The 536,819-nt window shown below is 38.7% G+C and overlaps 4 protein-coding genes, 1 long non-coding RNA gene and 1 other non-coding gene across 12 annotated transcripts; 3 read left to right on the top strand and 3 right to left on the bottom strand.

Annotated features, from left to right (window-relative positions):
- The first annotated feature begins 2,611 nt into the window (after positions 1-2,611).
- On the top strand, positions 2,612-28,183 carry CKMT2 (creatine kinase, mitochondrial 2). Its single transcript, XM_027545700.1, has 10 exons — positions 2,612-2,703; positions 13,637-13,808; positions 15,088-15,286; positions 17,149-17,244; positions 17,700-17,921; positions 19,565-19,650; positions 20,590-20,713; positions 23,373-23,507; positions 24,910-25,035; positions 27,921-28,183. The coding sequence occupies exons 2-10, from the start codon at positions 13,657-13,659 to the stop codon at positions 28,038-28,040; spliced, it is 1,260 nt and encodes a 419-aa protein (XP_027401501.1). The 5' UTR covers positions 2,612-2,703; positions 13,637-13,656; the 3' UTR covers positions 28,041-28,183.
- A 19,803-nt stretch (positions 28,184-47,986) lies between these two features.
- ZCCHC9 (zinc finger CCHC-type containing 9) lies at positions 47,987-56,634 on the top strand. Its single transcript, XM_027545699.1, has 6 exons — positions 47,987-48,097; positions 49,583-49,989; positions 51,934-52,084; positions 52,402-52,494; positions 54,621-54,689; positions 55,949-56,634. The coding sequence occupies exons 2-6, from the start codon at positions 49,606-49,608 to the stop codon at positions 56,065-56,067; spliced, it is 816 nt and encodes a 271-aa protein (XP_027401500.1). The 5' UTR covers positions 47,987-48,097; positions 49,583-49,605; the 3' UTR covers positions 56,068-56,634.
- Positions 56,635-65,301: 8,667 nt separating this feature from the next.
- ACOT12 (acyl-CoA thioesterase 12) lies at positions 65,302-107,238 on the bottom strand. Of its 3 annotated transcripts, XM_027545695.1 has the most exons (15): positions 106,981-107,238; positions 99,240-99,309; positions 95,368-95,428; positions 92,077-92,178; positions 89,218-89,353; positions 85,009-85,165; positions 83,351-83,470; positions 81,352-81,502; positions 80,786-80,841; positions 80,443-80,506; positions 79,702-79,785; positions 71,995-72,128; positions 69,417-69,545; positions 67,402-67,528; positions 65,302-67,137 (listed from the first exon to the last, which is right to left on the bottom strand). In XM_027545695.1, exons 1-15 carry the CDS (start codon positions 107,111-107,113, stop codon positions 66,988-66,990), a joined length of 1,674 nt encoding a protein of 557 aa, XP_027401496.1. In that variant the 5' UTR covers positions 107,114-107,238; the 3' UTR covers positions 65,302-66,987. The 3 variants fall into 3 exon arrangements, with proteins under 3 accessions (XP_027401496.1, XP_027401498.1, XP_027401497.1); XM_027545697.1 differs by lacking the exons at positions 95,368-95,428; positions 106,981-107,238 and having other exon boundaries at positions 99,240-99,302; XM_027545696.1 differs by lacking the exons at positions 95,368-95,428; positions 99,240-99,309; positions 106,981-107,238 and adding an exon at positions 93,486-95,349.
- A 4,794-nt stretch (positions 107,239-112,032) lies between these two features.
- On the top strand, positions 112,033-118,482 carry LOC113895041. Its single transcript, XR_003511745.1, has 3 exons — positions 112,033-114,509; positions 116,098-116,203; positions 117,674-118,482. It is a non-coding gene; the product is annotated as an uncharacterized LOC113895041 (long non-coding RNA).
- A 19,728-nt stretch (positions 118,483-138,210) lies between these two features.
- On the bottom strand, positions 138,211-138,282 carry TRNAC-GCA. Its single transcript has one exon. It is a non-coding gene; the product is annotated as a tRNA-Cys (tRNA).
- A 12,096-nt stretch (positions 138,283-150,378) lies between these two features.
- Positions 150,379-464,859, bottom strand: SSBP2 (single stranded DNA binding protein 2). 5 transcript variants are annotated; one of them, XM_027545690.1, is made up of 17 exons: positions 464,588-464,739; positions 373,334-373,406; positions 359,574-359,635; positions 353,624-353,708; positions 243,161-243,250; positions 222,156-222,215; positions 209,841-209,907; positions 209,032-209,102; positions 200,919-201,010; positions 195,429-195,477; positions 180,887-180,922; positions 179,052-179,106; positions 175,595-175,665; positions 172,745-172,823; positions 170,282-170,310; positions 164,385-164,483; positions 150,379-155,384 (listed from the first exon to the last, which is right to left on the bottom strand). In XM_027545690.1, exons 1-17 carry the CDS (start codon positions 464,647-464,649, stop codon positions 155,355-155,357), a joined length of 1,110 nt encoding a protein of 369 aa, XP_027401491.1. In that variant the 5' UTR covers positions 464,650-464,739; the 3' UTR covers positions 150,379-155,354. The 5 variants fall into 5 exon arrangements, with proteins under 5 accessions (XP_027401491.1, XP_027401493.1, XP_027401495.1 ...); XM_027545692.1 differs by lacking the exon at positions 464,588-464,739 and adding an exon at positions 376,936-377,444; XM_027545691.1 differs by having other exon boundaries at positions 154,766-155,384; positions 200,919-200,986; positions 464,588-464,859.
- Between the last annotated feature and the right edge of the window lie 71,960 nt (positions 464,860-536,819).

The following is a 536,819-nucleotide window of genomic DNA, read 5'->3' as shown; positions in this document are numbered from 1 at the left end:
CCTTCTGTCTCGTTGGCTTCCTTTTCCACTTCTGAAATGAGCAATCAGCCTGGTAGGGATTTGAGAACCCAGGTTCCTTTCATTGTGTTACTTGGCCGTTCCTCATGGCGTTGACCTTGCCTGCTGGTCAAATCTGGGTCCTGTTATTAATACATCCAGGCTCTAGCCAGATTCAGGAACAGAAAAGAGAATAAGCCCACAACAGGAGGTTTCCTTTATAGCAAGTGATAGGGCACTTACACGCTTCGCTTCTGTTCCCATCCCTGTGACATGAGCTAGCCATGTGAACACCTGGCCACTAGGTATGGAAAGAGCCCCTGAACTTTGAAGGGAATTGGAGAAGATGAGAAGGGAGTATGTGGCCTATGACAGAGATCATAATTTGAAGAATTTTCAGAAATCTGGGATTTCTGTTTTGTTATCTATGGAGGTAGCCACTTCATCACCCCACCTTTATCATAAGTATGAGGATAACTAGGCCCTCAAAAAAAGGGTGCCACACATTTTTCTCAAAAGTAGCCCAACTTCTCTTCTGACATTACTAAAGTAAAATTACACTATAAAAGATGAGGAGTTGAGGTAAGGCATGGGGTGGGTGAAAGTGAAAGTGAAGCCGCTTAGTCATGTCCGACTCTTTGTGACCCCATGGACTATAGCCTACCAGGCTCCCTGGTCCATGGGATTCTCCAGGCAAGAATACTGGAGTGGGTTGCCATTTCCTTCTCCAGGGGATCTTCACAACATAGGGATTGAACCCATGTCTCCTGTGTCTCCCGTATTACAGGTGGTTTCTGTACTGCTGAGCCACCTTGGAAGTCCATGGGGTGGGTAGGTGGAGGCTGCTTCTGCTGCTGCTAAGTCACGTCAGTCGTGTCCGACTCTGTGTGACCCCATAGACGGCAGCCCACAGGCTCCCCCATCCCTGGGATTCTCCAGGCAAGAGTACTGGAGTTGGGTGCCATTGCCTTCTCCGTGGAGGCTAAATGTCTACTAATAAGGAACTGGAAGAAAAAGAAAGAGCAGTTTCTCATTGTAACCACCATCTTTTAAATTCTATATCTCCATGCTTTTCAAAAGCCTCCCCATTCTCTGCGTCTGGGATCTGGGCTATTTCAGGCTCACTGGATTTATTTCACCTGGTGCCTGAACTGCCATGAAACAGTTTGGTCAGCCCCACAGACCTCTAACTTTCTGCCTGTTCTGCCAGGGGAGCAGGAGGGACTATGGTCTGTTAGGACAAAATGTGCAAACTGGGAGCTCTGACTCTTTACAGGATCATGCAATTAGTTTGGTGGGTCCCCATCTGCAAATGTTCAATGAGATAACACAGGAGAACCTAGAAAATATCTGAGCACATCATATCACATGCAAAAAGGGTAAGTATCACTTGTATGCTAGGTTATAATGATAGCCTATATGTTAACTGAGGCCAATACACAGTAAAGTGCTTGAATCTTAAGTGTACAGCTTGAGGAATTTTTACACGTGTGTACACTCATACAACCACCCCTAAATCAAGAACCCTTCCAGCCCCAGAAGGCCCTCTGAGGCACTCTCCCAGTCCGTACCCCCATGCAAAGGTAAAATATTTTTTTTTCTTTGGGTCATATTTAAAAGAGGTGGAGGCTCTGAAAGAGAACCGCTCTAGGTGGGCTCCATGCCCTGCTCCATCATCCCCTCCTCGCATGGCTTGGGTCCTGAGAAGGAAGGGAAAGGAATCAGCTGGTGATGTGCACCTGGACATAGAAGCTGGGTACGTGACCGTCACCAGAGGCCAGGTCAGCTCCCTCTGAAATGCAGGCTGTGCTCCAAAGTCCTGGTGGGTCAATGCTATTTACAGTCAACCTTTCCGGTTTGCAGTGGATGTTCCAAGGAGGGCTATTTTTAAGCAGGTTGATGGCCTGCAGGACCTTCTGGTAGTAAATTAAGCTGCTGTGGATACAAAGTGTATCGTCTAGCAATCTACTTCAGACGACCTGATCTAGAAGAGAAGGGTGATTGCCCCTGATTCCAGCCCCCAGATAACTAGTTGGAAGGAGATGCCCTGGTTTCTGGTTCAGAATGTGATTAGAAACTGAGGGAGCTTTAGACGTCTTTCTCAGCTTGGAGGGGAAAGGAGAGGGTCCCGGAGAGCAGGGACCATTCTCCACAGCTAACCAGGAACCCAGGGATGGGCTCCTGAGGGAAGATAGAAACAAATTCCCAAATAGGTGCAGCAATTTTCCCGCGGTCCTCCCACTCCCAACGCAGGAGCCTGCAGGTCTGGGCAGCCAGTTAGCGGGCTGCGGGCCCAGGAAGCCCTCGCAGAGCCCTGGGAGAGACAGCCTACAGGACTGGACTTGGGGCAGGGAAACATTTCAGAGAAAAGATAGGAGATAGAAAGAGGACAGGGCCCACCCCCTGACACTGGCGGAAGAATCAGAGGCCGGTGCTACAAGGGCAAGGCTGGAAAGCAAGTGCGTCTTTAGACCTGATCGGGATTGGCCGAGGCGGGCCCCGCCCCGCCTTCCCGGCCCCGCCCCTCCAAGGAACCCTTTCAAGGCCGGCCCCGCCCCGCCCCTCCGGCCCAGCCCCGCCCCTCCGGCCCAGCCCCGCCCCTCCGGCCCCGCCCTCTCAGGAGCCCTTTCAAGGCCGGCCCCGCCCCCACCCTCACAGTCCTTGGCTGTTCGCGAGCGGCGGGACGCAGGAGGCTTCGGCTCCAAGGTCAGTGTGGCTGTGAAACCCGGCTTTATTCCTCCAAAACTGGGGTCATTGCTAGAGCCAGGGTAGGGACCTTGTGAGCGGTGGACCCAGGGCTGTGGGCCGGGGTCTGGGCGATGCTCCTGTGTGAGGAATTCGTGGTAACTCTTGAGAAGGGCCGGCAGCGCGTCCGTCCTTGATGGAGCCGCTCCGCACCCAGGCGCAGGTGACCATTCCGTGGGCCAGCTGCGCGAAGGGGGCTGGCACCCTGTCAGCACCCTGCTTGCAGTGCCTGTGTTTGATAGTGAATCAGGACTTTTTCTTGATGGAAAAAAAATCTAAATGCCACAGAGTTGGGGACTGTAGCTTTCAACTTTCTTACCGTTGTAATCTGTAGAAACTCATTAGTTTGAGGGATGGCTTCCCTCAGCAGCATCAGAAGAGATGCAGACCAGTAACTTGCGAAAAACTAACTGAAAAATGGATAGCTTGAAGCCCTGGAAAGGAGCTAATTACAGATTGGCCCAGGAGCTAGACCTGATTTAAACTGATTAATATTATTGCTACAGAACTATTTTTAAAATCTCTACCCCATTAATAAATTAATAATTAAATAACATTAAAAATAATCAAATAATTTAAATATTTAAATAAATCAATTAAAATATTTATAAAATATTTTAAATTTTATTTTAAATCATTTAAATTAAATAAAATTTAAACAAAATAGTTAAAATAATTTAAAATAATTAAAACAAGTAAAATGAATAAGTAATTAAAACCCAAGTAACTATTTGCACCACCCGCAACCCCCGCACTGGAGGTGAAAATGCTACAGAGTTGGCCTACATGTGTTTCATCTCTGGCAAAGGGCTGTTGTTTGCTTGCTTGGCTGGGTTACTGTTAGCCCTGTTTTTGTCCCTTGGGTAGGTGATATCTCTGCTGGGTGTGGAGAGTGACATTCACCATAATGAGGCAAAACCCTCTGGCCCTGCTCAGCGCTGCCCCGAGACCTTCCCTTGAGCGTTGCCCTGACTCTGAGACACCCTCCTGCACAGGGTCAGGTGGAATCAGCAGAGGTGGCAATCAGTGGCCTTATGACACAGCTTTGTGCGTTCACCTGGTGTGTTGTTTTCAGAAGTGCTGCGTTTCCTGTCTGCAGCCATCCCGCTGCCTCTGTGTCAGAGCTTGTGTCCTTGGTCAGCTCCCCCTGTGCTCAGATAGAAGAACACGGCTGCCAGCAGAACTTGGCAAGGGGCTTCCTGAGCCTCCCAAGCTGGCTCTGGGGGTTATTAGGCTGTGTGAGCCCTCTTCTACTTTTGTGGGCACCTTTTCCAGCCTCCCCCCTCAAACCTTTTGTGGGTTAAGGCACTGTTCCAGCAAAGGGCACGAGCACCACATGCACCCACAAACTCTGCCAGCTTCCTGAGCAAATCTACCCTTACAGCGTGGACCAGGGGCCAGGTCAGTTTTCCTAAAGAGGAGGCTGAGGAAGGTCCGGGAAACTTGGGCTGGGGGACAGAAGGAATGGAGCATCCTGCATGTTCCAAGGCAGGAGGAGGACTGGTTCTGAGACAGACTTTGCCCCTGGCTCAGAGGCTCTGGGACTCCATCTCTGCCACAGCCTAGAACAGGAGCCATTTGCCTTCCCAGAGGGGACCACATGGGACCTTGCGTCAGCATTCTGGGAGTCCCTGCTCACTGAGCCAGGAATCCCACAGGGAGCCCATCTGAAGGTGACCGCTGGAGGTCACACCCACTGCTGCCTGGGAGGCTACAGGGCTCCTTCCCTTGGGCACGGAAGGAAGCTTCCACTCCTGTACAGCATTGCAGAGAACTAGATGGTTCCTAGCTTCCTATTTTCTTGAAAGCAACTTACCCTTGAGAGATGAGCTTGTGATGGTTGTATGTCTTCATCACCAGGAGGCCTAGGAAAGGCCTCTGTTTTACAGGGAAGGACCATAGATTTCTCTGCTTATGACTTTCTACTTGTTAAATAGAATGGAGATGCCCAAAGGTGCCTCTTAGGGTGCCAGTACATCCGGGGGTGGAGAAGTAACTTGAACCCTTTGCTCCCTTAGAATTGGGAAGGGACAGCCAGTCTCTGCTGGCCACGAGTGACATCAGGAGAATTTGTTCAGAGTGTTCTGTGGAGCTAGTCCAGCCTCAAGGACGCCCTCTATTTTGGGGTCACTCTCTCTGGAGGGAACGCCGACACGTGGTCCGACCCCTGGCCTTCCACTGCCCTCCAAGGAGCTCGAAACGCAGATGCCCTGTACAGCTGGACCAGAAATAACTCTGAGTCAGCAGAATGGCACCCATGGCGTCTCCCTCCAGTTACTCAGGACAACCAGGAGGTCAGAACTGAGGCAGTGACAGAACTCAAGGCTGGATTCCGTCCATAGCCTAGGATGTGACAGAACCAGACCAAACCAGACCCAGACTCCCAGTACGCCTGCCTGAGACAGACGTGGGGGGCTCTTGGGCATGATGACAGAAGAGCTTAATGTGGTGGTTCTTGTTTTTTCAGTGGAGAGGGCAAGTATATAACCACAGCACCATTGCTTTTTGGCTGTGATCTTGTACCCATTTAGAAATCTCACTGGCTTGCAGCCCAGCAGTTTGGCCAGAGTGAAGCCCTGATGGTAAAAATCAAATCAGGAGTCATGAAGTGTTCCAAGTTAGGGAAACTGAGGCAAGTGACTTCTGTGGGGTGAGAGCTAGAGACTACCTCCCTCCTCATCCCTGTAGTCCCTACTTCTGTAGGAGAGAGGGGAGAAGAGAGGAGGAGAGAGAAGAAAACCCCATGTCCTATCTCCTCTGAGAAAGGCAGGCTTGCCCAGCATCCCCGGCATGCCTGGCAGGCACTTTGGGCACCTGGCGTCAGAGTGGGGTGGGTGAAGTGGCACCTGGCATCTCGGCCACTTCAGCAGAAGCCTGAGGACAGGAGAGAGGACAGGCTTATAATGTTCTGGGACGCTGAGGGAGTCACATGCTCTCAGGTGACAATCCCGTGTCTAGAAGCTTCTGTGGTAACTGCATTTCTACCGTCTTGGGGGCCTGAGTGAAGTGATCTGTGGCTCCCAGGTCCTGAAGCACAAAGGTGGTTTCTCTCCAATTGCTGATCAGTGCAGGGCTGCCTGTGAGGTGCTGTGGTTTGCAAGGAGCCTGGATCCAGGCCCAGAGACTAGCCTGTTTCAAATCCCAGCTTTATCAAGTGTTGGTCCCTTAACCTCTCTCTGTTTTCTCCATCTGCAAAATAATGCCTACTTGCCAGGATTGTTTTAAAGACTGAGAAGAACATTTGTATGGGCCTCTTGCATGATGCATGGCTCATGGTGGGAGTTTGGTAAATGGTAGTTAAATGAAAAAAAGACAGTAAGGTGTGGTCATGCAGAGATGGAAAGGACATTCTAGGTGGAAGGAAAGGCCTGGGTAAAGGGTCAGAGTCTGGAAGAAGAACTTGGGAACCCACCTGAGGAAATCGATGTTGTGAGCCCTGACATTGGTTTTCAAAGGATGATCCGTGGATCTGAACATACATGATGGGTTCCATCTGGAATCAAGGCTTGTCCTCAGAGAGATTACAGAATAAAGCAATTAGATGAAACACTTTGAATGGTAAAACTGAAGTCAACAAACATTCAGAGAAGGGGCAGACCAGTGCTGGCTAGGAAAACCAGTGGTGGTTGTGGGAAGAGAGTAATAACTGTCCTGTAGCCTTAAGGTCATGAGAGAGGAGAGACTCGCATTTACTCAGCGCCTACCGTAACTTGTCACTTAGTCCTCACAGCAGCTCGGGGAGGGGTCTCATCGTATATAATGGAGGAGTCCGTTATATAGAGCAGGTTGCTGAAGCTCAGATAGGCAACTTGCAGGCTCCGTAGACCCAGCAGGGCCTGAGAATTGCTTGCTTACATAATAGACATGTTGACAGTGCCATTCTTGCTACTCATTCAAAAGATGGAGCCTGAAAATGTGACTTTTTAACACACCTCACAGCTGACTTTTTTTTTTAGTTTTAAATTTAATTTTTGATCATAAAGACAATCCATGCTGGTTTTTACAAGTGATGCAATAATACAGAATTCTATTAAGAGAAAATAATCTGCCTACTTCAAGTCTGTGGCTCTGAAGTAATGCTTTTTGCAGTTTGATGAGTAACCTTTAATACTTTTCTTTATGTTATACTAATATATGCAAATACATACATAGATACATGGTTGTTATAAAATTGGAACCATTCATATTCATTACTTTGAGATTTTTTTTTCTCTTTTAACCTAAGAATAGAGCATAGACATGCATCTAGGTAAAGTGGAGGCACTTTTAACTGATTCTTTAATAGCCATGGAATATTCCATTGTCTCCTTTATCACATTTCATACCATCCTTCTGCCTCTGATAGACAGGTTCTTCTAGGTTTTTATGCCACTGCACACAGTGCTTCCCTGAGTATCATTGTGCCTCTCTCCTTCTATGGGGCTTCCCTGGTTTTTCGGATGGTAAAGACTCTGCCGGAAATGCAGGAGACTGGGGTTCAATCCCTGAGTTGGGAAGATCCACCTGGAGAAGGGAATGGCAACCCACCCCAAATGTTCTCAAACATTCTGAGGGTAGCACCTAGAGGTGACCTCTCGTGTGAAGCAAAGTGCTAGCTACAGATGTGTGCATATATTCAGCCCTTCATAAGTGCCAGGCCTCATTCAGATTTGTTGCTAGTAGCTGCAAATGTTCTGGAATCTGGAATCCATCAAGGTTGTCCCCAGTCATGGCTTTTCTCTGGGCCTTTGGAGACAGGCAGCCACTATACCTCCTGGGCAGACTCAGTCCCACTGGACTTCAACTCTCCACATTTCAGGGAATTATTTTCTATAGATTCTCTCCAGAGCCAGATTTGGATGAGTGACAGTAGTCAAGGAGTCTGTGTCCTCATCCGGAAGATCCTGGACCAAGGCATAGAACAGGGCTAGTCAGCCCTTCTTCTGCTCTTTCTTTCTGCTGTATTCCAAAGTAGATTGAGTGTAGTGTGGGCTGAGTGCAGTGGCACTCCCACCTGGAGGATGGCTGGAAGGCAGCTGGCCAGACAGAGGCGATGCCGCAGGCCTCCGTGGTCATCTGTCTATGCACACGGGTGTGTGGTGTCAGGGCATTGTTGCTGCTCTCATCTTTGGTAGTTTGCGTCCTGGTGCCAGTCCGAGGGCAGCTGGAGGTAAACAATAGCTCAGACTGATTAAGACCAGACCAGCTCCCTGAAACAGAATAGCTGAATGAACTGGGCCAGTTCAGTCCCTCCCAGGGGCTCCCACGGGCTCTGGTTCCCCTGGAAGAACACTGACACTATAACTTGTGGTTGCCCAGGCGGGTGCTGGTTAAGAGCAAGGACTGTGAAAACAGACCACTCGTCCTGAATCCCCACGTTGCCACTCACACACTGTGTGCTTTTGGACAAATGAGTTTACCTTTTTTTTTACCTCCATTTGCTTGTCTATAACATGGGGATAATAAGAACGTCCTCTGTTGTGAGGATTTAATGGGGGAATAACCATAAAGCTAATGGAACCATGTGCCCCCGCATGTAGTAAGTGCTATATGAGAATTTCCCCCTCAGACTATGAACTCTGTAAAAGCTGCCACATACTAGATATCTAAATATTAATATTTATCAAACAAGTAAAAAGATACCTCTCCTTACCCTTTCGTCACCAAGCCTTGCCTCTCCCTCCATTGCTGCCCGCTGTGACTCCTCCCTCCATGAAGCATGTCAGTATCATTCACGGTGACCATGACCTGCACTGCCTGATGACCTCTGGAAGTCTGTGGTCAGTGGTGTTCCTGGAGGGTGGCGGAAGCCCTGAGGGTCCACCCTCTGATTGCACTGCCCTTCAGAGCTGCCCAAAATGTTGCCTGTGTGGCTGGATGGCAATTTAGCCCCATAATTATCCTCTGTCAAGCCCTCGGTGGAAACCCTGATTGAGAAGAACCATCCAGGATCCCTGAGAGACCATGAGGAACCAGAGGCAGCTAGAACTGTCTGGCAGAGGACTCCTTGGAGAGGAGAGGTTGACTCCATCCAAACATACTATGATATTGTTACTAAACCTTATAAGTGGGAGAAGGCGATGGCACCCCACTCCAGTACTCTTGCCTGGAAAATCCCATGGACGGAGGAGCCTGGTGGGCTGTGGTCCATGGGGTCGCTAAGAGTCGGACATGACTGAGCAACTTCACTTTCACTTTTCACTTTCATGCATTGGAGAAGGAAATGGCAACCCACTCCAGTGTTCTTGCCTGGAGAATCCCAGGGACGGCAGTGCCTGGTGGACTGCCGTCTATGGGGTCGCACAGAGTCGGACACAACTGAAGCGACTTAGCAGCAGCAGCAGCAGCAGCAGCAAACCTTATAAGTAAAAACAGGATCTTCATTTAAAGTCAGTACATGTGATTTCCCTTAACTGACTGTTGGCTGTCAGTTAAACTCTCTGTTTTTGAGTTCCCTCATCTTTTTTTTTTAACTTTTTATTTTATATTAGAGTATAGCTGATTGGGGGCTCAGTGGTAAATGTCACCTGCCGATGCAGGAGACCCAGGAGAAGCAGGTTTGATCCCTGCATTGGGAAAATCCCCAGAGGGGGAAATGGCAGCCACTCCAATATTCTTGTCTGGAAAAGTCCATGGACAGAGGAATCTGATAAGTTACATTCAGTGGAGTTGCAAAGATTCAGACACAACTTAGTGACTGAGCATGCACATACAGAAACTAAAATATGGATATGATAACATTTTAAACATGAATATTTTGAAATCAGACACCCAGCCACAGATCACCACAGGGAGAAGACCTTTAAAGACCACAAGTGGTTGATGGGTTGCACGTGGACACCACCCTCTCCGCTTCCTCCTGACCCTGCCTCTTTGAATTTATCTTCTCAAACACGCTGATGTGAACACATATCAGTGCTAAAGCCTGCTACTGCTAAGTCACATCAGTCGTGTCCAACTCTGTGCGAGCCCATAGATGGCAGCCCACCAGGCTCCTCTGTCCCTGGGATTCTCCAGGCAAGAACACTGGAGTGGGTTGCCACTTCCTTCTCCAATGCATGAAAGTGAAAAGTCAAAGTGAAGTCGCTCAGTCATGTCCGACTCCTAGCGACCTCATGGACTGCAGCCCACCAGGCTCCTCCATCCATGGGATTTTCCAGGCAAGAGTACTGGAGTGGGGTGCCGTTGCCTTCTCCAAAAGCCAACTAAGGAAAGAAAAATAAAAATCAACTGTTTGAGCCAAACTCAGAAACAAATGCACTTCTTGTTAACTTAGGGAGTATGTCTTGGCTTAAATTTTGGCCCATATATAGTCTGGAAAGAGCTTGGGCCATGCTTCCCTTATTTTGGAGAGTTCTATGGTTAAATCAGAGAAGAAAGTATTGCCTCTCTGCTTAGGAAGCAGATTGGAGGATGTGAAAAAAGATACAACAGGTTTCAAAGATAAAAGTTAGTGTCACCTGCTGTGTACAAAAGCCAGGAAGAATGGGTGTTCCTTGAGGAACACTGACCTACCCTTGGAAGGAGATAGACAGCAGCCCAAAGTCTAGTAGGGAGCAAAGAAGCACATGTGTTCAGATGAATGTTGAGCCATTACAAGTCCCTGGAACAACTCTAAGAAATAGCCCATTTGTCTTGCCTGCTGATTACTAAAGTAATTCCTGATGTCTTTAGGATTGAGGGGATTCTTTTTAGACATGGCACAGAGGAAAGGCTGTCTGACAATTTGATTTCCTGGACTAACATAGGAAAATAACTCCCTAAATTTTTTTCAAGGACTTTGATGCTTTAGGTGAGATGTTCAAATTTCTCCCTCATGTTGCTCAAAAAGGTGTTAAATAAAGACTTCTAGGTGGCGATCCTGGAAGAATAACTGGGAACTGGGAACTGATCCCTGTTCCCAAAATGCAGTCAGGTAAGAAAGTGGACTGCAGAAGGCTACTGTTAGAATTATGTGTAAAGCCATGCTGACCTCACCCTATTAGAGGAGTTTATTGTCTTCAAGTTTTCATCCTGGTTTCACCTAGGTTTACATTCCGTATCCATACTCTCAAGAGCCTCCTTGCAGCCATCCAACCCACCTATGCTTGGAGAATCCTGTAGCAGGGTCCTGATAATCTAAACACTAGGGGAAAAATCCCACCCTTCGTTTGGGCATCACAGAGACCAGTATAATGAAAGGGTACTAAGAATTGCCTGCTCTATTGTTTTCCACTCATCAACCCATGGTAAATAGCTCCCCCATCCTGGATGATGCTGTGGATTAATATTCCATTCTGATCTCTGGGCAGTAGTAGACAGGATATCTGATTTTCATCCCTGATGACATTATATATTTATCTTGATTTATACATGTTTTCTACTTTATCTGGATCTCATCCTATCCATCTGTTGTCTATTTCCTACTTTCTAAAGCATACACTCCAGTACTCTTGCCTGGAAAATCCCATGGACAGAGGAGCCTGGTAGGCTCCAGTCGATGGGGTCACTAAAAATCAAACATGACTGAGCGACTTCACTTTCACTTTTCACTTCCATAAACTGGAAAAGGAAATGGCAACCCACTCCAGTATTCTTGCCTGGAGAATTCCAGGGACGGGGGAGCCTGGTGGGCTGCCGTCTATGGGGTCACACAGAGTCAGACACGACTGAAGTGACTTAGCAGTAGCAGCAGTAAAGCATATATTTTAGTAGTTTCTTTGTTATTGATCTGCTATTTACCTTAAATTGCCGTTTTCATTGTCAGGTTTGACAGATACTATGACTATATTCCCAAGTCTGGTTGATAATTATTGTCTCTTAGCCCCTTAAAGACACCATTTCTCTGTCTTCCATTATTCACTGTTGAAAAATCAGCTGATGTTTTTTCTTTATAGATGAACTGTCTTTTCTCTTTAACTTCTTTGGATACCTTTGTTGCTGGTAATCTGCAGTTAACTATTATTCATGTATGTATGGATTATTTTAATTTTGCTTGGTTTATGTCATACTTCTTGAATCGTGGATTTTTGTTTTTCATCAGTCCTGGAAAATTCTCAGTCATCATTTCTCCTCAAATATGGCTTCTCTGTTTTCTCTATTCTCCCTTCTGAGGTCTCCATTAGATGTATCTTTGATCTTGTCATTCGATCCTTATATCTCTTATGTCTCATATTTTCCATTTTCTTATTTTCCTCTGCAACATTCTGGATAATTTATTATGTATATCTTCCAATTCATTTATTCTGTCTTCAGCTGTATTATTATCTGTAGTTCATTCTGGTTCTCTTTCAGATCAGGTTGATCATTCTTAGTAGTTTCCTGTTGATTGCTCATCACTGTGATTCCTTGATTGCTCATTGTTTCTTTAAACATTTTATATAGAGCTACTCTACATTCTTGTCTGAAAATTACAGTATCTTCAGTCATTGGACTGAATTACAGTCATTGGAGGCCCAAATCTGTGGCCCTTTATTCTGTTGATTCCCATTCATAGTACCTCCTTATGTGCTTAGTGATCTCTGAGAGCTTGTTATGGTTTGATCTTCATCTATAGGAGAGTAGGGCCTGAACTGAATATACCTTAGAGCATTTAAGTGTGCTTTTTCTGGGAGGACTCCTGATCTTGGACCACTTTAGCCCCTCTCAAGGGTCCTAGTGCAGCTGGAGAGTCTTAGACTCAGCTTGCCCTTTCCCTGCTGATAGCCTGATCCTAGTGTGCAAATGGACATCCACACTCAAGGTAACCCAAATCTCCTGGCTTCTTACCCTGAGCTCTGACACCAACTCACTTGGGGTGAGTGAAGTAGGAGAGTGGTCTTCAGAGACTTTGAAACTGTGCATAATGATTAGTGAAATTCATTTCACCTGCCTTCACCAATCAAGGTCAATTTAAGGCTTGTGTGTCCGCCATGCAGTTTCTGGCCTAAACAATAAGGTGTTTGCCCAAGTTATTTTCCAGGAACATGGACTCAGCTGTGTCCAGTTCGAGCTGAGCTGGTTAAGACTGGAAGGACCACTGACCTCACAACTAGGCATGTGCGAGTGCCAAGTTCAGTGACCTTTTGACAGCGCAGGGCTGGAAACTCCACCCTCAGACCCTACAGAGGTAGCCTAATTACACCTGTGCTAAATGACAATTACCACACCTTTTCCCAATCACCTTTCTGTGCACTCCCCACGCACTCTATGCTTCAGAGCGCCATGCTTCTTTGTTATCCCACAAATACTCCAGGCCCTTTACTTTCCAGGAGGTGAATTTGTGAGTTTTTTCTCCCGTCTTCTTCCGTGGCTGCCTTGTGAATAAACCCTCCTAAGGGTTGCTGCAAACCTTAGTGTCTCAGCACTTTGGATTCCTGCGTGTTGGGCAAAATGAACCTGGTTCAGTAACAGCTTCCTCTGTCTCTCATAAGCCCAGCATGCCATTCTGTTCAGGGTCGAGTTGTGCAGTGGCAGAGCCCAAAGAGCACCTGGTCTGTCAAGCTGCCAAATGTGGAAAGCCTCCATTTTTTCCCTTGATATTATATTGGTGGAGAAAATGACATGGACTTCAAGCAGTTTGACATTCTCTCCGTCTAAAACTAACCAGATTTTTCCAAGCAGTGTGAGGAGGGTGGGGAAAAGAGGGAGGAAGAAAAAAATAAAAAAAACAGAGGCTAAGTCTCCTGCAGTTTTTTCTCTCCCCTATTGATCTCTATACTGTAGTTCAGGGCCATCCTGTGAGGCTGTCTGACCTTTAGCTTCTCAGGAGTTCCCTGGTGTCCCAGTGGTTAGGACTTGGTGCTTTCACCGTGGTGGCCCAGGTTTGATCCCTGGTCAGGGAACTAAGATCCTGCAAGCAATATAACACAGCCAAAAAATTCTTTTAAATATATATATATATATATATATATATATATATATATATATAATAATCCTCAGCTTCTCTGTTTTCCAGACACTCATCCAAGAGGAAGGATGGCCAGTACCTTCTCAAAGTTGCTGACTGGCCGCAATGCCTCTCTGTTATTTGCTACCTTGGGCACCGGTGCCCTGACCACAGGGTACCTGCTGAATAAGCAGAATGTGTGTGCTGCGGCCCGGGAGCAACACAAGCTATTCCCACCAAGGTAAGTCCTCTTGGCTTTAAAATGACGCCAAATGCCAGCCAGAAATACACTTTCCCCTGCTGAAACTGTCAGCAAGGGCCCCGCTTTTGGTCTCTGAGGATGAGTAAATCAGTGTGACTTGTGATGCACAGTGACCTGTGGTGAACTCAAGGAAGTGTAGTCTCATCATTCCTGCCCAGAGCGTGAGGTCTAGTGGAATAGTAATAACAAGACCGAACCTTTGTTGAACATGTCTAGGTGTGATGAGCACTTTACACAGAGTGTTTTATTCCTCTTAGCACCTCTCTATGATGAAACGGAGGCTTCAGAAAATTAAGTAGTGCCTGAGTTCACGCAGCTGGTGTAGCCAGATATCGAGGTCCCTTGATTCCAGACCTGGGCCTCATACGTGCTGCACTGCCTTCTGGAAGCTGTGATGTGATAGCAGTGATTTGAAGTATCAGCTTTAAAGGGACTTGCAGAAGGGAATTAGAGAAATGGAATGAAGATGGAGTGTCTTCTGTACCCTGGGGACCTTTCCATGGCCGAGAGGTCTCACACTGGGTAGAGTTGGAGCGCTGACTTGAAGGGATTCCGTATGGGCAGGTGTGCATATAGACATGAGGAAAACCTGAGGTGTTTCTCAGAAATACTTACTTGGCTTCTGTGGGAATCAGGATCTCTGAGGAAATTGCTGGCACCCACCAGGTACCTCAGGAATTCCTGAGGTGAGAGTGCTTGTGGTGGTCCTGAATTCCCTATTCAGTCAGTGCATATCCCAGGTAAGATTGCACCCCCGTTTGATTTTTTCCTATGTATTAGTTTAACAGATATTCCCTGAATGCCTGTGTCTATAGGCAGGCGCTGAGCTCAGCATAGCAGATAGCCATAGAGTTGGCATCATTGAGGACAGATAAATAAATGAATTTCTGTGTAGTTACGCCTGCAGGGATTTTAGCCTCTCTATCACAGACCTAAGGGATCAAAATGTGACTGTTATAATTTACCAAACCTTCTGGGTTTTAAAAAAAAGCCTGCATATGACTTTAGTTTCTTTCCTAATTATCTTCATTCTATTTCCTCTGTATATAAACATAAGTCACAGTCTGTGGGCTCCTGCAGCCAGCATCATAAACCTCTTTGGGCGGGGCTAGGTCCATTTCTTTGGCAGTTCAGGGACGTATGTTTTTAAAATCCGGCTTTCTTGAATGATGACCTAGCCAGTTTCCCTCACAAAGCTCTTGTATGGGCCCCGTCCCCGCGGGGCTGCTCGCTGAATGCCTCTCTCCTCCGCGGACAGCGCAGACTACCCTGACCTGCGCAAACACAACAACTGCATGGCCGAGTGCCTCACGCCGGCCATCTACGCCAAGCTCCGCAACAAGGTGACGCCCAGCGGCTATACCCTGGACCAGTGCATCCAGACCGGAGTGGACAACCCTGGCCACCCCTTCATAAAGACCGTGGGCATGGTGGCTGGCGACGAGGAGTCCTATGAGGTAAACTCGCAGCTGCCGGTTCCACAGTGTGTGCGTTGGGTGGGTGCTTTGGGTTCCCTCTGTGGGGCTGCATTCTCAGAACAGGTTCCCATAAAGGGGAGCCAACTTCAGCAGAACACCTGCAGTGCTTTCTGGAACAACGAGGTCTATTTTGCCCAGGCACAAGGCTTCCTTTGTGACTGCTCTAGTATCCCTCCCCATAGAGGAATGAGTCGCATGACTCAGTTCTCTGAGCTCATCAAGGGGGTGAACTGGTACAGAAAAAATAAAATCTTTTCATTTTTTGTTGTTTCATTGTATTGGTGATGTGTATTCACCAGTGAGGCTTTAGGAGATGATATGTTTGTGGCTGAATTTTATTGAGGGGAGAGGATGGTTCCATGGGTGTTCAGTTTGGGAATTACTGATGACACAGTCCACTGCAGTCTTAGTGAATCATTAAGTCTCTTGGGGTTTCCCAGGTGGTGCTAGTGGTAAAGAACCTGTCTGCCAGTACTGGAGACGAAAGAGACAGGGGTTAGATCCCTGGATCAGGAAGGTCCCCTGGAGGAGGCTATGGCAACCCACTCCAGTATTCTTGCCTGGAGAATTCCATGGACAGAGGAGCCTGGCGGGCTACAGTCCATGGGGTCACAAAGAGTCAGTCATGACTGAAGTGACTTAGCACGCACACAGGCAAGTCTCCTGGAAAAATCCCATGATCTGCATCCTCATTCTGGGGGCAGAAGCCCAGGATGGTCCCCTGTTCTGGAGCTCAGCCACTAGTGCATCTTCTATGTCATGGCAAATACCTCCAGCCCATCTCCCTCAGGTCTGCCTCCTTTGCACCTTCTGTGACAGGGAGAGGAAAGCAGTTCCTTGGGAAGGCAGCCGTCAAGGGGAGTGAGGGGGCCACCTTGAATAGGCTAGATGGGCAGCTAACTCAAGAGCAGTAGCCCAGCTCTGAGCTCCCAGAGTCCCAGACTGGCGCTGACTCCTGGACTGACATCCCACAGCTCCCAGAGGCTGCAGGGTGCTCTGTTTTACTTCTCTTATCCTTATTTTACCTAAAGGATGTTTCCAGAAATTTATGGTTTTTTAAAAAGTAGATTCTACTCGAGTTAGTTTGGGCGGGAAGGTCCTCAAAGGGTAAGGGGTCCCTGCTTTGCCTTAATTGCTGCTGTGCACTTTTCTTTCTATGCAGCTACTTTTCTACAAATGTATTGTGTTACTTAAACTCTAGAACCAGTTTTGACCACAAAACTGCTTAGCTTCTGATCTAGCAGCTTCTTTTATCCTTCAGATTCTTAAACAAAATTTTCTTGCTTCATCTGATAGTAGTGAACTTGGCAGAACCACTAGGGAAGAGATTACCATGACAGAGATCTGTATGTCTGCCCTCACCCAGGGGGCAGTGTGCCTGAGAGAGGTTTCCTCTGGCATTTGCCTGCTACTACTATTGGACTTCCTGGGTGGCTCAGTGGTAAAGAATCCACCTGCCAATGCAAGAGACACAGGTTCGATCCCTGATCTGGGAAAGATCCCCCAGAAGAGATCATGGCAACCCATTCAGTATTCTTGCTGGAAATCCCTATGGACAGGGGAGCCTGGTGGGAAACAGTCCATGGGTTCCAAAGAGTCAAACATGACTTAGTGGCTGAACAACAACTGCTACTACTACTATTATTATGATTAGCCATCAATGCAGTCTCACACCTCTTTCCTGCGTAGTTGCACTGAGAATTTCAGAGAAGGAGGGCATCACCTTTGGCTTGGTGCTTAAGATTAAAAAAGAGCAAATGATGAACCACTTAAAGTAGTTGAACCAAGGAACATCTTTCTTGGTCCTTTCCAAAGGAAACAGAGCCTCTTCCCTCCTGCAGGTGTTTGCTGACCTTTTTGACCCTGTCATTAAGCTGAGGCACAATGGCTATGACCCCAGGGTGATGAAGCACCCCACGGATTTGGATGCATCCAAGGTAGGCTCCAGCCACCTCTGTTCCCTCCCATGAAGCTGGCACTCCAGAACCCAAGACGAAGAGCAGGAGAGAGAAGGGTCCCTGGGTCCAGCTGCAGTTGAAAGCTCTGTGATGGCCCTCCCACACCACGCTCCCTGGAGGGCCACTGAGACTATCAGGAAATAGCCAAAGTCAGTTTTCCTTGCCTCCTACCACCAGGTTAGTGGTGGTCACTGAAAACCTTCAGCCTTTCCTGAAACAACTCCTTTTTTCACTCCAAATCTACCTGGGGTAAAGGACTGCAGAGGGCGCCGCCCTGTGAAGTAGTTCCTCCATTGTCTTCTAAGACCCCAGCCCCCAGAGTGGCAGGATGGCTCCAGCATGCACACGTGCTCTGTGCCCGGGGGTCCCCTGGTCGGCGGGGCGGAGGCCACTGTGGCCGCGGCCCCGCAGTGACCCCGCACTCCGCTCGGCAGATCACTCAGGGGCAGTTCGACGAGCGCTACGTGCTGTCGTCTCGGGTGCGCACAGGCCGCAGCATCCGCGGGCTGAGCCTGCCGCCCGCCTGCAGCCGGGCCGAGCGGAGGGAGGTGGAGAACGTGGCCATCACGGCACTGGAGGGCCTCAAGGGGGACCTGGCCGGGCGCTACTACAAGCTGTCCGAGATGACGGAGCAGGACCAGCAGCGGCTCATCGATGTGAGTGGCCCCTGAACCACCTGGGCTGCCAGGGGTGGGGTGGTGCTGAGAGGGCCCGGAGTGGCCGCTGTGTGGCCTCCCCGGAGCCCAGGACCCTGCCCTGGTTGGGAGCTTGCTGGGGTTTCAACCCGGTCAGTCTAAGGCAGAAAGAGCAGGCCTTAAAAGTTTAGGTCAAAAGTGGAGATGGTCTCTGAATGAAGTCTGCAGAGGAAACCATAGGGTGGGCTGGGATTGGTGGGTGGGGGTGGATGGAGGATCCCCGGGCTTGTTGATAAATCGAAACAATTGGGCGTGGAAAATCCTGCCTGTGTCTCCACGGCCACACTCAAATCCAGAAAGCCCGGAACATCTGGAAGGGGAATCATCCAGGTCGAAGGCCTGCCCCTAAACCTGCCTCACACCAGAGCCCGCCTCTGAGATTCCTGCTGCCTCCCCAGGCTCTCCATGGCTTTGGTCTCACACTAGGGGAGACAAAACCCAAGTCCCTTTTTTTGGCCTGGCATTTTCACAAGTAACTTTAAACTCCAAGGAAAAGGAGAAACAAATTTTCTGTTATTTCAGAAGATGCGATACCAGAAAAGATGCCCCATTTCCAAACGAGATGGGCCAACTGATGGTCTAGAGGCCTCTAGAGGCCTCAGTCTCCTGGTTCTCTCCACTTGCCCTGTTACAGAACAACTCCTCGGCCTCAAGAGGCTGCTTCTGGTCTCCAGCTTAAAGGCCACGCTGTTTCCTGGGCAATAACAGTCCCTAAACCTGTCCCAGCTCTTCCACTTAGAGACTGTAGAAGGACTCCCCTTCCCGTGTCCTCTTGATTTCTGACTTCAGTGTGATCATATTGAAATATATGGAATCCACATTCATATTCTTACTGCGTCCACACAAGCAAGAAAAATGCCTGTCTCTGGACACTGATTTTGATTTGTGGCGTGGTATATTGTAGTTAGAGGCATACTTGGGAGTCAGACAGGTCTAGGTTTGCATCTAGATTTTGCCGTTTCCTAGCTGTGTGATAGGTTGTTTTATCTGAGCCTCAGTTTTATTTTCCTATCACATAGAACAATTACATTTACTTCAGAGTGTTGTTGTGAAGATTAAAGGAAATAAAAAGTACATAGCATAGAGCCTGGCACCGAGTGAGCATTAGATGAATGGTGACTATTTTTATTTACAGATCATTATTTTACATCTCGAGTAGTTTGTAATGAAAAGGATAATAAGAATAAGTAAACCTACAACATTAGAAACATGGAGAATGCAACTGTGTGGAACACTTCTTGGGACAGCACCCCCTTGCTCACTGCCCACTCTGCCATTGCACAGGGTTGGTGCTGGCTGGATAGACAACTCCATAGTGAGTAAGGATTTCCGTCTGGGTTAAGCCAGTGGTTTTCAACCTTAGCTGTACACTAGAAAATCCCAATGTCCAGGCCACAGCCAATAACAAGAATCTCTGAGAGATGGGAACTGGGCATTAGAATTGTTTAAGCTCTCTGATTATTATAGTGAGCAGCCAACACTGAGAAGCACTGCCTGAGAGACCTCAGCCATTATTAGTGAGTTGGAAATTGACCACCTGGCACTTGCCATCGTGTCTGATCTCATTAGTGTTGTCTCATTGCTTTGTCCTTTTTGGCCTGCAGGACCACTTTCTATTTGATAAGCCAGTATCCCCTTTACTAACTTGTGCTGGGATGGCCCGTGACTGGCCAGATGCCCGGGGAATCTGGTATGGACTTAGCATGTTCACATTTGCAGTGTGTGCAGTGTTCTCCTTCAGATCACTGCTTGTCCTAACCTGGAGTTGCTGTGACCTGCACTTGACGGCATGCCTGGCTTGAGAAGATAGAGTACTTAGAAATGGAGAAGATAGAGTTCTTAGAAATCGGTGTGTGTGTGTGTGTGTTTAATATATAAGTATAGTAATGTTTCCAAGATGTGCAGGAATGCTAGCTGGTTTGCATGAATTATGCATGAGAAAAAATTGTAAGAAAAACATAGCTTCATATTATTTGACTTTAGAGAATCTCTGTTTCATGACATTAAAACAGAGAAGCAGAAAATGAAAAATAAATATTGAGGATTTAAGCAAAATCCTACAAGGAAGAGTGGCTATGAGTGTACACATATTTTATCTTGGCCAACGGTCCTTGGGCAACTTTGATTCTTGTTCCTTGGTAGTTGTTATGGCACTACCGGAAGGAGCCCAGATCAAAGTGCTGGGGAGCAGCTGTTCAGTGCGGGTTCAGAGGCAGGATCTATACAGCAAACATGTGAAATCTGTATACCAAACATGTTGAGCTGCAGGTAAAATATTTTATTAAGTGCCATATGATTTTGGTTGAATCTGTTAGGAGACAGAACACTCTTGTTAGCAACAAAGCTGAAAGTTATCATGGCTGAATTATTGTCATCCTAGTCTGAAGAATGAGGCAGATTATGTTCTTGTTTGGCAAAAACATGACATGAGGCTTGGAGTTGGTGTTACTCTTCATTCTGTCAGGGTAACATTATTTTGCAGTACTTGTGCGGCACAGTGAAGAAATTAGGACCATCTAAGGCAATGAGTAAGGTGAAATGAAGCAATCAAGCTACAGAGGTAATAGGAATTTTCATGTGTTGAAACAAGTGTAATTAACACTCAACACCATATTTCTCACTTCATTAGGCATAATTATGACAAGACATTTCTCATCTGGATTAATGAGGAAGACCACACCAGAGTAATCTCTATGGAGAAAGGAGGCAATATGAAAAGAGTATTTGAGCGATTCTGTCGTGGACTTAAAGAGGTAAGATGTCATCAGAGAATTCTGAATATTCACTAAAATAAAATCTCTATATTTTTCATTCTTGAAAAAAAGTACTGTGGTGACTTCCAAGACAGGGCTAATTTTTTTTTCTAGGGATCATGGCACTCTTTTGGGTTGCGGCTTCCAGCAAGCTCCCATGCTTCCTGCCCCAATGCAGGATGGTTTAGAGAAGTCTGTGGATCATTAGCTATTTTCTGATTTCTTTAACAGAGCTCTTGGCTGCTCTAAGCATAGAAACAGTATAGAATGCATCTACGTTCATATGTAACCAGGCGATCCTAAAGGAAATCAACCCTAAATAGTCATTGGAAGGACTGATGCTGAAGCTCCAATACTTTAACTACCTGAGGCAAAGAGCCGACTCATTGGAAAAGACCCTGATGCTGGGAATGATTGAGGGCAGGAGGAGAAGGGGGTGACAGAAGATGAGATGGTTGGATGGCATCATCTATACAATGAACATGAGTTTGAGCAAGCTCCAAGAGATAGTGAAGGACAGGGAAGCCTGGCGTGCTGCAGTCCATGGGGTTGCAAAGAGTTGGACACGACTTAGTGATTGAACAACAAAAACAACACGACCACAGCCTTACTTGCTGAGAATTACTATGTCCTCCTACAATGCTCATATGAAAAAATAAGAGCAACTGACATTTATTGTTTAATAAACCTATATGCAGGTCAGGAAGCAACAGTTAGAACTGGACCTGGAACAACAGACTGGTTCCCAATAGGAAAAGGAGTACGTCAAGGCTATATATTGTCACCCTGCTTATTTAACTTCTATGCAGAGTACATCATGAGAAACGCTGGGCTGGAAGAACCACAAGCTGGAATCAAGATTGCCAGGAGAAATATCAATAACCTCAGACATGCAGATGACACCACCCTTATGGCAGAAAGTGAAGAGGAACTCAAAAGCCTCTTGATGAAAGTGAAAAGAGGAGAGTGAAAAAGTTGGCTTAAAGCTCAACATTCAGAAAACTAAGATCATGGCATTTGGTCCCATCACTTCATGGGAAATAGATGGGGAAACAGTGGAAACAGTGTCAGATTTTATTATTCTGGGCTCCAAAATCACTGCAGATGGTGACTGCAGCCATGAAATTAAAAGACACTTACTCCTTGGAAGGAAAGTTATGACCAACCTAGATAGCATATTGAAAAGCAGAGACATTATTTTGCCAACAAAGGTTCATCTAGTCAAGGCTATGGTTTTTCCAGTGGTCATGTATGGATGTGAGAGTTGGACTGTGAAGAATGAGCACCGAAAAATTGATGCTTTTGAACTGTGGTGTTGGAGAAGACTCCTGAGAGTCCTTTGGACTGCAAGGAGATCCAACCAGTCCATTCTAAAGGAGATCAGCCCTGGGTGTTCATTGGAAGGTCTGATGCTAAAGCTGAAACTCCAATACTTTGGCCACCTCACGCAAAGAGTTGACTCATTGGAAAAGACTCTGATGCTGGGAGGGATTGGGGGCAAGAGGAGAAGGGAACGACAGAAGATGAGATGGCTGGATGGCATCACCAACTTGATGGACGTGAGTTTGAGTGAACTCCGGGAATTGGTGATGGACAGGGAGGCCTGGCGTGCTGCAGTTCATGGGGTCACAAAGAGTCGGACACAACTGAGCAACTGAACTGAACTGATGTCCTAGGTACTGTGTTCAGTGCTTTACATGGTTCATCTAATTTAATTGGACCATTTTGATATGGTGATAGAAGAGGTTTAATTTTCTATTAATGAAGTACTATAGAATAAAGGATTGAAATGTTACCGTTTGCAGCAACATGGATGGACTTGGAGGGCATTATACTAAGTGAAATATCAGACAGAGAAAGACAAACACTGTTATGATCTCACTTATGTATGGAATCTAAAAAGTACAACTAACTAATGAATAAAACAAAAAAAGAAGTAGACTTACTGCTGTAGAGAACAAACTAGTGGTTACCAGTGGGGAGAGGGGATGGGGGAGGGGTAATAGAAGGGTAGGAGGAAAAAAAGGTTATTATGAGAATATATGAAATCACGTGTATGAAACTTTTGAAGATTGTAAAGCATTATAGAATTTAAAGAATCTTTCATTCAGTAAAAAAATATCGGGCTTCCCTGGCGGCTCAGTGGTAAAGAATCCGCCTGCCAATGCAGGAGACACGAGTTTGATCCCTGATCCGGGAAGATCCCACATGCCGAGGGGCAACAAAGCCCATGTGCCACAACTATTGAGCCAGCGCTCCAGGGCCTGGGAGCTGCAACTGATGAGCCCACATGCTGCAACTATGGAAGCTCAAGTGCCCTAGAGCCTGTGCTCTGCCACAAAAGAAGCCACTGCAATGAGAAGCCCACATACCCCAACTAGAGCGTAGCCCCCACTCACCACAACTAGAGGAAAGCCCTTGCAGCAATGAAGACCCACAAAAAAATAAATAAAATTATTAAAATAAAAGGATTAAAAATAACTTTCAAAAAGGAACTGCAGTTAGTTTTACTTTTTCGTTTCCAAATATAGAAGTAGTACTATAAATTTACCTGAGTTTTATTCATGGCAAACTTACAGTACGCACACCTCTCCCTGGTGCTGGGGGCATGCTGAGTGAATGGCTCTCTGAGAACTTCATCATTTGCTCCCTGTTGTAGGTGGAACGCTTAATCCAAGAACGAGGCTGGGAGTTCATGTGGAATGAGCGCCTGGGGTACATTCTGACCTGCCCTTCAAACCTCGGCACGGGATTGCGAGCTGGTGTCCATGTCAGGATCCCAAAGCTCAGCAAGGTACTGTCATGTAGCCTGTGGTCCTGTTGGGTTCCACCAGGATGAGCTCACCTGGGGCTGCTTTGTGGAGGGGAAAATGTCCTAGTCCCTTCCTTAACCTTTACTTTCTGACAGATGAAAGAAAGTGACAAGAAAAGGTTGTTTGCTTGAAAAAACACTTGTGTCCATAGGATAAGAGGTTAAGGGGCTATAAGAATGGGCTGTGACTTTAGGAAGTTTAAATCCTCCATCATATCACAAGTAGAGATGGACAGGAAGGCTTCTCTGCTGCCTGGCCAGCCTTCCATCCCCTTCTTTCTCCTAGTTCAGAGGTTCTCAGGCTTGAACCTACAGCAGAATCACGTGGAGGGTTGTGAAAACCCAAAATACAGAATTTGCATTTCTCACAAGTCTCCGGGTGATGCCGAAGCTATTGGTCAGGGAACTACACTTGAAGCACCACTGCCTTAAGGCATGGTCACAGTCAGACCTCATGTTCAGTTTGTGGGAAGGTGAGAGAGCATGCCAGTGTGTCCGTGTGAAGATCTGAGGTCTAGGCCTGGCAGTGCACTTGTCACTTCTGCTTGTTCCATTAGCAAGAACCTAGACAGTGGTTACTTCCTCAGCTCACCTGTTAAGATAGGAAAATGGATTCTGGTGGGCACCTGGGGGGTTTCTCTGTCATAGCACACCAAGTGAATCAAATACTTTAAAACAAGTTTAGAAAATGTGATTTCGCCCCCCCCCACCCCCAAAAAAGTATGATGATATTATTCAAAATTCCAATTCTAAGAAAATTATTTGATGTGACTTAATGTCTTGATTTTAATTATGTCAATAACAACTGTTATACAGATGAACAGTAAACTCACCAAAGGGTATCTAGATGACAAAATAGGGGTATAGAAGTTAATAACAGCTCTGCTACCTTCTAGCTATGTTCTACTTTTAGGCAAGTTAATTTCTCTGAGGCTTAGTTTCCTCATCTGTGAAATAGGGGTAAAAGTAATACCTTCTTCATGGGATTATTGTAAGTTTTAAAAGTTCCAGCACAGGGCCCTGCTACATAGTAAGTATATGTTTGTGTCTGTGCATGCGTGCTCAGTCACTTCAGTCGTGTCTGACTCTGCAACCCTATAGACTGTAGCCCGCTAGGGTCCTCTTGTCCTTTGGGTTCTCCAGGCAAGAATACTGGAGTGGGTTGCCATGCTGTCCTCCAGGGGATCATCCCGACCCAGGGATCAAACCCACGTCTCCTACGGTGTAGGCGGATTATTTACTCATTGAGCCACCCGGGAGGCCCAAATACATGCTTACTAAACATGCATTGTTATTACTTCTCGTTTTACATCTTCTCTACGTGTGCCAAGGATGATGGATCAGCTTTGCCTCTCATGACACCAAGTATTCTCCTTTGTCCCAGGATCCACGGTTTTCTAAGATCCTGGAGAACCTGAGACTGCAGAAGCGGGGCACAGGCGGTGTGGACACTGCAGCGGTAGCAGACGTGTACGACATTTCCAACATAGATCGAATTGGCCGATCGGAGGTAACATGTCTCTCACTTTCCAAAAATGAGCTAACAAAATCACCTTAAGAGGAAAAGAAGTAACCTCAACAGCCCTTCCTTATTCCAAAATTCGAGACCTCCTCTAGGCCCATTGAGTCCTGCGCATGTTAGCATTTCATTCTGTAGCCCTGGTCCTCCATGGGAAAGCACTGCATAAAGGTAAGCACCATGGGATCTGAGAATGTATAGACAAGTGAAGGAATTCACAATGGGACTGCTGTCAGCCGCCTGCCCCCAGAGCTGTTCCAGCAATCGTGAGTGGCAGGAGTTCTGTTTTACTAAAGGACAGCAGTCTTATCACTGTGAAGTCAGAGAACACGTGTGCTGTCTCTGAGTGGAGTGAAATAGTGGATTTTTCTCTTGATTCTGAGTTTCCTTTGATGAAGATCACATGCTATCATCTTCACTTGGGCATTTTTAGCTACTTGGTAGTTTGTAAAATTTTGTATTTAGGGCTCAAGATGGCACATACGGTATGCACCAGATATGTGTAAGATTGTACTCAGCAGGGTTCTGTGAATATAAAGGATAAATGAGATTCATAAACTATAGGTAGGCCTGGAGTGACACGTGAGAAAAAGCACAAAGAGCACACATAATGATCATGCAGCAGAAACCTAAGCAAATCCCGATCTCCGTAATTCCTCCCAGTTTATCTCATTGAACATATGTGCTTGCTAAGTTACTTCAGTCGTGTCCAGCTCTTTGTGACCCACAGGCTCCTCTGTCCATGGGATTCTCCAGGCAAGAATACTGGAGTGGGTTGCCATTTCCTTCTCCAGAGGGTCTTCCCGACCCAGGGATAGAACCCACGTTTCTTACATCTCCTTCACTGGCAGGAGGGTTCTTTACCACTAGCATCACCTGGGAAGCCCTGAACATACTGTGCCCATCATTAATTAAAAGGCTCTTATACAACTCAGTGGCATCATTGACTCAATGGACATAAGTGTAAGCAAACTCCGGAAAGTAGTGAGGGGCAGGGAAGCCTGGCGTGCTGCAGCCTGTGGGGTTGCAAAGAGTCGGACATGACTTAACAACTCAACAACAACATACAACTCAATAACTCAGTGGCTGGTCGTCAAACGCATGGATCACTGATGCTCTTTCTTCTTTCTTGCCATCTTTTGCGTATTTCATTGTTAGTTGGTATTCCTACCAGCAAACTGAGGGAAGGAAGGGAGAAAACAAAACAATGAAATCAGCCTGCATGCTACCAGCTCTGGTAAAGTACTTGAGGAAGCAGCAGCTATAAATACCACACCTTCTGAAATTAGCTAAATAACGTATGGTGTAGTGAATAATAAAGAAAATCTGGGCCCTAGCCTTGTTTGCCTCTAATATTAAAACTTGATTTTAATTACTGGAAAGCTAGGTGGTCATCATTAAAAAAAAAAAAAACACCTATGATTTAGTAAGTGATCTTTTATAAGGACTAGAAAAATTCCCAGAAGTGTTAAAAAAAAAAAAAAATCCACTTATTTAACCTAACAACCCTGTTAACCATTGTGAACATTATTCTAAATTGCCTTCCATTCTTACAATTATTCAAAAAAAATTTTTTTACTAAATTTAGTATTATTACATATGTTGGATATAAAACAGCTTTTTCCCAATGTATTTTTCAACATGAGCATTTTTCTACAGTATTAAATATTCTTTAAAACATCTATTTAACGTCTCCCTGATTATTTGATATTATGCTTGACCATCTCTATGTATAACTTTGATCACAACTATGATTAGTTAGTTAGGATATATTTCTAGAAAGGGGATTCTTGGGTTAAATTTGAGAGTCCTGTACTTATGACCAAGTTTCCTATCAGAAGATTTATACCAAGAGAGTTCACTGGCAGTGAATGACCCCTCACCACATCCTCATCAACAGTGGAATGGGTCAGTTGGATAAGTAGAAAAAATAAGTGTTTGTTTTTTTTTTAAATTAGTAATGACTAGCTTTTTGACCCAACCCTTTCTTAGAGCTTCCAGTTCCCTCTGCATGAAAAGAAGTGGGGAGGACACTAGACTCCATCATGCCTAAAATATGTTCAGCTGTAACACTTAACCATCTCCTCCATTATTGCTGGGCATTCTTGAGTTATATCATGTATTTTAGTGATATCTGGAACTAAATAGTAATTACTTACTACCTTAGTTGGGTTTTTTTAGGAGCAGTGCAAGAAATTTGTTTGAGAGGTGATTCCCAGGGGAAAAATCATAGGTAAATGTACTCTAGTTTAAGAAAACCAATTATTTGTAAATGAAGGTTCTAACTTATTTTAAGCAGGGATTTTTTAAAAAGTATATCTTAATGTAATTCACATAGTTTCCTTAAGTAACAAACTAGCCTGGTACATTGCAAACATTCTTTAATTGCCAAATATCTGAGTTGAAATATTGTTCAGAAAGCCGTTCACTGTGTAAATGATAATATCTGAACTGTAGCATGTTTACTGCTCAGGTAGCTTAGTGGCAAGTCAGAATTTAAATCTGGGTCAGAGAATATCACGAGGGTGTCACTGTGTAGATATACTTTAAGACAAACTGTCATTTTTTAGCAGAGATTGATGGGGAAGAAATGTCTGAAATGCAAACTAATGGTTTTCATATTTTTTAAAAAGTTCTCACACACAAAGTAGTGACCTTATCTTAATGACAGAAAGATCGAGAGTAACCCTGTAATATCTCTGCTAGCTATCAGATACCTCTCTTCCCACAAAACTTTAGGGAAACAATGAGAAGAAATTGTTATACAGTCCATCTAACAGGGAAGGTTCTCATGTGTCCCAGTATTGTTCCTTTTGATCAAAGCCTTGCATGTGTCTTCTGTACAAATTAATCTTTCATCTCTTTCACTGTCAAAGGTCGAGCTTGTTCAGATAGTCATCGATGGAGTCAATTACCTGGTGGATTGTGAGAAGAAGCTGGAGAGAGGCCAGGATATTAAGGTGCCACCTCCTCTACCTCAGTTTGGCAAGAAGTGAACTTTCCTTTCCCTGATTTATAAATAATCTGTCTGCTGGTATGACAGACAAAGAAATTTCTACTCTGAGAGTTTTTGTAGACTTGGAAAAATACAAAAATTATAGGTCCTGTCTATCTTTACAATAAAACTCTCCTTATTATCTTTGGTGTGTTTTCCTGATTTTTTTTCTTTTTTGATGCTATTAAGATGGGTAAACACATCCAATTACAAGTGGCAGGAAGTAAAAATATTTTAGGACAATGATAAATCTCATATTTGTAAGACCACTTCACACAAATCTAGAAACCTTCCAACTATCTAGATGGTAACCTTTCAGCAAATCCCTACAGACACCATTGGAAAATGAAGAACTAATGTAATCAGTTTTCTGGTAAGTAGAGTGAGAGGAGATTCATTTCTCTTGAAATAAAGACTATATGCTGCTGCTGCTGCTGCTAAGTTGCTTCAGTCGTGTCCGACTCTGTGCAACCCCATAGACGGCAGCCCACCAGGCTCCCCCGTCCCTGGGATTCTCCAGGCAAGAACACTGGAGTGGGTTGCCATTTCCTTCTCCAATGCATGAAAGTGAAAAGTGAAAGTGAAGTCGCTCAGTCATGTCCGACTCTTCGCGACCCCATGGACTGCAGCCTACCAGGTTCCTCCATCCATGGGATTTTCCAGGCAAGAGTACTGGAGTGGGGTGCCATCACCTTCTCTGAAAGACTATATAGATGAGGACAAATAGAGGCTATTTATGCAGGGCTTGCTGTAGCAAGGGAGTCAGCCACCTTCGCCAACTTAAATTTGGCAAAAACTCAAAACCAGGCATAGGAAAGCTTTCTGGTGAAAAAGAAGGGTGTGCTCAGCTGTGCTCTGGGTGGTGTGGTAGGCCTGGGGAGATTGGAGGCAGACTGACTGGAAGTGGGATATCTAAGTGGTTGGGAGAGTATTATTTGGCTTTCTCTGGCTGGTCCTGAATTGGAAGCAGGGGCAAAAATGAGGGGAACTGGGAATCACTGACCAAGCCCAGTCTCAAAGCTGATGGCTTCAGAGATTGCGGTCTGCTTCTTGAATTGGATGCTGCCAAGGTTGTGAGTCAGAGTTCTGTTTTCATGGATAGTCTGGCCATTGTCTGTTTGTACATTTGGTCTCTCAGAAACAATCCAAAATTTGATGTCTCAAACACTGAAAACATACTTAGTATAATTCGATAACTGAATTCTTCCCTCAGCATGCAGATACTTATCTCTCAAATCTTGTTATTCTTTTCCATCCATCCTGTGATGTCTGTAACCTGAAGAGCACAATAAGAGTTAGTGGGAGCAACTAACTCTGTAACTTTAAAACTGCTCCACATGAATAGAAAAATACTTTGAATAACAGGAATGAGATCACGTTCTGCATTTTGTGAGTACTGTAGATGCTACAGTGAAGATACATCATTGCTATAAGCATTGTTGTCCCTCCTTTTTATAAAGTATAAAAATAATCCACTTGTGCTGATGCTAATAGGCACCATACTAACTTTTGAGTGACAGATATGTGGTCGAAATTTAGAAGAGGAAGGCACACCCAATATAGTTCAGGATATTGTGATATTCCCCTGAACATCCTCCGAATGGGATGGGGTGGAGGGCCATTCTACACACCACTGCCCATAGACATAAGAGGGAGCATGACCTCGACAGTGAGTGGCATGCTGGGGACGAGGGATGGAGGGCTGAGAGGACGCATCATGGCCGAGCATGTTGACTCTACAGCACGTTTCTTGAATACAAGTCCCAACTCTCCCATTATATGGCATTAAGTAATTGACTTAGTCTCTAAGTTCTTCAAGTTCTTTTGTGTAAAATGAGAATGATGATGCCTCTTTCCTAGGGTCGTTGGGAGGACAAAATATTTGTAAAGTTCACTTAGGAGTGCTCAACACATTTTAAGTACCATGTAAAAGTTTGCTTGTTAAATAATGAAAAAGGAATCATTATTATGATAATAATCTATCTCTGAATATACCTTAAAACTATTCTTTAGGGCAAACAAACCAACAGATCTGATGATCGCTCCTCTGAAAGGTCTGATGAGATAAGTGGTAAATGAAGGCAAATTCATGCATCTGAAGAACATAAGCATAAATGAGCTTGAAGAGATTAGATAGAAGTAAATACCAATTTTTTTATTTTTGTTTTATAGAAGAAGAACTAAAAAATAAGCAATGGTATAAAATTATATACTATATATTAAAAAGAAAGCAAGCCTTGTCATCTATACTATGACATCCAAAGCAATATTATTAACAACAAGAATTAACTAAGCTAACATCTCTCTCCTTTTTTGTTGCATTTTTACCTAATTCATTGCTCATCTTTATTTCTAATCATCAATAACCGCACTGTTTGCATTTAATGTTGGCTTGACCATAGACTTCCTAAGGTTTAAATTATCTTGTTTACATTTGAAACTCTTGATTTGTGGGTCAGTACCCTTTATTGTATTACCAGGAATGTTCTTACATGTGACTTTACTCTTTCAGAGCCGGATATTCATAACTAAAGGCAGTCATTTAAACAAAGCTAATGGATTCCTAAATATTCAATCTAGCACCTCAGTTTTTGTTGACATCTTCCATATTCATCAAATATCCTCCTCTGACAGCTCTTCAGTTTTCAGAGCATGTAATAGCACTTAAATTGGATACAAGAATATCCTTTCTCCTCAAATATTGCCAACTGTTTGAGTGATATGATCCTCTTTGCAGAAGTTGTGGTCTCTTTTGCTATTCAAGAAAGAAGCGCATTGGCAGTGTTACAGTGAAAATAAGAGATTTTATGTAAAAGATGAGTCAATTGAAAGAGATAAAAAGACAACTATTAATTAAAATTCTAATTGAATGCCATATCTTTCAGCTGAAGGCATCAGATCATGCAAATAGTTTCATTTACTAAGTCTCCTTTAATCAATATTCATCATCCTTTAATCAATGATGTGAACAGAGCGTGGTTTTGTGTCACGGGGCTTTTAGAATTTATGATGTTCCTTGTATCTGTGGCAGAATGCAGCTGGAGTAGGCTTTGAGGCCTGGGAAACCATTCTGGCTCTCTTCTTTGGGTCCTTATTTTTGACTTCTGTGCTGCCGCAGTATGTCTCCTTATGCAGAAATGGCTATTCTTCAGGCCAAAGTTTTAAAAGAGCATGTTGTGAAAGCATCTGGAAGAAGTTTTGAGGTCAAAAGATTTGCCTTGAATTCAGCCTCAGTCACTATAGCTGTGTGACCAAGGGCAAATTATCTAACTCAATAGAGTCTTGGTTTCATTTGTAAATGAAGATAATTTGCCTTACAAAGTTTTTATGATGATTAAATAATATAAGACAGTGACTTACATTTTTTTTCTTTCACTGTAACCTCTGGGAAGAAATATATTTTTTTTATTTTTTATTTTTTTGTGTAATAAAGTTTTATTAAAGTATAAAGGAGATAGAGAAAGCTTCTGACATAGGCATCAGAAGGGGGCAGAAAGAGTACCCCAAAATATATTTTTACCTTAGAATCCATTATAGATATTTTTCATATATGAGTAAGATAGTGAGTGTGTATGTTTATGTATGTAAAACCCAAATAAAAGTTTCAGGTAATAATACTTAACCTTACTATGTGAGATGCACTCTGATATTTTTCTATTCTGTATTATTCTCTCAGTTTTAAAAAAAAATGCTGATTGTAGTACTCTAAATTGATCTCACAACACATTAATGGGATGAAATTCATATTCTTGAAGACACAGACCTAATTACCTGACTTGATAAACATTGAATTCTCTACTTTTACCCCCTTCTTTCAGCTCTAGTTTGTTCCACTGTTTTCTGACTTCTATGATTTTTGGTGGTTACCCCTTTCACAATGGTGATTCTTCTCACCTGCTGGTCCCCAGACATAAAAAGTCTTTTATTCCTTTTTGAATGTCAAAAATGTTTCATAACAACTTTTAATAATTTGACATTTAGGGACTTCCCTCGTGATCCAGTGGTTAAGACTCAGTGCTTCCACTGCAGAGGGCATGGGGTTGATCCCTGGTCAGGGAACTAAGAATCTTGTATGCTGTGTGACCAAAAAAATTAGAAAATTTGACATTTAAGCAAGGCTAATTTTTTAATGTGAAAGGATATATAGTTGCTAGTAATTTTAATGGAGGAAAATTTTGGTACAAATTATGCAATATCTACTGTATTTAATCTAATAATCAAGGTAGAAATGAAATAATCACAATCTCTCTATGGTAGAAATACTCTTTTTCTCATGTGTAGGGAACTATACAAGGATTTAAAATTTTACTGAGGAATACAACATATCGGAGGGAGCCTCAAAACCCTCAAAAAAAGAGAAAGTAAATAAAACTGCCCTCTGAGAATTAAACTAGAAAAATCTGCACATAATGGAGGTTAGCCATCTGGAAGACTAAAAGACCTGCCTGGGATCTGAGACAAAACCAAAGAACCTCTATCCCCTACGTTGAGAGTATGGAGTCTTAACCACTGGACTGCCAGGGAAGTCCCAAGAAGAGGTTTTTCTAAAAAGAGTTTTTTGAAACAGAGTTACAATGGAAACGCAGAACTGATATTCATTTACTCTTTAACATAGACATCAGACGCCCAACTTTTCAAAAATGCATTTGACTCATATCTATATTCTATATCAGTATTCAGTCTGAAGGTTTGGAGAAGAAATGTCATATTTTGGCATCTCCACAAAATCTTTTTTGTTGTTGTTTGCACAAAACTGTTTTTAGTATAAAGGCAGCTCTGAAAATAAAAATCTCTACAGTAAGAGAAATCAAAAAGAAGCCACTCGGCTCCTGGAATGTAAAAGCTGTGCTGCTGAAGACATGGGCAAACAGGCCTAGAGTAGATGTAAACAGAGACACATAATTTGTGATCACTCTGCAGACCTGGCTTGAATTACTTGGAGCTCATCAGAGCTGATGAGGCACTAACTGCATTCAGGTGCACTTCAATCAGAACTAGATTATACTATTAAGATTAATGAAGCACTAGAAGACTTTAATGAGTAAAAGAGCCTTGGTTTTAAAGTCTTTAATGCATTTTACTCACATGACAACAATTTGGTTGACAGTGAAATCACATCTCTTTCTGCTAGGCAGGTAAAAAGTTTTGGTTATTGAAGGTTTAAGGTTTAATACATTGTGTTCAACATACTCCCTGGCACATCTCTTCAACCTTTACTTAAATGGCCTATGGGTTTGGCTTAATGAAAACAGAGGTTGATTCATCTGTCTTTTGCTATCCTGTTTTATTTTTTGTAATAGAAACTAATTGTTCTCTCTCAGATTCCAGATTTTCCTATTATACTACTGAGATGGCATTCTCCCCTGTTTTATGCTGCTAGCACTTTTATAAGCCAATGAGGCCCCTGTTTTTTTATCTTTTCTAGGAATGTATTCATCATGTTGGGTAGGGGGAGTTCCACCACCTCCAAATAGGACTTTACTATGAGATTCAGCAGAATTTGAAACTGAGAAGGAAAGATGAATGTTTGCCAAGTATCTATGCTTATTTTAATATTAGCCTGGCAAATATGAAATATTAGGCAACTATAGGAGGGTCATGTCTCTGAGTACAGGAGAGGGAACAGATGTTTTAAAGCCTGGATACAGTTTTGACAAATTTAATGTTAAAAATTAACATTAACAAATTTAGCTGTCTTAAGATACTAGTTTTTGTATCTTAGTTTCCCCCAGATGTCAATGAGTATTACTGTGCATGAGCATTCAGTTCAGTTCAGTCACTCAGTCGTGTCCGACTCTTTGTGACCCCATGAATCGCAGCACGCCAGGCCTCCCTGTCCATCACCAACTCCCGGAGTTCACTCAGACTCACATCCATTGAGTCAGTGATGCCATCCAGCCATTTCATCCTCTGTCGTCCTCTTCTCCTCCTGCCCCCAATCCCTCCCAGCATCAGAGTCTTTTCCAATGAGTCAACTCTTCTCATGAGGTGGCCAAAGTACTGGAGTTTCAGCTTTAGCATCATTCCTTCCAAAGAAATCCCAGGGCTGATCTCCTTTAGAATGGACTGGTTGGATCTCCTTGCCGTCCAAAGGACTCTCGAGTCTTCTCCAACACCACAGTTCAAAAGCATCAATTCTCCAGCGCTCAGCCTTCTTCACAGTCCAACTCTCACATCCATACATGACCACTGGAAAAATCATAGCCTTGACTAGACGGACCTTTGTTGGCAAAGTAATGTCTCTACTTTTCAATATGCTATCTAGGTTGGTCATAACTTTTCTTCCAAGGAGTAAGCATCTTTTAATTTCATGGCTGCAGTCACCATCTGCAGTGATTTTGAAGCCCCCCAAAATAAAGTCTGATACTGTTTCCACTGTTTCCCCATCTATTTTCCATGAAGTGATGGGACCAGATGCCATAATCTTTGTTTTCTGAATGTTGAGTTTTAAGCCACCTTTTTCACTCTCCTCTTTCACCTTCATCAAGAGGCTTTTTAGTTCCTCTTTCTGCCATAAGGGTGGTGTCATCTGCATATCTGAGGTTATTGATATTTCTCCAAGCAATCTTGATTCCAGCTTGTGCTTCTTCCAGCCCAGCGTTTCTCATGATGTACTCTGGATCTAAGTTAAATAAGCAGGGTGACAATATACAGCCTTGATGTACTCCTTTTCCTATTTGGAACCAGTCTGTTGCTCCATGTCCAGTTCTAATTGTTGCTTCCTGACCTGCATATAGGTTTCTCAAGAGGCAGGTCAGGTGGTCTGGTATTCCCATCTCTTTCAGAATTTTCCACAGTTTATTGTGATCCACACAGTCAAAGGCTTTGGCATAGTCAATAAAGCAGAAATAGATGTTTTTCTGGAACTCTCTTGCTTTTTCCATGATCCAGCGGATGTTGGCAATTTGGTCTCTGGTTCCTCTGCCTTTTCTAAAACCAGCTTGAACATCTGGAAGTTCATGGTTCATGTACTGTAGAAGCCTGGCTTGGAGAATTTTGAACATTACTTTACTAGTGTGTGAGATGAGTGCAATTGTGCAGTAGTTTGAGCATTCTTTGGCATTGCCTTTCTTTGGGATTGGAATGAAAACTGACCTTTTCTAGTCCTGTGGCCACTGCTGAATTTTCCAAATTTGCTGGCATATTGAGTGCAGCACTTTCACAGCATCATCTTTCAGGATTTGAAATAGCTCAACTGGAATTCCATCACCTCCACTAGCTTTGTTCATAGTGATGCTTTCTAGACCCACTTGACTTCACATTCCAGGATGTCTGGCTCTAGGTCAGTGATCACACCATTGTGATTATCTGGGTCATTCGCCCAGATAATCACTATCTTTTTTGTACAGTTCTTCTGTGTATTCTTGCCACCTCTTCTTAATATCTTCTGCTTCTGTTAGGTCCATACCATTTCTGTCCTTTATTGTGCCCATCTTTGCATGAAATGTTCCCTTGGTATCTCTAATTTTCTTGAAGATATCTCTAGTCTTTCCCATTCTGTTGTTTTCCTCTATTTCTTTGCATTGATAGCTGAGGAAGGCTTTCTTATCTCTTCTTGCTATTCTTTGGAGTAAGCATTAGTATTATATATTATGAATATTCATTACTATTTGGAAAGTTTTAGAGCATAAGGTGCTTACTAATAATGGCTATATTTATTTTAAAAATGCTTTGTGCTCCACAACAGAACTTTCTAAATTTAAGTTGATGGCTGACTTTATGATTAGAAAGGAAAATTATACATGGATAACAACTTGCTTCTTACATTTAAGAACAGCTTCTTAAGTAGTAAATAAAAATGTAAAAAGTAAACTTCAAGAGAATCAAGATGAAAATACTACACATAAAAAGGTCAAAGAGCAGTTTTTCTGGTTTTCAAATTGTGATAAAAATACATAAAATTTCCCACTGTGAAGTGTACAGTTCAGTGGCACTAAGCACATTTACACTGGTGTGTAGTCATCGCCCCTATCCTAAATATAATTTTCAAACATACCCATTACAGGAAAAGCAGAAACACCTATAGATTGAAGACTGTTGAGAGGAAGAGCAATTTTGCTCTGCTTCCCTCTTAGTTCTTTAGGCTGGTGTCAACTTAAAAATGCACAAGGAGTTATACATTTCTTTTGTCCAGGCATTTTTACTGAGAACTACAGCCTGAGATGGAGAAGGCGATGGCACCCCACTCCAGTACTCTTGCCTGGAAAATCCCATGGATGGAGGAGCCTAGTAGGCTGCAGTCCATTGGGTCGCTAAGAGTCAGACACGACTGAGCGACTTCCCTTTCACTTTTCACTTTCATGCATTGGAGAAGGAAATGGCAACCTACTCCAGTGTTCTTGCCTGGAGAATCCCAGGGACGGGGGAGCCTGGTGGGCTGCCGTCTATGGGGTTGCACAGAGTCGGACACGACTGAAGCAACTTAGCAGCAGCAGCAGCAGCACAGCCTGAGACAGCCTCTCAGTAGCTCTGAAGAATTGCTCCAAATACATATGGGAAGAAATAAGTGCAAATATTGATACATGATTTTTGGAGAAGCAATCTGTCAAGCATATATGTTGGAAAAGGAGTAATGCTAGTCACAAAGTACAGGTATCACAAGTTAATGGTTTTAGTGTATTTCTATATATGGGAAGATGCAAGACTTGAGATGTACCTCTAACTATCCATGGGGCCTGCTGTCCAAAGCATAGAGCATCCTGTTATCTTAATTCCCTCTGTCTGAGGCACAGAGTGCATCATCCTGTTATCAGCTTAATTTCCTCTCAGAGTACAGAGTTGGTCAGGGACTGCAGCAGACTACGACTTAATCCTAGCAGAATCGGGTGATGAATAGAAACGCTCTTTGTTCTTCTCTGTTTACACTGGTAATTAAAAGGCAGATGTGGGCAGATTAATAGGAGAAAATCAAATGTATTGCATATGCATGGAAAAATCCTCATAAATATGAAAAACTCCAAAGATGGCAAGGCAAGATGAGGTAACACTGTTATTCTGGACTAAGGAGAAGTAGGTAGGGGTCGGGGACTTCAAAGGGAAGTAAGATAATTTGCAGGATGATAAAAAGACTTAATGTTGGGTGTACAAATGTTTGCTGGGCCATGCAAAGACAGGGGACACGGGACTTTGATGAAATGGGCCTTGCTAGGTTTCTTCCTGTCTACCTCTCTTGTTTTACAGGCCAGAGAAGTTAAGTGATTGTCACAGGACACACCGCTAGTGTACACAGCATACTTACGATAGTTGTTACTTACGGTGATAACTCCTCCTTCCCGGGACAGGCTGCCTATCCTAAATTCTTTTGGACACTATCAGGAATGTTCAGAAAATCTTCTCAAGTCTTCTGGGGCTTGCCTGTTTTTAGCTGAGAATAATCAGGAGGCCAAAGTGGAACATCTTGGGGCAACCTTCCCTAAACCGCCTCACTGTACATTCGGATCAGATCTTGAAAGAAATCCCTTTGTTGGTTTGCTCTCCTGCTCCAAGACACAGTTTAGATATCTAAAGCAACATACACGTATGGCCAATTTCTATTTGAAAACTGGCTAACAATTTCCATATTGCCCTGCCTTGGGCACACCTGGGTACAGCTCCACATTTGCCCTCTTTCGTCTATTCCTTGGGGTACTGTTGGCACACCTTCCTATCTCCTCCGCTAGATTACAGATTCCTCTGGGAATATGGGCGGTGCCCAATTCATCTTCATAGAGCTCACCACCATATACTCACATCTTCCAGAATAAGTATAAATATGATGGTACATTTTCCTGGCCCATAAATGTTTCTTAAAATATTTGTGGAACCTCCTTTCCCATGATCATTTATTTGCCATGCCATACTTTTTGGAGGACTATTTCCCAACTATGTGGTCCTCTTAAATTAATTGTTATTTTTTACTCAGTGATTTATAGGTAGATTGCTTATAGTAGTTACTAAATCTGTTCTAAATATTTCAGTCATTTTATTGTGTTCACTTTGGTCCTGTATCAAGTATTAGCTTAAGTCTGTGAATGTGTGTGTGTGTGTGTGTGTGTGTGATTGTGCCTTATTTACACAAAGCATTTCATCTTATTGAAGAAGATGGGTAGATTTTTTCTTTTTTATCGACTCCTCCCCATCACTTCCCTAATCCCTCTTTCCAGTTGTCTGCAACACATTCTGTTGTGAGAGTTTCCAAAAGTGTCCCAGGAAGAATGACCTTATCTGTAATCTGTGCTCCCAGGGTAGTTCATACACTTATCACCTTGCTGGTGATTTACAGGTCTTCATGCCTTACCCTCATAGGTTGTTGGCTGCTTAAAGCCTAGGGCTGTCATTTTTATATATCTAGTCTTTAACAAGGTACTGGCAAACAGTAGATATAAAAAAGGCTTCCCAGGTGGCGCAGTGGTAATGAATCCGCCTGCCAGTGCAGGAGATGCAAAAGATACAGGTTTGATCCCTGGGTCAGAAAGATCCCCTGGAGAAGGAAATGGCAACCCACTCCAGTATTCTTGCTGGGGAAATCCCATGGACAGAGGAGCCTGGCAGGCTACAGTCCATGGGTTCGCAGAGCTGAACACAAATGAGCATAGCACACACACACACACACACACACACACACACACCAAAAAATGTTTCTTCCTAACTATCCTTTTATAGAATTCCCTTTGTAACTACAGACCTCTCAGTGCTCCCTTAGAACATAGGGCCGTACCTGGTAGCATTTCCTCAGGCTTTAGAAGGGGAGGAAGTACTTCAGAGAGAAGAGCTTACAAATCTTACCACTTATAATTTAGGTTTAAGTATTCATTTGAAGCACTTGAAACTCTAACCACTAAAATGCTTGATTAGGAACTCAAGCTTGAGAGACACACCAGAAGAGGGTGAGAAGAGCGTCAGAAGACTACATCATTTTTGTGATTAATGTTTCCAGTGCAACTGTTTTTTCGTGTTTAAACAAAGAGTACGAAAAAGATTTAAGCTTTTTCAGGGGAGAACACACACTTCATATTATTTCTTTTCCTTATTGCTTAGTAATCTCAAGCAACTTCCACTAATGGTTTTCTGCTGTTAGGCACTTCGGGTCCTGCTTATAATCTTGTTATTTAGTGAGAACACCAACAATCAAATGAAAAACTAAAAATATAGGGCCATCGCCATGTGCATGTCAGGTAATAAAACTGTGTCACTAGCAGGGTGTTCTCTGGCAATCACTTAACTTCCCTGACCCATAAAACAAGAGTTTTAAAGGTATATATTTCTATGAATCTATATATAATTGGAAATTCTCATGCGCTTGTCTCAAAACTTCCATGGATTAAAAAAAGCTCTTTAGTAATAATATTAAAGGTAATGCTTGTTCATTAAGGAGTAGTTGTAAAATAATATTTAACGAAGAAAAAAGGAACTCAGTTCTGTTACCCACTGGCCTTACTATAAGGGCCTTCAGTCAGTTCAGTTCAGTCGCTCAGTCGTGGCTGACTCTTTGTGATCCCAAGGACTGCAGCACGCCCTGCTGTCCATCCAGCATGTCCCTGTCCATCACCAGTTCCCAGAGCTTACTCAAACTCACACCCATAGTCCGTGATGCCATCCAACCATCTCATCCTCTGTCGTCGCCTTCTCCTCCTGCCTTCATTCTTTCCCAGCATCAAGGTCTTTTCAAATAGTCAGTTCTTTGAATCAGGTGGCCAAAGTATTGGAGTTTCAGCTTCAGCATCAGTCCTTCCAGTGAATATTCAAGACTGATTTCCTTTAGGATGAACTGGTTGGATCTCTTGTAGTCCAAGGGACTCTCAAGAGTCTTCTCCAACACCACAGTTCAAAAGCATCAATTCTTGGCACTCAGCTTTCTTTATAGTCCAACTCTCACATCCATATATGACCACTGGAAAAATCATAGCTTTGACTAGACAGACGTTTGTTGTCAAAGTAATGTCTCTGCTTCTCTGTTTGTTAATATGCTATCTAGGTTGGTCATAGCTTTCTTCCAAGGAGCAAGCGTCTTTTAATTTCATGGCTTCAGTCACCATCTGCAGTGATTTTGGAACCCCGAAAATAAAGTTTCTCACTGTTTACATTGTTTCCCCTTCTATTTGCCATGAAGTGATGGGACCAGATGCCATGATCTTAGTTTTCTGAATGTTGAGCTTTAAGCCACCTTTTTCATTCTCCACTTTCACTTTCATCAAGAGGCTCTTTAGTTCTTCACTTTCTGCCATAAGGGTGGTGTCATCTGCATATCTGAGGTTATTGATATTTCTCCCAGCAATCTTGATTACAGCCCGTGCTTCTTCCAGCCCAGCGTTTCTCATGATGTACTCTTCATATAAGTTAAATAAGCAGGGTGACAATGTACAGCCTTGACGTACTCCTTTCCCAATTTGGAACCAGTCTGTTATTCCACGTACAGTTCTAACTGTTGCTTCTTGACCTGCACACAGATTTCTCAGGAGGCAGGTCAGGTTGTCTGGTATTCCCATCTCTTTCAGAATTTTCCACAGTTTGTTGTGATCCACCCAGTCAAAGGCTTTGGCATAGTCAATAAAGCAGAAGTAGAGGTTTTTCTGGAACTCTCTTGCTTTTTTGATGATCCAATGGATGTTGGCAGTGTGATCTCTGGTTCCTCTGCCTTTTCTCAATCCACCTGAACATCTGGAAGTTCACGGTTCATGTACTGTAGAAGCCTGGCTTGGAAAATTTTGAACATTACTTTGCTAGTTTGTGAGATGAGTGCAATTGTGCAGTAGTTTGAGCATTCTTTGGCATTGCCTTTCTTTGGGATTGGAATGAAAACTGACCTTTTCCAGTCCTGTGGCCACTGCTGAGTTTTCCAAATTTGCTGGCATATTGAGTGCAGCACTTTCACAGCATCATCTTTTAGGATTTGAAATAGCTCAACTGGAATTCCATCACCTCCACTAGCTTTGTTCGTAGTGATGCTTCCTAAGGCCCACTTGACTTCACATTCCAGGATGTCTGGCTCTAGGTCAGTGATCACACCATCGTGATTATCTGGGTCATGAAGATCTTTTTTGTACCATTCTTCTGTGTATTCTTGCCACCTCTTCTTAATATCTTCTGCTTCTGTTAGGTCCATACCATTTCTGTCCTTTATCGAGCCCATCTTTGCATGAAATTTTCCCTTGGTATCTCTAATTTTCTTGAAGAGATCTCTAGTCTTTCCCATTCTGTTGTTTTCCTCTATTTGTTTGCATTGATTGCTGAGGAAGCCTTTCTTATCTCTCCTTGCTATTCTTTGGAGTTCTGCATTCAAATGGCTATATCTTTCCTTTTCTCCTTGCCTTTTGCATCTTTTCTTATAAGAGCCTTAAAGCAGCTTAAAAAAATCACGACAGTTTTAAGAAGGAACCTGTTAGAATGTCACTGGTCTGGATCTCATTTTTTATTCTCAACAATAGAATCATTATTTTTTTTCCCTCTCTTGTGCTGTATTTCTGTTTAGTATAGTATATATTCTGTATGTATATTTGTCAATAAGTATATTGTCCAGTGTTGGAGAAGACTCTTGAGAGTCCCTTGGACAGCAGGAGCTCAAACCAGTCAATCCTAAAGGGAATCAACCCTGAATATTCATTGGAAGGACTAGTGCTAAAGCTGAAGCTCCAGTACTTTGGCCACTTGATGCCAAGAGCTGACTCACTGAAGAAGACCCTGATGCTGGGAAAAATTGAAGACAGGAGGAGAAAGGGATGACAGAAGATGAGATGGTTGGATGGAATCACCGACTCAATGGACATGAGTCTGAGTAAACTCTGGGAGTTAGTGATGGACAGGGAGTCCATGGGGTCGCAAAGAGTTGGACATGACTGACAGACTGAACTGAGTTGGATATTGTCCAGGGGCTCCTGAGCACTGCATAAGATATTAAAACATTTTTCTACATCCAACCCTCTTCTCTCGACCTATTTTATGGGATCTACTGTATAATCTAAAAGACTATGTGAAGGTCTTCATTGTTTAAGCTCTAAAGGATAAACTATAAACACTTTGATTTGGCATTTAAAAAATCCTTTAACTTAGTAAAATCTGGTCCCAGCCCTTCTTTTTAGATTCTCTAACCCTCATTACAAATTACTCCACAGCTAAATAGCTGCTGGTGCGACTGTGAGACTCAGCTTGAGGGCTGGCTTATCCCGTGTGGTCCTTGGACACTCCCAGCCCTAAAGCACCTACAGGCGACTTTACTCAGGCCAAGACTTCTTATTCTCAGCGAATCCAGGCAAGAATGAGGATTTAAAATTCTAATGGTAGTGGTTCCAATTCCAGGTAAGACGGAATGGGTACACTCTCCCCTGTCTCCCCATGATTGCAGCTGTAAAACACAATGCAGACATCAAGCTCTTTGAGGACTCTGAAAAATAGTAGCAGGCAAATTAGGACAGATCAGAATTCAAAGTACCGCTAAACCAGTGCTAAATTTACATTCTGGATTTTATCTTGGACATTATGGATGCGATTATATATATATTCTGAGTTCTGTTTTATTCCTTAGGAAAAAAAAATTAAGTGGGCCGTTAACGTGTTTAGACTACGTTACAGGCTTTGCCTCACTTTCTGTCAGTGAAAACTCAAATTTCAGTTCATTCTTTTAGCCTCTTAAGTTTGTCCTCTGCATGTGGGTTCAGGGAGCAGCCTGAGACTAGTGAGGGATTCATAGACATATTGTGGGTCAGCCATAAAGTTTGTTCAGGTTTTCCATAAGCATGAATGAACTTTGGACAACCCAATACAAAATACATACACATACAAAGAGAGCTTCAAGAACACTCTTTCTTCAGATTTTTCTCTCCTCATTCTCCAGGAGTGGCTGTTGCATGCTTCTTTCCCCTGGTTCCTCACGCCAGAAAGTTGATGGTAGGGTCTCTATTGCAGTTCTAGCTGCTCACGTACTTTGCGGCTGTGGCCCTCTCTTACGGCAAAGACACAAACACACAGAGGGACACACAGTCATGTGCTAATTGCTTCTTCAGATTTCTACTCCCCTCCACAAATGTCTGCTTTTATTTACTCTTCAGAATCCTCAGGTAGTTGTTTTATACATTTTGTCCAGAATTTATTGTTATCAGGATGAGAGATGGTTTGTAGAAAGCTTATATTAATATCATAACAAACAATTTTTGTTTGAAACATTAAAAGGTACTGCCTCTGCAAAAATATTTACATTAATATGATTTCAAACAATATCTGGCAATTGTCTGCTTCTTAAACTTCACAGTGTTTACATGAACATGTGCTTTATAATTACTTCATATGTTTTATAACCTTTTCTGTACGCACTATATATTTCACAATTTTCTGAAAATGAGGTACTTCAGTCCTTCATAACCAGAACTTCAGTTTCTCACTTAACATTTACGCTTTGGACCATATTGTTTTGAAAATAACACATTTAATCAGTATTTTAATATCTGAATGAAAAATTTTAATTAAAAAAATCTCTTGAACTGTAAAAGTGAATATATTTAAAAAAAAAAAAGTCTCACATGGGCAAGGGTGAGTAAAGTCTGTTTTAACACACATTAAGGGTTCAAGCCAGCAAACAATCCCCTGTAGTATTAATATTTCAACATACTAATGGAGCTCACACCTTTGAATTGAGATCTTGATATTTAAATCCTGACTCTTCTTACCAAATATGTGACCTTGGATAAGTTACTTTAGTTCACTGAACTTGTTTTTCATTGTAAAATGGAGAGCATAATATTTTCTACCTCTCAGGATACTGGATGGATTAATCAGGTGATGAATGTAAAGCATTAAACACAGTTCTAGGTACCTATAAAATATTCAGTGGAAGTTAGCTATTATTAATACTAATACTTTCTTCTGAATCTGAAAGGATATCTATGGCTGATTTACTCAATTTCTAATTTTTATTTGATGCATTTCCACAAAAACAAATTGAGATCATTTTCCTTCACTTCCAGGAATGTACAACTTTCTACAGATTAAAATTCAGTACATCACTAAAGATGAGTTTTAGTTGAATGCACCCTCTAGTGGTATACACTATGTGCAAGAACCTGGTGTCTACAAAAGAAAACCTCTTATGAAATGTCAGGGTCTAGGTTGACATTTCCTGATGGCTCAGAGGGTAAAGAATCTGCCTGCAGTGCAGAAGACACAGGAGACACGGGTTCAATTCCTGGGTCAGGAAGATACCCTGGAGAAGGAAATGGCAACCCGCTCCAGTATTCTTGCCTGGAGAATCCCATGGACAGAGGAGCCTGGAGGGCTACAGTCCATGGGGTTGCAAAGAGTCGGACACGACTAAGCACACAGGCATGGCAGGTTGACATTTAGAGCCTGAAGACAGCTAGTTAAGAAAATGATGATATAAGCAGCACTCTCATACATCTTTTAGGCTTCCCTCTTGGCTCAGATGGTAAAAAATATGCCTGCAATGCAGAAGACCTGGATTTGACCCTTAGGTTGGGAAGAGTCCCTGGAGAAGGGAATGGCTAACCACTCCAGTATTCTTGCCTGGAGAGTCCCATGGACAGAGGAGACTGTGACAGTCCACGGGGTCACAAAGACTCGGACATTGCTGAGCGACTAAGCATGAATGCTTTCATCTTTCAGGAGGCTTCTTCTCTTCCAGAGCTGGAGGAATTAAAAAAAAGTTTTTTTTTTAACTTTTACCCCCATAAGACTTAGGATATTTGTGATATTTACCATATCAAATAACAATATTCCTGTAGCATCGACTTTAATCTTTCCTCTTAAAATAGAGTACTTTTCTAGCTTACTTTACCAAGCATTGCAAAATACTTAGTCTTCATTTAGTTAACAAACCATACTGAGCATCAATTATGTACCAGGCAATGGGGATACAGCAAACAACTTATTACACAATTCACTATGAATTACAAATTTGAAAAGCACCATAAGGAAGTATATACAGACTGCTGTGAGTGTGTATTAGGAATTGATCTAGGTTGGAGAGAGGGGCTTTGGAAGCCTTGCATGCATGCTCAGTCACTTCAGTCATGTATGACTCTTTTCAGTCCAGTGGACTGTATCCTGCCAGGCTCCTCTTCCATGGGTTTCGCCATGCAAGAATACTGGAAAGGGTTGCATGCCCTCCTCCAAGAGATTGTCCCAACCCAGGGATCTTCCTGACCCAGGGAATTATGTTTCCTGCACTGGCAGGGGGGTTCTTTACCACTAGTGCCACCTGGGAAGCCCTTGGATGGCTTACTTGAGAATAAAATATTAAAAGTCTTGAAGGGTGAATGGAAATTAATTGGAAGAATAAGAGGAGGAGTACCCTACAAAGAGAACAGAATATGTACAAAGGCTTGGAGATAACAAGGTGAATGTTAGACTCCTGTCATAGAGCTCAAAGAAGAGAGGAAACGTACAGGTGAGGCTAGAGAAGGAGGCAGGGACTTAACACCTCTTTGAAGTGAAGTGAAGTGAAAGTCGCTCAGTCGTGTCCAGCTCTTTGCAACCCCATGGACTATACAGTTCATGGAATTCTGAAGGCCAGAATACTGGAGTGGGTAAGCTGTTCCCTCCTCCAGGGGATCTTCCCAACCCAGGGGTCAAAGCCAGGTCTCCCGCATTGCAGGCGGATTCCTTATCAGCTGAGCCACATAGGAAGCCCAAACATACTGGAGTGGGTAGCCTATCTCATCTCCAGGGGATGTTCCCGACCCAGGAATCAAACCGGAATCTCCTGCATTGCAGGCGGATTCTTCACCAACTGAGCTATCAGGGAAGCATCTCCTTAATGAGTTTGAATTCCATCTTAGGGAGTTTGAATTTCATCTTAAGAACAGTGGGAAACTACAGAAGGGTTTAAAGCAGGAGAGCAACAATCTGATTTACATTTCAAAAGTTTGCTTTGCTAAAGCATGGAAAATGGATTTGAGGGAGTGGAGCGAGAACAGATGCCCAGATCAGCTGCCAATGATTCATGATGAAAGCTGGAACAAAGGAAGTAGCAGCAGTGATAAAAACAGCTACGTAAGAGTTTAAGAGGTGAAATGGATTGAGTGTGATGATGGGGATGGGAGCAGTTGTCCTGGTCAGCTGAGCAGATTGCCAGTTTTCCCACCAAATACAAACACTGGTGGTAGCCATTTGTTTTTTTGCAGGGGAGGGAAGGGGGTTGTGGAGATAGTTGCTCAGGAGACTAAGGTTTCTCTCTTGAAGACAGACCTTCTTTGACTCCACATGGTGGTATTTCAATTGAATGCTTAAATAGCATTGTTTAGGACTATGGGGCACCATCTCCACCCAGTAAAAAGCTATAGACCCCATGAACTATAGCCACCAGGCTCCTCTGTCCATGGAATTCCCCAGACAAGAATACTGGAGTGGGTAGCCATCCCCTTCTCCAGGGGATCTTCCCAAACCAGGGATGGAACCCAGGTCTCCTGCACTGCAGGAAGCTTCCTTACTCTGAGCCACCTCCACCTGATAGGGCCCCAAGCGTCCTTTTCATATTTTCATTACAGTGATCCATTCCCACCGTGCTAATAGTTTTACTTTACTGCTGCTTAGGAAAATGTAATGTCCTGCGACTGCATGTCCTGATTTCAGGCACAAGTCTCAGATTGGACCACTTTCGATCACAGGTGCCTGGTCCTGGCCCAATCAGCTGTGAGGAGTTAGTCACACGATATAAACATGGCTGCCAAGGGCCCACTCCTGGAGGTTGGGAATACTCAAGGTGTGGGAGAGGCCAGACATGCCAAAGGTCACGTACTTCTCTATCACCCTGCTTATTTAATTTATATTCAGAGTACCTCATCCAAGATACCCGGCTAGATGAAGCACAAGCTGGAATCAAGATTGCCAGGAGAAATATTAATAACCTCAGATATGGAGATGATACCACTCTTATGGCAGAAAGCAGAGAGTAAAGAGCCTCTTGATGGTGAAGCAGGAGAGTGAAAAAGCTGGTTTAAAATACAACTTTCAAAAAACAAAGATCACAGCATCTGGTCCCATCACTTCATGGCAAATTGATGGAGAAACAATGGAAACAGTGATAGATTTTATTTTCTTGGGCTCCAAAATGACTGCAGATGGTGACTGAAGCCATGAAATGACAAGACATTTGCTCCTTGGAAGAAAAGTTATGACAAACCTAGACAGCATATTAACAGGCAGAGACAATACTTTGCCTACAAAGATCTGTATAATCAAAGCTATGATTTTTCCAGTAGTCATGTACTGTGAGAACTGGACAATAAAAAAGGCTGAGCACTGAAGAACTGATGCTTTTGAACTGTGGTGTTGGAGAAGCCTCTTGAGAGTCCCTTGGACTGCAAGGAGCTCTAACCACTGAATCCTAAATCTTAGTTAAAGGGAATCAACCCTGAATATTCACTGGAAGGACTAGTGCTAAAGCTGAAGCTTCAATACTTTGGCCACCTGATGCCAGGAGCTGACTCACTGGAAAAGACCCTGATGCTGGGAAAGATTGAAGGCAGGAGGAGAAAGGGACGACAGAGGATGAGATGGTTGGATGGCATCACCTACTCAATGGTCATGAGTTTGAGCAAACTCCCGGAGATAGCGAAGGACAGGGACGCCTGGCCTGCTGTAGTACACAGGGTAGCAGAGTCAGACACGACTAAGCGACTGAATAACAGCAACAAATGAAAATGTAAGTCCCTCCCGCTACCAATTCCAAGAAATGTTTGCCTAATTTTACGATGAGGTCCAGTACAAAGACCATTTCTTAGGGAAGCCTTTTGGGCCTTTCCCATCGCCAAGGATCCTCTCATTCGTCTCCCCCCATTATGCCTTGCGTTCTGCACAGCACAGATCGTACACTCTTCATCTTCGCGTCCCCCGCGCCCAGCGCGTGCCCTTCAAACACTGCGCCCTCCACATTTACTAATTAGCCACCTTTCCCAGAGCTGAGGTGCACCGCAGCGCCGGACAGGGACACGACTGCTAGTAAGCCAATTGCTCGCCGGAAGTGACGCACTGCAGGGACGACGTGCTTCCGGTCCCTGGTGTCGCCGTCTCCGCCGCAGGGGGACGGGTTTTTTCTGGCCTGCTAACTCCGCTGCTCTGGAGGATCCTTTCCTGGTAAGAAGCTGCGCGTTGGGGGAGTAAGGCCCGTTCCCTGGGGCCCGGCGGGAGGGCGCAGGAACTGGCAGCGAGGGCCCCCAGCGCCAGGTGAAGCTGAAGCACCGCGCTTCGCGGCGGGCCCAGGGGAGCGCGGGGATCCGTTTCAGCTGTAGTTGAGTAGCCGCTTGGGCCGGAGCGTCCAGCCTCACTGGGGCCGGTCGGGCGGAATGGACGCGACCGACTGGATACTCAGAGCTCCCCCAGTTCCTTGTTCTCAGGAGAAGGATCATCCATCTCCCCTTGAACGGCCCCATTCCCCACCGTGACAGCCACAGAATCTGCGGCGACGAGTGTGCGCGCGTGGTGTAAAGTGGCGTGCAGAGTCCCACGCCTGTTTATTGGCTCCTCCCCACCGTTTGTGTTGAAAGGATGTTGTGGCCAAAGCTGAGGTTTTAACACTGGTTAGTGCAGGGGATGCTGCCCTAGAAGGGAGCGTGCTAATAGTCGGAAACGATGTGAAACAGCTGGGTTGCTGCTGCTGCTAAGTCACTTAAATTGGAAGTAGATTATACTCTGATTACAGGAGTAATCAGAGTATAGACAAGAAACAGTAGAGACAAGAAACAGACTTTTGGACACAGTAGGGGAAGAAGAAGGTGGGATGATTTGAGAGAATAGCATTTAAACATATACTTTACCGTATGTAAAGTAAACCAGTGAAAGCTTGCTGTATGAAGCAGGGAACCCAAAGCCGGTACTCTGTGACAACCTAGAGGGGAGAGAGGGGGTGAAAAGGGGGTTCAAGAGGGAAGGGACATATGTGTACCTATGGCCCATTCATTTTGATATATGGCAAAAACCATCACAACATTGTAAAGTAATTATCCTCTAATTAAAAATAAAATTTAAAAAACGAGGTAGACTCGGTATTATCATGTGACTGTAAACGAGTATGTTTTGCTTATCAATCTTCCGGAAGGAGTTGTAATGACAACTTCATGCTTAAGGACAAGATTTGTGTATACTTACTAATTTGCTGTACAAATTATTTGTGATGAAATGGCAGATGGTGCAAAAAGATTGGAAGAAAGTAGACCTGGGACTTGGAGATAGGCAAATAAACTAAGAAAACTGCAAAATTTGGGAAAAGTAACTTAATTTACTATTACCATGTGATTTCATTTTGGAAGTAATTTGGTTTTTTGCTGAGTTGTTTTCCATTGAAGCAAGTATTTATATCTGTGTGTGTTTTTTTTTTTTTTTTTTAATGCTTTTTTTTTCTTTTTAACTGGAGTGGTATCTTCTCTGGCAAGGGCTAGATTTACATTGCAGGTCTGTCTATGCAGCATGTTATAGAATTAAATATATAGATCTCTAAGTTTTTAAGTTAAAAAGTCTTCTAATAATTAACACTCAACATATGGGTATCATTGATATAGTGATATAGCATATATCTTTAGTTTCATTTTTTTCTTTGAAATGATGACTATGCTTGTCTTAAAGATTGATACACCTCTAATGAAGCTATGACCAGGTGGGCACGAGTCACTACCACACAGAACAAACGACCCTTTCCTGCAACATCATGGGAGGACTTGAAGAAGGGGTCCTCTGAGGGACAAAGCCAAAATCTTCCAAAGAGTAAACAACTTGAAGCCAATAGGCTGTCCCTTAAAAATGATGCCCCCCAAGCAAAACACAGAAAGAATAAAAAGAAAAAGGAGTATTTAAATGAAGATGTGAATGGATTCATGGAATATTTAAGACAAAACTCACAGATGCTTCACAATGGTGAGGTGATAGCAACAGACAGTCAGAAAGTAAGGGAAGAAATTGAAGTTGCTTTAAAGAAAGACAGTCGCCGGGAAGGAAGACGATTAAAAAGACAAGCAGCAAAGAAAAATGCAATGGTAAGATTATCACTTCTCTCACATCATGTTGTATGGTGGGAAACTTACTCATATGCTCATATACATATTTTAGCAGAGTGTGATTGTGGCTGTATGCTAGTCTTAGATGGCATCTTTGTGAGGGCTAGCAGTAACTCTAGGATTTCTGTTTATATGCTCTTATATGCTACATACTTGATGTACTGATGAATTATCACAATACACAAAGATGGCATTATCTCCATATTTTGGGTAGAAAACATGAGTGTGCATATATATATATATTTTAATTTCTGCATTCCCAACACCTAGATTTTAAGGTGTTTCAAACCCAGGAAATGAAATACTGGTATAATTCTTTCCCTTCTCTAGCAAGAGATTCTTCTAGCAGGGTAATATATGAGAATCAACACTTGTTGCTATTTTACATTTTTATTTTTTAATAGACTTACTAAATGTAGAGCATTGTTTGCAACAATGTAGACTTGAAATGTTGCAGCTTCCATAAATGTGGTTTCTATTTGCAGGGTTATTTTTATGCAGTATCATATTTGGAGAGTCTTTTGTAAGATTCTTTTTTAAGCTAATACTGATAAAATATTCCTTATGAATAAATTGGGATAGAAAAGAGAATCATTTCTATTTGGATCAAGATAGTCTTGTTTAAATTGTGCAGTTATTTTAAAATATTTTAAAGTCAAGTTAATTTAACATGAAGATAATTTTAAGATAATTTTAGGACTTTTCTGGTGTCCAGTGGTTAAGACTCTGTGCGTCATTGCAGGGGGCCCCAGGTTCAAGGTTTGATCCGTGGTCAGGGAATTGCATCCCACGTGCCCCACCCAACTAAAGATTCTGCAGGCTGCAAGGAAGATCGAAGATCTCAACAGCTGCAGTTAAGACCCAGCGCAACCAAATAAATAAATAAATTTTTTTTTTTAATTTAAAGATAATTTCTTTGACATAGGCAGTGTGATTAATTGCATACTTTTTGAAAAAGTTTAGTATCATGACTTTAAGGGAATATTTATGTTTTTAATTAAGGGGAAAGACATTGTTTTTCAAAACAAAAAAGGAATTCTTTATAATAAAGCATAGGCTTTAATACTATAAGGCTTGTTGAGACCTTTCAATTCATTTTCTTACTTTTCTTAGTATCTCAGACTAAGCATCAGTTCTTAATTGTTAATTAAAAAATGATGAACTGTTTTATCCAAAAACTTTTTCCAGTTTAAATAAAATGTCTTAAATATCTACCATCTTCGATTATGACTGATAATTTTATTTATTGCAGCAAAAAAATCCTCCAAATTGCTAGGTATTATTTAAAGCATCAAAATCATTGTTCAATGTTATGCTGGAGCCAAATAATTCACCTTAGAATAATACCTTTAAAATGTGCATATATTTTAAGATGAAACCTCTGTTTATAAATATTAAGGAACATGTAAAAGATATAAAAATTATAAAGTATAATTTTTGGTGTGAAATATATCTTATGATTTGAATCACAACTTAAATGGAATCACTTGACCCAAATTCATTCTATGACGTGAACTTTAAAAAGTGAAGGTATTAATTTTGAGTGATAATTTTTATGCTTATTGCCTGGGTCTCCTCCAGAAAACTCAGTTTAAGATACAGACATCCCCATTAATGAAATGAAATGTAATGAGTCCATATTTGCTTAATTCTTTTAAGCAATTACCTCCTGCAAAGATTTATAACTTTGTCTCCTAGACTGATAGATTTATGAATAGAGGGTTTTCAAAAGCAATGAAACCCTTTGAAAATGACGTTTCTTACAGTTTAGGAGAATGTGAAACACTTTTTTCTACAGATGAAATACGGAGAGTTCAAAAAACAGAACTAGACAGCTTTAAAATGGGATGGTTTTTTTGATGACTAGAATTAATAAAGCCAGTGTTGTGTTGCAGTGTGGAAACTCACTTTTTGTTTTCTCAGGTATGTTTCCATTGTAGACAGCCTGGCCATGGGATTGCAGATTGCCCTGCTGCCCTTGAGAATCAAGAAATGGGCACTGGAATATGTTACAGGTGTGGATCCACAGAGCACGAAATAACCAAGTGCAAGGCTAAAGTAGACCCAGCTCTTGGTATGTTGTTGTTTTTTTCCTATCAGTTTTTTTATTTGGTTAATGACCAAAGTGGCCAGTAAGTAACCAACTGGTTTTTTCATTGCTGACAGGGTTTGTTATGAGTGTGTTACTTAATAGTTTGAAATCAAATGTGATTAAACTTTAAATTACGTAACAACAAATATGTTTTCTTCTCAGAGTGTTTTAAAGTAATATGAATTACACTATATATATATAGATAGATACAGATAGGTATCTGTATCTATCTATGTTGATATATATACACGCACATCCATACATGTATATAACTAAACAGGAACTGTTGATCATTACAGGTGAATTTCCTTTTGCAAAATGTTTTGTTTGTGGGGAAATGGGGCATCTGTCCAGATCTTGTCCTGATAATCCCAAAGGACTCTATGCTGATGGTGAGTACTGTTACTCTTGTATGTTGAAAATGGTGGTGAGTTATCATGCAGTTGTGATTTAATTTACATTTAAACAGTTTTTAAATTCCTGAATAAGTGGCAAAATCTCTAGAATTTCATTATTTTTATCAAGCATTATCCTATGGTGGCTTAGAGGTAAAGAATCCACCTGCAGTAAAGGAGATGTGGGAAACGGGGTTTGATGCTTGGGCTGGGAAGATCCCCTGGAGAAGGAAATTACAACCCACTCCAGTATTCTTGCCTGGAGAATCCCCATGAACAGAGGAGCTGGCAGGCTACAGTCCATGGGGTCTCAAAGAGTCGGACACAACTGAGCAACTGAGCACACAGTCTATGTACTAGACTTGGTGTAATTTAAGTTGATATGTCAAATCAGAAAAAGCTGACCTCTATATTTCAAACTATATGTACTTCAGTATCATTTGTGAGAATATGTTATAAATATCTACTTTTAAACCTAACAAGCAAAAAGATTATTTCTTAAACTAATATAAGATTTAAAAAATAGTGTGGTGAATTTAATCTCAGTATAGTGTAATATTTTGGGTAGAAGGGTTGGTACTCACCATTCTGGATTTTTTTTTTTTCTTAATGTTTTCCTTAGTTTATTGTCTGGCATGGACCATGTAACATTCTTACCTTTGGCTCAGCTAATGTCTTAAGGTGCCCACAATAAAGTCTGTGATATTTAAAGCTTTAAGGAGGAGGTTGGCATCTGTTAATGTGAGTCATTTATTAATGTGATGCTGGTACCATTAGGTTCTAGACACTTCTAGTGTCATATCCTGGATTCCCTTGCAGAAGTCCAGTGAAAAAGCTTAACTTTGGAGTTAACACTAGTTATAGTCTCAGCACTACCACTCACTAACTGTGGGACTTTGGCCAAGGTATTTAACTTTTCTCATCTCAGTTTCCTCACCTGTGAAATGGAGATGAGAAAATTTTATTTCACTAATTCTAAGATGCATGTTTGTTTTTTTTTTTTACATTTTAATATATCTGAACTCAATGTATCTTACTATTGGTGGGTGTTACATAATAGGCAGTTTTTTTTTTCCCCAGAAAGGAATGAATGATATATCTTATAATCAGTGGTGTCTTAGATTTGATGAATTATGATATTTTACCTTGAAGAGTTATGAGGATTAGAGTAATTATTAAAGTGCCTCCTCTGTTTCACTGTGGCATCTACAGCAGTAAAGAGTCTTGGACCTGAAAGATACTCAAAAGTGTCTTTCAGTTTTGAACTTAATAAACAGGCCATATAATATGGCTAGTGAGCAAAAATGCCTTTGTATGGCGAACCAAAATGACCAGATATAAAAAGTGTGGCAAGGGGAGTAAGTCACAGAAAAGTATGAGTTAATCCAAGTTTATACCCTGTTAGGGTCATTTTTTGAGAAGTCATTTGATATTATGAGCATGATCATGATAATGCTTGACCATTAAGCAATAGTGTTTGACTATTCAGTGAAAGATTCCTTTTAGAAAAACTCATTTTAGGACTGTATTGTAACTCACAGTCCTGGGATGTTGCTTAAAGTAGGCAAATAGGCATTTTTACTAGAGTTAGGATGCCTGGCAGATAAAGGCACTGATATAAAAGTTAATTTCATTCCTTTTGTAACTACTCACGCCCATCTGACCTGTATAGCAGGGCAGTGGTCTGTATCCTTTTTTAGGGGGATGGGGCATTGATCACTAAAGAATCTGATTAAAAACTGTGGGCATTCTCCTCAAAAAATGCATCTGCACACAAATTTTTCATAGTTCACGAGCCCATGCCTTTCTAACTGTGGTTAAGACCTAGGCTTCCATGCAATGGCTCCTGGACACTCTAGAGAACAAGTACCTTTTGTCATTTCTCACTTTCCCACATCTCCTTTGAAGGTCAGGGACAAGAAATGGTGGGTTGATACAGTTTAGTGCTCTATGAGGTTAAGAGGAATGGAGAATAGACTTATTAATAGGAATAAGTCGTTCCTATTCAGCTACCTTTGCAGCTAACAAGGTTATGAGGACCAAACAAAATATGAAAGTGCTTAGAGACATTAAATGCCCTACTTAAGTATCAGAGGTTTTCAGTGACTTTGTTTTTTTTATAGGTGGTGGCTGCAGACTGTGTGGCTCTGTGGAACATATGAAGAAAGATTGTCCCGAAAGTCAGAACTCAGGTGAGATCTCTGGGCCTCCTTTAGAAGGGGTGAGATTGAATATTCCTCTGTGTTTTTGTTGAATTTTGTTATTAACAACTCCCTGAGGTACAACTGGTTTTAAGACTGTCTGGTTTCCTGTTTCAGTAATGACTTCATCATTTCTTTATCAGCAGTACTAAGTAAACATTAGCAGCTGTTCTCAGGTGGGAAAAAAAATGATCAGTAAGCCCCGGAGGACCCTGATTTTATAAAGCATCTTATTCATAAATATTTGTGTTTGCTAACTTATGTGTTTAATAATAACAGCCAATTATGTTATTTAAAAATATTAATTTACTAAGAAATTGAATAGAAAAAGTTGCAGTATTGTTATGATTGAGAATCCTCATGTATGTTCTGAAGTCAGAAGGATTCCAAGTTGGTTGCAAAAACTTCCAGAAATATTCAAATTGTGTAATCCACATAGTATCTGGCCAGTTTATATTTTTTTCCTGACAAATAACTACCGTTGGTCATCTAAAACTTCATAAATGTTCAACAAACCTAAGACAGATATTGGGGGATGTGGAGACCATTGTTAGATTAGTTTGCCTAGATTAGAATGATGACAATCTGTGTGTGAAAGGAGGCAAGACAGTAGGATAGCCCAGTAGTGCTTCTTGGAGAAAAAGCACATTTCTTTCTATATCAAATGGTCATAGAACTAAACAAATAAGTCTGCCCATTCTTACTTCCTACCCCTAGCATTTGAATTTGAAAACCAAGAGTTCTTGTTTAGACTCTTGTCTAGAAGAAGATAGTCTTTACTACATTGTAGGCAGTGAGATTGAAATGAGAAGTGGAATTTGAATTCTCCTTCTTGGGAGGATTGCCACTTCCCAAATGACAAGACTGACAAGCAGATGTTGTATAATTTCACAGGTGGAATCTTGTGCATTTAAAACTGATGCTTCATAAGTCTTGCTGTTTACGGTCTCTTGGAATTCATTGACTCTATAATGATGAACTCTGGGAAAGAATGAAAGAGCTTTCTCATCAACTTGTGCATTGCAAAGCAGTTGCTGCATTTCCCTAATTGGGATGACAAATTGCCCGTGTACTCTGAAATCAAGGGTTATAATCAATTACAGAATTGCTCACTTTGCTTTAGTGATGGATTCTTCTTTGTGATTATTCATGTCAAAACTAGTTCCTTTGCTAAACCAGTACCAGTCAATCTAGGTGGGTATATTTGATCACTGTCTTTCTTACATTTTGAGGTTTCTGTGTCTTTACAGATCGAGTGGTCACAGTTGGTCGCTGGGCAAAGGGAATGAGTGCAGACTATGAAGAAATTTTGGATGTGCCTAAACCACAGAAACCCAAAACAAAGATACCTAAAGTTGTTAATTTTTGATGATTAGTACTGTTGTTTGTTCAACATTCTGAACTGGGCCTGCTTTACAAGTTGGAGCTAGACTGTCCCTTGGAGGCCTGTATTATAGATATCAGTATAATTTAGGTGTGATCAAACCAGTGTCCATCAAGGGGCACTTCTCCCATTGTCTCCCATTGTTTGGAGAAGATCACTGAAAAAAGTGTAAGATGTTTAAAATGGATTTTCTAAAAGAATATATTTTTGACCTATAGAACTTAGGTGTAACTAAGTGATTATATACCTGATTGTAACAATCATTTTTTTCTTAAAAACAAAATTATGCATTAATATGAACTATCCCTAAACATAGGGTAACTGCTTTGCATTTGGAAGTGAATTTGTGGTCCTGTTGTTGGTTCAAAGTATCAATTTATCATTATGTTAGAAATTTATTTATAATTGCCACAAAATGTATTTTTAAAATAGTAAATAAAAATTCATTTGCTATTTACCTAGTTTTATGAATACCTAATTTTGGATTGAATGAGCCTTGGTAATGTCCATGTAACAATCTCTTTGGAAACATGATCTTTTATGAATCCTGAATGAGATTAATTTCGATTAATGTTTGTTTTAGTTTTGGCATAAAGATTTACAAATTATTGAGGTTAAAATAGAAGAGTACCTCAGCTTAATAGCAGCTCTTTCTTTGCCCCTGGTTTTCAAGAGAGAGATTCCAGCCAAAATTCAGTTTGGGGTATTTAACCAGAATGATGATGGCGTGTAACAGACTGTCTATCAACCTTAATAGCATTTTGTTCACATGTTTTAGATGAGTCAGGGTGAGATTCAGGCATCATCATAATAGAGTTAGAACACTAATCAGAGACCCATTAGCTTCTTTGTTTGATTTGATGAATACATGCATACTTAATACATACATTTCACAAGGCTTAAGGCTCCCATTGTACTGTATAATGGAATGACTTCGTTGGATTGTGTGTTTCATTTGGAATTTTACCTGATTGGATGCATTTGTAACAAAAGGAAACAGCTGTGATTAGTTACTGATGTTTTCAAAAGCAAAATATTTACCAAATAAGGAACACTTTTCTGTTTTAATGTCTGTACATCTCAATATTTCTAATCTTAATAAGAGCTGTTCTTTTTTTTTTTTTTCAGCAACAGAGGAAAACATAACCCAATTTGGCTCAGCATACCAAAGCTTAAGGAAGTGTCATTTTAAAGGAATAGCACAAGCCATGCAGCTGGAAAAGGATAGTGCTGTCCTAGTCCTTCAGCCTGAACATGCCCAGATTTATCTCACCTATCCTATCTGGAGCAAAAGGCTCTGGAAAGTAAAAAACCCATCAGCTGCAAGCTAAGTCCGATGCTTTTTATATAGTCTTCAATGCAGGGATGTCCGTTTTTGTTTTCCTTGTGGTTACTTTGTTTCCATTTTAAGGATCTATCTACAGTGAAACTAGAAATACATTTCAGGTGCCCAGTGTAAGGTTGGAAAAGTGTGTGGACGCTTTGTTGAAGGAACTCACCAGAGATGGAAATTCTGATGTCCTGAGAGATTGCAGGTTGCTTACTGTTGGTTATTTTCTTAACGACAAATGCTGAACGAGGAAGGCACACATTTACTTTTTCATTGTAGATTTCCCAAGGACAAGGACCTACTACATTTTTGGTACTCTTTCAGGCACTTGAGACTGTGGCAGTGAATAAGACAGATAAGGCCACATGCATTCTGCTGAGGCTGAAGAATGGAAGGCAGACTTAGGCACAAAAAATATATATCAGAACTATCAGTAAAAATAATATCAGAATGTCAACGTTTATAACATTTTATAAATATTTTGTTGAATTCCCTAAGACTTAGTCGTTAGTACTCTTCTTCCTTCTAGTCCTTTGGAAATGTCATCTCTTTTTACAAGCTTGTCTTTCACTTCTCTAGGACTGACTCCTGAGTCTCCATCTAGTCCTAAGATCCTTGGTTTCAATTCTGTGTGCTCACCTGCCTGCTGGACACTCTTAATTGGATGTTGTACTAACACCTCAGAGTAGCTTTAAATTGAATCACTTCCGCTGAGGGGAAAAATGAGCAAATTTCCTTTCTTGTCTCCATTTTATTTAGTACAATTATATTCCAAGCCTACAGGCTCGAATCTCAAGTTATTCTTTTCTTGACATTCCCTCACCACACCCCAGATTTGACCCTCTCTGACTTTCTTTAGGCCTCTCCTTGGCAGTCTGCATAGTAAAGAGTCTTATGACTAGCCTTATAGGAAACAGCTTTTTCCTCATCCCAATAACTTTTCATTCTCTTACTCTAAATTTTCTCCATAATGTAAGTCCCTGCCTAACACTATTTGTCCCCTCTCTGCTGGATTATAGGTTACATGAGGGCAGGAATTTTGAGTCTTACTCAGAAGTGCTTGGTGCATACAAAGCATTCACCCTTGTTGAAGGAACGAATGAATTAAATGAATATGTGACAGAATTAGACTTAACAGAGAGATGACATGTGGCTGGATAGCTACTTTAGATTGGAAAATCAAGGGAAGGCCTCTGAGGGGAAGGCTTTTAAGCTGACATCTGGATGACAAGAGGGAATCTGTTATGAAGATAAGGAAAAAGAATGCTTAGGGACAGAAAATAGTCAAAGCTGTGAGCTTGCCATATTTGAGGGTCAGAAAGAAGATGTGATCTTTTTGACTGACTTCCTTCACTTAGCATAATGTTTTCAAGGTTCATCTGTAATATTCCATTGGTACATAGGTATACAGGGAAGTATTAGAAGCCTTGGATATCTTGATGTGAGATATTAAGTAAGGGCAATGATACTGAGGAAGGAGCCTGCTTGGTGTAGTTGAAAACTAGCAAAGAGGCCAGTGTGGTTGGAAGAGAGTTGGGGATAAGGTAGTAAAGATCAGACAGTTAACAGGGGTCACATCTTACAAACTACCAGTTTCTGCCACATAACCACCAAAGTCAGAAGCGTATGGTAACAGTGCTTATTTAGCTCATGCCTGTGAGTCAGATCTCAGTTCAGTTCAGTTGCTTAGTCGTGTCCAACTCTGCGAACCCTGAACTGCAGCACACTGGGCCTCTCTGTCCATCACTAACTCCCGGAGTCGACCCAAACCCATGTCCATCGAGTCAGTGATGCCATCCAACCATCTTGTCCTCTGTTGTCCCCTTCTCCTGCCCTCAATCTTTCCCAGCATCAGGGTCTTTTCAAATAAGTCAGCTCTTCATGTCAGGTGACCAAAGTATTGGAGTTTTCAGCTTCAACATCAGTCCTTCCAATGAACACCTAGGACTGATCTCCTTTAGGATGGACTGGTTGGATCTCCTTGCAGTCCACAGGACTCTCAAGAGTCTTTTCTAACACCACAGTTCAAAAGCATCAATTCTTCTGCGCTCAGCTTTCTTTATAGTCCAACTTTCACATCCATACATGACCACTGGAAAAACCATAGCCTTGACTAGCTGGGCCTTTGTTAGCAAAGTAATGTCTCTGCTTTTGAATATGCTGTCTGGGTTGGTCATAATTTTCCTTCCAAGGAGTAAGTGTCTTTTAATTTCTAGGCTGGGCTTAACTGGACAGCTCTGCTAATCTCAGTGGGGCTTGCTTATATCCATAAGAAGCCTGGTTTGGGGTCAGCTGATCTAAACTAGGCTCAGATGAAGCAGCTCTATTGCTTGTATCTCTCTTCCTTTTCCTGGGACCAGCAGACTAGTCCTGACCTGTTTTTCTCATGACAAAGATGTAAGAGGGCAGGTCCACTTGCAAAAACATCTTCAAGACTTTGATCACATCATGTCTCTTGATGAAGAGGTGGAATAGTGCACTCCATTGGCAGAGCTGGGGATGGTGGCAAGGGAGTGAATATTTTTGAAAAATAATTGAATATACCATATCATACCCCAGAGTGTTATAAATCTTTGGCTTTTACTCTGTGATATGCAAAATTTTTTACAGGTTTGAAAGGAAATGTGACACAATCTGATTGCTGAGTTAAGAGCGAAGGGAGGAATAGGAATAGAAACAGGTTATATTTCAGATGATAGAAGACGCTGTTTTGAATTAGGGTTATAGAGTTGATTAGAAGGAATCAGGTTCTGATTATATTTTTCACATAGAGTTGATAAGATTTCCTGAAGGAAGGATTTATGAAGGGAAAGGTGGCAGAATTAAGGGATCTGTTCTGGAAGCGTTGATTTTGAGATGACTATTATCTTAGTGGAAATGTCAACTAAGTAGTTAGATATACAGATGTGGAGTTCAGGAGAGTTTAGGGCTTAAGACGTAGATTTGGGAGTTATTGGCAAGTAGCTACCTTTTAAGACCCAGCGACTGGGTGGACTCAATGAGGAATAGAGATAGAGGAGAAGAGACCAAGATGGAGCCCTGGGTGTCTGGTGGAGGAGGAAGAACCACAAGAGGAGGCTTTAAAAGTGTGATGTAGGAGGAAATCCAAGAGTGACATCATGGAAGGCAGAGAAAATGTTGCAAAAAGAAGGAACTAGTCAGTTTTGTTGTTGCCATTAGTTGTGGCAATGAGAGAGGTCTGCAGAGTAGTGGAGGGAGAAGTATGATTCATTGAATGAAAAAAGGGTGTGAAGGCCACATTTATAGATAATTGGAGTAAAGATGGGTGGCCTTTAGGAAGTAGGATCAGATGAAGTGTTGTTTGCTTTAAGATAAGAGATAATAGTGGTTATGATAATAATCCAGGAAAGACTTCCGAAATAGAGAAAAAAGAGAATTGAAGGAGTGAAGCCTTGGAGAAGGTTAGAGAAAGAGTTCTTTGCTAGGGGTGGTTGTTGTTCGGTTGCTGAGTCATGTCTGACTCTTCGTGACCCCATGGACTGCAGCATGCCAGGCTTCCCTGTCCTTCATCATCTTCCCAAGTTTGTTCAACCTCATGTCCATTGAGTCAGTGATGCCATGCAACCATCTCATCCTCTGTCATCCCCTTCTCCTCCTGCCTTCAATCTTGCCCAGCATCAGAGTCAGGTGGCCATCAGGTGGCCAAAATATTGGAGCTTAGCTTCAGCATCAGTCCATCCAGTGAATATTCAGGGTTGATTTCCTTTAGGATTGACTGGGGGTAGAGATGTTTCATTTATTATGATAGGAAGGATGGCAAAGAATGGAAGGTGCACAGAGGGGGAAATGAGATGGCTCCTGGCTAAGAGTTTATATTATACTCAGTGAAGTATTTTCTAAAGTTTATTAACTGCAAAAGAGCAAGACGCACGAAAAACTTGAAGGAAGGGAGGGCAGTGTGAAACAGCAAGCTTATAGGAAACGTAGTCGGGTTATCAGAGCCCTTTTGAAATTCGTGGTCATAGATCTCAAGTGAGACCAGTCCACAGTTTTCAGGTGCTCAGTGCAGGGTTGAGGTTTTACAAATACTTTAATTCAACCACAGTTTTGAATTTGCCAGATAAGCCAAATGAAAGGAAAAGGTACAGGGAGTGAGATTAATGATAACCACGGACTCTAAGCCAGATAAGGAAAGAGGGGGGGACATAGAGAGGGATAATGAGCTGTGGGAATGATAGAAATATAATTTTGAACCTGTTTTCAAGTGTCCCTAAAAATGTCACAAAATGAGGAAGGGAAAAATGGCATCAAATGTGCAATTTGTATATGGTACCTTATATACTTGCGAGTGTACAATGAGAGAGGCATTTTATAATATTTTTCTGACTTTTGGGCTTCCCTTGTGGCTCAGCTGGTAAAGAATCCGCCTGCAATGTGGGAGACCTGGGTTCTGTCCCTCGGTTGGGAAGATTCCCTGGAGAAGGGAAAGGCAACCCACTCCAGTATTCTGGCCTGGAGAATTCCATGGACTGTGTAGTCCATGGGGTGGCAAAGAATCAGGCACGATTGAACAACTTTCACTTTTCTGACTTTTGGAGGTGGGTTACTATCAAGAATTATGAAGGGTCTGAGATTAGTCTGTTACAGTTCCATGGATGTCAATAGAAGGCATGAGAATCCTGGTTCAGGGACAAAGGACATTATCACTCATGACACAGCAAACAGCGTATCATGAGTGTCAGCTTATTTGTGTTGCTTCCATTTTCCCTTAGTCCCCAGCGTGACGTGATGGGCCCAGCTGGATGCTGTGGACATGGTGGGTTTGTGTCACAGCTGATGAACACGGGGCCAGCACTCTGAGCAACTGGCAAAAATTGTAGCACACAGCACACAAGCCAGTCTTCTGCACCCTGAGAGTGAGCCGTACGCTGAAGTCAGGCTGTGGTCACCATGACCTACTGAATTGCCTGTGGGACTAGCATATTGCCAGTAGACAAGTCTTGCAGTTTGGCACACTGAGCGAGAACATGCAGGACTCCTCTGGGCCCATGGTGAATTGTCTGATCCAGTAGTTAAACTACTTTCAAATGGGCAAAATGAATCATGAGCAAACTTCATAGTTTACATCTTAATAATTTATTCCAAACTATTAAAGTTATTCCTTAACATACACATTTTCAACACATATTTTCAAAACTACTCCTACAAACAGACCAATAAAAATTTCCAAGGTTTGAAATTTGCAATAAAAAATATGAATAAAACCACATGGTGGGTATATATAAGAATACACTGGATTTCTTTAGATTTTTTTAAAAATTTTATTTTATTTTTAAACTTTACAATATTGTATTAGTTTTGCCAAGTATCAAAATGAATCCGCCACAGGTATACCTGTGTTCCCCATCCTGAACCCTCCTCCCTCCTCCCTCCCCATACCCTCCCTCTGGGTCATCCCAGTGCACCAGCCCCAAGCATCCAGTATCGTGCATCAAACCTGGACTGGCGACTCGTTTCATACATGATATTATACATGTTTCAATGCCATTCTCCCAAATCTCCCCACCCTCTCCCTCTCCCACAGAGTCCATAAGACTGATCTATACATCAGTGTCTCTTTTGCTGTCTCGTACACAGGGTTATTGTTATCATCTTTCTAAATTCCATATATATGCGTTAGTATACTGTATTGGTGTTTTTCTTTCTGGCTTACTTCACTCTGTATAATAGGTTCCAGTTTAATCCATCTCATTAGAACTGATTCAAATGTATTCTTTTTAATGGCTGAGTAATACTCCATTGTGTATATGTACCACAGCTTTCTTATCCATTCATCTGCTGATGGGCATCTAGGTTGCTTCCATGTCCTGGCTATTATAAACAGTGCTGCGATGAACATTGGGGTACTCGTGTCTTTCCCTTCTGGTTTCCTCAGTGTGTATGCCCAGCAGTGGGATTGCTGGATCATAAGGCAGTTCTATTTCCAGTTTTTTAAGGAATCTCTACACTGTTCTCCATAGTGGCTGTACTAGTTTGCATTCCCACCGACAGTGCAAGAGAGTTCCCTTTTCTCCACACCCTCTCCAGCATTTATTGCTTGTAGACTTTTGGATCGCAGCCATTCTGACTGGCATGAAATGGTACCTCATAGTGGTTTTGATTTGCATTTCTCTGATAATGAGTGATGTTTATTAAAATTATTCATTATTTCCTGGTGGTATTTGCCGAAGAAGGCAATGGCACCCCACTCCAGTACTCTTGCCTGGAAAATCCCATGGACGGAGGAGCCTGGTGGGCTGCAGTCCATGGGGTCAGGAAGAGTGGGACATGACTGAAGCGACTCAGCAGCAGCAGCAGTGGTATTTGCATATAAGGGTAGATATATTCTAAAGTATACAGATCAGTTTTCACATTTTTTTCCTCTAGAATTCTTTAAAAATATGATAGAAAAACTGAATATAGATCAGAAACTCCATTGCATTAAAACCAGGAAGAATTAATAGGGAAGAGTTTCCTTTCTTAATCAAAAAGCTTTCAGTCCTGTTAGAAGCACTTGAAAACCCTTACCATCAAGAAGGGCATGAAATCTCAAGTGTTCCTGGAGGATATTTTAGCACTCCAAAGGAGAAAGTAAGTCTGACTACATTTTTATGTTCCCTCTGTCCTTAAGTCTCCAGGGGCTTGAGGATGGCTGCTGATGAACCAGCTTCACTGCTTACCCTTGGATCAATCATGTTTGCTTAAAGCCAAGGCACCAAAGAAAGCCGAGGAAGATTGTACTCAAGTCATCTGTTTTTAATTACATTTCGCTCTATTCCAGCCTCTCCAGCATCTGCTTTCCCTGGAATATGCCAGAAACATTCCCATCTCAAAGACTTTGCATGGGCCAGTCATTCTATAGGAAACATGCTACATCCAGAAATCCTCATGGGTCAGTCCCTCTCTGCCTCCAGATCTTCACTCAAATGTCCCGCAGTAGAGCCTACTCTGACCACCCTATTTTTTTTTAATTTTTATTTTTTTCTTAATGTTTTCTTTATTATTCCTAAATAATCTATCAGGCCATCAATAACCAAAGCCCAAATCCTGGATGTGTATATTTCTGTATTCATTATATAGAATATTAACTATCTTTCAATGTGAAACACCCACCCCCCACACACCTCCTTGTTGTTTAAAAGTCATGTCTCATGGCCAGAAAAATGTTATTAAATTTTACATCTTTAACTTGCAGTGTCCGTAAGGAGTAGATTGGAAGCTTCAGACTTCTGACCCCCTAGTCCACATTCCTGCATTCTCAGGTATGAGGGCAACTCCTGGAAGCCCTCACCAGGCCCCTCCAGCCCTGGCCCAGCTGGAGTAAGGGTGGCAGAGGTAAGGAGGGTGGGGGAGGCTCTGCAGCCCCACCTGCAAAGGACACACTCAGTGGGGCTGGGGAACCCCGGCCTCTGCACTGAGCCGCAAGCGCTGGCCTCTCAGCCCCAGGGGAGGGAGGCCAGAAGCTGTAGAAGCATTTTCCTGCTGCTTCTGGCAAGTGACCACCCTGTTTAAAATATGCCACCTCCAACACCTCCCCAGCATGCACATCATTTACCCTGCTTTATTTTTCCATTTAACACTTATCTCCTGAAAAGTAAAGTGAAAGTGTTAGTTGCTCAGTCGTGTCTGACTCTTTGTGATCCCATGGACCACCAGGCTCCTTTGTCCATGGAATTCTCCAGGCAAGAATACTGGAGTGGTTTGCCATTCCCTTCTCCAGGGCTTCTTCCCAGCCCAGGGATCAAACCCAGGTTTCCTGCATTTCGGGCAGATTCTTTATCATCTGAGCCACCAAATATCCTATATTATTTATGTACTTTATTATGATGTGATCAGTAGCCTTCTGTTACTTGGTGAACCCACAGTGCCCAAAAGTGTCTCATACAGAGTAGGTTCTTAATATTTATTGAATGAGTGAAAGACCAATCAAATTTCCATTAAAAAAGGAAATATAAACATAAGGGCTATTGTTGAATTTTACAATAGTAATGCCTTAGTCAGTTGTGTCATGGTTTCAGGCAATAGATTTTAAACTTTTTGAGATCCCCTAGGTAAAGCCTGAATGCATTGCTGTCTTTTCCAGTGTCATGCCCTCTTAAAGAATCTTTAGTCCAGTAGTCTGAAAGTGAGCAGTTCGGATTAGGCCATGATGACCTGATAATGTCATGTGACTAATAATATTAAAATGAGGCTAGTGTAGCTGATGTTTAAATTTTATTTGAAAATTTAATGAATTTAAATGGTCTCATGTGGTTAGTGGCTACTATATTGGACAGTGCTGGTATGGACTGTGCCTGTGTTATAAGTTAGAGTGGGCAACATCTTTGTATCTAAAAGTAATCCAGCCAAAGTTACTCTCATCTTTGATTCAGAAAAAAGTTTTCAAAAAAAAAAAAAATACAAATTCAGAGATGTATGAAAGACAAAAGTTAAAAGCATTTCAGTTGTAGAAGAGGGCTGAAATTTTAGCATACAAAACTTTAGTGTACTGTAGCCCTCTTTACTACTCATTTTTAAACATTTTTTAAAATCTAAAAATATTCTAAAAAATCTGCTTTTGGAATGTAATGTATAAGCATTTAAATCTGCCTGTCCACTCTTCTTATTGTATTTAAATGTTAATTCATAAGATTGGGACATAGTCCAAAATTCATATAAATGAAAACCTGTTGGCACAGATTAATAAAAATAATTAAAACCAGGTCTGGACAGAGGTAAAGATTTGACAAACTAAAGCAAGATGTATCTAATCTCTTAAGTGCTCTAAACTCTAATGTAGAATCCCTTCAAATTTTAGAAGTTGTCCCGTAGAGGAGGTTAACTTGATGTATGCTGGTTTGTCTTATGAGTCAAGACAAATCACAGAGTAAAATAATAAATGTAAAGTCTAGGGAATAAAGTTCTAATGTAATGATTATGAAAGAAGAGCTCAGGTCATTCTTCTCTACAATATCACATTTTGCAGGTACTTTGTGAGTGTATATAGCAATAGATACTAAATGGGTCAGCTACCTTGATATATGTTAAATGACACCAGGAAAGTAGTTCCTATTACTAAAATTGATTGGATTCCATTATGTTTTAATGTCTTCCTAATTTAAAGCTCTAAAACATGTAATACATCTTGTCAGGTGCTTCTGACACACTCATACCTGCTGTACATGGAACAACCCCATACTACTAATCACCTAGCCAACGTATCATTTTGGGTTTTATAACATTTTATAAAATTTCAAACAGAATATGTTTCACCCCTCTAGCCTAAAAATGTTTTGATTGTTTTAACCAAACTTTCACCATTTTATAGAACACACAATATTGATTATGAGAAATTTTCCATTGCCTGTGCCCCTGGAAGGTAGCAGAGCCACAGATGATCTAAAACAGAGTCTTAAAGCTCTTTTAATGTTAACCCAAATCACTGGTATTTGACTTGGGACGCATTTTGTTTTTTAACCTCTTCACAACTGCATTATTCTTAGACTGATACGAAATTATTTGTGGCCGAGAAACTTGTCAAGTGTCAGGACTAAGGGAGTTTGGAATTGCAAGTGGGAAATAAAATGACAGATGATTTAAAGTATGCTTATCAGCCCATCATCAGTAGCACTCTCTATGAACTGTATACAGGAGGCTGCTGTCTCTTCGATAGATTTTGACCAGCCACCAAGGTTTCCAGCAAAGTAAGGAAGGATGCTAGCAGAAATCTGGTTAAAGTAAGATACCTGTTTCAAGAAAACAAAGTGAAACAAAACAATTTTAATTTCTTATTCATTGGAGCTTTTTCAAGCAAGCATAACAGTCTTTTTGGTGTAGGGGAGGCTATGACCCCAGTCCCTTGGAAATGGATCTGAAAGGGTGACCTGAGGATTCCCTGGTGGGTGTGGGTGGATACACATTACAGAATTACAGTTAATTTAGCAAATCCAGGTAAACGGTTTCTCTGCATCTGTAGGAGAAAATTAATGTGCACATTTCATCGAACTTACGGTACACGAACTGCTGTCAGTAGCATGGATAAGAAATCCAGCACATTCGATTTCACTTCTGACATACTGTGGAGAAGGTGGGACTGACGGCAGAATAACCGACCTCACTGCCACCACGTAAGTGTGACTGAAAGACAAAAGGACATTTTCCAAGCTCTTGAGAGAAACGAAGAACAGTGAATGAAACAGCAAATGGTGAAGAAAAGTAAATTCCTACAGTTAATGCAACTCGTTTATATAGAAGTAAAACTATGAAGACCCAGATATTTTACATGAGTGATATGCATAAAAAACATTCTCTATGGCTAAATTCAAGTATAGGAAATAGTAATAAGGGCCATAGATATTTTCTGCCTAAAAATTACGTATGCTTTGCATAACTCTGCAGAGCTGTAGTCAGACTCCAAACTTGTGTGTGTGTATGCTCTAATGGGTTGTTATTTCAGTCTTGTCCACTATTTTAATGGAAAAAATAATACCATTGTATTAAAGAACCTTCAAACAATAGGAACCCTGTACATTAGAAAACAGAAGTCATCCTTCAGTCTACCTTAACCAAGAGGACCACCAATAAAATTAACATTTTATTGTGACCCTCCAGATCTTTTTATAAATAACATTTATGTAAGCAAATGGGCATATTCATATTTTCAAATATGAATGTTTTTCATATTTTTCATATTCATATGTTTATATTCATAAATATAACCATTTTACAAATATTGGTCTATAATTTGATTTTTCATGTAGTGATAAATCTTTAGAGGTGTTTCCTGTATCAATACCTCTATAACTACTTCACCCTACTCCAGTACTGTTGCCTGGAAAATCCCATGGATGGTGGAGCCTGGTAGGCTGCAGTCCATGGGGTCGCTAAGAGTTGGACACAATTGAGCGACTTCACTTTCACTTTCCACTTTCATGCACTGGAGAAGGAAATGGCAACCTACTCCAGTGTTCTTGCCTGGAGAATCCCAGGGATGGGGGAGCCTGGTGGGCTGCCGTCTGTGGGGTCGCACAGGGTTGGACATGACTGAAGCGACTTAGCAGCAGCAGCAGCAGCATAACTACTTCATCCTTTTTAATGCTGGTATAGTATTCTGGGTCTTCCCTGGTGGCACAGAGGTTAAAGCGTCTGCCTGCAATGTGGGAGACCTGGGTTCGATCCCTGGGTCGGGAAGATCCCCTGGAGAAGGAAATGGCAACCCACTCCAATATTGTTGCCTGGAGAATCCCATGGACAGAGGAGCTTGGTGGGCTACAGTCCATGGGTTGCAAAGAATCTGACACGACTGAGCGATTTCACTTTCACTTTCATAGTATTCTGGTATAGTGTGGTTCTACTATAATTTATAAGAGAAAGCTTCAGTTTAGTTCTAATATCTTTTGCCATAGCAGATGATAATACACTGAACATCTATGTGTATTAATCCTATGTGGGCGGGATTTTTCTATAGGCCTGTTTTGACATCAGCAATAATGCTGACCAGTTCTAGAGGTAAACCATAACCACCCTGGAAGCTTCCATTTCTTATCCCTCTGAACACTTACTCTTGGGACCCTTCTCCTTAGAGCTTATTCTCTGAGAAGTCCAGTGCCCATGGAGAAGCCTGAACAGACACACTGATTGAAAGCTAGCCATTTTGGGTGTGTAGCACAGTACAGCCTTTGTAAATTCTGAACCAAAACCAACTCCTAGTGTTTTATTTGGCTCTCTTTGCATTTTTAGCAGTAATGGAACGCTTCAAAGCTTGGCTAAATATCAGTTTTACATGTGCACAGAATAAAAGGAAAGGGAACTGCTTTAGGAGTCCTCCATGGTGCTTTGCACATGGCTGGCACTTAAATAGTTTTTTTTTAATGATAAGTAAAGCCTCATCTAGAAAAAAATTTATATGAACATCATTCAAGACCAGAAATGATTATTCCATTGACTTCCTTATTTTCGTATCAACTTTTACTTTCTACTTTATACTATAAGACCTTGCTATAACACTTGAGTTACAAATACTCACCCATCTTCGAGCGGCCTTCTTCGTGAAACAAGTACTACCAAGTCTTTGGGTTTGTCATTATTCACCACAGGACAAGTGATATAATATATCTGATCATCTTCACTTACGCGGTCTATGACTTCACAGGACCTAGGTAAACAGAACCGTGACAGAAAGTCTACACTTTTCTACCTGGTAGAATAAGGCATGCCTTTCTTTTGTTTGTTTGGGTAACTTCATTATTGGTGTCTGTATTCACCCTTCTGTTCACATAACCAACTCTTCAAAGCCAGCATCATTTCTTAAAGTCTGTCTTTAGAGTTGTTTGGCCAGGAGGAATAATTCTGCCTGTGATAGAATGCTGGCCATCTGACGCTAAGGTCACTGCCTTCAACACTGCAGAGAAAGGCACTTTTCTTTTTTCCAGAACATTATTTTTCTCTAGGATCAATTAATATTAATCAATCAATTAACTTAATTAATTTAATATTTTGAAGACTAGCAAACTTTATGGACAATCCTTTGTGGGACTCTGAGGTAAAGGAATATGGTATATTGGGAAAGCACTAAGCTTGGAGTCAAACAACTTGCCTTTGAGTCCTAGAGTAGCTGTGTTGTGTTAGGCAAGTCACTTTTTTTTCATCCATAAAATGTAGATAATAATACCTATGGTGTATTGTATAGGTAATATGTAGATAATAATACCTATGGGCATAGGATCAAATGAAAATACCTAGCACAGTACCGGAATCAGATAGATGCAGAAAAAAAGTTAATGGAATTGGAATTCATTCATTCATTCCTCTATTCATTCACCTGGAATGTCAGGTGATGTAGAAAATAGTGGAGAGAAACATTTGAAAGAGCAGCAAAGGTTAGGCATTATTCTTGCTGAAAACTTTGTACTTATATCTACAGATACTGATGCAAGAAAATTGTGAAGTGTTTCTCTTCTCATGAAGTGTTTTCTAACGATAACATTAACTAGGATGCATCCTTCTGGCATCTATGTGAATATAACACATAAGCCTAGAGTTGTTTCACTTTCAGTTCAGTTCAGTTCAGTTCAGTCGCTCAGTTGTGTCCGACTCTTTGCAACCCCATGAATCGTAGCACACCAGGCTTCCCTGTCCATCACCAACTCCCGGAGTTCACTCAGACTCACGTCCATCGAGTCAGTGATGCCATCCAGCCATCTCATCCTCCGCTGTCCCCTTCTCCTCCTGCCCCCAATCCCTCCCAGCATCAGAGTCTTTTCCAATGAGTCAACTCTTTGCATGAGGTGGCCAAAGTACTGGAGTTTCAGTTTTAGCATCATTCCTTCCAAAGAAATCCCAGGGCTGATCTTCAGAATGGACTGGTTGGATCTCCTTGCAGTCCAAGGGGCTCTCAAGAGTCTTCAACACCACAGTTCAAAAGCATCAATTCTTCGGCACTCAGCCTTCTTTACAGTCCAACTCTCACGTCCATACATGACCACTGGAAAAACCATAGCCTTGACTAGACGAACCTTTGTTGGCAAAGTAATGTCTCTGCTTTTGAATATGCTATCTAGGTTGGTCATAACTTTCCTTCCAAGGAGTAAGCGTCTTTTAATTTCATGCCTGCAGTCACCATCTGCAGTGATTTTAGAGCCCCCAAAAATAAAGTCTGACACTGTTTCCATTGTTTCACTTTAGTGGTATTAAATTGTCTGTTATGGGCTGTTAATCATAGTGAGATTTAGACATTTAAGAGATGAATTTCTACCTATTCCAAATTAGGAAGTAAATGGTATTAATAATGCTGAATATAATAGGAAGCCCATCTTGCCAGTTCTTTCCGTAAAGCAAGGTGTCCCTAAGGCCTGAGCCCTGCAACCCAGGAACTGGAACTCCTTGGAGAAGGGAGTGTCACCCTGACAGTAGAGTTGACCAGGTGCACAGCTGTGCATTCCAGGAAAGGAGGGAGAGTGGAGAAGGTTGGACTAGGGATGTGGGAGACAGGAAGTAACAAGAGATGTAGGTTGACATCAGTGGGCCCTGATCAGACAGGGAAGGCAGGAAGGAGTCTACTTACACAGCTGCTTCTCCCAGCTTCTCACCAGGGAGTGCTGTTTCCCAGAATAAGAAGGGCTACCAAGTAAAGATCAAGAGTGGGAGGTACAATTTGATAATCAGTTCCTCAAGAGTAATTGATAATCACTTCCACAAGAGGAAGTCTCACTTCCTCATGAGACTATGTCTTAAAGTACAAGAGTGTGGAAATTTAGAGCCTGACAGACCTGGGTTCCAAATGAGGTCCCATTGCTTTACTGTCTGTGGAGTCTTGGCGAGTCTTGGGTTCTCTCTCCTGTTAAGTGGGAATAATATCAACCTTGAAGAGTTACTGGTAGGATTACAATAGATGTGGGAAAAGCATGTCAAGTAAATATAGATGAAAACTAGATGATCAGAATAATTTTTGTGCCTCTCCAACAGCTCCTGATACTGTGCTATAGCAAATACTCTTCAGTTAAAACAGTGGGTCATACACTGGGCGATGGAGATGGACTGCGGTGTGGGGTCATTTTTACATGATGTCAAGGTGGAATAAGAAAGTATTATAAATGTATTCTTACATGTAGTGGGGGTCCCACAAAGGTCGCTTGGTAAAGTTGGACAAGAGATGATAAACCAAGTATGCCGGTCTTTTCACATGCTTTTCAACCCAAACAGATAAACTATCATGTTCTTCCAGAGTATATATTTTTATCTAAAATAAAATAACCAAAAAAATAAATTACAAAAGGAAAATGGATATTTTTACATTAAGACCACAGCAGGATTGCACAAGCTAAAGCATCTTGGCACCTGGATAATTGTGAAGCCAATGATGGAAACTTCACTTTGAACATTTGGATGTCTAGAACTCAGACCAGGATGCTATACTCCTGTGTCATCTACACATTATGCTACTTGAGGGTAGGTTATTTAATTATTGGGCAGTTTTTCTCATGAAAAAGAAAGAGCTTTATCTCTTTCCCTATTTATCTCTTTGTGATATTTCCTTGCCTCTATCCAGGAATGACAAAAAATATCACCAGACTTCCAGGCAAGTCAGCGCTTCCTTTCCCCATAAGACCTTGGAGCCAAGGCTGCAGCCTAGCATTCCCAGGATGTCAGGTGTGCCTTCATTTGGGCTGAGCGGATCCAGGAAGTAAGCCCACACCTCTAGATCCAACTCAACCTCTCAACAGGACTGCTGACCCATATTGTTCCTTCAGCACCAAGCATTCTTTTTTTTTTTTTTTTGTGAATCACAAGGGTCACAAGGTCAGTTCCTGAGTGTCTAGTGCTTACTGTTCCTTAGAGAAGAGAAAGCTCGTCTTGGGGATTCATTTGACTTACACTTAAATATTAATGTACCCTTTGTTACTCTGAACTTTGCCTCTACTGTGTTTTCATCAATAATCAGAGATATATGTTCAGCTAAGAGCACATTTCTATCCTGCCCATTTACTCCATCTCTTTCAGGGTGCTTTGAAGGTAGTGTTGAAATTTGCCATCTTATAATCATTCCCATGGCAACAAGCAATGAGAAGACAGACAAACAGGGCTGAGACTTCACTGCAGGAATCAAGCAGATGGAAAAATCAGGCTTGGAGGGAGAAAACCTTTATTTAAACCCAAACATCTTTTAAGAGAATGAAGAAGTGAGACACTGACTAGAAGCAGCTTAGAAGGGTAAGAGGTGGCTATTTGATTGTGCCATTTCACCTCGCCAGCTGACCTCAGCACCAAGCCTGCAAAGGAGGGCATGATGTAGGCTGTGGGCACTTGTCAAACAGAAAGAGAACCATGAATGCAGCTCTAAGTTGAAGGCTGAGACTCAGCCCAGCCTAGACCTACCTACTTTTGCCCCCTATACTGCAGAAGTAGCAGGAGGTTCATTGATCCTGGTGTCCATGTGGCTCTTAGCCTGCCTGGTGGGGCTCTGCAGTCTCAGAGGAGTAAGAAGAGGTGGCCAGAGTGAATTCCACCACCTCAGTCAGATTCTGGCCTTGGGGCAACCACAGTAAACCTTGGTGAAACCAGGGTAGAGTGAGATGTAACAGTGGGCTGAGTACTTTTTAAGGGTTGAATTGTGTCCCACCCACCCCCCATTCATATGTTAAAGTCCTAACCCCCAGTAGCCCAGAATGTGACCTTATTTGGAAATAGGGTCATTGCAGGTGTAATAAGTTAAATGAGGTTCTACTACAGTAGTATGGGCCCCTAGTCCAGTGACTGGTGCCCTTATATAAAGGGGCAGTGTGGGCAAATACATGTACACACACACTAGGAGAACCCCATATGAAGATGAAGGCAGAGGTCAAGTGATGCATCGACTATCCAAGGAATGCTGAAGATTTCAGCAGAGTGCCGTAAGCTAGGGGAGAGACTTGCAATAGATCTTGCTTACTCCCCACAGAAGGAACCAGCATGACCGATACCTTTATCACAGACTTCTAGCTCCCATAACTGTGAGACACTCACTCTGGTACTGTTTTGGCAGCCTGAGAAAACTATCACAGCACTTCAGGAAGCTGCTCTCCAGGTTGGAGACACATGCTGCTGCTTCCTGTCCTGGAGACATAACAAACTTCACACTAAGTAGCCATCATTAAATTCTGCCCTTACAGAGCTCACTAGACTTAGCCAGTGTCAACTACAGTATTGGATGAATGGATGGCATTTTGATCCTTTCCCCAAAGGTAAAAGTAACAGAAAGTCCTTAACATTCTGCTGTCAGAGACAATGACACTGATGCAGACAAGGAAAGGCAGCAGTTGGTGTTGGTTCTCTTTAAACTCTACTATTTTAGGAAAGCCAACTTTTGCCTAGTGAGAAAATTCTCCAAGACCAACTCTCCAAGAAAATGAGTTTCCTTTCATGCTTAGAAGAATACAGGTTACATTCCATTTATCATCTCAAATGTTTTATCATTTGAGAATGAATTTCAATTCTATGAAATTTTATTCTATGAAATGAAGCTTAAAGTAGGTTCAAAATCTGCTGGAGCTTGGTAACGTTTTATTAATGATATATTTTTTCATTCTAATAAGATTCTGTTTAATGAGTTTAGATCTTATACAAATAGCACAAGTGGAAATAGCTCAGTTTTAGAGTTTTATACTATCAGTTGACAGATATGGTATTGAGACTGTATTGTGGGAAGGAGGACAAAACTGGCTTTTACAGAGGTATGGGGAGAGGGTCGAGTCCTTGGAGGTCGATTACCCACTGACTAGGGGGAGGGGACGTGGTCAGGTGCAGCTCTGGAGCCAGTCACTCCCCAGCTTCAATGAGAATAGATCTCCTCTGGTCTGTTTCCTATGGGTTTTGTCCTGTGTCAAGGGTTCTTGCCATTCTGTCTTCCTGTCCTCTCTCAGGTACTGCCTAAATAAAAAGCTACTCCTATCAGGCCAATCTCTCACCCATGCTAATTTCTACCAAGATGTGGCTCAAGCTACTCACTGCCTAAAAAGCCTCTTTTACCCCTCCAGCAATTTATCCTTATACTGTCTTCACGGAGGAAAGAATCGACTCTTCTCCAAAGTTGTCTTTAAACAACTATCTTCCCTGACTTTGAATTGCCTAAGAGCTGACCTTTGTAGTTTAAATACTAAATCTCTCTCTTGATTATAAACTACCTTAAAATTATCCTTCAGCTATGGTATGTGTATGTGTGATGCTTTCAAGATAGTCTAAGTACTTTTAAGATATTTTCAAGATAGACTATTAATATAAGCTCGTTTAAGATGAAGGCTCATCTTTTGCTCCTTGTATTAGTGCTATTATTAATTCCAACACTATACCTTGAAAATGAAATATGGATTAAAACAGTAAGTACTGCCCAACTTTCATTATGAATACCAGAAATTTTAGACTTTTGCCATCTATCAAAATTTATATCAAAATAAGTATAGATTTTTAAAACCCAAAATAAGTATAATTCTTAATAGTTGTGAAAATTTTTTCAGGTGAAAGGTAACAGAAAAAAATAAGCTATATTTTGAAATTAAAAGCATAATGGGTAAAGAGAGTTAAAAGCATAAAAGCTTTAAAAAGTGGGAGAGAAGAGGATAACCCAAAAAATAAAAAAATTAGATTTTTATCATAAATATAATCTGAAAAAAAGGAGGGCTTCAAATTCAACAGAGATAACATAAGAATGTTTCTTTAGTTATACAATGTTCTCTAGTAAGTAACTGTACAGAAAGTTAAGAATTAATTATTGGTGGCTCTCCTTAGACACTTGCAAATGCACATTTATTTGTTCAGGTTGTTGGGTTTTGGTCCAAACTCCAAAAAAATTGAAATTTTAATTTATATGACTTCACTGAGTATGTTCTCATCCTTCATTCCAGACATGAGTTTGTCTTTTTACTAAGCTGCTCAGTGAGTACTCAGATGCCAGCAATGATGCAAGAAACAGATTTCATGTTAATAAAAGAAAACAAGGTCTTGAGGCATCTTTTATAAAGGGTAAATGGAAGCAAGTAACTTTGTTATGTTAAACCTGTGTGTATCACTGAACCAAGCATAGATGGAAACCTAACTGGATCCAAAGAAAATAAGGAAGACCCTGAAAGGATTCAGAAGTGAGCACCAAGACATAGTAAAAGCAAACAACCAAAGCTAAAGCATGCGGAGGATGTCAAAGTCAGAGTTGAAAACAAGGAAGTAGTATCTGAATTTGTTTCTGTTTCAGGGTGAGTGGCCATGTAATTTATTCAAACTGGAACACCTGGGCATGGTTAATAATTATGATGGGGCAACCAGGACTGTCCCAGGAAAACCAGAACACATGGTAATCCTGTTTTAGAGGCTACTGTTTCAATGATGATGAAAAACAGTATGCACTGAAACGTGAGCAAAGACAAAGTGTCGGCATTACCGAGCATCCCCTGAACGCCAGCTAGTGCTATGTTCTGCGACTACAGTGATGAACAAAGTGGTCCTCAAAGAGCTTATGTTTAGTGTGGGCATCAGCTTCAAAGGGTCACCTGATATACCTCTGAAAGTAGATGAAATTCAAATGATACACATTTATTTAAATTTGATGACATGCAAAAGCATAGTAAAAGGTGCTGAGGTACAAAAAAGTCAGGATAAGGCTGCTTTCTTAAGATGTTTGTAATCTAGTTAAGGGAAGAGACTATTTGTAAAATTACTGTGTAAGACAAATATCAACTCAATGTGGCTATGGAGTAAGTGTCATGAGATAAGGCATAATTAATTGACAAGTTAATCATAAAGAAGTAATTGTTAAAGGAGTTCCTAAAGTGGTAATTTCCTTCAGTAGGAGATGACTGGCTTTATGGAGAAGCATTCGTCCTAGGTCTTGAAGACCAGGTAGGACTAGAGAAGAGAAGGAGAAAGAGATGGAATATGAGAACTAAGCTTGGAAGTAGGAATGTGTAGGGTGATTTGAAGGCCCTTAGATTAGCCCAGGTAGGGGAATAGAGACAGAGCTGGAAAGATACTTGACTCTTAAAAAAAAATTTTCCCCAAAGACTTTTTTACCTTTTAAAAAATTGAAATATAGTTCATTTATAATATTCTGTTAGTTTCAGGTATATAACATAGTGATTTAATATTTTTATAGATTACACTCCTATGTATATGACTATATATGAATATATATATAAGTGTATATTTATGCACTACATACCCAGTAGTAGAATTGCTGAATCATATGGTTGTTCTGCAGTATTTTCAGTTTTCTGAGGAACTGCTATACTGTTTTCCATAGTGGTTGTACCAGTCTACATTTCCACAAACAGTGTAATAGGGTTCCCTTTTCTCTGCATCTTCACCAATATTTATTTGTGGTCTTTTTGATGATAGGCATTCTGACAGGTGTAAAATGATAACTCATTGTGGTTTTGATTTGTATGTCTGATGATTAGGATTGTTGAGCATCTTTTTATTTGCCTGTTAGCCATCTGTATGTCTTTGGAAAACTATCTATTCAGGTCTTTGCCAATTTTTTAATTGGGTTGTTTGGTTTTCTTTTATTTCTTATATGTGAGCTGTTTATGTATTTTGGAGGTTAACCCCATATAGGTTATATCATTTGCAAATATTTTCTTCCATTCAGCAGGTTGTTTTTTTATTTTGTTGATGATTTCTCTTGCTGTGTGAAAATTTTTAAGCTTAATTAGGTCCTTTTTTTGTTGTTGTTTCTGTTTCCTTTGCTTAGAAGATAGATCCAAAAAAATATTGATATGATTTATGTTAAAGAGTATTTCATTTTAATGTATTTTCTGCTAGGAGTTTTATGGTTTCCACTCTTAGGTCTTTAATCTGAGGTTACTCCTACATACAGTTTGAGAAGATGTTTTAATTTCATCCTTTTACTACAGTTGCACAGTTTTCCCAGTGCCACTTATTGAAGAGACTTTTGCAATTGTATCTCCTTGCCCTCTTGTCATAAATTAATTGACCATGAATGCATGGGTTTATTTGGGGGCTCACTGTTTTGTCCCATTGTTATATGTGTCTGTTTTTGTGCCAGTACCATACTGTTTTGATTACTGTAGCTTTGTAATGTATTCTGAAAGCAGGGTGTATGATATCTCCAACTTTGTTCTTTTCTTCTCAGGATTGATTTGGCTATTTGGGGTCTTTTGTGGTTCCATACAAATTTTAGGATTATTTGTTCTATTTCTCTGAAAAATGTCATGGGTATTTGGGCAGCGTTTGTATTAAATCTGCAGATTATTTTTGATAGTATGGTCATTTTAACAATATTAATTCTTCCAGTCCATGAACACTGTATTTTTCCATTTCTTTATATCTTTATTTCTTTATATCAAATTTTTCAGTGTTTTATAGTTTTCAGAGACTATGTTTTTCACCTGTTTAATTAAGTTTATTTCTAGGTTTTTTATTCTTTGTTATGTGACTTTAATGGGTTGTTTTCTTGATTTTTCATTCTGATAGTTCATTATTTGAGTACAGCAAAGATTATTAGTATTAGTCTTGTATCTGTATTAATGTAATCTGTATATTAGTCTTGTATACTGCAACTTTTCCTGAATTCATTTGTTAGTTCCAATAGTTACTTTGTTGGAGACCTTAGGGTTTTCTTTATGTAGTATCATGTCTGAAACAAGAGATAGTTTTACTTCTTCCCTTCCAATTTGAATGTCTTTTATTTCTTTTTCTTGTCTAGTTGCTGTGGCTAGAATTTCCAATAGTAGGTTAAATAAATGGTGTCTTATTCCTGACTTTAGAGGAAAAGCTTTTACCTTTTTATTATTGAGTATGATGTTAGCTTTAATTTTATCATATATGATCTGTATTATATTGAAATATGTTCCTTTCATACCAATTTGGATGAGAGTTATTGTCATGAATGGATGTTGAATTTTGTCAGATGCTTTTTATCCATTTATTGAGATGATCATATTATTTTTATCTTTCCTGTTGTTAATGTGGTATATCACATTGACTCATTTGTAAATATTAAACCATTTTGTATCCCTAGAATAAATCCCATTTAATCCTGATGTATGATCCCTTTTTTATATATTTTTGGATTCAGCTTGCTAATATTTTGTTGAGGATTTTTACATTTATATTCATCAGAAATACTGGCCTGTAATTTTCTCTTTTTTGAGTGTCTCGGTCTGATTTTGGTGTCAGAGTAACAATAGCCTTATAGAATGAATTTGGGAGTGTTCCCTTCAATTTATTTTGAGAATGCTAGGTATTACCTCTTTGTTGTATGTTTGATAGAATTCCCTATTCCAGTCCTGAATTTTTATTTGCCTTAGTTGAGAACTGCAGTGGAGCAGAGCCGTGGGAGGTTTCAGTCTGCATCCTTTGCCTTGTTCCCAGGAATAAGGAAGCATTGATTCCTTTAAGAGTAGAGTTTAGGTTTCTTATACAGCCCTTCTGTTAGTCCCACTGGTTTTAAAACCAGCTAAGGGTACTCCTTCTCTCAGGGTGAGAACTCAGGGCTGGAGTGTCCTCTCCTAGGGACGCAGGTCCTGACCTGATGGCGTTTTTTCTCTTCCTACCTGACTCTGTGTGGATCTTTCTTTATAGCCATAGTTGTTGTATAAGAGTCTTCCTGCCACTCTCCAGTTTGTTTTCAGTGTTGTGAATTGCTCCACATATAGATGCATTTTTGATGTGTTCATAGGGTGACTCGGTGTCCTTGTACTCTGCCATCTTGATCTCCATCTTTTACCTTCTTGAAAGCAGCATTAGAAGTAGCAGAACAACCTCTACCATGACAACTTTCATTCATGATGGGCAGTGAGTTGTATGTATACCTGAATGCCTCCTACCTTTTCCACAGCACTGGTAACCTCCCATCCACTTTTGGTTGCCAGGCTTTTGAGAGCCTCCACATTGCCATTACTCAAGGATACCTAAAGTATAAATAATTGAAAAGCTATGAGTTCAGTGCACAGATATGTGATCAAATATTTTCTGCTTAGAAAATGGATACTGTTAGAGCCAAAGTGATGATGTTGAAGTTAGAACTAAGTTATACAAACATAATTTCTGTCTCAGACTCTTAATTCAGAATTCAGATAAATCATGTGAGTCCTATATGCTTAGGAAATTAGTATCATTTTAATTGATATCCTAAGTAAACACAAGAATAACCTTCAGTGTGACTAGTAATCAATGTATAATAAGTAAATTTGGATTTCCCTTTACATTTCATGGTCAAAACATTAAAATGACTAATACTTTTTTGTTGAGAAGGCGTGTCATTCAGCACAGACCATGATGAGACACTAGATCTCAACGTCCTATGTTGTTTGAATGCATTTGATGCAGATCAACCAGAGTCTGTAACTCAGTAACTATGTAGATAATTCAAACAAGGCAGTGAAGCAGCTGGCTGATGACTAGTTACTCATAGATTGGTTTTGTTTCATTTTGAGATGACAGCTTGCTATAATTCACCTCTACATCTAACCTGTGTAGGCACAACATGAGTCAGTTAAATGAGGGGGTTCCCGTTTTTGTAATGAAGCGATTTTTACATGAAGAACTTCAGATCATAAAACTGTCACCTGGTTGCCAATATCCCAGTATATGCAAAGTGGAACTTCTTCTTTGTGGGAAATGACATATTTTCTGGAAAAAAATGAAAATATTAAATAATAGTTTTCTTCCCTGTATCTAGCACATAGCAATAACTGTGACACTTTCTTCAAGTGAAATCAGCAGTTACAAAAAGCTGCCTTTACTGGTGGAACAATCAGGAAGAACAATTTTCATCACAGTAGCATCCACACTCAAAAAATATCAAACCTTCTCTTTTTATATTATGTGGGAGTAGAGACCCAGAGAGGGCTCTTTGCTATGCAATTTGTCAGATAAGAGTCCATAAAATCTTATACCTGAGTCCCTTACCTGCCTAGGCGAATTCTCTTGCGTGCGAGAGCTCCACGATACCGTCGAAAATCATCCTTAAATAAATTTTAAAAAAAAGTAAAATCAATACATTCTTAATATTTCTGTGCTACAATCCTTAAGTCTGTCTCTCCTAAATCAGTTGAATAGGCTAACTGGGACAAGGAGTCTCTACGTGAACTATCTTCAGGTCAGAGTTGGCAGTAAGGCAGCTTATTCCACAAGACTTAATTCTGATGAATGTAGAGCAGCATAGAGAACTGGATATAAAGCGGGAAAAGAGAGTCAGAAATGAGACATGGAAGACATATGCTTCCACCAGCAGCATGTGGCTGAATAGATGTGGGGTCTTCAGGGCTTTCGCTGTTTAAATAAAAGACCAGAGTGATTTGGAAAAAGAGGAAAAGGATCATTTTACTTTGTGAGGCAAAAAAGAAAGAAAAGCAAAGGGGAATGGACGTGGAGGTTGTTGCCAATGCAGGAAAAGATTCTGGGTGGAGCTCTGTACCACAGCTTCACCTAGAATAAGTGATCTGATTACTGAACTGCATGTGCTAATAACTGACCTTTGACATGGGTTTGATTTTGGGAAATGTGATCAGTTCTTCCTTATCATCGACAGCATTATAAATGAGAAAAGCACTGTTGATGTGACGGCCCCGGCTCTTAGACCACTCCTGGCAGTCAAAGGCCTCCACGCGCACTCCAACTTCAACACTGCAGAAGGGCAAGAAGGGCAGTGGGCAGAGAGCCTGAGCATGCTAGGCCTCCCCCGCCCACCACCCCACCAGCTCCTCCAGGCAAGGAAGAGAAGGAGGACCCTGTGTTGTTTCTTTGTTGTCCGCTAATCTACACAGCAGTTAACATCCATTTCATCAAGTCGATCGATCTTATGTACAGGCTCCTGGGAGCATGTCTGCTTTACTTTCCCACTTTCAAGTAGTAAAAGAAGGCCAGTGGAACCTTATATACATTCATGAATAAATTTTGGTAATGGGGGGGTAGGGTGTTAAATTATGCCAAAGTCAAGTTTTCTCTCCTAAAACGATAGTTCTATAATTTAAAAGCATCAAACACTGAAGTTGGATAGGAAATACAGATGTTCCTTTTTACATTTAAAAAGAAAAAAATACCAAGTTAAATCTTTCTTTGTGTGTCAAGAATAATAAAAATAACTGAAAGTGTTTTGGGCTTCATGGTAATAAATGACAGGTCCATTATGAGTTGTTGACCATATGGGATCCTTCTGAGAGTGAAAGGAAGAATTAATGATTATGAAACACACAAACCAAGACCATCCTGGATCAAGTGGGAAATATAGTCAACCTTATTATGAGATAAAAACCAACTTATCATAACAGTGTAAGGAGGCCTCAGTGGAACAGAGGATTAATATGTATGTCAATAGATTTTGAACATGAAATTTCAAAAAAAATTAGGAGGAATGTGGTTATTTTAAAGTATTCCCTATACTCACCTCCAGGTTGAGATAAAACAAAGAACATTGCTTATGTGCAAGTTTGAATTCATTTTCTAGCAATCTAAGAGCACCAGGTGCTTGAGAAATTTGTATGCAGGTCAGGAAGCAACAGTTAGAACTGGACATGGAACAACAGACTGGTTCCAAATAGGAAAAGGAGATCGTCAAGGCTGTATATTGTCACCCTGCTTATTTAACTTGTATGCAGAGTACATCATGAGAAACACTGGGCTGGAAGAAGCACAAGCTGGAATCAAAATTGCCGGGAGAAATATCAATAACCTCAGATATGCAGATGACACCACCCTTATGGCAGAAAGTGAAGAGGAACTAAAAAGTCTCTTGATGAAGGTGAAAGAGGAGAGTGAAAAAGTTGGCTTAAAACTCAACATTCAGAAAACGAAGATCATGGCATCTGGTCCCACCACTTCATGGGAAATAGATGGGGAAACAGTGGAAATGGTGTCAGACTTTATTTTTTTGGGCTCCAAAATCACTGCAGATGGTGACTGCAGCCGTGAAATTAAAAGACGCTTACTCCTTGGAAGGAAAGTTATGACCAACCTAGATAGCATATTCAAAAGCAGAGACATTTGCCAACAAAGGTCTGTCTAGTCAAGGCTATGGTTTTTCCTGTGGTCATGTATGGATGTGAGAGTTGGACTGTGAAGAAAGCTGAGCGCCGAAGCTTGATGCTTTTGAACTGTGGTGTTGGAGAAGACTCCTGAGAGTCCCTTGGACTGCAAGGAGATCCAACCAGTCCATTCTGAAGGAGATCAGCCCTGGGATTTCTTTGGAAGGAATGATGCTAAAGCTGAAACTCCAGTACTTTGGCTACCTCATGCAAAGAGTTGACTCATTGGAAAAGACCCTGATGCTGGGAGGGGTTGGGGGCAGGAGGAGAAAGGGACGACAGAGGATGAGATGGCTGGATGGCATCACTGACTCGATGGACGTGAGTCTGGGTGAACTCCGGGAGTTGGTGATGGACAGGGAGGCCTGGCATGCTGCGATTCATGGGGTCGCAGAGAGTCGGACACAACTGAGCGACTGAACTGAACTGAAGAGCACCAGACATGCTTTACCAGGTCTGAAATGTGTTGTTGACAATGGCGTTGAAGACAAGACGGTCTCCAACTGTAGATGGTCCCCTGAACTTAAACATGTCCACAGACTTCAGAACAGGATGGGCTCGACACAGGCGGCTGGTGAAACAAAGGGAAGGAGAGAGAGAGAGAAGAAAGTCGTCATTCTCAGAAATGTTTTCAGGAGCTACTGCTTTGCTTAATGGATGCAATAGACCTGTGTTTGGGGTGCTTTCTAATGAACATCTCTTTTAGCCCAAGAGGGTAATAAATAACTAGATTGTGTGTGTCGAGAGTGGTCCTGTGACATTATCTGCAAATATTTTAGGAAATACAGTGTCCCAGTCTGTGGGTGGCTTTCCCAAGATGCTGGTGCTTCTGCTCTTGTGGCGACAGTCCTGTTCTTGTTTTGTGCCCTATGGAAGTATCTCCAAAAACCAGACACCTGTCTTTGGTTCTGATTTCAGAGTTTCATTCCTCCGGACAGCTCAGGACTACAGTCACAGGAAGCTGTGACTCCCAGGTTGGCATGGGAAACAGTGAAGAGAACTTTCAGCTGATGACATTCACATGAGTTCCTTGGCTTCACTGTTACGTAAATTCACCCACATGTCCAAGACCAATTTTTCTTCCCCACAAAAAAAGTTACCTGCATTGCTGCACAAAGCCTGAAAGGCTGCAAGGTACACATTTTATAGTTTTTTGGTGTGCGAAGTTTTGAAAATCTATAACGAAAATTTGATCTCAGAAAGTTACTATAATTGTCTACATTTTAGATTCCTACTGTAGTCATTCGGTTACTGTACAGAATTCTGCTAACCATAAGTGAACAGATTCTGCCATAGTTAATTACATCGTAAGCCTTTATAGTAGAACAGGCTTAAATGTTTTATTGTCATTAAGAATGACAATGTTGTTTTAAAAACAAGCTCTTATATTTGTGCACAATTTTAGGATAACCACAGGTTTCTAATTATAGTCATAACTATAGACATATTAATAAATAAAATTCTTTTAATTTTGGGAAAATAAGACCTTAACAATTTTCAGTGGTTACAAAAATTGTCAGAAGGGCAGATCCTGTTCAAATGCATTTTCAGAGACTACAGTGTTCTTTAAAGCTGCCCAGTTACCTACATGGCTCCATTAAGAATGAAATTACCCTTTTTGAAACTTAGCAACATTTAAAAGTACTTTTCCAAGTTCTTCCCTCTTTCTCATCATACTTTTCAATTAATCCTTTGGCCATAATGATTCTAACCAGCACCTTCAGAGGTCAGACCTAATTGTGAACCACCTTTTAAAAAGTTTGTATCTTGACTGTTTTTAAGTGTAATGGCTGTCTTCTATTTCTGTTTTCCATCTACTCTGTCATAACTATCTTTACAAGAGTTGCAAGGTCAACAGTCATAATTCAGAATAACTGTAAGAACTGTCATTTCCTTTTATTTCTGAACCAAGAATTTAAATGTTAACACTCAGGAAAGGACAGAATAATTCTCAGGTAAACAGGAAAATGACTGATCATTGTTTCAGTTTGATAAAAGGCAACATTGTTCTCTACTTGTTCCCTTGACTCACCCAGTAGCCAGTCTTAGACCCTTCTGCCTTCTCCCGACTAGTCTCAAGATCACAAACCAAAGGTTAAAACCAAGAACCTTGCAGAAATAGTAGCCACCGCCTCCATCCAAGCCATGATCTGGCCACCAAATGTATTTCCATGATGGTTTGCGTGGGGTGGGAGGACAAGTTCAATGCTCTGAACAGAGGTGCCCTTTGTGGAAACTGTTCCTTCCTCTTCATCACAAATGGGATCTGAAAGGCAGACATAAACAAAAATGGTAGAGTTAAATGTAGAACCTGAGGCTATAACCTTTCCTTCAACTCATGAGATTTTTAGAAAAATTATTTTTAATTTTTCTAAAAATTAAATATTATTAATTAAATAATAATACTTAGTTAAAAATTAAATATTATTACCCAAGACTTAAAACTCCCAAGGAAATGAATAGGTTTTATTTAACAGTGAATTGGGTAAGATAAGAAATCAGAAAGGGTGTTTTACAGACTGTATTCCAACCTATTTTATAAGTCAACTAGAATTTTGATCAAAAGAACAAGTAAGTTTAAATTTGAGTTGCTTCAGGTGGAGAAGGGGCAGATTACAGCAGGTTAGGGCAGAAAGAAATTGGGATTGACAGATATGTTATTGTCTTGATTGTGGTGATGGTTTCGTGGGAGTATGCATGTCTCAGCACCTATCAAGTATAACTTTAAATATGGGCCATTTATGGTATGTTAATAAAGTTAATGAAAAGAAAGGGATTTGAGCTTTAGGGGCCATGGACACTGAGAATCTGGAACAGTTTGCTGTAAACTTCTGAATGGGAATGTGGCCTCCCCTGGTGACTGCTTTGTAATGAAAGCAGTCACAAACAGAAAAGACACAATACATTGTTCTTCTTAGTGTCTTTCTGCCTCTTTTGAATCATATCTGCTTCATTTACTGACAAATTGGTTTTTCCTCTCAACAATGGAAAAATCATTTACTTTGGCTGCAAAGCAGTAAAATGTATTCAGTTATACTTCCTGCATCATCAAGTGAATCACCAGCTAGACTTAAATCTCACGTGCTGTTGTTGAGGAGATGGGGGAGGAATCACAGATCAGGGGTGCCATGCTGGTTGTACTCTTGGAGGCAGAGCTGAGCTGGCAGTGTGAGAACACAGATATGCCCAGCTGTTGCTGGTAACTGGGAATGGAGCCCTTCTTGGCACATTTATATGTAAATCAGCAGAGAAGTGTGGTTACAGAGATTTTAGTTCCATTTCCTAATGTAAATTTTATATTTTTAATTAACTGTCTTTTTCTTTTACTTTTCCCCCCCTGCATTTCACTGATCATTTCAGTCCCCTCCTTAAAAACATACAGTGACTTCCCCTTGGCCTATTGGAAAAGCCTGAATCATTCTTATGACGCCCAAGCCCTTCCTTTCTTATCTGGCCTATGCCTACCTCTCCAGCCCCAGCTAGTCTGAATGCCAGTAGCAACCCTTCTTCCCCCATCACATCTTTTCATAATCTCTCTCTCCCTCCCTTCCAGCCGCTCCAGCATTTTTCAGCTCCTATAACTAAAATGCCATCTTCAGCATCAGGGCATTTGTACATGGTCTCTCTCTGTAAGTAGCAGTCTCGCTGGCCACCACCACCTTCTTCCATTTACTGAAGAAGCAAAAAGCCCATCTCCGTTACCACTTCCTCGGGAAAGCCTTCTCTTGACCTCCACAGCTGACTCCACTGTTATGAGCTCCTGCTTGTGCCTTTCTTTCACAGTCACAATTTTATGTTTATTTGTGTGATCTTTCATTATCTGACCTCCTAGATCCTGAGCTCCTTTGGGTAAGGACTGATTTTTTAAAATCCTAATAGAATTCAGAATGTAGGTGCTCAGTCAGTATTTATTGAATGAATTAATGGATGGATGTATGAATAAACTTAACTTTGCTGATTTATTCCACATTCACAGTCCTTACTATCAACAGGATATTTTTAGGTAACAAAATGATTGTACTGATTCATACTTCTATTTTTTACAGTAGTTTCCCCAGCTCTTCATTTTCACTTAATTAGTATTGTGGATACTAATTAACTGAAATTAGTATTCTATACTAAATACTATAGTATTAGTATAGGATTCAGTTTTTCCAGTTGTGTGTGTGGGTGTGATATAGGGTCTCATGGTGGTTATAGTTTGCATTTCCCTGATTAATAATGAGGTCCAAAATCTTTTCAAATGCATATTAAACTTTCATGTTACCTCTTAATAAAATATCTATATTGTTTGCTTCAAATGTTACTTCTCTCCTATTCTTTCTCTCCTCTCTTCTTGGAACTTTGATTAGATGCTTGTTAGACTTCTTACTCCATTCTCTCTGTCTTCTAATCTCTTGTATAGTTTCCATTTCCTTGTTTATCCATCTCCATTCTAGGTAACTCCTTCAGATTTACTTTCTAGTTTACTGTCTTAGATGCTGTTTCATTATTTAGTTTTAAATTTTTGTTATTTTATATTCTTTTTGTATAGAAATTCTTTTTGCTTCTTCATCTAATGTTCTAGGTCATTTTCTTGTTCCTACATAATACTTTTGATACTCTTTTATTTCTTAAAATATATTAACCTTTTACTTCAGATTCTTTATGTGGTAAATTCTATTTCTTTAGTTTTCATTGCAGGCTTCATTCTGTTGTCTGGTCCTTTTCTGAATTCAGGTCACTTACTTTTGTCTTATGATTCTTGTCTAAGAGCTCACATTCCTTGGATCTCTATCTGTGGGAGTTCTTGAGGACTGGGCTTAAAGTTGTGGATTTAAGGATTTAAATGCACAGAGGATTTGCATTTGTGGCTGCAGATCACCCGTGGGTACTTAACACAGTATGAATTCACACTAGGTTTTACTTGGTCTGTTTTAAGCCAAACAAATTATGTGAATTCTGACACCAAATATGCTTGAGAATGCAGTTGTGATTGAATCCTCAAAGAGAAACAAGTGTTTTTCCATTCCACATAGGGCTAAGTGGAAAGCATGCCAACCAGAGCTCTCAGAGGCATGGTTTTTCCAGTTGACCCACTGAGGGTATCATTTTGGAGGTGTTTCAGCTCCAGGTCTGGTTCCCTGATCCACCTTCCCACTTGACTGTGCCTCCTGAGCTCAGGCAGGGCCCTTAAAACACAGCTCAGGGTCTACCACCTACAGGGTCCTCCTTAGCAAATGCCAGCTCCTGTGTCTCCTTACACTGCTGCATTTGTGTTTCTGATCATTTGTGGACTTGAAGCCTCTTTCTTAGTTTTCTGCCTGCTGAGATGTGTTTGTAAATATTTTATCCAGAAATTTTAGATTTTTTTCAGACTGCGAGTCCACCATATTGCTGTAATCAGAATTGGATTGCTTCCTAAAGTAATCCTTAAAAAGCATATGAAATCTTAAATTCTTAAATCTTTCCAACTTCTGTCTTTTTTAAGTACTGATTTTGCTAGATAATTTTTATAAACATCCCAAACTAGTACTGATTGAGATATTTTTAAGGTTAATTTCTCTTACTCAAATGGCACTTTTTTTGGTTCAAAATAAATTAATATAAATTATCTACAATATATAGCTAAATTAAAAAAAAAGAAAGGTGTGTAATTGAATATTGTGTTCCCAGGATAAAATTAAAAAAATAAGAAAAGACCTTATACTGTGAGAGACATTGTAAAGACTCAGATATGAGGCAACTCCTTTTCTGATGGATAACTAAAGAAAAATTTACTTGATTCCTATGAAGACATACATGGCATACACTGGGGTACATAGAGCTGTGTACTAGGGCAGGTCGCAAGTGGGTAAGGATCATCTAGGAAATGTATGCAGGAAGGTATTGAGTATAGGGGACCTTGGTGCAGAAGTATGCCTATTTGGAGGTAATTGCCAATCGTTGGGGAAATGGGGCACTCCCAGGTTTAGACTAGAGACCAGTCTGGGCTCAGAGCTTTGGCTGTGCACCCATGTTAAGGACAGTAACAAACCTCATCCTTTCTACAGGTTTCCAGCTGGGACATACTCATCTGGAGGTCAATTTCAGTTCTTGTACTTTGGATGTATTTAAGTATTTTGTCATTCCTCTTGGACAATGTTACATTTATCCCACATTTCTTCGGTCAGGAACTTTGACCTAAATTGAGGTTATTCTGTCTTTGATTTTCTGTCTCACTACCACAAAGGATCAGGACAGCAGCAGAATGCACATTCTTTTCAAGTGCACATGGAACCTCCTCCAGAATATGATCACAATCATATAATTAAAGTTCCTGTAAATAGATTTACTAACCATCAAACTTGCCACTTTCCTTCATCAAGTTTTTAAAGGTATCTTCATGTTGTAATCGAACTTTCCTTCTCTCAGAAGCCAGATTGTGTTCCACATGATCTTGTTCAGTTAGAAGTGTGACTGGTTTTAATTGAATCTAGAAAAAGAAAAACATTTATCTTTCATTGCCTTGTTTAATTATAAAAGCACAACATGAACTTTGCAAAAGCAAATAATATGCCACATTATTTTCTAACTCAAAGTAAATAGAGCATTTATGGATATGTATATTTAATGTACATATAATGGATGTGTACATTTTATTTTGTCTTGATTTTTTTCTTAAAATATTTTTAAACTAAAAAAATCAATGTAGGCTTCATAATTTGTTCATGTAATATGTGCCTTTAAAAAGTTTTCCAAATATTAATTTTCCCTGATTTAAAAAATTTTCAACAGAATTACAAAATAAACTATTCTTCAAATTAATGAATGAGGAGAGGGACTTTGACTCCACTAAATTCTTGTCAAGAAATGTTTTCTACCTTTTGAAAAATTAAGATATCAGAGGGAGAGAAGAAAGATATTCTAGAGAAAGCTGTCATGATGTTCCCTGTTTGGAAATTTCATCACATTATGGGAACATTATCTAATAAGCAAACTGAAAGAATCAGTATATCAGACTAAAGCTCCAGCTGACCTCCAGAAACCTGGAAATGTGATGCAACAGAGCAAGGGCTCAAGTTCTTCCAGAAATGCCTGAGTGCTGTCCTGTGTGTGAGTCACCTTGCAGCTGGACTGGGAGAGCTCCATGCTTATTTACAGGCCACGTGAAGGCTGACCCTTGACCAAGATAACGATGAAATAGGTAGCGATTTCGAATACATGGTTAAAGTCAAACTCCCCTGGATGACTTCATCCAACTTGTTTAGGAATGTAATGACTAATAGCTTATACTGGTTTAACTAATTACATAGCTTTATTTTAGTTGTGTGGCCCGTGGGGTGCAGAAGACCACCTGGTAAACTAATGTTTCGGCTTTCCAATCTGTAGATGAAGTACATTTTGTGTGCTGAAGAGATCCCTAAGAGCTGTGGCTGGACGTCTTGAACCTCTCGGGTATTTGCTGTGCTTTCTTTCTCCTGCTGTGTCCTTTCCTTTAGCTTCAGTAAGGCCTAGCACGAGCATACCCTGTGGAGTCTTGGGAAGCGTTCCATGATCTGGCCCGTGTCATTGTTGGACTAGATTGAGTTAATCATTGCCCATCTCATCCTGGAATGAACTCACTATGGACAGAGACCCAGGTAGCCCTGTCGGTTCAAACCACTGATTTTTCATGGCTCTCTTAATGGTGTGCTACTGAGTAAGAATGTTACCAACTAGAAAATGAGGTGCTTTACAATAAAGGTTATCTGAGCTAACCAATTATGGCAGCACTCAGGGCACTTGCTTTCTCAGAAGCACTGTTGGAAAACAGATCTTTAGGCTCAGCAGAGACTGGACGGAAGTGTGGCTATTCTATTCTTATTCCATGAGTCCCTGAAGCTGGAGGGGGAAAATGATGGGCTTCGTTTTCTCCTCCATGTGAAGGAATGATTTGGGGAGGTGGATTCCTTTCTGTCACTTCCTCTCAGATATGAGAACTCTGCAACCACCCCTGTATTCTCTCATTCACAAAAGTTTGGAGATTCAGAGGGGATTCCAGGAAAAACAGAATGTTTGACAAGACCTGTCTCAGTGTCTCAATGATTTTAGTGAACATAGGATCCCTAGGATGCTTTGTCAAAGTACAGATTCCAAACTCCTATACTAGTGATTCTAATTCAATAGGTCTGAGATACAGCCCAGAAAGCTGCATTTTTATAATACAATAAGTGTTATGAACTTCAGTTTGAAAAAACAATGCCCCCGGACAATGGGGATTTGCTTTGTGGTCTATTTTATATCAGACAGAGAGTGGAAGAAGTGTCCCAGTATACAAAACTGCAGAGACACCTGCCACCCAGGCACCACCATGGCCTAACTAGGCCCTGGCCCATCTGTGTGCCTCCTGGTCCAAGTGAGGAGTTGCTGGTGACTGCTTCTTTTGGGTACAGGGAGAGCTTTGCTTTGTCCCAGCTGGTTCTTCCATGGGAGGAAGACTTTTGCAGAGTGAATAGTACTTGTGGAGCTAGGAGAAGCCACTGTGCCCACTTCTAAAGCGATCCTTCAAGTGAAAGATTTGAGTTCTAAATTGAATTATTACATTTTAAAATGCTTATACTAAGTGTGGGTCCTCCCATAGGTATCCTGGCTCTAAAAAGAAAATCCAAGAAATTATAGTAAGTCTGCAGTAGACAAAGGACAAGCTGCTCTGGGCCAGCGCCAGGCAAGCCCACTGGAATCCCCACATCAGGCCAACATATCTCTATTAAGGGTGTTTGTACACCATATGGCCTGCAGCTTGTTTTCAAACTTCAGTAACTCAGCAACTTTGACATTATTCCTTTAGGTTTGAAAAAGTGATTGGACCATAATGCACAATTGGTAGCTAAAATGCTCTTGCTTTAAAAAATATTTTAACTCGATTTTGAGTTATATAACCACAAAAGAACCAAACCAGTAAGCAATATTTTTGGGAAACTGATATGACCTTCAGACCACTTAAAACACAATGTTTTTTCCCTCTTTCACAAACTGGCTACATCTCTCATTTTTTCTAAGGTAGTTAATACTGTGGTATTGGTGACAGTTACAGTAAGTATTGGTGAATAACAAGTCTTGGGAAAGTGTATTCCTGGTAAGAGAGAAATGTCCCTTACCTGTAACAATTCTGATGCTGGTAATTCTGTTAATGAGTCCCTGAATCATATGCTAGATACTTTTCAGACAGAAATTTACCTTTTCTTTTCCAACTGGTTTGGCTACAAAGGTAGAGAAAGCCACACTAACAAGTTTCTCAGTGCCAGTGAGCATGTCCTCTACTGTAACCTTGATGCTGATCTGCAGTGGAAAGAAAAATAAAACATTTTCAGTCATCCAGACAACAGATGACACTGCGGCATTCAACATTCATTTATGCGCTTCACCATTGTTTTGTTTTTTTGAAAAAAAACAGTATTTTAATTTACTTTTAGTCAGTATTGTCCTCTCCATGATTTTCTATTAAACTGAAAAAGATATCTTCTCTGATTATAGAAAATAGTATATTTACCATGGAATATTTTGTTAAGTGTAAAAATAAATGATAAAAATGGAATCTGACTATCAAGAGTAAATATTATCACTAATCCTGTCACCCAAATTAATAATTACTAACCTTTATATAAATTTTCTCCCGGTGTTATACATATATATGAACTGTGTGTCTATGTATATAGCTCTGTATGTATATGTATCTGTATACACACACACAAAAGACTACCATACTGTATTTACAGTTTTATATCTTACAACTTTGGGGCATTTATTAAACATTTTCAAATCCTATTATTACTAAATGTGCTTTTGAAAATAAGATATTAACAAATGCCATATAGCCCCTCAGAGAGGTGTACCATAACTATTTTTAATCTTCAGTCTCAGTTTTATAACCAAGTTGACATGGATAGAATGTTATTTATAGTCATGTTATTTGCAGCTTTGTTTCTTCTTTCAGGAGTTTTCTTTTTCAGGATTAGCAAGAATTGGCTAAGACACGCTATGGTGATAACACAGTGGACTGGATTTCCCATATGAAGAACTCTGAAGCTTAGGTCCTTATCACGATCACACTCTGCAGAAGTATAGGTAAACTTGGGAACACAGCCCAGAGAAATAATACTATCTTCTTGAAACAGTGGTCAACCTCGCCCATCTTAGTTCAGCACTGTGCTATCAATGATAGTATCTATTTCTTCATCTTCACCAAGTACATCATGCACAGAAATAAACATCAGTCAGTGAGTCACTTAACTTATGAAACCAAGTTAGTATTTGCATGGTAAATGTAAGTTAACTAGATGGTGATCAACCAGATTTAAACCATCCATTCTAATTCCCAACAACTCTCACCCACATAACTTTCTACTTTCAGAGAAATAGGCAAATGAAAAATAGACAACTAACAGTAAAAACAAAGCAACAGTTTTGGAGAGTTAAAGCAAGATCTGAACCTTGTCTTCTATTAGAATAGTTGATGACCAAATGTCTCAAAAACATATGCCAGGGAGAATTTCACTTTTTGTCATGACACAGTAGGTCAGTTTGGAACTATGTCATGAAAACAACTGGAAAATCGGACCAAGTATAGGAAGCAACTGTTTTCACACCTAGGACATCAGGCAATGCAGAGCTGGATCTCCACGGAAAGGGAGGATAAATGAGGGGAGCACTTGCTGGGCTCTCATTCTGCAGGCAGTTCCCAGACGATGACCAAGGAGGGGAAATGGGAAACACTGAAATGAGGACCCAGAAATCAAGATCAAGGCAGCTGAGACTGTCCCAGAAAGGAAGGAGCTACAAAAGGGAAGAATCCCAGGTATGTGCATATTGTCCCTGTTGAGTGTTTGGGTTGATACCAGTCTGAGCCTGTGTAGGGTGAAATTTCACAAAGCCAGAAAAGAACAGTTTCTGAGAAACGATTGTAAATTGAGCTCTTGTAAAAATTCCAAGAGTTCACAGCCTGGGAATCTGGTGTTCCCTCCAGCCAGACCTCACTGAATACATAACACATTCATAGAGACCACAGAGGACCACAACTTTGTAGAGGGACTAGATTAGCCCTAAATGGGGCTAGTATTTATTTTTCTTCAGATCGGAAATCTATATTTTCCATTCACTGGGTGTTTTGTTTTTTCTCTTTTCTGTTCTTTTCTTAGATTTTAGTCAAACTTCCTTTGGAAATTCTGGCTGGTCTCAGGGAAAAGAACAGGAGAAAAGAAAGGGAACTTTCATCTATGCATGGGCTGAATAGAGGGAGAGTACTATCAGGAGAAAGGCCAGGCCCAGAGGCTACTGTGTGCAGAGATCAAGAGCCCTATAGTTGAGAATCAGAATCCAGAAGCACTGTTATACTGTCCAACATGGCTCATTTTATCCACAAGTTTGTATAACCTTTCTGATTTCTTCAAGTTTTTAGTACCCTGTTTATATAGATACTAGGGGAAAGTGAGGACTAAATCAGGGTAAAGCCATCACCATAGGTATGGTTATTACCAAAACAGTTCTGTTATGGGTTAATTTGTGTCCCCCACCAAATCTGGTACCTCAGAATGTAACCTTATTTGAAAATGGGGTGTAATTATTTAAGACAAGGTCCTTCTGGAGTAGGATGGACTTCTGATCCCATATGACTGATGTCCTTCTGAAAAGGAAAATGTGGACACATCAACACAGGGAGAACAGCATGTTCAGACAGAGGCTGAGATTGGGGTGAAGCAAGTCACTGGCAAACCACCAGGGGTCAGGAGAGAGGATGGGGGCAGATTCTCTCCCATAGCCCTTGAAAGGAACCTCCCCTACTAACACCCTGATTCAGGCTGCTAGCCTGCAGAACAGGGAGGCAATCAGTTTCTGTTACTTGAGGCACCTAATCTGTGAAACTAAGATACAAATACATGTCATTTGTGCCCAGAGAGCAAAGGGACTGCTACTAACCAACCTACAGGTTGCAATGTGGGATCCAGGAAATCCTTTCCTGCTATTTTAACCTGTATTGAGACTTTTGCATTTCTGAGAATTTTGTATTCATAACTATAGTGAAGAGAAGAAAACTAAGTAGATGAAGAAGAAAAGTCTAAGCTTCCCTTCTTGCTCCAATTACTCTGCCTTTCAAAAACTAGTTAATTGTGGGGCTGGTTTTCGTTAGGCATAAGGAGATGGAGAAAAAGTAGAGTTAGAATATTAATAGAGTCAGAATAATTAATAAATAAAACCCATACCTGGCAAAGAACCAAGGGCGCCTTTCTCCCTTGTATGTTTACTTTCTGTGTATCCTTCTCTGTAAAAACCATTCATTGCATCACATTTAATTTTAGTAGCAGGGAAACATAGTCTCCTTATTTACCTGTGAGCCTGACTACAGATTCAAGGGCCTTCTGAAATTCAGAATCTCATAAACGCTTAAGTTATTCCAGGCTTCCTCCTCTGCCCTCTGTAAACAATAAAGAGATGAGCCCCAACAGGCAGTAGGAAGAAAAGGGAGCCTCTTACCTCCATGCTTGTGCTGAACGCTCTACTAACTTTTGCTTTGATGGTTATAACTTGTCCAACTCTAGTGGAAAAAAAAAAAACCCTCAGTAATTCTAGCACATCTCATTTCAGACTTGAAGATTTACTTAAATATGTGTGCCATCGAACAGTTCCATCTTACCATGTTGATAATGCTCATGCATGAAAAATGCAAACTAATGATAACATAACGAGACAGCAGCAAAAACAAACACAGATCTTTATAAACTATACATGTGTCAGCTGACTAGCCTCTTAACAGAAAAGGGCCTTTGCTAAGATGATGTGCAAAATGATTTCCAAATCTACACCTTGTACCACAGTTGTTTCCTAAACAGAAGTTACAACAAACACGTGCAAACCTATGCAATTGATATTTTAAAATGTTGGTTAACAAATAAATGGATAGACATACAAGCAAGCAAGCAGGCAAACAAATGGAATAGCTTCACTAGGTTTATAGGAGCACTCAGTGTTGCCAGATGATTCATTCACTCCACATTATTTCTGGAACTCTGATCATGTAACCACAAGTTGTTTCAAAGCTTTTGTGTTTAGGCCGCTCGCTCACCTAAGAGTCTATCAAGCCTCCTCAGCTTTTCTCCCTTACTTCAGAGGTGAACTGCATTCTCAGTGTTCTTCTCAATCTTTTCTTTCAGAGGAAGAAAACTAGGTCTCTTCCAGACCCCTTTCTTTACCTGTGCCTTTGATCCCACCCCTCTCTTAACCTTTCCTCCTCCACCCATGGCCTGCTTTAGAGAGCTCTTTACTCTTGTAACCTCAGTCTCTGCCCCTTCCTCGACTCCTTATCAGTCTATGAAAATGTTCAAGCCTTTTCCTTTCTAAAAATCTTAACTCTCAAGTTTATTCTATCTCAAGATTCTTTTCTCTTCCCCTCCATATTCAAGCTTCCTATAATAATCTTTTTCTTTTTCCAGCTCATAACATTTAACTGAGTTCCAACTAGTCCTGGCACTAAGCTAAGACCTCAGGATACAGTGATTAATAAGACAAGGTTGCTGACATCAAGGAGACTGGTCTTTACTTGGGACACGAGGATATAGATGAAGTGTAATGCTATGACATTTTTCAAAAAGAAGAAAAAAATCAGGTATTACAAAAGCACCCAGAAGTGACTAATTCAGAAAGTCAGGGAAGAAGTCATAGAAGAGGTAACATCTGAGATGGGTTTTCAAAGATTAGGGTTTTGCCAGGTTTAAAAGTTTGGGGGTTTCATCCCTCATTCACTCTCAGTCACTCTTGTGATCTCTGCCCAGCCTTTAAAGGCAAGAGAAATTCTTAGGACTTGGTTCTCCGCCAAACTAAACTTCTGACACTGAATTGTCAAATGAATGGAACGGCTAAAGTCCCAACTAAGTAAAATCAGTTTCGTGGCATGGCATTCAAGGCTTTCTGTTACCCACCCCACACTACTGCTAGGGCATCATCTTAGCACACCAGGCCTTTCCTAAGCACACCCACTTCTTCCCAATTCAGTGCTTAGGCTCTTACATGTACCTCATCTTGTGAAGTCCTTTTCCTATTCACTAGTGAAAATCTATACCTCATTTAAGGCCCATATTAAATACTGCCTCCATCATGAAACACTCATTGATTCTCTAGTCAACATGTGCCTCCCAGAACTTATATCTCACCATAGGCATGCATCCTCTATTCTGATGACTATATATTTGTCTGACTTTCTTACCAGACTGAACGACTGCCACACTCCAGAATTGTGTCATAATCATTCACGTATTCTCTTAAGTCTAGACCAGTACTTTTGGTATATGCAATATATATTTGTGAGTTAAAAATATCTAATATGGCTTTTGACCGAATTATATGGCTTTCTATAGGTAGCTTTCAATTTTCTTAATTTTTAATGGTGTGGGTCCCGTGCGTTTTCGTGGCCACAAGTCCTTTCTGATAACACAAACACAACGCAGTACAGACAGCAAACTCCAATTCAATGCTGAGATTACTTGTTAAGTCTAAGTTATAGAATTTGGGATTGGAAAGTACATAATAGATATTTTATTGTAAAACACTGTTGGCTTTCCTAAGCTTAATAATGGGGCTTCAATGTGTTCTCAAATAAGTTTGCATTTTCAGTAATCTGTAATTTTGTTGAGATAAAGACACATGTCAGCTTTTTCTACTTGAGGGAAAAAAATCACATAGTGTCTGCACTGAGTCAGCAGACCTTCATCTGTATTTACAGATCTTCATCTGTATCTGTATCTGTCAAAGGCTCTTTCAGACACTGCAGCAGACTATGACAACAAGTGTCAGGGGATGTTCAATAAAGGTTGCTGATCACAAAGATAGAAGAAGTGGGTTGGGAAAGCACTGGATAGACCGTAAGAAGATCCAGGCTGTAAGTGCCCTCTGACCTTTGGCTGCCCTCTGACCTTTGGCTGGCTATGGGGCTTAGGCCTCGGGTTCTTATCAGTACAAAGATGACTGCACTGAGTTCTGAAGATCTCTCCATATCTACAGTTCGAATGCCTACCAAAAATTTCTTTTGGATTAGCTTTGAAGGTGTAATTTTTTATGCGTGTGGTTTTATTTAACTTAATTTTGTTTTTATATAAATGGATAAGTGCCAGATAGATAACTGTAAGCTGAAGATTGGAGAGATGAACTGGGCATCTCAGTGGACAGACTCTCTAGGGTTTGAAAACTGGTGGCAACTAGCAGACAATGTCCTCTCTTCCTTTTTTTTTTGGTAAGTTATGTTTATGTCTTTCAGGATCAAGATATTCAGAAAGAAAAAGAGATATAAACATAAAATCAAATAAATTAAATAAAACTATATGACCCTAGTTCATTAGAATTATTTATATGACCTCTTAAAAAAATAAAATTCCTAATTCTGCCACCAGAAAGGTATAGAAATAATGACCAACCCCGTATCAGTGAACATGTTAAACAGGGATACAGTGAGCAGATACAAATGTAGTACCTGTATAGGACAAAAGACCAGATTTCTTTAAAAAATAAATTGCAAGAGAAAAGAAGAAAACGCAAATTTTATGTTAAAGGTCATGTCAGCCATATTGGTTCCTGATTCAATAGACCAATTGTTTAAATTAAAAAACAGACAAACATTTTTTTAAGACTATTGGGAATGATAGTTTTTGTTAATGCTATTGTGTCTATGTTATTATGTTTTCTAAAAGAGCCCATGATTTTTAGAAATATATATGAAATATTCAGAGATGATTATGGGATTTGCTTAAAAATAGTCCAGGTGCGTGGGGGATTATGGAGGGGTATTGATGAAACAATATCATCCATGAATTGATTATTGTTGTTGTTAGGTGTTGGGTCGTTGGGGATCCATGGTACTATTCTCTCTTCTTTTGTATATGGTTGAAAGATTTGTATATCTTGAAGTTTTCTACAATAAGAAATGGTAAAATATACACATTCCCACATATAAAATGTTTTTCATAATTTAACATCCCTACTGAGAATAATTAATATTTACCCAACAACCTAATGATGAAATTCACCACTATAGAGATACTTATTATCATTAATTATTCTTAGTAAAGGAAGGAACCATTTAAGAATCAGCTTTTATAAATCCTGTAATGCCTTATATCAAAAGGCATTTAATGCTGAGACCTATTTCTTAACAAATCAGGGCTATAAATTTTACACTGAGTATTTACTAAAAGTAGGTCCTGAAATTATTATTATCTACTGATTTACATTGGCTCAAATATTACTTATTAACAAATTGGATCCATGACTGCAAATGAGTTAGCTTAGGTGCCACAAATACATGTTGTAAATGAACTAATAAACCCAGGAGAAAGGCATGATAAAGCAATGCCACTTACCTAGCTGTCGCTTCAAATTGTATGTCATCCACTGAGGCTGTGACACAGGAAACGCCAGCATGCTTTTCAGCTTCAAAAAATAGGTTAAAAAAAAAAAGGGCTGGATTAGTTATGTTTAAATACTTCAGCATGCAGGAAGAGGAACAAAACAAGTGGGTTTATTCTAGTAACTCATCCCTCTATTCAGTACAGGAACGCTGTACCCACACTTCTGAATGAACTGGATTGATAACAGTTCCTTTGCTTGAAAAGTTATTTTTCTACTGCGTGGAAGTTACTGTACTTCCTGCAAAGTTTTAATTTACACTGTCTTTGATTTGAAATTCAATACCAATACCCAGCATATCTAGCTACTTGAATAGTAACTTCAATAAGTTGGTGTCAACTTCCATTTTGTCAAGTACTACCCCTCTTTAAAAAAACAATGCATCAGAGCTTTATCCATTGTCCCACATAACCAGTAGCTGAATGTATTTAAACCACTTAACCAGTGTAAGCATTGAACAGTACAGAAGACTTCAAGGCCATATCCCAAATCAGAGAGAAACTTAGCATCAGAGAAATAGAGATGGGCATGTAGTAAGTATTTAATCATTATGTACTTATTACTACTAAATCCATATGAAATTCACTTGCATTAATTGTGCTGGAGGGGGAAAGCATTGAGTAGGGTGAGAGGTTAGGAAGGAGCTCCAATTATTTCCATGGTCCCTGTCTGCATTATTTAATTCGTTTTTTTTTTTTTTTTTTATTGTTGGTTTTACTTTATGTAAAAGTATCGGAATTTATCCTCTTTGGGAAAAATGTTGACATGTGTTTTTTCCAGAATTTCATTCTGAGGAACAATTAAAACCTAAGCAGGCTGACTGCATTAGCTTTTTAAAGAAATTTTAACTCCATTTTAATTTTGCAGACTTCACTCCTAGTGCCATATTATGAAAAAGAAAGAGATAGTGAATTATACTGAATCTGCATTCTCTGTGTATAGAGGATTACTTTAATTGTAATATATATTGACAGTCCCAGGTAAAGAGATATGATAAGGTACTCCAGAGAGCAAGTATGTGAAACATTCTTCCCTATGATCTAATTCTGTAGAAAATGGGACATTCTCTTTTACTCACTGGAAATAGCTATTCTTCCAAATATGCACATGACCTAAACTGAGTTACTAGAAAATTAACCATAGCAGAACTGTGTATGTGAGTGATGGAGAGGGGAGAATGGGCTTCCCAGGTCTGAAGTTCAATTAGAGAAAAGACACATAAATATATTAGACTCTAGAAATGCTCAAGGTGGGCTCAGTTTAATTCAGTGTATCAAATATTTGTTAAATTCCCATTGATTTTCAGACACTTTGAGCTGAATCAGTCCTATCTTTTAATGAGTCTACTCATTAAAAGTCATAGTCAATGCCCTTTTTCTGGAGAATGATTGGGACTCTTGCAAATATATGCTGTAAAGTTTCCTGACATGAGGGAATGATATGTTTATTAAACTACTCTTGTTGATAAAGTGTAACCCTGTAGCCAACCAATTTGGTAACCAACATGAGTTACCAAATTTTGAGTGATTTAAATGATGACTGAAGTACAAAAAAAAGACTTTTTATTGTACATATTGGGCATCTTCTATGTGTATGTAGCACTATACCAGATTGCATTAGGGATCACAAAGAAACATAATCATAATAATTATCATTTATTATTGGTCTGGCACTGAGCTAAGTATGCATGTTAATTATATGAGGTTGATACTGTTAATAGTTCCATTTTACAAATGAGGCAATTTTGGCTTAGAAAGATCAAATACATTGTTCTAAATAGTCATTTTGACTGTAGAAGCAATAGGAACTCTGAGAAAAAAGGCCAACCAAAAAATGTTCCCTAGAGAAGTTCTTGGCTGAATATGGGCTTTAGGGACTCAATTGCCATGGTCTATATTATAGACTTTCAAGGGCCATTAAATTAAAAATGAAAAATTAAAATATGGGGAACCAGCATAGGGCCACAAATTTTACGTGTGATCATTTTTCTTTGTAAGTGTGACAGAGATGAATTAGACAGGACCAATCTCTTCTGGTTCTTGGTTTTAATTGTCCTTCATGCAGTATGCCAGTAAAAGTGGAGGACCCCTAAAGCTATTTCTGATTTCCTGGGAAAACTGAGAAGCTGAGGAATAGTAGTAGCTAAGTGGATGTAATCCAGGAATGATGATTGATCAAAACGATGGTGACTTCTTCATTCCTTCTTTTAACTAATATTGATTAAATTCTTGGGCTCCAAAATCACTGCAGATGGTGACTACAGGTATGACAAACCTAGACATCATGTTAAAAAGCAGAGACATCACTGCCAACAAAGGTCCATCTAGTCAAAGCTATGGTTTTTCCAGCAGTCACGTATGGATGTGAGTTGGACCATAAGGAAAGCTGAATGCCAAAGAATTGATACTTTTGAATTGTGGTGCAGGAGAAGGTGCTTGAGAGTCCCTTGGACAGCAAGGAGATCAAACCAGTCAATCCTAAAGGAAATCAACCCTGAATATTCATTAGAAGGACGGATGCTGAAGCTCCAGTACTTCGGCCACCTGATGAGAACAGCCGACTGTTTGCAAAAGACCCTGATGCTGGGAAGGATTGAGGGCAAGAGGAGGACAACAGAGGATGAGATGATTGGATGGCATCATTGACCCAATGGAGATGAGTTTGAGCAAACTCAGGGAGATGGTGAAGGACAGGGAGTCCTGGTGTGCTGCAGTCCATTGGGTCGCAAAGAGTCAGATATGAGTTAGCGACTGAACAACAACAACCTGTGCTGTGCCAACCTCTATGTAAGGTCCTGGAAATGTAAAACAGCCACTGTCCTTATTCTCATGGAGTCTAGTGGAGAACCAGACATTAATTAAATGAGTACATAATAACAAAATGAGTTAGGTGATCTGAAGAAAACATGGATATTTTGAGGGTCTGTAACTGGAGGAACCACACCTGGGTGGGATGTCAAGGAAGGTGTCCATGTGGAGAGGATGCTTGAAGTGAGATCTGAAAGATGAGAAGGAGTAGAAACAGATGTGTGTTGTGGAGAAGGGAGCAGAGAAGGGAGGGCTTGCTGGGCAGAAGGAACTGTGGTTACAAAGGTCCTGATGAAGGTTTTTGTGGAAAAAATGAAAAAAGCAACAATATGAGTAGGTAAGAGAAGGCTGAGGATAAACCAACAGGGCCTTGAAGCTCTTGGTTGACAATTTTTGTAATATTTAGTATTAAAGATATTGTTTAAGATATTTCAGTATCTTCGGGCCTCCAGATGAGGCTAGTAGCTAACTCTTAATAAAAGTGAAAGCGTTAGGTGCTCAGTCGTGTCTGACTTTGTGACCCCCATGGACTGTAGCCCGTCAGACTCCTCTGTCCATGGAATTCTCCAGGCAAGAATACTGGAGTGGGTAGCCATATCCTCCAGAGGATCTTCCCAACCCAGGGACTGAACCTGGGTCTCACGCATTGCAGGCAGATTCTTTACCACCTGAGCCTCAAGGAAAGCCCTAATTCTAATGAGGTCAGTGGCTAATTCTAATAGTTGTTTTCCTATATATCATAAAGTGTTTTTCTCTGCTTTCAAGATTTTCTGTTCACCATAGAATTGATGATGTGCATAAATGTGACTTTCTTTGTATTGATTTTGCTTGGTGTCCCATGATGTTTCTGAATCTGTGCATGTATGTCTTTTACCATATTTGGGAAAATTTCATCTATTATTTCTTCAAATATTTGTTTTTTTCCCATGCCTTCTCTTGTCTATGGGACTTTAATTATAAAAGGCATTTTATTTTTTTCATAAATCCCAGACATTTTATTTTTTAAATTCATTTTTTCCCCTCTGTTCTTCAGATTGGATAATTTCTATTGATCCATCTTTATGTTTAATAACTTTACTCAGTCACCTCCATTCTTTGTTTAATCCTATCTAGTGAGTTTTTAACTTAAAATACTATAATTTTCAGTTCTGGAATTTCCATTGAGTTATTGTTTTTATAGTTTCTATTTCTGTGCTGAGATTTACTGTGTCTTTTGTTATGATCATATTTTTCACTATATTCTTGAGCAGAGTTATGACACCCGGTTTAAAAATTCTTGAAGCTTAATTCCAGCATTAAGTCTTCTAGGGATTGGTCTCTACTGACTGTCTCTTCTCCTAAGAATGGGTCATGCTTTCCTGTTTGTTTGAATATCAAGTAGTTTTGGATTGTAGCCTAGTTATTATGAGTGATATGTTATAGAAATTGTGGGTTCTTATATGATCCTCTGAAGAGTATTGTGCTTTTTTTTAAATTGGATAATTTGATCAAACTCACAGTATAAAACTCTGTCTCCCTAAAGGTGGGATCAGCTCTTTTAATTCTTTTGGCCTCAGGAAGGAAGTATGGAGTCTGCCTGTATATACATGACTCAAGGTTCACCAGAGAGCTGAGCAAAGATTATAAATATATTTTAGGGCTCTACCTCTCTGGTTCTCTCTTGTCTTGAATTTTCCCCCTCATATTCCAGTAGCTGTATTTCCCCTAAATCCTCTGGCTCTTCAAATCAGCAAGTCTATGAGTTTCCCTCAAATTAAGCTGGGAGAATATTAGATTCTTTCTAAGGACAGAAGATCTTAAAATTATTAAAAACAAAACAAACAAAAAAAGACAAAGCTTCTTAGCACCATTCTGTTCCTCTGAGAGTTGATTTCCAAATGTTTTAAACCTACTTTTGTTTGCTTTTCAGTTCCCTTATGTGGCTTTTATTCAGTGTTTGTTCCAGGGATTATGGTTATCTGTGCGAGATATTTTTCTAATGGGAGATACTTACCATGTTAGAAGAGGAACTTTTATAGCCTTTGGTAAGGAAGACAGTGGGACAAGATGAACAGAACAAGTGACATGATCAAATAAGCACCTTCAAAAAGTACTTTAGATGCAGTGCGGAGAGGAGACCAGAATGAATGGAGAAGACCAGTTTGGAAACCACTGCTGAAGTCCACATGAAAGATGATGTTTATCCTGCATTAGGTGGTGGCAGTGGAGCCTAGCAAGATGCTTGGGTGTGAGAGATTGCTTCAAGGGAACGTTGATAAGACTTGGTTCATAGATTAGATCTATGGAGGGAGAAGCAAGGTACAGAATCAAGGATGGTTGATGCCTAGATTTTTGGCATGCATCACTGGGTATTTGGGTGCCATTCCTGAAAGAGTGAACCCTGGAAAAGATACACAAATGAAATAGAGAAGGAAATGTGAGACTGAGATATTTTAAAATATGGAGGGTGGAGAATGACTCATAGATGGCTTAAAGGCTCTAGGATTAAGATACGAGAAGAATAATGGGGCCACTGACAGAAATGAGGTCTAATGGCGACATGATAGTGAATGTATTTCATCTTCCTTTAAGCATTGGGAAGGCATTTGGGAATCTAGCAGTGCCCGTGTGTCATGGGAGTACTTTGGGGCCACAGTTGTGATCATTACTTGTCATAGTAATGTGTCTATACAGAAGTGTGGGTCACTGGGAACTCTGGTTGGAAAAATGCCAGGAAAAAACAGGTTTATTTTTTTATTTTTTATTTTTTACTCCTTTTGTATTAAATATAATACCATGGAGCATTTCTCTGCCAAAGATTCAGTTACATCTTGGATATAGGTCAGTTGGTAAAGAATCCAACTGCAATACAGGAGACCCTGGTTCAATTCCTGGGTCAGAAGGATGTACTGGAGAAGGGATAGGCTACCCACTCCAGTATTCTTGGGCTTCCCTTGTGGCTCAGCTGGTAAAGAATCCACCTGCAATACGGGAGACCTGGGTTCAATCCCTGGGTTGGGAAGAGCCCCTGGGGAAGGGAAAGGCTACCTACTCCAATATTCTGGCCTGGAGAATTCCATGGACTGTATAGGCCATGGGGTCAAAAAGAGTCGGTCATGACTGAGTGACTTTCACTGGCTAAATAATGTCCTTTGCTTATGTAGTGTCTTTTCCTACTGTAGAGTGTTTAACAAAGGTATTAAGCATGTTTCCAAACCAACTTTATCATAAAGGTTTCTTCAATATTGTATTGTTAATAATATAACTATTAAGGTCCACAGTAATCGGTTATCAGTTGACTCCTGCTGTGGTCTGAGTTTCCAAAGATGTAAAAGCATAGACATTTTTATGAAAATTGCAAGAGGGCAATTGTTCTTTCATTATAGGACAGAAGCACTGAGTGAGGTAACTTTAAAAGTCACTTCAATATTCACATGATGAATTCAGTTGCCATGGAAATAGGCATCGTTATTATTAGCAACCTCCATAATTTCTATACTGGTTTCTCCTCCATGTGAATTACATTTGTATTCATGTTGCCATTATTATGTTATTATAACCAACCTCAAATCCTTATTAAAACTGTTAAGACAGAAGCCAAACATTCCTATCAATAAACAGAAATCAAACAGACTGGCATCGGATATGACTGAATTTTGTGGGTGGTTAACACACAGGGGATTAGAAATTGTATGAACACTCATTCAGGAAAGCAGGGATTTGTAATTAGTTGAGCTTTACTTTTGTCCTCTGTAAAACAAGAATCCTGGGATACGTGATCTTAAGCTCCTTCCAGCTCTAATATTTTATCCTAACATAGTTTACTTAAAATGTACATTTGCTGGGTCTATTAAGTGTTGTATGCAAAGCCTGGCTTCCTAAATAAGATTGCAGGCTCTGGACACATCCGTTCAGTTACCCATCCATATAATCAGGAGGTTTTTGTTTAGTGCTTAATAAACATTAGAAAACTAGCTTTAGTTTACATGCTAATTGGCCAGTCAGGAAATCAAAGGTGAACGTACTAATACACAAAGTAATCGCAGATTGTGTTAAGTGGTGTGAAGGAATTTGGAAAGGGTGTTGTGACAAAAGCGATGAAGGGTGCAAGTGTACAGCAGGTGGTTAGGATAGACTGCTCTGCAAAAATGATATTTAGTGGAGACGGAACGCAAGGAAGGGCCAAGAGGAGAGTGCAAAGGCAAAAAGAACAGCAGGTGCAAAGGTCCTTCGTGGAGACTACGCGAGGGCGTGGAAGGCAACAGACTGACTTCAGAAGCAGATATGGGAGATGGGTGATGTACTAAACTAGACATTAAAGAGATCTGCAGAAATGTAAGCCAATATCACTTCTCTAAGTATATTTATGTTCTTGTTGAAAATAGTTATTTTACAATAAAAATATGTAATGGATTTTTGTTATTTTCAAAAGAATTATTTTTAAAAATTTCACATATGGTAAATATGCATATAAAAAAGAACCCACATGAATGTTCTCTTGGGGCCTCGCTTATTTAATGGGATAAAAGACTAAGAGGTTTAAGAACCAGTGGTCCAGGACTTTCCCAGTACTGGAGAAACAATCTCAATCATTATTTCCCAGCTGCACAAGGCTTAAAACTCTGTAAATACCCTCCCCTCCTTCCTTCTCTCTCCTTACCCATTCCGGGTCCTGGGGTGGCGCAGACCCGCACCCCACTGCCTCAGATCTTTTGACATCCTGACTTCTGCCTTACTGACACCAGCCATCCTGCATTTCCACATCCCCGCCCGCTAATGGGGCACTCTCCGCCATCCCGGACACTCGCCTACCCAGCACACACTGGGCCCCTCAAGTAGGGCTCCCCCCCTTCCGGACCCCGGCACCCCGGGTCTCCCCGGTCTTACACCCGCCTTCCAGCACTCCTACCCGCCAGGCAGGCTGTGGTGTCGATCCACTTGAGCAGCTGTCCTGCGCTCAGCTCGCCCCGAGAGTTGGCGTGCGCAGGCTGGATGGCCTGGCTCATGCGCACCTCCGCGGGCGCCGGCCGCTCCAGCTCCATGGCTCGTCAAGAGTGCGAAGCGACCGGGCCTGGGCGCCGCCTGGCCACCGGCTGGACCCGCCCCAGCTCCAAAGGGCACTGAGCCGCTGTCCCCAGCCCGTATCCCGCGCCCTGCTGCACCAGGAGGTGAGATTTAAGAGGCCAGGAATGTCGCGAGGAGAGTGAAAGGGAATTCTTCACTGAATCTGGGGCAACCGAGGTTGGCAAAGCTGGAACCAGCTCGGGTTTCTCACCTGTAAAGGGGAGATAGCACTTATCCCAGAGGACTGTGCAGAGAATTAGTGAGATGTAGTACAAAACTCACGGGCTAAGGGGACATGGGTGTTTGCCAGGTAAACGAGTGAGGTTACTGTCTGCCTGAAGAACTTGACAAGTGATGGGGAGTTAATAATTAATTAGTTACATTTTCTCCAGAGGAGGGTAGACCTTTCGCTTTAGAAGTTGATTTTTAAACTGTTTGACTTTTCTTTCTTTTTTTCTGCTGTACACTGCCAGGTAAGGGTGGGCAATCACTCCTCCCATCCCTAGTTCAAAACCCACCTTCTGGTTCTTAGGATAATATAATGGCTCAAAAAAAAAAAAAAAAAAAAGCCCATTACTCATCATTTTGTTATGAAATAGGCCCACAGCCAAACACAGAAAGAGGGGCTGATTTTTGCTGGCATATCAGAGGCACCCAATAAGGGAAGGCAACCTTTTGATTTTAATGTAGAGAATAAACTGTTGCTGTGCTGCAAATGAGCTCAACAAATCCCAAGAGAATTTCTTCTTGATGCGAGACAGAATCTAGAATATTAAATAAGATTTCTCATTGTCAACCTTTAGCACACATAAGCTTTGTAGAGCTGAAATCAGTGATTCTACAGAGCACTCCCCATTGAGGAAACAGTGACACCAGAAAACCTACAACATGTTATAGAGCCAGAGATGCTGTATTAGGAGGACCGGCTGCATCTGGGAGGGCATTCAGGGGTGAGGAAATGGGCGCCTGGAGGGTGTGTTGGGCAGGCAGCTGATGTAAAGGAGCAGTTAAGGTAGTTGAGTACCTGACTTGAACTCAGGGCTCCTGACTTACCACAAAGTCTAATCGACTCCAACAAATCAGTGCTGCTTTTTCATCCCTTTGCAGATGGCCTGCTAAGCCCCAGCTTGGAGCATCTGAATGGAGATTCTGGTAATTTTGCTTCTTTTTTAAAAGCGCTTTTAACATAAGAGAGGAATGAAGGAATCATGAACATGATAGCTTTTCAGGATCCTCTGTAGGTAGGTTTCTGTCCCATATGAGCTTAAGAATTGAATGCATTCAGTTGGGTAAGTAGGAAGTTTGACTTCTATAAAGTGACTTTTTTAAACAAAGTAAAACTTATGCTTCCAGGATGGTCCCCTTATAAGTTGCTTTTCAGATAACAGTGTTATTAGTTTTATCATTTTTGTCATTCCTCATTAGAAAGTGCCTCTAGAGTTCTTTATAGCATCTTGGCAGATTGGATTAGTATTCAGCAAATACTCACTCCATCTACTGATAACTCCACGGGAGGCACTTACTGGTGTGTGGCTTGGCCATGTGACTTGCATTTTATAGAATGTGAGGAGGTAACGGTGTACCAGTTTGAACCTAGCCCTTATTTTTAGGGACATCTGACCTCTGCAGTGAGAAGATGCTGTGCCTGAGCCACTGCCCCACGAGCATCTGGGTGCTGGGCTGCATTCACGTATTGCAGAGCCATTCCAGCCGACCTGCAGACTTGCAGCCTGAAGCTGAGCCATGCAGCAGACATGCAGACTCCTGAGTGGGATCTGACTATTTATTTTTGTCTGTCACTGTGATTGGGGGATTGTTACATAGCAATGCCTAACAGTTACATGTGCGAATTTCATTTATTAATATTTCAGAAAATTTATTAAGTTATTGGAAATAAAACATGTGTTTAGGCTGAGTTTTATTGTTTGGGGTAAAAAAAAGTGGTGACTAACATAATAATATGTATGTACTTGCTTTATATGTATACTTGACTTTCCAAAATGATTATCTGGAAAAGGACAGCCTGTGTCTGTATATGTACGTCTAGGAATGTATGACCAAAGAAGCAAAGTACACAAAGTCACCATTGTGCTTTGTTATATGTATTATCTCCTAATTAGGTGTCTTGATTATGGTTTCTTAGCTTTTGTTGGTTTTGCACCAATTTTCAGTTTCATAGACTCTGCCTGAAACTACTGTTCTTACGGTTTTTTTTTTTTTTTTTTTGAATAGCATCAGCATGTGTGAACATTTGCTATATCCTTCATCTGTCAAAGATTTCTGCTATTATGTTTGAAGAAAAGGCTTCCATTCTTCCATTTCTGTTTAGAGACATCTTTTGAAGATGAGCTGGTCTGAAGCCAGCTTGATTTTAGAAGGTCATGCGTAAGAGCAGGAAAGCTGTTCGGGAAGAGTAGACAGAATATGATAATCACTAGAATAATAAGAACATCTTAGGATGTTGGAGTGCAAGGGAAACGAGACAGTCAGACCCCCTCATTCTGGACATGAGGAAATGAGGTATTTACCCTGGGTCACGTTGTAAAGTTAATGGTCAGTCTCTGAGGAAACTGAGAACAAGGAACATGAAATATAAGCAGAGGGAAAAAAAAGTGCTTCCCCCCAAAGCGGACCCTCCATCAGAAATTTGAGAGCAAGCAGTTTATTTGGGAGAAAACTGCAGAAAGCACTTGTAGGAGAGTTAAAGTATGGTCCCCAGACCATCAGCTTCAGCATCACCTGGGATTCTGTTAGAAATGCAGAATCGGCCCACCCCCAGCTCGCTAAGTCAGAAAAGAAAGAAAGAAAGTGAAGTTGCTCAGTCATGTCCGACTCTTTGCAACCTCATGGACTGTAGTCTACCAGGCTCCTCAGTCCATGGAATTTTCCAGGCAAGAGTACTGGAGTGGGTTGCCATTTCTTTCTCCAGGGGATCTTCCCGACCCAGAGATTGAACCCGGGTCTGCTGCATTGCAGGCATACGCTTTACTATCTGAGCCACCAGGGAAGGATGCTAAGTCAGAAGCTGCATATTATTCTATTTCCCGAGGGAGTTGTAAGCATATTAACCTTTGTGAAGAACCTGCCTGAGTTATTCCTCCCAGCAAAGTGGGAGCTGGGATTTTCACCCTCCAGTTCCCACCCTTCACTGCTGAGGGCTGCTTCCCAGCTGAACTCCTCCTCAGCACTCCTGATTTCAGGGCAGAGCAGCTCTGTGCTGAGAGCTGTGCCTCTGTAGGGAGGGAGGAGGCTCTCAGCTTGTACTGAAGCTGGGATGGAGAGTGCCGAGGGGCTGCAGGCAAGGTGCCCAGCGTGATACTTTCTGTCCTGAACTGATATTCAGAGACTTCCCAGGGGCAGCTGGGAACTTTTTCTTCTTATGAGATGAACCCCAGGCAGAGGGTCTGGTAACAATGTATTTCATACAGAGATGAACTTTATTAGCTACCAGTCTCTATCTCTACCTTTGGTATAGGTTAGGAAAGGTGCCAGCTCAATGTTTTCAAATTCAAATGATTAGGGATGTGGTTCAAAGTGTAAATATGAAGTTTCTAAACAAAAAAAATTCAGAATTGGTTTCCATATATTTCAAGTGCCAGCTTATTGCCTGGAGCGTCATTGCTCCTGGATCCTCTTCTTGGGGTCACACTGACCTTAGGAAATTGGACTGTCCCATTTAGCATCTGAAGCCTCAAGCCAGCCTTTCTCCTGTTTGTTCCCATGCCTTCTGTGTCCGAAGCTCTTAAACAGATAAGCATTAGGTGTACAAGCCAGGTGTCACCTGATGTATGGAGTGCAGCACTTTATTCTTTGAACAAAAGCCATGTGTATTAAGTCCAGTTTTTTCACTTCGCAGGGTTTGCTTGGCCTCACCTTCCGGAGGTGCAGTAGTAAAGAATCTGCCAGCTAGGACAGGAGAGGCAAGAGACACAGGTTCAATCCCTGGGTCTGGAAGATCCTCTGGAGTAGGAAATGGCAACCTACTCTAGTATTACTTGGAAAATTCCGTGGACAGAGGAGCCTAGCAGGCTATAGTCCAGGGAGTCACAGAGTTGAACACCACTGAGTACACACACACACCCCTTCTTCCCAGGACCTGCTCAGTGGAGGCTCCTGGACACCACTGCCACTGCTTGACAGTTTGCTGGACTCCAGGGTCTGCTTTCAAATATGGAGTCAGCTTTGTATCTCTGGAATAGCCCCACTTGGCCATGGGGTTTAATTCTTTTTACATGTTGCTGAATTCTCTTTGCTAGTATTCTGTTAAGGATTTTTACATTTACAATTTTGAGAGAAATTAATCTGTTTTCTTTTCTTTACTGTCTTTGGTTTTGGTGTCAGGTTCATAAAATGAACTGGGAGGTGTTCCCTCTGTATTCTAGAAGAAATTCTTGTTCAAACATCTGTTAGAATTCTGCAGTGAAGCCATCTGAGCCACTCATAACATGCTATATAGCCCTATGAAGTATTATATTATTATTAATATATTATATTTTTATTATATAATGGGTGTTATTATATTAATAATTACCATTTTGTAGATGAGGAAACTGAAGCAACTTGCCCAAGATCACACAACTAGGAAATAGTAAAGCCAGGATTCAAACCCAGTAGTCTTGCTGCTGTCTCAACTAGGCTGAGAAAGTGACCAATGGGGTCCAATGCAGTTCAGTCGCTCAGTCGTGTCCAACTCTTTGTGACCCCATGGACTGCAGCACACCATGCTTCCCTGTCCATCACCAACTCCCGGAGCTTACTCAAACTCATGGCCATTGAGTTGGTGATGTCATCCAACCATCTCATCGTCTGTCGTCTCCTCCTCCTCCTGCCTTCAATCTTTCCTAGTATCAGGGTCCTTTCCAACGAGTCAGTTCTTCACATCAGGTAGTCAAAGTATTGGAGTTGCAGCTTCAGCATCAGTCCTTTCAGTGAATATTCAGACTGATTTCCTTCAGGATTGACAGGTTGGATCAATTAGGAAATGAGAGGTGACAGTTCACCTAGATCTGTCTAACTTCAAAGGCCATGCTTCTTCTAGTCCAAGCTACTTTCGTTCACTCATTCATTCAATCAGTACATATTTATTGAGTGCCTACTGTGTCCCAGGGACTGTTCGGGGCATGGGATAAATGAATGATGAATGAAATAGATTTAGTCCCCAACTTTATAGAGTTCATTGCTTAATAAATAACATGAGAAAGTGCTACAAAAATGTAATTCATTCTAAGAAGTATGAAACGATGATAAACATGTATGGAAACTAGCTGATGGCTGTGGGAAACTCCTCAGATTATATCTTGCAACTGACCATTTACTAAACTTGAAGGTCACTCCTGATTTGTGTTTGTAAACAATCACAGACCTTCAGAACAGTGGAAGTACCATACAAAGATGTGCTTGTTGCCGTCCAAGTGTCCTGCTCCTAGGCCCTTACTGTGGACAGAGCTATGAAGTATGTGTGTTTTTCTGTCTATGGTGGGTTGAATGATGGTCCTCCCCAAAGACCGTGTCATACTCACTAGAATGGCTCCCCATGGGCCCATCCGCAATGGGTCTAGATGTGGCTGTCACTCTGTAGTGAGTGGGAGAGGGCAGGGGCCGACCCCCATTGAGCTCAGAGCTCACCTTCCAGGACCAAACGCATCTTTAACCACGAGGAGTCATCAGCCAGGGCTTGGTGACTGGAGCAGTGCTGGAAGGCTAAAACCTACCTATTTCATTTAGGAAGAGGCCTGTACCTAAGCATTAGAGGCATTTCCTGGTGGTAAAATGGATATTTATCCCCTATTAGAGAGATATCCATCTGCTGAGAAAAAGCTCGAGATTAAATTTCAAGGATGAAACAAGATTTGTCCTGACAGGTACATAGATCCTCAAAGACTATGTAATAACCTCTCATAAAACAGTCAGAAATTATTTTTTATGGCAGTTCCCCACTTTGTATAGAGCCTTTATGATTTGTGCTTAATAATATACTGCCTTAAAATTTAGAATTGTTTAATACCAGCATGTCTTTTCTCTCTAAGGAGATTCATGCATCAGCTATTTCATTAAACATATTGTTTTAAATGTATAATATTGACCAGACACTGGGCTAAGCATAGGTAAGGCCCCCATTCTCAAGGAACTCTGTCTGGTATTTAAATCAGTAATGTGGTGTGGAAAAGGCGCATCATAAGATACTGTACACAGTGCATGAGGACATCGAGAGGGGAGGCTCTCCTCCACGTGGCCATCCCCAGAAAGTCCTCATTGCTCTGTCAAGCAAGCAGCAGGACCTAAGCATCCTGAGCAAAGGAGAATGCTTTTGGTGCTCCCAGAATTGGCTAAATATGTTGAACCAGGCTTGACAGTGGACAGGTACAAAGACTTTGCTGCAAGGTTGGGACATATGGCCCTGCCTCTGCTGCTTCCTTCCTTGTGGACCTTGGTTAAGCTCTAAAGTCTCAGGAGAGAGCATCTATCTGACTAAGCTTAATTCATGTCTTCTCATGGCCCTAGGACTGGGGAAGAGAAGAGCACAGTTTCAGTAGAGATTGAGACAGGTACCTGGAATTACTTTCTCTTGAAGATTAAACAGAAGAAGTTATTTCCCCAAAAGAAATTGATCTCTGATTTGGAATGGAGAATGGAAGCTAGATGAATTTTTAGAATTATCAGTGACTTGTACAAAGGCATTCAAGCATTGGGAAGACATAGGGAAAGGCAAGTTCTTGATAGTGTTGATCAGCAGCTGGATCAAGCCTCACCTGAAACCAACATACTTTGGAACTTTCTAATTTCATGACCAGATAAGTCTTTTCTATGGCCTCTTCTCCCCTACTTTTTTTTTTTTTTGCTTAAGACAAAACAAACAAACAAACAAAAAAACATGTTTGAGTTTGGGTATCTGTCATGTGTAACCAAAAGATTTCTAACCAATACATACCCACTCCCCATTGTTCTTACACAATTGCTGGTAGTTTTTTATTTTTCTTTTATTTCCTATGGAAATATTCATTTCTATTTTTCCAGTCTCTGAGTGACATCCATACTGTTCATTTTTAGCTCATATCAGGTGAGTGACACAACTCCATAACAACATTTTTAAGTCATTTTTCTCAAATAGGTGATATGCTTTTATTACAATGTTTGATTACAATGCTTTGTAGCATCCTAATAAAACCAAGGTAACACACATTGGAAATAATTTTTTTCTTACAGCAATTTTGAAATGTTTTTCAGCCATCCAGCTGACTGGGCTAGAGATACGAAGCCTCCACAGTCAACAGTGTGCCTTTATATCAGGCAACTGCTTGGACCCCACCAGGTCTCCCTGGTCTGAGCCCTGCCTGGGTGCTATGGGGCATACACAGCAGCATCAAAGAGATCCAGGTCAGTTCCTGTCCCTACAGGAGACCGAAAAAGTAACCTGACTTGATGTAATGCCACGTTATCCTGGGGGCTTCAGTTACTAATTAATTCACAAGAGAGTCTGCCTAGGACAGCCACTCTAATTATTCCAATTTTTAAATGAGGAAAATAAGGTCAGAAATTTACCCTGCATTGTCCACCTAGTTCGGTTCAGTTGCTCAGTCGTGTCTGACTCTTTGGGACCCCGTGGACTGCAGCTCTCCAGGTTTCCCTGTCCATCACCAACTCCTGGAGCTTGCTCAAACTCATGTCCGTCGAGTCGGTGATGCCATCCAACCATCTCATCCTCTGTCATCCCCTTCTCCTGCCTTCAATCTTTCCCAGCATCAGTGTATTTTTCATTGAGTCAGTTCTTTGCATCAGGTGGCCAAAGTATTGGCATTTCAGATTCAGCATCAGTCCTTCCAATGAATATTCAGGGCTGATTTCCTTTAGGATTGACTGGTTGGATCTCCTTGAAGTCCAAGGGACTCTCAAGAGTCTTCTCCAACAGCACAGTTCAAAAGCATCAATTCTTCAGCACTCAGCTTTCTTTATGGTCCAGCCTAATCCGTAATCAAGTTGTCCATCTAATCAGTAATCGAATCTGAATTGCTAAGTAACTCTGCCTCTTGAGTCACTCATTCAAGGTACTGCAATCCTTGCCATTTACCATGTTATTTTAATGTATTAAACAATTTCCTAATACTTACCATTTAGCATTTGAAAAGAAAACAATGTCCCATAATGTAGATACTGACATCTCTTGGATTTTTCATTTAGGATCTTTTTCTCTTGATTTTATCACATGCAGAGAAAACAGAAGAGAGAATTAAATTTTTGTTAGAAGGCAGTAATTCATAGGTCAGAAAAATCTTGGTTTACAGATTGGAACTAATGAAGACAAATGTTTTAATAAATCTTAGAATGTATTTCCTACCTGTTGGAATTACAACTGTCTTGCATATTCTCTCCTCTATGGAATCACATATGTAGCCTGGGGTATCTAAGGGACATAAACATAGGCCATCATTTCCTTACTTTTTTATTCTTGTCACTTGAATTAGGTCAGTAGAAGTTTGGAGGCAAAAGACATAATCAATTAATCTTTCAAAATCCTAATATGAATGGGAGTAGGTAGCCAAGTGGGTCCCTCAGCAAATGTTGAGAGCTTATCCCTGCTAGAGCTTACATTCTGGTAAGGGGAGGCAGACGCTGATAAATGTGTGTGTGTGTGTGTGTGAGACACTTTGGAGAAAAAACAGGAGAGGGTAAGAGGTAGGTGGGCATGGTTGCAACTTTACACAGAGTGATCAGGAAAGGCTTCCCTGAGACCCTGACAGTTGAGCAAAAGTCAGAAGGAAGTGACTGAAGAGCCATGAGGCCTCTCTGGGGGAGCAGGTTGTCTTTAGGAGTGCTCCCTGATGTCCCTGTCCTCCTTCTTCTGTTCATGTGGGGAGACTGCATCTCGTATTTCCTGGAGTATGAACTGATTTCACCAGTGAGACATAAGTAGCAATGAAGGGTGTTAAGAGTCAGGGCATGACTTGTCATGTTCCCTTCTCTTCAGACAGTGAGTCCACATAGAAGAGTCCCCTGAGGATGCATCTGGATCGGGACATCATGGGCCAGAGCCAGCAGCTAACCCAGAGACTCTGCTGCTGTAACTCTGAAATGTGAGAGTTGTTTGTCACTGTGGCATTCCCTGGGTTGTTCCGACTAATGCAGCAGTGTTCTGGATGAAGGAACAGCAGTGCCAAGGCCCTTCGCTATGAGTGTGCCTGGCATGTCTGAGGAACAGTGCAGAGGCTGTGTGGAGCAGATTGGGCAGGAGAGTCCTGAGATGATATCAGAAAGGTGATGAAGGGTGAGACAGGTTGTGCAGGGCCTTCAAAGCCATTGTAAGGACTTTTGCTTTTAATCTGAGTGAAATGGGGAATTGGGGAGTTTTGAGCAGAGGAAGCGACTTCACTTTCACTTTTCACTTTCATGCATTGGAGAAGGAAATGGCAACCCACTCCAGTGTTCTTGCCTGGAGAATCCCAGGGATGGGGGAGCCTGGTGGGCTGCCGTCTATGGGGTGGCACAGAGTCGGACACAACTGAAGCGACTTAGCAGCAGCAGCAGCAGAGCAGAGGAAAGATAAGATTTGCATTGCGTTTCAAAAGGATCATTCTAATCATTCTGTTGAGAATAGATTGCAGGGGGCAAAGTGCAAGAAGTGGAGTAAGGAGATCACTGGAGGTCATGGTGTGCTTTCCTGATGGAACCCAAGGGCCTGGGAAACAGGGCGTGGAAGCAGGGGTGGACCCAATCACTGCCGCTTGTGCTACTTGGGAAATGTATGATTCCAGTCCTTGCAACTCACAGCTCAGGGATTTGTGAGTGTATATCTCCTGGTTCCCAAAGAGGGACACTTCTGCTGGGGGAGTCCAGCAAGCATTCCAGTCACTCCAGTCTCCTTGTGCCAAGAGACCAGCAGGAAGGAAAGATGTCACCATCCTGGCAGGGGAAACTGATCTAAAACTCCAGGAGTAGGCTGGACTTTGGGGGAAGGCAAAAATCCATTTGGCATGCAGTGATTTGGGGAGCATCTCTTGGTTCTTCCTTGCCTGGTTTTGGTGATAAATAGATCTTGCAGCAGCCATGTCCTTTGAAGGGCATGATGACCAGGATAAACAAGCTCTTCAGGAATGAGGACACTGTTCACTCACCATGTAAACCGCCTAAGCCCATAGAGGTGTGCTGCTGCTAAGGCGCTTCAGTCGTGTCCGACTCTGTGTGACCCCATAGACGGTAGCCCACCAGGCTCCCCCGTCCCTGGAATTCTCCAGGCAAGAACACTGGAGTGGGCTGCCATCTCCTTCTCCAAGGCATGAAAGTGAAAAGTGAAAGTGAAGTCGCTCAGTCGTGTCCGACTCTTAGCGACACCATGGACTGCAGCCCACCAGGCTCCTCCGTCCGTGGGATTTTCCAGGCAAGGGTACTGGAGTGGGGTGCACTGCCTTCTCCGTAGAGGTGTAGCCAGGGGTAATCTAGAATGGGTAATTGAAGAGGGTGATTATTAGCATCATCACAAACTGAAACCAGCTGCAGTAGCGGGGTACAGTTTGTCTCATAAATTTTCTCTTGTGAGTTTTTTCCAGGAAAAGAGACCAGCTAGAAACTTGGAGCAGCTATTCCAAGGTCATCAGATTTTCTGTACAAAGCAAGCAGATCTGAGCAGGCAAGGGGCGGATTTCAGTGAATTTTGTGGTGTGCTGCACACAATACCCCCTGCAGGACCCAAACATTCATTCTCCAAGTTACCAAGAGTGTCCCCATTCTTGGATGACACCTGGGCACCTTTCCAGGTATTGCCCTTTGTGGACGGGAACTGCCAGGATTTTATTTATGTTCCCTCCCCAAGGGGGAGTCATTTTTGCTGACTGGCTTACTTGCGGGCTATAAGGACCTGGCCTGTTGCCTCAGTCTGGGACATCTCTGAAGAGCATGCCTGGTTTAGAATCTGTGTGATTGGCTGAGGTCTCTGTTGTACTTACATCAGAGTTCAACTGCATCTGCCCAGTCTGCTTCTTTCCTTTCTAGGGTAGACAGAATAATGAATGGCTTCCCCCAGGTGTCTAACCCTACTTCCCAGAAGTCATAAATGTGTTACCTTACATGGCAAAAGGAATTTGCAGGTGTCATTAAGTTAGAGATGTGGAGATGGAGAGATTATCCTTGGTGGACAAGGGTCCTTCTAAGAGAGAATCAGGATTTCAGAGAAAAGAGAAGATGCTATGCTGCTGGTTTTGAAGATGGAGAAAGGGGCCACAAGCCAAAGAATGGAGGTGGCCTCTAGGAGATGAGAAAGTCAAGAAAACAGATTCTCCTCCAGAACTTCAGAAAGAAGGCAGCCCTGCTGACTGATTTTGGACTTTGATCTCTAAAACTATTAAACGATAAATTGTGCTGAGTTAAGCCTTGTTTGTATTATTTTGTTTGTTTGCTTTTTACAGGAACAATAGGAAACACACAATACCTTATAGGTACTATGTGGGATAAACACTCCCCAGTAAACTTTGAACATGCAAACCTTTGCACGGAGTCTGTTCCCCAGGGAATCTGGCTTATGCTATACAACCTGTGGGCAGATTTTTATTAGGAAAAGAATCCTGCGGGCGATCAAATCAATCTAGTGGCCAAGAGTTTTAGTTTCCACCTGAATTGGACAATAATCTACACGTGATCTTCCCAGGTGGCTCAATGTTAAAAAAAATTTGCCTGCCAATGCAGGAGAAGGGAGTGGCATCCCACTCCAGTACTCTTGCCTGAAAAATCCCATGGATGGAGAAGCCTGGTAGGCTGCAGTCCATGGGGTCGCTAAGAGTCGGACACGACTGAGCGACTTCACTTTCACTTTTCACTTTCATGCATTGGAGAAGGAAATGGCAACCCGATCCAGTGTTCTTGCCTGGAGAATCCCAGGGACGGGGGAGCCTGGTGGGCTGCCGTCTATGGGGTGGCACAGAGTCAGACACGACTGAAGTGACTTAGCAGCAGCAGCAGCAGCAGAAGACGTGGATTTGATCCTTGGGTCAGGAAGACCCCCTGGAGAAGGAAATGGCAACCCACTCCAGTAGTCTTGCCTGGGAAATCCCATGGCCAGAAGAGCCTGGTGGGCTACAGTCCACGGGGTCGCAAAAGAGTCAGACATGACTGAGCAACTAAACAATGAAGTCCACAGATAAACTGGTCCCAGACTCTCCAGCAGTTTTCATCATCTCAAGGCTTTTTGGAGTTAGAAAGTCCTTGGATGCACTTTGTTTTAGATCTAAGATTAGAGGTAAAGTAATTGTGCAAGGACGTTGGAATAATTTACATCTTTCCTCCTGTTATAGGGGGAAATCTTTCTGTGACCAGAGGTTGCTTATGTTACTATGGATCATTTTTTGCTCCTGGAAAGTCTCACCGTCTCCATGGGGGCAGCTACAGACAGCCTGCAACCTGCTGAAGACTGTGGCAGTTTAGAAACTTGCTTGCAATTTCTTGACACTCGTCCCATTGAAAGATTGGGTCTGTGTCCACCCCCTTTCAATTGAGGTTGGCTTGTGACCACCTCCTAGGCTTCGCAGGTGGCGCTAGTGGGAAAGAACACACCTGCCAGTGCAGGTAGATGTAAGAGACGTGGGTTCCATTCTTAAGTCGGGCAGAGCCCTGGAGGAGGGCATGGCAACCCACTCTAGTATCCTTGTCTGGGGAATTCCATGGACAGAGGAGCCTGGCCGGCTGCCGTCTATAGCGTCACACAGAGTTGGACACGACTGAAACAAATTAGCACGCATGCACATGACCACCTCTTAAAACAGAGTGTGCTTTGCTCGGAGTCTGTTCCCCAGGGAATCTGGCTTATGCTATACAACCTGTGTTAAAATTGAAATCAAATGGAGACCAGTCCTGACGGTTTTCTGAGCAGACAAAACCAATTTAGTCATTAATTTAGCTTAATTACCAATTACTGTGACGACGTTGTCTTCTCACTATATAAGCCGTTTATAATCACATGTGCTTCTTTTTCCATGCTCTCATTTGGGTGCTCTCGGTTTGCAAACCATTGTTCAGAATGTGGGCAATAATTTTTATTAGTTGCTGACTATTGGTTTTATTATGATATGGCCACTTCTGAACCAAGGGTATTTAATCATGCCTGAAGTGGGGCTCAAAGAAGACAAACCCTGCAACCTCAAGCCAGTGGGCAACCTGGCTGCTGCCTCCCGTGAGCCCTTTCTGCCTCTGTCTTCCCGCCAAGCGCAGAGTCCCTGGTAAGTCTGAGCTTCACTCTTTGTGTAATACGCTTTCCAACTTTATCATGCACACTGTTCCACTGCTGTTTGTGTTCCTCTTCTGTTCATGTTCTGTTGAAGTTTCTTGGTCAACCCACTGATCCTCTTTAAAAGGAGGGATAACATGTCATTCTGTGTATTTGGGAAGAACAGTTGGAAAACAAGGCTCCTCATGGTTACCAGTTTAAGAAGTCATTTTTAACACTCTGAGATTTTTGCAAAGTTCAAGTTAATTTGGGGGCTTCCCTGGTGGTTCAGAGGTTAAAGCGCCTGGAATGTGGGAGACCCGGGTTTGATCCCTGGGTTGGGAAGATCTCCTGGAGAAGGAAATGGCAACCCACTCCAGTGTTCTTGCCTGGAGAATCCCATGGAGGGAGGAGGGTAGTAGACTACAGTCCATGGGGTCGCAAAGAGTCGGACACGAATCTCTGGAAGATATTTTAGGGAATCCAAACCAAGATAGTTTCCCCTGGTGCTTGGGTCAGGCTCTTGTGCCTTTCTGGGGGAAAAAAAATATATATGTTTATATATATAGATGAACTTTTGAATCATTTGGAATTGTAATGGCCATTACAATTCCAAATTATTGATAAATAGATAAATGATAGATAAATACACCTTCAAAGCAAAAAAAGAGGATCTTAAATCTCTTGGAGACAATGGAATGCACTTTTCAATTGGTTTGCAGAAACTTAAAGACTCCAAAAATAGCTCCAAAAGGATCCTTACACGCGTGCTAAGTTGTGTCCAACTCTTTGAGACCCCATGGGACTGTAGTCCACCTCCGTCCGTGGGATTCCCAAGCAAAAATACTGGAGTGGGTAGCCATTTCCTTCTCCAGGGGATCTTCCCAAAGCAGGGTTGAACCCAAGTCTTCTGTATTGGCAGGCAGGTTCTTTACCACTGAGTCGGCAGGGAAGCCCCTAAAAGGATCCTTTTTGCAAATAAAAATCTTTAGTAGAACACTTTTGCCATCAGAGCTTGTAACTTTAACAAGTCCAGTTGAGATGGTCATGGTGATTCAACTATTCTTTTGAGTTTTTACCTGAAAAGTGGATAACTTAAAAAAAAAGTCTAGACTCTGTTGGGGAGGGAGAGGGTGGGAAGATTTGGGAGAATGGCATTGAAACATGTATAATATCATGTATGAAACGAGTCGCCAGTCCAGGTTTGATGCACGATACTGGATGCTTGGGGCTGGTGCACTGGGACGACCCAGAGGGATGGTATGGGGAGGGAGGAGGGAGGAGGGTTCAGGATGGGGAACACATGTATACCTGTGGCGGATTCATTTCGATATTTGGCAAAACTAATACAATATTATAAAGTTTAAAAATAAAATTTAAAAAAAGGGAAAAAAAGTCTATTTGTCTATATATCTATGTATGCATATAATAGATATGTTGTAATTTTTTAAACCTCTGGATGGTATTGCTAAGATTTATTTGTAAAAAGCTCTATTCAATTAAAGGCAAAGAACTGCTCTCTCAATTAAGTATATGCTCAGAAACCAGCCCAGGTGTTTTCAAGTTCTCATGATTTGGGATAGTATTAATATTTGATAGGTAAAAGCTGGTTTAGGTCTGTTGGTTTGATTGGAGTGGGCGTGCTTCAGAATTATCATTATTGACTACAATGCAGCTGTTTTGGGTAAACTAAATTTAATATACTGTTAAAACTAGGTATGATTTAAGAGCAAATGAATTAGATGAATAAGTGAGGTAGAAGTTTTTAGGTGAACTTCTTAGCAAAAATTATGATTTAAATGGTTTCCCATAACTTTTTGGTAGTTGATATCATTAGAATTCTGCTCCTTCTTGTAGAGGAACTGGGGATATTTGGATCTATTGGTGAACATGTACATGTCATATTGAAAAAACTTACTATGAGGATGAATCAAAAGATGAAGTGACAAATGGTTGTCCACTGCTCTGCTAGCTTAGGGAAGACAAGATGGAAAAGCAGGGTAATAAGTTAGAGATCTTAGCATCACATTTTGCAAAGCTAGGACAAAAGATGTCGCAGATTTAAGATCCAGGTGATGACAAAGCCTGATTAAGAGAAGGTGCAGGAAAGTGATGAATATAAAAGTGAGTAAAAGAGACTTCTAAAAATACAGACTGTGGTAGCCAAAAATTGATTTGTATAAAACTACTAGAAATAATAAGAATGAAACAAAATGACTGCATATGAAAAGTAGCATGTGTGTTTTTGGTAAAAGATGGTAAGAGAAGTGGAGGAATTATTCTAAGAGAAAAATCCAGGGTCAAACTCAATGTTTTCCTGCTATATTCTGTGTCTGCTTCCTATGCTAATGTGATCAATTATCAGAGAATCTGTGTGGGTTAGCAAACTTTGATACAAAATATTTGAGTTTCTTTGTAATAATGTACTACAGAATTCTCTATTGGCTTACATGAGTTTTTGGATTATCAGTCTGTTCTTGATGAGAAATTCTAAGCAGGGGATTTTCCCTTTTCAGTGATCTGCCTTGAGAAAACAAAGCTCTTGTGTCCTGTCAATTTTTTTCTCTCATGTCAGGTCTTTGATTAGCTAAGAGGGCTGGACCGTACACACACACACACACACACACACATGTTAAATTACATGGGTGGTTGTGGTTTAGTTGCTAAGTTGTGTCCAACTCTTGTGACCCCATGGACTGTAGCTCACCAGACTCCTCGTCCATGGGATTCTCCAGGCAAGAATACTGGAGTGGGTTCCCATTTCCTTTTCCAGGGGATCGTCTGGGCATGGGAAGCATGTCAAATAAGTATTATGTTGTTTCTAGAAATGATGTAAAATTCCTGGAAATCTGGTATGTCCAAATAGAGTAACTTTGACAAGCAGAGTTTTCTGATAACTTTAAGATAATAAAACTGAACTGGGTAAGAGTTTCCAGAACTAGATTCAAGCAGAACAAGAATTAAGATAGGATTGAATTATCTGATGAGGATGATTGTAATTTCTTCCAGATATAAGGCAACCTTTCCTTTTACCCAACTATGACTTATAGCCCAGATAGGGAGAAAACTAACTGTTTCATATGTCTTAATTGCAAGCCTGTTTCTAAAAATTGTACATTTTGGAGCAAGAGTCCAAATGGAGGCCCACACACCATATGTCTAAATATTTAAAAATTATAACTCAAGTGAGCAAATTGTGAAATAAAATATGTTCTATCCTCTCATCTTAAAATACACATTTATGATGACAAAGCAGAAAGTTGGCAAAATACAAAACACAACTGAATTTATTATTATACTTGTCTCTGGACTGGTGAAGTTTGGATGAGTAACTGTTTCGTACTGTGGAGAGTACAGAGCCACTGCGTGCCACTGTGGCACACACATCCCGAATTCCCAAGTATCTCCCGAGTCAGGAAACTGGAAAATGAAGAAAACAAAAAAGAACTCCCAGGAAATACCTTGATGTTAACCATCTTACAGTAAGGTTTTCAGGTGAGTTAGTTTCTCTTTTCACCTACTGAAATTTTTCCCTGAAATTCTCTCAATGATATCCTCCCACACTCTAAAAACAGTGTTCATTTCTGACTGAAAAATCACAAACCTTTATTAAATTCAGACAGCTTTTGAGGTTGTAGGGCAAGCAGAGTAGAAAGGCATTTCCCCAAGACCTGGACAGTGTTGCTCATTAGAGTGGACATCTAGGTTAGGGATGGTGCCACATCAGTTGAGTGCCAGACCTCAAGAGTATCGCATGCATCAGTTCAGTTCAGTCGCTCAGTCGTGTCCGACTCTTTGGGACCCCATGGACTGCAGCACGCCAGGCTTCCCTGTCCATCACCAACTCCCAGAGTTTACTCAAACTCATGTCCATTGAGTCGGTGATGCCATCCAATCATCTCATCCTCTGTCATCCCCTTCTCCTCCTGCCTTCAATCTTTCCCAGCATCAGGGTCTTTTCCAAAGAGTCAGTTCTTCCCATGAGGTGGCCAATGTATTGGAGTTTCAGCTTCAGCATCAGTCCTTCCAATGAACATTCAGGACTGATTTCCTTTAGGATGGACTGGTTGGATCTCCTTGCAGTCAAAGGGATTCTAAAGAGTGTTCTCCAACACCACAGTTCGAAGGCATCAGTTCCTCGGCACTCAGCCTTCTTTATGGTGCAACTCTCACCACTGTACATGACTATTGGAAAAACCATAGCTTTGACTAGATGGAAATTTGTTGGCAAAGTAATATTTCTGCTTTTTAATAAGCTGTCTAGGTGTGTCATAGCTTTTCTTCCAAGGAGCAAGCATCTTTTAATTTTATGGCTGCAGTCATCATCTACAATGATTTTGGAGCCCCCCAAAATAAAGTCTGCCACTGTTTCCATGGTTTCCCCATCTATTTGCCAGGAAGTGATGGGACCAGTCATGCTTTGCTGAAGCAGCCGTGAAGAGATACCCCACGCCCAAGGTAAGAGAAACCCAAGTAAGACGGTAGGTGTTGCAAGAGGGCATCAGAGGGCAGACACAATGAAACCATACTCACAGAAAACTAGTCACACTAATCAAACTAGGACCACAGCCTTGTCTAACTCAATGAAACTAAGCCATACCCGTGGGGCCTCCCAAGACGGGCGGGTCATGGTGGAGAGATCTGACAGAATATGGTCCACTGGAGAAGGGAATGGCAAACCACTTCAGTATTCTTGCCTTGAGAACCCCATGAACAGTATGAAAAGGCAAAATGATAGGATACTGAAAGAGGAACTCCCCAGGTCAGTAGGTGCCCAGTATGCTACTGGAGATCAGTGGAGAAATAACTCCAGAAAGAATGAAGGGATGGAGCCAAAGCAAAAAGAATACCCAGCTGTGGATGTGACTGGTGATAGAAGCAAGGTCTGATACTGTAAAGAGCAATATTGCATAGGAACCTGGAATGTCAGGTCCATGAATCAAGGCAAATTGGAAGTGGTCAAACAAGAGATGGCAAGAGTGAATGTCGACATTCTAGGAATCAGCGAACTGAAATGGACTGGAATGGGTGAATTTAACTCAGATGACCATTGTATCTACTACTGCGGGCAGGAATCCCTCAGAAGAAATGGAGTGGCCATCATGGTCAGCAAAAGAGTCCGAAATGCAGTACTTAGATGCAATCTCAAAAACGACAGAATGATCTCTGTTCGTTTCCAAGGCAAACCATTCAATATCACAGTAATCCAAGTCTATGCCCCAACCAGTAATGCTGAAGAAGCTGAAGTTGAACGGTTCTATGAAGACCTACAAGACCTTTTAGAACTAACGCCCAAAAAAGATGTCCTTTTCATTATAGGGGACTGGAATGCAAAAGTAGGAAGTCAAGAAACACCTGGAGTAACAGGCAAATTTGGCCTTGGAATACGAAATGAAGCAGGGCAAAGACTAATAGAGTTCTGCCAAGAAAATGCACTGGTCATAACAAACACCCTCTTCCAACAACACAAGAGAAGACTCTACACATGGACACCACCAGATGGTCAACACCGAAATCGGATTGATTATATTCTTTGCAGCCAAAGATGGAGAAGCTCTATACAGTCAGCAAAAGCAAGACCAGGAGCCAACTGTGGTTCAGACCATGAACTCCTTATTGCCAAATTCAGACTTAAACTGAAGAAAGTAGGGAAAACCACTAGACCATTCAGGTATGACCTAAATGAAATCCCTTATGATTATACAGTGGAAGTGAGAAATAAATTTAAGGGCCTAGATCTGATAGATAGAGTGCCTGATGAGCTATGGAATGAGGTTTGTGACATTGTACAGGAGACAGGGATCAAGACCATCCCCATGGAAAAGAAATGCAAAAAGCAAAATGGCTGTCTGGGGAGGCCTTACAAATAGCTGTGAAAAGAAGAGAAGCAAAAAGCAAAGGAGAAAAGGAGAGATATAAGCATCTGAATGCAGAGTTCCAAAGAATAGCAAGAAGAGATAAGAAAGCCTTCTTCAGTGATCAATGCAAAGAAATAGAGGAAAACAACAGAATGGGAAAGACTAGCGATCTCTTCAAGAAAATCAGAGATACCAAAGGAACATTTCATGCAAAGATAGGCTCGATAAAGGACAGAAATGGTATGGACCTAACAGAAGCAGAAGATATTAAGAAGAGATGGCAAGAATACACAGAAGAACTGTACAAAAAAGATCTTCATGGCCCAGATAATCATGATGGTGTGATCACTGACCTAGAGCCAGACATCCTGGAATGTGAAGTCAAGTGGGCCTTAGAAAGCATCACTATGAACAAAGCTAGTGGAGGTGATGGAATTCCAGTTGAGCTATTCCAAATCCTGGAAGATGATGCTGTGAAAGTGCTGCACTCAATATGCCAGCAAATTTGGAAAACACAGCAGTGGCCACAGGACTGGAAAGGGTCAGTTTTCATTTCAATCCCAAAGAAAGGCAATGCCAAAGAATGCTCAAACTACCGCACAATTGCACTCATCTCACACGCTGGTAAAGTAATGCTCAAAATTCTCCAAGCCAGGCTTCAGCAATATGTGAACTCTGAACTTCCTGATGTTCAAGCTGGTTTTAAAAAAGGCAGAGGAACCAGAGATCAAATTGCCAACATCCGCTGGATCATGGAAAAAGCAAGAGAGTTCCAGAAAACCATCTATTTCTGCTTTATTGACTATGCCAAAGCCTTTGACTGTGTGGATCACAATAAACTGTGGAAAATTCTGAAAGAGATGGGAATACCAGACTACCTGATCTGCCTCTTGAGAAATTTGTATGCAGGTCAGGAAGCAACAGTTAGAACTGGACATGGAACAACAGACTGGTTCCAAATAGGAAAAGGAGTTCATCAAGGCTGTATATCGTCACCCTGTTTATTTAACTTATATGCAGAGTACATCATGAGAAACGCTGGACTGGAAGAAATACAAGCTGGAATCAAGATTGCTGGGAGAAATATCAATAACCTCAGATATGCAGATGACACTACCCTTATGGCAGAAAGTGAAGAGCAACTAAAAAGCCTCTTGATGCAGGTGAAAGTGGAGAGTGAAAATTTGGCGTAAAGCTCAACATTCAGAAAACGAAGATCATGGCATCCGGTCCCATCACTTCATGGGAAATAGATGGGGGAACAGTGGAAACAGTGTCAGACTTTATTTTTCTGGGCTCCAAAATCACTGCAGATGGCGACTGCAGCCATGACATTAAAAGACCCTTACTCCTTGGAAGGAAAGTTATGACCAACCTAGATAGCATATTCAAAAGCAGAGACATTACTTTGCCAACAATGGTCCTTCTAGTCAAGGCTATGGTTTTTCCTGTGGTCATGTATGGATGTGAGAGTTGGACTGTGAAGAAAGCTGAGCGCCGAAGAATTGATGCTTTTGAACTGTGGTGTTGGAGAAGACTCTTGAGAGTCCCTTGGACTGCAAGGAGATCCAACCAGTCCATTCTGAAGTAGATCAACCCTGGGATTTCTTTGGAAGGAATGATGCTACTCATGCAAAGAGTTGACTCATTGGAAGACTCTGCTGCTGGGAGGGATTGCGGGCAGGAGGAGAAGGGGACGACAGAGGATGAGATGGCTGGATGGCATCACTGACTCTTGGATGTGAGTCTCAGTGAACTCCGCGAGTTGGTGATGGACAGGGAGGCCTGGTGTGCTGCGATTCATGGGGTTGCAAAGAGTCGGACACGACTGAATGACTGATCTGATCTTATCTGATGGAACCAGATGCCATGATCTTAGTTTTCTGAATGTTGAGTTTTAAGCCAACTTTTCACTCTCCTCTTTCACTTTCATCAAGAGGCTCTTAGTTCTTCACTTTCTGCCGTAAGAGTGGTGTCATCTGCATATCTGAGGTTATTGATACTTCTCCTGGCAATCTTGATTCCAGCTTGTGCTTCATCCATACCTGGCGTCTTGCATGATATACTCTGCATATAAGCTGAATAAGCAGGATAATAATATACAACCCTGACATACTCGTTTCCTGATTTGGAACGAGTCTGTTGTTCCATGTCTAGTTCTAACTGCTGCTTCTTGACCTGCATAGTTTGATAAAAAAAATTGGATGAGAGTGCTTGTGATACCTGGACCCTTTTAAATAAAGTGCAGGATCAGGGCAGGGACCCTTTTTACTGTAAGGGCATTGTCACCTCAGTGTTCCATAACATAAGAATAGAAGTCTGGGAAACAATGATAGGACTCTAATCATGTGAGGTTTTATCCACTTTTAACCTCTACCACCCCTGACAACAAAACAGGGATGAGGCTGCAAACCTAGTTTAGTGATTCATGTTCATTGTTTCCATTCATTCATGTGTCTGATGCTGTTCTAGGCATAGCAGTGAGTAAGGCAGTTAGGTTTCCTGCTCTCATTGAACTCACAGTTTAGTGGGAGAAGACCAGAGATAAACAAATTATAAGTAAGATAATTTATCATAGAAATAAGTACTATGAAGAAAAATCATGAAATGGGGCAGGGATGGGCAACTTTAGCTACAGGGGTAGGGGCAGAGCTCTCTGGAGAGGTGACTTTCATGCTGAGACCCACAATAAGAGTAGGAGGCAATAATGCAAACACTGAGCATATTAGCTAACTAGATTTCTTGGTATTAGAGGATTGCTGCCGCTAAGTCGCTTCAGTTGTGTCCGACTCTGTGCAACCCCATAGACGGCAGCCCACCAGGCTCCCCCGTCCCTGGGATTCCCCAGGCAAGAACACTGGAGTGGGGTGCCATTGCCTTCTCCAATGCAGGAAAGTGAAAAGTGAAAATGAAGTCGCTCAGTCATGTCCGACCCTTAGGATGGACTGCATCCTACCAGGCTCCTCCATCCATGGGATTTTCCAGGCAGGAGTACTGGAGTGGGGTGCCATTGCCTTCTCCGATTAGAGGATTAAGAACCATTTTTAAAACTTCAACACTTGATGAACATCTTTCTCAAGTACTCTGGCCCACAGTCTTGCTAACGTCTACAGTGCAACAAATATAAACTTTTTCATTCTTCTGGACTTTCTACAACACTTTGATAATAATGCACAGAATATAAATGTAAAATTGTGATCAGGCCAAATCTCACGTGAATTCAGAATATAACCTATAAAACATCACTTTAATAGAATTTTTATATCAGCTGCCTTGCTGTTCTTTCTCAAAGTAATAAAAACTGTCTTTGCTGTTTCTAATGTTTTTCTGTAACTGATCTTAACATGAAAAGCTTAATTTCACTAGGTAAGTTTAAAAAAAAAAAGCTAAATCTATATAGAATAAAAATTTAGTCATTTACATGAGATTTTTAATGAAAGCATACTTGAAGTTCTAAGTTCTCAGTCAACTAATGCACTTCATAGCCTGAAACAAAGCAAAATCTTTTTTCATTTGAAAAAAGGAAATTTACCAGTTGGTTTTAAAATAAATATGCATATATAATTTGGGATTTTTTTGGTAAACCTTAAATATTTTTTCATATAATAGAATCAATGTAAAATAATTTTTCCTTTCAATATTTTGAAATTATAAAAGAGAATCATTAGACTTATTTTTAGTACTTTATTGTTGCTTGTGCCAGACAGCATACAAAATGATGTATATGCATCATTTCATGTAATTGTCAATAAACCTTGCATGGATTAGTATAAGGTAATACTAAGAATTCTTATTTTGTATTTGAGGAAATGAGCAAAGTTAGGTATCTTGTCCAAAGTCACACACAGTGTGAAGCTGTGGAAAGAGATGTTGAACCTAGGCTGGCTGACTTCAGAATCGCCTTAATGCTTGAGATTGACAAGCTTCTCGATATTTCATACTACTTTATCCTTTATAATATTGTCATAATAGCATTCATACATAATCTGAATGTTGCTTAATTCTTAGTTTCTTCAGAAATTCAGTACTGAATTTTAAAAATATAATTGTAAGTTTTTATATCATTTTAATATCCTATAATTATTTTATAGAACATAAAATTATATAATTTTAATATTCTACAATTTTATATAACATATACAATTATATAATTTTAATAATTTTATATAACATAAAATTGTATAATTTTAATATTTTTTGTAAAATAAACTTTATTCTAAAACATATCCCAAACTGCAAGACACAAGTACTGTTGAAACAGGTAAATGTATATGTACATTTTGTGGTGAAACAAAAAATCTTGACCTTTAAGAAGTCTCTATTGATAAAACCCAATTTAAAGATTTGTTTCCAAATTACATATATAAACTCTAGCATAATTCTAAAAACAGTCAAAGTAAAACACAAAACTATGTGAACTGTGAATTTGAGTATAAAAACAAGATATATGTACATTTGAATCTGTGCAGAGTGCTTCAAATTAATTATAGTCTAATTTCAAACAAATTGATCGCACAACCAAGTCCACAAGTCATAGGCTAATGAACAGATTTTATTAAATGACAAAAGTGATTTATTTCCAAATCTTCTGTGTGATCTGGCAACTGCCGCCTCTTATCTTTCCATACTCAAAGATAAATAGGGTTCTGTCACATCTGATGTTAACCATCACGTGGTTTGTTAGATTTGGGGCATTTTTGATTGAGACTTCCTCATTAAATTTGCTTTCCTGTGACATCTTTCTTCATCTGTTCGTCTTCTAAATATTTCAGGTACCAAAATCTCATTACTACACGACTGTGTAATTATGGTAGCTTCCTTCATTCAAGTGGACATTTAGAGTTCTCTTCAAAAAAATGAAAAAGAATAGCAGAAAACTCGATAAGAACAAGTTAACTTCATAAATACACTTCTTTATCCTTTAATCAGTTCAGTACAATTTCTCAGTTGTGTCTGACTCTCTGCGACCCATGGACTGCAGCACGCCAGGCCTCCCTGTTCATCACCAACTCCCGGAGTTTACCCAAACTCATGTCCACTGAATTGGTGATGCCATCCAACCATCTCACCCTCTGTCGTCCCCTCCTCCTCCCACCTTCAGACTTTCCTAGCATCGGGGTCTTTTCCAACGAGTTAGTCCTTCGCATCAGGTGGCCAAAGTATTGAAGTTTCAGCTTCAGCATCAGTCCTCCCAATGAATATTCAGGACTGATTTCCTTTAGGTTGGATTGGTTGGATCTCCTTTCAGTCCAAGGAACTCTCAAGAGTCTTCTCCAACACCACAGTTCAAAAGCATCAATTCTTCGGCGTTCAGCTTTCTTTATAGTCCAACTCTCACATCCATACATGACTACTGGAAAAACCATAGCTTTGACTAGATAGACCTGTGTTGGCAACGTAATGTCTCAGCTTTTTAACATGCTGTCTAGGTTAGTCATAACTTTTCTTCCAAGGAGCAAGCGTATTTTAACCTCTTGAAATATTATTAGTAACTCCCCAGGTTAGAGTTTTAGAGCTTGGATGTAGTGAAAGTTTCAGAATGTAGTAAAGGGGACAAAAGTCAGTCCTATAGAGATGTGGGTACATTTAAAAATTCTGTTAAATATGTAAATGGGTTAATGCATTGGGCAGAGGACACATTTAATCATGTCTCTTCTGACTCATCCCTTCTTAGTTGCTTTTTTCTTTAGGAAATTAACATTTTAGTTAGTTTTAGATGGAGAAAATCGCCATCATTAGGGAATTTCTCTGGCTTTTCAATGGTAACGTAGGAAAACTAGTTGTTAACATAGGAAAGTGAAATAATAAGTGGTGGTGAACTATCAGAAAAATCAATTTTCCAAATTTGCTTTTACTAGCAGACTGTTTCTCTACGTCAATATAATTTTCTAGCTATTTATAAGATCCCGCCTTGACATTAGCAGTGTTAGATATAGTATTCTGGTTAGTATTCTCAAAATGCAATGGCTTTAAGGTGAGGTGATTTATCATTGCTGTTGACATTTTCTGGAAGTTTATAGTATGTACAGGTTTTTCAAATCCATCCTCCTAGTTTAAGTCTGAACAAATGAGGCTCAGCAACAACAACCTGTTGAGTCATATCATGACAGCAAGATTATAACCCCCAGTCTCTGTCTGCTAGTATTGTGGTCACTGTGACTACACTATACTGTATCTAATCAGGTCTCTATTCATTTTAAAAATAACCAAAATATCTTCATAAGAAAAAGTAACAAAACTTTGAAAGTTAATATCTGAAGGTTTTTTTTTTCCTTGGGTAGAGTTTATGCATATTCTTTATTAGGAATATACCTCTATCTTCCTTTTTAGGATGAGTCAAATATTTATGTTTTATTTCACTTAAACGTAAAACCTAAAACTTTAACACTCTTAGAACTAAAAGAGGAAAATTTCCTTGACACTGATTTTTGGCAATGACTTTCTGGATATGACAGCAAAAGCAAAATAAATAAGTGGGATTATATCAGACTTAAAGACTGCTGCACAGCAAAGGAAATATTCAGCCAAAAGGAAAAGCAACAATATTTGTTTTTCTCTTTCTGACTTCACTCTGTATCACAGACTCTAGGTTCATCCACATCACTACAAATGACTCCAAATGTTGTACCTTTTTATTGCTGAGTAATATTCCATTGTATATATGCACCACATCTTCTTTATCCATTTCCTCTGTCAATGGACATTTAGGTTGCTTCTGTGTTCTGGCTATTGTAAATAGTGATTCAGTGAATATTGGGGTGCATGTGTCTTTTTGAATTTTTAATGCATATATGAAGAATCTAGAAAAAATGATACAGATGAACCTGTTAGCAGGGTGGGAATGGAGACACAGACATAGGGAATGGACATGTGGTGACGGGGGGAGGGAAGGGGGCGGCAAAGTGGAATTGATGTGTATACACTGCTGCTGCTGTTTAGTCACTAAGTCACATCCGACTCTTTGCAACCCCATGGACTGCCAGGCTCCTCTGTCCATGGGGTTTCCCAGCAAGAATACTGGAGTGGGTTGCCATGTCCTTTTCCAGGGGTATATACACTACTATGTGTAAAATAGCTATCTACTGGGAACCTGCTGCATAGAGCGGAGCGCTCAGCTAGGTGCTCTGCGGGGACCTAGAGGGATGGGCTTGGGGGGAGGTGAGAAGGAGGTTCAAGAGGGAGGGGATATATGGATCAGATCAGATCAGTTCAGTTGCTCAGGCATGTCTGACTCTTTGTGACCCCATGAATCACAGCACACCAGGCCTCGCTGTCCATCACCAACCACCGGAGTTCACTGAGACTCACGTCCATCGAGTCGGTGATGCCATCCAGCCATCTCATCCTCTGTCGTCCCCTTCTCCTCTTGTCCCTCATCCCTCCCAGCATCAGAGTCTTTTCCAATGAGTCAACTCTTCGCATGAGGTGGCCAAAGTACTGGAGTTTCAGCTTTAGCGTCATTCCTTCCAAAGAAATCCCAGGGCTGATCTCCTTTAGAATGGACTGGTTGGATCTCCTTGCAGTCCAAGGGACTCTCAAGAGTCTTCTCCAACACCACAGTTCAAAAGCATCAATTCTTCGGTGCTCAGCCTTCTTCACAGTCCAACTCTCACATCCATACATGACCACTGGAAAAACCATAGCCTTGACTAGATGGACCTTTGTTGGCAAAGTAATGTCTCTGCTTTTGAATATGTTATCTAGGTTGGTCATAACTTTCTTTCCAAGGAGTAAGCGTCTTTTAATTTCACGGCTGCAGTCACCATCTGCAGTGATTTTGGAGCCCAGAAAAATAGTCTGACACTGTTTCCACTGTTTCCCCATCTATTTCCCATGAAGTGGTGGGACCAGATGCCATGATCTTTCTTTTCTGAATGTTCAGCTTTAAGCCACCTTTTTCACTCTCCACTTTCACCTTCATCAAGAGGCATTTTAGTTCCTCTTCACTTTCTGCCATAAAGGTGGTGTCATCTGCATATCTGAGGTTATTGATATTTCTCCCAGCAATCTTGATTCCAGCTTGTGCTTCTTCCAGTCCAGCGTTTCTCATGATGTACTCTGCATATAAGTTAAATAAACAGGGTGACGATATACAGCCTTGACGAACTCCTTTTCCTATTTGGAACCAGTCTGTTGTTCCATGTCCAGTTCTAACTGTTGCTTCCTGACCTGCATACAAATTTCTCAAGAGGCAGATCAGGTAGTCTGGTATTCCCATCTCTTTCAGAATTTTCCACAGTTTATTGTGATCCACACAGTCAAAGGCTTTGGCATAGTGAATAAAGCAGAAATAGATGCTTTTCTGGAACTCTCTTGCTTTTTCCATGATCCAGCGGATGTTGGCAATTTGATCTCTGGTTCCTCTGCCTTTTCTAAAACCAGCTTGAACATCAGGAAGTTCACGGTTCACATATTGCTGAAGCCTGGCTTAGAGAATTTTGAGCATTACTTTACTAGCATGTGAGATGAGTGCAATTGTGCGGTAGTTTGAGCATTCTTTGGCATTGCCTTTCTTTGGGATTGGAATGAAAACTGACTTTTTCCAGTCCTGTGGCCACTGCTCAGTTTTCCAAATTTGCTGGCATATTGAGTGTAGCACTTTCACAGCATCATCTTCCAGGATTTGGAATAGCTCAACTGGAATTCCATCACCTCCACTAGCTTTGTTCATAGTGATGCTTTCTAAGGCCCACTTGACTTCACATTCCAGGATGTCTGGCTCTAGGTCAGTGATCACGCCATTGTGATTATCTGGGTTGTGAAGATCTTTTTTGTACAGTTCTTCTGTGTATTCTTGCCATCTTTTCTTAATATCTTCTGCTTCTGTTAGGTCCATACCATTTCTGTCCTTTATCGAGCCTATCTTTGCATGAAATGTTCCTTTGGTATCTCTGATTTTCTTGAAGAGATCCCTAGTCTTTCCCATTCTGTTGTTTTCCTCTATTTCTTTGCATTGATCGCTGAAGAAGGCTTTCTTATCTCTTCTTGCTATTCTTTGGAACTCTGCATTCAGATGCTTATATCTTTCCTTTTCTCCTTTGCTTTTTGCTTCTCTTCTTTTCACAGCTATTTGTAAGGCCTCCCCAGACAGCCATTTTGCTTTTTTGCATTTCTTTTCCATAGGGATGCTGTCTCCTGTACAATGTCACGAACCTCAATCCATAGCTCATCAGGCACTCTATCTATCAGATCTAGGCCCTTAAATCTATTTCTCACTTCCACTGTATGATCATAAGGGATTTGATTTAGGTCATACCTGAATGGTCTAGTGGTTTTCCCTACTTTCTTCAATTTAAGTCTGAATTTGGCAATAAGGAGTTCATGGTCTGAGCCACAGTTGGCTCCTGGTCTTGTTTTTGCTGACTGTATAGAGCTTCTCCATCTTTGGCTGCAAAGAATATAATCAATCTGATTTCGGTGTTGACCATCTGGTGGTGTCCATGTGTAGAGTCTTCTCTTGTGTTGTTGGAAGAGGGTGTTTGTTATGACCAGTGCATTTTCTTGGCAAAACTCTATTAGTCTTTGCCCTGCTTCATTCCGTATTCCAAGGCCAAATTTGCCTGTTACTCCAGGTGTTTCTTGACTTCCTACTTTTGCATTCCAGTCCCCTATAATGAAAAGGACATCTTTTTTGGGCGTTAGTTCTAAAAGGTCTTGTAGGTCTTCATAGAACCGTTCAACTTCAGCTTCTTCAGCGTTACTGGTTGGGGCATAGACTTGGATTACTGTGATATTGAATGGTTTGCCTTGGAAACGAACAGAGATCATTCTGTCGTTTTTGAGATTGCATCTAAGTACTGCATTTCGGACTCTTTTACTGACCATGATGGCCACTCCATTTCTTCTGAGGGATTCCTGCCCGCAGTAGTAGATATAATGGTCATCTGAGTTAAATTCACCCATTCCAGTCCATTTCAGTTCGCTGATTCCTAGAATGTCGACATTCACTCTTGCCATCTCTTGTTTGACCACTTCCAATTTGCCTTGATTCATGGACCTGACATTCCAGGTTCCCATGCAATATTGCTCTTTACAGCATCAGACCTTGCTTCTATCACCAGTCACATCCACAGCTGGGTATTCTTTTTGCTTTGGCTCCATCCCTTCATTCTTTCTGGAGTTATTTCTCCACTGATCTCCAGTAGCATACTGGGCACCTACTGACCTGGGGAGTTTCTCTTGCAGTATCTTATCATTTTGCCTTTTCATACTGTTCATGGGGTTCTCAAGGCAAGAATACTGAAGTGGTTTGCCATTCCCTTCTCCAGTGGACCACATTCTGTCAGATCTCTCCACCATGACCTGCCTGTCTTGGGAGGCCCCACGGGTATGGCTTAGTTTTATTGAGTTAGACAAGGCTGCGGTCCTAGTGTGATTAGATTGACTAGTGTTCTGTGAGTATGGTTTCATTGTGTCTGCCCTCTGATGCCCTCTTGCAACACCTACCGTCTTACTTGGGTTTCTCTTACCTTGGGTGTGGGGTATCTCTTCACGGCTGCTCCAGCAAAGCGCAGCCAATGCTCCTTACCTTGGACGCAGCGCATGGGCGGTGCAGGCGGCTGCGACGGGCGCGCTAAAGTGCAGAAAGCATGGCCGAGAGGAGCTACCCCACGTCCGAGGTCAGAGGCAGAAGCTGGGAGGACCCCATGCCTGAAGGGCGGCGGCCAATAGAAGTTACCCCACGTCCGTGGTCAGGGGCAGCGGCCGAGAGTGCTAGACTGCGACGGCGCAGGAACAGCTGAGAGGAGCTACCCCACGTCCGAGGTCAGGGGTGGCGACGAGAGGAGTTACCCTGCGTCCTAGGCACAGGAGGGCCTTGGAGGAGCTATCCCATGTTGAAGGTCAGGAAGGGCGGCGGTGAGGAGATACCCCTCGTCCAAGGTAAGGATATATGTATACATATGGCTAATTCATTTTGCTGTACAGCAGAAATTAACACAACATTGTAAAGCAACTATGCTGCTGCTGCTAAGTCGCTTCAGTCATGTCCAACTCTGTGTGACCCCATAGACGGCAGCCCACCAGGCTCCTCCGTCCCTGGGATTTTCCAGGCAAGAGTACTGGAGTGGGGTGCCATTGCCTTCTCCAAAGCGACTATACTCCAATTTTCAAAAAGAATAGAAAAAGCAAGCATTAAAAAGCAACCCATGGAATTGAGATAGTATTTTTAAACCATGCCTATTAAGTGCTTAATGACCAAAATAGAAAGAATTCCTAAAACTCAATATCAAAAAACAAAGGACTTTAATAAATATTAATATATTTCCAAAGGATACTTAGAAATGGCCAACATGTATCTGAAAAGATGCTCAACATCACTAATTAAGCAATGCAAATAAAAACTACAATGAAGTATCTCATACCTGTTAGGATGCTACTTATTTAAAAAATAATGTGTTGATAAGTATTGAGGAAAGGGAACCCTTGTACTCTGAGTGGGGATGTAAATTTTTCAGCCACCATTTAAGAGTGTTTAGTCTCCTCAAAAAATTAAAAATAGAACAGCATATATAGTCCAGCTGTTGCCCTCATGGATATGTATTCAAAGGAACTGAAATAGGATCTTGACGGGATACCTGCCTTCTTGTGTTTACTGCAGCATTATTCACAATCTTCAAGACATGGAAACAATGTGAATGTTCACTTATGAATGAATAAAGAAAATGCAGTGTATGTGTACAGTTAAATGTTATTCAGCCTTAAACAAGGGAATCCTGCCATTTCCAACAATGTGGATGGGCCTGGGGAACATTATGTTAACTAAAAGCAGCCAGACACAAAGATGAATATTGCATGTGGAGTCTAAAAACCATCAAATCATCAATCTAGAAACAGTAGAAAGGTATTTGCAGGAGTTGGAGGAAATGAGGAGATCATATTCAAAGGGCAGCAAGTTTGAAAGTGAAAGTGAAGTCGCTCAGTCGTATCCGACTCTTTGCGACCCCATAGACTGTAGCCTACCAGCCTCCTTTGTCTGTGGGATTTTCCAGGCAAGGGTACTGGAGTGGGTTGCCATTTCCTTCTCCAGGAGATCTTCCCAACCCAGGGATTGAACCTGGGTCTCCTGCATTGCAGGCAGACGCTTTACCATCTGAGCCACCAGGGAAGCCAGAGAAAGTTTGAATTATGTAATAATTTCTGGAGACATCATTCAGCATGCTTCCCTGATAACTCAACAGGTAAAGAATCCGCCTGCGATCCAGGAGACGCAGGAGACTCAGGTTTGATCCCTGGGTTGGGATGATATTCTGGAGGAGGAAATGGCAACCCACTCCAGTGCTCTTGCCTGGGAAAACCATGGACAGGGGAGCCTGCTGGGCTACGGTCCATAGGGTCACAAAGAGTCAGACATGACTGAGCCACTGAGCAAGCACATTATTCAGCACAGCGCCTAGAGCTAATAATACTGTATTCTTTGCACAGACATGTACATAACAAACTGGGTGAGAGGAAACTTTGGGAGGTGGTGGATATGTCTATGTTCCTGGTGGTCTCATGGGTGCAGCTTATCCTCAAGCTTAGTGACGTGTACATACAAAATATGTAGAGCTCTTTACAAGTCAGTCATACCTCAAATGCTTTAAAACAAAGCATGTAGACGTTAAGAATTTTGCTGCTCTTTGCTGCTGTTCACTCACTGGGAATAGACTGGTGCTGTGATTTCTGGAGGCCTTTAGGCTTCCCTGTGCCATTCAGACTGATGGAGAAGCAGCATACCCTGGGGAAGGGTGTGTCCTCGCTCTGCTCCACAGCTGTCATGTCCACCAACCCGGCCAGAGGTGCGGTCTGCACACACCTCCACCCCACCTACATCTCCCCCTTTAATCTTAGCCTTGGAGTAGACATGGGAGTCCTTTGGGACACTGAGTAAAATCCAAGCATTTTAATCAGCATATTCACTTCGTAGTTTTACTTGCCTTTTGATGGAGGAGCAAGTCTCATCTCAGGGATGTAACCAATTAATCATTGTGCGTGTGTGCTAAATTGCTTCAGTCATGTCTGACTCTGTGGGACTCTATGGACTGCTCGGCTCCCTCTTTCCATGGGATTTTCCAGGCAAGAATACTGGAATGGGTTGCCGTGCCCTCTTCCAGGGGATCTTCCTGACCCAGGGATCAAATCTGCATCTCTTATGTCTCCTGGCAGGCAGGTTCTTTACCACTAGCACCACCTGGGAAGCCCGATTGTTGTGGAGCAATCATCAAATACTCAGGTTTCAGTAATATGCTGGACTATGATTTATTATTTTCCTTAAGAAATGTATTGTTGTTTAGTCGCTAAGTCATGTTCAACTCTTTGTGACCTCACGGACTGCAGCATGCCAGGCTCCTCTGTCTGCCACTATCTCCCAGAATTTACTCAGATTCATGTCCGTTGAGTCGGTGATGCCATCCAACCATCTCACCCTCTGTCATCCCCTTCTCTTCTGCCTTCAATCTTTCCCAGCATCAGGGTCTTTTTCAATGACTCGGCTCTTTGCATCAGGTGGTCAGATTATTGGAGCTTCAGCATCAGTCCTTCCAATGAATATTCAGGGTTGATTTCCTTTAGGATGGACTTGTTGAATCTCCTTGCAGTCCAAGGGACTCTCAAGAGTCTTCTCAAGCACCACAGTTCAAAAGCATCAATTCTTTGGTGCTCAGCCTTTCTTACAGTCCCACTCTCCAGTAGTCATGTACGGATGTGAGAGTTGGACCATAAAGAAATGTATACTATTTTAATTTTGAATGCCCAGTGACTAATTAGTTTTAGCTGGATATGACTGCCTTACCAGCAACAGTCTCCCCATTCCCTCACATCAGATATTGAAATAATTGACTGTGTAGATGACAAACACTGCATTGTTATGTTTTAATGAATTAGGTTTGCAGAAATTCATAGATGAAATGAGCATGCATCTATAATATTTAAATTATTTATAGATTTTTAGAAGTCTTAGAAGCCTAAATATGTTTAACCACACTGAGGAACTGTTGATTGAAGAGGTGGAGGTGGCTTGTTATAAAGCAAGGAGTTCACATTTCATCCATGTAGAGAATCGATAATGAAAGAGGAAAGGGCGTACTCTCACCCTCCCCTCCTCTCCCTCATTGTTTGAAAACATTGGGAAGAAAACTAAACACTTACAATATTCAATCAAATATTAATAAGATATTAGTAGATATTTGTCTCAGTGCTACAAGATGTGGAATAAAAAACCCAGAGTGAACTCAGGGTTTCAAGGATCATTTGCCTACCTGATATGAAATAAAATAAAAGGGGGAAAAACACCCTGAAAAACAAACACCAAAAGGATGCAATGCAAACTAAAGAAGTTGGGGGTAAAACTAAAAGCAGCTAAAAGTTCCGTGGGTCTCCGTGGGAACTGACGGAGATTGGGGGACTGGTACAAGGGAGGCAGGCAGTGGGGCCTCGTTCTGAGCAGGCTGTTAGTGGGTGCTATATTGACTAAGGAACCACCTGTTGCAGATTCGGTGGTATGTTTATTAACATTGCTCCTGTAACAGGACTGGAGGGACCCATGGGGAGGGATACAAGTAGGAAGAGGTCGAGGAAGACTACTGTTAACTGAATATAAATGATGGGCTTGAATGTAAATAATGGGTCTTGTGGTAGAGGCAAGGAGAGTAGTTAGCCCCAAAGCAAAATATCTTGAAAGATTGCTTAATGGAGAAATGGAATTCTTTAATCAAATTGTAATCATTCATTACAGGAAAGATTGCAGTGATTGTGAGGTGCCATTATCACTTGCCACAGTAGTATAAGATTTGTATCAGCTTGGCTTTTAGTTAGTTGTGTTTTCCTGGAGTCTTTTTTTGTCTTAATAATGTTTCAGAAAAGATTGGAATCTTTTCTTACCAGTGCCAGTTATTCCTTAAGGAATAAAGTAGTTGTTTCAAGAACCACATTAATCCTTTTTACACTAATAACTATTTATGAAGGTACATTAATTTTTAAAATAATTCTACATATACCTTAATTACAAGGACTAATTGTAGGTACTAGAGATAACAGAACCCCCAAATGAGAAAGACATATAGACATGATTTAATGTAATTCTACTTACAAAAGTTGTAGGAATTTCTGATTAAACAAATTAGATTTCATTTGATCATGATAATGCATGCTTCAGTTCAGTTCAGTTGCTCAGTTGGTTCCAACTCTTTGTGACCCCATGGACTCTTAGCACGCTAGGCTTCCCAGTCCGTCACCAACTCCCAGAGCTTGCTCAAACTCATGTCCATTGAATTGGTGATGGCATCCAACCATCTCATACTCTGTCATCCCCTTCTTCCCCTGCCTTCAATCTTTCCCAGCATCAGGATCATTTCTAATGAGTCAGTTCTTTGCATCAGGTGGCCAAAGTATTGGAGCTTTAGCATCAGTCCTTCCAATGAATATTTAGGACTGATTTCCTTTAGGATGGACTGGTTGTATCTCCTTGCAGTCCAAGGGACTCTCAAGAGTCTTCTCCAACACCACAGTTCAAAAGCATCAATTATTCAGTGCTCAGCTTTCTTTATGGTCCAACTCTCATATCCATATATGACTACTGGAAAAAAACATCGCTTTGACTAGATGGACCTTTGTCGGCAAAGTAATGTCTCTGCTTTTTAATACGCTGTCTAGGTTTGTCAATAGCTTTTCTTCCAAGGAGCAAGTGTCTTTTAATTTCATGACTGCAGTCACCATCTGCAGTGATTTTGGAGCCCAAGAGAATAAAGTCTTGCACTGTTTCCATTGTTTCCCCATCTGTTTGCCATGAAGTGATGGGACCAGATACTATGATCTTAGTTTTCTGAATGTTGAATTTTAAGCCAGCCTTTTCATTCTCCTCTTCATCTTCATCAAGAGGCTCCTTGCTTGGATAACTAATTTCTTCATTGACCTGTTCCTTTCTATGTACTCTTCTATTATGAAAGGAAAATAGATTTTTTAAAAGTCCCCTTCTTGAAGTTTCTGTTCTCATACCCCTATCTTTTAAAAATCATTTTGTTTATTTATTTTGTTTTAGGGTATGCTGAGTCTTCACTGCTGGGAGGGCTTTTGTCTAGTTTCAGTGAGCGGGCCTACTCTAGATGCTGTGTGAGGGCTTTGTATTGTGGTGGCTTCTCTTGTTACACAGCACAGGCTCTGGGTACTCGGGCTTCAGTGATTGTTGCACATGGGCTCAGCAGTTGTGGCTCTCAGGCTTAGTTGCTCCTTAGCATGTGGAATCTTCCTGTTCCAGGGATCGAACCCATGTCTCTTTCATTGGCAGGCAGATTCTTTACCACTGAGCCACCAGGGAAACCCTCATACCCTCATCTTAATTCATCCTCTTTGCCTTAAACGTGACTTGAAAAATCACGTTTTTGTAATGAAGGCAGAATCTGTCAAATTCTAACTGCAGGAAAAGGAGTGTGCTCAGGGTGCATAGATGGATGGAATTACCTCAAAGGAAGACAGAGGAGCCAACCTTGCACATATGTTTCTTGGTTGTTTGCAGCAAGATTCCTCTGGTCTCATCTCTGCTGGAATGTAAAGGTCAAAGTGAACTTCACACAGCCAACTTCTCATCTCTGTATGTTGGCTAAATGTCTTAGGATGATAAAGTTTAACTAATGGGAAACTAATCTAATTCTGTTTGCTTCTTAGAAATGTGCAGATTATGCTTTCCGGTTGAAACAGTTCTATATACAAACATCTTAAAAACCCAGTTCTTTTCGATCTCTAATTTCTTCTTACTGAAATATACTTGACTTACAATATTATATTAGTTTCAGATGTCCCACATAGTGACCCGGTGCTTTTACAGATTATGCTCTATTAAAAGTTATTACAAGATAATGGCTGTGTTTCCCTGTGCTGTACAACACATCCTTCTTGCTTATCTATTTTATACACAGCAGTTTGTATCTCTTGATCCCATGTCCCCTAACGTGCTCCTTTTTCCACCCTACTGGGAGTCACTGGTTTCTTTTCTGTATTGCTATGTACATCCATTAGTAGTATTTTTTAGATTCAGTATATAAGTGATATCATGTACTATCTGTCTTTCTCTGTCTTAACATTTCACTAAGCATAATCTGTAGGTTCATTTCCATTATGACAAACGGCAGAATTTCATTCATTTTTATGTTTCAATAATACGACGTTGTGGTGGCTTCCCGGGTCACTCAGTGGTAGAGAATCTGCCTGCCAGTTCAGGAGATATCGGTTCAGTCTCTGGGTCGGGAAGATCCTCTGGAGGAGGAAATGGCAATCCACTCTAATATTTTTGCTTGGGAATGCCCATGGGCAAAGGAGCCTGGCTGGCTACAGCCATGGACATGATTTAGTGACTAAACAACAGTACAACATCGTATGTATATTCCGTCTCTTCTTTCTCCATTTGTCTCTTGATGGGCACTTCCTCGTGTCGCTTCCGTATCGTGGCGACTGGAAGTAGTGCTGCTTCGAACACTAGGGTGCATATATCTTTTCAAACTAGTTTTTTCATCTTTTTTGGATATATACCAGGAGTAGAACTGCTACATCATATGGTAGTTTTATTTTAGTTTGAGAAACATCCATACAATTTCCCACAGTGACTGCACTATCTACATTCCCACCAACGGTGTATGAGCGTTTCCTTTTCTCCACATCCTTGCCAATATTATTGTAGATTTTTTGATGGGAAGCATTCTGACAGGTGTGAGGTTCTATCTCATTATCCTTTCGATTTATTTACATGCCTCTGATTGGCGATGTTGAGCATCTTCTCATGTGCCTGTTGGCTATCTCTCTGTCTTCTTCCGAAAAAAACGTCAATTCAGGTCTTCTGCCCAATTTTAAGTTGGGTTGTTTCAATGTTGAATTGTATGAGCTGTTCATATATTTTGGAATTTACTTGTTAGTCACATTTGCAAATAATTTCTCCCCATTGATAGGCTGACTTTTTTTTTCAGTGGTTTGCTTTGCTGTAAGTTTTATTTAGTTGTAGTTGGTTTTATACTTTTTTGTCTTTTAATCTTCATGGTTAAGTGGTTGATCCTCAGTCCTTATAGTATATTTGCCTTTCCTCAAGGAAATTTCCTTTTCCCGTAGATACTTGCCTCTTTTCCTCTTAGATAAGATCCTGTGACTTTTCTTTTAACCCACTCCAGTGTTTTTGCCTGGAGAATCCCAGGGACAGGGGAGCCTGGTGGGCTGCCGTCTATGGGGTCACACAGAGTCGGACACGACTGAAGTGACTTAGCAGCAGTTAATGTTGATCAACTCTTTTAGTCTTTCCTTATCTGAGAAGTGCCTCATCTCTCATTCTATTGTAAATGATAATCTTGCTGGGTTTAGTGATCTAGGTTACAGTTTTCTTTTTCAGAACTTTGAAGGTATCATGCCACTCCCTTCTGGCCTACAGTTTCTGCAGAAAAACCAGCAGCCAGCCTTGTGGGGATTCCCTTGTATACCACTCTTGTTTTCTCTCTTGCTGCCTTTATAACTTTGTCTCTTTTTTGCTATTTTGATTCTGTTATGTCTTGATGTAGGTCTGAGTTCATCTTTTTTGGGACCCTCTGTGATTCCTGTACCCGGATATCTGTTTCCTTCTTGATTTGGGGGAACTTTTTAGTCATAATTTCCTCAAATACATTTTTGATTCCTATTTCTGTCTTCTCTGGGACCCTTACGATGTGAATGTTGGTATGCTTAACATTATACCAGAGAGCTCTTAAATTGTTTTCACTTAAAAAAAAATTTTTTTTTTTTTTTTTTAAGATATTCTGGTGGGGTGATTTCCACTGTTCTATTTCCAGGTCACTTATGCGTTCTTCTGTGTCAATCTGCTGCTCATTTCTTTTAGTGTGTTTCTTATTTCAGGTGTTGAATTCTTCATTTCTGATCAAGTATTTATTTTCCTGTACTTTGTTAAAGTGTTCACTGTGTGCATCAGTTCTTTCCTCTAATTCAGTTCAGTTCATATTACCCAAATATTACTGATGCTTTGTGTTCTTTAGTTGGTAAATTGTTTATTTCTGTTACATTGTTTTGAGAGGGTTTCTCTTGCTCTGTTTCAATTGAGAGTAGTTCCTCTGGATTTTTGCTTCTCTGCCTCTGTGGGTTTAGGTGAAAGTTAGCTACTGTGGTCTTGAAGGGGTGTTCTTATGTGGGAGCATAAGAACTGGTGTGCCCAGTACCTTTGCTGGATGAGCTAGATCAGACAGGGATGTAAGTCACATCTTTCTTCAGGGTCTGCTGTAGCTATGGCCTCAGTGGGTGGTGGGGCTAGAGATGGAGTGGCTAGAGTGGTGCTGGGCGTGACTTCCCCTTGGCTCTGCGGCTGTCACTGCCCCCGAGGCCCTGGGGGCTGTCAGGAGTCCCAGAGCTGGGTCTGAGCTGGGGTTCTGTCCCCTCCCCCTCATTGTGACCCTTGCCCGGGGAGGGGAGGGTGGGGGGCGGGGAGTGCTGGAGCAGGTGGGGCCTGTGCAGGTTCTCACTATACGCCCTCTGCTGGCGGAGGCCTGACTTACCTCCCGTGTGCTGCCTTTACAGGCTCACAGTTGTTACCTTCACTCTGCTTAGATGTAGCCTCCATGTAAGTCCCCTTTGTCCCTCACCGCCAGTCACTGCCCCCAGCCCCTACTGCCCCTTCCCTGTGTAGAATTGTTCCAGAGGACTGGCAGGGCCCATGTCGACCCTTGGCATGTATTGGGGGATGAGTGGTGGTGGAGTGGCCACCGTCAGAGATCTCGGCGCCTTCTGATGTGCTGCTTGTGAGATCACTAACAACGGGCACTGCCCTCCCACCCAGGCTCCACCCGAGGGCCGGGTCACGTCTCTCCCCTGGTCATGGCTCCTCCAGATCCTGTGATGTGCTGGGGAGGGATGTGAGGGGGGCTGGAGCGTTGGCTTGGCTCAGGATGGCCGGTGCAGCAAGGTGGCTGCAGGAGACCCAGCAGTGACCACATCGAACCTCTCTCTGTCCTGCTTCAGGAACCGGCAGTGGATGTGCGCACCTTACCAGGAGAGTTCAGCTTTCCACGGCTCTTCTGTTAGTCCTGGCAGTCCTCCAGCTGGCTGAGGGGACCTGTCTCCTCCAAGTAGGACCCCAGCACCAAAGGGCCCGATCTGTGGCTCCAACCATTCACTCCCCAGAGTAGGTTCCCCACTTCCCCACATATTCCCCCTTTTCCTCTGAGTCCCCGCCCAGTGGCACAGGTTCCAATGCTATTGCTTTCCTTCTCTTCCTACCTGATTACCTGTGTATCTTTCTTAGAGCTTTGGTGTACAGGAGTCCTTCCGCCAGTTTGCAGTGAAAACTGTCCCACATGTAGATTATCTTTGATGTGTTCATCAGGGGAGGTGTGCTTCACATCCTTATACTCTGCCATCTAGATCTGAACCTCTCAGACCTCTGATTTCTTATAATTAAGTCCAAATTTTTTCAATATATTCTTTTAACATAATCACCAAAAACAAAAATTCACGGCCAAGTAACTAAGAAATGTCTTGAACTCTAATAAACACATTCTGAATATTTATGTTGATTTTCAACTTTTAATCAAATGGCAAAATAGAAATTCTATTTGTAAAATAAGCATTTACCTCCATAGAGTTTGAAAGTTGAAATATGTTAATAAATTACTGTTAGCACATATATTTGGGACTCTCTCCAAGTCCCAAATTACTTAGGTATTTTTCACAGTTCTTTTGGTTGAGTCCTTTCTTTTGTGTATGTGTTTTTATGCCAGAAATAGATTTGAAGTGCTTTAATTGTTGGCATTTCTATCTGAAAACAGTTGGAGTCATAACGCTTATTTTTGGCAAGCAGAATCAACATCCACCACAAAGCAATCTGTAATATAAAGCCTATAGCATAAATTTTTGTCTTTAGTGGGAGGAAATTCACAATAGGTTAGGGAATTTGTACGCATTTACTTCTGAAGTTTATGTGGCAGTTAAGTGATTTTGGTAAATGCCAATTTCCTACTTATTAGTAAGAACATCTATTTGTGCAACTCAAATGGAAAATATATGTGATTGAATGATCTGTCTGCTCCAAAACTCCTCTTCAGCAAGATAGGACTGTACATTTCCAGTGCCTCGTTAATGCACAAGTGGGGACCTCAATTTTTGAGACCCAGTGCAAGAACTCATGTCATGGCAAACTTGAGAAATAACACTGCCAAGTGAACCAGAAAGAGATTTTATTTTAAACAGGCTTCAAATGAAGGTTGAAGTAATCTGAAACAGACACTTTCGCAATCTACGTTTCATGTTTTCCAAAGTGCTGACTGCCAGAGCAAAACAACAAAATTGTTTCTGGATATGTGAAGGGAAAAAGGTTGATATTAGTTATTCATTTTTGCAGATGCACAGTTCAGTAACTTGTACACAGAAACACTATGCAAATCTTTCTAAAATTTGAAAATACAGTAGTGGATGCCTCATTAGACAAGGTTTTAAGTCATCTGAGGAGTAACCAGGGACAGTTTGCCAGACTTCTACTCACCCCAGATCACTGCCCCTCTGAGATGATTTATAAGGTTCATTTTAGAAATACTTGTAGCACACACATTCTGTAGAGATTTGAACTTCAAATGCTTTACAGTCTAAACTGAGCTTCACTGGACCATGCAGTTTTACAACCGGAAATCTTTCGGCATTACTCCTTTTGGGGAAGAAACTGAGAAGACTGTGTTGCCTATTTCAAAAGGAATTTTTGCTTACGTGGATTGAATTTTAAACACTGATGTCTCAATATGGAGAATTTGGTTATGGTCTGATTTTTGTGGAGATAATTATCTTAGAAATACTGATAGTGGTCTTATTAATCCACCTATGGCCAACTAGATATGGCTCCTGTGTTGGTTTTGATTTGGTTATCGGGGTCAATCAATTTCTTATTAACTTTTACACTGAGCATTTCAATTCTGAATTGGGTATTAGTTTGAGAACTTCTCTGGTGAGATGTGTCTCTTGCAGTTGCTGGTGCTCTATTTTCATGCAACACTTTCATACCTGGCTTATTATCTTTGTTATGTGTTCACTGTATTGTCTTTTTCAATGTGTATAAATTCAGTTCTCTGGAGGTTTTTCAACTGAACAAAAACTGTACCTAGGTAATACTTCTCAAAGAGAAATTAAATATATGACATTTGGCTAGTAACTGCTTGTTAAAATACCATGCTGAGTTCTCAAAATTAAAATGAATATTACTTTCCATGATTTACATGTGTTCTATTAAAACAATTTTGAGACTGTTAAATACGTGTAACATCCCTTCAGTCATAAGTGAATGATACTAACTTGATGATGAAACAGTGAGCACCAATAAGACTGTCAACAGAATACTTTTGACTTTTCAATTCTTAAACTATTTCTTTCCCTGAAACAATATTTACAAAACCAAGAAACACTGAATTCTTTTACAAATTGTATTCAAATTTTTGTTTTTTATATGTGATAACCAAGATTATATTGTGAGCACACTTAAAAGCAAAGTTTTCCATGTGACATGAGTAGATATCAAGAGCTTCCTTCCTATTACCATCAAGAATTATGTGCTGTAAGATGCAAAGATACAATCACGTGAGGAAAATTTGAGAAATGCAAAGAGAAATGCAACTGAGAAATGCAACTGTAGCCAAGCTGAGCCCCACAGACTTCAAGGGAAACATTGCAAACTGAATGAGACAGATAACACTTGTATGTGTAATGTCTATTGACTTGAGGCTTTCTAAAAAGCACTACCATATTTTTCATCAGACAGGTTTTGTAGGGAATAAAACTTGTATAATTTCTTTTTAATTTTTATGCCTTTCTATGTACAGGGTTTATTTTGCCTTGAGGGATACACTGAGCTATGGGAACACTCGATGAGTCTTACGGTGTGGGACTGGGTGTGTGTCCGGCCCCTCACCCTTCCTTTCCCACTCTTTTACTGTTATCTCACTCACCAGAAGGAGCTGAGGAGGAATTAAACTAATTCTACCGACTTTTGTTTATCTATGTTACTCTTGTTCGGAACCTACATGATGCTACTGCCGTTAATACCACTTTCATAGAATCAGAAATAGTTTAACACCTTCTGAGAAAGTTCTTTGTTATAGGATGCTAGCTGTTTTAAATTCAGGGACTCTTCTCTTGCCTTGCTACCTACCTTCCATCAGCCAGAAATCCAGACATCTTGCCAAAACTGTCATTTTAATAAGTTACTTGAGGTAACCTCTAGCTCAGTAAGGAGTCTGACCAATGGGATTTACAGTTTTCCCCTCTCTAAACACTATGCACAAATCTGTGGCATCTCTGAACTAGAAGACCCCATTTGGATCAAAACCATAATGCTCTAGAAATCATTAACATTAAATCCTCTTAACTACTACAGAAACAGTATTTTTAAGAATTTATTGAAAAAATAATTTATATATTTCCACTGATACCTAGGATGAATTATTTTTAACCTCAATTATAGACCATCCTCCTTCTATATTCTTATCTATAGAGCTGTGCACAGAACCTACTTCAGAATTTTTATGTGGGTAAATAAATGCTCATGGTGAACTGAGGTGACAATCTGTGTAATTCATTAGAAAGATGAATGTACTTGAGAAGAAGCATAATGTTACATGAATTATGTGCATAATAACTTCAGATTTCTGCATTATGTATAATCCTACTTGGAATAAAATACTGAACTTTTATCCATTAATTTTGCTAATAATATTACTTACTTTGTGGTAGTCAAAGTTTAGTTATCTGACTATAAAAAGCTAGACACTCATCATAACCTATTTAAATGCATATAAATAAATTCTCTGATACAAGACTGCTGGTTTTACATAAAGCAGAACGTCTAATTCAATTAGAGACACAGATGTCCACATTAGTTACAATTCTTATCATTCAGAAAGCATTTATGCTAGTTTTATATGAACAATTTCTTTTACTTTTTCAATAAGTAATAAAGTTAGTCTAGCAATGAAAAGGTAGAAACTGTAAATGAAATAGTGCATTTTTAACATTAAATGTGAAAATGTGTGAAATTAATGGATATTTATGTACATCTTTATGGCAACCTTTCCCACTACATGAATAGCTCAGATATTTTTACACAAACAGAGATAAATCCATTTGAAAATGTAATAATGCACATGTGTGCACACAGGAAGATGCTAAATTTACAAAATGTATCAGGTAGCTGGTGGCCATGGTGGAATGAAAAATAGTAGATTACGAAGAGTCATCCCAGATTCCAACTATATTTATACATTAATTGTGCATTTATAAAAACCTTACAAATAATTGTTTTTCCAGGAAGACATTGTAAGTAACATTTAAATACATGTAGTAAGAAAACATCTTCAATTCTTAAAATCACAGTTAAACAATACAATAAGCTGATGGCTATACAAGAATCTTCTTTGTAAAGACTTGTCCATTCATGTTTGAAACAACATCATGTTCTTTATTCATTATAACATATAATTTCTGCTAAGTTTTTTAATTGTTTCAATGCATGGATAATTATTCTGAAATACAACAGAAAGTCACATACATATTTGAACCTGTTGTTTATATTAAAAGCATTTCTAAGGTGTTGCTAAGGTTAAAGTGGATTTACTTTCAAATTATGTAAACTGGAAAGGTTATTTGAATTGTTTTCTAATAAGTAGATGATTAATTGCATTTACCTGTCAGGACATGATGGTAATTTAGATAATAACACATTGTCTTGTGTTCTGAGAACACTATGAAGAATCCAAATTTCATTTTCTGGGCAATATACTGAGGTCATTTGGCACACACAAAAGAGAAAGTGGGATAAAGTTTTAATGTTAACTGCAAATAAGTTCTGGGAATAAATATTTTTTCTAGGAAAATTAATACTTGCCTTTGTCATGCTAATTGCACATCTTACTTAAAAAATGGAAATGCCAAATATTTCCAGGAAAATATTACATTTCAATGACTGAGATAGTTGGAGTGAGTCCAGTCCTGAAGACAGTAAATCCACAAGGGGTGGTGGTGGAAGATAAACTGTAATTCTATACATGAAAAGACTTAATCCCACTTGAAACTTTACAGTCTCTATATATTTGTCTACATATTTAAGGTTGTAGACAGCAAAAGTATTTACATTAAACTACTTATAGAAATTATTTTTCTTCTATTCAGGAAGACCATTACACTAAGTTAACATGGGGAACTTAGAGGAAATACTCCTTAGGAGACTTACTCAATTGAGAATTTCTCTTTAGCACAAAGTTCAGAAAAGTAATTAAGAGGTCTCAGGTGTTTTCATCTGTAGGTCCTTCCTTTCAATCTGAATTACAGTCCATGGGTAAAGTTGACATTTGTGGTGAAACAGATGCATGTCAATTCAATTTCTTCTAAACAAATGTAAACAAATGTCTACATCGAAAGACTGTAATTATTGCACAATTCATGGCAGTGAAGTGACCGAGGATTTAGGTGGTCCCTTACGCTCTTACCTTTAGATGCAGTGCCTTCGTAAGAAAGCCTAATGTGGACAAGCTAGCACAGGATGTGAAGCAGGCGAGGCCATCTGTTTATAGTTTCCATTACTCTGTCCATCCCAAATGACTTAAATCAGCTAATTTTTACCGTTGAAATAAAACACAATCAGAGGAAGGAATTAATAGTTACCAGTTGGGCTATAGCACAATCCAAGTCATAATGGAAGTGTTTTGTGAGCAAACTTCACATTGCTACCCCCAACACACATGTACACACACACACAAGTTTAATATGCCAAATGGAAGTGTGTTGGTAGCGGTTCACCTTTCCAGTATTTCTCAAGGTATGGTTCACTGACACAATTAACAGTGACAATCTAAACGTGGAAACTGCAATTTTTTCCCCCTGGGAAAACTGTATACTGTATGAAGAAAACTGCAAGGGCTGAGAAGGTAAAAATGTTCACTTTTTATTTCTACTGGAGGATGCGAGATTGGGGGGGGGGGGCATGAAGAAAAAGGCCAGTCAAGACTTCATGGCATTAAGGACTGTGGAAAACTTTTTGCCAAGGGCTCAGTACTAAATGCTTCGCTATATATTCTCAGAATGAAATGATAGAGAAAAGGTATGGACAGATGTAGGGCTTCCACATTTCCCAAACTGAACTCCTTTATTTTCATTTGCTCTTTCAAACCACAGGAAGAATGTTAACTGAATGAGCCTATGAAATGCAATAGAGTTCAGAGAGCTTAGAGAATCATAAAAAAAGACATGGACATTTTCACTATTTTATTCCTGGAGAGAAATGATTGTTGTAGGCACTTTCCATGACTCATGGAGCAGATTTATTAATTTTCTGGCCACAGAGAAATCTTAACCTCGTATTCTCAGCTATGTAATTCTTGTTCATCAGAAACTGAGTCCAAACTGCAACACTTGGGAAGAAGCACTAACATTCACCCATCACAGCCGTGCGTTGTTACCAGATCAATGGTGGCTCCAGCCTCTGTTCCCATGTGCAATCTTGCTATAAGAAAGACAGCTGATCAAAGACATACATACCTTAGAAATAACTTGACATATATTTTCAACTATGGTGAGTTACGGAGAATGCAAAGCAGAGTGATAAGAATTAATGTTTTCACCTATTTATTTTTATATTACACATGTATATTTTATATGTTCAATGTAGGCAAGAATTGCTAATGTTACTGTGAGATGAAATGTTAAAAGTAACTCAGGAAAGGGTAGTATACATAAAGACCAACACAAATGCATGAGGTGAAAAGAGAAAAGGATAAGGTTTAAATGATTCAACACCTAAACAAAATTAATATACAGATATACTGTTTTCCATTTGGTGGATGAGAAAATTATTTGATGTTAGAATTAAGTGTCCTTATTTTCTGGTTTTCTTGAATACAGCTTCTTCAAATTTTCAACTGTCTGAAACTTAAAGGACTAGCTATTTTTAATCTGGGTTCCAAGACAAGAAAAAATACTTAAGCTGAATTGATTGCTATACCTTGGTTTTTACTTTTTTTTTCCTTTTAACCAAATAGGCTAGAAATAACGGGACCCATATTGCCATCCACATTCCAATATTACCCCCAAAATGAGAGCAAGTAAAATCATGCTCACGATTCTTTGATAATAAGAAACAATACCTTCTTAGAAGGCAAATAAAAGAAATTCAAGATCAGTAACAATGGAGAAAAGAGTCAACAAAAGTTTTCAAAATTCTAGCATTATAAGATTAAGCTTATCACCAGACGGTCAGTGTTCACACAACTATCACAAAGTGAAAATTAGAATTATCCTTGGAAAATTCACGTGTCTGTACAAGGTGTCATCTCCAGGCTACCCTGGCTTGAGTTAAAGACCTCGTGGTCTGAATTTTTCATGAAAGCCTGTTTGCAGCTTGAGAGCCTGAAGCTGCTCTCCAGTGTGCAGTCCTAGCCCCTGCACAATGTGTGATTAATGGCAACTAGTTTGATTAGTTTAAATCTGGAACATAAATTTTAATTCAACTTCCTTTTCCCCTTTTAACAGTTCTGCCTAGCAGCCCTGTCATGCACAGGCAAAAATCTTTATTTTCAGAAGGAATAAATCCTTGTGGATTTGAGAGAAGTCAGTCATCTAGGATCAATGATGAGTAAATATAATGCCAAAGTGTCACGTTAGAGACCATTTGCCTCCAGAAAGATGGATGCCCCTTACCTGAGATTAAACAATGCTTTTCAAAATCTCTTGAGTTTGGATATATAGTTGTTTACAATTTTAACAGGAAGGATCAGCATCTTAGCTTTCAGAGTCTAAAGCTGGTCTTCACACTTTTCTATTATAACTTTGGTGTTTACATGTATGATGGAACACAGGAAACACACAAGATCTGGAAAAGGCCACAGAGCAATGTGTTTTCATAGGGAAGTGTTTTGTTTAAATTTTTCTAATGTTTTCTGAACAGTTATACGAATAGATTCATATGACTGATGTCAATGACTACAATAATTTCCCTCTAATAAAAGTCCTATATCCTGGGAACACAGCACCTGCTTTGCTGCCAGCGAGTAGGGACACCGTCAATTCTGCCACTAGTAAGATACAGGGGTAGAGAAGTGGCACAGAACCCCTGGGGTGTGATTAAAATTTTCCTTCTCCCTTGTGCTAAAAGCCTCAATCATTTGAATGTATCTCTCTGCAGTGTCTATGTGAAAATGTTCACAAGAAGTCTGAATAAAAATGAGGCACCATTTCACATTAGTATCTTATTAAAAAACTGAGCTCTAGCATTCCTGGTGACAAGTGACTAATTCAAGCAAATAGTTACTACGTCTGGGCTTTATCGTGTTACAGAGAAAATGTGTTGCTAAAAATATGATGACCCCTGGCACTTTATTGCTACGGTTTAAGCAACTGCGACTAATTACTGATTTTCTGTATCATCTAAGCCAAATCAGGAATTCCACCTAGAGCAGTTACTGCAGAAATATACTGTGTTAGGCCCCAGCTAAGCTTCTGTTGATTTGAAGTTTTTTTCCTACATAAAAAGTACAAAAATACTCACTGAAGGTTACTGAGAAACTGTTTGATTTGACATAAAGATGAAGACACACTTCTTTTCTTAGTACACGTTGTCATTCACAGGATAACTTGCATCACACGCGATTTAATGAAAGCTCTCAAATAAGCGATTTTATTCCTATCCATGATTGCAGACATTTACAAAACCATAACATCTGAGTTCACCTTAAAAAATAACTTATATAAAGCAGTGATATACACAGCACAAAATAGTTCAGGGAGGGGCAGGAGCAACTTTTAATAATTAAAATGTAAACGTGAAAAAAAGGATGGAATAAAAGTCCCTACTCATTCTACTTAAGATGTCATGTGATAGTATTTTACAATGTCCTGTGGGTCAATGCATGTATGTGCATGTGTCCATATAACATACGCACATACAATACATTCTCTTTCCCACACATATACATACACAGATAATCATTTGCAGTTCAGTTGAGGGCAATTCTAATGTGCCGCTCCGTACAGTTGTTCGAATCACGTTTGGACCCGCTTTCTTCACAAAATAGGGGAGAGAGCAGGAAATAAAAAGGTTGGTTTGGTGTGACTGAGATTCCTCGGTTTAACTGTACACTGTGATGAATAATTTTCTTCCGTAGTAGTTCTGTGGAGGGCTGACTCATTGTGGTTTCCATGAGGAGACTTGGTGATGGATCACACACTCATTGTCATGCTAGGGGAGTACTAGGAGAGAAGAATCCATATTTTAACAACACTTCTACAGGCCACTGACATCCCTCTTGGTAAACAATAGTAACTGTGAATTTTAATGCTTTTTATGAACAAGCTTTTAATACACCATAAAAATTTAGCAAGCAGGAAAAGAGTAAATTATATAGAATTGACTGTCCTGAAATGATAACTATTTCCTCTGGAAAGCAACCAGTCCTGTCCTCTCTCTGAGCGTAAGGGGTTGATAATTACCCGGTCCCTTAGCTTTTTTTCTTCTAGCCAGATTCAGGTTTTATGGGCCCTCGGAACAACTAGGGCAAAAATCTAGCCCAAGGTCGAACCACATGAAATAAGTATGAGGGGCAGGCTAGTCTTCGTTTTCTGCTAGCTTGGTTAAGATGGGAGGCTACTCGCCTCTCGGTGCTTGTTTCCTCACCTGTTAATTCTGCTTAATGACAGTATTAGTCTTAAAGGGGTTTTGGGAGGTTTGAATATAAACCCCTTAAAACCATGTATTTATTAGAAACACAGAAATGTGCTCAGTAAATGCTGGATTAATAATTGAACTTCTAGCTGGCCATAAGAAATCCTCACTAGAGCACTGAAAAAATATCAATACTTAAAGAGTCTGATTTATACTTCAGCATATAAACTTCCCTGAAACTCTGACTCCAGTCTCAATCCACAAGCACTTCTGGGCGGAAGTAGGGGCTCTGCTGCCACGTGCTACTTGTCAGTTTGAGGCTGACCACTAGTAGAGGTGAGGCTTTCAGAAATTTGGAAACATAGTCTTATAAATGATAAATAGAGCAGTTATTCTGATAATGATGCCAATACACCCTCATAAAAAGCTTTTTTAAAGCTTTTTATTTTGTACTGGGGTATAGCTGATTAAGTGTTGTGATAGTTTCAGGGGGAGAGTGAGGGGACTCAGCCACACATACACATGTATCCATTCTCCCCCAAACTCCCCTCCTCTCCAGGCTGCCACATAAGTGAGTAGAGTTTCATGTGCTATACTGTAGGTCCCTGTTGGTTATCTACTTTAAGGCCCAGGTATTATTTTTTCTCCAAAACTCCAGATGTGTCTCTAACGAGCAGCCATGTTTAAAAACACCTGGACTCTATGATGATCTTTTACTTTTCTCTAGTTTGTTTCACTTTTTCTATTTCATATGCAGTGCTCCCATTTCATTTAGTTTGTTTTCCAATTTCTCCATCACTTTTTTGTTTGATGTTCTTTCTCAAGCCTTTATCAAGCATAGTAGAAAAGCTTTTGTATATATATATGTAAATAGTATGTATAATATATATTTTAGAAAACATGAATTTTTACCTAACTAAAAAATTTGACATTTGGATTCCATTTGTTTGACTTAGTATGAACAGATGCTAGATTTCTAATTAAAAAAAAAAAGATATGCAACAAGCAACAAAGGTTTACTGTATAGCACAGGGAAAGTAGTCACTATTTTGTAATAACTTATAAGGCAAAATAACCTGAAAAATACATGTGCATGTATACTTGAATCACCTTGCTGGGCACCTGAAACACTATGTCAACTATACTTCAATACAACACATAGATTAAGAAAAAATTAAATACAGCAGTGTGTACATGTCCATCCTAAACTCCCCAACTATCCCTTCCTCCATCTTTCACCCTTGGCTACCGTAAGTTTGTTCTCTAAGTCTGCGAGTCTCTTCCTGTTTTGTAAGTACGTTCATTTGTATCATTTCTTTTTCGATTCCACGTGTAAGGGATGTCATATGGTATTTCTCCTTCTCTGTCTGATTTCATTCAGCATGAAAATCTCTGGGTCCATCTGTGTTGCTGCAAATGGCATTATTTCATTCTTTTTGATGGCCGAGTAATATTCCATTGTCTATAGGTACCACATCTGCTTTTATCCATTCCTCTGGCGATGAACATTTAGGTTGCTAAATGTCTGGGCTACTGTAAACAGTGCTGCAATGTGCCCTCATACTGTTGAGGAATAGACTGTGATGGAAGAGTTCCAGAGTAGCACTGCCCAACAGAACTTACTTCAGTGGTAGCCATGTTCCACAATCTGTGGTGTCCAGCACGAAAGCCACTAGCCACATGTGGCAACTTGAGCACAGGAAATGTGGCTAGGAACTAAAATTTTAACATGATTTAACTCCAACTTAGTTAAATGCAGCTGGTGGCCTGTGTCTTGGACAACACATTCTAGATCATCTGCCATGGGAGAAGCATCTGCTACAAATGGAATGGTCTCTGGATGAAGGGGGTTTCCAGATTAGATGTAAATATGAGCTCTTAAATACTTTATATGTTTTATAAAAAACTGAGGACCAGGGCCTTTTCATACTGTTCATGGGGTTCTCAAGGCAAAAAATACTGAAGTGATTTGCCACTCCCTTCTCCAGTACATCAATCGATGCTTTTGAACTATGGTGTTGGAGAAGACTCTTGAGAGTCCCTTGGACTGCAAGGAGATCCAACCAGTCCATCCTAAAGGAGATCAGTCCTGGGTGTTCATTGGAAGGACTGATGCTGAAGCTGAAACTCCAATACTTTGGCCACCTGATGCGAAGAACTGACTCATCTGAAAAGACCCTGATGCTGGGCAAGATTGAAGGCGGGAGGAGAAGGGGATGACAAAGGATAAGATGGTTGGATGGCATCACCAACTCGATGGACATGAGTTTGGGTAAACTCCCGGAGTTAGTGATGGATAGGGAGGTCTGGCGTGCTGTAGTTCACAAGTCACAAAAAGTCAGACATGACTGAGCGACTGAACTGAACTGAGGACCAAGGTAAAAGGGAATTCCTTTTAATGTGGTACTAATGATTGTGCCTCATGGAAAGAGGCAGATAAAGTGAGAGGGTTTGGTCCATTCTGCAAGGGCTTAACCAGGAACAATGATGATCCTGAGAAGAAGGGCATGAACCTTCTGAAAAGGGAGCAGAGAGAACAGATGATGTGAACTCCAGATGAACTAAGGCAGTGTAGGAATCAGAAATGAGGTATAAGGTATGGACTAGATATGGATGGATTTGTTAATATGGAGAAAGCAGGATTTCCCAGGGAAGAGTGCAGGGCGACAGTGGTTCAGCTGGCAGAAGTCTGGACTGAAAGGCATCAGAGTTTATCTATGGCTTAAACCCAAAACCCCACATTGATCTTGAGTAAAAGTAGACAACTAGGCCTGAAAATGGGTCACCAGAGCCTAAGAGGAGGATTGTTAATTCTTTAAACACAGGTCCAATCAAGAAAAAATCTACTTGTTAATCATTTAATAGCCTCAAATTTCCATTCAGTCTAGAAAAGCTAAATTAGACATGTTACTGACTTTCCATGGTGGAGTACAGTGAGTAGGTTGATAAAAGGGGAGACTGCTAGAAAAGACAAAGGGGATTCAATCTGATAGAAAATGTTTTCCCCTTTAAGCTTGACAGTGGCAGCAAAAAGCAAAGTTAAATAAAGCCCCAAACCCCAAACAATCATAGACAAGGATCTGTGAAGTGGAGCCCACCCTGACCCTGTGCTGGGAGGGGATCTACCCCCAACTCATCAGGAGAAACCATGCAAATCTCCACGACAAGGAATGACAGGTGCTGCCACAAGCTATCCACAGACTTCGACAAGCAATTATATTTTGGTATTTGACATTTAGGAGCAAAACTAAACAAGATAAATGGGTATCAATGTCTTATCAAAAGTATAAAACATTAGAATATGGCAAAACGGGCACAGGAAATTTGTTGTTGTTCAGTCACTAAGTTGTGTCTGACTCTTCATGACCCCCATGGACTATAGCCCACCAGGGTCCTCTGTCCATGGATTTCCCATGCAAGAATATTGGAGTGGGTGCCATTTCCTTTTCCAGGGGATCTTCCCAGATCAGGGATGCTTTCTATGGCTACTGTTATTTACAGTAAGAATCAGTGAATCAGTCATATTGCACACAGAACCTTCTGTGATGATGGATATGTTCTGTTCTGTGCTGTCCAGCACAGCAGCCATTAGCCACACATGGCTACTAAGCCCTTAAGATGTAGCTAGTCTAATTTAGGACCTGAAAATTTAACTGGATTTAATTTTAAACAACACAGCAAGATCATCGATCATTATTTTAAAGACAAAGACTTTAATGGGTATATTGTGCCAATCTAAAAACAGTAAAAGCCTTTAAAGCTTTTCTGAAAGGACTTCAAAGGGTATGTTGGAAAAATTTTCTGGGTAAGTCATAATTAATTCTACAGACCATCTCATTTAATGCACATCCTGAATAATCGGATTTTAAAAATCCCTGAATCCTTTTTTCATAAGGATTATTCCAGTTCATTCATATGTCAAGTGACATTAAGTAATATTGTTAAGAATACATTACAGTATTCATTCTAATTATACACTGTTAAAAGTATGCATATATGCAAACAAATATATGAGCACATTCCCTGCTACCAAGCATGTTTATTGGTTGTTCCTATTTCTTAACACTGGCAATTGTTAAGATTTTAAACCTGTAGTATTTCAAATGTCTCAAGCAAATCTTACAGTAAAATGAGAATCTGTTACAGATTCATTGGGAAGTTAGAGAGAGTTAGGTTTATTCAGGGAGGAAACTGAGTGGAAAAATAGGGTACACCGAGAAAGTCAGGGCCAGATTTAGAAAGGATGGAAGCATCATCTCTAAGCAACACAACTCAGAAAAATTAGCAAGCATCTAATAAAATTTAAAATTTGAAAGTACAAGTAACTGTAAGATGAGGCTCTGAGTATATTTGGAACAGTAAAATAGACTGTGTGTAACTGTCTGTATAAATGATGGGCTATTTGCACTGCTAAGGCTGTAAACCACTTATCTGCTGTTGCCTTTATTGAAACTGCTTCAACTAAGTGAGATTGAGGGAAATCACACAATTTCTAGGAAAATGCACAGAATGTGCAAGCAAAAAGGAATTTTGCTATTATTGCTATTCAAGCAGAAGAGAAACAGCTGACATTTTTTTCCAGAAGTAAAGAAAGAGTAGGTGTTAAATGGGATATCGTACTTGCTGCTGCTGCTGCTGGCACTTAGAGACGTGAAATATTCACGGCGCGCTGTCCTGAGGCCACACGGCAATGCTTCTGTTGTGCCACTGCATCAGTGCGCCATGGCATATTCTAGTGTTTATGCGGGAGGCTGTGACATCAGGTTCTCTTCCGTCAGATGAGAACAGTTTTGGCCTTACAAAGCTGTTGACTGCATCAGTGTTTGGTTTAGCATGTAAAGCGTGAACTAGAGAATGTATTGTACCCACTTCACGTACCATGGACTTCATCGGAAGCACCCATTAACTCTTCAACCAATGCGTGTGCGTTTCTGTTCATACACTTTAAGAACACTTCAGATCTTATGTTTATTTCTAAGCATCTAGATATTTTCTTATTAAATAAGAGATAATGAGATGAACTAAAGTGAAATAAATCTAGTGTGTATGTGGCTATGTAAACAAAAAAATACATGGGGGCATATGTGATTTCTTTGCAATAGCAGAAAATGACCAAAGGCAGTAAGGGTAATAAGAAATGATCTACTGCTTGGTTGATAATTCCTATTTGGCAACATTATTTTAACAGCATGTTTGCTCAGCTGATTATAGTTCAATGCTATGGCAAAGTATTATGCTAAATTAATTCAAGAAATAAGACTGCTTTCTCCTGAGAGGCATGAAGCACTATTTTGAATTGAACCTTTTTGTATTGTTTTCAAAACCAAACATTTTCTAGAGTTTGAACACTAGGGGGCATCTTTGTTTTTTGAAACAAAGACTTGTTTATGATTTCCTCCCCCGCCCCAAAGAGTTTGAATAGTGGCTCTATTTTTTTGGTTCACATTTTTCTACATAAAGTGCGTTGGCACTTCAAGGTTTCTGCCTTTGGGGGGACATTTCCGTCTGTATATGGATTGTATTAAGCAGCATGTGTGAAATAACTGGGACAGTGTCTGTAACAATCAGTTAATAGACGTTTGCTTCTTTCCCAGGCTTCTTCTGTGGTTAAACTTCAAAATAAAGACTGACAAGCCCTCAAAAGGCAGACTGCTCAAAAATTTTGGCTTTACAGACTTTATGTGCATTAAACACTAGAATCTGATTTGCATGTTTAGTCATGGGAAATGTTTTCTTTTTGAATTCATTAAGTAGTTCTGCTTTTCCTTGATGATAGTAAAGCTAACTTAGCAGAGATACCTAGTCTATGTACGGCTTTAAGGCCTTACTCCATTTGTCTACATATGTCTACATACTACTACAATTTGCAATGAATTTCTTTTGTCTTCCTCCTCTCTGCTCTGTTTCTTGATCTTTTAAAGTGCAAACAAAAATGTAATAGAAGAACCCATAACAAGGGCGTCATTCATAGTGGAGACCCCTCACAGCAGGGAGAGGGGGACGGCCGGTGGCCAGTGTGGACCTGCTTCCAGGGCTGCGCTACCTGCTTCCAGGGCTGCACTACACTCTAGGCAGAGGCAGGTTCTCCACCCCATCCAAGTAGTTCTCTTTGGGGGACTTTTCTAGTGGGGACAGGAGAGAGGGGAGGGGAGACAGGCTGGAGCTTTTGGCTTTTGTTTTTTTTTTTTTTTGTAACTTTGCATAGCAGCTTGGCATTTTACCTGCTTCCTGGCTTCAAGGGTAGCAAGGCCGGGCCAGGGGAGGGGGAAGCCCCACTCAGCTGCTCTCTGTGCTGTGCACACAGTCCCAAAGGGGTGTGCTGGTTGGTGTGTGCATAGTCCACTTGAGGCCAGAGGGCGAGGCTGGTGTTTACACAAAGTAGATTTTAAACTTCCTTTCTATCTGGTTTTCTGATCACCACGAAAAGCACTCTGATGCCCACTATGAAGCTGGCCCCTCCCTGACGAACAAGCTGTCACCAACAAGGTCTGGGAAGGAAGAGTGGGGAGAGTTCCTCTCGTCTCGGCCCCTAAAGTTAAAGTCACACGGGATCTCTTTAAAGAAGTTTTCTTATCCAATACAAAGCTGATAAATTTCCTCAGTGCTCTTTAAACACATGGTTTCTATCTATTACAGTACTTGTGAATCTGACACGTGGTTTAATTAGTTGTGTGAACACATTTTCCCCATCAGATTGCATTCTTTGAGATTAGGGATGTGTTATGTTTATTTCAGAATACTTTGTCCTTAACCTAGTGCTCTGCATACTACAGGCTCATCGCATGTCTAATTGAACTGAATTAATTATCATATACCTCACTGAATTATAAAATTTTGTTACTGGGAGAATTAACATAAAATGAAATTAATGTCTCTAATTAGATAAAGAGAATAGTAACTAATTAAAATTAATTTGTCCATAGTCTTGAAGCAAACTACTGAAAGAACCAGGATCTAAAAAAACAAAATCCTATAACCCTAAGCGTTATGACAAACTACATAATTTCTCACATTTTTCTGTTTCCTCATCACTGATGGGCTAATCTTTTGATTTTTTTTAATGCAAAATTTTATGTATACCTTTCTTGTCCCCACTAATCATATATAGCATGCAAATAAAAGCCAAACTAAAAATCAGTGTAATCTTATGTCTAGTTTTAACAGAAGTCAAGTCTAAAATTACAGGAAGTCTTGTCCCAGGTAGAGGTGCTAGGTCAATACCAAGAAGTAAAAGAATCCACAGAACACTCAATCTTGGGTTCCATTTTGGGAAGCAGCTATTCTGGGTAAAAGTTAGGCATGCTACAAGCTACTGCTTCAAATTCTGATCTCTGGTAAAGGTTGAATTAGGGCAAAATGAAGGTGAGATCAGAAGGGTTTCTCTTCTGAGTCTGTTTATGGTTTGGCAGATCCTCCATGATTTTAATAATGGCAGCACGTGTCCTGGAGGCACTGATGCTGTGAACATGAAACCAGCTTGGGTTCTGAAGTTCTTCATTCCAGTTCAGGCATCCTTAGCAGAGAATGTGGATCAGCATCGCTGAGGAAGCTTTTTCACCTGGAAGTATGCTGGGCCCTACTCCTGGAAATCCTGAGTCCCTGGGTCTAGGGAGGCTTCTGGGAAATTGTATTTTTAAAAATTCTATAGGTATTTCTAGTGTGAAAAAAACACAGTTAATTAACTACTGTATAGTGTAATCATTCCTTGAGAAAGATGCCACGTTGCCCTTTTGGTCTCTCCAGTGCCTAGCATATTGCTTTGGCGAGTGCTCAGTAACTGTTACATGAAGGAATGAATTTTATTGCTGCTCTGCTGCTGTCTGGAGAAGGCAATGGCACCCCACTCCAGTGCTCTTGCCTGGAAAATCCCATGGAGGAGTCTGGTGGGCCGCAGTCCATGGGGCTGCTAAGAGTCGGACACGCCTGAGCTACTTCACTTTCACTTTTCATTTTCATGCACTGGAGAAGGAAATGGCAACCCACTCCAGTGTTCTTGCCTGGAGAATCCCAGGGACGGGGGAGCCTGGTGGGCTGCCATCTATGGGGTCGCACAGAGTCGGACAGAAGCTGCTGCTATTTTTATGTAGACATGAAACGCTGCCTTTGTTTAAAACTATAGTCACACAAAAAATGATGTGAGTATCTAGTTCAGGTTAAATGTAAACAACACATTAACACATCGGGCAGGAAAGTCTAGAGTGTGAAGTACAGGCATCTTAGAGATAAGTTTCAGAGCCTCAAAGGGCAGCACTGAGAACAGACTTGGTTTTGCGGTGACCCAGGATGCTTCAGTCACGTGAAGACTGAGGAAAATGATCACACGTGCAACCTGTTTCTAGTAGATTCCTTCATAATGTATGTTTTCTGTAGAAAAACTATTAGAATTTTCATTTTTGTAACCATGTACGTATAATCAGAGTTGAAAGTGCATTTTTTAATGTTTTCAAAGAAATTTCACATTTTCTAACTCTTAAAAGATCAACCTATTGAACTCTAAATAATCATAATAATGGCTTTATGCATTTATTCTAAAGAAGAGCTTCAGAAATAAAATCTGGATATAATAATGTAGTCAAGGGAATACTTACACTCTCACTCTGAAAAGGATTTAAGAAATTTCCCCCCATTTCGCCATCATCCCTTGGAGTGCCCGGCTGATTACTCAGGCTCATATTATTGGGAGAATTCTGTAAACAAGATTTAGAAAACACAGCATTTTTAAGATTTTAATTTCCCTTTTACATTGTACTGTTTCAAACATGGGATCTATAGCATCATCTCTAAGAACAAAGTAGATATAATTCCTACCTCAAACTTCTACCATGTATTCCATTTCATTCTTGGTACCTTGACAGGACCTATATACTTTCCCAAATGAAAATTAAAAGACAGAAACCCCAAATAACTCACCATAACTCTTCATGTTAATCTCAGAATCAATATTTATTCAAAATCCCACCTTCAGTTTATGGAGTTCCTAGGACTCTGGAGATTTTAAGAAACATTTCCAGGAGGCCCATGATGAACACCGTGGGCTACCCACTGATTAGAAAGGATGGGACAATGCCTTCCCCAGGTGATTTTACTAAGCAGACTCAAAGGTCTCTATTTTCATAAACATTTCCCTTTAATTCTACATGCATTTTACATCAGTAACACGATTTTAGCCATTATTTTTATATGAACCATAAGGAAAAAAAGAAAATAGTTAACGATAGTTAAGAAGAGGAATAAATACCCTAGAACTTGAGAATTCAGTATGTACTTGTAGAGGGAAAGGCTCATGTGTGGAGTGATCTAGAATCCTTTCCAACCATTTGAGTAGATGTATTCAAAACTCTTAAGATAAAATGGTTGATAGGAGCTATCCAGTCAAACACTAAATTAGCAGTATGTTGCTTTGTGCTCTATTTAAATTTTCCTGTGTGATTCTAGCCACGTGAGGTCATCTGACACTCCACCTCGATGGGGAATGCAGAGCGGCAGCAGTGCACGGAGCATGCGCACATAGGCCTGCAGCTGTGACAGAGGGACTCTTGCAAAAATAAACTGCGAGGGTGAAAACTCGCACTTGTTATTTCAACTGGAAGCCAGGCTTTGGAGTCTTTTCCTGAGTCACTGCCATTTATATTCTGTTTCTGAATAAGTTTTTAGATTTTTTTTTTTTTTCAAAGAAAATTTCTGAGGATTCTGACTTACGTCATACAAATGAAAATTTCATGAATGAGTTATTCCCAGAAGAATATAGGCTTTTAAAAAATACGGTTATAGTGTAAAGCAGAAACAGGTAGATGAGCTGGTGGAAATACAGCTCGTGTCTTGTCGTGCTCTGCACCTCAGAGGGAGGATCTGAGAACATGGATTCTCTGAAGTCCATAGGAGCTCTGTTAGCCAGTGAACCCCAAGGGCCCAGGAACCACTGCATGGCATAAAGAGGGTTCTATTTTTTTGACAATTGTTTTTCCTATGAAAATGTGAGTTTCCTAAGTATAAAATAACTGAACTTTGAAATGTACAGGGATAACTTGATTTCCTGGAAAAAAAAATTAAGTAAAATTGAGGTGCAATTACTTAAGCTACAATTCACTAAAATAAATTATTAATCAACTGTTTTAAAATTAGGAACGATAATATTGACTTAGTTCAAAAAAGGGAAAATTTATTTTTAAAAATATTGTAGGATTTACCCCAAGTCTAGCAGTCTTTTTGATCCAGACAGACTTGTCATTTCATGGACAAACTGTAATCTTGGGAGTAAAAAATAATCTAATGTACCTCTATAAGGGTATCTGAGCTGTATACTTTGACGTATTCAAAAAAAATAGATGAAATAAGCCCTCTCCATCCTCGTGTAATATTCGGACCCCCAGTCAGAAGCGTGCAAGATACCCTGAGAGGAACAGCATCTCTGACTAAGCTGGGCTGCTCCCAGACTCTGTTGCACTTCTGCCATCTATCAGTCCTTTAAAAATTTTTTCATTTTATATTTAAACATTTTTTTAAATTGTTTATAGTTGATTTACAATGTTGTGTTTCAAGTGTATACCAAAGTGAGTAAGTTATACAAATGCATACACCCATGCTTTTTTTTCCCTAAGATTCTCTTCTCATACAGGCCGTTACACAGTACTGAGTGGAGTGCCCTGTGCTACACGGTAGGTCCATATTAGTTCTTTATTTTATATAGAGTGCTGTGTATATGTCAATCCCAATCTCTCAATTTATCCCTGCCCCCGCTTACCCCCTGGTAGCCATAAGCTTCTTTTCTACATCTGTCACTCTATTTCTGCTTTGTCGATAAGTTCATTTGTACCTTTTTTTAGATTCTACATATAAGTGATAACATTTCTTGATTTAAAACTCTCAAAGTCTGGCTACATTCATATTGATTCCTGATTCGAAGTGTTAATTTAAAAAAATATTTGAAGTTTAAAAGTAACAGTACATTAATATTTAAATACTTATAAAACACTTCACGGTGTTGTTTTCCCTGCAGTCTTTTCACAGCGTGGTGACCCAGCATTAAGCTGTTTTATGAGCAGGGAGTGGTGTACGTAAGAACACTGAGACGGAAGTTAGAAGGACACAGCCTTGTACATAACTGAACTACATATCAGATCTCTGAAACTTGTTCCTATCTAGGTCATTGGGTATATCTGAAAATTGTGAAATGATATAGGACATTAAAAAAAAAATCTGAGGTAAATGCTGTGAAATGTTGTGAAAACAACAGAAGTTGCTAACTGGGGAGTCTTAAGGAAACCATCAACAATGCTGTTGATGGTCCCTGGATGACATGAGGAGGATACAGGGAGAGACATACTCAGTACTGGCATTGTAGGTTAGGGTGGGGGAGCAGGTTACGGTTCCAGACACCAGCCCAGAGCAGGTTATGACGGTCGGTGGCAATGAGCATACGTTGCATGTAACTGCAGCTCTGTTTTTGTGTGCTGCTGCTAAGTCGCTTCAGTCGTGTCCGACTCTGTGCGACCCCATAGACGGCAGCCCACCAGGCTCCCCTGTCCCTGGGATTCTCCAGGCAAGAACACTGGGGTGGGTTGCCATTTCCTTCTCCAATGCATGAAAGTGAAAAGTGAAAGTGAAGTCGCTCAGTCGTGTCCAACTCTTCGCAACCCCATGGACTGCAGCCTACCAGGCTCCTCCATCCATGGGATTTTCCAGGCAAGAACACTGGAGTGGGGTGCCATTGCCTTCTCCGTTTTGTGTACTATCTCAGTAGATTTCATCCACAAGACAAGACTATAGTGCACAAAAATGGTTATGTTGGTCAAACAACTTTTTAAAATAGGAAAATTTAAAAATGTAACACTGATGCTTGACAACCTAGAGGGATGGGATTGGGAGGAAGGTAGGAGAGAGGTTTAAGAGGGAGGGGACATGTGTATGCCTGTGGCTGATTCATGTGAGGTACGGCAGAAATCATTATTGTAAAGTAATTATCCTCTAATTAAAAAGAAAAAGAAAAAAAGAAAAATACAGGTTTAATTGGAGAATTAGGAAGATGCAACTGGAGGCTCAAGAGGATTGTGAACAAAAATAAGCAGTAGTGTTTATTAAAAAATAAGATCGTCTTCCGATTCACAAAGAATGACTAGAAAAAGAATAGGATGAAAAGGAAAGAGCCCAGGAAATAAGAGAAAAGAGAGGAGAGCTTTTTGAGATAGCTGGACATGTGTTGGAAAGGAGAAAGATAGGGAAAATGAAGTTAGTGACACCTTGTATAGCTCAGTGTGAAAGACTGAAAAATTAAGCAGTGGGTGGAAAGAAGTAGGGAAGAAAAAATTGGGAGTGTACGGTACGTTTGATGCTGCTGATTAGAGATAAAGTGACCATTAGTGTAGTGGAGATGGGACAGACAATCGTGGTGCCATCACCCTGACAGCCTGGTTAGAGCCCGCAACCTGGCATGAGCAGTGGGGCAGTCCAGAAATGAGATGCTTGGGAGTCCATTTGAAGATGGATGCAATTAGTCATTTCTAGTACACTGTTGAGTGGCAAGTTTATTACTTGGGCATAATTCTTAGGTCAACTGAAATGTATTTGAACTTCCCTTTGTAAAAGTTTTTCCTTATTGTATTTGTTTGGTCTCCTTAGTTATACTAAGCTTTTTGGGGGCAGAGACTGTATCTTGTTTAACTTTGGATTTTTATAGTCCAGATTAATGCCTTGGCACATTCATGTTTACTGAATGAAGGAATTCCTGCCTAAGTACATGAACCACTTGAGGGCGAAGATTATGTTTGTATTTAAAGAAGTCTTTTGTATTTTCCCACAGTGTACAAGGCAGTATTCAGTACACAAAAGTACACAATGGGCGGTCAGTTAATGCTGCAAGAATAAACAGTACATCATTAGGCAAGAGAATGTTACTAGCAGTAGACACAGTGTGATGGAAAAACTTGTTTCTGGGAATAGGAATGGAAAAGTAAGCATAGACGGCATGGCAACAGATCTGATAGGAAGGTAGATTAGAAGATGGTATTTCATTTGTCACTATGGCCCTTAACAATTTTTAAAGTGCTTTATAATTACAAAGTACTTCCCCATGCAAAATTTTGTTTACATCTATGTAGTATACAAGGTTATGTTAGTGGAAGCTTTAGGAAGATGGCCTTAAGCAAACTGGATATGCCCACCTTTGTGTAAAATAAATTATCTTTAGATATTAGAATATGCTTCTCAAATTTAACTTCAGACATTTTACTGTGACCACAAAGCACAATTCAGCCAACATCAATTGTCAGATACCTAAGATAGCCAATATAATCATGGTCATCTGGTTTGTAAAGGTGCTTCCGAGAAAGAAGTCTCTAATGGAATTATACAATGAATCTTATTTTGAAAACAGTATTTTTGAAGGCTTACCTAATATAATTTCCCAGAGGAAAGATAGTGCCCATTGTATATATTTACCTATTTTTAGAAAAGAAAAAGAGCTTCCCAGTGGTTCCTAAACACAGACATCCAAACTGCATATCAAACTTCTCAGGCCAAGCACCCAAGCGATGCAGATATAATGTCAGGATGCCAGTTAAACTTCTCTCTCTCTTTCTCAATTTGAAGTCTTAATTTGGAAATATCCATAGCTCAACTTCATTTTACTTTTCTTGGCATCAGGAATTTTACTTTATTATACATGAATATAAATTCAAAGTGGAATTAAAAATGAAGGCATCCTTTAATGAATTTCTGTATTTATTGGTATAAAGCAGACTTCTGAGAGAGTCACTCTAGTGGTAGTTAATAATTAGTTCTTATCAGCCATTCTAAATATATATTTGCCCCACAGAGAACTATTTTAAAATTCATCATGACCTAAAAACTATTTAGGTATTCTTCAAAAAATATAAGGCATCTCAGCAAAGGATTAATTTTAGATACTCAGATGATTGACAGGGGAAAAACATGGACATGTGCTATTAGAAGGGGAACTTTCCTACTTCTGTTAAGATAACTTCCCTCTAATTACTTTCTTACTGTATTTTATGCAACTATAATAATGATTAAGAACATCAGCAATGCATGATAAGGGTTTGAATGACAAATGAGATGTAAAAATGTAATACTTAATGCATATAATAATCACTTTTTCAAATTTACCTCTTTTCATGTTGCTCTAGACTCCTTTACATTTTCAAGATTATCTAAACGATGTCAGTTTGCTTTACAAATGTGCAACATCATAATGCGATTAAACTGATTGTTATTCACTGGGTATCAGTTAATCATGTATATCACATCCTGTAAATGAATCTTAGCATGCTTTGAAACCTTAAAAGACTCATTTTACCCTTTCCCACAGATTATGTACATTAATATTTTAAACTTTTACTTAATTGTATCTCGCCTTCTACTTTCAAGCTCTTATTCAAGAACAAAATTCATAATGTTACTCTCATAATCTTAATAAGAGTTCTGTGTGGAATAAAATACAGATTAAAATCACAGAATATACAATACTCACCTTGGAAATACTGTCCATATCTCCTGAGCCTAGAACAAAATAGAGAAAAAAAGCCTTTATTAGGTAAATATTCTATTTATAAATTAAATATTCCTTTAATATAAACAAATGCAATAATCAGGTATACTGTATGTATTTTCCAATGTATGTCTCCTGGATTTTTGAATCTCAAAAAATTACTTTTTTCTATACTATGTGGTGAATAAGTATCATCTGATGGCAAATTCAAAGAAAAATTGTAACTACTTCCCAATCATCTTTTTTTGTATAAAAAAATAACTATTGCTACCATAAATTCCTGAAAGCGAAAGAGCAGACATACATATCCTACTCAATTCAAAATTTTAACATGTGTATACTAATATACATATGTGTATATGTTTATAGATATGTAACTAGATAGCAAGAGAGAGATCTCTTTTCTGAAATGATGGTTCTATAAATCTGATAAAATGTAGAATGGGTACTTGCAACATGACCTGACAATATTCTGAACCACATTTCACTATAATAACCCAAATTGAAGCATTTTTACTATTAAAATTTTGGCAGCAATCAGTAAGTGTGGCAATCCATCAAAAGTGAAAATGTCTTCAAAATATAATGTTGTAGTTTTATTTTAATTCTTAGGAAAAATGGACCATCAATACTAATTTATTTTTGTACCTAAGAAATGGAATCACAACTTAGGTAACAAAAATAATCAAATCCTTGCCACAGTTTTAGCTTTATTTTCAACTATTTACATAATTATCCTGGTATAAAAATATTATATTTTAATAGCACAGCATTCAATAGACAGTCATAAAATGAGAGCCTATTAACATGATTAAGTTATAAACAAGCATAATAAGCTGTTAAATACTAAATGTATATGTAATTATGTAAAATATATAGTAATATTCATGATAGATAACAAGTAAATGTGAAACTATTCTGAAAATTCTATTCCAGTGAGTAATATAACTGAGAATCTTCTATGACCAAATGCTATCTTTTTAGGAATGATATTACAGTGAAAAGACTGGAAGGTTAATTATTTTGCAATCAATTAGAAGGTAAAATTCTAGAATGGTGCTGTCCAGTAGAGTTTTGTGTGATGCTGGAACGTTTCTTTGTGCTGTCTGTCATGACAGCCATCAGCAAATGTGACTACATGCACTTGATATGTAGCAGTGCGACGGAGGAACTGAATTTTGCGTTTAATTTAAAATCAGTCACACATGACTAGTAAACACCGTGATGGGACTGTACAAATTAATATTTCAAAACCTAGAAAAATAAGTATATATCCTTAAAAGTAAAAAAAAAAGTCTATCAAAGTGTAATTTCTTGATTACTGGAGTTACATAGTTTTTCAGAATATAAGAGGATGGTATTTCCTGGCCTAGGGTGAAAGTTAAAGGTGTTCAGTCATGTCCGACTCTTTGCAACCCCATGGACTATACAGTCCATGGGATTCTCCAGGGTAGAATACTGGAGTAGGTAGCTTTTCCCTTCTCCAGGGCATCTTCCCAACCCAGGGATCAAACCCAGGTCTCCCATACTGCACGTGGATTCTTTACCAGCTGAGCCATAAGGGGACCTAGGGTGGGGTTGTGAAATCTGTGTAAACCTGAGTTACTCATGGGCATGGTTTCTCCAACTTAGGTAAAAGATGGTTCTTTTTCAGAGGAAAAAAATTAGCACAAACTCCAACCCCACTGTCAACTTTTAAAATAGTTTATGATATATGATGATGATAAACATACAGATATAAAATAAACATTTTTCCTTTATTTTTGTGTTTGGTCTGCCTACATATACAGTGTGCTGTGTGACCACATCAATTTTTTACCACTTGTTTCTAACTGTTGTGAACTTTTTGCTCACCTTGCAGGTAGCTGGCTTCATTTGGTAAGAAAACATCATTTATGAAGTATGTTTTCAACCATTATTTGCACTACTTGAAATCAGCTTTATTATGAATACAGACAGTATGGGCAGTGTTTTTTCTTAAGAGAATCAGTTTATCCACAATATGATAACCAGTTTTACTTTTTAAAAAGAGACAAACATTAAAAAGGAGAAACAAAATCAAGAAATTCTTGCAGAGCACTGAAGTTCTCTGAGACTATGTCTGTAGACCTTGGGAGATACCAAAGGCCCATTGGGAGGACTTCACAGTCCTCCAGGTGCCCAAAGCTGCAGCGTCTCTTTTTATTATAAGCACTCAGATTTTCATAGGTTAAAGGAAATACCTGTGAATATGAGCTTGGATAGAACAATTCTCACACATCTGAGTTTTCAAATGTTCTCCAGTAATCATAGCAAATATCCTATGGATTGAACTATCAGGTGTAGGTAAAAGCTGAAGCATTTCAAAACGAGCTCCTATACACAGAAGAACTTTGTAAATCATGGTATGTCAAATTAAGGTTTTGTTTTGAATTCATTTCTGAACATCAGATTTAATATCCTTACCTAAAGAGCCATTCATGTGATGTGACTCCATTCCTCCTAATCCACCCATAGGGCCATCTGACCCAGGGCCCATTGGAAACTATTTAAAAAATGGAAAAAATGACTGTGATCATATTGAAAACAGTTGTTTATCTCAATGTCACAATATCTATCTTCAACACTGTAATATACTCCTACAACTTATTTTCATTTACAAGTTATAGAGATTATTTTCCTAGATTTTCCCCCAGCTTTCTAGAATCTCTATCTGCACTGCTATTTCCCTTATTTCATCTTCTCTATGTTCTGGATCTTCAAGCTAATCCTTATCCATATCCAACTTTTCCTTAAGATATCCTTAACCAGAAAGCACATATATTTCAGTGCAAGTGAGAAGAGAAGTACTCTCTCCTATGCTGTTGACAAATTTTGCTATTATAAACCAGAGGTAATTCTTAAGAAGCTGTTAAAAGTATTGGCTTATTAATAAGAACAACTGAACATTATACATTTTTCATAGCAGACAATCTCTCATTGTTCAAATGGACATAATAAATAATGTCATCTTGCAGGTTAAGTACATTTAGTGCCTTGGGGATAGCTGAATACACCTAAGTCGTCTTGGCAATCTCAACCACGTCAGTCTAATGACAATTAGACATTCAAAAGCAGTTATATTTCACATTTTTTTTTACAGTAGTGTTACTTTATTTCCAAGTGAAACCTTACATCTGGAGTCTAGTACAACACAAGATGTGCTGTGGTAGACTAGGTGGTGGAAAAGTCCATGACCCGCTGCTCAGTCTTTGCCTCAACTCCCTGGAATACTTGGGAGGAAGCTCAGACTCCACTTTGAAGATAGGCTATCTATAGTCACTTTATATTTACAGTTAAGATACTGAAAACACTTGTTCTTAAAATTTCTCATGCCCAAATAATTTCTTCCATGTTGTATGGTGGAGAATGTTGAATGCATGTATGTGTGTGGTGTATGTATGTCTATAGATGTGTGCCTATAGATGGGGTGGTGATGGTTACTCATCAAGGAGGCTTTAGGGGAAAAAACTGCCTCAGCAGACATGCTGTGTATCACCGACTCTGTGTGGAAATAACATGGCTTTCCATCACCGAGCTCACCCGTATCATATGCTTATACATCTTCCCAGGGTGATGCCAATTCTGTTGCCTAAAAGTATGGATTGTTATTTTCCAGTAACAACTTGGAATATGTATGCCTCTACTGAGAGGTCAGAGAAATTAACTTTGAACTTCTGTTTTTCAACCTTTTTTTCCCCGCCCCCCAAAGCATAGTTTAGATCTGGGCTGAGAAACTGGTGGCAGTGAAGCTAACAGCCTGTGCTCCTCCTTGGTTTGGTCCCTTTATCTGGCCATCACTGTGCTTTAAGCAACTCTGACTGTAGGTATGGTAATTCAAGCACAGAACACTGCAGTCCGAGCCCTCAACAGGCACTGGCTTTTACTACCCATGGCTCAAATAAATGATATTTGAAAGAATGACATGCTCATCGTCTACTTCTTTTGAATCTCTTATCTTTGAACCACGTGAGAGAACCAGAATGGAACACACTTGGGTGATATCAGTTCAGCTGCCTGCAGAAATGTCTTCAGTACCATATGCTCTTGGTTTCCTCCCTTATTCCTTCCCTTTCAAATATCAAGTTTTAAGATATGAAATTGCGGTATGAAGTGCTTTTCTATATTTGTGCTGCATTTCTAAAATGAACATTGTTCATGATTGTATTCAATGTTTTTAAAATCTCTGTGAAAACACCTTTTAGACATTATTGACAGGAAACTTTTTTTTTTCCCTGAAAAAGAATCTATTTGATTATATAAAGGGAATACTGGTAACTGAAGGCAGTGCTGCTTAATAGAAATAAAATATGTAAAGTTCAAGTGTGAACTACGTAAGTAAATTTGGATTTAGTAGCAGCCATCTTTAAAAAGTAAAAAGAAACAGGTAAAGTTAATTTTAATAGTTTTATTTAGTTATGTAATCAAAATTACCATTTCAAAATAGTCAATACAAAATTTTAATGAGATATTTTTTTTGTATAAGTCCTCAGAATCCAGGGTGTGTTTCATACTTGCAGAACACCTCAGTTTGGACTAGCCACATACCCCACCAGTGGCTTCAAGATTCCCTTTGTTGGCCTCACTGATAGGAAGCTCAGTTATAATATTTCATCCCCAGTTTTTGGTATACTTTGGGGAATTCTTGATACATGTTTTTACTTTTCTTTAATTTGAGCTACCTTTTATTCATATATATATATTAACTGTATTGTTATAAATATATTTTGTTAACATGTAGGTTTCATAGAGCAGTACCATTTTTCTGTAAGCATTTGTAGAAAAATCACAACCATATGCCTTATTAAAAATGCCCAAATTCTTTCTGTATAACTGCTTCAGTTCTATATTTAAACTCCAGATTTCAAAAATTTAAAGAAAAACAAGCATATTCAACTTCCTATTTTAGTTTTGAGTTTATCAGGAAAAAAGCACAACCACCTGAATAAATTAATGATGTGCAAAATGAGGTGATCATAAACGCTTACACACTACCTGTCACCTTCAAATAGTCAATATAAATTATTAGATATTTGAGATAAGGCCACATACCAACATTTTATAATTAAGTTCCACTTTACATTTACATTATACTAATATTAAATCTATTGTTATGTATGTTATATATAATGTTTTTTTCCAACCCAGAACATATATTTTGATATCCAGTAAGGTCCTGGATAATAAAATACAAAGCCAGTATCAAGGAAAAGAAATGTACTTAGAGACTTGAGTCTTCAAATACATTCCAAAAATTTTTAAAAAAGGCATAGTTACATTAGGCCTGTTAGGTCCTGGAGGTACTGCATTCATTAAAGTATACATGTTGTCTCCAGAGTTGGTTGAATCTGAAACAAAATATTATTGAATTAATATCTTTCATTATAATTTATGCCCAAGTCATCACAAAATAATAATCAAAGATGATCTGGACACCTATGTATATTAATAGCTGTACCACTTGAAATAGTCATTATTGATGTTCAGAAACAAGTATCTGTAAGTCATTTTCTGACCCAGAAATTATTCTGAGGTCATAAATTAGGAATATTTACTTAATATATTAGGAATAATCACTTGAATAGTCCAGGTCAAAAGGAATATCACTTTAAAAGTCTAAAAAATTATAGTAAACTTTTCCTTCTTTAAAAACAACATGAAAACCTTTTGACTTCTCTAAGCAATTTACATGAATACCTATAACAAAAATCTCTTAAAATTCAGATTTAGTAAATTTTTAGTTATTATTTATTAAGGTTTCTTAATATACCAATTTAAAAAATTTATTTAGCTAATAATAAAAGCTGGTGGAATATCCTGGCTTACTTCCCAAAGAAAGAGATTAGAACAAGATGATACAATGGGAATTAAAATTCTCTTGCTTGATGTAAAAGCCAGCTTTCATTAGTACAACTTCCAATAAAATTTTTTTCAGTCATTTTATTTTTGATTAATTATAATAAAAATAACTGTAGTGTATATCCATATAAATACATGTAACATATTACATTTCATGTCTATTACTAGTCCTAATTAATTATCTGAGTATAGGTGTTTCTAATGTATAGCCTAAAGTGAAAGGCTTAATATTTTATATTTAGAAACTATTAGTTATAAAATGTTTTTCTATTTTCCCACAATTATATAATTCTCTTAAATAAAACATTGTAGGCCTCTACTTTGAAAAAGTTGTTTTACACTGATTTAAGGCAGAAGATAAAAATCATTTGCTTTCTTATGGCAATAATTGTAGAGTGAGAAATGGGCAATTACTTTTCCTCTTATTTTGTGATTATTACACATTAATTTATTATTTTAGAGTAAGATGCCATTTATCCTTTGTTTATAAACAGTGATCCATAATCCTAAGTATTATTTTTAACATCTAGATTAACAAATCATATTATTAAGAAAGTTGAAATGCCTACCTCTGGCTGACCTCTGTTTATACTAAGTAAGCTTCTAATCTACTTTTGTGGCCTGAAGTATTTTTACATTTTTATGTATACTACACGCTTGTCAACTCAGGCTACTTTTTCCTTCCTGCATATGTGCATCCTTTTCCATCACCTTATTTTTGTTCTTTTTCCTTCAAGTGTCTTCGCTACCCAGTCTCCACTTACTGAGATGACACTCTCTGTCTTCAAGGCCTACTGCCGATGAGACCTCTTCCAAGAAGTTTTTTTTTTTTTTTTTTTTTTCTTCCAAGAAGTTTTAACTTCCCCTGATACTTAAAAGTGTGTGAGTGCATGCTTTGCATTATAGTTAATATTTTGTCTTATTCTTCCCTCCAGCTTCAAACTAGGTTATAAGTTCTCTGAGAGGAGGAAAGGGGCCATGTCTTACTCATATTGTATACTACAGACAATAAATACCTGCTAACTTAGATTCAACTCATGACATAAATGCTATCCCATAAAAACTTATCTTTCAGAAAAGCTGGGTTTGTTTTTTAAACATAGGAAAACTTAATGGCTTTTCACCTTTATTAGTCTTACTAATTCTAGTAATTAACTTGAAAGGAAAATGGGCTGTATATTTTAAAATATGCAGAAAGAAAATTCATTGCTTTTAAGACTAATCAAAAGAATTTCATCTGAAAATGAAAAAACATTGAGGGAATAAGTTTGGTATTTTTTAGAAAATGTCTGATTTATATACCAAAAAACTATAGATACTCTGGCACCTATTTTTTGGAGGCTGAGGCATACTGCCTTCATATTAGAGGACTGACTGATAAAGAATGAGTACATAAAAGAGCATGCAGAAAAGCCAGCAATACTGGTGGCAATTTTTGGCTTGAAAGGAAGAATTGATCAGATTATTTATCGCCTGCAGAGTTTAGTGTCACTCCAAAAATTTTCTTTAAGTACTGCAAGTGAAATATTTGTTAATCATATGCTACCTTCATAAATTAAACCCTAACTTCACCAAAAGGAATGCAAATGTGGGCAAGATGTTCAATTCATATAATTCTATCTTCAATGAATTCTGTTTCACTTCACTGAAGATGTTCTGAGGACAGAGATCTATGAAATATTTGTGATTCATTCCAAAGAGTTAGTGAACCAAAGTAAAATTCTGAACCAATCAAATTTCTGCTTTTTCTAAATTAAGGTTTCAAAACTTAAAAATACTTATTGGTATGATTAATGATACTTAATTTCAAACTTCTATATATCTTAGATTTCAACAAATTCATAAGATATGAATTTGAGTGCAACATAATAAAAATTATTTTCTAATTATAAAATTTTCCCACATATTTCATTACCCAGAAGTTGTGTAATATATTTAAAAATAATATTGTGATCACATTGCATTAAATCATGAACATTTCTCTGTGTCATTAAAAGTTTTTTGACAGTAATCTTAATGGCTAAAGTTTTAGTCCATAAAACATAAAAATTTAAAAATATCACTAAAATTGGATTAGGCATGAAAGTTGTTTCTAGTCTACTGCTGGCTATATCAGGTGAGCATCACTGTACATGATTCTTGGGCTATACCTCAAATGATTTATAGTAGTAGGATTATGGAGTCAAATGGTGTGAACTTGTTCATGGCTCTTGCTACATGCTGCCAGGCACTTCTAAGAGGGGTGTACTATTAATATCACTAGAGGCCTCAAGACACAATACATTCACTAGTTTGTATTTAAGTCTCAAAGGAGAGAGGCATTTAAAATAATCATATTACATGATTCCAGGAATACTGCAGTATTTTAGTTTAAAAGATTAAAAAACTTCCCCCATTACATAGCGGATTAGCTAACTAATAAATACCTATAGACGTGCAGGATAAATGATGCTGATAGCACATCCACATCTATTTTAGACGCTAGAGACAATGAGTCAGATTTGCTGTATTAAACATAGTGGGTCCGTGTATGTCATGTGTTACTTGGGCAGAAATTTTCTCAGGCTGTGAGATTTGGATCTTTTCCACAGTTTCAAGCAAATTTCTAGTCAGATAAAATTATTGGGCAATTCATAGAGATCAACAGTTTTCATTCTGGTTAAATCCGTTACCTACACAACAGAAGTGTTCTAAATGCTTAAAGTAATCGGAAAATAGTTACTGAAGAGCACTATTTCCTTCTGCTTGCTACCTCTACTCAACTTATGAAACCGCCAATAAGATAAAGGATACTACTAACTTTCCCTCATAACAGTTTCTGTACTCTATTATTTTACTCTGAGAAATACCCATGTGGCTCATTCAATTACAGTACCTGCTGGACTAGGCATGATAGGTGTTCCTGGTGGCCCTCCACCTCCAGGAGGACCCTAAATAAGTACACAAAATGTCAGTGAAAATAAGGCATTGCATTTAATAAGATAAGGAAAAACAGAAGTTAGACTTTATCACAATCCAATTTGAAAACAGCAGAGGCAATATATTTTCTCCATAATTTACTTTCTTTGAATGCACAATCATTTCACTGTTATGCAAAATATAATTTAGCTTAAATATACTGAGATTGTTTTGACAAGTTTCTCAAAACAGGGAGCCTATAACACTGATTTATAATTCATGACTTAATCACATCAGGTATAATGAGGTTAAGGAGAAACGATTTAAGAGGGCCTTTACAAATCCATAAAATAGAAATAATTCATGTGTATTTGTATTTATGATTTAGTTTTCTGTAATTTTCTTGTATTTTGTATCATTGGTTTTTATAGGCATTTGAAAACCAAAAGATATTCATATGCTTTAAAAATATATTGATGCTATTTCTTCTTTCAGTCTCAACCACAACATCTCTAATGCACTGCACCTTCAGCCATCGCATCAATTAGAAGAGGTGATGCTGACTAATGTGAGGGCTCCTAAGGCTGTAGGTACAATCAGTTTGAAAGGGATGTTAGGTGACTCTAAAGTTAATTCAGTTATTTCACACAACCAAAATGGATAATTCAGGCAATGAGTTTGAGAATTTTCAGAGGGACATAGTCAAATTAACTTTTAAACAGCGAGGTTTTTGTTTCATTCTGAGTACACAGACATAGTCCACTAATTATTCCAAATAATACATGTATTGCTATTTACTAAACAGCTTAAATTTACTTTTAAATATGTCAAATTTACAATTTCATAAGACTATATATGAAGCGTATTTTTAATTGACTTTAAGAAAAAATAGGTTGTACCCAAACTTTTTAACTTTCATTTTGGTTTCATGGAGAACATGAAAAAAGTTACTTTCTTAGTTTGTACAGCTTAAGGGAATTCTGAGCACTAAGTCCGCAGGTCCAAAACCATCTGTGTTTTCCGCTGTGCTCATAGAACACTGTCTCCATGGAAAGTAAAACTGATCAATTGATACTGATCTTCCAAAGGACTCTCTTTTCCTACTCTGGTTAACCACCGCCTATGAATATCTCCTTGGGAAAGATTTTCGGTTTTACCATTTATTCCTGCTTCTCTGCTAAACAGTATAACAAACTATGTTCTGTGATGGCCTTTAGACACAGCATGGATTCTAATGTGATGATGGTTAAAAGGTCATTTGTAAGTTCAAGAGATCATGTAAAACCCGCTGAATCGACAAATATAAATCATTGGACATTATTAACATGTACAAAATGATAAGTGCTCTCGATTTCTAACAGTGAAAATTAACACCCCTCTCCCAAATTATCAGTCATCATTCTGCTATCGGATTCTCTTTGTGATTGGGAGAAAGTTTACTGTCTTCTTAGACTCTGTGTATGGCAATGGGGTGGTGCGGGGGTGTAGATTATGAAGAACTACAAATTCAAGCATATCACTGTGTAACTGGGGGTGCTTCTTCATGATTGGACAGGGTATTGTACTGGCTTACAGAAACATATGCTGAAGTAAAACACAGTACTCAGGGCAATTTTGGCCAGATTGATAACTGTTTCACTAATGAACATCAACATATGTACTGCGGTTGGCAGACGAAACAACTCAATACAAATCAGATGTTCACTTCTTGGCCAATACACAGGGGCTCTTTTAACATCTGGACAACTATTTCATTGCCCAAATAAAACGTAACATCAATTCTTATGAGCAAACAAACCCAAATGTACTTACTACATAATTCCCAGGAGACGCTGAGGAGTATGGTATCTGGAACATGAACAGGACGAAAAATAGACATATTCTGATTCATGTGGAAGTAAGGAGACTGACCTAAAATGAATCTATTTTCTAACTTTTATCAAGTTTTAAAATTTATCACAAAGGATAATAAAGGATAAAGGCATTTATATATGTCTGAGTGCTAGAAAACTGAATAAAATGCAGACCTATCTTGAATTTATTAAAAAAGGGAAAGGATATTAGTCAAGAAGAATTTAGACAGAATTACAGTTTCAAGTTATATTGCTTTCAGGGCAGTTATACTCACTGCTTGATACTAGTGACATGTATTCTATTATTAGAAAGATATATATTTGTGCAGGTAAAAACCAGAAACCAGAATTTTTCAAATTAGTAGATTTTACAGATGCCATTTCTAATTTATGTGCATCTGGGATACATTATTTTTTTAGAGACAGGTTTCAGGCTACTATATTCATGCAGTATGGGTCAATACTTGACATATAAACCTGTTTCCCCTTTTCCTTTCTAACTAGCTTCTAGAAAACAATATAATGAATGCAAAATATTTTGCTAATTTAAGTCTCCGAGGACTACTAATTTGTGGGGATCAAATATGGGTAACATATTCCCTCATTCCCTTCAAATCAAGCTCTTAACCAAGCTCTTTTCTAGAGATTACAAGGTATTAATATGACATTGCTATGAAAATTTAAGAAATGAAAACTGGAAAACATATATTTAAAAATAACTCCTTAAGTGTGGATATTAATAGAGAAGTTGATCCAAATATTCTTTTTTTCACACAAGCTCACTAGCTTACATCTTTCATCTTCACATCTAGAAGAGATATTTTTGCCTTATTCTGAAAAAAGCCAGTAAATTACTATCGTCTTGGAGTAAGACAGCCAGGGCTAAAATAGGACCTTAAGAATGGTGAAAAGATTATAGTGTCTGTACCTAAATGCTCCCTCTACATCAATACCTTCCTTCTAATTAAACATAAAAATAATATGAAATCATAAAGCAGAAAGACAACAAAGCTATACTTTTTCTAATGATTTTAACATTCAGTTATTTGAAAACTCTCCTCATTGTTTGATGCCCTTGTTTGGCTTTAAGCCCAGACCACAGGCGTCTGAGCCTCTGCTTGGGCCACTTTCTGTGTAACTCAGCACCGCACACGGCCGTTACTGAGTGCTCAGTATTGTTAGTGGTGGTGATTGTGTCTGTGAGTATCAGGATCGCTATGGCACTGTACATTTACTTGACTGGGTGAATGAATACAGCTTTGCTCTCTTGGGTCTTTTGCAGTTCATGATCAATCATCCATCCTCTGCTATTTATTTTAAATACGTGTCCCTGCTGTCTCCAAATCACCAACTTATCTGCCGGCTCCAGTTTTCATCTCCTTATAACTTAAACACCAGGCTCATGTTCTTTCTGTCTCTATTGCCTACTATCATCCTTAAGCAACTTCAAGATATGATCTAACAATTCCAATACTCTTGCCTTGAGAATTCCATTTGTCCATGGGAGACTGGTGGGCTACAGTCCATGGAGTCACAAAAGAGTCAGACATGACTTAGCGATCAAAAAAACCACTCTTTAGATGTTAGGAACACACTCACTGCCTTTACTTTACAGAAATACCCTCCCCGTGCCCCTCCCCCAAGCCCAGTTTTTTTCCATATATGAGCATGACTACATCCTAAAAGTTTTGCACAGAGATCTAAGATCTAAACAACTTTCCTGACTGACATCTTTCTTGTTCTTCATGACACTCACAAACAACACTCTATATTCCAACCAGAATCTTATCCCATCACAATTCCAGCATTTTCTTTCTCTCTCTCATATCTTAAATTCATTATCCTGAAGTCTACTTTGTTAATTCCCAACTCTTTTTTGATCATCCTCTAGCCAACTTTTCTGTTTTATAGTAGAGAGTGCCTGGCAAGGAAAACAAAACAAGGTTGACAAGATCCAACACGTGATCATGTTCTCCAGCTTTAACCTAGTTTTCACGAACAGCTGGAAGCATTTTGGCTCAGCTGTTATGGAAGCTCCGAAGTATTCTAGAGGTGTGCTGTAAACTTGGGGGAAAAACTCCAAATCTGTAGTATGTGCCAATTTATGCTGTGTAAATATTCCTATAAGGCAGATTTCAAGCTACCAATGATTTTAACAATCAGCTGACAAAGTTCCTGAATTTTTAACAATTGACTTTTGTGAACTGGCCCTTTACTGGTGGTTCGACTATCCTGAGTTAGTACTTTGTCCTTTGGTCATACATCAAAGCCATGAAATTATTGCTATGCCTTCATCTTCAACTAAACACTTCATTATTTATAGATTTAAAATTTCGTCCATTCATCTCAGGTAGGGGGAAAAGAAGTCTTTATTTCCAAAGTTAGCCCCTCTTGAACATCTCATTCTCACAAGTACCAACTTCTCCCTCTTCATGGTTTCTTCAAACACCATTAAATATAATAAACATTTAAAACTACTTTAAAAAGTTTGTTACCCCCTCCAGTTCAGTTTATTTCCATTTTTGCCCTGTGAAGCTCTTGTATTCACTGTTTTCTACCTCGTAGTCCTTGCCCTCATTCAGAGAAGAGGAGCATTTGGGCTCTCATCCCTAGCACTTTACGGAATCTGAACTCTCATAAATAACAGCAGTGTCTGTCAGCCTAGTCTGAGAAACCAAATACAGCAATGACAGAAGCAGTACTCTGTGGGTACAGAAGATGTATCTGAGCTGGGAAACTGGGAATAGGAGAGAGAGTGGGGGTCCATTACAAGGACAAAGAGAAGGATCGGCATTTAATAAACAAATGTGAAAGTACTCACAGTTCATTAGGGAAACGGTATGTAGTTTTACAGTTGTTGCAGTGTGGGACTTACAGGCGATTGTGGTAAGTGATGAGGCTACATGGTCAGGCTAAATCTATGCTGTTGGAAACAGCAGGTTTTGAGAGACATGTTCAAATTTACGTATTTTAGTAAGATAACTCTACAGGCATCGTGGAGCATGAATACAAGTTAGGAGAATATTGCAAAAAGTCTAGGCAAGAGATGATAAAAAGAGTTCTAGGCAATGCTGATTAAGATAAATAGGGATAAGAGAATTTGACAGACTTTGCAAATGTACTCTGCAGGGCTTGGGGACAAACTGGGTGAGAAGTTAAGGAAATTCCAAGGTTTCCAACATGCTGACTGGGTGGATGATGGTGCTACTAATTCATATATAGGGAGTTTAGAAAGCAGGGGACAGGTTTGGGGAATGTCTGATATTGTATTCAAAAGCTCTAGTAGACACTGAGTTAAAACCAATCAACAGATATTTAGAAGTAGTGGTTAAGAATTCATTGGAGATCAGGACAAGAGATAAAGTTTCAATTAATTAAATCCCCATTGTGTGCCATGCACAATACTTACTATAGGATTTGATTACGTTTAGTTATCGAAACTAAACGATAGTTTAGTTTCGTTAGTTGAAAACGTTAAACTGAAAAAAAGCCCAAGATTGGAATTAAAGAACATTACCAATTAAAAAAGGGTAGATAATGGTATACTAATGCATATACATGGAATCTAGAAAGATGGTACCAAAGAATGTATTTGCAGGGTAGCAATGGAAAAAGAAACACAGAGAACAGACTTACGGACATGGGGAGAGGGGAGGACAGGGTGAGATGTATGGAGAGAGTAACATGGAAACTTACATTACCATATGTAAAATAGATAGCCAATGGGAATTTGCTGTATGGCTCAGGAAACCCAAACGGGGGCTCTGTATCAACCTAGAGGGTAGGGAGATGGGAGGGAGGTTCAAGAGGGAGGGGATATATGTATACCTATGGCTGATTCATATTGAGGTTTGACAGAAAACAAAACAAAATTCTGTAAAGTATCTTTCAATTAAAAAATAAATTAACTTAAAAAAAAAGGGTAGATAATGTGACTGGAGGAAAACCTGGAGAAAATATTCTATAAAATGTCAAGGCAGACTTTTAAGAAGCAAGAAGTGGGAGCAGGCTGGCTAGGAAATGCCTAAACTGGGCTTACTTTTGAGCCTTACTGGGCTTGTCTTTCAACTTCTCTGTGACACGCCCAAGAATAAATAATATAAAGGAATATGCTAGTGCAAATATGGAAGAAAACATTACTTAAATGAAGAAAAGAAATCAACAGACATTTAAAACAAAACCAAGGTGTAGAATATTTCAAAGTTCAGGTATGATGACAGAAAATAAGTCCTTAGTTTTGCTAAGTGGAAGATCACTAGGAACTGAAACGGTTGAGTTTAACCGATCTTCGTCCATCACCTGCTGTATTTCTGGCATTGCACGGCTGCACAGGAATGAAGAGGAGGAGTATCAAGGAATCCACTGCCCAGGAGAATGGTGGTGACAGAGTCAGTGTGGGAGATGCGGGACTGTGGTTTGACACTGATGAAGGGTTGAGAGAAGTCTTCTCTCGGTTATCCCTTCCAACTCTAGAAGAGAGAAAGACTGAGGGTCTTAAGGTTGTCCCGGGATTTGTTAATTGGCACACTGTTAGGCAAAGTTCCAACCAATGGAAAGGGATAGATGAAGACTCCTTTAAAAAATGAAAGAGCAAGATATGCAGAAACATGAAGAGGTGGGATAAAGAGACCAGACCAAATGGCTAGCATTGAGAAGAACACTACTAAGATGAGAGGAAAGAAATATGATTAAAGGTCTGATAATACTGAAGTGTAGAATTTGAAGAATGTGAGTCTGATGTTTACTTTTTTTTCCCCACCGTAAAGTAAGAGACAAGTTTAGCTGATAGAAAAGGGGCCAAGGATAAGGAATGTAGGAAGGGCATGTGACTAGGGAAAAATAAAAAACTGCTGGTCACACATCAGCGGGTACTCAGCAGAGGTTGAACGTTACAGGTTTGTTATAATGCATTAAGCACAATTACAGAAACACACATTAGGCATTGTAGAAGAATCAAAGGTGTTGCTTTACAAATTCTTGAAATTTAACATTCCAATAACAAAGCTCACAGCCTACGCTCTAAGCCTGCGTTTCCCCCATGTCCTCATTTCACTCTGTGTTACTCCCATCCTCCTCGATGATGATGATGTTGGGTTGCTACATCATGTCCAGCTCTTTGTGAACCCATGGACTGCAGCATGCCAGGTTCCTCTGTCCTCCACTATCTTCCAGAGTCTGCTCAAATTCCTGTCCATTGAGTTGGTGATGCTCTCTAACCATCTCATCCTCTGCTACCCCCTTCTCCTTTTGCCTTCAATCTTTCCCAGGAGCAGGGGCTTTTCTAGTGAGTCAGCTCTTTGCCTCAGGTGACCAGAATACTGAAGCTTCAGCTTCAGCACCAGTCCTTCCAATGAATACTCAGGGTTGATTTCCTTTAGGATTGACTGGTTTGGTCTCCTTGCAGTCCAAAGGACTCTCAAAAGTCTTCTCCAATACCACAATTCAAAAGCATTAATTCTTTAATGCTCAGCCTGTTATATGGTCCAACTCTCACATCTGTACAAGACTATTGGAAAAACTTTTATAGCTTTGATTATATGGACTTTTGTTGGCAAAGTGATGTCTCTGCTTTTAAACATAGTGTCTAGGTTTGTCATAGCTTTTCTTCCAAGGAGCAAGAGTCTTTTAATTTCATGGCTGCAGTCACTGTCTGCAGTGATTTTGGAGCCCAAGAAAATAAAATCTGTCACTGTTTCCACTTTCCCACCTTCTATTTACCATAAAATGATGGGACTGGATGCCATGATCTTAGTTTTTGAAAGTTGAGTTTTAAGCCAGCTTTTTCACTCTCTTCTTTCACCCTCATCAAGAGACTCTTTAGTTCCTCTATGCTTCCTGCAATTAGTGGTATTATCTGCATATCTGGGGTTGTTGGTATTTCTCCTGGCAATCTTGATTCCAGCTTGTGAGTCATACAGCCTGGCAGGATGTACCCTGCATATAAGTTAAATAAGCAGGTGACAATATACAGCTTAGTTGTACTCTTTTCCCAATTTTTAATCAGTCCATAGTTCCATGTACAGTTCTAACTGTTGCTTCTTGATCTGCATACAAGGTTTCTCAGGACACAGGTGTAAGGTGGTCTGGTATTCCCATTTCTCTAAGAATTTTCCACAGTTTGTTGTGATCCACACAGTCAAGGACTTCAGAATAGTCAATGAAGCAGAACTAATGTTTTTCTGGAATTCCCTTGCTCTCTCCATGATCCATTGAATGTTGGCAACTTGATTTCTGGTTCTCTGCCTTTTCTAATGCCAGCGTGCACATATGGAATTTCTTGGTTTATGTACTGTTGAAGCCTAGCTTGAAGGATTTTGAGCATTAACATTAATAGCATGTGAAATGACTGCAATTGTATGGTAGCTTCAATATTCTTTGGCATTGCCCTTCTTCGGGAATGGGATGAAAACTGACCTTTTCCAGTCCTGTGGCCACTGCTGAGTTTTCTAAATTTGCTGACATACTAAGTGCAGCACTTTAACAGCATCATCTTTTAGGATGTGAAATAGCTCAGCTGGAATTCTGTCATCTCCAATAACTTTATTTGCAGTCATGCTTCCTAAGGCCCACTTCACACTACAGGATATCTGGCTCTAGGTGAGTGACCAAACCATCATAATTATCTGGGTCATTAAGACATTTTTTGTATAGTTCTGTACATTCTTGCCACCTCTTCTTAATTTTCTTTTGCTTCTGTCCTTTATCATGCCCATCCTTGTTTGAAATGTTCTCTTGACATCTCCAATTTTTTCCGATCTCTTTCCAAAAGAGCTCTAATCTTTCCCGTTCTATTGTTTCCGTCTATTTCTTTGCACTTGTTCATTGAAGAAGGTCTTCTTATCTATCTTTGCTATTCTTTGGAATCTGCATTCAACTGGGTATATCTTTCCCTGAAAACTAGTCTCAAAGACCTGAAATCACCTTCAACTTCATTTCTTTATCTCTAAATCCAACAATCACCAGTTGTTTTTGATGACATGTGTCACATTTTTATCTCCTCCATCCTTTCTCCACTGCTCTACCTCAGACTCTGGCAGCATTTTGTAAGGCCCGTTACTCTACTCTTTCAATATTGTTTCGCTATGTATCCATTTTATATACTATCATCCTAAAACAAAATTCTGTTCCACACAGATGATAATTCCAGATTTTTCAGCATTCAAAGTCCTGAACACATCATGGTCCATCTTTCTTTTTCCAGCTTTGCTGCCTTCTCTGCCTTCCAAAGCTATGTTCCAGCCACTAAGAATCTAATATTTTTTCCTCACACATTTCCTACAATCCCTCTTCTCTTTACTTTTGTCCAGGCTTTTCTCTACCTCCAGTCACCAGAATTTCCCCAGCACAATTAATCTTTTCCCTCCACCCCTCCCCCATATACTATACAAAATGTCCATTAAGATGAAAATGCAGATGTAGAAGATAAGACCAGAGAGCTAGAAGATCAGAATCATAGAACTACACAAATCTCTTATTTGACAGATAATAAAAATTAAGGCCACATGTTTGTCTGGTTAAGCTAGACAGAAAATTCAAGAGATGTGACGACAATCCAAAAATCCTGAAATATTCTGACTCCTAGTATTTATGATTGGTGCCATGGTAGATGAATAGCAGAATACCTAGAGGTTCTCTTTGGCTTTATTAAAAAATGATTAGCTAAGTAGCTTAACATTTTATTTTAGCTAAGGAGTTTTCATCAACTGTGAAATTCAAAACTACTTTATATGCACTGAAATTCAGTTCACTAGAAACCAGGGAGGGGAACATTCTCTGTGTCACTGTAAAGCTGAAAATGTTCTTTTATTTTTTAGTGCTCTTTTAAAAAAATGAGCATCTATTTTTAATAGGGCAAAGCTCCTACCTGGAGTAAAATATTTGTATTTCTCTTGGGCTTAATCACTCTAGTAGATCCTCATTTTTCCTTACAGGAGTTTTCTCTCTTTCCTGTCAAGTTAGTGAGTTGAGGAATACAGTGCTGTACTGATCATCTGTTGTTTCTGCTCAGCCCCTCTTCTGCCAATTGTTCCCTGCATTTTCTTTGAACCATATCGCCCTTATTTTTCCATGTGGTTCAGGCGGGGATCGGGGTTGAGTGAGTGAGCAGGGCCTGGTGGATAGAGCACTGTACCCCCGGGTCATAGCTGGTTCATGAATAAGCCTATGTATCCAAGCTGAGCAAATCTACTTCAGTTAGTTACTTCCAGTACCTGTGCTTAACTGATGAGAGTTGTGCTCTTTTGTGCTTAACAGGGAGCTGAGGATACAAATCTGGAGCCTCACACAGCCTTCTTGCCAGACTCGTGGAACAAGGGTAAGCGGTGAATAGGGACAGGGTCCTGATGGTGTTATGTGAACCCTGGAGCCAAATGTGTCCCCCAGCAAATTTATATCTGGACTTTTCAGATACATGATCCAGTAGTATTTTCCTTCAGTATGAGCCTAGTTAGGTTGGTACATATAATCAAAAGTATCTCCTGACAAAGCTAATTCAGGTATTTTTGATAAAAGTGCTTGCTACTTTATGATTAGAACCTGTTCTACAGTTCAGCTCAAATGTACAGTTCTTTGTGAAAAACATAAAAAATAAAAAGGTTGGCAGACTTGTAAGTTTCCAAGTAAGAATCGGAGGCCAATACTGTTATACTCAGCATAAGGGAAGTTAAAAGTAAAAATCATATTATCTGAATTAAAAATATAAATTTAAAAAATAATTTTATTTAGTTTTGGCTGCACTGAGTCTTTGCTGCTTAGTGCAAGCTTTCTCTAGTTTTGGTGAGCGGGGCTACTCTTCGTTGCAGAGTAGACTCTGTGTGTGGGGTTTATGGCTGTAGTACATGGGCTCAGTAGTTGTGGCTCACAGGTTCTAGAGTTTCAGGATCAGCAGTTGGTGCAGGGGTTTGGTTGCTCCTCAGTATGTGGAATCTTCCTGGACCAGGGACTGAAGCCATGTCCCCTGAGTTGGCTGGCAGATTCTTATCCACTGTGCCACCGGGTAAGTCCCATAAATTTGTTTTAAAAAATGTTTCTCCTGCTGCCATGTAAAGGGGTGCCAAAAGATTTTTGTTCAAAACATATATGACAAAACTATGTGAAGATACAGATTACACAGATAAATAAATTTATTGTGGATAATGGTAGGCAGACTTCTTACTTTCAGAGAAGTGAATAAACAACATGGAAAGCAGGAAGTCTAGAATGAACTCTGTCGTACTGAATTACAGTTGAAGCACCAGTGTGCACTCATGGTTTTCTGCTTTTAAATTTTATTGGACTTTAGCTGATTTACAGTAGTGTTAGTTTCAAGTGTACCGCAAAGTGATTCAGTTATACACACACACATGTTCATTCTTTTACAGATTCTTTTCTCATATAAGTTATCACAGAATGCTGAGTAGAGTTTTCTTGGTATATGGTAGGTCCTTGTTGATTATCTATCTTGTATACAGTAGCATGTGTATGTTATTCTCAAGCTCTTGATTTATCCATCCCTTCCACATTCTCCCACTTTGGGAATCATAAGTTTGTTTTCAATATCTGGCAATCTGTTTCTATTTTGAAAATAAGTTGATTTGTATCATTTAAAAAATCAGATTCCACATATGGGTGATATCATATGATATTTTTATTTGTCTGATTTAGCATGTTAATCTCTAGATCCATTCATGTTGCCACAAATGTCATTATTTCACTCATTCTTTTTTTTTTTTTTAATGGCTGAGTAATATACCGTTGGAGAAGGCAATGGCACCCCACTCCAGTACTCTTGCCTGGAAAATGCCATGGACGGAGGAGACTGGAAGGCTGCAGTCCATGGGGTCACTGAGGGTCAGACACGACTGAGCGACTTCACTTTCACTTTTCACTTTCATGCATTGGAGAAGGAAACGGCAACCCACTCCACTGTTCTTGCCTGGAGAATCCCAGGGACTGGGGAGCCTGGTAGGCTGCCGTCTGTGGGGTTGCACAGAGTTGGACACGACTGAAGTGACTTAGCAGCAGCAGCAGCAATATACCATTGTGAAAAACTGAAGGCAGGAGAAGGAGGGAACCACAGAGGATGAGAGGGCTGGATGGCATCACCAACTCAATGGACATGAGTTTGGGTAAACTCTGGGAGTTGGTGATGGACAGGGAGGCCTGGCGTGCTGTAGTCCATGGAGTCATAAAAAAGTCAGACATGACTGAGCGACCGAACTGAACATACCATTTATACACAGCACATCGTCTTTATCCATTCATCTTTTGATGGACACTTAGGTTGCTTCCATGTCTTGGCTAATTGTAAACAGAGCTGCAGCGTGTACTCCTGGTTTTAATATGGATAGATAAAGATACAGATGTGTGTGGCTATAGGTATGTGTGTATGTATATATATGTATCTGTATCTGTTGGTTGAGATGGCTAGAAGTTAGGTCACAGCAATGGGTTCTAAATACCACTCTCCACTAAAAGGAACCAAGGACCCGTATATAAATGGCTGTTATCAGGGTTAAGGCTGGGAAAATATGAGCTTCAAAATGCTCAAAGCATAACAGGGATATGTCAAAAGGACAAATGACCCAACTTGAAGGGGTTCTAACTGGACAAATCTGACATGATTTTATTTAAAAAACAAAACCTTTGGACAAAGTAGAATCCACAAGTACATCAGATATATACGAATGATTGGAGAAGAAAGAAAAACTCACCTAGTAAAGAATCAAGTAATAAGTAGAGAAGGAAAGATAGAATTAGAAAATAGCCATTTGGCAACCAACATAGTGAAAAGATAATTCAGGAGAGAATTATCAATGGATACAAAAAGCAGAGGATTAAAGTATGATCTTTATGGCAGTGTTGAAGTATGTCTCACAAGCAGATAATTACAAAGGGAAAAACAATAATTTAACAGTGGAGAAACGTAACAAGCACCACCTTAACTAAGTGACTGAAGTTAATGTAAGTAACACAAATAATAGACAATTACCACCACACACCTCCTGAAATGATGCACTGAGAAAAACCCAAAGTTACTTCTGGGGGTTCCTGACAAATATATATAACCTGAATCTAATTGTGAGGAAACATCCACCAAGACCAAATTATGGGACACTGTACAAAATAACTGGCTTGTGGTCAACAAAACTCCAAGGTTAAAAAAGACAAAGGAACTGTTCCAGGTTAAAGGAGACAAAGGACTTGACAAATGAATGCAACGAGTGAATGGGGATTTTCTTTTGTTACAAAAGACACTGTAGGGACAACTGGTGGAATCAAAATAAGGTATGCAGATCAGAAAACAGATTACATCAATATTAATTTTAAAATGTTGATCCTTATACTGTGAAAGATAGTCTCTTCGTTTTTAGGAAACAAAGTCCTTAAAAGAAAAAAAAGTATATAAAACATATTTGGAAACAGCAAAAGCAAAGCAGCCAACCTTTAGCACGCTACCCTGAGGAGCCCTGGGCATACTGTACTGACACAAAATGAAAACTATTTGTAATTTTAAATACAGACAAAAAGCCCAAAGAACTTGGAATTCAAAATAATAAAGGTAAATTGTCACTACAGTATAATCTATGGTAAGCAGGGGGAAAAAAAATCCCTCTTGAATACTTTTGCTTTGTTTCATGTAAGCCTTATGTTTTTGCTAGAAAGTCATCACTTGCCTATGGTTTTTTCTTCTCATAAACAACCGTATTTCGGAGGAATGCTTTTCCTTTCAGTGCTCAGGATGATGACTCCTTTCTCTTTGTGAAGAGAAAACGATAGGTGTTCTCACAACTTTTCCCTATCCCATCAAATTCTTTGAGGGTAGGAAAACACATATGTGGTATACATTAATCACATTAGCAGGAATTGCTTTCAACTTGATTACGTGCCTACATGTGTGCTAGCCAAACGCCCACTTTGGAGTGGTTGTTGGACAGTGGTTTGATATGCACAGCTCCTTCTCTTAACTCCTAGTGTTTCTCGGGATCTAAAATAACGCAGAGCTGCTGACCTGATATGGTGAGTTCTTCTATCCACACTGCTTGGCTCTGTGAAATCCTGAAGAGTGTCTTTGGTATAGAAAGTCCCCTAAATATGAATGAGTTCTGTTCTGTGAGTACGTGTGTGAGTCCAATTTGTTTTAAGTCCAATAAAGTTAGCCTAGGTACCCAAACTGACATAATTGGCTATATAGTATTGTACTGTAATAGGTTTATAATACTTTTCACACAAATAATACATAAAAAAACAAACACAAAATAAACATTTTTGATCTCACACTGTAGTACCTTGAAAAGTACAGTAGTATGGTACAACAGCTGGCACTTCTTAGCAGTACCACCTACATCACCGCTGCTTTTATGCCAGCTTCTGGACATCCTGGACTTGAAATCAAGATACCGTATGACTGTACTCTACACAGTACTGTAAAGTACACAAGAGCACAGCCGCTTGTGGGGGACGCAAGCAGGTGACAATATACACCAGACACATGAACTAACTTACATGACTGGACACATGAACACATGTTTGTATCTTTGAAAGTTTGCAACTCGAAGGTTCATATGTCAGGGACTCACTGTACTTTAAAAAATCGTAAGAAAGTACAGCTCTTTCCTCATCTCTGCCTCTATCTAATACTCTTTACTCGGACACTTGCTAGGTACAATGTACCGCCTTCAGTATCAGTCCTTCCTTGGTGGCCTTTAGAGGATAGGGTCTCTGGTTAAGAGTACAGGAGGCGCTGGGGAAGGTGGGCAGTGGTGGGTGTGAGCTCACTCCTGCCCTGCAGTGTAGGGATGGCTGGCTAAGTGGGCACTGAGGAAGGAGAGAGGTCTTTTTGCTTTTAGGTAGGAAAGCTTACTAGTGGAGGTGGGTCATCGATTGTGCTTTTTAATCCTGTTTCACCAGATGTGCAGATAATAGAAATATGCTCCAGATTCTGACAACAGGAAGACTGGCAGAGTTTCTACCGTTATTAAAAAATTGTTTTCCTGTACCTTTGGGTATTTTAATGGGAAGTTCAAAGAAAGCATCTGAGCTGCCAGTTAGATGCCATTTTAAAGGGAAGTCTTAAAGTTTGAAAGGCACATAGAGCAAAAAGGAAATAGAAATGTGAAGTATTCAAAAGCATACACACAAATGAAAAGAAAACTGGAGTAAAGATAGTCATATATAACATAACCAGGTAAAAGAGTATAAGATCTGCTGAAATAGTGCACTGAAGACCCAAGCAGAAGCAACATCATCATTCTCTCCACCCCAAGCAATTTTATTTAATTATCAAATGTCATAGCTATTGAATCTAAGAGATAGGCAAGTAATACAGATTAAACATTTTCTCTAAAAATATGACAGTTACTTAATATGAGAAGTAAGTGATTTCTACTTTAGAACAGAAATAGATTCAGGATGATTCTGTCTATACCATCCACCAGGGAAGCCCAAGGATACTGGGGTGGGTAGCCTATCCCTTCTCCAGCAGATCTTGCACACCCAGGAATTGAACTGGAGTCTCCTGCCTTGCAGGTGGATTCTTTACCAGCTGAGCTACATGGGAAGTCCATACCATCCACACTTCACAAATTTACATTTTCTTAAAATTTAAATTAATGTTAAACATTGGATCAGTTTCATGTTTATTCAGAATTAAGGCCACTGCTAGTCAATGTAGGTACCTGCATATAAGCAAAAGGCATCCCTTCTGGGTAAATACTCCACAGACTTCACGACTGGAAACCAGCTATCTTCCGGTCTCCTGCTGACTCTGACTCAGGCATCTTTGTGCAGTGCACATACTACACAGATGTACGGAGGAGAACTCTCTCACATATGAACCCAAGGTTTCAAAAGTCAAGAAAGCTATTTCCTGGGTCAGTAGATTTAAAGTATTATTTTAAAGACTGAAAGCTTAAATTTTAACCTATGCCTACATTTGTGACATTATTAAGAAACAAATATATTTATGCAGTCAAATCACAGCCACAAAATGATAAGGAAAACTCCCATGATGCCAGATACATAGATACCATGGATACAAGCCTAAGGACGGCAGTTTAGTCCATAGGCACAAGGCAAAGCTACACTTGTTTCCTGGAGCAGCGAGACAGCAAGCCTAGTACAACTAGAACAGCAAACAGAATCATAATACCTGGTCATAATTGGGTTTATTTGGCAATTTAGTAATTACTATAGTTATTTTATAGGTGAATTCATTATATGATAGATTTTATGATAAATGTAGGCTACTGCAGTATTCTTTTTGCAATAAATCACACTATTCCTCTATTTTTGAATGTCCGTTAATCTACATAGAATGCATCTTTACCTTACATCTTGAAGTGAAACAAATCACATAACTTCAAGGATTATACATATTTTTCTAAGAACATATAAAAATACTTTTGAATTATTACTTAAAAAAGGTTAATATGACCAATTGTGGGGCTCTCAAAAGGAACAGATTTTTGTTGTTAACTGTTACAAAGCACAAAGAAAGTGAAAAAAAATATATATGTACTCACTGAATTGGCATTTGTCGGGTTTGGCCAAGGTCTACCACCACCTGGGCCCCTACAAGACAATATGATAAATGAAATTTTAATTCATGCTCTGAATGTTTCACAATAAGCAACAACATCATAAAATACTAACATTTATAATTCAGTTACCATGCTGTTCTAGTTCAGCACTGCAATTACTCTTTATATTCTCACAGCTTTTTTAATTACTAAAATCCAAAAGCCTTATCATTCCCCAAACAGCTTTCTTTCCAAATCAAACTACTAGGTTCAGTTATTATAATAACCACTAAAAGTGGTAATCACCTATAGCAGTAAATATATATATACATATATTGAATCATTATAAGAATCTGCTTTTGGAGTAAAAATAACTATGAGATAAATACAAACTATAAATGTGACATCAATATAAGTCCTTTCTGTATCATTCAAAATGAAATTGTAAAATAGTATTATATATAAAATTATTGCTTGTATTAAGCTACAAATAAATGTATATAAAAGTTCCCTCCTCTTCAAAAAATTTGCATAGAATATCACATTACTTTATACATCTATATGTCAATCTATCTTTCAGTGCTGACAATTTAGTTACTATTAAACAAGGGGATCACATTTCTTGTTTTCATAATTGTAGTTCAAGACGGTGGTCAGAGTAAATCTTGGGGGGAAAAAACAGGAGGTAAGCTATGCCAACATATGTCAATACATTGCTTCATGTTAGGGTGGAGAAGCATGCTCCCTATTCTATAGCTTAAAGACATAATGATTTTAAAACAAAATTAATGCCTAGTTAAGTTAAAAAGTTCTCCTGTCCATATGCTTTTAGTATTAACTGCACCTGAATAAATACTGCCTGATGAGAAGGAGACTACTGTTAGCATGTCCTTTGTAATTAGGGTCACTCAAAACTCCTTTCCCTCTAATATCAATGAAAACACTGAGCTTTTTAATTAAAAAAAAAAAAAAAAGTCCCCTGATTCTTACTCTATGGACCTTAAACCTAAAATTCTAAATGTTAGATAGAAATTGTCCAAGTTAGCTGTATTACCCATGTTTGGTTGGAATATTTAGAACTGTTTTGAGTATTATTTTGGGATTCCAAGGAATGCAAACAGCAGGGAAGGGCATGAGAAATTGTGTCCTTAGGCTCCAGCAGGATGCCCAAGTACAATTTTACCCAATTCTGTTGGAGGAATAGAGGGGGAAATAAGATGTTGGAGTCAAAATACTGGTCAAAATATTATGCACAGCCAGAAGGTGAGGGACACATGTATTGTTTCTGGAAATAATTCCTCTCTAAGATGATGATGATGACTTTACAATTAGTTACTGGAGCACTTTAGAAAGGTGATTTTACATAGAGGATTCAATGTCTTAATGGGCAGAAACTGAGGTTAAGCACAGGATATATGTTGATCAAGTGAAATATTTGACTTGCTTGATGTTAAATAAAATACAGTGGAGAAATTAGGAAATACTTATCTTACAACAAGATAACAATATATATATATCCAAATCATGGCCAAAAATTGTTTGCAATGATATGCAGATAATTTCATAATTCTGAAGTATTATGTTTAAACAAGGACTGTGTGAATAAGATATATTAAATATAATTTTTACTTAAAATTTGCTTAATGTTAATATGTTAAACTAAATATTAATTAAACAAATAAATAAAAATTAAATTACGCTAAATTTATTCTAAGAACCATAAAATACCTTTTATGCATTTCAACTGTTTGACAAATACTAATGTCTCAGCTCACCATGTATTTCATAATAAATTGCATTTTACTGTAATGGGTTAAGTATTCATTTGGATAAGCTAAATTTCCCCTATCATTACCACTGTGTTAGAAAACACTTTAAGTTTTGCAAATACTATCAAATAAAGTGAGGGTTATAGTAGTGAGTAGTTCTATTAGAACAACTTCTTAAGTGCAGTAAGTTTTCTCTACTTTTGAGGGCCATCAGTATTATCAAGAGAATAATCTACAAACTATAGGTATTATTTTGAATGTAAATTTCTACATAAGTATAGTTTGAAGTAGAATCAGTTAATCTCATTTAAAAATAAAGAGAAAAATGAAGTTTAAAAGAATGTTGTTTACTTAGGGAGTTTTCAAGGCTGGTCTTCCTTTGTTTTTTGTTTTAACTGATTCTAACTGAACTCTCCTCTCTTTACATTTCCTACTCATAAATACTACCTAGACCTCAAACCTAACGGACTCAGTTGTAGCTTGCTGCAATCTGCTTGTCCCAAATTACAATTCCTCTGCTATTCCCAAATAAACTCATCTTTTTAAGCTTGCAAAAAAAAAAAAGTCTTTAATTTTTGGTAGGGTGTATGGATATGATGAAATGAAGGCAACCATGACTACCAAAGAGAAAAAATATCTTTTCTTCCATAATTCAGTCATTTCATTTCAAGATAATAACTATGTAAACCTTCTAATTCTATAGGGTATGATCTAGAACCTAAAGGGTCTAGATCCTTTGAAATTATTTGTCCTTTTAGTTCCTATAAAATACCAAGGGACACAAAGTTGAATTAGAAATGTTTTAAAATGCTGAATCTTACATTCTTTTTAAATTTGTAAAAATGTACTTTATTTAAAAATACAGTTTTCTTTTAAAAATCTATGATGCATTTGAAAACATTTACATTGTGGTTACAGTTTGTAAATTCTACTTTAAGTTACTGAAATTGATATTGAATTTTAATTCTAAATATATAGTACTAGCTATAGAAACACTAAAAATAGGCTCTTATTTTAATTTTAGATGACACTGCATATGATTTACCCTGAGTTTAGAGCATGGAAATATAAAAATCATACCAAAATAACCATTTTCTTTGGAGATGACCAGTATGTTTTTTAACAACAAAATAATCAAAATTTTGTTCCAAATGGTTTGGTTTCAGTAAGAGAGAAAGCTGCAGTTAGAATATGGTATTTATTTACTTTCATGACCAGGGCTGGGTATTTTTTACTATCATTACATTTTGCTATCAAATAATGAAAAGTGACAAACTAAAGAAACCTCATCCAGCTATGATCCTCTGGTAGATCCCTCCTGATCCCAACACAAATGTCTAGACTATTAAAGACGTAGCCCAACGTGGTGCCTGTCGTTCAGTCGCTAAGGCATGCCCAGCTCTTTTGCCGCCCGCCAGACTGCTCTGTCCTTGGGATTTCCCAGGGAAGAATACTGGAGTGGGTTGTTATTTCCTTCTCCAGGGGATCTTCTTGACCCAGGGACTGAACCCGTGTCTTCTGCACTGGCAGGAGGCTTTTTTACCACTGAGCCACCAGGGAAGCCCTAGCCTAAGTAACACTAACTCTAATGCCCTTTCCTTTAATTTTTAATTTATCCAACATGTAAAATAATGACATGAAGAAAGTCATAATTTCAGTTAGAAATACTTACTTGCCATTACATAGTAAGATTTAATTTGTTTTAATGATAATTATGGAGTGAATTTCAATAAAATTTATTGAGTACAGTGGAGACAATAATACGGTTTATTTATGTCTCTTTAAATTCACTTTTGCTTTATTGGGGCCAAAATCAATAAAACAATGAGTCTCTCTGTTTAGATCGTCCATATTTCAGAACTTTCTCTGTTAGAGGGAAATATTCATCATAAATATTTCCTTAAAGGAATCCTAATTTATAGAAAACTTAAAATTATATAAGACCCCAAATAACAGTCAATAGTAATTAATGGAATGTCAATCTTTAAAGCTTAAGATTTCTTTAAAAGCCGGAAATTATACATATAGTAAAATAATATATAATAAAAATATTTTAAAATATCTGGATATATTAAAATGAGAAACCCAAACACCAACAGAAATAATCATTTGAAATTTTCAGCCATACTTTTAGTCTTCATAGTCTATGGAATTAAATACACCCATAAGTATGTTTAAATGTATGTGAGAAAGAAATGAGACAATTTTAAGCAGCTATCTGATTTCCAGTGGTCACATGAGAATGACTTTTCTTATACTAGCAAAACCAAGTTGATCTAAAGTCGACCACATCACTAATTATCATGATGAGTAATATACCAAATGATATTAGATACATTCTTAATATTTAATGAGAATTCTGGGTTGATCACAGCATTCAAAATGTATACTCCTTAACATCTATACATAGAATTCAAATTATCCTTTAGAAGCTATTTCACTTTAAAGTCAGAATCTTAGGTAAATTTTATATATATCTAAATCCTATTATTGAGAGTTTCAGCTTTTGATATAAGCACAAAATATCACTCCTTTTTGTAGCAATCATTAATAAGGTTAAACCTTTGAGGAATTTAAGAAAAGACTTCATGTCTATCCATTTTTACTTTAAAAGTAAAAAGATGGGATAGGAAAATCTGACCTCCTTTTTCCCCCTTGTTCTGTCAGTTTTAAGCCTGGTTGGTATCCACCTATTAACCTATTTTCTATTTTAGGCAAAACTGCTTTCCATGAAAATGGTTCCAGAAACTTAAACAAATCCCTATGGACATCAAACGAAGCTTACCTCAGTATATTTTCAATGCCATTAAATGATGGCAGAGTCGTGTAGTTTGATAGATAAGTAACCAAAACATGGACTAATGGGGAATATGGAAATAGATGAGACTACCCAAGCCATAAACAGAACTCTTTCATTATTTCTGATAAATTTTCTTTAGGCCACATCATGGAATTGATCTTCTAATGAATTAATGAAGGCCATTAACAAGTTCTGGGTGTATATGGAACTTTGAGGGCAAGTAAGACAATGGAAAAGAAATTAAAACTCCTTAACAAATTGCATTCTATTGATTGATAGAAGTAACTGCTCTCTTTGGTTTTGAAAGGCCTTTACAGTAAAAAACAAAAACAAAAAAAGTCTATTAGTTTACTCCCTAAGTATATCTTGAATTTTCAAAAGAAATTATACTATGGAAAGTTCTTTAATAAAGAAGAAACTACTAGAAACTTCTTCCTGAGTTAACAGTGGTCCCAACAAAGCAAATATACATCTATCTTTAGGAAGGACATCTATAGGTATACATATTTCTAAAAGTTTAAAACTCATAGGAATCATACTGTATCTGTTACAATGAACAATATTCACTTGTCTACTTCTGGAGGGTTAAGTCATGGTCTTGGTGTCATCTCTTCATATTTTTGTATGGACTGCATGAGTACTATGTGCTTATTTACAAGAGATTCATTTTTATGATACATAGAACATGAAAATCAGGCTAAAAGTTGGCATTTGAAATGGAAAAAAAAGGTTGCAAAGGAAGGCAGAAAAACAGAGACTATGTTGTGAAAACGAAGCAAACACCACAGTTCACATTTAGTTCATTTATACTGTCGTTTCATTTTACATTACAAAGAAATTTAGCTTAAATTGTGTTACAAATTGGTGTGACTTTAGAAGACAGAAAACAGAACAGTTTACAGGACAATATAGCATTTTGCTTACATGTTCATTCCAGGCATTCCGGGGCCACCTAAAGCATTCAGTGGGGGTCTCATTGCACCTCCATAGTTCTGTAATGATAACCAAGGGTCAGACTACCACAAAACAAAAAAACAAAACCAAAGAGGAGGGGGAAAGAAAGAGAGCAGGTTAATGATTTCCCTACATAACTCCTGGTTGGATAAGGCCTGTGCAATTCATTCTCTGAAGGGTCCACTCGTGTACTTTTGCTTCTATTTAGCAGTTACATTGGTTTGTGTCTTTTTAAAACTACGTGAATATGTATGATCATTGGAGCATGTTAAATGATTAAGGTATGTTTACAATTGTAATATTCAATTATCTTAATTTCTTGATATCTGTACAACAGTGAACTTTTTCAAGCAAGACATTTCATAAATCCCAAACTCTGTTTTTAAAGAAAAGACTAAGTCAATATGTTTGAAACTGTCAGAATCAGAACAATTATGTAGTCTGAAAACAAACAGGTGAATCTAATATAAGCAAGTTGAATGTGAACTTCTGTCTGCAAAATAATATATTCCAGAAAAAAATGTACTAGTATACAAATCCACAAAAATATACGAACACTTAAGTATACTTAAAATATGCACGTGTGAATTATGATTCGACAGACTTCTGTCAATATTTGAATGTTATGTGCATTCAAAAAATAAAAACATGTAATGTACATATCAGGTTAGTTTCCATAAGGGCCAAAAGATTAATTTTAATATGATCATATTAATATATTTTAAACTATCAACTAGTATACTTCATGCTTGGCTTTCTGACATTACTATTCCTCCAACTTCTCTGACCATTCTTCAGTTTCCTTTGCTGATTCCTTTTATTTTGCCAACTCTTTAAATATTGCTTTTCTCCGAGTTCTAGCCACAGCATCCTTCTAAATAAATATGCATTTATGGGTAAACTTATCTGCTACCATTAGTTCAACAATTATTTATATGTTAGGAATCTCAAATCCATTTTGTCATGATGTCTCCCCTAAGCCCTTAGACAACTCACATGTTGAACTTCATATTGGTTGTTTCTATCTGGATACCATTTCACACTCAACATACCTAAAAGTCACCTCCATTTTCTCTTCTCACAGCTGCGTTCTTTATACTGCCTTCCTCAGTCAGTTCTGTGGCATCACCTTCTATACAGTAGTCTAGGCTAAGAACCTCTGGGAGCTCCTTGATGTTTCTTCCTTTTATTTCAATTTCCGTATCCAGTCAGTTACCAAGGTCTATTGATTCTACCTGTGAAATAGCTCTTGAAATACTGCTCCCTTCATATCACTCATCTCTGCCATTTACTGACACGACTGTACTCTCTTAGTTGGTCTCTCTGACTAAGCCTCTCCCCCTCCCAATCTATTCTCCATACTGACTCCAGAACTGTGCTTCTTAAACTCAGTCCTCTTTATGTTGCTTAAAAGCCATGATGACCCACACTGTCTATCAAATGAAGTCTTTCCTTCAGCATGGCCCTATGATGTTATTCACAGACCAGCCTTAGCTGCCCTCATTTCCTATCATATTTACTTTCTTCCCTTACCCCCACCTCCACCCTCCAGATGACTGAATTTCCTGTGGTTTAGAAACACGCAGTGGCCTTTTACACTCATGATAACTCATCTGCTATGGCCTTCTGTGTAGTAGGTGCTAAGATGACAAGGAAATATTCAATGAGAGGAGGTCTGTTAACTCCAGGGAGTAAGCCAGTTTGTAAATAAACCTACCTAGTTACATGTTGTTCTCATTATTAAGACATCATATTTAAATGTCTCAAATGAGGTGCTATGGAACAGGAGAATGGTATCTATCCATAGCTGAGAGAGCTATTTCTCTTAACCTCTGGGTCATACATGGGGATGGCAGCAGCAGTATTAGCAAGGAGTCTCTGAGAAGAAAATCCGTCACTGGGAACAAAATCCACATGACAGACTATAACAGAAATTCTTCATAAAATAAACTCCCCTCATTTTTGACCCTAGAAGGTCTATGTTTTGTTTTATTGACGGATACATTTGTTTTGCTCATAGCTCTGGACATAGATAGTGGTTTGAAAATCTGTTTCCCCTGCCCCATTTCCTCTGCTCCCCTTTCTATACGTGTGTTTACTGGTCAGATTCTCCCAATGATCCATTCAACCTTAACTTTCCTATCTACAAAGTGATAACATCAACTCTCTTATAAGCTTATTGGAGGAAAAATGAAATCGTACACAACACCTATTATAGTGCTTGATGTATTAAAGGCAAGATACCTGGTGCTCAAAAACTGCAGTTGCTAACTGCTTACACTGTTAATAAGGGACCAACTTAAATGAGTCTTCTCATTTTCCCTTGGGCCCTCAATCCTAACAAAATTACATGCTTTTGACGTAATGACTCCCTGCCAGAGAATGTATATTTCTTTTTTTGACTTTTTTCCTACTGTTTAATAGTTTTTCTTTATGTATCTGCATCTCATGCTAAACAATAAGTACCTGAAGGTAGAATCTGTTCTACTTATCTGTGTAGATCCAATGCTCATGTATCACAGTTCATAAGTGTTACAGGATGTCCGTAAGAAATTACCCAATACATATTTTGAGAAACTTATAATATTTTAATTTTGCAAATAATCTGAAGCAAACAGAAAACAGGAAGATAAGAAAGAATAACAACAGTCTTTCTAATGGGTAACAAAGGCAGAATGGGAAGAGCTAATTTGGAATCACTGAATTTTAAAGCTGATGGCAGCTATACAATTCCATCTGGTTTAATCTCTCTCCCAATGCAATGGTCCTGACAAAGGACTGTTCAGACTCTGCCTGGAAAATTTACAAAGAGTGTTTCCGTGATTGGGCAGTTAAATTTCTAGAAAGTTATTATACTGAACTAAATTCCACTTCCCATCTTAGATGTGAAAATACAGAATTAGTGTACTTCCTCTTAAAATCTTAGCATTTCTTCACCCTAAGTATTTGACTTGGAAGCCATGATATGTTCCTGTTTGCATATAACTCACTTTTCCTCCAGATTTCTAAAAGAACTAGAACTAGTTGGAGAGTCTTGAAGTTTTCTGTTAATCACATGTATCTGCTGAGCCTAAGAACGCAGACAAGCTAACAATATATTATTACAAGAGCCACACAGAAAAATGACTTCAAATATGATATTAGGGAAGACATTTTTCTAGATTGAATAAGTAATTCTGCTTTTCCATTGAAAGGATACTGATATCAGTCTAAAAATCATGTATTACCACTGAACTTTGATTTAAAATAAATTAAGGGGTGGTAGAAATATACCAGGATTTGGAGCAAAGTTTTATTTCTTCCTCCATGCAGTAGGTTTTAATCATATATTTACTATATTCTAGTGTGCATTTTGCCTTCAGCAGCAGAATATATATATATTTCTTTTAGGAATTCAATTATTTTAATAGATAACTACTGTCCCTCTTCACCACATTGGTATTAAGCTGAAAAACCTGGAAATAATATCTGTGATACAAAGGAGATATGTATTTTGTTTGTGCATAAAACTAGAAACAATATTCCAGAGATGCTTCTATAATTCAGCTATAAAAAAGCAGAAGCATTCTGTTCTTGGGTAGTATCTGTATTATTAAATATCTGTCATGAGAGTCTTTTTTTTCTCTTTTAAGAAACACAGCTAACTTTGTATTACAGATCTCACAGTTTATAATCCATATGTTACATATACCAGGTGTTATAAGTAAATATAAGAATCTCTCAATTCAAATGATTTTTCTTCATGTTTAACCTACTGTATCATTCATATGAATATGATTCCTGTTTTCATTTAAGTACATGATATGTATAAACAATTTCATTTAATCTTTTATAGTTAAATACAGTGTTACATAAGTTGTTGCAGGCATTTCTGGTTTCTGAGGTAAATTCATACCAGAACACTTTACTTCCCCCAAATTATAAAGAAATAGATAGCAAAGATATTAATCTAAATGGAAGAAATAAACTACTCTCTTTAGGTTTGAAAATGCAAAGAAAGAATTCATGCTTTATGATAAACTGAGTAAAACTCTTCAGTAAGAGAAATAGATGGGGAAACAGTGGAAACAGTGTCAGACTTTATTTTTCTGGGCTCCAAAATCACTGCATATGGTGACTGCAGGCATGAAATTAAAAGACGCTTATTCCTTGGAAGAAAAGTTATGACCAACCTAGATAGCATATTGAAAAGCAGAGACATTACTTTGCCAACAAAGGTTCATCTAGTCAAGGCTATGGTTTTTCCAGTGGTCATGTATGGATGTGAGAGTTGGACTGTGAAGAAAGCTGAGTGCTGAAGAATTGATGCTTTTGAACTGTAGTGTTGGAGAAGACTCTTGAGAGTCCCTTGGACTGCAAGGAGATCCAACCAGTCCATTCTGAAGGAGATCAGCCCTGGGATTTCTTTGGAAGGAATGATGCTAAAGCTGAAACTCCAGTACTTTACTTTGGCCACCTCATGCGAAGAGTTGACTCATTGGAAAAGACTCTGATGCTGGGACAGATTGGGGGCAAGAGGAGAAGGGGACGACAGAGGATGAGATGGCTGGATGGCATCACTGACTCGATGGACGTGAGTCTGGGTGAACTCCAGGAGTTGGTGATGGACAGGGAGGCCTGGCATGCTGCGATTCATGGGGTCACAAAGAGTCGGACATGACTGAGCGACTGATCTGATCTGATCTGATCTGAAGACACTACTCACCAGAAGTGTTTTCTTACTTTCTGTTGTAATTTACTTAAAACACAAAACACATAAATTTTTGGCTCGACATTTTAAAATATAAAGACCAGTATGCTTTTTTACTTTTGCATTTTCAAATGAGATCTAAGTATTCATATGTTCAATAGCTTAGGTAAGCATCAGTATATCTTTCAAATACTGAAAAACTTACTCAAATCAGACTCTAATTTTTAAAAGTGTTGAAAATATTGGTCTGGAATGACAAAAACTCAAAGAGCAGCTAGCCAAAAAAAAGTGACCTGAATGAAGAATAACTAAATTATAGACATCAACTTTTGACATATATTCAAAATGTATCTATTATGAAAATCTTTTGAGAAAAAAAATTCTTCAAGTTGTATATAGCTCTAAAACTAGTTGGCATCGTTTATTAAAGACTAAAACGAAGATCATGGCATCTGGTCCCATCACTTCATGGGAAATAGATGGGGACACAGTGGAAACAGTGGCTGACTTTATTTTTCTGGGCTCCAAAATCACTGTAGATGGTGACTGCAGCCATGAAATTAAAAGACAGTTATTCCTTGGAAGAAAAGTTATGCCCAACCTAGACAGCATATTAAAAAGCAGAGACATCACTTTGCCAACAAAGGTCCATCTAGTCAAGGCTATGGTTTTTCCAGTGGTCATGTATGGATGTGAGAGTTGGACTGTGAAGAAGGCTGAGCACTGAAACATTGATGCTTTTGAACTGGGTGTTGGAGAAGACTCTTGGGAGTCCCTTGGACGGCAAGGAGATCCAACCAGTCCATTCTAAAGGAGGTCAGTCCTGGGTGTTCATTGGAAGGACTGAAGTTGAAGCTGAAACTCCAAAGGTTTGGCCACCTGATGTGAAGAGCTGACTCATTTGAAAAGACCCTGATGCTGGGAAAGATTGAGGGCAGGAGGAGAAGGGGATAACAGAGGATGAGATGGCTGGATGGCGTCACTGACTCAATGGACATGAGTTTGGGTAGGCTTTGGGAGTTGGTGATGGACAGGGAGGCCTGGCGTGCTGCGGTTCATGGGGTCGCAAAGAGTCAGACACGACTTATGCAACTGAACTGAAAAGTACAGTCAGTCAGTGAACTATTCTACAGATCTTATAAATTCTAATTGCCATTAACAGATTAATGATGGTTGGTCCCATAAATCACCATCCCTAATATGAGCAGAAATAGCAAAAAAATAATTTAAATATCTAGATTAGAGTTTTATAAGATCTTAAGAAAATATATAGGAAATAAATTATCCTAAATAATTTTTTTTATTTTGACAATCTCATGAATATTTACATAATAGGTACCTCTGAAAAATTTGTGCTTCATGTTCCAATACAATTTATATAGTTGATCCTTGAACAACATGGGGTTGAACTGTGCTAGTCCATTTATAAGTGGACTTTTTTCAGTAAATATATTATTGGAACATTTTTGTGGATTTGCAACAATTTGTAAAAACTTGCAGATGAAACACATAGTCTAGAAAGAGCAAGAAAATTAAGAAAAAGGTATGTCATGAATGCATAAACTATATGTAGACATAAGTCTAGACTCAGGCATAAGCAGAGTGATATTTAATATAAAATGAATGTCTTAGTTTTCTTACTGTTTTATAATTTTGCTTTCAAACACCTACATTACTCCATAGTATATGCTTCTCTCTCTCTCCCCCTTAATTAGAGAAACCATGTTATCAGCCTACCATCACATGTAAGCAGTTTAAAAAATTTTGACAATATTTAAATACTGTATTCTGAATATGCCTGTAATACTATATGCCATGAAAATGTTATAATGATTCATTCATTAGTGTATAGGCTAGGCTATGATGAAGCAAGTGTTGATTATTACACTAGGTTACCATAAAGCTATCATAGTGCTGCTTCTTCATTATCAATGCATGAAGTGTTATACCTGTAAATAAATAGGAATATATTCGCCTTTTCTTTTAATTTTTGACATCTAGTGTTTTAAATATATGTAATATATACAGTGTTTCATATCATTTAAGACAATATATATATTTTTAATCTTAGACAAATCTTGTTAGCAGGTATATACATATTTTAAGACAATATTGACATAGATACTGACAGATAATTCATCTTATAAACTAGATGATGTAAACTTATGGTATTGATAAATATAGTACTGTACTGTAATTGTATTTTCTTATAATTTTCTTAATAACATTTCCTTTTCTCTATATTACTTTATCGTAAGGATACAGTATATAATACATATAATACATTTATAAAATATGTGTTAATTGTTTATGTTATCAGTAAGGTCTCTGGTTAACAGTAGGCTGTTAAGTTTTAGGGAATCAAAAGTTATACATGGGTTTTCAATTGTGCAGTGGTTTGGTGCCCCTAACTCCCACATTTTCAAGGGTCAACTGTGTATTACATGTTGATTAGGAACTCTTAGATATAAGTCACATTTACCTGGGTAAATGTGGTTAGAGTCTTAAAAATCTGTTTTGGGCACACAACAAAATACTTAACATTTTTAAAGTATATACATGAAATAAGCTCCTAAAACCATCATTTATATAGACTGTTCTTGGAGAGAATAAGAAAAGTAAATGATCCTTTTAACCAGTGGTATGATACACTGACCTCTGACCTATGAGGGAGAAATGTACAACTCTGAATTCTGGATTCGCTTCTTTGAAATGTAACATTACAAAATTAAATTCTACCTCAGGCAGTTTTCCCAAGAGAGACAAAGAGAGGTTTTAGCTAAAATAAGTGACAGCCTGGAGCAGCATACTAAAAAAATGTCATCAACAGCTGAATAGGTTCAATCTTGGTGTATCCTCCCGGGAAACTGATAGAGAAGTAGGCTAATAACATCTAGTGTATACTGTTGTATTACACTTTTTCAGCGAGACCCATTTTAATGTTTGTTTCTAAATGGTTTTCTATTGTTTTCATACTCGAAATATGGTACTATATCATGGTCAGTGGCATTAAAGACTTAAAATATATTTTATGCCACTTATTCTGTTTAATTCAATTAGATTTTAAATTATCTTAGTTCTCCTTTATAATAATTACTATAATTATTCATATTTCCTCAATATAAAAACAGTTATCTTTTTTAGTAATAATTACTATAATGGATTTCTACCCAATGTATTTTCTAGAATGTACCAAGGGCAAATGTGGCTTGATGTTACATCTATTTGGACATGTCATAGACAACATATCCTCAAGAGCTTAAAAACTATGTCATATTAAGTCTTTTATATATATATATATATATATATATATAATAGAAACCAGCAGATAATACAGTTTATTTGTGTAAGATGAAGGCAGAAACTCAGCCTCTGGCTTCCTGCACTTTTTACCTGTGGTCCTAAGGGCACCATTCCTCTTGGAGGAGTCATTCTCTGCATTGGCCCACCCATATTTGGATGACCTAAAAAGAGAAAAAAGTGTGACAATATTAGCAATGTAATGAGCATGAGTGCTAAATCAGAAGCTACAGCCTCCTTTCTGCCTGGTGCTACACCTTATTTACTAAAGGACTAAATTATTGACATCACCTCTACTTGGCTTCCACAGCCATTCTTCTACCTCTTACCACAGGGCTGTCCCTGCCCCCACTCTCCATTAATGTCTTGAAAGTGAAATCTTCCTCTTCTGTGTTGAATTATAATACATCTGTCATAACATTTGCTCCCCTTCTTTTAGAACAGTGAACAGAGCCATCCATGTTTGTGGTACCTAAACAGGTCAGTGGACGGACCCAATTATTGGGTTTGTTAAACTATCAAGTAAGTCACTTGCTGCTTAGCATCATCTTTCCTCCTGCTTATCTTTTTGGTGGACAGACCCCTCTGTCTGAAAAAGGCAGAGAAAATTACAAGTGACATAGTCACTTTGATTCTCACTTGCTAGAAGTTATATAAAAAGTTTTAGAAGTTAAGCATTAAAACACAGATTTTGGATATTTAATTATTCTGTTCCTTGTGTTATCACTGCACTATCACAAATAATTAAGTTAGCAAAAAATATAATTACTTGGCCACGTTACCAAGTAAAATGCAACTGATATAATTATGAAAGATCTATACAAATAATACCTTCCCTAATAAATACAGGGTTTCCTTTGAGATTCTGCACATCAATTTAACTTTTACTTTAAAGCAGTCACCTTGTTGTCGAGTTGGGTCCATTCCACTGGGAAGTAATGGCTGACTTCCTGGGACACCTCCAAGTGCCTAGCATATTTAGTAAAAATAAAAAGCAGTAAGTATTGTAACTATTTATAAAATAAGAACTTTTACCAATTATAGAATGCATTTGAGTATTTCACAAGATTTTTTTCAAGCTGTATTTTTTTATATTGGATTATATTTTATTTACAATAATGTGTTAGTTTTGGGTGTACAGTATAGTGATTCAGTTATATTGAATATATGTATCTTCCTTTTCAAATTCTTTTCTATTATAGGTTATTACAGAGTATTGAGTACAGTTCCCTGTGCTAGACAGTAGGTCCTTGTTGATTATCTATCTTGTGTATACTGGTCTGTATATATTTATCTCAACCTCCTGATTTATCTCCCCCCAACACCTTTCCCTTTTGGTAACCATACATTTGAAGTCTGGGAATCTGTTTCTCTTTGTAAATAAGTTCATTTGTATCACTGTTTTTAGATTTCACATAAGTGATATAATATGATACTTGTCTTTCTCTTACTTCACTTAGTATGATAATCTCTAGGTCTATCCCTGTTGCTGCAAATGGCATTATTTTTATGGCTGAGTAATATTCCATTGTATATATGTACCACATCTTCTTTATCCATTCCTCTCTCAATGGACATTTAGGTTGCTTCCATGTCTTAGCTACTCTTAAGTAGTACTGCAGTGAACACAGGGGTGCATGATCTTTTCAAATTACAGTTTTCTCCAGTTACATGTCCTTGAGCGGGATTGCAATATTATATGGTAGCTCTATTTTAGACATTTAAGGAACCTGCATACTATTCTCCATAGTGACTGTATGAATTTATATTCCCATCAACAGTGTAGGCGGGTTCCCTTCTCTCCACACCCATTCCAGCATTTATTGTTTGTAGACTTTGATGATGGCCATTCTGACAGATGTGAGGTGATATCTATTTTTGATTTGCATTTCTCTAATAATTGGTAATGTGGAGCATATTTTCATGTGCTTTGTGGCCATCTGTATGTTTTCTTTGGAGAAACATCTATTTAGATCTAATTTTTATTGTTTCTTTATCTTAAGCTGCATGAGCTGTTTGTAGACATTTGGAGATTAATCCCCTATTGGCTGCATCATTTGCAAATATTTTTCCCCATTCTGTAAGTTGTCTTTTTGTTTTGTCTATGGTTTCCTTTGCTGTGCAAATACTTTTAGGTTTAACTAGATCCCATTTATTTTTGTTTTTATTTTCATTACTCTAGGGGGTGGAGCCAAAGAGATATTGTTGTGATTTATGTAAAAGAGTGTTCTGACTTTGTTTTCCTCTAAGAGTTTTATATAGTATCTGGTTTTACATTTAGGTCTTTAATCCTTTTTGAGTTTATTTTTGTGCATGGTGTTAGAGAATGCTCTAATTTCATTCTATGTAGCTGTTCAATTTTCCCAGACCCTCTTATTGAAGACGCTCTTCTCTATCCATTGATCTATTTGTTGTTGTTCAGTTGCTAAGTTGTGTCTGACTCTTTGTGATCCAAAGGACTGCAACACTCCAGGCTTCCCTGTCCTCCACTGGCTCCAGAGTTTGCTCAAATTCATGTCCATTGAGTTGATGATGCCATCTAACCATTTCATTCTCTGCTGCCCCCTTCTCCTTTTGTCTTCAATCCTTCTGAGCACCAGAGTCTTCTCCAATGAGTTGGCTCTTTGTATCAAATGGCCAAAATATTGGAGCTTCAGCTTTAGCATCAGTCCTTCCAGTGAATATTTAGGGTTGGTTTCCATTAATATTGACTGGTTTTACCTCCTTGCAGTCCAAGGGACTCTTAAGAGTCTTCTTCAGCACCACAATTTGAAAGCACCAATTCTTGATAGCTCAGCTAGTAAATAACCTGCCTGTAATGCAGGAGATTCCCAGTTTGAGTCCTGGGTCATGAAGATCTGTTGGAGAAAGGATAGGCTACCCCACTCCAGTATTCCTGGGCTTCCCTGGTGGCTCAGCTGGTAAAGAATCTGCCTGCAGTATGGGAGACCTGGGCTTGATCCATGGGTTGGGAAGATCCCCTGGAGAAGGGAATGGGTACCCACTCCAGTATTCTGGCCTGGAGAATTCCATGGACTGTATAGTCCCATGGGGTCACAAAGAGTCAGACACAATTCAGTGACTTTCACTTCACTTTCTTTACGGTCCAACTCTCACATCCATACATGACTACTGGAAAACCATAGCTTTGACTATTTGGACATTTGTTGGTGAAGTGTTGTGTCTGCTTTTTAATACGCTATCTAGGTTTGTCATAGCTTTCTTTCTAAGGAGCAAGCGTCTTTTAATTTCATGGTTGCAGTCACCATCACCAGTGATTTTGGAGCCCCAAAAAATACAATCTGTTACTGCTTCCATTTCCCCCCTCTTCTATTTGCCATGAAGTTGAGACCAGATGGTATGATCTTAGTTTTTTAACACTGAGTTTTAAGCCAGCTTTTTCACTATCCTCTTTCACCCTCATCAAGAGACTCTTTAGATCCTTGTCACTTTCTACCATTAGAGAGTTATTATCTGCATATCTGAGGTTGTTGATATTTCTCCTGGTAATCTTGATTCCAGCTTGTGAGTCATCCAGCCAACATTTCACGTGATGTACTCTGTATATAAGTAAAATAAGCAGGGTGACAATATACAGGTTGGTCGTACTCTTTTTCCCAATTTGGAACCAGTCAGTTCCATGTTTGGTCCTAACTGTTGTTTCTTGACCTGCACACAGGTTTCTCCGGAGACAGATGGTCTGGTATTTCCATCTTTAAGAATTTTCCATAGTTTGTTGTGACCCACACAGTCAATGGCTTTAGCATAGTCAATGGCTTTAGTATAGTCAATTGAGCAGAAGTAGATGTTTTTTTGGAACTCCTTTGCTTTCTCCATGATCCAAATATATTTCTTTATGTCACTCCTATACTGTTTTGAATACTGTACCTTTATAGTACAGTCTGAAGTCAAGGAGCTGATTCCTTCCTTCAGCTCCATTTTCTTTTTGAAAATTGCTTTGGCTATTTAGGGTCTTTCATTTTTCCATATTTCCAGTCAAAATTTAAGATTTTTTGTTCTAGATCTACAAAAACTGCCATTGATAATTTGATAGGGACTACATTGAATCTGAAGACTTCCTTGGGCAGTATAGTCATTTTGACAGTATTCTTTCAATCCAAAACCATGGTATATTTTTCCATCTGTTTGTGTCATCTTCCATTTGTTTCATTAGCGTCTTAAGTTTTCAGAATACAGTTTGCTTCCTTAGGTAGGCTTATTTCTAGGTGTTTTATTCTTTTTGATGTGATGTAAATGGCATTGCTTCCTAAACTTCTTTTTCTGATCTTTTGTTCTTAGTGTATAGAAATGCAACATTTCTGTGTATTAATTCTGTAGTCTGCACCTTTACCAAATTCGTTGAGCTCTAGTAGTTTTCTGGTAGTATGGCCAGGGTTTTCTATGTACAGTATCACGACCTCTACAGTGGCAGTTTTACTTCTTCTTTTCCAACTTGGATTCTTTTTATTTTCTTCTCTGACTGCAATGGCTAGGACTTCCAAACCTATGTTGAATAAAAGTAGTGACAGTGGACATCCTTGTATTGTTCCTGATCTTAAGACGAAATGCTTTCAGCTTTTCACTGTTGAGTATGATGCTCTGTGTGTGTCTTTCATATATGGCTTTACCCTGTTTAGGTATGTTCCCTCTATGCTGAATTTCAGAAGAGTTTTTTTTTTTTTTTTTAATTATAAACTGATAATAGATTTTTGTCAGATGCTTTTTCTGCATCTACTGAGATTATCATATGGCTTTAATTCAATTTGTTAATGTGGTTATCACACTGATTGATTTGCAGATATTGGAACAATCCTTGTATCCCCAGGATAAATCCCACTCGATTTTGGTGTATGATCCTTTAATGTATTGTTGGATTTGGTGTGCTAGCCTTTTGTTTAGGATTTTGTGTCTATCAGTGACATTGGCGTGTTACTTTGTTTGTAGTATCCTTGTATTGTTTTGGTACCATGTTTGAGGCTGGCTTCAAAGAATGAGTTTGGGAGTGTTCCGATCTCTGTAATTTTTTGAAACAGTTTCAAAAGGATAGGTGTTAACTCGTCTCTAAATGTTTGATAGGATTCACCTGTGAAGCCATCCAGTCTGGGGTTCTTTGTTGGCTTGGGGTTCTTAAACCAAAGTTTCGATATCAGTGCTCGTGATTGTTCTAGTCATATTTTCTATTTCTTCCTAATTTGGTTTTGCAAGATTGTACCTAAGAATTTGTCCGCTTCTTCTAGGTTGTCCAGTTTATTGGCATAATGTTGTTTGTCTCTTACGATCCTTCATATTTCTGTATTCACTGTAACTTTTTCATTTCTGCTTTTATTGATATGAGCCCTCTCCCTTTTTTTCTTGATGAGTTTGGCTAAAGCTTTACCAATTTTGTTTATCTTCTCACAGAAGCAGCTTTTAGTTTCATTGATATTTTGTACTGTTTCTTGGTCTCTATCTCATTCTTTTCTGCTCTGAGTTTATGATTTCTTTTCTCTGCTAACTTTGGGTTTTGTTTGTCCTTTTTCTAGTTGCTTTAGGTATACAGGTTAGGTCATTTATTTGAAATTTTTCTTGTTTCTTGTAGTAAGATTGTATTGCTATAATTTTCTCTTAGAGCTGCTTTTGCTATATCCCGTAGGTTTTGGACTGTTGTATTTTCATTTTCATTTGTCTCTAGGGAATTTTTTTATTTCCTCTTTGATTTCTTCAGTGATCTACTGATTGTTTAGTAGCACACTGTTCAGCTTCCACGTGTTTTTTTTTATTACAATTTTTGTTTGTAGATTTGTACTCTTATTGCATTGTGGTCAGGAAAGATGATTGATATAATTTTAGTTTTCTTAAACTTATCAAGGCTTGCTTTATGGTCCAGTATGTGATCTATCCTGGAGAATATTCTACACACATTTGAGAAGACTGTGTATTCTGCTGCCTTTGGATGGCATGCTCTATAAATATCAATTAAGTTCATCTGGTCTAATATGTTGTTTAAGACCTGTGCTTCCTTAATGATTTTCTGTTTGGATGATCTGTCTATTGATGTAAGTTGGAGGTTAAAGTCCCCCACTTTTACTGTGTTACTGTCGGTTTCTCTTTTTATGACTGTATTTGCCTTATATATATTGAAGTGCTCCTATGTTGGGTGCATATATGTTTACAATTGTTATTATCTTCTTGGATTGATCCCTTAATCATATGCAGTATCCTTCTTATAACATTTTTTATTTTAAAGTCTATTTTGTCTGATATGAGCATTACTATTCCAGCTTTTTAAAAAAAATTTCCATTTGCATGAGAAATCTTTTTCCACCTCCTCACTTTCAGTCTTTATGTGTCCCTAGACCTAAAGTGGGTCTCTTGTAGACAGCATATGCATGGGTCTTATTTTTGTAGCCATTTAGCCAGTCTGTGTCTTTTGGGTGGAGCATTTAATCCATTTACGGTTAAAGTAATACTGATATATAGGTTCTTATGGTCATTTTGCTAATTGTTTTGGGATTGTTTTTATAGGTCTTTTTTCCTTCTCTTTGTCTTTTGTTCTCTTCTCTGGTAGTTGCATGATTGTCTTTAGTGTTGTGTTTAGATTCCTTTTTCTTTTTTGTGTGTATATTGTAGATTTTTGATTTGTGGTTACCATGAGGATTTGATATAGCAGTTCATGTATACACAGACTGTTTTAAGTTGCTAGTCTCTTAATTTCAAATGCATTTCCAATATCCTGCACTATTACTTTCTTCTTATGATTGCTGGATTTGATATCTTATTTGTGTGGATGATTTCCCACCTTTACTGTATGTCTGCTTTTACCAGTGAACTTTCCCATTTGTAATTTTCTTGTATCTAGTTGTGGCCTTTTCTACCTAGAGAAGGTTCTTTTAGCATTTGTTATAAAGCTGGTTTGGTAGTGCTCTTAACTTTTGGTTGTCTGTAAAGGTTTTGCTTTTTCCATCTAATCTAAGTGAGAGTCTTGCTGGATAGAGTAGTCTTGGTTGATTTCTCCCTTTCATTACTCTAAATATATCATGCCATTCCCTTATGGCCTGCAGAGTTTCTACTGAAAAATCAGCAGATAACCTTAATGGGAGTTCCCCTGTATGTTATGGGTTGCTTTTCCCTTGTTACTTTTCATGTTTTTTCTTTAATTTTTCTCAATTTGTGTTTCAGTGTGTTTCTCCTTGGATTTACCCTGTATGGGATTCTCTACACATCCTGGACTTTGGTGACTGTTTCCCTTTTCATGTTAGGGAAGTTCTCAGCTACTATATCTTCAAATATTTTCTCAGACCCTTTCTCTCTCTATTCTCCTCTGAGACCCCTAAAATATGAATGTGTTGGTGTATTTTTCTGTTGTTGTCCCAGAGGTCTCTTAGACTGTCCTCATTTCCTTTCATTCTTTGTTCTGCAGCAGTTATTTCCAACCTTCTGTCTTCTAGCTCATGTGTATGTTCTTCAACCTCATTTATACTGTTACTGATTCCTTCTAGTGTATTTTTCATTTCACTTTTTCTACTGTTTATCTCTGTTCTTCAAATGTTCTTAGTTCTTTGCTAAAAATTTCTTATATCTTCTCGATTTGTGCCCCATTCTTTTTCTGAGATCCTGGATCGCCTTTCCCATCATTTCTCTGAATTCTCTTTTGGGTTGAGAGCCTATCTTCACTTCCCTTAGTTGTTCTTCTGGGGTTTTACCTTGTTCCTTTATCTGGAACATATCTCTTTGCCACCTCATTTGGTCTAACTTTCTGTGTTTGTGGTCCCACTGGCTGCAGGATTATAGTTCCTCTTGCTTTTGGTTGCCTGCCCTATAGGGCTGGTTTAAAAGGCTTATGCAGGCTTCCTGGAAGGAGGGACTATTGCCTGCCCAGTGGTGGGTGGAACTGGGTCCTATTCCACTGGCGGGCAGAGCTGTGTCAAGGGCTATGTGTAGAGGTCATTAGAGGTGGCTGTTGGCTCAGGATGACTTTAGGCAACCTGTCTGCTGATGGGTGGGACTGTGTTCCCATTCTGTTGGCTGTTTGGCTTGAGGCATTCCAGCTCTGGAGCCTTCTGGCTGTCAGTTGGGGCCAGGTCTTGGCATTAAAAATGGCAACCTTGAGCACAGTTCACACCAATGAGTACCTAGTACCTCCATCAGAGGTGTCCTCATAAGACTTCTATTTTACATTTTGTGAACTTTACAGGTCTGTACACTTGGTATAATTTCTTAGTTTTAAAATGATTCCACTTTGCCCAATTTTGTGGCAAACAAAAGAGCTACTGGAAACAAAATCTAGGCAAAAATTGTCCTATTTATCCCTGAGAAGTTTAATGCCCTTCCCCAAAATCAATTTATTAAGGATACAAAAATAACTAATTTTTCTTCTTAAATGTAAATTATTTCTACAGATTATTTTACTCACTGGGGATTATAATAGAAGCAGAACTAAAATGTCAAGGGGCCAATTGATATTATTTTGAATAATCGTATTTTCCCTAAGAAACTATTTAGAAAAATAACACTCCAATTAAGTTCAAACAATTTGCTGAGTGGAAAGAGAACTAGAACTGAAGAAAGGTGGAGATTAACAAATATGGTTTATTTTACTCAGAGGTGTAATACTGGTTACATGCCGAATTGTAAGTTTCAAATAGTCATCTGAGCAGCACTTAGACCTGGACCAAGCTATAAATGATTTAAATATACTGACCCTATGAAAAATGTATATATACATATATACACATAATCCTGACAAGGATTAAACCTGACATAATCCTGGCAAGAATTTCTATGAATGTTCACTAATTTAACTTAAAAACAAAAATATTTTAATTTGTTTAAAATTTTTAATATTTCAAAGAAAATGTGCTATTAAAGAATTTCTATATCCAGATCAGAACTATTTCCTTAACTGTTATATTGGGATGCAGTAATTTTATAATCCTTTGATTTTGGTTTGTTTACAAGCACACTCAATGTCTACTTATTGATTTCTGATTAAATGATCTATTTCCTGCTTACCTTTCCAGGCTAATTTCTTGCCACTGACACACTGACATTCTAACTTCGTTATTCCAAACCTCTTTCAGTTTTCTTTTTTTTTTTTCAATTCATATACTCAGTACTGAGGATTATATTTAGCCTTCTTCCTCCTTTTATTTGTACCAGTCAACAGTTTCTCCAACACTGAGATGCCTGGCTTTCATTATCTTAATTATCTTTAATATCATTATCTGCCACTTCCATACGACTCCTCCCTGCCTCCCTGAATATCTTAGCGTGCAGGGAAGTGAGGGCTTCTTATGTACTTTTATAGGTCCTTATACCTCACTCTTATATGCTCATGGTTTGTCATCCATCTGCTCTGTATCCCCAATAAATGGTAAGTTCAGAGACTGGAAGCTATCTGTGCCTGTTCAGAGTAATAAATACTTATCAAAGGAAGAAAAGAAATTTTTCACTGGACAATTTTAGGAATCATCAGTGCCAAAGTCATAAGAATGGACTAGATTTCAAGAATTGAGAAGAAAAAAGGTCAAAAACAAAGATAATTTTCTTAAAATATCAATGAGATAAGAAAGGAAAAAACTGAATAGCTAAAAAATTAGCAAGCGGACTGGGACCATTTATTTCAGAGTGCATGAGGGGAGTTTCAAGAAGTGGTCAATACTATCAAAAGTTATAAAGAAGTAAATTAGGAGGGGTGAAAATGTATGATTAAACAACATTATTTTCAATTGTGAGCTTGAAGTTCTTCCTTTTTTAAGTCTTGAAGTGATTCTAGTTTAATACTCTGATTCTAAATTTCTTTCATGTTTATACAATTATTTATTTTGCGTATTATTATACTTGTTAAGAGATTTATTTCTGTTTTGCTAAATTTCTAAATTTCATTGGTAATACCATGTTTTATCACTGGAAATAATTTTCTTCAAAAGTTTATTTTTTTCTTGTTTGTTTTGAAGTATTAGAACAATTGACAAGTCTATCTGCTATTATCACTAATCCTATAGAAATCTTGATCAAGGTCAAGTTGTCTTTCAAAATGACTCTTAACCCACATTTAACTCTTTAGTCACCAGTGTTTGTCTTTTGGTAAGTCAAATCTTTACTTTTTAAAAACATTTTGATCAGTCCCAGGATGACCAGATGATGGTTTTATTCATCAAAAGGGTATGATCACTGGATTCTTTAAACCCATAATATCAGGAAAAATAAATTTATACATTTTGTGGGTTAATATTATATTCTCATATTTGTCAACATGTCAAATGTATTCCATTGAGACTTAACTAGTCACAAATTTTGGGACACATTCTTTGCTTTATAAAAGATCTTCACTTTGACAGAAAATAACACTAATGATGAGGATGCTTAATAACAACAAATAGAAAGTCAACAATAATATACACTTGTGAGCCAATATACCTGTTAACAGAGTTTCAGGAATGGTGAGAAATTCTAATTCTATAGTGTCAATAAATCAGTAACTTATTCTTGGTGCCACTCACTAACAGTCTCTGTACTTCTGGCTGTCTTGGTTTCCTTAGCAGTGTTGAATGAACACTGAATTTTTCAGATTAAACATTTTATCTATGAGAAGGATAAAGACCTCCAGGTTATGGATGCTTAAACACCACCAACCTATTCTGACAGCTGAAACAATTCCAGTGTAATTTCTGTTTTCCCATAGGTATTTATTCTTTGCAACCTTGCAGATTTTTGTAATTTTACTTTTCCTTTCATCATTTTAGACACTATTACCCCTTCCTGCATTTTTGGACATAGTGATATTATACCATGTTCCAAATACTCAGTCCTGTAAATATACAAACAGGATAAGCCATTGTGTATTTAGTCCAGAATCATGAAAACTGCCTCGGAAATAATTAATTGTAACTTCTGGAGAAGCTCTTTATTAAAGGCAAGTCTTCTGCATATTCAAGTGACTAGTCAACACCACTGAAGAAGTTAAGTTTACTTTTTATTTTCTTAGATACAATCTACCAATAAAATAAAGTTTTGATCATTTCAAATAGACTAAATTTAAAAGTTTAACATGTTTTATAGACATCATCCCAATTAATCACCAAAAATAGCATTGCCAATTCTACTGTAATGACTACATAATGAAATTGAAGAACTGTTTTTTGTTGTTTGAAAATGTTGTGCTATTAGTTAACAGCGTAAATGTTGTTTTAGGAAAAGTTTAACAGTTTGCTCAAAGTTCTTTAAAAACAATAGTATAAATGTAAATTATTATAAATTTGAAAGATGTTTGGATTAATAAAGCTTAACTATACATGGGGAGGAGGACAAAAAAGGGCCACTCAAAAGAATACAATTGTTTTAAAATATACTTAGGTAAAGACTGTTCAAAATTATTGACAAAAAAGAACCCATATTGTAACTCTTTATTACCTTTTTTAATTGCCTCTTTTAAAAATCCAAAAGCATTATATATTAGATCTTCAAAAATATTTCAAACAAACAGCCTAGATTTAGAATTCCACATTTCTACCGCCAAAACACTCCTCCTTCCAAAAGTCTTTCATTTTGTCAGTTTCTTTGGATGTGGAACTTAGCCTAGTATCTCCTATGTAGCAGGCATTTCAACAGTGTCAAATGGATGCAATTACAGTAATTCCAAGGTATTTTCATAATTCATATGGAATAATGGAGTCAGAAAATTCTCACATACATAGGGAAATTCACATTTCCCTAATGTAGATTCTTGCTATTTAGTGGCTAAGCCATGTCTGACTTTGCGACCCCATGAACTACACAGCACGCCAGGCTTACACACCTCATAGATCTATGGATATATCTATGGGTGGTATGTCTGAAACATCATGAAAACTGCAGTGAAAGATACATACTTTTTGTCCTTAAAAAGGAAATTTAAAAGGCTCAGGCACCTATAAGCAGATCTGACTGTCAATATACACAGGTTCACCCACAGAGAAAATAAAACTCCCCATATGTTGAAACGCTTGGCATCTGTGTACTTCTTTTTCCTATTTCCTGCCATATTCCCCTGGTCCTATGTACTGACTGCAGATTCGGCCTGAAGGAGAAAACTCCTCCAGCTGCTAACGTGAGGACTTCAGCTCTGTAGCAGTGGGATGATGCAGCATTGCTGCCTGCTTAAAGGCCTCCCCTGGGGATGACTGTGGGTGCTGGCACGCCCTGTTGTATGTTAGGACACTTCAAGGACACTAATTTCAGTAAGAGGAGAGGGAAAGCAGAGCTCCGTTTTATCAAATGTGCTATCAAAGAAAACACAATTTTCTTGTTTCATTTTTTGGTCAGGAAGCAAGCAGAAATTTTTTAAAAAAGAAAAAATTTATTGTGATAACAGGCTTTACTTCAGATCTGGGTAAATGATAAAAACAATTGAAAGTGACAAAACAATTATCTTAACATAAATATTCCAAACAGTTAAGCATTTAATTTACTCTTGTTTTACACACACACACACACACACACACACACTGTCTCTAGTCTAAACTTAAAACTATAACATACCTGCAAGTAAAAACTGTGCTTTATTCTCTTTAGCAAATAAATATTTATGCTATTGATAAACTATTTGAGGACAAAAATTTATGAAATCTCAGAACTCTTATAGGTAAAAATAGTTGGATAATCTACTGTTAACTACTGACCTAACCCTCCTAGAAGAAGCTAGTTATATGCCAGATACGTGACTATAATTGGGCTAAATTGATATGTTACAGCCATATTATTGTAACTGTATAATATAAAAATAAACTTAAGTATGTTCATAGAAAATTTCACTGCCATCCTTTACAGTGTAATCTGCATTTACCAAAATCATACATATTTTGAAGGTTTGGATCAAAGTATATGGTAGACTCCAAGGGTCAGCAAACTTTTTCCTGTAAATATCTAGATAATAAATATTTTAGGGTTGCAGGCCACCTACCATCTCCATGGTGACTCAAATCTCCTATTGCAGTGTCAAAGAAGCCACAGACAATGCATGAATGAATGAATGTGGCAGCATTCCAGTACAATTTTATTCACAAAAAGTCAACCAAACTATGGGCCAACCGCTGATGTAGATTATACATTATTTTGAAGTACCATAAAATGAAATGAAGGATAATTTAGCATTTTTATAAGAAAGAAATATATGTGACATTGTCAAGATCTTTATTGACTCTTTAGAAAAAACAAAAATACCAAAACATCAAACTTCAGTAGCACACATAAAATCTTACCTGGTTAGGTATCCTCAACGGGGGCCTTGGACCTCCAGGGTATCGAGGTGACATAAAAGGCTATTGAAGTAAAACAAATAAATAAACAAAACAAAAAAATGTAAAATACAGATCTGAAAATAAACTGCTTTGAAGAATTTTAGAATTATACAAAACATAAATTTACTTCTGTGGCTAATTTCAGTAGAATAAATGCTTTGGAGAAAAATTACTGTCCTATTTTTTTTAGTTTGTAAAATATCTGGAAAAAACTGCCAAATTTTTTTAAAATGTGAATTATTATTAAGATAATGCTATATAATTGGCAAAAGGTAAGATTAAGAAATTTAGGCAACTGAATTTTAGTAACGACTTCAGGAAGAGGATTACTGGCTACATCATTATACAAGTTGGATTCTGAGTATATTCTTTGGACCAAATTACCCAATTTGGTTTTTGTTTTCCTCTAATAATTTTAAAGTTGCCAAATTTCTTCATCTTTTCTTTTGTTGTTCTGTTTAAAATGGTAAAGGCATTTCTTTCCCAAGGGACATTTGTAGTTAGAAAACCTCCAGCTTTCTTTCATTAAGAGTTTGTTGTAATTCTAAATTGATTATAAATTTTAAAGTTGAAATTTCTTTGCATAAATTTTGAGCCTAGCAGACTATGAGGTGTGTACATTTTTAATAGACAGTTTTTATCAAAGTATAGTTAATTTATAATGTGTTAGTTTCAGATGTAAAGTGATTCAATGATACACATACACATATATGCAAACATATATATATACTTATTTAGATTATTTCTCATTATAGGCTATTATAAGATATTGAATATAGTCCCTGTGCTATACAGCAAGTCCTTGTTGTTTATTTTATGAATAGTAGTGTGTATATGTTATGAGGTGTGTACTTTTATTAACAGAAAAATGTTAAAATACAAGTTGATTAGTTAGATGACTCAGAGGCTGCTAGGATGTGCTGACTCTGACAGTCTCAAAACTATCTGAAAAATATGCTAAAAGTATCATTTTGATGATTGTTCAATGTTGAGTGGAAGAATATTTTTGACAGATTTGAGCACAAATTTTAAAAATTATTCAAAATTCCATTTTTATAAATATTGTTTGATTATATATATTTATATATATATAATTGATTACATGTAATGTAAGCAAATTATCAACTCTGAGGGGCTGAATATTAATTAAAATATTAAGAATGAATTCACTGAAGACTTGTACAACCCAATTCTATAGTAATTCACATAATTCTAAATTCCATTTTAATAATACTTTCTACAAATATTTTTAGAAATTAGACCTGCAGTTCATGGCTACACATATTTTCTAGGGTTATTTTACAAGCAGCATCTGAAAAATAAAATTATAACAAATTTATGTGGTATAGACTTTCTCTTTTGGAGACTCGGACACATCAATGAGAACTTCAGAATTCAGGAATTTGGCTTTTTGCTCACTGTGTTCTCATGTTAACGTAGTCTTAGGAGATCATTTTAAATAGACAGAAACAGTGGGTTATTCAGGTAATAGTGTCAACTTCAGCTGGCAAAACTTAAATGGATTTTCCAGTTTAAACATTTAAAAAACGTTTAGTTTTTACACATTTGATCAAAGTTGACTACCAATTCTGAAGTGCTGCTCTAAGTTGGATTAATTAGTTAACTATACTGTCAACTAGAAGCTCATCTCAATAGTCACACTTCCTCTGCTACTTTCCTGATCACCTAATTTCATTTATGAAACTGTCCTGGATTCATTTAAACAATTTAATAAGTGTGGTGTCACTGATTTTGGAATGGTTGGCTTTCTTTTACAAATGTTTTATGACATAGTCACTAAGCCAAAATACAATATCAATTTAGTGTTTGAGACATGAAGAAATAAAAATAGGTTACTAATAATTCCTGTCTATAATAAAATCACTTCCAAGTGGAATACAAGGTAGAAATTGTTAATGCTGCTAAATCCTGGTAGACATCGAAATGCACCTTGTTTGGGGCAGAGAATTTGAGATTGTATGTTCCTCTGAATGTAAAATAATGTTACAGTATTAATATAAATGGACTATTTAAAAAGAGAAATTTTTCTCTAATCAGTGGCATTGTGAATAAGTGTGTTTTAACAGGACCGTTGTACTCTTCTGTCTGAACATGAGGCCCCATCGAGACACTACTGAGACAGAGGGGCCGTGCATGCGGTTGTGGACCTGAAGGCCCCTCTGGAATAAGATTGGGAGAGAGAGTCTCTTTTAAATTTACTTCCCCTTGAATGCCCTCCTCCAAGAAGTTCACTTTTTTCTTTGGCGGGGGGCGGGGGAGGGGGTAAAAAACAAAATTGAAACCCACTTATAATTTTCAATCTATTGCTATACAGTTAAAGCAGAAAATAACAAAAAGCTAGTTAATTTAGATAACAATCTACTACTTTTCCTTCAAATATAAATGTAAAAAATGGGTAAAGGATTTTTCTTTGGGTAAAGCATTTTAATACTAAATTAGCACTGTAGTCCTTAATATTCAGATTGAGTCTTAAGTTATTCAGTTAAGCACTGAGAACCAATAGTTTAGTATTAGAAACAGAACATTCTACTACATTTGTATTTCACTATTCAGAAGTCAATTTGTTTTCAAATATAATTGAAGGTATTAAAACAAGTTTAAATTAATTTATGGTAAAATGCTAATATAAGAGATTACCTACCGATAGTATGTGCGTATGTGCTAAGTTGCTTCAGTCATGTCTGACTCTTTGCAACCCTATGGACTATAGCCCGCCAGGCTCCATGGGATTCTCCAGGCAAGAATACTGGAGCAGGTAGCCATGCCCTCTACCAAGGGATCTTCCTGACCCAGGGACTGAACTCGCATCTCTTACATCTCCTGCGTTGGCAGGCAGGTTCTTTAACACTAGCACCACCTGGGAAGCTCTACATCTGTTGACAGACCTGTCAGTACTCTCTCTGTTGATAACCTGGAAAGAACAGACTCCTCAAAGGAGCCCTTAGCTATGAGAGTGTGCTTACTTTTTATATTTGGGGAATTCTTTTTCATAGTTGGGACATCAAAACATTTGCCTGAAGATGTCAGGAGGGTGAATCAATATTTTAAATGGAAAAAGCCTTCCCCTGAAAAAACGGGCTAAACAGTTATAATGTGTGCAGAAAAAACATCTGACTGGGAGTCCAACGGGGCCTGGATTCTAGTTTTTGTATGTCCACTAATTAGCAGAGGGACCCTAAATTAAAAACCTTTCAGGGCTTCAGCTTTCTCAATCTAAAATGAGAGTTAGACTAGATGATCTCAAAAGTCTCTTGGGAAATAATAATTTAAAAAGTCCCATGATTCTGTGTTAATTATTTCCAACATTACCCCTAAGTGTAAAGATTAGTGTACTACAGCTATAAATATTTGAAGCGTGTGGATGGGACTGGGGTGGGATATCAGTGTATGTGCCTAAGGCACAAACTATCTTTCTCAAGGAGCTAGAGAAGTTTATTCCCATGCTTTCCAGAGGAAAAGAAAAACCTAGTTGAAGAAAAAGATATACTTCAACAATGATGCTCTTTGTTCAGATCAAAGGTCAATAGAGAGAATAAAAAAGCTATGCTTATTAATTAAAAGGTATGCTAGAGATTTGTTCATTCACCAAATGTTTACTTAACACCCACAAAGCCACTGTTGTCAGTGGCTGGACATATCAGTGAACAAACCAGATAAAGATCATTGCCTTTTGCTTAGGATTTTTCAAAGTTCACAGTCCTAAAATTAACAGGAGAAACAATTTTCTGGAAAAATTATTTTCTACAGTCCAGTAATCTGGAAGAAATAGAAGGTTCTCTTCACCAAATGGCAAATATCAATGAAAACCAAAAAAAAAAACATTATTTCAATCTGGTGCCTTCCCTCAGAAGTCATATTACATCATCCCTACTTGATAGAACATGTAGTGCTATGAATGACTGAAACTCAAGGCTATGCTTTTAAAAAAGCTTTCCAAATTAGGGTTTCCTAAGGTTCTTTATAAGATAAACTGAGTAGCACAGTTAGTACCCTGACATATAGAAAACATTTACAGGCATAAATTCTCATTTCTACATGTTTCAGCGATTTACTTAGAATGAATGGGATAAGCCAAAGTGGAAGCAATAAAAATATATACAAAGCCAGAAAAATCAATAAATCATTTGATGACTAAATGAAAGGAGAAAAAAACTAATAGAAATATAAACCAAGTGTCCAGCTCATTTCCTCCAAGTAGTCTTTTAGAGAAAAGATCACACCATTAGAATCATAGTTTATTTCAGAATGAATGTCATCCCATCTTAAAGAATTATTATTTTCCATTATATCAAGAATTATTCATGAAATATTAAACTTCTGCTTTCCTAAAAGAGATTTTCCTTTATGCTTTTCCATTTCTGCTAGTAGAAAGTCGTAGTCTCCCTCTTATTTGATCTTCATAAGCCATTAGTGCTTTATCTCAATTCTCTAAGATTTAGAAGGAACTGGCTCTTTCTCATCTTTCCTTCTCTGAAAATCCTGGAACCCACTCCACCCTTATGGAATTATTTTACAAATAATTTACCCACCTGAAATTATAGGTGGTGAGAACCATTTTCAGCCCTAACTTCTTTCCATATATATATATATATATATATATATATATATATGATCAAACTGTACCTCTTAAATGACACACTGCTCAAATGTTAACCTTACTAATATCTTCTAACATTTTAATAGTTTCTAGAAAGCATAAATATGGTTAATAATCAACAGCAGAATATTTCTTGAGATAACTCTGTTCTCTCCTTTCTCTGCCAAGTAAATTTCTACTAACCCTCCAGAGGCTGGTTTAAGTTTCACCCGCTCATTAAGGAGGGTCCATAGGCTCCTTTCCCTCCGTTTTCTGAGCACGCTGTTCACACTGTTCTCATAGAGGACTGAGCACACTGCAGGGGAATATGTGCCTTGATATGACGGGAACCCACTTCAGAAAAAGAGCACAAAACCACATCAGAGCAAGTACCTTAATGTCAAGGTAATCAATCCATGAAATAAAACCAGTATTTCTAAGAATCCTTAAAATTGATGTAGCAGTGTACAAATCACCTAATTTTAAATATTTCAACATGGCTTTTGAAACTCTTGATCTTTAACAAATTGATAATAAAGAAATTTTAAAAATCACTGAAAAAACCAAAAGCTTCTTTAAAATACCATCTTAAGCATTTTCTACATACTACATTTTATTTTAGGACAATTTAGAACAAATCAATGATGAAGAGAATACTACCAAGTTCTTTAGTAAAAACAAATCTAACATTTAGGACACTTCACAACTCTGAAAATTTGTAAGTGAGAGATATGTTATACAATTTAAAATACTGAACTTTTTTGAGGATAAAACTGCGAAATTTGCTTCTATTTTTGAAAATATAGTATTTTTAAATGACAAAGAAATACACAACTACAAAGTTTAAGAAAATATGAACTTAGGAAATCTAAAAAATACATACTTAAAAAATGACTTCACAAAACTAAAGTGAAGTTTTATAAGTTCTGTAATTGTATGATTATAATAACATTTGATTTAAAGAATTTTATTTCAATACACCTTTTTGACACATTTTATAGCAAAAAGTTTTTAGACTTAACTAGGTCAACCTCCTCATTTTATGTAAAAGCAAACCAAAGGTCAAATTTCTTAACTGCCACTTTAGCTTTCTTAGAGCTATATAACATCCCACTACAGTAATACCTTTGTATTGCAGAATAAAGGCAGGTATACATACTGCATTCTCATGACCAACTGACCATAAACAAACTGCCTGACAAGGCACTTCCTCCTAGGCCCTCAGCAACCTTGCAACCATTCATTTAATGTGGAATTCTTTATCTTTGCTCCCATTCAACTTTGAAAAGCTGAAAGGACAATGGCATTTCAAGTAATCAAGTTAATTTGCACATAAAGTAGTAATTAGCATGTGTTCTTGATTCACAGATGAAATTCAACAACAGAAATATAAAATAAATCTGGTAAGCTCTATCTCTCCTTGAACATTTTTGGTAGAGTTTTGATAATATAGGGCTTCCCTGAAAGCTCAGTTGGTAAAGAATCTGCCTGCAATTCAGGAGACCTCGGTTCGATTCCTGGGTCAGGAAGATCCCCTGGAGAAGGGATAGGTTACCCACTCCAGTGTTCTGCCCTGGAGAATTCCACTGGTCACAAAGAGTTCGACAGGACTGAGTGACTTTCACTTTCTTTGATAATATATGTTGTCTTCAGTTCATTTATTTATTTTTAAGTCAAACACAGGAAAAGAAGAGAAGACGGGTTAGGAATGGTGGTACATGGAGATGGTATTAGTAGAAGAGTACTATCATTATAATGAAACTGTTCATTATAATGTGATAACTCATAATGAAGTTTAGGAAGAAGGGAAGGAAGCAGCACATTATAAGAGAGAATTTGCAGACTCACATTCAATAAATACTTGGTTGTTTCCATAGCTGGCTCACTGACTGAGTGAACAACATTGATGAGAGACTGTAAAAACCAGCGAAGGTGCAATAAAGTTTGGTTCTCTTGTATAAAATCTCATCTGGCCAATTTATGTGTCTTGTTAAAAACAAGTAGCATCAATTGATATTGCAAAGGAACAGTATTGGCACAGTATATTTGGTTGTCTAGTGAGAAAATGCTTATATGTATAGAGGGGAAAATTCAGCTTGTTTATGTAGGATAAATCATATCTTTTAGAGGACCTAATAAAAGGTAAGGAACAAAGCGCTGGAGACCTCAAGACCATATCTACAATGACAATATCCACATTAACAACATATAAGATAATTTCTGATTAAGATGACTTCCCTGGTGGCTCAGACAGTAAAAGAGTCTGCCTACAATGCAGGAGACTTGGGTTCAATCCCTGGTTGGGGAGATCCTCTGGAGAAGGAAATGACAAACCACTCCAGTACTCTTGGCTGGAAAATCCCATGGACAGAGGAGCCTGGTAGGCTACAGTCCATGGGGTCGCAAAGAGTCAGACATGACTGAGCGACTTCACTTTCTAAGATGACTAAGAAGGTCTTATTCTCTCTCCTACTGCTTTCAGGCTTCTGTTTCTGGGGTTTCAGGGTTGAAAATAGTGATTCTTAAGCAGTTTTACAGAGTGCCAGTATTTAGTAACCACTTTTTGGTATAGAAGGATGTCAGGCTAATCTATGATTTAGAGGAAAAAAAGGTATGATAACTTACCAATTTTTTTCTCTGAAGCAGAGGCCAGCTATGAGAAATGCCACCAATTTCATATAGTGGGGCATTTCAGTGGGGGTGTTTTGTCTATTAGAGTGCTGCATGTACACATGAGACTCTATTCTTTTTATACTTAAATATATTCAAAGAGCTATAAGCCTCAGGTCTTAGAAATAATGTTTTAGCTTACATATTTTCTTTGCATTAAGAAGAGGCTGGGCACTGTGTAAAAGTATTAAACATTCTCCTTTCTTAACATCATATTGTCTTTAGCACATAACCATTTTTAGTGCAAAAATGTGTAAGAAGAATGGCTATTTGCTAAAAAGTAATTTGCTTTCAGCAATATTTAGGCAAAAACACAAGGTACAAAGTGATAAATAGGAAACTATGGGTTATCTTCAGTAACTATATTAATTACATAAAGATCAAATATCTACCTTACTTGGTCCTGTGCAGATATGACTTGAAACAGATTAATCTTCTGATATTTTTTATGTACTGTTTTAGGCAGACACACACAAATAATATAAAAGTCTGTGACATAAAAATTATTCTAGAATCTTTCAACAGAAAAACTTTTCTTGAAAACAATTTTTTTAAATTGATAAATATGGAAGGTTATAATTATAGTCCTGTAAAGGTAATAAAAATATGTTCACTATGAGATTTTTATCCCAAGCATAAACATTGTCTTAAAAATTAAACATTGCCTTTTTTATTCATTTTGTGTCCATTTTTTTAGTTTAGTTCAATTCTCTTTATATGATTCTCCTATATAGATTTCTATTCTCTATTTTGCTATTTGACATTTCACTGAGAAGTAAATCTTTTTCCTTAATTGTGATGAGTTGAAAGCCTATGCTATCAATAATAAACAATATTGAGAATATTATTTTGAAAAAAAGCATCAGTGTTGTGACTTGTACATTTGTTTCTGCCATCGCACATATAGTAAAACTGTTCACATTTTTATTTTTATAATTCCATGAGATGCTTCATGAGTTTTCTGTGGAGAAGTAATGAAGCATAAATTATACATCAACTGAATTTCTTCAAAGTTACTTTACAATTCATATATCTTAATTTGTTCAGTTCCTTTTCTGTTTTTCATGAAAATCTCCATCAGACATTACTGACACCCCAGTGGATAAGACACTCTTGATAACACATCTTAATTCCAACTAGTATTAAACTAATTTAGCTCACAAAATGACATGCTTGTGCTGGCATATTCTGCTAATAAGCATAAATATGTAGTTTATTTTCCATACATCTTAGATATTCTATCATCAACAACACAACGCACATAAAATAACTGTAAAGTAAGATGTTTTTTGGGCAAGGCTAATCCAGTTCAGCACAGAGTTATAAGCAGGTTGATTCTTTGGCTACAGATTTAGTCTAAGCATCCAAATTGCTCACTTCTATTATGGGCCTTTTCAAAAAGATGAGACAATTTCTCAAGCTTTTATTACCATATATTAGATACTGGTTTTTGGCAATGGACTTGTCGATTGTGAATGACCAAGCTTCCTCCAAGCTGCCTTCTGTTCTAATCAACTAACAGAAGTTTGAATACAATCTATAAAAACGTTAATAAACTGTTTTAGATCAATTTATATTCATAAATACACAAAGACACTTTTTTTTGGTGTCTGTGGGACAAGTAGCTGGAGTCCTATGTAAGCTGAATTTGGCTCTGTGCTGCCTACTATCACTGACTCAAGTCACAAGGACAGATTAACCCGCATTATATAGTTTTAAAAAATCACCATGGGTATGAAAATAAATATGTAAGATTTATAATTCAGGGTAAAGTATTAGGCTGACTCAAAAAAGAAGCCAAAACAATAAGTTTTTAAAATTACTCTTAATTTTTCATTGAAGGATGCAAAAGTATTTCCCTCTTCCCCAGCATTTTCCCTATTTTATATTCATGCTTCCATCTAAACTTGTTCCAGATGACAGTGTTGGAGATAGACACTTTAATTTACCTAAACATACCATTAGGTTAAAAAAAAAAAAAGTTACATTGTTCTTATCCTTCTGATGCCTTGATATGCTAGGGAAGTTTCTACTGATTAAGCAGCAGTCTTTTCAAATTCACAAGCAGTGATAACATTTGTTATAGAAACCTGCCTATGGGCTTGGTCTCTGATACAAGTGGCAGATTATTACATATATATATATATATTTACTTTCTTTAGAAATGAAATGTCATGCTTCATATTTGCTTGGTTACTTACCTGCAAACATGAAGTCTATTTAAAATTACTTATGTCCAAACTATATAGAATACTCTTTTCTACTGAACAGATTTTTACAGAAATTATTAATGCTCAAAAATGTCTGTTTTGAAACTAGAGCTTACTAATTTGACTAATGCCAAACAGTATGAAAATAAGCAAGATGGGAGAATTCAAATTGAACCAACGGAAGTGACTTCTTCATCTTCAATTTAACAGATGCATTTTGAACCATGTGTCTTAAACAAATACAGAATAAATGTACAGAATAAAACAGAAGACAAATTTGAGCAGAGAAAATATTACTGATGTCAAAGTTATTTGTACTGTCAAATTATTTATAGAATATTAGAAATGACAGAGAACCGGCAGTAGTCACGGTTGAAGGTATCTTTAGTAAGTAATTCTGTTTTACTTTTTTGATAAGCATCCTACTGTGTACAAAGAATATCCGATTACTCTATTCCCTAGCACTGTGTCTTTAAACTCAAGATTATACCTGATAGTTGGGTATAATAGATAGTACCTGGCAACAGCCAATACTCTCTGCTCACAGGTGCCAGCAGAGTTGTTTTCTTTGTCCCTCGGCAGGGATGGACAGTTCATCATAGCCAACACTCATTTGCAGCAGCATTTCTTTGACCTCCCCCTATTCCCCATCCAGTTACCACTTCATCTCTTACTTTCCCTTTAGAGCAGAACTCTTTGAAAGAGTTTGACACCCTCGTTGCCTCCAATTTCTCTCTTCCTGCTACATACTGAATCCACTTTTATGCGACTGTCACCCCCATCACTACATTGAAACTGGCCTTATCATGGTCTCCAGTGACCACCTCATTAGGTCCAACCGTCAGGTGTGAGCCCTCAACTAATTTGAACCATCGGAAGCATTTGACACAGCTGATCATTCCTTATTTCCCTGAAACATTTTTCTTCTTGGCTTCCAGGCTCCCACAGCGCCTGATTTTCTTCCTAACTCATGTGCGCCTCCTTCCCATTTTTCTTCCTGGTTACTCCTCATCTTCTTGCCTTCTTCATATCAGAGCCTTGGGATGCTGCTTGTCTCTCTCTACTCGTTACCCTGGTGATGTCATCCAGGCTCACAGCTTTCAATATTATCCATATGCTAATAACTCCCAAATGTCTCAAGCCCAAGCCTCAGGCATAAAACTCCAGATCTGATACCTTTTGCTCTCTACTTGACATCTCTTGAATATCTAATAGTCACCTTAATCTTAACAAGTTCAAACTTAAGCTTCTGATATTCCTTTCATACCTCCTCTTGCAGTTTTACTTACATGAATAAATAAATGTCAGCTCTGTTCTTCCAGCTGAACAGGTCAAGAACCTTGCAGTCACCCTTCATTTGTCTTTTCCTCTCACAACACATATCTAGACCGTCGCCAAGATCTGTTAGCTCTAACTCCAAAATATATCTAACTTCTCACCATGGTTACCACCTTTGAGCCATAATAACCTCTTGTTAAAATTTTGTAGTGATATTCAAACTGGCCTCTCTGCTTCCACCATTCCCTACAATAGACAAATCTCAGCATAGCAGCCAAGAAGACCCTGCTAAAACCCTCCACTCAGCCAAACCCCAAATGACCTACAAAGTTCTACTTGATGTGGCTTTCTACTGCCTACAATTTTGTGTATCTGTCTTCCCCACTGACAGTCCACTATAGTTACTCAGGCATTTTAGTTGTCCCTGGATAAGGCCAGTCATATGCTGAACTCAGGGACTTTACACTGGCTGCTCCCTCAGTCTACAACACTTCCTTCAGACACCAGCTTCTTGTTCCCTGACTTCCTTCAGGTCTTCACTCAAATAGCATCGTCTTGTTGAGACCTTCTGTGGTCAATCCATCCAGAACTTCCTCTACATTGTCAGTTCTTTTCTGATTCATTTTTCTCTCTAGTCTTTATCACAATCTAACATGTCTTATATTTTTAAACATTTATCTTGTTTGCTGACTGCCTCCCATAGTGGACTCTAAGTTGAGTGTGAGCAAGGGCTTCTATTTAGCTTATTACTGCAGTAACTCTAGCATGGGTAAGGGGGGTGGGGCAGTCAGTATTTGATGCTGAATGTCATCAGCTATCTTAGCCACTTGTTCTCAAATCTTAGCTTGTAAGACTCACTTGTTTAAAAAAGAAAACAACAACAACAACAAAAACCAAAGGATTTCCAGCACCATGGCCCCACCACCAAGAATTCTGATATACTAGGAGGCAGGTGACCCCCAGGACTCTTTGCCAATGTTACACAGAACATGCTTAGAGAAACACTGTTCTTAGTCCTAACCCTTTAGATTTCTTACAGGCTGTCATGATGATCATATTCATGACCACTACTTGTTTTTGTAAGTAAGGTTTGATTGCAACGGTTGTTGTTCAGTCACTAAGTCACGGACGACTCTTTGCTACCCATGGACGGCAGCACACCAGGCTTCCTGTCCTTCACTATAGCCACACTCTTCAGTCTACACAGTGTCTATGACTGCCTTTACACTACAACAGAGTTGAGTAGTGTCACTTGAGAGCCTTCAAATCCTTAAATATTTACTATTTGGCATTTTATAGAAAATGTTTGTTGACTTCTGATATAGACAGAAGACAAATTATTTCAGAACAATATCACCTAGTGATAAGTTGTTTTAGCTTTTTTAGGGTGATTTTTTTTTTTTTTGCCACACAGTTCAGCATGTTAGTTCCCTATCTGGAATGGAATCCGTGCCCCCTACAGTGGAAGCATGGAGTCTTAACCACTGGACTGCCAGGGAAGTCCGATATGCTATTTTTTCAAAAAGCTGAAGGTATTCTAATGTATACTTAGGCCAAATCTATCCCACCTATATAGGGAACTTGCAATATATTTAATATTTGATTTATATTTGATGGGCTTCCCTTGTGGCTCAGCTGGTAAAGACCAACCTGCAATGTGGGAAACCTAGGTTCAATCCCTGGGTTGGGATGATCCCCTGAGAAGGGAAAGGCTACCCACTCTAGTATTCTGGCCTAGAGAATTCCATGGGGTTGCAAAGAGTTGGACATGACTGAGAGACTTTCACTTTATATTTAATAATTCATTTCTTTATCTTTAATTCCCCAAAGAATGCTAACCATTTTTGTTTTTGTTTCTATAACAAACATTAAACAAAACACTAAGATTCTGTTATAAACTGTCTTTAGATATTTGCTATACATTTTTTGTTTCCCAGGGACCTATAATAAAAATGGACATATTCTGGGAATAATTTTCAGTAGTAAGACATTGGTCTAGGATAGCCAGGTTAACTTTTTCATAAATAACTCATTTTGGTAAATAAACAAAAAAGTAAGGTTTCTAACAAGAAAGTATTTCATTCTGTTCTAACTGAAAAACCCAAGTAAAGACTCTGAGCCCCTGGTACTCCCCTCTTTGCCTGTTGTCCATCTAGTCAAAATGTAGGGTCTTTAGTTTGAGACTAAAATTTTTTTTAAACTTAAGTTACTCATGCTGAGAAGTTTTAATTTGTTCTAAGAGTTGAGGCCGGAAAAACTCCTACAACTGTAGGAAAGCATTATCAAAGCCAGCAGCTGTCAGGCACCTTTATTTTTTTAGGCTGCTTTTATCTTCATACTAGAGAAAGATTTGTTCTGTTCTTGGTATTTAGAATCCTTGTTCTTTAAAGATTCAAAATTACATTTCCAAGAAAATGAAACTTCAGCTTTATGTCTTGAACTCTGGTAAATAAATAACCTTCCCCACCTCTACTCTCCATATCCTAGTGTATTTAATTCCGAGAAATACTATACTTAATGACTGAATTTTAGACTATCTATTAAATATACTGATAATGTTAAAAGTTATAGTTCAGTAAGTCAATTCAACTTGTGATATTTAGCAATCATTCAAATTAAGAAATGATACACTTCCTAATCTTTCAGTTTGTTACCTGAGGTCAAAGATGATATCTACAACTTCTGGAGAGAAGGAAAAAAGTTTCTCTTGGTTTAGAGTATTTCCTAAGACTAACTTCTGAAATAGACATAATCAGGAGGGATAAGAGGAAAGGCAAACCATTGGGAGAGAAGACAATCGAAAGATTAATAATAGAAGGGAACTACTTAAGTATATGTGTAAGTAAGGCATAGACACTAACTATATGTTAAATAATAGGGTAAAACAAGTCCTCTGATAATAAAACAGTTGTATTGTGAAAGTCTGAATATGAGGAGCAGGGTAGAGGAGTATACTTAGTTATGAAGGTTCCCTGACAGCTCAGTTGGTAAAGAATCCACCTGCAATGCAGGAGACCCTGGTTTGATTCCTGGGTCGGGAAGATCCTCTGGAGAAGGGATAGACTACCCACTCCAGCATTCTTGGGCTTCCCTTGTGGCTCAGCTGGTAAAGAATCCACCTGCAATGCAGGAGACCTGGGTTTGATCCCTGGGCTGGGAAGAGCCCCTGGAGAAGGAAAAGGTTACCTACTCACTCCAGTATTCTGGCCTGGAGAATTCCAGGGACTGTATAGTCCATGAGGTTGCAAAAAGTTAGACACAACTGAGCAACTTTAACTTTCTATGTCCAGAAATAAGTCAAATAAATATATACCTTCAGAACCATTTAATGTTGTAAAAACATTTCTTCCTGTTTGTTCTTTTAAGTTGCAGTGTTAGATTAAATAACTATTTTCCTCCTTTTTGACTCTTTTTCCTTTAAAATATTAAGAATATCATTATTACCCTGAGTTTTGTATTACCCTGAGTTTTGTTTTTGTCTTTGGTGCTTTATAAATGTCATTTATATCGAGCTTTTTCTAGCCAATAAGAGTACCATCAAGAAAAAGGGAGATTTATTTCTATTTTTTTGTACTTCTTATTATGCTATTACTATGTCAAAGCATTAGGTCAGCTTGCGACTGTGCAGTCTTGATAAAAATAGAACCTTTGGAAAATATACCCAAACAAGTAGAGACACTGGCAAACCACCACTAGATGGCAAAGCCGCTCTGCCTGTAAACAGACTGTGATTTACAAACGTGCTGCAGCACAGGTTCCACCATATCAGAGTTTTGATCAATTTGGATTTTAAAATATGGATGGCCACCACAGTCTGAAACTAAATTACTTGGTATACTTTATCTTAAACAAGTATATATAATCTTATTCATGTCAAACAAAACCTTACATTTACAATCCATCATCAATATATTATTAGTTTTCAACAGTTTTCAGTAAAGACTACAGATCCAGTGACTAAGAAGATAGCAAATGGATCAAGATAAAAATCAAAACACAATATGGTACACGGTAAAAATGAACAAAAGGCGACACAGAATTCAGAATTAGATATTTACAAGTATATCCCACATTAGTTGTACACTCAAAGATACCTACATTAAACCTATTAAAAGGTTACATTGTATTTTCATATAAAAGTTATAGATATACTTAAAGTGATACAAACAAGATGTGGTTTTCTTAAAAGTTTTCTTGTGATAAGGGCAGAAAGGAGGAAAAATAAAGCATTTTTCACTCCCCCAGATTTTCTTTTTTGGTTGAAATCAGAAATGCTTTAGTTAGTATAAGTTATAATAAATATGTTTAAATAACTACAAAAAGTTATAATAATAAGTTTATAAATAAATGAATTTTAATAAGTACAAATAAGTTAAATAAGTTATAATAAATTCACAAGAGAAGATTTCTTATTGCTCAAATCTAGAAAATTATAATACTTCTTAAGGTGACAGAGTTAACAGTCTATTTAAAAAAAACATGAATGAGAACTTGTTTATAAATGCATTTAACTAAACTATTTTATTATACACAAATGTGAAGAAAATCTAATTGGTTCAAGGATTAATGCTGCCTATTTGGTAAAATTTTGCCTGATTTTTAGTATGAATGCTATGAGAATGAATATATAGCAGACTGAAGCTTTTAATCCATGATTCAAATTTCTCAGCATACAATGAAACTTGTGAATAATACTCTAGCACTGGGACAGGAGAGCCATAGCACAGATTTAGTTCAAAGGGCCTGTTACGCGTATTCATGCCATGCCGCAATACTGTATTTTCTTCCACCAAAACTACCAAATGGCCACTTTTACTATCTTCCCTCTGACCCTAGTAACAAGATTCCTCAACTTAAAGTTATTCTGAAGTTATTCACCAGTTCTGTGGTAGGTCACTCTGAGAATTTATAGCATTTCTTATACAAATTACTCCTTTGATAAAAGACTCCAAGTAAATGAACGGGCCTTACTTCAAATGGCTTCATTTTACTAAACTAACACCTTTGTTGGTATGTTCAGCTATACCCCTTGATTTTACTTGAGCTCATACTCAATACAAGCACTTCCATTCCAATAAAAAATGGCGGTTTAAGGGTTTATGAGGGTTTAAGTCTGAACCATGTTGATACCTGTCACTAACAGATGCTAATCTAGAGACTGTCTTCCAGGATGGACTTATTAAATGTATAGGGAATTAACCGTATTTATTTTGGAGTCTAAGTTAACTGTATTCTTGGGCTCCAAAATCACTGTAGATGGTGACTGTAGTCATGAAATTAAAAGATGCTTGCTCCTTGGAAGAAAAGCTATGAACAGCCTAGATAGCATATTAAAAAGCAGAGATATTACAGTGCTGACAAAGGTCCATCTAGTCAAGACTATGGTTTTTCCAGTGGTCATGTATGGATCTGAGAGTTGGACTATAAGGAAAGCTGAGTGCCAAAGAATTGATGCTTTTGAACTGTGGTGTTGGAGAAGACTCTTGAGAGTCCCTTGGACTGCAAAGAGATCTAACCAGTCAATCCTAAAGGCAATCAGTCCTGAATATTCATTGGAAGTACTGATGCTGAAGCTGAAACTCCAATACTTTGGCCACCTGATGCAAAGAACTGACTTATTGGAAAAGACCCTGATGCTGGGAAAGACTGAAGGTGAGAGGAGAAGGGGAAAACAGAGGATGAGATGGTCGGATGGCATCACCAACTCAATAGACATGAGTTTTGAGTAAGCTCCAGGAGTTGGTGATGGACAGGGAAGTCTGGTGTGCTGCAGTCCATGGGGTTGCAAAGAGTCCGACACTACTGAGCAAATGAAGTGAACTGATTCTTCATGCAGTTGTTATGAATTCACAGATTTAGAGTTTGTAATAATTTCATTTGGTAATGTATTTGTCTATAGTTATAATGGAAAAGGGGAACTTCTCAGGTGGCTCAGTGGTAAAGAATTTGCCTGCCAAGCAGAAGACGTGGGTTGGATCCCTCAGTCGGGAAGACCCCTTAGAGAAGGAAATGGCAATCCACTCCAGTATTCTTGCCTGGGAAATCCCATGGACAGAGGAATCTGGTGGACTACAGTCCATGAGGTCACTAAAGTACATCTTATGATATGATCACATATTGAGTGAAGCTCAGAATTGTTGAAGATGGTGAAGCTTTATGCATTAATTCAATGCTTTCCTGGTCTAGCACCATTCCAACTGTCCCCAAATAAGCTTTGCACTTCCTCACTAAGAATGGGAATTCAAAACTGATTTCATTCTCTGCGTAATTCTTGGACGTCACTATCTCTATGGAACTGGATTAAAAACTGATATGTGGACTTGAATTATCATTGTCTTGATGATATGTCTACTTACAGAAGGCAGCTACTCTCCATTAACAGGCATTGTGGCCAGAATCATGCTGAAGGACAGGAAAGTGATATTGATATTTAGGAAAAAGACCCCGAGCCCATTATGATATGTACCAAAGACAACATAGTGCTGCTTTTTAAAAAAGGTTTGATGACTTGAGTTTTCCAGTATTTCAGAGAGGCATTTCTAGGGAGACTGAACATACTTAAGCCTACTGAATAAGGAAAATGAGTATTTAAAGGATTAGCTGGAATGGTCTCCCTGGATAAAAAGGGATGACGTTTATCATGCTTAAGCATCTTTAAAACTTTTTGTACCACCTATCTTTCCTGACTAAAGACATGAAAGTTTTCCAAGGGTCTAAAGTAGGAACCTCAGAATCATCTTTGATTTCTCCAAGTCCAACTTGTTTAATCAACTAACACCTAGTGAGCATAACGATGCGTTGCTTCTTCCTCCCAGTCCTGCTGCCGTTGCTCTTAAATATTAAGAGGTCCATAGAGCCTCTTTCTTGAGCTACTGTCACAGCCATACAGCTGACCCCCTGCGATAGCCTCTCTCACAGGTTCTGTTGCCTTCGCTCTTCTTTTGAGTGTTAGTGTTTTGGGAGCTCAAGTACACATCCCTTTACTCTCTCATTCTGTACTTTCTCCCTGAACAGTCAGCCTACACCTGTGGGTTCAGGTCCTTGATATGATGACAATCCTGCAACTTTTATCTGTAGTCTAGATCACTGTCTTGGCCTTCAAACCTTTATGCTTATTGGTCTATAGGATATCTTTAATTGGAGGTCCCACCTCAAATTTTGTGGTCCCTATCATCAAATCTCATGTGGATTACTGTAACAGCTCCCCTAAATAGTCTCCCTACTTTCAAAACTGTCCCTCTGCAATCCTCACTACATCCTATAACTGGAGTGATTTTTCAAAAAAATGCAAATAGGAATAGGCCTCCGTCCAGCTTAAAACCCTTCAATAGCTTATTACTGCCTTTAAGATCAAGCTCAAACTCTTTAACCTACAAGGCCCCTCAGGGTACCTTTGGAGTCTCATTGCTAGTCATTCTCTCTTTAGCTAATAATTAAGCTCCAGTTTTTGGGAATTATTTGGTCTCTGCTTTCTTGTCTGGGTCTTCATAATTTTTTTTCCCCTCTTCCTGGAATGTTCTTTTCATCTCTCCCTGCTTCCTTTGCCTAATCATCTTTAGATGCCAACTTGGATTTATTTACTGTTTTGGCAATATTTTTCTGACAATGGCTCTCCCAAGACTGAGTTTGGTGGCCTTCTGATTTGCTCTAAAAACACACACTACTCATTTAATATAGCCATTTCTTTCTAAATTTGAATTGCCTTTTCTCTTTCTCATTCACCACAGTGTACATTTTTGAGGGCAGGGATTTTGTATACAATTATATCACAGGTGCTTAACAAAGCGTAAATCTACCCTAGAGTTTGAACTCTGGTCACTGCCCTTCTTAGAGATGTCCAACAGCTCCTACAAGCCTAGTGAATAAAGACGCAAGTTCTTTACACGGCACACGAGGAGGCCCTTCTCAAGATGCTAGAGTTTATCTTCCAATTTCACTTCCAGGAATTCCTGCCTGCCTCCCTCCTCTACTGTCCGTTCATATTTCGCTGAACACCTCTGCATAGGTAATTCTGATGCTTCCATGCTTTTGCTTATATTTTCCCCACTTTCTAGAGTATTGTTCCTCTGATTGTTTTCTTGGAAAACTTTTTCAAAACCACCTTTAGCTCTAGTTCAGGCAGACTTAATAGTTCTCTTCTCTAGGTCAACACAGAACTTCCCACTGTTTCAGCATGTATCTTGCTATATTACAGTTATTTATTGTCAATAATGTCTCACTGGTTAGACAGTGAGCTTTAGGAAGCTACATATAAACACATTCATGTTTAGATGTTGCCACAGTGCCTGACCTCTACTGGGAGCCAAATGTTTATCTAATTGGATTAAAACAAAAATTAATTCTGTTTCAACTACTCTTACCAAGACTTAGGCAGAAGGCAGGTAAGGGAAGACTGGCTCATTCTACAAAATGTGAAAATGAATATGTATAGGTTTATACATCTTTGCTTGACCCTAGGAAGAATTTGGCTTCTTTCCGAACTCATTCTCTTTTTTTTTTTTTAAAGTGCCACTTAGAGAGCTTCTACTAGCTCTTGTAAGTAGGTGAACTCTTCTGATTTGCTCCCTAACTTCAATCTATCCTTAGCATGAGGAAAACACATAAAATGAGCTAGAAATATTTTATGAATAATGATCAACTATGAACATTGGCTCGGAAGGTAAAGAATCTGCCTGCAATGCAGGAGACCCAAGTTTGATCCCTGGCTTGGGAAGATACCCTGGAGAAGGGAATGGCAACCCACTCCAGTATTCTTGCCTGGGAAATCCCATGGACAGATAGGCTATGGTCCACAGGGTTCCAGAGTCAGACACGACTGAGCAACTAACACATACACACACGTGAACTTTAAATGGTAAAGTCAAGGGCAGAAGTTCAGAAAGCCTTGCTTTGAATCCCAGTCCTGTGACTTTCTGACTTTGTACAAACTGCTTATTGTGCCTTGGTTTTTTTATTTGTGCAATAAGAATGATAAGACTTACTTTACACTTAGGTTATTGTGAAGATTAAGAGTTTATACATGTGAAACATTTAGAACAAAAACATGGCATACAGTAAGCAGTTACTAAGTGTTAGGTTTTATTATGTTAAATAGTGATTAATTATATGTTCCTATATTTTAAGGTGCTTCACCACAGAATGTGAGCTCTAAGACTTTGAATATCAATATAAAGTAGCCAGACAAATAAGCATATCCTAAAGGACTTTACATTTCAGAGTTAGTACTTGGTTCTAATTATGACTTTTTTATTCAATTGCTGTACTGTGGAAAGTTACTTATTTTTCTATTTTCACATTTATAAGTACATTGATCTACTCTGTAATGATGGTAAGTATCAACAAATGATTTTCAAGAATCTTGAAAATACAAAACACAAAAGTGACAAAATAGTTTATAAGTACCCAATGTAATTCATTAACAATATTGCCTATTACATTAATTTCCATACTGCCTTCCAATCGTAGCTCTAACTCCTTACTTCTTCCTAATTTTCTCAAAGGGTGTTATAAAATTAACTATGTAGTTAAACTTCAGAATCTATGTTGGTTTGGGTTAGAAAACTGTCAGATTTAAATGTGGATGCCATAAAAGTAATGTAATTTAAAAAATCATTATTATCTTTTGCTAAAATAAATGTGCTTGTTGCAAATTTAAAATACTAACATATGCATTTTAAAATCTGATTTTATGTTATGTAATGATATTGATAAAAATCTGTTTAAAAGCCACAAAAATGATTCTATAACAAAACTACTTTGTTATAGCCTATAATTTTGATAAATGAATAAGTTATGATTTAGCCATAGTGTGAAAGTACAGCCAAATCTTGATTATCTTTGGTCTGTGGAGATATGGATGGCTTACATAGTTAAAATCCATGTATTATTCTAAAACCTCATCCATTAGCCTTTTCTTCCACCAAATCTTCACCACATTAGCTTAATGGGCTAATTTGCACTTAAGCTACCTTTCTTACTTGAACAGTGAAATGGCAAAATAAATACACGAATAAAAATTGGACAACAAATAAAACACTGGAGGGAAGGCTAATCTACACACTAAAACAGATCTCTGAATAATCAAGAGTTGGCTGCACAGTATTATGTTCACTTTAAGGATTACAACAGCCTCGTTCTCCTTTGAACCTTTCAATAAAATTGAACAGGAGTTCCTATGCCTTAACAGTCCTAGTCAGAGTTGCTCTGAGTACCTGAAAGAACCCTGGTGGTACAGGGCCTACTGGCATGCCATCTCCTGGGGGAATGTTTCCTAGCACTGGACTGGGAGCTGCTGCAGCACTCTGCAAAGAATAAAGGAGAAACAAACCTATATCATTACAGAGAAGGCACAAAACCAAAAACTGATGATAACAGACTGCAGGAAGGGAAGCTTTTCATTCCTGGGAACAAATATTGGTAATTTTCCCCACTCCAGAGGTAAAGTAAGATATAGTAGTTACTTTGGTATACGACTAAGTTATTTGGTTTAAACAGATCTCTTTAAAACTTTTTAAAGTTACAAACTATAATAAGATGCTATATTTGAGTGATATATAAAAGGCAATTAATATGATAAAATGATAGAAATTTAAATAAATGCTTTAAGGCAAAGACTTATGAAATGGCAACATCAACCAATAGGTAAATAAGTAACAAGTTTGAAAATGATGGTTGTACCAGATGGAAAAAGGAACTCTGTTTATATTAATTCTCTGTCTATAGGTGGCAACACTCACTTTATTTACTTTCTAATATAAATACTATAATTGGTAGCCAAAATAGATAGCAAAAGTAGTGTGGTGAGGATGAAAAAGTAATTAGGAGACTGAATAAGAGAAAGGAATTAGATTTGCACAGATTAGTCTCATATAAACAGATTATAAAAAAATCAGATTGAAAAATTCAAAGTCTACTTTACTTGCAAATGATTTCATGGAATCCTACACCTTCAAGAAATAGGAATATGAAAAACTTTGGGATAGGCTCTTCATAATTGAGTCAAGGTTTTAGATTTAATTCTTACACAGAGCAGTAATACATACAACTATTTTACAACCATGGATTTCATCCCTCAATCTGTTTAGATACATTACAAATCCTAAGAACAGTCAAGAAGGGATCAGAAATATATTAAAGACAGATCAGTATGAATCCAACAGTTCTGTTATGAAAGTAACTCAAACCCAAGGTCTATATATTTGTTATACTTTTCTCCCATCAGTTTATTCATTCATGCATTAATATTTCATGAGAAGATGTAATATCTCAGTATATTTGCAGCATATATTTCCCAGTATATAAACTGATAAGATACTAAAGTATGTTTATTCTATAGTACTGGAAGTTATTATCAATCAAGGCCAATGCTTTTGGTCTTTCCTGAGGAAACCTAGATTTAAACTTGGTTATCTAACGTGTTGTTTACCTATGAACGCCAAAATTCTAAACTTCTGATAAAACACTTAAGTATTAAAGAAGAAATAGTATTTCTTAGATATTAAGATTAAACACCAATCTATTATCCCATTTTAAACAAAAACATGCAATTTCATTCAAGTGTACATTAATTGAATACATACCATTTGTCACATACTGTTGTAATTTGCATTTTATATCAACACTCATGTTTTTTAAAAAAATTAAAGGCAAATTGCTTTCTCATTTTAACTAGTATAAAATTTTCATATACAATTTTAGAGTAAGAGAAAACCTTACCAAACATTTATCTCCTTTTAGTTAAATATATATGGTTACAGGCAGATCTAGGAAGAAAGATTTGATCTACATCTTTTGACAGTCAATTACTATAATGGGGAAGTTGCTCTTAGTACTAAAAGTTAGACATAGGGTGTCACTATTGTTCTAATTAATTGTAGAACAGAAACCTTTTCTGTAAGAAAAAACTTACTTAAAAGAGACAAGTTTGTAAACCACACTCACCTTTGCTTTTATAGAAATGTACAACACTGAGCCAGTTTACAAGAAAAAAATAGAATTTAGTGAACTGCTGCAACTGCTTAGTGCTGTACAAATATGCTATTTCTCTTGTAATTCTTGTTGCCTAGCAAGTATACTGGGGCTTACGTGGCCCCGTGGTATAAAGAATCTGCGTGCCAATGCAGGAGCTGCAGGAGACACAGGTTCGATCCCTGGGTTGGGAAGATACCCTGAAGGAGGAAATGGCAACCCACTCCAGTATTCTTGCCTGGGAAATCCCATGAACAGAGTAATCTGGTGGGCTACAGTCTACAGTGTTGCAAAGAACTGGACATGACTGAGCACAGCACAGGACATTAAGTATATTAAAAAAGGTTTTGCCTATCAAAAGGGAAAAATATTGGTTTGTATCAAAACTAAAACTTAACAAGTAAAGATGTTAGGTTGTCATTGGCTCCTTTATTTTTTCTCTTTTCTTGGAGGTGAGGGAGAATTACATTGTTAAAAGGTATAAAATATACTAGTTTTTTCTTCAAAGTTCTTCATTGTATTATGTTTTATTAGGGCTTTTCTCAGCTAGTATTTAAAAATGAAACAAATGATATAGAAGATTTAAGCAAGTTAAATCTGAAATACTTTTTGAATTTTAATTTTATGACTTCAAAATTATTTAATAAATTCAATCAAAATATATCTTGCCAGGACTCTCTTATCAAGCTCTACAACATAATAGCTGACACAACAGAAAAAAAAAAATCCTTGTCTTTTTGGAATTAACATTCTAGTGAGGGGGGAAAAACACAATTAGTGCTATGGAGAAAAAGCAAGCAAGAAATAAGAGAGTTCCCAGTTAAGAGAGTAGGAATTACAATTTTAAATAGAATAGTCAGAAATGAATGAATCAGCCAAACAAATGGATCAAATTATGGTGACTGATTTAAATATGCTTCTTACTCTGTCATTGGGATCACCTTCCTACATTTTAAAGATGTCTTACATATTTATATTTTGCACCTATTCCTTTAGTGTCATAAGAACTATTAGAAAATTTTTCTTTCATAATAATCATACTGTGGCCATAACAATAGAGATGTCTTGAAAATAGTTTTGTAGCCACAGTCTAGTATAGAGCATGATGCTTTGGTTTTCTGGTGTAATAGCAACTTCTAGACTTGGCCTAAGGACATAAATTGAAGTGAATGGAATACTAGTAATTATCAAGTTTATTTACCCAGTACAAAGCACTAGTGTAGAGCATTTCAGTCCAAACTTCACTCTGTGGATCACAGTTTTGAGCTGAATTATCCATCCATTCTTCTGGGATTTACTGACAAGGGATAATTGCTCCCTTTGTTGTACTGTGTGGACTCAAGCTTAGAGGACCATTTGGTACACCACGGTAATCAATAACAAATACTAATCTGATAATAAACACTAAAAGGACACATTAAATGTTACTCTAAGCATTGGAAAACAGTGTATTTTTCAAACTACCTAAATTGCTCAATTATATACAGTAGCAATACAAATAATATTAAAACATGCTTTGAAACTGTAAGCCACGGAAGAATCAGGTTTTAGGGATTAAAGCTTTATGTAGAAGGGCGAAATACCGCATTTCTTGGGTTTCATGGCTGGAATTTCTAAGACTTGTTTCAAATTTACTTCCAACTCACGAGACAAATTTATCTCATGACTTGAGGATCCACAAAAATTTTGTTGGTTCTAACTCGTAAAGTATGTATTATTCTGGGGGTGGGGGTTGTGACTGAATTACAAAAGGACAGCAAATAATTTAATTATACTAAGAGCTACTACAAAGCATTAGCTTCACTGGATTTGTGTGAATTCCCATTAGAATACCATGGAAAATCCTTTATATATAATATATCCACAATTATTTAGGGTTGACTTTTTATGTTCTCTCTCCTGTGAAAAAGAAAGACATATAAATAACATGGTTTAAAAATATTTCTTCTAATTAAGTGAATATTTTTGGAGCAAATGTAAAAATATTAATTACCATTAAAACATTTTTCTTTTTGCTGGTTTAATTTATATGATTTTAATATATACTTTCAGGTTTGTATTTTCTAACTGCTCTTAACTTACTTTGCCACATGACTTGAATTTCAATGCTTTTTTGAAAGTGAAAATTTTACTTTTTATTTTAAATATGTTTTCCTAAATCACTATCTTTACTTACTTTTTATAAATACAATATATTAAATTTGATATTTTCAAATGAAATAAATTATGGAACAATTATTTGCTTTCCCAAGGAAAATATTACAATGAACTTTAAAGAGTCACCGCAAAATGAGTCTTCATGTTGCTATATATTTAAGTCTCCTTTCTTGGACTTTGTGTTTTCATATCTTTCTACCTTGCAACAAGGCACAAGCCAACCTATGCTCCTTCCTCATGTTATTTACTTTTCCCTTGTATATGTGTCTAGCACCACTTCCCATTTTCTCTTCAATGCTATTTTAATACTATTTTCATTCTCTAATTCCTGATTTCTGAATGTAAAGAACAGTGAGGTATGCTGTTATTTTATATTTTCCTTTTTTTACAATCTAAAATAAAAGCTAGAAGAGTTCTTATTTTAACCTTAATTATTATCACTAGTAGCCTATGGTAGGAAAAAAAAATGTTGTATATACTCTTGTAAGAAAGTTTCAAAACAACAGGCATAAAATAAAATTTTGCTTAAAATTAAAACTAGGATGCAGTTGATTATAAAATACATGTTAAATAACTAACAGTTTTAGTTACTCAGGATGGTACAGAACCAGCTGCCTAGGAATAAACTGGGAATCAAGACATAAAATCTACATTTGGTAGAAAAGGAAAACGATCTTTAAAGTATACGTAAAATTGTGAAGGTAATAATAGAAACTAAAATAGTGGTGTACTTATTGGAAATTGGAAGAAATGAGTAGGACGAGACCTGGCAGAGGATTATTGGTATTTACTCTTAAGACATTTGTGCTATTTTTAAGGCAGATACAAGTATTGTTTTGAGAAATATTTAAACTGTTGATGCAGTAGATCCCTTATCTATGGGGCATAGATTCCAAGACCACTGGATGCCTGAAACTGCAGATAGTACTGAACCCTGTATATGTTTTTTCCTATACACATATAATTACGCTAAAGTTTAATTTATAAATTAGGCACAGTAAGAGATGAACAACAATAACTAAAAATAATATGATTATAACAATATACTGTGATAAGTTCTATGAATGTGGTCTCTCTCCTTTCCTTCCTCATTTCTGGCAGGGGTTTCTTCATCAACAGATGCAGCTCTTTTGTAATTTTTATATTATTTGATCTAAACCTATTCCTGCATCTGTGTAACCATCCCTTACTGGCAGAAAATGGCTTGTTATCACCTGGTTCAGAGGATCTCTTGCTGAAGTCTTGTTCATGTCTTCCAGCCACAAATGTTATTATGTCTTTTCTACGTTAACTAAGTACTCATCATGCACTGTGGCAGTCTGAGGTGTGAAAACCAGCACAGGTGTCTTTTTTCCTTTGTCACAATTTCATAGAAGACTTGTTCTTACCAAAGATCTTAGCAACCTCAGCATACGATTGCTTTTCTTTCCTTATTAAGTCTAGAACTTTCAACTTTTCACGTAAAGGAAGCCTTTTCCAACTTCTTCTGGTGTATCTGAATTGCCCACATCACTACTGTTGTGCTTTGGACTATTAATAAGCAAAGTAAGGGTCACATGAACACAAGCACTGTGATACCATGAGAGTGGATTTGATAACCCAGACAGCTGCTGACTGAACAATGGGTGGGTTAAGCTGGACAAAAGAATGATTCATGTCCTAGGCAGGACGACGCAGGACAGGGTGAGACTTCATCACGCTACTCAGAATAGTGTGCATTTTAAAGTTATAAATTGCCTATTTCTGAATCTTTAATTTTTTTCAGATCCTGGTTGTCTGTGAATAACAAAAACTGAAGAAATCAAAACCGTGGTTAAGCATGGCTCTGCAGTAGTTTTTCTGTCTTCATAATTTTAATGCAGAGCACAGTTAAATACTTTGGCTATTGGTTGAAGACATGTTCTTTACCATACTAAGAAATATTTCTATGCCCAGTGTTTTTTAAACAATTTTCAAAGGTCAGGAATAATAAGAGACACATTGCCTTTTCATATTTGATTGGTGTTATTTAGTTTTTCTTTTGGGAAGCATGATATAAGTACTATACATTGACAGTTTTCTTAAACCATCATTGTATTTGAGATAAGTCATGCTTGATCATTATGGATGATCCTTTTAATAGGCTAATAATTTTATTAGCTATAATGTTTTATTTAGGATCTTCATATCTATTTTCTAAATGAGACAGGTTTAGAAAATTCCTTGCTAGATTATATTTTCAAATTTAAGCATTAGGATTATTCTGCTTCCTCAAAATGGACTGGATGGCAAACTCTTGCAATGCTCTGAAGAAATTTACATAATATGGTGTTTATCTACTTTGTGAAGTTAAAAAATATGCAGTGATAAAACTGCCTGAATACAAAGGCAATTTTGGAAGTAATTATGGTCCTTATTATTTTTTATATATTTTTTATCTTATTTTCTTCAATTCTGTTCATTTATCTTTTCCCAGAAAACTTCATTTCTTTGGGACTTTTTGTTTTATTCATATACACACTACTTCCACATGTTTTAAAAAGGTCCTCTGTAGCAGCTGTGAGAGCCTGCAAGTAGACCACCACCATCTGTCCTTCATCTTTTCCCATGGTAAGAGAAAAGTAGCCAGGGGCCACAACCCAGCTACGTGATGCTGCTCGGTCTCCGTTGCTCTCACCAAGAATTAAGCTCTTACTAATGTGAGCAAAAGGGGTACACATCATTTTCTGGATGCCTCCTGCTGCTGCTGCTGCTGCTAAGTCGCTTCAGTCATGTCTGATTGTGCGACCCCACAGACGGCAACCCACCAGGCTCCACTGTCCCTGGGATTCTCCAGGCAAGAGTACTGGAGTGGGTTGCCATTGCCTTCTCCTACTTACTTTTAATTGCAGATCCAATTTCTGACATGCCTATAAGACCAATGCCCTGAACAATGGCGGAGGCCCCGCTAGCCTTAGTCTCTGGATGACTCTGGAGCACAGCCTGCCTACCTGGCCTGGCCTGACTTCCTGATCTGCTGGTCCTTAACAGAGGCTGACTTGCTTTCTCCTAAACTGAATGAGTGTTGTCATCATTGTCATCATTATCTTTGTCAGGAATTGTTCTATTAACTCACCTTTTTTTCCTATTTAATATATTTTACTCTTAAAATTTTTTTTCTACTTTCCTTTGCTTAAAAAAGGTTTTATTTTCAAACTTTTTAATAAATTAGTAAATACTTTCTCTTTTTTAAAAAGATAAATAATATGAAACTGTAAATTTGGCTCTGAATTTATCCTTGATTGCATCTGCAAGGTCTGATGGTGGTATTCATGGCTTTTTCCCTAGATCATCCAATAAATACAATTTTAATTTTCCAAAGAGTTACTGGATATAACTGGAAACCAAAATGATACTGATTAGATGATTTAGAAAAAAATGAGAACACTAATATCAAACTTTGTACATGTAACCAAAGATATACTTTAATTTATAAATGGATGGAGGTTTTATTTTCATTTTTAGTTTCTAGTTTCCCAAGTGTGCCAAGGTAAGACATACCATGGGCTTCCCAGTGGTAAAGAACCTGCCTGCTAATGCAAGAGATGCAGGTTCCATCCCTGAGTCAGGAAGATCCCTGGAGGAGGGCATGGCAACCCTCTCCAGTATTCTTGCCTGGAGAATCCCCATGGACAGAGGAGCCTGGTGAGCTGTAGTCCATAGGGTCACACAGAGTCAGACATGACTGAATTGACTTAGCATGCATGCAAGATACACAACTTTTGTATTTAGGAACTTTTGAATAATTTTTATATGGCCTAATCAATGGTTGATTTTCATAATATTCCAGGAATACTTAATAAAATATCCATGTTCTTGGTCTACATTTTTATCCATTTGCCAAATACCTTTATATTGTCCCTAATTTTTGTCCTCTTGCTCTTTCAAATATATATATAATACCCTACAACTACTGCTTGTCCATTTAATTTTTCTTTTTCATGTTTAATAATCACTGCCTTGAATCTATTTGTCCTAAAATTAATATTTCAAGCTCAGCTTTTTGTGTGCTCATATATCAAATCATCTCCCATCCATTTATTTTATTTTTTTTAATTTTATTTTTAAACTTTACATAATTGTATTAGTTTTGCCAAATATCAAAATGAATCCGCCACAGATATACACGTGCTCCCCATCCTGAACGCTCCTCCCTCCGCACACCATCCCTCTGGGTCGTCCCAGTGCACCAGCCCCAAGCATCCAGTATCGTGCATCGAACCTGGACTGGCATCTCGTTTCATACATGATATTTTACATGTTTTAAAACTTTATGCTATATTTTGTTTAACTGTTCCACTTCTCAGCAGAAAAGGCCTCTAATATGCATCTAATGAGATGTCCTTTAAAGCTAGAAAGAAGAAACTTTTCTCCATCTTAAGCTTTAAAGGTACTAATGTTAATGCAAACAATACTGTTTACCTTTCTTTATGAAAAATGAAGGTGGCTTTCTCTTATTCTACATCACCCTCTTCTATTTCTTAACCCTCATTATAAACACCTAGAGTTTTAGGTATAAATTTTTGTCTTAATCACCTCTTCTTTCAGTAATAATTTTTACCTCTACATTCAGTTTTATAATCAGCTTTATACTTTCAACATAAAAAATAACTCCAATTTTGTCTAGTTTTTTCCCTTTCAGCTTAAAATAACATAACTGTGCTCCTCATATGAGTTGCAATTTGCATACATTTCTTAGTTGGCTAGAGGATGTATGAATACCATTTCCCAAATCCTCATATGTGCAAATACCTTTTTAAACTCACATCAAAACTACAGATACCCCTGTACCCCTGTTGTCTGGTATTAATGTTGCTGAGAAGTCTGATGCCATCTGATTTTTGTTCCTTGGGATGTAAACTGTTTTTCTGTTCTAAAGATATGATGGATGTTTTCCTGATATTTATAACTCCCAGTGTTTCAATTCCATAGGTATTGATCTCTAAATTTCTTGTCTAGTGAGATGTGAACCTTTTCAGTGATTGTATCTGGGTTATTTTTTTCTAATTACAAAAGTTGAGGGGAAATTTTTTGCAGTTAATAGATGTAAAGGAAAGATCTGGCAAATCTTGCAAATGTTTTTAGCATCTAAGTATATAGTTATGATATTTTTGATAACTTTGGAAATATGTTTAGAAATCATGCTAGGACAGGATTTTAGCAAGTTAACAGTGGCATGGAAAGGCTTCCCTGATGGCTCAGTGATAAAGAATCTGCCTGCTAATGCAGGAGATGTGGGTTCGATCCCTGGGTCAGGAAGATCCCCTGGAGGAGGAAATGACAATCTACTCCAGTATTCTTGCCTGGGAAATCCCATGGACAGAAAAGCCTGACGGGCAACAGTTCATGGGGTCACAAAAGATTTGGACATGACTTAGCAACTGAACAATAGTGGCATGGAAAGCTGGTCAGTACACTTGTAGAAAGCACTTCACATGCAAACACCATGTGCTGTAAAAAGGAATACGTTTTGATTAAGTGATCTTTCTTTTCAGATACTATCCAGTATAAATTGTGAACTATGAGAAAAACAGTGTGCATTAAACATGTTCACTGTCATACATTTATCGTAAAAAATAGTCAAATTTAATAATAATATAATACTTCTATAAATTGCAGCACAAATAAGTGACAGAACGTTTCAACCATCAAAAATCACAGTTGCAAATGGAATTATTTGGGAAACAGGAGTTTATTTATGATATGAAAAAGGAAGCGTTAATCACTCAGTCATGTCCGATTCTTTGCAACCCATGGACTGTAGCCCACCAGGCTCCTCTGTCCATGGAATTCTCCAGGCAAGAGTACTGGAGTGGGTTGCCTTTTCCTTCTCCAGGGGATCTTCGAGACCCAGAGATCAAACCTGGGTCTCCTGATTCTTTACCATTTGAGCCATCAGGGAAGGTCTTATTTATGATATACTGCTATTAAAAACATTCCAAATACAGAAATGGGTATATGATTATAATTATGAAAATGGTAAACAATTATCTATCAAAGATGGTAGATAAATTAAGTGTTAGAATGTTATAACTGATAAACTGTTCACACACTTTCTGAAATTTCATGTTTCTGTTTGTAATATAAATAAAAATTACAATAGGTTAAAAATACACACTGCCGGTTTTGTCAATAGCTATAAAAACAAGACCAAATGCTATTAATAACTTAAGACAAACCTAATCCCTAATTTTAAGTTTAAATGCAGACATTTCTAATTTAAAAAAGACCTTTTATTTCAATAATATATGAAACACTGTAATTTTCAGACCATGATGAACCAGTTTTTCTGCTTTGGAAAGTTAGATCCTAGAAACAATCTAAAAATCACTTTCATTATTGCCGGGCGTTAGTTTGTCCTGTCTTCACAAATTCATTTTTAGTGTCACACACTTTCTACTCTAGTCCACTCCACTCTCTGAAGAGTCCAGAGAACCAGCATCATTGACTACTGTTTTAGGCTTGTTTTAAAAATATTTTATAGATAGTTTTCACAAAACTTAATTATCCAGGGTATAATACTCAAACCCTTTAGGCTTCCAAAAGAGGGCGAGACTCAGAAATAACATTAAAAACAAAATCAAAAGTAGTTCCTGAGTACTCAGAAACACAGAATGTAAAAGAATTGATGTAAACATTACAGCTAATGTTTGCCATGCAGAAGAAAAAAGGTGCTTTGATTTGGCTGGTAATTTCTACACAATGCTACCTTTTCACACAAAAGGCAAGAAGCATGGGAAATATGACAGGCAATAGAAGGGAAGCAGCTAGTGATGCTAAAATATATTTTAAGTGCAAGAGAAATGCAAAAGGACTCTGATAAACACAGTGATGATTTCATTCCTAAAGAATACTTTAGCAGGCAGACTTTAATTTAGTTAATTTTCAAAACAGCAGAAACCATCATATTTTATAGTTCAGAAATCAGCTTCCTTAAATTCTCTATTCAACTTTAATCAGAAAAGGTAGATTATAAGAAAAATGGCTGAAAAATTGGGAAATTTAGTCGGGTGAGGGGTATTGAGTATTCACTGTATTATTTCTAAACTCTCCCTTGAAATTTTCAAAATAACATGTAGAAAAAATATGAAAACCTGAAATAAGCTAATGAAGTTAGGCTGCAGTAATGTAAAATAATTCAGCTTATACATGTAAGACTGTACTTCCCAAGATGAACTGAGGGAACACTTCTCTACTTGAACTACACCACTACATGAACTATTCTCTACTTCCATATTTTCAATAACTTTATAAGGGGAAAAAAAGAAAAAGAGTGGACATAAAGAATCTGCTTTGAGACAATTTAGTTCCAGGTGATATCTTCGCATCCGTACATGCAACCCAAATATTAGGTACCTACTATGTGCCTGGGGCTGAGCTAAGTTGCACAGATTCATTTTGATCACAAAGAATTTTGAACCTAGTATGATGATACTCCTTGAAATTATGAGTTGTGATGAAAACTCAAATAGCATATAAAATTTTCTGTTTAAAAATGAAACAAAATGGGGACATTTTAGTCAAACGCTTACTAAAATAACCTTAAGCGGTATTTCAAAATACCATAGTTTAAAGGAAAAGCAAGGAAAAAGTGTTAGGTTTTTAACCGTTATTGATTCTGGTCGTTGCCCTACTTTTTCCTTTTTAACTTCAAAGCTGGAAGCCTTTGTCTTTTTTCTACACTATTGATTCAGTAAAAAAAAATCCCTAGGTTTCTACCAGTTTGGGGGTCTAGGTATTTTAACTATTCTTATGGTAAGAGAAACTGGACAATCAAAGTCATCCCTTGGCAAAAAATTGCTTTCCTGGCAACGGCAACCCACTCCAGTACTCTCGCCTGGAAAACCCCATGGACAAAGGAGCCTGGTAGGCTGCAGTTCATGGGGTCGCTAAGAGTCAGACATGACTGAGCGACTTCACTTTCACTTTTCACTTTCATGCATTGCAGAAGGAAGTGGCAACCCACTCCAGTGTTCTTACCTTGAGAATCCAGGGACGGGGGAGCCTGGTGGGCTGCCGTCTATGGGGTCACACAGAGTCGGACACGACTGAAGCGACTTAGCAGCATGGTAGACTAGCCCCCCATAAATACCCATGGGTAATCCTTGGAGCCTGTGAACATTGTGGTTTCTAGAACCTGAAAGCAGTCTCTGGCTGATTCCTACAACCACAAGGAACTAAATTTTACCAACAACCAACAACCTACATAAGTGTGAAAGCTGATTCTTCTCAGAGCCTCCTAATAAGAACCCAGCAGGCCCAGACCTTGATTTCAGCCTTGTGAGACATAAACAGCCCAGTCAACCCTGACTTCTGACCTAGAGAACTGTGAGATAATAAACTTGAAAGGTAATAAATTTGTGGCAATTTGTTAAGTCATAAATAGAAAACTAATAACACCCTTCCTCCAAAATTACTATTTCATTTTGAAAAACATTTTCCATGAGGCACCTAGAATTGAGGGAACTCTCTGGGTTCTTAGAGGTTATTGGATTTGCTCTGTTGCATAGTGCTTATTTGCAAATACTATAATTTTGATTAAATGAATTGTCTTTCCGATCTCCCAAATGAACAAAGTTTAGTTTTGTGGTATTCTTGGTCTCACAATCTTTTAGTGGCTTTGAATCATGTCTCAGGCTTTTCTCTTCCACAGTTAAGAGTCAGGAAGCACAGTGAGAAGAACGGCACAGGAAGCGTCTTTTCTCCGGTTATAATCACCTGCCAGGTCTCTTAACTCCACTTCCTTAGCCACAGAGACACAGCTCCTTGACTATTAACTGAAGGATCCCCTGTCTCATCTAGACTCCAGCCAAGCTAGCTCCACTGACAGGAAAATACAAAGACAACTGAAACCATCATTTAGGATTCACCATCATATCAACTTTGCTAATGGTCCCTGACCCTGTCCACTGATTCAAAGAAACTAGGAACCAGCTTCCATCCTTATACCAGGAAAAAGCCCATTCCTTACTTTGATTTGCTGAGCTTTCAGTGCCAGGTCCCATCTAACTAGCATCTCAATGCCTTAGAGACAATAAGAAAACATTATATTGAGTTTGTTCCTCATATTCGTTCTGAGCATGTTCTGCCACTGGACTTCTATTGCCACGGTTGAGTCATCAGTCTTTGCAGTTGGATTCCCTTGACACCAAGAGTCAGCTTGTTTAGACATGCACTCCTTGCTTCTTCCATCACCCTCCCCCTCTCCATGCACAGCTTTTTCCACCTGCTGAACATTCCCATACTCATTCTCTAGCATCCCAAGGATGACCATTTGCACATACCTCTGTTCCCTGCTATCAGTCTCTAAGATCTCCATGGCAGATCTACTCACCCGTCTTGACTCCCTCTCAATGATCTGCTACATACCCTCTCTCAATTGCTTCCTCTCTCATCTTACAGTAGCTTGTCTTAGAATCCAAGGCACGCTTATTCTGATTCCATGACTGCAGAATATCTATTTAAGAAGTTCTTTTTTTAAAACTTTGTTACAGAACAAATTACAGTCATGGAAGTATAGCTCTGTATCAATAGCAAGAATCACTGTCATCTCTGTGTATTTAATTTTTCCAGGAGGAAAATAACCATTCTATACTCATCTTTTAAGAAGTCATATCCCATAAGAGTCAGTTAAAAAGTTTATGTAAAAGGCACAGCTTCTGAGAAATATCTTTTTCTCTTCTGTAATTTATAGCTTTTGTAGGAAGAAATTTAAAGTCAGTATTTTTGAGTTTTTTCCTTTAACAGCATTATTAGCATGGACCTGAAACCATGTATATCTAATACAACAAATTTTTTAAAGTTCTTAAAATTTATACAGACAAATAGTTCAAATATACTTAAGCAGAAATTTTAATAGGTGTGAAAAAATTTATATTATTTCACTACATCACAATATTTTGGGATGATTTCTATGCAAAGGTTAATTTCTAAGCTTCAACATTTATCTCGTCTCCAAAAGTTATTATGAATAAAAAGAGAACTTGAAAGTAACTTGAACAGAAATATTATTGTTTACTTTTAAAAGATGGTAATTACTGTTTTGTTAAAAGTAGTATAACAGATGGATTATAAAAGTCACAAAATAAAAATAATGATAATAAATGAAAATATTTGTTTCTATGACCTCCAAACTACAAACAGGGGCTAAGTCACTGAACCAGTTTTCTAAATCTTTGTTTACTAACATAAAGTCTAACTTGGCTTAAACTAATTCTGCCACTAGGTCTGGAGGTATTTAATTGCTGCCACAGACAAAACAAAATGTTATCGTGTGTTAATACATATAAATATACAAATTAAGGGATACCTGCAAAGGGAGCTTTTATATCTGTGTAATGTTTTGGTGGAGAGATAATATAAAAAATGCCTTATCAAAGATCTTAAAAATAGCACCTATAAAAATAGACTAAAAATGAGAAATTCAGTAAATAACTGGAACTCTCTATTAGATCAGAGAAAGGTAAAGAAAATCATGCTAAAGATCTGCTTTAAATTAAAGAAAGTAAATCTCATGAGGCAGAGATTAAGATAACATTTTGGCCAAACTTGACCTACCATTCTTTTTCTCTAACCTTCAACTGCAACATAATAGTATTAATAGTAATCACTGATGGTCACTGATATACAATATGTACAGCATTGAGTTATTTAAAATATTTAGAGAAGGATAGTTAAGTATGTGTTCAACACAAAGAACTAGTGTGACTTTTTAACAATAACAAAAAAACAAATGCACAAAATCTTACATTACAAAGTGGTAGTGGGCTCTGGAGTATGCCAACACCCCTTAAACCATCTGTAATTCTTTCTAGGGAACTATCTGCCTTCAGACACATTCTTTTGGATATTCTCAAGATAAGAAATATTTATCCATAAACAGTTAATTTGCTTTTTGGAAGGAGGCAAAATTCATTTGATCCAGTGTTTTGTAAATAATGGTTAATAAGAGTAAAATTTTGATTAAAAAATTTTAATATGACAGTATTTCCACACATAAAGGCTTTGAATTCAATTGCAAAAATTTGAAGTTTTTAAAGTGATGACATGACTGAGATGCTTCAGGTTTACTTATATTTTTAAATCAATTTTTTGTCCTTGTAATTTTCACTTATTAGTGCATCTTCTATCAACAAATATTTTTGCCCACTACATGTTTGATACTACATCACATAGACCTTGGGCTTCCCTTATAGTTCAGTTGGTAAAGAATCTGCCTGCAATGTAGTAGACCTGGGTTCAATTCCTGGGTTGGGAAGATCCCCTGGAGAAGCAAATGGCCACCCACTCCTGCATACTTGCCTGGAGAAACCCATGGATAGAGGAGCCTGGCAGGCTACAGTCCACAGGGTTGCGAGAGTTGGACATGACTTAGCGACTAAACCACGACCACAAGTAGACTTTATTCCTGTTCTCAGGAGCTTATGATTTAGAGGGGTAAACAGTTATATATTTATTTACCAAAGTGATAAATGCTAGAAAAAAAAGGAGATGTACTTTAGAGGATTACAGACTGTCCCCTAGAAGTAAAATTTAAGCAGATAACTGAAGAAAGTGTTGGTGATAAAGGAGCAAAATGAGGCAACAGAGTTAAATTATTACAAACTAAAAGAATTGAAAAGTAAAGGCCCTAGGATGGGCAAGAGAGTGGCAGAGTATAAGAAATGGTAAGGAAGGTCAGTGTGGCTCTCATACCAAAGTGTGGTATGAGAGATGAATTTAACTTTATCATAAGGCAATAAGAAGTTGACAAAAGGTTTTGAGATAGATGCATATGATCATCAGATTGATTGTTTTACATAGGTAACTCTGATAGCTCCCTTGAGAAAATGAAGCAGAGGGAGCAAGAGAAGATTCCTTCTGAAGTAGCACTGTGGTGGGCTGAGGTCTTTGGGCAGCAGTGGAGAAGAAATGTGAATAGATTCAATATATGTTTCAAAATTTAAAAATTGCCAAGACTGATGAAGGCCAACAAAATGGGAGTAAGGAAGAAGGACGTGTCATGGATGACCAGATATCTGGCATAAGCAATGTGAGGATGCAACGAGATGGGTAGCACCTGATGTGCATCAGGTTTGGAGGGCAAAGTGTGACAAGCGGAGGGAGAAGCATCAGCTCAGTTTAGAACATGTAAGACATTCAGTGAGAACGTTTATTTACTAATAACTGGGCTCTTACAGAATATTTCCAGAGAAGAAATTCCATACACCCTACCTACTTTAACAATCTTATTGATACTGAATTTTAAACACACTTCTTTTCATTTAAGTCCTTCTTTTCCATTTTCTTATAGAGAAAACAATTGATCGCTGCCTTAAGTATATACTTATGGCAATATATACCTTCTTTAACAAATGATGAATAAGAGAATTTATGGTTTCTGTAACTCTTGCATAAATTCTCTTGTAGTACCAACCATGTTGCATTGAGATTTTCTCTTTTCAGTTTGAAAATACTTAGCCCTAAAAGATCAAAGGTGTTTTCCTCTTTTTGTTTACACAGCGTTTAGTCATGCCTGGTGTGTGGTCAGTAAAAAACAGCTGAACAGAATCCATGCTATTATGATGGCATGTTTTGTTCTGGCTAAAATAAGTGTTATGTCACTTATAGGATTAATATCTTAAATCTAAACTAGCCCATGTTATTTTATGTCAAGCAAGCATATCAAGTTCCTGGAAGACAAGTTGACAGAAGTCAATGTGGCTGGTACATGCTTTGCTATTTTCTAAATAGGCTTGGACAGTTTTAAAGGACACTAAAGTGAAATAAATTATACAATCTTCATGTTAGCATTCACTGCAGGTGATGAACATGAATCAGTGGTGCCATTACATGGAAATGTCAACTTATTTTTAGTATCATTTCATCTGAATAGTAATTTGACTACTGTAAGATGACCACATAATTCATTTTCAAGATCAAGTTCTAATATATGGTTGCCAATCACATATAACCATTAAGTTAACTCCACTTTAAACACCATTTTGAAAATGGATCCATAAAATAGCCATTTATTTCTTTGTGAAATCACTATTGGTGATTACTTAACTAGATAAAACTAGATATTTTGTCTAAAAATAAAATTTAAGGCAAAAAGCATCAGTAGATAAAGAGGGTCTTAAGAATAAAAGGAATGATTTACAAGCAAATTATATAGATTCTAATGCATCTAGCAGTACATCTTTAAAATATACATAGCAAAAAAATCGGGTAACAAAATTACAAATCCATCATCACAGTGAGAGACTGAGTCTTCTCAGGAACTAATATATTCAAACAAATTAAAATTTAGATTTGACCACCATTAACAAGCTTGATTTAATGGATACTTCTAAGACCCTGAATCCACAAACAGAAAATGTACACTCTTTTCCAAACACTCTTAGAATATTCATAAAAAATGGATCACAAACTAGGCCAACAAAGAGGCACAGAACAGCCAAGAATATATATAATATGGATTATATTCTTTGAACACAAAGCAATAAAATTAATTTAAAAAATTATCCAGAATTATATACTTTTAGAAACTGAAAATACATATTTATAAATACGTAAAACCACAGTGGAAAACTATTTAGATCGGAACTACAAAAGTCCTGCATTTTAAAACTTGGATAGCTACAACAGTAGAGAAAGTTCACAGATTAAATGTACACATTAGCTGATGAGAACGGCTATAGAAACATTAGCTGTTATAGATTTATCATGGTACAGTAATATAGGGAGCCTCCATTTGAAATTTACAAACATATTATGTTTCTATTTTAGACTTGACACTTGCCAGATGTAGTTGAGTGAAGCAGGATGTAAGATTCTATTCTTAAGCTTACTGTGGAAAAGAAAGAACGATTATTTGTTTGTGTAAGGTACTGCATATAATCAAGTATGATACATAAGGGTAAAAACACAACTATGGGGTGAGACCAACTATCCTGTGTGCGTTCTAGCCCCCAAAACTGCACTCAAGTGGAAAGTTAAAAAAAAGATCTCAGAAGGAAACAAACACCATTCAGACTGGGGGAAAAGTTATTATAAACTATAGTGTATTTCACTGCCTTGTTAAAAATATTACACGTTCTTAGTATGAAACCCTGGGTATGAAACCATCTCACGTTCTTTGTGAGAAACCATGGGTATTCATGCCCAAGTTGAGGCATGGCAACCCATCCCACGCACATTAACCCCCCGATGCAGCTCTGATAAGGTGATCCCAGAGAAGTCCCAGTCCTTTCTGCAATACCCAGGAGACCAGTGTCACCAAAGTGAAAGTCACTCAGTCATGTCTGACTCTTTGCAACCCCATGGTCCATGGAATTCTCCAGACCAGAATACTGGAGTGGGTAGCCTTTCCCTTCTCCAGGGGATCTTCCCAACCCAGGGATCACCTCACCAAAGGCACTGGTAATTCAGAAAATAGCTTATTATTAAGTGCTACAGGAACCTACAGTAAGACAAAAACAACCAAACACTGGGATTAACTTCACAGAAGATTATCATGGTTAAGCAGAATCTTGAAGAAGAGTATTCCTTATAGAAAGGAATAAAAATAAATAAAAATCCAGACCAGAATAAAAACAAAAAACTAAGAAAGCAATGAAATACAAAGGAACTATAGAAGACAGGAAATGTCCTTGCTTGGTCATCAGGGGAAGAAACAGTTGTGGATACATGAGATAGAACCAGTTGCTGGGAATTCTGGAAAATACATCAAGAATGCTGGGAACTATACCACGGTGTATTTGATTGAGTTGATGGATATTATATGTCTCGAAGATATGAAGCAACTCAGTAACATGATAATAGTGACATTTTTCTGGCAGTAAAAAGAGGAAAGAAAAATGAATAAAAACTGAAAGCAGACACCAGCATTTTAAAAGATCCAGGTTTTCAGTTTGAAAAAATGGATGGCAGACATGGTGATACAAAGGAATGAACACAGACGAGAAGGCACGAGCGAAACAATGCAGGTTTCAGATAGTACGCTGCTGCTGCTAAGTCACTTCAGTCGTGTCCGACTGTTTGCCACCCCTGCCGGGCTCCTCTGTCCATGGGATTCTCCAGGCAAGAATACTGGAGTGGATTGCCATGCCCTCCTCCAGGGTCCAGACAGTATAGTACTGTGGTTAAAAATAAACAAACAAAAAACCAGAAGAACACGGACCTTGTGTGATACTGGTCAGCTGCTCAAACTCTCAGTGCAATGGTTCCTCCTTCAGAAAGTGTGCATAATAAAAGTACCTATCATGTAAAGTTGTTGGAGAAATAATGAGTGAATTCAAATAAAGCAGTTAGAATAACTGACACAAAGTAAAGGATCATTCAGTTCAGTCGCTCAATCGTGTCCGACTCTTTGCGACCCCATGGACTGCAGCACGCCAGGCCTCCCTGTCCATCACCAACTCCTGGTGTCCGCCCAAACCCACGTCCATCGAGTCGGTGATGCCATCCAGTCATCTCATCCTCTGTCGTCCCCTTCTCCTCCTGCCCCCAATCTTTCCCAGCAACAGGGTCTTTTCCAATGAGTCAGCTCTTCGCATCAGGTAGCCAAAGTACTGGAGTTTCAGCTTCAGCATCAGTCCTTCCAATGAACACCCAGGACTGATCTCCTTTAGGATGGACTTGTTGGCTCTCCTTGCAGTCCAAGGGACTCTCAAGAGTCTTCTCCAACACCACAGTTCAAAAGCATCAATTCTTTGGTGCTCTGCTTTCTTTATAGTCCAACTCTCACATCCATACATGACCACTGGAAAAACCATAGCTTTGACTAGACAGACCTTTGTTAGCAAAGTAATGTCTCTGCCTTTGAATATTCTGTCTAGGTTGGTCATAACTTTCCTTCCAAGGAGTAAGCATCTTTTAATTTCATGGCTGCAATCACCATCTGCAGTGATTTTGGAGCCCAGAAAATAAAGTCAGCCACTGTTTCCACTGTTTCCCCATCTATTTGCCATGAACTGATGGGACCAGATGCTGTGATCTTAGTTTTCTGAATGTTGAGCTTTAAGCCAACTTTTTCACTCTCCACTTTCACTTTCATCAAGAAGCTATTTAGTTCCTCTTCACTTTCTGCCATAAGGGTGGTGTCATCTGCATATCTGAGGTTATTGATATTTCTCCCAGCAATCTTGATTCCAGTTTGTGTTTCTTCCAGTCCCAGCATTTCTCATGATGTACTCTGCATATAAGTTAAATAAACAGGGTGACAATACACAGCCTTGACATACTCCTTTTCCTGTTTGGAACCAGTCTGTTGTTCCATGTCCAGTTCTAACTGTTGCTTCCTGCATACAGTTTTCTCAAGAGGCAGGTCAGGTGGTCTGGTATTCTGATCTCTTTCAGAATTTTCCACAGTTTACTGTGATCCACACAGTCAAAGGCTTTGGCATAGTCAATAAAGCAGAAATAGATGTTTTTCTGGAACTCTCTTGCTTTTTCGATGATCCAGCGGATGTTGGCAATTTCTCTCTGGTTCCTCTGCCTTTTCTAAAACCAGCTTAAACATCTGGAAGTTCACGGTTCACATATTGCTGAAGCCTGGCTTAGAGGATTTTAAGCATTACTTTACTAGCGTGTGAGATGAGTGCAATTGTGTGGTAGTTTGAGCATTCTTTGGCATTGCCTTTCTTTGGGATTGGAATGAAAACTGACCTTTTCCAGTCCTGTGGCCACTGCTGAGTTTTCCAAATTTGCTGGCATATAAGGATCATTAAATATTAGCTATTGTTTCTATTGTTATTTATTTCTAGTTTGAGTTGATATACATGTAGAGGTATTTGAGAGTTCAATGGGAAAACACACAATTGAAACATGGATGAAAGACGAAAGTTAGACAAATATCTTGGATGTTTTCCCATCCTTGTCCCACGGCCACTGTCAAAATCAAGTCCTCCCTTGTGTTTTATGAAAGATTGTTACAACAGCCCCTGTTTTTTTCCTGTTTCTCTCAGGCCCACATTTAAGGCTGCCAATAATTACCTTTTTATAAGCACAGATGCGCTCATATCAAATCTTCATATGAAAACTTTAAAATGAATGAATGAAGGTACCTCATGTCATAGGGGAGAAAGTCTATTACCTGGCATAGTGTAACGTATAACTTACGATCATTTGAATGTTCTTCTCTCATTTGAGTCAGTGAAGTTTTCAGGAGAGGAAGGCTGCCTTATTTAAATCACTAAATCTCCTGTGCCCAAGAGCACAGAAAATGTTAAAAGACATGCTCACTGAAAGCTATGTAAATACATATAGTGGTAATTTTATGGTGTCAGGCAAACATTGGCAAATACAGGCTCTCAAAAAAAGAATTTGGAGGGAATAAACAAGAAAGGTTTAGAAGGCAAAAGAGGTGACCCTTTGGAATATTAAAAATGCTGAATGACACACTGATCAAAAAGTTTTAGGGAAGGAAAAGATGCTGACTTTCAGGTCAATTAAGAAAACTAATTATGAGCTTATATATTAACCACTGCAAATACAAATAAGATATGATCACAGCTCTAAAGGAACAAATGTACTATAAAGTGGGAACTAGACACACTAAAAAGAAAGAGAAATTCATGAAGAGTTCATCTGGGGAGTTTAAAGAACGCTTCTTGTAAATTATTATTCTGGAGCTTACTGTTGAAGTAAATAAGAATTAACAAGGCAAAGAAATATAATTACAGTGAGGTTTAGTGTGAAAGCTATAGCATAAGATGTGAAAACGAAGTTGCTAGGAAATACAGGTAGTAGCTATGGATTTTAAAATCTTAGCTGAGAAAGACACTACAGAAATCATAAGGTAGTTAAAAGGAATAAGACAGTCAAGTGGAGGTTTTACTTAGACAAGGAAAGCATATAAGAAAATGATAAATTGAAAGCAGGACTTCTAAGAGACAAAGAAATGAAATTAAGAGCATAGTTCAGAAAGGGAAGAAGGACCTTTCTCCTGAAACAGAAAGCAAGGACGAGAATATAATCATCTATTGGTAAAGAAAATGGATATTAATCGAAGCGAAAGCAGTATATCATGAAGCTCATTCCAGACGGTCTCGGTCGTCTGTCCAAGAGGACATGAAGTTATCAGCTGTTACTGAGAGAAGCTGAAACTGAGAACGTTTGGAAAGGAGATATTTGAAACAACTGCTATAAAAAGTAAGCTGTGAACTAAAGAGCAAAGAGTGGTACTGCCAGGAATATACATGGCCAAGGTTATGTTGAAAATGCACACCTGAAAAGACAAAGTCTGTTTGATAAGAAGAATGGTTCACTGAGTTTTTCTTAAAACTGCCATTTTGAAATTCTTTATCGGGTGAACTGCAAATCTCCATGTCTGGATTTGCTTATTAGAAGATTACTGGGATCTTCTGGTGATGTCATGATTTTGATTTTTCATGTTCCTTGAAGTTTTCCATTGTTGTTTGCACTTAAAATAGCAGTCACCTTCTCCAATTTTTATTAACTCTCTTTAGAGTAAAAATACCTTGTATCAGTCCTGATACAGATTCCGAGGTATTCTTTGACCTATGGACACAAATGCTCCACGCTTCTTGCTCCCTCCGGTGGTTGAATTCTTAAACTGGTCTTCAGATTCAGTGAACCAGGCCAGATGCTAATAGCCCTCTGTTTTTCTGAAGGTGGCACCTCAGCTCAAGTTTATTATTTCTCCATTGCCCATAGAGCCTGGTCTGCTGTCTGAGTGAGCTCCTTGCTTACCAGAGCTTGCTCTCACAGCAGCCCTGTAAGCCACCCAGAGAGCTAGTGACAGAATGGGGAGAGGTGTGGGTTTGGCAAGCATACACTGGGGATGTCCATTGGTCAATTGAGGGGATCCAAGGGTGAAGTTTTCCCTTTGGCTGGTGGGTGAACGTTCTCATGGAGTCCAGAGCACAGTCAGCAGGTTTATTCTGCTAATGCCCTTTGGGAGCATTATGCTGCTCTCCTATCCTGCTTCCTCCCCTAGCCAGGAAGCTCCCTCTTTAATGCTCTGGATGTTATGAGAGAGGAATGTGTCTCTCTGGCAGTATTCCACACAGCTACCAGCTGTGTAGCATAGCCCTAAACTGCTCCTCCTTGGAGGAGGAATGATGCTGGCAGAGAGGAACTATTCCTCTTACCCACTTCAATGCAGCCAGACTCTTTTTTCTCTCCCATCTCTAATAGGGTTTTAGAAACCTGGACTTTCACAAAGGTTCTCTCATCTCTGTTCTGCAGGTGCTCCAAGACCGCAGCCAAGAGTGTCCAGAATTGGTTCACAGTCTCCTGTAGGTTCCACAGCTGGTACCCAAATTGATTACCTATTACCCCATGTGCTGGTTGGCGAGGTTGCTGGATTCCACAACTCCCACAGAGGTATTTCTGTTAATGTTTAGTCGCTAAGTCGTATCCAACTTTGTGTGACCCCATGGACGTGACAGGCTTCCCTGTCCTTTACCATCTCCCAGAGTTTGCTCAAACTCATGTCCATCAAGTTGATGATGCCACTGAGTTAATGGATGGATGTCAGACTTTTGTTATTGAAGTTGGGGGGACAAAAATGAGGGTTGCTTTATGGTACCATGATGCTAATGTCACTCTGCCTGGGCATCCTTTATCTGGCAATCCTACCCACTTAAGCAAGAAACAAATTTTTACTATAATGCACTGAAATTTACAATCATTCTGTAACCACTTGACTAAAGTATAAAAATATTTCAAGGAGTAGTAATAGAAATAATTAGTAGTAGTAATAATAATAATGATAGTCATAGAAAGAATTAGGTTTGTGAATGAAGTCTGAAAACATAACCACATAGTTTATTCTGATTAGTTGATAAAGAAACAAGTAGCTCTCTCAGGCATAGTATATGAAATAACTGAGGTTCAGGGGATTCATTTATGATACTTGTTGAGTGTGTATTAGTTGTGATGTACTCGGGGAAATATAACAATGAATAAAACACATTTTGTGTTTTCAGGGGCACAGCAGGGCAGCTGGTACAAATGTTAGAATAATTCTTGTATAATGCAAAAAAGCAACATACACCAAGCTAGGAGGGAAAATGGTGTTAATGCAAAATCTTTAATGTGATACCACAAAAAGTGTTTCAGAAGAGACAGGAAGGGAAAAACTGATCTGTAAGAAAACAGAGTATTTTATTTTTTATTTCTTTGTCATGCTATGACATGCTATGGCAAAGAACCTATGCTCCTAGAATCTAAAGTCCATTCCATTCTTGGTAGACAAATGAAATTCACTTACTTTCCTTTTGCCTTTAATAGTTTTTAAAGAGAATGCTTAAGTATAAACCCAGCTAATCTTATCAAAAACGAGCACGATGGCTACCATTTATTGAGCACATACTGGTTGTTAGGCCTTGCATGTACCAAGTGCTTTATATGATCTCATTTAATCACATGATCTCACTTATGCTAGCCATGAATAGCATTATGTTTCCCACTTTACAGATAAGAAGCTATGGCACAAATATGCTATTCAGTTTGGTACAAACTATGTACCAAAATCACTTTAAATTCAGTTCTGATTTCAAAGCTTGTATTCATCATCACTAACCTATCCTGTATAATGATATATTTTTAAATTTATTTATTTTAATTGGAGGCTAATTACTTTACAATATTGTATTGGTTTTGCTATACACTGACATGAATCCGCCACGGGTGTACAGGTGTTCCCCATCCTGAACCCCCTCCCACCTCCCTCCCCATCCCAGCCCTCTGGGTCATCCCAGTGCACCAGCCCTGAGCACCCTGTATCATGCATCAAACCTGGACTGGCAATTCGGTTCACATATGATAATATACACGATTCAATGCCATTCTGCCAAACCATCCCACACTCACCCTCTCCCACAGAGTGCAAAAGACTGTTCTATACATCTGTGTCTCTTTTGCTATCTCGCATACAGAGTTATCATTACCATCTTTCTAAATTCCATATATATGCGTTAGTATACTGTATTGGTGTTTTTCTTTCTGGCTTACTTCACTCTGTATAGTAGGCTCCAGTTTCATCCACCCCATTAGAACTGATTCAAATGCATTCTTTTTAATGGCTGAGTAATATTCCATTGTGTATATGTAACCACAGCTTTCTTATCCATTAGTCTGCTGATGGACATCTAGGTTGCTTCCTGCGATGAACATTGGGGTACACGTGTCTCTTTCAATTCTGGTTTCCTCAGTGTGTATGCCCAGCAGTGGGGTTGCTGGGTCATATGGAAGTTCTATTTCTAGTTTTTTAAGGAATCTCCACACTGTTCTCCATAGTGGCTGTACTAGTTTGCATTCCCACCAACAGTGTAAGGGGTTCCCTTTCCTGAACACCCTCTCTCCAGCATTTATTGCTTGTAGACTTTTGGATAGCAGCCATTCTGGCTGGCATGAAATGGTGCACCATTGTGGTTTTGTTTTGCATTTCTCTTATAATGAGTGATGCTGAGCATCTTTTCATGTGTTTGTTAGCCATCTGTATGTCTTCTTTGGAGAATGTCTGTTTAGTTCTTTGGCCCATTTTGTGATTGGGTCGTTTATTTTTCTGGAATTGAGCTGCAGGAGTTGCTTATATATTTTTGAGATTAATTGTCAGTTGCTTCGTTTGCTATTATTTTCTCCCATTCTGAAGGCTGTCTTTTCCCCTTGCTTATAGTTTCCTTTGTTGTGCAGAAGCTTTTAATTTTAATTAGGTCCCATTTGTTTATTTTTGCTTTTATTTCCAATATTCTGGGAGATGGGTCATAAAGGATCCTGCTGTGATTTATGTCAGAGAGTGTTTTGCCTATGTTTTCCTCTAGGAGTTTTATAGTTCCTGGTCTTAGATCTTAGATCTTTAATCCATTTTGAGTTTATTTTTGTGTATGGTGTTAGAAAGTGTTCTAGTTTCATTCTTTCACAAGTGGTTGACCAGTTTTCCCAGCACCACTTGTTAAAGAGATTATCTTTTCTCCATTGTATATTCTTGCCTCCTTTATCAAAGATAAGGTGTCGAGAGGTGCATGGATTTATCTCTGGGCTATTTTGTTCCCTTGATCTGTATTTCTGTCTTTGTGCCAGTACCATACTGTCTTGATGACTGTGGCTTTGTAGTAGAGCCTGAAGTCAGGCAGGTTGATTCCTCCAGTTCCATTCTTCTTTCTCAAGATTGCTTTGGCTATTGGAGGTTTTTTGTATTTCCATACAAATTGTGAAATTATTTGTTCTAGTTCTGTGAAAAACACCAGTGGTAGCTTGATAGGGATTGCATTGAATCTATAGATTGCTTTGGGTAGTATACTCATTTTCACTATATTGATTCTTCCGATCCATGAGATTATTATATACTTCAACCAATCAAGTCTTTAAGCCAAACTGCTATACAGTTTGAGTTATTATATTGATATAGAAGTCAATTTTTAGGTGAAATTTGAAAATGTCTACTACCACAAGATGTGTGAACACTTTCTCAGCATTTTAAACCTTAACTTTCAAGAGCTTTAGTACTTTTTAGGCTTGTTACATTTATAGTAACAGGTCTTTGAAGTCTAAGGGATAAAACTTTTTATTAGCAGAATTCTTCATATATGTTCCAAGATAAAACTGCTGGTCTTTGTTACAAAGACCTTAATTTTCTTAGAACAAGTGTCATTTACATTTATCCTCTTCACTAAATTTAGTAAAATATTATGACTCCATGGTAACTATTGAACAGGCTACTGAAGAACAGAAAAACCAGCAGATGTATAATTCAATTATTTTTATAAAAAGTGACTTTACAAAAGAAATTTGCCTCCTAACACCATGCCAATGGCAACCCACTCCAGTACTCTTGCCTAGAAACTCCCATAGATGGAGAAGCCTGGTACACTGCAGTCCATGGGGTCACAAAGAGTTGGATACGACTGAGCGACTTCACTTTCACTTTTTACTTTCATGCATTAGAGAAGGAAATGGCAACCCACTCCAGTATTCTTGCCTGGAGGAGCCTGGTGGGCTGCTGTCTATGGGGTCGTACAGCATCGGACACGACTGAAGCGACTTAGCAGCAGCAGCAGCAACACCATGCCAATCTTATAAACATAAAATTTTAAATGTCACAATACATTCTGAAGAGTCTGAATATATACATTTTCTCAAAAATCACTCACAAAGAATTCAATTATTCTTTGAGTAATCAATTATTCAAATTGTGAAATTATTTGTTCTAGTTCTGTGAAAAACACTGGTGGTAGCTTGATAGGGATTGCAATAATCAATTATGATTGATGGGCATTCTCAGCTAGACTAATCATCACTCATATACTTTGGGCTTTTAGTAAGGGGTAAATCTTGACCAAAGAAATAAATAAGGCCTATCAAGAAATATATGTTCAGATAGTACTATACCAGGCTTACAGTTCTTAGAAAATGTTTTAACTATGGATCTAATGTACATTACTTCTGCCCAAATAGTGTTCTTCAATGACATCTGTATGAATTAAAGGGAAATGAGTAAAAACTGTCCTTCCTTTCTCTTCCTCATGTAAGCTCTGAAATGTTTTAAAATGCTTAATGTTAGGAGGTAGTTTTATAAGCTGAGATTTAATACATACTTAAGTAGCATTATATTCATTTTCATCTGAGAAAGACTAACCTAGATGCTTGATAAGCAAGGCATACCATATATTTTTAAAGTTATCAAAATAAACTTCTAACTGCTGAGTCACTATTTGCCTTCAAGGCTTAAAGATCTTAAATTTCCAAATTTTTCAAAATCATCTTTGTCCTTTTAACCTACAACTTTGTTTGTCCTATAACCCATAACTTTTTCATCTTAACTGAACCATTGAAATAAAATAGCATTTGATCTATCTTTCTTTCTCTCTCTCCACTGATCCATCTCTCATTTCCTCTGATACTGTCAGATCATGCTGTCAAACATCTCTGCTCTAAACATATCACTGATATACCCAAATGTTTTCCATGAATCTATTTCTATTTATCTAAATTAATTCTATGTTTTTTAAGCTATAATATGACCCTCCCTGCTCTGAACTGGGTTTCCAGGCCTATTTTCATCCTATTTCCAGGCCTACATACATCCTATATCCCGTTCTTGTTTTGTACATGCATCTGCTCCACCAAGCTAGAGCTGTAGACCCTTTGGAAAGAAGAACAATGCCTACGTCATTATCCTATATACAAATGGGCTTTGACAGTATCTATTGAAAGATCTACTAAAAGAACACATAATTAGAGATTATGATAGTGATTTTACAGAACACTTACTATCAGTATGGCATTTTGATTTTGTAAAGTACCATAAGAAGTCATAATCTTAAGGTCAATAGGATTTGGTATATTCATCCTCTTTTTCTGTGCCTACTTTTCTGAGACAGTGGTCTTCTTGAGAGGACACCAAGTCCCCTTCTTTTTTACATTATACTTCCCCATATCCTTCCTTCCAATCTCTACATGTGCAGATTCACAGCTCAAAGATATGAAAGAATATCTCTGATATATTAACTCCTGCTTGTTGATGTACTAATTGAGCTTCAATGCAAATTAATTTTTAGTCTTTGTTGCTATACTTGAATATTAATTAGTAGTTACCTATGTTTTATACTTCAAATCTACTTTCTAGAATTTGAAAAGCATAACTATACTTTTGATGATATTTTAATCTTTGAAGTCTAACAATTTTTTTTTAACTTTTTATGTTTGGTCTTGACTCTATATTGCAAATTCCATGGAGACCACAATAATGTCTTACACTTTCATTATCTAATGAAATCTGATTCAGCACCTTAGACTTAATAGCTAGGTGTTAAATAAATAGTGTTATAAAAACAACATATTAAATTATCCCAATTTGTTTTACCAAAGAAGTTTTATTAATGAGAAAATGAAAAGCAACAGTTTAAAGATTTTAAAAGAAGGATAAAAATATCACATTGATCCATTACTTAACCTTTATTCTGAATTTGTACAAATGATTTAAATCTTCAAACTAACCCTTAGTTCTTAGCTGAATGGGACAATTTGATTCTTTATATATATCTCACATGATCAACAAACTCTACTTGACTTAAACATGTATATATAATTTCAGGATATGGCTTTTTATTTATATTTCATGATCATGGATAAGGACTTATTCTGAGTTTCCAAAATACAGGCATCATATTTTACTGTAAGAATAGTAATCATACAAAAAAGAAAGCTCATGTTTTTATAATTAACTAGAAATCAATTTATTTTTACTATAAAAACAGCTAATTAACTAGCCTCTAAGATTTTTCTGTTCTGTATTATCTCATTACATCTTCAAATACATTTGGTTTCAGCAATTAGATAAACAAGACCTTATTTTTCTTAAGTATATGTATATGTTTCATAATAATAAATTTGATGATTCTATATTCAGAAGATATTTAACACATATATAAGCACCAGGTTTTCTAATTAATAGTATTTCAAGTGAAGCATCTTCTGTATCCACTTTTGCAGTTTTATTATACTCATAATTTTAAAACTTTCAGAAATGCAGATGCTTGTTTTATTCTGAGTTAACCTATAAAATTCTGGAATTCTAGAATCAGTCTCTTGAAATGGGAAAGCTTGAACAACAAATGAGACTCTAAGACAATTATGTACTTGTACTCTACTACTTAGTAAAAGTATCCTTTTCCATAAAGGAATATAACAGAATTTCTTCCAGTACAGCACTCAAATCTTACTGGAATTTTTTTGATGGTCACTTGTTAATTACAGGATTCAGTAATTATATTTCAGTACTGAAAACCATATAAAAAATTAAGTTGTCTAGAATTTAAAAATGTATACTCTATTAAATTTAGAATAATAAGAATTTGTATTTATTTTTATGTCATTTTCCTTTTTATATCATGTGTACTCTTAAAAAATGGCTATAAGACTGTTAAAATGTTGATAACTATTAAATATTTCTAAAGTGATTATGCTTTATATGGTAGTTATTAAGTTTCAGGGAACTTCAAAGAACTTGGAGCAGGACATTTTACTGGAGTGGGTTGCCATTTCATTCTCCAGGGGATCTTCTCAACCCAGAGATCAAACCCGTGTCTCCTGCGTTGGCAGGTGGACTTTTTACCACTGAGCCACCTGGATAGCCATATTAAGAAAACAACTAATTAAATATGAGAAGGTATAAGTATATCAACTCACATTTGACTAACCATCTACCACAGATACGTATTTTTAAACAAATATAAACTATAAATATTTGTGATTGCTTTCATCCATTTTCCATTTGCATTCATTTGGGATTAGAAAAAATTGTTTACAGATTTATCTTGTTTCATCTTATTATTTAGTCGCCAAGTTGTGTTCAACTCTTTTGTAACGCCATGGACCAAAGCCCACCAGAATCCTCAGTCCATGGGATTTTCCGGGTAAGAATACTGGAGTGAGTTGCCATTTCCTTCTCCAGGGGATATTCCCGACTCGGGGATTGAGCCAGCATCTCCTGCTTGGCTAGCATGAAACTAATAACTTTAGCTGGGTAAGTCTGTGAATGTGTGAATATCTGTGTTAATTCTTGTATTGAGTGATACATAAGCAAACAACAGTCTATATAAAGTATGTTTAGCCCTCGTCACATGGCTGAATTGGTTTCACAAAGTATATATTTAAAATAAATATCCATATTTAAGAAACGGAATAAACCATAGATTTAATTATAGTCAGAAACTATATGAAGAAACCAGAGATTTTACACACTCAAGACAAGTAAAACAAAATTACAGAAAATAACATAAAGGTGCGCTTGTAGGGAGGAGATGGTAGAATAAGCACTGTTTGGAAGAGTTTAATTTCTTAGTTAATTTATGACTTGAATGCTGATAGACATTTAGTAATTATAAAAAGCTTGCACGTGCAAAGTAGACTCACAATTCATAAATTTTTCATCTCTTTTGCACACCAATATATGTAACATAGCATGCAATACTATCTCTTCCCTTGAAAAGGCAACACTAAAAGTAGGTCACAGCTTCTGACGGAGATACAAACTGCCAGGATGCGGACTTGGAGCACAGCAGGAGTTCATGGAAGACTGGTAATGATGAGACCGCATTACTGCTGATTCTCCGCTCTGCTGAGAAAGTTGGAATTCTCACTCCAGGCCAGTGGTCATCCAGCCCTATCACAATTTCTGTGTGGTCTTGGCTGAGTCACTTAAACTCTCTCATTTGATTAACAGCAATCCTGAATTGACTTTGCTCACAAATGTATTATAAGGTACAATAGAGCCATGACAGAATGTGCACATAATACATATTCCCACACTCACTACCCTTATCTTCCTAAATACCTTTTATATTTTATTTTCTCTAAGACAACTTTTCCTTGGAAGAAAAGTTATGACCAACCTAGACAGCATATTAGAAAGCAGAGACATTACTTTGCCAACAAAGGTCCATTTAGTCAAGGCTATGATTTTTCCAGTACTCATGTATGGATGTGAGAGTTGGACTATAAAGAAAGCTGAGCACCGAAGAATTGATGCTTTTGAACTGTGGTGTTGGAGAAGACTCTTGAGAGTCCCTTGGACTGCAAGGAGATCCAACCAGTCCATCCTAAAGGAGATCAGTCCTGGGTGTTCACTGGAAGGACTGATGTTGTAGCTGAAACTCCAATACTTTGGCCACCTGATGCGAAGGGCTGACTCATTTGAAAAGACTCTGATGCTGGGAAAGTTTGAGGGCAGGAGGAGAAGGGGACGACAGAGGATGAGATGGTTGGATGGCATCACCAACTCAATGGACATGAGTTTGAGTAGGCTCTGAGGTTGGTGATGGACAGGGAGGCCTGGTGTGCTGCAGTCCATGGGGTCACAAAGAGTCAGACACGACTGAGTGACTGAACTGAAGACAACTTTCAGATTTTCATATATCACAAAAGCTGAAAGATTAATTCTAAAAATATGAGAATCTTTCAGAAAGAGGATTTATTTTAGAAATCCTGGTTTTATTTTTTCCTCACTTCATGTAGAAGAAAACTTGAAAGCAATGTCATGAAAATGAACTAGACACTTGATCTTTGACAAATGAAGAGTGGCATGCAACCTAATACTTGTAGCCTTATACTAGTTTGGAAAGACTACTCAACTAGATACCATTCAAAACTCCAAGAATGATTTTGAAACCGTCACTTTAATACCTCAGAGCAGAGTTCTCCAGCCTTTAAAATCCATCACTCTAACAGACCTTTTCACTCCACCTTTTGTCAGCTAAAACTGTTAAGATTTTACCTTTTCTAGCTTTTAATATAAAAATAGTTATATCAAATATGTAGTTTCAATTGCCTAAACCCTCTTTTCACAATAAGATTTTGATACACTGCCACTGAACTTTTCCATTTACTACCCTACTAGCCATATCCTAGATTTGTACAGGATATTCTTCTTATTCATAACATTAATACACAGCATTACCGAAGTTAACTTAGAAAGCTCTGAGATAGCTATTTTCCAGTAGTCGTATAAAAAAGTTTTACAAGTATAACCAGAACAACTTTCCTTTATGTTTCAATTACTCAGAAATTCAGTAACTACATCACCAAAAATATACATAGTGTTTCATTTATTTATATATGAATAAAATATCATCATGGCAGCAGGGAGTAGAAATGAGACAATGACAGGATCTTGTTCTGGCAGAACAATTTAATTTTTATACAAATGAACTAGATGTATAGCTAACTCTTATTTTCCTTTTTTCCTCTTTTCTTGCTATCCCTTCCTCCCTCCATCCTTTCCTCTCTCCCATTCTTCCTTCCTTATTCCTATCCAACACTGGTTTTTGGCTGAGACCACAATTTTGATAAGAAATAAAAATTGCATTACTCAGGAAGGAAGCTAATAAGTTTACCCTCCTCAAATGCCATTAGAGACTTCCTGAAAAAATGAGAAGCACGTTAATTAAAAAAAAAAAAGGGTGCTTACATAAGCAACAAAAACAGATTCTGGTCTACATTATGTTTAAAACCAACCTGAATAATAAATGTCAGATACGGATAAGATCTATTAGAACACCTTGCACATCTATGACCAGTGTAGTCTGCTTCCAACAATTGTGTGGATTTCTTCAGTGCTGTGTTAAATAACAAACAGCAGGACTTCTACCACTTCTCTTTAAGGTAATCCCATAACATACTGCATTTTAGTAACAGCAAATTTCTTTTAAATATCATCCTTACTAAAACCTTCATTCAAAATCATTGCTTTATTCATCGTCATAATAGTAGAATAGATGGGATATAATTTACACACAAATACACAGACATATATGTCTGTGCATGTGTTTAATTATAAATATACTACTGAATATATTTAATTTTATATAATTAGTTTCATATTTGATACACGGGCTTAAATTTTACACTTTATGTAAAAATCCATCTGTAGCCACATATATTCTGGTTCTAAAGCTCATTCACTATTTTTTTTTCGTAACAAGGTTACATAAAAATTCCTCTTACAAGTTACATTTTAATTATAGTTAACCATCAGCCTATTGACTCATTTTAAATGACAAAGAGAACAAACATTGGGGGTTATTTTTTGCTTGGTTTTATGTTTGTTTTACATGACAATTTATCTGCAAGTCAGCAGTTTATAGTCTAAGCTTCAGTCTTGAGATTGCCCTAAACAAGTGATTTGGTCATTACAGAGAGAATAAATACCATTCAGAGTGATACATTAAATAAAAAATATGTGATTTACTTAAGAGATGAGATTTGGTAAAAATTGGTTTCTATTTCAATGACTCCTAGCATAGTGCAGCCCCTGAAGTCAATTTAATGTTTTTCAAAATCCACTGAACTTTATAGTGAGCATCTGGGTAGTGCTACAGTGCAGATGTTGAATGGAATATCACAATAAAATTACTTAACATCTCATCTGGTTAATAACAGTACTTCATTGAAAAAATTACTTTCTGTAATTTCTGACTTAGTTTTGCCCAAATAAAAGCTGTTCACCTTTTTTTTAAAGCACAATTGTGACTGCCTACAAAACAAGCCCTCAAATATATTATAGGTTTTATTCACAGCTAAATAATTTTTCAAATTAAATATAAACCACTAATATAGAGCATTATCTACAGGTCACAAAAATTAAAAACATCTCCATAAACCAAACTTAAAATTCTGAATCTCTGGAAATGAGTGACAAAGTGTAAATGTAATTTATAACTTAGAAACCTCTATTTTCTCTCTTTTTTGTGGGTAGTGCTCATATCAGAGGCTGGTCAAATATAAGGAACTCAGGGACCTGAAAGTGTTTATTAGAGACGTCATCTAAAAATTTCTCCAACTGTTCGGTAACCAAGAAGCATTTTCTTTACCCATCTTCCAGGAGTCTCATCTTTGTCTAACCCTGACACACTCTCTATTCTTCCTAATTAATTCATTTTGGCTTCTATGTCTCATCCTATTCTACCACTAGATGATTTTATTAGTGATACAGTTAACACATGTTCACTGTAGAAAAATCAGAAAACACATGAGAGCCAGTAAGAAAATAAAAATCAACTGTAATCTCACCATTCAGAAACTATAATATTTTTATATAAATTTTTAAAATAAAAATGAGATTAAGGGATAATCTATATAGGTTTGTAAAGTGATATTTCCATTTAGCAATATATCCTAAATAGCTTCCACTTTTCTAATTCCTTTCACATTTTTATTATCTTAATTTCTCTTTTTCTCAAAATTTTTTCCAAGTCCTTACTGCCTTATTATTGTAGACAAAAGGTCAGCAAACTTGTCCTGAAAAGAGCTCAACAGTGAGGCTTTGTAGGTTATATAGTCTCTACTACAACCACTTAACCCTGGTGTGGTAGTGCAAAAGCTGCCACAGACATATACCAAGAATGGATGTGGTTATGTCTCAGCAATGCTCCCAGCAAAATTTTATTTTAAAAACAGGCAGAGGGCTGTAGTTTGCTGACCCCGTATTCTAGACAACTGCTTAAAAAGCAATATTGCATATCACAATCTCTATCACCCATAGCTGAATATTTTAGATTATCTTTACACTCAACCTTTTCTATAAATGCAGATTTATCCCAGCACATACCACCAAGGGGTATGTTCATTTCCTTTAGTAACTGTAAGTGTGAATTCTTCAAAAGTGGTTGAAAATCATCCATGCCAGAACAGTACCAGAAAGACTTCCCAGCTCATTCTGTGTCTTAGAAACCTGTATTTCAGTAGCAAAGTGGAAGGATGCTCTTCCTTCTCCCCTCTAGCCAACCTAAGTCCAAGTTAGTAACTTGGTGACACAGAGAATTTTCATCCCTGTTTCAAATTTATGAAGGAGAGAGAAATTGAGATCAAAGGAGTTGGAACAGCAGGAAAGTTTATATGCATCCACATCCATGCTTTCCTCCTTCCCCAATGTGACAATAAAAGAGGTCTCTCTCCTCCTAAGCTCCCTCAATTCATTTAAATTTGCTATGACCCTTATTCCCTATTGCTTTGTCCAAAAACTCTATTCTCTGTTTCCCTCTTTCTCTTCCTTCCTCCTGTTTTCTCTCCAATCCTCCCTTCTTTACATGTTTCCTCTCATCCGCATTTAATCTAAGATTTGCTTATCTTAGAAGGTCTGGCCTTTCCTAAATCTCAAAACAGTACTTGCCTATGGCCCTACTCCCCCTTTTCACACCCCAGTGTCATGAAAGAATTGTCTACACTTCCCTTTTCTCATTTTTCTCATTTATTCCTCAATCCACTGCAATAGGTTTTTGCTCCCATTTGATTCACAAAAACTGACTAAAGTTGTCAGTGAAACCCTTATTTTTAAATCCATCTGTCATTTTCATTACTTATCTTGCTGGTCAAAAGCATAAACTGCATAGTCAAGTTATCTGAGCTCAAATCTTGATTCTATTAGCCAAGAGTTTTCTTGGGCAAGTTACTTAGCTTCTCTGTACCTCACTTACCTCATCTGGAAAACTGGGATATGTTAATACCTAGTTCAAAGAATTGTGATAAAAGTTAATAAAGCATTGCAAAATTGTTTCCAAGAGAGCTTAGTCCACACTATCCTATATATATATGAAAAGTGAAAGTCACTCAGTCGTGTCCAGCTCTGCAACTCCATGGACTATACAGTCCATGGAATTCTCCAGGCCAGAATACTGGAGTAGCTAGCCTTTCCCTTCTCCAGGGGATCTTCCCAACCCAGGGATTGAAACTCAGGTCTCCCACATTGCAGGCATATTTTTTACCAGCTGAGCTGCTGAGAGGTCTAATAACTAACAACCTCTACATAAATGTTAGTTATTACAGACCTCTCAGCAGCGTTTGACACTATGAACCTCTCTCTCCTTTCTGAAAATGTCTCTTTGCATAACACACTTTATATGCTTTTCTTACCTCTTTGATCCATCCTTCCTAATTTCACTTTCATATTTCTCTCTTTATAAGTTGGTTGCTCTTCCTAAGCTCACCTTTCTACTGACATCTTCTCCCTAGGCAATCTCCTTCATTCCCATGAAATTCAATTACCATTCTGTGTCTTCTAGCCTATTATAAGCCATTAAGACTTTTCTCTCAATCCAGACACTGGTATAAACTGGCTCTAGTACATCACCACTTGGCTATCTCAATCAAGCTACACATGTTTAAAACTCATTCCATCTTTCCAACCCCTACCCCATCTTCCGCATTCAGTAAAGATCCTGTCACTTCCAACTCTTAATAGGTACTAATATCAAATCTGTTCACATCTCTCCTTCCCTCCTGCAAATCTGTTCACATCTCTCCTTCCCTCCTGCAGTCGAAGAAACTATCAACTTTATCTATATTATTTCTATAGACTTTACCTGAGTCTCTACCTTGAGTATTAAGGCCCTCTTCAATACAGTTAAACAATGCAATCAAAATATACTAATCGCAAGTCTCATCAATGCTGAAAAAAGTTTAGTGGTTATGCACTGCCCTTCTGAAACTCTGGCACTCCATAATGTAAACAGATTTTAAAAGTATTTATGGCCTATTTACCTCTTCAGCTTTGTGTCATACAACCCACTCACCATCTACTGCAGTTTTCTACATAGCTGATCACATCATCTGCAAAAAAAGACAATTTTACCTGTTCCTTTCTGTTTTCCCTTTTTTTTTTTTTTCTTTTTTCTTGCCCAAGTCCACTGGCTAGAACCTTCAGTATGGTGTTGAACTTAAGTAGTAAAAGTAGACAGATACCCTTGCTTTATTGTTGATGGTAGAGGGTAACATTGAGTATTTTACCATGAAATTAAGGAAGTTACTTTTTATTCCCAATTTGCTGTGGGTTATAAAAAAATGAATGTTGGATTTTGTCAAATGCTTTTTCTGTATTTATTAGATGACACATTGCCTTGACTGATTTTCAAGTGTTAGACCAACCTTATATTCCTACAACAAACTCCACTTGCTTACAGTATACATCCTCTTTATATATTGTTGGACTCTGTTTACTTAACTTTTGTCAAGAATCTTTTGCATCTATATTCACATGGGATATCATTCTTTAGTCTTCTGATTTGGAATGCCTTTGTCTCATTTTGGTGGCAGGATAATGCTGGCCTCACTGAATGAGTTAGGAAGTGTTCTCTCTCTCTTTTTCTAGAAGAGTTCATGTACAGTTGGCATGATTTCTTCCTGAAAATGTTTGATAGACGTCTGAATAAATCTGTTAGAATATGGATTTTGTTTTGTGGAAATGTATTCACATTTTAAACTGTGGTGTTGGAGAAGACTCTTGAGAGTCCCTTGAACTGCAAGGAGATCCAACCAGTCCATTCTGAAGGAGATCAGCTCTGGGATTTCTTTGGAAGGAATGATGCTGAAGCTGAAACTCCAGTACTTTGGCCACCTCATGTGAAGAGTTGACTCATTGGAAAAGCCTCTGATGCTGGGAGGGATTGGGGGCAGGAGGAGAAGGGGACGACAGAGGATGAGATGGCTGGATGGCATCACTGACTCGATGGACGTGAGTCTCAGTGAACTCCGGGAGTTGGTGAGGGACAGGGAAGCCTGCTGTGCTGCGATTCATGGGGTCGCAAAGAGTCGGACACGACTGAGCGGACTGATCTGATCTGATCTGATTCACATATAAATTCAGTTTCTTTAATAGCTATTCAGATTATCAATTTCTTCTTGAGTTGGCTTTGGTAACTTGTGTCTTTCAAGGAATTTGTCCATTTTATCTAAGTTTCAGAATTTATTGGTACATGGTTGTTATATTCTTAATACATATAGAATCGGTAACGATGCCATTTCTCTCAGTCTTGATACTGATTTCTGTGTCTTATTTTCTGACAAGTTAGCTACAGATTTATTCATTTCATTCATTTTCTCAAGGAATCAACTTTTGGTTTTACTGGTTTTCTCTATTTTTATTTTGTTAATTTCCACTCTGATGGTTATTATTTGTTTTCTTTCTGTCTTTGGTTTTATTTTCTCTTTTTTTCCCCTCCGTGCTTGAGGTTGAAACCAATGTCACTAATTCAAGGCCTTTCTTCTTTTCTAAATAAACAGATGATTTTTCTGTAAGTACTGGTTTAGTGGAAATCCACAATTCTTTTAGTCGCTTTTCATTTTCATATAGTTAAAAACTTCCAAGCATTTGGGAATTTTCCAAATACTTTCCTGTTTAGTTCAGTTCAGTCACTCAGTCGTGTCCAACTCTTTGCGACCCCATGAATCGCAGCACGCCAGGCCTCCCTGTCCATCACCAACTCCCGGAGTCTACTCAAACTCATGTCCATGGAGTCGGTGATGCCATCCAGCCATCTCATCCTCTGTCGTCCCCTTCTCCTCCTGCCTCCAATCCCTCCCAGCATCAGTCTTTTCCAATAAGTCAACTCTTCACATCAGGTGGCCAAAGTATTGGAGTTTCAGCTTTAGCATCAGTCCTTCCATTGAACACCCAGGGCTGATCTCCCTTAGAATGGACTGGTTGGATCTCCTTGCAGTCCAAGGGACTCTCAAGAGTCTTCTCCAACACCACAGTTCAAAGGCATCAATTCTTCGGCGCTCAGCTTTCTTCACAGTCCAACTCTCACATCCATACATGACTACTGGAAAAACCATAGCCTCGACTAGATGGACCTTTGTTGGCAAAGTAATGTCTCTGCTTTTGAATATGTTATCTAGGTTGGTCATAACTTTCCTTCCAAGGAGTGTCTTTTAATTTCATGGCTGCAGTCACTATCTGCAGTGATTTTGGAGCCCCCAAAAATAAAGTCTGACACTGTTTCCACTGTTTCCCCATCTACTTCCCATGAAGTGATGGGACCAGATAACATGATCTTCGTTTTCTGAATGTTGAGCTTTAAGCCAACTTTTTCACTCTCCTCTTTCACTTTCATCAAGAGGTTCTTTAGCTCCTCTTCACTTTCTGCCATAAGGGTGGTGTCATCTGCATATCTGAGGTTATTGATATTTCTTCTGGCAATCTTGATTCCAGCTTGTGCTTCTTCCAGCCCAGCATTTCTCATGATGTACTCTGCATAGAAGTTAAATAAACAGGGTGACAATATACAGCCTTGATGTACTCCTTTTCCTATTTGGAACCAGTCTGTTGTTCCATGTCCAGTTCTAACTGTTGCTTCCTGACCTGCATACAGGTTTCTCAAGAGGCAGGTCAGGTGGTCTGGTATTCCCATCTCTTTCAGAATTTTCCACAGTTTATTGTGATCCACACAGTCCAAGGCTTTGGCATAGTCACTGAAGCAGAAATAGATGTTTTTCTGGAACTCTCTTGCTTTTTCGATGATCCAGTGGATGTTGGCAATTTGATCTCTGGTTCCTCTGCCTTTTCTAAAACCAGCTTGAACATCTGGAAGTTCATGGTTTCTGTTACTGGTTTCCAAATTAATTTCACTTGGTTAGAAAGCATAGTTTGTATGACTGCTGCTGCTGCTGCTAAGTCACTTCAGTCGTGTCCGACTCTGTGCGACCCCATAGACGGCAGCCCACCAGGCTCCCCCGTCCCTGGGATTCTCCAGGCAAGAACACTGGAGTGGGTTGCCATTTCTTTCTTCAATGCATGAAAGTGAAAAGTGAAAGTGAAGTCGCTCAGTAGTTGTGTCCGACTTTTAGCGATCCCATGGACTGCAGCCTACCAGGCTCCTCTGTCCATGGGATTTTCCAAGGAAGAGTACTGGATTGGGGTGCCATTGCCTTCTCCGAGTTTGTATGACTATAATCCTTTTAAATTTATGAGATTTAAGTTTTAAAAGGATTCTAGCTAAGAATACTGCTTAACTTGGTAACTATTTAACATGCTTTTGAAAAGAATATATTCTGCCGTTGTGGGTAAAGTGTTTAGTAAAGGTCCATTAGGCCAAGTTAGTGTTGTTTCCGTATTTTATATTCTTACTAATTTTCTATCCAATTTTTTTCTATCTATTGATAGAAGGGCATCTCTAATAACAACTTACGGATTTCTTTCTTTTTTAATTTAACTTTTAATTTTTATCTTACATTGCAGTATAGTTGATTTACAAGGTTGTGCTAGTTTCAGCTGTACAGCAAAGTGACTTAGTTTTACCCATACACACGTCTGTTCTTTTTCAGATTTTTCTCCCACATATGTTATTAGGGTACTGAGTAGAGTTTTCCATGCATACGTAGGTCTTTGTTGATTATTTTAAAAACGGTAGAGTGTATATTTTAATCCCCAATTCCTCATTTATCCCACCCGTCTTCACTTGCCCATTAGGTAAACATAAATTTGTTTTCTAAGTCTGTGAGTCTGTTTCTATTCTGTAAATAAGTTCATTTGTATCATTTTTTAGAATCCACATATAAGTGATATCATACGATATTTGTCCTTCTTTGTCTGATTTACTTCATTTACTATGATAATCTCCAGCTCCACCCATAACGCTACAAATGGCATTTCATTCTTTTTTATGGCTAATATTCCGTTGTATGTACATACCACATCTTCTTTATCTGTTCATCTCTTGATGGACATTAAGGTTGCTTCTGTGTCTTGGCTCTTGTAACAGTGCTGCTATGAACACAAGAGTGCATGTATTTTTCAAAGTATGGTTTTCTCCAGATATATGCCCAGGGGTGGGATTGTAGAATCATATGGTAGTTCTATTTTTAGTTTTTAAGGAACTGTCATACTGTTTTCCATAATGGCTGCACCAATTTACATTCCCACCAACACTGTAGGAGTGTTCTCTTTTATCCACACCCTCTCCAACATTTATTGTTTGTAGACTTTGAGGATGGCTGTTTTGAATGGTGTGAAGGTTCCTCTATTTTCTTTTTATAGTTCTATTAGTTCTTACTTCCAGTATCTTGAAGCTTTGTTAATAGGTCCATAAATGTTTAAGATTAAATATCCTTCGGATGAATTAACCCCTTAACTATTTAAAAATGTTTTAAAATAAGAATTGCATACATTTAAGGTATACAACATGGTGATTTGATATACATGATGAAACACATAATGACTACAATCAAGCTAATTAACATAGTTACCTTTCTGTGCATGTATGATGAGAGCATCTATAAAACTGCAAATTTGTACCCTCTGGTCACCATCTTCCCAGCCCTATTAACCACTGTTCTACTTTTTTATTTCATGTATATGACTTTGTTAGATTTTACAAACAAGTGACATCATGCAGTTTTTTCTTTTGCATTATGTGCCTGGCTTCACTTAGCATAATGTCCTCCAAGTTCATCCATGTTGTTGCAAATGGCAGATCTCCTTTTCAAAGGGTAGATAATAATCCATTGTGTGTGTGTGTATCACAAAATTTATTTGACCCCTTTAACAGATGAAATGATGTCTATATCCTTGGTTATATTTCTTTGCTTTGAAATCTTTTTCTAACATTAATATAGCCACTCCAACTTTGTTTAGTGTTCTCCATTCTTTTCATTTTTAATGTATTTGTTTCTTTATACTTAATGTTGGTTTCTTTTAGGCAGCATAGTTGGGTCTGGTTTTTTTCATCCAATCTGGAAATCCCTGCTTTTAAAATGGGATGTTTAGTTTCTATTTAATGTGACTGTTGACATGGTTAAGTTTAAATCTATCATCTTGCTGTCTTCTATTTTTCACATCTACTCTTTACTCCCCTTTCCCTCTGCTTTACCCTCTTTTGGATTAAATGAATGTTTTTTAATGATTTCTTTTTTATCTCATTTGATGAGTTATTACCTATAACTCTGTTTATTTTAGTGACTGCTCTAGGGTTTATAATATTCATATTTATATAGTATGTAGTAGTGTAGAGTGTTAGTTGCTTGGTCATGTCTGACTCTTTGCAGCCCCATGGATTGTAGCCCAACAGGCTCCTCTGTCCATGGAATTTCCCAGGCAAGAATACTGGAGTGGGTTGCCATTATATCCTCCAGCAGGTCTTCCCGACCCAGGGACAGAACCCAGGTCTCCCGCCTTGCAGGTACTCTATACTTATGATACCACTTCATGTGCACGCTGGCACTTTATGTAGAGCATAAGGAACCCTATAAGCAGTGCGCTGCATTTCTCTCCTTCCACCCTTTGCATCACTGTTGTGCACTGTACATGTGCATAGGTTATAAACCACATGCTACATTTTTTCTGAAGTCATTTATCTTCAAGTGAGATATGAATTAAAACATTTTGTGTATTCACATACTTACAATTTCTGATTTTGTTCATTCAGTTGTGTAGATCCGTCTTTCAATTATTTTTTAAATTTTTATTATTATTTTTATTTTACAATATTCTATTGGTTTTGCCATACATCAACATGCATCCACCACGGGTGTACATGTGTTCCCCATCCTGAACCCCCCTCCCACCTCCCTCCCCATACCATCCCTCTGGGTCATCCCAGTGCACCAGCCCCAAGCTTCCTGTATCCTGCATCAAACCTGGACTGGCGATTCATTTCTTATATGATATTATACATGTTTTAAAGCCATTCTCCCAAATCATCCCCCCCTCCCTCTCCCACAGAGTCCAAAAGACTGTTCTATACATCTGTGTCTCTTCTGCTGTCTCGCATACAGAATTGAAAGAGACACGTGTACCCCAATGTTCATCGCAGCACTGTTTATAATAGCCAGGACATGGAAGCAACCTAGATGTCCATCAGCAGAGGAATGGATAAGAAAGCTGTGGTACATATACACAATGGAGTATTACTCAGCCATTAAAAAGAATACAGTTGAATCAGTTCTAATGGGGTGGATGAAACTGGAGCCTATTCTACAGAGTGAAGTAAGCCAGAAAGAAAAACACCAAATACAGTATACTAACACATATATATGGAATTTAGAAAGATGGTAACGACAACCCTGTATGTGAGACAGCAATTATTAATATTTTGTGGTTTTAACATATATAAGTCCCACAATCAGTGACTGAAAAAAAGACTGCTTTTCCTATAAACTTTAACAAAATATATTGAGTAACAGAATTCAGTAGTGTATCAAGTGAGTCTTTTACTATGTGCCATGATTAATTGTATAATACTTCCTATTTAGTTAGAAATGGGAGTCATTTCTGCTGCTACTAGATTCTTACGTTATTTCCAATTTTTTTTAATGTTGTGTTTAAGAGTGTGAATAATTATATTTGGATTTAAACATTATCCCTAGATAAGAGTCAGAGAACCTTTATAGTTCACTGTCCTGCTGTTTAGATCAGAACATAGATGTGAGTGTACACTCTACTGTTAAAGAGTTGCAGAAAAATGTAAAAGACAGCCAGAACTTCGACTTGTAGGGAAAGCAGGCACTATGGCTTAACAGCAGATAATTCTAGCTAGATATGAATAGAAAACTACCAGAGTACATATTTTCCCACCCCTGGTCTTTGATACCCCTTACTCTCTTCACACTCCATCAGACAAGAACAGCATACTTAGATTTTATAGAGATACATTATAACAGACTTGACAATAAAGCTATGTTTTATAAATAAGTTCTGTTCTCATTAGGTATTACAATAGGTAACACTCTTGAAATTAGAAGAATGTGTTTAAGAAATTACAGAACTTTTAAGAACCATTACAAATTGATATACGATTTTTTGTTAAAGACCACTGTCTCACTTCCCAGACTTCAGCACTGTCTTCTGATCAAAAGAATTTCTCCAATTCCCAGAAATCTTTTTCTACAATTAATGTTTTCAGAAATTAGTTTTCTCACATACTTTAATAAAATGAGTGTCTAAAAGTGCTAGAGTAAAACATCACACCAAGTAATATCCCCTGATAAACCTTCCTCAAGAATGTTTCTTTTCTGATTTACATTAGAAACCTCCTATGACACTGGAAAATGAAGACACTGAGAATAGAAAAAGGAAGTAAAATATTGTCAACAGTCTCTTAAAACCTAGAAAAACAATGATGAGTATTATCTATAACAGGTGGCTTTAGGTATCTTTAAAAACCTTGCTTCTTATTCATGGCAGTAAAGGATGGCAATGCAGTATGTGAAAAAACAATAGTCTGTGCTTTTTTACCTGTTAACCCTAAAAAAATAATTCTAGTTAATAACTTCTAGTCCAGGCTTCCCTGGTGACTCAGTGGTAAAGAATCCACCTGCCAATGCAGGAGATGCAGGTTCAATCCGTGGGTCGGGATGATCCCCTGGAGGAGGAAACTGCAACCCACTCCAGTATTCTTGCCTGGGAAATATCATGGACAGAGGAGCCTGGCAGACTACAGTCCACGGGGTCACAAAAGACTGGACACAACTTAGTGACTAAACAACAAACTTCTAGTCCAAAACAGCAGCCTTAGGAAATACATCCACAAACAAATATTGTCAAAAACAGGCAAACTAAATTAGATAAAATTCTATTAATATTAAATATAAGAAAATTTTTAGATTGAGGGGAAAGAACTGCATTTTGTTTCCAATGCCCCTATGTTACTGAGAAGAAATCCTGAGTTGCGGCAGTGCAGAAAGAAAGAAATCAATAAAGCACTACAGAGCAGAATTGCATCTAGACAGCAACTGTGCACTGTAAATGCCTCTCATTCATCATCATCTGCTCAAATTACAGATTCATTTTTAAGGTCTTGAGAATTCACTCAAGCAATGTCACAACTCCTTTTTTTTTTTTAAATCACATGAAATATGAAGGCAGTCTTGAACATGATTAAAATGCTTAGACCTTTTTTACTTATATAACAATGATGACTAAGCAGCGCAAAAAAGTACAATTCTAGCAAGAATGTATTTTCTGTTTTTATTATTTATCTTAGTGGTCCATAGCAAGTGAGATACACAGTCTTTCAAACTGCATTAACAGAGAGGACTCTGAGAAAAATTCACTTTCCTATATGTCATTTTCCATGTAAATGAATATCTTAAGTATATAAGGATATGGCATCTTATGAGAGAGAATTGATTAAATTGGTCTATACACCAAATAAGTGACATTAAAACAACCAAGGAGAAAAGGGAAAAAACAAGTCATTAGAATCATCTAATCATATGATATTATATGTAAGAACACATCATGTCCTAAGGACCTCATGAATTAAAACAAAACATACTTTTTTGGAAAATCTGAGATATCACTGTTTATACATAAACTCCAAAAAGAAACATAAAATAGGTACTAAAACTTAAATTTAGTAGTTTAACAAGGTAGAAAATCAATATATAGGATATGAATGATTATATATATTAAGATTCTAAAAGCAGCACTTATTATACCATAAAAATTATAAAACTATTTTGCTATAAATCAAAACTGTGTGTGCTGAAAAGCTATAATTCACTAATAAAAGAAATTTAAGAAGACTTAGATGGAGGAATGTGCAGCACTCAAGAATGGGAAGGCTCAACATTGTTACTATTTCCCTTCTCCTCAATCTATAAACTCAACAGATTATAGATAGTTCCAATCAATATCCCAAAAGAACTGCTTTGTAGAAATCAAAAGCTGACTTCAAAATTTATATAAAAATGAAAAAAGAACCAGGATAACCAAAAAAGTTTGAAAATGAACAAAACTGGAAGTTTCACACTATCTTACTTCAAGACTTATATAAAGAATAGCAAACAAGATAACAAGGCCATGGAGAAAGAACAGTGGATCCACACATGCTGGTGATTTTGAAAGTGAAGTCACTCAGTCGTGTCTGACTCATTACGACCCCATGGACTGTAGCCTGCCAGGTTCCTCCATCCATGGGATTTTCCAGGCAAGAATACTGGAGTGGGTTGCCATTTCCTTCTCCAGGAGATCTTCCCAACCCAGGGGTTGAACCTGGGTCTCCCGCATTGTAGGCAGATGCTTTACTGTCTGAGCCACCAGGGAAGTCCAAGATGCAAATACAATTCAATGGAGAAAGAAGAGTCTTTTCAACAAATGGGGCAGGAATAATTGGATACTGATACACCAAAAACCAAGAGTCCAATCCAAACTGTGGACCATACATAAAAATAAAAATGGGTCACAATGGGCCACAAAGAAAGTAAAACCCGAAACTAAAACTTCTTAGAGAAAGCATAGGGGAAAAAAAAAATCTGTGGAATCTTGATCTAGACAAGGATTTCTTAATATATCACCAAAGTAAAAATCGATAAATTGGACTTCATTAAAAGTAAGAACTTCTCTGTTCTTTGAAGAACACTATTAAGAAAATTAAAAGACAAGCCACAGCAGGGAGAAAATATATTCAAAGGACATTTCTGATAAAATTTTTGTATCCTGAATATATAAAGAACTCTCAAAACTTAACAACCCAGTTTTAAAAATGAGTAAAAGATTTTGACACCTCACCAAGCACACGAAAAGGTAATCAGTCTCATTATTCAACAGTCACATGCCAAAAAACCCACAGTTCGAAGCCAGTACATACCAATTAGAATGACTAAAAACAGGAACAAAAACCCCCACAAAACCTGAGGATAACAAGTGCTAGAGAAAACACAAAGCAACTAGAACTCTCATGCACTGGTGGGGGGAAAGGAAAACACAGACACTTTGGAAAACAGTTTGGTATTTTCTCATAAAGTCAAACACAGCACCATACAACACAGCAATCCCATTCCTAGGTATGTATCCAAATGAAGAAAGAAAAAAAAAAAACATAATCCTCTGTTTATATTGGCTTAATTCATAGCTGCTTCAAGCTGGAACAACTCAAATGCCTCTCAATTGAAGAATGAATAAACAAGCTGAGGTATATTCATACAATGGAATACTACTCATCAATATGAAGGGTAAATTACTAATCTGTTGTTGTTGCTTAGTTACTCAGTCATGTCTAACTCTTTGCAACCCCACTGACTGTAGCCTACCAGGCACCTCTGTCTGTGAGATTTTCAGGCAAGAATACTGGAGTGGGTTACCATTTCCTACTCCAGGGGATCGAACCTGCATTTCCTGCACTGGCAGGCAGGTTCTTTATTTGCAACAGGGAAGCCCAAACTACTACTAATAACATGCAACATTATGGAATAATCTCAAATGTATTACCTAAGTGACTGAAGCCAGACTCAAAAGGCTACATACTGTGAGTCCATCTTTATGACATTCTAGAAAGACAAAACTATAGGGACAGAAAACAGATCAGTGGTCACCAGTGGCTGGGAATGGGTTAACTACAATGGCTAAGGGGTAATTTCTTAGGTGATGGAATTGCTCTGTATCTCCACTGTAGTGGTGGTGGCATAAATATACATTAATATAAAGAGTGGGCAGGAAGAACACCATAATCAGACAATGAGAAATACTCAGTACTAAGTTTTTTGATCATGACTGTAGGTTGAAAAACATGATCTTCCAAAATTTCAAATAGTCCTGGATACTGTTCAAGATTTTACCACTATAAGGCAATATTCTACCATTTAGTAGGTAAAAATAACATTTAAAATAATAGAAACTTGAGAAACTACCGCATATAACATGCAAAAATAGGGCATGCATGTTCTCTGTTTTCAAGACCATCTCATTTCATGTATTGAACACATACCTACGGAAAGCAAGAACACATAGGAAAAAATATCATCAACGGACAAAAGACGACACACTATGTCATCTTAGGGAAAAACTCATGGGCTTTCAGGACAGACAAACAGGCCTAACTTCAAATTTCTTTTATGCAACTTACTTAAATTAGGAATGTCAATTAAATTACCTTAGTCGATTACACAAGAAGTAACAGAAAAACACCAAGCTCTTTGCTGGCTTCTATATATTCAATGAGTCCCTCCCTTCTTTTCTTTCTTCTTTCTCTTCTTTTCTCAAAACCCAAGTTTTCCCAAAAGTTCTAGATTTGAGAATGTAACTTCTTTTTAAATAAGAACAGTGTTCTTACTAAGAAAACCCACATGAATTAGTCCCAGCTTCCCTCTTATTTATATTGCCACAACCCCAATTGGTGATGCACCGTTGATCTATTATTATCAATGAGTAGTTAGCATCTCAGGGGCAGCCAAATTCTGGCTAATCAGTGATCTGTGAGTCATGCAGGTTTGAAGAGCTCTGCTTATAAAAAGTGATGGTAATTTGTTTAGCTAGTCAGACTGAATAGTATTTTCAGACCTAAGAGAAAACTGGCTCATCAGCAGCAACAGGAAAAGCCAATACACAAAGACAAGTAGTGTGTGAATGATTGTATGCATGCGAAAGAAGGGGTGTGTGTGTGTGTGTGTTTGTGTGTGTGTGTGTAGAGAACATATTTGTCGGTGTGGGGGTGTGTGTGTAAAGAACACATTTGCCAGGAGAGGGCCTGCGTAAAATGGCTGGGTAATGAGAGAGAGAAAGAAGCTAGAACCTAGAGCTGCCTTGGTACCCAACAGCTTTCTAGATTTGGTTCTTTATCCTCTTTATGAGTCCTTATAATAAGACTCCTTTTTCTTAAAATGGTATATTAAACATGTTTCATTGCCTATTCTACCCTAACCACTTTCAGAATTTTTTTTCCTGAGGTTGTCATCCCTAAGGATTATGCACAGCTTATTGGTCCAAAGGAAGTATCTGAGCCAAAGCAGCTTACTCCATCCAGATTCTCTCAAGACCAAGTTACTCATATAGACAGTGACTGATTCTCCAGCAAAAGACAGACAGACTTGTAATCAGCATCTTAGAATATCAAAGTTTCATGTAAAATAAGGCTATGAGAAATCAAGAGAAAACTGGACTAAAGAATGAGCCATTTATAAGCTTTGGTATTCAAAAGCTCCTCCTGTTTCCTGCTCCTTCTAGCGTCAAACATCACCTTACAAGATTCTTACAAGGACAACTATGATGACTGCTGTTTGGTCAACAAGGGGTGTGCAACTATCAACTGTAAACTGTATCCCAATTATAGGAACATTACAATGTAAAAAAAAAAAGTGCATCTTATAAGTGATGAAATAATATTTCAAGTTGGTTGAAATAATATTTCTACTTGGTTCATTGACTGTATTCAAAGGGATGCTCTGGTGCTTGAAAATAGTTCTGCTCTCTTAAGAGTTCCTCCCTCACTCTCTGTCCACACACATATCCCTATCATGAAAATCAATGCTAGAGACATCTTTCCAATTGCTGCCAAAGAAATATACGTAAACTTTTGTGTTCTCTGTCTAGTTAAAATTTCAAAAGCACCTGAAAAGAACCAATTCCTATGATTCTCACAACCTACTTCCAATCAAAGTCGACTGTGCAAAATGATACAATATTATGTACAGTTTTCTTGTGCATCTGCTCCTCTCAATATCCCTTTTGATTCGCAATGCTTGATGATTCTTTACCATATAATAAGAGATGCTTATTACTGTCTTTAGTTTCTTTTAGTTATATACTTCAAAATTAAAAAGTTGAGACTTTTTTTTCCAAACAGTCCAGTAATATGGCACGGTATCTGAAATTAACCAATCTTTAAAAAATCTAGGCAAAGTCATGTTACCAGAAGTAATGTCTGTTAGTTATCATCCTGTGATAGCAATTATTACAAAAATTTCTTACATACATAGAACATCAGTTCAGTTCAGTCGCTCAGTCGTGTCCGACTCTTTGCGACCCCATGAATCGCAGCACGCCAGGCCTCCCTGTCCATCACCAACTCCCGGAGTCTACTCAAACTCATGTCCATCGAGTCGGTGATGCCATCCAGCAATCTCATCCTCTGTCGTCCCCTTCTCCTCCTGCCCCCAATCCCTCCCAGCATCAGAGTCTTTTCCAATGACTCAACTCTTCGCATAAGGTGGCCAAAGTACTGGAGTTTCAGCTTCAGCATCAGTGAAAGCAGTTTAACAAAGGTAGATGGGGGAATGGGAGGATAACTACTTTTAGTTAAAATCTTAAAAAATATTTGCACAGGAGATACATTTACATCCTAGAAGTAATCCTCCATTACTCTACAATGTTACAAAACAAAATAAAATACACAATTAGACTGATGACTTTCTCTCAACATCTGATTGCTCTCCAGTGATGAGAACTTCCACTGCTGGTACAGTCACGCCAAATCTACTTTGTTCCACAGAATTAAATCAGTAGTATCCTAACAAAATATCCACAACTAAAGTCAACCTCTACATATATAAGCAGCAACTAATACAGTAATAATTTAAAAGGCATATCAGACAGCTTTTTGCTGCCAGGGTTTTTTTAAATCCTCTCACAGGTAGAGCAACAGCTGTTACTGAATAGTTCTGGCCACTAGAGAATTTCTTTTAGCACAGTTTGACATCATGGCCTAAATTCAAAGTGACACCAAATTAAAGCTTGTTATGGTAATAATCATGGCAGTGTAAAGCGGTTTAGAAAAACCTGAAGTCTGAAACTTCAGATATAATTTCAATTTTATCACTGTTGAGTCTAAGCTAATTTCAAATATTACTTTAAAATAACACTATAATGACTTAAAAATGTTCAAAACCTTGATAAAAAAAAGGACATCCTATAAACGGGCAATATATTAACAACAAAGTCTTCCATTTAAATGCTACATTACTTGTCCAGCAGAGGAACAAGATAGGGTAAATATCTTTTCAGAGGCTAGATACCTAACTTCAGAGCTTTCATAAGCTTCCAACATTTAAAACATAATACATAGAGTGATGTCAGCAGGGAGGGGGAACAGGAAGGGCCAGTCCTCATCCCCACACAGCAACACTGATTTAACAACCCCACGCAGACCAGAAAACCTTGAGAACCCCAGAAGCCAGCAAAGAAGATGTAGCACCCTAAAAGAGTACAAAATCAAGAACTAACTACAGTGACATGGTAAAGAAGGGCAATCTCACTGTACTTGTGTCTCCTGACTCCCAACTCAGCAGACACAAAAAAATCCCTTTAGTGTGTGATTTCTATTCACACAGGAGACAGCGAGGGGGAATCCTATGTCCCGAGACCCTCAGGGTGCTGCCCCAGAGAAACGCTCCTGTTTCACCTCACCCAGAGCACTAACGTTCCACCACAGTCTGAATGCCTCGGGAAAGCTGAGAACAAGGAGGGATGGTAGGTGGCACTCAGCAGTGGCCGGTGCGGACTGCAGCTGCCGGTGTGGAGGGCAGCGGTGGGTATGGGCCCCAGCAACAGATGTGGACTGCAGCAGCCAGCCAGGATCTCAGTGGCCTGGGGGAGGTCCCCAGCAGCTGGGGTGGCTACTTGGCTCTGTGGGACTGGAAGGAGGCACACAATCCTGAGACTTCCTCTGTGGGAAGGAGGGAAAGGGGAGAGTAGTGGAATATGCACCTAACATCCCAGCGGCATCTCAGGGCACTACCCTGGGGAAAACGTGGCTACCAATAGCTCAGTGGGATCTGGAGAAGGTTTACTGAGAATTCTCCCCCAGGAGGGAGGGAAGGGAATAGAATATGCACATCCATGAAATGATCTGAGACATTCTCAGATCTCTCAGATCTCAGATTCGCAGACATTCTCTGACGGGTGAAAGCCTTTTCTTGGCCAGTGCTAATCCATAAGGACTGGAAGAAGTTTCTCAAAATATATAGACACCAAATGCAAACTTTGCAAGACATGTTCATACAAAAAATCAGGGAAACACGCACTGCCAAAGGAACAGAATCAACACAGTCCAAAGTAATGGAGATCCATGAATGGCCTGACCAAAAAAAACAAAAAATATTTTTTTGGGGCTGTGCCACGTGACACAAAGGGTTTCCTGATCAGGGATCAAACCCATGCCCCCTGCAATGGAAGTGTGGTGTGTCTTAACCACTGGACCACCAGGGAAGTCCCCCAAACAGTCACTCTAAAGAAGTTCAGTGAGATACAAGAAAACACAGATAACTAGATGAAATCAGAAAAATGAAACATGAACAGAATGAGAATATAAACAGAGAGACTGTTTTAAAAACCACAGAAATTCTGAAGCTGAAGTATAGAATAAGTGAACTGAAAAATCCATAAGGCAGAAACTTCCATAGAGACACAAAAAATACACAGAATAGCCACTGGACCAACAGGGAACTTCCTAATCAGCCTTAAAGAGAAGCAGAACCACCTATGTGTGACAAAACAGACGGAGCTGAAGGACGTTACACTAAGTGCAGTCAGTCACAGAAGGCCAAATGCTGCATAATTCCAACTATATGAGAAATCTAAAATAGCCAAGCTTACAGAAGTAGAAAATAGAGTAACAGGTGCCGGGTGATAAAGGGAGAGAAGACAGGAAGTTGTTCTATGAAGTTACTGGCATACAAGATGAGTAAGTTCTAGAGATTGGCTATACACAGAGCCTACAATTATTGATATAGTATTATGCTTTAATTTGTTGAGAGTAAGCAGATATCAAGTCAAGTGTTCTTACCACAAAGGGACACAAACTTTTGAAGGCGATAGATACGTTTAACACCTTGATTTTGGTGAATGGTATTACAGATGTATGCACATGCCAAACTCTTCAAGTTGTATAAAATAAATATGAGTTTTGTATCAATTTTACTCAATGAAGCTGTAGATCTCAAAAAAAAATATGTATATATATATTCATATACCCATAACTCCCCAAATATATATAGAAGAAAGGTTCAGTTCAGTTCAGTTCAGTCGCTCAGTCGTGTCTGACTCTTTGGGACCCATGAATCGCAGCACGCCAGGCCTCCCTGTCCATCACCAACTCCCGGAGGTCACTCAGACTCACATCCATCGAGTCAGTGATGACATCCAGCCATCTCATCCTCTAGGTTCCCTCTAATATTAATACTATAATGGTGTTACAAATATTGTAATCAAACATGGCGGATCAATTAATATTTTATGGCTGACTAGTATCTGAATAGTATCAGAGCTCTTGAAAATTAAATCTTCCAGTTATCTGAAATGAAGCAAATTACAGAATTTTTGATAACTAACTTCACTGAGAGGAAAACAAGTCTTTGAGCAACAGTACTTAGTATGTTTATTTTTTTAATTACCCCAACCTCTAACAAGCAATTAGAGAAATATAAAAAGATCACAGTTACACTGAAATGAATCTACAGAGAAATGCCCTCAGAACACCAACCGCCAAATCAGAGACACTGCATATGGTGGTTCCGGGTTGGCATATTGCTCACTGTTCAGAGGCATCTGGCTGAGAAAGCAGAGAAGCCTGGAACTGAACACTCTTCACAAGTTATGCTACGTCCCTGAAGGGTACCCACAGAAAATATAAGGGTAAATTATTACAGAATAGTTTTGAAAAAATATTACCTTGTCAATCATTAAAGCAGCTCAATGTTAACATTTCCCGAGGAAGATCTCAGACAGAATCTTAAAGTCAGAATTAATCTGAGGTTATTGCCTCTCCACTTCCTCCAAATGAAATCCATCGTATCCCATTGTAACTGATACTGAGTACTTCCATGGACAGATGTGACCATTAGGTACTTCTTTGTGATAAGCCAAACTGTATCTCTTTGAAACTTCTGCCCTTTGTAATTACTGCTATTTTACATGATAGCCCTAAAGGATTTTTGAAGACCTCTAACAACTGTTCTTTTCCCCTCTTCTTCACTACAAATAACTGGAGTCCCTTTAATTCATTATTTTATGACATTATCCTACACAGTGGCCACTCCAAAGTTCCTAGGGCAGAATAGAGAACTCGTCTTGAAGTTTCTTCTGTGGGGGAAAACAGAGTTTCTATATAGCTTTTATATGATACCACTTTTGTCTCCCTAATAGCTGTCCAATTATGCCAAAGATAGTAGTGATAGCACTTACTTCGTTTTTGCCACAAGTCAAACTTTCACCTACTGACTTGTAGGTTTTAACAGATTTGTTTTTAGTTTCTTTGTTGATTTGTTTCTTCCTTTAATGTTTTTAGGGGGATAGCCTTAGCGAGACTTTGGGGGTGGGAGTGCAGGAGGCAAAAACACATATTGCAGAACTCAGCAGTGGCCACAGGGCTGGAAAAGGTCAGTTTTCATTCCAATCCCAAAGAAAGGCAATGCCAAAGAATGCTCAAACTACCGCACAATTGCACTCATCTCACACGCTGGTAAAGTAATGCTCAAAATTCTCCAAGCCAAGCTTCAGCAATACGTGAACTGTGAACTTCCAGATGTTCAAGCTGGTTTTAGAAAAGGCAGAGGAACCAGAGATCAAATTGCCAACATCCACTGGATCATCGAAAAAGCAAGAGAGTTCCAGAAAAAACATCTATTTCTGCTTTATTGACTATGCCAAAGCCTCTGACTGTGTGGATCACAATAAACTGTAGAAAATTCTGAAAGAGATGGGAATACCAGACCACCTGACCTGCCTCTTGAGAAATCTGTATGCAGGTCAGGAAGCAACAGTTAGAACTGGACATGGAACAACAGACTGGTTCCAAATAGGAAAAGGAGTACGTCAAGGCTGTATATTGTCACCCTGCTTATTTAACTTATATGCAGAGTACATCATGAGAAACTCTGGGCTGGAAGAAGCACAAGCTAGAATCAAGATTGCTGGGAGAAATTATCAATAACCTCAGATATGCAGATGACACCACCCTTATGGCAGAAAGTGAAGAGGAACTCAAAAGCCTCTTGACGAAAGTGAAAGAGGAGAGTGAAAATGTTGGCTTAAAGCTCAACATTCAGAAAACGAAGATCATGGCATCTGGTCCTATCACTTCATGGCAAATAGATGGGGAAACAGTGGAAACAGTGTCAGACTTTATCTTTTTAGGCTCCAAAATCACTACAAATGGTGACTACAGCCATGACATTAAAAGACGCTTACTCCTTGGAAGAAAAGTTATGACCAACCTAGAGCATATTGAAAAGCAGAGACATTACTTTGCCAACAAAGGTCCGTCTTGTCAAGGCTATGTATTTTCCAATGGTCGTGTATGGATGTGAGAGTTGGACTGTGAAGAAAGCTGAGCGCCGAAGAATTGATGCTTTTGAACTGTGGTGTTGGAGAAGACTCTTGAGAGTCCCTTAGACTGCAAGGAGATCTAACCAGTCCATTCTAAAGGAGATCAGCCCTGGGTGTTCTTTGGAAGGATTGATGCTAAAGCTGAAACTCCAGTACTTTGGCCACCTCATGCAAAGAGCTGACTCATTGGAAAAGACTCTGATGCTGGGAGGGATTGGGGGCAGGAGGAGAAGGGGACGACAGAGGATGAGATGGCTGGATGGCATCACCGACTCGATGGACGTGAGTTTGAGTGAACTCCGGGAGTTGGTGATGGACAGGGAGGCCTGGAGTGCTGCGATTCATGGAGTTGCAAAGAGTTGGACACGACTGAGCAACTGAACTGAACTGAATAGCATCTAGGCTAGTCACATTCTTCTCAAAAGGTTGTGTGCAGGAAGAAGTAAAAACAAAAACAAACAAATGTGGAACAATTCCTTCTTATACTACTGGAGTATAATATTTAACTTATCAAAACTCTTCACATACATTTTCCCTATTGAGCTGCTTTCTAGTCATAACTCTAAATTAATACTTTATTTTTTTAACTTAAATATAAACTTCGTTATATTTATGGAATTAGCTAGTGTTGGATTATATATTTTGTAAAAATTCAACTATATAAGTTCAATTATGTATATGAAAGACTTAGTTTCTTTTTTAGTTATTAGAATAAAGTTTCTAAGAGGAAATAAAATAAACTAAAATATTTAATATTATTTATCAGGAAGTCCTATAGGCAGGATATTTCCTAATTCTTCCAGCGGTCTTTTCCTATTAGATTTCTAACAATCCAAAAGAGACCTAAATTCTGTTGATACTACAAATGAAAAATGCCTTAGGAAAGAAATGTGAGCTCAGTTTTTAGTTTCAAAGTAGTCATGGCAATCCATCTAATTAAAAATTTTATACTTTTCTTCCCTTTCTAACTCTTCTACTTCAGTGAAATTAATCAGTTAACATTAAATTTTAAAAATTAGTAAATATTTTTAATTTAAAAGATTGAAAGAAAAAGCAAATCATCCATTTAGAAAAATCATCTAGACGTCTCTACACATAGTATCACACCAGATATTTAATGAAAAGGGCATTCTACTCACACCAACTTGATGGCCCAGTACATATGTACTTTACAAAGAATATGAATTCATGGGATTCCAGCAAAATACCGAATAACCAATTAATCTGAAAATAAATCTGGGTAGCTCTAGGAATGTTCTGAGTTTATAGTAACATTTTTAGAGTCTCGGGGACAAGTGTTGGGGAATAAATTTGTTTTAGTTTCTCATGCCAGTGAATTCCTTTGTGGCAACTTTTAAACCACAGGAATTATCCCATTTGGAGGCTATAATTCTCTTATAAGATGTGCTTCCCAATTAAAGACCATATCCAGGAAAACATGTCAGTAAACATTATGGCTCCATGGAGAAATCTTGAGGGGTGATTTAAGTTGTCATTAAGAAGGTAGCTTATTTACATTAGATTTACAAATTTTCAAATAAATTCTGGCAGAAAAGGAAGGGCTTCCTGGTGAAAAGACTATAGCTTTAGGTAAACAATGCTGCTGCTGCTAAGTCGCTTCAGTCGTGTCCAACTCTGTGTGACCCCATAGATGGCAGCCCACCAGGCTCCCCCATCCCTGGGATTCTCCAGGCAAGAACCCTGGAGTGGGTTGCCATTTCCTTCTCCAGTGCATGAAAGTGAAAAGTGAAAGTGAAGTCGCTCAGTTGTGTCTGACTCTTTGCGACCCCAAGGATTGCAGCCTACCAGGCTCCTTTGTCCATGGGATTTTTCAATAAAATCAATGTATTCTGGCACTGAAGAGGACTTTCAGGGATCACATAAGAAAGCCTTCATCTCACATAGAGTGGCTTATCCAAAGTACCGCCGTAACTGGAAATTTGACTTTGGCACTTCTCCTTTTTTAACTTGCCTGATCTCGAGCAAGTCAGAACACCATACTAACAAGACAATACCATCCCCATAGACTATGTCACACAATTGGTTTTCAGGATATGATTTCAACATGTACATTGCTACCATCCCTGTCACATCAACAATTTGGTAGCCCACACTTAGGTCCCCAGGGACAGGAAATGAGGAAAATGGCTGCAGTGACAGTCTCTTTCCCCTACATCCCAACATATCCATGGTACCACAAAAGGTCAATCATCTAATTATTAAAGTTTTGGGGAAAGTACATTGTTGTGTTTCATACACTTCTAAATGATGTACATGCAACTGGTTGTCTGAGTAGTCAAAGAGACTCCTTGGCTCATCATCCCCAGACAGATGGGAACAAATGTACTGGAGGCTGTTATTTAGGTTACCAAAAGATTCTCTTCAAAAGTATTTGAAATGTCCTGATACCACCTTTATGGCAGAAAGTGAAGAGGAACCAAAAAACCTCTTGATGAAAGTGAAAGAGGAGAGTGAAAAAGTTGTCTTAAAGCTCAACATTCAGAAAACGAAGATCATGGCATCCAGCCCCATCACCTCATGGCAAATAGATGGGTAAACAGTGGAAACAGTGGCTGACTTTATTTCTGGGGGCTCCAAAATCACTGCAGTTGGTGACTGCAGCCATGAAATTAAAAGACGTTTACTCCTTGGAAGGAAAGTTATGGCCAACCTAGATAGCATATTCAAAAGCAGAGACATTACTTTGCCAACAAAGGTTCGTCTAGTCAAGGCTATGGTTTTTCCAGTGGTCATGTATGGATGTGAGAGTTGGACTGTGACAAAAGCTGAGCATCGAAGAATTGATGGTTTTGAACTGTGGTGTTGGAGAAGACTCTTGAGAGTCCCTTGGACTGCAAGGAGATCCAACCAGTCCATTCTAAAGGAGATCAGCCCTGGGTGTTCTTTGGAAGGAATGATGCTAAAGCTGAAACTCCAATACTTTGGCCACCTGATGCGAAGAGTTGGCTCATTGGAAAAGACCCTGATGCTGGGAGGGATTGGGGGCAGGAGGAGAAGGGGACGACAGAGGATGAGATGGTTGGATGGCATCACTGGCTCGATGGACATGTGTTTGGGTAAACTCCAGGCGTTGGTGATGGACAGGGAGGCATGGTGTGCTGCGATTCATGGGGTTGCAAAGAGTCAGACACAACTGAGCAACTGAACTGAACATATCATCACTTTTACAAAATCCTATTTAGAATCAAACACCTGTCATGCTTGGATTCTCATCTGGAATGTGAAGGCACACCCCTGAGAGACCAGAGGACCTGGGAGCTAAGGGGCTCTTTCAAACTTGCAACCTCTGAAGATAAAAACATGCTAATGCCACAATCCACAAACATGCACCATGGGATATCTTCAATATTTAAGGGAAACACAGGAGTATTCACAAACGTTGAGTATTGTGTGAACTACTAGCTCACACTAGTGCAGTTTTGATATTAGATGATGTGAAAATTAATGTGAAAAGGAAAATGAATCATGTGGTGTCTGATCTGATTTCAAGATTTGAGAGGTTGTGCAGTGCCCAACAGGTGCTCAGACCCTGAAAGTAACTGTGATTATTTTAAAATGAAAATATCTTTTTTCTATAAATTTATATATATTTTTAAATGGCTATTAAACTCTTAGATCACAGATACTTATTTAGTTAATAAACAGCACTGTTAAGGTTGTTTGTCTGTATTAAGGGGTCCCAGGAAGAATACTAAGGTACTAAGGACTCTATGAACTGAGACAGTTTGAGAATTCTATGCTAATGTAGAAGTGAGATACGCTGAATGACTTAAAGGTTATATAAAACTTAAAATAAAAAGACTAGAATCCCTAGTCATAAACACAGATACACCCAAAATTATAAATCGTAGACTCAGTATTATCATGTATTTATCAGTTGTCAACTTTACTTTATTATATACAGCACTGACTGGATAAGACAGGTTTCTAGAGTTCAACAGCCTCAGGTTCAAAAATTATCATTAACTGTGCATCTTGAATATTTAAAACCTGTTTCCTAATCTGTGGTAAAAGGTACAATATAGTACTTACTTTATAGTATGTACTGTAAAGATTAAATGAAATAAAGCATGAAAACTACAGAGTAGGCCTGCACCCAGGGTGCCTCTTTAAGTACCTGACGTGCCTATCCACAGACTAGGACCCCAGCCAGGGGGGCCCCTCTATGTGCCTCAACTGACAGAGCTACAGGGAAAGACCAGCCAAAGAGGCCTTCCGATTGCCAGCTACAAAAAGCTTGAAAAAAGACTCTGGTAGGGCTATGACTCCTGCCACGGAGGCAGTCCAGTGTCCCTGCACACATGGCACTGCCAGGGTCCCCGCAAGCCAAGCAGCTGCACCACCTTTATGCTCAGCCCTGAGCTGCCACAGGCAAGAAAAAAAAAAAAAAAGCCTTATGTCTGTGCATGTAGGGTCACTTCGGTTCTGTCCTATTCTTTGTTGACCCTGTGGACTGTGGCCTGCCAGGCTTCTCCATCAGGGGGGTTTCTCCAGGCACTGGAGCGTATTGGCCAATACTGGTTGCTACTGGTTGCCATACCCTTTTAGAGCACTTTATTTCCTGCTTCCCTAGCTGCCAACTCCCCTGAGTAGCTGGTGCTGCCAGAACCCCTGAGACCCAAGCAGCTGTACCACCTCCACACCTGGCTGTCACAGGGGCAAACCCAAGTCCTCCAGGGAAGCCTCAGGACCAAACACCAGTGGAGAGCCCATACGCATGGAAATAAAACCACAATTGGAACCCAGGGGCAGTGTGGCTAAGGAAGAAGACCCAAAACCTTCCCATCAGCTGTACAAGATGCAGATTAAATCCACACAATCAACTAGGCAGGCAGACTGCGTGTCTATGGAATATATAAAAGGTCATTGAGAGCTCCCACAAAACAAAAAGTACTAGTTCTGATAGCTGCGGACACTGGAGGCAAGAACACACAGGAGTAGGACCAGATTAGAATCGGAGCTGCCCCCACAGCAGGTCCAGAGAAAGCACCACGTTGCAGGGCATCCTAGGGAGGTGAGGTGGACTGTGACTCCCAGGGAGGGAAAGGACTCTAACAGCAGTGACTCAAAAAAAGCATTTACTTTTCTTATGTTTTGACTTGTTCTATAGATCCTTTTGGATTTTTTTCTTTCTTTTCCTTTTATCCCCACCTCGATTTTATTGCCAGTAGGAAATCTAATTAAGTTTTTGAGCCTTTTTTTTTTTTTTTTTTGCTTTTTTTCTCAGTTACATTTTTTATTGTTGTTATAAACCTCTGCCTCTACATTGGGCTTTTGCAGTTCTGGGAGTTTTTTTTTTTTTTTTCTTTTCTCCTTTTTTAATTTTATTTTTTTAACCTATTATTATTTTTTCTACATGTATTCGTTTGTTTGCTTTTCCTACTGTCCTTTTCCCCTTGCAGTTAATCTTTAAATATAAATCTTCTTCATCTACCTCTATTTAACTGTGTATATCTGTTCTTTCTTTCTTGTCTTTCTTTCCTTTCCTCTCAACATATTTGTTAGTTTTGTTTTCACTGCTTTATTCCCCACTTGGCACCTTGCTTTAGTTTTGTTTTCTAGTTTGTGCTTAGTTTTGTTCTTAACTGGTAAATAAAATTTTGATTTCCTTTGTTCACTGGGTTAATCTACAGTACTTTGTTTTTGTTGGACTCTTTTGACTTTGGTCATGGGTGTATATGTATATGTGTATATTCCATTATTTTAATTATTATTTGCCTGATTTTGTAACTGCCATTTGTCTCGGGTTCATCTTTGGTTTCTTGTTTTTGGGTATTTGTTTTAATCTCACTTAATGCCATAACTAACCATGTGTGGGATCTTCATTCCTCACCAGAGATCAAGCCCCGAGCATTTGGAGTGGGACCACTGACTCCAAGACCCTAGACTATGAGAGAACTAACCCCAGGGAGTATCAAATAGTGAGAACTCACACAAAGGAAACCACTTGAAAACAAGAGCCGGCATCACCCAACCACCAGTAGCACCCTGTGCAGGATGCCTCATCTAAACAACAAACAAAACAAAAATACAAACCCAATCATCAGCAGACAGGACTACCACCTCACTCAGCCTTGCCCATCAGAGGAAAAACAAACAAAAACTCAGCACAAATCTCACCCCATATGAAGCTTACACAAACCACTGGACCAACCTTAGAAGGGAAGAAACCAAAAGGTAGAAAGAATTCATCCTTGAAGCCTGGGAAAAGGAGACTTCAAACACAGTAAGTTTAAAAAAAAATAATGAAAAGGCAGAGAAATACTACACAAATGAAGAAACATAGAAGTCCAAATAAATGAAGAGGAAATAGGCAAACTACCTGACCGAAAAAGAATTCAGAATAATAATAGTTAAGATGATCAAAACCCTTGAAAACAAAATGGAGAAAATGTAAGAATCAATTAACAAAGACCTAAAAGAATAAAAGAATAAACATGCAGAGATAAACAACACAATTACTAAAATTTAAAAATTTCTAGAAGGAATCAATAGCAGAATATTTGAAGCAGAAGAATGAATCAGTGAGCTGGAAGATAAAATGGTGGAAATACATTCTGAAGAGCAGCATAAAGCAAAAAGAATGAAAGCAAATGAGGACAGTCTCAGAGACGATGGGGACAATATCAAATTCACCAACATTCCAATTATAGGAGTCCCAGAAGAAGAAGAGAAAAAGAAAGGGTATGAAAAAATTTTTGAAGAGATTATAGTTGAAAATTTCCCCAATGTGAAAAAGGAAATAGTCAAGTCCAAGAGGTGCAAAGAGTCCCATACAGGATAAATAGAAAATTAATAAGTAAACACAAGTCTTATATGATACATTAGATGAGATGGATCTCATTGATATCTTCAGGACATTCCATCCAAATTCAGAAGAACACATCTCAAGTGTACATGGAACATTCTCCAGGACAGACCACATCTTGGGTCACAAATCAAACCTCAGTAAACTTAAGAAAATTGAAATCCTATCAAACATCTTCTCCAACCACAATGCTATGAGACTAAATATCAATCACAAGAAAAAAACTGTAAGAAATACAAACACATGGAGATTAAATGACACATTTCTAAATAACCAACAGGTTACTGAAGAAATCAAAAGGTAAATCAAAAAAGTATGAGAAACAAATGACAATGAAAACACGACAACTCAAAACCTACAGGATGCAGCAAAAGCAGTTCTAACAGGGAAATTTATAGCCATACAATCCTATTTCAAGAAACAAGAAAAACATCGATTATACAACCTAACTTTACAGCTATAACAACTGGAAAAAGAAGACCCCAAAATTAATAAAAGGAAAGCAATCATAAAGATCTGAGTAGAAATAAATGAAAACAAAGTGAAAGAAACAATAGTAAAGATTAATAAAACTAAAAGCTGGTTCTTTGAGAAGGTAAACAAAATTGACAAACCTTTGATGAGTCTGCATCAAGAAAAAAAGAAGAATCAAATCAACAAAATTAGAAATGAAAAAGGAGAGGTTACAACAGACAATGCAGAAATACAAAGGATTTTAAGAGACTATTATGAACAACTATATGGCAATAAAATGAATAACCTGGAAGAAATGGACAGATTCTTAGAAAGGTTCAATCTTCCAAACTGAACCAGGAAGAAATAGAAAATATGAACAATCCAATTACAAATACTAAAATTGAAGCTGTGATAAAAAATCTCCCAAAAAACAAAACCCCAGGACCAGACGGCTTCAAAGGAGAATTCTATCAAACATTGAGAGAAGAGCTAACGCCTATCCTTCTAAAATTCTTTCAAAAAATTTCAGAAGAACATTATCAAACTCATTCTACGAGGGAACCATCACCCTGATACCAAAACCAGACAAGTTCAGTTCAGTTCAGTTGCGCAGTAGTGTCTGACTCTCTGTGACCCCATGGATTGCAGCACACCAGGCCTCCCTGTCCATCACCAACCCCTAGAGCCTACTCAAACTCATGTCCATTGCATTGGTGATGCCATCCAACCATTTCATCCTCTTGTCATCCCCCTCTCCTCCAATCTTAAATCTTTCCCAGCATCAGGGTCTTTTCCAATGAGTTGGTTCTTCACATCAGGTGGCCAAAGTATTGGAGCTTCAGCTTCAGCATCAGTCTTTCCAATGAATATTCAGGACTAAAAGAAAGCTACAGGCCAGTATCACTGATGAACATAGATGCAAAAATCCTCAACAAAATTTTAGCAAACAGAATTCAGCAAATATAAAAAAGCTCATACATCATGATCAAGTTGAGCTTATTCCAGGAATGCAAGGGTTCTTCAATATACACAAATCAATCAATGTGATACACCATACTAACAAACTGAAAGATAAAAATCATATGATAATCTCAATAGATGCAGAAAAATCCTTTGACAAAATTCAGCACCCATTTATGATTAAAACTCTTCAAAAGATGAGCACAGAAGAAATCTAACTCAACATAGTAAAGGCCATATATGATAAGCTTACAGCAAACATTATTCTCAATGGTGAAAAACTGAAAGCATTCCCCCTAAGATCAGGAACAAGATAAGGGTGTCCATTTTCACCACTATTCAACATAGTTGTGGAAGTCCTAGCTACAGCAACCAGAGAAGAAAAAGACATAAAAGGAATCCAGATCAGAAAAGAAGTAAAGCTCTCACTGTTTGCAGATGACATGATACTGTACATAGAAAACCCTAAAGATCGTATCAGAAAATTCCTAGAACTAATCAGTGAATTTAGCAAAGTTGCAGGATACAAAATTAATACCCAGAAATCACTTGCATTTCTATATACTAACAATGAAAAATCAGAAAGAGAAATTAAGGAATCAATCCTATTCACCATTGCAACAAAAAGAATTAAATATCTAGGAATAAACTTACCTAAGGAGACAAAAGAACTGTACACAGGAAATTATAAGACACTGATGAAAGAAATCAAAGATGACATAAACAGATGGAGAGATATTTCATATTCCTGGGTAGGAAGAACCAATATTGTGAAAATGACTATACCAAAGGCAATCTACAGATTCAATGTGATCCCTATCAAATTACCAATGTCATTTTTCACAGAACTAGAACAAAAAAGTTAACAATTCATATGGAAACACAAAAGACCCCGAATAGCCAAAGCAGTCTTGAGAAAGAAGAATGGAGCTGGAAGAATCAACCTTCCTGACTTCAGATTATACTACAAAGCTACAGTCATCAAGACAGTATGGTACTGGCACAAAATCAGAAATAGAGACCAATAGAACAAGACAGAAAGCCCAGAAATAGACCCATGCACCTACAGGTACCTTATTTTTGACAAAGGAGGCAAGAATATACAATGGGGCAAAGACAGCCTCTTGAATAAATGGTGCTCGGAAAACTGGACAGCTACATGTAAAAGAATGAAATTAGAACACTTCCTAACACCATTGTTTGTTTGTTTGTGAAGTCACTCAGTCGTGGCCAACTCTTTGTGACGCCGTGGACTGTAGCCTATCAGGCTTCTCCGTCCATGGGATTCTTCAGGCAAGAATACTGGAGTGGGTTACCATTTCCTTCTCCAGGGGATCTTCCTCACCCAGGGATCGAACCTAGGTTTCCCACATTGGAGGCAGATGCTTTAACTTCTGAGCCACTAGGGAAGCCTTTCCTAACACCATACACAAAGATAAACTCAAAATGGATTAAACACCTAAATGTAAGACCAGAAACTATAAAACTCTTAGAGGAAAACATAGGCAGAACACTGGATGACATAAATCAAAGCAAGATCCCCTATGACTCACCTCCTAGAGTAACAGAAATTAAGACAAAAGTAAACAAGTGGGACTTGATTAAACTTAAAAGCTTTTGCACAGCAAAGGAAACTATAAGCAAGCTGAAAAGACAAACCTCAGAAAAGGAAAAAATAACAGCAAATGAAACAACTGACAAAGGATTAATCTCCAAAATATACAAGCAGCTCATACAACTCAATGCCAGAAAAACAAACAACACAATCAAAACTGAGGAAAAGTCCTAAACAGACATTTCTCCAAAGACAACATACAGATGGCCAACAAACACATGAAAAGATGCTCAATACTGCTCATTATTAGAGAAATTCAAATCAAAACTACAATGAGATATCACCTCACATTGGTCAGAATGATCCTCATCAGAAAGTCTACAAACAATGAATGCTGGAGAGGGTGTGGAGAAAAAGGAACACTCTTGCACTGTTGGTGGGAATGTAAATTAATACAGCCGCTATGGAAGACAATATGGAGATTCCTTAAAAAACTAGGGATAAGACCACCATATGACCCAGCAATCCCACTCCTAGGCATATACCCTGAGGAAACCAAAATTGAAATAGACACACGTATTCCATTGTTCATTGCAGCACTATTTACAATAACTAGAACATGGAAGCAACCTAGATGTCCATCGACAGATGAATGGATAAAGAAGTTGTGGTATATAAATGCAGTGGAATATTACACAGCCATAAAAAGGAACACATTTGAATCAGTTCTAATGAGGTGGATGAACCTAGAGCCTATTATACAGAGTGAAGTTAGGCAGAAAGAGAAAGACAAATACCATATTCTAATGCACATATACAGAATCTAGCAAATGGTTGGAGAAGGCGATGGCACCCCACTCCAGTACTCTTGCCTGGAAAATCCCATGGATGGAGGAGCCTGGTAGGCTGCAGTCTATGGGGTCGCTAGAGTCAGACACAACTGAGCGACTTCACTTTCACTTTTCACTTTCACGCACTGGAGAAGGAAATGGCAACCCACTCCAGTGCTCTTGCCTGGAGAATCCCAGGGACAGGGGAGCCTGGTGGGCTGCCGTCTATGGGTTTGCACAGAGTCGGATATGACTGAAGCGACTTAGCAGCAGCAGCAAAATGGTACTGAAGAATTTATTTAAAGGGCAGCAGTGGAGAAACAGACATAGAGAATAGACTAATGGACATAGGGAGAGGGGAGGAGAGGGTGAGATGTATAGAAAGAGTAACATGGAAACTTACATTACCTTATGTAAAATAGATAGCCAATGGGAATTTGCTGAATGGCTCAGGAAACTCAAACGGGCTCTGTATCAACCTGGAAGGGTAGGATGGGGAGGGAGATGGGAGGGAGGTTCATAAGGGAGGGGATATATGTATACCTATGGTTGATTCATGTTGATTTCTGTTGACAGAAAACAACAAAATTCTGTAAAGCAATTATCCTTCAATTAAAAAATTGAAAAAAAAAATCAGACCAAAATGAAACTAAAAAAAGTAACAAAACAGAGAATAAAAATTTTTAAATGATAGATTAAAACTCCCATGTGTCATAAGTATACTAAATGTACACAGAATAAATGTTGTGATTAAAAACAAAAGATTGTCAGATTGGATTTTTTTTTAAATCCAACTACATGTCAATAACAGGTCACAAGCCTTAAATATAAGGATGCAGAAACTTTGAAAGTAAAAAGACAGAAAAAAGATATAGTGGCAGCTATCAGCCAAAAGAAAGCTGATGTAATAGCAGACAAAGTACACTTTGAAGCAAAATATAATCGCTGATTAACATATATACACTCACTACTATATATGAAATAGACAATAAGGACCTAGTGTACAACACAGGCAACTATACTCAATATTTTTTAATCACCTATAAGAGAAAATAATCTAAAATATATATATAACTATACCTCATATGCATATGTATACCTGAATCACTGTGCTGTATACCTGAAACTAACACAACACTGTGTATCAACTATAATTTAAAAAATACAGGAGTCATTATCACAAAAGCTGCTTAACAAAATTAAAAAATAAATAATTGCTGGAGTCTGTGACAGCATTCTAAAGTGATTAGACAGCAATTAGTAACAGGGAAATTTGTTCAAGAATTCTATTTCTTACATTCTTGTCAATTCAATGCATATACTACATAGCCTAACCTCAGATGTGAGATGGTTAAAATGTTCTAGTTGAATTCCCTATATGTAAAACAAGAAGAAACTGACATTTATTTTTAAATCTCTCCAAAGAAATTACAGTACCCATTTTAAGATCACATAGACAATTTGTGGAGAATTTAGTTTGTATTATCATTGAGAGTCTCCAATGCCAAGTCGCATGGACTTTGTCTCCTTAAAGCTTAAAAATTCAAATGCATTATTTACTCTGGACTAATTTTATACTCAAGTGAAATATCTGAGCTTAACTTGCTAAAATATTAACCAGTATATAACACATACGGCACTAACTGTATGTCAGGCACTATTCTAAAGTATCTTATGCCTTTTAACTTGTTCAATCCTCATAACCAGAATTAGAGATAAGTACCATAATTATCACTTTTTTATTAACAGAGAAAGTGAAACACAGAGAGTTCAAGTATCAAGATCACAAAGATAATAAAGAGAGAAGATTGGAACCTAGGCTCCAGAGTCTGTGCTCTTTATCAACCAAGAGAAGCCTCTGGGCTTATGGTTGCCTCTACCACAAGCTAGATGTCTAACCTTGGCAAGACATTTCATATTTCTACATGTTTTTCTTAACACAGAGAAATGGAGAATTTTACCAAATATTACCTAAAATCTATTTTAATTTTTAAAAACCTGATTCTCCACAGCAATTTATATCCTTAACCAGATATAAGTAAGCAAAGCTTTATTATGTATTTATATCCTTCTATCGTGTAAGCATAGAAAACTTGCATGAACACTAGGCCTTTCCAGATAGTTTAATTATAAGTTTCTAATTTCTGAACAACATAACTAATATTACCATAAGAATAAAGAAAGAAAAACTATTAATAAATGCCAGCATATTTTTCTGTAATTTTTTTTTGTACAGTCATTATAAAGGCAATTGTATTTTCCATTAAAAAGGTAATTCTTGTTTCTTGGATTTTTAGTCTCCTCCCCACCCCACCCTGCCCCTGCCAAAAAAATCTTTTTTCTTACAAAACTATAGAAAATTTTCAATTGGCTACATATTCATGTAGCTAAAGATAATATTTGCCAGCCTTTTGAAGCTTCATATGGCATACAAGTAAGTTCTGATCAACATGACTTGAGCATAAGTGACATGCACAACTTTGAGGTCATTCTTTTCAAAGTGAGGGGTGTGCTCTCTTCTTTCCCTTCTTTCCTCTTTTTAGCTGACTGGGTTTGAGTAGAACTGGACCACTCAATGGAAACTGCGTGTTGAAGGTGGCATAGCAACAAGAAAAGAGAAGCCTAATTCTCTGATATTTATGGGCCCGTCATTACAGCCAAGATATTTATGAGTGAAAAATATACTTCTATATTACTGGGGAGCTCTTAACTTCAGTCACTGATCATGAATCCTAACTACTTTAGAACTAGGAAATCAATCACAAACTGATTTGTATATTCACACAGAAAGCTATAATTAGGGAATATGTTCTTATCCCTAGTCTTTAAGATAAATGTTGTCAATAACACAGTAAGAGGAAAAAATAAAACCAATATCATTAAACTCCCTTACAATATAAAGCTATGACATGTTACTATAAAAGACATGTAAATATGCTATGTACATTGATTACAGAAGGCTTATATGACTTCTGCATGTAAATATAAAATATATATTAATACAAATCACAATTATATATGGTACTGCATAAATGTGACCTAGAATTAACAAGTCAGCTATAATCTGACTAAACATTTAATTACTAACTTTGCTTGCTCCCTTGGAACTTAATTCAAGGAAATTTTACTTATTTCTGTATTTTTGTAATGATAGCTTCTCTTGTTTTCTTACAAACAAGCCCAGGGCAGCTTAAACTATATACTACACTCAAATAGTTTCCTAAATGCAATAATTTTATTGATCAGAGAGCTATATCTTGTAAAAATATGCTGAAAGTCTTCACTACTCTTCAGTTTAGTTGGCATTTGATGACAAATTTGATGTGCTATGGGTAATTAATGCAGGATATTAACCAGAGTTCTAACTTAAACTGTAGTATGTCTGAGAATCTGGGTCCACATCGATTCATGTGTTTCTAATCAACACCAGAAGATGGTTTTTTAAATAAGGTTTAATTTTCTCAGAATTAACTGCGAGGAATTAAAGACAACTCTGTGGGTGATGTGTGTACAGAATTACTTGTCACTGACCACCAATCACAAAACTTTAGTCACTAGATTGGAAAAAGAAAATCCGTAAGGCACAGAGCAAAGTCCTAGACCCGGTCTTGTGTAATTCCCTTCTTCAGCCAGGCACTAGGGGTTGACTGGAGGCTAGATGTCTAGATGCACAATGACCTTAGGAACTCCTCACCTCAAACTTTTCCATTTATATGAAGCTGTTTTTTCATATATTACTTCTTTCTGCTTTTGCTTTAGGTTTGGAGGTTCTCTCATCTTTTGTCTGTCTCTGACTCTTGGCATTTGTACAGGAGAAACACTTGTCTCTGCTGAGTAAGGAGAAACATCCGTCTTCTATAGGTGCTATATTAATTAGCAGGGCGTTCAGCTTCCCAGTGTTCGACTATCATGCTGAACTAATTTGAGCTCCTTTCTTGTGTTGCTTAAGGCTGAATATTTTCATTGACTCGCTGGCTTTAAGAAAACTTTTTATTTTTTAAGTTTTTTTATTTTTATATGTTTATGATATCAATTATGATATATTTATATTCCTCCAAGTGAAAAATTTCACAACATTTGAAGATTACTTAAGAAGTTATTAAAAAATAAGAAGTTATAAATTATTTGTGGAGGAAATACAATATAATTTCTTCAAAAGAAGAATAATCTTGTGTTAATATAAACACTATGATACTCACTTTAAGGCTGCTTTGAAATCATACTTAAACAGTGGCCACCATGGACTAGCTTACAGCTAATAAGGACGGAAGAAAATAAACTTAAAACATCCTATATAGTACAAAGAGAATTAGAAAAGCATAAGAACAAAATTACAAGGAAAGCAAAATCATGTCTTTAATGAAACCAACCTAGATAGCATATTCAAAAGCAGAGACATTACTTTGCCAACAAAGGTTCATCTAGTCAAGGCTACGGTTTTTCCTGTGGTCATGTATGGATGTGAAAGTTGGACTGTGAAGAAGGCTGAGCACTAAAGAATTGATGCTTTTGAACTGTGGTGTTGGAGAAGACTCTTGAGAGTCCCTTGGACTGCAAGGAGATCCAACCAGTCCATTCTGAAGGAGATCAGCCCTGGGTGTTCTCTGGAAGGAATGATGCTAAAGCTGAAACTCCAATACTTTGGCCACCTCATGCAAAGAGTTAACTCATTGGAAAAGACTCTGATGCTGGGAGGGATTGGGAGCAGGAGGAGAAGGGGACGACAGAGGATGAGATGGCTGGATGGCATCACTGACTTGATGGACATGAGTTTGATTAAACTCCGGGAGTTGGTGATGGACAGGGAGGCCTGGTGTGCTGCGATTCATGGGTTCGCAAAGAGTCGGACACAGCTGAGCAACTGATCTGATCTGATCTGATCTGATTTATATTTTTCCCACATAAAATTTCCAATTTCCACATAACTTAAGCCAAAAAATTTAATAGTAACCCTATATAAATCATTACATCCTTTTTTCCACCTCTTTTGTTTCATGTTGAGATTAACTTTTTTCAAGATGCAATCTAAATATTTACTTAAAAAATGGTAGAAGAAGTATGTTACAGCAAAAGCAGGGAGTAGCAGCTATCATTATTAGGTGCTTACTATATACCACTGTAAAATGTTAAATGAATTACCTTATTTAATCCTTCTTATGAGTCTTCCCTGGTGGCTCAGATGGTAAAGCGTCTGCCTGCAATGCAGGAGATGTGGGTTCGATCCCTGGGTTGGGAAGATCTGCTGGGGAAGGAAAATGGCAACCCACTCCAGTATTCCTGTCTGGAGAACCCCATGAATGGAGGAACCTGGTAGGCTACAGTCCATGGGGTTGCAAAGAGTAAGACACAGTTGAGCGACTTCACTTTCACTTTCAATCCTTCTTACACCTCTATTCGGAGAAGGCAATGGCACCCTACTCCAGTACTCTTGCCTGGAAAATTCCATGGATGGAGGAGCCTGGTAGGTTGCAGTCCATGGGGTCGCTAAGAGTCGGACACGACTGAGCGACTTCACTTTCACTTTTCACTTTCCTGCATTGGAAAAGGAAATGGCAACCCACTCCAGTGTTCTTGCCTGGAGAATCCCAGGGATGGGGGAGCCTGGTGGGCTGCCGTCTATGGGGTCGCACAGAGTTGGACATGACTGAAGTGACTTCAGTTCAGTTCAGTCGCTCAGTCGTGTGCTACTCTTTGTGACCCCATGAATCGCAGCACGCCAGGCCTCCCTGTCCATCACCAACTCCCAGAGTTCACTCAGACTTATGTCCATAGAGTCAGTGATGCCATCCAGCCATCTCATCTTCTGTCGTCCCCTTCTCCTCCTGACCCCAATCCCTCCCAGCATCAGAGTCTTTTCCAATGAGTTAACTCTTCGCATGAGGTGGCCAAAGTACTGGAGTTTCAGCTTTAGCATCATTCCTTCCAAAGAAATCCCAGGGCTGATGTCCTTCAGAATGGACTGGTTGGATCTCCTTGCAGTCCAAGGGACTCTCAAGTGTCTTCTCTAACACCATAGTTCAACAGCATCAATTCTTTGGCGCTCAGCCTTCTTCACAGTCCAACTCTCACATCCATACATGACCACTGGAAAAACCATAGCCTTGACTAGACGAACCTTTGTTGGCAAAGTAATGTCTCTGCTTTTGAATATGCTATCTAGGTTGGCCATAACTTTCCTTCCAAGGAGTAAGCAACTGAAGTGACTTAGCACACCCCTATTAGATACATTTTAGCCCCATTTAACTGGAGAAAAAAATATATAGAGAGAGGAATTAAGTAAACTTGCCCAAGATGAAAGTTTATAAATGGATCAAACAGGACTTAAACCCAGGTTGGTGCACCAGCAGCACACTTCCAAACTTTTCAAAAACATATTAAAAGCATTCATAATTCTGTAATTACTCCCTTAGAGTCAAGTTTTCCTTTAATTAGCAATTACACACATACAGACTAAATAACAGGTCGAAGATACCACATTGGAACTACTTCCAAACAAGAATCGGAGGATGTTTGAGTTACAGAGCCTCAGGAGTTGCATGCGGACATAATTCTACTCGAAGTACTCTCTTCTCATTGTTTTCTATTGGCTACTCCAAATCCCAAAGAATTTTTGAACTTGGAAAGAATCAGAGTAGCATTACAAAGACTACACTGACCTATTACCTTAATTAGAAGATAAATTTTACTTCAAGAGATGTTATACGATTGAATTTAAATTATTTGTAGATTTAAAAAAAATGAATACTATGTAATGAAAACAAAGAAAAGGGACAAAAATAAAGTGTTGAAAGACTGGAAAGCAACGAGAGGGAAAGAAAGATGAGTAGGAAGGAATATAAAAAGGGCAAAGAGAAGAAAACGAATAAAGAGAAGAAAATTTAATAATGAGAAATATTATAAAAAGTAAATTACTAAAATAACAGAAATTTACAAAAGTAAGTTACACAAATAAAACAAATGATAAAAAATAGACTGAGGAATTCCCTTGTGGTCCAGTGGTTAGGACTCTGCTCTCACTGCCAAAAGCCCAGGTTCAATCACTGGTGGGGAAAACTAAGATCCCATAAACCACACAGTGCAGCCAAAAAAGAAAAAACTATTAGCAAAAATGAAAAATGAGAAGTGAGAAAAACCTGTGCCTATGACCATTCTTACCTTGCAAACATCTACTAAGTACAGATCTCTTCGTTACTCTCTTTTCTAGACTACAATTCTTAGGCAGTAGCTCTTCAGATCCAGTGCGCATGCTATTCCATAGGTCAGGAAAATACTAACACACCCTAATCCCTTACTCACAGTCTCTTTCTCTTTTAACATTTTTTTCTTTTTGAGGTGCACAAACTAAAATTCAAGAATCTAAATGTCCTCAGTCACTCAGTCGTGTCCAACTCTGTGACCCCATGGTCTGTAGTCCGCCAGGCTCCTCTGTCCATGGGATTTCTCATGCAAGAACATAGAAGTGTTGATGCATGAGAGAGGGTGCTCGGGGCTGGTACACTGGGATGACCCAGAGGGGTGGGATGGGGAGGGAGGTGGGAGGGGGGTTCAGGATGGGGAACACATGTACACCCGTGGCTGATTCATGTCAATGTATGGCAAAACCACTACAATGTTGTAAAGTAATTAGCCTCCAATTAAAAAAAAAAAGAATATAGGAGTGGGTTGCCATTTCCTCCTCCAGAGAATCTTCCTGACTCAGGGTTTAGAATCCATGTCTCCTGTATTGGCAGGCAGATTCCTAATCACTGAGCCACCTGGGAAGCCCAAGAATCTAAATGGTTATATGAAATACTAAAAAGCATTTTACAATAAACATATTTTATTAATATACTATTAATCAGTTTATACTGCTTTCCTGCAATATGACATTAGAAAGCATACTTCCTTTCAAGGGTTAATATATTACTTATAATAGGCAATGTTAGAAGCTCTTGCCAACCTGCCAATAATATATTTGTCATAATGAAATCAAAATCAAAAGGAATGATGCTTTCCTGTCTGGTCCTTTTCCAGGCTAACACTCATTTACATAAGTAACTCCATTTATCTTAAATCTGGAATTTATTACTTATGAACAAACTTAAGAACAATGCTTTAACCAAAAGTATATATAACTTACACCCAAATTCCACCAGAAGGAAATGTTATTTCACAGAATTAAAAGAATATGAGATGACATTACATTACTCCTAATTCACTTAGAAACATCACTGGTGTTTCTTCTAATGCAGATGAAATTTTGATTATAAATAAAATCTGCCTTTATAAGAATATTCACAAATCCACTGATTCACAACTGGGTAAGTATATTTATAAATTAACTTCTGAGTGGTTTAAAAATCTGTTCATGGACCCTAACTGGAAAGAAACAGACATAAAATGCAACTCCCTTTGGAAAAAACTTCCAATTTATACATGTTCATGAATAGCCATTCGAGAGTGACTATCTTCTAAAGTCATCTATGATTGTGATAATACAAAATCAACATGATAATGACTTACTGTCATTGCAACTTGGTCTGGGTAACACTTCAGCTTTGAAAAATTGAGGGGAAATTTTAATATAACAAAAGATATACTTCATAATGAAAATATAATCTATTTAAAAATTAGCTATGAAACTTGTCAATATCCTGTATTAACAAACAAAATAAAATGAACCCTAGTGATTAAAGGCACTGATACTTGAGAACATTCCAGGAAATACTCTAAAATGTGTCAGAAAAATAATTATTTAAAACTACTTATTACCATAATATCTTAAAAAACAGCTAACTTATACCTTTTCCACGCATGATCTACTCACCCAGTCTGGGCAGGAAGAAAACAATACAAAGGGGCAGTCAAGGAATAACACATGGATTTGGAATGAACTTCTTGCCACCACTTTTTGGCAAGGCATAAGAGCCTAAAGCAGTGACAACAACCTTCTCTGATATTGTCTCTGCCATGTCAGACTCCTCTATGCATGTATCTTAATGAAAAATGGGGTCAGTCAATCAACTTTGGTACAATAAATTTGTTCCCAGTCCTAAAATGTAAAAATAATCTTCTAAAAGACAATGTATCAGAAATGAACTTATTTACAAAACAGACTCAGGGACTTGAAAAATGAACTCATGGTTGCTGGGAGGAAGGTTGAGGGGAAGGGACAGTAAGGGAGTTTGGGATGGACATGTACACACTGCTATATTTGAAATGAATAACAAGCAAGGACCTCCTATATGGCACATGGAACTCTGCTCAATGTTATGTGGCAGCCTGGATGGGATGGGAGTTTGGGGGAGAGTGGATACGTCTCTATATATGGCTGAGTCCCTCGGCTGTCCACCTGAAACTATCACAACACTGTTAATTGGCTATACACCAATACAAAACAAAATTTAAAAAAAAACAATGTATCAGTACAAAGTAAATAAGAGACAGTCTGAACGAAATTAAAAAATACATGTTTATACACATATATGTATATGTTTGCAAAGAAAGCTGAGCGCCAAAGAATTGATGCTTTTGAACTGTGGTGTTGGAAAAGACTCTTGAGAGTCCCTTGGACCGAAAGGAGAACCAACCAGTCCATTCTGAAGGAGATCAGCCCTGGGTGTTCTTTGGAAGGACTGATGCTAAAGCTGAAACTCCAGTACTTTGGCCACCTCATGCGAAGAGTTGACTCATTGGAAAAGACTCTGATGCTGGGAGGGATTGGGGGCAGGAGGAGAAGGGGACGACAGAAGATGAGACGGCTGGATGGCATCACCAACTCGATGGACATGAGTCTGAGGGAACTCCAGGAGTTGGTGATGGACAGGGAGGCCTGGTGCGCTGCGGTTCATTTGGTTGCGAAGAGTTGGACACGACTGAGTGACAGAACTGAACTGATGTATATGTTTTATACTTGAATTAAAGTTTACTTTTCATAAGGATCAGGAAATGAGCCTGGCAGAGGTTCATTAACATACTGCTTATGGTCCATGATCACATGGCATTTAAATAGCAGAACGTGAATAAAAATCTAGATCTATCCATCTGACTCCAAAGACACTGCTTGCTCTCTGTGATTATACTACACTGTCTTCCACTCAAAGTAAGTACAGCAAAATGATTAATCATTCCATATTTATTCAATGTTTGTATAAAATGTTCTGGGCATTGGCTGGGGCACTGAAAGTTTACATCAATATATAGTGCTACCAAATTACACCAATAATTAAAATTTGTTTTTGTTAATAGCCATTGCTATATATGAGGAAATAAAGGGTAAAAAGTACAGATACTGAACGGACCAAGAAAGGATTTATGAAGAAAATCGTATCTAGAGTAGGATCGCAAAGGATGAATTACATTTAACAGGTGAATAAAGAGTTCAACCATTAGAAAACCTCAGGGAGATAGTTCCAAAGTCTCGTGACTGAGAAAGGGCTGCACTGGTTTAAATAGTAATGGATTTGAATGCAGCTTATTCACAGGGGAGTAAAATAGGCATATTGAAAAGCAGAGATATTATTTTGCCAACAAAGGTCCATCTAGTCAAGGCTATGGTTTTTCCAGTGGTCATGTATGGATGTGAGAGTTGGACTGTGAAGAAAGCTGAGTGCTGAAGAATTGATGCTTTTGAACTGTGGTGTTGGAGAAGACTCTTCAGAGTCCCTTGGACTGCAAGAAGATCCAACCAGTCCATCCTAAAGGAGATCAGTCTTGGGTATTTATTGGAAGGACTGATGCTGAAGCTGAAACTCCAGTACTTTGGCCACCTCATGTGAAGAGTTGAGTCATTGGAAAAGACTCTGACGCTGGGAGGGATTGGGGGCAGGAGGAGAAGGGGATGACAGAGGATGAGATGGCTGGATGGCATCACCGACTCGATGGACATGAGTTTGAGTGAACTCTGGGAGTTGGTGATGGATAGGGAGGCCTGGCATGCTGTGATTCATCGGGCTGCAAAGACTCAGACACGACTGAACAACTGAACTGAACTGAACTGAAAATAGGCAGACTTGGCTGAAGCAGAAAATTAATAATGAACATAGAGAATAGAACCACATCATCATGAAACTAAATGCCAGATAAAGACATCTGGATTTCTTCTTGAAAGTACTCAGAAATTATTAAACTTTTTGAGTAGAGGAATACTTGAGAAAATCAGTATTTAGTAACTATGTATTAGTCTGGTAGAAAGAAAGGTAGCCAGAAGCAAAAGGTAATTTACAGGATGTTGGTAAAGAAAGAGAGGGAAGGGTCAAACAAAGTTTCAAATCATGGAAAAACAGAAGAAAAATGGTATCAGAAACAGAAATATGGAAGTTAGAAGGGGATAATAAGTCTCTACTTGCTTTTTCAAAAAGTTTCCTGTTTTTCAGGTTTAGCTGGGGTCAATGGATTTAAGTATTTTAAAAACACTTTATATAAAGTGGGATAACAATGTATAAGTATAAATGTCCAATGGACCAACTGGTGAAGTAAGACTAAAGCTTGAGCGGGATTGGGGAAGTCATGTTAATAAGGATGACGAAAGGAAATATGAGGAAAAAAGAGAAAAACTGACAAAACAGCAGTTCTGAGTTTAAGGTACAAGAAGGGGATTGACAGAGGAAAAAAGAGATTAGAGTATATAGACCTTGTTAAGGACAGTTTAAAGAATGGTTACTTCATTATATTTTTAATTTTTGCTGCCCTGTCATCATCCATTGGAGAAATCGGAGTAGAAAAATACTGGTTTTAAAGGATACAGTTTCTACCATATAGTTTCAAGTAGCTGATAGTAAAAACGGCACCTGGCCTCTCAGTACATGTGCACAAACACACACACCCATTATGTAATTAGATAAAGCCTTTCACAACAGGAAAGGAAGCTGTCAAACAGCCCCCAGATACTACCTGGTGAATAGTTTTGCCAGTTCCCGTCCTAACCAACTGCCAGCAATGGTTTTCAAATTAATTAAAACATATGGTCATTAAATTCACAGAAATGCATTACAAAAAGACATTTTTTTGCACAATAGATGTATTCATAAGAAGTTACCAGTAAATATCATTTCTAAATTTAAGAGATGCTGAATCTTAATTTCTGATCTTAATTTGGCAGTGACTAAATTCAATTTTCAGTTTATTTGTCCTCTAGCCCCTCAGTTAAGAAGCTAATGTTCTATAAATAACATTTAATGAATTAAGAAAGCTTCTTATTTCATAGACCATACAAAAAAGTTTTGTAAAACAAAAAATTAGTACCTCTTGATATGCACTTTGAAAATTTGAAGTGTAGGGAGAGGGTGAGTGGTATAAGGTTGGGCAAAGAGGTTTTTCTATAGAATAAAAACTGTTGTTCTATTAAATTACGGTCTCTACAATACAAGATACTAAAGCAAAACTATAGCAGTGATTTACTACTGTTAATTTTTTTTCATAGAAATCTGCCTAATTGTACAGCAATTAGACAGAATTTACTTCTTTGAGGGACAAAAGAGGTTGCACTAGTAGGCTAAGAAATAGAGTCAGTGATAAATCCTAATTGTGAAGAACCTATGTTAGGTCACACTCTTGGCACTGCTCAGGTGGGCAGTGAAGGCCATCAGCCGTGTTAATTCCAAATCCTACTCAAGCTCCTGAATATTTACTTAGTATCTACTGACTAAGGCTTGCAGGGAAGACAGATGACGACAACTCAACCAAAAGACAGCCAATGCAGAATCAAAATCCATACTGGTTTTCAGTGTTAGTTTCAATTTCAGATTATAAATCTTAATTTTTTGGTTGGGAAAAGAACATCACTGTGTCTAATCTCCCAATTCTATGTTCATATCTCCACATTTTATTGTTGTTTCTGTGTTGTATGTATTAGAATTATTGTGTATCCCCTGGTAGATTGGTCCCGGATGGAAGAGACTGATATTTTACTACAGATATTAAACAATAATATAGGGATCTTAATATCATCTCAGGTCTAATACAATACATAAAGTATACATCTGCTCAATGTCAAGGTATTTATGAGGCAAAACATGTTAACTGAAATAAAACTTATGTGCAGGTGAGTAAAAAAAAATCTCACATGTAGCTGAGAAAAAAAAAACAAACTTCCTGAATAGAAGACAAGGACATCCAATGACACCATATGTTAACACCAAATGCTGATTATACTGTACTCAGCTTCTGATTCCTCCATTATTTTAAGGCATACATGGTTAAAGATAATGAATATAGTTATGCTCATAATGAAGGTCTTAAGACATTTAACATCTCAGATCTAAAAAATGAAAGAAAAAACTATAGATCAGGTAAACAAAATAGTCTGCTTTCTATCCAGAGTAGCAAGCAACCCAGGAGAAAGTTAAGTAAAAGTACAGATTTTATAGGTCAAATATATAGCCCATCAACCTGGTTTAGCAGAAATGTTAATGATCTGGTACCTGATAAGCACCCACTGATTGCAATTCAAATATAACATTTATTGCCTAGGCTGTAAGAAACAGAGAGAAAAGAATTAGTGGTGAGGTATGCTGCAAGTGAGATCAAGAGTACCCACAGGTCAGAAATTTGAAGCTGGAAATAACCATGAGCATATAATCCCTGAAGATATGTAGCAGTACTAAAGAGGCCAGTGGATGGATAGGAGGCTTGAGCTGACACTGGGTTTAAACGTAAAATGAAAGTGTATGACTAGATGAGCCGAAAATTCACTTTTAGCTCTAAAAATCTGTTACTTTATACCATATAATCTTTGCAGAGGCAGTACCATGTTAACAGAAAACTTCAGAGCCAAGAAAAGATATCCAGTAAAAATAAGAGCAACTCTACTAAGTTGAAAAATTCAATTTCAGCCTTTTAAAAACAGTAGAGAGAAAAATGATGACTTCTCCCCATAGAAGATAAAGGAAAATGTTTCTACTGGGAGAGTCTATCACTTATAGCTACTTATTGCCTACAATTGAACATAGTACAATGATTTTTTGAAGCATATAAGTGCAGGAGATAAACTGTAGTTTATATTTTATAAAAATGCTAAGAATAGTCTTGTTCTCATAATGAAGTCTACGTGCCCTGTCTCCTCAATGTTTTCTGTTTGATTGACTCCTTTTAAGAAGGATACATGCAAAATACGCAGGCCAAAATCAGGAGTGCTGTGCTGTGCTGAGTCGTGTTTCACTCTTTGAGATCCCATGGACTGTAGCCTTCCAGGCTCCTCTGTCCATGGGATTTCCAGGCAAGAATACTGGAGTGGGTTACCATTTCCTGCTCCAGGGGATCTTCCTGATCCAGGGATCAGCTTGGAGTGTCTTGCATCTCCTACGCTGACAGGCAGATTTTTTACCACTGAACCATCTGGGAAGCCCAGTACAAAATAGTAATAGGTCATATAATTGTTCCAGAAACAAAATAACTTCATTCAACTTTGTACTAGCTATAAATTCTAAAGAAAACTTAATTCAGAAATTTAGAGCTTACTAGGTTAAAAATATAGAAATGTCTTTATCAGCAGCAATCAAGTTCTTTCTCAGCTAAGGCCTTTGATTTTCCTCAGTTTTTCAAAGGGCTTCTTAAACTGAGTCTCAAAGTAAATAGCTTATCCCTTGGAATTTAAGTTCAGTTAAGTTTTATTTTAATGAAATTGAAAAATTTATGATACCACAGATGAGACTTTTTAATCCATTTTAATTATCAAAAACCTATCTAGTTCAATATGTAATTTCATAAATTCACAAAAAGAAAACATTCTTCTGAAACATCTTATATTTAACCTAGTATATAATGTACTCAATTTTTGTATTAAACTTTTATTATACCGTATGAGTTCCTTTATAATATGCATTTCTCATTCACAGAAGACATATGAAGAATCTACATGAAAAAAATTTTATAATGATTATTGAAATTTGATAGTAAACACATATGATCAGATAGACTACTATCCTCTTCAAACATATATTCTGAAATATAAGTAAGCAACAGAGGAACTATTCAGAAAAGTACATCAAACAAATAACTGGTACTATCACACGTATGTTTCTCTTGCATTTTATAAAGGAGATATTTTTATACATTTCCAATCAGAAATGTGGTTTCCTGTGGGGCTTCTTCTAGCTCAGTCAGTAAAGAATCCACCTGCAATGCAGGAGAACCCAGGTTCAATTCATGGGTCCGGAAGATTCCCCTGGAGAAGGAAATGCAACCCACTCCAGTATTCTTACCTGGAAAATCCCATGGTCAGAGGAGCTTGATGGGCTACAGTCCATGGGGTCGCAAGAGTCACACATGACTTAGCAACTAAGCCACCATCACTGTCCAACTACTTTTAGAATATATTAGATTACTGATGACAGATACAAAAACTACTAATAAAGTACAGCTTCTTGGCTTTCAAAAAGAACATGGAATTTTTTCCCATATTTGCCTAACATAAATTCCTAAGTCATTCTAAAATTCCACCAAAAGTTGTTTTCTAGCTCTTATTGCAAATCCAGCTTCACCAAATGCAGTTCTCCACTGAATTAGTGTTAACACACCAGATGCTAAACATATTTGCTATTCTTCAATTTTTTAATATAATAACTATATCATGGTAGTCTCCATGCTCAAAAACTAGTTTGAAACAGGAGAATTATAGTCAATATAACACTGGTATGTGCTATTTAATAAACAGTACAAATGTTACTATACACATCATAAATCTGGAGAAAAGAGACTAAATCAGCCAATTACTGAGCTATTCATTAATAGCTAGGTGGTACTTTTAGTGATACATGACATATTCAAATATTTGGTTTAAAATTTTTAACGTCCCATCTAGAGGTTTGCCAAGAGTTTTGTTGTATTAGTAGACAATGATTAGTTAGCTGAATTTCTAATAGTTCTTACAGTGTATCTTATATTTGAAAGAATTAACTTTTCACATTAAGACAAATATTTATACATAATTATAACACGCAAGGCAGCTTCAGGTTAGGCAATAGGCTCTCATGAAACATTTTCTACTTCTTATTAGTACAAAGAAAGAACTTTTTATGATATAGCTGTACTACCCTGGACTAGACAACCCTTTAAAATTCTATTTTAACCTTAAAAAATACTGCAAGGGAACAAAGCACAGAAGATTCATTCTTATAAAAGCTGCCTTCCAAATAATTGAGTACTATGCCAGAGGAAAAACACAGGAAACGAAGGCCAAGTAGGGAACCTACTATGATAAGAAGAATCAGAAAAACCCAAACCAGTACATATATGAATGCTAAGAGCCTACACTATAAAGCAGGAGAACTATAACATTTGGCAGCAAGAGAACCTTCTGGTATAAATATTCAGTGAGGCAGCAGGAGACCAGGTAAGAGCAAACTGAGGAAGATACGTAACTTTGCTGTGCAGGAATTCCAGGAAATAAAAATTAGTGTTCTTGCCTGGAGAATCCCAGGGATGGGGGAGCCTGGTGGGCTGCCGTCTATGGGGTCGCACAGAGTCGGAAACAACTGAAGTGACTTAACATAGTATACCTAATGAGACAGTTATAATTTTTAAATGATTGCTATAAATATTTTCACCCAACTTTTTCACATATATCATCATATTTAATCTTCAAAACAACCCTATGAGTTAAGTAGTTTCCAATTAGGAAACAACAAGAGACAAATATATAATACTTGTATCTCATATAAACTACTAAATAAAAGTAAGTCTTCCTAGAAAGTTTTAGAGTCCTCAAAAGCAGAAAATATACGGTCAACAGCACTGATACAAAAAGTGTCTGAGTTTACATTTGCTTCAGAGCAAAAATACACAACTTTCTTTCCCCTTCTCGCCTACCCTATCTTCAGCTTTCCCTTAGTCATGCTACTCTATTTCCCTAGCATATGTTTTGTCTTTTTTTTCCTCCTCTATTTACACTCCTTATCTTCAGTTCAATACCAGTTTCCTCTTAAAAGCCTTCCCCAAGGAATCCATTCTCTATTTCTCTCTTCTCTGCATACCACATGAAAGAAAATCCTAAATCTAGATCTTCTAAATTTCATTTGCAAACCAGTTGTTTGAAAGTTGCAACGAAGTTTTATGTAAGAAAACTTGCTATAAAATTTCTGGGTGTTTCATAAAAGCCTTTTAAATTCACAGCACAAATGCTATTTGTGGAGAAAAGCCAACGGAAAATTGTTTTCATGACATTAAACAGCCTATAACAAAAGCTAGCATTTGCTCAATTAGCAAAATTAAGGTCTGTATTGACCTTGATGGAGCTTTCTGGATGCTTTTTGGAAGGACCTTCAAAGTCTAAAAGCAGTATGCCAAAAAAAAAAAAAGACAACATTGCAGGCTTGAGTTGCTACCCTCAGAGAGGTCTGCATGCAAGGCTGGTCTCTAGATGTCTTCTGGAAACTTTGATTGGGGCGGCTTCTTACCACTCACAAAATGGAAGCTCACTATGCCTAAACTCTTTGTACAAGCAACATGGTCTATACTGAACACTTGTTTTCCTTCTAAGAGAGTGTGCCTGCATGACCAGCCCCCAGTAAAAACCTCAGGCACTGAGTCTCACACAAGCTTTCCTGGTGGAGGTTTTACATTTTTTTTCTTCCAGTTTTATAGAGACATAATTGACATAGAACACTGTCTAAGTTTAAGGTGTACAGCATAATGATTTAACTTATATACATCATGAAATCATCACATAGTAAATATCCAGCATCTCATACAGAAACACAATTAAAGAAATAGAACAGTTTTTCCTGGAATGAGTACTCTTAGGACTTCATTTATAACATAGAGCTGTAGTAATTATATTTATCATGGTGTACATTACATCCCCAGTACTTATTTATCTTTTTAACTGGAAGTTTGTACCTTTTGACCACACTTACATCCAATTCCTCCTTCCCTACCCCTTACCTCTAGTAACCACAAATCTGATCTCTTTTTCTATGAAGTTTTTAACTACAACAATATATTAGTTTCTCTTACACAACATAGTAATTTCATATTTCTATACATTTCAAAATGATCATCTGTCTCATCTCTTTCTTACTTCCCCACCCTTTTCCCCCTCTAGTAACCACCTGTTTATTCTCTGTATCTGTAATTCTATTTTGTTTGTTCATTTGTTTTGGTTTTTAGACTCTACATATAAGTGAAATCATCCAGTATTTGTCTTTCTCTGTCTTACTTATTTCACTTAGCACGATACCCTCTAGTTCCACTGATGTCTCAAATGGCAAGATTTAATTCTTTTTTGTGGCTGAGTACTAGTACACTGTATACATATACCACATCTTTATCCATTCACCTGTGGAGGGACACTTAGATTGCTTCCGTATCTTGGCTATTGTAAATAATGCTGCAATGAATAAGGCAGGGGAGGTGGTGCTAGTGATAAAGAACCTGCCTGCCAATGCAGGAGACTTAAGAGATGTGGGTTCAATCCCTAGGTTGAGAAGATCCCCTGGAGGAGGGCACGACAACCCACTCCAGTATTCTTGCCTGGAGAATCCCATAGACAGAGGAGGCTGGCGGGCTATGGGCCACTGGGTTGCAAAGAGCTGGCCACACTGAAGTGCCTTTGCACATGTGCTGGTGTCTGTTGCTACCTGTGGGTTTTTCTCTAGTTGTGCTGCACCAGGTTCTCCTTGTGGTGGCTTCTCTGTTGCAGAGAAGAGGTTCTAGGGCGCACAAGCTTCAGTAGTTGTGGTGTAAGGGCTCAGTAGCTGCGGCTTGCGGGTTCCAGAGCACAGGCTCAACAACTGTGGGGCAAAGGCTTCGTTGCTCCATGCCAGGCGAGATCTTCCTGCAACAGGGATCAAACCCATATCTCCTGCACTGGCAGGTGGCTTCTTCACCACTGAACCACCAGGGAAGCCTCTATATCCTTTGGAATTGCTCACAGCAGTGAATATGCCTATACACTGGGCTCTGTGAATCCTTCTAGAAAATCACTGAATTTTTAAGTGGTCTTAGTACAGTAACCCAGTACAGGCTGTTACTATGTTTTCATCTCATTTCCACTAAAGGTATGAATATTTCATCCTTAATACAAATAAACTAGTAACAGTATTCTGAGTCTTCTCATTTCTGATTAGGGTTGTTTGAGGTTCTCTATATATAAAGGAATGAGCAAAAGAGGAAGATTAATAATAATGAAATCATGTTTAGAAGAGGAGAAAAGTTCAATAAGATGTCAACATACACATAAGAGGGGAAAAAATACTGCATGAAACAGAATAAACTGAGATGTGACTTGGGAAACGGGTCCAGAGTAAAGTGGGGAAAGGGAGGAAACCTGGAATATAACATTTCTATAAAGAAGGAAGAGGTGGCAGATGGAGATGATGAGTCCAGTCATTATGTCCTTGCTGCCATGTTGGTACAGAATGTCTCCATTGCTAAATGCAGTGAAGACCAACAACTGACATCTGAAGCACATGTGGACGAGTACTTAGTAAAAACTTGTTTATCAAGATCAACTTTCTCATAAAACAGTATGGAGTCACCAAATTTTCAAAAAACAATGGATACATGAGATAGCCTTTTCAGAGAAAATCTTTTCTTTCTTTTTTTTTTTTAAATACTTATTGACAAGATGCCTAAAAACTTTACAACAACATGTTAGGAACAAATACGAAATGGAAGGTCACATATCAAAAAACCAGAACTTTAAAAATATCAAATAGGAGCAAACAAACTGTTACATGAGCAACTAATAAAGCAAAGCAAAACAAAACAAAAAGATCTTTAAAGGTAAAGGGGCATATTTTGAGATAAGAAAATTCTGACCACAAAAGAAAAACAGGGAAGTCCATGAAGCAGAGTACGAGAAGTGAGATAAATCAAAAAACAATTCAAGCCCTTACCAAGAATCTTTAAACCAATAATAAAAAGTTCTTTAAATAAATCAAAAACAGGAAGTCAGATAGATTATAGCTGGTCCACTTAATCTTGGTAAAAATAAATGTACTCATGGGTGAAGAGTATATAGGGAAAGGTAATAATAAAATCACAATTTGTATAGAGTTTTACATTTTTCAGAGATCATTTATACACAACATTTCAGTTGAGTCTTACAACAACTCTGTAAGAGGAACAAAGGTGTTAAAATCCTCTTTTAAAAATGAAAAAAGGATACTCAGCTAAATGACTGATTGATTCTAGATGAATTGACTCTAAAAGAAGACCTGACATGGGACCCATATTTTTCTAATGCTTAAAACTGAGATTTCCTTCCTGTACCAATATATTTCAAAATGTGTCTCTCAGAAGTTGCCTTAGAGGTGTATTGAAACAGTTGAAAAGAACTATCAGGCTCTAGCCAGAAATTTTAAAAGAATTTATCAGAGAGAAAATCAAAGTAGGAACTGCATCCCTTTCAGCCCAAATGTGTAACCCAGGAGCATAAGCAACATAGATGAACAATGTGATTATATATTGAGGGACCTGCTCATGTTTTCCACATAAGATGTAGAAAGCTGGAAACAGCATCATTTCCAACCTTACAATAAAAAAGGCAGTTAATCTACAAAACTATGGATCTCCTTGAACCAATCAGAGAGCTCATCTAAACACAGACAGATACCTCTGAGGAGAAACAATACGGACACCAGATAACCTGCGGCGGAGACCAGAGGGAATGCAAATTGGAAAGGACCTGGCTAGAATCTCTAAATTGCTAAAGGCTGGGTGTGAACTAGCATGAGAATGCAGAGTCCCTGAGATCCAGAAAGTCACAGGAAAGCTCATCCAGTCACAGACTCTTCTCCACATACCTCACAAGGTGCTCACAAGAAAAACTAAGAGAAAGCAGGAGACTAGAGAGACTCCCTCCTGTAGCAGACCTGGAGGAGAGGAAAAGCAGCTATTGTGGGGCTGGGGGAAGGGGGTGAAGCGCAAAGCTCCATTTAGTCCCCTCTGCCCTAAGAAAGGTAACTTCCCTGATGGCTCAGACGGTAAGGCATCTGCCTACAATGCAAGGAGACCTGGGTTCCATCCCTGGGTTGGGAATATCCCCTGGAGGAGGAGATGACAACCCACTCCAGCATTCTTGCCTTGAAAATCCCGCGGACGGAGGAGCCTAGTAGGCTACAGTCCATGGGGTCCCACAGAGTTGGACATGACTGAGCGACTTCACTTTCACTTTTCCCCTAAGAAACAACAAAAACCTATGCCCCTCAGGGCACAGGCAAAAACCCATTAAAGATGAAGGAAAAGAACAGGGGAAAAAACTCTTCACTGTGGAGAAGGGGTAGAAAAAAATTCTGAACCAAGACTACTAGCGATCCTCTACCACTGGGACAGGACAGGACTGCTCACAATGTGACACTCTTGAGACCCAGGGAAATAACCCCTGCCTAACAGGCTGAATCGAGCAACAGAGACTGCCATCCTCTGTCCAACACTACCAGGCTGGTAAGCATCTAGTAACAAGCAACGCGGCCAACTTCTAGAGGAGGTGCCAGATAGTAAAACCCTCTTCAAAGCTCAGAAATAAACAGGGGACTTAAGAGCTAAAGGCAGACTAGATACTGAATAAAACTCCTGAGCAAACCAGCCTCCATCCTGAACACAAAGTAATGCTAGAGAAATGTGAAGTCTGTGGTACACTGACACCAAAGCAAAATCCAAATCCAAATCCAGCTCAGTCCCTGACTAGATTAACCTAACTGCTCTCCCCATACTTGAAAGGACTACAAAAAGAAGAGACCTCTCATTTTGCAACATGAATAAAATTTACCTTAGCCTCTACTGTCCTATGCAAGATGTTTAGCTTTCAACCAAAAAAAAAAAGATATACAAAAAAAAAGAATAAAAAAGATACACCTTCCATCAACAAAGAGCTAGAAATAAATATTGATATAATGTTATTATCAGGCAGCAAATTTTAAACATTTAAAATTAATGTGTCAGAGGTTCTAGTGGCAAAGACGGGCCACAAGCATGAATGAATGGAAAATTTCAATGGAAAAAAGACAGAAATTAGGTACGACAATCAAATTAAAATGCTAGAAATAAAAACCCTAGTAACAGAGATGAGCGTTGCCTTTGACAAATCCATCAGTAAACTCAACACAGTGAAGAAAGCAGCAGTGAATATGAAGGTAAGTCAATAAAAAGTACTCAAACTGAAACACAAAGAAAAAAGAAATAAAAAAGGGAACAGATGATTTAGGAGCTATGGGACAATATCCATTTAACTTATCTACAAGAAGAGAAAGGGCAAGGACGGAAAAAAATACTTGAAAATACAGTAAATGAGAATTTTTCAAAACTGATAAAAGACAACAAAACATAGATCCAACCTGCCCAGAAAATATCAAGAGGATAAAAATCCTACATAGACACATCACATTTAAATCCCAAGATAACGAGAAAATCTTGAAGGCATCCAGAAAGAAAAAGACATATTACATACAGAGGAACAACGATTGGAATTACAATAAACATCTCATCATAACTTAGCATATACAAGACAATGGGGCAGTAATTTTGACAGAAGCATCAAATGTTATGGAGCACAGACAAGTTATGCCTACTATACGCCCTTTCTAAATTCTTCAACCAAGGACCTGTAACTTTGCTTTACACCATTATTTGGGGGGATGATTTAGTTACACAGACACAGGAAGTAGAATAGAGAGCTACATACATTTCCCTACCTTGACCTTTGTTTCCTCCATATTGATACCTGAGTGGACTTTTTTAAAAAACACAAATCTGATCAATGTTCTTCCCTCTGTAAAGTAAAAATTCCCATCAGCTGCAATGTGCCCTCAGAGAAAATCATAACTTAAGTCTTCAAAATTCTCTCTGATCTGGTCCCTTTCTACCAATCCAGTCTCATTCCTCAGCATTCCCCCTCATACCTTTTGTTCCAGCCATATCAAGCTACAAGAAATCTCTTAAGATTGCATACTTAGTTTTACTTCTGTATTGGTTTATGATTTATCAAAATTTGAGAGGCTCCCTTCTGGGCCAAACCCTACCTTGATTCTTAATAACTAAAATCATTACCCCTGTCCCACCAAAAATGTAAAGAAATCGGGCTCTGCCTTTATTCTTCAGACATATGTGATACTAAGCAGTAACATGCTCTTCTGAGGAAAGTAACAGTCTTAAAAAAAGTTCAGAACCTTACAGCAGGGTTGGCATTTGGGAATGTATAATAAAGAGACTACCTGAAACCTGATACCTGAAATTTAGCCTCTGCCAGTAGGACAATTCTCTGGAGGGAGGGGAAAAATGAAGAACGCCACATCTCTTTCTTTCCCAGGCCTGAAGTTGTAGGCTAATGATGCTAGGCAACCACAGGTCCCCTACATCATTAGGTAAAAGTTCAGTGGTGAGTCCAATCACATCATTTTTACTTTCTTTAGGACTGAAAAGGACAAGCTTCTATTTTTTACCTTATTCTTAAAAAAAAAAAAAAAAAAAAAAACTCTAACAAAAACAAGCACATTTTTCTAAACCAAAAGGCCTGCACAGGGACTTTGAAGCTATTACATATTTTGTTATCTAACTTCTGGGAGAAGCCAGAGAGACCCTCACAGCTGTGTGCTTAGAAACAACAGGCAGTGGTCACAGTCTACTGATTCCATAGGGGGAGAGAGGAAGAGAAAGGAGGGGCGGATGGGGGCGGGCAGCGAGGTAGGGAGGAGGGAGAGGGAGAGGGGCAGAGGAGAAGCGGGCAGGGACATGGGGGAAATGAAGTCCGAGAACGCCTGCCTCAGGAGAGGAGTTTTACCAAGGACAAAAGTCTGTGCACATGCTGCTCCCTCTGTCTAGAACAACCTTCCTTCAGTTGAACAACTGAAGAGGGAACAACTCTTCCCTCAACTCATTCCAAAGCTGCCTGTCAAAATGCAGTTCGAAAGCTCTGCTTTTCAACAGTCATCAAACACCTACTGAGGGCCCATTCTACTCTGGCAATCAGAAGAGAGGTCATGGGGATACAGACAGGGTTAGGACCTCAATTTTCCTGCACTCACAGAGAAGCCTAACGAATTCCAACCTCCTCCTCCTCCTCCTGGAAGCCTTCTCTCACTTGTGAAGGCTAAGTTTAAAGCCCACGACCTGAATGTTTCCATAGTGCGTGCATGGCTGCTAAGCCACTTCAGTCGTGTCTGACTCTTTGTGACCCCATGGACCATAGCCCACCAGACTTCTCTGTTCATGGGATTCTCAAGTTAAGAATTCTGGGTTTATTTTTCTGTCAGAGCTCATTTTATTATAATCCTCTGTCAACCAGTCTCTTCTATTAGAAACTCCTTAAGGGCTGGGACTCTTGTTTCATTTCTATCCTTTGAAGACCTAGACTTTTGTCTGGCAGGGTCAATAAATAAAATTTTAATTAAAGAAGGAGTAAAATAAAAGAGTGGTTTGAGATGGTCTAACTGCCTTTTTAAAACTAAAAGATGTAGATTAGATGCTAAAAATAAGATAAATCATCGGTTCAGTTCAGTCGTTGTCGTGTCCGACTCTTTTCGACCCCGTGAATTGCAGCATGCCAGGCCTCCCTGTCCATCACCAACTCCCGGAGTTCACTCAGACTCACGTCCATCGAGTCAGTGATGCCATCCAGCCATCTCATCCTCTGTCGTCCCCTTCTCCTCCTGCCCCCAATCCCTCCCAGCATCAGAGTCTTTTCCAATGAGTCGTCTCTTCACATGAAGTGGCCAAAGTACTGGAGTTTCAGCTTTAGCATCATTCCTTCCAAAGAATCCCAGGGCTGATCTCCTTTAGAATGGACTGGTTGGATCTCCTTGCAGTCCAAGGGACTCTCAAGAGTCTTCTCCAACACCACAGTTCAAAAGCATCAATTCTTCAGTGCTCAGCTTTCTTCACAGTCCAACTCTCACATCCATACATGACGACTGGAAAAACCATAGCCTTGACTAGATGGACCTTTGCTGGCAAAGTAATGACTCTGCTTTTGAATATGCTATCTAGGTTGGTCATAACTTTCCTTCCAAGGAGTAAGCGTCTTTTAATTTCATGGCTGCAGTCACCATCTGCAGTGATTTTGGAGCCCCAAAAAATAAAGTCTGACACTGTTTCCACTGTTTTTCCATCTATTTCCCATGAAGTGGTGGGACTAGATGCCATGATCTTCGTTTTCTGAATGTTGAGTTTTAAGCCAACTTTTTCACTCTCCTCTTTCACCTTCATCAAGAGGCTTTTTAGTTCCTCTTCAAATTATAAATAATAGTAATTTTAGAAATTTCTATCTGTGGGTCACAAATAATGCATATCATACACTAAAGCTCTACAAAGTTAAAGATCCTGCAGATATCTTAATTAAAAAATAAAATTCACACCAATGTTTCATAATACTTGTGGCATTGTTATAAATAATCATAGAAAAAACTGTAAGGAAGAGGTGAGTACATGAGACAGGAAAAAAAGGAGGGAAAAAACAAATAATTTGATAATCAAAAAAATTTAAAGGACAACACTAAATTGCTTACAACTTACTCTGCCTGTATTTCTTACCATAGCAACAAAACGGTACAGTAGAATAGATATTAATGTAGCACAGAAAGGCAATTCTTTCCTTTAGGAATGCTTTCTTTATAACTCTTCATACTCGGTTACCTTTGACTGAATACACTGAACAATAGAGAATAAAAATATCACTATGTAGGGTATACATTTTTTTAAATAAAAAAGCAAAGTCCTTACACTGTTGTCCAATCTATCTATACAACCGACCACATGCAAATGAAGCACTTATATCACTGTTTTAAGCCATCTCTGGATAGTAGTGAAAAACAGTAAGTGCAATTAAAGTAGTCTTTACTGATATAATAGTTATTTCATTAACAGATAAATTCTGAACTTGGAAAAATCAACCTTATATATTTCTAAACTGAGGCCTCTGTTGATAATTTTCATAGATCCAATTTAATAAGATGATCCTATATGTAATATATATTCATTTTTCAAAGGCTATCTGCATTTATAACATGAGCTAATGCTGTAACAAATCCATCTGGCAGGATCAGAAACAGACTGGGGAGGGAGGTGTGGCTAGACAAGAGCAACAGGAGGAATTCTTCCGGTTGGGTTCCTTGACTACTTCCGGTTGGGTTCCTTGACTACGGTGGTGGATACAGGAACCTACAAATGATAAAACTCACACAAAACTAGATACACACACGCTGAGGCAGCTGCTGCTGCTGCTAAGTCATGTCCGACTCTTCAAGACCCCATACACACACACACACACACACAACAAATACAAGTACAAGTAAAACTTGGGAAATCTGAATTAGATTGGTGGATTCTGGTTACAGGTATTCTGCTGAATATCAAACCTAATTATTGTACTAGCATTTTGCAAGATGTTATCATCTGGAGAAACTAAGGGTACATGGAATGTACAATAATACAAATGTATTTGTGTTTCTTAAAAGTGCATGTGAATCTATAATTACCTTAAAAGTTTTAAAAGCTCAATCTGGCACAACCCACCCAATTTTCACAATTCACATTCCAACACAAGACACACTCACTCCCTTCCCCACAATCCTCAGATATCTCTTCATAATTATAGCAATAGTTCAAAATTCAGGAGCTAATCATCTAAATCAGGTCAAGATTCAAATGGTGTTCTTGGGTACTGCATCTTGAGTACAATTCTTCTCAATACAAAGACCAGTGGACTGAAGAGACTAGTTCTTTACCTCCCACACATCCCAAATACCCAGTTTTCCAGGCCAGGATAATCACAACAGACTTCCATTCAAAAAGGTAGGAGAGGAAGTAGAGTCTAGTAGGCGTGTAAATGTCACTGGTCTATAATAATTCGAATATCCAGCAGGGTCCATGTAACCAGTACCTTCATGAGACCCGGGTCCCATTCAGTGGGAGTATTTCTCTGTCTTCTGGGTTCTGCTCTCTTGATTCCACTATGTGAGTCACATTTCCTCTTTCATACAAAAGAAGCCTGTGTTTGTAAAACTTCTCTCAGCTTTCTTCCTGCCTACAGGGACCTAAAAGTCTCTTCATTTTGTGTTGCTTCATTCCAAGTCTGAAAGTGAAAGTGAAGTCGCTCAGTCGAGTCTCTTTGTGACCCCATGGACTGTAGCCTACCAGGCTCCTCCGTCCATGGGATTTTCCAGGCAATAGTACTGGAGTGGATTGCCATTTCCTTCTTCAGGGGATCTTCCTGACCCAGGGATCGAACCCAGGTCTCCCACATTGTAGACAGACACTTTACAGTCTGAGTCACCATTCCAAGTCCAGGCTCATATAAATTTTTAAAAATTTTATAGGCTTCTTTTAAATCAATTTATGAATCCATTCATTCAGGCAAAAGCTGTGACATAGATCGCTTTGAAGTAAGTCTTTCTCAACCTTGGGCTCTCTGTGAGGCTGCTGTAGGACAAAGCCCATGGATTCTTAGAAGCCCTTTTGTTTAACAGACAGGAATTAGGAGGCAAGCCCTCAAAGATACTTGGAGGGGGGGCTTTTTGTGTGTCTGAAAGAGCCCATGAGGACTACCTCAAATCTTTCTGAAATTGTAAAGATATTATAGTTGCACCTTAGTTTCATTTTTGCCTTGAGACTACATTTTCCTAACTTTATTCTGGATGTGATCTTTGTTTTGAGGCCCCTTCTTACTTTGAGAACCTTTTGCAGGCTGGAAAACTGTCCTGAATCCTTTATATTTCCTCCAAATTGTTGAAAACAAGAATTCCTTTTTTAAGCTCATTTTCCTCCATCCATATCTCATGAGATATAGCTAAAAGAAACAGTTGACAATACTTGAGACATTCTGCCTGGAAATCTCCTTTGCCAGATCTATCAGTTCACTAAGTACACTTCCTATTTTCCATGATACCCTGGGTGACAGTTTTGCTTAACTTTCTGCCACTAGATAATAAAGGTCTTATTTCCAGCTTCAAACACCATTGTCATCACTGTCTTTCAAGTCCTCACCAGCCATCACCATGAATCCCTTCCAGGTTTCACCCACTGGCTGCTCCCATGTACTTTTTAGCTTTGTTACAGCAGCATTCTGTATCAGAACATATCAAATTACATTCTGATCATCTACTGCTTTTCCATCCCTGGGTTGAGAAGATCCCCTGGAGAAGGGAATGGCAACCTACTCTAGTATTCTTGCCTGGGAAATCCCATGGACAGAGGAGCCTGTCAAGCTACAGTCCACGGGGTCACAAAGAGATGGACATGACTGAGCGACTAACACTTTCACTTCATTTATCTACTGCTGTATAACAAACCAAACTCAGTAGCCAATAAATAAATAAATAAATAAATAACACTTTTTATTTATTATTAATGCTTGTGTGTTCTGCAATTCAGGACCTTGGGCTGTGAGTAGCAGAAACGGCTGTGTGTTCAGACTCTAAGATACCTGGGCCTCAGCTGTAAAGATCCAAACAACTAAAATTAAACTCTAAATTCTACCGGAAAAAAAACATGGTAAATCAGCTTGCGAAATCTTGCTTATATCTTTAGTAAGCAGGCTAAGCTCAATGAGGTCAAAACATGCTTTCAACCCCAGCTAAAATGGCAACAAAGGCCTTTAAAATTAAATGCTTTGATTATAAGACAAAACTAAATAAACCTTAACTGATTTAAAATTTAAATATTTCATACAGATAGGCACTGATGATCAGATTTTTTAATGACATCATTGACCATGTAAAGTGTTATAAGATACATGTTATTTTCCATGGAAAATGAAAATATTATTTGAGAAATCTCATGGCAATTCCTTCAAGATTTCAATATGATATAAATTTACTTTTAATATTTTGGAAAAGTTTGATTAAAGAGAATTTTTTCCTCCACTTAAAATGAAGTAAGGAGATATCAAGAACTCATGAGACAATAATTTAAATTATTTTTTAATATATCTGAACAATGTTTAACTACATATTTAAATGGAAGAGTTTTTGTTGGCATTAGATCACTTGTCCAATATATAAATTAATCTCTGATTTTCAGAACTTTCCTAAATATTAAGGTCTTATTTCTCATTCTTCCTTTCTGGTTCATTATATAGAGCTGAATCATGGAAAATTTTATTAAGTAGAATTTTATATTTCTTACACTTTATTTTAAAAGTCGATCCTCAGCATGATTCATTGAAAAAAAAAAAAACAACTTTCTTTTTAAATAAAATTTACAGAAATAAACAGTCTAAACTGAATTACTGTTTACCATCCTGAATTTAACTCTGATTCAATTCATTGACTCTCTCCAAAAGAGAGATGGGGAGAGCAGCACCACACAGCAAATTAAGTAACTACCTACTTATATTTACTCAAGGGAAAAAAACACACACACTTTTTTCTCTACAAATATTTATGGACAAGATCTATTATTCACTTTTTTTATTTCTAATTAACTCCCATTATTAGTAAAAATAAGTTTTATAGAAATCACAGTTGAACCAAAAAAATCCCTAGAGTTTTGTTTAATCTAAATTAATCAACCCTAGTTCTCTAAGCATCTCCCTTTATTGCTTGTCTAGACTATGCCAAAGCCTTGAACTGTGTGGATCACAACCAACTGTGGAAAATTCTTCAAGAGATGGGAATACCAGACCACCTGACCTGCCTCCTGAGAAATCTGTATGCAGGTCAGGAAGCAACAGTTAGCACTGGACATGGAACAACAGACTGGTTCCAAATCAGGAAAGGAGTACGTCAAGGCTGCATATTTAACTTATATGCCAAATACATCATGCAAAATGCTGGGCTGGGATGAAGCACAAGCTAGACTGCCGGGAGAAATATCAATAACCTCAGATACACAGATGACACCACCCTTATGGCAGAAAGGGAAGAACTAAAGAGCCTTTTGATGAAAGTGAAAGAGGAGAGTGAAAAAGATGGCTTAAAACTCAACATTCAGAAAATTAAGATAATGGCATCTGGTTCCATCACTTTATGGCAAATAGACAGGAAAACAATGGAAACAGTGACAGACTTTATTTTGGGGGGCTCCAAAAATCTCTGCAGATGGTAATTGCACCCATGAAATGAAAATACCCTTGCGCCTTGGAAGAAAAGCTACGACCAACCTAGACAGCATATTAAAAAGCAGAGACATTACTTTGCTGACAAAGGTCCATCTAGTCAAAGCCATGGTTTTTCCTATATGGAAAGCTATGGATATGAGAGTTGGACCATAAAGAAAGCTGAGCATTGAAGAATTGATGTTTCTGAACTGTGGTGTTGGAGAAGACTCTTGAGAGTCCCTTGGACTGCAAGGAGACAAAACTAGTCAATCCTAAAGGAAATTGGTCCTGAATATTCATTGGAAGGACTGATGCTGAAGCTGAAGCTCCAATACTTTGGCCACCTCACATGAAGAACTGACTCACTGAAAAAGACCCTGCTGCTGGGAAAGACTGAGGACAGGAGGAGAAGGGGACAACAGAGGATGAGATAGATGGATGGCATCACCAACTCGATGGACATGAGTTTGAGCAAGTTCCAGGAGTTGGTGATGGGACAGGGAAGCCTGGTGTGCTGCAGTCCAAGGGGTCGCAAAGAGCCGGACACGACTAAGCGACTGAACTGAACTGAATTGAGTTTTCTGATATGAATAAGGAAAACATGGGGTGCTGTTTGTTCCTGACAGATACTAATACCCAATGAAAATTACATATACATTTAAATTACAGAAAACTGTATATAATTATCATTTCTTAAACTTGCTAAACTAAGGGGAAACAGTCCTTCTGGGTTTTGTACTATTAAAAAAAAACTACTGAGATAATTTTTTTGTTTCCATTCAATCTTGCTATTACTTTAACTCCATGAAAATTGTTTTAAAAAAGAAGAAAGGCAAAATATTTTAGTCACACTGTCTAAGTGAAAAACAAATTGGTTAGAGCACTGATATACAATCTTATATTTTATCTTTTAATGTAGTTGATATACAATATTATGAAAGTTACGGTATACAAGTCAGCCATAAAAAAGAATGAGATTGTGTCATTTGCAACAACACAGATGGACCTGGAGGGTATTACGTTAAGTGAAATAAGTCAGAGAAAGACAAATACTATATGATATCACTTATATGTGGAATTTAAAAAATAAGACAACCTCATATTTTAAATTGATAAAGTGGACAATTTACTAAGGTCACAGTAATTAGGAAAAGTCCTCACTAAAGAGGCAGAATGTGACTTTTATCCTGAATGACAGGAGCACTTGCAAAGGCAGAAGCAAGGATATTATAAGATGAAAGCCTACCTTTTCCCTCTGATGGAAACTGTTAAAGTTGACCACTGTTCAACAGAATTTAAATTTGAGAAAGGAGGCTGAGAGTTTATTCAGATAGTATCTGAAAAACTGATGATCTGAGCAAGTGGGTCCCTGAGCAAGGGAACCAATCATTTTTGTTCTAGAAATGAACATTTCTCAGATAAGACAGAAGAACTCTGTAGATGATCCAACTGGATGCACAACTTGGACATGGGAAAACACAGAAATGGGATACAAGTGACTGACAGGAGCTACAGTAACAAAAAGCAGAAAGCTTCCCTCACAGTAATGCCTGATGTTAAATCTCACTGGCAAGCCTAAACATGCATTAAGAACACAAAAGCTTAGTTACTCTCAAAGGTAGTATTAGCCTGAAAATCCCAGCAAGTAGACAAGATGATGGAAAATTTAGCATTAAAAGGCAGCAGAAGACCCAGGAGGAGAAGCTTTGAGGGTCAGCTAGGAAAGTAGCATCCTTATTTATTCTGCCCTTTCAGAGAGACCTCTTGGAAAGCAAGAGGTGTCCAAGGATACCACGAGTTCTAAAGAACCAGGCAATGGTGCCAGCTCAATCCTTGCTCTGAACTTGAAGGAGGAGCTCTCATTCAGTCAAGAGAGGAGAATGATTCCCAAATAAGAGATTTAAAATACCCCTACCCACTCCACTTTTCCAACAACTCCTTAAATAAAGAAATAAATAATCAGGAATGTGGTCTTGGAGGTAAAACCAGGTAAGTTCCATTTATATTTCAAACAAAATCTTGCTAAGATTCCAAAGTCTCTGCAAACTCCCCGGTGTCTGTTTTGTTACTTCCTGTATGTCTCTGTAGTGAATAAAATCAAAATTCTAGACATAAAAAAAGAGAGCAGGCACTGTGGGAGAAAAAAATTGACAAAGGAAAATGGGAAGAAAAAGTCAAATGTTATACTCAAGGTCTGGAAAAGACAGAGAGTATGCAGGCAGGTGGCCTGTGATGGAACAGGTCTCCAGATTTAACTTACAAGTTTCCAATGTTTCTTCATGGGGATATTGCAGGTTAGAGCAAAGAGGAAGTTAGTCGGGTTATGTGGTTACATGTTGATGAAAAATTCATATGGAAGTTATGCCCATAATTTCTAATACACATTAAATTAAGATATACTATTGTAAGCAATAAAGGAGTTCTTTCTTGATATCTAAAGACATTTCCCCATTCCCTTTATATATTTGAGCTTTTGTCCATAATAAAAAATTATAATTTCAGCTCTGAAATATTTTTCTTCATTTTCTCTTTTCATCTCTCTCTTACGGCTGACAAAGAAACGATGATAATCAGGAAGAGGGATAAGGTGACAAACAGGGTAATTATCAGAGGAAAGAAAGAAGAAATATCAAACGGATCATGTATGAGTAGCGATACAAAGTTTCCATGGAAGTTGGGACACATAGTTTAGAAACAGATGCTAGGAGTTCCCTAGTGGTGCAGTGCATAAGGAGTCCTCCTGCTAATGCAAGAGCCATGGGTTTGATCCCTGATCCTGGATCTCTGATCCAGGATTCCACATGCTGCAGAGCAACTAAGCCCATGGGCCACAACCGCTGAGCCTGTGCCCCCAGAGCCTGTGTGCCGCAACTACTGAAGCCCACACAGCTAGAGAACCTGCTCCCCAACAAGAGAAGCCACCGCAGTGAGAAGTCCACACACGGCAACAAGAGTAGCCTCCACTTGGCACAACTAGAGAAAGCCTGTGCAAAGCAACGAAGATCCAGCACAGCCAAAAAAAAGAGAAGTACTAAAAAAGAAATAGCATGCCTGGAGAAAGCATATTCTTTCATCAGAAACTGAGTGCTAATTAAGTACAAGCCACTAGACCACCAAATTGAATGTAATGGACTTCTACAGTCTTCATGTATGCCTACCTCCCTAAGGTATGAGAATTTTTACTGATCTTTATTTAACAGGCAAGTCAACACAGGTTTACTAAAGCAAAGCTGCAAACAAAGAAGGCAGGCTAATATATTGGGGTTTCCCTACCTATTAGATAATCTAAGTTTAAAAACCTTCTGGAAGAAGCCATAGAGCATTTAAGTCCACCTAGTTCTTCTCCAAACTTGAATCTACTTTCTCCCCTTCACAATACATGACTTCTTTCTAAAATGAAACTGTAGCCTATAAAAATCATCCAGGCATTTGACATAGTAGGAGTCTCGAGTCTTGCTTCAAAAACCATAAACAACTTTTGAATATCTTGGGAACTCAAGATAGTACCTTAATACCAACACATTGTATTAGCTGCTCTAGGATAGAGTTCACATTGGACACATCCAGCAACAGGGAACAGATCTGGTGAATTTACTGGGTTTAAAGTACACACCACTCAAGCCATCTAAGCCTGACTGGCTAGTGTGATAAGTGTTCACCTCTCATCATATCGTATTTTTCCTCTGTCTTAATGCTAGCCTTTCTGTCACCCCCTAAAAGTATTTCTTTCCAAAGTTCTATCACCAGGACTCTATTTTTATTTTACCCTTATTCCCTCGTTAATTTAACTCACATTTATAACTGAACCTTCTTTCTTCCTTCCAAATTTCAGATTTCTGATAACAGTATCACAAGTCTCAGTAAATCAGTCATGTTATTTTTAAATAATTTTACAAATTATTTTTAAAATTTCTTTCTTCCTCAATGCTTACAACTAGACAATCTCAACTTTTTAATTCTTCATTTTCATTCTCAATTTTCCATTTCATTTGCTACCACCCTCATTCAAGGGCTTTTCAGCTGACATCAAGACTATTAGGATAGCCTCCTCACAGTCTTTGCCATTAGCCCTTTCCCCTTTTCTGCTCTTCTTACACATGCCCTCAGATTAACTGTCCTAAAATAGAATTTACTGTTTTCTGAATATGCTTTTAAAAAAATGACTCTTGAGTAGACAGAACAAAACTTTCATCCAGAAAGGTTGAAAGAGTACTCAATTAAAATTTGGAAAACCTGAGTTTTCCCAGCGAAACCTCACTCCATTTTTAAACAATGGTATACCATATCCTTTATGTCTCTAAAGACCCTGATGCTGGAAAAGATTGAAGGCAGAAGAAGGGGATGACAGAGTATGAGATGGTTGGATGGCATCACTAACTTGATGGACATGAGTTTGAGCAAGCTCCAGGAGATGGTGATTGACAGGGAAGCCTGATGTGCTGCAGTCCATGGGGTCACAAAGATTCAGACGTAACTGAAAGATGTCGTCTCTGGGTACGTACCAAGTTTTTTATGTATCGTAAACAGATAAACAGTAAAATAACTAGGTCAGGCCAAATAAGCAGTTTTCAACCTTTTATAAAGTTTTTTATTTAAAAAGGTGATTAAAAGAAGATTCATTTAAAGGTGAAAAGATAAGCTTCAGAATGGGAGAAAACATTTGCAAACAAAGCAACTGACAACAGATTAATCTCCAAAATATACAAACAGCCCATAAAGCTCAATATTAAAACAGCAAACAACCCAATCAAAAAGTAGGCAGAATACCTAAACAGACATTTATACAAAGAAGACATACAGATGGCCAACAAACACACAAAAAGATGTTCAACATTGCAAATTATCATGGGGTTAGTCGCTAAATCATGTCCGACTCTTGAGATCCCCATGGACTGTAGCCCACCAGCCTCCTGTGTCCATAGGATTTTCCAGGCAAGAATACTGGAGTGGGTTTCCATTTCCTTCTCCAAATTATTATAGAAATGCAAATCAAAACTACAATGAAGTATCACCTCATACTAGTCAGAATGGCCATCAACCAAAAATCTCTACAAACCATAAATTCTAGAGAGGGTGTGGAGAAAAGGGAATCCTCTTATATGCTGGTGGGAAAGTAAATTGATATAGCCACTGTGGAGAACAGTATGCAGGTTCCTTAAAAACCTGAAAAAGATCTACCGTATGACCCAGCAATCCCACTACTGGGCACATACCAAGAAGAAACCATAATTCAAAAGGACATATGTACCTCAACGTTCACTGTGGTACTACTGACGATAGCCAGGAAGACATACATGCTCAGTCAGGTTCAACTCTGCAACCCTACTGACTGTAGCCTGCTAGGCTCCTCCATCCATGGGATTCTCCAGACAAGAATACTGGAGTGGGTTGCCATGTTCTCCTCCAGGGAATCTTCCCAACCCAGGGATCAAAACCGTGTCTCCTGCATTACAGGCGGTTTCTTTACCACTGAGCCACTGGGGAAGCCCAAGACATGGAAGCAACCTAAATGCCCATCAACAGAGGAATGGATAAAGAACAAATGGTACATATATTCAATGGAACATTACTTGGCCATAAAAAAAGGAGCAAAACATTTGCAGAGATGTGGATGGACCTAGAGACTGTCATACAGAGTAAGTCAGAAAGAGAAAAACAAATATTGCACATTAACATATATTTAGAATCTAGAAAAATGGTATAGATCTTATTTGCAAAGTAGAAATAGAGACAAAAACATAGAGAACAAACATGTACACGAAGAGGGGAAAGGAGATAGATGGAGTAGGAAGAATCAGGAGACTGGGACTGACACATATACACTATTGATACCACGCAGAAAATAGAAAAGTGATGAGAAAACACCGAACAGAACAGGAAACTCTACTCAGTGCTCTGTAGTGACCTGAATGGGAAGGATATTAAAAAAAAAAGTGATACATGTATACACAGAGCTGATTCACTTTGCTATACAGCAGGAACACAACATTGTAAATCAACTATATACCAATAAAAATAAAAGAAGATTCATTTATAGCATAAGTAACTAGTTAAACCGGAGTTCCGTTTAGTAAGAAAGAGAAAATATAAGAAACTAGGAATAGGTGAAAACTGAGCTCCTCTGGTTAACACAGAGGAAGCCAAGGACCTTCTGGCAGGATTCTCTCACTCTTGCTCCTAGGCACCTGCAATGGTCCTTCCACTGCACCCCGAAGGCCAGGGAACTCAGCATGAAACCACTGCAAAAGATGACTGAGAGTTTTAAAATGCTACCATCTGTTAGCGAAGCATTGATCTTGAGTTTGATTTTTCTACTCTGGTCAAACAGGTCTTCTTACCATTCCTTAAACATCCCTAGCATTATTTCAACATCAGCCAGTTTTTCAAAAATCTCCAAAATAAATTTATGAGTTTCAAATCTCTAATAGAAAGTTTGATATGCATGCTACTTTTGAAAGAGTATCATATTTCTGTCATTTATGTTATGATGCTATTGGCAACATAATCACAGGCAGTGCAACATCTGCCTCAAAAACAGTTAATTAAGGCCTTTCCATCTTCATTTTTCCATATTCACCAGAAATTAGACTTTAATAAAATCAGTGGGAGGAAAAGGGCCTAAGATGAATCCATGAAACAACATACTTTGATGAAACAATACATTATTTTTCACAGTGAAACAAACTACGAAGTCAGATCTGCTCTGCTGTTTTACCTCTTTTCCATATTAACTTCTTCACTTATCTTTTTTTGAAATTTATGTCTATATGGTGGTTTAGTCGCTAAGTCATCTCTGACTCTTGTGACCCTATGAACTATAGCCTGCCAGGCTCCTCTGTCCATAGGATGTCCCAGGCAAGAATACTGGAGTGAGCTGTCATTTCCTTCTCTATAGGATCTCCCCGACCCAGGAATCAAACCTGGGTCTCTTGCATTGCAGGCAGATTCTTTACCAACTGAGCCACCAGCACCCTGTATCTCTCTATATAACGCAGTAAATAATTCTAAGAGATTAGGTAAAGTAGAATTCTTCCCCAATGCGTTTATAGTTTCCCTGATTGTCTTCTGTTATGCATATTTACCACTGAATGACTGAAGTAACATATTGCCCTACAGGAAATCTCAGGATCAAAAGTAACAGGGAGAATATCTGATAGCTCTTAGCAGTACTTAGATACCCCCCAGAAGCCATCCTATGCCCAAGGACGAGTTGAGAACACATACACACCTCACAGGTAAAGTGGTGAATATGATTCTTCAAATCAACACAGCTTGCACAAAAACAGAACAAAATAATCAACTTATGTTGTGCTATAAAGAATATAAGCTGGTTTATACCACTTGTATTTGGCAAGAGATATTAAACTTAATCCTACAGGAAATGAAAACAAGAGCAGAAACAGTATGGCCAATAAGAATAAGGCAAAAATTTGCAGCAACATGGATGGACCTAGAGAGTGTGATACTGAGTGAATTAAGTCAGACACAGAAGGAAAAATATCATATGACACCCTTTACATATGGGATCTAAAAAGAAATGATACAAATGAACTTACAAAACAGAAAGAGGCTCACAGACTTAAGAGAACGGACTTATGGTTGCCAGGGGGAGGATGCGGGGGGTGTAGGAACAGTTATGGAGTTTGGGATGGATATGCACACACGGCTATATTTAAAATGGATAGCCAACAATGACCTACTATATAGCACGTAGAACTCTGCTCAATGTTATGTGGCAACCTGGATGGGAGGGGAGTTTGGAGAAAATGGATACATCTATATGTATGGATGTGTCCCTTCACTGTTCACCGGAAACCATTACAACATTGTTTGTTAATCAACTATACTCCAACACAATATAAACAGTTTTAAATGTTTAAAAAGAATACAGCAAATAATGAATCTCATTACAGTGGTCCTTTGGTATCTGTGGGGAAGTGGTTCCAAGATCCCGACAGATACCAAATCAGCCCATGATCAAGTCCCTGACATAAAACAAATAAATTAAAAAAAAAAAAAAAAAAGGCACAGTACAGTTAGCCTTCCGTCTCTGCTGATGTGGAAGCTGTGTGTCCCTACCCGTTGAGCTGAACAGCTACTAGTATTGACTGACAAGTATATTTTGGCTTGATCTTTGTTTTAGGACAATTAAGGAATCATCTATTCATACTAGAGAACTACAAATATAATCCCTGTTTTGACAGTTTTTATCATCTTAATGGATTTAAAATATAACTTTATTTGTTCCTAGTCTATCAAGAACTCTAGTTTACATGTACTGTCTAGGAGAATTATGGTCCAAAGTGAGACTATTCATCCATCTGAGCATTTACTAATTATTTCTACTATATGCCAAAATTGAATATATATCAAAAGTTATGTGTATTTATTCTCCATATTCTATTTCTCTCCATATTCTTACATATCTATAAATTTTGATGAGTCTAGCAATATAATGCTATCTCTACATATATTTTAAAATGTGGTACTTCAAACTTCTTGAGAGAAGGTCTCTTTTGCCATGAGTGTGGGAACTATATGTGTTTTGTTCACCACTACATTCCCTAGAGCCATGCCTCCCAAGATTATAAAGCCTCTGCTACCTGCTCTGATTCACTTATTTCTTTACAACCTGCCATTTTATCTCAATTTGTTTCAAAATATAAAGTGGCTCTTCCTGTCTGTGTCTGGGCGGCGCGTGCGATAGAGACGCCTCGGCCGTGTCTTCAGGATGACGGAGTAAAAAAAAAAAAAAAAAAAATAAAGTGAGTAAAAGTAGCACTAAATGACCTCCTTGCAACTACGTATTCAGTTATATTAAAATAAGAAGTGATAAATACTTATTAGATAATATTTTAGTCATTCATTTATATAAACATAAAACATGATTTGAACATCTCCTGTCAGGCACCCTGCTGGACAGAAAGAATGAAAAAGATAAATAAGACAAAGTCTATTCCCTGAGGAAGTTTACAAATTATTAGAGTAAACATCCTATTACGAAAATCTAATATATAGGGACATTCAGGAGATGCACAGAGGATATTATAGGATCATGGCAAAGAATGCATCTAACTCTCTACAGTAGTTTCTACACAAGTATTTTCCTAAATAATATGTAATTATCTGTAAAAAAAAAAAAAAAGAAAACTTTCTAACATACAAAATATTCTTCTCCTATTATTTTATGTACATAGTAGGTGTTTTTATACCATTAAAAAAAACTACCCCATCTCTACAAACCTGTAACATAATTTTTTTCAGATGTTACAAACACTCTCTTAGGTAAGAATACAAAAACCAGCCACATTTTATCAACAATTATAACTCAAGCCTATCACTTTACCTAAACAGTTGAATGATTTGAAATATTTCCAGTTTACCAATTAACAGACTACTTCAATCTGTGGATATTTATTGAACATCTATTATTTGACAGACCCAGGGAAAGAATGGGTCTAATTTTCTGTGCTCTCAGAGTTCATTGTAATAATGCAATGTCATTACCATCACATTACTAAAGCAATAATATATTTTGGCTCTATCTTTGCTTTAGGACAATTAAGGAATTTTCTATCCATACCAAAGAACTAAAATTATAATCACTGTGTATGTTTTTAGTTAAAAGTTTAGTGGCATACATTGACATTTTTGCTAAATATTTTGGAAATAAATGAAAGCAGAAATAAATTATTAAACAAAACAATTCTATGTTAGGCTGTATCAGGAATAAAAATTCAGTAAACATTAATTAGCTCCACATGAAAGCATTGCCTGAAATTTCAGAGTGAAATAAAAACATACTAATGGGGAGAAAAGGAAATCTAGTCCAATAAACTTTATAAGAGAGCAGGTACTACTTATAATCATTGAAATGATGGTTTCCTTTTCAATGATAATATTGTATGTGCATAATAATAATTTTATATTTAGATAAACCTGGTTTTCACTTAGGTTAAAAACAACAGGCTAACAGGCCAAGCAAGATATCTCCAAAATAATCATCCTAAAATCTCTCTTTTCTTACAAAATAAGTTCTTAATTACTAAATTTTCCTCCAACATTTCTGATCTTATTCTGTACTCCCCTCTAGAAAAATCAACAGGTGACACACTTCATAGAATCTGTCACAGAAGAGAAAAAACAAACACAGGTTTATGTGGAAACCATCCCTACATTTTCTCCATCAGTTCTCAAGGATGAACTATAGCAATGCCTGGAAACACATTAGAAATGACGGTGCTCATTCTTTTTCTAAAGTTAATTATTATAACTGATCTAAAATCTTGTTACTTTAAAATAAAAAGTATAAGAAGCCATACAAAATAAATTTGTGGCACTATGTAATTTTATAAAGCAAACATATGGTTATTATAAAGTAACCACCGCCATCTCAGAAGCCCAGGCCACAAGCCCCATTTCTATCAGAACCCCTGTCTACCTCTCATTGTCCTGACAAATACAGTAATCATTTTCTTGTGTTTTTTACAGCTTTGTCATCCAAAAGTACATTCCTACACACTATTAACTGCTGATTTCTAAAGGTATACTTATTTTACAGTTGGTACTCCATACAGATTGTAAATAATGTTATCTTAAAATATAAATGCAAGAAGATAAAAATTTTACTCATTTAAATGCTTCCTCTCTTTTTTTTATTTTTCTCACAGTAAGTATGAACAGGGTGAATTTTTTAAAATAAAGAGATATTAATTAACACTGCATCTATAATTATTTTGCAAATAAAATGATACAACGACAAAAATCCATATTCTTAAACAGGCAATGGTTAGAAGACAAATCAAAAAAAGTTAAAAACCAAAAGTCAAAAAAATTTTCTGGGATAATTATTATCAAAAAAGTTATTAGAATTATAGAATGGCTCAAAATAACATCTATTCACTTTACCTATCTCTCTTTTAGTATGTGTATTTACCAAAAAAAAAAAGTTCTTAATGGGAAGTACTACATATGCTTATGACTATAACATGGTGACATGAAAACATATGACCACTTCAAATTTACTGGGTTTTTTTTTCTAATTTTAGAAGATTAGAACTCACTGTAAGGTGAAATTTGATCTACTTTACAGTAACTTTCTTGAATATAAAATTAACTATAGATACTTGGAAAATACAGAAATATATAGATAAAAATTAAAACCACACATAATCCCAATGTCAAAAGATAACCACTTTTAACATTTTAACTTATTTTTTAATTAAAAGGATTATTCATAATTTACATTATGCCTCCACTATATCTTTTTAAAAAGTAATTTATTCTTTCATTATCCATTCAATCTCATAGATAAGTGAAGACTATAAAATAACAGGACTTTTAAAACATATCAGAATTTACACATATCCATTCATCTTCTGATGGGCATCTAGGTTGCTTCCATGTCCTGGCTATTGAATGGATAAGAAAGCTCTGGTACATATACACAATGGAGTATTACTCAGCCATTAAAAAGAATACATTTGAATCAGTTCGAATGAGATGGATAAAACTGGAACCTATTATACAGAGTGAAGTAAGCCAGAAAGAAAAACACCAATACAGTATACTAACACATATATATGGAATTTAGAAAGATGGTAACAATAACCCTGTGTACGAGACAGCAAAAGAGACACCGATGTATAGATCAGTCTTATTGACTCTGTGGGAGAGGGAGAGGGTGGGGAGATTTGGGAGAATAGCATTGAAACATGTATAATATCATGTATGAAAAAAAAAATAAATCTGAAAATCTGTTAAAAAAAAAAAGAATTTACACATACAAGTATTTTTTTATTCTAAAAACGCAGCTAATAAATAAAATATTTTTAAGAATGTTTCTTTGAGAACTACCTTGAGTTCAGTGGGTATATATATTAATCATTATTCTAAAATGGTTCCCAATGGACTCTAATATAACAATATAACATGACAGAATTTTACCAAAATCTGTTTGTTCTTGTTCCTGTTTTTTCCCTGAGTCTTTCAAACTTCATCTACACCTTAAACATGAATCATGTTGATAATTCAGAAATTGTCTACTATTAAGAATTTAGGAAATCGCAGCCACAAAAATTACCATAAAAGTGTGCTACAGGAAACAAACATTTCTAAAAATCCAATTGCAATATAAAATTACACAAGCCAAACTCTACCTTTACAGCAACCTCCATTTAAAAAAATTGAGATGTATTACCATTAATTAGAGATGTATTTCTATTAAAGTAAATTGACTTGAAAGTGAAAGTGAAAGTGAAGTCGTGTCCGACTCTGCAACTCCATGGACTGTAGCCTACCAGGATCCTCCCTCCATGGGATTCTCCAGGCAAGAGTACTGGAATGGGTTGCCATTTCTTTCTCCAGGGGATCTTCCTGACCCAGGGATCAAACCCAGGTCTCCCACATTCCAGGCAGACGCTTTAACCTCTGAGCCACCAAAGGTATAATAAAAATTCCATCTAAGAAATCAAGTCTCTTAAAACTAATGTTTAAGATAAAATTATGAAACACCTGATAAAACGTGTGCTAACCGATAACAAATTGCAAAATCCAAATGCTGAATTTTTTCTAAACTACATTTTCTTGGGACCAAATTAAATGAGGAAGAGTTATTCTTCCTATAAAATCTACTCTAATTTCACTCCTACCTCTGGTCATTGCTTGTTTTCAAAAACCTTGAAATATTTAAGTGGGCTTCTAAAGTTAACAAGTGTGAGTACTCTCTGAAATATTGAAAAAATGCCTTATGAATGCAGAATGATTATGATGATAATGGCTAAGGCAATGACAACGGTGATTCATCTAATGCTTCCAAGAAGGAGATACTAATTAGTTCAGTGCTCCTTTTAAGGTCTCCACGGTGAATAGACGGTTGCAGCTTTCTATACGATGGGATTTTGAAAAAATGCTTATATAATTGATTTCTTAAGATGTAGATCCATAAATACTATATGTCATTTACAGCAGAACACTGGTACTCTCTAACACCATCTAGTTGTCAAAATTATGCCATTAAGGGCAGGCCAAATCTAGGCATGTCTTTCTTGATGTAAGAGACAGATGAGATGAGTATCTTACTCTAGCCAGAATCTTCACACTCTTCATGGTTGAGTCTCTGTTTTCCTTTACAGCCATTACCCCAAGGGTGAAAAAGGAGAATCAGATTGTTCAAATAAATGCCATGTCCTGGGCCCTGTCTTACCTGCCTTTTCTGCGCTTTTTCTTTATATGCAGCACCATCCCTTTTACTCACCTTGTCCCCAAGAGCTAGTGTTTAGCACACAGCAAGCTTTATGAGTACAATCAATATCCGATGAAGTAATCACAGGCAGTCTCACTTTAATCAGTTTAGTACACGTTTAAAGTATTACACAGTCCCTGTCAGATGCCCAAGATTCTCACTGAAGTTTGCATACCCTTCCTTGTGCTATGTTTGGGGTTATAATTCTGGCTATTTCCACTCTCCAGTGTAGGACTGAAGTACTTCCTTTGGAAGAAGAAGTTCCTTTTCCTTTTTGAGGCCTGGTTCTGGTTTTAAAGGGTATTTACACAGAATGATGCCACTCTTTCACCAACTAAACATGCATCCCTCTGATAAATTTTTAGGTACTTAAAATCGATATTTCCTCAGGCTCCAGGCCTAATTCCACTTCCTCTAAACTAAGGAAACTGGTTTTCCTCCATCCCAAACTCAGTCTGCGTGTCTTATGGTCAGTTCTGCAAACAGTGTTTTCCTAGCCCCTTTAAAGCACCGTCTCACTGAAACTTCCCAGGTGATCCAGAGGCTAAGATTCCGAGCTCCCACTGCAGCAGCCCCAGGTTTGATCCCTGGTCATGAAACTAGATCCCACATGCCACAACTAAGATTTAGCATGACGTAACTAAGGGATCCCACATACCACAATGAAGACTGAGGGTCCTGTAGTTCTGAAACTGAGACCCAGTGCAGTGCAGCCAAACAAATAAATTTTAAAAACAAAACAGTCTTGCCATTATTAAATGCCACTTTTCCCTGAAGAAGACCTACTCCCCCTGCCTTCCACCTTTCTTTTACAATTCTGCTTCCTTGTGCCATCAATTCTCTAAGATCACATTTATAATTCTTCTTTAAAAACACTCAATATACATCCATCACCTTGTCACAGATAGTCCACGGCCCTGAAGAACTTAACAAAAAGTTCATATTTTCATTTTTTGTCCAGACATTTTTGCTCTCTTATCTTGTATTTCCTTTAATTCACATTAAATTTACTTATGGAACTGAATTCAGTGAGTGGATATTTAGCCTTATAATAATGTAACTCAAAGTTGTAAAAAGAATAATGTAATACTTCTATATATTTTTTAATGGAAATGCAGAAGAAGAACTTTTATAACATTCTTATGATGACTTTTTTGTGGAATAATTACTACTTAATTTTTATATATAGGCAATTACACAAATCAAGCACACTTAAAGGTAAGAAACACCTCTAATAGCCTGAAGTTAGGACTACTCTCTTGCCCTAAGCTTCTTCAACAAGACTCACACATCCATTTGTGTTTCACTTTTAAAGTGATAAGCCTATTTCCCAAGAAAAAAACACTAATTCCTTAAGTACCAAAGGAAAAAAATGGAAGGTCCAATATATTTTTCAAGAACAGTGGTTAAAAACAAAACTGACAATATAGCTTGGTAAAACTGTATAGAAACTTACGTAATCATGGAAGGCTTTTGCTTCACTTGAATGTTCACATGTTTCCCGTCTTTCTGGAGCTGCACAGTAGAGATCCCAAAATACACTAAAAAAGTAATTATAGAAACATTAAGAAAATCATATAATGTCAAATGAGAGAGCAAAATTCCAGAAACAGAAGGCAAATATTCCTTACACAATATGTGTTTTCTTCTTTAGGACAAACATTTATTTGAAAGATTTAAATTCAGAGAAGTCTCTTCTTGTAGTAATAGGTATAACCTAGCCATCACTCAGAAATGCTAAGATTTTTCTGAAATGACAATAAAAAAATTAAAACTGTCATTCTTGTCTTAAGAATGACTTAAACATTTGATTGAAATAATTATAACACTTTTCACAACTTTCCCATGAAAAATAAAAGATTTTTTTAATACCAATTTAATCATTAAGGAATAAAATAACTATTTTTATAAGTGAAATTCACTTTTTCAAGATAATTTTATTATCTAACCCCAGGCCAATACCCTAACCATTAGGTCACACCTGCCAAACAAATATATTTTCTTAAAATATCCTCTGGTTTTCGTTTGTAATTACCAAGACAGGTTGGTCATTTTGAAAATTTAAAAAATCACAATTTCTTTTTTTCTTCCTATTCAAGAGCAATAAAAGCAAAACAGAACTGGTTGGGAAAAATAATTATACTGCTTACAAAACACATAGGCCCATGTTTCATAAAATTAACAATGAACATGAACAAGGGATTAAAATCAAGAAAGCAAATGTCTGAAAGTCCTAATGATAAACAAAAGCAGTTTTACTGATCAACAAATATTTTTTTACTGTACATTTCCCTCTCTAGAGAACTGCAAAGTATGCTCAGCCAAATGGTTAACGGCCTAACTTTAGGAACAGGACATATCTGAGATAGAAGCTGGCCCTGCCGCCTACTAGCTCAATTTGTTTAAACAAGAAACAATTTTCTCCTCTATAAAATGGGGCTGTTGAGAAAATTAAATTGTATAAAATAAGCACAGGGTCTTACAGTCAATATATTATTAATAATATAACACTATAATTAGCTTGCACAAAAATTTAAAATGCATACATATTGTTAAGGCAGGTCATTGGGCTGAGGGCACAGTTAACAATGGCACAATAAAGCTTGGTAAATCAAACTGGTCTCTTTGTTTTGACCTTTGAAGTCGCATTTTATCTGGATCTCTCTCCTGAGCTAGGATAGAACATTCTCTAGGCATTATAACAATTAATTCCGTAAAATAAGATTACTCTTAGAGGCAAAATATATGAAAGATTAAGTACTGACATTTATTTCCTTTTAAATTTCTACAATAAGCAAGAAATACAAAGCAAACAATAAAGACCAAATTAATTCAAATAATTTCAATTCCTAAACTAGAGTGCAAGCAGTTTAAAATTGTGCTTGGCTTTCCTATATTCCTTTTGGGATAAAAAGTATAATAATTATACACAACAAGGATACAGCTTAAAGTTTTCCACCTGGAACAGGTGTGTTATGAATTATCATGTATTGCAATTATACTTATTTTCATGTTCTTAAGGAACGTCAAAGTTCTTAAAACTAAAATTTTATAATGGCTGTCTTTAAATTGTATTTAATCACAGAATATTATATGCAATATTATGACAATGTTTCTCTTTATGGATTTAGTAAGTGGTCAAAAATTTATAAGTGCCATAATAAGGATAATAAAACAAATTACTAAAGTAGCATAACTTTATATATAGTGTTTCTAATAATCCTACATTATTAAATATATAAAAAATGTATTAAAAATATACATTATTTTCTTGAATAAAGGTAAAGAAATATATCCTTTTAAAGACATTTACCCAAAGAAGAAATACACAGTTCTACAATAATAGAGACAAGGTGAAGTCTTAACCACTGGCCTGCTAGGGAAGTTCCTAAATTATTTTTAAAACAGCATACAGGTGTTAAAAATATACTAGAAAAGACTCATAGAGTTAATATGGTCAAAAAAAGTTTTCTTATTAAGGAAGTAAAATTTGTGTCAATTTCCTTTCCAATCCTTTGTATTTAGTGGAAAATTCCAAGTTGTTGTTGTTTTTACAGTGTCTTCCCACCAAATCTTCCTTGTATTCCACATTCCTTCCCTACTCTCCAACACATTTCACTTTTTCCATACAGTCTGACCACTTCTGTTGTTTACTTTCTTCCCTTCTTATTGTGATTATACTCCTCTTTCTATCCTAGTTGTTGCCTATATTGTCTTATATTGATGTTTAGTTTAACGAATTCAAATTAATAATTAGTTATGCAATGCCTATTATAGGCAAGACATACAAGATGAGTAAGAAGTAGTCTGCCACTTACAAATATATATCATTCTAGTAAGCAGGCTAATTCCAACACACACAATTATTTTCACATGTATATTTGGTTATTCTTAGCTACACCTGATGTCATTATTAGATTCTAAGATCGTCAGAGTGCTAGCATGCTGCAAAATTTGACTTTTCCACTGCCAGGAGACAGAAACTGGATTCTTATGATGACCTTAGTTATTGGTTCATTTTTTCCTGCAATGTTATATATATTTAATTACAGGATATAAATACATGAGCCCAAAGTTATTCTAAAAGGTTTTTATATATAAAATTAAATTTAAAAGTTTCTTCCATTAAAAGTTGAAATAGGAAGTTTTAAAAAGTGTGTATTTTTAAATTATACAAATAAAAAGGGACATTAATTTCAGGGGAAAGAAGTTCCTCAGCATTTGTATCCCTGAAATCCATGGAAGAGAGCTGGGAACTTTTATTAAAGCATATTAACAGGAAACATGTTTTCAAGATGGATTTGATCACAGTGAATGTAATGAGCACGGGAGAGAGGCATAAAAATTACAACAGTACTGGGCATGATACAAACTGAAAGAAGAAAAGAAATCACAAGGGACATCATATTAGGAACAAGAAAAACATTTCCAGAAAGTAAAATCACACACTTTCCCCTAAGCCATACTAAAGGGAGAAATTTCTCTCCTCTCCAAGGCCTCTGCACCTCATTTCTCCCGTAATTTATTCTGCATTTTTGTTCATATTTATTCTCTTTCAGCATCTTCAATCTCCCTTACTCTTTTTACCTCCATCTACATACATGCTGAAATCTATGCTAAAAATAAAAATACAAAAATGCTAGGTCCTGTTCTATGTTGTTAATCCTGAAACTACTATACACATCACCACATACTTCAACTATTCTTCATAACCCTGGAGCTGGAAAAATGGAACATAACAGTCCCCTAAATTTCATGTTCACTATTCCACTGAAACTGTTCTCCCCAAGAAGATCTAAGAAAACCTTAGTTCCCAGTTCAGGAAAACTTTTTTTTTTTTAACTTATACCTGCTGCAGAATTTACTCTCTCCTTTGAACACCTTTTCTAGTTTCCATATATTATTCTTTCCTGATTCCCCTCCTTCCTCTCTAGGTATTTTCTTTTGAGGCTCCTCTTTATCTGTTTACACTTAAACGTTGACCTTCCTCAGAGTCCCAACCCCAGGCCCTGTTCTTACTTGTTACACTGTATATTACTATAATTGTGGATACACGTCATTATACATTTGCTTAAGGCCACAGAATGTACAACACCAGAAATGAACTGTAATGTAAATTATGGACTTGGAGTGATTATAGTGTGTTAATGTAGGTTCATCAGTTATAACAAGGGTACCACTCTGGTGGGGAATGTTGATTATGGGAAGGCTATACATTGTGGAAGCAGGAGTTACATGGAAAATCTCTACCTTCTCCTCAATTTTGTTATGAACTGACTGAAAACTACTCTAAAAAATGAAGTATCAATTGGGAAAAAAAAAAAAAAAAACCAAAGAGCTCTTTGAAACAACGGGAAAAAAAGTCAGGACCCTGCTGGACTTAAGGCCCATAGTCATGGTTAGCTACACACAATGATCAGAAAAGCTTAGGATCTGGGCAATGTCCTGAAAGAGGGGATCCCTAGCTTTCCATCAGTTCTCAGAGGACCCCATGACTTAAAAATCATTAAGAATCACCCATTTATATAAAGCAGGCACCTCAAAAGGTACATGTAGTAGTTTTAGGGAAGAACATTAAAAACACTGAAAACAATGTACCTTTTGCATGTGCTAGACTTAAATGAAAATAAATATGGCCTAAAATATTTATGTGCCCTTTATTTACAATTTCTTTGATATCTACAACTAAGTAAAAATTACTTAAAATACCAAAACCACAGAGAAAGAGCTCCCCTGAATCTAAGAGCCACAGAAAAAGGAAGAGCAATAGCAGATCTAAGAGCTGCACCTACTGATAAAAACGACCAAAAAAACTGAAGTCTGACAGAAGCAAAAAGCCAAAGTATTCAGTGAATTGTTATCAACCATCTACAGTACAAGGATAGGTTAGATTCATGAGGAAGGGAGTAAAAGAGAGATGGGTGCAAGAAACGGAATTAATTCTATAATGAAAAACTTAAAATCTTCATTTTGTTAGCCCACTAATCCAATATGGACAGACCTCTAACGTGGTTTCTTGTGTCACTTTATAGACATAATAGGAAACATATAAAATATAAGGGTGTCGATAAGTGGGGAACCTCAATTACATTCAGCAGTTAAGCATTTATAGTCTAGATCTAGATACCATAAAAACAGCTTATGTAAAATGAAAAACTGACTTTTAAAACATTATGTTACAAGACATCAGTCTTAAGCCCCAGGAAAAAGCACAATAGTGCTTAACTGCAATGAACCGTTATTCCAAATACAGGAAAATCTCTGAACCAAAGGCCCGCACCTGTTCCTGCCATCCGTATTGGAGACTAACAAGGGAAACCCACAATCATAACTGACCAAGTGCGGTTCCATTCACCACGGGACTTCTAGTAAAGCACGTTTTCAGGAGAGAGATTACAAAGATGATGGCATTAAGTAACAGACCAGGAAACCACATCCACGGCACTGGAAGAGAACTTTTATTTTTGTTTTTTCCTTTTAAGTATGATGCTGAGAGATGAGTGTATTAACATACTGAACAGGAAATGCTCCTAAATGAAGAAACTTTAAAAAAAAAGAAAAACCTTAGCTTGTCCATTTGAGTACCTAGACTAATGCTGCTGCAGAAAAGTCACAAACCTGGGTGTATTGGTGCTGCAATAAAATTTGCAAGTTCTGATATCAACTAGCCTTTAATACTGACTGATCATTTCTGTGTACATTCCTAGGCAGTTCTATCTCTGAATCTATCTAGAACTATTTCAAACTTTTTTAGACTATTCTGAAAATTCACCACCACCACCACCACCACCTTCAGAATCTTCAGGCTTAGATGAAGTCACAAGGGTGGGGCCCTCATGATGCAATTAGTGCCCCTACAAACACAGCCATCAGAGAGCTAGCCAGTCAGTCAGCATGTGCTTGCTCTGTCTCTCTCATTCTGATATGTGCGTGCTCTCTCTCTCTCTATCCATGTGAGGACACAGTAAGAAGGCAGCTATCTACAAGCCAGGAAGAGAGTTCTCATTAGAAACACACCATGCCTGGCAGATTGAACTCGGGACTTCTGGCCTCCAGAACTGTGAGAAAAGTAATTTCTACTGTTTAAGCCACCCAGTCTATGGTATTTTCTTATGGTAACGAGAGTTGACTAATACAAACTCATACTTAGAGCTGGAGAGTCCACATTGTTCACAATTACATCTTGACTTAATAGCAGTATCTTTAAGTTAACTACTTAATGCTGGTTTTGAGCTTGTTTTTTTTTTGTTGTTGTTTTGTTTTGTTTTTTTATAAGTGCTACCTTTCAGAAAATAACTGCAGAAAATGAAAAAGTATAAATGAGAAGCATAAAACCATAAACAGGTATGTGCAAGCCTAGTGAAATGCATCATCAATCTAATGAAAATGGAATAAAAGATACTTACCACCACCAAGAATGTAAGAATCCTGGTGGCTCCCCCAACGTGATGTTCTTTTCCCATCTTATCTAAAATGAATAAAATAGATATTAAACACTCCTAATAATACTTTCCCTACACATATGACAAAGCAATATTTTCCCTTTTAAAATATTAAGATAATATATAGGATTTTAATCATTTTCATGTTATTCTTTATCCAAGCTTTACAAATACTCATTCTATATTATAATTTGCTGACTGAATAATCTGAGAGAAGATGCCACCATTATTTTCCTGAATTTGCTTCCCACTGTGCCAGAATTTCAGAAGGTATTTCAGGATCTTAAGGCACATGAAAATCACAATTATTAACACCAATATGGAAATCAGCTATCACCACTAACCCAGACACTTGCAAGAACTTGGGCTTAATATGTACAGACTCCAAATTAAACTTGAAGGATTGAATTTTTGAATAAGTTTCTGATTTGAGAGGATGGAACTAAGAAGGCATATGTAAGAATTTTAAAAGATGGTGATATTGACTTTCCAATTATTTGTATTTCAGATGAGTTGAAGTTCACTATAAAAAAAATTTAAAACAAGGTCAATATTCTCAAAATTAAAAGTTCTGATTAAATGCTTTTTACAAATTAAATTTAAAAATTGCAAAGCTGAGTGTGTATTTATTCAGTGCCTTTTCTAAGCACTGGATAGCATTAAGAAGAAAAGATGAAAATCTTTGCATTCGAGGAGATTACATTTTAGTAGGAAGGATTGCTGTTGTTCAGTTGCTAAGTCGTGTCTGACTCTTTGCGACCCCATGGACTAGCCTGCCAAGCACCTCTGCCCATGGGATTTCCCAGGCAAGAATACTGGAGTGGGTGGTTACTTCCTTCTCCACAGGATCTTTCTGACCCAAGGACTGAACCCACATCTCCTGCATTGCAGGTGGATTCTTCACCATTAAGGAGAAGCTCAGTAGGGAAAACGGACCATAACAAACAAACGCCCCTGCCCCACACTCCGCCCCAGAAAAGACTGCATTTATACTAGAAGGTGACAAATGCTATGGAGGAAAATAAAGCAGTGAAGGAGGATAAAGAGAACAGACAAACTGTAAGAAGTTATAATGTTAGCTAAGGTGATCCAGCTTCAAGAACAACCCACCCTTATATTTAAGTATAGGTTTTAGTTTTTTAAATAACTAAAAAATAATTTAACAATACTCCAATCAGTAAAATGTGCCCATTGGCCCTTACCACTACGAGGAAGCAAACAACTATAAACACTGATTCAAAGAATTCTTTCCATCACCTACTATGGAAGAAGTTATCCCAACAGGATAAAAAAACAAAAATATTTTAAAATAAAAACTCACAACGTGATTCTAAATGTTAAAACACACACACACAAAAAAACCCTCTTTAAGGAAGAGATGTTAAAACTTAAGCATAATTAAAATCGCTGAAACTGACAGCATTTTTACAGTGCTTATGCACACAAAGTATAAATCAATGAAAACTCTGATGTAAAAAAGTTATTTGCTCTCAAATACCAGAGAAATTCTCTGAAGATTAGAAAATTATGCATGTGATAGCCATTTTAAGAGATAAAGTGAAACTCTAAGAGTTAATCAACTTAAATTTATAAAGCATAAACATAAACAATGAACCAGAACATGTTATATAAATGGAAGCCAGACCCTAACTTGAATTCTCCAAAGTAGTAACATTCAAAATTTTTTAAAAATCTATGCTACCTTTTATCTGAAAATTTCAGGTGATTAGTATTTTATCTTTTTTGGTTCATGAAAAATAAGAAATGGTACTTAATGTGTCTTATGAGAAATAAAGCTCTGACATCCTGCTGAAGTTATAATTTAGTCAAAAACCTGTGTCTCATCTTTTCTCTCAATCTTTTCTCTTACCATCTTTTCCCAAGTCCATGTCTTCTTGAAAGGGCATAATGATGCACCTCACAGATGTGCCCCAGACATACCAATATTCCTAATCCCTGGAATCATCCTAAGCATATAAACAGGAAGTTTTTCAAAGTACAGTCTTTACGTTTCATCTCAGCTCATCTTGACTTTACTTAACACAACTGTGAAATACTTAAAAGGAGAATGTGAGATGACTTTATGAAGAGTCAAAGTGGCATGACTAGGTCTGAATGACAGACTGTGCTAGAGGTTATTAGACTCACGGTCTAACAAGAGTCCTGCTCCACCACATCACCAACTAAGCAGTCACTTTCTTGTACTTTCACAACTTCCACAGCCAGTCATCAGATGTTTCAGGAGATAAGGTACTCTAGGAAAACACCTATATGATTTATATTTGATATGGTCTTCTGTAAGAGGAAGTCTGAAGATAATGTATTTGTATTTTAAACAGTATGACATCTTATTACTCCTAAGAGAAACAAAATGTTTCATAAACATCATCTCTTTCATCCTCAAAATATTATTTTCTATATCATGAGTGAAGTTCACCTTTCTCACTTTATTATTATTTTTTTTATATTTCCTATCTCCTTTATTAAATGATGCCTTTTCCCCTCGAAGCAAGCCCATTAAAACTGTAAAGCATTTCCATTTAAGAGGAAGCTTATGGCTAACAATCTTTTGCAAATTACTCAATCAGAGAATTCCAGGGTGTTTCTCCAGGAAAATATTTTCTTCCCTGTCCACGTTAGAGTGATGCTCTGCTACAGGTGTTGCTGAGGTTACAGAAACTTGGACAGAATTTAGAATGTAAACAAGCCATGTCAGCACATGAATGTGAAAGAAGTAAAATGTCATGTAAAAAAATGGGAGGGAAAAAAGAAAAACCATTGTGCTCCACACAGTTTAGAAAGGGTACTCAGTTCCATTTATGGTGCTAAAGAGCCCCAATTCCTAGTTCCAAATTCCATGTTTAAAATCTGAAACCTCAGCTTCTAAGCTAGGAAAATTATACCCAGCAGAAATAACAAATCTCAGGAGCTTGCAAAGCTCCAAAGTAACCTTGGTTACTGTTATTTTTTATTGATATTTAAGATACCAGAAGTATAATCTAAAGGGCCTCCTTTCTTACTTCCATCATGTTGCAATAACAAAACACTGAGACAATGACCAAAACCTAGAAAGATATGTGACATTTCTTTCTAAACTATTCAAACACATCAAAGCCAGAAGCCTTAGTTGTTTTAATATGGAGAAATGCAAAAGCACTAAAAAGTCAAAACTATAGTATTCCAACTAGTGCCACTACCAATGAAAAAATTACAAGAAGTAGGCTACTCTGACCATAATGAGTTATTTGGTGAAATACTGAACTTGAAAGGGGACATTACATTTGAAATTATCCTTTTATGTGGAGAATTCTGACCCTGAAAGACCTGGGAGCTTCCTTAAAGTTATGTTCTGACTAAATATTATATGCTTGATTTAAAGAAAAAAAATTAATGTAATTTAACTTGCATCTAATCTCTTTTCACTGTCATTCATTAATCAACTCTGAAACAATATTAGAGGTAAAGGTTTACTATAAATGTTTTAACAGTCTTTGCCTCTGCTTTTTAACTTGGCCTTCCCAATACTTTCAGTCTACTACTGCAAGTCTTAGCTTTGATTACCTTCTATATCATGAGTGAAGTTCACCTTTCTCACTTTAAATTGCAAGTCTGTGGAAGAAACAGCTAAAACTTTGGTCAAACATATTTAAGTTAACACAAAAGTCATCCTTTCACAGTTATTCAGGGAACAACAACCAATGTGCAAGCTATTTACGAAGAGGAGATGGTTCTACACAGGAATATGTTTCCATAGTGAATGGTAGTCTTTTGCCTCCAAACTAATTACTATTCTGGTTACATGCGTGCTTAGTCGTGTCCAACTCTTTGTGACCCCATGGGCTGTAACCCGCCAGGCTCCTCTGTCTATGGGATTTTCCAGGCAAGAATAGTGGTTGGGTTGCCATTTTCTCCTCCAGGGGATCTTCCCAACCCAGGCATCGAACCCATGTCTCCTGCATTGGCAGGTGTATCCTTTACTGCTGAGCCACCTGGGAAGCCCCAAATACTACTCCAGATAATACTCATTTAGAGAAAGCATGAGATGGTATTCAGGAAAACAGAACCTGATCTAGAGAAAACTTTGTCACATTTACTGCGGCATTGTTACAAACAATGAAAATTAGAAACGACATGAAAAATATTCACAAACAGTGAATGCAAAATAAAATTTACTACTTAAACACCCAGAACAGTGTGTAATCATTAAAGAGAATAAGATAAATCTATATGGAAAAAGGGCTATCATAGACTGGTTTTTCAAATGAGATTAAGAAAGGCTACAGAATAATACATACAGTATAAAACCTTTTCTGTTTAAACATATGTGTGAATATGTATGTATGAACTTGGTTGTATGTATATTAAAAAAATGACACCAAACTTACAACTATTATCTCTGGAAAAAGGTAAAGGACTTCCATTTTGAAGTCATATTCATATGTTTAATTTTTTTAGCAAACATAATGATGGATGAGGTTGAGGGATAGCCAGAAAACACCTCTAAATGTCAAAAGTCGCTTTACAAACAATTCTTCTGCTGTCTATGAAGAGGCATTTTCTGTTGTACTGAGTTTCATGGGCTTCAGGCTTGTTTAGGTGCTTAAATGGTATCTATGCAAATAATTTCTCTCTATTTTTTCTTCTTGTATTATTGCAGCCTCTGCATGTTTTCCCTAGTCCTTAGGCTTTTGCTCTTTAAATCACTCACCTCCCTTCCTTCCATCATCAGTCCAGCTAAAAGCTGTATTCTCCTGTAACCTTGTAAATTGGAAGGCCAATGCCTACCACCATACTTTACATCTAAGGGCCTGGTCTGTGATTAGGCAGTGTTGCTGTAATATGATCTACTGTTTTCAGCATTTCTATATAAATGCAGAGCCAAACACTGAATCATGAATGAACGGTATACTGGCAAGAATAAGATATGCCATATGATTTATAAATGAAAATTATAAATTTCAATGAACCTACTCTCTGATACAGCAATTCTTATAGGAATTTATTAATATGGTCACATGTGCAAAGTTACATATAAAACAATTTTCAATGAAACATCATTTGTAATTGAAAAAGACTGGACACAATATAAATGTCCATTAGTAAGGGGACTAGTAAACTATACTATGGCACAGGTCATAGAATGAAAAATGCTACAAGCACAAAAAGAGAATATTTATAAAGTTTAGCAAACTGACAGAAAACAATTAAAGTCAAGTAAAACAAAAATCAAAGCACAGTGTGTATAATAAAGAATCTGTGATACACACACACACACTTATTATTTCAGCATTATTTGCTCTGGCAAGGTATGTAGTCATTTACATACCTCTCAGCCCCACACCCACCCTCCTATATCCTCCATTCTACACTCAGTACTTGGATTCTGAAAATTACATTTCCTAGGCTCCTAGCCAGCTAGTTTCCCTTAAGTTCTATCAGGAGATACTAGTAGGACATCAAAGGGCAGGAGGAAGAAGAGAAGCTGCCTGCCCCTGGCTCCAACAGAAAAGTGGCTGCTTGTTGCAGAATCGGCAACAAAGTAGAGGTGGGGCAATTCTGGATGCTGGTAGCACCTTTTTGGGGGGGTTCTAGCTTTGTCAGTCGGAGAAGGCAATGGCACCCCACTCCAGTACTCTTGCCTGGAAAATCCCATGGATGGAGGAGCCTGGTGGGCTGCGGTCCATGGGGTCGCACAGAGTCGGACACGACTGAAGCGACTTAGCAGCAGCAACAGCAGCTTTGTCAGTGTGGGACCACTTCAGAGGATCTAGATCTACTTCAACAGCATCGCCAACAGCACAGCAATACATCCAAAGCTCATGAAATCCAAACTTTACAGAGTATTCCTAAGTCCTTTCATACTTTTTGAAAACCAATATTACAAAAATTAATATCATAAAATAATAAACCTAGTTCCTATATTAAGAAAAGAATCTAAATACCTATGTATAGGCTTCCCTGGTGGCTCACATGGTAAAGAATCTGCCTGTAATGCAGGAGACCTGGGGTCAATCCCTGGGTTGGGGAGATGTTTGTTCCTAGAAAAATTCCTGAGACTTCTAAGTTAAATACAATCTACTGTTTATACTAATTTTCTAACACCGTCCATGTATAGAAGTATAGGTGCAGCTATACACTAAATGTAATAAAAGTTAAAACTTTTACATTCTAATTTTAAAAATTAAAGCAAACAGATGTACAACAGGAAGAAAAATCTGACTGCACTCTGAAGGAGATGTAATTCAAAACTGTGCTATTCAATGTGGTACTCATTAATCACATGTGGCTCTTTACATAGAATTAATTGAATGTTCTTCGATTTCTCTAGCCACTTTTTAAGGGCTCCGTTGTCACATGTGACTAGTGGAGAACTTACTAAACAGCAGAGATTAGAGATCATTTCCATAATCACAGAAAATTTTAGTGAATAGTGCTGTTCTGCTTTAGAAGGAATGCAGAAGTCTTTATAAAGGAAATTTTTTTCTTGGGAAATTGGGAAAACTCCTTGATGGATCCTTCATATTTCTGGCCCAGAAAGGCAGAGGCTCTTAGAAATGGTTTGAAAGTAAAGAACAGATAGCTAATATTCTACATAATAAAACAACAAGGATTTAGGAGGTTGCTAATAGTCTCCAGGAAGGAGTAGTCTGGGGGTCTGGGAGTATTCAGAAAAGGAGCAATTGGGAAAGTTGTGAGGACTCAACAAGACAAAAGGCAGAAGGAGTCTTCAGGACAACAGCTGGTGAGAAATTCTCTATGGCAAGAAGACCAAAGAACTTAAGGATAGTTGTGTCTAATCTCCGAGCCAATTTTGTTGCTTGTACTGTACTTAATCAACACTTAATAGTCTTCAGTTTTCCCCTAACTTTCAGTAAGAATCCTTCATGTCCAAGACCAATGCGTTCGTGGGGCTTTAGGCTATGAGGGCAACAGGAAAGCTGAGGCAAAGAAAAGGCATCAGCCGTAAGGAAGAGAGCAGCGCTGCAATGCTGAGTGACAGCAGGAAATTACAGCAAGGGAAACATAACAACCTCCCCGCTTCTTGTAAGCCCCAGAGATATGAAAGAGGACCTGAGACAATCTGTCACATTAGGGTTTGAGTTGGAGTCATTTTGGCAGAAAAGGTAACCCTAGGAAGTAGGAGGGTTATGGGCTATCCAGGTGACAGACACTTGGAGCTATATGGCACACAGGCGATATATTTATATTATTGTTGTTCAGTCGCTAAGTTGTCTCTGATTCTTTGCAACCCCACAGACTGCAACACACCAGGCTCCCCTGTCCTTCAGTATCTCCTGGAGTTTGCTCAGATTCATGCCCACCGAGTTGGTGACGCTATCTAACCATCTCATCCTCTTTTACAGTTTTATTTTTAAAGAAATAAACTACACAAGATAGAAAAGAATTTTCAAAATAGCACTTTTGAGTACTTACCACATGCCAGGTCTTTCGAGTTATTTCATATGTACTAACTCATGTAAACCTCAGCACAACGTTAAAGTACTACTATGATTATCTTTTTTTCATAATTGAGAAAATGGAATAAGTAAATACGATTTAGAACACAATTCATATCCAGCAGTGTGGCCCCACAGTCACTGCTCTGACCCATTATACTATGTTGTTTCCAAGTCAAAGTTCAAGAAACATGCAAGGAAATCACTACTATTATTTCCTCTCTTCACATAGATGAAAAAATAAACAGAACAGAATTTTTGAGTCTATGGAGTTCAATAATTTAGCATTCCTAACAAAATCTGAAGAAGCCACCCATTAGATGTCTTTAAGCTTCTATTTCTGGCTACCTTACTGGCTGCTGCTAAGTCGCTTCAGTCATGTCCGACTCTGTGCGACCCCATGGACTGCAGCCGACCAGGCTTCTCAGTCCATGGGATTCTCCATGCAAGAACACTGGAGTGGGCTGCCATTTCCTTCTCCAATGCATGAAAGTGGAAAGTGAAAGTGAAGTCGCTCAGTCATGTCTGACTCTTAGCGACCCCATGGACTGCAGCCTACCAGGCTCCTCCATCCATGGGATTTTCCAGGCAACAGTACTGGAGTGGGGTGCCATTGCCTTCTCCCACCTTACTGGCTAATTTATGGCAAATAAGGGTTAATAATAAAGTATAAACAAGGTAAAATTATTAAGAAGAGAAAATCTGGATCTCTGCAACACTCTTTTTTATTTGCCTCATTCTGAGGCACAAATGCCATGTAAAATTTCAGGAATAAACAGGAATTATCTTATCTAAAATGGAACAATATAATCCAGCAAAAAGATAGTTTTTAATGAGTCCAAAGTAACATTTAGGATTTAGCCATGGTTTGGAATCTATGATGAATCAGAGATAACAGTGAGCTTGTCAATACAACCTGGCTAGACAAATGTTTTAATTTTTATTGTTAGTCCAATGATATCACTTTTAACTAGGAAAAAAAATTGCTGGACTAATGAGTGTCCTACTATTTTGACTGATAACCAAAGCTACCAAAAGCAATCCAATTTCTGACAGGCTAAGCTAAGGGCACTATCAGAAAGGCAAGCCCAAGTGAGAACTTAGATGCTGAGATTCACATCTTACTTGCTCAGATGATGCCTGGAGTTCCAACCTGACCTTCTCACAACTTAGTCCAGATGGCAAACCCACACAAAATGAAAGAGGTGGCCCAGCACAAAAAACCCTGCTGACAAGGGCTCACTAATGTCACAGTCATCCATATCCTCACTCATCCTGAGGAAGAAAGCCGAAACTGGAAGAAGCATTCTACTTCACCTAGAACCAGAGTAAGAACATTGAATAATTGGTGCCACATTGAGTAACTGGTGCCACTTCAGTCATTTCCTTTTTATCACAAATATCCAATTCAAATAAGTCTCATTTTTTAAGTTCCCTGTTTAACAGTACTGAATTAGGTAAAAATCTAGTATAGCGTAAGAATTAGGTAAGATGGTCCTTTACTACACAATTGACTCAAGAAGTCATTCTACAACATGCTGATAGTGCTAAGTTGCTTCAGTCGTGTCTGACTCTGCAACCCCAAGGAGCCTGCCAGGCTCCTCTGTCCATGAGATTCTCCAGGCAAGAACACTGGAGTGGTTGCCATGCCCTCCTCCAGAGGATCTTCCCAGCCAGGAATCGAACCCGAATCTCCTACATCTCTTGCATTGGCAGCTGGGTTCTTTACCACTAGCGCCACGTGGGAAGTCCCATTCTACAACAAGCAGTCCTAAATCTTCCAGACGATCCAAGTGAAAGTAGAGAGAAAGCCATGCTAAATAGGATATAAAGCTGTAAAAGATTACACTGTCCATAGTTTAAGAGGATGGGTACAACCATTCACACAGACACTACAGTACAAACCTCTTTTACTTAAAAGAATAAAAGTTCCCTTTTGCCGAGATGATAAGTCCAAGCTTCCTGGCAGAATATGTAAAGGCTTTCATGTTAAGAATGCACAATCAGCACGGAGAGGTGGAGCCCTGAGAAAGCTTTCCTAGAAAAAGCTACCTCTGAGCTAATCAAGGAGAGAAGGGGAGGAGATTTTAGGCAGTGAATACACTGACTAAAGCTCAGATGAGAGACGCCTTCTGGTATGTACAGACAGACACAAGCAGCTGGTATGATGGAAACTTAAAGCATGAAGGAGGACAATATAGCAAGCTATTAAAATTTCACCAACTGAAATTACAGTCAACGGTCCCTATCTGCAGGTTCCACATCCACAGATTCAAACAACCATGGGTAGAAAATACTTGGAAAAAAATGTTCCAGAAAGTTTCAAAAAGTTGAAGTTGCTCCCAATGGGCAACTATTTACATATCATTTACATTGTATTTACAACTATTACACAGCATTTGCACTGTATTAGGTATTATAAATAACCTACAGATGATTTAAAATACACGCAAAAATGAGTGTAGGTTATAGGCAAACACTGTTTTACATAAGGGACTTGATCAACTGTGGATTTTGGCATCCCCGGGGGAGGGGAGCCGGGTCCTGGAATCGATCCCCAGTGGATATGGAGGGATGACTGTATCTAGAACTCTAGGGTGTACTCAGCAGTGGCCTATTACAAATCTACCTCCAAACTTTCATTTTAAAATCAAGATAATTTTAACTATACAAATATATATATGTGTGTGTGTGTGTGTTTGTGTATATTTGTTTTAAAAAACCCTACAAATATTTTTTATTGCAGGATAAAAATTCCTTTTTGAATACTTTAACATTCACACTCCCACAAACAACTACTTTGGAATGTATATTCTTTCAGACCTTTTACTTTACTTCACGTTCATAAATATGTACCCACAAAAATATATACTATTGCCTTATGTTCAATGGTTTTCATGTAACTCTCCTGGGGATCACATACACCCATCTCCAGAGTCCAGTAATACTGTATATCTTCCTGGTGACAGGAGTTTCTTTTCAGCTTAACTGATTCCTCTTGTGAAATCAAACCAGACTGATAATGGAGAAATCCTCAGTTTTGTATTCCAAATGCAAGCGGAGACAATAAAATCATGGTAAATACTTGTTTAAAAATGTGCAAATCTCTTCTGAAATTATACTTTTATTTTTACCAAATAGCACTAGAAAACGTCGTATTTCCATTTTCCATTGAGTTCAGAAGCATATCTGTAAGTACACTATCTAGTTACCTGCTTAATCTACATAACTTATTTGAATCCAAATATCTGAATGTCCTTAAATAAGTTAGCAACACTTTTTTTGTTTGATGAAATGATTATGAATGTTGGCAAGAAAAAACAGATTCAGAAAGTTGAGCCAATTCAAAACAATTCTTTATCTAGGAAAAGTGATCAGTAACTCCTTTCATCAAGTTTTCAACTGCATTAAAACAAAAGTTTAAAATCTCCATAACTGACTTTAGTTTCTTTTAAATATAAGTTGGCAGTGATTAAGAATATAATTATTAAAAGTATCCTGTTTGCAATCTCTGTTGCTTCCTTTGGAACATCAAAGTGATTGTGACTCAGAAAGGTTATAGACCAAAGTCTTCTAATTTACAATTTAATCAGGAATAGATATGTTAAACTTGTTTTGATTTAAATATACTTTGAAATCACATTTTTATTACACTGCATAAATTCCTTCTATGGTAAAACAATTGACTTAAGTTCTGAGCATACCTCTCAATTTTCTTACTTGCAAATAGGCCCCAATGGTTCACATATACTAATTAATTAATTTAATTAGATTGGGGGGATATGTGTGTTTATTTACTTGTGTGCTTGTTGGGGGACAGTGAATCTCAAGAAGGCTGTACCTCAGGCAGGGACTTTGGTCAAAGGGTTGCCTGTCATGTCCCTGATCTTGTAGAGGCAAACTCATGAGATCACTAGAGACAACATAATTTTGATCAGCACTGTCCCACAGAAATATAATCACAGGCCACAAATGAGAGCCACGGATATAATTTAAAATTTTCTAGTAACTACTTTTAAAAAGAAAAATAACACTAGTAATTTTATTTTACCTAATATATCCAAAATATTATCCTGTCAATGTGATCAAATTTTTAAAATTATTCATATTTTGTATTCTTTTTTTCACATCAAGTCTTCAAAATCCAGTGTGTAACTTCATATTTATAGCACTTCTCAATTCGATCAGTCATATTTCAAGTGCTCACAAAGCCATAGTTAGGCAGTGGCTACCATACTGGACAGCACAGAAACAGAGGAAAAAACGGGGGCTTTGGAATTAACATGGACCTAAGATTTGAATCATAAGGGATCTGATTTAGGTCATACCTGAATGATCTAGTGGTTTTCCCTACTTTCTTCAATTTAAGTCTGAATTTGGCAATAAGGAGTTCATGATCTGAGCCACAGTCAGCTCCCGGTCTTGGATCATGGAAAAAGCAAGAAAGTTCCAGAAAAACATCTATTTCTGCTTTATTGACTATGCCAAGGCCTTTGACTGTGTGGATCACAATAAACTGTGGAAAATTCTTCAAGAGATGGGCATACCAGACCACCTGACCTGCCTCTTGAGAAATCTGTATGCAGGTCAGGAAGCAACAGTTAGAACTGGACATGGAACAACAGACTGGTTCCAAACAGGAAAATGTATACGTCAAGGCTGTATATTGTCACCTTATTTATTTAACTTATATGCAGAGTACATCATGATAAACACTGGGCTGGAAGAAGCACAAGCTGGAATCAAGATTGCCGGGGAGAAATATCAATAACCTCAGACATGCAGATGACACCACCCTCACGGCAGAAAGTGAAGAGGAACTAAAAAGCCTCTTGATGAGAGTGAAAGAGGAGAGTGAAAAAGTTGGCTTAAAGCTCAACATTTAGAAAATGAAGACCATGGCATCTAGTCCCATCACTTCATGGGAAATAGATGGGGAAACAGTGGAAACAGTGTCAGACTTTATTTTTCTGGGCTCCAAAATCACTGCAGATGGTGACTGCAGCCATGAAATTAAAAGACGCTTACTCGTTGGAAGAAAAGTTATGACCAACCTAGATAGCATATTCAAAAGCAGAGACATTACTTTGCCAACAAAGGTCTGTCTGGTCAAGGCTATGGTTTTTCCTGTGGTCATGTATGGATGTGAGAGTTGGACTGTGAAGAAAGCTGAGCACTGAAGAATTGATGCTTTTGAACTGTGGTGTTGGAGAAGACTCTTGAGAGTCCCTTGGATTGCAAGGAGATCCAACCAGTCCATTCTGAAGGAGATCAGCCCTGGGATTTCTTTGGAAGGAATGATGCTAAAGCTGAAACTCCAGCACTTTGGCCACCTCACATGAAGAACTGACTCACTGGAAAAGACTCTGATGCTGGGAAGGATTGGGGGCAGGAAGAGAAGGGGACGACAGAGGATGAGATGGCTGGATGGCATCACTGACTCGATGGACGTGAGTTTGAGTGAACTCCGGGAGATGGTGATGGACAGGGAGGCCTGGCGTGCTGCGATTCATGGGGTCACAGAGAGTTGGACACAACTGAGCGAATGAACTGAACTGAAGTGAAGGTTTGAATCCTAGTTCAATAACTTACTAAGCTGTGTGAGCACAAACTAGTTATATGAACTCCCTGAGTCCTGTAGTTCTTATCAGTAAATCAGAAATAATGCCAGATGCCTTGCAAATTTCTTAGAACTATAGATAATATGCTCACACATAATATAACTCAGTAAAGTCCTCCTCTTCCTCATTATTATATAAATTGAAGAAGAAAAGGTAACACTGTATGAAAGCTAAAATTTAAGGTTTAAAAATTGTGAAGGAGAAAAATAGAAACAAAAACTTGAAGCAAGATTATCAAAATCTTTTCTAACTTAAGTTCCGTCATCAACCCACTATTATCTATACAAAATAAAAACAAAAACCATATTTTCCAAAACTGTGAATAATGCCAAAATAAAATATTTCTAAAACTAGAGATATGATGGTGTTTGCCTTTTAAAGCAAATATGCTTTCTTGATTATTGTTGCTGAGATTACTATTAGTTTCTATTTCTCAGGGGGGAGAAATGGCTAGAAAGTTGAGTAGAAAGTTATTTGCACGGAAATGGCATTTTGAGATACTGCAAATGCTTCCAATAATCTACAAAGACTACATTATGCATTTGGATAACTGAACATTCACAATTTTCAGATAACTGTTACATTTTATTTTTCATTCACTTATACAGGATATCAAAATACAATACAGAAAATATACATAACATACCTCTGATAAAAATGTTTGGGCCGATTTCTGAGCTCCTACATGGAGCAGATACTCATATACGTAGAGTGCTAACCTGGGAAAAGAAAAAAATATTTATTGAGAAGAGGTATATTTAAAATTCACTCTTTAAACAATGCATACACCTTTTCATTACAAAAGTATTTTTCACACTAACAGTGACAGAAAATCAACTCTTCCAACATCTTTTCAATGGGAGTTTATACATGTATGTTCAGAAAGAACTTTAATTAAAATAGGACACAAAAAAATAAGGCACATTGTATCTTTTGGCAAGAAACACCTAAATAAAGATTATTTTTGTCTTGTATCATCTAATTTTTCATACTCTAAGTTCTCTTTTGTACTTAATATGAATTATAAATTTAAAACCAAACAATAATTCCCATAAGCTATATTAAGGTATAATTATTAGTTTAATAAATAATTGGACTTTTAAAACAACACTATATCCTTCCATCTTTCTAGTGAATGTTATTATAAACTTCAGCTGTTTACACATCCATATGCCAAAATGGATGTTGAACATCCACTGTAATATTTGTTCAGCACTTTCTCCTCCTTAGATGTTATTGTTAAACCAACAATATTTTAGTTTATAAGAAACTCAAATTAACTGCAAATCACAGCATTAAGTAAACTTTAAAGATACTAGATTATACTAGGCATTTGGGGACTTACAATTCAAAGGTTAACACAAAAGTACATATAAATTCATCACTCAAATACAGAATATTAAGTATGCACTATCCACTTATAGTACTCTCATTAACTAGTGGATTCAGAATTTTAAGCTAGACCATGTGGCTCAATTTTAGTTAAGCTGTTAACAAAATATTATTCATAAACCCAAATTAGTCTGCGGCAGTATTTTTAATGATCTCTTGGACCAATGCCCAGATAGCTCACAACACTTCAGTTTCTGCCACACTGTATTTACCAATATTGAGCCAGGTTTACAGTAAACAAAACAATGTAACAATAACCACAATTCTGTGCAGCCACACCATTTATCTTGCCAAATGAATTTATGATTGTTAAAGACTGATGGCATTTGCAAAAATGAGTATTTTCTTCATGGTTATGAAAACATAACATGTACTTGTAATGAAAAGGGAAAGCCTGTATATAATCATTGCTCTGTCCATTTAATTATTTCTCCATTCCCAAACTGTCAGACCCTTAAGATGAGAATCATTCTGTAGTTACTAAGCACCACGAATAGATACATGTTAAAGTTACTCATAGATGAAAAGCATGTTGTTGACAGTGAGTATAGGAATATAATTTAGAAATATCTATTCTCTTCAAGTTGAATGCCATCTTCTAGGTCGGTGCTTCTCAACTCATCTTCTGCCCTAACACAGCTGAGGCACATGTCACATCCCTGTGTGATGCTCCGTGGGGAAGGTTCATTCCCAACATACATTATATGGGATACGGGAACTGAAATGTTCCTGGAGTTTCAAACAAACAAACCCCAGTGGTGATTCTTATCACACGTTCTTCACACACACATATTCCACATACCCTGTCCCTCTAGTAACTGCGTTCAACCCTATCACATGATGCCCTGACCATGATGGCAGGTTTCATCTTGAAAGAGAAAATATCTGTGAATTTCGCCTGGAGAGACCAAAGCCTCAAAATTGCCTGCCAGTGGCATCATGGCCTTCCTGCTATTGCCCTAGAGCCTCATGTTATTCCTGCGGGTTGTAAAATCTTGGGCCTAGAGCCAAACCAGTGGTGAAGGCTAGAAAAGAAAGCCAGGTCCAAGTCAAGGGCCCAGTGGTAAGGATGTTCCACCAAGGTGGAGAAGCTGAAAGTTGAGAGGCGCTGAGTGAAGCGGGGGCATGGTGGTGGATCCAGGGGTGGCGATGGGGCAAGAGAACTGACCGCAGAACAGCCAAGGCCAGGGCTCGGCTTAGCTGTGTCCTTGCAATACAAACCGTTCCTTAAAGTTGAGCAAGCCACTTCCTTGGAATCTCTTCTTTGTAATATTAAAGAAGATAATATATTTCTTATATGTTTCTCCCAGTTAATTAGGTAACAAAAAGTGTATCTCTTTATGAATAGAATTTAAAGCAACATCTCCCCTCTTTGAATGACTCCAGGACAGTGATTCTAAAAGATGTATTGGTGGGGGCAGAGAATCAATGAGAGGAAGGGATTTCAAACTATAAAGCTAAAGATTCTGAAGCATCTTCCTAGGTGTGTGCCTGTCCTCCTATCCTTCAAATCTCAGCTGTAGCAGCACATCATATTTTTACCAACAGAGTGATAAAACAGGACAGGGCTGAGAAAATCTACCTACAACGCCGCCTAAAGTATCCTAACGTTCTATCACCTCCCTGGAACAAAATGAATGCTTCCCAGGCAGTCAGGACCTGTGCTCTGGAAAGAGTGGCAGGGACCATCACACAGGTGAACAATTAATCAACTCCACTGCCATGGTGACTGTGGAATACATCACTAGCAAATCTCCGAATTTTAACTACCATCTCTGTATATGCTTGCTAAGTCGCTTACGTCATGGTGTCCAAGTCTGCAACCCCATGGACTATAGCCTGCCAGGCTCCTCTGTCCATGGGGATTCTCCAGGCAGGAATCCTGGAGTGGGCTGCCATGCCCTCCTCCAGGGTATCTTCCCAACCCAGGGATCAAACCTGCGTGTCTCGTACCTCCTGCACTGGCAGGTGGTTCTTTTTTTTTTTTTTTAAACTTTACAATATTGTATTAGTTTTGCCAAATATCGAAATGAATCCGCCACAGGTATACCCGCGTTCCCCATCCTGAACCCTCCTCCCTCCTCCCTCCCCTACCCTCCCTCTGGGTCGTCCCAGTGCACCACCCCAAGCATCCAGTACCGTGCATCGAACCTGGACTGGCGACTCATTTCATACATGATATTATACATGTTTCAATGCTATTCTCCCAAATCTCCCCACCCTCTCCCTCTCCCACAGAGTCCATAAGACTGATCTATACATCGGTGTCTCTTTTGCAGTCTCGTACACAGGGTTATTGTTACCATCTTTCTAAATTCTATATATATGCGTTAGTATACTGTATTGGTGTTTTTCTTTCTGGCTTACTTCACTCTGTATAATAGGTTCCAGTTTCATCCATCTCATTAGAACTGATTCAAATGTATTCTTTTTAATGGCTGAGTAATACTCCATTGTGTATATGTACCCCTAGCGCCACCAGGGAAGCCCGCTTCTGTGCACAGGATTTTCCAAACCCATCTCTTTAGTCCAATCCTCTCTACCAAGCTACAAACCAGCTTCTCCAAATCAGTTTGAAATTTCTAGCAAGGCAGTTCTCTCTTAACTTGACCACGTCCAGTGTTAAATTCACCTTCTCCGCCTGTTTACAGTACCCATGCTCACTTTCAAGGAAACATAATTTCTGAGTCTCAGTTTCCTCATTTGCAAAATGGGAAGGATACTTTTCTTGCAGTGCTGTTGAAAGGATTGGAGAGCACAGCAAATAGTAACAATGATTGCAACAGTTTCAGCTAATTATGTCACATATTACATTGCCAAGCTAATTATGTCGCAGCTAATTCTGTCACGTATTACCAAGTCACCGATGCCACAGTCGCGCCCACAGTTGCCATTCCTTTCACTCCTCCCCTGCTCCTGAAGGACCACGAAGCACCACAGTGACAGAACGGATACTGTTGATCTCCATTAGCTTCCTACAGAGGCATTAGGGTCACCAGAAATAAGAGCCTTCAGATGGTTCTGAGGGAAAAGCCCTGGAATAAATTAATTTTATATGAAGACAAATGTTTCCAGGGGAGTGGGGAGTGATACCTGTCCATCCGTGCATGTGAATCACAGCTTGGTCCCTTACCCAGTGACATGAGATCACCAAACACTTTATTCAGATTCAATTTCTATTGAACGAAAATCTAAAGGTAAATACTGAATGTACAAATATTTTAAATGCGTACACTGTCATATTAACATGTTCCTTTTCCTTTTTAGGATCTTTAAGAAATTTATCTACTTTTGAAAAAGCACAGAGTGGCTATTTAATCTAGTGGCTCATGAAATGGAAGTGAAAGTTGTTAGTCACTCAGTCATGTCTGACCCTCTGTGATTCCATGGGCTGTAGCCCTTCAGGCTCCTCTGTCCATGGAATTCTCTAGGCAAGAATACTGGAGTGGGTTGTCATTCTCTATTCCAGGGGATCTTCCCAACCCAGGGATCGAACCCAAGTCTCCCACTTTGCAGCCAGACTCTTTACTGCTTGAGCCACCAGGGAAACCCCAGTGTCTTATAATGTAATTCAATTACATAGAAAAAAAAAAAAAATCATGCAGCTAATCTGCTTCCAGAAAGCAGACACGCTTTTTTTTTTAAACACTGATTAACAAAAAAGTATATCAAAGGTTCATGGACCATATATCTTTTTCATTTCATTCTAAATTTCAAATAGATATCAATGACTGAGTTAACAAAATCATGTGACCAGCAACTCTAGAGAGAGACCCAAATCTGAAATAACTCAAGACCTGCTTTACTCCCTGGTTACTGCAGGCACTACACTTTTAAATTAAGAGCAAAGACAGAGGTTACAAACGGAGGAACACTGAAAACAGCTAAAGCCTGAGCCCACTTGGCACTGCCCTCAAAACACCAATTACATACCAGCTACAAATGTGATGCACATTCAGTTCACCGTCTGCAAGTTACACACATACACACTCACGGGGCCACAGGAGCAGGGCAGAAAAGGCACTGACAAAACTTCACAATTCAAATTCTATCAATCTCCAATTCTGATGGAGTGAAATCTACTTCAACTAGGCTTCATGGATTCAAAATCTCTAGTAAGTTGGGGTGGACCAGGTTTACAGTTTAATTTTTTAAACTGTTTACAAAAGGAAAGGGGGTAATTCCAATCACATTTTATTTGGTACGTAATTCTAACAAACGTAGATTTTTTTATGAGTCACAAAATATATAATTAGAAGCAAATTAAAGATATATAAAAATGAAAAAATACAAAAAGATGTTAAAACTCTGATGATCCCTCCAAAAGAACCAAATAAAACTAAAAAGCAATAATGGACTGAGAAAAATGGATATATGACCCAGAGGACAACAAAAAGCTAACATGCTTAATACATTCTGCTCATATACTATGACCTGCCAGAACATGAAAATCTTAGTTTTTAAATAATGAGCAAGGATGGACGTTAAAGGCCAAGTAAGAAGAATGGCTACCGATGGCCAGCAAATAATCCTAAGGAAAAATATTCAACCTCCCAGCCATAAATAATATTTTAAAATTTCACCAATGAATGTAGAAAAGACTCTACAAACATTAAAGCATTCAGTGCCTAAACGGTAAAATATGGAAGTGTAAGTCTACAAGTGAAAAACAGAGGATGCAGAATAGCTTACATGGTACACTCCCATTATTCAATTTCTATGCAGAGTACATCCTGAGAAACGCTGGGCTGGAAGAAGCACAAGCTGGAATCAAGATTGCCAGGAGAAATATTAATAACCTCAGATATGCAGATGACACCACCCTTATGGCAGAAAATGAAGAGGAACTCAAAAGCCTCTTGATGAAAGTGAAAGTGGAGAGTGAAAAAGTTGGCTTAAAGCTCAACATTCAGAAAATGAAGATCATGGCATCTGGTCCCACCACTTCATGGGAAATAGATGGAAAAACAGTGGAAACAGTGTCAGACTTTATTTTGGGGGGCTCCAAAATCACTGCAGATGGTGACTGCAGCCATGAAATTAAAAGACGCTTACTCCTTGGAAGGAAAGTTATGACCAACTTAGATAGCATATTCAAAAGCAGAGACATTACTTTGCCAGCAAAGGTCCATCTAGTCAAAGCTATAGTTTTTCCAGTGGTCATGTATGGATGTGAGAGTTGGACTGTGAAGAAAGCTGAGCGCCAAAGAATTGATGCTTTTGAACTGTGATGTTGGAGAAGATTCGAAAGTCCCTTGGACTGCAAGAAGATCCAACCAGTCCATTCTGAAGGACATCAGCCCTGGGATTTCTTTGGAAGGAATGATGCTAAAGCTGAAACTCCAGGACTTTGGCCACCTCATGCAAAGAGTTGACTCATTGGAAAAGACTCTGATGCTGGGAGGGATTGGGGGCAGGAAGAGAAGGGGATGACAGAGGATGAGATGGCTGGATGGCATCACTGACTCGATGGACGTGAGTCTGAGTGAACTCCGGGAGTTGGTGATGGACAGGGAGGCCTGGCATGCTGCGATTCATGGGGTCGCAAAGAGTTGGACATGACTGAGTGACTGAACTGAAGTGAACTGAAGTATACTACACATACACATGTATATTCTGCCAGAGACAGTTCATATACATACAGGCACAGGAGCAACAAGTGTCACCCTCCAAGCTTCCCCCTCTGGTGAAAACATACGTAACCAAACAATATCTTTTATTGTAGGATTTTTTTATCACTAGGGAGTGGGAGCCTAGGATAAGAGGCAGACTTTTTTTTAACTGCATAAACATTCTTCTGTTTGCTTATTTACCCAGTACTTCTATTACCTGTTTTAAAAGAAAAAAAAGGAGTAAATGGGAAAAAATTAAAATAATAAACCTTTTGTAACCTCTGACCTAGTAATTTTTATTCTAAAAAACTGTTTTAAAGAATTAATCAGAAATCCAAACAATTTATAATGAAGTTTATGGCAAAAGTGTAGCAGTGAAACACTGGTAACCTAAATATCTGATGAGAGAAATAATTAGATTGTAACATATGCAGGTAATGGGAAAACACATTTTTGAAGATGTTTAATGAAATGAAAAAATGTTCATAATTCATTGTTAAAAGTGCGAGAATGTATATACACAAATATACCATACTACATGTAGAAAAAGAGACGGAAATTTGAGTTATAGCTACTGGTAAAAACATTAATAACTGTAAGAAGAAACAAATGATGAGCAACTAATATGGATGTGGTGGAAACAATAAATAAAACATAAAACCAGTATGGTCTAATTAGACTAGGAGCAAACACCCCCATGCCTCCTTCATAAGGCCTGAGGACAACTCTCGTAATAGCACTGTCTTTATTACATACATATCATTATTAATCATAATTAATAATCATAATGTTAGCTTTGGGTCTCCAGTAAAAGATCATACTTTGTGCCATTCATGCTGCATAAAGACCCAAGATATGTGGCCAGATAAAAATATTAAACCGCTGATGTTTTCTGCAAACATTTTTTCCCCAGTTTGTTGTCTGATTTAATTTTGGTCAGGTTTTCTGGGGCTTCCCTGATAATTCAGTTGGTAAAAAGAATCCACCTGCAATGCAGGCGACCCCGGCTCCGTTCCTGGGTAGGGAAGATCCGCTGGAGAAGGGATAGGCTACCCACTCCAGTATTCTTGGGCTTCCCTTGTGGGTCAGCTGGGAGAGACTGCACCTGCAATGAGGGAGACCTAGTTCGATCGCTGGGTTGGGAAGATCCAGTATTCTGGCCTAGAGAATTCATACAGTCCATGTGGTCGAAAAGAATCGCAAAATGTATACAACTGAGCGACTTTCACTTTCTGGGGCGGGGGAGGGAATGGGGTGGAGAGCAGAGAGGGGTGACACATTTAGATACTTTTGATTAAACTTTATATGTAGAAATAACTATTAATAATATGAAAATAAAAATTCTAAACTTCATAGAAAATGGGCAGAAGCAATAAGAAACATCACAACTAATTTTGAAACATGGAAAACATTAAACCTTACTGGGAATCAAACAAATACATATTAAAGCAACAATGGGATTTAAATTCTTAATTAAATAATATGTAAAAAAAATGGATATTCAAATACTACTGATGGCAATAAACTGGTACAGTTTTCAAAACCAATTTGGCAGTAAGTATAAATCAACAACTTGCTAAAAAAGTTCACACACTTTGATCCAACAATATAATACCATTACTTGAGAGTCTAGCCTAAAGAAATTTTCCCAAATGTAGAAAAACTTAATACACAAAACTTTTTAACCAAAGAACATGTAGAACAATAAAAAATAAAAAAATAAATAGGAAAGTGGCTGCATCTGTAGTAAAATATTTTGCATTAGTTAATTTCATGTTTGAAAATATAATTCAGAATTTATGTATATTCATTGAAAAAGCACCAAAGAGACTTCTGCTTAATTCTTGAACTTTAAAATGTGAAAAAAATGTCATAACCATACCCTCAAATAAAATTATTTCAAATTTACCTTATGAAAATTGCCAAATCTAACAAAGAAACAAAAGTTTACTATTCATGTGAATAAACTCTATTACATGGTTGCCACCATGTATCATGTAAAAGATCTAAGACAATGAAGCATTTAACTAATAGCACATCTACAACAGATACTGTCATTTAAGAGTTTAATTACAGCAAATTCTCAACCACACTTATAATAAGGACTTTACAGTCTGGAAAAGGGGTAAAGAATTCACTCTATAATCCAGCTACCTAATTTGAGATTAAATCTCTTGCTCTGAAGGAAACAGTAGAAAATAAGGAACTTTGACTAACGTATAAAAAGGGTTTTTAAGACTACTGTTAATCTACAAAAAGGTTTTCCAAGCTACATATAAATGAAAGGTGAATAGTCCCTGTAGTACAGAGCTAATGCCTCACTCACTACATGCACATATATGTATGTATGTCAATGTCTATGTATGATAGATCTCTAGAGAAAAAATCATTATTTCACAAAAGTCAGTAAATAAAAATGGCCTAATGTGTTTGAGCTGAACTTACAGAATAGTTAAGACGGATATGACTGTTTTATTCATAGATTTTTTAAAATCTGGTGAGCAGGATTCATCACAAGTTTTCTTTACATTATACATGCTAGTTATAATAATGATTTAATGTTTATAAAATGTTTGGGGAATGTGCGCCACTCTTGGATAATATTTAATCATGCCCCCACAATATTCCTGTGAGGCAGAGTCATGAACTATGTATAAACATCATTAGGTAAGAGCTCATACAATGAAAAGTCCAACGGCCAATAAACACATATGTCTGTCAGCCCGGCCACAATATCCTATATTTACTTTTCACAGGCAGGTCTACTATCTGCTACCTGTCTTTTGCATGCGATTCTTTTAATATTCCAAAAAGATGTAACGCTGAAGGTGAAAGCAAGAGAAAGTGTGTGTGTGTGTGTGTGTGTGTGTGTGTGTGTGCACTCAGTCATGTCCAACTCTTTGCAACCTCATGGACTGCAGTCCACCAGGCTCTTCGGTCCATGGAATTTTCCAGGCAAGAAATACTGGGGTGAGTTGTCATTTCCTTCCCAGGTGATCTTTCCAATCCAGGGATGAACTGTGTCTCCTGTATCTCCCGCACTGGCAGGCAGAGTCTCTATCACTTGTGCCACCTGGGAAGCCCTCCAGAGAAAGCAGCCATTTAATACGAGGACACAGATATCCATCCCAAACTTCAGTGATGGAAACTGACTTTGTTAGTATTTCACCATCTTATGTTTAGCAAGGAGAAAAAAGATATAAGTAAACATAAAGCCTTCAGAGTAACGAATCCCCATTTGTACTCTTAAAATTCTTTTGGTTAATTCACCTGTATGCCCAAAGGTAGAGGGAAGACATGGAAAGAGAATAACTTCAAAAAACAGCTGTTCCTAATTTCTATTGAAATTAAACTACTATAACACATTTTGTTTCATTTATCTCTGTATCTCCAGCACATAAAGAAGTGCCCAATAAATAATTTTTAATGAAGGAATGACTCTCTTAGACCAGGCATAAGGCATTAACAGAATCTTCTGGCTTCCTCCAATCTTCTGGTTTCCTCTAATCAAGCAATACAAGGGGAAGCATAAGGAATCTCCTTAGCTATTTCAGCTTCAATTAATACTATAGTTTAACAACATGAATGTTATCCAAACAATTTCTTCACACTGATTCCTAATCCCTATATTCAAAGGATACTTTTTTTTAAAGAAACAAATTAAACATCAAGTTGTGAGGGGTAGATTTTTTTTTAATTTTATTTTTAAACTTTACAATATTGTATTAGTTTTGCCCAACATCAAAATGAATCCACCACAGGTATACCTGTGTTCCCCATCCTGAACCCTCCTCCCTCCTCCCTCCCCATACCCTCCCTCTGGGCCGTCCCAGTACACCAGCCCCAAGCATCCAGCATCGTGCATCGAACCTGGACTGGCGACTCGTCTCATACATGATATTACACATGTTTCTTGTTTTGTTATTTTTAATGAAACAAATCCTCAAAAGACAACAACCTCCCTATTTCCTTAAAGGAAATAAATCAAGGTCAGAAAATAAACAATAAAATGACTGTAGAGGGTTAGAAGAGGGCTATTTTATACAGAACGGTCTAGCTGTTATATTTAGCACTGGTGAGCAGTATGTGTTGCAAACTGGACATCCAAAACCCAGTCCCCATCTTTTGTCATTAACCATGTCAAATCCGCATGTCATTAACCAGAGAAGCCTCAGACAGAGAATTTAGAACACAATTAAGTTCTCCTGTGCACGTATGCTAGGTCACTTTAGTCATGTCCGACTCTTTGTGACCCCACTGACTAGCTCACCAGGCTTCTCTGTCCATGAGATTCTCCGGGCAAGAATACTGGAGTAGATGGCCATGCCCTCCTCCAGTGAATCTTCCCGACCTGAGGATCAAACCCACATCTCTTATGTCTTTTAGTGGGTTCTTTACCACTAGCACCACCTGGGAAGCCCAAGTTCTCCTAATGGACTATAAAAAGTCTTGGTGGATCTAGATTCCTGCTGCTGCTGCTAAGTCGCTTCAGTCATGTCCAACTCTGTGCGACCCCATAGACGGCAGCCCATCAGGCTCCCCCCAATCCCTGGGATTCTCCAAGCAAGAACACTGGAGTGGGTTGCCATTGCCTTCTCCAATTCATGAAAGTGAAAAGTAAAAGTGAAGTCGCTCAGTTGTGTCTGACTCTTCGTGACCCCATGAACTGCAGCCCACCAGGCTCCTCCAACCATGGGATTTTCCAGGCAAGAGTACTGGAGTGGGGTGCCATCGCCTTCTCTGCTAGATTCCTACCCACTGCTGTATTTAAAATGAATAACCAACAAGGACTCACTGTATAGCGCAGTGGACTTTGCTCAATATTATGTAACAACTAATTGGGAAAAGAATTTGAAAAATAGTAGACAATGTATACATGTAACTGAATCACTTTTTATATACCTGATCTGAAATGTTTGTTAGTTTCAACTGCACTCCAATATAAGTTTCTTTTTTAAAAAAAGTCATTTTGGATCTAGAAAACAGAATTCTCTTATTCCTGATGCACTGTATAATTCCAGTGTTGACTAATGACACATATCAGGATCCAAATGTGTCTCCTAAGTGATAAAATGCCAAGAGTTAGCTGGATCACAGCTAGCTAACAAGTAGCAAGGAGCATTTGGCAGCCTCTGAGAGACTGCTCATGGGATTTTAAGTAGTTTAGCAATGAAACTAGATCAGCCTGATCAAATTTTCAACAGAGCTTACAACCTGGTGCTAAGGAGGTGTGAAAAATTAGAAATCTGTTTCTAACACTGTCTTTGTAAAGTTCTTCATCGTCAACAGTGAAGTGAAAAAACAGGTTTACCGTGTCAAAAACAGTGTCTATGCAACCACACAAAATATTAATATCCAGCCTTTGTTTTAAATACACTTAAAAAGTCTATTTTTTTATATTCTCAATATCAGTTTGAGGGAAACAGATACCTCATATACATAAAGATACTGAAGATACTAAACCTTCTCTCTATTGATCTGTACTTCCCAAATTTTCTATAATCAAGAAAAAATGATTTTAAAACTCAGTCATAAGCTCATGATTCCTTCTTCAAGTTTATTTTAAATTATTATCTATGTGTAACATTTTCCTCAAGTACAAATGAACAATAATAGTTTATTCTAATCATGTTAATAGCCAAGAAAATACCTTCTTTCTAAATAAATTACATATCCCAAGAAATTAAGATGAGTGGAAAACATTTAAAAGCAGTCTAATGTTATTCCTCTTACTACTAAGCACTGAAAATAACCTACTCAGAATTTCTTCCTGGCTTTACCATTTTTTTTCTTTTTTATCTCATGCAAAAGCTTACTGTAAAACTAAAAATAAATCGTCGTTGTTGTTCAGTCCCTAAGTTGTGTCCGACTCTTTGTGACCCCATGGACTGTGGCACACCAGGCTTCCCTGTCCTTCACTATCTCCTGGAGTTTGCTCAAACTCATGTCCATTGAGTTGGTGATGCCATCCAACCATCTCTTCCTCTGTGGCCTCCTTCTCTTCCTGCCCTCAATCTTTCCCAGCATCAGGGTCTTTTCCAATGAGCCGGCTCTTCAAATCAGGTGGCCAAAGTATTGGAGCTTATTGGAAAATAAGTTGCATCATTTAAATCTCTCTCTCCTACTTATTTACAAAACAAAAATAGACTCACAGACTTTAGAAACAAACTTGTGGTTACCAAAAGGGAAACTGGCAGGTGGGGATGAATTAGAAGCTTGGTACTAAAATATACACACTGCTACTGCTACTGCTGCTAAGTTGCTTCAGTTGTGTCCGACTCTGTGTGACCCCATAGACGGCAGCCCACCAGGCTCCTCTGTCCCTGGGAATCTCCAGGCAAGAACACTGGAGTGGGTTGCCATTTCCTTCTCCAATGCATGAAAGTGAAAAGTGAAAGGGAAGTCGCTCAGTCGTGTCCGACTCTTAGCGACCCCATGGACTGCAGCCTACCAGGCTCCTCCGTCCATGGGATTTTCCAGGCGTGAGTACTGGAGTAGGGTGCCGTTGCCTTCTCTGAAATATACACACTACTATATATAAAAATAATCAACAAGGACCTACTGTATAACACAGGAAACTCTACTTGATATTATATAATAATTTATATGGGAAAAACATCTGAAAAAGAATGGATATGTGAATATGTATCATATAACTGAATCACTTTACCATCACTTGAAACTCACACAACATTGTAAATCAACTGCACTCCAATATAAAATAAAAACTAAATTTAAAATATCTCTCCTTATTTCTGTTTTTTAAGCAGTGCACATAGCAGAAGCTATATGTATAGGTAGCACTTTCTTATCATTAAAGATCATTTCCCTGGTGTCCCACAGGTCACATGCCAGATGGTTGCAACCCACATCACAGAACCAGGTCTAAGATCTGTAGTTCAGTATCTACCTTCTTTTCTGAAGCTGTTCAAACTTGGGATCACAGATATGAACATAACATTCTGATCCGGTATTAGTAACTTGGATCCACCACAGGTCTGGGGAACTGTAAATCCTTCAATATCTTTCTATTCCCTGCTTCATGCAAATAGTCTCCTCACGAAAAGACTGAGGCTCCCTGATGTGGACTGAAGTCACTACAGCTTACTTCTTCTCACGTTTCCATGTGATGAGGACTTCTAAGGGGACCTTCCCTTTCACTTTAGGGAGTCCATGAATAGAAATGAGGAGAACTTAATGTGACATTCTTATTTTTTAAAAGTCTTCCTGTTAATTTCCTTTTCCAATCTTCGCACGTACTCTTTTGGCATTTAGATCTATTCTGCTTTGTATCTGCTTTTCTTTAGCACTCACTTTACATTCCCTATTATTTCTTGCACCTTTTTATGTTTCACCTTGTTCTAATTTCCTTAACCCCAGTCAAATCCATACAGTCATCAGTTCAGTTCAGTTCAGTTCAGTCCAGTTGCTCAGTCGTGTCCGACTCTTTGCAACCCCATGAATCGCAGTATGCCATGCCTCCCTGTCCATCACCAACTCCCAGAGTTTACTCAGACTCACGTCCATCGAGTCAGTGATGCCATCCAGCCATCTCATCCTCTGTCGTCCTCTTCTCCTCCTGCCCCCAATCCCTCCCAGCATCAGGGTCTTTTCCAATGAGTCAACTCTTCGAATGAGGTGGCCAAAGTACTGGAGTTTCAGCTTTAACATCAGGCCTTCCAATGAACACCCAGGACTGATCTCCTTTAGAATGGACTGGCTGGATCTCCTTGCAGTCCAAGGGACTCTCAAGAGTCTTCTCCAACATCACAGTTCAAAAGCATCAATTCCGGCGCTCAGCTTTCTTCACAGTCGAAGCCATAATATATTTGGTGATGTCTTTAGTTGGACCTACCTTGTTATTGCCATATTTCAAGTATCTGCATTAATATGCACCATTCATTGAGGCTAGTGTTTATAATTCATTTTCCACTTTCCCTAGAGGAATTCTGGAAAATTTTTTCTCTTAACAAATTCCAGCAATGTCTCTGATCTGTACTTCTTAGGGCACATGCAGAACTGGAAAGAAATGCTTCAGAAGAACACACCCATAGACACAGGACCCAGAACACCATAGAAGGAAATGGGCAGGTATTCAAAGGAAAACCCAACTCAGGAAAGATACTGGATAATTTTTTCTCTCTGATTTTCAGAAGGTATATATGTATGATAATTGATTTTTAATCATTAGTTGGAGCTATTTTTTTAAAGTTCCATATAAAATAATTAAGACCACACGGTTTTTCCCTACGACTTAACTCATTTCCTAGCATTAGTCTGAAATACTTAGACATTTACAGCATTTAATCTTTCATGCTAGTTATTTATCTCTTTATTAGACAACTCTTAAGCAAACATCTATCTTGTGCAAAGTACTGAGAACCAAGGAAATAATAATTTAGGACCCACCACAACAGAATGTGTAGCAATATGGTCAAAGAATGAATCTTTACACTAAGAAAAATTTTTTACAAGTTAGTGGCATAAAGATAAGGCAATGGCACCCCACTCCAGTACTCTTGCCTGGAAAATCCCATGGACGGAGGAGCCTGGTAGGCTGCAGTCCATGGGGTCGCTGAGGGTCGGACACGACTGAGCGACTTCACTTTCATTTTTCCCTTTCATGCATTGGAGAAGGAAATGGCAACCCACTCCAGTGTTCTTGCCTGGAGAATCCCAGGGAGGGGGAGCCTGGTGGGCTGCCGTCTATGGGGTCGCACAGAGTTGGACACGACTGAAGCGACTTAGCAGCAGCATAAAGATAATTCTAAATATCTAATATTAGAAACAAAAATTATTTTGAAACATGAGAAATTTAATAAACACTTAATACTCATCACCATCAACAGTTAGTAAGCTCCTACCATTAGTCTAGCTCTTAAACCAAAGGGAAAAAAAACAGAAGAAGATATAAACTTTGTCTTCAAGGAATTTTCAGGCTTGTTAATGGGAAGAAACATATAATTAAAACCAGGTCAGTAAATACAGAGTGGCATGTGGCTGGCACACAGGCAGCAAGACATCAAGAATCCAGACGAGGAAGGGACCACTGTAAGAGACTCTTGACAAAAGGGCTTGAGCTGACACAGGAAACAGCACTTAAGCTAGGTATTAAGGGAAATGGGATAAGCAGGAAGAAAAGAGGATGTTTAACCAGAGGATAATAGCCTGAAAGAATTACCTAAATTACATACATCACTGTGGCCAAAATAAAATTCTCTATGTACCTTAAAGCAATAAAAATGGTTTCACAAAATATTATTGAGATTTCTACTGTCACTATGCAATATAAAGATTTTACTCTATTATATAAAACATGATGGAGTAATAATAGGAACTTATATTTATAGTATTTTACAGCTTATAAAATGTGTTCACCTATGAAAGTAAATATTTAATTACTTACTAGCAGTTTATAGTAGTTATTTTATTAAGAATTCCTCCGCAGAGTTATCTTTAATTTTTTTTCGACTTTTTAAAAAACAAGCTTTTCTATGTACATTTGTAATTCAGAAAAATATTCATCTAAAAGGGATTCCTTATGGTATTTCCTGTGGATGGATGTGCTGCAGTCCATGGGGTCACAAAGAATTGAACACGACTGAGCGAGTGACTGAACTGATGGCATTTCCTAATTAAAATTTAGGTTTCAATTTCAGAATACAAAAGCTTATTTTTTACCCCAAAATGTAAGCAGAGGCCCACATTTTTAAGTATCAGAAAGGGATATATATCAAAGATATATATTTTTTCCTACATATCTATACATTTAAATAAAGATATTCTGATTCTCCAGTTACATTTGTATCTAAAATAAATGTTTAAAATGTATCTCTACATAAGAAGCTAAAATAATCAATAGATAAAAGAGAAAGACAGGGGGAGATAATAGGATTAAATACAGGAACCTCTACTAAATTAATCTCCAGATATTCAATTTCCAGTCAATTGCACAAAGAAGCATTTAGCATCCATGGATGCCTAAATCAATGAAAAGAGTAAGCTAAGAGACTGTGACTTCCTTAAGTAAATATACAAATAATCAAACTAACTCCCTGATATTAGATAAACAATCGCTGCATAATCATCAAATTTGAAAATAAAACTGAGGTAACTAACGTATTTAGATTCCACATTAGTATCTGAAAAGAACAGGTACTCTGAAACACTGCACTAAATCTGATAAGATTAAGTTAACAAAAATAAATGTACAACTCTGCACTTGAATCAAAAATCTTGTATTGACAAAAATCTTGTAGGACTGACAAATATAACAATAGCCCAAATTAAAAGACAGGTTTTAGCTGACTGCAAGTTTAATATGAATTAATAGTGCACTTGACTGCCCTGCCAAAAGAGCTAATTTTATCTTAAATGCATTAATGGAGTATAGAACTAGAAAAGGAAAGATAATAAGTCCTAGAAAGACAAGGGGGGGCGGGGGGGAAGACAAGTTGTGAGCCATGACTGGAAGTATCAGTGATACATAACCTGAAGAAAGGGAAAGCGCAAACCCTTAATAGGCTGTCAGCTATCAGAGGGATTGGTCTTATTTCACATGGCTAAAGAGGGTGGAACTAAAACCAATGGGTTAAAGTGATAAGAAGGCAAACTGCAACTCGATATCCCAAAGACCTTTTCTGTAAGCATTAGAGCTATCCAAAAATCTTATAGGCTGGGAAAAGAATCATTTTGGGGTTGGAAAACATGAGAGTCCAATCTCTGAAAAAGTAAAGGCACAGTATGGGTTGAAGCTGGGGATACTGCACGGGCTTTATTCACTAAACAGAAGCTTGGATCAGAGGAACTTTAAAATATCACTCAATGCAAGATTATCTAATCCTAGTATCACTAAAATACGGCCCAGAGCAACTGAGGGGCTTCCATATCAACCGAACTATATGGTAAAAGGGTTGAAATTAGGATATATGACTCAAAGCTTAGTCTGCTATATTTAGAAAAATACTGCAAAACCACCTAAGTCAATACCTTTCATGAAGAAATTATACTCCACAGGAAATATCACTCTGTGACCAAGTAAAAGATGGAAAAGAAGCAAGTTTACCTGTCCAAGTTGACCTAAGCAACTGCTCGTACAACCACCTCTCCCACATGCTGCTCCTCTGCTCAAACATGAAGCAGATTAACTGTTTCTCCATAGCCTAGGTCTGCTTGGTTCCTACAGATCATATGGCTCTATGTCCCAAGGTTTCCAAACCAAAAATGGAAGATAAAAGCATGCTATCTATCTATACTTACGGGGAAAACCTAACCATACGAGTTCAAGATTAGTCAACTGACTCCATGTAAGTTGGTTTGACGGGTAAAATCAGAGCATGCAGAGTTCTAATCAATAAGTGGAAAGAGGCATATCACAATAAAATTCTTATCTAAAAGAACATGTGATTTCCAAACATATTCACTCTTTCCAAATTCTCCCAGATGTCAGCAGAGAATTGCTACATTCTACATTAGTTTAATCCTTTTAACCTAATCTACCCTATAATTAGAAACCATATATTTTATTCCAAAACAGTTGAAGAAGATAAATTACACTAATGTTGACAATTACAAAGCCAGTTAAATAGAAAATATTTTATAATAGGTTCATGGTACTAAACAAGATTACTATGTCATTTCAGTATTTCCTTGACATACCAAAATATAATTTATAGAATGGAAGCAAAATATTTTAGCAAAGGTCTGCCTTCCGTACGTGACAGCCCTAAATATCTGCAAAATTAAATGTTTAAAAGCAGAAACGTTTATAGATCTAAACAGTGTCAGGTGCACAGTCTATTTATCTGTTTTTAATAGTTCCCTTAGAATTAACCACGTAATGTCCAGGAGAAACACCACAGAAGCTCCAAAAGAACAGAGAAACCAAATTTACAGAGCTTTAAGTAAGCTTTTATTCACCTCCCTCAAACATGCACACACGTGTGCGCACACACACATTTAACCTCTTCTAGAGCAGAGACTTTTTTTTTTTAATTTATTTTAACTGGAGGCTAATTACTTTACAATATTGTATTGGTTTTGCCATACATCAACATGAATCCGCCACAGGTGTACATGTGTTCCCCATCCTGAACCCCCATCCCACCTCCCTCCCCATACCATCCCTCTGGGTCATCCCAGTGCACCAGCCCCAAGCATCCTCTGTCCTGTATCAAACCTGGACTGGCGATTCGTTTCTTATATGATATTATACATGTTTCAATGCCATTCTCCCAAATCATCCCACCCTCTCCCTCTCCCAGAGAGTCCAAAAGACTGTTCTTAGAGCAGAGACTCTTAAGTTGCTTGGGGGTCTCTCCTCTGAGCAGTGAGAAACCCAATTTTTAGCTTGACATATTGATACTAACCAGGGTTCTTGGCCTTTCCCAATCAACAGAAATTGACTAGAAGCCAGATAAATTCAGGCAAGGCTTTACTGGGGCCCCTGCTGCAGCAGGAGGGAGCGTGAACAAGTAACTGGTTCCCTTGCACACGTGCTCCCTGAGTGGGGATGAGCTTGTCCTTTTTATGGGGTGAGGGTAGGGGTGTGTCCAGGCATTGGGTTGAGGGGTGACTCGGGTGTTTTGCCCACCCCTCTGGTGATGGTGAGGGCAGGGGGCACGCTCAGCATCATGTTTTTGCTCCTGGTTCTTCAGAGGTGACAGATGAGTTTTTTGGTCTTTTGTATCTTTTGGTCCAAAATTCGACCCAACTATTTATGCATGTGGTTGTTTTTAGTTAAATAGTTCTTTGTATTTTGCTGTTTTAGGAGAGGTTTGTCCAGGTGCAAGTGTTGGAGCACTCGCAGCAAAGGGTTGCAGGCCCCAGTCTGTCTCAGTATTATGCCTCAGCTAAAAAGTGTATATTAGTCGCTCAGCCGTGTCCAACTCTTGGAGACCTCATGGACTGTAGCCCGCCAGGTTCCTCTGTCTATGGAATTCTCCAGGCCAGAATACTGGAGTGGGTTGCCATTCCCTTCTCCAGGGGATCTTCCTGACCCAGGGATCAAACCCAGGTCTCCTGCGTTACAGGCGGATTCTTTGCCATCTGAGCCACCAGGGAAGCCCCAGATAAAAGGTAATATTTCCCTATTTCCCTTGAATTTGGGTGTATTCACCTGCCTCAAGTTTGGCCAAGGAGACGGAGATTTAAGTTGGAAGACTTACACAAAGCAGTATTGTTCTATATTCCCGTATCCTACATTCAGCCTATAAGGCTGGTATGACTGCTGGAGTTCCAGCCTCCCTCTTGGACCATGAGACCACTGTAAGAATGTCAGATACAATGAACTGAATGTTTGTGTCCTCCCAAAATTGATTTTGGTTAAAACTCTAATTTGATTTGTTAAAACTCTAATTCCAGTGTGATGGTATTGAGAGGTGGAGACTGTGAGAAGTAATTAGGTCATGAGAGTAGTCTTCATAATGGGATTAGTACCTGACAAGCAGAGACTAGGGAGCTAGCTAACTTTCTACCATGGAAGGACACACAAGAAGTCTACAACAAGGAAAACCACCTCCCTCCAAACACACCATGATGGCACTTTGATCCTGGGACTTCCAGCCTCTAGAACTGAGAAATTTCTGTTCTTCATAAGACACTCTGACTATGGTACTTTATTATAGCAGCCCAAGCTTATTAAAACACTAGAATAAAAAGACAGAAGAGGTATAGACCCATGACAGCTTCGTGGAACTGCCATTTCAGTCATGGATTCTCAACCTTCTGACTTCTTTTACTTAAGAGGAAATAAATCTTAATCTTCTTTAGGGTTTCCAATTATATGCAGCCTAACCATTCCTAAGTACACGTGCTGATTTCTCCACCCTTCCCACTGTATGATTTCCACACAACTCTACCTGAACTGCTCTTGCTATGCTATCAAATGTGGTCACCAGTTAATCCTTGTCTTAGTTTATTCTGTTAGTATATTTGATAACTCTCATGATAACTCCCTCAGACTTAAAACATCAAATCACTATTCATTCTCTTCCATATCTTATCTTCTCCCTCCTATCCCTAAAATGTTGGCACTCCCCAAGGTTACTTCATGTCCTATTCTCAATTCTACACATTTTCCTGAGACCTACTATGCCAGTCAACAGAAAACAGTCCATGTTGACACCACCAAACCTCTATCTCTAATTCAGAGTTGCTAAAAGTTCCAGGTCAATTAATTCAAATGTATTCTGGGCACAACCACCTGAATATCCCTCAGGCAACTTAAATGCCACATTCCTCTCTGTTCCTCCTCTAGTTAATAACACATGTCCATTTAGTTGTCCAAACCAAAAACCTGGTAGTCATCCTCAATTCCTTACTCTTGCCTGACACGAATTCAGCCACTAAGTATTCTAGAGCCTAGAGTCTATGGCTCATATCTATTTTCTCCGGCAATGTCCTCACTGTCACTTTCCCAGATTACTGTAATAGTATTTGAACTAGTCTTCCTTTCTCTTATCCTCGCTTCTCTCCATTATGAAATCAAAAGATCATTAAAAAAAAAAAATCAATCTCTTAAAGTTGCTTCCTGGTCATCAGTAGACCCTCATACCAATAGGATAAGGACCAGATACCTAAACGTGGCAAACGCACCCTGCACAGATTTGGCAATGGCTTCATCATACAGTAAAAAGCTGAACAAATGCAAAATCAACTAACCTTACATCTGTAAGAGAGGTGAGGTCACTGAGCAAACCACTGCCCTCAACACTGGAGAGGCAGATAGGCAGATACAGAGAAATATAACCAACCACAGAGGAAACCCCTGCAAAAGCAATCTCCCCAGAAACCAGTGCCTGAGTAGGAAAACCTGAACTGTAATTGGCAAAGTGCTAGAGACTCTGTATATACAAGTTTGAGAGAGAAAAACTTCAGGGGAAACCAGTCATGGAGGGCCTCCATACAATCATGAATTTTATCTCCAGGAGCCCACTTGGTTCTTACAGTGAATGCCAGAGAAAAATCTCCTCATGCTGTTAGCTAGGGGTTGAGGGAAACAACCATTCTGAAATGCACTTCAGTTCAGTTCAGTCATTCAGTCACATCCAAGTCTTTGAGACTCCACGGACTGCAGCACGCCAGGCTTCCCTGTCCATCACCAACTCCCAGAGCTTGCTCAAACTCAAGCCATCGAGTTGGTAATGCCATCCAACCATCTTATGCTCAATCGTCACCTTCTCCTCCTGACTTCAATCTTCCCCAGCATCATAGTCTTTCCCAGTGAGTCAGTTCTTTGCATCAGGTGGCCAAAGTATTGGAGCTTCAGCTTCAACAGCAATCCTTCCAATGAATATTCAGGACTGATTTCCTTTAGGATTGACTGATTTGATCTCCCTGCAGTCCAAGGAACTCTCAAGAGTCTACTCCAACACCGCAGTACAAAAGCATCGATTCTTTGGTGCTCAGCTTTCCTCATGGTTCAGCTCTCACATCCACATGAAATGCACTAGAGCATTCTACTCTTAAAAAGGACTGCCCTCAAGAGAAACCAGTTTACAGCCCAAACTGTTGGGGTTCCATCAAAGCCTAACCTACTTGGAGTAAGTAACATACACAACTCCAGCATCCTCTAGGCATCCTGTCCCACCTAAGAAGGTAAAAAATAAGAAAGAAACAAAACAAAAAACTGAGAAGCACTGGTGAAATTCACAGCCCAGGAACACAGGGTCACTAAAGACTGAGACCCAATCCTAGGATTGTGGAATACACACCACACCTCTCCACTGTATTACTAAACGCCTTCGTTACTACAGTTCCTTTTACCCAGCACATCATGTCCACCTTTCAACAAAAAGGTACAAGGTACACAAAAGGACAAAAACATAGTGCAAAAGGATTGAACAAACACTGGAACCAGAGTTTGATACGGCAAGAGTTTGGGAATTATCAGACCAGGAACCTTTTAAATGATGATGAATATGCTGAGGACTTTAATGTAAAAATTAGGCAACATGAAAAACATATGGTTAATGTAAGCTAGCTAGATTATTACTACTAGAAACTTCTCCCTTAACATGACTGTAACAGTGCTTTCTTCTTTTAATGGATTTAAGTTCTTATTTATGCTAAATGATATAATATTTATTTTTGAAAAGATCACAAAAATTAGGTAACTTAAAGACGATTTTAATAAAGACTCTCAAATGCATAAGAATAGTGGTTTTAACATTATCCTCAACGGTGAAAAAGTGAAAGCATTTCCCCTAAAGACGGGAACAAGACAAGGATGCCCACTCTTACCACCACTATTCAACACAGTTTTGGAAGTTTTAGCCACAGCAATCAGAGAAGAAAAAGAAATAAAAGGAATCCAGATTGGAAAAGAAGTAAAACTCTCACGATTTGCAGATGACATGATCCTCCACACAGAAAACCCTAAAGACTCCACCAAAAAATTACTAGAGCTAATCAATGAATATAGTAAAGTTGAAAGATATAAAATTAATACACAGAAATCCCTTGCATTCCTATACACTAACAATGAGAAAACAGAGAAATAAAGGAAACAATTCAATTCACCATTGCAACAAAAAGAATAAAATAGTTTGGAATAAATCTACCTAAAAAAAACAAAGCAAAGTCACTCAGTCGTGTCCGACTCTTTGCAACCCCATGGACTGTAGCCCACCAGGCTCCTCCGTCCATTGGATTCTCCAGGCAAGAATACTGGAGTGGGTTGCCATTTCCTTCTCCAGGGGATCTTCCTGACCCAGGGATAGAACCCAGGTCTCCTGTATTGCAGGCAGATGCTTTAACCTCTGAGCCATCAGGGAAGCCTTAAAGAAACAAAAGACCTATATATAGAAAACTATAAAACACTGATGAAAGAAATCAAAGATGAGACAAATAGATGGAGAAATATACCATGTTCATGGATTGGAAGAATCAATATAGTGAAAATGAGTATACTACCCAAAGCAATCTATAGATTCAATGCAATCCCTATCAAGCTACCAATGGTATTTTTCAGAGAACTAGAACAAATAATTTCACAATTTGTATGGAAATACAAAAAACCTGGAATAGCCAAAGCAATCTTGAGAAAGAAGAATGGAACTGGAAGAATCGACCTGCCTGACTTCAGGCTATACTACAAAGCTACAGTCATCAACACAGTATGGTACTGGCGCAAAAACAGAAACATAGATCAATCGAACAAAATAGATAGCCCAGAGATAAATCCACGCACCTATGGACACCTTATATTCGACAAAGGAGGCAAGAATATACAATGGAGAAAAGATAATCTCTTTAACAAGTGGTGCTGGGAAAACTGGTCAACCACTTGTAAAAGAATGAAACTAGAACACTTTCTAACACCATACACAAAATTAAACTCAAAATGGATTAAAGATCTAAATGTAAGACCAGAAACTATACAACTCCTAGAGGAAAACATAGGCAAAACACTCTCTGATGTAAATCACAGCAGGATCCTCCATGACCCACCTCCCAGAGTAATGGAAATAAAAGCAAAAATAAACAAATGGGACCTAATTAAACTTAAGAGCTTTTGTACAACGAAGGAAACTATAAGCAAGGTGAAAAGACAGCCTTCAGGATGAGAGAAAATAATAACAAATGAAGCAACTGACAAAGAATTAATCTCAAAAATATACAAGCAACTCCTGCAGCTCAATTCCAGAAAAATAAGCGACCTAATAAAAAAAATGGGTCAAAGAACTAAACAGACATTTCTCCAAAGAAGACATACAGATGGCTAACACACACATGAAAAAATGCTCAACCTCACTCATTATAAGAGAAATGCAAATCAAAACCACAATGAGGTACCATCTCACGCCAGTCAGAATGGCTGCTATCCAAAAGTCTACAAACAATAAATGCTGGAGAGGGTGTGGAGAAAAGGGAACCCTCTTACACTGTTGGAGGGAATGTAAACCAGTACAGCCACTATGGAGAACAGTGTGGAGATTCCTTAAAAAACTAGAAATAGAACTGCCTAATGACCCAGCAATCCCACTACTGGGCATACACCCTGAGGAAACCAGAATTGAAAGAGACACATGTACCCCAATGTTCATCGTAGCACTGTTTACAATAGCCAGGACATGGAAGCAACCTAGATGTCTATCGGCAGACAAATGGATAAGAAGGCTGTGGTACATACACACAATGGAATATTACTCAGCTATTAAAAAGAATGCGTTTGAATCAGTTCTAATGAGGTGGATGAAACTGGAGCCTATTATACAGAGCGAAGTAAGTCAGAAAGAAAAACACCAATACAGTATATTAATGCATATATATGGAATTTAGAAAGATGGTAACGATGACCCTATATGCAAGACAGCAAAAGAGACACAGATGTAAAGAACAGACTTTTGGACTCTGTGGGAGAAGGCGAGGGCAGGATGATTTGAGATAACAGCATTGAAACATGTATATTATCATATGTGAAACAGATCGTCAGTCCAGGTTTGATGCATGAGGCAGGGTGCTCAGGGCTGCTGCACTGGGAGGACCCTGAGAAATGGAATGGGGAGGGAGGTGGGAGGGAGGTTCAGGATGGGGAACACATGTACACCCATGACTGATTCATGTAAATGTATGGCAAAAACCACCACAATATTGTAATTAGCCTCCAATTAAAATAAATGAATAATTTTTTTTAATGGTTTTAAACTGATCCATGTGATCTATGGCCATCTAAATATTTCATAATGAAGGACGTCCCTGGTGGTCCAGTGGTTAAGAGTCCACACTTCCCAACCTAGATTTCCATAGACAGATGAATGGATAAAGAAACTGTGGTACATGTACACAATGAAGTATTACTCAGCTATAAAAATGCACCAGTTCTAATAAGGTGGATGATCCTAGAGCCTATTATCAAGAGTGAACTAAGTCAGAAAGAGAAAGACAGTATCATATATTAATGCATATACATGCAATCTAGAAAGATAGTACTGATGATGCTATTTGCAGGGTAGCAAAGGAGATGCAGATATAAGGAACAAACTTAGGGTCACAGTGAGGGAGGGAGAGGATGGGATGACTTAAGAGAGTAGTATTGAAACATATACATTACCATATGTAAAACAGCCAGCCAGTGGGACTTTGCTGTATGATGCAGGGAAACCAAAGCCAGTGTTCTGTGACAGCCTAGAGGGGTGGGATGGGGAGGGAGGTGGAGGGAGGTTTAAGAGGGAAGGGACATATGTATACCTATGGATGATTAAAAATAAAATAAAAAATTTTTTAAACTACTAAAAGTTTTAACTAATAAACAGGGGGAAGATGATTGCAAAAAGAAAAAAAAAAAAGAACCCACGCTTCCACTGCATGGGGTACAGGTTCCGATCTCTGGGTGGGGAGCTAAGATTCCTCACACCATTTAGCAAAGCCAAAATAAATAAATAAATAAAAATATTTTTTAAAAACTGGCTTAAAAGTAAATATTTCTTAATGATATTATAGAAAAAAGGAAGTGTCAATAAAAAGAAACAGCACACAGGCAGAACCTGACTTGCAAATATTAATTCTGTAAATCTGCCACATCTGAGAAATTCAAGTCCTTGGGCAGGCTGCCCGCCAAGATTCCAGTTCCCTTTTGAGCAGCTATTGTTAAATATTCCCCTCCAGTATCCTGTTCTACTCATCCAACTTGAATTACCCCACTCCCCTTTAACACCATCTTCAATCCATCCCATTATTACTCCATCTACCCTGAACTCCCGTACTTCCTCTTCTAGGTGCAAAAGCTTCTCTACCTCCTGAATGATCTTTCATACATCTGTCCCCCTGCATAACTACTTCACCCATCCCCCTAACTGCCCAAAGCCCATACCTCCTTCCTGTCACAGCTGCAGGGCACACTCATTCTCCTATTGCCATCATCACTACCACAGTTGGTGAAGAAATCTCTGACTGCCAGTGGGTGGGGAAAAAAAAAGAAATACCCCTGCTGTTTAAGGCATATGGAAATTGGGGTGGGGGAGGAAAGAACATTCTTCAGTTATTAAAATTGCTGGAAAGCAAAATATAGTCTCCGAATTTTAAAGTTACAGCTGGAATCTATATCCCCAAAGATGAGACCATAATATTGTTAGTTCTGGAATTCAGCTATATTATGGGTACCATTTGGGAATATAATTACAATTTATAATATTTCCTCTTTGGGGATATGTTCCCTTTTATCAAACAAGCCAATATACAAACCACCTTTTGAAAGACAACCTACCTAAACACTGGTGACAGCACGTAAGTGATTCTTTCATATTATCCTAGAGTAAGAAATTAAAAGTATGGAGAGATAAAACTAAGCTGCTGAAGAGCAGGAGCCTTGACTGTCTTGTTCAGCATTTTATCTTGTACCCAGCATCTGGCACACTTTAATCTCTCAACAACTATCTGGGGGGGGGGGGGGGAAATGGTGGGAGGAGACTGAGGACAGGAAGAAACCCAACATCCACAAGAGTACTGTTCCAAGATGAACTTGTGTCCATGATTAGTTAAGGAAGAGTACAGCGCATTTCAGAGACGGAGAAGAAAGGAGTCTTCTTTAATCTTTCAGGTTACCTGAGATGAGTGGGGATTCCATTTTTGAGTAATCTTTTATTCATACCCAAAACCTTATCTATCCAGAACAGGCTATCAAAAATTAGGTCTGTACAGTTGAAAAATGAGACATTAAGTCATCTTTCACTGGTAACACTGCAAGTTAACATTTGATTTTGACTGGCCAGAAAAATTAAATGGAGGACTGAGAACATTTTTCTACATAAAGCTAAGAAGCAGAAGAAAAAGACTAGTCACAGTAGAAAACTCTCTCAGACTGAATTATCCAGATTGGCTAGGTTTGGTTCCACTTCTTCTTTCATTCATTCAAATAGTTATACTCTTAGGTATGTTTTTATTACAACAGTCTGTGACAGCTTTTATTGGAATTTACAACCTGGCATTTATTTACATAGAATGCTTCATTAATATCACTTGCCTGATCTTCTGTTTTAATTAGATTAATATGATTTGAAATGAAACAATTGCTTCAGGAACTAAAGCACAAAAAGGTAAATTTAATAATAACAACTATGATCACTAGCTTTAACATTTTTAATTATTACTGTTTCTTTAACTATTTAGTAGAAATTTTTGAAGAATAAAGTGAAGCAAGACCTGAGGTTCCAGTTCTAGTGTCTAATGTTCTGGAGATGACTAAAATAGCTTAAGGAAGAAAGTCAGTTCTTAAAATAGGCAAGGCAAAACACTGAATTAAAATATTACATTCCATTAAGTATAAATCCCTTAAATCCACTAATAATTACTCACATACCCAAAAGATACAGTAAGATGATAAATGTGTCAAATGAACAAACACTGACATTATAAAAATAAAGCCAAAATTATCTGCCCCTCAAGTAAAATTTTCTAAAAAAATTTATCTAAGATCTCATCTATACATCCTTTTGAAATATAAGTTCTTTACAGGTGTTTTATATCCTAATTAATTTTTATATTCAATTTCTTTCTCAAGACACTATCTCCTGAAAGGCTAAAAATGATATTGGGAGATTTATGTGACTATTTAAAATAGACTAAAGTAAGTCATACAATGACAAATACCATATGATATCACTTATATGAAGCATCTAACAAAGGCTACAAATGAACTTATCTACAAAACTGAAAAGTTGCAGATGTAGGAAATAAACTTGTGGCTACCAGGGGGAAACCAGGGTGTATAAATTGTAAGACAGGGTTTAACATACACATAGTACTATATATAAAACAGATAACTAATAATGACCTAGTGTGTAGCACAGGGAATTCTACTCAGTACTCTGTAATGGTCTATATGGGAAAAGAATCTTAAAAAGAGTGGATACATGTATTTGTATAACAAGTTCACTTTGATGTATATCTGAAACTAACCCAACACTGCAAATCAATTATACACCAATAAAATATTTTTAAAAATAAAATAGTCAACCATGACTAACACAGAATATGAATGAACTACAAAGAAAATATACAGGAAGTAAAATATTTTAAATATAAAATACCAACCTAAAAAGCAGATCATCAAAATTAATTTTAAAAGTTTTTAGTATATTAAACTTAATTATTCCACTTCATATGTAAAACAGGTGGCCTAATATACTATATGATGCCATCTACACTACAGGTATTTAATAAACACCTTTGTCTAGATGTTTCACCTATTTCCACAATTCTTAATTTATACTAGTTTATTTTTTATAAATGGCACAAAATAGCTCAAAATAAAAAGGTAAGACAGTGTACAACAAAAATTACCCTATAAACAAATAACTCATTTTCAGCAGTAAGGAAGGATTGATGGATAGCAAGAGGAGTGGAAAGAGAAAAGGCATTTATTTAATCTGTGCATGCTTTCGCCAAGTTCAGATAAAATAACAAACACCAATCTCCACTGTGCAACTTGAAAAAAAAAAAAGGAATTAGTCAACGGTTGACAGTAGAGTCCAACAAATTTGACAATTTTAGTCTGTCAGGAAGAAGTTTAAGGAACAAAGCAAAAGTGAAAGCCCCTCAGTGTGTCTGACTGTTTGCAACCCCATGGACTATACAGTCCATGGAATTCTCCAGGCCAGAATACTGGAATGGGTAGCCTTTCCCTTCTCCAGGGGATCTTCCCAACGTCTCCCGCATTGCAGGCTGAGCCACAAGGGAAGCCCAAGAATACTGGAGTGGGTAGCCTATCCCTTCTCCAGCAGATCTTCCTGACCCAGGAATCAAACCGGGGTCTTCTGCACTGCAGGCAGATTATTTACCAATTGAGCTATGAGGGAAGCCCCTAATAAAGCAAAAGAACTGCATAATTTAAGCTAACTGAGCAAAAGAATTCTGATTTAACAAGTACTCTGAATGATATGCCAAGTACATCATGAGAAGCGCTGGGCTGGAAGACGCACAAGCTGGAATCAAGATTGCCGGGAAAAATATCAGTAACCTCAGATATGCAGATGACACCACCCTTATGGCAGAAAGTGAAGAGGAACTAAAATGCCTCTTGATGAAAGTGAAAGAGGAGAGTGAAAAAGTTGGATTAAAGCTCAACATTCAGAAAACGAAGATCACGGCATCTGGTCCCATCACTTCATGGGAAATAGATGGAAAAACAGTGGAAACAGTGTCAGACTTTATTTTTGGGGGCTCCAAAATCACTGCAGATGGTGACTGCAGCCATGAAATTAAAAGATGCTTACTCCTTGGAAGGAAAAGTTATGACCAACCTAGATAGCATATTCAAAAGCAGAGACATTACTTTGCCAACAAAGGTCCATCTAGTCAAGGCTATGGTTTTTCCAGTCGTCATGTATGGATGTGAGAGTTGGACTGTGAAGAAAGCTGAGTGCTGAAGAATTGATGCTTTTGAACTGTGGTGTTGGAGAAGACTCTTGAGAGTCCCTTGGACTGCAAGGAGATCCAACCAGTCCATCCTAAAGGAGATCAGTCCTGTGTGTTCTTCGGAAGAACTTATGCTAAAGCTGAAACTCCAATACTTTGGCCACCTCATGCAAAGAGTTGACTCATTGGAAAAGACTCTGATGCTGGGAGGGATTGGGGGCAGGAGGAGAAGGGGACGACAGAGGATGAGATGGCTGGATGGCATCACTGACTCGATGGACGTTGAGTCTGAGTGAACTCTGGGAGTTGGTGATGGACAGAGAGGCCTGGCGTGCTGCGATTCATGGGGTCACAAAGAGCTGGACACGACTGAGCGACTGAACTGAACTGAACTGAACGACACTGGTATTCACTAGTTTAACTAAACTAACATAACTTTTTGTTAGTTACAAAGTCCTTATTCATCACACATTGTAAAGTATTAGTTTGAGACTGAGAAAGATTCAAGATCAAAACAGGAAAAATACGCAACAGTCTAAATCAATAACTGTTAGGTGTAATGTAAGGTAGAGTGCTGATCATAATTACTGAATGCTCAGTGCATCTACTCTGGGTGGCCATTCTTCAGTTCCCACATTATGAAGAAAAAAAAAAAATCCACTGAAAAAATCATTAAGAACTTCCAGGCAGCTCTCTGGTGCCACTAGTTTTGCCTAAGATGGCAGCAGGACAGGGAGTTAAAATTATTATCTTAGCATCACAGCCTTTGCTGCTGCTAAGTCACTTCAGTCGTGTCCGACTCTGTGCGACCCCATAGACGGTAGCCCACCAGGCTCCCCTGTCCCTGGGATTCTCCAGGCAAGAACACTGGAGTGGGTTGCCATTTCCTTCTCCAATACATGAAAGTGAAAAGTGAAAGTGAAGTCGCTCAGTCGTGTCCGACTCTTAGCGACCCCATGGACTGCAGCCCACCAGGCTCCTCCGTCCATGGGATTTTCCAGGCAGGGGTACTGGAGTGGGGTGCCATTGCCTTCTCCGATCACAGCCTTTACCCTCCCTCAATAATCCTGATCTCTGCAATAACTGCCATCGCCCTGCCTATGCCTAACTCACAGGAATGAAAAGCAGTGGGGGAAAAGTGGAGATGAAGGAAACAGATTAAGTCCTTGGTCTTAGCAAGCATCTTTCTATTTCACTGGGTTACTTCTAAGCAAGATACAAAAAAGGAGGCCAAAAATTATTAATACAATGGATGCATAAAAAAATGAAAATATGTAAATGAGTAAAAATAAGGATGAGTTTTAAAAGACGAGAAATAAGTGGACTTTTCCCCTATTGTTATTCTTCAATATTATACCGAATCCTAACTAAAGGATTTAAAAACAAGTTTTAAAAAATGAATCACAGACTATCATAAGAGGAGAACTACAACAAAACAAACATAAATCTCTCAGAGATCCTATCTTGCCTGCAAAATTGAACTGCCCAATAAATTACCATTTGGGGTGGTTGTGACAGTTAGAGATCAGCTATGTAAAGTGTCTAGCACATTATGGTTAAAACAGTAGCTATTATTATTATGGTAAACACTCAGAATATATTGATAAATAGATGAACTTGACCACATTATGAAAGTGCTATAATTCCTTTCCCTTCAAGCAGGACTTTAACAGCCAGAAATGTAATCCTCCAAGTTGTGCAAGACTTCAAGATTTCTAAAGCAAAACAGAAGAATAATATGGTCATAAATTCAATTGGCCTGATTATCTCCAATCCAGCAGCAACTTCAGCTGAGGCCCTGTAAAGGCACAGACTATCATGAGTATAAAAGAAAGGAGAAAGCAGTCCTAAATGAAACCCTGTTACAGTACCTGGGGTAGCTAGGTTCAGGATTCCAGGATTCCTAATGCTCATATCCTGGGTCTCCCAGCTCTTGAGTCTACCCATCCTCCACCTCCTAACTCCAACTGTGAAGCCAGAAAAAGCCAGAGGGATAATGTGCTTAGTCGCTCAGTCGTGTCTGACTCTTTGTGATCCCATGGACTGTAGCCCGCCAGGCTCCTCTGTCCATGGGGATTCTCTAGCAAGAATACTGGAGTGGGTTGCCATGCTCTCCTCCAGGGGATCTTCTCAACCCAGGGACTGAACTCAGGTCTTCCACACTGCAGGAAGATTTTTTACCATCTGAGCCACGGAGGACAATATTTCACAGAGAAATCAAAGAAGGAGGACTCTACAGAAATACTGAATACTACCTGCTGCTGCTGCTGCTAAGTCACTTCAGTCGTGTCCGACTCTGTGCGACCCCATAGACGGCAGCCCACCAGGCTCCCCCGTCCCTGGGATTCTCCAGGCAAGAACACTGGAGTGGGTTGCCATTTCCTTCTCCAATGCATGAAAGTGAAAAGTGAAAGTGAAGTTGCTCAGTCATGTCCGACTCTTTGTGACCCCATGGACTGTAGCCTACCAGGCTCTGAGGAGCCTCTCAGTCCATGGAATTTTCCAGGCAAGAGTACTGCAGTGGGTTGCCATTTCCTTCTCCAGGGGATCTTTCCAACCCAGGGATCGAACCCAGGTCTCCCGCACTGCAGGCAGAGGCTTTACCATCTGAGCCACCAGGGAAGCCTTTAAATGCAGAGTACATGATGTGAAATGCAGGACTGGATGAAGCACAAGCTGGAATCAAGATTGCTGGGAGAAATATCAATAACCTCAGATATGCAGATGACACCACCCTTATAGTAGAAAGTGAAGAGGAACTAAAAAGCCCTGTGATAAAAGTGAAAGAGGACAGTGAAAAAGGTGGCTGAAAACTCAACATTCAAAAAACATTCAAAAAGATCACGGCATTCGGTCCCATGACTTCATGGCAAAGAGATGGGGAAAAATGGAAACTGTAACAGGTTTTATTTTCTTGGATTTCAAAATCACTGTGGATAGTGACTTTAGTCGTGAAATTAAAAGATGCTTGCTCCTTGGAAGAAAAGCTATGACAAACCTAGACAGTGTATTAAAAATCAGAGACATCATTTAGCCACCAAAGTTCCTTATAGTCAAAGCTATGGTTTTTCCAGTAGTCATATACAGATGTACAAGGTGGCTATAAAGAAGGCTGAGCACTGAAGAATGGATGTTTATGAATTGTGGTGCTGGAGAAGATTCTGGAGAGTCCCTTAGACTGCAAGGATATCAAACCAGTCAACCCTAAAAGAAATCAATTCTGAATATTCATTGGAAGGACTGATGTTGAAGCTGATGTTCCAACACTTTGGCCACCTGATACAAAGAGCTGACTCATTAGCAAAGACCCTGATGCTGGGAACGATTGAGGGCAGGAAGAGAAGTGAGTGGTAGAGGATGAGATGGTTGGATGGCATCACTGACTCAATGGACATGAGTTTAAGCAAACTCTGGGAGAGGGTGAAAGACAAGGAAGCCTCGTGTGCTGCAGTCCATAGGGTTGCAAAGAGTCCAATATGATGTAGCAACTGAACAGCAACAACATAGGAAGGTAGATCAGAACCAGTTTTTGCCTCTTTCCATTCAGTTTAGTTCAGTCGCTCAGTCGTGTCCGACTCTTTGCAACCCCATGAATCGCAGCACGCCAGGCCTCTCTGTCCATCACCAACTCCCGGAGTTCACTCAGACTCATGTCCATCAAGTCAGTGATGCCATCCAGCCATCTCATCCTCTGTCGTCCCCTTCTCCTCCTGCCCCCAATCCCTCCCAGCATCAGAGTCTTTTCCAATGAGTCAACTCTTTGCATGAGGTGGCCAAAGTACTGGAGTTTCAGCTTTAGCATCATTCCTTCCAAAGAAATCCCAGGGCTGATCTCCTTCAGAATGGACTGGTTGGATCTCTTCTTTCCATTATGTCCCCTTAAACAGCTACATAATATCTTCACAGCCTTTAGCCTGCTAAGAGATCTGTGACCCACTCCAAGCTGCCATTAAAATCTCAACTGAACTACTGGACAGTGTAAGAAATGTGACTTCTCATGCTATGTCTAAACCTTAACATTCTCCAGCTCCAGTAACTAGGAATAAGAACAGATATTTACACACAGTCTCCACTGTTTACTACAAAAGACAAACTGGTCATTTTAATGAGGGATCTTTGTCTTTCACCCTCCTTTATCCCCCCACGTATCTTATTCCGTATTCTTCGTGTGGTGGCTACTTTATTAAAATGGTTCAATATTTAATTAAGGATTAAATGGTAAAGCAGTTTGCCCATTAAATTATAAGAACCTTCGGTGTTTACATAGCTTTTTAAAAATTAATTAAATAACTTAATAGAAGTTTCAAAATTAGATTTAAAAGTGAGCTTTGAGAACACAAATTATTTTGAAGATATTAAGCCATGACAAAACACGTGCTCAGTCATGACTTCAGAAGACATATGCAGTGCTTTCAGCCCAGGAGGACTCCCCAAGCACTAGCATCCCCCACCACTATCTGCATTGTCCGTCAGATGGACACACAAAATTCAGCATTCATTTAGTGATTCTGTGGGACTAGAGAAGCAGATTAGGTTATCTGAAGAGGCCCAGAGGGAAATGCAACACATATTTCCCAGGGAAAAAGTCAAAATAAATTACTTTAAAACTCTGTTATTTAAATTCAATTCTTCTCTCACTTAATTATTAAGCATTGAGTCTAAGTCTTCATGTTTATTTTCCTAGTAATAGAAAACACTGGATTTATTAATGCTTATTAATGCTTTCTCTTCAAAAAGGAGTTTAATAAAGTCAGCTTACTTCAGATTACCTTTCAGCTTATTTTAAACACTTTTTTTAAAATTTACAGATCCGGAATTGAGTGCTAAGGTTTCCCTTGTACCCACAGGCAAATTCTACATTTTGTTTCCTTATTTATTCTATTTTCATGTATAATAAATGTACTGAGATAGAGCTGAAAATATCTACTACCTAAAATATCAGAATAAATGCCAAATGGAGCTTTCCTGTTGCTTTAGTTTCTTCGACACGCGAGCAGAAACCTGGAAGCTGAGATGCTGAGTGAATACCTAAGCCAGGCAAAAAGCCAGGCAATCTGAGCCCTGTTAAACGGTCCCATGACCACTGTGGTCACAGAGCAGCACTGGGACTCGGGCTACCTAAGCACTGCGGTGGGGGGCTGGTGACTCCCCTTAGTCACCTGGTGCTCTTCTGTTCTCCTTTCTCGGTCCTCGCACTGTGGTACATAATTAATGATGGCATGATTACAATTTGTGAAGGGTGTGGCAGGTTTTCACTATCCTACTCACGAACTTCTATAAAAACTGTAAGCTTACATATACTTTCTCAGTTACTTACCAGTCTTAAGAAATACCATCACCAGCTCCCATTTCCCTGCCATATTACCATCTGTTTAGTTCTGTCACTTACATTATATTATAAACCTACTGTTTTCCAAATTTTGCATAAACACATAAACAGACACACACAATTTTGGAAATGTTGGACTAAACTTGAGTAAGGTTCTTTATTGCTGGACCACTTAGAACCTTTAATGTGCTAATCTCAATTTCTTGACACAAACCTAATATGCCACATTTCCAAATCTATTTGGCTATAGAGACCTTTTCTTAGAGAACATTTTCAATGATACACACCTTGAAAAACTCTCATCCAAATTACTCAAAACAAAATATTTTATATGTAGATATAAATTATCTATTATATATAAAGCAAATATGTATATGTAGCAACAAATATGTATATATCTATAATGAAAATATGTATATTCATACAAATATGTATATAGAACAAATTTAAATATATCAATTTATCCACTCATCCATTTACACATGCATTCTAACAGGCATCCAACAGATAACACAGAGTATATAAAAATGTAAACATTCTTGTGCTTGGTGCTCTGGGAGATAAAGAAATTTGGAAATATGTTTAACACACTTTCTATTATTTTCTTATTAATCTCCACATAAAACAATGGTACTTTTAAAACAGAGTTAATATGTTAAAATTCTTGGAAGAATCTATTAACAGAAAACATAACAATAACTGATGTGCCTTAAGAAATTATAAGTGGCAAACTAAAAAAAATTTACTTCACAAAAGTGCTTTAAAATACTAAATGTCACAAGTATAATTTAAATTAATTTATGTTACACAATTTTCCAGAAACAACTAAAGTTAAAATAATCAACTGATTTTCTAAGCAAAAATTTTTAATGTGCTTACATATCTACTTTAGATTTTAAAAGCCATAAACACACTAAGACAATTAAATGTATCTTAATTAGATTCAACTAATCAACTGGCAAAGGTCCATCGAGTCAAAGCTATGGTTTTTCCAGTAGTCATGTATGGATGTGAGAAGACCATAAAGAAAGCTGAACGCAGAAGAACTGATGCTCTTGAACTGTGGTGTTGGAGAAGACTCTTGAGAGTCCCCTGGGCTTCAAGGAAATCAAACCAGTCAATCCTAAAATAAATCAGTCCTGAATTTTCATTGGAAGGACTGATGCTGAAGCTGAAGCTCCAATACTTTGGCCACCTGATGTGAAGGACTGACTCATTGGAAAAGACCTTGATGCTGGGAAAGACTGAAGGTGGGAGGAGAAGGGGATGACAGAGGATGAGATGGTTGGATGGCATCACCGACTCAATGGACATGGGTTTGAGTAAACTCCAGGAGTTGGTGATGGACAGGGAGGCCTGGCATGCTGCAGTCCATGGGGTCACAAAGAGTCGGACACGACTGAGCCACTGAACTGAACTGAATCAACCACTGTGCAATACCAATTACTTAGAATTTTTGCCCTGAACTTTAGAATTCTTCTAAACCAAGCCTTCTTTCAGTTCTCTCATTTTATTCCTGACTTTTATACTGAAAAACTACCAGGAAAATCTTTAAATTATTTGACCATAAATACTTTTTATCAAGTAAAACTTAAGGAACAAAGATGCAGATGTAGAGGACAGATTTCTGGACACAGCAGGGGAAGGAGAGGGTGTGACGAATTGAGAATATAGCACTGAGACATATATATTACCATGTGTAAACCAGATAGCTAGTGAGAAGCTGCTGTATGACACCAGCAGCCAGGTGTTCTGTGATGACCTAGCCGGGTGGGATAGACTTGGGGTGGGTGGGAGGTGCAAGAGGGAGGGGACACATATGCTTATGGCTGAGTCACACTGTTGTATGCAGAAACAATCACAATATTTTAAAGCAATTATTCTCCAATTAAAAATAATTTTTTTAAAAAGTGGTAGGACATTCCAATCTGGACATGTAGGTGACCAAATACACCCATGATTAGTATGTGCTGTACTTTATAAGCAACCTTCCTTAATTTAAACAAAGATTACTTATGGCTCTGGTCTCTACAGCTTTGCTGGGTACTCCTCTGCCCTTTCCCTTTCACAGATCACTGCCTTGTCATGGCGAAGGGGCAGATGTCAAGAAGAGATGGAAAGAATACACAGAACTGTACAAAAAAGACCTTAATGAACCAGATAACCACGATGGTGTGGTCAGTTGCCCAAAGCCAGACATTCTGGAGGGTGAAGTCAAGTGGGCCTTAGGAAGCACTGCTGTCAATAAAGCTAGTGGATGCAATGGAATTCCAGTAAAGTTATTTAAAACTTTAAAAGATGATGCTATCAAAGTGCTTCAGTCAACATGTCAACAAATCTAGAAGACCCAGCAGTGGACACAGGACTGGAAAAGGTCAATCTTTATCCCAATTCCCAAGAAGGGCAGTACTAAAGAATGTTCAAACCACTGGACAATTGCATTCATCTATGATACTAGTAAGATCATGCTTTAAAATCTTGCATGCTAGGCTTCCCCATTACGTGAACCAAGAAACTCTAGACATCCAAGTTGGGTTTAGAAATGGCAGAGGAACCAGAGATCAAATTGCCAACATTCACTGCATCATAGAGAAAGCAACGGAATTCCAGAAAAACATCAACCTCTGTTTCATCAACTATGCTAAAGCCTTTTGACTGTGTGGATCATAACAAGTGTGGAAAACTCTTAAAGAGATGGGAATACCAGACCATCTTACCTGTCTCCTGAGAAACCTGTATGTGGGTCAAGAAGCAACAGTTAGAACCCTGTATGGAACAACTGAATGGTTCAGGATTGAGAAAGGACTGGGTATTTAATGTTTCGATGTTTAATTAACTTATACTCTGAGCACATCACAAGAAATTCCAGGCTGGATACGTTACAAGCTAGAATCAAGATTGGTGGGAGGAACATCAACAACCTGAGATATGCAGATGATACCACTCTAATGCCAGAAAGCAAAGAGAAACTAAAGAACCTATTGATGAGGTTGAAGATGGAGAGTGAAAAAGCCAGCTTAAATTAAATATTTAAAAAAAGTAAAAGATCATGGCATCCAGCCCTACCAGTTCAGTTCAGGCACTCAGTTGTGTCCAACTCTTTGCAACCCCATGAACTGTAGCACACCAGGTCTCCTTGTCCATCACCAACTCCTGGAGCTTACTCAAACTCATGTCCATTGAGTCGGTGATGCCATCCAACCATCTCATCCTCTATCGTTCACCTTCTCCCCACTGCCTTCAATCTTTCCCAGCATCAGGGTCTTTTCCAATAGGTCAGTTCTTTGCATCAGGTGGCCAAAGTATTGGAGTTTCAGCTTCAGCATCAGTCCTTCCAATGAATATTCAGGACTGATTTATTTTAGGATTGACTAATTGCGTCTCCTTGCAGTCCAAGGGACTCTCAAGAGTCTTCTCCAGCACCACAGTTCAAAAGCATCAATTCTTCGGCGCTCGGCTTTCTTTATAGTCCAACTCTCACATCCATACATGACTACTGGAAAAACCATAGCTTTGACTAGATGGACCTTTGCCATCAAAGTAATGTCTCTGCTTTTTAATATGCTGTCTAGGTTGGTCATAGCTTTTCTTCCAAGGAGTCTTTTAATTCCATTGCTGCAGTTATCATCTGCAGTAATTTTGGAGCCCAAAAAAATAGTCTCTCACTGTTTCCATTGTTTCGCTGTCTATTTACCATGGAGTGACGTGACCAGATGCCATGATCTTCGTTTTCTGAATGTTGAGTTTAAGCCAACTTTTTCACTGTCCTCTTTCACTTTCATCAAGAGGCTCTTTAGTTCTTCTTCACTTTCTGCCATAAGGGTGGTATCATCTGCATATCTGAGGTTATTACATTTCTTCTGGCAATCTTGATTCCAGCTTGTGCTTCATCCAGCCCAGCATCTCACATGGTGTATTCTGCATATAAGTTAAATAAGCAGGGTGACAATATACAGCCTTGACGTACTCCTTTCTCTATTTGGAACTGGTCTGTTGTTCCATGTCCAGTTCTAACTGCTGATCTTGACCTGCATACAGATTTCTCAGGAGACAGGTAAGGTGGTCTGGTATTTCTATCTCTTTCAGAATTTTCCACAGTTTATTGTGATACACACAGTCAAAGGCTTTGGCATAGTCAATAAAGCAGAAGTAGATGCTTTTCTGGAACTCTCTTGCTTTTTCGATGATCCAATGGGATGTTGGCAATTTGATCTCTGGTTCCTCTGCCTTTTTCTAAATCCAGCTTGAACGTGTGAAAGTTCACAGTTCATGTACTGTTGAAGCCTGGCTTCGAGAATTTTGAGCATTACTTCACTAGCGTGTGAGATGAGTGCAACTGTAGTTTGAGCATTCTTTGGCATTGCCTTTCTTTGGGATTGGAATGAAAACTGACCTTTTCCAGGCCTGTGGCCAATGCTGAGTTTTCCAAATTTGCTGGTATACTGAGTGCAGCACTTACACAGCATCGTCTTTTTGGATTTGTAATAGAAGGGGAAAAGGTGGAAGTAGTGACAGATTTCCTCTTTTTAGGCTCTAAAATCACTGCAGACGGTGGACGCAGCCATGAAATTAGAAGATGATTGCTTCTCGGCAGGAAAGCTATGACTAACCTAAACATCATAGTCACGTACGGTTGTGAGAGCTGGACCGTTAAGAAGGCAGAGCACCGAAGAACTGATGTCTTCGAAATGTGGTTCTGGAGAAGACTCTTGAGAGTCCCTTGAACAACAAGGAGATCAAACCAGTAAATCTACCCTGAAAATTCATTGGAAGGACTGATGCTGAAGCTCCAATATTTTGGTCACCTCATGTCAACACTCAATTCATTGGAAAAGATCCTGATGCTGGGAAAGATTGAAGGCAGAAGGAGAAAAGGGCGTCAGAAGATAAGATGGCTGGATGGCATCACTGATGCAATGGACATGAACCTGGGCGAACTCTGGACGATGGTGAGGGACAGGAAGGCCTGGCGTGCTGTGTCCATGGAGATAAGAAGAGTTGGACCTGACTGGGCAACTAAACAACAGCAATAACCTCTGTGCTTTTCCTTTCATCTATACACTTTCACTTTTCACTTTCACGCATTGGAGAAGGAAATGGCAACCTACTCCAGTGTTCTTGCCTGGAGAATCCCAGGGACGGGGGAGCCTGGTGGGCTGCCGTCTATGGGGTTGCACAGAGTCACAACTGAAGCGACTTAGCAGCAGCAGCATGCAAAGTCAACACAGCTTCCTGAAATTAGTTCAACCCCTAATCCTGTGCAGTTATTTTCGATGTTTCCACCCTACAGTTATCTATCTTACCCATCTCAGAACTCATAGTACTTATGATCCATTATCACTCATAACATCTATTACATTTTTGGCTTATATTATTACTTTATGCTGCCATTTAGCCTTTCATGTATCATAGTTTTCTAGCTATACTGTAACCTCTCTGAAAGACAAGGAACATTTCTTACCCTTCTTTACATCCTGTAGTAAACCTTAAATATAGTAAGTATACAAATTACTTCACAGAATAATAAAGTTTCTCATCTGAATGTGCAGATCTCTCATTTTGCAAATATGAAAGGAAGTTGAGAAAGGTGAAGTAACTTGCCCAAGGTTATTCAGTCAGCTGGGAACTGAATCAGGGCAAGAACTCAAGTGTGTGGATCTAATCTAGCATTTTTGGGTTTAGCCTAAGTTAAAAGAAAGAAACTGTGCTAACAGACACTTGTTTACTTTCCAGCTTTAATAAGCACAAAAAGCCAACCTGTATGTAACCAAAAACTTTGCAATGCCTCAAAATTAAAATTGTCTTCACTATTAATCACTGGCAATCCTAAGAGTGATGATGATGATACCTGCAAGATGAAGGCAATCCAGTAAAATGTCTAGTGGCCCAGAACAGTATTACTTCTTCCCTTTAAAGCATGATACAGTGGTGGTGGGGGTGAGGGTGTTATCAAGCTAAACAGGTCAGTTACCAGGTTTAGTTAATTGGGATTTTATCTAAATAACACTAACGAGCTACTTGTCTCCCTCTATATCTTACTGTTCAAGAAGTCTTCTCACCATTTATTTATGGAATAATCTTAAAAAAAAAAAAAAAAAAACCAACTAGCTGCTTGATAGTCTGATTAACCTGATTTCCTTCAGAGACTCTTCTATCACCTGCCTAAGTCCTCCAGGGAAGGAGGGCCATATAGATGCACAAGAGAACAGCTGGAGCATGAAGTGACAGATAGATTTACTTTAGAGATTTGCCCCAAGAGAAGTGCTTGGTTCTCAGTTAACTTTGTGTATTCTAACATAAGAAAATTCCAGGGAAATAAAATTATATATAGGGGTATTTCCGCAAACTACTCATTAGATAACTTTATAGCTCTAAGAACCAGAATAGGGAGAGTTCTGTCAAAAGTGCCTTCCACTGGCATTAAATTAATTTCATCTGAGAGTTAACAGCGCAGTGAAGATCAAATGAGTTGCTATTAAGCTTAAGCTACTGGAATAAAAAAAAAAAAAAAAAAAGAGTCCTGACCTCCAGTCAGGCTTCTTTTACTAAAAGGTTTAAGTGTTACTGGTTAAACAGGCCCCACCCAAAAAAGATTTGTTAGAATACTAGCCCCCAGTACCTCAGTGTGACCTTATTTGGAAACATGGGTGTTATAGACGAAATTTGTTAGGATGAGGTCATATTGGAATAGGGTGGGCCTCCAATCCAATATGACTGGTGTCCTCATAAAAAGAAGAAATTTGGAGAAAGACCTGCTTAGAGGGAAGATGATGTAAAGAACCACAGGGAGAGGATGGAAAGAGGTCTGGCCAGGCTACTCCCTCATAGCCCCCGGAAGAAACTAATCCTGCCAACAGTACGATTTTGGACTTTTAGCCTCTTGAACTGTGAGACCAGAAATTTCTGTTGTTTAAGCCATTCATTGTATGACTGTTTGTTTCAGCAGCCTTATCAAACCAATACAAAGGTGTGTGTAAGGTAAATGTAAAATAGCAATAAGCTAGAAATTTAAAAGTCCTAAATCCTAGGTTTCAAAATGGTAATTTCTGGCATAAATCTCTGCTTCAGTTTCCTTACCTAAACCTCTTTTAGGCTGTTGTGAAGATAAGGCTTAATAACATGTATGATAGTTCTTAAAAAGTACAAAGTATTAAATAGAAAATGTTATGACCCAACATTTAAAATTCACTTAAGGAAAAAAGCAAAGGTACAAAAAAGGTATATATGATCCCTACATTTTTTCCTCAGAAACAAAATTAAAGTATTAGTCACTCAGTCATGTCTGACTCATGGCAATCCCATGGACTTTAGCCCTCTAGGCTCCTCTGTCCACGGGATTTCCAGGGCAAGAGTACTGGAGTGGGTAGCCTTCCCACCTCCAGGGGATTTTCTGGACCCAGGGATCAAACCTGGGCCTTCAGCATTGCAAGTAGAATCTTTACAGTCTGAGCCAGCAGGGAAGCACAGAAGAGAGACTAATGACTTCAGATGTTAATCAAAAATGAAATCAAATACACAGTGCAAATTAAAGCATATCATGGTCAATATTTCCTTATCTGTTAATTTCTACAATAGCAATCCCCACTAAAAAACAAATAAACAAAAACCACCCAGAAACATTCATAACTATATAATGATTAATTTTTCTGATCTTGTTCCATGTCTGCTATATTCCAGGAACTGGATACCAGAGCTCAGAGACATGAGTACTAATTTTGAGGCGCTCCCTCTACAGCAAAGGAAATAGAAGTGATTAAACAGAGATTCATATAAACTATGACAATTATGCACATAGCACAAGAGAGCAGATACAATTATTTGTATGTATATTGAATACAATAGGGTTTAATTTTCTGGAATTAACAATGCTTTACGTAACACATATAGCAACACTTTAATGAGTTAATTGACAAGTCATTCAATGTTTTTTCTTAACTGTGAATCATTGCTTAATGTTAGAGAACTTCATCCCTCACATTTTTTAGAGCAGCCTTAAAAACCGGTTGTTTGCTGTTTTTTTCTTACTTGTATTTTATCGTTCTCTTTTGCTGGGGAAGAGAATTATATTTGAAGCTAGGTAACTGGATATTTATTTTCAGAAGAGAACACCAGAAAATTAATGTTCTAGTCCATACTGAAAATTCTACTAAAATACCTTTCATATCAACTTTGTATATGTGGCCTGTGTTTCCCAATTAAAGCTGTCTTCGATGGCTAAAGATTTCCCAGGTCCTTAGGAGTCAGCTGAGTACCAGTGATCCAAGCATGGTCTTTTAACTAAGTACAAAAGAACAGTATTCTGGGTTGATCTTTACCCCTAGGTGGAGGATAACTGGGAGAGGCAGGGACTAAAAGTCAATTTAAAGACAATTAAATCTACTAGAAAAACACTTTTACTGTAAATTGCTTTTGTTTTTTTAAGGGGGAAAAAAAGTAAGACAACGAATTCATTCTGAATCAAAGTTAAAGGTTGACTATGAATAGTCTGATCTAAGAGCCAAACTACACAAGAGTGTAAAAGTAAGCATGAAATCGTGAAATGGCTCAAAAAGTCTTTATCACCCTCTTTGTTTACTTATGTCAATAAGAACTTGAAAGCTATATTTGCAAAGGCTAAAACACAAAGCAGATAATCTCTCGATGGATAACTGAGTTGACACTACTAGGATCTGGGAGTTGCAAAGGCAGCACAAGCAATGGCCCGCATTTTCTGGAAGTTTAAAATTCAATGAGCAAAGAACAAGTAAATTAAATAAATGGAAACAGAAGCAAATACATAATCAACTATACAAATACGTCTCTGAATTTTTTCTCCTGATCTCTTTTACAACTTTCTTTTCCAAGTTTTACCCCCTTCCTCTTTCCTGCTTTCTCTTCTACAGTGCAGTTAAGCAAATAACCTCTCCAAAACAGTTTCCTTCATTTTTTCCACCACTGTGTGCACAGTTCCCAGTAATCCCTTAATAATACCTGAATTACAACTCACAATTATTAACAGATCTTAACCTAGCTCATGATATACAAAATACAGACATATGAAAATGTGAAAAAGGAAAAGAGAAACCCTAGAAACTTGACATATTTATGTCCAATTTGATCCCCAAGAACTTAAGGAATTAAATCATAAACAGAAAAAGGAAAAATAGAGACTTCTAAATGATATGTGGTTTCTAAGAATTTAAGATAGATTTTTCACCTTTCTGAAAATTTAAAAATATGTCCATTTTAGTTTCTTTATATACCATTATTCTTTTAGAAAGAAAAAAAAACAGTAAGATGAAAATAAACATTAAAAACTCACCATAGCCAGATGTGTAACACTTAGAGAATTATTCTTTTGTATATGTTAGGAGTAAGTCTCTCTGGGAGGCAGAGGTTCTCTTTAATTCAGTATTTTAATTTAAAAAATTAAAAATTCATCAGAAGAAAAGCAGACACAAATTCTTACCAATACTTTTTGTTTGTGCTTTTAATTTTACACTGTCAAATACTCAACTGAACAGGCAGCTCTTACACAGTACTCTCAAATTTAGCTAATTTACTCTTTATTAAATTAGAAGAGGAAAAAAAAAATCATGAGAATGAACTCTGGCACAATAATTCCAACTCTACTACAATAATTCAGTAATGATTTGTTGGAAAAAAAAAAAAAAGCCTCCCTTTTGATCCTAACTGCCACGAGTAGAAAAAGTTGTATGATACAATGGTAACTAGCAGCCCAACTATAATGGGATGTAAAAGGTAAATTAAATAATGGAGACGAATGAATGAAGATTGTCTAGTAGATACCCTGGGAGAAAAATGTAGCTTCTTCACAAACACAGTGCTTCCTGATGTTTGACTGTAATTTCAGTGTTTCACATCACACATCACTTTTCCTTCCTAAATGAATCCCAAACAAGAAACTTTGTGATCAAGACTAGCACTGGCTAGTGTTACGCTCAAATAGAACTGAAAAGACGACAATAAGCTTTTAAATGACATGATAAATACCTACCTAATTATGAAATTTAGTCAAAATTTTCTGTGAAATTCCTGTGAAATTTCTGTGAAATTCTGTGAATTTCTAGAAATTGGTCATTTTCTAGAAGCCAAAGTATATTATGAGAGGTTAACAGATGGAAACAGAACTGAAGACTTGAATTAGAAAATAACCTCTCATGCTTAATAAGACCAAAAGGAAACTAAAAAGCACATTTCCATAGAAACAAAACAGTGTTTCAAATATAATATGAATACATAAGTGCTAAGGAAATTCCAGGCATCACTCTCACAGAGTGAGTTGGAAGAGTGACACATGAATTCTAAAAACAAATAAGTGAGCCATGTTTGAATAGAAGAAAGAAGGAAATATATTCAGGGAAGAAAGAACATTACAGTCATGAAAACAAGAATAGAAATCTGTTAATCAGGTAAAAAAATTAAATCTGATTAGGATTTGTTTATATAAATAAATAATAATTTTTAATATCTTTAACAAATTTCAATAAATCCTAAAGAAAAAAGGCAAGGAGATATATTTTTGAATGTACACTTGAATATGACTACATCTAATGCTCTTATAAAAATAAAAATAAAAGCTTTTTATTCTTTCTTTCAGACATAAACTGAAATAGTTAAGAGGGTGCAAAACCCTAGACAGAGAAAGTTTAATTCTACAAAGTTAATTGTTTATTCACAACTTGATGCAGGAAGGGAATTAAATAATTAGGTGCTTATCTTTAAGAACATCTTTCTTCCAGCTCCTACTTAAACAAAGGAAATAAAAAGCCAGTCTGTTTTTAAACAACTAAACTCAGCCAACTGACTGATTCTGCCTAATAAATTCTCAATGAAATATCTGTTCCAAATACTCTAAAATATGGATAATTCCCCTTTGAGATAATTACTCTGTGAAATCCGAAAAGGAGACAGTTTCCTGTAGCTCAGCACTTTACCAGAAATTCACCATATGTTTAAATAAAAGTATAATGACGCAGGAGGTAGTCTTTGGAAAGTATGAATCAATGAAAGTTCAATAAAGAAGGATCATCAGAAATATATCCATTTGTATAATGAGGGAAAAAGTAAAGCCTTTGAAGTGAAGTGAAGTGAAAGTCGCTCAGTCATGTCTGACTCTTTGGCAACCCCATGGACTGTAGCCTGCCAGGCTCCTCTGTCTATGGAATTCTCCAGGCAAGAATACTTGAGTGGGTAGCTGTTTCCTTCTCCAAGGGATCTTCCCAACCTGGGGACAGAATCCAGGTCTCCCACACCGCAGGTGGATTCTTTACCATCTGAGCCACCAGGGAAGCCAAAGCTTTTGAGGATATACCAGAAAAATCTAAGTAACAACTTATCTTCAGATAAATCATTAAAAGGAAAATATTTTTATATCTATAGCCTCTTTGTGATAGGCTATAGATATGTAGATATATAGATATTTGTGATGATGCCTAAACAGATACATGAATTATAGCAAACAAATAAATTGATCATTCTGCCTGATAGAAAATTTAAATCTTTATCTCAAACAAAAGAGATAACAATCACAACAGCATAATAGTTAAGTGTGTGGGTTCTGAAGTCAGATTATCTAAATTCATATTCTTACTCCTCCACTTCTTAGGTTAGTTGTGATGGACTATGGCAAAATTACATAACCTTTCTATACCTCAATTTCTTCATCTATAAAAGGGAGGTATAAGAGTACCTTTTCCAAAAAGTTGGTGTGAGGTGTAAATGCGTTCAGTGGAGAACTTAGACAGTCCTTGGCACTTAGTATGCAACTGTAAGCTATTTAAGCTATTTTTATCATCACTGTTGATATCACAGACATGACATATTGTAGCTATCATTAATCACTAGCTCTTCATGCAAAATACCAAATTATGGCCTCAATAAGTCATATGAGAGTTTAGCTGAAACAGAACTTGTGAATAGACAGAGGGATATTCACCAGATTTTCTAAAAAGCAGGGGGTGGGAGGAGACAGTACTGTCAATTAAAAAATTAAGATTTATGGTTTAAGGTGGTAGACTGAACTTATATTGACAAGCACACTCTCCCACCAAAATGAGAGTAAAGGGTTTTGGGGGTTTGCTTTTTTGTTTTAAGGCTTAAATGTACAAGGACAAAGCATTTAGGAGATGAGGTAACAATAACAAAATTATAGTAAATGTCTTTTCAGAACCTAGAAATGTGAATACTTAACAGACAAAAATGGAAAGTAAAAACAACTCAATAAGCATGACAGAACCCCTAAAAGACAAAGAAGGATTATAAACAGGAGGACTGGTTAAATATCTGCCTGAAGAGCTGTTATATTCCTAATTCCTCACTCCATCTCTCCAAAACTTCAGATAGCTTAATGCTCCTACCCCACCATTGAAGAACACTAAAGGTTTGTTCTCCGGAGGAGATCTTTTTAAAAATGGCCTTATCATTACTGAATGACATAAGGCAAGTTTAGAACAGACACGTAACACTAAAAGAAAGAGAGGACTAAACAAAGATTATGTGCTGTTTCCTAAAACCAGCTTCCAAAACACTAGACAGGTTTATACCTTCCAGCCAGGTAATAAAGAGTCTTTTCAGGGCAATCAAGGCAGCCTAAAATAAACCATTTAAAAATATGGACATCAGAGATTCCCCAGCTGAACAGCGCAGCCAATTTTCCCTGAAAAGTAGATTACAAAACTGATATTTGTAAATTTACAAGCCTCACCCAGAGACACAGAACTACTGGTCAACTTCTTAGAACTCTTATCCCTGGGTCAGGAAGATCTCCTGGAGAAGAAAATGGCAACCCACTCGAATATTCTTGCCTGGAAAATCCCATGGACACAGGAGCCTGGTACGCTACCGTCCATGGGGTCACAAAGAGTTGGACATGAATGACTGACTTCTTTCTTTAACTGAACAGATGAGCCAAAGGCCACCACACATTTAAGGACTCCTGAGGCAAGAAACGCAGAGATCAAAGCAAGCAAATAAAAAATCATAACTTGGAAGGAACAGATAACAAAGAGAAGAAAATTTCCTAAAACTGTCATTAATAATCTTCAAAGAAACAAAAGAAAACAAGCATCCATGAAACAAGGACAAGATGATACTAAAAAAGAGAAAGAGGTCCTGTAAGATGAAAAAAATTTTTAATCTATAGATGATTCAAGATAAAACTTTATGGAAGATAAAACTGAAGAAATCTCCCAATAAAATAAAACCAAAGAGAAAGATGTGAAAAACGACTGAAGAAAAAAGCTAAAATAACTGGAGACCAATCCAAGTTCCTACAACATCTGAACAAAATAGGTATTCTAACGAGAGAATTAAGGGAAAGAAATTAAGAACTCAATAAAACTTCCTCAGAACTGGGTCTGATTTTCTATATCAAAAGAAGCCACCAAATACTTAGGATGCTGCTGGAGAATGTGCTCCGCCAAAGGAGGACCCAACAAAGTACAATATCGGGTAACAGGGGATCCAATACAATAAAGAAGCACAAGGAATCTCTAGGGTGATGGACATGATGGGAAAGGAAGAGTCTAGGATAACAAACTATGAAAAAGACCAGAAGAATACCCAGTATACATGAGAACAAGTCAAAAGAGACTGAGAGATGCATCTTTAAGAAAATAAAATTAATAAAATAAGAGGATATTTATACAATAGGGTAGAATCTGAGGATACATTAAGGATAAGTATACAGACAATTATGCTACCTTTAAACAAATAAGTGTATTCCAGGAATAAAACTATGTGTAAGAAAGAAAAAATAATCATAGGATACTACTACATGGCAGAGCTATGAAGAGCATCTATATCATTATAATAATGTAAACATAAAATATTCTTCTAACCAAAATTAGAATAACTGTCCTGGGAGGATGAGAAGGAAAGAAATGTATATATAGATGTGGCAAGAAGACAAGCAAGAGAACAAAATTTTCACCTTCAACTGTGGGAAGTCAAACAGCATCTAAAAAAATCAAGTAACAGCAATGTAAGTTTATTGTTTAGAGACAGAACAATATGTAGCAAAAGAATCAGTTAAAAATTGTTGAAGGTAGTTATCCCTAAGAGAATATGCGAAAAGCGTGATGGTAGACAATGTAGTCTGCCATTACAAGCCTCATAGAACTATTTGGCACTCATTAAACACTGTTTATAAAACACTGATAAAATTAGATCAAAATAAAAAATAATTTTCCTAATCATAATTTTAATACATGTTCATACAATATGAAAACTGCAGAGACTAAGAAGAAAGTAGTCTTGCCATCCAAATAAAACTATTATTAACATACTGCTGCACTGCCTTTGGGTTCCCAAATCACTGCAGACAGCGGTAACAGCCATGAAATTAAGACACTTGTTCCTCGGAAGGAAAGCTATGATTCACCTAGACAGCATGTTAAAAAGCAGAGACATCACCTTTCTGACAAAGGTCCATAGAGTCAAAGCTATCATCTTTCCAGTAGTCATCTATGGATGTGAGAGTTGGACCATAAATAAGGCTGAGTGCTAAAGAACTGATACTTTTAAATTGTGGTGCTGGAGAAGACTCCTGAGAGTCCCCTGGACTGCAAGGAGATCAAACCAGTCAATCCTAAAAGAAACCAACCCTGAATATTCATCGGAAGGACTGATGCTGAAGCTGAAGCTCCAATACTTTGGCCACCTGATGCGAAGAGCTGACTCATTAGAAAAGACCCTGATGCTGGGAAAGATTGAAGCAGAAAGAAAAGAGGACAAAGGGGATGAGATGTTAGATAGCATCACCAACTCAATGGGCATGAATCTGAGCAAACTTCAGGAAATAGTGAAAGACAGGGAAGCCTGACGTGCAGTAGTCCATGGAGTGGCACAGTCAGACATGACTTCACGACTGAACAACAACTGCCTCTGAATATTGTGCTACATAAATATTCACACACTTCACACTTACGTGAAGTGTGTGTGTGTGCTCAGTCGTGTCTGACTCTGTGACCTCATGAACTGTAGCCTGCCAGGCTCTCTGTTTATGGGATTCTACAAGAAAGAATACTGGCGTGGTTTACCATTTCCTTCTCCACATTTATGTAAGTAGACTGTTTTAAAATTGTGGGTTCATGCCAGATGTGCAAATGTACATAATTTTTAAAATTATATCATTAACATTTTTATGTCCTTAAATACTCCTTTAAAACACTATACTATTCCACTTTATCCTCCAGCATCACATATTTAACCATTTTCCTATTTACTCTTCAGCAAACAAATGGTTAACAAAGGTCTTCTTTCTCAAACTTCCATCACTTGAACTGTGGTCTCTTTCCTGACTTCCTTCCTCTCTCTAGACCCTTGGGTCTCTCCTCTTCCCAGTCTCCCCCGTAAACATTAGTGTCCTGCAGGATTTCATCCTCCATTTCCTCTCCTCACTCTGGATAACTCCCTAACAACACAATACCAAGATAAATGACAATCACAGTTTCCTTAATTCAACCTTTAAAATAACTTGAATGTATCTATTTCCATCGATCTCCACTACTACAATCCAGTCTAAACCATCATTACCCACCAGCCTAGAGTCCTAGTTGATCTCCCAGACTCTATTTCTCCTCCCTTTCACAGCATTCTCTAACATAACAATCAGAATCTTAAAAACACAAATCTAATCTCACAGCACCCTCCTTGAAAGTTTTCAATAGCTTACTGTTGCAGAATAAACTCCAAAGTGCTTTCCTGCCTACGAGGTCCTGAATAATCAGGCCCCTGCCAATTTCTCCAGCTTCATTTCATACTACTCTCCCTCTGCTTCACTATGGTCTGACCACACTAGTCTTTCTGTTCTTTGAATTTACCAATAAGTCTCTTGCCTGGAGGGCTTGGCACATGCTGTTTCCTCTGCCTGAAACAATTCTCTCCACATCTCCACAGCTCCTACCTTGGCTGACCCCCACTGATTCTGAACAAGACCTTAAAGCTGCTCATTTTATTCTATGTAAACAATGTCTCCTCCAGCTGGGCAACGCAGGAGCTCTGAAATCTAAGGCAGCACTTTAATAAAATAATTTGTATTTTTTCTGTTAAAAGTCTGTGTCCCATGAAAATGTAAACTACATAGGAGCAACTTCTGTGCAATGCTGGTTCTTCAGGGCCTACCATTGTGCTTTATAAACAGTAGACAGCCACTGAGAAACCTGTAGGCAGGTCAAGAAGCAACAGTTAGAACTAGACCATGGAGCAACAAACTGGTTCAAAACTGGGAAAGAAGTATGTCAAGGCTGTATATTGTCACCCCACTTATTTAACTTATATGCAGAGTATACCATGCGACATGCTGGGCTGGATGAATCACAAGCTGGAATCAAGATTGCCAGGAGAAATGTAAATAACCTCAGATATGCAAATGATACCACTCTAACGACAGAAAGTGAAGAGAAACTAAAGAGCCTTTTGATGAAGGTGAAAGAAGACAGTGTAAAAGCTGGCTTAAAAGTCAACATTCAAAAAACTAAGATCATGACATCTGGTCCCATCACTTCATGGCAAACAGATGGGGTAAAAATGGAAACAATAACAGACTTTATTTTCTCGGGCTCCAAAATTACTGCAGATGGTGACTGCAGCCATGAAATTAAAAGATGCTTCGTCCTTGGAAGAAAAGCTATAACAAACATAGATAGCATCACCTTGCTGACAAAGGTACATACAGTCAAAGCTATTTTTCCAGTAGTCATGTACAGATGTGAGAGTTGAACCATAAAGAAGGGTGAGCACCCAAGAACTGATGCTTTCCAACTGTGGGGCTAGAGAAAAGTCTTGAGAATCCCTTGGACAGCAAGGAGACCAAACCAGTCAATCCTAAAGGAAATCAACCCTGACTATTCATTGGAAGGCCTGATGCTGAAGCTGAAGCTGAAGCTCCAATACTTTGGCCACCTGATGTGAAGAGCAGACACACTGAAAAGACCCTGATGCCGGGAAAGACTGAAGGCAGGAGGAGAAGGGGATGACAGCAGATGAGACTGTTGGATGGCATCACTGACTCAACGGAACTGAGTTTGAGCAAACTCTGGGAGATGGTGAAGGGACAGGGAAGCCTGGCATGCTGCAGTCCATGGGATCTCAGAGTCAGATACGACAGTGAGTGTACAATAAGCCATTTGTTGAATGAATAAGTGATGCCCAAAGGTATATTCTGTTGTTCTAAATTCTAAATCCATATAATCAACCAAAATCTCCACCTAGATGCCCTATAGGCGCCTCAAACTCAACACACTCAGGCCTGAACTCGTCCGTCAGATAGGATCTCCCCAACAACCTTTTCCTCATGCTTATTTTCCCATCAGCGGTGCCCTGTTAATTCTGCTCAAGTCTTTCTTGAATCAGGGCCCTCTTCTCTACCTATTTTATCAAAGGCTTTCAAGCTCAGAACCTTACCAAATCTTACCTCAATTACCACACTAGCTTAATAAGGAATCTCCATACCTTCACATCAATCTCACCTGTCTTCCAACCTCATTGTCAACATAATGATTTTTTTTAACTAAAAAAAACACTTGATATTATCGCTCCCATGCTTAAGCTTTTTCAATGCTCTTTTCCCCACATGTGCAATATTACTATATTACTGGCAAGTCCCTGAATGTAGTAATCTCTGTTAATCTTGTGCTTTTGACTTTTCTAATCCCTCTGCCTGTATGATCATCCTTTCTTACCCATTTTGCTATTTTTTTTAAGACTTGACTTAAAGATATGCTTTTCCTGACCACCTCATCCGAGGCAGAGCTGGGTACCCTTCTTCTTGTTTCCACAGCGTCCTGGGCATCACAGCATTTACTGCCCTATAACAGAATTTACCTGTGTGCCCCTCCATTCTATCCTCAGTGCACAAAAGATTAAAGCTGTTTAATCTTTGAACTTCCTGAGTCTATTAAACAGTAAGCCCCTCCCCCCAAAAAATTTGCAGCATGACTGTCTAACATGATTGGTAATACAAAGTTTGGTATAAATTTTTCTAACTTTTGCATAATTAAATAAATATATGGTTTGACTCTCAGTAGAATAATTTTCCATTTTAAAATATCTTCAGTTAATTATCCTTTAAATACAATATTCATGGCTCTTGTACTTATTGACTCAATACAACCTATGGGAGACATTTCTCAATGGATCTCTCACAGTCCTATATGTCTTGCTGGGAATACCAGAAATGCAAGATCCTGACCACTCTGCACCATAGTCATTTCTCAGGAGTATGTCTGCAGTGAGCAACCTTGAGGGATGAGGTAATATCACCCTCCAGGATAAAGAGCAATCTTGGCTACTATGAAAGTAGCAGAGTCCCCATCCATGTTCCTCAGCAGCAACTCACCACATATACAGCACCCAAGTGTACCACACTGTATCACCTCCAGGGACCTGGGAGCAAGGAGTCTTTTCTATCAGCAGTCATGAAACAGTAATAAGCCACTTATAAGCAAAGTGAAATCAAATCCCAGACCTACCAACCCACGTCACAGCAGTTCACCAACCTCTGGGACCAAATGGTTTAGACACGACATTTAAACCATGGAATGACACTGCCATTTCTTCTTTACCACCCATGGCATCACTGACTCAATGGACTTTGAGCAAACTCCGGGAGATAGTGAAGGACAGGGAAGCCTGGCATGCTGCAGTCCATGGGGTCACAAAGAGTCGAACATGACTTAGTGGCTGAACACCAACTTATTTAAAACAAGTATAATACATGAAAATCTACATTCCCCACAGAACTCAACTTATTATACATGTCAATATTTTCTGCCTGCTTATTTATATTATTCTACTGGTTCAACTATTTTGTCCCCAACAAAACTTCATGATTCTATTTAACTTTTCATTTCTCTTTTTTATTCTTATCCTTAAATGGAAGTATTTTCCAGTATATTAGCTCTCCAATAATAAAATCTAAAACCCACACTCAAATATTCACAAAACCTATCCAATCACTGGAGCATATGTTGTTGTGGTCTCTCCACATTAAAAAAGTCATCAACACACAGCTAAAGCATCCTGGTGCCTCTTTTGAGTCGTAAATGAGTCACAGAGAACTCTATATTGAATTCCAATCTTACAGGCCCCTGAGAACTCTTTTGTACCACCCTGTGCAAGTTAAGTAGGCTTTTCCATTATTTTAAAGTTTTTCTTTTTGATAACACTTTTCACACCTTCCCAGGCATTAATCAAATAACGAAGAAATTATACTTCTGAAAAAGGCAGGGAAAGGAGACAAGGAAAGCTCATAGTGACATATTATCAACAGGGAAATATTTTTTAGGAATTTACGTAAAAATAGTAGATGGGGGAAGAACTACCAGGGTTTTTCATTGTGGCAATAATTTAAGTAATGTACAGAGATAGAGGTCAGAGGACTAACTGGACAGAGTAGATCTAAAGTGGCAGACTAGCAAAGAAAATCCTACACAAAAACGGAGAAAAATAAAAGACAGCAGTGATTTAAAAAAAAAAAGAAAGAAAAGAAAACAGACATGGATTAGCTTTGAAAGCAGGTAAAGTAGGCTAGCTCTCACCAGGTCATCCAGTAACTACCACTCAGCCTCACGCCATCAGCAGAGCTCAGGCTCTGCTAGGAAACCCAAGTGGAAATAGTCTCTACATTCAGAGGAAAGCAACTGAGACTTCAGAAATCAGGAAGTCGGTGGAAGCTGAAGGTTGCACAGCTTCATCGAACTGAGGCTCTACATTAGTTAAATTTATTAACACAACTGTGGAAAGAAAGAATATAAATTTTGCACTTCATGTATTCCCAGGAGTGCTGCACATGAAAAGAGAATCTGTCAATATTCAATGAGACTGAATCCTTAGGGGAACCTACCTAAAAAATGCACTAATCAGTGATTAGGGTCTTCCCTAATACACAGTCACAAGTAATTGCATCGCAAATAAGACTGTAGCTTCATTAACATACAAAAGCACTTTGGGCCACAGAAACTCTTAAGGTAAACTTCTAAGGCCATTTCTAATCTGGAAATTGCTATTACCCCTTAAATAAATCTCTCAGTTAAAATACAATTGATATTTAGTGAACACTAAATCTGTGATTTTTCTCTATTTTTCCTCCACTTACATTTCTAATAAAAAACATGAAAGGTAGTTTTGCCAGAATCACGTAATTCATCTTTTCTTCAGTAAACATTTGTTATGTTTACTCCTACAGAGTTTCCACTGAAGCATCCATGTTTATCAATTAGGACCCAGATGAGGTCACCACAGGTTTCCAAACAGAGTATGATGATAACTTCCTGCTACAGAAGCCCACGGACTGCCTTCAGGTCTGGAGCAGCAGCAGTCTGGAAGATCTGGCCCTATGCCTTCTGCAGCGGTGAGAGCTGCTGGTGGCTGCCCTCTGGGGTTACCCAGCTCCCTTCTCCAGGACTTACAGCCACCATGCTCCTCCTCTCTCGCCCATTACATCCCCCAACTCCCCCAAGAAAAGCTAAGGCCCATCCCAAAGGACAGATTACCACCCTCATCCAACCGAGCTCATTACTTCTCAAAAGACATGCCCTCCGTGGTCTTCTCCATGTCCACGATGAAGGGAAACGGAGAGGAAGGGTGAAGAACAGACTCCTCGCACTAACAGAGGGGACACCACGGGCACCCAGGATCTTTCTACTCATCCTGATCATGAAATTGAACTGAGGCTCGACCAGAGCAGCTAAGGGGACTCCAGAAGAGAGCTGGGCCCATGTTCTAAAAGGTACGCAGGACTGGTTTTCATCAGGTTTCGTAAGATGACGGGAATGGATACAACTGCCTTTCAAAGAAGAGTTTATTACTCTCAGTTCCTCAGGAGGGCAAGTGGGCAGGCGGGCAGGCGGGCAGACTGCACCACACAGGGCTACAGGGGAAACACCAGATGGGGCAGGAGGCAGAAGGAACAAGGGGAAGACATGGCCACAAGCCTTTACTGTGGTTTTCCCAGGAAAGTCGAGGTAGGGCAGGGTAAATCACTCAGGATTGGCAAGTCTGAATCATTTCAGCAGCTTCTAGGCCACAGGGGCTACTACTGCTTGGCTGCAACTTGGCCCTTGGGTGCTATTAGGGCCAAGGCATGGCAGGTTAGCCTGAAAGAGCTCAATAAAGGTGGTGAGTAAGGGCTCTCGGTTGGTGGGTTTGTAAATGCAAGGCACACTCCCAGAGGACTGCTATCTTGAGGAATTCTAGCTATCTCTAGGAATCAGCTAGTGCTGGGAGGGGCAATCTGACCCCAGTCAGCAAGGTTCCAAGATATCAAGGAATCATAAAACACAGAAAATAAAAAATATGATTAATACAGCCAGATTGTATTTCTGGGCTCAGAGTTCATCTAGGCTGCACCTGTTTCACAATCTCTGGTTGCATGGCATGTTCTTAGCTAAAGAGTTTTCCTAAACTAAGAGCCCTCCTTGAAGCACTATCAAGCCCATCTCCACCTTGTATCACCACAACCATGTGTTGGTGGAAAATATATCAGAGCAATCACTTCAAATGGTCTTCCCTTAGTCTCATGTTGATTATTTGAAACCTGTATCACAACCCGGAGAAGGCAATGGCACCCCACTCCAGTACTCTTGCCTAGAAAACGCCATGGACCGAGGAGCCTGGTGGGCTGCAGTCCACGGGGTCACAAAGAGTCGGACACTACTTAGTGACTTCACTTTCACTTTTCACTTTCATGCATTGGAGAAGGAAATGGCAACCCACTCCAGTGTGCTTGCCTGGAGAATCCCAGGGACGGGGGAGCCTGGTGGGCTGCTATTTCTGGGGTTGCACAGAGTCAGACACGACTGAAGTGACTTAGCAGCAGCAGCAGTATCACAACCCATCCAAATGATGGCATGGCCTTTGTTACAACTTCTGAAGAAGGCACACTACTGCTGTCAGAATCATTCAGAACAGTAAGCTTCAGATGCTATAAAAGCATACACGCTAAGCTTTACAAGCTCAACTGTTAGCTACTGTTCAGATGTTTGCATAAAATTTCAACAAAAAGAACACAAAAATATGCCTCAGGATTTCAAAGACATCACTAGTGTTTATCATCGTCTAGAAAAAAGGCAAGAAAGCTAACTAGATAAATATCAAGGCATCTCCCCCTCTCCTCTGTTGCTAAGCTTCTGAACAAAATTTTTGCTCTACTTTACAATGCCATCAGTAATGCACTCTTCGAATTCACAATTTGGCTATAACCATAGTTCACTCCAGTAGATGTTTAACCACAGGAAAAACTTCAATCTCTACACTCGTTTTTTTTTTTTTAAATGCATTTCACTGTTGAACTATTTGTTATACATGCTGCTTGATTATTTCATGCAAAAGTAAAACTAGATCTGTGTAAAACACACACAAATAACATCTGTAACCAGGGATTTTCTTTTTGCTATATTGTTTTCACAGTCACAGGCATGCCTGCTAATTAACCTAATCATTGCAAAACAAAATATTGGGTAGAACAGTGGTTTTAAAACAAAACTAAGTGGGAAAAAGTAGCCCAGATACACAGACAGGTTCAGTTCCACATTCTCTAGTATATTTATCAACCACCCAGCTTAATACCATTTTTAGAAAATAGTCACAATTGTAGAAGACCTAAAATCTGTGAGCTACTAGTCTGGATGGACACCACAAAAAATATTAAGACTACTACTTGATGGGATGGTTGGTCATAGAAACAAAATAAGTCAGCTATTTAATCCTTCTAGATCAGACTTAAGAATCATAAGATCTAAAAATATTTCCAAATATTTTTCTTAACTTCTGGAGAATTCTCCCAACCCAGACAACAAGCAAACAGTGGGATGGATTATATTACAGTGTCTAAAGTCAGCAAGTACTAATGTCTAGAATATTCAAGGAATCCTTGCTGAGTAGAGGAAATGGGCAAATGATATAAATAGCAAATTGACATTTATTCATTCAGCACATATTTATGAGTACCTACGTTTTTAAGTGCTAGGGTTATAGGTGTGTACAGCACAGATAAACACACCTGCCTTCAAGGCACTTGAGCAGGAGAAATAAACAAATAAATGAATAATAAAGTTAACATACTATGTCTTGTGATAAACACTAGGAAGAAAGATAAAACATAACAAAGACACAGGGTGATGGAGTGTACTCTTTTTGATAAGATGGTCAAGGGTTTGATATTTAAGCAGAGATCTGAATGAAGTGGGTGAGCCAAGCAAGCAAGCAAGAGTTTTCTAGGCAGAAGAAACAGCAAGAACAGTACATGAAAAGATAACCAACCTCACTAATAATCAGAGAAAGGAAAATTTAAGTAATGCTATACCACTTTACTGGAGAAGGAACTGGCAACCCACTCCAGTGTTCTTGCCTGGAGAATCCCAGGGACGGGGGAGCCTGGTGGGCTGCCGTCTACGGGGTCGCACAGAGTCGGACACGACTGAAGTGACTTAGCAGCAGCAGCAGCATACCACTTTACAAATATCAGACCCACAAAAATATAATGTGAGAGAACACCAAGTGTCAGCGGGAGTGGAGGGAGAGGGAGCCCTCGTGCACTGTGGGCTAGACTGCAGAGGGAAGCCGTTCTGGAAAGCTAGCGGGCAGTACCTAGTGAGATGAAGAGTGTGTACACTCCAAGATCCAGAGACCTTGCCCTGGAACATCACAGCTCTCCCAGAAGCCCTTAGGAAGACATGGATGAACCTAGAGGTCATCAAACTGGGTGAAGTCAGACACAGAAAGAGAAATATGGTATGATATAGCTTAATGTAGAGTCTAAAAAAAATGATTAAATGAACTTATTTACAAGACAGAAACAGATTCACAGACTGAAAAACTGAACTTATGGTTGGGGGAAGGAGAGAGGGGAAGACAGGGAGTTTGGGACTGACATGTACATTACACACTGCTATATCTAAAATGGGCAACTGACAAGGACCTCTGCTCAATATTATGCAACAACCAAAATGTGAAAAGAATTTGAAAAGGAATAGATAAATGTATAACTGAGTCACTCTGCTGTATACCCAAAACTAACACAACAGTGTTAATCAACTATACTCCAATATAGCATAAAAAGTAAAAAAAAAAAAAAAAGTATTCCACTTTAATTATTTTAAAAATTGTGCAAAGAAGGTATGCTCAAAATGTGTTTAAATACATTAAAAATCAAATTTTAAAAAAAGACATGTATGAAAATGGAAATCAGAGTTGCATAAAAGCTATGATTAGAGTGTTGAGTGAAAAGATCTAAAACTACCACCACTGTAGCAGAGTACCATTTATATAAATGAAAAACGTACATGTGCATAAAACACCAATATATTTTTTAAAGATACACACATATTCAAAACACTCAAAAGCAGGTCTGGCTCAGTCTCTGTGAGATCTCTGGGTCCTCATGCACATAGGGTTTTTTTCAGCCATCCGAGTGTCTCTGGCTGGTATGGGGTTTGATTCTAAATACGATTTCACCCCTCCAACCATCTTGTTGGGGCTTCTCCTTTGCCCATGGGGTAACTTTTCTTGGTGGGATCAAATACTCTCCAGTCAATGGTTGTTCAGCAGCAAGCTGCAATTTTGGAGTTCTTGCAGGAGAGGATGAGAGAAAAGTCATCTTTTCTCTGAAATGATGAGTCTGAAATCAGTACTTGGGTTCAATCTCAAAAATGACAGAATGATCTCTGTTCATGTCCAAGGCACCCATTCAATATCACAGTAATCCAAGTCTATGCCCTAATCACTAATGCCAAAGAAGCTGAAGTTGAACGGTTCTATGATGACCTACAAGACCATTTAGAACTAACACCAAAAAAAAAAGCTGTCCTTTTCATCATAGGGGACTGGAAAGTAAAAGTAGGAAGTCAAGAGATACCTAGAGTAACAGGTAAGTTTGGCCTTGGAGTACAAAATGAAGCAGGGCAAAGGCTAACAAGAGTTTTGCCAAGAGAACGCACTAGTCATAACAAACACCCTTTTCCAACAACACAACAGATGATTCTACAAGTGGACATCACCAGATGGTCGATACCAAAGTCAGATTCATTGTATACTTTGCAGCCGAAGATGGAGAAGCTCTATATAGTCAGCAAAAACAAGACTGGGAGCTGACTGTGGCTCAGATCATGAACTCCTTATTGCCAAATTCAGACTTGAAGAAAGTAGAGAGAACCACTAGACCATTCAGGCATGACCTAAATCAGAGCCCTTAAAATTATACAGTGGAAGTGACAAATAGATTCAAAGGATTAGATGTGATAGACAGAGTGCCTGAAGAACTATGGATGGAGGTTCATGACATGTACAGGAGGCAGTGATCGAGACTATCCCCAAGAAAAAGAAATACAAACAGGCAAAATGGTTTTCTGAGGAGGCCTTACAAATAGCTGAGGAAAGAAGAGAAGTGAAAGGCAAAGGAGAAAAGGAAAGATACCCGTCTGAATGTAGCGTTCCAAAGAATAGCAAGGAGAGATAAGAAAGCCTTCCTTAGTGATCAATGCAAAGAAATAGAGGAAAACAATAGATTGGGAAAGACTAGAGATCTCTTCAAGAAAATTAGAGATACCAAGGGAACATTTCATGCAAAGATGGGCACAATAAAGGACAGAAATGGTATGGACCTAACAGAACAGAAGATATTAAGAAGAGGTGGCAAGAATACACAGAAGAACTGTACAAAAAACATCTTCATGATCCAGATAACTACAATGGTGTGATCACTCACCTAGAGCCAGACATCCTGGAATGTGAAGTCAAGTGGGCCTTAGGAAGCATCACTACGAACAAAGCTAGTGGAGGTGATGGAATTCCAGTTGAGCTATTTCAAATCCTAAAAGATGATGCTGTAAAGTGCTGCATTCAATATGCCAGCAAATTTGGAAAACTCAGCAGTGGCCACAGGACTAGAAAAGGTCAGTTTTAATTCCTTTCCCAAAGAAAGGCAATGCCAAAGAATGTTCAAACTACTGCACAACTGCACTCAACTCACAGGCTAGCAAAGTAATGATCAAAATGCTCCAAGTAAGGCTTCACCAGGATATGAACCAAGAACCTCCAGATGTTCAAGTTGGATTTAGAAAAGGCAGAGGAACCAGAGATCAAATTGCCAACATCCGTTGGATCACAGAAAAAGCAAGAAAATTCCAGAAAAACATCTAATTCTGCTTTATTGACTACACCAAAGCCTTTGACTGTGTGGATCACAACAAACTGTGGAAAATTCTTAAAGAGATGGGAATACCAAACCACCTTACCTGTCTCCTGAGAAATCTGTATGCAGGTCAAGAAGTAACAGTTAGAACTGGACATGAAACAACAGACTGGTTCCAAATAGGAAAATGTATACGTCAAGGCTGTATATTGTTACCTTGCTTATTTAACTTCTATGCAGAGTACATCATGAGAAACGCTGGGCTGGAAGAAGCACAAGCTGGAATCAAGATTGCTGGGAGAAATATCAATAACCTCAGATATGCAAATGACACCACCCTTATGGCATAAAGTGTTGAAGAACTAAAGAACCTCTCGATGAAGTGAAAGAGGAGTGAAAAGGTTGGCTTAAAGCTCAACATTCAGAAAACTAAGATCATGGCATCTGGTCCCATCACTTCATGGCAAAGAGATGGGGAAACAGTGGCTGACTTTATTTTTCGGGGCTCCAAAATCACTGTAGATGGTGACTGCAGCCATGAAATTGAAAGACACTTACTCCTTGGAAGGAAAGTTATGACCAACGTAGATAGCATATTAAAAAGCAGAGACATTACTTTGCCAACAAAGGTCCGTCTAGTCAAGGCTATGGTTTTTCCAGTAGTCATGTACAGATGTGAGAGTTGGACTATAAAGAAAGCTGAGCACTGAATAATTGATGCTTTTGAACTGTGGTATTGGGGAAGACTCTTGAGAGTCCTTTGGACTGCAAGGAGATCCAAGGAGTCCATCCTAAAGGAGACCAGTCCTGGGTGTTCATTGGAAGGACTGATGTTGAAGCTGAAACTCCAATATTTTGGCCACCTGATGCGAAGAGCTGACTCATTTGAAAGACCCTGATGTTGGGAAAGATTGAGGGCAGGAGGAGATGGGGACGATAGAGGATGAGATGGTTGGATGGCATCACCAACTCAATGGACATGAGTTTGGGTAAACTCCGGGAATTGGTGATGGACAGGGAGGCCTAGCATGCTGCGGTTCATGGGGTCGCAAAGAGTCAGACACGACTGAGCGACTGAACTGAACTGAAAATCACTGCAGATGGTGACTACAGCCATGAAATTAAAAGACGCTTGCTCTTTGGAAGAAAAGCTATGACCACCCTAGACAGCATATTAAAAAGCAGACAGATTACTTTGCCGACAAAAGTCTATCCAGTCTAAGCTATGGTTTTTCCAGTAGTCATGTATGGATGTGAGAGTTGGACCATAAGCCAAGTGCTAAAGAACTGATGCTTTTGAACTGTGATGTTGGAAAAGACTCTTGAGCGTCACTTGGACTGCAAGGAAATCAAACTAGTCAATCCTGAGGGAAATCAGTCCTGAATATTCGTTGGAAGGACTGATGCTGAAGCTATAGCTCCAATACTCAATGGAAAAGACCCTGATGCTGGGAAAGATTGAAAGCAGGAGAAGAAGGGGCCAACAGAGGATGAGATGGCTGGATGGCATCACCGACTTGATGGACATGAGCTTGAGCAAGCTCTGGGAGTTGGTGATGGACAGGGAAGCCTGGCGTGCTGCAGTCCACGGTGCTGCAGAGTTGGACACGACTGAGTGACTGGACTGAACTGACTGAACATAGTCAAAAACATTAGCATGGATGTCTTTGGAGGGAAACAATGAGAATCAAAATTGGGACTATATGAGAGTTGTTCCAAATAAAATAAAACAAGAGAGGAGGGGCATTCTTGCCAAAGCTGACAGTGTGCCGTTATCTGAAGAGTTCGATTCAATTTTTTTCACCTGAGGTCAAGAAAGGAAACATGAAGCAAACACAAAGTTCTCTAGAATCAGAGGACCTGACTTGGGGAAGGGGTATTCCCGTCCACACCTTGGACCCACTGAGTCAGACTCCAGAATTCAACAAAAGGTACTACTGTTCAATTTCCATTTCACAGACGAGAAACTGAAGGAAAGAAGTGAAATAACATTCCAAGCTCATAACCCAGCAAGCAGAAGAGGTGGAATTCAAGCCCAGGGCCAGAAATGCCACACCTACTCACTGCGCTACCAATGCTGCACTATTCTTACATAAAAACTGCACACTGCTACCAAATTCAACTTCCCGAAGTCCTACTTCATGCCACAGTGCCACTGTTCTTGGCCACCACAGAAAAGAATTAACTTCTTTATAGACTATATACTGCCCCCAATTACCTTCATCCACTCTGTCAATAATATCCTTTTTTTTTTTGTAATTCTAAATCCTCTCTTCCAGTCACACTAGTCCGTATTTCTTTCAAGATACAGAGAACACCTCTAAGCACTTTGTCCAAACTAAAATACCTCTCCTTTCCTTGACAGTACTTACTCATTTCCCGTATGTCCTACAGGGTCCAGTATTCTGAACACTTGCGCAGCACTAACTGAATGAAGTTCCACAGATATTCCAAGAAGTCTCCCTCATGACGTCAGCACACACCTTTTCCTTCTTTAATGTCTTTTGCACTTACTCTCTGAGCCACTCAATTAGCCCCTATTATAGTAACACCTCATATATCCAGCATCATTGGGAAGGGTATGTGTTCATCAGAAGTGCATTTTCCAGACAACTTAAGCATTCATTTAGCAAGCAGCAAAACAGAGTGAAATTAATTGGGGAATCAGCAGAGTCTTGCTGACTTTAGCCACAGAAAGACTTAGACTCAAATCTCACTACTAACTAGCTATGAGCAGGTGACAACTGTCTGTTTCATCATCTATAAAGGGGGGACATACTACTATCTTCACAACACTGCTGTGGGTATTAAAGAAATCACATGCAAAATCTGGTACTGCTACTGCTGCCAAGTCACTTCAGTTGTGTCCAACTCTGTGCAACCCCATAGGCGGCAGCCCACCAGGCTCCCCCGTCCCTGGGATTCTCCAGGCAAGAACACTGGAGTGGGTTTCCATTTCCTTCTCCAATGCATGAAAGTGAAAAGTGAAAGTGAAGTCTCTCAGTCGTGTCCTACTCTTAGCGACACCATGGACTGCAGCCTACCAGGCTCCTCAGTCCATGGGATTTTCCAGGCAAGAGTACTGGAGTGGGGTGCCATCGCCTTCTCCATAAAATCTGGTACAACATCCCTTAAATCATGGCTGTGTAACTCCAACTAATAGTATACACCAAGACAAAATCATTCTTAATGGAAATATTCGCCAAATGTATATATTTTGAGACTCTTCTCAGAGAACAGTGAATGTAAATTAATTGACTCTTAATAACTCATTATGTATTCAACATTTACTCATTCAATTCAGTAAAGCTGCAGGATACCAAATCAATATACAAAAATCACTTCTGTCTACTAATAATGAACAGCAACATTTTTACATCTCATTTCTAATAGCATCAAAAGAATAAAATATTTAGGAATAAATTTAACGAAGTAAAAGATCTATAAATTGAAAGATAGTGATGAAAAAAAAATTGAAAACAGAATAAATGGAAAGACATTCCATGCTCATGGATCAGAAACACTAAGACTGTTAAAATGTCCACGCGACGATACCCACTTTTTTCTCATTCTTTTGTGGAGTAAACATGGACTAGTTTGGCCTAGAGTCTGCATCCCAAAAGAAAAGCAGCAGCAATGATACAGAGCAATGATTTTCTAAATTTTGCCAAAAGGAGTAGCAATTAAAAAAAAATAAAACATTTCTTGTTACTCCACTACCTAGAACCATAAATACTGGAACTACTCTAATGGGGCCTCATTTAATATGATGTTACCTCCTTCAGTTCTTTCTGAAAGTGTTAGAAAACATGGATATACAATTAAGAAGATACACACAAAGAAAGTTGAGCACCAAAGAATTGGTGCTTTCTAACTGTGGTGCTGGGGAAGACCCTTGAGAGTCCACTGGACTGCAAGGAGATCAAACCAGTCAATCAACCCTAAATATTCATTGGAAGGACTGATGCTGAAGCTCCAATATTTTGGCCACCTGGTGTGAAGAGCTGACTCATTGGAAAAGACCCTGATCGGGGAAAGACTGAGGGCAAGAGGAGAAGGGGGCAACAGAAGATGAGACGGTTGGATGGAATCAACTCAGTGGACACGAATTTGAGCAAACTCCAGGAGACAGTAAAGGACAGAGGAGTGTGGCATGCTGCAGTCCACGGGGTCACAAAGAGTCAGACATGACTTAGCGACTGAACACCACCACCACTATTAAGAACATTGGCCTAGAAGTCAAAGGATTCCAGTCCTTGTTCTGAGGGTGACTTTGTAACAAAGTCACCTATACAAGTTACTTAATGTCTTCAACCTCTCCTTTATTAAAACAAAGATAAACCTGATGTACTTACCACACACAACAGTGTGAATCAAAAGCACTAATATTGAGGGGAATATTGTTACCTACTAGATTGTAAACTAACACTACATCTTTTACTGCTTTTGTAATAAATTCAGATTGCTTGTCTGATGTCCAAGTCATATTGAAATATTAAGGGCCCCACAATGGCACCCCACTCCAGTACTCTTGCCTAGAAAATCCCATGGATGGAGGAACCTGGTAGGCTGCAGTCCATGGGGTCGCTAAGAGTTGGGCATGACTGAGCGACTTCACTTTCACTTTTCACTTTTAGGCATTGGAGAAGGAGATGGCAACCCACTCCAGTGTTCTTGCCTGGAGAATCCCAGGGACGGGGGAGCCTGGTGGGCTGCCGTCTATGGGGTCGCACAGAGTCAGACACGACTGAAGCGACTTAGCAGCAGCAGCAGCAAGAATGGATTAACTTTTGCAAATGACCAAGCCAATTTACAACTGGTAACTGTGGCATCAAATAGAATAAACACATTTATTGAATCCCTACTACATTTGAGGCCTTACGCAATGCAACAACCAATTGCAAACAATAACTAAATTCGGTGCTTAATGGAAAATGAAGTTTATCTTTTAATTACTTATTGGGTTTAAAAAGTCAATGAGTTAAAAGTAAATAACATACTCGGAGATTTCTAAATGGTTTCAACACGTTAAACTTATTTACTTTTTACAAATCACTGAATTAGGTTATATTTGTTCTTATGTGTGTATATCTACATATACATCTATCAGTTCAGTTCAGTTCAGTCGCTCAGTTGTGTCTGACTCTTTGCGACCCCATGAATGGTAGCACACCAGGCCTCCCTGTCCATCACCAACTCCCGGAATTCACTGAGACTCACGTCCATCGAGTCAGTGATTCCATCCAGCCATCTCATCCTCTGTCGTCCCCTTCTCCTCCTGCTCCCAATTCCTCCCAGCATCAGAGTCTTCTAGAGAGACATATTTATACATACAGTAAGATAGATAGACCTGAATTTATCTAAGATAGATGGTTTCCTTTGGGCTGGAAGTTGCAGAAATGGGGAATGCAAGTAGACAGGCACCCATGAATGAGTGAAAGAATAAATGATTGTGAATTAAACAATAGAGAGGCCTGACATGAACCAAAGACGATACTATGCCATGAACTGGGGAGTATTATTTACTCAATCCTCTATAAAGGGAAGTCGCTCAGTTGTGTCTGACTCTTTGCGATCCCATGGACTGTAGCCCACCAGGCTCCTCCATCCATGGGATTCTCCAGGCAAGAGTACTGGAGTGGGTTGCCATTTCCTTCTCCATATTCACTGTCAAATCCTCTATATTTACTGTCAAAACAAATAGTTACATATATTGATGGAGGAAAAAACTAAATCTCGTAATTTAAAGTACTTAATTCTAAACAATTGGCTCATATTATTAATCTTTTTAACCTAAAAGACAAACTAAAAAGTAACAATTTAACAAAATATATTTCCACAGACATGTGAGAGACACAGTAAAAACACCATCTTTTTCCAGTAGTTGGTCGTTTTTTTAATTGAGATGTTGTTGGTTTTCTTTTTTTTCTGTCCATGCTGTGCAGCTTGCAGGATCTTAGCTCCTGATCAGGGATTAATTGTGGGCCCTCAGCAGTAAAAAGTCCAGAGTCCTAACCACTGGACCATGAGGGAATTTCCAGAGACGTTGTGTTTTTAAAAATAAACATTATTTTTGAAAGAATTTTTAAATAAATTATTTGACATTGTATTTTCAAAAGAAATTTTACATAGTCAAAAACATCTGTAACTAAAAATCTGCAGGCTTGAGTTTTCTATTGAAAAGCAGACTGCTCATATAGAGTGATGCACTGAAATACACTTATCCTATGGTACTAATTCTGATTTATATCTTATTACTTAACTTTACATCATTGACTAGATTTTTTAAAGAAATATAACCTTCTGCTAATTAAAAAAAACTAGACTTTTTATATAGCTCGATCCAAATCTAAGTAGAAACTGAGGTTCCTCCTAAGTGGTAACATTTCAGCAGATTCATTTTAGATAAGAAATGAACCAAAATGATGAACATCTTACCTGTCATCATCACTAAAAAATCTATTTAATAAGCAAATTCCCCCCAAAATCACTTCTAATAGTATTGTTATTGTAGTAAAAACCACATAACATAAAATTTGCTATCTTAACCTGTTTTAACTGTGAAAGTCAACAGGGCCAAGGGTGTTCACACTGCTGTGCAACGGATCTCCAGAAATTTTCACCTGGCAAAACTGAAACTCTACACTCATGTGGAAATAAATGTTCAATGGAAAACAACAGGTTCAAATATGGATTCTATAAACACTAAAATGTATGACGTTAGGTTTCTAACTATTTTGTCTCAGATTCTTTGTCTACAAAAGAAGATAATGTCCACCGTGTTAGTATTGCAAGATAATGAATGAAACCACTAATTTAATATCCTGTGTTGCTTAGGTTGTTCCTTAGCTGGTTCAAATATGTTAATAGTTGATTAAGAAACAATATATAAACCCTTTACCTTTTTTAGATGACCAGGGATTTAAAGACTAACAACTAATATTTTCATGGAGCAGAATTATTGCTCTCAAGAAGTAATCAGAAATCCATGTGACTGCCAAGCCAAATGTATCTTTGGCAATATCCTATGGAAAAGTATCTTAGCTTATGCCAACTAAGGGAGAAAGATTTCCTGGCTGCCTAAATAAGCTTCAGGCAAAAGTGCTTATCCATTTCAAGTGTTCCAGTAACCATTCCAGTAAGGAACCTTAAAAAATAGAAAGTCAATTACTTTATCCAAACAGAGTTCAATTAATATGATTTTTTTTCAACTTCAGATTTCAACACATCTACAGGAGACATGTCACCCAAGTTAAAAGGAATCCCTTTCCTTTTCGGTAAGAACAATGAACCATTTATTTGTAGATTATTTGGGAGAGCTAATTCCCAAAACTTTGCTTCTCTTCTCCCTGTTGGCTCTGTATAACTTGAGAAAGTGCTAAGATAAAACCCAAACTGGAACTTTCTTTTATTATAAAATTAATTTACATGGAGAAATGAAAAGTTCTATCTTCATTTCAATTATGTCAGGAAAACAAAAGCTTTTGCCTTTTTAACACTGCTGTGTGTTGGAGCATCAGATTTTAAGGCCTTAAAACTGGATTCAAAAGATGATATTTAATGTCTTACCTCAAATCAAGGTTGTCTGTGATATCATTCACTTCTGTAAATTAGAAAATCTTTATAGTAATACTTAAAATGTTATATCAAAAGTAGAAGAACCTACTCAATCAGAAACATAACATAAATGGATTTCAGAAATTAAATATGCAAAAATTAATGGTGTATGATGTTAAACCATCAGGTTCTTCAACTGTTTCCTTAAATCTTTTTTCTTAGTTTCTAAATACGAAAACTATCATTCTCTTTTTTCCAAAATAATGTGGTAATCCATGATCCATAGTATGGATAAATGCTTTATTTTTTTTTAAATACAATGTGATATATAAAAATCAGAAATTTATTATTCCTGAAAAAAAGAAGATTAAATAAAATGTCAGGTCACTTTAAAAGTATAAACATTAAAATCTGAAGTTTATTTGTTTAAGTAAATATTAACATTTATTTGAAGAAAGATATAAAATAATAGATAATTAAAATTTAAAACATACTTTTTATAAATAAAAATCATAAGGGAAAAAGATAAAAATATGGCTCTTGGTAATCTATATCAAGGCCGGGGAGCTTTTTTATTTTTTCATCTTCAAGGAATACCTTTATTGTTTTATACCCCTGCCCCAGTTTAGCATTGATTAATGCTATAACATAAGTCCATTAGCAGGGTTGGAGTTACCTTTTTTTTTTTACTTATTTTATTTATTTTAATTGGAGGCTAATTACTTTACAATATTGTGGTGGTTTTGCCATACATTTACATGAATCAGCCATGGGTGTACATGTGTTCCCCATCCTGACTCTCCCTCCCACCTCCCTCCCCATCCCATCCCTCAGGGTCATCCCAGTGCACCAGCCCTGAGCACCCTGTCTCATGCATCGAACCTGGACTGGCGATCTGTTTAACATATGATAATATACATGTTTCAATGCTATCCTCTCAAATCATCCCACCCTCACCTTCTCCCAGAGTCCAAAAGACTGTTCTACAAATCTGTGTCTCTTTGTCTCGCATATAGGGTCATCGTTACCATCTTTCTAAATTCCATATATATGTGTTAGTATACTGTATTGGTATTTTTCTTTAAACATATATTAAAAACCACTGGTCTTTATGGAAGAAAATAATAATAATTTACAGCCTAGACTGCAACACATGCAATAAGAGTAATGCCAATGCACTCTGCAAATTTACTCTAAACATCTTGCAAATAACATTTTAAATGTTTTAAATAAAGTAGTTTTGCTTTCACATGTTCAACTTTCTATCAAAATTCTACCAAGACTAAATAGAACCTCTTACTTAATTTTTTAAACTAAGTTCTGAATGACAATCTACCAGAAGAAATGACTATTTGCTTGTTTTTCCTGTTTTGTTGCTTTTTATAAGAACTTCCCTTTTTACAGATACAGTAAATTACATATGCAAATAAATAAGTACAACAAGCAGTCTGAATGCGGCTTTTATCTGTGATATATAACTTTTTGTAGCTTGGTTACTTTGAGTGGTTCACATAGAGGAAAGAAATCTTGACTACAGGTGAAACTGAGTTTTGTATAGATTCACCTATCGCTACAATAAAGTATCTTATGCTCTTTCTAACAAACATTTAAAAAAAAAAAAAACAGCCAGACATCCACCATCATTCGCCCTCCCCACTTCACTATTTCAGTAGCCTGATCCATTGCTGGCTAAGTGGTACCTTAACATTTTAAACAATTAGAAAAACAGCACACTCAAGAAACATTCAAATTCTACCTTTATACATTTTAAATGAATAATTCTCTCATCATTGGAAGGAAAGAGATCTGAGAAAGCAATTCTAAATTTAAAATTCTCCAACTAGGATAATTTCAAAAGATTTAAATATCTGAAATATTTTAATTGATTGTTAAACTGTAGACGTCATCAGACAAAATAAATATGCCCAGAATCCCCCAATAATCAAGGTCTTATTAAACTTCTTTTAATGTCAATCGGCAAGATCAAATACTATCAGTCATCAATAGAAAAAAATATGAAGGCCCCAATAATCTCAGGATTCCACTGAATGAAAAATATAACTTGGAAGTCAGCCAGAGAAGAGAACTAGTCATGTGGTAATAAACAGAAGAAATAGAGAGAGTGCCCATGACTTTCAAGCATCAGAAAAATGAGTCTCCCTTAGTCACATTAAATTACGATTGTAGGAATTCTCATCACACATCAACAGCTGGAAGAGAAGGATCAGAGACAGCCATTACAGCCACACGGGTGGAAGCTCATTAGACTTCAAACTGAAGTATCTGCACTGATAAGTGATATGTAACACGTAATGTGAATTTATTATAATCTACCTAAATTGGATTACTCAAAAGTAAACAGGCTCAAGCACTGTCCTTCAGTACCCCAACTTTGCTGACAGATCATATCTATTAGGCAATGTAAGAAATTATTAACCTAGATTTTACTGATTCCTTTTTTCTTTCTATATAACTCACCTTGATCTGACCAAACATCACACACTAGACAGCATTTGCCTATAGCAATATAATTTAGGAAACTGAAAGATCTCCCGTAAGCCTGGCTATTTTTGTCTACATAGAGTCCTGAATACTAAATAGTACTTGTTTCAGCTAGCTGAATTTCTACGCATTTAAAACTTGTTCTCTGCCCTGTAAAGGAAGTCCAAAAAATTATAAACATCATCAGTCTTGCAATTATCTGGAAGAAAAAAAAAAAGCAAATGCATTAGCTAACGAGACTATGGGAAATGTGCATGTTGTATCATAAATACCTATTCATCCAAAGTAAATGGACAAAAGGATGACATTTTCTGATTAGAATAGAGAATTAAATTCATTTTAATTAAAGCTACTTAAACGAATTGGTAGGTGATGTGGAAAAGTAACACCAACCTGTATCTGATTCTCCGCCTTTTACAATTTTTTAAATATATGGATAAAAAGGTCATTGTTTAATTTGTTGTATTACTTACATATTAACAGTAAGAAAAAATGTGGTAAAACAGAAAACATAGCAAGATATCTCTAAGTAAGACTTTATATTTTAAAGGGCTGGTAAACCAATTATAAGGTATTTTTCATCTTGGTTTCCGGTTGCAGTCTGACAAAAATATCTCCTTCCCGCTACTTTAAATGACAGCAGGCTACTATCAATACAACACAGATACAATTCCTAAAGTTCCTAGCCTTGCCAGGAGAACAAGCCGAACAGATGAGAAGTACAACCACAACCTCAACAAATTTCCAGTACACACCATACAAACAACCAGCCAGCAGAGGAAATGGACTTAGAAAGGGTCGCATGAATCTATTAAACAGAAAGATTTATCTATATTTAAGAAGTATTTATAAGGAAAACATTTAAAGGTGGTATGCTATACTCTTAAGCCAGTACCATCACTGCCTCTCCAATCAGTAACTGGTTATCTTACAACTGGTATCAAGACCATTGCCCTCACTGGAAGATTTTTCAAATAAATGCCACTTCCTTCAAGTTCCCAAGAGAAAAATCAAACTGACTTATACGTGCTCCTCACTGTTGACCTTAAATGAATATAAGCATACTAAATTAACAATCAAATGAAAGTATTTAAGAATTTTGCTTACAACAGCAATTTGTAAACTTTAATTCATTTCATGTGGATCTGCAATTATATTATATATATACTGACAAACCTTAATTTGTTGTATATAACTATATAACAAAAAATAACAAACATGTTAAATACATTTCAAAGCACAAATGAAACAGTTACAAGATTTATGTAAAAGGCAAATATGCTATTAATGATGTTACAGAGAACTAATTCTTACATTCTAAATTTTAAAAATTCAAATATACTCTTAAATAACTAAATAATTGATAAGAAGTTACTATTCTACAAATGGTAATTAACAACCTATTTTGTAAACTTCTCTACTGACAAGGCAAAGATGTTACAAATTTTATCATGAAATAGTAATATACATAAACAGAACACCAGTAACAAACTGTACTTTATATCATTTTTATATATCCATTTGTTTTCCTCTGCACTTAAGCTTATCCTGCTACAAATAATAAAACATATTTACCAATCCATTTGTGCTTTTGTATTACATCTGGGTAAAACTGAATGGACTTTTTTTTTTAAAAAAACATCTCAGATGACCTGTTTCCTATTTTCAAGATGGTAGAAAGTAAATTCTAACCAAGGCAGTTTCCGGCTTGAACCCCAAGTAGCCTCAGGATGAATTCAGAACTTAGCACGGCTTTCAGAATCTATACAACTCTCTAAATTCAACATTCAGTTTACAGGCGATATGGAGAACAGGAAAATACCCAAAAGAAACAACCAAACAAAGTGAATTTGAGTCATTCTATAGGACAAGAGACTGGACTTTTCAACATTTCAATTTTATGGGGAATATAGGAGGAAGATAATGTTCCAGAATCAAGATTAAAAGATTTTTAGGAAATAAAATTAGTAAAAAGAAAGAAAAAAACTAGGCTTTTTTTTTCATCTCTGTAGCCTCCACAACACGACTTAAGCGACTTAGCAGCAGCAGCAGCAGCAGCCACCTCCACAACCTTTTCAAAAATCACCCCTCCCCCCAAACACACAACTAAAGTGCTACTGAACTTTCTGTTTCTAGAAAGGATGAGAGCCCCTCTCACTTCTACACTTCTCCAAAGCACAACCTGCTCCCCATGCCAAAAGCCCTGCTAACTTCTCCGGCAGGGCGTATCTTACCCCCTGGTGTATCCCCATCGTCTAGCACACACCTGGCACAAAGCAGAACTTCGAATAAGTGAATTCCATAAATGAACACAGTAAATAATTGTAAAAGCTTTATTTTAACCTTCTGTTTTTGAAGAAGGAATTTACTGAGGACTGGAAAATGATAAATGCCCACAAACGAGGCTTCCCAGGTGGCGCCAGTGGTAAAGAACCCACTTGTCCATGCAGTTAGATGCCAGCAACACAGGTTCGATCCCTGAGTGGAGAAGAGCCCCTGGAGAAGGAAACAGCAACCCATTCCAGTATTCTTGCCTGGAGAATCCCATCGACAGAGGAGCCTGGCGGGCTAGGTCCATAGGGTCACAAAGAGTCGGACACGACTAAAGCAATGTCGTACACGCACACATGCACCCTCTTATTTAAAAGGGTACGTTTTAGTCAAGTAACTTTGATGCTTTTCTTATTAATATTAAAAATTTATATGTATGTATGTAGAGAAAAATCAGGAATGTTATATGATTATTTTTATTTTCTTCATTTTGCTTATCTGCATTTTTAACTTTGAATATTACTTAAATACTAAAAAGTATTTTAAAGAGTACTATTGGGCACTACAGGGGTTTTTACTCAAGTATTCTCGTTTGTCCCTTTTACCAATTTTAAAAGTAGAAAGGAAATGTCACTAAGTCATGTCCAGCTCTTTGCGACCCCTGTGAACTACAGCCTGCCAGGCTCCTCTGTCCATGGGATTTCCCAGGCCAAAATAATGGAGTAGGTTGTCATTTCCTTCTCTAGGGGATCTTCCCCACTCATGGATAGAACCTGCACCTCTTGCTGGGCAGACAGATTCTTTACCACTGAGCCACTTGGGAATCCAGAAAGGAAATGCAGAGATACTCTACAGGGAGGAGTTAAAATATGCTAACCAGAGATTTTAAAAAATACTTTCTCATCAAACTTTTGCTTTAAGGCTAACAGTGAACTGACTGGTAGCCTTACAGGCAGCTATTAAATTCTTAAACTATTCCACAGTCATTTCCCAAGCATCACTTGAAAATGTCCCTTTCATTCCAATCTCCTAAGATTTAAAAAGTCTGTTAAAAATCAGTTGACAAAACCTAGCAATGTCGGAGAAGGCAATGGCACCCCACTCCAGTACTCTTGCCTGGAAAATCCCATGGACGGAGGAGCCAGTCCACGGGGTCGCTAAGAGTCGGACACGACTGAGCGACTTCACTTTCACTTTTCACTTTCATGCACTGGAGAAGGAAATGGCAACCCACTCAAGTGTTCTTGCCTGGAGAATCCCAGGGACGGGGGAGCCTGGTGGGCTGCCGCCTATGGGGTCGCAGAGTCGGATGGAAATGAGCGACCTCCACTCCAATGAAGCTGCTCCTCCCAAGGTCACAGCAGATCTTTTATTCTAAATAGTCAAACTGTCTAACCTCCTCATTCTTCTCTATCCTCTATCACAGTACCCTACGTTTCTGTTCTCAAAAGTTCTCTTCCTTGACTTCTGTGATGCCAGTTCCTTAGGAGTTTCCCCTCATAACCCTCTACTGCTCTTTCAGTTTCAATCTCAAAACTTGTTCTTCAACCTGTCCTTTAAATTGTCCCTAAAGTTCCAGCTTTGATCTCGTCACACTTTCTCCTTGGACATTTCCATGAAAAATTACTTCATTCCCACCCAACTTACGGCTTCCACACACAAAAATGGGCCATATGTAAGGGGTGAAAGAGGCAGAATGAATCTACGCTGTTAAAAGTCGGGGAGGGGGTAGGTTGGGGCAGGAGGGTATAACGCGTCGAACTTTCAGAGTGCTGGTAATGTTCTTTATCTTGATATGGGCGCTTGGTTAACACTGCTGTGTTTAGTAAAAATTCATCATGCTATATACACTTACGATGCACTCGCTTTTCTGTATGACTGTCTTACTTTGATAAAGACAGAAAGTTTAGATTCCAGGTCTGCCCTGTGTGACTTAGCTAATTCACGTATCATATTAAAGCCTTAGTTTCTGCATCATTAAAACGGAGATGACGAGGTGAGAACACCTACTTCACAGTACTGTAGAGAATGAAATAAAATATAAATAAGCTGCCTGGCCCACCGCTTGAAACACGGGTAGCTTATGCTTACAAATGTTCCTGCTCTTTCCCCATACTTTCTCAATTCCGTATCTCTAGCCTAGACATCTGTCCCCTCGACACCCAACCAGCTCAAGAACTACATATCCAAATTCCCCCTAAAGCGCTCCATTTCTAGGTCTGAAAAGCATCTCAAATTGAACATATCATCTTCCTTCTTAATAAATCTATCTCCTCTTCCTCCTGTAGTCCCCTGAAGTCTGACTGAAATTTCTACACACAATTACAACCTTCTTAAAAACCCTAATTTTTCACATTTAAGCTACCAAGTCCTATGTATTCTACATTTTAAGACATCCATTGAACTGCCAGTAGTGTAGAAAATGGTGTATTATTACAGCAGCTAATTTATTACAATAGCTTCCCAATATCGTCTCCCCCTTTATCCCAGCCTCCATACCACTTCCAGAATAATTATTCTAAAATGCACCTCAGATGATGTAACTTTTCTGCTTTAAAATCACTTATCTCAGGGCTTCTCTAGTGGCTCAGGGTTAAAGAATCTGCCTGCCGAGGCAGGAAACACAGGTTTGATCCTTGGTCTGGGAAGATCCCACTTGCTGCGGAACAACTGAGTGTGTCCGCCACAACTCCCGAAGCACCTAGTGCCCACGCTCCGCAACGAGAGAAGCCACCGTAATGAGGAGCCTGCGAACCACAATGGGAGAGGAGCCCCTGCTCGCTGCATCTAGACAAAGTCCACGTAGCAATGAAGACCCGGCACAGCCAACAGCAAATAAGTAAAAAAAAAAAAAAAAATGTATATATATATATATATAATTGTTCATTTCCCTGATCAAGTTGTCATTCAATTTTGTTCTTGAAGTACTTCCTGTTGGATACAGAGAACACACTAGTGGCTGCCAGTGGGGAGGGCGTGGGAAGGGCATATAGGGGCTGGGGAGTGGGAGGTACAGACTCCTGGGTGTAAGGCTACAAGGATGTATTGTACAACACAGGGAATATAGCCAATGCTTCATAATAACTTAAAATGAAAAGTAACCTTTCGAATTACATAAAAAATAAAATTAAGCAAATGAAACGGTTTCTGTTTAGAGTATTCCTCAACAGCACATCCAGGTGGCTCCGTGGTAAAGAATCTGCCTGCCAATGCAGGAAACATGGGTCCCTGGTCTGGGAAGATCCCACGTGCTGTGAAGCAACTAAGCCCATATTCCACAACTGCAATTTGCTTGCAGTTCACCATATTCTGTAATGCCTCCATGTTTCTGTATGTATTTCTCTCTCTCTCCCTAAAATACTCTTTTATTTGTCCCCTCTCCCAATTATAGGAATCTGTTACACATTTTCTCTCTCTTAGTCACTAAGGAATAAGCTAATGCTTATTTCTCATTTAATAAATATCCTCTTGGAAATATCTCCTGGGTGTGCCACAACTTCTGGCCGGATGCAATGTACTTTTGCAGAACTTCCACAGACATTCTGCATACCCATGACAGTGTGTGTTACCCAGAGTGGTGACCACTGGTAGCAAGCCTCCCCTGACAGTGAGTCCTAGTGGGCAGAGACTGCTGTTATTCAGATCTGACAGAAGAGGGCTCAACAGAGACTGACCTATGGGAGACAGTGAGCATTTAAGTAAATAAAGGAATCAGAGATAGCAGAAAGCAGAAGGAATATTATCCCTATCTCATAAAATGTATATAAATTTATAGTATCATAAAGTACTTAAAGAGGTTCTAAAAACTAATTTTAAGTGCTATTTTGACCAAACCCAATTTTTTAAAGAGCTCTATTTTGTCAGGGCATTGTATACGAAGAACTGAAAGACTTACTTCAAATCTATAAAAATTTAGAACTTGAACACAGGGCCCTGCTGTGACCGGGAACTCTACTGAGTTCATCGCCTCAGCTCCCTTACCCAATGGTTCCAAGTTGAGCTCTACAGAGAGGAGGCACTGACCAATCAGAGGGCAGGAGAAGAAAGAAGCGCCCCTCCCCGCCAGGCCCTCAGCCTCTGTTGACAGTGGGTTTGACCCTGGCTGTGGTCCCCATCATAAAACCGCAGATCCAGGAGGGGAGCCCTTCGACAATGACCACAATGTTCACCAGATTCTGGTAACCGCTCTCTCTCTTTTCCCCTCAGACCGAAGAGGGGAAAAGCTTCTCTTGTTCCTAACCCCTGGGTGTTAATCCATCCCTAGTGAGTTTTAATCGTGCACATACCTTCAATAAACTGTCTTCACATGTTCTTTTAAGGGAGCTATCCTACTGGGGATCTAATACAAATACAGAAATATTACTAACTAACAGCATGTTAGCCAGTGATTGCTATATCATGGACTCACTTGTTAATGATTCCCCATCTTACAGAAAAGCATCAGCATCATTTTTTGGCATTAACTAACTTCATTATGAAAATCATTTTACAATATATACATATACATATATCCAATAATCACAATATACATTTTAAACTTATCCATACTGTATGTCAATAACATCTCAAAAACTGGAAAACAAAACAAAAAACTCAAATTTTATATTAACTATTTCTCAATCCAAAACCAAAAGAAAAAAACTGCCTGTGCCTCACCCTGGATATAGCTTGGTACTGCCAGCTTAATATGGTCACAGTAGATTCTTCTGTGGGTGCAAAAACAGTGTATTAGTTTCCTATGGCTAGCTTCCCTCATAGCTCAGTCCGTAAAGAATCTACCTGCAATGCAGGAGACCTGGATTCGATTCCTGGGTCGGGAAGATCCCCTGGAGAAGAAAAAGGCAATCCACTCCAGTATTCCTGCCTGGAGAATCCCATGGACAGAGGAGTCTGGCAGGCTACAGTCCATGGGGTCACAAGAGTCGGACATGACTTAGTGACTAAGAGAGAATGTGTAACAGATTCCTATAAATTTAATGGCTTGAAACAACACAAATTTATTATCTTCTATACTGGAGATCAGAAGTACTAAAATTAAGGTGCTGGCAGGGCTCTGTTTCTTTTCAAGGGTCTAGAATCCACTTTCTGCCTTGTCTAGCTTGTTAAGGATGACTGCGTTCCTTGGCCCGCTGGTCTTACCCTTTCCCTTCAAAACCTGCAGCGTTCCCAATCCCCTTCTCTTCTGTCACCACATGGCCTTGCCTGACTCTGAACCTCTAGTCTCTCTCTTACAAGGACTCACGTGATTACACTGAGCTCATGCAGATCATCTAGGGAGGAAGTAACCCATCTCAAGATCCTTCATCCAAGATTTTCAACTTAGTCATATCTGCAAAGTTCATTTCCTAGGTAACACAGTCACATGTTCTAAGGGTTAGGATGTGGCCATCTTTGAGTTGCCATTATTTAGCCTATCATAGTAAAAATCCAAGGTGCTGGTTGGGAAAAAAACACAAAGACAAGAAATGGAAACATCATTTAAAGTTTTAGTTAAAAACTTGCCTATACTGTAATCTTTTTGGCTCTGAATCCAATTTACTGACTGAGTAACAATCTGAATTAAAAATAAATTAGTAAGTCATTTCCCAAGATGAACTTCTACCTGAAAACTATTCCCAGTATACACACACACACGTATGTTGTGTAAATGTATGCATTTTATGGTAAAACAAAAAATCCTCACTGAAGTTTTTGTCATTACAATATTTCTAAATGAAAGAATAATAGTATCAGTCCCTCAGTTTAATTTGAGGGGAATTTGAAATACCTTTAATAGCTTCCTAATAACAGCTATTGCTTAAATGTACTGATAGAGTGTAATAATCACATAATTTTAATCCCATTTTAATGACACTGTGAAAAAGTGAAACAACGGAATTGTTTCTATTTTCTCCAATAGTCAGTACTATAGAAATGACTATGTAATAGACTCAATATTTTTGTACTATTGCTCCTAGACCACATGGAACCTTCCAGATGCCCTAGTCCAAAAACAAACAAAAAAAAACCCAACAGGCCATATGCTGGGTAGAAGAGAGAATGAAAGGAAACTCATAATTAAAGGAGAAAGCATTTTTTCTACACATTGCATATTCTTCTATTTATTTCTGTCTCTAAAATTTACCATGTAAAGTAATTCATTCCAGATTACTTTGCCTCTAGATACAGAAAGAACGGAGAAACAGCTCTACCTGAAATTATAATCTGAACTCTTAATTGGCATCGTCCTCTCTGAGAAGCATTGTATCCAAGTTGTTAAATCTCAGATACCAGCTAACAAATTTGGAGCTACGTGTGGAGGGACCACTTTGGGTAGCTATGATTCTGCCCACCTTTTTAGCACCTGTAAAATGTTTTCTTTAACCTTCTTCCTTAACCTCTTCCTTCTTCAATGCATCCAACCCCAAGTAAAAACGGATATGTGTAAAGAGAACTATCCAAGCAATCCCCTCCCCCTCACTACCCTCGTGATTTCCATTATTTTTTTTCCCATATGAGGCAATAAAACACACTGAAGCAAGATGTTTAAAATCGGCAGTGGACTCAGAAACCTGGGTCTGAATTCATACTATACAATTTACTACCTGGCCTTGGACAAAGCATATAACCTCAGTGAGACTCAGTTCCCCCCTATGTAAAATGGGGCTTTATATCAACTTTATGAAGCTAATGAATGGATTAAGCGAGTAAATGAAAAAGCCAGATACAAAATGACAAACATTGCATAATTATACTTTGGCTCAGTTGGTAAGGAATCTGCCTGCAATTTGGGAGACCTGGGTTCGATCCCTGGATTGCGAAGATCCCTTGGAGGAAGGCATGGCAACCCAATCCAGTATCCTTGCCTGGAGAACCCCATGGACAGAGGAGCCTGGGGCGCTACAGTCCATGGCCTCACAGAGTCGGACATGACTGAGTGACTTACACACACACAAAGTATTCTTGCCTGGGAAATCCCACGACTGAGTGACTTTCACACATACATACACAAGCATTCTTGCCTGGGAAGTCCCACAGACAGAGGAGCCTGGCGAGCTACTATAGTCCATGGGGTTGCAAGAGTCTGACACGACCTGGGGACTAAACCGCCAGAGTCGAACACAACTTAGTGACTAAAGCACCACCAAAGTATCTAGAAGAGTCAAATTCACTGTGACAGAAGGGCGACTGCCAGGGGCTGGGGGAAAAGAGAAATGGGGAGTTACTATTTAAAGAATACAATGTTTCAGTTTGGGAAGATGAAAAAGTTCTAGAGAGGGTTGGTGATGATCCTGCACAACAATGTGAATGGACTTAATAACCAGTATATACATACACATACGTATATTGTGTAAATGTATTTTATGGCAAAAAAAAACCTCACTGAAATTTTTTCATTGTGTGAAAGTCACTCAGTTGTGTCTGACTCTTTGCAACCCCATGGACTGTGGTCCTCCCAGGCTCCTCTGTCCATGGAATTCTCCAGGCCAGAGTACTGGAGTGGGTTGCCATCCTTCTCCAGAGGACCTTCCCAACCCAGGGATGGAACCCAGGTCTCCCACACTGCAGTCGGATTCTTTACCATCTGAGCCACCAGGGAAGCCTGGTGTTTTTTTATTCATTACAACATGTTTAAAAGAAAGAATAATATTATCAGTCCCTCACTTCAATTCCAGGGGAAAAAATGCTTATTAAAAAAACCTTTAATAGCTTTCTAATACATAGCTATTGCTTAAATGCACTGATAAGAGTATAATCATCACATAACTTTAATCCAATTATAAATGACAAATAGCACATAACATTGTGAAAAAAATGAAATGTACACCTAAAAATGGTTAAAGTGGTAAATGTTATATATATATATATTTTATATATATACTTACAACCATAAACACAAAAACAAGAAAAGAATATTCTATCAATAATCCATATCAAAAAAAGCTCTCTCCCTTATTGGAGAGAGGCACAGAAGGAAAAAAAAAACACTACCTCAGCTCTCCAAATAGAACCTAACTGGCAAAAGAATAGAGTTCATCAACCTAAATTAGCATAAATCTTCACAGACTAGAAATCCAAACTACCTCCAAATCCCAACCAATCAATTTATATATCAAAAGCATATAAAGTTCAAATAAATAACAGATTTTACTTACGGTGTAGCTGTTAAATCAAATCTATACTTAAGCTTTCTTAAAATATATATGAATCTCTTATTTTAAAAGAGGCAGCTGTAGTATAAAGAAACAAACACTGACCTAGGAACCAAAAAAATCTAAATATGACTAAACTCTGCCATGTATTACCTATATTACTGCAGTTGGGTAAGTCAATTTCCATGTATAAAGCTCTACAGTCAATGGGAATTATCACCTACCTCATAGAATTATTGAGAGATTTAAATAAAGCACATTAAAATGCCTTGAAACTCTAAAGCATAATTCCATTTATACTATTAATTTGTTGAAACACAAAAAGACTATTCTATCAAAAATTCATATTAAAAATGTACATGTATTTCACACTGATACAACTAGGTAATCTCCTGTAGTCCTGAAAGCCACAGAAGACACTAAATGCCTATATTAGAGAAAACTCTTCTTTAGGAACTACATACTAATCCTCATTCTAAATATTAGAAATATTGGGGAGAAAATGAGCTAAATATAGTGATATCCTGTTGTGATATATTTATAACCAGTTACATCCTTGATCCATTAATTCTACAAATATCTATTTGGAATATTCTGGAATATCCTACAAATATTCCACTCCAACCACTGTGTTAAGCAGTAAGACTACAGTGGTGAAGACAATACCCATGGTTCTTTCTCATCAGGGACGTTCCAACCTAACCAGATGAGACATTAAACAAAACATCACACAAATGATCCATGAATTTGTGACAACATGAAAAATGAAAAGTAGAGGTTGCTACGATGCACAGTAAGGGGGTCTTATCCAATATAGGAAATTTATGAGAAATAATTATCCAGTTGTACCATCTTTCTCAAACCAACAGGCCTTAAGTGTTCAATAAATCTTAACTATTTCTTACATCAATAATACAAAAGCCAGGTGTTCCACTCCCTTCATTAGGAACAACTATATTCCTGGGGTTTAGAAGATAAGAGATAGGCAACCTTTTTATTTAGGAAGACATACAAACTAAACTCACCACCCAATTGCTCATTAACAGCTAAAACCACTCTAGGAAGCACAGCTTCTCATCCCAATTTTGACTCATATTTTATGTATCAATTATGCTGATGCTGAGAGGTTACCTCAGCATCTACTACCATTGGGTAGTTTAGCCTGTTTAAAATGCTCTAACCCCAAATCTCCTCATGACTGACTCTTTCAATATTACTCAGGTCTCTGCTTATTCAGGTCTCCCCTGAACCACCCAATCTAACGCAGCCTTCCTGTCATTCTCTATATTACAATTACACTACTTTATTACCTTTTTAGCACTTCTATCTGAAATTGCCTACTGTATATATTGGGTTAGCCAAAAGATTCATTCAGATTATTCCATAAGATGTCCCAATATTTACTTGTTTATTATTATATGCTTCTCTTTCAAACTTGAAAGTAAGTTCCATAAGGCAAGGACCCATTTCATTCTCTCCGTATCTTCAAGATACATCTTCCTTGCCAAAGACCTCCAGTTGTGCTTAGGTAGTTCAGATACAAGTGAGGAATGTTCCCAGCCTGGAGGATGACCAATTTAAGTCAGTTATGGTTATCCCATTACCGTTCCCAGTAACTGGTTTAGCGGAGGGAACTTAACAGTTTCCTTCAATAAGGCATAAGAAGACATCTGCTAAGTACCTCAAGAAGAAGCTTTTCTCTCTGATTAATGAGACATAAAGGAAAAACCTTGCCCCTTCTCCTGCCTTTATACTTGGTTGTATGAGGAAGTGACTCCGGGAACCTGATGCAGGGACGATGCATTCATGGGAGGGAAAAAATGAAGATGGAAGAGAAGCTGATCTCCTGGTGTTCTTGAGTCTCTATATCAACGCAGAAACTACCTCTTCTAGACATCCTGTTATATAAGAACTATTCTTAAGCCCTGACCAATTAAGCCATTTTCTATGTCTTGTTTTGATACCCACCACCAAAAGCTTCCCTGGTGGCTCAGAGGTTAAAGTGTCTGCCTCCAATGCGGGAGACCTGGGTTCAATCCCTGGGTCGGGAAGATCCCCTGGAGAAGGAAATGGCACCCCACTCCAGTATTCTTGCCTGGAGAATCCCATGGACGGAGGAGCATGGTGGGCTACAGTCCACAGGGTCGCAGAGAGTCAGACACGACTGAGCAACTTCACTTTCACTTTCTTTCCTTACGAAAAGCACAATAATCTCTTAAGTCTCTTGTTTCTCCTGTAATATTAACAGAAAGCAGTACCTACAGTCTAGCAGATTCTTGAGATTAAATGAGACAATGCAATTAAAGTGCACAGCCACTAAGTCATGTCCAACTCTTTGTGATCCCATGGACTGAAGCTTGCCAGGCTCTTCTGTCCATGAAATTCTCCAGGCAATTTCCTTCTCCAGGGGATCTTCCCCATCCAGGGGTCAAAGATTCTCTACCGCTGTACCACCTGGAAAGTCCCAAGTAAAGTGGCAAATATAAACAAATACTCAAATGATAGCATCTGCTGTTACTGTTGCTATTAAACATTTAACTTTCTACGACAAAACTCCACAAACTCTTTATGTAGTATTTGGGATTTTGTTATTTTACAGAAAAAAAAAAATCATTTTAATCCTGTTTAAATAAAATCATTTTTAACAGGATTACTCATTCACTTTCTTTACTTTTTTATATTAGTAAAGAAGATTTTTTTTCCCTCAAGTTTGAAGTAGGTAAAAGGAAGAATCAAGGCAAATATCAGATCACTAAAGAAAAATAATCATATTAATTTCAGGTGAGACTCTGGTTTTGGCATCAATTCCTCCCTTAACTTACACAGAGCTAAATAAAAATTTTCATCTACTATCCTTATCTTCACAAATATTTTGTTAGTATTTTAAGATGGCTTGTGTTGTGTTAGTTGCTCAGTTGTGTCCAACTCTATGCAACCCCACTGACTATAGCTTGCCAGGCCCCTCTGTCCATGAAATTCTCCAGGTAAGAATATAGGAGTGGGTAGCCATTCCCGCCTACAGGGGATCTTCCTGACCCAGGAATTGAACCCAGGTCTCCTGCATCGTAGGCAGATTCTTTACCATGTGAGCCACCAGGGAAGTAGATTACACTAACTACAAATTTATAATATGTTAGTAACTAAATCTGTATTAAAAATACAATTACAAAAAATTCTTTTTTAAAAGAAGTGTTATACATCAGTGTCTACAATTTTTTTCTGTGCTCAACTACTTGTTTGATATGCCATGAAGCAAAATTAACACAGATCAAAAATAAGAGATTTCCAGGTCATTGGTTTAAGCTCACTCCCATTGAATTGTAATCTAAAATGTTATGATGGCTCATTACTATTGGAAAGCAGTATGGGTCTTACATGAAACAGAATAATCAAAATTCTTAAAGTATAATATGAAGGTGGTTTTGTCACTACTAAAGAAGTGGCACCAACTGAAGTGTCTCTTTTAAAGAGGAACAAAGAACAAATACTAATTCCTTCACTGCCCAGAAATGCCCAGGCTCTTGTGAGCTCAGATAAATTTCTGGTTCTATCAATATTACAAAAACATTATTAGCACCACTTCTCAAAAATCTTTACTAACCCACTCTGACAAAAATTACCAGTTACCCATTATGACCAATAAAAATTTGAGCAACTTGTACAGCTATTAGAAGTTACCTGGAAAAACACTATTCTTCCCTGGTTGGAACATTTTTCTACCTGTTTTTCAACATCTCACACAGTGACTCAGATACATAGTTCAGGGGAAGAACAGCCTCCACTATTTCTGTACTACTGAAAACAGGTAGGATATAAATCTTGGCAGACCACCTTTTGGATCACTCTTTAGCGTATACACAGGGTTTTGGTAGTATAGTCAAATAACTCACAGTTCAAGTCATGTTAAGTTGTATACATGTGTTACATTAATAGATGTTACATATGTAAAACATATGTAAAATCTGACAAGCAAATTTTAAAATCCAAATATAACCACTTACTTTTAATTCCAAACTCTTTTCAGATTTCAAAATATATCTTATTCTATTGCTCCAGTGCTATTTTAAAGCCCTCCTTTGATAAGCAGTAAGTTATTAATAAAGTAATATTTTAGCATGTTTACAGAGGCTTACTAACCAACAATACATCACTAGTACACAAATATTTTCTATCCTTCCCATACCAATGTCAAAGCAATAAAGTACACACAATAGTAGGGAATAGTCCCACATATTACAGAATAAAATTATCTTCAATACATATTTTAAATTAAACATTCTAAGTAGTTTCCTGTCTTTTAAGTCTAGTACATTAAGCCTCAATCCTATGTCCCAACATTAATGTAATGGTTGTGATCTCTATGGAAGAGAAAACATTCTAAATTTCCCAGATTTTACTTCTAATTCTAAACTGTTAGGGTGGAGTGTTAATAAACAGCAACCTCGGTATTCCAGCCCTTGTTTACAGTGTATGTTTCAATTTTAAAACAAAATAATTCTATTTTCTAGTAGTAACTGAAAATGTAAGATGCATTTAGTTCACTACTGCAAAGTAAAACTTAATTTTTTTCACTCTAAATTGGTTTTATATGGCAAATTGGCCATAGGGTGTGGAAATAAACCTATTTTTTTTTTTCTTTCACAGCTCTGAAAAAATACATCTCAACATTATTACTATTTCTAAGAGTAATAAACCTCTAAATAAACAATACTAAAAGTTAACTCTCAACATCTTACACTTTTTTCTTTAGATTTGTTCCTTCAAAAAAAAATCATTTTTTGGATACTTCTAAAATAATGGAAAGGAGATCAATCAAAAAGTAAGGCTCCCAGAGCTGACATATTAGATACAAGTTATTTTGGAGGAAACATCCTGGGGATTGAGAAGGGAAGAGTCAACTGAATATCATATAGAAAATTTAATCCCCGTAAAGGTATTCCTTCATTGGTTTTAGAAATCTTGAATTGTGTTAAATGAATTAACTGCTTCTCAATTAAATTTCTGACGAGATCTGTATTACTTCACTTGCCTTATTTCCTTTAGGAAAAAAAGGAAGGAAGGAAGAAGAAAAGTTTACCATTTTTAGGGGGGGAAATTTAATTAAAAAGAGGTCATGCTGATGCTAGTATCTACAAACTCTCTTATACGGAGTATTTATTGTTTTTTCCAAATTTCCAAAATTCATTTGACTAAATTCTATTTCATGCATAATCATGGCAGTCTATGTGAAATCATATTTAAATGATCATTAGATTTTAACCACTTAAAAATGAGTCTATGTTGTTTTCATAGTTTAAAAACCAAAGTTACTTCTCAGAGCCCAGGGTCAAATGTACAGACTTCTATAGTTTCTGACAAGTTTAACTTAATGTCACTATTTAGTATCTTTGTTCAATGTTGTTTTGTAACACATTGATCTTTCTGTGCTATTACATAATTTTAAAGATGAAATTAGTTTAACAAAAAGTAGTATCACACTCATCTATTTGCAGGTGCTAGGTACTCTTTCTGTGGCAGTGGTGGCATACAGAGTGGTCTAAAATTCAGCAACATTTCATATAGAACTTGTTCACTACAGTGTCTAATTTTAAAACTTAAATGATCACACAAAAGTTCCAGAAGGAAAAAGTCTCAAGAAGCAAGAATTTTTCATTATTTTAGGCTTTCAACTTTCCCTCCTAAAGTTTGTCTTCCCCATACCATATACATGTCTGCAATCTGTGAAAATGAAGGGTATCAGCATAAGGTGCATCAATGGTCAAGACTACATATCTGATCAAATATTTAAAGTCTGTTATATCTGATTATGTAAAGCTGTTCCCTAAATCTGTAGCAATCTACCCGAAATCAAGAAGGCAAACTAGGATGGTGAAAAAAATGTATCTTTCATCTTCAACTACAGATTTTAAGCAGAGATATCTTTGTTAGAAACCCAGCTAGTAGTGTATCTCTGGGCAAAGTTACTCAACTAGTCAAGAGTTTTCTTATTTCTTTAATGGAGAAAAAATTTAAAAAGTATCTTGCAGAATTGTTGGGAGAATTAGAAAAAATAAAGTGCAGAACACAGTGACTTACACACAGAATAACAATTTAAATAATGATTACTCTTTTGTTATCAGTTATTTTTTAAATATCCCTAAGCTAGAGAATATGGAATTCAAACTTCCAAAGTCCTTATTCTGGAGGTCACTGAAAAAAATTTTTTTCACATTGAAAAAATGCCCTTGAGTCTAACATCTTCATTATTCAACAGTATTTAGTTGGTGCTTTTGACATTTGAAGACACTATTCAATGTCAAGGACACCTCAGAGAAGAAATCCCAAGTATTATCCCTTGCCCTCAAGAAACTTACATTTTAGAGGAAGGCAGATATGAAACAACCAATTGCATAGTTACTTAATTGCAACTGAGACTACAGTACAATGTTACAAAGAAAGCCTGCTAAAGGGGGAAATGACCTAACAGGATCAGAATTTATATTTCTACACAAACATCCCTCCTCCCTCCAAGGGTTTTCAATCACCCTGTCTATAATTAAACCTAATCCAAACTTCTGTATAGACTTGACCCGTCTGGCTTTTAAAACAATGAAATCAGTAATTAACCTGACTTCAGTCATTTTTATGTTCAGAAATGTATAGTGAAAGTATAGAACCTGCATAAAATCTACAAATTAATTTCAAGTATCCCATACAGTGACTTAATGAAAGAGAAAGCAAAGATATAATATAGATAAGGGCCTGTCTGCTCTCCTCTATGAACTCAAAAGAAAATGTATTTCTTGATGGATTATAAAACAAGTATTTTTATTTTATGTACATGCCATTATTTTTAATGATGACTCATTTTTCAGAATGTTTTTATTGTAAAATGTTTACATATTCATTACTGAAAAACATTATTTCTGTGATTTTTAAGGTCAGTACAGTTCTAATTTGCTATATAAAAGAACATTCTTCACTCAAGCACTTTTTGAGGTCTACCTCCTTAAAAAAAATTTTTTTTTAGGTGATATCCATTTTAAAGACAACTTCAAGATACCTATCTTCAAAAGTCAGTAGGTTATTGTGGAACAGTGCCCTTAAAGTCCCAAGTACACATAAAGGGCAAAAAATGAGTAATCAGATCAACTCTTCTAGCAAAATGAAACTTATTGCATCAAACAGAATCTACCTCAATGTTTGTCTTAGATTCAAACAACATTCGCCTAGAAATTAACGCAACAACAGTTAACTCAGAATGGTCATTGTCAATTCTCCAAAAGTGGCCTCTTTACCTATATGTAGTCCATAAGGCAAAGCAATCCAGGATTCCTGCTGCCAATTATAATGAAGGGAAGAAATTTATTTAAATCAAATAGCACCATCTAGCAGAACTCTCACCACCTGGCTTACAAGTGTAGATGTTACTTGGTGTTCAGTTTGGTAGACTTGACAGCAAAATGGCAATTATTTATTTTCGTGACATAACCACAGAATTAGAGCTAGAAAGGACTTAAGACACACCAGGTTCAACTTCCTCATTATTATGCTAGATGCTTTTAAAATTTTTTTACAAAGTTATCATAATATAGATTAAATTCAGCCATTCCTGGAAGTTCAAATAAAACCCAAAATTTGGATTCTCAAATTCAACCACCCTGAAAATAAGTAAAATATACCTCAATACACATTTCAATTCCTTCACTCCCAAAACTATGAAATCCAAATACTCTGTAATCATTAAAACATCTTCCCTAAATGTTTCTATTTTCTCAGATATATTGCCACTAAATGATAAATGCACACAAATTACGCTATCTCAAAACTTCAATTTCAGTAACTTGCTATTTCTTAACCAACCTATAATGCTAAATCTTTTACATACTCCTAGTCACAGCAACAAGATCCTGAATACAGCTCAGAAAATACCTTGGGGGTGAGGGGGGCGGGGAGTATCTTTTTTTGGTTTGTTTTGATATGCCAAGGCCTGCCGCCCCTAAATCCTATAGGAATTGCGTTTATTGCTACCAACACGAAGATTAGGAAATGTTCCCAACCGTAGGGCACAAGAAACTTTCAGAAGACTATTAACTGCCTAAAACTAGGAGGGAAACCCGGTAGTTTCTGCACATTCGGTTTTTATTTACGCAGCTATTTCCTTGTGCAAGGTGACTAAAGTAGCTTTTGAGAGATGCTCTCAGACTTTTCCCCAGTCTGAAGTCCTCGGAAGGGCAGAGCGCGTCCAATGACAGGGATACGCCTCATCCTAAGAATGGAGGTGGTTAATGGGAATCACCATAAGAGCTGCTGCACAGAAAAGAGGGGTTCTTCCTCAGTGGTCACAGTCACTATGCGCTCTCATTTTTAGTAACAACCAAATCACCGTTACAAGCACATAAGAATAGAAGCAAACAACCCTGCTTCGCAGCGTGCCGTGACGGTGGCATCCCAGGCCGGGAGGGGCTCTTTTCTCACCAGCCTCCCCTGGGCTCCCACCGGAGTTAACACCTGTATCTCTTCGCCACACCGACCGAACAACTAACTCCTCCCCGTCTCCACGCTTCGATCCTTCCTGCAAGTCCGGGTTCGGACCACTGCCCCCTCCCCACCGCAGACAGCCCTCCTGGCGCCAGCGGCCGCGGCCCCCACCGCTACTCCTCTGCTCCCCGCGACCCCCGCTCGCCGCCCGGACCGCCACGGCCCTCCACGTTTGGGAGGCTGGAAGTCTCCAAAAAAAAAAAAAGTTCTCCAGCCGTCGCCGCCGCCGAGTTGGGTAGACTGCGAGCGGCAGAAACGCCAGCCTACCCCAGCAGCTCCCGCTTCTCGCCAGCACACTTTTCCTCCCCGGGAACTCGGTCCTTTGACTCCCAAACTTCAGCGGCGCCCCTGGCGCCCCCTGCCCCGGGCTCCGCGGGGCGAACGGGGCTGCGAATGCGGCGTCCCTCCTCCGGACCAGGAAAGCCCCGACGCCCACCCAGCCCACGCCCCGCACACGCCCTCCGCGCCCCGCGCGCGTCTCCGCGCCCAGCGGGGCCCCGCTCGGCCGCTCCACGCCCGGCTTCCGCCCGCCGCGCGCCCGGCCCCGCTGCCTTCGCCTCGCCAGGCGCAACCGGCCCCGGCGCCCGAGCCCCCCGCCGCGGCGCCCCTCGAGCTGCCCGCCCCGACCCCGGCCGCCCCCACCGAACACCCACATTCCCTCCGCGTGCCCTCCTCCACGCAGCTGACCCCTCTCGCCCAACCTCTACCCCCGGAGGCTCTCCGCTCCCCGCAGCCCCGGACCCCAGCTCCAAAGTTACTTTGCGAGGAGGTGAACCCGCGGGTTATTTCCCTCAATCACCCAAACAAGTTTCCATCCCCGCCACCAGCACCGCCGCCGCCCCCCGACACACTCGCTCCCTCCCGCCCGCCAGACCCCACGGCCGCCAGCCCCGCGCGAGCCCCTCCTGGGAGACAGCCGCTCCCCGCACCGCACGCCCCCCACCTCGCGCACCCCTCCCCCTGCCAGCCCACCCCCCGGCTCTCCCCCGGCAGAGAGTGTCTGTGTGTCTGGGTGTCTCCGAGAGAGTGTGCGAGTGCGTGCGTGTGTGTGTGTGCGCGCGTGAGAAGGCGGAGGAGGGTGAGAAGCGGAGACACTTACTTCTCCCGGGCCTGGCTGTCGGACGGGACGGCGCTGCTGTTACTCTTGCCTTTGCCGTACATGCTTGTGCCGAGAGCAGCTCCCACTGTCACGCACCTGTCAACCCATCACAGCCTCCCCGGGAACAGCCCCGTCCCCATGGCGACCCACGCAGCCACCCCCACTATTGGCCGCCCCACGCCAAAGCTCCGCCCCCTTCGCCCAGGCAACGCACGAGACTGACAGGCCTCCCCCCCCACCTCCGGCCTGCCGAAGCGCGCGGCGGCGGCTACAGCCTAAGCGGCAGTCTCCTCCCTCCTTCCCTCCCTCCCGGGTTCCCTCCCTCCTTCCCTCTCCGCTCTCCTCCCTCCTCCCGCTCCTCTCCCCCCCTCCCCCCTCCGAACCCCGGCGCAAGGGGGGAATTAGAAACTGCTCTAGAAGGATTTTAAACAACTGGCTGTTCCCTCCGCCGCCGCCCCTCCCCCCGCACCGCCCGCGCTCGGCTCCTCACTGGAGAGAAGGCGCCGGGAGGAGGGGAAAGTGCGGCCTGGAGTCTCTGGCAGGAGCCGGCGGAGCCGGAGCGGCCCAGACTTCAGGGCGCCCGCCGAGTACGCAGGCAAATCTACGGCCCCAGCCGCCCTGGGGAGCCTCCCCCACCAGCCCCTTTCTCCCGCTCCTCTCCTGTCTGTGACCCCGCGCCGGTACCCAGGATTGATCTCTGCGGTCCTCGGCCCTACTCCCTGCGGTGTCGCCCCCGCCCAGCTCCCAGAGGGCCGGCTGGCGGGGGACACGCGCACTGTTCCCTCGACCTTCTGGCTGAGCGACCGGGAGCGACTCGCCTTCCCTCCGGGGAGGGACTATGCCTCCGGCCCTTGGCGCCGCTGGGGTGGCGTCGCCTGGCTCCTGGGGCCGCGCCCTGCAGCCCGGGGGAGCACTCGGGCTCGGGCCTGGCTCCTCTCTTTAGAGGTGAGCCTGCCTCCCAAAGGTGGCCCAGTGACTCCTGGGGCCTCAATGGCCCCCACCTTGTCCTCCTAAGATCAGGGCCCCGCGACATGCCAGACCTACTGCAGAAAAGGGCCCCGGGTATCCCCACCTGGCCTGCCTCTCCAGCCTTGGGCGTTGATGCCAACTCATCCTGACCTTTGGAGTGGAAAAGACCGTAGAAGGCTTTTAAAAACATCCCTGTCTTTGTCCATCAGGATAGGCCCCAGCTGTGCTCCAAGGTGTACAAAGCTTTTGCCAGAGCTGAACGGCTGCCTGAGAATATTCATGGATCCCAGGCCCCAATCCCATTTCAGTAAAGGCAAAAAAGTTTCTGAAAACACACACAACCTGGCTCCCAACTGAACTCCATCCTTTATCTTGTGGAGATCCTTGGATGTAAAATGAGACAGAGTGCAAGTACGGTTAAAAAGAAGAGATGGGCATCAAATAGGGAGTGACAGGAGAAGTGGGATGCAGTTGGGGGTCAGATAGGGGAAAACATCAAGAAAGGATAAAAAGACATGGAACAGCTATGGGAGGGGAGAGGAAATAACATTCAAATGGAGAAAGAGACCTTTCTTTTCCTCACATGCAGCTTTAAACTTTTAGTAGTAGGATCATAAAAATGTATATGGAGATTCTGAGATAGATGGAATGGAAAGAAATGGGCTTGTGTGGGCATTGACAGCAAGTGATAGGAATATAACATCAACAGAAGGTTAAGGAAGGGCAGTTAGTAAAAATGAAAGAATCAGAAAAGGTGCTGGCAACCAAACATAAATCAAACACTGGGAAAAATGAAGAGAAGGGACCTGCTATGTTAAGGAAAATGAAAACAAAAATGGAAAAGGTAAAGTGTAAAAAGAAAAATAAGAATAACAAACAAGATTAAATGAAGTAGCCATAGAATATAGCAAAAGATGACAATTACAGTAGAGGATTGACTAATACAAAAGGATACAAGAAAAATAAAATGTTTTTATTAAAAGGACAAAAATTCAGCCAATAGAAGTGAAGATAAAGTCAAAAAAGTCACACTGGCTTAAGTTGATTTTTGAGAGCTAATCTACCTTTTCTTATTCAAAATTCTCCTCTCTGTTTACAATAACCTGCAGTGGTGGGGACAGGACATTCTTGGGCTCTGAGGTACTTGGAAGTGTTGCAGGAAGGGGGACCCCTTCCAGGGCCCAAAACTGGGCTCTTGTCTAACACTCGGAAATGAATTGTCCGAGGAGACACATGTGCTGACAAAGCAAGAGATTTTATTGGGAAAGGGCACCCGGGTGGAGAGCAGCAGAACCCAGGAGAACACCTCTGCCACGTGGCTAACAGTCTCTGGTTTTATGGTGATGGGATTAGTTTCCGGGTTGTCTTTAGCCAATCATTCTGACTTGGAGTCCTTCCTGGTGGTGCACACCTTGTTCAGCCAAGATTGGATGCCAGAGAGAGAGAAGGATTCTGGGAGGTGGTCGGACATGTGTCCCCTTTTGACCTTTCCTGAACTCTTCCAGTTGGTGGTGGCTTATTAGTTCCGTGTTCCTTACCAGGACCTCCTGTCGTAAAACAACTCATGCAAATGGTTACTATGGTGCCTGGCCAGGGTGGGCCGTTTCAATCAGTGTGCTTCCCCCTAACAGAAGGAGTAATAACCTCCCTCTTTTAACAAACTTTTGTTTGAAATGACCAAATGTCTATCAGGCTGTCACTGTTTACAAACTCTACCTTCAAGTTTGCTGCTATGTAAATTGCTGTTCAATTTAATCTACTTCCATTAGCTTTAACTCAGAAAATTATTAGCATCCCCAGGCTCCATCACCCATGGAACATTCCCTAGTAGATACTGGTTAGAGAATGCTGTCAAGGAGGAAACTGGCAGCTGCTGCCCACACCTGCAATAAGGTAAGGTTTCCGTTTAAAACCAAGAGTGGGCTTTGTACTATTACCCAAGTTCTATATTATCTTTGCACTAGTCTTGGGATCCTCTCTAATTCTCAGTCACGACACATTAGAATTGCCTTAGAACTTTTTTCTTGTTGTTGTTCATTTGTTTTTAAATACCAGATCTGGAACCCCAGCCCAGACTAACTAAATCAGAAACTTTGGGGATGGACCCAGGCATCTGTATATTTTTGTAAGCCCCAGGGCTGTTGAATGCTGCTTTCAGTACCCATTTACAGACAGCCAATGGGCACCATCTTTCAGAGAAAGATTTTTAGGCTGTGGCTCTACAAAGCAGATGACCCTCCCCATGTAAGACACTAAGACATCTTTACAGTGGACTTTACTTTTTATCCATTGAGCTAATAGATTTGTTAATAGGATGAAAATATATGACTACATGTGTTCTTATAGTGCAAGACTACAAATAGCCATGGTTTAATTTGCTTTTTCCTAAAGAGAAAAGAAAATGAAGAAAGAAAATAAGAAGGGCTGTTTGCTGTTTATTGCTGTAAGTTACTTATTTGATTGGTCTTTACCCAGATTTGTTACGTGGACGAGTCTTTTGAATAATGGCATGTTTTCTGATATTTAAAAAATAAATAAATTATAGATCTGCACAGTGAGGCATGGGATTCAAAGCAATTTGGTCTTAGTATCTGGAAATAATAAAATGCCAAAAGGTCTTAGTTCAGAACTTGCCAAGTTAATGTCAGAGTTACCTTTACAAGAATGTTATCATGCAACAAATACACAAAGTGAAAACATGATTGTTACTCTATCTCATAATAGTTTATAGCTTAAGTAATAGCTTAAGTAATCAAATCAATTATCTTTAAAATATCTAAGCAGCTACCTGAACCATCATCTCTGTTTTATTTTTCTCTTAATGTTTACACATGTAAATAAAATTTTTCTTTGCCCTTGTTCAAATTATTTTGAGTACAAAGAGTGTTCTTTGCATCAGCAACTGTATCTCACGGGGCCAATATTCTAATTAATGAGATTTGAAACACATATTCAGAGCCAAATTTGAGATCCCAGACACAGAATCGAAGACCCATGTTTTGTTTGTTTTCATTTTTTTACAAGGGTGAAGAATTAGAACACTTAAAGATTCCTACTGTAAAGAATCTCCATTTTTTTTTAGAAGTTTGAAGGTTTTTTACCTCGTATATAAGGCTGATTAATTTGGGTGGGGGGAGGGGGCGGCTAGATTTAGAGTAGGGGAATGCTGATCAGCTGAGCCATCAGAATGGAGCATTTGCATTTGAGGTTAATTTAAAAAAAAAAAACAAAACTTTATTCTGTCAGATATAGAACACCAGAGTTATTCAATCATTAGGTCTTTTTTCCCTCCCATTTTGTTTGGGCACATATGCACAATTTTCTCTTTCTGGAACCTGCATCTTATTCTTGGAAGTCTTTATCATTTTAAAACAGGCAGTTTATTGTACCACCCTATTGAAGCTCTAGATTGACTATACATTTCTTAGATTCTAATTTTTCTCTAAAACATTGAGGTTAATAATGTCTGTATTCTTACAGTGCATGGAACTTTAGAAAAGATTTCCCTTTGCTATTAATACACAGAACAAAGAGACTATCACTTTATGTTTAAATGGAAGCTAATCATGAATTTAATTATTTCCATCACATAAAATACTTGGGGTGTTAAAAAAGAAAAACATTTAGTGTAGAAAATATTTATTTAGAAAATTTAAACTATTTATACATAAAGATGGATTTTCTTGTTGAGGGGATAATTTTTCTGAAGGACAAAACTGTTCTATTGTTTGTTTTATAGAACTCATTCGTTTATGAAAATAACATCTCCCTACTTACATTTATATCACTTTTCATATGAAGTCACTTAGCAGAATATATGCCAGTTAATTAGATTTTCCTGACCAGCTTTCTAAACCTGGTAAACTGAGTCCAAAGAAAAATTCATTAGCATTATCTGTTCCATAGAGAAAACAATACTAGTTCCAAGATGAGAACTCTGTGTTCCTGGCTGACAGTCCCGTTCCCAGACCACGAAGCCGCACCTCTTTCTCTCAGAAGTGACTATTCCACAGAGGAATGTGAGCAAGCTCTGAGATGTTTGTCACTCAGACTACTGTTTGAAACTTCACTCCTAAGCAGAAGAGACCAGCATGCTCATATTCAAAAACTGTTCACATGCCATGTACCAAAGTAATGGAATGAATGGAGTCATTACAACTATAATATACTATGCAATATGGTCTCTCATACCAGAATAATAAGTAAAATGGGGACTCATATTAACATCATTTGACACACTGCTGTTGGTTTAACATTAGCTAATCTGAGGCAAGACTGTTTTCTTAACCTATTGCCCTAGATTTTTAAAATCCCAATTTAGATATAAACACTTACCAATGACTTAGGAGAGACAGTGTGCAAAGCTACCACTTCTAAATAGTTCCTTCTCTAGAGTGCCTCGTTTTTCTAACACTGTCAAGAATTTGCAGTTTAGGAACTTGGAATAATTCTGATTCAAAGGATTGTGCATAAGCTAAAGACGAATAAAAATTAAAAAAAAAAAAAAAACCAGGGCTACCATGTATGGCAATTTCTTACACTTTAGCACATTTTGCAAAACAAATTCCAAGTGTTGCAGTGTTCACTGGCTGGATTTTTGTCATTAAATGTTGAAAGTTATATAATGGGAAGTGTGCCAAAGAGTGTTCCTTATTCAAAAGTATTACTATATTTTTTTAGTGCATTCCTAAATCTTCACAATGATTTTTCACCTACTAAGGTTATGCCAATGTGATGTCTTTGCACTCTTGGAGTTGACAAAAGCCCCAGTCTCAAGAGGGAAGCTGTACAACATTTCAGGCAGTGTCATTTCCTTCTGTTGGGAGTGGAAACATAGGAGGAAAAAAATAGCACTACATTTGCTTTTCATAATTTTCCAACATAACTGGATCTCCTCGACCAAGTGTGGCAAAAAAAAAAAAAAGGAAGATGACAAATATATCACTATGGTATTTTATTTACCTTGAAACGGTATAAGTGTTAAAAATCTGCTTAAGATAAATGCTGAATTTTGTCATTGCCAAGTCAGTCATAAGGAATAAACAATCTTATCAGGGTCATGTATACTTCCCAGAGATGTAGAGGACACTTTAATATTTTATTTTGGGGGTATTCAAAAAGTGTTTGAAAGCAGTTGGACTCCATCCTATATATTGCAGTAAGTTCCTGAAGATTTATACGTACTCTGTGATAGTAACTGCTATCTGCCAGCATCATCATTACATTATACCTGTACAAACCAAATTCCTCAACAGATAAATAATGTTATAATCCCATTAGCATCTTTCAAAACTCCTCAGGCCTTTTTCTTTGGACCTAAATATCTGATGCAGAAGAGAGAAGGGTCCCCACCACATGGTGCTGAGCTATTGACTACTACGAGGCAACACCCATTAGCCTCACCCAACTTCTCAGACCCATGCTGTCTGTGGTCTGGAGGGCCAGTGTTAGGAAATTTAAGGAAGAAGACATTTTTGTCTTGCAGTCTGTTACTGCTCCTCTGAGTGTGCCTCCTACCCTGTAACACTCATGGGATTTTAGTTCTTTGAGGAGAAACTTTATAAGGGTCCACAAGCCTATGGACACTACTTAGGGCTATATTGCTTTGTTAAGGAGAGTTTTGACCAACCTCTGGAATGTTTTTCTTTAATACAATATTTGGTGCAGAGGTGCCCAGAAATTAGAGGCTTCACAAGCACCGTGTCCGTTTGCCTGGCTCTTCAGCCTGGTCCCGTTTCTAAGAGGAAGGCAGACGAAGAGGTCACTCTGGTGATGGATGTGGGTAGTCTATGGAGAAGGGTGGTCATGGAAGAACCCAGCTCTGGGCACTTCCTGCCACTCCTCTGGAAGAGTTACCCGTGTACTGAGACGTTCTTGTGCTGCTTCATTTGTTTTTGCCTTGGCACTGTGTCCTTTTAGGAGCTGTCAGTTCTACTCTATGGTTTGGGTGTTTTATTTTAAAGGAGCATTTATCATTTGTGGAATGAGGAGACACATCCATGTCTCAGGAATTTTCTGAAAACCTGGAGAGTTCACTAAAGGGCTGTGAGAGGGGTTGCGGGGAACAGGGCTATATTTCATCACTTCAGCTTCCTGTCAGTGCGGGTTCTTCAAAAGGCTCTCCCATGTAAACTCCCACCTTCCCATTCCTTCTTTTCCCCGTTCTTCCTCTCTTCCCTCTTCCCTCTCTTCACCCTTTAACCCCTGACAAAAGCACAAAATGTGAGAGAGATTGGCAAGTTTCATGGGAACACATTAGATTGAAACACATGGAACTGCTATATTTGCAAGTCAGACATGGTTGATTTGGCAATGTCATATGGTTCACCACGCAAGAATTTCAGTTCTTGCGGACCACACTACAGACTTCTTATGTATTAACAACACTAATATTTATCAAGCTCTTGCCAGGTACTATCTAAGTGCTTTACATAGAATATCTCATGCAATGCTCTACCTCAAAGCATTTACTCTTTCATGCACCATGATTCTAGAAGGGCAAGCCTCTCTATGAATTCAGGTTGGATTAAATATAGGCGGGGCCACTCGAGCAGGGCTTACAGGACCTTGCTTCAGCATGGTAAGCAGCACTGAATTCTGTTCTTAACAGCTAACCCCCTGATTAGGTAAAATCAAAAACACCAAGCCACACCCTGCTTTATTACAGCCTTGTCTTTTATCAAATACATCATTTCCTCCCATTTTGACTGTTGCAAAGTAAATCCCTTGGCTCACTATAGGTTATTAAAAGGAAAAACGATGTGGCATGAATCTATTTTTTTATGTTTAAAAGAGATGAGTATTCTTACTCTGACTAAATTGGTCAGTTCATGTCTAATTTCCAATCTTCACTTTGTTCATTCCTCTGAGAAATATCAACCACACTTCCCAGAACTAGGTGGCTGTGTGATCTATGAAAGATGAAATTCAAAACCAAGGTCTTCATTTTAACTCACATTCTGCTTAGGAAAAGGGAAACCTGAATCACTGGATTCCACTGACATCCATTCACTCATCACTGTATGTAAGTGCCCTACCTCTGGAAATGGTCAAAAACTTATCCCCGCATCTAAATCAGCCCATTGCAATTCCCTTTGGGTTTGGTTTTTTTTTTTCCCCCTGTGTGGTTTTCCTTTCCTGGTGAATTGTTGTAGTTCACTGTTACTTTTCCTTCTTCCCTTGTTTTTTGGCTTCACTTCCTCCTCCTATTGTTGTCGCTGTCTTTTCCTCTCATCACTTTTCCTGTTGCCTTTCCAGTTGGGTGGGGCCCTCATCCAACTCACTCACTCTCTGGCTCTAGAGTCTCTTCGTTTCAGGACAGAATAATCTTGTGCCAAATAGTCTCAATCTCTGGGGCATCACAAGAAAGATCCTAGAGGCTAAATATCCCCAAAGTTTTCTTTTATTGATCTTATATTAAAATGTAATCCAAGGATGCCTAATTAGGTAAGAAAAAATACTCATCCTCTTGGCCTCCTAGCCCCAGACCATTCTCAACTATGACAGCACCAACATCCATCAAATCCAACAATGAAATCAACCTTGGTTACTTAGCATAATAGAAATAAACTTGTAATATTCTATTAGTGAAGGATCAATGTCTCCTGTCTTGAAAATAAACATCAGAGCTTGGTCTCAACATTTATGTAGCAGCAGGAGACCATTATTTTGTGGCAGTATTCGATTACATTGACATCAAGACAGATTTATTAAATTAATAAATAGTACATGATTTTCAGCCTTTAATTTCCAATCCTCACTACCACCCCTCCTCCTTCTCAAGCTCAAGGTGATCTTCTGAAACCTTTCATCCATATTTTGGATTCCCCCATTATCTATGGTTTTTATTTCTTTTTTGCTATTTGTCAGTTTGTACTCAAGTTAATTTTTTAAAATATCCATTTTTTCAGATGGAGTATTTTAAATGGTTATTAAGAACAATGTTAATAATGAGAATCACTGAATTGCTAATTGTTAAAATATTTCATTGACATAGTATATGAAGAAGTATTTCAGATATGCTTTTCAAAGTTCTGAATGAGGCTAATAGCAAAAGCCCAGGATCCTGCTGCCTCTTCCTCTAACTTCCAACCTCAGGGCCTCTGTCCTGGCTGTTTCCTCTGCCTTGAATGCTCTTCCCTCTGATCTTTGTGTGGCTGGCTCTTCATTACTCAGGTCTGCAGGAATGTCAGAGAGGTTTACGGAGATTCCTTTTTAAAGAGCTTGCTCCTCCATCCTGTCACTCTTCATCCCGTAGCTCTGTTTGGGTTTCTTCAGTGTCACATGTCACTATCTGAAAGGTTTGTGGTATGAATAACCCTGTTGGCTTGCATACTCCATGAGGACAGCTGTCTTACTGTGCTTATACTAGACTCTGCTATGTTCCAAGACTTGCAACAGTAGCAGGTCCCCAGTGGCACTCAATGAACAAATACAGCTGAACCTGAACAATAGGTGGGTTAGGGGTACTGGCCCTCCAGGCAGTCAAAAATTTGCATATAACCTCCATATACTTGGTTCCTCCATACACTTGGCTCCTCCATATCTGTGGATCCACATCCATGAATTCAATCAGCCTTGAATTATGTAGTACTGTATGAGGAGACCCACACAGTTCATATCCATGTTGTTCAAGGGTCAACTGGAGTCATCGAATGACAGACCCACTGCATAAATGGATAAATAAAATGATCAAACATGAATGAACATATATCTTCAGTTCAGTTCAGCACTCAGTCGTGTTTGACTGTGTGACCCCATGGACTGCAACATGCCAGGCCTCCCTGTCCATCACCAACTCCCAGAGCTTAATCAAACTCACTTCCATCGATCTGGTGATGCCATCCAACCATCTCACCTTCTGTTGTCGCCTTTTCCTCCTGCCCTCAATCTTTCCCAGCATCAGGGTCTTTTCCAATGAGTCAGTTCTTCACATCAGGTGCCCAAAGTATTGGAGCTTCTGCTTTAGCATCAGTCCTTCCAATTAATATTCAGGATTGATTTCCTTTAGGATGGACTGGTTGGATCTCCCTGCAGTCCAAGGGACTCTCAAGAGTCTTCTCCAACACCACAGTTCAAAAGCATCAATTCTTCAGCGCTCAGCCTTCTTTATAGTCCAACTCTCACATTCATACATGACTACTGGAAAAACCATAACTTTGACTAGACAGACCTTTTTTGGTAAAAAAAAAAAAAAAAGTCTCTGCTTTTTAATATGACAGGTTGGTTATAGCTTTTCTTCCAGGGAGCAAGCGTCTTTTAATTTCATGGCTGCAGTCACCATCTGCAGTGATTTTGGAGCCCAAGAAAAGAAAGTCTGCCACTGTTTCCATTGTTTCTTCATCTATTCGCCATGATGAAGTGATGGGACCGGATGCCATGATCTTTGTTTTTTGAATGTTGAGTTTTAAGCCAGCTTTTTCACTCTCTTTCAGTTTCATCAAGAGGCTCTTTAGTTCCTTATATCTTAATTTGCAACAAATTATATCTTGGACATTTGCAACAAATAATCTTTCCAGGCCTCTACCCAACCCCTACAGCCTGGAGGCGGGGGGCTCCTTATATTCTTAGGAACAATAGTGATTGAACAAAAAGCATCAGCATGTCTTTAGATTTTATGCTTCAGCTTTTATTCCAATTTATTATTCCAGCATCTAAGCCAATTTAGCAGAATTTTGGTGAGCAGGACATGAGAGAGAGAAATATTTCCTCCTCTTTTCTATACCATGTATCTAACTTGCTTGGAGTTCCAAGTGGCTTAATGTTGCTGACAATAAGGAAACAAGGAGCACAAGTCAGCAGATTAAGTTTTCAGTAATAAGTTTTCATCACGTCACTCTCCTGCTCAAAAACTCAATTCTTTTTATAGGATAACTTTCTCGCCCCCTCAGATTTATCCAATCTGATCAGTCAATACCTGTAGCCTTCTGTGCATTGTAGTTATATATACATGTCTGTCTTCCCTACCAGAGTATATACTCCTTGAAAATAGACTTTGAATTCACAGACATTTACAGTAGACCTACATGTTGAGCTTGAGCGACTGAACTGAACTGACTTTTGAAGACATTTTGCTACTCTCGAACTCTACAATTCCTACCTCAGTTTGTGCTTTGCCTTTAGGAAGTGATAACTAATGTTTCTGGAATTAAATTTTAGTCCCAGTAGCTGAATTCTGACCACCTGAGTTTGAATTCCCTGCTCCATCAATTGCTCGCTGTGTCATCTTAGGCAACTCACTTAACCACTCTATGCCTTCATTTTATCAACAGCAAACCGAGATGATGTTTCTAACCCTATGTTAGAGTTATTATGAGGACTGAATGAGCAAACGCACAGGGGTCTGCATAGAGCTTGGTGCTTAGTGAAATGTTTATGAATGTTTTATTCCTCAGTAGAGCTTGTCTATGCCCTACATTGTCTGAAACCACACACAAAACGACCTGGCACCTCTGTCAGCACTCCATCGCTTTACATGCTGTTCCCTTTGTCTTGAATGGCCTTACTTACTCTGGTTCCTAATTCCTTTGAAAGCCATTCTCTGCGCTTGTAATCTGTATCATGTATAAGAAAAAGCTACCTTTTACTAGAACTTGACTTTTCCTATCGTCTCCCCAGTGAGATACATGCACCAGGATAATGCTGTGATTCTTCAGCAGAGCCTAAGACAGTCCTGCACTCACAGCAGGTACCCTCTGACTCTTACCTGAAGGCAGTGACTGCAGAATGTAACGCCCAATTCAACAGCCTCTTCATGGGTGGCAGTTGGTCACTCCAATGACATCATCCCTAATTTCATAGATTCAAAGGTGAAAACAGGGATTTTGATGTCATCAAGTCAACTCTGCAAAGTGGGAATCCCCACAGTATACCTTAATTCCACTGAGGAAAGTCTTTCTTATTTTTAACTATTGATACAATGTACTTTCCCTCATTGAATCAGCAATAACAATGGGAAAAAAATTACCTCCTCCTCATAATAAGCCTACATATACTTCAAGAGAGTCATCAAATAATCCTCTTCTCCCAAATAATCAAAATATTTATTTGCATAGCTGCTATCACAGTCTAGGCAATCAAAGCCACTCTCCTATGAAGAAGTCAAGCCCAGTATAGGACTGATCATCCTTCAACCAGTCTGGTGGAGTTCTCTGGAGCGAATATTATCCATCAGAGTGTCCAGACTACCTTCCTGGCTTCAGTAGAACCAAATCCACACCACTCCAGTCGACTGAACTGAACTGATCACAGTCTAGGCAAGCAAAGCCACTCTCCTGTGAAGAAGTCAAGCCCAGTGTAGGCCTGATCATGCTTCAGCCAGTCTGGTGGAGTTCTCCGGAGCAAATATTATCCATCAGAGTGTCCAGACTGCCTGCCTGGCTTCAGCAGAACCAAATCCACACCACTCCATTTGCATGCTTAGATCTCTTACCCTTAGAAGTGCTATATTCAGAAATATAGAAATACCAAAATGGTGTTCAGAAAATAATTTAAAACTGAGTTTAAAATCAGTTATAAATAATAAAATAGCAGTGGGAATTAGAAGAAAAGCAGGAAGAAAAGAAATTGATTGTTCTTTTCCTTTCCACATGTATGGTGAAAATCACAGAAATAATACAACACACAATTAAGCAGCTTCACAGAACTAGAAGGAATAGTAGAAAGTAATGTAGAGCATTTTGGAACATAGGAGAAAACTGTGTTTTCCTTTCTCCATCCAGTCAGCTACAGTCTCATCTGAGGGACCTCTTCCAAAACATTTAAATTTGCTTCAATCACTGATAATTGGATAGTACTCATAACAGATATACTATCATGTGGAAATCATGCAATGAGGTACACTATGGAATCAGAGAAATTCAAAACTCAGTAGAATGACTAGAGAAAGAATGGCTCATCGTAGCTCAAAATATCAGTCTTTTTCAATATGGCAGAGCAAGGCACAGAAAATAGTGAAGATCTTTAACTGTCATTTCCGTAACTTAGTACTATATACCGAGTTCATAAATCCTCATCCCTCAGAATTTATCACTATGGCTAAAACTCATTGATTAAGATTCCATAAATTTGTAATGTTACAGTAATACAGTATGTCATTATGGCTAAGAAAACATTTGATGATTTTTTTTTTCTCTGAAAAGAAAGGGCCTATAATATTCTCCAGGCATACCTTCAAATTTTGGGACCAGCTATTATTTCCATAAGGTCACGGGTGGTCATGATCCACTACCGTGCACCAATCAATTCAGTTCAGTCGCTCAGTCGTGTCCGACTCTTTGCGACCCATGAATCGCAGCACGCCAGGCCTCCCTGTCCATCACCAACTCCCGGAGTTCACTCAGACTCACATCCATCGAGTCAGTGATGCCATCCACCATCTCATCCTCTGTCGTCCCCTTCTCCTCTTGCCCCCAATCCCTCCCAGCATCAGAGTCTTTTCCAATGAGTCAACTCTTCGCATGAGGTGGCCAAAGTACCGGAGTTTCAGCTTTAGCATCATTCCTTCCAAAGAAATCCCAGGGCTGATCTCCTTCAGAATGGACTGGTTGGATCTCCTTGCAGTCCAAGGGACTCTCAAGAGTCTTCTCTAACATGGCAGTTCAAAAGCATCAATTCTTTGGCGCTCAGCTTTCTTCACAGTCCAACTCTCGCATCCATACATGACCATTAGAAAAACCAATACTGACTTGTAATTTTTAAACAAATTCACTTAATACCATTTTTTCCCTCATACTATGCAAATTAGAATGGCATTAAAACATGTATAATATCATATAAGAAACGAATCACCAGTCCAGGTTTGATGCAGGATACAGGAAGCTTGGGGCTGGTGCACTGGGATGACCCAGAGGGATGGTATGGGGAGGGACGTGGGAGGGGGGTTCAGGATGGGGAACACGTGTACACCCGTGGTGGATTCATGTTGATGTGTGGCACAACCAATACAATATTTTAAAGTAAAAAATAAAATAATAATTAAAAAAAATAAAATAGCATTTACTTAAAAAGATTATTTTTCACGGATTTGGATTGGATGTCTGCTCCTTTTTTCACATAGGTTTAGTACAGTCTTATGGTAACCCTTTTCCCCAATCCAACTAATGGAGTTCTACGTTCCTACCTAGATGCCTTGCATGTACCAAAGAACTTCTTTTTACCCCTCAAAATCAGATTAGTGCAATAATATAGATGTGAGAAGAGAGTGGAAAAAGAGGGAGAAGTTAGCTCAAAAATGGGTAAATGATAATATCCAAAGTAAATATAAACTTACATGTACCCCTAAAATATCTGAAGAGTAATCATGTCACCACAGTTTCCCACAAACGCTTTGGTTTTTGAATGTATTTATCACAAGCTATATTATTACCTACATAAAATAATGCACTTTAAAATATATCTTATGAATGGATAAAGAAGATGTAGCATATATATACAATGGACTATTACTCAGCCATAAAAAGTGTGAAATCATCCCATCCATTTGCCACAACATAGACAGACCTAGATATGATCATACTAAGGGAAGTAAGCCATAAAGAGAAAGACAAAGACTATACGAAGCCACTTATATGTGGAATCTAAAATATGACACAAGTGAACACATTTATGAAGCAGAAACAGACTCACAGACATGGAGAACAGACTCGTGGTTGCCAAGGAGGAGGGCGTGGGGGAGGAAAGGACTGGGACTGGGGATCGGCAGATGTAAACTATTACATATAGAGTGGATAACTACAAGTTCCTACTGTAGAGCACAGGAAACTATACTCAATATCCTGTGATTAAACCACAGTGGAAAAGAATACAAAAATGAACACATATATGTATAACCAAACCACTTTGCTATACAGAAATTAAAACGACACTGTAAGTCAACTATATTTCAATAAAAAATTTTTTTAAGTAATCATCTTAATAACTTTTAAAAATGTCAACAAATCAAGTTAAACACTTTGATGCTTTGATTTTCAGAGTGTATGTATCTAATGAACAATTACATTAGGTATCTTTATTTGTATCATTATTGCAGAGAAGACTGTGGTTTTAGGCACTGCATCCACCACAGCTGCCACAGGAAGACCCACGCAGCCCTAAGTCCTTCATCTCAGTGAACGCTTAGCTCTGGACACCACACGCTGGAACTTCTGCGTGCCTCCTCCAAAGCCAGAGCCTCCACTGCCACTTTTTCCAGAAAATGGATTCTGTGAGGTGCCTACTCCCTCTCTCACTGTTCTCTTCCCAAAGCACCTCTCCTCCAGCAAGTGGGACTGGTTGAGCCTGAGTCCCCGATTTGGGCTCTTGCTACAAGAGAAGCTGGGAAAGTGCAGCTGGGGCTTATCAAATGGGGAGGTAGGACTCAGACTGCGGGGAATTCCTCAAACATAGAAAGGGTGTTCAAAAGGTGGTAAGTGGCCACAAAAGCCTCAGCATGAAAGGCAACAAAAATATAGAGCTCAAGTGCCTGGGAGTGCCTGGGAAGTTTCCCCAGTCGAGGAACTGGGTGACATACTGGTCTTCCCAGGGGGAGCTGGAGAGGAGACACTTCTTGCTGACTTCATTCCTGGTGCTCCAGACTGTTCCAGATGGCAGGAAGTCCCTGCTCAGGCCTCTGGCTGGGCCTTTCTCCAAGAGCTGACCCTCAACTCCTGCACAGGGGCAAGCTGCCAGACCAGCAGGGAGGCTCACCTACTCAGGCACAGCCCGTTCTCCGGAACAATTTGGAAATTTAACTGACACACAGTGGGGAAAAGAACAGGTTTTCAAGGCTTGTTATTATGCATATGCTAATTATTAGACAGAGGGGAACAGTATAATTGAGTTATGAAACAACTAAATACAAATAAGGGTACCTGACAGAAAGCTTCTTTACATGATGTTTTTTTACACAAGACTAAACAATGTGTTCTTTGTAGAGCTTAAAAAAAACAGGGTTCATTTCATTCTGTAAACTACAGTCTCTTGTAACTAGACTAGTGCTTGTGTTTGCTGACATCTTGATTTATAAAAACCTGAGCAAGTCCAATTTCAGTAATTCTTTTTCTTCAAGTAATACCAGAGAAAGGGGAAAAGATGGATGTCTGCCCTACCCCCTCCTAAAATTGGCATATGCAAAAGTTTTAGAATTCTCTTTGTTCACCTCTGGGTCAGATTTCATGAAAAAGTCATTGAAATTCCTCTTGCTCCCCATTCTTCCAGGCATGTATGGAAGCTTGTGTTCTTAATGAGCACCCAGAAGCTTCCTTCTACAGAATGTTATCTTTGAAAGATGAAATCACCTGTTTCCCTCAACTCTTCTGTATCTTGTTTCTGTTTTATTAACACCCCCTTTCTCAACGGCAACAAACAACATGTGCTAATTAAACCACTGTTGAAAAAGTCAGTCTAATGCCTGAAATTGGTGCCATGTGCTAAGAGTCAAAGTGGAACCTACAGCAGAGAAATAAGGGGTACCAGGTTCTGTTCTTTTTTTTAACACTGAATTACTTTGGGTAAAATCAAGAGTAAGTGTGCCTATGAAATGGCAAAAAAGTGGTTCACCATGTATTCAGATTACTGAATTTGTGTGACATGTTTAAATAAGATAGGTAACAAATAAAGATAATAATATATAAATGAAACAATTTGGAAAAAGTCTTGTGTAAACCATACTTATTCATAAGATGTTACTCTCTTCACATCATATGATAAAAGTAACAAAAGAAAGAAATATTCAAACTACAGTTTCCGGTGAGAGAAAGCAACCAAATTATCTAAAGAAAATGTCTCTAAATTAGATATTAATATGTGATAACCACAGAGAAATCCCCCTTCTTTAAGTAGCCACTAAATTCAAATACATACATGACTATAAGGCAGTGCCCTTCCTTACCCATACTTATCTGTATAATTCACTGTCCTGGAATCATCCATGACTTCTACCATTAAAATAATAAACAATGGAGATTGCTTTAAAAACACACTTGTCTATTTAGTTCTTTGGCCCATTTTTTGATTGGGTCATTTATTTTTCTGGAAGTGAGCTGCAGGAGTTGCTTATATATTTTTGAGATTAGTTGTTTGTCAGTTGCTTCAATTGCTATTATTTTCTCCCATTCTAAGGGCTGTCTTTTCACCTTGCTTATAGTTTCTTTTGTTGTGCAGAAGCTTTTAATTTTAATTAGATCCCATTTGTTTATTTTTGCTTTTATTTCCAATATTCTGGGAGATGGGTCATAGAGGATCCTGCTGTGATGTATGTCGGAGAGTGTTTTGCCTATGTTCTCCTCTAGGAGTTTTATAGTTTCTGGTCTTATGTTTAGATCTTTAATCCTTCTCCAAAGAAGACATACAGATGGCTAACAAACACATGAAAAGATGCTCAACATCACTCATTATCAGAGAAATGCAAATCAAACCACTATGAGGTACCATTTCACGCCAGTCAGAATGGCTGCTATCCAAAAGTCTACAAGCAATAAATGCTGGAGAGGGTGTGGAGAAAAGGGAACCCTCTTACACTGTTGGTGGGAATGCAAACTAGTACAGCCACTATGGAGAACAGTGTGGAGACTCCTTAAAAAACTGGAAATAGAACTGCCATACGACCCAGCAATCCCACTGCTGGGCATATACACCGAGGAAACCAGAATTGAAAGAGACATGTGTACCCCAATGTTCATCGCAGCACTGTTTATAATAGCCAGGACATGGAAGCAACCTAGATGTCCATCAGCAGATGAATGGATAAGAAAGCTGTGGTACATATACACAATGGAGTATTACTCAGCCATTAAAAAGAATACATTTGAATTAGTTCTAATGAGGTGGATGAAACTGGAGCCGATTATACAGAGTGAAGTAAGCCAGAAAGAAAAACACCAGTACAGTATATATATGGAATTTATACGCATATATATGGAATTTAGAAAGATGGTAACGATAACCCTGTATGTGAGACAGCAAAAAAGACACAGATGTATAGAACAGTCTTTTGGAATCTGTGGGAGAGGGAGGGGGGAATGATTTGGGAGAATGGCATTGACACATGTATAATATCATATAAGAAACGAATCACCAGGCCAGGTTTGATGCAGGATACAGGATGCTTGGGGCTGGTGCATTGGGATGACCCAGAGGGATGGTACAGGGAGGGAGGTGGGTGGGGGGTTCAGGATTGGGAACACGTGTATACCTGTGGCGGATTCATGTTGATGTATGGCAAAACCAATACAATATTGTAAAGTAATTAGCCTGTAATTAAAATAAATAAATTTTAAAAAATTAATAAAAATACACTTGTCAGTATGACACATCCACTTCTGGTAAATGTTCCATTTTGAAACAAATAAACCAAGGAATTAAATTCAACTGCTTACCCAAGCTCAACATACCAGAATCTACCAGATAAGTGATACTTTTTAGCAGGTTACCTACAGTCCCCCTCTTCTAAGTCAGTTCCTAAACCAAAGAGTTGAATATTGTACAAGGATAAATATTCAGAATGCTGTGTCATAGCTTGATAGATTACTACTATCCTGGAGCTGAAAAGGCTCAGAAACATTCCCGGTGCTGTTGCCCATGGTGCACTGGCATGTTCCCATATGTCCCTCACATGAGACGGACAATGGAGAAGTATGGTGACTGATATTTTCTGTTGATCTGGTGTCTGGTGTCACAGATGACATTTTAGGCTTTGTGAACCAGAGTTATGGGCTTCCCTCATAGCTCAGTTGGTAAAGAATCTGCCTGCAATGCAGGAGACCTCAGTTCCATTCCTGGGTCAGGAAGATGCCCTGGAGAAGGATAGGCTACCAACTCCATATTCTTGAGCTTCCCTTGTGGCTCAGCTGGTAAAGAATCTGCTTCCAGTATGAGAGACCTGAGTTTGATCCCTGGGTTGGGAAGATCCTCTGGAGAAGAGAAAGGCTACCCTCTTCAATATTCTGGCCTGGAGAATTCCATGGGGGTTGCAAAGCATCAGACACAACTGAGTGACTTTCCCTTTCCCTTTCAATCGGAGTTATTATCTCAGCTTTTGACAATGGAAATATTAACTGTCAGCTAATAACTGGATCCAAACTTGGTTGAAAATATGAGGATGGAATTTGCCCCCATTGGCACTGTTTCCAAATCAAACAGACCCCAATGGAAGCTCAGATGTGATAATGACCTATCTTATCCAGTTTACTAAATGTCCAGCTTCCACTCTGCTCTCTTGATTGCATCTTTGTCTTGGCCACTACACTGTTCTCCCACCAGAGAGAAGATCTAGAAAGAGAAAACTAAAATTGTAATTTGTGAGTTATTCTTTATTACCAGTGTTGGGTAAAATAATTTGGATTGAAATGTTTTGCAAAAAAAATAAGTAAATAAGGTTTGAAGGTTATCTATGGGTTTGAATCCTTGTTCCTATTATAAAACCAAGTTAATTAAGAAATAATATGGTATTTTTACATACAGTTATGAAGAAAAGCCTTATTGTTTCTAAAGTGATTTCATGTCATCATCTCATTAGAAACTCCTGAAATTCCTGTGAAATATTTTAAGCAGGTGCTATTTTTGTTTTAATATTACCATTAAGTGTTAGTTGCTCTGTTATGTCTAACTCTGTAGACTTCCAGGCTCCTCTGTCCATGGGATTCTCCAGGCAAGGATACCAGAGTGGGTTGTCATGCCCTCTTCCAGGGGATTTTCCCAATCCAGGGATCGAACCCTGGTCTCCTGCACTACAGGTGGATTCTTTATCATCTGAGGCACCAGGGAAGACATATAACCAATGAAGCACTCCATTTTGTAGAAACTGAGGATGAAATGTTGAGGGCTGCTCAGGAATCTCCCACTAACAGCGGTAAAATTGAGACTAGATACCAGCTTTTCTGACTTATAATCCAAGGTGCTTTCTATGTGGTCATCAGCTCTGTTTTCTGGGTAATCACCTAGTTCTTAGCTGGAAGGACCTTACATACAGTTTTCCACTTCATTAACTGCTGCTGCTGCTGCTGCTAAGTCACTTCAGTCGTGTCCGACTCTGTGCGACCCCATAGATGGCAGCCCACCAGGCTCCCCCGTCCCTGGGATTCTCCAGGCAAGAACACTAGAGTGGGTTGCCATTTCCTTCTCTAATGCATGAAAGTGAAAAAATAAAGTAAAGTCGCTCAGTCGTGTCCAACTCCTAGCGACCGCATGGACTGCAGCCTACCAGGCTCCTCCATCCATGGGATTTTCCGGGCAACAGTACTGGAGTTGGGTGCCATTGCCTTCTCCGACTTCATTAACTACTGGGTTCCAAAAATGTAGTTGTAGAACCTAGAATGCACTGTCCTAGCAGAAAAACAATGCCTTTATCTCTGTGTCAACTCACAAGAACCTATGCCTGAGCCACAAAAGCTAAATATATTACTTTTAGACAAAATACTTTTCACAGAAGAATATTCTCTCAAGAAAGTTTCAAGAATAAATTCCAAGGTCAAATAAGTTTGGGAAACCCTGCATATCATATCATATCCCACTCAGAGAGTTCATAATGTACATTTGCATATTAAAGGCTTTAAGAAGTTCTGCAGGAAAGAAAACTGCTTAAAATTGTTCCATTGAGAATTCATCAACCTTCTTTGACTTTGAAACCCTTTTATTGAGTAACAGATATTAACACCCAAAACTAGAGCTCCCCAAAACACATTCTGAAAATTACTGCTGTAGGAAAAGATGTTGAGTTGCCATGTGCAGTGTTAAGAGCACCTCTACTGCTCTGAGATTGGGTGTTACCCTGAAAGTAAGACAGATACTGGTGATGATTCCTGTGAAATCAGTCTGGGCTTAAAATCAGCGATGGATGTTGGGACACAGAGCAGAGTCAGACATTGAAGGATAAGGAACAGAACCAAGGATGGGAATGATCCCTGAGAACACTGAGACGAGACCAGGATGATGGGGCTGGGGCCACGAGAATATAATAAGACAGCAGCTAACTTGGGGATTTTTCCTGCCTGCCTCTCTGTTATTCCTCAAATTCTGCTACTGTAGACACTCCCGTAGCCAAACAAACCAAGAGTAGGAAGCAGGGATAGAGCTGAGAAAAAGGGGTAGACCCAAGCATTAGAGACTCTCCTTATCTATTGATTAGTAACCTTAATTCTCTTTGGCCATGTTGATTAACACACTCACAGGTGGGGTGAGAACACTTTTGGGGGCTATTATTCTGCTCACCACAGCATCCTAGCGGTCAGGCTCTTCCATGATTTTATTCCCCCACCACTTCCCTTCGTTCCAGGCACCTCTGACCCTCATTGTTGTGTATAATGAAATTTTACTGAAGATTTGTGGATCATAAAGGGTGATCATAGTACAGTATAGTATAGAAAAGTACTTAAAATCAAATACAAAATTTCTTTGCTTCTAAAGTTTTGGCTAACAGGAAATTTCTTTTTAGCCACTTCCCCCTCTGGTCTGCTCATTCTCCCCATCTCCAGGTATCTTTCTTTCCCCTTATTCTCTGTTTTCCAAGTGCTTGGCCTCTCAAAACCTCTTCCTCCCAATTCTCACTAGAAATGGAAAATTCCCCTTACTTTATTATTTAAAGCAAATCAGCTTGTTTTGTCTCAGTCTTCTCCATCTGGGATGTGTCCTGGGCCTTCCCTTTCATTACCAAAAAGATCCATCAGCGTCTTCAGAGGCAAATTCTGAGTCCAATGTTCATTTTATTTCTTTTTAATAGTAGTCATTTTCTTCTCCCTGCATGCTTTCAGAGAAGGCATTAATGCCAATTTTAGAAAGAACATTCCCTTTCCAATACAGGTGGGTGACCTTCTACAATGCAAGGACTAATTGGACAGTGGTTTACAAACAGCTGAAACCAACTGGCACCCTGGGATGGTGAAACCGACCTGACTCTGGGGCTCAGAAGACCTGGCTACCGATTCTTGTTGTGCTTTAAATGGCCTGGTGACTTTGGGCAAAGCCACCGTCTCTCTGAGTCACCATTTTGTCACGTGTAAAACAGAAACATTGAATTAGATTTTCTCTGGGTTCCAAAATTCCAAAATACTTGGCACTTTTTTGGTGTAGACAGAGCATATGGCTCTTGGAGAAATCAACTCTAAATGATCTGGTAATGTTCAGCCAGTAGGTCACTCCTCAAAATTTAGAGGATTTTGATAAAATGATGAAGCTGGAATTGTATATTAAAAACATTCTTTCTAGTGCCTCAGGGGTCGCTGATCACAGTGTAAATACCTCATTGAATTAGTGGAGTTTATGTTTGTAGCCTGGGAGGTTTATTTGACATAATAAGCAGTTAGAAGCAAACCAGTGTCACAGGAACTTTGGGGACTCTCAGAAACTCTGCTACTGGCCTAGCTGGCTTACTCTCCTGGGATTACATTCAATTTGGGGACCCTGGGCTTTTTCTTTTCTCTTTGAAAGGGCTGTTGGGATGGTAGCCAACCTGCAGAAGCCACAGGGTGGACTAAAAAGAAAAATATGACAAGACCAGTGTCTTTTGAGAAAGATTAATCTAGCAGTTAGGTATGGGATGAAATTAAACAGTGGGCACTAGGCGGCAGGAAAACTAATTAGGAGACAGTTGTAAAAGTACAGGCGTAATAAAAATGTAACAGGATACTGGATGGGACCTTTCCTGTTGTCTCAGAGTTTCCGCCAAAGCACCCTGGCCAAGGACAATGGGCAGTGGGAGGCCACACATTGTAAAGACAGTTGCTAAACTCATCCAGCCTAGACTTGCTAACTGGTTCTTTGAGTGTCCATTCAATTATGCTCCTCTCCTACATAAGAGAAGTTAGTGAATCATTATGAGAAGAATCTGGGGTAGAAGCGGAAAGGCCTACGATTCATCTCTCTTCTCAAATTGCATATTTGTTGGAGTTTGGGGAAAAGAGAGGCTGACGCCTGCTTCTTACCTAGAGGTGGACAGGGGCAGAGAGAATAGCCCTGGGATAGCCTCGCTTCTAAAATGTGATGGGAAAGGGGGGTAAATTTCCCATAAGCTAAATAGCATGGGAGGTAGCTGGGGTCCATGGCAGCATACTGAGCCCAAGCATCACTTTCTTGGGAGACCAGAGAAGTGTTTGACATTCTTGACAGCAGAGGACTGGAGGGATGAGAACCCAGAAACACCCGTGAAACTTTCCTTAAAGTAAAGGGCCAACTTTGGACAGTTACTGTGACCGAGGCCATTGAGAGAACTGTCATGAGAGAATCAAGGAAGAAGTACAAGGAGGAGCAGCTACCATCCCTTCTGGTTGCCTCCAGCCCTTCCACCCCCACCAGTATGAAGGAGCCATAAATGGGTGACAGAAGCAAAGAGAGCCAAGGAACAGACTCTGTGCTGCCCTCTCCACGGATCTGGGCCCCCTGGCAGGCCTGAGCTGGGAGAAGGGAAGAAGCTTTGAACTTCTTCCCTGCAAAAGGCAGTTTTGCTTTAGATTGGACTAGTTTTTTTACATTTTGAAAATGAGACTGTCGTATAATATCCTAAAGTAACAGGGAAGTACACAGAATCTGTCCAAAGTATAACCCAGGGGCAGGAAAGGGAGATAAGACAGAACATGTTTAAAGGCAATGAAATTTAAAAATAAAGCTATTTCCTGTTTGTACCTCATATAGCCCAGATCCTATAATTCACTGGTATGACAATAATAATGAACAACCATGACCATAGCAGCAACAATAATAACAACTATTTGTTAAGTATTGGCCACAACGTGCCTGTGTTAGATACTAAAAATACATTATTTCATTGAATCCTTACAACAGATCTCAAAAGGTAGACACCCTCAAATTTAGCCCCATTTAACAGATGTTAAAGGTGAAACTGAGAGGTTAAGTAATATGCTGCAAAATGCAGTTAATAAGTAGCTGACTTTAGACTACACAGCTAATTTAAGGCTAGAATAGGGTGACAGTTATAGAAGATGAAAGAATTAAGCAAGGAATGAATAAAATAATCTGTGTTTATTATTCTAATCCAAGAATTGATGACATAATTGATAAAAAGCCATGATAAAATTTTTGTCCATTGATAGTACTCCAGTTATCATACAGCCCACAGATATTCAGCATTTGTCGTTAAGGATAAAATTAGTAAATGTATACTTTAAATAACTTGTTTTTGGTGGGTTCCATTTTATTGTTTGGTTTTGTTTTTTAAAGAAGTGTCATCTGGTCATTTTGAAATTAGTTCTCTGGAATACAACCAATATATTAATTAGTCATTTATACCATGGAGATGTTTTACTAGCTTAGGATATTTGATGGAAATAATCTAGTGCATGTTCATTGGTTTAGTGATGATGTAGCCACTGAAACAGTCACCAAAATTCAATAATGACTTTGATACTCTGCACTCCTTGAAGCAGGGATCTTGTCTTACTCCAAACCTCATATTCATGAGATAAGTATCCGGCACATTGTAGATAATCCTTAATGGAGAATCTTTTTATTGAGCACCTACTAGGTTTCAGGCACTGAAGTGAGCACTACACGTGTGAGACAGAGCAAACCTCTTCATAGTGTATGTTCACAACCCCAGCTACAACCCTGCTGCTCTCTAAAGAGAATGCTGGCTTTTGCCCACAGCTTGTAGTCTCTGCACTCTGAGAGGAATCAAAGACTTTTGCCTGATTCCAGGACATTTGTGATACTGAATTAACAGACTGGGAGCCAGAGAAACAGAACTAAGGAGGTGGGAGGAAGAGGGAGAGAAAGAAAGGATAGTCCTATGAAGGCTAGACTTTGGGGAGGAGAGTGGGGAATTTGTTTTAGGGAATGCCATTGTAGATGACAAATAGGACCTCCTTCATTGCGCTCTGAGAAACCCAAGTGAAGGATGTCATTTGCTTCTAACTGCTCCTAGCTGCTATTTCTTCTCCAAGATAGGAACATGGGGGGTCAGATCACATGTGTATTATTTCTAGTCCTTAAAACACCCTGCCCATGGAGATATTAATATCTTTAGTTTCCAGGCAAAGAAAGAGCCTTGAAGCAGATAAACCATTCTCTCAGGCGGTATAACTAAGGCTAGGATTTGAATCCAGCTCTGGTGGGCCTGAAGCCCGCTCTCTTTTCAGAATGCCACAATACGTTCCCATCACCATCTGTCGAGCTGTGCTGAATCAAAGGGCTTCCTTTGTGAGGGACCTCTATTTATTCTAGTATCACATATAAATGGGAAAGGCTTATTTCTGATATTTGAATCAGAGGAGAAAAGCTTAACTCCTAGCCTGGAAACCAGGCCTGCTTGCTGTACTAAGCTTACCTGTGGGTTTGATGGTTCATTTTGAAGTCCAATCACTTTGCACTCAGGAAATGGCACTGTTTACCCCAAAGATTCAGCTAAAATTGCTCTGTGGCCATTCCTGTTTCTGGAAATCAATTTTATGACTAAGTGGCTGCCTGATGCAAAAAGTGAGGAGTAAAAGGTTACTTCAAACAGCCAACCAAGTTACCCTAGACCTTTCAATGACCAGGTAGTAAACAAAATTATTTACCTTTGTTTTGGCAGATACGTTTTAAATGGCTTGAAGCAATAAGCTAATCATCTGTTGCCATAGAAACCATTATAAAATTTCTTATAAATATCTCAGAACTAGGACTACCTACCCTTATAGAAATGGATAGTAAATGCAATGGACCTGCAAGGAAATAAATGACTGCTTGACAGAAAATAATACAGCCCATTAAAAGAAATCTCTTTATGATCCAAGTTCTAATGGACAAGCTGAGCGTATGAACAAGTAGGGAAAAAAAGATCTGAAAGTACTATGAGGTGGGTTTGGAATAGTTTGCAGATACCACTTTCCAAAGCTGAATAAATTTCTCACTTGTTGAGGAGACATTCCAATGAGGGGTTAACAGTAGACTGATTTCTTCTATATTCAGGGAGTCCATGCCATGGAGTCATTATAGACCAGACAGGCATTGTATAAAAATGACTTGACAAAAAGAAATAGTCAGTCTGCTATGCCAAATTCAAAGCATTCTTCTTCAAGGTGAATCATATTCCCTTCCAAAATGTCAAGTAGATTTAGTCATTTTAATCTTTTTATTGGATTAAAACTTGATACCTTTATAATAGCTAAAGGAAATGACTGGAATATAAGGCTCCACCTCTAATAAATTGTGATAAATTGTGTAATCTTGGGCAAGTTGCTTGGCCTCTCTAAGCCTTCTCCATCTCTAAATTGAAGGTGGTGCTTTATTAATAGCAGAATTAACTAAAATGATCCACACAAAGGACTCAACACTGTCTTCAGCACTTTCGCGAGCAGCCAGTAATAAATGTTAGAAATGACTGTTTGTCATAAGGAATAATAAAAGTAATAAACTGATAATAAGTTTTCTGAAGTCATCGACACATACTGTTGGTTTTTACATTCTGCCTTTCCCTTGAACCCATGGACAGTACCTGATCTTAAATAATTGAAAAGTGTGCTGAGGAATAAAGAAAACATAGATCTTAAAAGCAGAATCAATGCAATCTCTGCATAGCTCTGACCACTCTGGGACTGGTGGATCCAGAAGTTTTCATGTACCATGGGTGTCCTTCTTGAAGTATTTCCTCCTGATGCTTGAAAAGACAGTCTGTTTTCATAAGACCTTGGGTGTGATTTCCAGTGGGAAAAAGGCTGAAGAAATTTGGCTTCCTTTCTAAGTGTCTTTGCGCTTTTCCCAATTGCACAGAACCTCCAAGCTTCTCCAGATTACCTCGTTTCAATGACATCCAATCTTTCAACGGGAATGTAATAATTCCACAGAGAACTTAGCATTTCTGACAGCCTACCTCCCACTGTCCTCAGTGCTTCATAAATTATGCTGCTTCTGAGTGTGAGCCGGGCAGCACCATTTTCCCGGCCCCTTGTGATTCATGGTTTCTCTTAACTATGTCAGTGCCTCATCAGCGGAGCTGCTCCTTTTGGACAGAAAGTGATGTGATCTGCTTCCTGGAGGGCAGCTTGCTAATTATGCACTCATTTTACATACAGATGATTTTTTTTTTTGTACAATTTCAAGGTAACTAATAACTATTAACTTTAGGAATTACTTCCAAACTCAGAAAACATTACCATTTAATTAACAATCTGCTCTCTGTAATACACTGTGACCTGAGAAGGCACTCTAATGATAATATGCTGCTATCATTAAATGAACTAACAAACCAGAAGAATGGTGCTGTTCAGGTCAGATATGGAGAGACTGTAATTAAAAGAAAGTGAAACTAAAAACAAGTATCAGACCAAAAGATCAACACAGCATGGATGGCCACCGGTCCAGCGTCCCTGTTTCGCACCACCTAACAGCTCCCTCCTGACCTGCGGCTCCTCAGAATGTCCAAATGTGGGTCCCCGTCGAGCACAGGACTGAGCCAATTTGTCTGACAGTTTAATAAGGGTGGGTCAAAGGAAACAGGAAGAAAAGTTCCTGAAAATGACTTGCTTCTAGAGCACCTTCTCACGTATCTCCTATCTTTACGTGTAAGAATGAAAATCCAATCTTATCTTTCCCTAGCCTCTAGGAACTCACGGGCGTCTTCCAGCCACACTGGTTCTTCCTGACTTAGAAAACTTAGCTCATGGGGATGTGATCAAAGTCGATATGTGGAGGCCTTCCTAGCATTTCCCTTAACCCCCTCCTACCCCCTCAAACCCCCATCTACTCAGAAAGGGTTCTGCCATTGTGAGGGTGCTTCTTTGAGCTTAGGGAATGCAGAATTAGGAGAAAGGGGATGGGAGGAGAAGAAAAAAAATGTGCATGGGATATGGCTAGGAAAAATGATCTAGAGGTTTAGAGAAGGAAATTCTGACAAAACTATAGGATGAAGCCACTGTGTTAGTTGCTCAGCTGTTATGCGACTCTCTTCTACCCCATAGACTATAGCCTGCCAGGCTCCTCTGTCCATGGAATTCTCCAGGCAAGAACACTGGATTGAGTTGCCATGCCCTCCTCCAGGGGATGAAGCCAACAGGAAAGCAAAAGGAGATTTAAAACAAATACTTTGTAGATTATGTATTGACAGCACAGTGTTTGAGACAGCCAAATATTTAAACTATTTTGAGATGACCTTCTAGCTGGTGGGCCATGTTTCTTGGGTAACGTGGTGACCCTGATTGAATTTCCTGAATTTCAGCCTCGTAGAATTTCTTTGAGGATGTAATGCAGCTTTAATGAATGTTAATACAGGTAAACACATGCTACTACTCAATTCAGTTCAGTCACTCAGTTGTGTCCAACTCTGTGACCCCGTGGACTGCAGGATGCCAGGCCTCTCTGTCCATCACCAACTCCTGGAGTTTACTCAAACTCACATCCATTGAGTCGGTGATGCCACCCAATCATCTGATCCTCTGTCGTTCCCTTCTCCTCCAGCCTTCAATCTTTCCCAGCATCAGGGTCTTTTCAAACAAGGCAGCTCTTCGCATCAGGTGGACAAAGTATTGGAGTTTCAGCTTCAACATCAGTCCTTCCAATGACTGTTCTGGACTGATCTCCTTTAGGACGGACTGGTTGGATCTCCTTGCAGTCCAAGGGACTCTCAAGAGTCTTCTCCAACACCATAGTTCAAAAGCATCAATTCTTCTGCACTCAGCTTTCTTTTTAGTCCAACTCTCACATCCATACATGACCACTGGAAAAACCATTGCCTTGACTAGACAGACCTTTGTTGGCAAAGTAATGTTTCTGCTTTTTAATATGCTGTCCAGAATGGTCATAACTTTCCTTCCAAGGAGTAAGCGTCTTTTAATTTCAAGGCTGCAGTCAACATTTGCAGTGATTTTGGAGCCCCCCAAAATAAAGCTGCCACTGTTTCCACTGTTTCCCCATCTATTTGCCATGAAGAGATGGGACTGGATGCCATGATCTTAATTTTCTTAATGTTGAGCTTTAAGCCAACTTTTTCACTCTCCTCTTTCACTTTCATCAAGAGGATCTTTAGTTCTTCTTCACTTACTGCCGTAAGGGTGGTGTCATTAACTTATATGCAGAGTACATCATGAGAAACGCTGGACTGGAAGAAACACAAGCTGGAATCAAGATTGCCGGGAGAAATATCAATAACCTCAGATATGCAGATGACACCACCCTTATGACAGAAAGTGAAGAACAACTAAAGAGCCTCTTGATGAAAGTGAAAGAGGAGAGTGAAAAAGTTGGCTTAAAGCTCAACATTCAGTAAACTAAGATCACGGCCTCTGGTCCCATCACTTCATGGCAAATAGACGGGGAAACAGTGGAAACAGTGGCTGACTTTATTTTTCTGGGCTCCAAAATCACTGCAGATGGTGATTTCAGCCATGAAATTAAAAGATGTTTACTCCTTGGAAGGAAAGTTATGACCAACCTTAACAGAATATTAAAAAGCAGAGACATTACTTTGTCAACACACATCTGTCTAGTCAAGGCTATGGTTTTTCCAGTGGTCATGTATGGATGTGAGAGTTGGACTAAAAAGAAAGCTGAGTGCAGAAGACTTGATGCTTTTGAACTATGGTGTTGGAGAAGACTCTTGAGAGTCCCTTGGGCTGCAAGGAGATCCAACCAGTCCATCCTAAAGGAGATCAGTCCTGGGTGTTCATTGGTAGGACTGATGTTGAAGCTGAAACTCCAATATTTTGGCCACCTGATGCAAAGAGCTACCTTGTTTGAAAAGACTCTGATGCTGGGAAAGATTGAGGGCAGAAGGAGAAGGGGATGACAGAGGATGAGATGGTTGGATGGCATCACCAACTCAATAGACATGGGTTTGGGTGGACTCCGGGAGCTGATGATGGACAGGGAGGCCTGGTGTGCTGCAGTTCATGGGGTCGCAAAGAGTTGGACACGACTGAGCAACTGAACTGAACTGAACATCTGCATATCTGAGGTTATTGATATTTCTCCCAGCAATCTTGATTCCAGCTTGTGCTTCTTCTAACCAAGCATTTCTCATGATGTACTCTGCATATAAGTTAAGTAAGCAGGGTGACAATATACAGCCTTGACGTACTCCTTTTCCTATTTGGAATCAGTCTGTTGTTCCATGTCCAGTTCTAACTGTTGCTTCCTGACCTGCATACAAATTTCTGAAAGAGATGGGAATACCAGACCACCTGATCTGCCTCTTGAGAAATTTGTTCACATATTGCTGAAGCCTGGCTTGGAGAATTTTGAGCATTACTTTACTAGCATGTGAGATGAGTGCAATTGTGTGGTAGTTTGAGCACTCTTTGGCATTGCCTTTCTTTGGGATTGGAATGAAAACTGACCTCTTCCAGTCCTGTGGCCACTGCCGAGTTTTCCAAATTTGCTGGCATATTGAGTGCAGCACTTTCACAGCATCATCTTTTAGGATATGAAATAGCTCAACTGGAATTCCATCATCTCCACTAGGTTTGTCCGTATTGATGCTTCCTAAGGCCCGCTTGACTTCACATTTCAGGATGTCTGGCTCTAGGTGAGTGATCACACCATCATGATTATCTCAGTTGTGAAGATCATTTTTGTACAGTTCTTCTGTGTATTCTTGCCACCTCTTCTTAATATCTTCTGCTTTTATTAGGTCATACCACTTCTGTCCTTTATTGAGCCCATCTTTACATGAAATGTTCCCTTGGTATCTCTAATTTTCTTGAAGAGATCCCTAGTCTTTCCCATTCTATTGTTTTCCTCTATTTCTTTGCACTGATCACTGAGCAAGGCTTTCTTATCTCTCCTTGCTATTCTTTCAAATTCTGCTTTCAAATGGGTCTATCTTTCCTTTTCTCCTTTGCTTTTGGCTTCTCTTCTTTTCACAACCATTTGTAAGGCCTCCTCAGACAGCCACTTTGCTTTTTTGCATTTCTTCTTCTTGGTCTTGATCTTGATCCCTGTTCTTGGTCTTGATGGTCTTGATCCCTGTCTCCTATACAATGTCATGAACCTCCATCCATAGTTCTTCAGGCACTCTATCAGATTTAGTCCCTTAAATCTATTTCTCACTTTCACTGGATGACCTTTTATAAAGTCAACAGTCAGACAGCCTCAGCTCTCAAACGGGTGAATAGAACTGAAGACTAAAACTAGTTTCCATCCAAGCCAGAAGCAGTAGAGCCCACCTGACTGCTGAAGTTCACAGAAAAGAACTTCAGAGTCAACACTGGTATAGACTTCCTGAAGGACCCCAGCCTCGTGATAAGGCTACTCCATCCTATTGCACCAGCTCCATCTTGCGTCTCTCTCCTTTAATTTTTTAAGAGATCCAAAGCTTATATAGGGAATAAATACGTGGAGACTATGCTCCCTTACCTGGAGAAGGCAATGGCACCCCACTCCAGTACTCTTGCCTGGAAAATCCCATGGATGGAGGAGCCTGGTAGGCTGCAGTCCATGGGGTCGCTAAGAGTCAGACACGACTGAGCGACTTCACTTTCATTTTCATGCATTGGAGAAGGAAATGGCAACCCACTCCAGTGTTCTTGCCTGGAGAATCCCAGGGACGGGGGAGCCTGGTGGGCTGCCGTCTATGGGGTCACACAGAGTCAGACAAAACTGAAGTGACCTAGGAGCATGCTCCCTTAAAGAAATAGGTTTAGAAAAAGGTACAAGTCAGAGGGCTAAAAACCATTATGCGTAAGTAGGGTTTTCCTCTTTGGGCCTGAATTGATAACCTGTCGTTTGAATATTAGCTCTATGGGGGAAATGTGTTCTGATTTCCAAACAATGAACGTGCATAGGGATTTTAGAAAGACAGTTCAATGGAAGGTTCCCTTTTAATGGTTCTTGAGTTACACTGGTGTTAGTTAATTTTTAAATGACAGAGTCCCCAGTTATATTTTAAAAATATGTATATGTAGGTATGCATATAAACAAGATATTGAATATTCACCAAGATGCTAATAATAATTATCTATAGATGGTAATATTATAATTGATACTTTCTTCTCTACATATTTTCCAAAATGTGAAAACTATGAGGATTTTTCACTTTTTAATAGAGCAAATAGGATTGAAAAATGAAATTTAATATAAGATTCAAAAACTTTGCAAATATTTAGGTATAATTTTCATAATAAAAGAATTACAAGATTTCTATGCTGAAAAAATATACAGTATTGCTGAGAGATTTGAAGAAAAAAAACAAAACACCTAAATAGAGATAAACATGACCATGGGCTGATATACTCAATATTGTCAAAAAGTCAATTCTCTCCAAAGTGTTCTATAAAGTCATCACTAGCTAAATCAAAATCTTGAGAGGTGTTTTGGTAGAAACTGATTCCAATAATACATGTGGAAAAACAAAGCAGCTAGAATAGCAAAAGCAATTTTGGGGGAAAAAATAAAGAGCAAAGTTGGAAGACTTAATCCTAATCTACCTGATTTCAAAATATAAAGCAATAATCAAAATGAAATAGTATTCTATATATAGGTCTTTAGTTTCTTTAGGTAGATATATTCCTAAGTATTTTATTCTTTTCATTGCAATGGTGAATGGAGTTGTTCCCTTAATTTCTCTATTTTCTCATTATTAGTGTATAGGAATGCAAGGGATTTCTGTGTGTTGATTTTATGTCCTGCAACTTTACTATATTCATTGATTAGTTCCAGTAATTTTCTGGTGGAGTCTTTAGGGTTTTCTATGCAGAGGATCATGTCATCCGCAAACAGTGAGAGTTTTACTTCTTCTTTTCCAGTTTGGATTCCTTTTATTTCTTTTTCTGCTCTGATTGCTGTGGCCAAAATTTCCAGAACTATGTTGAATAGTAATGGTGAAAGTGGGCACCCTTGTCTTATTCCTGACTTTAGAGGAAATGCTTTCAATTTTTCACCATTGAGGATAATGTTTGCTGTGGGTTTGTCATATATAGCTTTTATTATGTTGAGGTATGTTCCTTCTATTCCTGCTTTCTGGAGAGTTTTTATCATAGATGGATGTTGAATTTTGTCAAAGGCTTTCTCTGCATCGATTGAGATAGGTACCATTTCACGCCAGTCAGAATGGCTGCTATCCAAAAGTCTACAAGAAATAAATGCTGGAGAGGGTGTGGAGAAAAGGAAACCCTCTTACACTGTTGGTGGGAATGCAAACTAGTACAGCCACTATGGAGAACAGTGTGGAGATTCCTTAAAAAACTGGAAATAGAACTGCCTTATGATCCAGCAATCCCACTGCTGGGCATACACACTGAGGAAACCAGAAGGGAAAGAGACACGTGTACCCCAATGTTCATCGCAGCACTGTTTATAATAGCCAGGACATGGAAGCAACCTAGATGTCCATCAGCAGATGAATGGATAAGAAAGCTGTGGTACATATACACAATGGAGTATTAATCAGCCATTAAAAAGAATACATTTGAATCAGTTCTAATGAGTTGGATGAAACTGGAGCCTATTATACAGAGTGAAGTAAGCCAGAAAGAAAAACACCAATACAGTATACTAATGCATATATATGGAATTTAGAAAGATGGTAACAATAACCCTGTATACGAGACAGCAAAAGAGACACTGATGTATAGAACAGTCTTTTGGACTCTGTGGGAGAGGGAGAGGGTGGGATGATTTGGGAGAATGGCATTGAAACATGTATAATATCATAGATGAAACGAGTCGCCAGTCCAGGTTCGATGCACGATACTGGATGCTTGGGGCTGGTGCACTGGGATGACCCAGAGGGATGGTATGGGGAGGGAAGAGGGAGGAGGGTTCAGGATGGGGATCACATGTATACCTGTGGCGGATTCATTTTGATATATGGCAAAACCAATACAATATTGTAAAGTTAAAAAATAAAATAAAAAAAAGAAATAGTATTGACAAAAGGACAGGCAGATAAATCAATGAAACAAAATAGAGAAGTCTGGAAATAGACTCTCATTTGTAGGGTAAAAAGACTTTCAACAAAGGTGACAGAGAAATTCAGCAGAGTTGGAAGGATGGTTTTATTCAGTAATCGGTTCTGTGAGAACTGGATAACTGTCTGTGCAAAAAAAGTGTAAACACAAAACATTAGCTTAAGATGTATCCATAGACTTAAATACAAAAGCTAAAACTATAAAGCATTTAAGAGGAACTAGGAGAAATTTTTTATGATGAAGAGTAGGCAATGATTTTTTTGACCAAAGTCCTAATCATAAATGAGAATATTGATAAATTGGACTTTTATCAAAGTCAAAACACTCTGCTCATTAAAAGACATTGTTAAGAAAATAAGTAAGTAGTCTGCAGAGTGGGAGAAAATATTCATAACACATAGATTAGGCAAAACACTTACATCCAAAATATATAAAGTACGTCTATAACTTAATGATTAAAAGACAAGCATACTTTAAAAATGGGCAAAAGACTTGGAAATGCCATGAAGGATGATATATAAATAGCCAATAAGTACATTAAAATATGTTTAATTCATTAATCATCAGGGAAATGCCAATTAAATCACTGATATGCCACCATGCATCCACTAAAATGACTTAAAAATCTAAAAGATTGATAACATCCAATATTGGCAAGGGTGTGGAGTAGCGAGAATTCTCATAATTACTGGTGAATATAGTATAGTATATGGAGAGCTTCCCTGGTGGCTCAGCGGTTAAAGCGTCTGCCTGCAATGTGGGAGACCTGGGTTCGATCCCTGGGTCGGGAAGATCCCCTGGAGAAGGAAATGGAAACCCACTCCAGTATTCTTGCCTGGAGAATCCCGTGCATGGAGGAGCCTGGTGGGCTGCAGTCCATGGGGTCACAAAGAGTCGGACACGACTGAGCGACTTCACTTTCGATAGTATATGGAATGGGACAATCTCTCTGAAAATTTGCATTGCTTCTTATAAAATTAAATGCATATTTACTCTATGATCCAGCAGTCCTATTCATAAGCATTTATCCAAGAGAAAAATTTTAAAATGTGTTCAGAAAAGACTTGTGCCATATTCATAGCAGCTTTATTCATCATAGCCTAAAATCTGGAAACAACTCAGTTAGGAGGCTCTTCCTTGTCAGACCCCTACCTACATGTTTATTGTCATCTTATATGAATCATCTTGCCCCTCCCCTCCCACCCTTTCACTTATGCTCTCAGAACACAACACTCCCTCCCCTGTTCATCCCTCTAAAATGGACAGGCAAGCCTGGTGTGCTGCAGTCCATGGGGTCACAAAGAGTTGGCTGTGACTTAGCAGCTAAACAGCAACAGCAATCTGCCCAGAATCCCCTCTTCCTCTACTCCTGTTCTCCTAGGATCAGCCTGTATTCTCTGAGTTGCCTTCCTTCACTCCTCTGTAATCTTGCTTGCTTTCTCTTAGGGACCTGGAATGATCGTGCTGCATTATAATTTTTTGTGCGTGTTCATCTCCCCTACTAGTTCATAAACGTCTATCTTCATGTATCTCTTGCACCTAGCATTGCACCTCGCATACAGTACATATTAAAAGAACATTTAAGTATATGATAGAATCTAACTTATGCTGCATTAAATACTGAAATATACACTTGTCATTTACCTTTCTTTCCAAATGCAAGTAAGTTTCATAATAAGGATTGCCAGTTGAATACTTTCTCTGGTATGACCCTCTATATTGAGCAGTGCCTGTAGGAACATTAGTCAGTGTTTGTACTGTGCCAGTTACTACAAGTTCTCACTGAATTTTACCTGTTGCTCTTAGCCCTTTCAATTCTTTGATGATTTATACAGTAGTGGAGGATTCTTAAGTAGATGATCCTCTGAAAAGAGTGCTTTTTACTTTTTAATAGTGGCCTTGGCATGTAGGTGCTTAATCACTTATAACCTACATATATCCAGAGGAAATATTACCTTTTAATAGTAGATACTTTCCTAGAGATGGTTTCTTTGTTGTAGAGGGCTGTGCAATGTATTGCATGATATTTAGTAACATTCATAGCTTCTACTCACTGGAAGCCAGGACCGCCAAATTACAGCTACCAAAATTGTCTCCAGGCATTGCCAAATATTCCTTGAGACATACCCTCACCTCTAGTTGAGAGCTACTGCCCTTTAGTTTAAGAGAAGTGTCCCTGGAATTAGGCAGACCTTGATTGCCATTTAAGCTCTATTGCTGAGGGATCCAGGTTAGGCTATTACCACTCTAAATTTCTTAATCTATAAAATGTGAATTGTAGGTAAAATGATGAAAGAATTTTAATGGACCAAATGATTACTGGGTGTCTTTAATTGAAAACAAGTCATATGCATCTGACATATCCTTCTCAGTTATCTGATTCTCTGGAATCTCTCACTTTTTGTTGTCTTTGAGCTACTGTAAACTATGACTTGGGCTTCCCTCATAGCTCAGTTGGTAAAGAATCCACCTGCAATGCAGGAGACCCTGGTTTTATTCCTGGAGTGGGAAGATCTCCTGGAGAAGGACTAGGCTACCCACCCCAGTATTCTTGGGCTTCCCTTGTGGCTCAGCTGGTAAAGAATCTGCCCGCTATTCGGGAGAACTGGGTTTGATCCCTGGGTTGGCAAGATCCCCTGGAGAAGGGAAAAACTACCCACTCCAGTATTCTGGCCTGGAGAATTCCATGGACTGTATAGTCCATGGGGTCACAGAGAGTCAGACATGACAGAGCGACTTTCACTTTCAAAGTATGACTTGTAGAAAATTAATAAAAATGTAATTCTTGATGATAAAAGCCCAAAGTGTATCTGGCAGTGTGATCAGTTACAATACTTACCTGTGGCTATTAGCCCATTTTTCCTGTTTTTGCATTTGTTTTAAAATGTATTTCCACATGCATTATTTGACCACATTACGTGTGGTGGGCTTCTCAGGTAGTGCAGTAGTAAAAAACTGGCCTGCCAATGCAGGAGACGTGGGCTCCATCCCTGGGTCCGGAAGATCCCTTGGAGGAGGAAACAGCAACCCACTCCATTGTTCTTGCCTGGGAAATCCCATGGACAGAGGAGCCTGGCAGGCTACAGACCATGGGGTCACAGAGGCAGACACTACTGAGTGACTGAGCATACACATACACACACACACACGTGTGTGTGGTTTTGTGAATTTTCTTTGAATCCACTGTAACATCTTAGTTTTTTACTAAGATTATTTTTTTAAGTAACAAATTAAATGAAACCTTCGACTTGTGTTAAAAGAAAAAAGGGGTGATTGCTTTTCCTGTGATTCACTCATTCTTTAGGAGATGAAAACATGAGACACTTGCCTAAAAACCTTTGAGAGGAGAGGTTTTCAAAATGCAAACTACTCAAGACAAATCACTCCTTTCTTGATTCTTTACAATGCCTATAATTTTTGTATGCATTAATCAAGGGGAATAAAGTGAGTGCTTTGGAAGAAATGACATAGTCTACAATGCTACTTAGATTCTCTAAATTCCTTGTTTTTGTTGCAGACATCTACTAGTTCAAATGTCAATCCATGCTATGTAACACCTAACCCAGTTGGTGACAATAGCTGGAAAATTACCCCAGATTCCCACTGGAACACATTTGCCTCATTATTTGCAGAGCCACAATGTATCTCATAGGTTGATAGATGTCATATTTCCCGTGGAAGTTATTAGTTATGAAAACCAGTTTTGGTGGGTTTCCCTGGTGGCTCAGATAAAGAACCTTCCTGCAATGCAGGAGACCTGGGTTCAATTCCTGGGTCTGGAAGACCCCCCGGAGGAGGGAATGGCAACCCAAGCCAGTATTCTCGCCTGGAGAATCCCATGGACAGAGGACCCTGGCAGGCTACAGTCCATGGGGTCACAAAGAGTCAGACACAACTGAGCGACTAACACACACACACACCGCCCCCATAGTGTTTCATTTTAGCCTACTTATTGAAGTGAAGTGTCCCTCTTGCTAAAAGGGCTTCAGAAGTGTGGAAAATTTACTGGAACTCCAAAACCACTATCCTGAGATCTAAGAGAAATTGACTGGTTCTCTCTAGCTTTCTGCCCCTAATTTGTATGTGACCTTGGGGAAGCTCTAGGATCTTCCTGAATCTCCCATGCCTTGTCTCTGATTTGATTAGAAAGCCTTAGGTTATTTTTAGCTTCAAGATTCTATGACATCATGGTTCCTTCTCTATGAGTATTCTCTTGAGAACAAAGTAGAATCAATATTTTTCAGGGGAACACAAGTACAGGAAAAAGATGTTGCGTTGCCAAGTTCTCCCCCTCCCAGGTTATGACACCTTCTGTTACTTTTGACTGGGCTCTACCTTCCTTCTTTGGTCCAGAACAGGGCTGCCATCTGGGAACTGACACTCGGGCTCCAGGTCCTCCCCAGAAACAGCCCTAGCAAGTCATTTTACCCTCAGCTTCTCATTCTACATGGGTGAGTCTCTTTGAGAACATCTTAACGAAATATTCCCTCATCGCTGTGGACAAAGGAATTTTTATTGTTGGGGTATCCCATTATTCTCAAGCTCAGGGATTCCTCCTTTATTGTTTCCCTTCCCTCTGATTCCTTTTCCACCTTCAGCTCCTCTTTCATGGCTGCATCTTTCTTCTTACAGTGTTGCGGGATAGGTCAGCAGCTGCAGGAGAACTTGATTAGTGCCTTGCCTCTGAGCAGATGCATTTCCCTGACAGCATCGATCCTGGGTGCTTTCGCTTTGCAGGCAGCTCCACAGAGGAGGAGCTTGGACTGCAAAGGAGGTGGCCTGTTGTCTGTTCAAGGTGAGTTTGGGGCAGGCAACTAATTCGTTTCTCTTTGCTCAGCTGTGAATTTTGCTTAAATAGGACCTGCTTGAAAATTTTTATTTAAAATCCACTGCCTGACTGAGACCTTGTGATGGCAAGATTCAAAAGACAATTTTTATTGCTAAGTTATTAGTCCTTTGAAAGAAGGAAAATTTGATGTTTAATATTTAAACAGTTTCTATTTTGCTGAATTTTTTGATATCTGAACGTGAACTGGGTAACTATTTAAGGCCCATTTCTAGAGACTTTTCCAGATATTGAAAGCCCTACAGGAATTTAATTGTAATGCTCTTGCATGAAAAGTTGCCATTCATTTCTTGCCATGGTGGCCATTGCCAGAAGATATGTTCATTAGGGATGAAATAAAGAAATATTTAATATTTTGATGCATTTCAATTTGTCCACAGTACTAGTCTCTTTTTGAGGATAGGAATCTTGAAATCCTTTCATCTTGAAAATGTTATCACGCCTCTAGATTTTTGGAGAAAAATAATTGTATTTAGCACAGGGAAATTATCTGTGGGCAAACAGGATAACTCCAAGCATTTTTATTTCAATTTTTTCCCTTGATTTTTGGTTTGAGGCTCAGGAGTCATTGAAAAAAACTGGCACAAATGTGCCTGGGTGTAGATCTGGCTAAGGGCTCATTTTTTCCATGCATTTTAAGGACATCCCCACCTTTAGGGAACCTGTGCCTCCCTTAGCCAAAATTCCAGCTTCACAAAACCCTTAGCCAAAATTCCAACTCCACAAAAGCATCACATGACATTTCAAAGGCATATTCTATTACTTGTATAACATTGAACTACAGTTATTGAATAACCCAAAATAATCTATTCAACTTATTCTTTTCATGGTATCTGTAATTCCTACAAGTTTGTACCATATGAATATAAGAAAATGTATTCACAAGCTTCCAGGGGAGTACAGTACTGACCGTTAGGTACATCATCAAAATGTGGTATTATGAGAGGAAGCTAAAAACGGCTGTGGTTTCAAATTAGCAAATTCATCCATGAGTGCTAATTGTGAATTAAACTGTGGATATAAAATTACCACCACAGCAACCTTCTTCCAAAACTTGTGTCCATTTCCACGGACAAAGAGACAGCCTATATATGGTAGAAAGGCCAAGGGGCTTTGGTGTCTAGTCTTGGGTCCTCCGTTTCCTTTGTCAGATGACCGTCACCAAATCATTCAGTCAGTTGGCCACAGATTCCTTAAGTGTAAGGTGGAGATAGATAGTTCCAGATCAAAGGAGACTATATGAAAACATTCCCCAAACTATAAAGTCATATTCACATACTTTTCATTTATGATTGGAGATGTGTTAGTAATACTTGCTTCACTCAGAGCCATTTTCTCTAGAAACTGCCCAGTTGCCCATATGCTAACCCTTCCTAAGGAGGTAGACATAGCAATCACATTTGTGCCTCCCTTCCCGGTGACTCTGGTGGACACCTGATCAAGGACACAAATGGTGGTGAGGAATCAGACCTCTCAAAATTAAAGAGACTCAAGAGTGTCCTTAGATGGCAATCTGGGATCATTAGAAACTGGGATCTATGGTGACCGTTTTCAGCCATGAGCATGCCGATGCATAGGCAGAGAATGCTGGAGAATGAAGTAGATACACAGAAAGAAGCAAAAACAGAAAATTGCATGCTCACAGGGGTGACAAAGGAAGTACCTGATCTCATTCTTAATCCAGCATATGGGCTGAACATTGATTTTTTTCCCCCTAGGATGACCAGAAGATGGCCCATTTTAACGTCACAAAAGATTCCCCTTGAGTGGCTTTCTCTGCCTGGCATCAAGTAGAACTTTAGCTAAGACATTAATACTGCAATTGAAAGGTCATTACCAAGAACACCAAAAATTCGAAGATTTTACTGTACTAAAAGCAAAAGTTTCCAACTGTCCTTTGTAGCTACCAAGATGAAACTCTTTCCAGATATGTTTCTCCAGCTATAAAATGCAGACTGCAACATGGAAGATTCAAGAACAGGTTCAATTTGCAGCACATAAATTTACTAACTAGATTTGAAAATGTAATTCAACAATATGAGGTGTAATCCTCCAAATGAATTCTCTCCCTTTTAGTCCTCCCTAAATGAAACTTCAGAATTCACAGACAGCACCACAGGATAATAAAAATAGCATAAATTTTAAAGGTAGTCTCAGATGGAAGTTCTGGCTCCTCTAAATCTGAGATCTATAAATTTGGTTAAGTTATTTAACTTCTCTTAGCCTCAGTTTCCTCATCTATACATTAAGAATAACAATATTTCTCTTTCAGTCTGTTGTAAGGAATAAATGAGGTAATTTATGGGAAGAGTATCAGTTACTCAACAAATGTTCATCTCCTCCTTCCCCTCACTTATCATGTAAGTCCTATTTTTTTTAATAACAAACCACATAATGTAACTCCAGATTAATAATCAGAGTGTGGAAACTAGAAGGAAAATAAGCTCTTTTTGATTTCTTGGTCCAGTCAGCTAGAAAGTTTCTTACATTATTTTTAAAAAGAAAAAACACGTAGGGCTTAAAATCAGACTTCAAGCAGAAGGGATTTTAATTCAGATATGCATATTTTGGTCAACAAATTAGCTTTTCCGTGTAGTAACATGTGATGCTAATACATGTCCAAGACAGCGTGTGCGTGTGTCTACGTGTACTAGCAGGACCCAGCCAACAGAGTGGTTTAGTTCATCGCATAAACCCAAGATTGACTTGTTAAGCATATCCACTCATTTGCATGAAGAAAGCTAGATAGCTTCACCTACTGGGCACACTGCTTCAATATTCAGTAATAAAATCTATTAAGCCCATAGGTCATTATTTAGCTTAGGAGAGGAATATTCTTGACAAGGAAGCCCTGTGAGAAATGTAGTACATGATATCATAGGAAATAATTTCTAGGGGATGGTGATGAGTCTAACCAAATCATTTCAGATCACTCCAGCCCTGTCAGTCCATGTAACATAGTAGAAAACCATATGCATTCATAAAAGTGTCCGATTCTGCATGTAATAGATACAGCAAATAATATCCTAGAAACCAGACTTCAGTGACTATGATCAGTTGACAGTCCAAGGTTTAAATGGCATGTTTTCAAAGAAGGGGCACAAAAAGAGAGCAAGAGGACCTTGCGCTATAGTTTCATATGTGAATAATTACTCCTTAAGTAACCTGACAAGAAAACATTCAAGAATCACATATACTTTTCTAAAGGTACTGTCTCTAGCCTCTCTCCATCCATCTATGTCTAGCCTTGGTGCCAGGCCCAAACAGCCTGAAAGTGGATAGAAAATATAGAAAAATATTTATATTATAAAAGAAAAGCTTTATTAAATGTGAGTTACAATATCAGCTATATCCTAATATTCTAATTATATTCTTATGCTAATATTCTTTCAGAGTTGTAGAAAACCATACTTTCATAAAGAATAAGAACAAAGCACTTCTATTTATATTATTATTCTTACGCTGTGTTCATTATATGCTAATTCAACATCCAAAGGAGAGGTTATCAACAATGACAAATCCAGTTTAAACAGGTTATTTAAATTGGGAAATTTGATAGCACACCAAAACTAATAAATCATAATCCACTAGTCCATAGTTTTTTTTACCAGTCTCTGACTATTTAAAGTCAATTTAGAAAAGTTTTCAAGCAACTACTCTAAACCTAACTCCCTTTTCCATTTGCTATCTGATTAGTGTCTAAATAAGTTTACGATATAAGAGCATCATGACTCTCTAAAAGAGCACTCCCCCTCCAACCCCCACCCCCAAACCCCTCACTAATTTAGGTTAAAAACAAAGTAATGGCAGCAAAAGTGTCTTTAAGTTTTGCAATAATCCTTCCAGTACTTTTGCATCCCAAAAGGCTCCAGATGTGACCAGCCACTGCAAAATGGTAAGTTGTTTATCAGCATTCTACGCTGGGAACTGGCACCTGTAATTTTACTCTTATTTTGCATCAGCATTATTAAAACACCTAAAAAATGACCAAGTGAAGGTTTTGTGTAATCACACAGACACCTTCAGGGTGAGACGCCCTGTTGGCTGTCTGCGTCCGGAAGGTGTGCCGGCTGCAGGCAGCAGCTTCCTTCTCTGTCGTCTGGATAGCTGCTCTGAGCCTCCTTGGATAGGGAGTTTGTGCTTGTAGCTGGAGCTGGAAAATAATGGTGAAATGTGGTTCTGGCAGCCTTGAAAGAATCGATTGTTGATCACTTTTGATAATGCAAATACTCACAATCCTTCTCTTTCATTCATTTTTTTCTTTTTCTTTCTTTCCCCTTACTTGCTGTTAATAGTCCTTTGTAGCTAAAAAAGAGGCCCCTTATCCACCTCAATACGGGGTGAAGATTTAAGAAATAAACATAGGTGAATCATGTGATGACAGTTAACCACTTTGTTGAGCCAGAGATCCCACTTCACCCTTACCTCCTCTTTTTAACCTCCGGGCTCTGTTACATCTTGCCTACAGTTTTCCTAGCTGCCTGCTTCAGCCTGCTCCCATCTTACCAGGGGTTTAGAAACATGACAAACTACCTTTTGCTTGCTGGCACTTTCACAATGCAGATTCTTGGAACTTCCTTCTGTTTAAGTGCTGATTCCTAACCCTGTATGGCAACAGACTGCAATTTGGTACTGCTGTGCGGTCAACCCAGACTTGAAGTTTGCTTTCCTAAAAAGTTTATTTTTTTGAGCCTATGAAATGATTTCCCACTCAGATGCTTGAAAATGGATCATTTTAAAAAGTCTTCTTTGGCAAGATCTTCCCATACATGTTAAAGGGAGAGAAAACAAGTGGGGAAACTGAGGAGCAGAGGGTTTAAGGGACTCACCTGGGATTGCAGAGTGAGTCATCACCAAGCCAAGTTGGGACTCAATGTTCCTGACAGCTGATGGTCAGCATGATATATTTGATTATAGTACTTCTGGAATTAAAGCTCCACAAAATTCTCCTTTCTTGGGCTTTGACTAGTTTTGTTTCAGCTTCTTATTCATTGTTGTACTGATACATTAAAATAACCCCAAGACCAAGGACAGTCATGCAGGAACATCTAATTGTTATTCCCTGAGGCAAAGAGTGGTAAGAGTAGCCAGCAAAAAACCTTGTGCTATCATTATTTCAGAGTTAGTTGTTAAAGTATCTGTAGCATCAGTGATGGTCAAAATGTTTGTATCTATTCAAATAACTTACTGTAAAACAAATCTTACATCCAGTGGTTCACCCATTGATTGGTGTTAGGAAAGTCTCTTATCAACTATAGAGGACTGTGAAATGTGTAGGTGTGTGGGAGGACAAGGAGATGAGGAGTAGTTACATACTGCTCTAACGGATATAAGACCTCATGCATGACCTTTCAGGTGAGGGTGACCATGGTGCCCCAATGAGGGCTAAATCAGGACCCAATAATGTTTATAACTTACGGAGTCCATCATTAAGCATGCCTTACCTTAACAGAGTTTGGGGGTTTGACCCCAGTCATCTGCATGTGACTTCATCTTGAAAAGCTATTTTTCAAAATTGGGAAAACTTCCATCATCAGAGGTCTCAAGGTAAGTTCTTTAATGGATAATACAGTATTTTCTAGTGATGTTAGTTATTTTAAAGGAATAAAGTGAGACTTTTAAGAGCTGGAGCCAAAAGATCCTTCTGACTTGGGGACAGATGCCAAGACCCTACCTTCTCCATCATAAGCCCTCAGTGGAGGAGAGTCCCTTGAGAGCAAAGAGAGGTCTAAAGAGGACCAGGATCTCCCCTTGAATCAATCAGAAGCCCTTGGAGAAGTCCTAGAACCACCTGTCTCTAATTAATCTCCTCTCCTATATTCCCTCAGCACATACACACTCATAATTATATTTATGCTTGTAATTGTATTATATTACAGTTCAGATCTCCTTACAATAAATATTACCATAATGAATACTTCACTATTATAAAAAATTCTCAGCCTGAGCCAGCAACTTACTTATTCAAGCATATTCACTACCATAAAATTCTAGTGAAATAAAAGAATTTGGATGTTATGTCAATTCAGTTATAATGGAATTTGACCTTGTAAGTATAACTTTGTCATATGAAGTACTTGGGCTCTTCTACTGGATCACAAGGTCCTTAACAAGATAGTCCCCAACACAAAGTTCCATACATAGTAGATGCTTAAGAAACACTAGAACGCGTGCACAATTTACAATAGAATGTGAAAGCCATTGTTGGTTATGTAGTGGATTAGACTGATTTCCCTGGTCTACAGCGATGGCGCTACTAGAATGGTTGAAGTGAAATTGTTTCATCATTTGAAAATTGAAGAAAATTTGAAGATCATTTTTCATCACCACTTTTATCACTGTTTGAAGGAATTGAGTGTGAAACTGTAGCCGGTCATATGAAGTCTTTTAGCCTCTTTTTTCATCCTTGATGAATTCAAAAAGTAATCAATGTCATCCAGTAACAGAAGGGCTAGTTGTGTCATCATAATGCTGTTTACAGTGGCATTAACTGGCTGGTAATCATCTGACCTGGATATTTATATTTCCCTAAATTTGTGATCGTACTATTGACATACATCCTTTATCACTAGTGGAAAACAATTCTACTTGAATATGGGTGGTCTATAGTATTATTTTTATATGCAAACCACAGCATATTTTGTCTATTCTTTCAAATATCTACATTTGAAAAAGGTAGTGCCATAGTGCCTACGCTGAAAATAAAAAATTTTAAATGTGAAAAGATTAATAAGAGAAGCAAAAAACAGTTTCTACCAAATGTGAGTGGGATCACTAAAACAAGGGAGCAACATGAGTACCTATACTTCTATCTGACGAGAAAAGACAATATTAGAAGACAATATTAGAAGGCAATGGAATCGGGGAGAGCTTGAGTCTTACACTCTGGAAGGATATTTTTCTGGGTATATGCTGTGCATACTCATGAAGAAAAGAATTAAACATGTAGGCTCTATGTATTTCATAATCATTTCTTTCATCACTGGAAGTGGAAGAAACATCTAAATAAAAAGGAATATGCTTGTAATTCATATTCATGAACTACGTTAATATGCAAAATAAAGTGACCTGAAGAGCAGAACACAGCAAACAGAATTCTGGACTTTTTTTTTTTTGCACCAGCAACTTATTTAAAGGTAAATAGCTATTAAGGAAAATTTTCATTTCTCCATCAGGTATATGTATTTGGAAAAGTAAGAATCACTAGGTCTAGGATGATAGTTGTACAACCTTGAGAATATACTGATAACCATGAAATTGTGTACTTGAAATGATTCATTTTATGGAATGTGAACTATATCTAAAGGAGAGGGAATCACCAAGTCTATTAGGTCTTCTGGGTTCCACTGTGCCTGGGCAGGAATATTCACTATTTCCCAGATTGCCAGGGAGGGAGGTCTGGCTGATCCTGAGAGAAGCCTTGTGTTGTAAAAATCAATCAGCCCATAAACCAACAAACAAGGGGATAAACTTGTCATTCGTCTGAGTTCAAATGTGTATTATATTCAGACTCTTGGCATTGTGCCTAAAAACCAACCCGTTTCCTGAGCTGTATAGGCAGATATCACTGTTAAGTCTGTGGCATAAGTTCAAGCCAACAGTGAACTGACTGAGGCCGCCAGGATTCCAGCGAATGACATCCTACTAAAAAACCGCCTAGTTCTGAACGTGAAATAGAGCCAAGTGAGCATCTGATTCTGATAGACACATTTTATAGATGGCAGTTGGAGCCAGTAAACCTTAGCTGCTAATCATCATGACCAGAATCACTAGTCATTCTTTTAATCAGACATTTATTCAGAAAGGTTTCATATATTCATATAATACTACATATGAAACAGGAAATATCTGTGAACAAACTCTGCCAGAGAAGAGAAACCTATTGTATTAGTTTAATGTGTGTAGCATTAGAGAAAGTAGATTTCACTACAAATAAAGCTGCTCTTGTCAAATGCTTGACAGGTACCTACAGAGGTTAACTAGTCAAATCCTCAGGAACACTGCAAGGTAGGTCTAATGATCCCCATTTTACAGAGGAGTAAACAGAAGCTCCTGGAAGTTTAATTTCTATAAGCATAAACAGCTAGTAAATGATAGGGCTAGAATGCAAAATAAGAGCCTCTTTTCACCACACACTCTATACTCCTGGCACTACGAGAAGTTATCTTCCCAACAACTGAAAGCAATTCATGTTGGGAGAAGTATTCAGTCCTGCTTAATTAATAATGGCCCACAGGTTGATGAGAATCGAAAATAATTCAATAGGATGGAATCATAAATCTAGGAAAGATAAATAATTTGGGGCCATACCCCACATGTTTTGATAAAGACGATGGGATCTTGAGAGGATGGAAGACTCTGGAGGTTAGCATTAAAATTAAAATCTTGAATTGCTGAAGGAATTATTGGATTATCAAATACAAGTTAATGCTTTCTGTACTAGTCTTCATTTACACATGTTTATAGTCTAGCCTTTTGTCAAGTTGGTATCCAATATTCAGCCCAAAAGGAGGAGCTAAGATACCCCAAGATCTCTAAGAAGAGGGATTATGGGAACAAGAAATAAAACATAACCTCAGACAGTTCAAATCCCAGCTGTCCTACTTAATAACTATATGGCTTTAGGCAAGTTGCATGGCTTTTCCGAACCTCTGCTTCCTGATTAGTGAAATGGGGATGGTGGTACCATTAGTATATAGTTCATAGAACTATTTTGAGTATTAAATCACTAAATGCAAAAATCACATTTAGCACATAGCATTATATAGTTTTTATTTCTAACAGTTTTTTGTTGACAAGTTAAAATCTGACATCTATCAAAACTATTTTCTTTTTCTACACGCTCAAATCTCTTACTAGATTCAAACTTTTTTGTTATATTGCTGTCATTAGAGAAGAGACGCTATTGTCTTTCAAAAAAGAAATTATTATGCAAACTCATTCAACATTTTTGTAGGATTTGGGGATTTTGTAGATTAGTTAGGAAATAACACTAAAATTTGATTACAACTACTAACATTATTATTGTAGTTGGTGATTTTCCTCAAAGTTGAAAATTTTATAATAATTTATTTAAGGACATTATCATCTGGGCTCTAATATTCCTCCAGATTCATATCCCTGATAAAAAAAGAAAGCCACCAGGAGCTTCAGATAAATAATAAATGGGACTACGACCTTAAAGATATTTGAGCAATACTGTCTTCAAAGTTCTCAAGAATTAAAGGATGTGCATTGGAATAAAACCAATATGTTTAGGAGGTGGGGTATTTGCATTGCTGAAGTATCTCCTCACTCCCCAGACCACCTGTTCTAGAGCCCACATCAGCCATGGGAGTTACAGACCCTCACAGTACTTTGTACACAATTCAAACAGCAGTTATCACACCTATGCTTTGGTTTGGCTTATATTTCATCCAATGGGGTTTTTCCCTAAAGAATTGAAATCAAAATATGCAGCCTGCCTGCTCAAACTCTCTCCCACTAACTTCAGGCAAAAGGACCAAACAAACTCCTCAGTGTGGCATGACAAGTTGTATGTGATCAGCCACGCTTCATTCTCCAGCTTCACCTTTTTCCTCTGTTCCCCTCCTCGCTCTTCCTACTGTAGATGCAACCACACTGCCCTGTCCCAGCCTGGGGCGGACTGTGTTCTTTCTCCCCTCTGGGTCTTGGACCCATTGTTTCTTTACTGGAAAGCTGTCTCTACCCTCCGCTTCCTCCCTAGCACTTTCCCAGCAAAGTTTCCTTGGACTTTCCTTTCTCAAGAAGGGGTGGGGTAACTCTTGAAAATATCCCCCTAACAACCAACACATCCCTTAATATCACACTTGGCACTTTTGAGTTGAAATGTGTGTTTTCTTGTCCTTCTTTCCCAGTAGACAGTGAGCTCTTTGAGGGTACGTACTGGGTCTTGCTCATTGCTGTAGCTCCAGCTTCTGGCCCATTGCCTGGCGGATAAAAAGACTCTTAGTAATTATCTATTGAAGAGATGAATCTGAATCTGTATGAAGAAACTCAACAAATATTACCTTTAAAATAATAGAAGGTAGGTAACAAATGAAGAAAACACTATCTTTTTGCCTGCTGGTGTGAGAATTCCTTTGTAGGAAGAGGCTTGCTCTGCTGTGAACACTCTGATAAGCCTGCTGTGGTATAAGAGGAAGGCTTGTGCTGGGGTCCAGGCTTTGTGCCTAATAAAGGAAAGGGGAGCAGGCAGGTGCAAGACCAAGGGCTTCTTGGAGGAAGGGGTCAAAGAAGATTCCAACAGTCTGCCCACCTACAAAGGGACTGTGAAGGAAAATGCACAAATGGGGGCTTTATTAAGTTGTTTCCTCTGTGGTGTGTGATTAAAAACTCTTTCCTCCATCTACACTACTAAATCTTCATTAGGTCTACTTTGATAATGTTTTTGGGTAAAAAGTTTTGTGATTTGGGAAGCTCAAAGACGACAAGGGGAACACCTATTACACAAGTTTTTTAAAGTATACATCTTCCTGCATCTTTCTTCGCACTTTTAAACAAGTTGGGCTCCTAAGAGCCTATGATGTGAAGGTATCAGTAACTGAATTATCTGTAGATCTGTCTTTCTTTCTTGAGAGAGAGGATTCCGCAAAAATTAGCCTACTCACTTGGTTAATCTTGAGATAAACCAATCCCAGCCTATCACATAAGCATACATAACTCAAGGTTACTTTGAAAGAGTTTATTTTCCTGCGTGTGACTAGGCAAGTTTGGAGAAAGTGGAGGTCTGTTGAAATGGCTATGCATAAAGCAGTTTTAAGAGACTGAGGGAGGAGGGGTGGGATTTGGAAGGCTGAGTATTACATTACAGTAATACACTGTAGTGGGGGGAAGGGCAGAAAATAAAAGAAGGTCGACTGTGGTGTGGGTCTAAGTGGCATGCCAGAGAGACTTGGGCAGAGATGCACTGCTGAATAAAAAGAGGGTTTATGAGAGTGTATCATGTGCAGGGTAAAAGCTTCCTTGATCTTCCTTCTAAAAACTTGAGTAAATTTTACAAGACTGACTACTGTTTTGGTTTTAAATAGATTATAGCCCCGGTGGCTCAGATGGTAAAGAATCTGCCTGCAATACAGTAGACCTGGGTTTCATCCCTGGGTCAGGAAGATCCCCTGGAGAAGGGAATGGCAACCCACTCCAGTATTCTTGCTTGGAAAATCCCATGGACAGAGGAACTAGGGGTCGGGCTGTAGTCCATGGGGTCACAAAGAGACCAACATGACTGAGCAACTTTCAGTTTAGCTCACACCATCAGTATTTATAAGTGACTTGAGGGTGACTGTCAGGACTACACAGAAAGCTTTGTTAGTGGACAACTGTAACAATTTACACAATTCTTTTTGCTTCTCAGATGCCTTACTGCTCAAAATCTCCGACTTTTCAATGATCCCTAAGGCTTTTTTTTTTTTTGCAAGAACTTTGATCATCATCACCCAGACTTTGCACTGGGGCAGTTTCAGAATCAGTACTGTTCTTCCTCCCCATCTAATGCAGCACAGCTGGGGGGCAGCTAGCACAGATTTGATATTGGGGTCCCTTTAGGCAGAAGAGTTGTGTGGTCTAGGATGCTACTCTTGAAGAGGAAAATGATGTTGAATACTATGGCCTGACCTGGAGTCTATTGGTCATGTTCCTGTCATATTTTCCCTAGCTTTCTCATACTCCAAATCCCTGTGGAAGAAAGAAAGTAGATACTAACATGTTAGACATTTACAAGTCAGCTATCAGGATAAACACTTCATATGAGTTAACCTCAGGCCCACATATTTCCAAAAGTATCCATCAAGGAGATAAGGAACTTTATCTGATTATGGGCCATTTAGAGCATTGCCTGATTCTACAGCATTCCAGCCATAAAGATTTGTAGGCAGATTATTTGAGGCATGAAGACTGATTTTGTTTAGCGTATTTAAACAGCCATATTAATTTAGAGACATCCTGGAGGACCCAGTTCAAGTTTGCACCAGGCCCAGAGATTCACAGGATGGGTTGCTTTTTTTTTTTTTTTTTTAATTAAGACTTTCTAATTGACAGTTACAGACTCTGTATCTTAAGAGTCATCTTGAAACCCACCCACAGGATTTTAATCTATTCACCATGGTATCCTTCTCCTCTGGCAAAGGAAATGGCGACCCACTCCAGTATTCTTGCCTGGAAAATCCCATGAACAATAGAGCCTGGCAGGCTATAGTCCATGGGGTCACAAGAGTTGGACACAACTTAAGAGAGTAAACCACCACCAGCAAGGTATCTAGGGAGCAGAAAGGGTTTCACAGAACAGCACCTCTCCCTGCTTTATTTGGAACCCTGTGGTTTAGGATGGGGGAAGGATAATCTAGAGTTTTTTTGTCTTCTTGAGTCAGAACAAATGAGTGAGGGTGATACTGACTGCAAAGAATTGTCTAGATCCAAAGCCAAATGAGTTCAAATTCAAAACATCCCCAAACCCTAAGTTAGTAAACAGATCGCAGGAGGTAAGGCCATACTCTGGCCCTCTGTGGCTGCTAATTGTATTGGTGCCACTTAGGGACGAGGTGATACTCCCACTTATATAATATCATGTATATGACTTCAGTGATGAATGCTGTTTAGAAGCAACTGAGATTTAGATACAAGGCATATCTAGGAATGTTGGAAAATCTTTTACCTTTCAAGGAATGAAAAGATTATACAAGGGTTAAAAGGCTTATTATAACTGGGAAAATAGCATTAAAATATCGGTCAGTGTTAGAATCAGGTGGACTTTACTAAGGACAAAACTAAAAGTATAAATAGCTTTGTAGTTCATTACCATTTGGGGCTCGTAGTGTTCAAAATAGTTTTAATTCTTAAAGAGAAGGAACATTATGAATCCAAGATAAAAATAAGATATGATCTATTAAAATAGTGGTTTAATGAAAGCTTATTTGCCTTTGCTTTAAAATCTTAAAGCACATAGTAGCCTTACCTTGAATAAACATTGTTATTAACCTTCAGCTGTAAAGTGACTTTCAATAATCAGAAGAGGTATAATATCAGAGAACATTTTCTAATACAAATAACAATGCTTATAGAGACTACATATAAGGTGAGACTTCTTCACTGAAACTGGCCAGAGGAAACTGCAAATTAAGAATTTACCAAAATAGAGTGGTTTAGATGCTAATTCATGTCTGACTCTTGCGACCCCATAAACTGTAGCCTGCCAGTCTCCTCTGTCCATGGGATTTTCCAGGCAAGAATATTAGAGTGGATTGCCATTTCCTTCTCCAGGGGATCTTACCGACCCAGGAATCAAACCCACGTCTCCTGCATTGCAGGCAGATTCTTTACCGACTAGCTATGAGGGAAGCCCAAAAATAGAGTAGGAACCCATTTTATTAGAAGTAAAGCAGAAGGGTTCAGCCACCCAAAGGTCACACACCAGTGATTTAATTGGAAAGATTTTTCCTTATAAAAAAGATTAGTTCCAATTAATGGAAAATTCAAATTATGTTTATCAATATAAACACTAACAAAATGCTATCATTCCATAGCATATTACTTGCACAGTACCTATCCTATAAGACATTTTGTAAGAGACAAAGGTTCATTCATTTTACTAATTCTCAGTTTTATAGATGAAGAAGCTGAAGCATAAAGCATTTAGAAGACAAGCCACAGAAAGTTTCCAGAAAAACTGAAAAAAAAATTCCTTTTGTTCATGGTACTCCCCCATGGGAAGAAAATTAAAAACAAGCCCTAAGTAGCACAAAAATGAAAAAGGGAAAGTTTTATAAGAGTCTATAGCAGCAATCCAGAAGAGAGGTGAACTTGAAAGTGAGAAATGAATATTTACAAATCGTGAAGACTTCAATTCCCTCCTCTCTGGCCCTTCTAATAAGGTAGGAACCAAGGTACTGCCTTTGTATCAAGGAAAAGCTCCCTGATACAAAGCTCTTAGGTTTGTACCTCCTGACAACCTCTTTTGTAGCACTTGTCAGACATGTAACGTCCTTGAGCGGGCACAGTTCATGCCATTGTTGATACCACCAGCCACAATATGACCTGGAAAAATGGGGCATCTCTGTGGAGATGTATCCTCAAGTCATAGGGCCAGCACAACCCCTGACCTGCTGCCCTGGGACTAAGATCTCAATTAGTAAAAGCCCGCAACCCAGCAGGTAGGGGCAAAACCTGTCTGACCTACCAGCAGAGAAATACACCTACTGAGATTCTCTATGAGAATCCAGAAGCCATGGTTGTGATTGCCCCAGGCTGCTATGTATGCGTGCGTGTGCGTGTGCGTGTGCGTGTGCGTGTGTGTTTGAGAGAGAGAGAGAGAACAGAAAATGAAAACCCAAGGGATCTTTGTTGTTGCTGCCTGCCTGCCCTCCAGAGGACCTTCTGTAGTTAGTTACCCAACAGAGCCTAGGGCATGAGTCACCAAAAGATATAGGGAGGAAGTAGGGGCCAGGTCGTGGAGGGCACACGCTGCTCTCCATACTGAAGGGCTCAGATTTCATCCAGAGGGCATTTGGAAACCAATGAAGATTTTTAGCACAGAAATGCACTTGAGAACGATCTCTCCTGCCCGCTGTTACACAGAGTGAAGTGAGCAAGTTCTGCCTTGTTCATCACTGTGTCACAGTATCTAGGGCAAAATAACTCTGTGGATGCTCAATACATTATCTGTTGACTGGATGAGTGAATGAATGAATGAATAATTTTAGTGGGGAGAAGCAAGAAGGGCCTGGCAAAGAACTTACTTTGTTGAAGGTTGCCAACAGTGTCTTAATCATAAGACAAATGAGATTTCTTAATGTACAAGGGGGAGGGGGCACACTGTCTGCTTTGTAGGATTGATGATGCCTTTTGGACGCTTTTATTATGGTAGAGGAAGCAGAAACAAAGACAATTAAGTAAACTATTAAAAATTGTGGTTGATATCATGAGAGAAACCAAGGGCTAAGATAGAAAAGACCAAAGGGGACCTACTTTAAAGGATATGATTGAAGAAAATCTCCCTATGAATGTGGTCTCTAAGCTGAGCCCAAGGGAAGAGACAGAACAAACTACGGGGAAAATCAAGGAAAGAGCTTTACAGGAAGGGAAATAGTTTATGTAATGGCTCAGAGGCAGGAAGGAATTGGTTTTGTTCCCAGAATGGCAAGAAGTGACTAGAGCTGAGAGCCTGAAAGAGGAAATAACTGAGGCAGAGGCCGGGTCCCCCAGGGCTGGGTGATCAGGAGCTGACAGCTTCATCCCGCCAACCCCCTTCCCTGGTCCAGCAGGAGGAATGAAAGGAATCAAAGAGAGCTCGTGGAGCAGACAAACGACTGGAAGAATGAGGGGAATGTCAGACCAGTTTTATTCTAGGTCTCCCCCAAAGCGATCATCACATTCTAGAAACACTCCAAAAGGAAAGGAGAGCTTGTATTAAAGATAAAAGACTTCAACTCCATCAAAGGAGATGTTTGGGAAGCCAGATTCCTGGGCAACCAGTCTTTCTCTGAAGGAAAATTATCACTTACCTGCCTCTTGAAAAGAGAGGCTTTGGGTTTTTTGTTTTTCCTTCAATATTTTAAGTAACCCCAAAGTAAAACCGATGAGGGGAAAGATGTGAAAGAAACAAGGAGGAGATAAAGCAGACTGGGCGGGTAGTGGGGCGCTGGCAAGTCAGCAGAGGGAGAATGGCCCTCTTTGGCCCTGCCTCAGAGTGCTCATCCTCCTCCTCCTGATGGACTCCGGCCTGGCCAGGGGGAGGATTCAAATAGAGCAGACCCAGAGGGAAGAGGATTGTTTGCCTTCTTTCCTCCCTGAACATGGTGCATGACTATGGTGTGGTTTTCTCCTGAACAAGCTACACCTGCATAGGAAGTTGCCCTTACAGTGGGGGAAATGGCCTTTTCTTTTATTCTCTTCGATAATTCTCAAAGTTCTTCAGATTTTTGCCTGCAGCCCCGTGGTTCCACAAGTTGTCTAGGAAGAAACATTTTGTAGTTGAAAGCAGATGGGATCCCAGTAGTAGGGGGAGAAAGTGTGTATCCCACATGAACTGGGAAAGTCTGAGAGATGAAGACTGGTTGTATCTTGGGTACCCCTGATTGATGATGGGTGAAGCTTCTCCTTCCTGGGGCTTCCTCCTGCTCAGCATAATAAGTGTGGGGTAAACCCCAGATCCACCATTTACACCACATCAGTTAAGTTCAGTTGCTCAGTTGTGTCCGACTCTTCACAACCCCAGGGACTGCAGCACGCCAGGCTTCCCTGTCCTTTACCAACTCCTGGAACTTGCTCAAACTCATGTCCATCGAGTCAGTGATGCCATCCAACCATCTCTTTACACTACCTGATCTTGAGCAAATTACTTAGGCGGGTCAAAAAATAAGTTTTCTATAGCTCTGTATTTTTTAAGATTGACAACCATTAATGGGTCATGAAATCAATTTATAGGTCCAACAAATATGTTTTTAAAACAGTAATAGAACAGAGTATAAGTATTTTCCATGAAGCTTGTTTTATATGTGTGTGATGTGTATGTGATGGGGGTGTATGCGTATGTACATGTGGGGAGTGGAGTATACACTCCTGTGTTTACTGGTTGCAATGTTAGATGCATTGCTTATTGTATGTGGTGATCAAAGAAGTTTGAAAAATCCTGACAACTTCTTTTCTAACTCCTATTCCCACTCAGAAGTAGGAAAAAAGGTGGAAACTGTACATTCAACACTACTCAGCATTTTTCAGTTTCCAGTTTGAAGAGGTTTCATGTCCATTCTCCCCTCCCCTTCTACTTCCTTCTTCTCTCACTCACGTTCCACTGCGCTTCCTTAGGCTGTGAGTCTCCATCTCAAGAGTGCATGGTTTCGATGGAGTCAGAGCTTCAGAGAGAGACAAACTGCCCAACAATAAACCCCGAACTTACCAAGATGGGGAAAGACAGCAGAAAGTGCTTTTAATATAACATTCCCCACTACATGTAGGATTAATTCAAGGCTCAGTTCCTTTATCTATTAAGTGTGGTGAAGATCAGATAGGTTTACCATTTAAATGCCTATCACACTTTAGGTACTGGATAAACATGAAGGTCTTCCCTCTTCGGGCGCTTATTTGCTGAGAGGGTTTCTCTAAGCCAGCCCTAGTCCTCTGGGAACTTAGGCTGCGATATGGATGCTATGGTGCATAGAGACAGCAAAACGAAAACAAATCAATACATCAATGGAGCGGAAGGTATTTATATCCTACTCAGGTCAAGTGCATTTTATGGCCCATGGCCAAAGGTCTAAGATACCTCAACTGATGAATCCCCCAGGAAACTAGTTCCAGCATGCCTAGCTTTAAAGATAAACAAATACTGACTACAACTGCATGGACACAGACAACCCTAAGCAAACACGAGAGTGGTGAAATGTCTGGATCTGAGCCCTCTGTCTGCCTGCCCTCCTCCCTCATTCAGAGCCTGGTCTCCTCACTGAACATGTGGTTGCCCATATGCTCCCTTCACAACCCGATCCTCAACCACCCTCAGAAGATTCTGATAGCATGTAACATAATTGACACTCCAACCTATTCTCACTGAAATGTTTCTGTGGAAATATATACACAAACACACACTAACACATATTTTTCCCCTAAAGAAATTTCCAATAGAATCAAGGGACCTGAAGGAACCTTAATTTAGCCCCTGAGTGTGGCACAGCAGGTAAGGAACAGAGAGGGGAACAGGGCCTATAGTCTGGCCTGCCCATAGAGAATGCCATCCTCAGCTAAAGACCCTCTGACCTGGCCCTGAAGCAAATGAGGTAGAGAAAGATGCCTCCACCTTCCATGGATGGAAGCTTACTCACTTGTTCAGTCACTATGTCTGACTCTGTGACCCCAAAGACTGCAGCATACTTGGCTCCTCTGTCTTTCACCGTCCCCTGGAGTTTGCTCCATTGAGTCAGTGATGCCATTTAACCACTTCATCCTCTGCTGCACTCTCATCCTCCTGACCTCAATCTTTCCCAGCATCAGGGTCTTTTCCAATGAGTCAGCTATTCTCATCAGGTGGCCAAAGTACATCAGCTTCAGCATCAGGCCTTCCAATGAGTACTCAGAATTGATTACTTTAGGATTGACTGGTTGGATCTCCTTGCAGTCCAATGGACTCTCAACAGGCTTCACCAGCATCACAGTTCAAAAACATCAATTCTTCAGTGCTCAGCTTTCTTTATGATCCAAGTCTCACATCCATACATGACTACTGGAAAAACCATAGCTTTCACTATATGGACCTTTGTCAGAAAAGTGATGTCTTTGCTTCTTAATATGCTCTTGACTGCAGCCATAAAATTAAAAGATGCTTGCTCCTTGGAAGAAAAGCTATGACCAACCTAGACTGTGTATTAAAAAGCAAAGACATCACTTTACTGATAAAGGCCCATATAGTGTCAAAGCTACGGTTTTTCTGGTAGTTACGTACAGATGTGAGAGTTGGACCATACAGAAGGCTGAGCACTGAAGAATTGATGCTTTCAAATTATGGTGATGGCGAAGACTCTCGAGGGTCCTTTGGACAGCAAGGGGATCAAAACAGTCAATCCTAAAGGAAATCAACCCTGAATATTCACTGGAAGGACAGATGCTGAAGCTGAAGCTTCAATACTTTGGCCACCTGATGTGAAGAGCTGACTTATTGAAAAAAAAACTCTGATGCTCGGAAAGATTGAGGGCAGTAGGAGAAGGGGACAGCAGAAGACAAGATGGTTGGATGGCATAGTTGACTCAATGGATATGAGTTTGCACAAACTCTGGGAGATAGTGAAGGACAAAGAAGCCTGGTGTGCTGCAGTCCATGGGGTCACAAAGAGACACGACTGAGCAACTGAACAGCTTTGTCACAGCTTTTCTTCCAAGGAACAAGCATGTTTTAATTTCATGGCTGCAGTCACCATCTGCAGTGATTTTCTACTACTCACCTAATAGAAACTAAAAGGCCTCAAACACCCCCCACCCCAGGTCTGCCCCCAGCTTTACTGCTATGATGATCATGATCCTCCAGAGGAAAAACAGAACCAAAGAAGGAGGGTGGGAGGGAGAGGGTGAATTGAGATTTACTTTAAATAGTTGGTTCACAGGATTACGAAAGCTGGCAAATCCAAAATCTGTAGAGTGGTTCGGCAAGCTAGAGATCCAGAAAATAGCTGATGCTAGAGTTGAAGGCTGTCTGTTGGCAGAATTCCCTCTTGTTCAGGGAGGTTAGTCTTTTGTTCCATTAAGTGAAGTGAAGTTGCTCAGTTGTGTCCGACTCTTTGCAACCCTGTGGACTGTGTCCATGGGACTTTCCAGGCAAGAGTACTGGAGTGGGTTGCCATTTCCTTCTCCAGGGGATTTTCCCAACCCAGGGATCGAAGCCGGGTCTCCTGCATTGTAGGCAGATGCTTAACCATCTGAGCCACCAGCCTTCAACTAATTTGATGAAGCCCACCCACATTATGGAGGGCCACCTGCTTTACTCAATGTCCAGCAATTTAAATGTAAATTTCAGGAGGATTTCCCTGGCAATTCAGTGGTTAAGACTCCAGGCTTCCACTGCAGGGGGTATGGGTATGGGTTTCCCCCCTGCTTGGGAAACTAAGATCTCACCTGCTGCACAGCATGGCCAAAAACAAAAATGTAAATTTCACCCAGCAATTTACACCCTCACAGAAATATCCAGAAAAATGTCTGACCCAGCCACCTGGTGATCTAGCCAAGTTTACAGGTAAAATTAACCATGACAACTGCTAAGGCCAGAGTGAGGCTTCCTCAACACACCAACTTTAATCCAACTGTTTTTCAACTCAGGCACTCTTTAAAAATTCCCAGACTCAAAATGCTTTATTCTAGCACACTTTAAGTTTTTCAAGAGTTTAAAGATTGCTCATGGTTATAATTCCTTCTCCCTATTTGACACACAGAAACATTGTAAAGTATTAGAGGGCAAGATGCTTTCATATATACATACAGTTCTCAGATTTTTTGTTTCAGGATCTTTTTATACTCTTAAAAATTAAGAATGTAAAAGAGGTTTTGTTTATGTTGGTAATATCTTTAGATACTATGCTTTAGAGAAACATATGCATCATATTAGAAATAAAGATGAGATAGTTAAATATATATTTATGAGTTTCATTCAAAATAATAAGGCAAACAAATGTTAGCATAATATATTTTTCATTAAAAAGTAGTTGTTTTTCAAAATAAAATAATTGGTGAGAAATGTATCATTCATTTACATCTCTGCATTTCTCTTTAATGCCTGGCTTAATAGAATATGGTAGGATTCTCATACCTGTCTGCATTTAACCTGTGCTATGCTGTTTTAATTAAAATATATGAAGAAAACCTAGGCTTATATGAATATGTAACTGAAAAAGGGAAGACTTGCCCGGGACTACTCAGACCACACTTTGAGAATCACTTGTTTCAGAGAACTACCCTTGCTGTGAGTCACAGGTCACAGGTCACAGGTCCTGCTCTGCCAGTAACCAGCTGTGCAACCTGAAGCAAGTCACTAAACCATTCTGAACTGAAGCTTCTTTATGTAAACAAGGAAACGAATTAACATATTGTTGAACACCTATTATGTGCCAGGCACAATTCATTTAAATGAATCTTCACAACTTACCATGTAAGCAGTGGTGTGGTGGTAAATGCTTAACTATGCGGGAGGAATCAGTCCAAGATGCTCACATGGATGTGACTTACATTGTCTAATGGGACACTGAGCCCCGTTTTCCAGTTTAATCTACTGCCTGTATAGACCAATGTACACCCTGATTACTTCTTTCTCAGAAGGATGGTGAGGAAGGGGAAGAGATGCAGTGGAAGGGAAGAACCAAAATTAAGTTTGAGTAATGATGTAGGGTGTGCCAGAAGTGAAAGGGAGGGGCTCCAGCTAGACAAGCTGCGAAGGTCAGGGGGTTAGGGTTAGCTTACTGGCCTAGAGGAGCCTTGGTTTGTAGTATTTGCCAATTTTCATGTATAAATATGTCCACCATGGCCAACTTTATGCTACCAACCTGACATTTGAAAAAGGAGTTGCAAAAAGCTGGGCACAATTGGTTTTCAAAAGCCAGTCCAATGAGAGCCTATGCTTCTTATAGTAAAAATGAGAACCTGAGGTTGAAGGGATTAAAGGAATGGACTGAGAACACGCAAGCGTCCCTGGTACATGAAACAGAGTGAACCTCAGGTTATAGTAAGTACGGACTCAGACACATAATAATCTTTTAAAAATGCATATGCATATAAATTAACTATGTAAATGACAGAAAAAGGTCCAGACGCCTATACAACAAATTATACATACTGATTTATTTGGGGGAAAGAAATGAAACAGGCATGAAGATGATAAGGAATTTTTATTTTTCTACTCTTTATATTTCTGTATTGTTTTAGGGTTTTTGTTTTTTTAATGTAAGTGAGCCTGTAATTATGTGTTCCTTGTAGAACCTAAAATAAAACATTTTTCAAAGAGACTTAGGGATATGATTAGATATTTAATTATATAGAGTTAACAAAAATGATTCAAAATATTCAATAGGGGACTTCAGTGGGGACTGGTAAGCATCAGAGAAAGAGAAAGAAATTCAGAGACAGAAAAAGACTATATTTTGATGTAGTGCCTCCTCCATCAGGTGCCTTAGCAATTCTCTTTTCAAATAATTTCTGTCTGGTGGTTAAACTTGAAGTATTGAACATAAAATGTCTTATATTCTCTGGCGAATTGGAAAGGCCAGTAGCTTTTTTGAGTAGACTAATATTAAAATAAACCTTGAATCCCATATAGAAGCCGGATCTTAGTTTGTCAATACTTAGTGAGCCACTCAGCTCAATTGGTTAAACATGGGGTCAGCGAAAGCGAGCTTCACGTTGTCAACCTTTTAGTCTTCAAGGCGGGTGGGGGTGGGGGTGTTGTATGCATGAATATATGCACATGTTGGTGAGAGTACTTTTTGGTGAGTTGAGCTAAGAAAGAAAGAATAGAAAGGGACCCAACCAAGATCATTTTCCCACATGTTCCACAAAGTAATAATTTCTTAACCTGACAAATTCCTTTAAGGACAAGAGTCATCAATATCATAACACAAACTAATTTAGTTAGGCAAATGTCTTCTTTTTTTTTCTTTACAACAAAAACTTAAGGAGTCAAAAAATTAGAGAAAAGGAAAGAAGTTTTTTGTAGTATGGGGCACTAAATTTGGGTAGAGAGAAAGGCCCCCACAGCGGTTTGGTGGAAAAGGCAGCCTTGATGTGAATCTGGGCTTTGTAATTGGCTAGTATTGCTTCCTAGGGCAACTTTCTTAACTTCTTCAATGCCAAATTTCCTCTACCATAAAATAGAGATTGTATAAAAAGCAAGATCATTGTAAGACATCTATGTGTGTGTGTGTGTGTGTGTGTATACATATATATATGAACATGGGACCTGGGATAGAGCCTGGTACATAGAGATTATGCAATAAATGGCAGCTACAATTTGGACAGAAAGAAGGGATAGTCAAAAAGTCTGGCAGGAAACTCTCTGAATTAATACATTTAAATAAGCTTCAACTCTATAAAAAACAAACATTTTTATTTAAGCACCTACTGGTTAGACTGTCATTCAGACATCAAAAGTTGGAACCAGCCACTTTCTGAAAATGGGGTACCTGGACATACCAGAAGCTGCAAGGTACAGAAAGGGCTGTAGAAAGAAGCTGAAGGAAAATACTATTCTGGGGTGACAGAAGAAACTACAATGCCTGTTTCTCAACTGTATGCCTAGGGACAAGAGGATACAGGAGAGTGTGGGTGATGGCTCACTACCATTCTCCTGTAACTCAGAAAACAACTCCAGTGGCCAGCCTGGGAGGGTTGGTCCCCAGGGCCAGCTTTCTGGAACAAGAACATGGTGTTAATGTCTACCTGCTTCACTCATAAATAGCAACGATGGTACCGATAACAAATTAGATGAGGGAAGCCAGTTCCCTTCAGGAACTCTCAATTCAAACAGAGGGCATTTATGCTGAGAAGAATGGAAGATATGAAAGGCAGAGGCCAACAGACAACAGGGACAGAGATTAGCTCCTGTCATCAGTCACGACCGACACTGGGCATTTCTGAGGTTGTTGATGGTTAAGGAAAGAACCTTAGAGGAGAAAATGAATCTCTTAGAAGATGTGAGGTTGCTTAATCTGGAAGACAGAAGAGAAGTTTGAAGAAGACGACTGGAGTGATGGGAGAGAAAGATTACTCGGGGAGAATTTTGAACTGACTGAATCAGAGAGGAAAGAAGATGAGTTTGCAGTAGTTGAAAGTACCATGACATCGGGGAAGGTGGTGTGGTGATGATGGCAACGACAATGATTTCAGAGAGTATAAGAGTGCAACACAAAACTACCCTCAGAGATACCAAATTACTTTCATATTCATCTTTTCATTTTTCCCCCATAATGCCCTGGGGGTACATAGAGACATACAAGTCAGAATTCATCCAAAAAGCTGTCAAGATCAGAATTTGGGGAGAAGGGATGTAAAAGTACCAAGTTTTTACATACAGATTTCTCCTCTTTGTGAAAGTACAGCATTCCTAAGAAACCTTTCCTAAGCTGGAATGACGTGAAGCAAAGAAGCAATTACCTTTTTAAATAAAAGTGAAAATTCTCTTTTGGTTCATGAAAACAGGTACTAAACTAGGTCTTTCATGAAAGAGAAGTGATGTAAATCAAACTTTCAAAACAAAAACAAGGGAAGACTGTCTTTCAGATTCATCACAACTTTAAATGTGCTCTTCAGTCTGAGGAACCAAAGATTTTGCTATTAAATTTATTTACTTTAATTTTTGGCTGCACAGCATATGGGATCTTAGTTTCCCAGCCAGGGAGTGAACCTGCACCCTTTGCCTTGTAAGTGCAGTCTTAACCACTGGACTGCCAGGGAAGTTCCAAAAGATTCTGCTCTCAAAAAGAAGAGTTAACTATATGGATTGGTGTCCCTTAACAAACGTGTCCCTTAACATCAGTCAGGTAGAAGCGCCACATTCCAGGCATCAATGGTGAAAATTCAACCCACTCAACAATGTTTATCAAACTAGGTAAACTATCTCTGTACACTGGCCATGTTCCCCTTCTGCTAAACATTATTGTAAAATACTTGAAAATCTAAATGAAAATAGTTGCTGCAAAAGCAGACTAAAGGATTAAAAAAAAGATGGCAAGGACAACTGCTATCAAAAGCACGGTAGAGCCAGCAAATAATACATTTAACTCCACATGAATTCTCTGAATGAATTTAACACAATTTCTCCCATTCTAACTCAAAAATTAATTTCTGTATATTGTCCTTGAGATTTGGATTGGGAATGAAAAGGAGAAAACCATTGAAAGTGTGAAGATTTTATGTGAATTAATCAACCAAGGGCTCAGACACTGGGGAGTGAAGATTAAACTTTATAGTTTAGAAACCCAAGGACAATACTCTTCTCATGAGTGTACCTCACATCAAAAAAAATCTCTACTGATATCTATGTCTCATTTACAACATTCAAGTGAAGAGGTAATTTTTATGACATCCCAATGAGAAGATGCAAAGAGGTTAAACATTTTATAGAAAAGTCAAGGGAGAGTCAAAATTAGAACAAAATGTCCCTGGCTCTGGCACTGTCTTGCATTCCAGATGAAAAGATAATTTCGTCCCTCTGTCCATTCACATTAAAGCCTAAGCAGATAAGACAGTTCAGCCTCAAAGAATCAGAGTAAGAAAGTTGTCCATGGGGTACTGGTATTCAGAAAGAAGCTGCTATATTATTTCAGAAGTAATAGTGGTTTCCCACCCATTGACCACCTCTGTCCACTGCTGACAGCCTGTTAAAACCGTCAGTTACTGCTTGAAAGAATTCAGTTTGCAAGATAAGATACAGATACAAGGCTTGTATATAGATTCCTCCTTGGTTTTCCCCAGGTCTATTCAGAAGTACTCTATGGGACTAAGGTATGGGTGAGCCTACACGCCTCACTGTGTGGCAAAGAGCTTACTTTTAAAAGTTGCCGATTCCAGATATCATAGACTATTTAGCCTTTTCTAGGAAAAAATCTGAAAAGAAATATGTGAGCAAATGAACCTATAGGATCTGCCAGCTTTCATCTCCCTCAAGCACCAGTAAACTTACAAGAGTCCAGAATACCATATGCTAAAACAAGGAGTTAGGTTCTATATCCCACAGAGTGAGCAACCTTTTCATTTCTGTCATATGCAATCAAGTTGGCGGACTTGACGTAAAAGGTATGCCAGGGTAATTCATTCTGTGCTAACTTTAAGGCCCTTGAGAACATGGTGAGTTTGTTTTTTTTTTTTTTTCCTGTACACTGCTCTAAGATTCCCATACAGCTTGATCTGTAGTAGATATTCTTTCTATGTATTCAATCAACAATTATTAGACACCTCAATGCTTAACCAGTTAGAAAAAAAAAAATGTATAAGATGTTGTCTATACCAAAGACTTCAGTATACCAAAGACTTTGTCTATACCAAAGCTCAGTGGAACTGAGCTTACAAGAAATAGCTAAAAACATGTGCAAAGCATAATGTTATACAAGGAAACTAGGCATCTAAGGATTAAGAAAGGGTCAGCATGACTTTAGAACTTGAAACCTTAAGAAGAGTAGCTTCCTCTGCTTTTTGGAGCTTTCCAAATAATCTATTCCTTCGTTCTTCCCATAGGTGGTGGTGATTGTTGTTTAGTCATTAAGTAGTGGCCAACCCTTTTGCGACCCTACGAACTGTAGCCTACTAAGCTCCTCTGTCCACAGGATTCCCCAGGCAAGGATACTGGAGTGGGTTGCCATTTCCTTCTCTCCTGCATTGGCAGGCAGATTCTTTACCACTGACCAGGTAAGCCCCTTTCCATAGGTAGAAAACCCTAGATAAAACAGAATGTGTATATACTTAAAAATATTGAGAAATTTCCACTTCTGGGAAGATGGAGCAGACATACTTTCCCTTATTCCTCCCACTAAATACAGGGAAAAAAAAAAACAAAAACGGGGCATTATATATGTAAAATAAACATAAGAAGACTCTGGAAGGTAGAGAGAAAAGGCAAACTTAACAGGGCCCTCAGGGATCTCAGAAGTGATGCAGTGGTTAATGCCCTGGGTTGCCATTTGGCTCATCTATCTCACACTTAGAACTGAAGAGGTCAGCAACCAGAAATGCCAAATGAGTACAGATGAAGAAAACACACACACGTCTGCATTCTCTAGAAAAAGGGCAAGGAGAGGGGCCACCAGGAAAGAAAGAAAACTTGTAGACAATAACTTCTCTATTCTAGTGAAACCCCAAAGAACGGGGGCTCCGGTGACACTCGCACCAGCAAAAGCCAAGTGGAACCCTAGAGTTTTACCCTCAGGAGGCTGAAATAAGTAAAACACTTTCAGGTGGGATGAGAGAAGGCAAACAAGGAGCCAGGACTATTGTCAGGGCAGATGCTCCCCTGTGTACTCACTGCTGCGTGTGAAGCTACAATTATCTCAAAAAGTTTAATAAAAAATTAAAGGAATTGAGTCATTTTTGATACGAGGTGTCTCTATTGGGAAAGAAAATTTCATTCACAGGTTGATCCAAGATAGTAATCTAAACCTTGCCATCTCTTCTTAATATCTTCTGCTTCTGCTAGGTCCATACCATTTCTATCCTTTATTGAGCCCATCTTTGCATGAAATGTTCCCTTGGTATCTCTAATTTTCTGGACGAGATCTCTAGTTTTTCCCATTCTATTGTTTTCCTCAATTTTTTTGCATTGTTCACTTAAAAAGGCTTTCTTATCTCTCCTTGCTATTTGGTGGAACTCTGCATTCAGATGGGTATATCTTTCCTTTTCTAATCTAAAAGTCAGGAGTCTGTAGCAGTCTCCCATGGCTGCTCTAACAAGTCACCATAAACTTGGGAACTCAAAGCAATAGAAATTTATCCCCTCACAGTTCTGAATGCCAGGTCTGAAATCAGGATCACTGGGATCACAGCTTCTGCTGGCATTCCTTGACTTGTGGTCACATCATTCTAACCTTCTAGTCTCTCTCTGCTTCATCTTCATGTTAGCCTCCTCCTCCATGTGTATGTTAACTCTCGCTCTGCCCCTCTCTCATGAAGATACTCTGAGTGAATATAAAGTACATGAAAAGGTATTCAATGTCACTAATGATCAGAAAAATGCAAATCAAAACTATATTGAGGTATCACTTCACACCAGTCAGAATAGCCATCATCCAAAAAATCCACAAATAATAAGTGCTACAGAAAGGGTCTGGAGAGAAGGGAACTCTCCTACACAGCTGATGGGAATGTAAATTGGTGCAGCCATGATGGAAAACAGTATGGAGGGTCCTTAAAAAACTAAAAAAATAGAGTTACCATATGATCCTGCAATCTCACAAGAAAATTCTAATTTGAAAATATACATGCACTCCAAAGTTCATACCAGCACCATTTACAATAGCCAAGGCATGGAAACAATGTCAATGTTCATCAGATGAATGGATAAAGAAAATGTGGTATACATGTTGTTGTACAGCAGAAACTAATAGAATCTGTGAAGCAATTATACGCCAATTAAAAAATAAATAAATAATGTTATATATACGTACAATGGAATACCACTCAGCCATAAAAAAAGAATGAAATAATAACATTTTCAGCAACATGGATGAACCCAGAGTTTATCGTAGTAAGTAAAATAAATCAGAGAGAGAAAGATGGGTATCATATGATAACACTTATAAGCGAAACCTAAAATATGATATGAATGAACTTATTTATAAAACAGAAACAGATTCTCATTCATAGAAAAAAAATTTATGGTTACCAAAGGGGAAAGAGGGAGGAGGGATAAATTAGGAGTTTGGGATTAGCATATATAAACTACTGTACATAAAATAAATGAACAATAAAGTCCTACAGTATAGCACAGGGAACTATATTCAGTATCTTGTAATAAACTATAATGGATAAGAATATATATATGTATATTTATACCTGAATGACTTTGCTGTATATAAAGTGACACAACAGAAAGTAAAGCAGCATTGTACACTAACTATAGTTCAATAAAAAATAAATAAAATAAACTGTTAAAAAAAAGATATTTAATGTGATAGCATTTAGGACCAACCTACTAATCTTAAATAATCCCTCCTTACATTCCTTAATTTACTGGTTACTATAAGATCTTTTTTCCAAATAAGGTTACATTTATAGATCTGAGATCTAAGACTTGATATTGTACTATCAGAATATCTTATTATCCAAATAAAATATTGTTGTGCCTACCACAGTATGCTAAGCAATCCATTGTGTGAATATGGTGTAATATATTTAACAAATCTACAATTTTATAAAATAGTGTGTTTTGATTTTCTTTACTATAAAGATAACAAAGGTAATTTTGCATTAACAAATATTTTTTGAGCATCTACTGTATATCAACTTTTCTTCCAGGCACTGGGGATAAAGCAGTGAACAAAATAGACAAAAATCCCTCCCTCATGAAGTTTATAATCTAGTAGGAGAGGAGGAACATGGGCAATGAATGACTGAGGAAAAGGTGTAGAATTTTAGGTGATGGTAAGTACCATGGAGAAAAATACTCAAATTGCCAAAATCTGCTGGATCATCAAAAAAGCAAGAGTTCCAGAAAAACATCTACCTTTGTTTTATTGACTACACCAAAGCCTTTGTGTTGATCACAATGAACTGTGGAAAATTCTTAAAGAGATGGGGAATACCAGACCACCTGACCTGCCTCCTGAGAAATCTGAATGCAGGTCAAGAAGCAACAGTTAGAACTGGACATGGAACAACAGACTGGTTCCAAATCAGAAAAGGAGTATGTCAAGGCTGTATATTGTCACCCTGCTTATTTAACTTCTATGCAGAGTACATCATGTGAAATGCCAGGCTGGATGAAGCACAAGCTGGAATCAAGATTGTCAGTAGAAATATCAATAACCTCAGATACTCAGATGACACCACCCTTATGGCAGGAAGTGAAGAACTAAAGAGCCTCTTGATGAAAGTGAAAGAGGAGAGTGAAAAAGTTGGCTTAAAACTCAACATTCAGAAAACTAAGATCATGGCATCCGGTCTCATCACTTTATGGCAAATAGATGGGGAAACAATGGAAACAGTGAGAAACTATTTTGGGGGGGGCTCCAAAATCACTGCAGATGGTGACTGCAGCCATGAAATTAAAAGACACTTGCTCCTTGGAAGAAAAGCTATGACCAACCTAGACAGCATATTAAAAAGCAGAGACATTACTTTACCAACAAAAGTCCATCTAGTCAAAGCTATGAAAAGGCAATGGCAACCCACTCAAGTACTCTTGCCTGAAAAATCCCATGGACGGAGGAACCTGGTAGGCTGCAGTCCATGGGGTCATGAAGTGTCGGACATGACTAAGCGACTTCACTTTCACTTTTCACTTTCATGCATTGGAGAAGGAAATGGCAACCCACTCCAGTGTTCTTGCCTGGAGCATCCCAGGGATGACAGAGCCTGGTGGGCTGCCATCTATGGGGTTGTACGGAGTCGGACACGACTGAAGCGACTTAGCAGCAGCAGCAACAGCAGTCAAAGCTATGGTTTTTCCGGTAGTCATGTATGGATGTGAGAGTTGGACTATAAAGAAAGCTGAGTGCCAAGAATTGATGCTTTTGAACTGTGGTGTTGGAGAAGACTCTTGAGAGTCTCTTGGACAGCAAGGAGATCCAACCAGTCCATCCTAAAGGAAATCAGTTCTGAATATTCATTGGAAGGACTGATGCTGAAGCTGAAACTCCAATACTTTGGCCACCTGATGTGAAGAACTGACTCATTGGAAAAGACCTTGATGCTGAGAAAGATTGAAGGCGGGAGGAGAAGGGGACGACAGAGGATGAGATGGTTGGATGGCATCACTGACGTGATGGACATGAGTTTGGGTGGACTCCAGGAGTTGGTGATGGACAGGGAAGCCTGGTGTGATGCAGTCCATGGAGTCTCAAAGAGCTGGACACAACTGAGCAAGTGAACTGAACTGAAGAGGATAGGAAGTATTAAGAAGCTGCACATTGCAATTTTAAATAGGATGCCCAGGGAAGATCTCATTGAGAAGATGACATCTCAGCAAAGACTTGGATGGGATGGGAGTTCAAGCCTTATTTATCTATCTTGAATTGCAATGTGGCCAGAGCAACCACAAGGGCAAGACCTGAGGAACAGCAAGAAATCAGGGTGGCTGGAGTAGATGGAGAGGGGAGGTTAGTAGGGGCTGGGATGTGTCGCAGACTCCTTCTCTACTTAGTTTTAGATAAGTTTAAAACAAGCATTTATATCTGCTTTATTGACTATGCCAAAGCCTTTACTGTGTGGATCACAATAAACTGTGGAAAATTCTGAAAGAGATGGGAATACCAGACCACCTGACCTGCCTCTTGAGAAACCTATATGCAGGTCAGGAAGCAACAGTTAGAACTGGACATGGAACAACAGACTGGTTCCAAATAGGAAAAGGAGTACATCAAGGCTGCATATCGTCACCGTGCTTATTTAACTTATATGCAGAGTACATCACGAGAAACGCTGGGCTGGAAGAAGCACAAACTGGAATCAAGATTGCTGGGAGAAATATCAATAACCTCAGATATGCAGATGCCATCACGCTTATGGCGGAAAGTGAGGAGGAACTAAAAAGCCTCTTGATGAAAGTGAAAGAGGAGAGTGAAAAAGTTGGCTTAAAGCTCAACATTCAGAAAACGAAGATCATGGCATCTGGTCCCATCCACTTCATGGGAAATAGATGGGGAAACAGTGGAAACTGTCAGGCTTTGTTTTTTGGGGCTCCTAAATCACTGCAGATGGTGACTGCATCCATGAAATTAAAAGACCTGACCAACCTAGACAGCATATTCAAAAGCAGAGACATTACTTTGCCAAAAAGGTCTGTCTAGTCAAGGCTATGGTTTTTCCAGTGGTCATGTATAGATGTGAGAGTTGGACTGTGAAGAAAGCTGAGCGCTGAAGAATTGATGCTTTTGAACTGTGGTGTTGGAGAAGACTCTTGAGAGTCCCTTGGACTGCAAGAAGATCCAACCAGTCCATTCTGGAGATCAGTCCTGGGTGTTCATTGGAAGGACTGATGTTGAAGCTGAAACTCCAATACTTGGGCCACCTCATGAGAAGAGTTGACTCATTGGAAAAGACCCTGATGCTGCAAGGGATTGGGGACAGGAGGAGAAGGGGACAACAGAGGATGAGATGGCTGGATGGCATCACTGACTTGAAGGACATGAGTTTGGGTAAACTCCGGGAGTTGGTGATGGACAGGGAGGCCTGGTGTGCTGCGATTCATGAAGTCACAAAGAGTCGGACATGACTGAGCGACTGAACTGAGCTGAACTTAATTTTATTCATTGATGAATGTTCCCATTCTTTACCTCCCTGATAATTTCAGCCTCCCTGGGTCCTGTGCCCTAAGGGAACACACATTCTTGATCTTCTCTGTCCAAAGGGTGAGTGGAAAGCTGCCTGGGGCTGGAGCAGGAAGATAACTTTTGGGCAGAGTATTTGAGGTTCACAGCTCCAAAATACAGGCGCAAAAAGTGAGGGGAGAGGATGAAAAGGGATCTAATATATAATTCTGGGAGCTCATCCTTTCCAAGCTGTTTGACACAAACAAGTAAAGGGTGTGTTATTTTGAAAAGACTTTGAACTATGAATTCACTTTGCACCACATGAACTCTGTATTTTGACACCATTCACGGGACACAGCCCTTTTCTCAGGATAAATAAATTCCTACAAGAAAAATTTCTGGGCCAAACGGAACACTTTAAATTTTGATACACAGTATCAGGTCCCCTCTCACTAAACGGGGTATGTCATTTTAGCCAACTGTCCCAATAACAACTTGTTCCCTACAAGTTCACCGCATTTGAATATTAGCACTCTTAATTTTGGGGATTTTAGGAAAAATATGGGAAGAATGATTTTCAACAATATTTTAAAATTTTGCATTTTGGGAATGTGAGGGCAAAGGCTTTTTCTATGTTTATTGGCTAAAAGGTCTTTATCTGTGTTTATTTCCTTGTGACTGAATTGTCTATTCATGTCCTTTGCTCTATTTTCTATTGGAATATGCATCTTTTCTTATTGAATTTGTTAGAACCATTTGTATCGGCGGGGGGTGGGGGGGGGTATTTTGCTTCAAACTGTAAAACGCTGTAAGTAGGTTTCCCAGCGTATTGTCAGGGGTTCTTGGATGCATGCAACAGAAAGTTGATTGGCTCATTCCAGCAGAAAATGAATATTTTGAAAGGATATTTACTATACCACAGAATCATTTGAAAAGCTAGGAAACTGGTCAGTGAAAATAGAGCAGCACTAAGGGAGACTGGGCAGAGAAACGCCCAAAGTAAACTCAGGAATGACTGGTGAGGACTCTGCCTTCCTGACACGAGATGCTGAAAGATACTCTGGCACCCTTGCCCCCACTGTCCCCGATTCAGACTGTCTTGTTGCTGTGCCCCTGTCACAGCCTGTTCCTAGTTGCCAGGGAGCTGAGAGAGTGAATATGGGGCATTTCCATCTCCTGAGGTGGAAAAAAGGTCCTTACCTGGAGTCACACAGTAGAGAATTCCATGAACAAGGAAGTCAGAGGCTAGGCAGAGACACAGAGATAGAAAGGGAGAGGCCCTATCACCAGCTTGCTGTTTTAACTTTTAACTTGTTCATTAAAGCTCTTAGCTTTATAGAAAATTTAATTTTCAGGGTGAAAATAATCTGAAAATATCTTCCTTTATGACTTCTGATCTTAACAACTCTGCTCTGACCTTCACCCTGTCCGACTTTCTACACTCTCCCAGTTGAACCAACCAGGGCTGCAGTTTTCCTTTCAAGGACTTCTTGTGCATGTAGCCAGGGCTTTGTAGACTATCCTTTGAGTCCGTAGGCAGCTCTGATCCTCCCAGGAGGAGTCCCAGGTCCTCCTCCAGTATCAGAGGCGTCCTTGACCCTGAGACACGTGTGGTCCTGCTCTGGAGGCTAATTATCTTAAGTGGTGGCCCTGTCACCTCCTAGGTTGGGAATGCACCGCCTCTCAAATGTTTAACATTCTGTCTTTCAGACAGGGGAATTTTTCTGACCTGTTCATCAAATATGGCTAAGGAGTCTCCTAACTCTCCTACTGCTTTATATGTATTTTATTACTTAGTTTCATTTGGCCTGGAAAAACATCAGGGACACTTGACAATTTTGATGTCTTGGGATGTCATTTTCATACACAAAGTCTAAGTTCCTCTCTCCTACTCCAAGGAAGATGGTGTAGTGTGAGGACACAATGAAGACTTTTAACTGGTCTTTGAAGGGCTTAGTCATCGCCTGTCTTCTTGTCTATACTGTTAGAAGCCTGTCTATGCACGTTGGACAGACCAGTAATGCCTAGTCTAGAAGAACTTCTGGAGGATTCTCTGTTCACTCAGGGTACTCTGAGAAAGCTCTCATGCTGGCTTCCTATAAACACCCCTTCCAGACTCAGCAGTGGAAGGAGAGGGAAGAATTAGCAGGTATGAAAATGACAGCCAGGGCCCTCCT

This window comes from Bos indicus x Bos taurus, chromosome 7 (assembly GCF_003369695.1).
Source record: "Bos indicus x Bos taurus breed Angus x Brahman F1 hybrid chromosome 7, Bos_hybrid_MaternalHap_v2.0, whole genome shotgun sequence".
NCBI lineage: Eukaryota > Metazoa > Chordata > Mammalia > Artiodactyla > Bovidae > Bos > Bos indicus x Bos taurus.
The sequence above is the reverse complement of the archived record's forward strand: the minus strand, read 5'-3'. Positions and strand labels throughout refer to the sequence as shown.

What these genes read in the sequence shown, in the direction of transcription:
- CKMT2 (XM_027545700.1), top strand. Translation starts at nt 13,657, where the DNA reads ATGGCCAGTACCTTCTCAAAGTTGCTGACTGGCCGCAATGCCTCTCTG. An exon ending in CACAAGCTATTCCCACCAAG is followed by an intron (nt 13,809 to 15,087) that starts GTAAGTCCTCTT and finishes CTCCGCGGACAG; the next exon opens with CGCAGACTACCCTGACCTGC. An exon ending in CCAGATGCCCGGGGAATCTG is followed by an intron (nt 19,651 to 20,589) that starts GTATGGACTTAG and finishes TCACTTCATTAG; the next exon opens with GCATAATTATGACAAGACAT.
- ZCCHC9 (XM_027545699.1), top strand. Translation starts at nt 49,606, where the DNA reads ATGACCAGGTGGGCACGAGTCACTACCACACAGAACAAACGACCCTTT. An exon ending in CAGCAAAGAAAAATGCAATG is followed by an intron (nt 49,990 to 51,933) that starts GTAAGATTATCA and finishes TTGTTTTCTCAG; the next exon opens with GTATGTTTCCATTGTAGACA. An exon ending in CAAAGGACTCTATGCTGATG is followed by an intron (nt 52,495 to 54,620) that starts GTGAGTACTGTT and finishes TTTTTTTTATAG; the next exon opens with GTGGTGGCTGCAGACTGTGT.
- ACOT12 (XM_027545695.1), bottom strand. Translation starts at nt 107,113, where the DNA reads ATGGAGCTGGAGCGGCCGGCGCCCGCGGAGGTGCGCATGAGCCAGGCC. An exon ending in AACCAGTTGGAAAAGAAAAG is followed by an intron (nt 89,354 to 92,076) that starts GTAAATTTCTGT and finishes TTCTTTTTCTAG; the next exon opens with ATTCAATTAAAACCAGTCAC. An exon ending in AAATCAAACCCATGTCAAAG is followed by an intron (nt 80,842 to 81,351) that starts GTCAGTTATTAG and finishes AATTTATTTAAG; the next exon opens with GATGATTTTCGACGGTATCG.
- SSBP2 (XM_027545690.1), bottom strand. Translation starts at nt 464,649, where the DNA reads ATGTACGGCAAAGGCAAGAGTAACAGCAGCGCCGTCCCGTCCGACAGC. An exon ending in TTCTTACATTCTTGGTGGTG is followed by an intron (nt 353,709 to 359,573) that starts GTAAGTATCTTT and finishes TTACTTTTTTAG; the next exon opens with TGTATTTTGGGATCTCTACT. An exon ending in GGAATGCCTGGAATGAACAT is followed by an intron (nt 195,478 to 200,918) that starts GTAAGCAAAATG and finishes ATTGTCTTGTAG; the next exon opens with GGGCCCAGGTGGTGGTAGAC.